Source organism: Symphalangus syndactylus, chromosome 16 (genome assembly GCF_028878055.3).
Source record: "Symphalangus syndactylus isolate Jambi chromosome 16, NHGRI_mSymSyn1-v2.1_pri, whole genome shotgun sequence".
In the NCBI taxonomy this organism is placed as follows: Eukaryota; Metazoa; Chordata; class Mammalia; order Primates; family Hylobatidae; genus Symphalangus; species Symphalangus syndactylus.
In genome coordinates this window covers 15,285,860-15,736,986 of record NC_072438.2, presented here as the reverse complement: position 1 = coordinate 15,736,986, position 451,127 = coordinate 15,285,860, and the positions used below count along the sequence as shown (strand labels likewise).

The window sequence follows — 451,127 nt, the reverse complement described above, 5'->3', positions numbered from 1 at the left end:
TGCGTTTTGCTGTCCACGACCCTCTGAGCAAGGTGCCTCACCTGGTGGAGCTCCCGAAGACAAGAGCTCCTGAAGACAGGCGCCCCCTCCTAGGATGCCAAAGGTCAGAGGCCGCAGTGGGAGAGGCCTGGCTGACAGCTTGTATTCCAGTGGGCTGGAGCCTCCAGAGCCCTCACCCCTGGGCTGCCCCTGCTCTTGGCTGGGCGGAACCCGATTTCCACCTGCACAGCCCTGATGAAGCCACGCAAAGGGAACCTGAGAAAGGCTCAGGTCCAGAATTGGATGGACACAACTGTGGAACTCAGCCCTCCTCCCCGGCTGGGGGCTCTGGGCGGGTCCCTGAGCCCCTTGGACCCTTGCTCCCCAGCCTACAAAATGAGGCAGGCATGCCTCTCTGAGGGTCTGGTGCGCTCTTGAGGTCCTGCAAAGGGCCCAGAGTGAAGTAATAGGATTTTTTGAGCCGAATTCTCAGTCTGTCACTCAGGCTGGAGCACAGTGGTGCAACTGTAGCTCACTGCAACCTCCACTTCCTAGGTTCAAGTGATTCTCCTGCCTCAGCCTCCTGAACAGCTAATTTTTTGTACTTTTAGTAGAGACAGGGCTTCACCATGTTGGCCAGGCTGGTCTCAAACTCCTGGCCTCAAGTGATCTGCCTGTCTCGACCTCCCAAAGTGCTGGGACTACAGGCATGAGTCACTGCACCTGGCCAGAAGTAACAGGATTTTAACGAGTGGAGACAGTGTGGGTGGGGCCATTATTCCACTTCCTGGAGAGGAAGAGAGATCCTGGCGATGTCTGCGATGTCTGTAGATCTCAGGTGCTCTGCAGGGCATGAGCGTATTTATGTACGTATTTATTTACTTGCTTATTTATTTATTCACCTATTTATTACTATGTACTTATTATTTACATATTTACTTTTGATTTGCTGACATATGTATTTACTTATTCATTTACTTATATATGTATTTATGCACTTCATTCCCTTTCTTATTTACTCTTTCACTTGTTGCCCGTCCATTCATGACATCTGAGTGTCTCTCTCCCAGTTGAGGTCAGGGCGTGTACCTCTCATGTTCCTTTCAGAACCAGCAGTAGAGGTTGGAGGTGGAGCTGGCAGGGCTGAAGACCTATGGGGAGGGGGGTCCTGGAGAAGGAGTTTGAGCCCCTCAGCATGGTGCTGATGCTGTCACACGTCAGCCTGCAAGCGATGGACACCGGGTAAGCCAGGCTGTGGAGGGCGCTCGCTGCCCCCTCCACTCTCCCTTTTCCCCTCTCCCCTGCCGCATGCTCCTCCTGGTCCTCACTAGGCCATACAGCCAAGGCCCTGGGAGACTCCTGTCTGTCCATTGACTTATTCGTGCAAGCTTGTCTCTTTTCTTCACTCAACAAACATTCCTGTGTGTCAGCACATCCCAGCTATGCTGGGTGCTGGAGGATGGGGAGATAGACAATGACTCCGATCATCCCTAACCCAGCCCCATGGGTGCCAGGGCCTGAGCTGGGCACTGGGTGGAGGAATGCAGAGATGAAGGAGCCCCTGGTAAGGAGCCTGTCAGGGGGCAGGGGCAGGGGGCTGGAGACTGCCTCCATGGACAAGGTGCCGTGGGCACTCAGGTGGGAGGCAATGAGTTATGTAGCAGGGTGGCTCAGCGAAGGGCCAGATAGAGGCCAGAGCCTTCCAGCAGGGCCCATGGGGACAGTTACAAACTCCTTCATCAAAGGGGACACCAACACGCAGGCAGGAAAACCTGTGCATGCAAAGGGAAGGAGATTGGAAACGCAGAGGGAGGGAGGGAGGAGAGCAGTAGATGATGCATCCTTGTGCAGGATCGGAGGATACACGCTTTTTTTTTGTTGGTTTGGTTTGGTTTGCTTTGCTTTGGTTTGCTTTGGTTTGCTTTGGTTTGGTTTTGACGCAGTCTCGCTCTGTCGCCCAGGCCGGAGTGCAGTGGCGTGGTCTCTGCTCACTGCAAGCTCTGCCTCCCAGGTTCACGCCATTCTCCTGCCTCAGCCTCCCGAGTAGCTGGGACTACAGGCACCTGCCACCAAGCCCAGCTAATTTTTTTTTTGTATTTTTAGTAGAGACGGGGTTTCACTGTGTTAGCCAGGATGGTCTCAATCTCCTGACCTCGTGATCTGCCTGCCTCAGCCTCCCAAAGTGCTGGGATTACAGGCGTGAGCCACCACGCCCAGCCAGATACACTCTTTTCTTTAAAGAAAAATTCATGAGTGCCATTTCATCCTAAAATATTCAGACACAATCCTTTGGACAGTCAGAAACTGCAGCCATTCCCCTTCCTCTCCCTGGAAATTTTCACTGTTAACATCTTCATGTGCATCTTTCCTTCCAGGCATTTTTCTATTTATGGATGAATGGGTTGATAGTTGAATATTTGAAAACTGGAACTTCTCAGGATGCCACCAGCAAACAGGCTTTGTCCTTGGAGCAGGGTCCCTGGGGGTCATGTGCTGAGCCAGGTTTCAACACCTTAGATGGTGGAGGGTCCAGGGGACATTTGCCAAACAGACCTGATGCGGCCTCACTAGTGCGTTTCTGAGCAGCCGTCAGCACCGTACAAACACTAGCAGAGAAGCTCGCCTGTCAGCAGTGTGATTGCTATTTCTTACCCATGGGAAGACGCTGTTCATATTGTCCTTAGTGCACTGTTCTGTGCCTGACTTAGCACTCCTTCCCATCTACACGTAGTCCCCTTTGTTGTCACCTGTATATGGTGTGATGCAGCCAACCCCAGCACCCTGTCCCCGTTGATGGACACTGCAGTGGGGACAGCCTAGGGTTACACCAGCACACTATGGTGCAGTGACTCCTAGGGTACACCATGGCTGGACACAGGCTGGAGCACTCCTGCTTTCAAACAGTGAAGCTCAGGCCCAGGCCCCTGGCATGAGAGGGGTGGGTGGGTCCTGCTGCTGCAGAAGCTTAGAGAGACCCTTTCCCTCCATGCCCCTCTCATTCCCCCGACTTTGAGTGCGAGCACTGGCCTTGGAGTGATTTCCAGGTGAAATTTTACACATACATCATGTAGGATTGGACAAAAGTGTTCAGGCTTGAGGGCTACTAAGGAAGTAGGAATAGGCAGCCTTGGGTCTTACTGGATGCAGGGAGCAGGTAGGAGGCACGCTCTTTAGTGTTAATAAACCCACCAGCCCCCATTCTTTCTTCCTTGACACTCAGATGCAATTCCTGCAGTCATGACATTGGCCACTTTGGGAAGCAGCTGCAGAGTGCCGTGGGCTGTTGGGCAGTGGTGGGGGCGCTGGCTAACGTCAGGTGCATTCACAGCGTACCCACAGGGAAGGTGTGATGGAAGGTGCTGGAGCTGGTACCTGGGCAGTGTGATGAGAAAGGAACCTGGCTTTTAGAAAGCAGAGCTACAAATGCGTCTAGCATCAAGTAATGTCCAGAAAGCAGTTTTGCCAGGTTCAGCTCCTTCCTGGCTCCAGCCACTCTCTCTATTTCCTGCAGTTCGTACTCCAGTCCACTCACTCAGTTCATTCCTTCCAGAAGACATCTTCTGAGCACCTACTGTATGCCAAGCCCTGGGCTTGTGCTGGAAGTCCAGAAATTAGAGATGTTTTATGACTTCACAGGGCTCTGAGTCTCAGAAGCATGGCACAGGAGTAGTGAATCAGGGGTACTGGTGTGGTCAAGGCATCGGGGTGACCTTGAGTCATGTACAGCAGGGGTACCGGGGGTGCCAAGGTGGGGAGCAGAGCTTCAGCCTTCAAGACCCAGTCCCAGGGCAGAGCAAGCATCCAAGTCCTTTCCCAGGCCCAGTAGGTCTCCAGGAGGGTTTAAGAAGAGAGTGAGTTAATTAAGATCAAGTGAGGTTGGTGCTCCCCCAGCTTTGTCCTGGCAGTAACTCTTCCTCTCCCTTCCCAACTCTGCAGCATAAGGCCATGTCCTGCCCCAGGACCAGCCTCCAGGACCCCTCCCAGGTGCTCAAGAGTGGCTTCCATGGCAGCAAAGGAAGGATGCAAAGTCCCAGGGCTTTGCAGATGGACAGTCAGACAGCTTCGCTGACCAAAGAGAAAATAAATTGTGAGTGTGTGTGTGCATGAGTGTGCGTGTGCGTGTGCATGCATGTGCATGTATGTGTGCATATGTGTGTGTGTGTGTGTGTGTGAGCAACTGGCTCAGTCTTTGTCTGTGTCTGGGGCTCAGCAGAGCATCTGCACTGTAAGTGTTCCTACTGTGGACTACATCCTGGGCAGCTTTGATTTGGGAAGATTTTGGTAACATGGCTCCATCTTTCCACACCTGACATCCCTTAGAGGGACATGTACACACCTACTCTGACCATGTGCACAGGTGCCAAGCAGCCATGGGGACCAGACCTCTTATGGTCTTGGCCTCTGGAGCCCTGATTTTGAGCCCATTGCTACCTCCTGTGGGCCATCATGGTGACTTGGGGCACAGTTGGTTTTCTCCATTGAGGAGACAACCAACAACATTAGGACAATAATCGCTACTTGTCAGCCTCAAATGGTGGGGTGAAGACGGAGTAAGGCAATCAACTTGTCCAAGTTTGGGTCCCCAAGAAACCAACCCTGAGATCAGCATTTGCCTGCAAGTGGGTAATTTGGGAGGTAATCCCAGGTAGGGGATGTTATAAATAAATTTTCATGGCATTCAGACATAAATTTAATTTTCTCAGCAAGGCAGTTTTACTTCTATAGAAGGGTGTGATTCGTGGCTGGAGCAATGGCGAAAGCACACCTGAACAAGGGAGGGGAAGGGGTTTTTATTCCTGACTCAAGTAGCCCCTACTGCTGTGTCATTCCCCTATTGGCTAGTGTTGGACTGCACAGTCTAAGCTAATTCCGATTGGTCATTTCAAAGAGAGCAGGGGTACGAGCTGGAGTGGTGGGGTGAGTAGTTTGGCAGGAAAGACAGTTACAGAACAGGTGACTCAGGATGACTCAGGTCAGAGCAGGTGACCAGGGGTAACCCAGCACAGAGCTGGTGATAGAGGCAAGGAGGGGGTTGTTTACTGAAACTAGGGGCAAGGAGACAAAAAAAAAAATGAGGAAGTTAAACTTTAAAATGAAGAACAAAGAACAAGGGAGCTGAACATACTGATACACTAGTTATTTGGATAGGATCTCAGAACTCATTGTACTTAACAATTTACAGGCTAAAACCTTTGAAGAGGAATTTATTATATGCTATAGGGAGTTAGGGAAGAGAAACTAGGAAGGGAAGACAGCTTTGTGAGTTAGGGGGTTATCCTAGCCACTGGAGCTGGGAAAGCCAGAAGCCAGCCCAGCGCGTGCATCTGAGAGTCAACACGTGATGGCGAGGAAGCCAGGGTGTTTGTGCAGCAGCTCCCTCCAGTCTGCAGGAGGACCGCTTCCAGGAGGACTTCCGGCCTGCTGCACCAGTGGCAACCTGCGTACAGAAGGCCAGAAGAGCCCCTGGGCAGGGAGTGCGGTGCTGCCCCCGGGAGCCTGTGCCCTGGGTGCTCGGGTGTGGGGGTCGCCAGCGCGCCTGGGAGCCGATTCAAGGGCGCGCAGCCCGCAGTGGGAGAGGGGGTTCCTGCGCAGCGCGGGAGGAGCTTCCAGGCCGGGAGCTGTCTGGGGCAGAGCCCTGGCCACGGTGGCCTCGCAGCACAAGGAAAGCACAAGGACTGCGCAGTCGGGAGGCGCTCGCTCTCCGTGCAGCCCCCTGGGTGCGCCGCCGCCCTGCCTCGCGACTCGGGCATCGCCCCTGCGCTCCAGGCAGGACTAGAGCTTCCAGAAAGTCCCAGGGCGCCCCTCGCGCATCCCAGGGGCCAGGCGGGCGCTGCAAAGCCTGCTGGGAGGTGTAGTTTTCGCTGAAGACGGGGCTGCCCAGAGCCAATTGGCTCCAGAGCAAGAAGCCGTCGTGGACGCGGCGTCTGCGGGAGGAAAGCAGCTTCTTCTGGCCTCGCGAAGGCCGCCTAGTCCAGGAGCCCCAGGGCCCTTCCCCCAGCCAGGTGGATGACAGTTCCCAGCGCCTCGAAGGCCTGCTCTGTGCCGCGCGCCCTGCACACACGATTGCATTTCCTGCGCGCAGCCCCCCGGCGGGGCAGGTCGAGCCGTTTACAGATGGAAGAGAGGAGCCCAACACCTCGTTGGAGGCGCCGTCAGCAAAGGCGCGGGCTTCTTTTCCATCCTGACTGTGTCTGTTCTCTGCTCGGACCGCGGGGCCTGCAGGACTGTTAGCCCCATTTGCAGGACGAACCGCACCCTTTTCTTTCCAGATCGGTCTCTCTCTCCGGTCAGTTACCACCTCCCCGCTACCGGCCCTGCCTTCCCACTTTACCCCTCCCCACGGTATCGGGCATTGTCCCTGCTTCCCCTCTGGGCTGGGAGCTCTTCCAGAGCCCGGCCCCTGGTGCCAGCTGGGCCAACTTTGATGAGTGATTAACACTCAGATTCTCCAAATTAGACTATGAATAGGATTGACAGATAAAGCAGATAAAAATACAGACACCACCAGCTAAATCTCAATTTCAGATAAACAACTCTCAGTGTAAGTCTTACAGTAGGTAGGTAGTCAGACAGGAGCAGGGCAGGAGAGCCTCCCCCGCCCCCCATGCAGCCAGGGCCAGGGAAAGGCGGTCTCCCAATCCGTAGAAACACCCGAAGCTGGTGATGAGCAGCTTTCCAAATAGATCGCAGGAGTTGGGTGAGTGGGCTCAAGCATGCACACTGAGGCAAAATGGCGGAGTTTAACTGGTCTGTAACCTACTAGGAAAACTCCACTGGTAAGGGAAGCACAGCTCAAGAGAGCATGCGTACAACTCTGGTAAACACACTGCAATGCAGCCCCTCCCAAGTACTGGCAGGCCACTGTGCATACAGACAGCCCACCCCAAGGAAGAATCAGGGGGAAGGGACATAACCCCGTAGAAGCATGCCAACATATAAAACCCAAGGTCAAAGGTGAAACCGCACAGTTGATCTCTCAAGTCACCCGCTTGGCCCTCTTCCAAGTGTACTTTACATCCTTTCCTTCCTGCTCTAAAACTTTTTAATAAACTGTCACGCTAGCTCTAAAACTTGCCTCGGTCTCAAACTCTGTCTTATGCCCCTAGGTTGAATTATTTCTTCTGAGGATGCAAAGAATTGAGGTTGCTGCAGACCCATATGGATTTGCCACTGCTAACGTAAGTATATCCCTTGCAATATTTGGGATATACTTATATAAAAGTTATCCGTTGTTTATGTGAAATTCTATTCTAACTGGATGTATTAGTCTGGGTTCTCTAGAGGGACAGAAGTAATAGGATAGATCTATATATAAGGAGAATCTATTAAGTATTAACTCACATGATCAGAAGGTCCCACAATAGGCCATCTGCAAGCTGAGGAGGAAGGAGAGAGCCAGTCTGAGTCCCAAAACTGAAGAACTTGGAGCCTGATGTTCGAGGGCAGGAAGCATCCAGCGTGGGAGAAAGATGTAGGCTTGGAGGCTAAGCCAGTCTCTCCTTTCACATGTTTCTGCCTGCTGTATCTTCTAGCTGGGCTGGCAGCTGATCATATGGTGCCCACCAGATTAAGGGTGGGTCTGCCTTTCCCAGTTCACTGACTCAAATGTTAATCTCCTTTGGCAACACCCCCACAGACACACCCAGGGTCAATACTTTGTATCCTTCAATCAAGTTGACAGTATTAACCATCACACTGGGCATCCTGTATTTTATCTGGCAACCCTAACACTGACTACGTAGCTCATTTAGTTCAGCCCCTTCCTGTCATCATAGGGAACACAGGTGCCCAGAGGGGGAAAGGGGTCCTCCCAGACACACAACAAATTGGTAGTAGCTATCCCCAGGCACCTGGAACTGAGATAGGGCTTTTCCACAAAATAACACTAAAGTGGCAGTTTCCAAGTGAGGAGGGAGCAGTGCCATGGTCCAGGAGGTGCAGTGTGTGTCTCGGGCAGCAAGTGGAAGGATTTACCTGCAGATGGTGGGCAGGGTTAATTCTGGCCTTGGTGCTACCTCCAGAAGCCTGCAGGACCTGAAGCCCACCCCTTCACCTTTTTTCCCCACTGCCACAAGCGAGTTAGAATAGCTGGGGGATCTAATACTCCCAGTCTCATGTCAGCAGACATGCCCAATCCCCACACTCAATCTTATTTCCACCTTAGCTCAGGTGGGGCACTGAGAAGGGCACTCCCTCTGTGAGCCTCAGGTTTCAGATGTATAAAATGGGATATCAATACCTGATGGGGTTACTGCAACGATGAAAGCAGATGCATTTTTTTAAAGTGCCCTGCTTGATGCTTGTATCCTGCAGGGGCTCTAGACCTAGTTATTCATGTTGTTATTGACAGTCACTCTCCCAGGATCAATTCTGGGAGATGCAGTGATAATAAAACCCAGATGGACTGCCTGGCATGTGCCACACCTGGGCTGACTGTCTCGTGTAATCCCTGTGGTTGAGCCTTATTGCTAAAGTGATTCCATTCACAGTGCACCTTGGGGTTCAGGTTGGGCCTTGGGTTTCATGTCTGGCCAGCAAGCAAGCCCCCCAGCTGAGGCGCCCACACATCTCCACCCAACGAGCCAGCACTTACAGGACCTAGGGTCACCATTCTGGGTCACTGGGGATGAAACAGCCAAACTTGGGCCTTCAGCATTGCGGGTGAGGCCAAGGAGCAGAGAGGAGTGACAGTCACAGACACTGGTGCACCCTCCTAGTGGGCTGGGTCGTCAATGCCAGCCTGGCATGTACCTGGAGCTTGGGTCCCAAGCCTCAGCAGGACATTCTTCTCTAGGCAAATTTAAAGTGCCCCAGGAAACCAAATCACTAGGGGTAACGGAGCACAAAACAGGACCATGCTGCCCTGGGACAAAGAGGAATGAGCCGGGTGGGGAGGCTTCCCTGGCAACAGAAGGAGAGATGACTGCACTCATTGGTGAGCCACAAGTGTGCCCCCTAGCAAGCAAAGCTGTGGCATCACAGTCTGAGTCACCCTGCTAGGACAGGAGGCATGGTAAGAAATGAATTTTACATATGACCGAGCACACAGATATAACTAAGACCAAGCCCTTGCCCAACAATATTTACTCCACTTCAGAGGTGCGCTCTGACCCTTTGTTTTCTTTTCTATTTCATATGTTTTAGCTACTGCGCACAGCCCATTGAATTGCTTTCAGGACTTCCTAATAAAGCATGGGATGCAGCTGTAAAATCTTAGACAATCCTCATCACACCCCTTTAAATTTGACGACCCACTTTTATGGCCAGACAAGTTGAAGTCACGGGCCTGAACTATTTCCTCTCTTCATGCTGGGAAGTGCCTAGACCACAGTGGGGGGCTGGCCAGCCCTTCCATCCCAAGAGCCAGCCCCTGTGGCTCCTGCGGCCCCTACATAAATATGGAACTCTCAGGCCAGGATGGGAACTGCCAGGGCTCAAGCAGTAAACTTTATAAGTTATTACAAAACAGAAGTGTACACAGGGACACTGTAGTAAAGCATATTGGGAATTACTGGAACTCTCCAACGAGTTTAGAATCTCTGGTTTCAAAAACTATTGCAACATTGTAAGAAGCAAATACCCAAAAGCTTAGAAATAGAAATTGAAGATAAAGATGGTCACATTTGACCAAAAGAACAATATTTTCCTACCAAGCTTTGATGATACAATTATTAATGAGGAAGATAATTTTAAAATTAAATTTCCCTTGTAATTCAAGATACAGTGATACAAGGCATAAACGGGCAATTACACTATAGTGCATTCAATCCTTAAAGCCACTGCTGGTTTTTTGTATAACCCCCACGGGTTACAGGAAGGTCAGCCGTGAAGCATTAAAATACCACTGTCTGTCTACATTTAAAATTAAATTCAGATTCACACAAAAATGATTTGTAGAAAGAGTTAAATATTTTTAGAAAAATTGTTCTGCAAGAATCATCAGCTCTAGATATACTAACATTTGTATTTCAAAATTATAAAAAATGTATCTCAAAGTTATTACAGCCTATAAGATACTCTTAATAGGTCCAATAAAAAATGCATCAGCAGAAAGGTCCTTCTTAAAGTGAAAAGTGTCTTAAAATGATTTGTGAGCTTGTATTTGCCAAGAGCAACTGATGTCACATTCAATTATATCGATTGAAAACAAAGTTGCTAAAAGTATAACCTTTGATGGCCTAATAAATGAATTTGCAGAAAAGTGAGCCAGGGAAAACTTCTAATCCAGTTATCACATTAATAAAGTATTATTTGTTTTATTGTATAAATAATCACACCCAAAATATTATTTTGACAAATTTGTAAGTTTATGTTGTTACTCATGCATCACTGTTATCCCTATTACATTGCATAAATAATAAATTTTTCAAGGGAAAAGCTTTGTATTTCACTCCTGTAACTGCACTTTCCTCCGGCTTTTTGAATAAGGGGCCTGAATTTTTATTTTGCACTGGGCCTTTCAAATTATGCAGCAAGGGATGACCCCGCAGGGGGAGAGGTCTGAGCTCTGAGTGGACTGTGCCATTCTGTCTGTGATAACTGCTAACACAGAATGTCTTCCGATATGTTACTGTGCATGTGGGGAGTATTGGCTTTGAATCAAAAGATCCTTGGTGAAAACCCCTGCCTCACCACTATGTGTCCTTGGGGAAGTCACCTCTGCACCTTTTCTTTGGCGTCAGGTAGTGAGATGGCACAGGGAAGCGCCTCCTGTGGGCACCTGCGTAGAGGGGAATGTAGGTGACTCTTAAGTGCTGAATCTCTTCCCTACACAAAAGTGTCCTCTAAGCACCAGCCGCATCGACATCACCTGGGAACTGGTTACAAATGCCGAATCTCGAGCTCGCCCCAGACCTATTGAGACATAATCAGCATTTTAATAATATTCCAAGATGATTTGTAGGCCTGGGAGTGTCTAAGAAGCGTGGCCCTAGACAAACGGCTTGGGGCAGTATTACCTGAGTACTTTGCCCTTTAAATTTAGTCCTAACTATTGCTATTCAAAGTATGACCACTAGAGGGCACAAGAGTCAAGTGATTAGTTGTTTGATTTGCCAACCAGGAGCTTGGAAAGAGAAAAATAAAATGTCACAAACAGGGCTGTGAGTTACCTGCAAGAGTCAAATCCTCCTCTACACCCCCGATCCCCACCCCAAAGACAAGAGCTTTCTGCTGACCTCCTGAAAAGCATGGGTCTTTTTTGGGAGGGCCAAGGTGAGGGTTGGGTTTTTTTGTTTGTTTGTTTGTTTGGGAGGTTTTGTTTTTGTTTTTTCGAGGCAGAGTCTCGCTCTGTCACCCAGGATGGGGTGCAGTGGCGTGATCATAGCTCACTGCAACCTCAACCTCCCGGGCTCAAGCAATCCTCCCCCTCAGCTTCCCAAGTAACTGAAACCACAGGTGTGCACCACAACGCCCAGCTAATTTTTTTATTTTTATTTTTGTAGAGACATGGTCGCACTATATTGCTCAGGCTGGTCTCGAACTCCTGAGCTCAAGCGATCCTCCCACATCAGCCTCCCAAAGTGCTTAGATAGCAGGTGCGAGCTTCCGTGTCCAGCCTCAAAGGCATGTTTAATCGGCAATGTGCATTGGCTATGGGCCTCCAGATCTGAGGTCGGAGGACTGATTTTCACAGCGGAGGCCCTACAGTTGAGCCAGCCTGCGGGGATGTGGGAACCCAGGACTGGGGGTCTGGGGGCTTGCATGGCGCTCACTGCCACCAGGTGACCTTGGGCAAATCACCTCTCTCATGGCCCGTGTGCCTCTATCCTTAAAGTGCAGGCAGTTGGCGCGTGAGATTCCCAGGGTCCCTCTCAGTTTTAAAGCCTAGGCTTGCATAGTATGGGTCTTTTCCTGTTGCAGCTTTCTGGTTTGTGCCCCAGAATTTGCCAGGGAAATAGAACCAAGCCCCAAGTTTATGTCTCCAGAGATAAGATGGCCTTCTCTTCCTGTCATTTAAGGCCCTGGGAGGCCCTAGAATTTGGAGTGTCTGGCAGGCCTGGACTGTTAAGGTGCCTAGCATCCCAGAGGCGATGGCACATTTGTCTGTGTCAAGGAGGCTCTGGGCATGGGTAGGGAGGTGTGAGGTAAGAGAGGGCAGACCTGAGGGCACAAATCCAGCCATTTCACAGATGGGAAAACCAAGGTTCAGAGGAGGACATGGCTGTAGCCCGGGTCCCTGTAGCCCAGAGTCAGTGGTGGAGCCAGGACTTGAACTCAAGTATTGGAGTGCAAAAGGCGGCAGCCCAAATGCTGACAGCGTACTTGTGAGGGCTCTGAGCCCTGGAGTCGAGTGGGTGCTTGTTGCCTGGGTCTCTGGGGGAGCTCGCACTCCCTGGCATTCTCATGGGCACCTCTTGCCCTGAGCAGAGCTCCAAGCCTTGGCCAGCAGAGCAGGACAGGCCTGCAGGGGCTGCCCACGGTCCTAGTGTTCTCGGGGTTTCTGCCAAGGTAACAAGAGCAGGGGGCTCCCTCCCCATGCTGGGTCCTATCCAGTCCTCTGCTTGGCTCCAGGGGCACTAACTGGGACCCTCGAGCCTGCTGGGCCACAGTGGTAGGCCATATCATCCCAGAGCATGGCTCTGACCAGGCCACTCCCCTGCTTAAAAGCCTCTAGGGGCCGGACACAGTGGCTCACTCCTATAATCCCAGCACTTTGGGAGGCCGAGGCATGCGGATCACAAGGTCAGGAGTTCGAGACCAGCCTGGCCAGTATGGTGAAACCCCATCTCTACTAAAAATACAAAAATTAGCCAGGCATGGTGGTGCCCACCTGTAATCCCAGCTACTCGGGAGGCAGGAGAATCACTTGAACCCAGGAAGCAGAGGCTGCAGTGAGCTGAGATCGCACCACTGCACTCCAGCCTGGGCAACAAGAGCAAGACTTCATCTTGGCGGGGAAAAAAGCCTTTAGGGGCTCCCTATTGCCTGGGTGATACAGCAGGTGACACCCACACTCCTCAGCCTGGTGTTCAATGCCTTTCGGCTTGGGACCCACCCTCCTTGGCCATGCACATCAAGCTGTCATGTCCAAGGGAATCTCTTGCTGGGCCCACCTAAGCCCAAGCCTGCCTGCCCACCTCCCTCTTTCCTTCTCTATTTATAGAGCCCCTGCCGGGTGCAACAGTGAGCAAACAGAGCCCTCCCTCTTTGGACTCACGTTCTAATGGGAGGCAGGCAAAGAAATCAATAGCTAAGCTTATGGCACCCAGCAGAGAGGAAGGAAGGGGGACGGGATGGGAGGGCTGCAGTGTCCCCTAGAGTGGCCAGGGAGGGTGTCTGAGAAGGTGGCACATGTGTTGGGATCATGAACTCTGGGCGTGGCTGTGCAGCATCCACGCAGAGGGAACAGCAAGTGTAAGGACCTGAGGGAACAGCAAGTGTAAGGACCTGAGGGAACAGCAAGTGTAAGGGCTCAGTATGTTCCAGGACCAGCAAGGCCAGCTTGGGGCCAGTGAGCAAAAAAAGGTGGAGGTGGGAGATGGGGCCCACGGGTGACACCGCCAGGCCATGCAGGGCCTTGGGGGCATTGGAAGGACTTTGGCTTTTACATTGAGAAGACAGAAGCTCCTGGAGGGCTTTGTCCAAGGACTGATGAGCCCAGACATCACCGGCTGCTCCGGTGAGCCTGGAGGGCAGACAAAGGAGGAAGTGGAGAGACCATGGGAGGTGACCCGTTTCCATAAACCTGAATCCCTGCAGATGCTGTTCCATCTACCTGAGCCCCTCCCTGCAAGCTGTGTTCGGAGGACACCTATATGTTCATGAAAGCTAAGCTCAAATGCCACGTGCCTGCTTCTTCCTGCACCCCAGGTAGAAATACCCTCATTTGCCTCTCAATTCCCACTTTCTTTGAGCACTGGTTTTGAAAGCACCTGCTTTGTAGACCCCTACAGAAATTCTCACTTGTGAGCGTCTCCTGCTCTGGTACCCGATGCTGAGCCCTTGCACGAGAGCAGGGGGCTGGGCTGGTTTTGCCACCATGGAGCGGTGCACCTGACCTTCTGCACAGGCCCCCAAGCCACCCAGCAGGGCCTCCTGGGCAGCCTCACCCAGACTAACGGAATCAAAATCTGTGTTGGGGGGTCGGGGGTTGAGCTTCTGCTTTTAAAGTTCTTCCAGGGGTTTGGGTTAATTTGTCTCCCTGGGGCTTTGTGTTAATTTGTCTCACTGGGAGTAGGGCCCAGGGAGATCGACCTAAATTCAAATCCTGCAGCAGCCATAGTAGCTGTAGGATGTGTTCACTTAATCTCCCTGAGCCTCAGTCCCTCTTCTATAGCCCCAGGTGCCCAGCAGGCCAATAGAGGCTGTGGCCGCCTCTCCCACCTCTTTGAATTGGGAAGAGAGACAGACGTGCACCATCCAGAGAGGACCATCAGGCTGAAGGAGGCACAGCTAGTGTCTAACGGGAGGGTAGATTCTAGGGAAGCAAAGATTTATGAGAGAAATCAGTGAGTGTGATCATGTGTCTCATACCACAGTGTGTGAGCCTGTGCAAACACCATGTCTGTCCTCTCTCAGGAGAACCCTCTCTTGGAGCTATGAAAATCCTTACCTTGCCTCATTCAGACTCTCAAAGTCTGAACTCTGTCACTTTAGAGCACAGGACTCAAACGCGACTATGCTCAGGAATCGGATGGGCGTTGGGTTAACATGCAGATTCCCATGGGCAGGTCCAGGGCAGGGCCCAAGATTGCATTTCTAGCTCATCCTTGGTGATGCTGGCACTACTGGTCCACAGATGGCACTTTGAGTAGCAAGATTGCAGCCCCTAAGCCCTACTGACGTAGAATCTGCAATGTAACACTATCTCCAAGAGAAGCGTTTGCACGCTAATGTTTGAGAATTACCAGTGCAGAGACTTGGAAGAATGCTTATTTTGGGGTTCAGCATGCCCTAGAGAGAGGCCAAGAATACGTTTGTCATTCTGATCTCCTTTCAATAACTGTGAGCACCTCTTGTTTTATTGTTAGACATCGAGTTATTCAGATAATTCCTAGTCGGCTCCACAAAAGCCCTATGTGAGTGTGTGCAATCATGTCTGGCCCCCAGTGGAGGAGTGACAGAGGGTGTGCGATGGCCCGGGAAAGGTGTGGGTTCTGCAGAGAGGGAAATTAACTTTGGTTAAGGCTGCTTACTGGGTGCCAGCTTTCGTGCAGATCACTGCGCCTGGATTAGTTACTGTGTGTACTCCTCATAGCAGCCTTTGGAGGCGGATATTACTACTGTGTTACAGATGGGGAAACCAAGGTTGGGAGGAGGAAAGGCACTTGCCCAAGGCAAGCTGGCTAGCAGAGGGTGAGACTGGGATTGAAGGCAGGCTTATCTGTGTGTTAGATGGGGCAAGGCTAGCTGCGGCAACAAATCAACCCCAGATTGCAGGAGCCTGGCAAACAGAAGTTCGTTTTTGTTCCATAACAATGCAAGCTGGTGCTCCTGGTTGGTGGGCCACCTTCCTCCACATGGTGACTCAGGGACCCAACCCGCATCCAGCCTGTGGCTTCACTCTCCCCAGGGCCTCAGAGAGCCCCCTCCTGGCTGGCAGTTGGAGGATGACTGTGTAGAGACGGTAGGGGCTTCTTTAAACCCATAGCGCAGAAGCAGGACTCATCATTTCCCAGGCTTCCCATTGGTGAGAAGAAGTCACATGGTCACACGCAGGGTGAGGGCACTGAGAGCTGTCACCCAGGCTGGAGTGCAGTGGTGCAATCACAATTTACTGTAGCCTTGAACTCCGGGGCTCCAGTGATCCTCCAGCCTCAGTCTCTAGAGTAGCTGGGGACTACAGGTGCGGGCCACCATGCTGGCTAATTAATTATTTATGTATTCATATTTTTTGTAAAGACGGTGATACGGTTAGGCTTTGTGTCCCCACCCAAATCTCATCTTGAACTGTAATCTCCATAATTGTCACATGTCAAGGGAGAGACCAGGGAGGTGACTGAATCATGGGGGCGGCTCCCCCCATGCTGTTCTCATCACGGTGAGTGAGTTCTTTGAGATCTGATGGTTCTATAAGGGGCTCTTCTCCCCTCGCTCGGCTCTTCTCTCTTCGCTCGGTGCTTCTCCTTCCTGCTGCCTTGTGAAGAAGGTGCCTTGCTTCCCCTTCACCTTGCACCGTAGGCCTCTCTGGCCATGCTGAACTGTGAGTCAATTAAACCTCTTCCCTTTATAAATTACCCAGCATTGGGCAATTCTTTATAGCAGTGCGAAAATGGACTAATACAGACGTGGTCTCATTGCGTTGCCCAGGCTAGTCTGGAACTCTTGGGCTCAAGCGATCCTCCCACCTTGGCTTCCCAAAGCACTGGGATTACAGGTGTGAGCCACCATACCTGGCTGGGGTTGTGATGTTGAAAAATCACACAGCCTTGGAGTGAGAAAGGCTCTGAGGTTCTGTTCATCCATCCGGCACCTGAAGCTGCTCTGCAAAGCTGGCAAGATGATCATCCAGCCCCTGCCAGACACCAGGCCACAGCAGGCCCAGTGACCTGGAGTCACCCTCTGGTAAGGCTGCTGCCCTGGGACCTGCGTTTCTGGTCTGCTGCTGACCTCCGCCCTCCAGGCTGACCTGAGGCTGACTGGGAAGCCCAGTGGTTCGAGAAACGAGGAAAGGTGGGAGTGTAGGCCCTCCCAGTCACCTCTCACCCTCCCCAGGTCACAGTGATTATCTGATTCATTCATTGATCAGTCAATAGATACCCTGGACTGGTTGCTAGGGACAGTGGGTGTACTGGTTGAATGGCCCCTAAATCTATGCCCACTTAGAACCTCAGAATATGACCTCATTTGGAAATAGGGTCTTGGAAGAGGTAAGCAAGGGAAGATGAGGTCATTATGTGACCAGTGGCAAATACTCTGACATTCCTAGTGGGTTGGGGAAGCCTTCTCCTGCCCTGCTTATGTCTGTCTCACCACCTGTAGCAGCTAGGAGGGGTCCTACTCTGAGGACTGGTGCCCTTTTAAGAAGAGGAGGCCGGGCACAGTAGCTCACGCCTATAATCCCAGCACTTTGAGAGGCCAAGGCAGGCTGAGGTCAGGAGTTCAAGACCAGCCTGGCCAACATGGCTAAAACCCATCTCTACTAAAAATACAAAAATTAGCCGGGCATGGTGGCAGATGCCTGTAATCCCAGCTACTCAGGAGGCTGAGGCAGGAGAATCACTTGAACCCAGGAGGCAGAGGCTGCAGTAAGCCAAGATTGTGGCACTGCACTCCAGCCCGGGAGACAGAGCAAGATTCTGTCTTAAAAAAAAAAAAAAAGAGGAAACTGGATACAGACACAGAGAAGCTAATGCCATGTGAACAGAGACAGGGAAGACTCTGTGGAACAATGGGGACGCGATGGGAGTGATACCGCCACAAAGACCACCAGCAACCAGCGAAGCCAGGAGAGAGGTAGGTAGCCAGGAAGGAGCCAACCCTGCCCACACCTGGGTTGCAGACTCCTGACCCTAGGACTGTTTGGGAGAATGCATTTCTGTTGGCTGAAGCCACTCATTGTGGCGCTTTGTTACGGCAGCCAGGGCACCACCAGCGAGGGGCAGAAACCAGCGGGTGAGCCATCTGCGGGCCAGGAACAGAGAAAGAGGAAGACGCAATTCACAGGCGAAGACACAAACAAAACACAAACAAGGGAGACCAAGAGAGCCTGCACTGAGCAGGGGTGGGAGGGTGCGGCGGAGGGCAGCAGGAGAGGACGCTGTGTGAGGGTGTGAGGAAGGAGGGATGAGAGTGGGCGCCTTCGTGAAGCAGGGACTCTGGGCAGAGAGAACAGCATGGACGAAGGCCCTGGGCTGGGAAAGAGCTTAGTGTGTTCAGGGGACAGGAAAGAGGCCGGTGTGGCTGAGTGGGTGGGAGGGGGCAGACAGGGGCCTGAGCTCAGCGGGGAGGGTCACTCTTGGAGGCTACAGGAAGGAGTGGGCATTTTCTTCTAAGTGCATCAGGAAGTCTTTGGAGGGTTTTAAGCAAGAGAGTGACATGATGGGATTGATGTCATTTGGACTGCTGTGTGGAGGATGTGAAAGCATTCATTCATTCATTCATCATTTCAACAAGTAATAATACAAACAACCTCAGGACCGTGACCAGGCCTGTGGATGAAAGAAATGGCAGAGATCACAGCCTTGGGGAGTCAGGGCTGTCGGAGAATTCCCTTCTAAGAAGACCTGGAGCAGGGGCCTGGAACAGCCATGGGAGGGCTAGGAAAGGGTGTTCCAGGGTGGGCAGCGAGCACAAAGGCCGGCTGGCAGCTCACACCCCTGCAAGCCCTCTCTCCTCCAGGCCGGAGGCGGTGCTTCCTACAATTACTTCTCACGACTTTCTCATTTTGTGAGAAATTCCTGATAATGATGCTCTCAGCTTTCTATCAAAGAGCTCAATCGTTCCTCAGGCGCTACAGATCTTAATCGTTATAGTCAAGAAGTTTTATAAGCACTTTTTAATTTTTTTATTTTTTGAGACAGAGTCTTGCTCTGTCGCCCAGTCTGGAGTGCAATAGTAAAAGCTCACTGCAATCTCCTCCTCCCAGGTTCAAGCAATTCTCATGCCTCAGCCCCTTGAGTAGCTGGGACTATAGGCGTGTGCCACTACGCCCAGCTGATTTTCATAATTTTAGTAGAGACGGGTTTCACCATGTTGGCCAGGCTGGTCTTGAACTCCTGACCCCAAGTGATTCTCCTGCCTCAGCCTCCCAAAGTGCTGGGACTACAGGTGCGCATCACCATGCCCGGCTAATTTTTGTATTTTTAGTAGAGATGGGGTTTCACCATGTTGGCCAGGCTGGTCTCGAACTCCTGACCTCAAGTGATCCACCCTCCTTGGCCTCCCAAAGTGCTGAGATTACAGGTGTGAGCCACCAAGCCTGGCCTTATATGCACTTTATAATTTGCAAAGCCCTTCTGCAATTCAGTTCAATAGCCCTTCCCTGGCCCAGAGGTGTGGGGAGAAGGCAGATGTGCACACAGATCTCATCTCACCTTCAGGAAAGTCTGACTCCATCTGGTCATACAAGATAACCGCTGTGCAAGTTCCAAAGCAAGGCCAACATAGAGACACATGCCCAGGTGCACTGATGTGAAATGTTCACCCGTCATTCAACTCCCAGAGGGACCTCAGAGGCAGCAGTCTAAAATGTGGCAGGTTGATAACGAGCTGGTGGTCAGGGTGTGTCTGTGGGCACAGAGCTCCCTGCCAGGAGGGAGAAGACAAGATTTGGTCCTTGGCTCTGTGGCCTTGAACAAGTGTCTTAACCTTTCTGAGCCTCAGCTGCAAAAGATCGATTCCATTTGATTCTCACAGGAGGCTCTGAGCTGTGAAGGGTGGGTCAGCCTGGGCCTGGCACGGTGGCTCACACTTGTAATCCCAGCACTTTGGGAGGCCGAGGCGGGCAGATCACCTGAGGTCAGGAGTTCGTGACCAGCCTGGCCAACATGGTGAAACTCCATCTCTACTAAAAATACAAAATTAGCTGATCGTGGTGGCCAGCGCCAGCTACTTGGGAGGCTGAGGCTTGAGATTGCTTGAACTCGGGAGGTGGAGGTTGCAGTGAGCCAAGATCGCGCCACTGCACTCCAGCCTGGGAGATAGAGCAAGACTCCGTCTCAAAAAAAAAAAAAAAACAGGCTGGACGCGGTGGCTCACACCTGTAATCCCAGCACTTTGGGAGGCTGAGGCGGGCGGATCACGAGGTCAGGAGATTGAGACCATCCTGGCTAACATGGTGAAACCCCTTCTCTACTGAAAATACAAAAAAAAAATTAGCCGGGCGTAGTGGCGAGTGCCTGTGGACCCAGCTCCTCGGGAGGCTGAGACAGGAGAATAGCGTGACCCTGGGAGGAGGAACTTGCAGTGAGCTGAGGTCGCGCCACTGCACTCCAGCCTGGGTGACTCCGTCTCAAAAAAAAAAAAAAAACATAGAGTGGGGTCAGGCTGGGCATGAATTCCGCCTCTATCAACTACCACCTGATCCCAGACAAGGCAGTATGGTTTCCTGAACCATAAAGTAGGGGGAGTGATGGAACCTACCTGATAGCTGTTCCTTCTTTAAGACTGAGCTCTGGTGTCACCCTTTCCCCAAGCCCCTCAAAGTCCATCTCCGGACCCCACCGTCCATGCTCCGCACTTGCCACCCTGAGCCTCATTCTGAAAATACCTGCATGTGCTGCCCTCAAAGCTCAGCATGTCTTGGGCCCCCAGTGTCTCTCCAGGGAGGGTCTCTGCACAGATGTCAGGCCAGACTGTCCCTCTTTGCTCAGGGACAAAGAAGATGAGCTCTCAAGGTGCCAGCCTGTGGTCCCTGCACTGGGGCAGGACAAAGGTAAGTAGAATCGAGAGTCACCACCAGGACTACATTATCCCCAGGAAAAACCTGAAACGAGTTCATGTAGCATTTTGGATCCCACCAGAACAGCAGCCCTAGAGAAAGTGCCAGGAGAATTCCTATACCCAAGTTTCTTCTCTTTCTCTTACCAGAAGCTCTTTGGCATTTCACAAAGCAAGTTGCAACCAGAGTCTGGCAGCTTCCATTGTATTGAACAATTAAGGAAAACAATGATCTGTGATCACGGCAAGCTTCTGGGTAATTTATATTTCTAAAGATTGTCAAAAACAATATCTCCTTTGCTAAAACTGTTCAAATTGCTCCCACAAACATCAAAAGTGCTCCCCACCCCGCCCCCCACTTTCTCTGCCCGTCTCTATGGCAACGTGGAGCTGTGCTATTCTGATCACTGCTACCAAGCCAAGCAGGTGTCCGGAAAGTTTTGGGGAGGATTTTGAGTTGGGTAATTTTTGGCTCTTCTTGACATTTCCTAAGTGCCGTGATGTCTAAAATTTTGTTCTATTGGTTCCTGCTAAAGTGAACAAGAAGTTCCCTCTCCCACCAGCTGTTTTTTTTTTTTTTTTTTTTTTGAGACGGAGTCTTGCTCTGTCACCAGGCTGGTGTGAATTGGTGCAATCTCAGCTCACTGCAACCTCCGCCTCCCGGGTTCAAATGATTCTCTTGCCTCAGCCTCCCGAGTAGCTGAGACTAAAGGCACACGCCACCATGTCCAGCTAATTTTTGTATTTTTAGTAGAGATGGGGTTTCACCATGTTGGCCAGGATGGTCTCGATCTCTTGACCTCGTGATCCGCCTGCCTCAGCCTCCCAAAGTGCTGGGATTACAGGCGTGAGCCACCGCACCCAGCCTAGCTCTGGGTTTTGAAACAATGACAGGAGGGACTCAGGGCTGAAAGAAGTGAGGGAGGAGGCCAGGGTGGTGGCTGTTGCCTGTAATCCCAGCAGTTTGGGAGGCTGAAGCAGGTGGATTGCTTGAGCCCAGGAGTTCAAGACCAGCCTGGGCAACATGTAAGACCTCATCTCTACAAAAAATACCCCCCCCCAAAAAAAGCTGGGAATGGTGGAGTGTGCCTGTAGTCCCAGCTACAGGGTTGCTGGGATGCTGAAGTAGGAGGATTGCTTGATCCCAGGAGGCTGAGGTTTTGGTGAACCGAGATCACGCCACTGCACTCCAGCCTGGGTGACAGAACAAGACTCTGTCTCAAAAAAAAAAAAAAAAAGAAAGAAAGAAAAAAGAAAAGAAAAGAAAAAGAAGTAAGGAGATGCTGAAAATGCCCCCCCACCCCAAACCACACCTCAGGGGTGTTTGTCTAAGAAAACATCTTTCGTGACCTGTGTGTTACCTTCTTTACAGGCACCTGAAATGCAGAAGGGAGCTTGCTGGGTTTCAGACATGGGTAAGTGTGGGGTGGCATTGCAGCAGGGATTGGAGGCCGTCAGACCAAAGAGGTGACCCAGAGTGGCCATGGGCACAGGACTCAATCTCTCAGAGCCTCTGGTTCCTGGTCTATAGCCTGGGGACGATCTCACCTCCCAGGTTGTCGTGTGGATTTAATGAGCCACCAGGTGTAATCAGTATTCAGGAAGGGGTGGTAATGGTCTCTGGTGTGGTTATGGAGGAAGCTGATGTCCACCAGCTCCACTTCCACACAGGTTAGCTCCCAGGTCTTCCCAATAACCCTTTGGGACAAAGGATTTACTGAGCTGATGCTCAGGGAGGTCCAATGAGTTGCTCCAGGTCTAATGACATTGCCTAAGCATGTCATAACCCCTCCCCATGCTCAGTTCCCTGATTTAAATCAGTGCCTCTTGGAAGCAATCACAGTGCCCTTCGGGAGGTGAGTAGATACATAAGTGGATACGTAAGCTGTGGTCCATCCAGACAATGGAATATTACTCACCAATAAAGAGAAATGAGTTATCAAGCCATGGAAAACCATGGAGGAAGCTGAGCTGCATATCACGGAGTGAAGGGAGTCAGGCTGAAAAGTCTACACACTGCACCATTCCAACTCTGTGACATTCCAGACAGGGCACAACCATGGAGATTGGGAAAAGATCCGTGGTTGCCAGGAGGCAGCAGGAGGGAGGGATGAATCAGTGGAGTGTAAAGAGCCTTAGGACAGTGACGCCAGTCTGTATGATGCGGCAGTGGTGGTCCACGTCTTTCTACATTTTTCCAAACCCACAGAATACACAATGCCCAGGGTGGCCCCCGATGTAAATGCTGCACTCTAGGAGATAGCAATGTGTGAGTGCATGTTATCCATTGGAACAGGTGTGGGGAGGCTTTGCATGGGGAGATGTGGGGTCTATGGGAACTGTCTGCACTTTCCACTCAGCTTTGCTGGGAACCCCAAACTGCTCTTAGAAATAAGGTCTATTAAAAAGGGATAGGGGGTGGCTGGGTGTGGGGGCTCACACCTGTACGCCCGGCACTTTGGGGGGCAGAGAGAGATGGGAGGATCACTTGAGCTCAGGAGTTCAAGACCAGCCTGGGCAACATGGCAAAACCCCTTCTCTACAGAAAATACAAAAAGTAACTAGATGTGGTGGTGTGTACCTGTAGTCCCAGCTACTTTGGAGGCTGAGGTAGAAGGATCACCTGAGCCTGGGAAGATCACACCACTACACTCCAAGGGAGTGAGACCCTATCTCAAAAAAACCTGGGGGGAGTAGGGGGCAGAATAAAGCCAGCACCTCCTCCAGGGAGCCTTCCCTGACCACCATCACCTGCTGCAATTTCTCCCCCTGCCAGGAATCTGCAGGCTGTCATCACTTCTCCTCTGTTTAGCCCCTCCCCAGAATAACAGTGGCTGGGGTTTCCAGCTTCTGGACCTAACAGGCCCCTCCAGAGCAGGTACGGGGCTATGTGCCTTAGACCCTTCCACCTCACACCAGGGCACCCAGCGAGACCTGTGAGGGAGTGGGTAGCAGGTGTTGAACGAATGCCCCGTCCTGCCAATGACCGACGTTTGTAAGAGAGACTCAGCATGAAATGACAGCTGCACGGGGTGGGCACATTGATGTGCTCAGCAAATGAGGCCCCTGCTGCTGCTGTGTCCTGTGTCCAGTCCTGGTGACACAGCCCTGGGACCTGAGACCTGTGCCCAGGCCCCATGCTGGCTGCTGTCACGGTCACTCCTCCCTGCATCCAGGGCAGGCTGGGCCCATTTCGAAGGGGAGGGCTGGGGGAGGTGGGGGATCTCAGCTGGCAGTGCTCAGTGACATAGGGGCATGACTGGGACACAGGCAGGCCTGGGAACAGCGACTCTCCCCACACAGGCATTTTCCTTCTTCTGCCTCAAAGTTGCTTTTGCATCCTGGCTTTTTTTTTTTTTTTTTTTAATTCCCCAAATGAAACTTCCCAATGCACTTGGTGACTCATCTGCGGGCTGTTAAGTGGCATTCGCTGTCTGCCTTCAGAGATGAGCACATCACGACTCAGACCCATGGGAGGGCTCAGAACTACCCGGTGACAATGCAGTACATGTGTGTGGCAGGTGGGCGTGTGCATGGGGGTGTGTGTGGAGGTGCTGGCAGGCGTGGGCCTCTGATGTGGCACCAGCCCTGGTGACACAGAGCCGTGTGACCAGCACCAAGCCCCCCATGACACCCCCACCAGCCACAACTCCAGCCACTTGGGCTGTGATTCCAAGGAGACTGTGGAGTGGGCAGGGAACTCAGGTTTATAAAGGGAACATTGGGAAGGAGGGAGGAGTGGTGGGCCCAGGGTGGGATATGAGCAGGGAAGTGGGGGAGGAGGAAGGAGGGGGGTGGGAGCCCAGAGGCTCTACGGCCCAGCAGCTGCAGGGTGTGTGATCTTGGGAAGCTTCCATACCCTGAGACCCTCGGACAGTGAGGGAGGCCGCCCTGTATGTCACATTGTGTTAGGAAGATCTGTCGGGGTGTAACAGCAAAGAGAGCTTCCTACCTTAGGCATGGTCAAGGCCTGGTGGGATGGCCTCAGGAAAGAGGCAGTGGATGGGGCACATGGCCTGAGTGAGCTCCAGACCTTGCTAAATTGGAAAGGCACCCATGCAGCTCCTCTGCTGCACCCCTCTCCAGGACTCCCCATAGAATGCAGACTTCTGGTCCAGCTGGCCTGGGCAGGACAAGCTCTCCAGGTGGCTCTATGTGCACAGCCTGAGCTAAGCACCTCCGGCTTGGAGCACGGCTTCTCTATCTTGCTTTATTTATTTATTTAGAAACAGGGTCTCACTATGTCATCCAGGGTGGTCTTGAACTCCCGGGCTCAAGCAATCCTCCGGCCCAAGCCTCCCCAGTAGCTGGAACTACAGGCATATGCCACCACTGGCTCCAACCTTAATGTGCATGCAAATCCCAAGGGCATCTTATTAAAATGCAAATTCTGACTGAGTAGGTCCATGGTTGGCGCGGGATTCTGCATTCGTAACAGGCGTCCAGGTGACTGAGGAATGCTGGATGCTCATGTTGCTGGTCTGGTGGACCCACCACACTATGAACCACCCTGCTTTATAGTCATGGGTCTCAAATGCTCCTATGTCTCACAAACCCCCCAGGAACCTGGTAAAATGCAGATTCCTGGGCCTGGCTCCCAGGGATGCCGACAAGGGTAGTCCTAGGGTTTCGCTGTGCTAGAAGTCCAATGTGTGGCCAATATGTCTCAACATGTTCTGTTCTTTCTTTTCTTATCTCTTTTACTTTTTCCCTTCCCTTCCCTTCCCTCCGCTCCCCTCCCCTCCCCTCCTCTCCCCCTCCCCTTCCCTTCCCTTCCTTTCTTTTCTTCTCAGACAGGGTCTCACTCTGATGCCCAGGCTGGAGTGCAGTGGTGCAATCTTGGCTCACTGCAGCCTCAAACTCCCCAGTTCAAGCAATCCTCCCATTTCAGCTTCCTGAGTAGCTGGGACTACAGGCACGTGCCACCATGTCTGACTGATTTTTAAATTTTTTTGTGGAAATGGGTTTTTGCCATGTTGCCTAGGCTGGTCTTGAACTTCTGGGCTCAAGCAATCCCCCTGGCTTGGCCTCCCGAAGTGCTGGGATGACAGGTGTGAGCCACCACGCCCAAGCAGCCCCACATGTTGGGTTTTTTTTTGTTTTGTTGTTTGTGTGTGATGGAGTTTCGCTCTTGTTGCCCAGGCTAGAGTGCAATGGTGTGATCTCGGCTCACCGCAACCTCAGCTTCCCGAGTAGCTGGGATTAGGGGCATGTGCCATCAAGCCCGGCTAATTTTGTATTTTTAGTAGAGACAGGGTTTCACCATGTTGGTCAGGCTGGTCTCGAACTCCCGACCTCAGGTGATCCATGCCCCCCCCCCCCACCCAGGCCTCCCAAAGTGCTGGGATCACAGGCGTTAGCCACCATGCCTGGCCCATGGTGTTCTTATCTCATTAACTCAGTGGGCTAAAAACTCATTGCCACACTCAGTAGCTTAAACCACAGAAATGGATTCTGCCACAGTTACGGAGGTCGGAAGTCTGAAATCAGTAACACTGGGCAAAAGGCAAGGAGAATCTGTTCCCCGCTCTTCCAGATTCTGGGGACTGCCTGCATTCCTTCACTTGTGGCCACATAATTCCTATCTTCAATGCCAGCATCTTGGAATCTGTCTCTGCTCTATGTCCACATCAACTTCTCTGTGTGTGGTCAGATCTCTGTCTGCCTCTCTCCTGCAAGGAGACAAGCCAGGCTAGTGGCCCCTTCTCAAAATCCTTATTTAATCACATCTGCAAAACCCTTTTCTAAATAAGATACCACTCACAGGCTCCAGGAAGTGATCTCTTTGGGGGCCTGGTACAGCAATAGCCTGTAAACCCCCAAACTCTGCTCTCTTTCAGATGGTAACTCACCAAGCCTCTGTCTTCATTTTCTTTGAATACTTGGCATGTAGCCCAATGCCTGGAACAGGTAGGATGTCACTAAATGTTTATATGTTTTAATTTTTACTTATTTTATTATTATTGTTATTATTTTTGAGATGGAGTCTCACTCTGTTGCCCAGGCGGGAGTGCAGTGACGTGATCTCGGCTCACTGCAACCTCCAGTTCCTGGGATCAAGCGATTCTCCTGCCTCAGCCTCCCATGTAGCTGGGATTACAGGCATGTGCCACGACACCTGGCTAATTTTTTTTTGTATTTTTAGTACAAATGGGGTTTCACCATGTTGGCCAAGCTGGTCTCGAACTGTTGACCTCAAGTGATCCACCCACCTCGGCCTCCCAAAGGGCTGGGATTACAGGCGTGAGCCACCACACCCGGCCAAAAGTCAGTAAATGTTTGTTGAGTAAATGGAGGTAGGTTTTAAATAGGTGCAGGGAAGGAAGTGGGGCAGGAACTTGAATGCAGAGTCTGAAAATCATGGGCAGACATCAAAGGACTGAATTGTGGGGGGCATATTTGGATGTCAGGTTAAAGAGTTTGGACACTGTCCTATGGGCAAGAAAGAGCTTATATGAATTCCTTGCATAGCTGACTCATCCATCCATCCACTCATTCATTCATTCATTCAATACTCAACAGCAACATGCAGAGCTCAGCTCTTGGGGAAATGAGGACAGGTGTCCTAGAAGAGATAGCATCGAACAGCTGGCTCTTTCTTCCACCAGAGGTGTGTTTTAATAAGTTCTAGTATTTCTAGCAGTTATTGCTTTAAGTGTGTGGCTACTAGATTTTCTGGCTCATTCAGATTCACGACAATGAAATCTTTGTGGATTGTGCCTGGCACCCTTACATAATACCACTCTGTTCCCGTGAATGCTTTCCACCATGTGTTCTTCCTTATCAGTAGTAATTTGCCATTTTTCAAATGTCTGCTGTGAGCTTCTACTTCTCAATATTTTTGGTGCGTTTTCTTGTAAATAGCGCTTAACTGGACTTTAGTTTTTGCCCCAATCTTACAGACTTTGGATGGGAAATTCAGCCCATTCATCTGTGTTACAAAGGCTGGTAGCCATGGCTTTATTTATTTTATCTCATCTTATGTTTACTGTTATTAAGCTTATTGTTCTTGCTATTATTTACTTTTCCCCCTTAATTTTGCTTCCTTACTCTCCCTCCACCCCTCCCCCAACTTCTACCTAGTAATTCAGGAGTTCTACTCTGCTTCTTTCCCGTGAGTTGCTACTTTCCAATTCCTGAGAGTCATCATTAAACCAATCTTTCCCTGCTAATGTATTAAAAGTAAATGGTAATGAAGCCCCCCTCCCCACCACCAATAAGGCTTTCCTTCCCCACCTGAGAGTCATAATTAAACCAATCTTTCCCTGCTAATGTATTAAAAGTAAATGGTAATGAAGCACCCCTCCCAACCACCAATAAGGCTTTCCTTCCCCACTCACCAAATCAGATCCTTTACTTCCTCCTTCTCCCCTCAACCAAATGTGATCTTAAAATATTCTGACTTCTCCGTGATAAGATTCTATTTTTTTTTTAGTTCCAGGCTAATACAACTTTCTCTTGCAGCATGTAGCTTATGTTCTAAGAATCCTTATGTGGCATTGCTAGTACCAAATCACAGGCACATGTGGCTTAGCCATACTGTATATTTTGCAAGGGTCATTGCTCAATACCACTTCCTGTTCTGAGCGTTTGCTCTGTCTTGAAATCTCTACTGTGATTGAACTGTCTCGGTGACGGGGGAACTCTGAATATCTTCCTCTGAAAGGGGACATGGCTGGGGTCCTTTCTCTGTCTTACCACGTTGGATATTTTCTCTCTTTTGTCCAGACAGATGAATCCTGTAGTAGCCTTGATCCTATCATCAGAGTCCCTGGACATTGCTCCAAAGTCCCCTAGGAACCACTTCGACTTTCCTCCCCTTAGATGTGACCTGTTCTTTCTGGAACTCTGCAAGACCGTCTCTTTATCCTTGGCATCTGCGATTCCCAGGGACACTTTCTCCTGGCACTTTCCTAACCTCTGTTTCTCCTCCAGCTCTTCCTGGAGTACCTGTCCTTTGCGCAATATACTTCCTGGAACTGTCTTTCCAGTCTCTGCTTTTTGTCCCGATGATTTTCGTGTGCTTTTCCTCTACATCATGCAGCATTTACTCCACATTATCTTCCAGTTTGCTCAGTTGTCCTCACCTCCACTCTTCTCTTTCTGAATTTGCCTGTTGCTTTTTCAGTCTTTTAGCTCCACGGAATATGTTCAGTGTTGCTGTGTTCTGATAGAGGCTCCTTAAGCCGTCTTGTAGATTTTTGTTGTACTTTCTCTCTTCCCTTAGACCTCCACAGGAGGAACTTTCCAATCTGTCCTCTTCTCTCTGCTTAATGAGCCCCTGCAAAGGGTTTGTGAAGTGCCTCAGCCTCTCTGTGATTGTGTGTTCACATTAATATTTACTATTTTCTTAAATGTGCATATATCTCAAAATGTGAACAGTGATCATCTTTGAGTGATTTTTTTTCTCCTTCCTACTTTTAGTAATTCTCCAAATTTCCTACAGTTAGTGTATGATAAGGTGGAAAGACATCTTCAAGACTTTGGGCAAATAACTATGTCTGGGCCTCAATTTTCACATGAATAAAAAATGGGCCCAATGCCACCTCCCTCCTTGGGTCACTAGGGGGGCCCTTGAAAGCTGTGAAAGCCCCTAAGCCAACCTGGACAGAGCAGGCGAGGCTGATGGCAGGTGTTCTTCCTTCCTCTGTGAGCCTCACAGAGTCACAGGTGAACATTGGGGATCGGGGGTGGGCAGTGGGGGCAGCTGGAGAATCAAGTGAGGTGACTGACTTGAACTACGCCGCTTTGACAAAAGTCCTCCGAAGTAGTGTGTTCAGAACTCATCTCCAAAGCCATCTGGAATATTTGCTCCCAACACGTTGGTAAGTATTATCTCTGACAGTCACTCCGAGCCGCAGTTTCTGCTGTGATAACTAGGACAGGTATCTCAGGTTGGCTGTGGGGATCAGAGACAGAGCAGGCAGGGTCTCACATTCCCGAGGGCCTCTCAAGGATAGACCCTCGCCCTCATCTCCAAACCACGCTTCCCAGACATGAACCAAACGAGAGTCTCCAAACTGCCTGAGCCTTGCTCACTCCCTGGGCTAACACACGCTTTAAAGGAATCCCACAGTCACCGTGTGAAAAGCTTGCTACACTGCATTTGATTCTGGGCACTGAAAGCAGTACTTGGCTGCAGACACTCGTTCCAAACAGGCCCCATTTTTCCATCTCTGCTGCTGTTATTAGGGGAGCCCTTAGACTCTCTTGCAGCGCTGGAATAGGCGCTCAAGACGTGTGTTAATATTGCAACAGCAAATATAATGAATCTGCAGTTGGGGCCGCTGAGGCCGGAGTGGTGGATGAAAGGTGGCCGGAGCCTTTTCACGGATCCAAACCACCTGTTACAGGAGAAGGCGAGCGGCCTCGCTAAGCAACTGGACGTTCTGCAGGCGGGGCGGGGCCGGGGCCCGAGTCCGCTCGGAAACTTTCGCTGTGGGCGAGCCGGAACCGCCCTCTGGCCCCTCGGGCCCAACCGCGCATGGGGAGTGCCGGCCCGCAGCTAGGCGAGGCGCACCATGATTGGCGGAGGTGTGGAGTGATTGGCGGTTGCTCCGGCCGCTCAGCAGGCCGAGCTGGCGCCGCATCCGGGGGTCCGCGTCTGGAGTGGAGGAAGGCTGAAGGCCCCGCCCCTGCCCCGCCCCCTCGTGCAGAAGGCCGCGCTAGCCGGCTCTTCAGCAGCCAGTGCAGGTTGCTACCCCGCGGCCGCAGATCTCCCGGTTGCGCCGCGTTCAGCTGCTCCCGAACAACTTTACTAACGGCCCAGAGGCCCCAGGGCGTCGCAGCACCGCGTGCGGCCCACTCACAGGCTGGTGAGTACTTCGGGGCTGGGGCAGTGGCGCGGTGGCTGTGGGCAGCGCGCAGGAGGCGGGCAAGAGCCCTGAGGCACTGTCCGCCTCGGGCCTCAGTTTCCCCTTCCGAGCTGATGGGTGGCAGGCCCCAAAGTCCCGGCAAGGTCCCCGAAGTTGGAGGGCCGGGGGTCCCGCCCGCTCTGCAACGCGCGAGGCGACCCCTGTCCCGGGCCCGAACGAGTCACCCGGGGGGCGCGCCCCGGTCCCCCGCGCGCTGTCGCCTGGAGCCCCGCCGCGGGCGGGACAGCAGGCCCGAGAGGCGGAGCGGCCGGCGGCCAGGCCCCCTCCCCTCGCCCCGCACCATCCCCCTCGAGTTGCCCCGTCATGCCCCTCCCCCGCGGTCCCAGGACCCACGGCCGCCCTCGGTGCCTGCCCGGCCGCTGGAACGCGCCTGGGCCCGCGGGAGGTGTTGTGGGGGGAAGGGGGGTTCAGTCCCCCAGGGGGACCCGGCCCGCCCGAGGGGCAGCTTAGGGGACACTCTGAATCCTCACAGCCCACTTAGGAGCGCCGTGGCAGTTCCTCTCCGTCTCCCGGCCTCACAGTAGAGAGTTGAGAGGTTTCAGTGGCAGCACCTGGACCCTGCCTCGTATGATGAACTCCACCCTCTGGATCATTAGCTTTTTGTTTGATCAACGAAAACTTTCTGGAGAATCCTGCCCAGCTGTTTTGGATGTGATGGCGCCTTGGCCTCTCACCCACTTAGTAGTTGATGTTATGAATTCCAAGGAAGTCGCATTTGTGCAATCCCCCCACCACCCAGATTTAACCCTCTCAGTAGCCTTAGGCGGAGAAGTTATAGTCCCCATTTGACACCCCAGGAAGCTGAGGCTCAGCAGGGTTTGGTGCCAGCCCAGGACCACGAAGCTGATCGGGGCAGAGCCTGTGTGAAGCCTCTGCCCCATGTCTCCAGAAGCAGCCCCGCCTCTCCTCACCTTGGACAATGACCCCTGGCATTTGGCCCAGGGCTTTGCAGTTTGTAAAGGGCTTTCTCTTCTGCCAGCATCCATCACTCAAAGAGCTGTGCCCTGGGTACCCCATGTGCTGGCTGCCTGTTCTCTGCAGCAGGGGAGGGAGCCCACGGGAAGCCCAGAGGCCACCTTTGCCACTGTCCCCACCTGTTTACTTTTGTCTCCAAGGGTCTGTTATTCCCATGGGGTCTCCATTGTATCCAACCAGGGATTTAGAGGGAGGCTCCTCCACATTTCCGCCTCTTTTCCCTGCCTGCTGGTTTGTCCTCCTCCCTTCGCAGACACAGGAAAAGTTGGCTGGGAGACGCCGTCTCACCTTCTTTCCCAGGATGGAAGAGCATGGAGGGCATCTCTGACTTAGGCCTCCCCTGCCCATCCTGGACCAGGGCTGGACAGGCTTCTGGGGCTGGTCACAGAGGGGACTCCAGCTCAGTCTCAACCCCCAGAGATGTCTGCACTGCCGGACAGACCCGAAACACCCATCCTTGACGGTGGCAATAAGAATTATAATAGGTCGGGAGCTTTATGTCTACACGGCTCCCCTCCCCTCCCACTTCCCTACCTCCGGAAGTGGTACCACTACAGCCAGCCAGTCCCAGCCACAAACCAGACCACCCCCTGTGCCCTTCATTCCTCACTCCCAGTTGGTTCTCTCCTGTCTCTCCTGGCTCCTGAGCCTCACTGGGATACCTGCCCTGGTTCAGGACCCTTTCCTCTCCCTGAACGGCCCCCAGGCTCCTCCCTGGTCCCGATCCGGGCCTGGCTGCACACAGCCCTGCTGTTCTTCAGCTGCCACTTCCCTCTGGGCTATCGGGTCAGGTCCGCCTCCTGAGCTGGCATTCCTTCGGGCCCTCAGGGACCCACCTCGCCTCGCTGCTCACTCAGCCTCTCCCTCCTGTGTCCTCTCCCCAGCAGTCACCTCCCAGCCACCTGTGTGTTCCTGGCCACAAGGCTGGCTCACTGTCCCTCTGCTGCCTCCTCTTCTGGGCACAACCCCTGCTGGAATGCCCAGCCACCTCCCACCTTGCCTGGCTCCTGCCTGCTTGTCCAGAGGCTCAGTCAAGGCCTCATGCAGGATTACTGGCCTGCCTCTTCCCACAGTGGAGTGAGGGCCCCCTTCTGTGCCATCTTTGTGGGTGTCTGTTTAGGTGTTACCCTTCCCATCTAGATGAAGCTGCTCCAACGCTGGCCCTGGACAAGACTTCTCTAGGGCAGGGGGCCCAGCACAGCGCTTGGCACAAGATGGACCTACCCTCAGTCCACACCTGCTGCCCATCCAGGCCAGGCCTGGAGCAGGTGCCAGGTGTGTGGTGGGGGCTTGGCCACTGTGGCTGTCATGACTGCTGCTTGGGGCAGTCCCAATTCAAATCCCTCTGTTCCTGTGAATGTACCACATTGGATAGAGCTGGAATGTTCCTTGGTTTGTCCCTTAATGCTCTGAGCAAAAATAGGTACCTGGGATCCATCAAGGGCTTTGTGCCCTTGCCTTGAGGAGCAGCCCTGTGCCAGGGGGCTGGGTCAGGCCAGGCCAGAGCAGACATCCCAGGGCCGGGACCTCCTGGGCCTGCTCCCTTAGGGCTTGCTCACAGATGGGTTTTAAAATAATATTTGCTTTAATTTCAAAAACATTACACATTCATTATAGAAAACTAGGGAAATATGTTTAAAAGAAGAATAAAATGAAACCGCGCCATAAGCTTTATCCCCAGAGACAGCAAGTATCTTTTTTAGGGGGCGTTTTCTTCCATTTTTTGGCAGATAAATTTTGTTTTCATCCTAAACAGACTCCGGCTAATATCTTCTGCTGCTTTAAATCCTGCCTTAACAGTGTCATGCCCACCTTTTCCTTGTCTCGAAACGTTCATGTACGAGGTCACGTTTACCAGCTGTACCGCGTTGCACCATATGGAGGGGTGTAGGCTTTATAGCCAGCCCCTTTCTGGACAGTGCTGAAAGTGCCATGGGACGGACATTGTGTGTGAGCCCCAAGGGCATCTCCAGTGACTCCCCTGGACTGGCATCCTGGAGGCAGAGGCACTGATCAGAGAGAGTGTGAACATCATCTCGGCTTCCTAAGGGGGCTGTTTCTGAGGCGCTGGCTTGGGAGGTGGGGTTGCCCCCACAGAGAGAACAGAATGGGGGTGGCCTGGGTGAGGGCCAGAGCCCTTAGGGCAGAAGGCCACATGTGGTCATTCTGCTGCGGGTCTGAGTGGATGCATGGTGCCTGCAGCCCTCTCCAGGTGGCGGCCTCTCAGCTGAACTCCCTGGTGCCGGTGTTTGTGTTTGGATGGGATAAAAATACGCCTCAGTGCTCATGGGGAAAGAATGCTAGCAACTTTGCTTTTGTGGATCTTATACAGTGACGGCTTCTAAGCCATTGCTCTGGTCACCAGTAGGGAGTTGGGGCTGAGTGCCCCACCGTGCAGGTAGGGATCTGAGGGTGCAGAGTGGATGCAGCTGAAGATGCCTGGATGCTGGGGTTTGGGGGAGGGACTTGCTAAGGTCCCACGGCATTATTGCCTGGATGGTGCTCCTGCCCTAGGCCAGACTGCCTCAGGCTTCTGCCCACGTGCATTAAGTGCTTAATGTATTCCTGGCAAGGCAGCAGGTCTTTGAGTGGATAAGCTGCAGCCCCTGCCCTCAGGGCTGACAGTGGCTGTCACACGCAGGAAGACTCAGAGAGGGAAGGACCAGACAGCAGGTCCTTCACCCGGAGATCTTTTCTGATCTTCATTGTTCCTGTGACCAACCGTGACCAGGAATTGTTGTGCTTGTTTTGAAATAACAAGCCCTTTGATCCAAACCAGACTTGGCCAACCCTCAGAGAACCTGAAAATTAATCCTCCTGTATTCATCCATTCTTACTAACCAGAGATTTTACTTTAAACAGTTTTTTTTTTTTTTTTAACTGCAGTGTGACATACATGGTACATAGGCCAGCTAGAATCTGTTTTCCTGAAATCCCTTTTATGAAGTGTTTTCCAACTGAACATGCCTTTGTTTAGCACCTGGGAGTAATGGCTTAGGGTTTTTCTTTTTTTTTTTTTTTTTTGAGACGGAGTATCGCTTTGTCACCCAGGCTGGAGTGCAGTGGCGCGATCTCAGCTCACTGCAAGCTCTGTCTCCCGGGTTCACACCGTTCTCTTGCCTCAGCCTCCCAAGTAGTTGGGACTACAGGTGCCCGCCACCACGCCTGGCTAATTTTTTGTATTTTTAATAGAGACAGGGTTTCACTGTGCTAGCCAGGATGGTCTTGATCTCCTGACCTCGTGATCCGCCCGCCTCGGCCTCCCAAAGTGCTGGGTTTACAGGCATGAGCCGCTGCGCCCGGCCGGCTTAGGGTTTTTTTAAATGCCCAATAGTTTGCTTTCTCTTCTGTCACATACGTAATCCCCATAGCACCCCTATGTGGGAGGTGCTATCCCCATTTTACATATGGGGAAACAGACACAGTGAGGTCATGTGGCCACTAGTAAGGGTAACTGAAACTGATGCCCCATGCCATGTTGCTTCCAGCTGTAACCTCTAGCAGAGGGAGGGCTCTGATGAAGAGGTGATCACCTGAGTGCTGTGTGTTTACCTGGGCAGGTGAGGAAGACAAGGACTCGGGACAGACATAGCTTGGAAGCTCCCACAAAGGAGGTATCGCTGGAGCTCTTGACTTGAAGGGTGCTTAGGGTCTAGGCTGGGGGAGGAGGGTAGGAAGGCATTCCGGGAAGAGGGCCCTGTGGAAACAGAAGTGTGGAGGTCAGCGTTTGTGTGCTGATGTTGAAGGGTAGCCAGTGTTTTGCAGTGAACGGGCCCTGGGAGAGAGGGTGCAGTGGCGGTCGGATTTCAAAGTCGTCTTTTTCAGAAATGAGCTTGCAGAAGCGTTAGAATTGGGCAGGTCTGGATTTGAATTTCAGGTCTGGTATCTGGAGCTGTTTGACCTTGAGCAGGTCCCTCCCCTCCCTGCACCTGCGTTCCTGTCTGTGAAGTGGGGTGAGGTTGAAGGATAAAACATTTCCCCATCTATAACTCTGGGATGACAACGGGATCTACCTTCCAGGTCCATGCGAGGAACTCACAACAATAGGACCTACCTTCCAGGGCCATACGAGAAACTCATGAGAAAAGACAAGTACCGAGAACAGAGCTGTTGGTCTTGATAGCAGAGATGCCCTGGCGTAGGTCACCCCTCAGTTAAGGTACCCTCTCTCTGTCTGAGAAAGTGACACCTGACTTGGGGGCAATGGGAACCATGGGAGAGAAGGTAGACATGGCCACATGTCATTTGAAGACCTGACTTTTTACCGTCTCAGGTGGTCCGGTGGCCTGCAGGACCATGGTTCTGTTTGCGATCCTGTGTGGGTTCTATGTGCAATCCTGTATTTCTCTGCCGCAGCTAAGGGGACACTTAGGTCTGCACGTGCAGTTAAATGGCTGCTTTTGTGGAAGGTGCCAGTTCCCGGGAGCTTGGAACTTGGAAACAGGATGGAGCAGGCTCCCAAGCTTGACCATGCATTCTTTGCACCTGGGGGATGTTTTAAACTAAGGGCTCAGTCCCTCTGAGGGAGGAACGTGTGGATTGAAATCTGCAGAGTTCTTGAGCAGCAGAGTTCTGAGCGGCACCGATCTGATCTTTAGGACCCATTTGCAGCTGGGAATGGAGCAGAAATTGTTGTGTATGGAGGCTGGGGCCACTCCTGACTCTTCCAGTCACAGCTGCCCCCAAAGGTGACCTCTGGGCACCTACTCGGATCCGGCCCCGTGCCAAGCGCTGGGTGTTCAGAGGCGGCCAGGGGACTCCCTCGTGCTGCCCATGCTGTCTGCTCTCACTGGTCCTCACAGTTGCCCCGTCCCCATTTTCAGATGAGGAGGCTGAGGTGCAGAGAGGGATGTGGGCTGCTCAGGACCACACAGTTGGTGGGCACAGAGCCAGGAGCACAGCGCCGCGGCAGCTTGGGGCTGGGAGCAAGACTCTCTGTTACCAGCCTCTCCCTGCTCTGTGCCTCAGAGGATGGCTGTGGACCCTGAGGTCCTTGGGATGGTCATTTGGGAATCTGAGGAAAAGTTTCCACAGCCTCACAGCAGCAGGTCCAAGGTTCAGCAGCGCCAGGGGTTTGCATCCCACCCCTAACACAGCTCATCCAGGGCCCATCCGGGTCTGGGGCTCAGGATCCTGCAGCGCTTTCAGCTCTGTGTCTGTGGCCGGTGGTTGTCCTTCATTACAGGGATGGTGGTGTTTTTCCATGTTGCTAAGCAGCATGTGAGGGCCTCTGTTGAATAAAATAAAGCCCTTGCTCCAGCGTGACATGGGTCACGGGATCTCTGCGCACTCTAGTCTCTTCTGATGCCCCCGCCGCACTGTTTGCCTTAGTTTGCTTTTTACTATGTGTGTTGATTTCTGGGGCATCATTCCTGTGACTTCGGTCCTGTGGCTTGGGCCTGGGGTAGGGGCTGTGGAGCGGCAGATCTGGGTATGAATCCCGGCTCCACCCATTTGGCTCCCCCTCTTCTCTCCCCTGCCCTCTTCCACCCTCCCCAGCTCCCTTCCCCTCTCATATTTACTTAACTTTACTCAGTACCAGCGTATTAGTTTTCTAGGGCTTCTGTAAGAAACTACTGGAAACTTGGTGGCTTAAAACAACAGAGGTTTGTTCTTTGATGGTTCTGGGGGCAGAAGTCTGAAGTCAAGGTTTGGGCAGGGTGGGTCCCTCCTGGAGGCTCTGAGGGAGGCTCAGTTCCTCGCCTCTGTCCAGCTTCTGGCAGTGGCCAGTGGTCCTCCTGCTCCTTGGCCGCTGTCACCCGTGTCCGCATTGGCTCTGTTACCCTCCTCTTCCTATAGGCCATTAGCTATTGGAGCCAGGGCTTCCCTACTCCAGGCTGATCTCATTTCAAGATCCTTAAATACATCTTCAAAGACCTGTTTTTCCAAATAAGGGCACATTCACAGACATTGGTGGGCACATGATGTGGGGCCCAATTCAGCCCCCTGCAGCCGGGCTTCACATGGGTGGGCTCTGGGTGTTGCTGCCATCATCCCCGTTTCTTGGATGAGGGAAGGCCAGGGTTGCGTGGCTCATGCCCAGTGAGGCAGGGACTCCAGGCCTCGGCGTGTGCAGGTCTGAGATGGTAAGTGCCGTGCCATCTGTAGAGTCACGTGGGTGAGTGTCCTCCCATGGTTTCCTCCCTGGAAGCGGGGCTGGCCCATGGGGACAGTGCTGAGTGTTAGCGAGATCCTGTATGGAGTGTCTGGCAGCTCCCACCTGCCTCCCTCTGCTTTTCTGTCTCCAGCAGACACTAAGTGCCAGAGCGGGCTCTGCCGTGCTGCGTGTGCCTGACCTTGACTTTTCTTCCAGGCAGGATGGACTCCAACACTGCTCCGCTGGGCCCCTCCTGCCCACAGCCCCCGCCAGCACCGCAGCCCCAGGCGCGTTCCCGACTCAATGCCACAGCCTCGTTGGAGCAGGAGAGGAGCGAAAGGCCCCGAGCACCCGGACCCCAGGCTGGCCCTGGCCCTGGTGTTAGAGACACAGCGGCCCCCGCTGAGCCCCAGGCCCAGCACACCAGGAGCCGGGAAAGAGCAGACGGCACCGGTAAGGGGGCAGGCTGGGAAGCCCAGGCGGGGCATGTTCAAGGATAGCTGGGTTGGAACGGGGTTCAGCCACCCCTGGAGGGTCCCCCCGCCAGGTCCTCTGCAGTTCAGCATTGTGCAGCTCCCATGCTGTGCACAGGCATCCATCCACTGGGGCTACCCACCTCCTCAGAGCCTTGCACCAGCCACCTGTGTGGCACCCACTCGAGGTGGTGCTGGTGCCCCCACTCCTCTGCAGTCCTTCTCTTCCCAGGGCCTCTGCAGCACTTCACAGCTTCCATTTGCAACAGCGTCCAAACGTGTGGAGTAAATTCACGGGCCTGCTGTAAACAACTAGGGTGGCAGGCCAGAGGTGACAGCCACACTCTCGGGAGTGAGGCCACGTGCGGGCGAAGCCCTTGGTGCTGAGTTTCTCCTCTCCCTGAGGGAGACTTGTGAGGGACGGGCGTCCTTCACCTCCATCCTGAGGCAGGATGCTGGGGCCCTGGGTGTTCACAGGCAGAGCTGACTGAGGCCCTTGGTCTTCACAGGCAGAGCTGACCGAGGCCCTGGGTGTTCACAGGCAGAGCTGACCGAGGCCCTGGGTGTTCACAGGCAGAGCTGACCGAGGCCCTTGGTGTTCAAAGGCCGAGCTGAGGCCCTTGGTGTTCACAGGCAGAGCTGATAGGCTTGTTGGTTCCCGGGTGGTGGTGTGAGGGTGGTGGATATGATCAGGGGAGTCCGGCCCCTGGGCACCTTCTCCAGCTGACTCAGGCCTCGGTCAGCCTTCACTTTCGCTAGAGAGGCCGCTGCCAGGGAGGCTCAGTCCCAGCTCATCACTGCCCCTCCTGCCCATGCAGAAGCCCCAGACCTATGGTGAGTGCCTGCTGTGTACACCAGCCTTGCCCATGTGCCAGGGCGGGACTCCTCATGGCAGTCCTGAGAGGGGAAACTGAGGCACTGAGTCTAGGTGACTTGCCCAAGAGACCCAGCGGGTGAGAGACGAAGTGCTCGAGTGGCCCAGGTTTCCTTCTTGTCCCAGTCACCTCACTGGCAGGGCCGTGGGGCCTCCCTGCTGTGGTCGCAGCGCGCTGAGGCTCCCATGTACCACTTATGCTGGGCGGGCCCTCGGAAACTCACCACAGCCCTGGGCCCTGTTTGTCTTTGCATCTCCTTAAAAGATCACTGTGCTCCTGTGCTTTGTTTTGGAGGCCTCTGGGCAGACGAGGGTCTGACCCCGGGATTTGGGCCCAGCCTCACGGCTTCAGGGGAACAAAGACCAGGGCTCGGAAGCTTGGTTTCAATCTGGGTAATGAGAACAGCCCGCAAAGGACAGAGTCCAAGACTGTGTGTTTCAGATAAGAAGAGTCAGGAAGCAGCTGTGGTTTGTTTGGCTTTGGTCTCCAATGTTGGGGTGGTGAAGAGCAAGCCCTGGGCGCCGCCTGACAGCCCAGCCCCCAACACTGGGCCTACAGCTGGGGGCAGTGGGCATCCCGTCTCCCAGTCACTGGTCACTGATGTGGCCACAGCAGGCCTGGCCTTGCATGCCCAATGGCCGCAGGGAGGGCAGGACCCAGGGTCCCTGCCAGTAGCAGCTGCTGCGAGAATCTGTTATTTAGCTCCCCCATCCTGCCAACATAGGTGGGTAAGCATCAATTAAAATACCAATAGGTAACAACAAGGGTAGCTATTTAACTGATACTTCCCCAAGCCACGTATCTTTTTAGGGCATTAGCCCACTTGCTTCTTTAACAGCCCTGGGAGGCAGGCTCTGCTGCTGCCCCGTTTTTCAGATGGGAAACCGAGGGATAGAGGGCTTAAGTAGATGACCCAGCGTCCCATGGTTGGTGAAGGGTGGAGGGGAGATTTGAACATACCTGGAGCCTGTGCTCACTATGGGCCTCAGGTCAGCTGTGCCCAGGGATCCCCATGTCCCAGACTCAGAGAAGTGCACAGAGCAGGTTGGCCTGTCCCTAGATCAATGCCTGGCCAGGTCCTGGTGACAGGAGTGAAGGCTGAGGCCTGCCCTCCAGGAGCCCTGAGCAATATGAGAGACAGGAGTGAACAAGGAACTATATTCTGGGGGCTCATGTAGCGTGGGGGACAACCCACATTGCAGTCCCCTAGGGGCCCCCCAGGAGAGCCTGGGCATTCTTCAGGGCATCAGGAGGACTGCCTGGAGGAGGCACCGTCAGAGCCCCCTCTGAGCTGCTGCTTGGCCTGTACACTTGGGAAACAGGAGAAGAGCAGCCTTGGGTCGCCCTTCTCTGGTTGCCTCCCTGAGGAACTGACCCCCTTTTCAGCCCTCCATTCAGCAAGGTTGGGGAGGGGCTGCTTCAGAAACTTCACTGGGTTGGAGCCCCACACTTCCTTCCCACCCTGGCTCTGGGGCCTTGGCAAGTCACCTGCCACCTGGGGAACCACTGCCGATGGGTCAGGGCTTGGAAACTCAGGGGCTCCTGGGCCCAGACAGGTAAAGAAAATAGTGACTCAGGCTAGAAAGGAGACCGCAGGGAGTTGTGAGGCTCTTGGGCGTCCCTGTGCCAGGGCGGGACTCCTCATAGCAGCCCTGAGAGGGGAAACTGTGTCCTGTGTGGAGTGTGGTTGCCCATGTGCTGAGAGGTGTTGTCTGTTGTGATTTTTGACAGCAGCCCAAGTGATGTGCCAGTGGGCCAGGGCCAGCACCTGCCTGTCCATGGCTGCCCCAGGGCTGATGGGCGGGGGCCGTTTCTTCACAGGTAGCTGTGGGGAGTCCTGTGATCACCTCAGTGTTGTCTTCAGCCCTGGGGGGATCTGTTGTTCTGCTCAACAAGAAAAGAAAGCTGAGCTCGTCACACCTGGTCCTAGGTGACCCAGCAGGCACAGAGAGGTAGAGTTGACGCCAAGCCCCACTCAGCCACCATGACACTGCTGTGCGAGTCCACGCCCTGGCAGAGAGCCTGTTCTGGGCCTGTTCTGTTTAGCCCTGGGGCTAAAGGGCGGGCTCAGATGCACAGAGGGACAGGCCTGGTGCAGGTGGGAGGAAGGAAAGCAGACCATTTCATCGTCTCAGCTTCAGGCTGGGTGTGCTGTGGCTATCATGTGCTTAGCCGGTGCTAAGTGTGTGCTAAGCATGTGGCTCTGGCAGGCACTGAGGCCTCCTGGGCACCAGCCGAGGCCCCACCCCTTCCCACTGTGCGGCCCTGAGCTCTCCTGCTGCCTCGGTCATTCCCGGGTCTACCGGTAGGACACGGCCCGGGGTTGGTGGAGGAGGAAGGAGGCGAGATTCGGGAGCTCTCCGAGTTGTACCCGCCACTCCATCTCTGAGCAGCAGCACTGTCATCTCTACAAGTCTCTACAGCAGTGCTGCCACCACCTCGACCAGGGGCTCACCCTACTGTGAGGTGGCCCAGCTCACTGTGAGACTCTGGGGCAGTGAATGCCCTTTCTGTTGACCCCAGTGGGCGGCCAGCCCACACGACTGCTGAATCTGCCAGGCCTCCCAGCCACTGGGGGTAGGGGGATTGCTTTGGCAGCCACAGGGACACAGATGCGGACAGGAGCAGGAGCCCTGGGGAGGAGGTGCACCCCACCAGGAAGCACCCACCAATGCTGACTGAGGCTGCACTGCCAGTCAGAGCCGCTGGGCGAGGGACAAAGAAGGGCCTTTGGGTGTGGGGAAAGCAGGCACCCCAGCTCCTACACTGAGGACACCCTGGGCAGAGAGCGAGCTCAGTGGGGGGCACCCAAGACCCATGAGGAATTGGCTGTGGTGTCAAGAGGTCAGCCAGGCCAAGCAGGACCCTGAGGGTCAGGGAAAGGAGAGGGCATTGTTGTGAGTGGGGCTCAGCTGTTAGATGGATTGTTTACATTAAAGGCCAGCCAGGAGGTGGAGCAGAGAGAGGAGTAGCCAGGCCACAAGAAGGCTGAGGAACAGTTAGACAGGGAGGGGAGAAAGCCAGGGTGGCCTCCAGGTTTCTGGCTGCGGCTGCCAGGTGGACGGTGGTGGCACAGCCTGAGGTAGGGTTCTGGGGGTGGTTCCCAGCGGGGTCCGAGCTTAGTCTTAGATAGAGGATACAAGGGGGTCCAGGAGGGGCTGGGGCTCTGATGCAGATGTGGGAGTGCACCCAGCCCCCGCTGCCCTGGGGACAGGCACAGCAGGAGGTGCTGCTCGGGGCACCCGCCGTTGATTATTTAGGAAGCAGCTGTCACGCCTGTTCTTTATCCTGACCTGGCCCATCTGATTGCTGTGCTCCTGCTGAGCCCCCCACAGCACACTGTGAGGACTGGCCACAGGATCTGGTGGGGCTCAGTCTTCTGGGAACTTGGCAGTGTGCCTGTCCTACTTGCACTCCAAGCCTCGGACGTCACCTCCAGGAAGCCTCCCACCGCGGGTGGTGTCTGCAGTCACCTACACAGCCCCAGCCCTCACGGGTGGACGTGCTCGTTCTCGCCTGGCCCAGGGCGGGCCGTGGAGAACTCAGGGGTCCTGACTCTCAGTTTGGTGCCCTCGGCTACGTAGGGCATGTTAGAAGGGTGCCCTCCCTGCCAGGGCCTCCAGGCCACTGTCTGCCCTGTTCCCGCCTCAGAGTTCAGCCAGCCATAGAAAGAGAGGGCTGAGGACCATTCAGCCTGTTCATTCACGAGAACCATTGTTAGTGTCACAGAGGCTGATGGGATGCCTGTGGTGCAGGGTGACCCCAGCTTCCCCATGTGGGGGATGCGCCGGTGGTGCAAGACCACCACCTTATGCCCTGTCTCTGGCACAGGGATGATGACAGCACGCAGCACATCCTCTTTTCTACCTTTCCCTTTGGCACAGCCCCCTGTGGGTGTCACGAGAGGCGCAGAGAGATCGTGGAGGTCAAGGGCTTGCCCAGGACCAGTGAGGGAGGGAGGGAGAGGGCAGCAGCACCCTTGGACATGGGAGGATTACATCGTATTTATTTACTACATGCCTAAGATGACACTCTTAAGAGTGTTTGACATACATCCAAAAATTTTTAAACACTATGGAAGCATGTCTGGATGCATCAGTAATGTGAAAGTGGAAGCCAGCTGCCCTGCTCCCAGCCCACTTTGGGAGAATTTTGTGCATGTTTGGAGCCAGCTGTTTGGGAAGGGAGGCCCCAGCCATTGCCCCTCGGGTGGGTTTGATGTTCTTTGTGTGGGAAGAAGCCTTCTCTCCATCCTTTTCCATTTCTGCAGAATATCTGCTCAGTCAGGGAGTTGAGCTTGGCAGTTCAGCTGCTCAGCCAGGCAGGTGCTGTGTCCTGGACTATGCTAGGATTTCGGGAGGAGAGAGGGCAGCTGCAGGCCCTGTTTGTAGTGGCTCCCTCCTGGGATCCCCGTTGTTCCTCCCCACATCTGCTCACTGTGTACTGTCCAGCGTCGTAGTGGAAGCTGGGGGCGAGACGGGTGAGACCCATGGACATAGATGGCATCCACGAAGGCTGGCGGAGCCTGTGATAGACGATGGACAATGTCCCAGGTTCCAGCAAGAAATGGCAGTGGGTATTTCTAGTTCTAGATCCCTGAGGAATCGCCACACTGACTTCCACAATGGTTGAACTAGTTTACAGTCCCACCAACAGTGTAAAAGTGTTCCTATTTCTCCACATCCTCTACAGCACCTGTTGTTTCCTGACTTTTTAATGATGGCCATTCTAACTGGTGTGAGATGGTATCTCACTGTGGTTTTGATTTGCATTTCTCTGATGGCCAGTGATGACGAGCATTTTTTCATGTGTTTTTTGGCTGCATAAATGTCTTTTGAGAAGTGTCTGTTCATGTCCTTTGCCCACTTTTTGATGGGGTTGTTTGTTTTTTTCTTGTAAATTTGTTTGAGTTCATTGTCGATTCTGGATATTAGGCCTTTGTCAGATGAGTAGGTTGCAAAAATTTTCTCCCATTCTGTAGGTTGCCTGTTCACTCTGATGGTAGTTTCTTTTGCTGTGCAGAAGCTCTTTAGTTTAATTAGATCCCATTTGTCAATTTTGGCTTTTGTTGCCATTGCTTTTGGTGTTTTAGACATGAAGTCCTTGCCCACGCCTATGTCCTGAATGGTATTGCCTAGGTTTTCTTGTAGGATTTAAATGGTTTTAGGTCTAACATTTAAGTCTTTAATCCATCTTGAATTAATTTTTGTATAAGGTGTAAGGAAGGGATCCAGTTTCAGCTTTCTACATATGGCTAGCCAGTTTTCCCAGCACCATTTATTAAATAGGGAATCCTTTCCCCATTGCTTGTTTTTGTCAGGTTTGCCAAAGATCAGATAGTTGTAGATATGCAGCATTATTTCTGAGGGCTCTGTTCTGTTCCATTGATCTATGTCTCTGTTGTGGTACCAGTACCATGCTGTTTTGGTTACTGTAGCCTTGTAGTATGGTTTGAAGTCAGGTAGCATGATGCCTCCAGCTTTGTTCTTTTGACTTAGGATTGACTTGGTGATGTGGGCTCTTTTTTGGTTCCATATGAACTTTAAAGTAGTTTTTTCCAATTCTGTGAAGAAAGTCATTGGTAGCTTGATGGGGATGGCATTGAATCTATAAATAACCTTGGGCAGTATGGCCATTTTCACGATACTGATTCTTCCAACCCATGAGCCATAAAAAAAATGATGAGTTCATGTCCTTTGTAGGGACATGGATGAAGCTGGAAACCATCATTCTCAGTAAAGTATCGCAAGGAAAAAAAACCAAACACCGCATGTTCTCACTCATAGGTGGGAATTGAACAATGAGAACTCATGGACACAAGAAGGGGAACATCACACTCCAGGGACTGTTGTGGGGTGGGGGGAGCAGGGAGGGACAGCATTAGGAGATATACCTAATGCTAAATGGCGAGTTAATGGGTGCAGCAAAACAACATGGCACATGGATACATATGTAACAAACCTGCACATTGTGCACATGTACCCTAAAACCTAAAGTATAATAATAAAAAAAAAAAAAAGAAAGAAATGGCAGTGGGTTGTGCTGGGAAGGGGCACATCCTGGAGGAGGCCCTAGGTAGTGCCTCAGAAAGTGAGGGTCATTGACTGATTCCGCGTGACATCCATGAATTTCTCAAATCTATAGGGCCCGTGCATGAAAAATAATTAAAAAGATGAAGGGTGTTCTCCGTGGACCCTCACAGAGGGAAGGAGACCTACCCATGGTATCCAGCTCTGATCACACTGCTATTTTGTGATTGATAGGCAGACTTTCAAAGAATGAGTTAGATTCAGGACCCTTTTAGTTGCAAGTGACAAAATCTCAATATAAATTGACACAAGCCAAAAAAGTAGAGGGGCAAGGGATTGATGAGTCCATAGATCTGGAGAGCCTAGAGTAGTTTGCTTCAGGCATGGCTGGATCCAGGGGCTCAGATGATGTCATCAGGAAGTACTCCCCTGCCCCCATTCCACTCTGCTTTCCTGTGCTGCCTGTCTCTCAGGGGCTCTGCCCACAGGGTGACCCTCCACAGTTCAAGCCGGCATCCACGTGCCAAGATCAGCAGAAGGTGAAAGCCCATTTCCCAGCAGTTCTAGCACAAACCCCGCTGGGCCGTGTCCATCCCTGAACCAGGTGCTGTAGTCAGGGAGATGACCTGGCAACTCTGATTGGCCAGCTGGGGGTGCAGGCCTTCTGTGCAGCACAGGGGAGGGGGCAGTGCCACCCAGACCGTGAGGACTGAGAGTTGGGGGGAGTTCCCCAAAAGGGGCATCAAGGTGCAGTCATCAGAAAAAGCAAGGAACAGAGGTGGAGCACACAAAAAACATGTGTGTTTGATGGTTCTTGGTGGTCCACACTGATGCAACCGGCTTCTGGGGGTGATCTTTCTGGCACTGAGCAGTGAGCATGCTGGGATTTGCCTTTGAGCCCATGAAGGCTCCTGCTTCATGGACTAAGCTAATTGTTCTGCAGGACAAGCCCACCACTGCCATATGGAAGCTGGAATAATGAAGAGGGTGTGTGTCCATCTCAAAGAGATTCTGGGCTGGGTGCAGTGGCTTGCACCTGTAATCCCAGCACTTTGGGAGGCTGAGGAAGGTGGATCACCTGAGGTCAGGGGTTCGAGACCAGCCTGGCCAACATGGTGAAACCCTGTCTCTACTAAAAATACAAAAAAACTTAGCCGGGCATGGTGGTGGCCGCCTGTATTCCCAGCTACCCAGGAGGCTGAGGCAGAAGAATCGCTTGAACCCGAGAGGCAGAGGTTGCGGTGAGCCGAGATTTTGTCATTGCATTCCAGCCTGGGTGATGAGAGCGAAACTGTGTCTCAAAAAAAATAATGAAAAAAGAAAGATTCTGTATATTGGGGAGATGCCTTGAAATGTCAGGCTATGAATAACTTCTGTGAAAAATTAATTATGGACTGGAAGAATCTTTTTAGACCACCATATAGACTTGGACCTTCCATGTTTTGATTTTTTTAAAAAAGGGAAGAATAATATGACTTGTGAACTTAGTCAAGTAAAGAGACTTGAATTCACTAGAGGTGCTGGCGTTGTGGTGGGAAGTACAGCAACAGCCCTGGGGTCTCCTGGGGAAGTGGGGAGGGAAGAGAAAGCCTCCTCTTGTGAACAGCAACTTTGGACCACTCACTGCAAAGCATCTCTTTTCATCATAAACCATCCTATCAGATTGATGTTAACGATCAGATTGAAGCTGCTTTGGAGCAGTGATGTGACCTGCAGCAGGTCACACAGCACCTTACTGTGGAGCGTGGATCCACACGTGCATCTGTGTCATTGTGATCGCTCGCGCTGCTCTGTGGGCCCACGGCCTTGGTGCCTGCAGGCTCTGTGTCTGCAGTTCCTCTAGGGATAGTGAGTCTGCTGCTGAGCCCGCAGCCAGAAAGCACGCTGGGGGGCTGGCAAGGCAACAGCAGCAAGGAGGGAGAACTGTCCTTGATGGGTTCAGGGAGCACTAAGGTGTGGGGGCTCTGGGGAGGGTGGGTGTCCAAAAGGGCTGCCCTGCGGGACCTGATGCCATCTCTGAGCAACGTCCTTGAAGACGCCAGCAAGGAAGCAGAGCCCGAAACTCTGTGTAAGAGTTTCGTCCAGGGAGAGTTACATCCGGGGAGAGTTACGTCCAGGGAGAGGGGCGTCCAGGGAGAGGGACATCCAGGGATGGGGGGATCCAGGGAGGGGGCATCCAGGGAGAGGGGCGCCCAGGGAGAGGAGCCTCTAGGGAGGGGTACATCCAGAGAGGTGGGCTTCCAGGGAGGATGGTGTTCAGGGAAAGCAGCATCGAGGGAGAGGGGTGTCCAGGGATGGGGGCGTCCAGGGAGGGGGGTATCCAGGGAGAGGGGCCTTTGTGTTGGTGAGTTGTCCATCCATAGGGCTGGAGTGCGTGTGCCTCACCACGAAAGCTTGTGAAGAATCCATCTAATTCTTCCCTTCTCCAAATGCATGCCTTACCCACACAGCCTCACCTGTGAGGGCCTCACCTGCTGCCTGCAACTTTGAGTTGTCCCAGCCTCCCTCTGCCCTCTCCAAACTGGGTGTGACCCCTTCTCTCTGCCTTTGCACCTGGCCACGTCCCATGCTGTCTCCCACTGGAGTCCTGTCTCCTATACACCTGGGTCATCTGAAGGCAGTGGCCAGGCAGCATTTGGTGCTGCAGAGCCGGTTCAGAGCCTGGCATGGGATGGTTCTGGAAAAGCCCTGGGTGAATTGGACCAGAAAGGCTGGTCCTCATTGTGGTGTTACTGGGAACCATGCAGCCCGTCCCATCGTCAGCCAGGCTTGGGTGAAATGGGCAAGACTGCATGATGCTTTTGTAAATTCAGATAATTTCTTAGGAAGTAAAATACAGCACGAAATATAGTTGATGTTTGGACCCTTGGTCTAATAATTCAACTGGAGAATCTGTGCTAGGAAAATAACTTCCTAAAAGAGAAGAAACAGTTCATGGCACCATTGTAGAAAATAAGAGGTTATTGGAAGCAACCTACAGACCTGATGGAGAGGAGAGGAGAGGCCCAGTCACCTGACTGTGTCTCCTTGATGGATCTAGGAGCCACCAAAATGGTGAGCTGACTGCAGCGCATCGTGGGAAACCAGAGAACAATCCCCTGCTGTGGACTGAAAGTTTGTGTGTCTCCCAGATTCTTGTGCTGAGATCCTCACCCCCAGTCCGATGGTATTAGGAGGTGGGGCCTTTGGAGGTGATGAATCATGAGCGATGGCTTCACGGTGGAATTAGCGCCCCTATAAAAGAAACCTCAGAGAGCTCCCTTGCCCCTTCCACCCTGCGAGGACGCAGCCAGAAGACCTGAACCAAAAAGCAGGCCCTCAGTAGACACGGAGTCTGCAATGCCATGATCTTGGACTTCCCGGTCTCCAGAATCAAAAGAAATACATTTCTGATGTTTGTAAGCCACCAGGTTGGTCCATGGTGTTAATATTTTTGTTATAACAGCTCGAACAGACTAAGGCATTCACTCTTAAGGAAAAGGTAATATCAAGATATATATACACTGATTATAATCTCCAAAATGTTTTTTGTTGGTACAATCATGGAAAACATGAACTTGATTTGTTGGGGTTCTGGGCTTTGGGTGCAGGTTCTTTGTATTATTTAGGTCATGAGCTGTCAAACTTGAGTCCTTGGATCTTTGTAGAGCCCCAGCTACAGCAGGCCTAAGCCAGGGGGCGTGATGGTGGGACTTGGCTCTGTGCTCCCCTCCTTCCCATGCCTCTCACCCTGAGAGCTTTGAATTGCTGTTGAATCACCCCACCCGCGTCGAGTTTGCTCATCTTGCTCTGGGGCTGCTTGTGATCGGAAGGCAAACGGTGGCTTTCTGGGCATCTTCCCTGTCTGTGTCTGTGTCTCTCTATACTCCTGGCCTGGATTTGAAAGTGACAAGCAGCAGCAGATCTGAAGACCCTCCTGCCTTGTCCCCTCCGTCCTTATGGCAAGCGACAAAGTCTGGCTTTGTGACGTGTGTGTTTGTTTGTTCTGTGTTAAAGGGCCTACAAAGGGAGACATGGAAATCCCCTTTGAAGAAGTCCTGGAGAGGGCCAAGGCCGGGGACCCCAAGGCACAGACTGAGGTGAGGACTGTGGTGCCGGCGGGGACTTCGGGACGCGGCCCCCAGCACAATGGGCCTGGCCACGAGCTCCACAGCCCACAGGGAAGTGTTGGTGCCTGAGATCGGGGTCAGGAGCCAGCATGGTGCACCCTATCCCACTTGAGCCCTGTGTTGGTAGGGTGCCCATGTTCACTGTGCCAGTTTTCCTCCTGGCACCCCTCTGGGGAGCAGCGGTCATCTCCCTTTTGTCCAGCTCACACCTCATCTTGGGCATCACCTCCTCCAGGATGACCTCCTGGCTTCCTGCAGCTGCCTGCTCGGTGCCACCCCTCAATATACACTGTGTATGCTGCACACTCTTGTCTCCCTGACTGGCCTTTCACCTGGCTGTTGGCTGTGTGCACGGGGCCCTCAGAACGGTGACCATTCACTCGGGCATCAGCCAAGGGCTGGGCTTTGTGCCTGTGCTGGGGACGTGATGTGGCCCTCTCTTCATGGGTGGCAGGTTAGTGGAAGAAGCAGACCCAAAAAACCCAAGTGGACAGACACAGAAATACAATGATTTTGAATTCTGGTGAGGGGAGAAGCCAGTAGAACGCTGAGACGGGAGGTGGCCAGGGGTCCTGTGTCCTCTGTGGAGGCAAGTGCTCACCACCTCACTCTGCCCCCTTGCACAGGGCTCCAGCAAGTGACCACAGTTATCCTGAGCAGTTTCCCGCCCCCTCTTCTCCCTAAAGAGGAGACAAGCTTCCACGCGAAACCATAAATTAAGAATTTCTGGCTGGGTGTGGTGGCTCACGCCTGTAATCCCAGCACTTTGGGAGGCCGAGGCAAGTGGATCACCTGAGGTCAGGAGTTCGTGACCAGCCTGGCCAACATGGTGAAACCATGTCTCTACTACAAATACAAAAATTAGCCAGACGTGGTGGTGCATGCCTGTAATCCCAGCTACTTGGGAGGCTGAGGCAGGAAAATCACTTGAACCCAGGAGGTGGAGGTTGCAGTGAGCCGAGATCACACCACCGCACTCTACCTGGGCGACAGAGCGAGACTCCATCTCAAAAAAAAAAAAAAAAAAAAATTTCTTTCCTGACCTCACAGCCATATTGTGCTTTAAAGTTCCTCCCACATCCTTTTGCCCAGGCATTTGGAGGCTGGGGGAGCATAGTGAGCCCTTTTATGGGCTCTCTGTGCCCTGGGCCTTTTTCCATCTGTAGAATGAGAAGACTGGACCATTTCAGCAGGGATTTTTTTTTTTTTGCAAAGGGCCAGATAGTGAATATTCTGGACTCCGCGTAATCTCTGCCGTGTTGCTCAGCTTTGCCGTGGAGCACATAAAAGCAGCATGGACAACATGTAAATGAATGATTATGGTTGTATTTCAATAAAACTTTATTTGCAAAAACAGGCAGTGGGCCAGTGCCAGCCCCTGGTTAGCTGGCCTCTCTCCAGCCCTGGCTTTCTGTGGTCCCCTGACTGTTTTGAGAGGTGTAAAGGACCCAGTCATGGTTCTGATTTCCATGCACTGATGGTGAGCCTTGGCAGGCGGGAGCAACTCAAGGAAGAGAACCTGTACCAGTCAGAGCCCATGACGTCCTCCCTGTGTGGATGGGGTGGCCACACCTTCCTCACCGTGTTTTGAGGAGGAGCGAGTGGCTGGAGGCTCAGTAGGGCCTAGCCTATCGGACATGCCTGGTGTGACCCCATTTCCGCCCCTTCCTTCCTGGCCTGGGTGACAAAGGGAAGTAGGTGAAAGGAGGTGGGCTGGCTGGGAGCGTGGGGTGGGAGAGAGTCTGAGAAGCTGGAGGCTGACTGGTGCCTGGCTTGCAGGTGGGGAAGCACTACCTGCAGTTGGCCGGCGACACGGATGAAGAACTCAACAGCTGCACCGCTGTGGACTGGCTGGTCCTCGCCGCAAAGCAGGGCCGTCGGGAGGCTGTGAAGCTGCTTCGCCGGTGCTTGGCGGACAGAAAAGGTGGGTCTGCATGAGGCTTAGAACAGCCTCTGGAGGGTCGAGCAGCTTGTAATGCTGCTTGCTAACTGAACAACTAAAATCTTACCAAACCTAATGGTGGTGATGCTGTTGGGAAATTTCAGTTTCTGTTTTGCTGGTGGCCTTGTCATTTTAGACACTGTTTCTGGACCTAACATGGGATATTTAACAGACCAAGCCATTTTCATTCTCTTTGGCTTGTGTTGGTGTCTCCAAGTGGTAACTATACATCCTGCTTTCCTGCTGGGTTCTGATCCAAACTGAGACATCGATCCTGGGTGCAGCTGCAAGGCAGCTTCCCTGAGGCAAAGCTGGAGACTGTGATGTGGCCTGCAGTCAGAGCAGACCATGCCCCTGAGCTGATGTCCATCCAGTCTGGGCGGACCAGCTGAGGGGCTGTGGGCCAGTGCAGACCTGGGCAGGTGTGCTCACTTTTGGAGGAGGCAGGCTGACCCTTCATAGACAATCTCTTTCAGAGAGGCAGGGGAGGAAGGGAATGCAGCTCAGGCCACGGGTGGTCAGTTAGGACGTTGTCCTGCGCAAGGGAAATGGCTGTCCCTGGTGCCCTGGGGCAGCGTGCTTCCCAAAGGTTCTACGCCTCAGGGAAAGATGAAAGTGGGTGTCACAAAGGTGTTTTTTCTAATGACACCTTTTTTTTCAGATTGTAAAAGTATTTTATGCTTATCATAGAAAACTTGGACTACGTAGAAAACAAAGATACAAATTACTCATAACCTTGAAGCTCAGAAGCAGCTCCCCATGTTTTGGTGGTTTTTGTTGTTGTTGTTGTTGTTTTTGAGATGGAGTCTCACTCTGTCCCCCAGGCTAGACTGCAGTGGTGCGATCTCAGCTCACTGTAACCTCCACCTCCCTGGTTCAAGCAATTCTCCTGCCTCAGCCGTTTGAGAACCTGAGATTACAGGCATGCATTACCACACCCAGCTAATTTTTGTATTTTTAGTAGAAACGGGGTTTTATCATGTTGGCCAGGCTGGTCACAAACTCCTGACCTCAGGTGATCCACCCGCCTTGGCCTCCCAAAGTGATGAGAGTACAGGCGTGAGCCACCGCGCCCTGCTTGTATCATAATACTTTAAAAGTTACATTTATTATACAGAGTCTTTCTTTGAAAATTAAACTGATGATTTTGAAAAAAACTAACAGTGGCATTGTTAGCCAGAATTTCTCACCAACTCAGCCTGCTGATTCCAGAGCAGGTGGAATGACCTGGAGGGGGCTCCGGCGGCCCACATGGCTCATTGTCGGGAGCCAGGGATAGCCCAGAGGCTGCTGGGGCAGAGCGTGCAAGGGAAGAGGCTGGTTGGCCCCCCGTGTTCCCCCAGCTGCACACACCTTCTGATGTGCAGTTGTGCTTTCTGATTTGAAAAGAAATACATGCTCACGTGGAAAATTTGGGAAATGTTCAAAAGGAGAAAAACATCCAGACCTCCATGCGAGTCCTCCTGCCCTCTGCTTGGTTGTGCCGGTGTCCCAGGACGTTGAGGGTAAAGGGAGGAAGGCAGCTGCTGACCAGTGGTAAAACCTGCTCTCCCTCTCCCCACTGTCCAAGCCTTCCTTAGAAAGGGCTGGGCCGTGTGTGAGACAGAAGAAAGCTCTGTGGACACAGGGGTGGCCCTGCCAGTGCACCCAGGCTGGTGACTGCAGTGAGTCCACCCTGGGTTCAAGACAGCTCTGCCTCTTTCTGACTGTGTGACCTTGGGTGAGCCAGAACACAGGCCTGTGCCTCGGTGTCTGCACCTCTGAGAGGGGGATAGCGGCACCGGCTGGGAGGGTGAAATGAGCAGGAGGAGGAACAGGAAGAGGCTGCCTTCTTCGCGCCAGCACGTAGGGGGCACTTGGGGGTGTCTGGTGTGAGACCAGCCTGGCCTCCCAGCTGGAGAGTGGGCATGGCAGGGGCATGGCACGATGTCCTCTTGGGTAAGGTGTCCATCCATCCTTCCCTGGTAACCAAGTCCTGACACCTTGTATGAGTCTCCCTCGAAAGCCTTCCAGGCAGAGTTGGCGGGGTCAGAGCAGCACTGAAAGCTCTAGGCATGGCACACAAGGCCTTGACCACATCCTGTCCCTCAGGCATCACGTCCGAGAACGAACAGGAGGTGAGGCAGCTCTCCTCTGAGACCGACCTGGAGAGGGCTGTGCGCAAGGCAGCCCTGGTCATGTACTGGAAGCTCAACCCCAAGAAGAAGAAGCAGGTGGCCGTGGCGGAGCTGCTGGAGAACGTCGGCCAGGTCAACGAGCACGGTGCGAGGATTCACCCTGGGCACCAGCCTTCCCACGGGCCAGGACCTTCCCATAGGGGCTGGGACCTTCCCTCAGGGGCTGGGTCTTCCCACAGGAGCCGGGACCTTCCCTGTGAGGACAGACGCCTTTCTTACAGGGACCAGAACCTTCCTGTAGAGACCGTGCCCTAGTGGCGAGGTGTGTGGGTGGCATTTTGACAGCATCTGCCCTGGCTCAAGTACTCATTCATTGAACAAGCCAGCGGGTATTCTGCCCAGTGCTCTGTGACCACATCTACCAATGGGACGGACTGTGCCCATCACCAAGTGGGAGCATGCTACAGGGCGCTGAGTCCACCCTAGCAGCTGGAGGTGCAGAGATGTGGTGGGCCCTGCACTGCCTGCCCTGGGGGCCCTGTGATCCCCAGAACGTAGGATGCCCCTGGAACTGGCGTGCCCTAGGAACAGTGTGCCAGTTTCTGATGGGCTGCAGGGCATGAGGGGATAGTCAACCTGTCTGTTAATCCACCCTGTACCCTGCAGATGGAGGGGTGCAGCCAGGCCCCGTGCCCAAGTCCTTGCAGAAGCAGAGGCGGATGCTGGAGCGCCTGGTCAGCAGTGAGTGTGAGTGCAGCCCCTGCCCCGTCTCACCCATGCCTCCCAGCCTGCACCTGCAGGGCGACCTCTCCTTCCTGTGCGACCCCATCCTGGCCCTGCCCCGTCTCACCCATGCCTCCCAGCCTGCACCTGCAGGGCGACCTCTCCTTCCTGTGCGACCCCATCCTGGCCCTGCCCCGTCTCACCCATGCCTCCCAGCCTGCACCTGCAGGGCGACCTCTCCTTCCTGTGCGACCCCATCCTGGCCCTGCTAGGATCTCAGTCTGTTTGGGGGTCAGTGTTCTGGACGCTGGGAGTGGACCCTGTGCACCTGGAGCACACGCACTGGAGGGAAGGCAGACACAGGACAGAAATCATGATGTGCCAGTCCCTCTTGGACAGGGAAATACTGGGGGTGGGGACTGGCGGGGGAGTCCTGAGTGGGGAAGGATGAGGAGGGCATTAGGGGAGGGGGGCTCCGGGCAGAGGGAACAGCATGAGCAAAGGCCCAGGAGACCCAGCAGGGTGTGGAAGGGGCTCTGCCCCAGCATAGGCCCATTGTAGATAGGCAGGGAATGGAGCGGGCAGAGCCTAGGCGGGGGGATAGAGTCTCTGGGGCACACTGAGCTGGGGGTGCCTCTGGCATGTTTGTGGTCAAAAAATGAGAAGAGACTTCACATCCTCCACGTGCAGCTGGCCAACCTCACTGTCTTCCATCCACGTGGGGTAGACTCTGCAGTCTGAGGCACTGGGAGCTCCTGTCCTGGAGAAGACAGACAGGCAGGGGGCTCGGGGGCTCAGTATCAATGGGGGGCTGGGCCAAGACCCAGGTCTGCCACAGACTCTTCTTGTGACATGGGCAGGTCTCATTTTTCTTTCTGGGTGTCAGTTTCCCCTTCTGAACAGCGAGATGATCAGACTAGGGGACTGAAGGACCTCGCCTGTCCTAGGAGCCTCTGTGGCATGTAGGGCAGAGTACGGGTGGGAGCACAGATCCCTCCTTCCCACTGGGCCCCTGAAGAAACCGTCCAGAGGGTGCGGTCAGAGCCCTTGCCTCTGCGTGGGCGGACATGGATGCTTGTGCTGCTGTTTTCCTGCTCCATTTGGGGGAGACAAACGCCTCACATGGAAATGGGAAGAAATCTGTGACTCTCGGAAGCCCGAGGACCAGAGAGGCTGTGACAGTGTCCTGCCACCGAGGTGGCATGGTGCCTGCTGTCCTGAAGTGAGGCGCCTCTGGGCAGGAGCAGCCCAGCCTGGGTCTCCATCCTGGGAGCACTGCAGGCAGAGTCTGGACCCCAACCTCACCTCCCAGTCCCACAGGGGTTTGTGATGAGCTGGGCACACCTGCTGCTAGACCCAGTCGCTGTTGCTGGGGGCGAGTTAGGAGTCAGTGCCACCAGCCTGTGGTCCCCTCCGCCAGGCCCTCAGGGACAGGGCCCCGGCACCCCCATTGTTTCCCCTCCATCAGAACGTTCCCATCAGGCATCATGTTTCTCTGCCTGCTTTTCCAACAGAACTTCCAGAAAGGGGTCTCTGTCGTCCCCTTCTCTCGTCCCCCCTCCTTTGCTCTCAGGCCTCTCCTACGTTATTCCACCAAAGCGGCTTGTCTAGGCCATCAGTGACCCCCTTGCTCGGTCACTTCTTGTCCTTGTCTGACTTGATCCGTCAGCAGCATGGGCAGAGATGACTGCTCTTCTCCTTAAGCCCTCTCCCCCACCAGGCCCGGAGCCCTTGCTGCCACACTGGCTGCTCTTTCTTGGGGTTCCTAGACTGATGTCCTGTCCTGCCCAAGGTGTTCGTCCCCATGAGGACAGGGGCCTGCCTTGTGGGGACCAGGGTCTTCCCGTAGGGACTGTGCCCTGGTAGGGAGATGTGTGGGTAGCGTTGGTGATCAATCTCGTGTGTCAGACGCTGTCCTCAACCTGCAAGCACCCTGCCCGCCCAGGCTGCATCCAGCCTGTGCTCCTTCCTCATCTCCTGTACCTGGCTGTCCTATGGTCAGCTCACAGCTCAGTCTACAGTGAGCTGCTGAGGCCTGTGCCACATGCCACCTGTGTGGGCCCCCCCAAGGCTGCCTCATCTCTCTTTGCTGCCACTACATCTGGGTGCTGCCCCGACTCCTCTCCTCTTGCACACACAGCTGATCCATTAGGAGGTCTGTCAGCGCCCACTATCACGGCTGCCATCTTGGATGCAGCCTGTCTCCTCCCTAGGGTTTCTGCAGCACCCTGGCTTGTCTCCCTCTGCCCTGCCCCAGCATGGGCATTTCTTTCCCATCCTTCCTATGGAGGCCCTCCTGGTCACCATCTCACCACGGCAGCTGGGGTCCTTCAGGGGCCTCATTCCCTCCTAGGGGATCTTGTTGGATAGAGGGGTCAGTGGGCATGTAGCAGGCTCTTGGTGGAAGATGCTGGATGGGGGGGTAAGTCAGCCCATGGCAGGACGCATGTTGAATGGATGGGTTAGCAGGCATGAAGTAGGCCCATGGCAGACACATGTTGGATGGAGGTATTAGCAGGCACATAGTAGGTGTGTGGCAGATCATGTTGGATGGAGCGGTTAGCAGGTGCACAGTAGGCCCTGGGTGGATCATGTTGAGTGGAGGGGTTGGGGGCGCACATCATGTTGGATGGAGCAGTTGGCAGGGTGCTGGTCTACGGGGCGGCTTGTTACCTGTGCTGTGAGAAGCCCCATGCTGGCTGGCGGAAGAGGAGGGTGTCAGCATGCACTGGAGATGCAGGTTGTAAGGCTTGGCAGGTGAGCTGGGTGAAAGGTGTGGGTGAGTGGCCCCAGGCATGAGGAGCTAGGCAGAGAGGGACACTTGGGGTGGGGGACAGCGCACCCAGGGGCTGGGGGCCAGGAGTGGAGGCTGGCACTCAGCAAACCTGCCCCCTCCTCCTCACCCAGCCTGGTCCTCAACCGTCAGGCCGCCCAGGGAAGGGTTTCCTCCACCTGAACCCACTCAGCTCCTTTCTTAGCTTGGCCCCACGCCACCGTCCTCAGCCCATTGCTCTGTGTGAGGGCGGCAGTGGGGCTCCAGTGTGGGGTGCCCATGCTGTTTTCTCTCATGCTTCAGCCAAGAACTACATCGCGCTGGATGACTTTGTGGAGATCACTAAGAAGTATGCCAAGGGCGTCATCCCCAGCAGCCTGTTCCTGCAGGACGACGAAGATGACGACGAGCTGGCAGGGAAGAGCCCTGAGGACCTGCCGCTGCGCCTGAAGGTGAGTGACCAAGACCCCGGCCAGGCCAGAGCCTGCCTCCCAGGGAGTCGCCCACCTTAGGCAGGGCACCTTCCAGGAAGCTGCAGGTGGGGAAGATTCTCGCCTAACACAAAGTGTCTCACAGCCACGCCGCTGGTATCTTGGGGCATCATCTATCCTCATAAGGATGTGCCCTCGGGAGAGAGCCCTTTTCTGCGCCGTCAGGCTCAGAAACCAGGGGCGGTGTTGGGCAGGAGTGCTGGGATGGCAAGCAAGGGGCCCTCGGGTCTTTCTGTGCAGAGTGTAGGGGGCAGTCGGGCGGGCTGGAGGCCGACTTCCATCTAGGCTTCATCACTTAGCAGATTTCTCCGTGTATGGTCCAGAGTGGAGGCCAGTGCCTTGAAGATGCCTTCCCCGAAAACAAAGTGCCTGTGTCCGTCGGGCCAGGGAGGACGTGCAGAGGCGCTACTGCCCCTGGATCTGCAAGGGCTCGGAGCGAGGCCAGTGTGGGAGTGTGGTGGGCGGCACTTGTGCAGGGTGCCATTGGGCACACCTGGAGGACATGAGCAGCTTGGGCGACAGGAGGAAAGCAGGGAATGGGAAGCCCAGCAGTGTGGCCCCTACTCCTGGCCTGACAGCTTGTTTTCTTGGCCATGTGGCCCTATGGCCTCTCAAGAGTTGCGCACGGTTCAGCTCGCATGGTTGAATTAGATGTGTGCCTGTCTCACTCTGCAGAGAACACCAGGATTTCCAGAAGCTTGGCCTCCTGACTCAGGATCCCCAAGCTGAGGCCAGCAGAAGGGGCCCCAGCAGATGATTGTCAGAGCCTGCGGGCAGTATCATGCAGACAGGTTCTGTCTTCTGAACTGACTGAGAACCTGGAGGAACTGCCATCAGTGTATTCAGATGGGCGCGTGAGTCAGGGCCAGGACCAGGAGATGGTTGGGCCACCAACTGTCAGGCAGGCAGTAGGCTGAAAGGTCACCGTCCTCGAGCCAGGGAGAGGGTCAGAGTAGGCCCGTCCTCCGGTGGGGGGAAGAGCAGGAACCCAGGTGCTGCAGGAGCAGCTTCAGCCCAAAGAGCAGCAGGCGCAGCAGCCCTGCTCCAGGGACTCGGAGCCAGACGGGTCTGAGTGTGAGCCCCCCGAGTGCCCAGAGCTGCGTGTCCTTTAGGGTGGCAGGTGGAAGGCTCTGCTCCTCTCACTTGGGACAGGCTATATGTCTAGGGTATGACACCGACTGGTCTGCAGAGGTTTTGAGACATGGGCCAGGATGGCCAAGAACTTGAACCAAGGGAGCACGTGGTTTTTACTGATGGTCTGCTCAGAGCTCGCCCTAGGCAAGCATATTCACAGATTGGGTGCCATCATCTCCTTAGTAACGGGAGATGAGGAAGCTGGGGTGCTGGCATGGTTTTGGCAGACACTCCTGAAATGAGAGTGAGGGTCACAGGTGAAAGGGTAACTTGGAGAAGACCCTTGGGCCAGGCGGCCATGGCCCAGTGTCCCAGTTTATGCCATCTGGTGTAAGTACTATTATAATAATGCCTCCTTGCGTATGCGTCCTGTTCGGAAAATTATGTCACCTAGTTATGGATGGTGAGTCCAGTGTTGTGTAGCATCTGAAAGCCCTATTTATGTTACTTAATGACAGGGTCTCGTTCTGTTGCCCAGGCTGGAGTGCAGTGGCACGGTCACAGCTCACTGCAGCCTCAACGTGTCAGACTCAAGTGATCTTCCCACCTCAGCCTCCCAAATAGCTGGACTATAGGCATGTGCCACCATACCCAGCTGATTTTTTGAAAACATTTTGTAGCGATGGAGGTCTCACTATTGTTATCTACACTGGTCTCAAACTCCTGCGTCAAGCGAGCCTCCCACTTTGGCCTCCCAAACTGCTGGGATTCAGGCGTGAGACACTGTATCCAGCCTGAAAGTCCTTTTTAGAAGGGAGAGATTTAAACTGTTCTGACAAGAAGTAAACAAGGCTCTGTTTCCCTTCAGTTTTTGATGCTGTCAGAGCACTTTGATTCCTTCGCAGTTTGTCTTCTTAGAAGTCTCTTGTGAGGGAAGTAATGAATCCTCACAATTATCTCCCAGGGCTGAGAGCTGTCCCAGCTTTTAGTAGCCTTTTGCAGAACAAGGAGAGGTCTTCAAAGTGAAAATGACAGATGCCTCTTTGTGAGCCAGCCTTACTCCCACAAAGAATGTTCCAGACTCCACACAGTTCTCTTCTGGAGCCTGGAGGTGCAAGCTGTCATCGTAGATAAAATCCTCTGAAAACAAAATAATATCTTAAAATCCTAACATTTTTAACGTTACATAATTGGAAGATCTGACACGGGAACATTTTTGCCCACAGGTTTGAGCAGAATCTCATCTTGGCTCCCTTCCCCAGCCTGCCTTCTTCACGGGTCCGCTCGGCCACCTGTGTGGTGACGCTGCTTCCTGGTTTCTCGTGGCAGCAGAAGGGCCGATCACCACAGGCCCAGACAGGGAGCTCTGCAGTGTTCTATTCATAGAGGCAGACTCCTCACTCATATTTTTTAAATTTCATTCTTTTTCCATCTCAGGAGTTGAATTCATTTGGACCTTCTCTGCAGAAAAGGAGACTGAACTTTTTAATCCCATGTCAGAGGAAGGTCTTGGGTGGACACTGCAGGGAGCAGAAATTGGGACTTTAAAAAGGGGATCGTTCCCTGGTCATTGAGTTCAGGTGGGGGACCAGCCCTTCCACACTGTCCGAGCAAAGGCTAGACGCCATCTGACATGTTCTAGAATCTTCCTTGTCTTTTAAAGGCCCTCTCAACCAGGTGGTTGTGTGTGGAATCCTCTAGGCAAAAGAATGTGCATGGCTTTAAGACGGGATTTCAGGTTAATTTTTACCAAGGCCACCCCCTCGCTACTGTGGCGGTCGTGCGTGAGACAGTGGTGGTAAGCAGTGGCGGGCCGGGCCACCTTTAGTTGTCCCGCTGTTAGCAAGGCCCCCACCCAGGGATTAACTGAGCAGCCTGCTGGCTGACGCACATGTTGACTCGTGTAGCTGTTGATTTTAGCCAGCTGGCCTGGCGTCATAGTACAGGGGCTCGCCCCAAACAAACCCTGGAGTAGGTTGGTTTTCATAAATGCCCTCTGGCAAGCATTGGAAATGCCCTCAAACCCTGTAGTGCCTGGTCTTCCCTGGCCATCTCCTGGCAGTGTGAGCGCCTCTCTGCTCGTGTAGAAGGTTGTTGACCCCAGAGAGAGCTGGGGGAGCTGTTAGCTGCTTTAATCATTTATTTGCTTGTTATAAAACAGATTAAGTGGACTGTCACAAATACATACGAAACAGCAGAGCTGTTCCCCCACACGTGTAGACGTGCATGCACGCACTCCTCAACACTTCGTTTCCTCCATGAGCCTGCCCCTCTCATCTGTGGAAGACTCTGTCTTCTGGTTGTTTCCAGGTGTTCTGGTCCTCCAGAGCTGACAGCCAAGGCTCTTGGCAGGTGAGGGCCACATTCTGGTGTTGTCACCTAGTTGCCATTCACCTGGGATCCCTCCTTGGCCTTCTGGTGGGCCGGGTGCAGAGAACCTGCCCCAGGGGATTTGTGGGGTCTGGTGCTGCCCTGAGGCCCTGAGCTGATGGGGTGCTCCAGCCTGGCTGTGTCATGTAGCCCCTCAGTGGGCTCTGGACACGCAGCCAGGCTTCCCTACCCCCATGTGGGGCCGCCCCCTAGGCGTCCACTTCCCGGTGTTGGTCCAGGCCCCTGGCACTTCTGAAGATGCACAGACCCTGCTTTGTATGCCACGCCATGCCGCGTGAGCACTGGCACCATGGCCACTTTCTCCCCCATCCCCGGCAGGCCCTCTGCCTGGCTGCCCTGTGTTCTGGCAGGGCTCAGGGCCTCTGAGTTCTGCACAGACCAGGCAGGCATGGGGGCCGGGCCTGGGTGGCAGTGCTGCGTCACCCCATCCTGAGGCTGCTCCCAGCGTGCCTCCCTCAGCCCTCTGCTCCTCTTGGCTGTGGTGAAGGCCAAGAGCTCTTTCTGACCTTAGCGCTGCATGTAGAGCAGGGGAGCAGGACCCACAGGTCGAGGGAAGGCAGCCTTTGGCCGTGACTGTGTGGGATTGTGTGCCTATTGTAAGCACTATGGGGGGCGGGGGTGCGCTGGTGTGTATGTGTAGGTGCACACGTGTAGGGTAGGTGTGCACATGTGTAGGGGTGGGTGTGCATGTGTGAGGGTGCACATGTGGGGGTGGGTGTGCACTGTAGGAGTGGGTGTGCCCTTGAGTGTGCACTGTGCAGGGGTGGGTGTGCATGTGTGAGGGTGCACATGTAGGACTGTGCATGAGTGTAGGGGTGAGTATGCATGTGTAGGGGTGGGTTGCATGTGTGAATGTGTAGGGGTGGGTTGTGTGTGTGAATGAGTGTGTGTGAATGCATGTGTGTAGGGGTGGGTTGTGTGTGTGTGAATATGTGTGTATAGGGGTGGGTTATTTGTGTGAATGTATGCATGTGTGTATAGGGGTGGGTTGTTTGTGTGAATGTATGCATGTGTGTAGGGGTGGGTTGTGTGAGTGTGCACGTGTGTGTAGGGGCAGAAGGTGGCCTGGAAGCTGCTTCTCAGGGTCTCCTGCCACAGGGAGGGCAGCTCACCCGGCCGCCCCGTGCAGCTGAATGGTGTCTTTGCTGGGAGAGGGGTGCTGGCCCCTCTGCCTGTGTCTGCACTGAACTCCTTTTCCCTAACGCTTGCTCTGCCGCCCCTCCCGGGCCTGCCTGCGGCTTCCCCTCCTACAGCCCAGCCTCATAAAAGTCGCCATTTCCCTTCATGGAGGCTCAGGGAGGTGACGTCCTTGCTGCAGGGCAGAGCTGGGTCACAAAACCAGTTCCCAGACAGGCACCTCAGAGCTCTGTCATCTCTTCATGTGGGTGACCCTGAGGGGAGGGAAGTGGGGAGCCCCGTGGGTCCCTCCAGGTGCTGGAGGTCTTGCAGGGAGAGAAGCACCCATGCATCTAGTCATGCTGGTAGAAGGGGGGGAGCCAGGCATGGGGCAGAGCGGGGGCTCCAGGCCCAGAAGAGGGAGGGGCTACAGGGACCGTGAGCGTGGGGAGGACCACTAGGATGGGGCTGGTGATGGGAAAACGCAGGGGTGCGTGTTCCTTTTGTCCAGAGGCAGGGTGGTCAGAGGGAGGCGTGAGATGGGAGCAGTGGGGGTCCTGTCCCAGCCTGGTTCCCATGTACCATCTTTCCCCCAGGTGGTCAAGTACCCCCTGCACGCCATCATGGAGATCAAGGAGTACCTGATTGACATGGCCTCCAGGGCGGGTATGCACTGGCTGTCCACCATCATCCCCACGCACCACATCAACGCCCTCATCTTCTTCTTCATCATCAGCAACCTCACCATCGACTTCTTCGCCTTCTTCATCCCGCTGGTCATCTTCTACCTGTCCTTCACCTCCATGGTGATCTGCACCCTCAAGGTGTTCCAGGACAGCAAGGCCTGGGAGAACTTCCGCACCCTCACTGACCTGCTGCTGCGCTTCGAGCCCAACCTGGATGTGGAGCAGGCCGAGGTCAACTTCGGCTGGAACCACCTGGAGCCCTATGCGCACTTCCTGCTCTCTGTCTTCTTTGTCATCTTTTCCTTCCCCATCGCCAGCAAGGACTGCATCCCCTGCTCGGAGCTGGCTGTCATCGCCGGCTTCTTTACTGTGACCAGCTACCTGAGCCTGAGCACCCACGCGGAGCCCTACACACGCAGGGCCCTGGCCACCGAGGTCACCGCCGGTCTGCTGTCGCTGCTGCCCTCCATGCCCCTGAATTGGCCCTACATGAAGGTCCTTGGCCAGACCTTCATCACCGTGCCTGTCGGCCACCTGGTCGTCCTCAACGTCAGCGTCCCCTGCCTGCTCTACGTCTACCTGCTCTACCTCTTCTTCCGCATGGCGCAGCTGAGGAATTTCAAGGGTACCTACTGCTACCTGGTGCCCTACCTGGTGTGCTTCATGTGGTGTGAGCTCGCGGTGGTCATCCTGCTGGAGTCCACAGGCCTGGGGCTGCTGCGCGCCTCCATCGGCTACTTCCTTTTCCTCTTTGCCCTCCCCATCCTGGTGGCCGGCCTGGCCCTGGTGGGCGTGCTGCAGTTCACCCGGTGGTTCGTGTCTCTGGAGCTCACCAAGATCGCAGTCACCGTGGCGGTCTGCAGTGTGCCCCTGCTGTTGCGCTGGTGGACCAAGGCCAGCTTCTCTGTGGTGGGGATGGTGAAGTCCCTGACGCGGAGCTCCATGGTCAAGCTCATCCTGGTGTGGCTCACGGCCATCGTGCTGTTCTGCTGGTTCTACGTGTACCGCTCAGAGGGCATGAAGGTCTACAACTCCACACTGACCTGGCAGCAGTATGGTGTGCTGTGCGGGCCACGCGCCTGGAAGGAGACCAACATGGCGCGCACCCAGATCCTCTGCAGCCACCTGGAGGGCCACAGGGTCACGTGGACCGGCCGCTTCAAGTACGTCCGCGTGACTGACATCGACAACAGCGCCGAGTCTGCCATCAACATGCTCCCGTTCTTCATCGGCGACTGGATGCGCTGCCTCTACGGCGAGGCCTACCCTGCCTGCAGCCCTGGCAACACCTCCACGGCCGAGGAGGAGCTCTGTCGCCTTAAGCTGCTGGCCAAGCACCCCTGCCATATCAAGAAGTTCGACCGCTACAAGTTTGAGATCACCGTGGGCATGCCGTTCAGCAGCGGCGCCGACGGCTCGCGTAGCCGCGAGGAGGATGACGTCACCAAGGACATCGTGCTGCGGGCCAGCAGCGAGTTCAAGAGCGTGCTGCTCAGCCTGCGCCAGGGCAGCGTCATCGAGTTCAGCACCATCCTGGAGGGCCGCCTGGGCAGCAAGTGGCCTGTCTTCGAGCTCAAGGCCATCAGCTGCCTCAACTGCATGGCCCAGCTCTCGCCCACCAGGCGGCACGTGAAGATCGAGCACGACTGGCGCAGCACCGTGCATGGCGCCGTGAAGTTCGCCTTCGACTTCTTCTTCTTCCCGTTCCTGTCGGCGGCCTGAGGAAGGGCCGCCACGAGGAGCTTCCAGTGCATGTTGCCGTGAGGCCCTTCCCCAGTGTGGCCCCAGCCCGACAGGCGTGCACCAGTGCCATGTGTGCCCACGTGTGCAGACCGTGGCTGCAGAGACCTTGTGTCCATGTGTAGACTGCGTGGACTCCGACAAAGGGGAGGCTGCTGTGTAGCTCTGTCCACCGTGAATGCCAAGTGTGTTGGGAATTGCATGTCATCTCCACCCCGAGCCTGACCTTTCCGAGTGATGTGGGTGTGCCAGGCTAGACTAGGAGGTTCCGGTGTCTCAAAAAGCACTTTACAGATGAGATTCCCTCTCCTCCCCCACCTTCAAGCACCCTGTTGCCTCTTACTTTCGTGTTGGATTTGTTGGTTGAAGAACCAGATAAGCATCTGTGTCAACTCCACAGTAGCAGTTCTTATTTCTTTGGTCACTGCTGAACCTTAGCAGCTCTTCCCCTTTCCTGGGGGATGTGCACGGCAGCTTGAGCCTGTCACATGGTCAAGGCCCGGCCCCATCAGAGGCTGGGGGAGGCGGTGCACTGGCAGTGTGTCACACTGAGCTCAGCACCACAGGCTGCCTCCTGACCCTCCTTGTCCAGCAGGTAGTGGGTGAATTTGTGGGAGTCTTGTCTGAACCCATCAGGACTTGGGAAACAGAGAACCCCGTGGGGGCGGCGGTGGGGAGGTACCTGCTAGTGCTCAGAAGAACCTGTGTTCAGTGCCATGGAGCAGAAAGCCAGGGTCCCGAGTGGCTGAAATAAAATCCTCTGGTGGAACCTGCAGTGCTTTCCTTCCTTTCTTTCCTGAAGTCTTTCTTGTATGTGTGTGAGCATCAGCAGAGCCTGCACTCCTGTTGAATGAAATGCAAGTGCAATTTGAGTTATAAAAGAGCAAGGTTGACATTTCACAGTTGACGGCTTCCTGCCAAAGCCAGACCCTGGCTTCACCTCCAGCTGGAGGGGCCCCTGGGGCATCTGCCGTAACTGTGGGGTGGCCTGGGCATGGGCTGCCTGTGCAGAGACACCTGTGCTGAAGGTGACCATGGAGTGTCAGCCCAGCCATCCTCACATCTTACTGAGCGGAAAGTGCACAGTCATAATTATCTTTGAATTCCAGTTACCCATGAAGTGGAGCCTACAGGTGATTGATGGCGTGGGGGCTGCTGCCCATGCGGGAGTGTGTTGTGAAACCACCTCCTGTGTTCCCTAACCTGCAGTGATGACCCCATGGGATTATAATCAGAACTTAGTCATTTGGGGGTACCCGAGCAGCTGCGGGCCCCTCAGCAAACCTCACCCCTCTTGGGCAGCCTGTGTCTGTCCCAGCCCCTTGAGTCTTTGCTGTCTTCCCTGAGGTTGAGGACATGGCCTGTACCTGCTCCTGTCCCCCGTAGGCTGGGCTGCTCTATGCTGGGCACCAGGCCTCACCTCTGCTGTGGGTGGGAAGCGTTGAGTGGTCACACGCTCTGGCTCGGTCACCTGGTGTTGCCGTGCAGGATGTGGCTGCTCCATTTTCCTCGGACGACACTGGGTGGTGGCAGCTACACCCCGACACTGTCCTCTCATCCTGGTTTGTCCTGCCTGGAGGGGCTGGGTGAAACCACACGAGAGGCTCAGGAGGTGTCATCACTCCGAGCCATGTGCTCGCCCCTGGGTTTCTTTCCCAGGCAGTGAGATGAGGTTGGAGTTCAGCCCCATTTCCTCTCCCCATCCAGTGGATTTGTGAGGCCATGGAAGGCCCTCGCCCTGTGACTCTGCCCCCAGGATCCCCACTGACTGTGCAGAGGAGGGAAGTCGCCTGATGCTTTCCGAGAGGACAAAGATGACAACACAGCATCTCCCTCACAACACCTGGATGAGGACGATGCTCCAACATCCCCCATCTACAGAAGACACCGAGGTTCAGAGTGGAGGCCATAGCACATTAGCACATGGCACAAAGCAGAGCAGGAGGGACGGAGCTCTGCCTGTCCCCTTCCCCTGGGCCACTATGCTGCCACTCAGCACCCACAACTAGTTTCTAACCAACCAGCAGAGGCGCGCAGCTTGGAGGAGAAGTGGTGCTGTCTTTTGGGCAGAGTCCAGAATAGGCATGGTCTCGGGTTCCACTCATTCTGCCACAAACCCCTGTGCCACCAGGCACCATTTAACACCTGTCCCCAGGCCTCAGTGTCCCGATCTGTAAAATGGAAAGTCTGGGCTAGGTTAGTGGTTTTCAAAACTTCTTAGCAACACCGTTTTTGTTTGTTTGAAATAGGGTCTCACTTTGTCACCCAGGCTGGAGTGTAGCGGTGCTATCTCGGCTCACTGCAGCCTCCACATTTGTTCTGGGTTTTACAGAGAGGCTCCCCAGGCCCCCGCAACCACCCCACCCAGGAAAGAACCTGCCGTCTGCAGGAACAGCCGTTATTTAACACCCGTCCCGGCCACCTGCTCTGGTCTGGACCATCACCCCATGGAGCTGTAGGACACCCAGGGAGGGACCGGGGGCAGGGTCTCACTTTGCTTCCACAAGGTAGTAGCATTTGAGAGAATGAGTCAGGAAAGACCCAATTGGGTGGTGCCATCTCAAGTGCCAGGAGAGGGTTTGGCACCAGTTTCCAAGCCCTCCGGAAGCCCGGCTCCCCAAGGGTGTTCTTTCAGGGGGCCTTCACTATCCATTCTTGGGTAGTGAAGCCATCAGAAAGACCTCTCTGCCTCCTTTGGACATGCTGTTAAAGACCAGTCGTTCACAGTTCAATTATTCAAATGCTCTTTTCCTTTTTTTTTTTTTTTTTTTTGATCCTACATCATGCAAGTGCACTCCCAAGTGAGGTGACAAAAACCCGCATTTCTGCAGACGCCCATGAAGCAGGACCTGTCTCTCTCGAGTCTGCCACCTGAGGATAGAATCCTGTAACCACCCCAGCTCCCGATCAGCAGGATGGGGTGTCAGGGCTACTAAACAGCCACATGGCCCAACACATCTCATCCGGCAGCTCGGTTTCCGGAAGGCACACTTTGACAGCCAGGACCCTATCCGATAAATAGTGCTTCCTCTTCATGACAAAGAAAATGAACACTCATTGACTCAAAACATTCAGCACCTGCTGTGTGCTTCACTCTTTCCTGGCACAGAGGATGCAGCAATGAACAGAGCCCCTGCCCCACTGGGAGGGGTGTTTGTGGGGAGATGGATCAGGCACCAGTCAGTGAATATAGCACTATGGCAGGTAGAGAAAAGTGCTAGTCATCTACTGTGAGCGCTGTGATGCTCTGCCCAGTTTCACCAACGTTAATGGAGCACCCACCATATGCTGGACACATACCATGCATTCTCTCATCCTGGCGGCTGTTGCAAAATAGACATGTCCATCGTGAAGACTGTGGGCGGTAGAATCGCAGCCCCCAAAGATATCCAGGTCCTAATCCCCAAATCCTGTTCGTGTGTCCCCTTGCATGGCAAGAGGGACACTGCAGATGGGATTCAGTTAAAGACCTTGCTACTGGGGAGATGATTCTGGACTTTCCTATCCAGAAGGGCCCAAAGTAATTTCAAGTGTCCTTGTAAGAGGGAGGCTGGAGGGTAAGGGTGAGAGATTGGAAGATGCCACCCTGCAGGCTTCAAGATGGGAGAAGGGGCCATGAACCAAGGAACATGGGCGTCTCTCACGCTGGAAAAGGTGAGGAGATGGTTCTTGCCTGCAGCCTCCAGAGAGACACAGCTGGAGTGACAGCGTCAGACTGGGCCACTGACAGGGCTCTAGCGTCCCAGATTCCCACGCCCCCACCCCTCTGCATGGCTCCTGAGCCCCTCTCTGAGATGTCTCCTGGAAAACCTTTGGGTTCCTGCTCCCTGCCTGTTATCCCTGAATGTTGCTGCCTGTTGCAGTTTGTCTGAGGCTCATGATGTCATCTGACTGTGTGGGCCCCACGCGTAATTCTAACAGCACCCAGGTAAAGATAAAGGTGCTTTGTTGTTTTTCTAAAAAGAACTTTGCTGTTGCTTGAGTCACTCATAACTTGATCAATCATTTGGAGCCCAAAAGCTTCCCAGTTGTTAGGAAACCACACCTTGGAGGCTGGCAAACCATTGTTAAAGTTGTTCCTAAAGTGTTGAACTTCTACAGTGACTTTGGAAAGTAGCCTGAGGAACAAAACAAAACAAAACAAAACAAAACAAACAAAACAGAAAAGACTCGGGTTCCCTTTTCTTTCCTTCCAGAAGTGATCAAATCAGTCAGCTAAACTCACTGTTTCTAGCTTTCCTCTAACTAGATGTGTTTTTTTCCTGCCGTTAGCCAGAAAGGCCCTTTTCTTCCTATTTTAGTTACAGAATAACCTGTCTCTTTAGGACAGTGGGGGTCCTGTGCTGAATCCCACCCCCAAAGATGGGAAGAACTCGGGTGCTGCGTTTTGGGAAGCCCCGGCTGAGACCAAGCGTATAACTGGGGCTGAGGGCCGAGCGCCTGGCCCAGCAAGCCAGGCAGTGAGGTGACCCGGTACCCCGCTCCCCATTTCTGCTGGAGCTGGAAGAGCCCCAAGGACACCAGCCCCATCAGAGGAGGGAGCTGGGCCCAGAGCTGGGTGGGGCAGCCGACTACTCCCTGCAGAACACCTACCGCCTGCCAGACACTGGTGGCTGCTTTGTGGACATGCTTTCAAAAACCTGGTGAGGGTGATGTTATTGTCCCCACTTTATCCACGGGGACCCGGGCACGGAGCAGGGCGGTAAGTCACCTTGGATGTCTGTGGCAGCCTCCAAGATGGTCCCAGTAGTCCCCGCCACCTTCCTGCTGCTCCTTTCATGTAGCAGGATGGGTCTGTGTGACCAGTAAATATGGCAGAAGTGACGAGATGTCACTTCTGAGGTTTGTTTACAAAAGGCTGTGGCTTTCAGTTCGGCTGCTCTCTCTCGGATCCGTCACTCTGGGTGGGGAAGCCCGCACCCTAGAGGACCCAGAGCCTCAAGCCAGCTGCCACACGGTGCACTTGGAAACAGGGATGGCTGCCACTGCCCACACTCCCCAGCAGAACCTCCTGGTGAATCCACTCCTGGGTTCCTGACCCCCACAAAGTATAAGATGATGAATGTGGCTTTAGGCTGTTAAATTCGGGATAACTGATACAGTCCCAACACTGGTAGGTGACGAGGCTGCGATGAAACCCAGGTATCCTATGGCTGCGTCTCCACCTGCATGAGCCATCCTGTACCTGGCAGGCCCCATCCTTAGCCTCTTTAAAAGTTCAGAAGCCTTGGAATGTTTTTGTGACGTCTCCTAGGCCGCTGGATTTGCCAGGAAAAGGGACGGACCCACACCTTTTCCTTGTTTGAATCCATCGTTATTTCTTCCAGGTGTTTCAATCCCTTCTGACTCGATTTGCTTTAATGAGGGTTGAGGCAAGTGCAATTTTCTGCCCACGGGGCTGCAACACTGTTCAAAGGCATCCTGCAGCTAAGTGGAAAAACCATGTGGCATTGTCGCATTTTCGGCTTGACCTGGCATGCACTCTCACCATCTGTCATGCCTCCTGCTTCTCCACCTAGGGGGCTGAGAAGTCTGGCTATCGAAACCTTGGTTCCTGCCGGCCATGGAACTTTGGAAGCTTTGTCAGATTCCTGAAGCCTCGTTTCCTCATGGGAACAGTGCAGGTGAAAGCACCTTCCTCTCAGAACCGGGGGGAAGATGAGAGGAAATTAAAAAGATGTATGGCCCTGCAGCAGGGCTGGCGCCCGCCATTGTGTCTGAAATTCGTGGGTTCTTGGTCTCCCTGACTTCAAGAATGAAGCCATGGACCCTTGCGGCAACTGTTACAGTTCTTAAAGGCAGCGTGTCTGGACTTTGTTCCTTCTGATGTTCGGATGTGTTCCGAGTTTTCTTCCTTCTGATGGGTTCCTCGTCTCGCTGGCTCAGGAGTGAAGCTGCAGACCTTCACGGCAAGCGTTACAGCTCATAAACGCAGCACACACCCAAAGACCGAGCAGCAGTGAGAGCTATCACAAAGAGCGAAAGAACTAACCCCCACAGCCTGGAAGAGAACCCCACCGTGTTACCACTTCCGGTGCCGGCAGCCTGCTTTTATTCTCATATCTGGCCCCACCCACATCTTGCTAATTGGTCCACTTTGCAGAGAGCTGATTGGTCTGTTTTACAGAGAGCTGATTGGTCCATTTTGACAGGGTGCTGATTGGTGTGTTTACAATCCCTGAGCTAGACACAAAAGTTCTCCAAGTCCCCACTGGATTAGCTAGACACAGAGCACTGATTGGTGCATTTACAAACCTTGAGCTAGACACAGGGTGCTGAGTGTTGATTGGTGCATTTACAAACCTTGAGCTAGACACGAGTGCTGATTGGTGTATTTACAGTCCCTTAGCTAGACATAAAGGTTCTCCAAATCCCCACTAAACTCAGGAGCCCAGCTGGCTTCACCTAGTGGATCCCACACCGAGGCAGCAGGTGGAGCTGCCCGCCGATCCGGCTCCGTGCGCCCGCACTCCTCAGCCCTTGGGCGGTCGATGGGATCCGGCGCCGCGGAGCAGGGGGCGGCGCTTGTCCGGGAGGCTCGGCCGCGCAGGAGCCTACGGCCGGGGTGGGGCTCGGGCATGGTGGGCCGCAGGTCCGGAGCCCTGCCCTGCAGGGAGGCAGCTAAGGCCCGGCGAGAATTCGAGCGCAGTGCCGGCGGGCCGGCCCTGCTGGGGGACCCGGAGCACCCTCCACAGCTGCTGGCCCGGGTGCTAAGCCCCTCACTGCCCGGGGCCGGCAGCGCTGGGCTGCTGCTCCGAGAGCGGGGCCCGCCGAGCCCCCGCCCACCCGGAACTCGCGCTGGCCCGCAAGCGCAGCGCGCAGCCCAGGTTCCCGCCCGCGCCTCTCCCTCCACACCTACCCCCAAGCTGAGGGAGCCGGCTCCGGCCTCGGCCAGCCCAGAGAGGGGGCTAACACGGTGCAGCGGCGGGCTGAAGGGTCCCTCAAGCGCGGCCAGAGGGGGCGCTGACGTTGAGGAGGCGCCGAGAGCGAGCAAGGGCTGCCAGTACGCTGTCACCTCTCACTATCACTGCCCTTGCTTGCTCTACGGCTGCTCAGAGCCAAGGTGCAAGTTTCTCCAGGTATTTCCAAACCAGGGAGGGCTTTGTGTTTAGTTTAAGTCAAGGAGGCTGTCCCCTTTTCGAGGCTGTTTGGATTTCTTTCAGCAAAAGTAGCAGAAGTTATTACGCAGGATCTTTTTGTAGCATATAAAGAATGAATCCCGATAGGTACTGTGATGGTTACTGTTAGGTGTCAACTGGATTGGAGTGAGAGATGCCTAGATAGCTAGTGAAACATTTTTTCTGGGTGTGTCTGTGGGGGTGTTGCCAGAGGAGACTGACATTTGAGTCAGTGGACTGGGAGAGGCAGACCCACCCTCCATGTGGGTGGGCACCATTCAATCCGCTGCCAGCGAGGCTCCAACTAAGCAGGCGGAAGAAGGTGGGAGAAGCTGGCTTGCTGAGTCTTCCACCTTCATCTTCCTCACATGCTGGATGCTTCCTTCCACTCCTCCTGCCCTTGGACATCAGACTCCAGGTTCTTCGGCCTTTGGACTCTGGGACTTACACCAGTGGTTTGCCGAAATCTGTGCTTTCAGCCGCAGATTGAAGGCTGCACTGTCGGCTTCCCTACTTTTGAGGCTTTTGGACTTGGGCTGAGCCACTACTGGCTTCCTTCTTCCCCAGCTTGCAGACAGCCTATCATGAAACTTTGCTTTGTGATCGTGTGAGTCAATTATCTCTGATAAACCCCCTTTCGTAGACACATAGATCTTATAGTTCTGTCCCTCCGGAGAACCCTAATATAGGTACCAATAGGAACCTTACAACTTTCCCTAGATTCTGCAGGCTGCGTGGAGTTCACCACCCTTTGCCTCGCGATATCAGTGGAGGAAGAACAGAGGCACTGGGGTCAAGACAGAATGGGGCCAGACCCCAGCTCCAGAACCTATGACCGCGTAGGTTTCAGAGACCCGTGTTCCAGCCTGGCCTCTGCCTTTACTGTGTGGCCCTGGGCAGGTTCCCTAACCTCTCTGAAACTCAAGGTCCTTACCTCTAGAACAGGAGCAGTAATAGGACCTGCCTCACGGGTTTATGTAGAATACAATAGAGTGCAAAGTGTGCGACACAAGGCCCAGCACGCAGTAGGTCTCAATCAGTGGTCACACTGGTCGCTGTCGTATAGGATGGGCCTTGGGCACACCTCCTAACTTTTCCAGCCTCAGTTGGCTCCTCTGTGAGATCAGCATTATAAAGATCTGCTTTTCAGGACGGCTATGATTTGTTGAGAAATAAAGTATCACACCATCATTTACACAATCATTCATTCATGGAGCCATTCATTCCTTCAATCATTCATGAATTTATGGATTTAGTCCATCATCCATTCATTCTCCAGTTCTCAAGGCTCCTGTGCTGGGCATGGCCAAGACACGCTCCCTTCCAGTGGGCAGCTAGGTAAGCAGGGGCCTGAGGAAGTGCAGGGACTGTCATCAGCAAACCCTGCTCCAGAATGGAGACAGAGCAGAGCATGTTCCACCCAGGAACCCCTTGGTTTGGAGGCATCTCCATCTCCTGCCAGCGCAGCTCAGCTTCTGCCGGTCCCTGAACCCTTCTCACACTCTCCACCCCACCCACCAGGGTGGGGTCATACAGCAGGGCTGTCAGAGGCGTGTGAACCAGAGCGACTCCATCTTGAACAGGAGCTGGGTAAAATGAGGCTGAAACCTACTGGGTTGCATTCCCAGATGGTTAAGGCATCTAAGTCACAGGATGAGATAGGAGGTTGGCACAAAATACAAGTCATACAGACCTTGCTGATAAAACAGTTTGCATTAAAGAAGCCAGCCAAAGTCCACCAAAACCAAGATGGCCGTGAGAGTGACCTCTGGTCGTCTTTGCTGCCACACTCCCGTCAGCGCCATGACAGTTTACAAATGCAGTGGCAATGTCAGGAAGTTACCCTATATGGTCTAGAAAGGGGAGGCATGAATAATCCACCCCTTGTTTAGCATATCATCAAGAGATAACCATAAAAATGGGCAACCAGCAGCCCTCAGGCTGCTCTGTCCATGGAGTAGCCATTCTTTTCTTCCTGTACTTTCCTAATAAACTTGCTTTCACTTTTCTTCATGGACTCCGCCCTGAATTCTTTCTTCCGCGAGATCCAAGAACCCTCTCTTGGGGTCTGGATCGGGACCCCTTTCCGGCAACATCTTCGCTTCCTGTCTCTTTAAATTAAATTAAATGCTCATGGTTTTTAAAGCCCCTATCCCTTTGCTCTCACCCCCAGTTGCCATGCCTCAGAGGAACGGCCTCCACCCCTTTTGGCTGTTTCTTCTGCTAATTACCTCCATGTTTTGGAATAACATGTTCATATGCTATTTCTGATTTTCCAGTTTGAGATAATATGTGTAGACACCATGAAAGAAAAATCATCTCTCATATGGCCCCTCTGGCCTCCTTCGACGAGACTTTAATGGACAAGCCACCTTCCCAGTATCACCATCTCACTGTGTCCTGTTAAATCAGTGTCCATCATTTCTATGCTGTGTGAATAGGATTCACAGCTGGGCCACGGAAGGCACTATGATTACATTTCTTTCTTTCTTTTCTTTTTCTTTTTTTTTTTTGAAGACCGAGTCTCACTCTGTCTCCCAGACTGGAGTGCAGTAGCATGATCTCGGCTCACTGCAACCTCCGCCTCCCGGGTTCAAGCGATTCTCATACCTCGGCCTTCCAAGTAGCTGGGATTACAGGCACATGCCACCACAGAGACAGGGTTTCATTGTGTTAGCCAGGCTGGTCACGAACTCCTGACCTCAGGTGATCCAGCCACCTTGGCCTCCCCAAGTGCTGGGATTACAGATGTGAGCCACCGCGGCCGGCTTATGATTACTTTTTGTTTATGCTGTGCCTAATAATTATCTAGTTTTTTGTTTGTCTAGTTTTTTTCCACATTGATCACTAATTCATTTGTGAAAAATAGAAAATTCTTCTCAATGTGTTAAAACTATCAGATAAGCTCTCAATTTCTGCTTCCCCAGGCCCGTAGGTTTATTGTTTGGAAATTTCCATCTTCTTGTGTCAATCTGGACTGTTCACTCTCTAGGCCCACCACCCAGCCGTCACCCTGGGGACTCCCTCACTGTCACCCGGGGGGTTCCCTTTGTGTCTCTCCTCCGTGGTATCCATTTCTGGGATCCCAGGCTAGGCTGCTATAACAAAGAGACCCTCCAGTACAGCAGTTTATGCAAAACAGAATTGTATTTCTCTCTCAGGTCACCATCTGAGTAGGTGGCCTAGGCTAGCGTGCTGGTTCCAGGCAGGTTTCTTCTCTCTTGTCACTCTCTCTCTCTTTTGACCCACATTTTCTATCTTGAGATCTAAACTAGTTGCTCCAGCTTCTGAAACCACCTTTGCAAAATTATAACTGAGGAAATTATGACAGTGAAAAAAATCAGACCTAACAGACTCCATCTTCCTTCTAACCTTTAAGCTGTCCCTGTTCATTCCTGGACATAGGCCAAACTAACTTTGGGAAGGAATTCAGTTCATGGTTTGACTGAAACAAAATTGATAACAGCCCTTTCCCAAAAAGACCCCCCTTCTTGCCTAGGGTCCAGTCTGCCTTTGCAGGACTAATTAGCTACAAGATTAGAATCACAGTTCAGAGGTCATGCAGCCTCTGGCTCCAAGAGTCTGAACCTCCCCAAATTGCTCCTGGGGATAACATCATTATTGTAAAACCTAAGATCAGTGCTTGAGATATTTTGCAGACCCTGCGCTGGATGGATTAGCCAACACCACCCAGACCAGTAATCTGGCTCAACCAGTTCTACCATTGCACCTAGGAAGAGAAGACGTTAAGAAAACCTCACTTCAACCCTCTATGATTCCATCTCCAACCTGACCAATCAGCACTCCCCACTTCCCAAGCCCCTACCCACCAAATTGTCTTTAAAAACTGTGATCCCGGCCGGGCGCGTTAGCTCACGCCTGTAATCCCAGCACTTTGGGAGGCCAAGATGAGCAGATCACTTGAGGTCAGGAGTTCGAGACCAGCCTGGCCAATGCGGTGAAACCCCGTCTCTACTAAAAATACAAAAATTAGCCAGTCATGGTTGTGGGTGCCTGTAATCCCAGCTACTCGGGAGGCTGAGGCAGGAGAATCGCCTGAACCTGGGAGGTAGAGGTTGCAGTGAGCCAAGATTATGCCACTGCACTCCAGCCTGGGTGACGGAGCGAGACTCTGTCTCCAAATTAATTAATTAATTATAATTAAAATTAACACTCTGATCCCCGAATGCCTGGGGAGACTGATTTGAGTAATAATAAAACTCCAGTCTCCCTCACAGCCGGCTCTGCCTAAATTACTTTCTCCATTGCAATTCTCCTGTCTTGATAAATCGGTTCTGTCCAGGCAGTGGGCAAGGTGAACCCACTGGGTGGTTACGCTTCCAGCACTGTGTCTACAGTCTGGCCAGCCTTTAGGATGGGAGGGCAGGTGAAAGACAGGCTTCTCCCCTCTTACAGCAGTGCCTGGAGCAGATCACTTCCGTGTCCTCGCTGTGGGCCCCACCTGGCTCTGAGGGATGATCCTGTGTCCAGATAACAACTCCAATGCGACCTACAAAGGGAAGGTCAGATGTCAGGGACAACCAGGAGTCCCTGCCTCATGTGTTTCCTTCTTTCCTGGTTTCGTGTTAGTGGCGCACACCCTCCAGCGACTTCCTGAGAAATTGCCTTTACGTGAATGGGAGCCAGTTTGAAAACTTCCCACCATAGGTCCATACCTTTGGGTCATCTCCCCTCACGGTGACCTGGGCTTGGTCCTGTGACTTGTTTTGGCCCATGGGACGACAGGAAATGTGACACAAGCAGAGACTTGAGAAGCGAGTGTGCCTTGGGGCTTATCTTACTGACCTTGGGGGCTTCAGTGTCAGAGACATTGACCAGAGTGACTCCATCTTGAATAGGGGCTGCGAAAATGAGGCTGAGACCCGCTGGGCTGCATTCCCAGGAGGTTAGGCATTCTTAGTCAACAGGAGATTTACAGATGGGGAACAAGTGAACGATGTTTACCGAACAGACCCCGGACTTAACAGACCCAGGAAATGTCCTGATGTCCTGATACCTTAAGAACAAAAGCATTCTTAGTTTAAAAATAAGTTTGGTGGCTGGGCACGGTGGCTCACACTTGTAATCCCAGCACTTTGGGAGGCTGAGGTGGGCAGATCACCTGAGGTCAGGGGTTCAAGACCAGCCTAGCCAACATGGTGAAATGCATCTCTATTAAAAATACAAAAAATTAGCAAGGTATGGTGGCTGGCACCTGTAATCCCAGCTACTTGGGAGGCTGAGGCAGGAGAAGTGCTTGAACCTGGGAGGCAGAGGTTGCAGTGAGTGGAGATCGCACCATTGCACTCCAGCACTCCAGCCTGGGTGACAGAGCAAGACTCCATCCAAAAAAAAAAAGAGTTTGCTTTAAAGATTCTTGCAGAAGACAGTAGTTGCACAAAGATGAACAATCCTTGGTCACCAGCCCTAGTAGCAGAGCACACCTCTCCCAGGATTTTGTGGCTTTGTTGTCTTATATATAAACAAGCACTGTACCTAAGGCACATGCGTTCCTCCTCTTGCTCTTGGGAACACCCTGCTCTGCCTGTGGGGTAGCAATCCCTTCTTGCCTTTACTCTCATAATAAACTTGCTTTCACTTTACTCTGTGGACTCATCCGGAATTCTTTCTTGTGTAAGAACCAAAAACCCTCTGTTGAGTCTGGATTGAGACCGCTTTCTGATAACAACTGGGGTGATCACAGGGCTGGCCTGGGAGAGCCCGCTGGGTGAGAGAGATGCCTGCTGATAAGCATCTGTGTTGCCCTGAGCCAATCAGCAAACCTGTGAGTGAGGCCGTTCTAAAACATTCATCCTCAGCTCTGCCTCCCAGCCCACAGGTGGAATTGTAAGAAATAGTCAATGTTTACTCTTTTTTTCTTTAAAGACACTAAATTCTGGGGTGTTTCATTACACACCAAAAGCTAATTGGTACAAAACCTTGCGTGGGTAAAAAGTCTTCGTTTCCCTCTCAGGTGTAATCAATAGTTTGAAGGGGCATAGCCAGCATTCGAGGTCCGAGAATTTCTTCTCAGAGTTTGAAAGCAGCGCTTCCTCCCCTTATTGCTGCTGGGAAGCCATGAAGACGTATTCTGATTCTCCTAAGCCATCGTTTACAGTGTTCTCAGTCTCCCTGAGTTCTGATCCTCAAAACGATGGCCCTGGAATTGGGTAGGCTTTCCACCATTGCGCCGGGCACTGTAGTTTCTTTCCATCTGCAAAGTTTGATTCTTCAGGTCAGAAAAATTTTGAATATTTTCTTTCCTCCATTTTCTTTGTTGAACTCCTATCTGTGTGCTGAGGCCTCTTTGAGGAGGTTAGCTTTGTTTATTTATTTATTTATTTTGAGATGGAGTCTCACTCTGTCACCCAGGCTGGAGTGCAGTGGCGCTATCTCGGCTCACTACAAGCTCCGCCTCCCGGGTTCACGCCATTCTCCTGCCTCAGCCTCCAGAGTAGCTGGGATTACAGGTGCGTGTCACCACACCCGGCTAATTTTTGTATTTTTAGTAGAGACAGGTTTCACCATGTTGGCCAGCTTGGTCTCAAACTCCTGACCTCGAGTGATCAGCCTGCCTTGGCCTCCCAAAGTGCTGGGATTAACAGGTGTGAGCCACCACGCCCAGCCAAGGTTATCTCTTTTTCTCACCTATTTTTTTTGGGATTCTCTTTTTTTTTTTTTTTGTTCTACTTCCTGAGAAATTTCCTCAACCGTATCTTCCAATCTTTGCAGAGATCTTTATTTTTGCAATCATGCTTCTAATTTCCATGGTTGTCTCCTTAGAGTCTTCACGTATTTCCTTGGCTATGTTCTCCATATTCTCTTATCTCTATGCAGATATCCATTATCAGAGTTTTGAAAACTGTATTCCACTTGGCACTGTAGCTGAAGGTTGCAGCTTCCTTTCCTTCCTCTTTGCTTGTTTGCTTGTTTTCGTCTTGGTCTTTTCCACAGCAGGGCTGTCCTTGAGTGTCTGGCATTCTGGGCTGTCTGCTTCTATCTCAGCAGCTGCCTGGAATCTCTGTGTGCCTGTGGCAGAGTGGGGATGCGTGTCAAACTGCCAGCTTCCCAGTTGGAGGCTTTGGTGGAGCAGTATCTTTTTTTTTTTTTCTTTTTTTGAGATGGAGTCTCACTGTCACCCAGGCTGGAGTGCAGTGGTGTAATCTTGGCTTACTGCAACCTCCACCTCCCATGTTCAAGCCATTCTCCTCCCTCTCAGCCTCCCGAGTAGCTGGGATTCTAGGTTCATGCCACCATGCCTGGATAATTTTTGTGTTTTTAGCAGGGACAGGGTTTTGCCGTGTTGGCCAGGCTGGTCTCAAACTCCTGACCACTGGTAATTCGCCTGCCTTGGTCTCCCAAAGTGCTGGGATTACAGGGGTAAGACACCGTGTCTGGCCAATGGAGCAGTATCTCAAGGGACCTCCAACTGTCCAAACCCAGGTGTTTTCTCTCCAGCTGGCCAGTTTCCCAGTGAGGGGGCCTTTAACCTTCCCCGGAGTGTGGGTGGGTTGGGTGTGACCCGTTCTCAGTTGGCTGCCTGCCGCCAGGTCTTCCTGGGATCCTGGTCCCAGCAGCCTCTGGCACAATCGCTGGGGAATGAACCTCCCACCTTCTGCAGGGGTGGGAGAGGGATGCTTGCTGAGGAAGACATTCAGAAAACCTCAATTTGCTCCCCACCCTCAGAGGTCCCTGGTGCCTCCAGGCCCAGAGCCTTTCTGGGGTTCTATGATGCAAACCAGTTGCCTTGTGGATGCCCCCACCGCAGGCTTGGGCTCTGCTCTCTGAGTCTCTAAGCCGTTTCCACTCCCCCACGTGCCTTCTTGCTTCCCATCTTCAAGGCCACGGTCCGGCTCCTATTCTCTTTGTTTCGATCCCTTCTTTGACTCTCAAGCCTGTGGGAGTGAGGGTGTTCGATCTGCAGTGTTGAGCAGGGTTCTCTGGGCTCCTGCAGGGGACCCAGGGTTGAGCCCACATTCACCTCGCTCAGTAAGTAGTCCCTAAGGACTGTGCAGGGCACCAGGGACACGGTAGTGAGTGAATGATGGTCTCTGGCTTCACATCCGTGTCCGTGCTCCGTGCCAGTGCCAGGGGGCCCGGGCTGTGAGGGAGAGGAGCGAGGGCTGTGGGGCCAGGAGGAATTGAGGCTCCCAGCTCAGGAGGCTTTTCAGGAGCAAAGGGCGCACAGTTGGTTTCAGGAGGGGAAAGGTGTGAGCAGCGGCTGGGAAAACACACACCAGAATGTCACCTTCCGAGACCTGAAGCCCCCCAGGTAGCCAGAAGGTCCAGGACACAGTTTAGTAATTAAGACCTTGGGGATCTGTGGACACGCTGCCTGGGGTCAGACCCTGGCCCCAACACTCACAGTTTGTGGCCATGAGGGAGTCACCCACCTCTTCATGCTTCAGTTTCCTTATTTATAAAATGCGTGGAAAAATCACAGAATCCTCTTGACCAGGTGGCTGTGTGGATGGATGAGCCTCCGTATAGAGCCTGGTGTGTCCCCTGTGAATACTAGGAATGACATGGGGGGCAGGTCAGGCAGGAGGGCAGGTCACCCAGGGTTGCCCCGCCAAGCCAAGCCCCGGACCTAGCCCAGTGGGTGTCGGGAAACTCAGGACCTGCAGGGCTGGGGAGAGATGAGCTCCGGAGATGTCCAAGGAGGAAGAGCATTGAGCATCATTTCTCCCAGCCCTCTCAAGGCCACCTCTGCCTGCCACAGCTCTGAGCACAGGGTCTGGTGTGGAGTGGAGGCCCATCCATGTGTGCAGACCCCACTGGAGCAGGCCAAGCCGCCTCTGGCCAGGGGCCAGCTCCCCACCACTCCACAGGTTCCAGCCCTCACACGCCTGGCCCTCTAGAAGCCCTGCTCACTACCTCTGCCACCATCTGGCTGCCCCTCTGTCCCCTGCAGCCCCATAAACCATCACCAGAAGCCCCCCAGGAAAGAGCCTTACCCTTGCCCTGCTCAAGAAAGGCAATGAGGTGCCACCAGGGCTACAGGCCCTGCTTTGCTGCTTCCCTGCGTGCTGTGGACCTCCCGAGGGCTCTTGCCTGTGAGCAGGGAAAATCCCTACCTAAAGGGGTGGCTTTGTCACCAGGACGAAGGTGCCCAGGGATATGGGGTCCCTGGCACTGCCATGACAAATGACTGCAAACTGAGAGGCTTAAAAGAGCATATTTATTCTCTTCCAGTCTGGAGGTCAGAGGTCTGACCCAGGCCTCACTGGGCTGAAACCAAGGTGTGGGCAGGGCTGGTTCCTTCCGGAGGGTCCCAGGAGGATCTGTTTCCTTGCCTTTTCCAGCTTCTAGAAGCTGCCTGTGTTCCTAGGCTGGTGGCCCCCTCCTCCATCTTCACATCCAGCACCGCTGGTCGAGTCTTCATGTCATGCCTTTCCGAGCCTTTTTCTGTTGCTACAGCTGTCTCCAATACAACCAGGAACGGTTCTACACTTTCACGGACTTGGGTGATTAGATAGGTCCTACGTGGATAATCCAGGCTAAACTCCATCTTCAGGTCCATGACCTTAATCACATCTGCAAGATCCCAGAGCTGGCAATCGGTCAATGTTGGCTGAAGTTGGGTTTGGGGAGGCTGAGGCTGCAGGATCCATCACCACCCGGGGCCTCCGCACATGCCTGCCACTTCCACCCCTGGTGTTTGAATCCTGACCCCTCCACTTATTAATTCTACTAACTTGGGTATCAGTTAAATTACCTCATCTCTCTAGGCCTCCTGTTCTCCATGTGTACAATGGGTATACCAATAGCAACCCCCATGCTCTGCAGAAAGGAAAGCGTGCAGCCTCAACGAGACATCCCTTCCCTGTAGGGGCCGGGTGACCTCCAGCACAGCAGGACTGCGGGGTTCAGTCGAGTCACCCCACAGTGCTAAGGAGGAGCGGCATGCGCTCCCTCTATGTACACACACGGTCAGAGAGGTTAGTGAGTGGCCAGTGACACACAGCCAGGAAGCGGCCACCTCCTCCCTGTCCTCTGTCCTGGAGCTGTGGAACTGAGCAGCAATGAAGCCCCTGCCAGCAGACCTGCAGAATAGCACCTGCCTTCCTCCTGCTGAACCTGAAGCCCAGAATTCCCTCTTGAAAGCCAGAGGCAGGGCCTGGCTCCAGGCAGAGTGCAGGGAAACCCAGGCATGCGTGGGGCACTTACCTACTTACCCTGTTTAGCTCAGCCTTTGTGGCAGGTGGGGCGGGGCCTCTCTGGCTTCCTGCAGAATCCAGGTACCCTGTGGTTTCTCTCCCCCCAGGCTTCCATTCTCTGGGACCCTCAGGCATGTCTGTGGGGGAGCACTGGATGAGGAGTTATATGCTACCTGTGTGATTGTGAGCTAATTCTTTAACCTCTTTGAATCAGTTTCCTCATCTGTATCATATTCTCATGGAGAGTGTGAGTGTGTGTGGAGATGATGATGGGCCATGCACACCTGCTGCAAGACAAAACAAGACAACTATCATTACGGAGTGTCATGTGCCAAGCACTGTGTTTTGCACTATCCAAGTTAATCTTGCCCTTCCTCTCCCACCACAAACCTACAAGATAGGCAGTCTTATTAGCTCCATTTCCTCAGTGATGAATTCAGAGCTAGGGAAAGTTAAGAGCTGCATTAGGAGCTAGAGGAAGCAAACCCTTGACGCGAATCCAGCTTCCCAGTGCAAAGCCCATGGGCATCCCCACCGACTGTATTGCCTCCTGATGGGCTCCACCTCCATGAGGTTGGACTCACTAAAAACAAACAGCATTCTGGGCCTCGTTTTTGATGTAACATTTGTTATTTTATTGGAAAAAGCTGGTATTAACATATTTATAGTTTTATTCAACAATTGGGTAATTTGTGAGACACCAAAGAAAAAAAGAATGCACCTATGAGTTACAGAGTCCAAACTGATGAGAGCTGACAACTTGACCACCATGTATCCCACACCACCACCCCCACCACCACCACCACCACCAAGAGCTTCGTCCTCAGAGAAGAGCTAAATTAAAAACAAAACCAAAGAAACTCCAACAACTTCACAATGACTATGTGAACGCCCGTACATTCGAGAATACCAGGAAATGTAAGCAGAGCCAGGATGCAAGTCTGTGACTATTACGCTGGTCCTTCCACCGTTTCTGGTTTTGTCCCTCCCCCCGACACCTTTCCTTAACACACATTTTATCTTCACAATTTGCTTTGGACATCATTATTTTCCAGGGATCCAGAGACACACTTTTCTTCAAAGAAGATCTGTTCCTTTCTTTTTTTCTCCTTTTTGGTTTGGTACCCAAAGTTTAAAACAGAAGTAAGGAACTAGGAACCGTATTAAGACCTCCTTTTGAAGAACATGTAAGATTCGTACTTTGAAGATGGTAAATGTTAGATCTACGTTGTGACAGTAACCTCTAGCTGCAAATACAAGTTTCTTCTCTTAACATTTGACTCACAAAGGGAGATGGATCGTAGCAAATATCCAAGTAATGGGTAAGGCCCTCAGAGCTGGGTTTTGGCTTTAACACGCTATCTATACAATTGACCACATTCTCGAACCTCTTTACAAGGGGGAAAAATGTAATCCAATCCTTTGATTGTTAAATTTAATTAGAATAGATATGTACATATAATACTGTCCAGGTCAACTGGATTTTATAGTGATATATAAACAAACATTCTTCATTCACGTTGATTAAAAAAAAATCAATGATCCATTTCCCTGTGTAAATGTTATATGGCCAGAAGTGAGTACACATGCACTTTGTGCTTTTACACACACAAAAGTATACTGTAATCCACTGAGAATAACCTCAGCTGCGTCTGTTTCCTGGGTTATATCTTGTAAAAAACAAAACAGAACCAAAAAAAAAAGGTTGGATTTGGCTGGGTCTCTGCTCCCCGCTTTCTGAATCAAAATGCCAAACTACGTGGTTCTGCCGCGAGTCCATGAGCAAAGATGACTCAGAGGGGTGGGCAGGTTTGGTATCACCAGAACAGGAGCATCTGCCATGGAAACACCACCGTCTCTGTGGCCCTCATTGTCAGAGGGGCAGAGTTCCCGAGGGACGTGTCCTCTGGGACTGTGTGGTCCTTAAAGTAAAGGTATCCTAAAATGGTCAGAACATGCAATTTCCTTTCAAAGGCAGTTCAGTGCATTGGCTCAAGGAGGGTGCAAGCCCAGGGTGAAGTGGAGCCCTGGGGAGGGCCACACTCCTGAAGCCACCAAGCAGAGCGAGGAGCTCCGGGGGGTCTTCTCCATCTTCCATACTGCATCTCAGTTCTCCCGACCCTTGTCATCTCCAAGTCTCCCATGGCCTACTTCACAAGACAAAGAGGCATTCCTTTCCAAACCTTCCATTCGAATGTCGCTTTAACACGAGCCACCCACGAGATGGACTGGAGAGAACCTTGTGCGAAGACCCGGATGGGTTCCTGACACCACTGCATGGCACCTGCCATGGGTGACCTGTGCATCTGCTCAGAGCCTCAGTTTCTTCTCGTGGACAGAGGGGATCCTAAGGGTTCCCGCTTATCCCCAGCATCCAGCCCAGAGCCTGGCACGCTTCAAGAAGTTGGTGTTTATGGAGGAAATGAATGAACACCCACCTCACAGTCAGGAGGAAGATTCCAAAAAATCGTGCATGGGAGTCAGTGTCCGCTCCGGGAAGGTGCCCAGTGAATGCTGAAGGGTGAGGCTGCAGGGAGGGCTGCAGGGGGTAAGTCAACTGCCTTTAGGGCTGAGCACCATGCCCGGCACACAGCAGAAGCTCAGCAAATGGCAGGTGAATCAGATGAAGACACAGGCACACAGAAGACAAACCCCACTCCATTCCTCTCGGGAAACTGCACCAGACCTGGGACCTGGGATGTTTCAAGACGTTCAGAAGACCTAGGAGAGGAGCTTGCATCTGCAAATTCTCAGCATGAATTCACCATCCAAAAAACAAAGGCGAGATCATCAGCTCTGAGACAGGGCGAATTGCCCCATTTATAACCAAAAGAACCCCTGGCCGGCTCGTTTGAGATTCATCATCTGTCGCTGGAACCCTGATCTGGGACCAGTGAGGCATGGGGGAGAAGCAGCTCCCATCAGCTCCGGCCCCCGCAACAGGACGCACTGGAGTGAAATATTAACCCGGACGCATAAAAAGTCCTATTGATGTGGTAAAGACCGCAGACCCAGACGGGAAGGGACGTGAATGAAAGAACCCTGAACTGTAAGACTCCACAGTCATGTCCATTTTATGATTTGTGGCGGTGAACGCTTCCTTTCCTTTTTATTTTTTTAAACAGACAATTACTGCCAAACACAATTCTGGCCCAGGGAAGCTGGGGCAGGGATGGGGGCCCAAGCTTCCTGTGTCCACACACTGCCACCTCTGCAGCTGTCCTCGTCAGTGCTGTGACTTTCTTCCCCTCCTTGCATTGCGGTCGTGAAGGTCATGTCGGGGATGACTTGCATGAGGCTGGGTGGCAGGGGCCGGGATCTGCACATACCTAGTGCATGTCAGAGTTTACCTTGTCCTGGAAGATGTACAGGTTGTTGGTGGCGGCGATGGCAATGATGTTCTCAGCCGGGTGCCAGGCCGTGTGCAGGATCTTCTTGGTGAAGTCCAAGCTGTCCACACTGATGTCATCACGCCGGCGCTTGCCCCCCACGCACACGCGCCGTGGCTTGAGCACAGCCCGGGGCTTGCTGCTTTCCCTCGAGGCCTCCAGGGTCACGTCCCGCTTGGTGTTCCGGTCGAACATGCGGAAGAAGTTGTTGTAGGCCCCGGTCATGATGACACTGGTGGGAGAAGGAGAGGCGTCAGGTGAGGAGAAACACAAGCCTCTTCTCAAGAAATAAGCCCAGGTGTGGGGGCTCATGCCTACAATCCCAGGACTTTCAGAGGCCCCGGTGGGAAGATCGCTTCAGCCTAGGAGTTCAAGACCAGCCTGGACAACACAGCGAGACTCCACCTCTACAAAAAAAAAAAATTAAAAATGACCGTAGTCCCAGCTATTTGGGAGGTTGAGGCAGGAGGATCACCTGAGCCTGGGGAGGTAGAGACTGCAGTGAGCTGTGATTTACCACTGCAGTCTAGCCTGGGTGACAGAGTCAAACTCTGTCTCAAAACAACAAATGAAAAAGAAAGCAATCCCACAGCCTACAGAGCCATCACTCCCTAGAAAGGGAACGCATAACTGCCTCTATTCCCCTGTCTCTTGGGGTCTCTTATACCCCCTCACATGTCAGCGGCCACCAACACGCAGACTTTGGGGCCAGGAGCTAAGATCCTTTTTATGCTCTGCCCCAATCATCATGAAAATACCCTCCTGGCCAGGCGTGGTGGCTCACACCTGTAATCCCAGCACTTTGGGAGGCCAAGGCAGGCAGATCACCTGAGGTCAGGAGTTTGAGACCAGCCTGGCCAACATGATGAAACCGTGTCTCTACTAAAAATACAAAAATTAGCCGGACATGGTGGTGGGCACCTGTAATCCCAGCTACTCAGGAGGCTGAGGCAGGAGAGTTGCTTGAATCCAGGAGGCGAGGTTGTAGTGAGCCAAGATCGCGCCACTGCACTCCAGCCTGGGCAATAAAAGCAAAACTCCGTCTCGAAAAAAAAAGAAAAGAAAATACCCTCCTGTAATTTCTGTTAGTCCAGGAGAGAAAGCTCTGGCCTTCCAAACGGACTGTGCGACCACAGCAGGAGGTAGACACGGAAGCATCTGGGACAGAAAACCACCAGGCCCTGCTTCCCTCCAGGGGCCCGCCTGTCCCGAGGAGTTGGGCGAATAAACAAACATGCATTGCCATGAGGGGCGGAGCGAGCAGTGCTGATGTGCAGGGGCTCACTGCCCTCACCGTCCTGCTAAAGAGAATTCCACACCATTTCTCTGCTCTCCCTGCTCCTAAGGAGAAGGGGTTCCTGCCGGTGGGAGGAAGGATAAGTTCATCCACATAGTAAGAGGCAGGAGAGAAAGCACAGCTCTGTGGGCCTGCGCCCAGAGGGAGGGTTTTGGGGTTTGGCCTCTGCAGGGCCCTGGAGCAGCTGTGGGGTGCAAGGTAACTGGGGAGGAAGAGGGTGTTCCGAAAAGCGACCATAAAGAAGTTGTTCTGCTGAAGGCTCTTCAGAGAAGAAATCCTGTTTCCTTTTGGAAGCTGAGCTGGGCTTCCTGAGGGTGACACTGCTCTGTGACAGAACCAGGCGGATCCCTGGGTCTCCAGGGCTTATGCACAGAGGACAAAAGCTCACACGTGAGCTCAGGCACTGTGGTCAGAAGGGTCCACCTGGGTCCGGATCCCAGCTCTGCCCTACCCTGACAAGCGCACTATCTTAATTTTCTATAAAAACTGGGGTCAGCAAGGGAACGCAGCCCCTGGTGAGTGTGAATCAGGGGACGTAGGCTGAACACCCCGCACTGTGCTGGGCTTGAGGCACTTTGCCTCTTGTTATTTACCAGGTACTCCTCGATCCTAATTGTCCATGTGACCAAAGCCGCACCCGCTTTATATGTGACTCAGAGCCTGGGACAAGGGGAGCGACATGCGAGGGGGGCCAGGTGCACCAGTCCCACAGAAGGGCCCTGCCCAGGCGCCACAGGCTGACTGGGGGAGGCCACACTCCCCGCGCCGACACAGTGCGGAGGCAGCCCCCTTTGTTCTTCAGGGAACAGTTCACAGAATGAACCTGGGTGATTTCACACAATGCTGGCTCTTCTGATCCATTTAGTGGAAGGAGAGCGACATAATTAAAGTCATTTGCAACCCACACAGTTCCTGATCCTCCCCCTGTTCGGGTGTGGAATTCAGCTGACACGTGCTCTGGGGGAGAGGGAGAGGCCCCTCTCATCCTACAGCACCAGGCCCCAGCACCATGAGAGTCATTCCTCACATTCATGCAGGTTTCTTAAATTCCAGAAGGTTCCCTTAACAGGGAAAAGGGCAGGTGAGCTGCTTCACCTCTCCTAGCCTCATCTGCATGTGGGACCACAATGCCGGCTGCTTTCAGCCCCAGTGCTCCGCTCCTCTTTCCTTTGGGGAAAGAAAGGCTCCTGCCCCTGCCACCCGCGGCGCCTGTAATCCCAGGTACTTGGGAGGCTGAGGCAGGAGAAGTGCTTGACTCCAGGAGGCAGAGGTTGCAGTGAGCTGAGATCGCGCCACTGCACTCCCTACCCTTTTAGCTGTCAATCACAGTGCTCTCCCTGCCCCCTGGCCTGGCCAACTGGGGCATGTGATATTCCTGTCCATGCTGATTGGTTCAAAAAGTGGGCAAGTGACCCACACAGAGCCAATCAGATCCTTCCATAAGAGTTTTACACAGTCCCTGGGAGGGGTTGGCTGGCTGAGGATAATGGAAAGGGGAATGATTTGGGGGTCATCTCAGAAGAGGGAGAGGAAGAGGCCAGTGTGTAAGAAGAAGCAGTGAGGTGCCGAGGTGGGGAAGCATGGAGAGAAGAAAACGGCCGGAAAGAAAAAAACAGCCCTAGGGATACAGCATGAGCCCCTGGGGGAGCCTTGCCCGGGACTTCTCAGAGCAAGTGTAGGTGTGTTTGACTCCTGCACCCGAGCACGCTCGGCTGGCACAAATCCCTCCCCCCAGGCAGGACAAATCAAGGAGAACTTCATGGAGGAGGGGGCGTTGAAGCCCGTTGTGGGAGGGTCTGAGGGACTCCTCCAGGTGGGTAACCAGGGGAAGGGCAGGCCTGCCAATAGGATAGTCCACGCAGGATCACTGCGGCACCCCTGCCCATACGAACTGGGATCTTGCTGAAGGCATCACACATGGTCTCATCCCCAAAGTGGCCACGAAAGCCACAGTTTCCTAGAACCACTTTCCAGCTGAGCTGACGTAGGGGCTTCCTCAAGCACACAGTGGAGAGGGGTAGAATGTGGGCCAGAAACTGAGAGAGTCCAGCAGGAGAGCTGCTGCCGCTCCACAGCGCGCTGCCCATCCGCGTTCTGCCGGTGCTAGGAAGCCCTACGGCAGGGGCCATCGGGCAGCCACTGTGCGTGCGGCAGCAGCGGCACTCTGTGGGCCGGGCCAACTGTCAGAGGGGGTCACCAGGAATACGAGGGCAGCAACGGGGAGCCCGTGAGGATTTGAGTCTGCTTTGGTCTGCAAGGATGTGGGAACCTGGGGAGAATCCTTGCTTGTCTCCTGAGCCTCTCAGCCCCTGGAAGGCAGGACCTAGGGTCTGTTTATCTCGGGACCCCTGACCATGGGGCATGTTGTTCTCAGAACAGTGCTCAAAGTGAAGTGGGAGGTGGCACATCTCTATGCCTTCTAGAAACATCCACAGCCACTGGACACACCTGAGGTCCCCAGTGAAGGGCTCAGAACAAGTTGAGTCATAGTAGCCCCCCAGGGCACCCCACCCATTGCGGGAGGCAAACAAGGACAGAGGTTCCAGCCGGGCAGAGCAGAGCCAGGTGTGGAGCGAGAGACAGTGAGGCGGGTGGGGGACCACTAGGACAGGGCATGGCTGGCGTGTAAAATGCACGCAGGAAGTGGCGGGTGGGAGGCAGGACAGGAGAGCCCAGGCCTGGACACCACTGTCAGCCTGGGGGAGCTTAGTGGCTTCTCCAGTCCTGGGAGCAGGCATCACCTGGCTGCGGGTGCCCCCTGGTGGCAGCTTGAAGGAAGGACGGGCAGTGGGTCGCAGCCAGCGGGGACCTACCCCGCAAAACGCACATAAAAGCTGAAATCAGCTTTTTACAGCTGCAGGTCCCTCTCGTCCGATTTGGATAGACCCTCTTGGGACCCACGGCACCAGGGAACCCCAAATGTGTCAGGGCCTGCAGCTCAGGAGCATGGGAGGAGCCCTGTCTGCTGGGGGTGTCTGGGATCTATCTGGGGGCAGGGCCTAGAGAGAAGGTCCTGTGTCCTGCTGACCCAGCTGTGCCAGCCCAGCCCCAGGCCAGGCCTCCATCCTGGTTTTCTAAGCATCCTTTAGTGGCCCCCCGTGATCACCATGCCGGCCCCTCGCCTGAGCTCAGGCTCTGCTCGGAGACCCCTGGGGGCTGGGGGAGCTCCAGGATGTTGGCAGCTCTCTCAGAAATCTCCTTCCCTGGACACAGTGGCTTGGCCCCCCACTTGGATCCAGCCCTGCTTCCAGGGGGCTCCCTCCTGGTCCTGTCCTTGCCATGTCCAGCCCTCCCCTTATCCCACACACCAACCCTGATGGTCCCAGCCCTGTGCCCAGAGCCACAGGGAGTCATAGCGCGGCAGCTCTCACATGACCACCATAGTGCCGGCCACCCTCAGAGGTCTGGGAGAGCCCAGACCTGTCATGTGACTGATGCCATCCACAGGGTGGACACCCCCCTACCAGTTGACACCTGAGTCAGGGCTGCTGGCTCTCACTCCACCCTCCTTGCCCACCACACTGGACAGGACTGTGGGGAGGAGGTGACAGTACATGGGCTCCTGACAGGTGGTATTCTGATCTAGCAGCCAATGTGGTCTTTATCTCCGCACTGTCTGTCACCTGGAGACCCACTTCTGGATCTGGGCAGCTGGACTAGGAGGCATCTTCTCCTTGAGGAAGCAGCTGTAGGAGACACTGAGAGGCCACCTCTCAGCTTCTGAGCTCGAAACGCACAGATAGAGAGTAGGCTTGTCCATTTCAGAATCTTACACCCGGCAGGACCCTAAGCACAAAGCTGATGTGATTTGGGAGGGCAGAAGAGGGATTTTCCCACCTCCAGAATGGAGGAATAATCCCAGAGAAGAGACACAGAGGTCAGGTGAGGGGCCCCTGCCACGGCCCCCTTGTCCATGCCTGTCCTGGGCTGAGCCCAGGCTAGGGAGACACAGGAACTCACTTCTGGCACTGGGGGGCCACTTTCCAGGCAGGTGGGGTTGAGAGACGGCTAGACCTGTGGATTGTGACAAGCCCTGGAGGGTGCAGGAGCTCCGAGGAGCCCCCGAGCTTCAGCGGACCTGAGTGGGGTGTCACCAGGAAGAGAGGGAGACAGCAGTGGTGATGGGAGGAGGGGTGAGTAGACCGATGGTCAAAGCCACAGGGGCGCAGGGCTGTCTCAGGGCATGCAGGTGTGGGTGGATGATGGTGACCAGGTGCTGGACTACAGCCCTCCCCCCCGACAAGCTGGGAGAGGGGAGCACATCACTGGGGACCCTGAATTAACGAAATATGTTCCCACTACTGCCCATAGGGCAGGCACCAACGTGGCTGTGAGGTTCAGTGACAGAAGATGAAGAAAGTTTCATGTCCCGCCCCTTGAATCTGAGCGCTGAGAGTTGGACCTGCTCTGGAGATCGTGGGCTTCACCCAGACACCTGGACCCATTGAGGCTGAGTAGCCCCATGCTGTGGGTCACCGGGATCCCAGCCCAGACCCCTGCAGGGGAGAAACCCTCCCTACGGTGAGGTGAGGTGCGGGCTGAGGTCAGGGCTTACCTGTCGCTCCCGTTCCAGGCACATTCAAACTTGTCGAAAATGCAGTCATTCTCATACAGGGAACAGAGCTTGCTCCGAAGGTAGTCGTGGACCTGGTGGGAGAAGGGATGAGAGGTGAGTGGACGGGGAGCCCTGACCGTCCTGGCCCCTCCACAAGAAGGGTTGCAAAGAGCAGCGAGGGTCTACATGACCTGACACAGCCCGACACAGCCCTGCTCATCTCATCGGGCGTCTGAATGCTCTGACACAGCCCGGCACAGCCCTGCTCATCTCATCGGGAGGCCCACGACTGGGCACATGGCTGACCTCCGAGCTGTGGCCCGAGACGGGAACAGCACCAGGGCACAGAGTCCACTGTGACAAACAGAACACCCACAGCACAGGGGCCAGGACTGCCTGGGGTCCAGATCCTAGGTCTGCCCTCCCAGGTGTGTGATCTTGGACAAGTGACTTCACCTCTCTGAGCCTCAGTTTCTTCAAACTTAAAGTGATGAGAGGGCGAACCTCACAGTGGTTCTGGGATTAAGTGCAGGGCAGGCCTTTTGAGGGTAATGATCACTGAGAACACAGGGTGGCGGCCATCAAGAAAGGGGAAGAGGGAACCCACACAGGTTTCTCATCCATCCACAGCACGAGGCACTGAAGCTCACAGGGTCACACAGCCTCTAAGAGGCTGACCAGGACCCTTCCCCAGGATTCCTGTACCCCACAGGGGAGATGGTGACACCTCATGACCCGCATCCACCTGACTGCAGCAGGTCCTACAAGCCCTATACCTGGAGGGCCTCATGAGTGCCAGCCCTCTGCTGGGGCTGGAGCTGCCAGGACAACAGGGCATAAGCTCTGCCCTCTGGGTGGGGAAGGGGAGGTAACTGGGTGCCATGGAGCCTGGTTTCAACTCCCAGGAGTTGAAATTAACAACTCCAGTGAACACAGAAAATGTGAGAAAATGTGAAGGGTGGTGTGAACGTCAATTTCGTGTGTCAGCTTGGTACCCAGATACTTGGTGTTTCTGTGAAGACATTTTGTAGGGGAGGTTAACATTTAAGCTGATATACTGAGTAAAGCAGGCTGCCCTCCGTCATGTGGGGGGCCTCGTCCAATCAGTCGAAGGCCCTGATAGAACAAAGACAGACCTCCCTGAGTACTGGGGGATTCTGCCAACAGATGCCTGTGGGCTCGCACAGTCACTCTCCCCTGGGTCACCAGCCTGCCGGCCTGCTCTGCAGATTTAGAACATGCCACGTAAGCTCATTCCTTCAAATCTCCCTCTCTTTCTCAGTCTCTATCCCCATCCTGTTGGTTCTGTTTCTCTGAGCCATCTGACTAATATGGTGGTAAGGGCTACACAGGAAAACAGAGTGGCACTAGGGGAAGCAGGATTGGGTGGAGGGGCCTGCTATTCACTGCAGACAGGATGGTTAGACCAGGCTAACTGACTCCCACCTGGGGCCCTGCTCATCCCTCTCCAGCCCCCGTGTCCTCCTGGTGACCCTTGCCTTCCCCTTGGGCCCCTGGGCTGCAGCCCCCCCATGCTGAGGGTCACTGTGTTCCTGTCTGTTTGGGACCCTTGAGGGTGAGGCCAAGGTTCTTCCTTATCTCTGGGCCCAGGGTCTAGCACTGTGCTGGGCACAGGGTACTGGCTCAGTATGTGTAACAACTAAAATCAAGGGGGATGAATGGCAGCAGGTTTTAGTGTTCATGTCCCACCCCCGGCTCTGCATTTTTGTGTGTCCTCCTTAGTCCCAGCAGCCTTGGTGATGCACGTGTCCAAATGCGCATGCTGATCTCTCTCCCGTGCACTAAGCATCTCCTGCCCTCTAGTGGCAGGGTGAGGAAGAGCTCTGGAGAAAGACTGAATAGTCAATCTAAGGTCCGCTGCTTGCTGGCTCTGTCACAGATTTGCCATTTAACTCCATTGCCTTCCAATAAAATGGGTTGGGGAGAATACCGGCCCCACCTCCCAGGACAGCTGGGAGGCTTAGATGAGGCAAAGTATACTACGGACTTACCTCAGCGTGGCTCATTCAACAACCGTCCCCAGCCCCTTCACCCTTGCCTTCTTCAATCACAGAGGCTGTTAAACTATTAATTTTCCCAGCCACTGTGGTGGCTGCCAGGGACCCATTCTAGACAATGAGGTGTAAGAAGTCTTCTGAGAAGCATTCTGGGGAAAATTTTACAATCACAGTGAAACACACCACAGACCCCGGGGTGAGATCTAGCGCATTTCCTATTTCCTTCCTGGAATGTAGGCAAAGTGCTCGGAGGTATGGCAGCCACTTTGCCACCATGAGGTACCACATGTGAGGGTGGAAAACCAACGCCCAAATGATGGCAGACTGGATCACAGAAGGAACCACTGTGGCGCTGCCGGAGTCATGGAGCCCCCCCATCTTCCTGGACTGCCCTCTCCAGACTCCCTGTGGTGGGAGAAAAACAGCCCCGATTTGTTAAGCTCTGCACACCAGCCAAACGCAGTCCTGCTACACACAATTTCTAGCACATCATAAGCCAAAAAATGTTGGTTGTTGTGCTGCTTTTATGTAGTTATTGCTATTATTTTAGCATCAATAGGTCAGCTGGGCCAGATGCCACGTGCCCAGCTTAGGGCCTCACGCTCCAGAACAGTCATTCCCCTCCTTCGTGGGGTCCTTCATGACAATTTCAGAAAGCTGTGTCCCCTTCCCCCTGAAAATGCCCATAGAACACATTCCACGTACTTTCAGGGGTTCATGGGCCTTCGTTGACCACAGGGATGGAGGTAAGTGACCGGACAACGGGCCGGATGGGGTTGGAAATGTTCATTTCCCGGAGCTGCCTCCAGAGGGAGCCAGAGAGTCGCTCCTGCAGGCTTGAGCCGGGCTTATCCTGTCCCTCTCCTAGTCTGGGGTCTCTGCCATTCCCACAGCGACAGAGGAGGGCTGAGTCCTGCCTGGGGTGTGCAGTGTGCGGAGGGGGCCTGATGGAGGAGCTGGGGCAGTCGCAAGAACTCAAGTAAACACATGTGGCTGACAAACGGGCGGTCCCCATAGCGGTCCTTGTGGGTGTGTGGCTTCCAGGAGCATGTGCTGTTCCTCTGGGGCCCAGGTCAGATCAGAGCAGCCCATCCTCTGAGCTCTGCACCTGTTCCCAGCGGGGCCTGTGCCGCCCGGCTTCCCTTTCCACCAAATAGGATGATGGCTCCTTGTCACCAGGCAGTAAGGGAGGTGACAGATGTCAAGCACGTGGCACCCCGTGTGTGAGGAATGACACGGTGAGGAACCAGCTGGGGTTTCTGGTGGGGTGTTTTCCCACCCATGTTTGCACGGCCAGATCTTACTCATCCTTCAAGGCCCAGCACAAATGCCACCTCCTCCAACAAGCCTCCCTGATCTCCCCACCTAACTGGAACCAGCTTTGAAGCCATCCCACATTTCTTTCAAGTCCACATTTTATTTTAACATCACATGAGTTTTGTTGTCTACCCCCTAACATATCTGAATGGATGATAATAGCAAGATAATAAATAATACTGTACAAGAAGGGCCTGGGCTTCACCTGTACTCTGGGCTTACAGGCCTGTGCTGAGGATCTGGAAAGGAAACAGGTGCTCAGTTCCCCTCTGCGTGCACTGCTTACGGATGCACCCTGGGAGGGCAACGCTTAACCCACTTTAATGGTACAGCTCCAATGCAGGCTCCCGGGAAGTGGGGAGGGAAGCTATCGTCTGCACGCTCCATTGGGGCCCAGCCTGATGTTCATCTCTGTTCCCACATCTCTCTCCTCCCTGGAATTGAGGCCCCTGGGCCCTGGACCGCAGGCCTTGTTCAGGGACATCCGAAGCTGCCTGTGAGGCAAGCCTGAGCGCTCCAGCCCTCTGCCAAGCTACATGTGGCGATGAGCTGCTGGATTTCCTCAGCCTCCATGTCTTCACCTACATATTGAGCATATGAAAGCCACGCCTGGCTAGGAAGGCCCCCTCCATGGGGATCTCAGCATAGGGAAAAAAGACCCAGGATTGGGGGTCTCCTGCTGTGGTGCCCACCTGGTAGGTCTCTATGGGTCTTGCCTCCATGTTCAGGTCCCAGACCTTGACTGTAAGGTAGTCCCGGGTGAGCATGTAGCGGCCACTGTGGCTGAACTTCACGTCGGACACGGAGGAGATGATTTCCGAGAAGAAGGAGCGGTTACTGGGGTCCTCAGGCTCTTCAAAGACTGTGGAGACAGAGAAGCAATGGCCGTCACTGGACTGCTCCTGCCCATGGGCTTGGCACGACAGATGACTCTGTTTTGCACCTGGGCCCACGCTCTGTTTATTCAGTCATTCATTCATTCCTCAAACCTAGAACTAAACACTTACCAGGGAACGAGCCTGGTAAGATTCTGTGCTGCGTAGAAATAGCCATTACTATCCCCATTCATAGCCAAGAAAACGGAGGAGCAGCTGGCTAAAACCCATGCCTGGGGAGTCAGTGCTGGAAGAAGATGGTAGAGTCGGGATTTGAAGCCAGAGCTATACTTGATGTGCTGCCCTCTACTGCCCCCTACTGGTGATGCTGAATGCCAGATTGCAAAGGTGTCCTGACATTCTTGAATGTGCTGGACGATGTCCTCCACCGGGCTGGGCACTGCTTGTGGTTCTGGCACTAACTGGCCCTGGGACCTTGGGCTGGTAGTTATCTCTGTTCATGGTGTCCTGGGCAGGCATGGCTGAGCCCTGCTCACAGGCAGGTTTTGTTTCGTTGCCATGGTGTTTGTAAGAAAATCAAATCTGACTGCCACAGAGGTGGTACAGTCTCCTATGTGCCACCCACTGACCATCTCCTTTTTTCTTGGAGCACCTGCTCTGCACAGGAAGTTGCTTATCTGGTCCCTAAAGGCAACAGTTTGCTGCCCACCCTGGACAATTATAGACTGGGACAGAGTGGGCAATGAGGACTCCCCAGACAGTGTCCCCTCCCCACTGCCCCCATAACTTGGCCTTCCTGAGCTGCAGAGGTTCCCAAAGTGGGACAAGGTCTCTAAGCTCGTTTCTGCTGGTATCTGTCTCACTGGTAGCAGTGACCCTGGGGCTGAAGTAGTGTGGGGACTAGGACCCCTGTTGAGCCAGGCACTAACTCCCTAGGACCTGGGCCACAGAGAGACCCAGGGAGCCATGGGAAGAGGATGGGGTGATGGGGTTGACAGCCATCCACCAGCCAATCTGGAAAGACCTAAACGTATGACAACCTGTCCAGCTGTCCCCATGGAAACCGGCTGAGTGGCAGCCTTGCCTGCTGGCCTGTTCTGGTCTCTACCCCTCAAACAGGGAAGCAGAGCTGATCACAGCGCCCTCAGACTCCTGAGAGGCCCCTCCCTGCTGGCCCTCTCAGCCACAAGGGCTCATGTCCTGCCTCCCAGGTCTGTCCCAGCCCCTTATCCCCTCATGGGAAATGGCAGCACCCCATTCTCCCTCTTGTCCAAGGTGGATGCTGTACCTGGCCACTGCCTCTCCAGAAATACAACTCCTGTCCAGCTCCCCTCTGCAGGGTCCACTGGATGCCCTGATGGACTCATTCATTCATTCATTCATTCATTTACTCACTCACTCAATCAACCAATGCAAACAGAACCTACTCTGTGCCAGGTCCTGGGATGATGCAGTGACCAGCATAAAGCCACCGTTCCCGTGCAGCCAACATTCTCCTTGCAGATACAGACAATAAAACTAAGTGGCGCCCTGCACTGCCAGGGAGCAGCAAGCGCTGGGGAGGAAGAGCCAGCGGGGAGACAGGCGCTGGGGGCTGGTAGTTTAGGTGGACAGGGCCTCCATGGGAGGTGCTGTTCGACCAAGGTCTGAGTGAAGCTGGGGAGAGATTGGTGGCGATGCCTGGAGAGGGGTGCGCTGGGCAGAAGGGACGCCACACGCAAAGGCCCTGAGGCAGGGAGACGCCAAGGGCCATGCAGGCAGAGAAAGGAGTGAGCAGGGGGAAGAGGGACGCAAGGGGCCACCCACACAGGATCTCACAGGCCACGGCGAGGGGTGAGGAAGTCACCATTAGGGAAATGGGTGCCACTGAGGGTTCAGAGACAGGGAGGACGAAGTCTGGGTTAAGGAGGTAGGGAGGGACAGGGAGGAGGCTAAAGTCCCCTCCCCATGGAGGAAGGAAGTTCTAGCACCCAGTGGGCCATGGCTGCAGAGCCAAGGTGTCACCACCCTGATCCCAGGCCACTGTGTGCAGGGAGGTGAGGGGAGGGGAGGGGAGGGGAGGGGAGGGGAGGGGAGGGGAGGGGGAGGGAGGCTGCTTACAGGGCAGGAAGAGGTTCCCACGTTTATGTTCATGCCTCTGGTATCCCCCCAAATCAGAGCAGGCAGGTGAGAGGAAGGTCCCCCCCACCTCTCTTGAGAGCAAGGCCTCCAAACACCTGTCTCTGAAGCAGACCCCTGAAGCTCAGGAGAGCTATATCTCCGTCCTTAGCCTCTCCACGGCCTCTGGTAAGCAGTGGCAGCCTTCAACCCCACACCTCTGCCCTCGAAGCCGCGGCACCACACTGGGTATCCTGAGGGCAGGTGGTCGCTCCTTCCAGTCCTGGCGTCAAGACCGGGAAGGCGGGAGGGAGCCTAGTTTATCCACTAATACGTGGTGCCATATTTTGGAATTAGAATGCTGTCGGGCTGGCAGGTGTTTAACAAAACTCAAAACTGACAGTAGGCGCCTCCCTTTCCAGGAGCCCAACCCACCCCTCCACATGCCCACGGTCCCCAGACCTGCCTCCTGAGCTCAATCTCCCTCTGTCATTCACAGGGATGCCCTTCTCAGTGGCCCAAGCTTTCCTCTTTCCGTAAGGGCACATTGAAGGGAGGACCAGAAAGAAAACCAGCACCATGGGAAGGAAGGGTGAGGCTGCTTGCAGAGGGAGCTGGGAGAGAACAGGCTGCCAGGGTCTGAATCCCTGAGCCCCTCGTGTGGCCCTGAATGCCTTCACCTCCCTGAGCCCTGGCCTTGCTCCTCCCTACAACAGGAGCCAAGGGCGCTTTTCAGGAATGGGTGGGAGGAGGGGGCTGAAGCCAGGTCTGGCACCACCCTGGGTACAGGCAGGGCCGCAGGCAGCAAAGATCCTGTATGGAGTAAGCCCACTGTGTGATGAGTGCTGCAGCCCTACCTACTTCCCTCCCTCCTTCCCTCTCTTCCTCCCTCCCTCCCTCCTTCCCTCCCTCCCTCCCTCCCTCCCTCCCTCCCTCTCGTCCTCCCTCCCTCCCTCTCTTCCTCCTTCCCTCCCTCCCTCCTTCCCTCCTTCCCTCCCTCCCTCCCTCTCTTCCTCCTTCCCTCCCTCCCTCCCTCCTGCTAGCCCTCCAACCCCTCCCTGCCTGCGGAGAAGGATGGGTGGGGTAGGGGTAGTAAAATCTCCCTGGGAGTCACCTTGAGCTTCTGAAACCTCTGAGTTCTAATTGGTCATCTCACATGATAATGTTTTGTGCCCCTATAATAATAATTAAATTGGCATCTTTGTTTCTGTAGATATATATATATATATATATTTGTAGTTTTTCTTTGTTAAGCCAAAGAAGGATCAACCACAGTTCCTTTTTCTCTCTGATGCCTACAGTAAAGAAAATCACTTTGAACGCTTGATTCCTTAAAGGGGTTATGTTGTGCTGCCTTTCAATTAGCATTGGGTAGAGACCTCATATTTGGGAGAAGCAGGGAGAGGGCTTGAGAGAAGAGGGACCCCTGGTGGCTAAATGGATGGAAACAAGGAACAGAATCTCAGCGGGACCTGGTGGTCCCCGGCACCTGCCCAGGTGAGTGGCGGGAACCCTGTCTGGCCTGAACTAGGCTTTCTGCCACTTAGAGGTGAGTCCAAAACTGAGCCAGGGCGGCCTCTCGCAGGCTGAATTCAGGAGTGGCCTTAGTACCCCCTCGCCTGCTCAGGGGTCTCTCAAACCAGACTCCCCCAAACCTCGAGGGCTGGTCTAGGTTCCCAGCATGACTTGCAGGTGGATGCAGCCAGAATCACAGGGTGCACCGGCGCTGGGTGTCACAGGGCAGAGCGAGTGACCAAGTCTCCTACCAGCCTCCAGGAGGAAAAACCACAAAGATCAAAGGCTGAGAGGACAATTGAATCGATAGGAGGAAACAGAAAGCCAAATGGCGCTGGCCCTTGTCGCCCCACTGCTGGCTGTACTCGGGCATTTCTGAGGGCTTTTAAGGACACAAGGAACAGAAATGCAAACGATAGATCGGAAGGGATATTAATAAGCCTGAAAAACCATTACTAAAAGTTCCTCTTTTTCTTTTTAGACATTTCTATGAAATTTTTGACACAATAGATTTTTTCCAAAAGATAGTGGAATCTACTATTCCATATCAATCCCTGCCCCCAAGTGCACACGCAAACACACACACACACACGCACACACACACGCACACACACCGCTGCACCTCCTTCGGAGCACTAACAAGAGATAAGGGGTCTCCCCTCTAATTGACTGAATCGCTAAGGACATTTCACAGTAATTATTCCTGCCATGGGTTTAAAAAAAATGTCTCAGAGCCCCCGTCACTTGTGATGGGCCCAGTCCCATCTCCACCCACTCCTCCATGCCCTAATTATTTAAAAGTTGGAGAGCTCTCAATCAGCTGAAATCTCCATCCTGTTTCTTTTTAATGATTTTGCGTAATTAGAGCTCTCATGGCTCCAGCCGGTCCCCTGACAACCACATCCCCCTCCTCCCTGGGTGTTGCATGGTGCTGTGGCCACAAAGAGCCCTCCCCACCCCCATCCCCAGCTCAGGCCAAGGTGGAGGGGAGCTGGGGAGCCCAACCAAGGTGTGGGGCGGCCCTGAAGGACCTGTGAATCAAAGGGAACGGGAGGTGAAGCCTGAGAGCGGGTGCCCGCCTTCCTTTCCAGCCTCACACACAACCGACGGCACCTCCTTCGCTTAAAGCCTTCCTTGGCTCCCCAGTGCCCACAGGATCAAGGTTTAGGCTCCTACCTGTAGCTGACCAGCTCCTTCTCAATGGGTCCCAACCAGCCTGCTGCTGCCGCCTCACACACGCGAGTCCGCCTCTGCCGCACACTCCAGCCCCCTTCCTGCTGGGCCCCTAGGGCACTGCATCCACTCAAGGCTCTGGGGGTGAGCATCTCCTCAATGTTGAGCCCTAGGCATCTCCCCCTGCCTCCCCTAGCCCCTGCCTCGCCATGTGCTGGGCAGACAGCAGAGTGGATCGTGCTCTGTGTGACCTCAGGCAAGCCCCTGGTCCTCTCTGAGCCCAGCTTCCCTCATCTGGAGAAGGAGCATGATGGGATTTTCAGAGGTCATGCCTGGAGGCGCTGGCCCAGTGTGGGGCTTGCAGTAGCTGCTTAATAAAACTAAGGAGGGATTCCTAGAGTTATTTTTCACATCATTTTCTCTCCGAGATCCCTTTCCCATTTTTAGCTGGTCTTTTTTACCAATTCCTATATATCCTCCAGAACCCCAGGCTCACACCCTGCTTTCTGTGCATATTGTTCAGATGCTCTCTAAAGAAATCCTGTGCTTACCCTCTGCTGCCCCTAAGCCGCTGGGTACCTTCTTCTGTGGCACTGGCAGGAGGGCAGGGTCCCCTCATGGGGCTGTGAGCTCCCTGGGGCCAGGGTTCCTGCCTTGGTCATTAGTTACTGATCATCTCGGCGCCCCTGCCTGGCAGGGACCCTGCCTCACGGCCCCGCCCTGCTCCCTGAGCAGAGAGAAGCTTGTGCTGCTGCCTGCCGTTTCTGCTCCAGCCCCTCACTGACATCTTTCTTCCCCAACCTGATACGGTTCCACTGCAGTTTCCAGGCCTGGCAGAGAAGCCTCAACCAGCCTGGGGGTGGCCCCTGTGTGCCCGTGGCACTTGTTCTGTGGCCCTCTTGGTGGCACCTGCTGTGCCCCACTCCCATCGTTGTCAGTGTGTGGACAACACTCCTCTGGGGCTGGGGTGGAGGCCGACTGGGTTCAGACGGTAGAAATGCATTGGCTTGAGCCATGCATTCAGGGACAAGTGCAGCTCAGTGAGGCCTCCAGAGAAACAGATGGGGGTGGGAGGGACCTGCAGGTGGGTGGGGGTGGGAAACAAGGGAGGAGGTGGCCTGGAGGGGAGAGGGGCCTATGGGGTCCTGGGCAGTGATCGCCCCGGGCTACCCTGGCCATGGCTCCCTCCTGTGATCTGATGGGATGCGAGGCCATCCATGAGGGTGGAGTGGCCTGAGCCACCTGGCGTCGCCTCAGGCTGCGCTCCGGGAGGAGCTTGGAGGGTCTGAGCAGCAGAAGAAGGACGATGGGGGTTACGGATCCCAGAGCACCCCTGGACACTGACTTGCTCCTGGGTTCCAGGTGATGCCACTGTTTGGCAGGGGCCTCCTGTGCGGCCTCCTTCCCTATCCCTGAGGCTGTACACAGTGGGGAGGGGGCAGGGAATTCCTACAAGGGCACAGGTGGGCACAATGAGTGCTCACTGATGAAGAGATGACAGTTGTCACTCCCTGCCCAGCACCACGTGATTGAGCTCCATCAAACAAAATAACTCAAGCCCAGCGGTGGCCCCCAGGCCCGGCACACCCTCCCCTCAACCCATCTTTGCACACAAGAGCCCGCCCCTCCACCTGTTCCAGCCACACATGTCCTGACATCAGCCAGGTTCCTCTCAGACACTACTGTGGGGTGGGGCACCCCCGCCCCCATTCCCAGGCTCTTTCTCATCCAGGGACACCTCTCCTGACCCCTGAGGAACAATGCATCAGAGGGCTCCTGACGCACTTCATGGAAACCTTCCCACTCCAATGCACCTACTTAGTTACCAGTCCACTTCCTGTGGTTCCTCCACACAGCTCCACACAGATGGGAGCCTGGTCTCTGCACAGAGCCTGAAGCCGTCCCGGACCCTCCCTCCCTCTCCATCCAATCCGGCAGCAAATCCAACAGGCTCCAACTGCCATGGGGGGCCCACCACCTTCCCCACCTGCACGGGCCACTCACTCTGCGCACCAGCGTCTCTCACCTGTGTGAGCACGCTAGCCCCCAGCCGGCCCCCACTTCTACCTCACCCCTCAGCTTATTCTCCCCTGGGCAGCCAGAGGGATCCTGTGAACACACGGCCAGGCTGGCCCACTCCCTGCTCAGATGGCTCTGTGGTTCCTGTCCCTTTCAGAGGAAACCCGAAGCTCTTGCCCTGGCCTGTGAGGCCTCCTCCAGCCACACACCTCTCTGACCTCACCTCCTCTCTGCAGCCTCCGTATCCAGCCACAGGGCCTTCACATGGGCTATCCCCACTGTTGGGGAGCTTTGCCCTGGTCCTGCACCCGGATAGCTGCAGGGTCTGGGCTGGGGCTGGTCTTTCTGCAGCAGATCCATTACTACACTGAGACCTGGGAGTTGAGCCCACACAGCCCTTTTAAATGAACCCACTCAGGTGGGGCGCGGTGGCTCATGCCTGTAATCCCAGCACTTTGGGAGGCCGAAGCAGACGGATCACCTGACATCAGGAGTTTGAGACAAGCCTGGCCAACACGGCAAAACCTTGTCTCTACTAAAAATACAAAAAGTCGGGCGTGGTGGCGGGCACCTGCAGTCCCATCTACTGAGGAGGCTGAGGCAGGAGAATTGCTTGAACCCAGGAGGCGGAGGTTGCCAAGATCACGCCAAGATCACGCCATTGCACTCCAGCCTGGGCAATAGGGTGAGACTCCGTTCCGTTTCAAAAAAACAAAAACAAAACCCTGCTCACCCACAATTCCTGTAAGAGTTTTAGTTCTCAAGGCTTCTGTGATGAGTAAGGGAGAAAGAGTGCAGGCTGAAGGCATGAGACTCTCTGAGGCTCTATCTTGGCTCTACTTAACTGTGTGACCTTGGGCAAATGTCTTAATCTCTCTGTGCTTCAATGTAGTAGACAACAATGACCCCTAAAGGCATCTATCTACATCCTCCACCCTAGAATCTGTGCACCTGTTACCTCACATGGCAAAAGGGGCTTTGCAGATGTCATTAAGTGAAGGACCTTGAGGTAGGGAGGTGACCCTGGATAATCTGGATGGGCCCAATGTCATCACAAGGGTCTGTATAGGAGGAAGAAGGAAGGTGAAAGATGGAAGAAAGAGATGGGATGATGGAGGCAGAGGTTGGAATGATGAGCTGAGGAGTGCACGCAGCCTCTAGAAGCCTCTAGTAGCTGGAAAAGATCAGAAAACAGCCCCACCCTGCAGCCTCCAGAGATAACACGGGCCAGCTGATGCCTGCATTTTAGCCCCTGAGTTCCAGAATGTACAACAGTCTTTTGTGTTGTTTCGAGCTACTAAGCGCGTGGCAATTGTTCTCGCAGCGATGAGAAGTAAGTATACAGTTGCCCCTTGACCCTCACACAACACAGGCTTGAACCTGCAGGTCCCCTGATGTGCGATTTTCCCAATAAATATACTGAAAACATTTTGGAGATTTGCCACAATTTGAAAAAACTCAGATGAACCCTGTAGCCTCGGATATATATATATATATATGTATATATATATATATATATATGTATATATATATATATGTATATATATATATATGTATATATATATATATGTATATATATATATGTATATATATACATATATATGTATATATATATATATATATACAAGCGCACACACACACACATACATATATACATATATATACATATATATGAAAAGAAAAAGGTACGTCACAAATGCATAAAATCCACGTAGACATCAGTCTCTTCAAATGTTCATCAGCTGTTGATGTTACCAGTAATGCTCCCCACCAACGGCCGGCTATTAGGAGTGAAGTTTTGGGGCAGTCAAAAGTTAAGCGTGTACTTTCAACTGCATTCAGGCACTGTCTGCACCCCAACCCCCACATCATTCCAGGGTCAAGTGTATTCAATTTCCTCATCTGTAGGATGAATAACACACCCATCATAGGTGCTGAGTATTTAATGAGATATAAATGGAAAACAGCATGTGTGTGCACTAAGTGTGCAAGGAATGAGCTGCGGTTATTATTTCACCCAACACCGGGCCAGGCACGTTGTTGGGGTCCTATGAAGGGTCTCGGCCGTCATCACCCCCGATTCTAAGAAATTCCAGTGTTCCGGGCACGGTCCTTTCTTTCCGTGGGCTCTGTGCTCTCATAAGCAGAAGTAACTGTCTATTTTGAGGACTCATGTACGGTTGTTTCCATGGTTACCCTGTCACCCTGCCAAGCAGACACAAGACGCAGATTTCCAGTGCCTTGGAGAAAGGTGGGAAGCTGCAGAGGGAACAGAGTGGCCTGTGTGCCCCCAGCTCTGCCCTGATGGAGGAGGGGTCCAGGGAAGTCACAGAGATTCTCGGACCCTCGGTCTCCTCATCTGTCCAATGGCAGAAATGCGCACTTTCCTGCATCCAGGACGATCTTCATTCGCGGTCTGATTCTGTTAGGAAAATGATGCTGTGAGCGCATCTCTGGGGTGTCACTATCAGCCGCTCCCTGAGTTTTGAGCAGTAATTGGATACATGGATGGAAGTGGGAGGTGAAGAACTAATCCTAATCCCCAAATCTCTTTTAAAAAATTAGCTCAAATAACAGCCATTTGTGTTCAGATTAAAAACAGCCGCCACCTGCTAATTGGAAATCGGCTGCGTGCTTGATTTCCCATGAGAGCCACAGAGCAAAACACAGCCTGGACAAGGCACGCAGAAGGACAGACACTTCAGCCACTTGCCCCGATGTGTGGCAAATTAAATGAGGAGAAATGGAAGCTGTAAAAGCATGCTAAAAACTGCTGCACAACCTTTTTGCTGGCATGAAAGAGAAAGTTTCTGTACAGGATATTGAGTTCGAGAATGAAAAATATTCTAGAAAATTTTTAAATAAAATTTGCATAAATCAATAATCAAAAAAGAAATTAAGCTGGTTGTTTAAAATTTTTCTTCTCTTGGCCGGCTATGGTGGCTCATGCCTATAATCCCAGCACTGGAGGCCAGGAGTTCGAGACCAGCCTGGCCGACATAGCAAAACCCTGTCTCTACTAAAAATACAAAAAAAAATTAGCCAGGCATGGTGGTACACACCTGCAATCCCAGCTACTCCAGAGGCTGAGGCGAGAGAATCCCTTGAACCCAGGAGGTGGAGGCTGCAGTGAGCCAAGACTGTGTCGGGGTGATGGAGCCAAATTCTATCTAAAAAAAAAAAGGAAAAAAAATTCTTCTCTCCCTCAAAAGGACACCAAATAGATTTGCACATAAGTTTTCCTAAGATTTCAAGGAGCAGATATATTACATCAACTGTTCCAGAAAAAGAAAGAAAAAGCTGCCCAGTTCATTTTAGGAGAGTTGAATAATCTTAAAATTGGGCAAAGAGAGTATAAGAAAAGAAAATTATAAACCAACTTCACCTATGACTGTGTGTGCAAGAAGCATACATAAAACCTTAGTAAATCACAGGCAGCCCCACCCTGTCTACAGACTTGAGATCACTGGTGGGGGCAGGAGCCCCCAGAGGTCAGCATGTTGCCAACCTCCCAGGTGAGTCACTGGGCACAGCCAACAGGCCCTTGGGGATTTGTCAGCAAGGACCTGGCCCCAAGGTCACCCAGGCACAATCAAAAGTCCTCAGTGGCCTGGAAGACACCATGTCCCTTTCTCTGCACCTCGGCCTGCCAGAGCCTTCCGGAACCTCAGTGCAATCCGGAGAGGAACGGAATCTGCCGAGGCCCTAAAGTTAACATTCACTGCAGCCCTGGGAGCTGGGGGTGAAGAATGAAATTGAATTGAGTCATCGAAAATAGTCATATTTCTCGCACTCTTGAGTTCATTGGCTGATTCACACGAGGCTCATACACCATCAGGCATATGAAATTACGTGGCTGCAATGGATGTGTCTGTGCTTGGACTCACGAAATGTGCAAGGTATATGTGACCGCTGCTTCTGCCCTGGGGAACCGGATAGCACAGACTTCGGGAGCCAAAGGGGGTCTGACTGCCCCCTCTAGCCCACTGAAAAATGTCACACAAACATTGAGGGGTGCACAAAACTGTCCTATGCCTGTCTCTGTTCTCTCTAAATTCCACCCTTCCTGCACACACGTGTTTTCTGATTCAAAGTTCAAATCCATCATTAAAGTAAAAATACACAGAAAAATAAAAGGAAAATATCCCATCCGTTTCTTATAGCTCACCACTCAGTGACAACTCAGTGTATTTCTTTCCAGAGTTTTCTCTGTTTCCATTTTTTTGGTGGTCATAGCCTTATTTTGTTATCCCCTAAATCTTTCAACATAATCATTTCCCTGTGGCATTAAATCTTCTAAAACAATAGCTGACATGACCGAACAATATTCTATTACGTGGATGTCATCATTGTCGACATCAATTTCTCGGCATTTTTAACTGCTTGCTTAAAATTTTCCTTCTCTCCCTCAAAAGGACGCCGAACAGATTTGCACACAAGTTTTCCTAATACTTCAAGGAGCAGATATATTACACCAACGGTTCCAGAAAAAGAAAGGAAAAGCTGCCTCACTCATTTTAGAAGAGTTGAATAATCTCAGCATTTAAGATTAGGATATTGAGGATGTGTCTGGATTTCCACCCCTATAAACAACAGGGTGCCATGAAGCCCCATCTTCCTTCCCACAAGGCTCACTCGGGGTCAGCAGCGGACCAGGAGCAGGAAGAATCCCCTCTCTTCCCCAATATTCTCCCATTCCATTCTGACCCAGAGCTGGCTGCACACAGGCACAGCTGGAGGCACATGCAGCCAGAGTCAATGGGCGGGAGGCATAGGCGGTGGGGGCAGTGTCCTGTAGTGGGCAGTGTCCTGTAGTAGGCAGTGGAACGGCCCCCAGCGACGGCTGCATCCTGATCCCTAGCACCTGTGACTATGCTATGCTACACGACAAAGTCAAAATAAGGCCAAAGATGGAATCAAGGCTGCAACTCAGCCATCCTTGAGATGAGGAGGCCATCCTGGATCACTGGGGGTGGTGGGGGCGAGGTGATCACAAGGGTATTTATACGCGAAAGACAGACAGGAGGGTCAGAGTCGTGAGAGAGGCTTGGCTGCTGTGGGCTTGGAGAATGGGGCAGGGGCCATGTGCCAGGGAACGCGGCGTCTCTAGAAGCCAGAAGAGGCAGAGAAACCTGTGACCCCAACAGCCTCCAGAAGGTACTAGCCCGCGGCACCTTCATTATGGCCAGTGAGCCGGCTGTGGGACTGCGGACTGAGACTATACATATGCCCTGTTTTAAGCCACCAAGTGTGTGGTCCTTTGTTGTGGCACACAGGACGCAGCCCCGGGCCCCCTGCACCCCGGGAATCTCAGCTGGTCTCTGGCCTCCCATCCGTCCACGGCCACTAACTCCACATTTATCTCCAGGTGGCATTGCTGCCTGGACATCTGGCTGCCTACTCGACCCCTTTCCTTGGAGCCCAATACAGGCCTCAGGCTCGTGGGTCTGAAACCTGCCTGCTGGTCCCTGGCACCCCCTCTTGTTCCAGACCATGGCCCCACCTTCACCCACAGCTCAAACCAAACCACAGTCACACCCCACAAGGCAAAGCTCGACCTCCAAGCAACAGCCAGAGGGGGCAGCTAGGTGAGCCCTGCCCCATCTCCCAACACCCCTCCTCACCGGGGTCACCATTCCTTCCTGCAGACCCTGCAGGAACCTCTGACGCCTGCTCCCCCGGGGACCCTCTGCGGCGTCTCCTCTTCCTCCTCAAGTCCCAATCTCGTGACAACCCACAGCTTCTCCTTCTCAGCTTACCCAGAACAAAACCCAGTCCCTCCCTTGACCTACAGGCAATGTCTGGAGTCACAGCCACTGCAGCACCCTCCTTCTAGAACATTCTTCCCCAGAGATCAGCACCGCCCACCCCCTCAGGGTGTCTGTTCCACTGTGGTCTCTTCAGGGAGGCCCTCCCTGACCCCCTCTGTCCCTGTACCTGACTTTGTGGGTGTTGGTGCCATTGCTCATCACGCCCTGACATGTATCAGGTGTATGTTCACTGTCTGTCTCCCCCGCAGACGCCAGCTCCCAAGGGTGGGCCTCTGCTGCACGCCCATGCCAGGAATAGGCGCCTACTGAATGCCTGGATGGCTGAGCGTGACACACGGAGCGTGGACAAACCCAGAGGAGATGAGGGGGTGGATGTGGGGGCCAGAACTTGGCCAAGGAAGGAGGCAGAAGCTGGAGGTTTTGGGGGGCCCTGAGCCTGAGTCCTGGGGCTGGTGTGCACCCTGTCTCTGACTGCCCAGCAAAACCAGACTCCCTAAGGGAACAGGGTGGCCCCGTCGCTCCCAACCAGCCCTCTGCCGCCGGCACCCAGGCTTCAGTCAGGCTTCTCCGGGGTTTATTCAACAAGTGTTTATTTCCAGACACTGTGGTAGGTGCTGGGGACAGACAGTGAGGGGAACCAGATAAGCAAAGCCCCTGCCCTCTGCCTGCGGGACAACCCCCTCCAGCCTGGCCCCTTGCTAGCCCTGCAGGGCTGTCTGGGAAGGAGGATGCCATGGCCTGATCCCTCGCCTTCAGGGGCCTCTGGGACGGCTGTGGCAGTGTGCAGCCCGTGGCCATAACCCAGTGCCAGGCAGCCCAGCCCTGCCACGATTGAATTTGGGTGACCTTGGGCCAATAACAGGAGCTTCTGTTTCTTCTTCTGAACAGCACCTCCTGGGGCTTGTATGAAGATTCGATGAGTTCACAGATAAAGCCCTTGGTGGGGGCTGGGCTCAGAGTTGAGTGTTCAGTGTGAGCTGTTATGCTGGGGGATGCTGTGTCACGAAATGTCCCCTGGAACTCGTTCAGCCCCAGACCTCCACGGATACCCCTGTGAGACCCCCACAGCAGGCCCTGTGGTGGGCTCTAGGATGAGGGGACGTGTTACAGACCCTGCTCCAAGGAGCCGGAGGAGACGGACAGCCCATAGCAAGTTCGCCGGGTGTGGCTAGTTCCAGACGAGAGGGAAGCTTTGGGGGCTACGGGGCCACAGAGGAGGATCCAGATCTAAAGTAGGGGTCCAGGAAGGCTTCCTACAGGAGGTGACATTTAAGTTTCGTGCCTCCTTACCTTCTGGATGCCCTGACCCTCGCCCTAGAGCCTTGAACCCTAAAAGCTGAGCTGTTCCTGGCTGTGCAGGGACTCTGGGGGGCAGCAGGTGGCAAGATCAGGCTCCCCCACCAGCCAGTGCTGAAGAAGCAATGGGCCCACCCACCTTGGCCAGTCCAGGACATGCTCATCCCACACCCACCACCCCTGCAGCAGCTGCACCAGGACAGGACATCCTCCCCGCCCGCCTGCCCGCTCCACAGCCCCCCACCCCCTGGCACGGGCACTTACGCTTGGAATGCTTGTCACACAGGGCAGCTGCCCGCATGTCGCAGAGCCGCAGGGAGCCCTTGCTGCTGCTGTAGACGAAGAGGTTGCAGTGGTGCGGATGGAACTCAGACGCTGTGATCACCTCCGTGAGGTCCTCCATGTTGGCCGGCTTGATGTCCACGATGTCTGGGGGCAGTGCGGTCAAGGAAGGGGCAGTGAAGGCACCTTCAGTGCTCCGCCTTTCCAGAGGTTTCTGACACCTCTCCCAGGCAAAGCCGTCCACCCTCACGTCTGAGCTGCCTCTCTGTTCCTGAGACCCTCAAAATGCATCCCAGCCGAGTGTCCCTCTGAGCTGCAGACCTGCATGGTGAACTGCCTGCCGGCCACCCCTTCTAGGTGCCTGTCCACTGTTCCCATGAAGCTGGACCCACCACTTCCCTCCTGACCTTCACCCCCCCCCACCTGCACCCCACCCTAGTGAGGGTGCATCAGTTCCAGCCACAGATAGCACTGACCTGTGGGGCCCCTCTCCTCTGCCCTCCTCCCCCTGTTGGTTGCCAAGCAGAAGAAAAAGAGCATTTATATTGTGCCTACTGCATGCTGGGCCGTGGATGCTATTGGTGAATGATTTCAAGTCTTCCCAGTCCCTTTTCAAATTGTGTCTGGAATTGAGTGTGTGGGCATCTGGGAGCTCCCCTTCCTGCCCCCAGCACCCACTCCCCTTCTTCTGTCTACAGCATGGAGATTCTTCTTTGGGCAAAGGATCTTCTGGGTTTCTGGGTCGGACCCACCTCGGCTCTGATCTGTGCCCTACAGCCCCCCAGGACTTGGAATACTGAAAAGGCTGGGATGCAGCTTGGTCACCCCTGCTGGGCTGGGTGGTGTAGAAAGAAGGAGCTTCTATCTGCTGCCAGGACAAGGAGAAACCCTGGAGCTTGAGGGTGGGGCAGACAGTGGAAAGAGTGCAGAGGAAGATCTGGTGATGCCATTGGAATCCTGGATCAAGCTGCACCTGAAGCCATTCCCCCCAGACTGCTAAATGTGGGAGTCAATACATGTCCATTTTTTGTTTAGAGTCAAGAACTTTGCTGCTTGCAAAGGCAGTATCCCTGACTGTTACACTGGAGCACAGAGAAGATGAGCAACTTGTGCGGGGTGGCCCAGGTGTGAGTCATAGGGCTGGATTCAGCCTCACAACCTCCCCAGCCCCAGCACCTGCTCTTTTCCTGTCCCTTCCCTGCTGCCCAGCAGCAGATCAGAATCTCTTGGAGCATGCAAGGACTGGCGCCCCCGAGCCTCTCTCCGGCTTTCCCGCTTCAGATCCCACCCGTCACCCTGACAGAAAGGCCTTCTCCCCTCTCACAGCAATGACCTCAGGCTCAGGTCTCCCTGGCCCTGCATGGGGCTTTGCACAGTCTGTTCCCTCTGACTCTTCAGGTGCATAGGAGCCCTGGAGTCGGAAGGTCTGGGGTTTGAATCCCAGCTCTGTCACCTCCTGGCTGTGTGACCCTGAGCGAGTTCCCAGCTATCCATGCCTCAGCTTCCTCATCTGTAAAATGAGTCAGCAGTATAACCTTATCACTTCACTGTGAAGATCATCAGAGGCAAAGCCCTTCACACACTGCCTGATGTGTTGCAGAGCGCATGCATGTCAGTTTCCATTATTATTATTTTCTATCTGGAAAATACTGACTGAAACTCTGAAATCCATCTGCCCTCCCTCTTCCTCCACCCAAGCTGCTGCCTCTCTCAATAAGAAAGCCGTATTTGTAATCCCAGCACTTTGGGAGGCCAAGGCAGGTAGATCACGAGGTCAGGAGATCGAGACCATCCTGGCCAACATAGTAAAACCCTGTCTCTACTAAAATACAAAAAAAAAATTAGTTGGAGACAAGCCTGACCAACACTGCAAAACCCCATCCCTACTAAAAAAAAATTAGTGGTGGCACACGCCTGTAGTCCCAGCTACTCGGGAAGCTGAGGCAGGGGAATCACTTGAACCTAGGAGGTGGAGGTTGCAGTGAGCTGAGATCGTGCCATTACATTCCAGCCTGGTGACAGGGCAAGACTCTGTCCAAAAAAAAAAAAAGCAAGCAGTATTTTCTGACCTCTCTAAACACGAGGGTTTATAAAATGCCAGGAAAAAAAATGGCTGATCTGTGCAGTCAGAAAGCACCTACGAGGGTCCCTGTGCTCGTGCTCAAATCTTGCTTCCCGGAAGCACATCATTAACCAGAAACTGAGAATCACATAAAAATAGAAAGACAGGGAAAAACGAGTTAAGTCATCACTACCTGGCTGGTTTCCCAGGAAACTACAGTTTTCCAGTATGAAAAGAAGCAGCAATTAAATAATGAAAAATGATACTGAAAGCCAAGCAAGAAAAGAGCCCTCCTCCTGCCATGCTGATTTCACCAGCGTCCACCTGGCAGCCCAGCCCTCCCGGGCCGAATGGCTCCCATGACTTTCCAGGACACGCTGCCCGCTCGGGGCGGCTCTCAGGTCCTTACTGAACTTCACTAAAGTGGGATCCAGAGAAAAGTGCAGCCATTGATGAAATGTCACGCACATTAGTGCGACAGCCCATGGATAATGTGCAGTAGAGAGGCAGGGCAGACAGGGGCTAAATTCTCTCTGCACACCCTGAGACACACAAAAGCCACAGGAGGCTTGGTGGCAACAGAAGTGCCCGGGAACATGGGTCCCGCATGAGTTCTGCTCGCGTCATCAGGACACTCATTCTTGCTGTATTTCCAGGAGTTATAACTCATGCGGCACAGTGGGTGCAGGAGGACTTGGTGGGATGAAGTCAAACGCTGACACCCAGGGGGTTCTCTGGACATTCCAGGTTATCTCCCAGGGGAGACCTCTCCCTCGGCCTTTCAGAACCCAGAGTGGCCAGCGGCTTATTGCTTCTGCCAATGAATAGACAAGTGAGGCATGTCACTTCCAGGCTGAAGTTTTGAGAGCCAGCACGTGGTCTGCTGTGACACTGTTCCCTCTGCTGTGAGATCGCACCGAAGCCAGCCTGTGACGGACACACTTGCAGCGAGAGTAGGCAGTGTGAAGTGGGTGTTTGAAGCCTCGGAGACCTTCAGGTTGTTTGCTACCACTGCAAAACCTGAGCCCCTGACAGGTTCAGTGTCCACCCAAATGCTCTTTCCTTTCCCACCTGGGGATGTTTCAGAACTTTTCAAAGTATGTAGGAGGCCAGGCACCATGGCTCACACCTGTAATCCCAGCACTTTGGGAGGCCGAGGCGAGCAGGTCACCTGAGCTCAGGAGTTCGAGACCAGCCTGACCAACATGCCAAAACCCCGTCTCTACTAAACATAAAAAAAAAAAAAAAAAATTAGCCAGGCGTGGTGGCGCATGCCTGAAATCCCAGCTACTTGGGAGGCTGAGGCAGGAGAATCTCTTGACCAGGGAGGCAGAGGTTGCAGCGAGCTGAGATCGTGCCACTGCACTCCAGACTGGGTGACAGAGCAAGACTCCATCTCAAAAATAAATAAATAAATTAATTAATTAATAAAAGTATGCAGGGCTCCATTACGTCTGTAGCCCTGTGGCAAACACACCCGAGCCACGGCAACCCAGGGCCGGCTGATGGGCACGGACACTCAATCGAGCACCCCATGTACAGGCTGGGAATACAAGAGTCCCCAAAGGCAAAGGGATCGAGGGCCTGGCTTTGGGGAGATAAAGTCCCCCAAACCTGGGTCCCACCAACAGCCCAGGACTATAGGGGCCATCACAGGGGAATCTCTCCTGCTCTTTCTCTCTGTCTTCGGATAGGGTGGGTGCTGTGAAACAACCACGTGAGACACAGAGGCCCTGCATCCACGTCACCCTGCAGAAGGAGCAAAATCACTGTCACGGCCAATGTGGCAGGTCCCCCACAACAGGGTCCCCACGGTAAGAGCTCCCTGAGGAGGCAAGCAGTCCCAAGCCTCTGAATTCCAGGGCCCAGAGCCATGCCCAGAACCTCTGGGCAGCACGGCACCCTTCAGGGTATGGACACTGGGCTGGGTCCATGCTCACCTGGTCCCTGGGACCGCCTCTCCGAGACCTTGGCTCAGGTGGCCATAGGACCTACCCGGGCCTGCAGCCCAGCCCTTTGCAAAAGGAATTAATTACCGAGTGGGGTGGTCCCTGTTGGTGCTCCCTCAATCCATCATAACACAGGGCCCTGAAGATGGACTCCTGACAAGGGAAGTAGCTGTGGGAGAAGCCTCCGGGGCACGAGAATTATGCCCAAACTCAGCTACCGCGAGCACACCTTTTTGCCCCACACCATGGTCCTCCGTGTGTCGACCTTGAAGCATTCGGCCCAGTGACCACACTTGGTGGCTTTAACTTTGGCAGGACCAGCATCAGGTCAGAAGCTGGGGGCCCCCGGCTGGGCATCTGGTCTTGGCTGTCACTGGGGGCCCCCGGCTGGGCATCTGGTCTTGGCTGTCACTGGGGCCCCGGCTGGGCGTCTGGTCTTGGCTGTCACTGGGGGCCCCCGGCTGGGCATCTGGTCTTGGCTGTCACTAGGGGCCCCGGCTGGGCGTCTGGTCTTGGCTGTCACTGGGGGCCCCCGGCTGGGCATCTGGTCTTGGCTGTCACTGGGGGCCCCCGGCTGGGCGTCTGGTCTTGGCTGTCACTGGGGGTCCCCGGCTGGGCGTCTGGTCTTGGCTGTCACTGGAGCATCATTTCCACGCTGCAAGCCTTGCTTCCCCATCTGCAAAATGAGGGCCTGGGCCCTTTCCTTTCCAGGACTAACCACAGGTGGCCCCACCCCAGGTCATGATAGCCGCCTAAATCCTACTTGAAAAACTGCTTCACAAGGTTCATTTCAGGACTGGCCTCCCTTGGGAACGAGCATAATTAGGATCATTTAAGAGTCCCCCTTCCCCTGGCAAAGCTGCTTGAATTATTCATCTTCTGTTTTCCCATCTAATTCCACTCCAACTGTCTGGTGGGATTTATTTCCCTTCCAATCACACTCTAACAGCTAAGAGTCATTTTCCCTGCAAGAAAAGTTGGTCAGACACAGGTAGGAATTCCAGAGAGAGGAGCAAGTTACGCAGAGAGGATGAAAAGGAGAGAAGGTAAAATCGCTCTTCAATCCCATACGCCTCAACTGAGCACACGCTATTTTTCTCCACTGCGGTGGGTTGAATAGTGGCCCCCACAAATACGTTAGCATAGTATATGTCCATGACATCCTAACCCCCAGAGACTGTGGAGTGTGATCTCATTTGGGAAAAGGGTCTTTGCAGATGTAGTTAAAGATCTTGAGATGAGATCACCCTGGATTACCCAGGGGGGCCCTAAATTCAATGACAAGTGGCCTTCTAAGAGACAGAAGAGGAGACACGAGAGGAGAAGGCCACATGGAGACGAAGGCAGAGATGGGAGCGACGGCTACAGGAACACCTAGAGCCCCGGAGCTGGAGGAGACGAGGAAGGCTCCTCCCCTACAGCCTTCAGAGAGAGCATAGCCCTGCCAACACTTGGACTGAGAACTTGTGGCCCCCAGGACGGTGAGAATATATCTGTTGTTTGAAGCCATGAAGTTTATGGCAGTTTGCTACAGCAGCCACAGGACACTAACCCACCCAAGGTGCCTCCTGGGAGTTGGGAAATAAGAGCAGACATAATGCCAGTGCTATGGGTACCTGCACAGCCCCTCAACACCGACAGCCCCCCAACACCGACAGCCACCCCACACTGACAGTCCCCCACACCGACAGTCCCCCCACACCGATGCCCCCCAATACTGACAGCCCCCCCACACCGACAGCCCCCCACACCGACAGCCCCCCACACCGACAGCCCCCCACACTGACGCGCCCCAATACCGACAGCCCCCCCACACCAACAGCCCCCCACACCGACAGCCCCCACACCGACAGCCCCCACACCGACAGTCCCCCACACCGACAGTCCCCAACACCGACAGCCCCCAACACCGACAGCCCCCACACCAACAGCCCCCCACACCGACAGCCCCCCACACCGACAGTCCCCCACACCGACAGCCCCCCACACCGACAGCCCCCCACACCGACAGCCCCCCACACCGACAGCCCCCCCACACTGACAGCCCCCCACACCGCTCCTTCTCTAGAACTCCCCATTTCCCCATTTCCCCAGCCCTGGGGCACCAAGCCAGGCATCAGGGGACTTCTTCCTCATTCTAAGCCCTTCCCTTGTCCAGCCGGCCTTCAGGTCCCAGGGCTTCTCCACCTGAACGCCTTCCGCTCTGCCCTTCAGCCCAGGCCATCAGCATCTCCGTCCCCATGGGGGTCCGTGCCCAAGCTCAGCTAGAGTGAACTTCCTCAAACAGCTGGGGGACTCCCCACCACCCTGCGTGGTGGCCTCTCCCACCCCACCAAGGAGGTGGGACTTGCCCAGCATGCTGCCCCTGCCTGCTCTTCCTCAGTCTCACCTTGGCCGCTTCTCCCTCCATACCCGCCAGCCATATCCAGCAGTTCGAAGTTGCCACAGCATTCTGAGTCTCTGCCTGAACACCAAGGAGAGGCCCTACCCCTCTGCTCATCCTCAGGACCACCGTGCTGTGTATGTGCCCATCGGTTCCGCCCTGCAGTTGGCTCCAGGGCCAGCTCCCCCTCCTGATTCACCTCTGTGCCCCCACACCCCTCACACACGACCTGCCCAGAGCTGGTGCCTGGGACCTGCTCGCTGCATGACTGATCTGTGGACAAATATTAGATGAGGAGACGACTCTGAACCTTTCCCTGGGAATAGCCCTTCCAATTTAGAAACTCTGTTCACAGTCATTTGCCCCCCACCCCCACCTCAACACACACTAACAGGGTGCAGAAGGCAGCTGGTGCTCCACTTCACTTTCTTTAGGTCCAGAGACGGGCTCAGAGGGTTCCACAGTCAGTGAGCAGCAGAGCTGATACCTGAGCCCGGGTGCATGATTGCAAATCCAGCTTGGGTTCCTCCACCCACAGCCCCCTACAGCCGGGCCCCATTGCCCCTTAGAAGAAGCTGCAGGTTGTGCGAACGGAGGAGGTGTCCAATCAACCCAGGGCGTGATGGGCACATTCCCACTGCAGGGCCCTCACAGTCACGCCCTTCAGATCTCTGCCTGAATGCTCCTTAACAAAGTAACCTTCTATAAATCTCTGCCCCTCAAAATAAACATTTATTTTACCTTGCTTAATTATAGATTTTCTGCTTTCTCTTTTTGCAAGCATTAATCACTGCTTATTACATTATTGGCCTGTTTGTTGCTGTCTGTCCCCAGTGAGGGCAGGGACCTGCCTGTCAGGATTGCTGCTGCTGCCTGGCACACAGTGGGTGCTTAGTAAGTAGCTGCTGACTGAATGAATGAATCAGCCCATTGTGGTCCCCTCTGATCAGGGCCCAGGGGGCAGGAGGTTGCAAACCATCTCAAAGGGAAGCAGCTGTTAAAGTAGAGATAAGAGGCATGGTCAAGAAGGCCAGGGTGTGAGGGGTTTTTCGGGAGTGGATCATCACTGACAAAGGCCATTCAAAGGGGCCGTCCCCCTGCAGTGTGTTGAAAGTATTGCTGCTGAGGTACAAATGCAAGAGCGCAGTGCTGGCCGGGCATGGTGGTTCACGCCTGTAATCCCAGCACTTTGGGAGGCCAAGGCAGGAGGATCACTTGAGGTCAGGAGTTTGAGACCAGCCTAGCCAACATGATGAAACCCTGTCTCTACTAAAAATACAAAAAAAATTAGCTGGGCATGGTGGTGGGCACCTGTAATCCCAGCTACTCAGGAGGCTGAGGCAGGAGAATCACTTGAACCTGGGAGGCGGAGGTTGCAGTGAGCTGAGATCGTGCCACTGTATTGCAGCCTGGGCGACACAGTGAGACTCTGTCTGAAAAAAAAAAAAAAAAAAAAAAGATTGCTGTGGTCTGGGAAGCAGGTCACACGTGCTGCGGGTCCAGTGAAGTCCATCAGGAAGAACTAGTTCCTACACCGCTTCCTCTGGTCTTCACTGCACCTGCTCCAAGGCCCATGGGTGAGATCTTTTTAGGTTGCAAATACTAGCTGACCTGCTTATGTCATTCACCTGACTGGGCAAAGTTGTTCTACTGTTTATATCCCCCAAACCCCAGCCAAGCACCTGGTACCTGCCGCAGCTAACACATGCGCGGGACTAGGTTCGCATCTGTGGCTCATCCAATCCCCTCTGCCTTCCGTGAGTGAGGTGTGCCCCTTCTACACTGGAAACAGAGGCTCGGTGAGGAGAAGCCAATTGCTCAGGGACAAGGAGAGAAGGGTCAGACCAGGCCTGGGACTCAGTTGGGCTCCAGAGTCTTCCATACGCCCTCTGTGGCTCCAGAGTGCGATCCCTGCCCCCTGACCATCTGGGGGTGGCTCCAGCTCTGCCACTTGCTAGCTATGTGTCTTTGGGCAAGTTTCTGAACCTCTCTGTGCCTCGGTTTCCCCAAATTCAGAAGGGAAATTGCACTCTGCAGCTCCCAGATGAGGATGGGGTAAGGTAGTCCCCGTGAAGTGCTGAGAACAGGACCAGGCTAGAGTGGGTGCTCTGTAGGTGAGCTGCTGACGTCTGCCAGATGACAGGCCTGTTCTGCCTGGCTGCCAGGGACCCCGGGTCCCAGCCTCAAATCCCCCTTTCATCTGCTGTGAAGCCTTGGGCCAGTCTCTCAGCCTCTCTGGACTCTGTGTCATCTGAGGCTCGGGGAGCAGGAGGAGAAAGTCACAGCTGCAGCCATAGGCATGAGACAGGGACAGCGAGGTGCTGGGCAATGAGGGGCTGTCAGGTCCCTGGAGGGGCCCGGGGACCTGGCAGTTGTCTGGCTTCAGCCCCCCATGTCTTGAAATGAACCCCCTTTTCCTTCCAGTGGCCGAGAGTAAACATTCACAGGTGTTGGCAAGTGTTTTCTGCAAAAAGCCAGACAATCAATATTTCAGGCCTAGCCAGACGTAGGATTTCTATCGAAACTGCAAGGACTCAACTCTGCTGTCGTAACAGAAAACCAGCCAGAGGTGCCAGCTAAACAAAGGATGGCTATGTGCGCAGAAAGCCCCATGCATGGTGGATTTGCCCTGCCGCCCGCAGCCCTAGGCCCAGAGGAGGCGATGCAGTCTTGCTTGGGTCACACAGCCTCCCTTCTTTACTGCACACAGCCCCACGTTCAATGTCAGATGGAGCAAGTGCAGCCCTGGAGGGACAGGTGGGCCTATCCTGGTCCCCCATCCACAGTACAAGGAGCTCCTCACCCTGGTGGGTTGGGGTAGGGGTGCTGGGTGCCCCCAGCTGTTCAGACCACCCCTGTGAGCTCAGAGCCTGCACCTGGGGGAGTCAGCAAAGTGGGGTTTCTTCCACCCAAGAGTGAAGTCTGCAGCCATCCCTGCCAAGGACACAGGAGGTGTGATCCACACAGGCCTCCCGTATAGTCCTTGGGTATGCAGAGGTTTTTATAGAAACTCCTTCATCTCCCCATCAAGCTACTAATGAATTTCTTCACAGAATTGGAAAAAACTACTTTAAAGTTCATATGGAACCAAAAAAGAGCCCGCATTCCCAAGACAATCCGAAGCAAAAGAACAAAGCTGGAGGCATCACGCTACCTGACTTCAAACTATACTACAAGGCTACAGTAACCAAAACAGCATGGTACTGGTACCAAAACAGAGATATAGACCAATGGAACAGAACAGAGGCCTCAGAAATAATACCACACATCTACAACCATCTGATCTTTGACAAACCTGACAAAAACAAGAAACGGGGAAAGGATTCCCTATTTAATAAATGGTGCTGGGAAAACCAGCTAGCCATATGTAGACAGCTGAAACTGGATCCCTTCCTTACACCTTAGACAAAAATTAATTCAAGATGGAGTAAAGACTTAAATGTTAGACCTAAAACCATAAAAACCCTAGAAGAAAATCTAGGCAATATCATTCAGGACATAGGCATGGGCAAGGATTTCATGACTAAAACACCAAAAGCAATGGCAACAAAAGCCAAAATAGACAAATGGGATCTAATTAAACTAAAGAGCTTCTACACAGCAAAAGAAACTGCCATCAGAGTGAACAGGCAACCTACAGAAAGGGAGAAAATTTTTGCAACCTACCCATCTGACAAAGGGCTAATATCCAGAATCTACAAAGAACTTAAACAAATTTACAAAAAAAAAAAAAAAATCAAACAACCCCATCAAAAAGTGGGCAAAGGATATGAAGAGATACTTTTCAAAAGAAGACATTTATGCAGCCAACAGACATATGAAAAAATGCTCATCATCACTGGTCATCAGAGAAATGCAAATCAAAACCACAATGAGATACCATCTCAAACCAGCTAGAATGGCAATCATTAAAAAGTCAGGAAACAACAGGTGCTGGAGAGGATGTGGAGAAATAGGAATGCTTTTACACTGTTGGTGGGAGTGTAAATTAGTTCAACCATTGTGGAAGACAGTGTGGCAATTCCTCAAGGATCTAGAACTAGAAATACCATTTGACCCAGCCATCCCATTACTGGGTATATACCCAAAGGATTATAAATCATGCTGCTATAGAGACACATGCACATATATGCTTATTGCAGCACTATTCACAATAGCAAAGACTTGGAACCAACCAAATGTCCATCAATGATAGACTGGATTAAGAAAATGTGGCACATATACACCATTGAATACTATGCAGCCATAAAAAAGGATGAATTCATGTCCTTTGTAGGAACATGCATGAAGCTGGAAACCATGATTCTGAGCAAACTATTGCAAGTACAGAAAATCAAACACCGCATGTTCTCACTCATAGGTGGGAACTGAGCAATGAGATCACTTGGACACAGGGCAGGGAACATCACACACCGGGACCCGTCATGGAGTGGGGGAGTGGGGGAGGGATAACATTAGGAGAAATACCTAATGTAAATGATGAGTTAATGGGTGCAGCACACCAACATGGCACATGTATACCTATGTAACAAACCTGCACATTGTGCACATGTACCCTAGAACTTAAAGTATAATAATTTAAAAAAAGCACTTGAAATGTAGCTAGTGCCAAGGTTGAAATGATAATATTTGGGGTATATTTAGTTAAATAAATGTTATTATTAAGATTTTTATCACAAAAATAATTTTATCATTAAAATTTATTTCACCTGTAAAAAAAAAAAAAGAAACTCCTTCATCTCCTGACACCAGAGGCATGGCCTGCTCTCCTGGAGCCCAGCCACGTGAGCTCAGCCACACCAGCCCCATGTCAGGCTAGAGGAGGTGGCTACACCTCCAGGAGCCATGGCAGCCAAGCTGCACCAGTCTGCCCCCCCGGTCATCCTCTCCTGTAAGGTGGGCACAGGAACCAAGGGCTGCTCGCTCCTCTACAGGGCAAATATCTGCTGACTGGAAATATAGCCAGGTACGTGAAATGAAGAAGCATCACTGGTTGGTTCTGGCAAGGAGCTCAAGTGAGAAGCAGGTATGCAAAGCACTCCACGAGTGCCAAAGCAGTGTGCAAACACTGGTTCACATTATGATGGGCCCCAGTGGAGATCCCACAACAAGCTAATCTAAAAACCACAGCAAGTAATTGAACTTTGAGACATGGTAATAACCCCAGAGAGCCGTGCCTAGCACAGGCCAGGCAAATAGTCCACCCCTGCAGGCAGGAACTGCCCATGTGCCAACCCCACCCAGGAGGAGAGGGAGGCCCAGAGTGGGCAGTGATTTGCCCAGGGCCACACGCAGAGCCCTGGCAGAGTAAAGACTGAAATCCTGACTCCCTAACTTCCAGTCAGCGTCCCTCCCACTGTTCTGGAGTAAACGCATTTCCAACCATCTGCAGCTTTCCCCGTGGGGTGGGCACCCCAAGGACCCTGATCCCAGGCTGGCTGGACTGGCTTGTGTCCTCAGCAAGGCGGATGCTGGGTGCAGAGCAGGGATCCATGAGAGAGAGGGCTGCAGCCTTGGGCTCCACCGATTTCACCGAGCACAGCGAGGCTCATCCAGATGTCTCAGCAGGAGCCTGCTCTCAGGATGGAGGAAGCTGTCGCCATGGCAACCAAGCAGCCGCCGGAATTAGGGATGGAGGCAGCCCTGCTAAGAGCCACAAAAGGCCTCCCGCATGAGCTCACCAGGGACGCCGGATGTGGAGGTGCCCTAGAAGGCCTCCCGCACATGGAGGTCGTCTTGAAAAACTGCTTTTTCAGCAAATCTTCTCCAAAAGATGACCTGACTACAAACATGAGCTGCAAGCACTCAGACCAAGGCATGTCAGACCCTACAGGAGGATTCCTGGCTGCCACAGCAAAATACCACAGACCGAGTGGCTTAAACAATATATGTTTCTCATAGCTACGGAGGCCTGAAGTCCAATAACATGGTGTCATCAGGGCTGGCTCCTTCTGAGGCCCGTCTCCTCAGCCTGAAGGTGACTGCCTTCTCCTGTGTCCTCACATTCTCATTCCTGCATCTTAACATCTCTCTGTGGGTTCTAATCACCTCTTCTTATAAGAACACCAGTCAGATTGGATTAGGGTCCACCCTGCCAGCCTTATTTTAACTTAATCACCCTTTAAAGCCCCATCTCCAAATACAGTGTCATTCTGAGGTTCTGGGAGTTAGGGTTTCAACATATGAATGGGGATGGGGGAGACACAATATAGCCTGTAACAGCCTCGTTCCCTTCTCTGCTCAGAACACCTTAATGATGATGCAATTCCTCTCAGGGAGCAGAACCCAGCTTGCTGGAACTATGGGAAAGGTGCTGTTCTATTTCACCTCTCACTGCACAAGCCACTGAGCCCTGCACGCTCTCTGTGTGGTGAGCCCATCTTCACAGCTTTGCCATGGCCCCGCTCAGGTGATTCATGAGTGCTTAGAAAGGAATCAACCAAGCTATGAAAAAGGAAGAAAGTCCTGACTTCTGAATCACAAAGCCCAGAGCTTGAAAGTCCAGCCCCACTGCTTAACATCTGTGTGACCTCTTGAAAACTCAGCCTTTCTGTGCTCTGCTTTTCTTATCTGTAGAATGTGTTGATAACTTCTGCTTTGCAGGGCTGTAATGAGGATTTCACCAGATGACACATGTCAAAAGACCCAGTACATGGCTACAGTTAAACTGAAGTTAGTTAAATTAGAATTCTCAATCAGAGTCTTTCTGTCCCTCTGGGAAAAAAGCATACAGCTAAGCAGGACGCAAAAGGTACAGTGCTTGGCACCCCCTGGGAGGACTAGGAGGGTCTGTGGTGAACAGCAAGCCTTGGTTTCCAAGAACTGAGAGGGGGAATCTAAGGTTGGACACAGCTGGGATGTGCACCCAGGCAGCTGTACCCCCACAGCACTGAGAAGGAGCAGACCAGACCCCGCCCTGACTGCTGGGGCTCCGGCCTGGCAGGGAAGCAGATTTAGCTCCACCATTGATCGATGGCCCAAGAGAGACACAGGTGCTCACGTCAGAGATTTGTAACGAGGCCCTGAGATGGTGTAGGGTTAGGGAAGGGCCCTCTGAAGCCCACGGTGAGTAGGAGTTATCCAGGCAGAGTCAGCTGGTTGGAAAGTGTTTGGTGTGTGTGAGTGTGTGGTGGAGGGGGTGAGGGGGTTGAAGAGGGGGAGTGCAAGGCTCAGAGGTGTGAGAGGCTGGGTGGCTGAGCATGAGGGAGGGAGGCACAGAGGGCGAGAGCCAGGCTGGAGAGGATGTGGCACCAGCAGAACTCAGAGGGAGCATAGGCTCTGTCCAAAAGGAGAGGAGTTCTAAGAGGGAGGGAGAGGCTCCAGGGTGATGGAGTGTGAGCTATGAGGGTGGAGGGGTCCTGACATAAGGCTGGGAGTGGCAGGACCCATCCTGAAGAGGGAAGCAGGCCAAGGGTCTGGGGCTCAGGCCTGGGGACAAGAGGATTTTAACAGGGAGCAAGTTCTAGAAATGCCAGGGAGGTCTGTCGAGAAGGGACAGGAGGCAAGCCACAGTCGCACACCTCTACCATGCCACCTGCAGGGCAAACGTGAGGATAGGGAAGGGACAGGAGGCAGGCCAGGGTCGCACACCTCTACCATGCCACCTGCAGGGCAAACGTGAGGATCGGGAAGGGACAGGAGGCAGGCCAGGGTCGCACACCTCTACCATGCCACCTGCAGGGCAAACATGAGGACTGCCATACAGCTACTGACAGCCATGCTCATCGCAAAACAACCTCCAATCTATCCTGCAATTGGGCCTGTCTTTCCACAGGGCCTAAAACAAGAATCAAGAAATATGGCTGTCTCAACAGAACTGGGCAGGCCATCAGAAGGACACTGGGCTCAGAGAGGCCTTGGGCAAGGGAGCCCACCTCTCAGTGCCCATCTCCACTTCTGCAGAGTTGGGACAGTGACAGCCCCCACCTGGCGAGTGGTCATGAGACTGAAATGCAACCAGTGGCATCTTGCATTTGTTCACCCCAGCACCAGGCAGGCTGCAACTGGGGTTGTTACCATCATGACTGAGAGGCAGTGTAGCATGACAGTTAAGTGCATGGTTCTGCATCCAGGCGGCTTAAGTCTGAATCCCAGCCCTGGCACCCCCTTTCCCCGCACCCCCTTTCCCCGTTTGACTTTGGGTAGATTACTGAAACTTATTGTGGCTTTGTTTCCTCATCTGTAAACGGGGGATATTAAGAATGCCTACCACATAGTGTTGTTGGGAGGATTCAACCAGTTAACATCGGCAGCATGCTCAGAACACCGTGTGACACAGCAAGTAGTGACAGTGGGGTGGGAGGTGGAGATGCTGACCTCGACCCAATGGCTCACAACAGGGTCAGCACCGTGGACAGCGCCACTGCACGCAGGAAGCCCTCAGTCATGGTGGAGGCTGACTGACCAACTGCCTGGCCTTGTGAAGGCCCCAGAGCAGTTGTGTGCTGGTAACTTGAACAATACCCTCTCTTCTGGGGAGGGGAGAGATTGATTTTGTAGTGTTTGTAGATATCTGTAGAAATACTACCACCATGGCCAAATTCAAGCTACCAAAGCAATGTCCGTGAACATGGATTTGGGAAGAGATATGCACACCTGACAGTTACAAGCCGTGTATGACCTTGTGTCATGCCAGCAGCAGGCAAGACACAAAGTCGCACATAGCCAGACGAAGGGAGACCTGGCAAGGACAACCCATCTGTCTCAATGAAAGCCAGCTTCAGGACTCCAGTCCAGCCAAGAGAAGGGGAAACTGGTGTCCAGGAAGGTGAAGCAACCTGCCAGGCGACCACGTGGCAGGCCCAGGAGAAAAGCCTCAGTGCCAATGTCTTTCCATCATGGACTTTCTAAGGAGGTTAGGGTCCTCCCCACCTTATCCCAACACTCATCTCACTTTATTGTGCTGGTTCCATTCTTTGAGCATCTACTCTGGATCAGGCATTATTCCAGGTAAATCAAACAAGGTGCCTGCTCTCATGAAGGTGCCAGTCCAGGAGAGAGAGGCGGGAAATGAACAGGGAACGAGGTAGGGGCCAAGCCTCAAGGAAAGGGGCTTGAGGGAGTCAGGGAGGGGAGGGACTAGTTCCGACAGACTGGTCAAGGAAGGCGTCTCTGAGAAGGTGTCCACTGAGTGGATGAGGGTGGAGAAACTTCACAGGCAGAGGGAACAGCCAGTGCAAAATGGCTCTGCTGCAGGAGATGGCTGGAAATGTGGTGAAGAGTGGGGGGCCGGGAAGGCTGAGCCCAGGGATCAAGGGGAGAGAGGAGGAAGTGGGCCAGGGAGGGGCCAGGGCCAGCTCCTGCAGGGCCTCGGAGGCCAGAGAAAGGGGCGGAGTTACTCCAAGTTGGGAGAAGTTGCTGAAGGGTTCTGAGCAGGGAGTGACATGATCTTGTCATTTTTTTTTTCTCATATTGTAGGAGAACAGACCGTAAGGAGACACCTGGGGAAACACAGCTAATGAAGCAATGATGCTGCAGCTTGGTGATTTGCCAGGCACTGCCCTAAAGGCTTCACAGATGTCATCATAGCACCCAGTCCTCAAGCAGCCATATGGTGTCAACAGGGGCTTCTCCTCACTTTACAGGTGAGGAGCTGAGGCACAGAGAGCCCAAGTGAGCTGACCGAGGCCGCAGAGTCCCTATGTCTTGGGGCCAAGGTCTGAGCCCTGGCAGTCTGGCTCCCAGACATAAGAAGGGAGGCCAGTCAGGTCACCATCATGATCAGGGTGAGACAGTGGCCTGGACACGTGCTGGGGGCAGAGAGGCAGGTGGGCTCTGGGTGCATTCGGACGATGGGATCATGGGACTCACTGAGGCTTGAGCATGGGCTCAAGGGGTCCAGACTCCTGTAAGGTGCCCAACAGCAGGTCATGGGCTGGTGAAGGTTGCGTGTCTACACCACATCAGGACCCATACTCATCGGCCATCCCACCTTTACAGCTCCTGGTACAGGAGACACACTCCCATGGGGTGGATGAGATAAAGGGGGTGCAGAAAGACTGAGTGACTGATGAGGGTCAGTAGCAGAGGCAGGGGTAGAGCCCGGGCTCAGGGTCCCTTGGCCCAGCACAGAGCCTGCATGCAGAGGGACCGTGTCTGCTCCCTCCTTTGTTCCCTGCACAGAGGACAAGCTGAGTCTTCAGGCAGGCATGGGCTGATGAAGGTTCTGAGCCTCCTGTGGTGAATCGCTGCACCCCCCTCCAGCCCACCTGGCCACGTGGACCTGCTCTGTAAATGGGAATTAGAAATTCTCCAGGCCGAGGCTTGGTGTGATGCCAGTTCCCACCATAAGAAATCACTAAGGGAGAGAAAAACCAATCGAACCATCTTTTAAATTCTCTGGGTGCTAAAAATAAAGCAGAGGTCCACCCGCTGAGACCTCCTGTGCAATTTGTTACCTTTAAGACACATCAGACTCAAGAAAAATCACCCAGTGCTGCGTTAACAGTCTCAAAATATTGGTATTAAAGGACGCAAGAGGTTGCTGAAATAGATGTTGAAACTGCACCATAGAAAACAGAGTTTTAACCATCAGAGATGCAGGGATTTTATGAGAATCAACCTTAAATATTTGAAGGGCTGTTGTTTAAGAGACAAAATAAACCATCCTCTTGCTGGGCTCCAAGTAGGCACCAGGCTCTTTATGTGAAAGATTTCTTTATTCCTTACAAATATCCTTATAAAAGGGAATTTTCCCATTTTACATTCAGGGCAGCTGATGGCCCAGAAGGCTGAGCAATGGGTCTGAGCCCAGGCCCGCCAGAGCCCAAAACCCGGCTCCTTCTCCTGCACTTTAGGGTCTGGGGTCTCTGATTCCCCAGGTGCCCAGATCAACAAGGAGGTGTCTGTATCCTAAGACCACATGGAAATGGTGAACTTCCAGCCCACTCCACCTACAACTGTTCACAAGTACCTCCTATTGCCAGGTCCTGTGTGGAGCAAGGGATGCAGAGAGGCCTCACCCTGGGTTCCTAATCTCAGGGCTTCCACCACAAAATGGAGGAGGCTGTCACAGTAACAAAAAACCCCATGTGACCGGGGGCAGCCAAGGAGCCGCAGGCTTAGAAGGGCTCTGACCAGCCTGTGGCAGGGACGGGTCAGAGGCTGTCCTGGGCAATGGGCTATGAGATGCTGCATGTGGGCAAACAGGAGTCAGCCAGGCCAAAGAGGCAGATGGCAGGGTCAGGAGAAGGGATGGCGGATGGCAGTGCTCCGTCTCACCCTGCCCCATGCCAGGGACCCAGCGGCTGAAGGAGTGAGCCAGTGTGACCTGAGAGGTGGGCAGGGGCTGGTCACCAAAGGCACAGGGCACTGTGGAGGGGCTCAGGCTTTCTCCAGAAGCCAGAGGGGAACCCTTGAGAGTTTTAAGGGAGGCTGACATGGTCAGACCAGAGGTTCTGATGAGCCAATTTCACAGCTGTGCAGAAGGCTCTGGGCAGGGCAGGGCGGGATTTGGGCAAGTGTCGGGGGAGAGTAGAGAGGGCTGGGCACCTCTTTCCATTCTGAGGGTGAGGGAGAGGGAGGAGGCTCGCAAGGCTCCTCTTGCGTGAGCCTTGGTGACTACACCGAGACAGGTCACAGAGCCTCAGTATCACCAGGCTCCCTCCCTCCATCTGAGAGCCAATGACGGCATTCCAGCAGAGATGTCCTCTGAGTCACCTTTCTCATTGTCCGATGGTCAAAGCAATGCAAGCAATGCCCTCTTTTTCTCCTTTACTAAAAAACGTTTTCCTTTCTCTTGATATGGTTACTAAAAGTCATTTTTGCTGAGACGGGAAGTGATTGGACTTAGGAGATGTGACGCGGTGGAAAACCTCCAGTGGGCACGGAGGACTGAACAGCGTCATCGGGCCAAGTGAGGACCCCGGAGAGCAAGGGTCAAAAGGACGCAAACCCCAAGTCCAGCCCACGACTTCCCCTGGCTCTGCGCGGACGCAGGCCTCCCGACCCTGGGTTTTTCTTGTCAGGACTAATCAGAACTGTCACCCTCTGACAGCCAGAATCCATCCCACTGAGACTTGCTCAGAAGGTATCTCAGACATTCAGAGCAATTCCCAGCTCCGCGCGGGGTCTCAGCTGCCTTTCTGGCCTCCTCCCATGTCAGAAATGAAACGCCTCCTCTCATTACTTGGCTGCTATCAGCCCCATCGTGGCACCTGCAGCCCACAGTCCTCACACCTTCCCTGCCAAGTGAGGCTTCTCTCTGTGGTGTGAGCCCTGGGTCTGTGTCTTGTCACTGCAGCAGCAGGCCATGGGGAGCGCCAGGTGCACTGAGGTTCCCCAATGAATAGATCCAATTGGGGAGGTTTCCATGGCCACCACGTGCCCCTGGAGACTCCACTCAACTCCTGCCAAATGCCTAAGTTGCCCTGTCAGGGCTGCCTCAAGCCCAGCTCAGAATCTTGTGCATGCCATAGACACACATTCCTTTATCGCTAAGGCCAGATGCTTATATTTCGATGAATTAATAATCATTTTCACAGAATGGGAAGTTACACAGAGATCTGACACAGAGTTACATGGCAGGGTGTGTGGCCAGGGACGTTCCCAGGATCCACAGGGGCCCCCGATCTGCTGACACTCCTCCCTTGTCACTGTCCCTCACCTGGCTCAGATTCTTTGGTCAATAATCATTATTTTCACCTCTTGCACACACCATCAGCTCCATGTCTACATCTTCAGTTGGCAAAAACCACACCCCTGGCTTACCCTCCACCAACCTGAGGCCTGCAGCCAGCAGCAGGCCTGGCTGGAGAGAAATGTACATGGCTGTGCTGGCTGGGCCACCGACTCCCTGTAGCACCCACGGACCACCTGCTCCAATGCCGGGTATTTTACCAATGGTTTATCATGTGTCCACTCCTGGAGGTAGAATCTTTATCTAGTTCCAGCATCACCCATGAGGGCTGGCACACTACGTGCTTAATAAATACCTGCAGGTAAATGGTGTGCTCTGCAACATGTGGACAGGGCACAATCTGTGTGTTCGGGACGGGGCAGGAGGCAAGGCTCATGGTAATGGCCAGGGAGGACTTTGCAGTCCTGGGATGAACCAACCCCCTTTTCTTATTCACAACCAACTTGTTTGGATGTCCTGTGGCCACCCTGATCCAAAAATACTTATGATACAACCCAAATCTATGACATCTCCATCCTTACAATCTCACTCCTCCACCGCCTCCCACCCATGGCCACGCTCTGGCCCTGCCTCTCACTCTCTCTCCTTGGGTCTCCTTGCTGGTTCCCAAGCCGCCAGCCTTGTCTGCTGGAATCCAATCCACCCACGACACACACCCACGACACACACACCTCCAAAGCTGGCTAGTGACACGCCCCTGTTTACCGTACATCAATAGCTTGATAGCTTCCCGTCCCCTGGAAGCAGGCAGGTGAGAAGTAGGCACAGCCTCCAGTAATGTAATATAGATGCAGACACCGAGACAGGATTCAACCCTTCTGATGAATGAGGGGGGATGTCTCTGTTTTGCACTCTCCCCCTTAACACTGAAGCACATGTTTACCTCCATCTTTTGAGAGAGAACCAGCTTCAGGGTCTAAGGGCAACCTGGAGAGAGGTTGCAGCAACCTGTTCAGTAGCCACTGGCCACATGTGGCTATTTCGTTTGAAGTATGATTAACCGGAACTAAATCAAATTAACGATGTCGCTCCTCAGTCACCAAGCCACGTTTTAGGCACTCAGCAGGCACGTGGGGCTGGTGGCTGCCACCCCGTGAGTGCAGACAGAGCAGTCTATTATCACAGAAAGTTCCAACAGACAGGGCTGAGGCTGGATCTTACTCCCACTGTTTTGTGTGCATAACCATTATGGTTGCGGCTACCTCCTGTTGATGGTATGTGATACTTTAACTTATGATGGTGAAATTCAATTCCCTTTCAAAAGAAAGTTACTTAGACAAAAATAAAGCAACTTGATTTAAAGAAAACAACTTTTTAAAATGGGAAAAGTAAACGGAAGCACATGTAGCATGTGGAGGCAGTCACGGCTGTGGGGGTTTTGTGAATGACTGGCGTTCGGGGCCCCCGCCCCAGGAGAAAGCCCCCTGCCTGCACCATCCACAGCGCCACAGCTCCGGCACCTTCCACCTCCTCATGTGTCCGCCTCCTCGAGCCCAGGGAGCTTCCTACCCAAATTCCTTCTCTGGCCTCCTTGGCGGCCCCCACAGCAGCTTGTCCAGACCCTGGGCTACAGCAAGGATGACTCCCTCACTTCCACTGCCATGGCGGGGCTGTGTCCCCCAACAGCCCCTGAGCCCTCCAGGGAAGGGTTGAGTTTCTCCCATTCGTCCCCATGTCCCCAGGGCTCAGTGTGGGCCTGGGAGTAGAAAGGCGTGGGGAATGAATGGTTGAATAAATGAAATGAAGCAGCATCCCTTCCATACTCCAGGGCTTTATGGTTCTTTATAAAGGGCTTCAGCATCCGTACACGGAATCCTCACAGCAGCCCAGACAGGAAAACCGAGCAGCAATTACCATCCCCACCCAAGTCCAGCAGGAAGGAAGCGGGGCCTCGAGAAGGGTGGCTGCCACTGTCCCAGGGCTGCAGGGGGCAGGCCGAGGCCCGGGCAAAAGCCCTGGACCAGGCATGGAGGCCTGAGCATGAGCCCTGGCTCTGCCCCTGCCAACTGGGGACTCTGGGCCAGTCCCTCATCTCCCCCAGCCTCCGTTTCCTCATCTGTGAAATGGGGTGATCATCAAATTACCACTGTCTCTGAGCACCAAGTGAGACAACGAACGGCAGGCTGATTTGTAAACTGCACGGTACCTTCCAGGCAGCTCAGTGAGCCCCACACCCTCCCCATTTGCAGACCTGGAGCTCCTGCTAGGAGACCACCCTTCCCCCACATCCAGGGGCTGGGGGCGGAGCTGACTCCCTCCAGCACCAGGGAGAGGTACAGGAGTCCAGCCTGGCCAATCACAGCAAGGCATTCACTCCCAGTTAGAGCCCATGGGGTACCATCTAGGGTCCTGGCGGGACAGTTCAGAGAGAACTGGTCTCGTTTCTCCTGGACTTTATTCTGGGAGGGTGGGGCCTGAACTAGTGGCACCTGAGATTGAAGCCACAGAAGAGAGCAGAAGCAATCAGCCCAGGGAGCCATCGCCCACACCGCTCCAGCCCCTGAAGCCACCAGGCCCGCAGCTCTCTTAAACAGTTATCCACATCAAACATGCTCGTGCAGCAGAGAGCCTAAGCAACTGCTGCTATGAGCACTGTGGACTGGTGGGGCCCGATGGCCTTTCAGCTTCAGTGGAGGGTCAGACAGATGTCCAGCCCAGCCCTGTATGTCCAGAGAAATCTGAGCTTCAAGCCTTCAAAGTGGCCTGGGTCCCAATCCTTCCTGGAACCTTCCTGGCCAGCCCAATCCAGCCTCCTAGCTCTGGGCACTCCATGCCTTTGGGACAGGAGAAGGGAGAGAGATGCTGATGCTTCCTGACACCCACCAAGTGCTGACTTAGGGTTGGGCACATCACACAGAGGGGCTCACTGATGGCACCCCACAGCTCTATGAGGAGGCATGATTGAAAAGACGGAGGCTCAGAGAGGGAGGTGAGTGTACTCACCCAGGGTCACAGAGCTTGAAGGTGGCAGTCAGACCCAAACAGACTTTCTGCCTCCGAAGCCCACACATGTGCCCTGCACCCTCTGGCTGGCTCAGGGGACATTCGACGCTTTGCTCTGTTCCCTTCCTGCTGTTTTCCAAGGGTCTCCCTGCCCAGGGGTCTCTGGCTGTGCCTGACTCTCAGCCCACAAAAGCCATTTGTTACTCTCTTTCACACTTCCAGGACTGCTCCCTGCCTCCTCTGCTCCCCACAGCTATCCCAGCTTCTACTGCTCCGAGGGACACAGCCCACTCCTGACCACTGCTGGGTGCCCAGGCTGCCTGGAGTCGGGAGGCCATCCAGTTGCATGGAGGCTCTCAGGAGGGTCTTCCCATCCCTTCCAAGACACACCTGGGTGGCATCCTCCACAAAGGGCAGTGTGGTATGGAGGTTAGAAGCGGGGAGTCTGGGGCCTGAAGGCCTGGGTTTCAGGCCCAGCTTTGACACTTGCTGGCTGTGAGCTTTGAGCAAGTTAACTTGAGTGCTCTGTGACTCAGTTTCTTCATCTGTAAAGGAGACATAATAGTACCTACCTCATAGGGTTGTTGTGAAGATGAAATGAGTTAAAATGAATGCTTGTTGATGTCAGTCACAGAGCCTGGCATACAGAGCCTCACTGTGTGTTATTATAATTATTATTATCATTGGTTGCATGCAGAATAGTGACATCACAGCAACCTGCCTGCCCACCCACCAGCCCCCTGGCAGGCCAAGCCTCGCCCTGACTGCAGGACGGTGCTCATGTCATCGCCAGCTCTCTCCCCAGCAGTCGGTGGGAATCGTCAATGCTGCTGCCCCTAGCTTGCCCTGACACAAGAGAACACTGAGCAGGGGGCCCTCAGGACCCCAGCCCAGCTGGGCTTCTGACACCCTGGTTGTTACCCGAAGCCCTGGTTGGGGCTCCAGTGCTGGTCCTCCTATGCTAACACAGCCTGCCTTGGGCCCCAGTGGGGAGGGCCCTGAGGGGCCTTCAGTGGACACTGAGCAAGGCCAGCAGTCCCTCGTCCAGAGCAGCTGAACCCTGAACTCTGTCTCCTTCCTGGCCCCTGGTGAGGCCCTAGGATGAGGGGCTCATGGCCATGCTGGAGGAGGTGATGGGTGCAATGCTCAGCAGCCGTGACTTTGAGGTTTTCAGAAACAGACATGACATATGATTCTGTATCTGGGCCTCACATGCACACTAGGAGCCAGAGGTGCCTCACTGAAGAAGTTAAACAATGCAGCCACCCCCAAACCAGCTGGCTGCCAATCAAACCAAACCCGCCGCCCACCGGAAGCTACTCTGCCCGTGGGAGGCACCGGCTGGGCCACGGTGAAGGATACTGAAGCTCCTGTCAGTGATGGCCAGGTGCCAGAGGTTGATGCGCAGGTCATCTGCCGACATGTAGGTCTCGCAGTCACTGTTGACGGAGATGGAGTTGATGTGGTAGGTGTGGCCATTGGCAAAGATCCTCCGAGGGCTCACCTCCACCATCAGATCCATGGGCTTCAGCACCGGCACCTGCAGAGGATGAGGAGGCAGGGAGGAGGTGAAGGCCAGGTGGTGGCATCAGGACATAGCATGCCGTGAGCATGTGATCCCAACCGGAGGCCGGAACACAGGGGTGGGCGTCCATTCTGATCCTCCATGGTCTGAAAGAGGCAGTGACAGATGGCAAATGCCCGCCGCCCACCAGCCCTGCAAGAGAGGCATGGATGCTTACCTGCTGTGGGTCTGTGAATAAGTGGCTGAACCCTCCTACACCCCAATTTCCTCAACTCTAAAATGAAATGAAAAGATACTGTGGCAGAGCCAGCCAATTGTCTGCCAAGCCTCCTCGCCTCCCTCCCGCAATGCAGTGCTGTCACTGGGAAACAGCTGTCTACTTGTGGACTACATTTCCCAGCAGCCTTTGTGCCCAGACATGGCCACATGACTAGTTCTGACCAATGGGATGTGAGCAAAGTGATACCTGGCCCTGATGCAGCTAAGCAGCGGGAGCACCTTCCCCACCTGGAAGGTGAGGACCCAAGCCTTAGGGACGGAGACTCATGGGATGGGGATGGAAGGATCCTGCAGGAGAGCTGTGTCCCAACCAGCACATCCACGCTGAACCTTCCCATAGTGAGAAATGCATTTCTGTGCTCGGCCCTGGACTGCTGGTGTTTTGTTACAGTGGTGGAGTTAGCCTGACTCATACAAACTTTCATCTCGGACGGCTGGTGTGAGGAGTCCTTGCCATGGCATCAGACATTGAGCTTTCACAGCCCTGAAGGTCCCTTGCACAGCCCTGACCAACCCTGAGGCTGTCATCTGGTCCCATCAGCTTTCCCAGTGGACTAGGGACCAGCTATGGGAGCGAGGCGTCACCTCTTGTTTATCTCTCTGTCTCTCTGGTGCTCAGTCCAAGGCCTAGCAGAGAGACTCTCCAGTGAATGAGTGAATGTGTGAGTGAATGAATGAATGGGCTGTGTCCCTGAGCTCTCAGGGAACAGCTGAGATGGGAGGTGACAGCCTCGGTGCTGCAGTCAGAGTGACAAGCACTGAGCTCCTTTGGAGCAGAGGCAGCTCTGCAGCCCGCATTAAATTTTCCCACACACCAGGGCACCCAGCGTGTGTGTGTGGGAGTGTACATGGCTGAGAGTGCATGTATGAGTGTGTGCATATGAGTGTGCATGTGAGTGTGCATGCATGACTGAGTATACGTGTATGTGCATGCATGAGTGTGTGTGTGTGTGCGTGCAGCACCAGTGTGAGTGACAGCCTGGCTCTGGGTGGTTCTTGCGTTGTTGCCTCTGTGACTTTGCTTCTAGGTTGTGTGCCTGGGAGTTGATGTTAGTGTGTCTGGACTCCTCCAAGGCGTCCTCCCTGCATGTATTCCTGTGTTGGATATTTTAGGTAAGCTGCTAACCTTCCCTTCCTTTGGGGTGCAGCCACTGCCCACCCTGGGGATCCCTGGACTCTCAGGAGAGAGAGGGAGTCCAACTGCTCTGGAGAAGGGCAGAGCATCACTGGCCCAGCAAAGTCTTGGCATCTCAGTCCGCCGCCCCCTTCCTTCTGGCATCATTGCTTTCTGTTTTCTCCAGGCAGCCTTGGGACCCAATTTGTCCAGTGCTCCAGCCATTGGCTGCCATCCACCAAACCAGAGCTCAAAGCCAGTTTTTTTAGTAAAGAGAAGAAGAGAGAAAGGAAACCTTCCCTGAAGGCTTGGGGGTTTCATGAGTAAAACATGCTGCCTCCGCAGAAGCCACAGTCTAGTCAAGGTGAGGGGCAAGGAAGACACAAACACTAAGGACAGACAGTGTCGGATCCAAAAGGCAAGAGGGGACACAGGAAAGATCACAATTTTCATCTGGCCTGTGCAGAAAGGCTTTACAGAGGTGAAGGCCAGTAGGGTTTTATGGGATGGATGGGAGTTCACCAAATTGATAAAGTAGAGAAAGGCCTCCTGGGGTGCCCACGGCCTCTCTGTGTTCCTCTGTCACTGCACTGACCGCCAGCGTGAAGGTCATTCCATATCTGTTTCCTTGGGGGCTGGGGACACTTTGGGGACAGGTACTGAGTTGAACCTTGCTCACCTCTAGGGCCCCAAGGGCTAGCCCAGGGCCTAGCGTGGAGCAGCTCCTCAGTAAACAGCTGACTCCAGTGTGAACTGCGCAGGGTGGGTAGAACGCTGTGCAGGGTTAGCAAGGCGTGGGTGAAATCGGAAGCAAACAAGGTGAGAGGCAGGATGAGGACAGACCAGGGCACCCACGTTCTCAGTGACAGTTAAGTGTGTTGGGATGTGTGTGACTTACAAAGAAAAACCTCCAATGCTGGGAGGGACATAAAGAGGAATTTTATGAAGGCCACTGGCTCTGCATCAAACACCAGGGTGATCAAGATGTGATCACTGTATCCTTCCCTCTAGATGAAACCCTCATAAACTTTCTTGGGACTGGGGGTGGGGCAGGGGGCACCAGCACCCTCATTACTCAACATCGAAGCTAATCGGCTGCCCACTTCCTCAGAATTTATTTGTGCAATTTGCCAGTCATTTAGGCCAACGTATTTAAACATTTATTTCTTCTTCTCAGGAAGAGCAATGACTACCGCTTTATATTTATGGCAGCTCACTGGATGCTGGGCACGTGTGTGTCTGTTTCAGGGTATGTCTGTTTCAGGCCATGTCTGTTTCAGGCCTTTGTAGATGCTGAAGGCCTCACATGGTCCAGGCTTCCTTCTGCCCTCAGTAAAGGACTCAGGAGCCACAAAGCTCTGCTGACCCATTCTCTTTCTGCCTCTGCCTACTCACTCAGCTGAGCAGTTTTAGGTGAGTTGCTGTCTCTCTCTGGGCCTCAGTTTCCCCCTTCTTATAACAAGGGATTATCTGCCTTGCTCTCCACCCTCAGCTATAGGCGAAAAGCACTTTATAGCCATACACCACCCCTGCATACTCACAAGACGCCTAGAAGAAACGTGGTCATCTCTATGCTGCTGGTGAGGAAACTGAGGCAAGGAGCAGGGAGACGCCTGTGGCCACCCAGCAGCCAGCAGCCCAACCAGGGTCTGCACCTGACTCTGGCTCAAATCTCAAAGGCTTTTCCAGCCCTAAAATCTTCAGGTGTAATAAAGAGGCGTGTGCCTACTTCCCCCTCACCAGAGCTCACCTGCAGTGACGTCACCGTGGACAGGTCCTTAAGTTTCCCCTCTTCATCCTTCAGGTTGTATCCTTCGGGCCTTTTATCTCGTTCGGTAATCTTCCATAATTTGATAGTTTTATCTTTAAAAACAGAAGAAAATAAAGTGAGTCACATAATTAACCAGCCGGATGGAACAGAAGATCCACTTTAGAAGGTGAGATCATGAGGCACCTCCTGGGGAAAGAGGGGGTTCTGCCAACAGACGGCTTCGGACCAGAACTGCACCTCTGTCTCGAGGCCTTCAGCCTTCGGCCTCCCTGCAGATTTCGGACCGGCCAGCCTCCGCAGTCACACGAGCCACTTCCTTAAAATAAATCCCCCTTTCTCTTTCTCACTCTCATACCCTACTGATTCTTTTTCTCTGGAGAACCCTGACTACTACAGGAGTCAAAACAAACAGCACCATGTTGATGAGAAGGAACTGGGAAGAGAACTGGTGTCAGTGGAGCATTTGAAAGGTACCCGAGGCCCTGCCATTAGGAAAGAGTGAAGCCAGGATTCAAAACCAGGGTGGGAAGCTTTGAGGGGAGCGGAGTGTAGGGAGTGCTGAAAGATGACCTTTTCTCCAGAGAGGCAGGAAGAAAGTGACGTGTCTTTTTTTTTTTTTTTCTTTTGAGACAGGGTCTCACTCACATTACCCAGGCTGGAGTGCAGTGGCACCATCTCAGCTCGCCACAGCCTTGACTTTACTGGTCTCAGATGATCCTTCAATCTCAGCCTCCTGAGTGGCTGGGACTACAGGCGCTCACCACCACACCTGGCTAATATTTTATTTTTTTTGTAGAGATAGAGTCTCACCACATTGCCCAGGCTGGTCTCAAACTCCTTGGCTCAAGTAATCCATCCATCTCGGCCTCCCAAAGTGCTGAGATTACAGGCATGAGCCACCGCACGTGGCTGACACGTCCTTCTTAAATATTTTTAAAAGGAGCAGGTGCATGGGGCTTAGCACTCACCCGAGGCTCCTGTCCCCCAGGGCCTGCCTTTCGGGAGGACCTCTCATGCCCTGCTGGCTCAGGTGATAGATTTGCTGGGCAGGGCCCCTTAGGGGACACAGACCCTGCCTTTGAGGTGCCTGGTGGGAGAACACCATTAGAACAGCAGGTGCCCAGAGAGGGGGTGAACCGGAGTTAAGAAGAGCCGAGGTGTCACAGGAGGGATGCCTGGCTCAGTGGAGAGGTCAGAAAAGGCTGGAACCCAGCAAGGCTTACGGGATGAGGAGGGAGTTGGCCAGGTAAGGGCAAGGATGGCCTTCAGGCACAGGTGGGCTGGCAGGAACTGAGCCTAGCCACGTTCAGGAAAGCCTTGGAGGCCCGGCTGAGGAGCATGGACGTCCTCGGGGAAGGCGTGGGGACAGCGCCTCGTAGCCTGGCTGGTGCTCGTGCAGCAGTTACTGTTCTCAGGGGGTTGAGTGGGCACCATTTCACGGACCCCAGAAGGGAGCTGTGTCCACCCTGCTGGGGCTCAGGAAAGCAAGGCCACTGCCCAAGGGAGGCAGGGCAGGGACAGAATCCAGGTGTGTCCTGGCTGGGCGCAGTGGCTCATGCCTATAATCCCAGCACTTTGGGAGGCTGAGGCAGGCGGATCAGCTGAGGTCAGGAGTTCGAGATCCACGTGGCCAACATGTAGTGAAACCCCGTCTCTATAAAAAAATACAAAAATTAGCTGGGCATGGTGGCGGACGCCTATAATTCCAGCTACTCGGGAGGCTGAAGCAGAAGAATTGCTGGAACCCGGGAGGTGGAGGTTGCCGTGAGCAGAGATCGCACCACTCTACCCCACCCTGGGTGACAGAACAAGACTCTTGTCTCTCAAAAAAAGAAAAAAAAGAAAAAAAAGAATCCAGGTGAGTCCTACCTGACCCCAGGCTGCCTGGGTCAGCAGGGGGCCCAGGTGAAGGAGGATGGGCAGGGGGCGTGAGCGGGGGACCCAGGCCCATGGTGAGCCAAGCAGGACAGCCCCAGCCACTCCCTCAGAGTGGAGCCTGGGAAGCAGGCATCAGGCCGAGAGCCTCCGGTGCCCGAGGGGCACATGCCCCTCCCTGAGGCAGGAGGATGAAGAGGCTGGCCAGGGTCCTAAACCAAGGCTCCTCCCACTGCCCCACAGGGCCGCGGTGACAGCCCCAGTCTGGGATTCTGGATTCGGTGTGCGGAGGAGGGGTTCATTTTGTGTCAAGTGTCCTCTGTGTCTGCAACCTGCATCCTTGTCCATCACACTCCCTCACCCCAAAGCAAAGGCTTACAAAGATGGCTCGGAGGGCTCTATTCACAGCAGGGGGCAGCCCTGTGTCCAGCCACGGGGAGCGTCCGAGGGGGTCTGGCATAGTCACTCATGGGATTTACACGCACTCAAAAAGGATATTATTTTCTAGGCGTTCTGAAGACATAGAAAAATGCTCACAATATAAGTGAAACACAAACCAGCACTTGGTAGAAACATCTACGGCCCATGCCCACGCAAGCGAGGCCGGGCGGCGCCTCACCGTTGGTGGACAGGAGCGAGTGGGCGGCGTTCTGCTGTGGGAGCCACTTGATCTTGTTGATCTTCTCCTCTATCTCCAGGCTCTTGAGATAGTCAAACTCCGGCTCGTGGCTCTGGAAAGTGCTGTAGACGTCGTACTCGCCCTGGCTGTGGGGCGCATTTTTACTCTGCAGGGAAACCCGGAGAAGGGACCTGAGCACCGTGACCTGCAGGGCGATGGCTCGGACCTCCGGGGACCCAGCAGGGCCGGCCATGGGACCAGGTGCCGAGCCGTGCCAGGGATCCAATTCGAGGGTCAAATGAAACTCTCTACAGTTTAACCGGCCCATGACTTGCAGTGTGCCAGGGACAAGCCCCGCTCCTGTGCGGTCCCATGAAACATGCACACCCGAGCCAGCTAACTTGCTAATGCGAATGTTCCCCAGCACCTGCTACATGCTGGACACCCCCCTAAGTCCTCCCCCCACCATCGCATTCTACCCTCCAGGCCTCCTCTGCTTGAGCACCACAACTCTCCCCATTTCACAGACCAGCAAACAGAGACTCAGAGGGAACGTGACTTCCCAGAGCCGTGAGGTCACTCTCCAGCCAGCACCCCTCTGCTGAGGCCTGCCTGACGCCAAGGCTGAGGCTCTGGCCACCCTGGTGTCTTGGGCCCTGACCTGCTCCTGGATTCCACGTGTCCAACTCAGGCCTGACTTGAGGAATAAATGAATTTGGGAGCAGACTTTAACATTGGGACAGAATGTCTGGCAAAGTCAGACCTGGGTTAGAATCTGTCCCTGGCTTTCCTCAGCAGGGCTCGGCCTGGTTTAGGCAGCAGAGCTCCTTCTAGTAAAGACCCCTTCACCGTGGAGCTCCCAAAATAGTCAGGTGGTGAGTCCACTGTGTGCGCCAGGGACCACGTTCGCAGGAGAGAGTTCAGGTTCATACGACAACACGAAACCCCAACCAGGGACAAATGGAGACATTCAGCCCAGAACAATTTCATGATTTCCTGGTGATTTTTTTAAGTATCCATTTTTGTATTTCTATCCCTGTCTTGCTTTTGAAAAGCTTCAAAGTTCTCCAATATTTTTGCCTCTAATTCACTTCACTTCCCATGAGCACTCACTATGACAAAGGTCAGTGGGACCAGAAGGAAGAAAACACTAAAGGAGAAAAATTCAAAATGAAGAAAATTGCATCAACCAATCTAATCTCTTTCTGCAGCTTGGCAAAAAGAAGGCTGAGCTTAGCAGTTCCTGGTGGGACATCTGGTGCATCTGGTGAAGCCCACAGGTGCTGGCCGAGTGCTGTGTTTGAGGAACTGATCTGCAGCTAGGATGTGCCCCTTGTAAACTATTTTAACCCTCTGCACTCTGGGCTCCTCATCTGTAAAATGAGGGGAGTAGCCGCACTGCACTACACCCATAGGGTCACCGTGAGGAGGGTTATGTGAGCCATCAAGATGAAGTCACACTCAAGGAGCCTCAGCTCGTGGGCCATGCTCAGGAGTGAATGGGGGGAAAGATGATTCCACAGGTCCTCTTTTCGCCCCGGGTTCCTCCCCTCCCTCCTACCTCCCCTTCTCCACCTTTTCTTCTCCTCCTCCCCTCCCCTCCCCTGCCTCTCCTGCTCCATCCCCTCCTCCCTCCTCCTTGGTTTCCTGGATGTCTTCTGCATCTAATTCCAGGCACAGTCCATATTTGCTGGGGGAGACGCCCCTCTCTGAGGCCGGGTGGTGTGTGACGTTGCTGGCCACTGTCCTGGCGTCGGGCAGCCGGGCTTCCATCCCTGGTCTGCTGTTCACTAGCTGGGTGGCTTCTCTGAGTTTCCGCATCTGTCACAGGGGTGTGGATCTGACCCTCGGAGGTGAGCAGTGCAGAGTAAACGAGAAGCAACTCCAGAATACTTAGCAAGTGTTCTCAGTAAATGGGCTTTTGTCCCGAAGCTCTTTCAGTGTTCCAGAAACGTGGTCCTGGGCAGGTTGCCCAGGCCACTGCTGTCTTACCCAGAGTTCTGCCGGACAACAAGCCCCCGGGGGTGGGGGTGAGGACAGGGGTGAGGACAAGGGCCCAGGCCCGAGCAAAAACCACCTAGCTCAGCCTGAGGGCTGTGACAGCTGGGCAAGTGTGGAGTCCTCCCGCTCCCCAGTCTGGCCAGGACAATGCAGGTCACCCAGGCAGAGGAAGGTTTCACTGAAGGCACAAGCTGGGGCAGCAGCTACCTGTGCCATGTCCTGACCATTCATCCAGGGTCTAGGACAGAGCGTGGGATGCAGGGAGCTCTCCACAAACATCGGCTGAGGGCAGGGGGCTCAGAACCTGGCTTTGCCAGCCCACCCGGTGCACTCCCCCCGCCACCGCCCGCCACTCCCACCTCGGCATTCCAGAGCATCCCATTCCCACCCCTGGAATCCATGCCCCTGGGAGATGCGATCCAGGCAGGATGCCCCACACCTCCTGTCAGTTAAAAGCCCTCTTGTGGGTTGGAGTATAGTCCCCTACCACCTCTCACCACATCACCTCTTATCCCCCTTATCCTTACCCCCTCCCACCATGCCCGCCTCCCACCTGACTCTGCTCCCCACCCCTCCCAACTCCCACCAGACCCAGGGCTTCGCACCTCTGGTTCCCGCTGGAAGATGACGACCCGGCCGCCCTTGTCACCTGTGGCCAGCAGCTCTCCCGTGTGGTTGAACTCAACGGTAGAGATGATGTCAGCTGGGAGGGGAACAGCAAGACGGGAAGGGGTAGCTGTCAGAACCCGCCTCTCCCGGGCGCTCAACAGTGCCACAGCAATGGCAAGCTCCCCGCTCCCAGAGGCCCCACAGCCCTGGGCAGGAGGCAGCAGGGAGCCTGAGGGGTCAGGAGCATCGGCGAGGGGCCACTAACCTGTCCGCTCCTGCCCTCCTCTTCCCTCTGCACTGGCTGCAGGACAGAGATCTGGGGACTTGGCACAGGCCTGGGGCGACAGTGGCTGGCAGACATTATAGTAACTGGACACTCTATGGGACTCACGGTGGTATCTGAAGCCACCTGGATGTGGCCTCGTCCTCCTGTCTTGAATCTCCCACCCCAACCCCTGCCACCCAAGCCCCCATGCTCCAGCAACCTGGGTCAACCTTGGTCATTCCCAATATCTCCATAGATCAGCAAGGCAACCCTCTGCTAGGGGCCCACTCAGGGCTTCCCACACAGTAGGATAGAGGTGAATTACCCCCTCTCCTTCAGACTCCTGCTCTGTGGCCCCACCTCCAGGCAGGCCTCTGGGATTGCTCTCTAATCTCTGCTCACAGAAGCGGAGCTCAGCCCTGCCTGCCCTGACCCTCCCTGCACTTCATCCCAACCATGTTTCTTCAGGTCGCTCAGGAACCTTTCCTTATGGAGTCACCCCCATACCTGGAGTCTTCAATGCCCAGGGCTGGCCTTCCTGGATGGGCAAGTATTTGGAGAAAAAAGGCACCCCATCTCCAAGCCCCACTTTTTGCACGTGGGAACTAGGGGAATACCCCTTCCGTCACCAACATTCTCAAGCTCTATGAGTCACAGAGATGAGTGGCCTGCACATTCTGGGTGGCCAGCCCTGGGAGTGAGGAGAGCAGGGGAGGATGGGGCCCTGGCCTGGAAGAGGAACCCCGCTGGAGGACGGCTCACCAGCCTGAAGCCTGAGGCCTTCTCCACCAACAAGTTTTACTGCAGCCCCAAAGTGATTATTACTTTTAATTTGAAGTCATTCTTAATATTTGAAAAGTAGAAGATTTCCTATAAAAATCCACATTTCCAGTATGTCTTGGAAGATGGAAAGTTCTAGAATACCATCCCCATAGGCCCAAGCAGCAACAGCTAGTAGGAGCCCGGGATGGCTCGCTGCTATGAATGGGATGTCTGTCGTTCTTTGCTCTCTTGGCCTGGATTCTGTAGGCTCCAAAATCTCTGATACCACCTTTAGCAAAATGGATCTACTTTCAAACAAGCCACAGATCTGACCATTGCTCCCTGTAGCCACAGAAAGGACGCTCCGTGGGGTTCCCTGTCCCAGCCTCTGTTCTCCCTCTGGCAGCCAACGTGATGGCCGAACTCCTGAGCCAGTGCATCCCTGTATCCCTCTATTCAAAACCCTCATTGGTCGCCATAACTGAATTCCGATTCCTCCTCAACCTCATCCTCTGCAGCTTCCCCAGTCTCAGGTGATGACAGCTCTATCGTTCACTTGCTCAGGCCCAAGCCTTGGAGTTGCTCGTTCTCTCTCTCTCTCTCTCTCTCTCACACACACACACACACACACACACCCCACATCCCATCCTGCCCGCTCAGCCTTCACAGCGTATCGGGATGCCAGCCGCTCTCCCACCTCTCACTGGATGACTGCCACAGCTCTTTCTCCTTGGCCTGGCTATGACGTAGCCTCAACAGACTGGCAGGAGAGAGACTGGTAACACCCAGGACTGATCCTGGCACTCCCCTGCTCAAAACCCTCCAGCAGCTCCCATTGTATACTCAGAGAAAAGCACAGAGTGTTCTAAAAGCAGCCCCCACCCCTCTCAGCCCAGGTGGGCGGCATCCGGAGCCAAACCTTCACCCCTCCCACCGTGGGCCAGGTAACCTATTCTCTGCCCGCCACCTTGATTCTGGGCTTGTCCCTGTGTTTTGCTTTGGCCTGCAGAATGGCAATTCGACAAGCCGCAAGCAGAGATGCAAAGGAGCTTATCTACTGGGGGTTGCCATCCGTGCCTCTGGCGGTGCCAGGAGCAGGACCTGCGCAGGCTGGCCCACTGGTCCCTGAGGGGGAGGAGGAAGAGTGGGTGCAGCATAACTCCCCTACCCCCGGCCAAGCCCAGCCTCCAGCAGGGCCCCGCTGGCCCACAGAGCAGGGCAAGCCCAGCCAAGCCCAGACCACAGAATCGCAGAGGCAAGATGATGAAAACGTTTACTGTTCTATGCACGGGGTCTTGTGTTTTTAACTCAGCAAAAGGTACCTCCTCCCCTTCCCCAGCCTCATCTACTGCTTTCCACCTGCTTATTCCCCTCCAAATGCCAGGCTCTTTGCCCTTTCCCAAAAGTCCTGGCCACCTTCTGTCCCAAGACCTGCTCTCTCGGCCTGCAGTGGTTTTCCCGTGGGCACCAGTACAGCTCCTTCCTATTCTTCCAATTCCGCCCGACTGCTGCCTTCCCTGTGAGCACAGCTTGGACTACCTTGCTGAAATTGCTGTCTGCACCCCAGCGCCCTCATCCAGGACACCCTGATCATCCCTGCCCCAACCTAATCTGATGTTTTTCTTTCTGTAAAGGCTTTTATCATCTGTTGGCTGTCTTCCTGGCCAGAACGTAAACTCCACGAGGGCAGGAGTCTCAGGCTTAATTCATGGCTTCAAATGGTGCCTGTACGCAGCAGCCACGCCAGAGATATCTATCCAAGAAATGCCTTTTCTTTTTCCAGTCCGGGCCTTTTAGGACAGCTCCTGGCCTGCACTGGCCTTCTGAGCCATAAGTCAATGCCAGCTTTGAGGCAATAGAAAAGAGTAAGAGAGGGTGGTTAGAAGTGGGATGACAGGCTGGACGTATCCATCCATCCATCAAGACAGATGCACATGTCATTAAACTTAAAAAGACAAGACAAGAAAAGCAGCTCTGTGGGAACACAGAGACGCCCACCGGGCATGGAGTCAGAACAGGGTCAGGTCCCAGCTGTACTGACATTGTCCCTCTGTGGGGCAGCCTGCCCTGGCCCAGGGACGCCCAGATACGTCTGGGCGGAAGCCAGAACCACATAGCCCAGCTGTGCTAGGGCCCCTGACGGGGCGCTGGTTCTTGCTATTTCATATTAAAACCCCCTGAGGGTGAAGGAACGGGATATAAAATTGGGTATAAAATGCTTGTAATGATCTACATCAGTGATCATAGCCATGTGAAATAAGCAAAGAAACTGGGCAGTGGGGAAAAAAGCTGGAAGAGAATTCTCCAAAATGTGAACAGAGGTAGCTGGAACAAAATAATATTTCTCCTCTTTCAACTTGTCCATATTTTCTAGATTTTCTATAATGAAGTTACATCATTTTTTCATAGCTGTATTGAGGTACAATCAATGTATAAAACACTGCACATACTGAATGTATATAATTTGATGAGGGTGGGCATACACATAGTGTATATTATTTTTATGATGAGAACATAACAATGCTATTAAATTAAAATGCCAATATAACTATTGCTATCCCAAGCAGATACAGTCCACAAATGCTGGGTGGTTACCAGGCAACACACACTGATGTCTGTGGGCAATTTACAGTTTATATGTCATTTTCATATCTGCTACCTCCTTTAACCTCACGCCAGCCCCTGCGGGAGACACTACTGTGATTTCCATTTGGCAGCAGAGGAGATGGAGGCTCCCTCCACGAGAGACGACGCCATGAGCTCTTTGCAGACAGAAGTGCTGGTTGGAGTCTTGGCTCCAGTGCCTCAGCTGTGTGGTCTTGGGTAAGCCACACAACTTCTCTGAGCCTTGGTTTCATTATCTGTGGTGTGCTTATGGTGGAGCCTTCCCAGGATTAGAGGTTCAAGTGAGACAAGGAGGTGAGAGGGAGGAAGAGAAGAAGAGGACTCCAGGAATAATGAATCACCAAAATGTACTGGACGGAAACTAAAGCTCCCGGTCACCTGTGCTCCTGGCTGCCACAGAATTAACAGCCACAAGCTCCGCAATGTGGCGATGGATCTGGGGGCCCAACCTCACTGTGGATGGTCCCGCCTACCAGTCCCGCCAGTCGCTCCCTGCAAACATCTACAGAACCAGCACCAGACCTCAGATCCCCTCTTGCCCGAGCACTGCTTCCTCTGGCCAATGAAGGAGCTAGTGGATGTTTAACGTCTACTCATTTTTATAGGTAAATGTCTTCAGGATTTGCCTTAGGAACAGTTGCCTCTCTTGAATGCCAGAAATTCTCATCAGTAAGGCCATAAAATTGGTTGTTTTGGCAGCCACCTCTGTGAAGAAAGTCCATCTTCTCATCTCGGATTATCTGACATTTCCGGCTCCAATACCACCTCCTCCAGGAAGCCTTCCTGGATAGTCCCCTTTCCCGCCTCCCCCAGTTAAGTGGTCTCTCCTACAACTGCAGTCTTTTATTTTATTTATTTATTTTTTTGAGACAGAGTCTCACTTTGTCACCCAGGCTGGAGTGCAGTGGCGCAATCTTGGCCCACTACAACCTGTAGCTCCTAGGTTCAAGTGATTCTTGTGCCTCAGCCTCCCAAGTAGTTGGGATTACAGGCACTTGCCACCACACCTGGCTAATTTTTGTATTTTTAGTAGAGATGGGGTTTCACCATATTGGTCAGGCTGGTAAACTCCCGACCTCAAGTGATCTGTCCACCTCAACCTCCCGAAGTGCTGGGATTACAGGTGGGAGCCATCGTGCCTGGCCTACAACTGCAGTCTTAAGGCCACTGTGTGCCCTTCACAGGGTACTGACACTTCCTGCATGGTGCTGTCTGTGTCCACGTTGTCTCTAGCCTCGACCAGAGGAAACAGCGCTACACCGTGGTTGACCACATTAACTCACATTTCTTAAGTGCTTACTGTCCGCCAGGCCCTGCTCTAAATGCTTCTGGTAATAGCCTAGTAGCTCCTAGTGCGGCAACTCTCTCACAAATAACTATAACTATAAACCCTTGACAAAACAACAACAAAATGACACTCCGAAGGCATCGGAGGGCGAGGCCGCAGCGGACGCTGCAGGTGGTCAGTAATTGGGAGGAACAGCCGGCGTTGGCTTTCCTGGTCTCATGGCTTTCAGCCTGAGGACAAGTCCCAGCTGCCAGAACTCAGACGGAAAGCCAGAGTCTCACTGGCTTGATAGAGCAGCAAACGGAGTCTGAGATACTCGCAGCAGCTGGAAAAGTGCGGGAGTAAATCCTGGAATGAAGAGAGTCACCAAGACGGATCCCCAAAGGGGGCAAATAAACTCTGCCCACGTCTTGGGCTGATCCCAAATCACACACACACAGGACAGACTTCCAGCAGCTGCAGCCCAGCCAGGGCTAAAAGAAGTGAACAGAGGCTCCTGCCACTGCCCACCACTCATGACTGCAGACGGTTTACAGTTGCTTTCAGCCAAGTTAACTGCTTGCAAATACAAAGCAAAACAAAAATGCTCTTTGGGGAGAAGTAACAAAAATCTAGAGTCGCTCTTATGCTATCATTCACAACACCTAGGATATCACCCAAAATTATATGAAGATATACAAAGAAATAGGAAAAACAGCCATACTTAATATAAAAGATAGTCAGTGGAAACTCACCTGAAATGTGCTGGCCACTGCAATTAGCAAATAACAGAAATTTTTAAAGTCGCTATGATAACTGTGTTAAAAGACGTAAAGAAAATTGGCTCATACTTAATGAAAAGAAAATAAATCTCAGCAGAGAAATATAAACAATTTAAAAAAGAACTAAATGAAAATTCTATAACTTAAAAATACCATGTCTGAGACAGAAAAAATCACAGCTTAACAGAAATTGCTTAATAGAAAGTCTGAGAAAATAGAAGAGTTAGTGAACTTGAAGACGATTTCAATAGAAATTACCCAATCTGTAGAGAGAAAAAAAAATTTTAAAAAGAAAAAAGATCCTCAAAGACCTGTTGCATAATATCAAAAGGTTCAACACACGTGATTGGAGTTGTAGAGGGAGGGGAGAGAGAAGATCCACTAAAAAGAACACATAAAGAAATAATGACCGAAAAATTCCTCAATTTGGTAAAGACATCAATTTACAAATTTAAGAAGCTTAGTTAACTCTAAGCAGGATAAATACAAGGAAAATTACACCCAGGTACGTCCTGGTCAAACTGCAAACTACTGGAAACTGAAATAATGAGAAAATGTTAAAGCAGCTAGAATAAAAACAACATACTACATTCAGAGACACCAGGACTCAGAGACTGCTGACTTGTCAGCAGAAATAATGGCACACAGAAGACTCTTTCAATGTGCCGTAAGAAAATTTTAAAACTTAGAAACCCAGAATTCTGAATTCAGTCGAAATATTCATCAAGAATGAAGGGCAGGCCAGGCACAGTGGCTCACACCTGTAATCCCAGCACTTTCGGAGTCTGAGCCGGGCAGATCACCTGAGGCCAGGAGTTCGAGACCAGCCTAGCCAACATGATGAAACCCTGTCTCTGCTAAAAATACAAAAAAGTTAGCCAGGCATGGTGGTGGGCGCCTGTAATCCCAGCTACCTGGGAGGCTGAGGCAGGAGAATTGCTTAAACCTGAGAGGTGGCGGAGTTGCAATGAGCCAAGATTGCACCATTGCACTCCAGCCTGGGCGACAACAGTGAAACTCCATCTTAAAAAAAAAAAAAAAAGAATGAAGGGCAAAATAAAGCTGAAGCTTTCCCAAGGACCAGCACTTTCATCTCAGAACAATCCCATCGACCAATTATCATTCTCTACTTACAGACAAGGAAACTTGGTCAAACTTTCCCAAAGTCCCCTAAGTGGCAGGGCCTTTGCCATGTGCTCTTTTTGGCTCTCCCTGTCCCCACACTGCAGGGCCTGGAGCTGCCACTGGTTGCAGCCTCGAGCTCAGGGCCCCAGATAAGCCACTGGGTGCAGTGTTCCAAGTCACTCTGTGTGGTGACGAGAAGCCCATGCTGTCCTTCCCCCCTTGAGGTGCCTCCTCCCTTCCTGGGCAGCTCTAGGGCAACCCCCAAATGGAGAGGCACACAGGGGCCACCAGACAAGGAGGCCTCAGCCAGCCCCGTGGTGCTGGGCACAGCACAGGCCTACCAATGGGTGCCCAGAGAGGTGAGAGGTGGTATCCCTAGTGACCCGCCCAGTAACAGGTCCCTGCACGCCACAGCCAGAGATGGGCAAAGATGGTATTGTGGGTTGAACTGTGTCCCGCAAAAAGATGTTAAAATCCTAACCCCGGTACCTATGAATGTGAACTTATTTGGAAATAGAGTCTTTGCAGATGATCAAGTTAAGGTGCGGTCATACTGGATTATGGTGGGCCCTAGATCTAAGGATTGGTATCCTGATAAGAAGGCCATGTGAAGACACAGCACACACAGATACAGGGAGGAGGCCATGGGAAGACAGAGGCAAAGGCTGAAGGGACGCATCAAGAATGAAGGGCAGGTCAGGCACGGTGGCTCACACCTGTAATCCCAGCACTTTGGGAGGCCAAGCAGGGCCTCCCAATGCCTGGAAATGCCCAGAAATGCCAAGGATTGCCGGCCACCACTAGAAGCCGGTGGGAAGGCCTGGAACAGAGTCTTCCCTGGAGCCGTCACAGGGAGCCCAGCCCTGCCAGCATTGTGATTGCAGACTTCTGGCCTCCAGAACCATGAGAGAACAAATTTCGGTTGTTTTAAGCCACGCGGTTTGTAGCACTTTGTCACAGCTTCCCTAGGAAACTGACACAGAGCTGAAACGAGTGTGTGCAGGCTCCAGCCCCCGAGAACTGGGCTACCCCCAAGCTGGTGGCACTTGCTGGCTTTCTTCTCCACGTGCCAGCTGGGGGAGACTTCACCCTTGGATCTTACAGATGCCCCCTGCAGCTTTCATCAAGGCCATGGTAATCCAGTCCCAGCCCCAATACTTACCAGCTGTGTGCTCTCACCCAAATCTCTCGCCCTCTCTGAGCCCTGACTGCCTCATGGATACAATGGGAATTGTCATCCCTGCCTGGCCATGGTTCTCCTAGGGTAAATGTGAAATTCAAACGATTCTGTGGACTGGGACGTTCCCTGGAAACTCTGGCCGAGGCCTGCAGACAGGAGATGAAGATGCTCGTCAGGGACTTCCTCCCCTGCACGTCGGGGGACTTGCTCCCCTCGTCCATCACCATAAGTGCTGCTGACACCATTAATGATCCATCAGGGCTCAGGGCAGAGAGGGGGCCTTAGGCAAGCCCAGCTTGAGCCTTCTGATGAGGTTGTTGCATTTAATTAGCATTGTCAGAGGTATCAGGGCTGCTAAGGATGGAGGTGGGCGAGGAAGGAGGGGTCCGCCTGCTGCTGAAGGGAAATGTCAGGGAGACGAAGGGGCTCCTACAGCCATCAGCGCCTGGCATGGGCTTGGCGAGCGAATTTACCCAGCAGCAGGCTGACACTGGGATAAGGAGATGGGGAGCCCCCTCCTCACAGAGTCCAGGTTCAGCGGGGTGGCGTGGCACCTGTGGTTATAACAGTACACCTTCTGGGCACTTCCTGGGAGCCAGGCCCTAGCTTTAGTACTTTACACCTATTACTGAATCTTTTTAACAACTCCAAGAAGTTGTTGTGTGCTGTTGTCATCCCCATTGTACAGATGAAGAAACTGAGGTACAGAGAAGACAACTTGCCAACAGCTGCCCAGCTAGTCAGGGCAGGGGAAAGACTGGATTCCAGCAGGCTGCCTCCTGAGTCCTTGAACTTGCCCCCCAGGCCTGGTTCTCCTCTCACCGTTTATGGGGTCAGAGATGGGGGGCTGAGGAGTTAGTGAAGGAGGAAGCAGGTGCTGTGCAGAGGCCCCACCCACCTCTGTGAAAGAGACCCTCAAAAGGCCCACAATGATTCCTGCAGGTGGGAGACCCTAGCCTGAGACTCACAGCAAAAGGGTCTGGAGTTTGGGGTCTGATTCTGCCAGGGATGCAGCTTTTACCTCCACGTACTTCCAGGGGACAGGGGAGAGCTGGCTTAGGACCACCTTAGGTCTTGAGTGCTGGCTGCCCAGAGGGGCGTGGAGAACACAGCAGAGGGAGGCTGGGGGTGCACACACTGTGCCTGGGGGATTGAGCAAAGCCACAGGACGCTACTGGCCACAGGACATACAGCGGGGGCTCCCTAGGTAAGGACTCTGCAGGAGACGGCTCTACAGGAAACTTCCAGACTGCCCTGTGAAGGACTCCTGACAGCTGTGAGCAGCTGTAATCACCTGCCAAGCGCACCCAGAGTGGGCACAGCCACCGGCAGGTAGAAGGCGGCCCATCCCCAGGCTCCCTTCCCAGCCAACAAGACCTGCCTGAAAGGGGCTGCAGCCAGGCCCCTTCCCCATGTCGCCCTCCAGCAGGGAGCATGCCGGGCAGCGGGTGCATGGGAGGGGAAGCGCCAAGTCTGGGCAGAGTCAGACTGTTGCCGGGACTGGACATCACTACTGAGTGAGTGATGGAAGGCCGCTGGGCTCTCCAAGGGGGATCAGAAAGACAAGGACCTCATTCTGGGCCAGGGAATGGAATATTCCTGATGGGATTTTATGAGAGGGGCCTGAGAGCCGCAGGGCCACCGAGGTCACAGACCTGGCCTGCTCACCAGCCCTCTGCACTCATCTCCTCCTGGCTCATCATGGGTCCAGGTACCGCCTGGCAGTGATGATCACCTTATTACTGAATTCCACTCTCACTGAAGGACCCCCACATTTCATCACCACCCTGCCTTCCAGCGGGCCTGGTGAGAGGTTTCCTCCTGCAGCCTGAACTTGGTGGAGATGGGGCAGCTCCCAGGCCTGTGGTCAGAGGTTGGGTGGGGAGAGTGGGGACAGTGTGGCCAGGGCAGATGGGCCCTGAGTTGTGCTTTGGTCACTTGGCTGGAGGAAAATGTGAAGGGGCTGGTGGGAGTATTTTTGGGGGGTGTCGGGGAGTGTCTGTGTGGGGTGGGTGCCAGCTGCCACCTGCCCACCCACATAACCTGGACACCCAGGACCCCAGGATCTGCCCGTCAGGGCTCTGCCGCCCTGGCCTCCGGCAGGAGCCTGGGTCCCACCCCCACACACACCTTGGAAACAGTCCCTGTTCCACCTCATTGTGGCTGTGACCCTGGGCAAGCCACCTCCCCTCCCTGGGCCTCCCCCTCCTCCCTGTTGTGTAGAGGACACAAGCAGATGAGGGAGGAGGCTGGGACGAGCCCGATAGCAGGCGCTGTGCAGGGAACTCGCCCTTATTGCCACACTGAATCCTCTGCACACCCGCTGGGCCTCGCCAGGCAAGACCTGGACTTAATATCCCCTCCCCTGAGCTTGGTTTGTAAAAAGAAGAGCACACCGTAACAGCAGAGCCGGCGGATCACGAGTTACATAAACATTTAAACTGGGCACAGTATTGATTTGTCTTAAAGGCCATGGAAAAAGGATTCCATGATCCCGGCCTCCACCCCAAGAGCGCCAGGTGAAACGCGATGCTGAAACCTCCGAGCGTGGTCCCAAGACCTGCCTGTGACCGGTGGTCAGCCTGCCAGAGCCGAGGACACCAGGAACATGTGGCCGACACGGTGACCCTTGGGGGAGGGGCAGCAGGGGAAGCCCTGGGTGGGGCTGGAGGCCTGGAGCTGCCATGGCTATGCCCTTCGCATGCAGTGGTCCCCTGGAAGTGCCACTGTGTGGAAAGGGGGAAAGACCTGTGTTTGAATCCCACCCTCACCAGCTGTGTGACCTTGGGCAAAGCCCTTCACATCTCTGAGTCGATCTGTCCTTCTGTGAGACAGATACGGGAACACACACCCTCCGAGGGGTCGGGTTTACTGGCGCATCACCTAGCTTGTGACCGACATGCAGGAAATACACTTAGTCATTCAATTATTCATTCAAAAGAATATTAATGAATGGCGAGTTCTTGTTTAACAGGCACAGAGTCTCTGTCTGGGATGATGAGAAAGTCCCAGAAATGGATGGTGGTGACAGGTGCACAGCAATGTGAATATACTTAATGACACTGAATTGTACATTTAAAAATGGTTCAGATGGTAAATTCTATGTCACGTATATTCTACCACAATAGAAAATTTAATTAAAAAGCATTAACTGAGCACCTACGGTCTCCTCAGCACTGTTGCATACACTGGAAATTCAGCAGTGCACACTCCCCAGAGAATGCCCACACTCTAACGGGAGAGACAGCCAATAAGCAAATTTTCATGTCAAGAAATAGCTCTTGGAGGGAGATATAAGGGCTAGGATGAAAACTATAGTATGGTAAATGGGATGGGAGGGGTGGGAGGGGCTGTTTTAGCTGGGGAGGCCAGAGAAGACTTCCTGTAGGAGATGCATTTGAGCAGAGACCTGAAGGATATGACAGACGGAGGCTCACAGATATCAGGTGACCAACACGAGCAAAGGCCCTGAGGTAGGGTGAGTTTGATCTGTTGCAGGCCAGCAAGGAGGCCAGTGTGCATGTGAGAGGGATGGGGCAGGACATGAGCTTAGAGAGGTGGACCGGGTCAGGGCCCTGCACCCAGCAGGCCAGGAGAGGCCTGGGGATTTTATTCTGTGTGAGCTGAGAAGCCACGGTCTGACTTAGGTTCAACAACCACCCCATCCTTCTGTCTTTCTAGCATGGACGAGCTCTTTCAGGGGTGGGCGTAGACCCTTCTGTGCCCAGCCCACGCCTCACACATGGGTGACTCTCGAGCTTGTTAAGTAAGTGCCAGAGGGAGCAGACCCTCGCTAGGCAGGCAGGGGGTGACAGGAACCTCTCCTTCATCCCACCCATCATCTGCCTTACATGGCTTCTCTCTCGGGACCTCGCTCCAGGTCTGTGAGGAAAGGCGTTGCATCACGATGATTTCATCGTTTCTATTTTAGCATTTCTAAAGTTGAGATACAATATACATAACATGAAATTCACCACTTTTAAGTGTACACTTGATTGGATTTTAACAGATTCACAGAGTTCTAGAACCATTACCACAGTCTAATGCCAGAACATTCCCACCACCCCAAAAAGAAACTCAGAACATTCCCACCACCCCCAAAAAGAAACTCAGAACATTCCCACCACCCCGAAAAGAAACCCCACATCCGTCGTCAGCCATTCCCTATCCCCTCGTCTCCCCAGCACCCGGAAATCACTGATCTACTTCCTGTCTCTATGGATTTTGCCTACTCTGAATATTTTGCATAAATAGAATCATACAGCACGTGGCCTTTGGGGTCTACCTGGCTTCTTTCTCTTTGCAGAATGTTTTCAAGGTTCATCCACGTTGTGACACAGATCAGTAAATCATTCCTTTTCCAGGCTGAAATAATAATTCCATTTTAATCACAATGGCTTTTATGACTGGTCCCTTTCTCTTCCAGCAGAAACTCAGTCCGCAGAAGAGAGCGAGAAGGGAGTCATAAGCCTACGAATGCCCCCATGTCCCCAGCCTCCAACCTGTGTCTGCACCCAGCTCTGCTACTGCAGGAGCCAGAGCTGGCGTGGAATGCCACTGCCCCTCCCATGGGCAGTGCACAAGGGACAGGGATCGGGGAGGCCAGGGCCTGTGGCTGCCAGTTTCTCCCTGGCCAGGCCAGGCGGGGCCCGCCCGATGGAGTGTCTGCCAGCCTGGCTGGCACAGAGGCAGATGGGCTTGGGGGTGGGTGGACGGGGTAGCTGTGGATTTGTCTGTGGTCAGCAGGATCCGGTCAAGCTGCTGGATTTGACTCTAGCCAGGCTGGACTGTGCTTGGAGCCGGGATGACACCCACCCTGGCTTCAGCACAACCGACCCTCCATCAGACCCCCGTGGACCTTCAAAGGCGACCAGGCAGCCTGAAGCCAGCAGCTGGCCTTGGGACAGGGTCAAGGTGAGGGAGACCGAGAGAAGATCACGTGCTCCCTGCCTTCCTTCCTGCAACACAGGCTCCGGAAAGCCCCACCCCCAGTCACCTGGGCTTCTCTCCTAAAGATGACGATTCCCAAGGCTCTGCCCATACAGACAGGACCAGAACTGCTGGGGCCTAGAATCTGCATTCTGACAGGTTCTCCTGTGGTGTGCCAAGGTTTGAGAACCACTGATAAAGGGGATACTGGTAAAGCACCTCAGTGGGGCTGCCTGATTCTCAGCCAGTTACAAACAGTCTCTGAGCCTCAGTTTCCTAATCTCTAAAATGGGTTTCATATTCAGGGTTGATGGTGAAGATTCAACGAGGCAACAAAGACAGAAGTGTCTGGCACCAAGAAACTGCTAGAAATTGTTGCTATAATTATTGCTACTATGTACCCAAAGTAAATCACAGAGCTATGTGGACATTGAAGGAAAGAATAATCAATGACAGAGAGAGGGAAAGGGTTTGAGATGTGGTGAATTGCTGCTGGGGACCTGGTTCGACGGTCTCCTGTCCTGCTTATGGGAGTCAGAGAGTCATTTCACCTCTGAGTCTCAGTTTTCCCATTTGCAAAATGGCAATAAGAGCCACCCCTGCCGCAGGGCTCTGCAAACTGTGATGTGCTGTTCCCATCCCAGGATGAGGAGCATGGAGGCCTGACACTGACACTTGAGTCTGAGCCGGGCCAGATGGTCTGGGCTGGCTGCTGTGCTCCCAGCACCTGGGGTCCCACAGGCCCTATCCTCTCTGCTGGGGCTACAGCCAGCTTTTTAGACCCCAGCCGGCAGGCGGGCGATGGGGGCCAAAGTGGACTGGTGACAAGAACACTTCTCAGGTCCCATCACATCAGCGTGTCCATCAGCCCCCTTCCCAGGCCTATCTGCTCCAGGGCAGGGGTCAGGCTCTAAGCTGCTTTGTCTCTGGCCATAATTCCCTGAGCTGGGTGCTGGGGTCACAGTTGGCAGAGCCAGCAGCCCCCCTCCACCCGCCTCCCTGCCTCCGCCCTGGCCTGGCCATGGTTACCTCTCACCCGCGAGCCTGCAGCTGCCTCCTCTCTGGGTTTCCTGTCTTTCTTGACCCCATCCACCCAGCAGCCAGAAGGACTTTTCTAAAATGAAAACCTCATCCAATGGCCCTCCCTAAAACCTTCCATAGCTCCCAACTGCCCTTTGAATAAAGGCTCCATCTGCCTGGCTCACCCTCTCGCTCCCCACTCCTAACACTGCCCCTTCCCTGTGGCCAGCCTGGACATTGTTCATTTCCCCAAAGAAGGCCATTTATTTATCTGACAAGTATTAACTGAGGACCTACTAAGTGCCAGAGCTTATGCCAGGCAACGGGAATTCAGAAATGGACGCCATGGGCATGTCCAGGCCCTCCCAGACTGCTCTGACCCATGGGGGTTGGGTATGCAGCAAGGACCACCCGGTGTCCAGGGTAAGGCTGGTTTCCACCTCCTTTTCCTCCCTCCTTGTGGAGAGGCTCCGTGTCTCAGTCTGTGGAGGACAGTCTGCTAGAGGGTGACAGTCCACCCCTGTGAAGGTGTAGGGTAGGGTGTGGGCAGAGGCGGGACCCCCCACAGCAGGGGCTGATCAGCAGGTCCAGCCTCTGTCGTTGTGAGAGCTGCTGTGGTGTAATAAGGGCGCAGACCCGCCAGTTGTACAGAGTGGTCAGCTTTGGCTGTGCACTGGCCCCGTGACTGCTGGCAGCTCAGCCTCCAGAGCCTCGCTTTCCTCCCCTGTGAAATGGGCAGGCCCTCCTGATTGAGCTGCGGCTGATCTCCAGAGGACCCTCTTTACTGGCAAGGAGCATCCTGGTAGCCCCCTGGCTGCAGGGCTTGCTCCCTGGCTTGTGTGAGTATCAGCCTCCCCCAGGCCCCCTCTCCACAGGGCACTAAGGCTTATGGACCCCCTGCAGGCACAGATGTTCTGCTTGAGCCACCAGGCAGCAAACAAGAAAGTGAAGGAAGTGGCTTTGGAGATGTTCCTGTCCTGGTTACACGCCGGCCACCCCAGTGGGACCTGGGTCACCAGGGAACTCATACAGGAGCATCACACACAGTGTGCGTGAACCCTTGCGGCAGCCCTGGCAGATGCGTGGCATGCTGCCAACTTCCAAATGGGGAAACCACAGCTCCCGAGGGTTGAACTTGTACTCCACCCAGGAGCAGGCTGCTTCACTGTGCCTGGTGGACTCCAGGGCCTGTGCTCTTGATGCCATGAAGCGCAGATCAGGCCAGCCCCTGGTCCCTCCACTGTGGGACAGCCATGCACCTGAGCCATGAGAGTGATGGAGCTGCAGTCAGGCCATGCCTGGTACCTCGTGGCCTGTACCCCTAAGCACACCACACCCCTCCCAGTGCACCCATTATAAAGATGAGCAAACAGAGGCACATTCAGCAGGGCTGATGGAGATAGGCAGGTCTGGAGCCCTCCCTACCCCGGCTGCTGCCCATGGGCTATCGGGCTCCTTTCCTCCAGTTTTTCCTGGAGACACCAACTCCCAGCCCGGGCACATTGTCCAGCTGCTGCCATGAGGAGGACAATGGCAATGGCCAGGGTGGTGGGCACCCCTCACACCTGCGTGTCACACTCAAACTGTTCACAAGCATTTCACATCCGTGATCTCACTTAAGGGTGATGATGCCTTAAGGGGTGGGCATTACTCTCCCCCCTTACAGATAAGGAACCTGAGGCCCCAGGAGGCAGAGCCAGGGGTTTGCCCGTGCAGTTAACAATCAGGTCTTCGGGTTCGGGCTGGGAGGGGGTAGAGAGAAGGCCCGGACTTGTGGCATTTGCTGCGTCCGTGGTATGAATATTCAAGCCACGGCTGATTTCCGTGCTACCCACAGTTTAACAACTGGCTCAAAAAATTCCTAAAAATGTAACTATTGACTCCCGCGCACTGATGTGAGCCAGCTCTGGCTCACTCTGGGCCAAGTGAGTCATCTAAGTGCACACTGGCAGGAATCCTTCGATCCCAGTGTTCAACCTCAGAGCTTGGACTCCTCACACAGCCACACGAGCGCCCCTGTAAGGGCAGCATGGCCCTTTCAAAGCCCATGTCCCAGTCGGCAGGACCCTCATCCTGCACAAAGCCCCTACCCACGCCATCCCGCACAGCAGAGACCAGGACAGAGAGCTGGCTCCAATGACAACCAGGCCCCCAGGCACTCCTGCTGCTCCTCACCACGAACCAAAAATCACCCCAAGCCAGTGGGAGGCCTCAGCCTCGGGACCCGGCTTGATAAACAGAATATTGTTGCCTGGGAAGAAACATCCAGAGGGATGCTCCCTGCACTGTGGGGGTCTCCCAGCCAAGGTGCAGGGTGAGGGAACAGAGGCGGCCCTGGGGGTCCCTCACTGACCTCTTTGGGACAGGATAAACAGAAGTTGGACAAGAGGCCTCATGCAAGAGCTCCTCCCCTCCAGTCTGCCCCTCTGGGAGGGACATCTGGTCCCACAGCTTCAGAGGATCCCACCTGCCCAGCCTGCTCTGTGCCAGCCTGGGGAGGAAACAGCAGGCCCTGGTCCTCCTCCGCCTCCTTTGCTCCCCCATCCCCTCATAGAAGCGTAAGAAGTCTCCGTCTTATCAGCAGGTGTAGGCCAGTCTGGAGGTGAGGCTGGGCCCTACGCCCGGTGGTGCATTTGCAGTCCAGGACAGCCACAGCCTTCTGTGGCCACACCGCCAGCTCAGGCCACAGGGTCCTGCCTCTGCTTCCTCACCAGCACGGCAGCTCCCAACTGAGATCCTGGGCTGGTAGGGACCTGAGCCATTCCGCCAACATTCACCAATGTCCACTCTGTACCAGGTCCACAGTGGGGAGCCGTGGAGGTCAGTGTCCAGTTTCTGACTTCGTGGTGTCAACGGCTCAGAGGGAGACAGACAAGGAAACCGACACACTCATTTCAGCCTCACAGGTTCTTGGCTAGGGGTGTGTACCAGGAATGGTTGGAACCCACAGAGAGGGCAATGCAGCTGCCAGACCTACCGGGGCAAGGCTCGCTTCCTCCTCAGTTACCTGGGAAAGTTACTCATCCTCTCCGAACCTCAGTTTCCTTACCCATAAAATGGGCTTAATATTCACACCTGCCTCAGAGGGTCCTAAGGATTAAATAAGCGAAAATGTATTCCTGTTAGAACAAGACCTAGAATAGTCAAAATGACTTTGCAATAAATAAATAAATAAAGGAACACAGTTGGAGGATTTACCCCAGCTGATATAAAGATATAGTGATACAGACGGTGTGGTCCTGGTAATAGGACAGACATGTGGATCAATATAACCAAACAGAGAATCCAGAACTAGACCCGCAAGTCTGTGGTGAACTTAGATTGTCATCAAAGGCACTCAGGCAATTCCATGAGGAAAGCACAGTCTTTCCAATAAATGACTGGGGGCAAAATGAATATCAACTCTTACACCATCTGACAAACTGACATTGAAATGCATCATCTACCTAAACATAAAAGCTAAAACTATGAGCCTTCTAGGAGACATTATAGAAGAAACTCCTTGCAACTTCGATTTCTCAAGACACAAAAAGCATGAAAAACAACAAAAAATTGACAAACTGAACTTTATCAAAGCTTAAACCTTTGCTATGTGAAATAAACTGTTATGAAAAGAAAATGGCAAGGCATGGAATGAGAGAAAATATTTGTAGTACATGTATCTAGTAAACCTTTTGTAGCCCAGATGTATAAAGACTTCTTACAGCTCAATAATATAAACACAAGCAACCTGATTTAAAATAGCCAAAAGATTTGGGGAGACACTTCCCAAACCAAAACACAAGAATGGTGAGGAAGCACACGGCAAGGTGCTCAACATCATCAGTCACCACAAGATGCAAATGCAAATAACAATGAGATACCAGTGTATACCCATCAGAGTGGCGAACATTAAAAAGACTAATAATATCGAATTGGTGAAGAGGTGGAGCAAACAGCCCTTCACACACTGCTGGAGGAATGAACAACTGGGCAGTTTCTTAAAGAGTGAAAATAAGCACGTGTCTACCATGAGAACCAACCATCCTTGTAACCAGAAGTCATGAAAGCTCACAAACTCACAAAGGCGCATACGTACATGTTCATAGCAGCTTTCTGCACAGTAGTTCAGAAATGGAAAAAAAACTCAAATATCCATCAGCAGGGGAAGGAATAAATAAATCGTGGCATATCCATAGAACGGAATTCTCCTCAAAGAAAAAGGAACAAACCATTGACACACACAGCAACCAGGGAGAAGCTCAAAATATCCACACTGAGTGAAAGAAGCCAGACCAAAAAATGCATGCATCTATGACTCTATTCATACGACATTCTGGAAAGTGAAGACTATCCTACAGTGACTAACGGCAAATCACTGGCTACCCAGGGTGCAGGGCAGAGACAGGAATGGACCACACAGAGAACAGCAAACGTTTTGCGGGTGAAGGCCATGCTCCAAATCTTAATTATGGGGGTGATTTCACAAACATATACATAGCTTGCCAATTCTAAGAATATGGAAGTCTACACTTTAACTGGATTGCATTTATTGTACTTAGTAAAGCTTTGAAAAGTCTTCATTTGCAGTAAAAGGGAAAGAAAGAAAAGAGGGGAGAAGAAGTGCCAGTAGCCACCTGCTGTCATCTGAAACTTCCAGCAAGCTGCTAATTTAATCCCCTAAACGTAATCGAGTCGACCACCCAAGCAATCGCATTAAAGGAAACAGTCATTTGGTGCATTTTTCATCAACTAGGATCATTGATCAATCCACAAGTTCATCCATCCAGATTTGTCCAAGGTGGTCTGATCGACCCTAGCCTTGGCACGAGAAATGAGACATGCCAGGCACAGGGTAGAATTCATTAATTGCATGCTGAATAAATTAATAATCACCTCACTCTCTCAGGTGCACACAGCTTCCAGGGGCCAGCAGGAAGCCGTAGCCAGCGTGGGCAGCCTGAGCTGACCCTGGGAGAGGCCCAAGGCTGCCCACCTCCATGGAAGAAGCCTTTTATAGGACATTCTCAGATGCTGAGAAAGGTAGAGTGAGGACCGTTTAGATGTGGCAATAGGGGTTCACGTGAGCTAATGGGTAATTCAGCAGCCTGAAAATCAGTGGGCAGCTGACAGAGAGTCAAGTGCAGAACGTCCAGTCCAGCTGGACAAGAGAAGTCTGTGGCTGATTGAAACCACTGGGGACAGTTGAGCCAAAGATGGGGGTCTTTGATGGGAGCCTGAAGTCAAGCCAGCCACGGCTGTTTCCTGCTCTGTCTCCATGTTGGGTTCAGTTAGGGCTTTAATGATCCTGGGTCAATGCATGTGAATGCACTGAAGTCTCTTGGGGTTGAAATGTTTTCTCTTTTGTCTTCATCTTGAGTTTTGCCCATCACCTAAATCAGCAGTTCTAAGACTGTGGTCTAAGTACCTCCAGGGGACCCCAAGACTCTTTCAGGGGATCGTGGGGTTCTCCCTTTTCCAACTACATATCTGTTTGAGGACAGATGTTCAACAATACTTCAACCAAACAATGTATCACAACAGACTGAATGCGGGAGCTGATGTGAGAATCCAGCCATCATCTATTAAGCTAGAGATTAAAGAGATTGACACACACGCCACTCTTCTCACTTTTTAAAAGAAAATATAGTTATTTTCCAAAAAAAATATTATTTACGTTAACATGTAATGGGTTTACTCTTTTTATTTTTCAATGAATTCATATAAATCTTTTTAACTGTCTGAGTTTTAATTTCAAAGTTGGCAAATATTGAAGGATATAGCCCACATACATAACACCTCTTTGGGATCCACAATAATTTTTAAGAGTGTAAAAAAGGGTCCTAAGACCAAAAAGTTTGGCAACCATTGCCCTAAAAGTACGTTGGGTGATTTGGGCATTTGATCTACTAAGGCATCTATTGATCTAAGCAACTAAGGTATTTATTGACCTAAGTAACTAAGGCATCTATTGATGTAAGCAACATTCCTTAGTGTTTGGAGCTCCTGGCCCATCCAATCCTCTCCCATGTTCTAAGGCTTATGCCATTCATCACAAGATGCCTAGAGCTCAAAGGAGAAGTTAAGGTTGGCCAATGGGACCCCTGAATGCAAACATCTCAGAAATGAACTGAAGCCATTGCTAGCTGGCTGGCTGGCTCCTCAAACCTCCCTGTAATGCTTCGCTTCTGCTCATGCAGTCAAGGGGATGCAGAAGGGAAACTGAGCTGGGAGTTGAGGAACATTTCAAGGGGTAGAAGGGTCTCCACTCATATAGACAGTGTGTCCAAAGTAGAGACGTGTCCCACACACATGTTGGTCAAGTGGCACATGGCAGGATATGGAAACTGACATTTAACCTAAGGCCAAATAAAATATTTATGAGGACATTATAGAAAGAACTTCTGGACTATAAAATATGAACATGAAAACAAGTCTCAAATTGTATTCAATGTTTTAATCATCAATCTTCTTGGAAATGTTAGTACTCCCATTATTCAGCTTGCCTGCCCCGCTAAGAAAAACCGACCCAGGTGAAGACTTTCCCCTCCATCTCCTGGATGTGGTTAATGGTAAGGAAGCAGTTTCACCAAAGCAACCCACAAATAGAAGCTCTGGCCAATGCCTAATGAAGCTGTTTCCGAGTATTGTCAGGAGCCATCTTTGGACTGCCTCCTTCACTTCCACATTTGTTTTCAATATTACTGTACATGCTTGCACAGTAAGTTGTTATGCACATGGGCTACAATGGCAACATCCGAGATTCTAGAGTCACTCATCCCAGAGAGTTTCCAGATGAACAAGATGCAGCTATTCAGCCTTCCAGAGACCAAGGGCAAGGGCAAGACCAAGGCCTGAAAGAGCAGCTGGGGGCCAAACACAGCACCACGACCTGACCTCTGGAGCATCCCGGTCTGAGATAGCCCTTTGAGCTCCACCCTCTTCTGTGTGATCTCATGAGCCTGAGAGCCCTCTGTCATCGTAATTTTATCCAAGTGTCTCCAGGGACCACACCAATGAGTGGTGGCCACAGCTCAGCTCAGGAGCACCCTGACGATGAACTCACAGAGGAAAGTCACAAGTGACACTGGAGAACAGTGCTGTTTATCTTCCTGCTGCTCAAAGGGCAGAACCTGGCGGCGGTGGGGGGGGCGGTATCTGCCATGGAAGCTACCTGCTGATGCCAGACACTGTACTGGATGCCTTCATACTTCACACAACAGAGTGGAGTCAATGGCACTGATATCAGAGCCGAGAATCCAGGCGCAAATCCTGGCTCTGTCACTCACGCACTGTGTGACTTTGGGCCAGTTGCTCAACCTCTCTGTGCTTTGGCATCCTCATCTGCGCATTGAGGTTAACGATGTGGCATGGATCAACTACCTTCTGGGGCTGCAGTGAGGATAAGAGGAATACTGTTTGGGACGAGCACGCGCTGTTGCTGTTCATCTCCTCGAATCCACCTGGACGACTGTGATCTTCACGTTACAGGCAGGAAAGCCAAGTTTCGAAGGCACAGGTGCCCTGCCCAGGGTCACGGAGCAGGTAAGTGGTACCCACAGGTACACAGGTAGGCTGTGCACCCACACCCATCTGACTTCCAGCCCTCGGCACTTTCCACTTTGCCTGCGGCTCTTCATACAAGCAGCCCCATTTCCCCAAATTGAACAGCAGCTTTGCTAGGCTGAAGGGAGAGTATAATGAGCTGGCAAGGGTGTGCTTGGCCCTGCCATTTCCCGCTTACGTCTCCTCAGTGTTCTCACCTGCAAAATGGGCATGGTGCTACCTGCCCACCCTCCCTCTTTTCTCTCTTCTCCTTTTTCCTTCTCCTTCCTTCTTTCCTTCTTGCCTTCCTTCCTTCCTCCCACCCTCACACCCTCCATTTCCGCAGACATGTCCTATGAGACTGCGCTAGGCCAGGAGTAGGTGGGACATGGAGCGGCTTCTGCCCCCTAGGGGCTCCCAGTCTCATGGGGCAGTCATGGATGTAAACAAGCACCACATGGCATGGCCAGAGCTGCGATGGAGGGAGACATGGGGATTCTGAGGGCCCAGCCTGGGTATCAGGGATGACTTCCTGGAGGAGGAGGCACTGCATAACCTGAAGGGTCAGAAACAGCAGAGACACTGCTAGTGGGAGGCATTCAGGTGAGAGGGGCATGCACCCAGCTGGAGCACCTGTCCCGTGGAGAGTGGTGGCAGAGAGGAGGGAGGCAGGACCTCAGCAGCAGACAGAGGCCTCAATTGCCCACCCTCTGCAGAGCCATGAAGACCTGCCAAGAAAGACCGACGCAGCAGAGGGAGTGCTAGGCTCTGCACGTCTCTTGTCTCACTCACACCTTCAAGGACCAGCTAGTAAGACCAGGCGGCAGGAGGGCCATAATTTCCACTGAGGCCAGAAGGGGCCACTTTGGGCTAATTAGAACCACTGAGCAGTCTGAGGACTTCAATTATGCACACGGCAGGACAGTGGGTGCCTCCCCACATGGGTGGGAGATTACTGCCGCTGGCCGGGCTGTCGCTCTCATGCAAAATATTAAGAAAAGGCAGGGCCCACAGCAATTCTCATCTGGCTGAAATGGGAGGATTGATCACCTCAGAGGTCGGAGCCTCAGAGACAGAAATGCTGGGAGCAGAGCGGAGCCCCTTAGGAACTGGTTTGGCAACAAGAATTACTCCCTGGCCTCTTCCTCCTCACTTACTGACCCCTAGGTGTTTTTATTTGATTAGAAAAAAAGAAAAAGAAACCGAAATCGCATTTCAATCCCAGCTCTGTTTACAGCGGGGTGAGGCTGTGCGCCAGGGGCTGCAGGAGGTCCCCACCCCCACGGAGGCCTCCCAAAGCCTTCCCTGGCCTCCCCAGGGAGCACGCTGGCTGAGGCTGTCTTTAAAGTGCTTGGAACCTTTCCACTGACATGAGTATTTAGTTGTGGAGGATTAAAAATACAACCTGGGAGGACGAGGCAGGGGGATCATTTGAGATCAGGAGTTCAAGACCAGCCTGGCCAACATGGTGAAACCCCGCCTCTACTAAAAATACAAAAGTTAGCTGGGTGTGGTGGTGGGTGCCTGTAATCCCAGGTACGCAGGAGGCTGAGGCAGGAGAATCGCTTGAACCCGGGAGGCGGAGGTTGCAGTGAGCAGAGATTGTGCCACTGCACTCCAGCCTAGGTGACAGAGTGAAACTCCGCCTCAAGAAAAAAAAAAAAAAAGTACAACAAACTCCCTCCTGCCTGACAGGGATACACTGTGCCATTTCACCCATCACTGTCATGGGAAAAAAGAGCACTGGAATGGGAGTCAGGGGATTGCCCTCTCTCTCCAACCTGCCACCACCTAGCTGTGTGACCTTGTCTGTGACCTGACCTGCCTGTGGTGTCCCTGACTGTACCTATCTCATGCTGAGGTGCTCAGCATTTGTTCCCACCAGGAGAGTTGGTGTCCCAGGAAGGGGACTCCTGGGGACTGCCTACCTTAACCATGAGGCTGCAGTGCTGGGCACTGCAACAGGCTTCTGGGGAGCTCTTTGGGACAGGAAAGGTCCTTAGAGGTAACCCCCTCCCATACACAAGTTCCCCAAAGCCCAGCTGAAGATGCCTTGATGTCCCTGAAGTGCAAGGTCCTTGTGCACAGCAAGGGGCAGGCACACAGAGATGCCCTGTTGAACTTGTTCTTCCATGGCCAAGAAGGCAGCTACTTGCAGATACTCCTACCCTATCTCGCCAGAGGCACAGAAACCCTTGGGGAGGGGCGCCAGCTGCTCCTGACCTCGCTTGTATGCACAGCACTTTGCAGATATAAAGTGTGTTCACTTCCTACACAACATCAGTTGTGAAGCACCCAGGTAGCACGCTTGTCACTCTAAAGGTTTGGAGGGACGGCCTTAAGTTGCCTACTGAGAAAGCAATCACCCGAGGGGCCTGTAGGAAATTATAGGCCCTGGAAATTCTGAGTCGCAGAGGGACCCTGGCGTGGGGCCCAGGAATCTGTATTTAACAGACTCCAAGAGGGGTTCTAAGGAGGCAGGTGCCCATGAGGAAGCAGGGGTCTGCACCAAGCACAAAGCCAGGGAGGCATGGAAAAGCGAGGTGGATTCAGGGTGCCCGCAAATGGCAGTGGAGATTCTGAGACACAACGGGCAGAGCAGGCGAGGGGGCTCCATGCGTGCTAAGAGGCAGGCAAGGGAGGGCCAACTGCGGTCAGGTCTGCCGGGCCCCGTGCCCTTCCACTGTGCCATCTTGAGCAAGGCACTGCACCTCTGCCTACCTCAACTGCCTCATCAGCAAAATAAGAACCATGGATGTGACCTCCTTCCTAGAGTTACTGGGCAAATTAAATGAGTGAATAGATATAAGATGCTCAGAAGTGTGTTGGGCACAAAATAAGTGGGACATGAGACTGAGGGCTGCTATTACCGCCCTGTGGCCGGCAGTGTGCAGGAGTTTATATCCATCATCCCCTTTAATTCTCACAGCCCCCCGGAAGGTAGCTGCTATTATATTAGTCTCCCTGTTTTACAGATGAGGAAGCCAAGCAAGCGGGTTCCCCAGGTTGCAGAACTCCTGCATGGCAGAGCTGGCTCAGGGCGGCTCCACGGCCACTCTGCTCTTCCCACAGCAGCCTGGCTGCTCCCACCTCTGCCTGTTGAGAACAGGAAGCTCAGTGCCCTAAACTGGCTCTCAGCAGGCATTCAACTGTGGCTTGATAAACAAATAACTGGATAATAAGTGCTGAACAAATGAATGGGGGGAAGAAAGGATGAACAGACCACAGGGAGGATAAAACCCTCTCTTCCAGCTCAAAGGCAGAAGAGGATTCCCAATTTAATTATGAGGAAGGGACCCCAAGGGCAACCCCGTGCAGAGCAGTCACACAGCACTTTCATTACTCTTTATGGCTTCCTGGGCCCATTAGCAAATCCCCCAGGTTCCTGGGGAGTGATTAGATGGAGGGAGGGGCTGGGCCTGCTCCCGGGCCACAGGGGAGGGTCAGGGTCTGGGAAGCAGCCCCTCTTGAATCCAGATGCTGACATGACAACATCACGAAAACCTCATTTGCAAACCCAAATTAGTGCCATCTTGATGATCATATAAAAGAAGGATGGGCCTATAAAGCCAGCCATGGACAAGCGTGGCCGTGGCTTCGCAGAGGGGCAGGGGGAGTCCAGAAAGAAAGCTTTTGTCATCAAAACCCATTTTGGTGACTTATGGATTTGGCATTTGGCTCGATTCTTTGTTTTGTCTCCTGGCAGCAGGGGTGTCTCTTTTTCCCTTCACTTACCTATTATCAGTCTCATTAATAACAGAAGTATAGGATAGGGACATAAATATATACCAATGAGAATTACAATTACCACAATTAAACTGAGCATTTATTAAGTGCTTGTGCTGAGCCTCACCCTATTCGGAGCACGTTACAAGAACTAACGTATTTATTTTTGAACAACTTGAGACATCTTTGCCTTTCTGCTGTCTTTGGGTTTGCCTTCCTGAATGTGTCTGATGTGCTTCTTCTTCAAATTGACTCCCATCCAGTCTTGGCCAAAGGGATCTAAACCCCAGCCAGTGTAGACCAGCACCTTCCATGGGGAAGGTGGTCTTTCATAACCCACTATCATTGTATGCATTTCAAAGCTTAGAAAAATAAAGTGCTGATTTGTCTTCTTTGCTGCTTCTTCCTGTCAAAACACTGACACCTCACTGCAATGGGTTGAATGGTGCCCCACAAAAGATATGTACACACTCTTGGCCGGGTGCAGGGCTCACGCCTGTAATCCCAGCACTTTGGGAGGCCAACGCGGGTAGATCGCTTGAGCCCAGGAGTTCGAGACCAGCCTGGGCAACATTTTATGTAACATCTGTTGGATGAAAACCCTGTCTCTACTAAAGAAAAAGACAAAAAAAAATTAGCTGGGTATGGTGGCATGTGCCTGTAATCTCAGCTACTCGGGAGGCTGAGGCAGGAGAATCCATCGAACCTGGGAGGCGGAGGCTGCAGTGAGCCGAGATCGGGCCACTGCACTCCAGTCAGGGCGACAGGGCAAGACTCTGTCTCAAAAATAAATAAATAAATACAATTTTAAAATAAAATAAAATAAAAAAACAAAAGATATGTCCACACTCTAATCCCTGGAACTTGCGAATGTGACCTTATTTGGAAAAAGGGTCTTTGAAGATGTAATTAAGGATTCTGAGATAAGAAGATCATTCTGAATTATCTGAGTAAGGCCTAAATGCAGTGACAAGTGGCTTTATAAGAGACACACAGAGGAGAAGACACAGGGGAAAGAGGAGGAGGTCATGTATAAACCGAAGCAGAACTTAAGAGTAATGTGGCCATAAAGCCAAGAGATGCTGGCAGCCTCTAGAGAAGGAAGGATCCACCCCTACAGGCTACAGAGGGAACGTAGGCCTGTGGACACCATGATTTTGGACTTCTGGATGTAGAACAGGAAGAGTGTAAATTTCTGCTGTTTAAACAACCAAACGTGTGATAATATGTTATGGCAGCCACTATAAGAAACAAGCTCCTTAATCAGAGATGAATGTTGATGGTGTGCTATGTGGCCTTAAAAGTGTGAGGCGAGTGGGGGAAGTCAACAATGACCCAGCAGAAACAGGACACAACAAGTCAGGATGAATGGACTAATCCTCCAAAACTCCAGCAGATTTGATGAGCATTTATTGCTAGAAACCCAACTGTTTTTTTTGTTTGTTTGTTTTTCAGATGAAGTCTCACTCTGCTGCCCAGGCTGGAGTGCGGTGGCACTACCTCAGCTCACTACAGCCTCGCCTGCCGGGTTCAAGTGATTCTCCTGCCTCAGCCTCCCAAGTAGCTGGGACAACAGGCACCCGCCACCACACCCGGCTATTTTTTTTTTTTTTTTTTTGTATTTTTAGTAGAGATGGGGTTTCACCATGTTGGTCAGGCTGGTCTCAAACTCCTGACCTCAAGTGATCCACCTGCCTCGGCCTCCCAAACTGCTGGGATTACAGGTGTGAGCCACTGAGCCCGGCCAAGAAACCCAACATTTAGAAGTCAAATACCCTTAGACAAATGGACTGGGAAGTTCTTAAACTATTCAAAAGTGGGGAAAATGGATTTAAAACTACACACTTCCCCAGGGATACAAAGTAAAGCCATCATTTAGTGCTGCGCCATCCAATACAGGAACCACCAGCCATGGGTGGCTAATGAGCCCTTGAAATGTGACTAGTCTGAGCTGGGATGTATGGTAAGTATAAAATACACACCGAATTTTAAAGATTTAATATGAAAAACAGAATGTAAAATGTCTCAATTACTTTAGACTGATTACAGTTTATACTATTTTGGATATACAAATTATTACAATTAATTTCACCTGTTTCTTTTTAGGTGCATAATGTGGCTATCAGAAGTTTTAAAATTACACATATAGCTTCCGTTACATTTCTATCACTCAGCACTAACTTAGAGGATGCTGGAAATTATTGGGAATTTAAAAATTAAGTTATATGTGCTCTTGGGTTGGTGAACAAGAAATTAAAGTGCCAACAAAATGGCAGAAGACACCTAGCCCCCAAAAGGATGCAAAAACGCCCACCAGGGGCCAAATGTTAGATGAGCTGATACTAACAGTAGAACTGGTTTCTTCTCCTCCCCTTCCCTGGCGCCTAACTCCCCCCAGTACAGGTTCTTCACTGCATGATCACACACCCCCATGCTGCCCTCTACTGATTGGATCAAGAGGTAGTCACACTCTCCTAGAGGCAGCCAATCACCAGGCCTCCCAGAGAACTGAGCCAATCATCTTTCTCTCCCAGGATGGGTGGGAACCTGGGCCATCGTGAGCAGTAAGGATTCAATGGCGAGGTAGGATGGTGTAAACTGAGGCCACCCCGGAGCACAGATAATCCAGAGCAGGCAAGTGGTTTCAGACCTCAGCTGCAGGGCAATTACAGCGCGCTTGATTAGTATTTGGATTCCTTGGCCCTGGCTGCCTGCAAGCCTGGGCGGGGCCTGGGAATCTGAATTTTAAACAAGTCCCTGAGCACTTGGGCCACAGGTGATCTGCGGGGCACCCTGAGAAACTCCAAGGGCGGAGGATGCAGAGGCAGTGGGTAGAGAGAATGGAGCCTGGGGAGTGGACGGGGGGCTGGAGCTGGTCAGGGGTGTCACTGTCTCAGAGGGCCTCTCAAGGATCCTGTGGCTTTTTTTTTTTTTTTTTTTAGGATTACAGATATTCACATTTTATTTTAAATAAAATACTTGTTGATATTTTAAACATTAAAAGATGCCAAGTGTTGCATTTTATTCACCACCCTGGACAATTAAAACTGTGGAGACGTAGTCAAACAGCTAGAGTGAAAGCACATATAAAAGGACCATACTGGAAATAAAATTTTAAAAATCCAGGAGAAAATAGCAGTGTGTGTTCCCGGTGGCACCCAGCATTGTGCAGCACCCATTGGGTCCATTTTATTACACAAAATACAGAGAACAGGAACTATACAACCAAATAATCGCTATATTGCAGGAAAGTAATTAAGGCATCATTTTATAACGAACTTTTATTTTAAAAATAAATATATCTTATGCTTAAAAATATACCATACAGCAAAGGAGAAAGACAAGAATGAAACCATGTCACCTTGGCCTAGGACCTGCGAGAGTGCAGCTGACACCCAGGCCAGAGAGAAAACAAGGCCCATCCAGGATGGTGTCAGTGAGCTTCCTGGAAGACGGGCCAGTGGTGCCAGGCACCAGGCCCACCAGCACGGAGCGGAGGCACAGAGAACCCCATGCCCCAAATAACAGCTCAGCCCACCTTCTGGGGCTGCCCTGAGATGTGCCCAGAGCAGGCAGCCCATGAGGAAGAGGACTGGAGGAGGCAGGCACTGGGGACAGGCCTCATTGCAGGAGAGTAAAGTGCCATAGTCACTGGCCAGAGAGTAGCAAGAGGGAGGCACAGGAGCACCAGAGCCGAGACTCCCTGTGACCACAGACCAGAGGCTGCCACCCCCCATATCCCAGCCCTGGAGACACTGAGGTTGGTCGGGGTTCAGGACTCACCCCAAGTCATGGGTGGAGCTGGGGATAGAGCCAAGAGGAGAACTCAGGTTTCTGGCCCCAGGGATCATGCTCCGCTCCCCAAACATGCGGTGCCCTTTTATCCTCCAAGCCTTTGCCCAGACTTTCCCCTCTGCCTGGAACACCCTTCCTATCTTTTTATCTAACATCTGGTGGATGAAAGTTCCATTTTCACCTCCAACTGAGGCCTTCCCTGCCTTCTGCTCTCAGGAAGTAGAGTTTAAAGCGAGGAGCCAGTCTGGTGTCACCATCTGCATGACATGTGTCCCTCAGAGGACTTTACTTAAGCAGAGGGGGCTCCAGCTCCACACCACTGGGCAAGCTGGCTCGGGGCAGACACCCCTGCTCAGAAGCAGGCTCCCACACCTCAGGCCCACTCTCTTTAGAACCCAAAGGTGTGAGCCCTCCCGGCGGCCTCAGCGAGCTGATGAAGGTGAGTGTGAGCTGTGATTACACCAGGCTCGAGTCTGCTGGGGTACTGGGAGCAGGCTGGGCGCACTTGTTCACACAGAGCCTAATGAAGCGTCCCGTGTTCTACAAATCTCAGCGTGTGATTTAATTAGCCCTCTGTTCCGGGTATGCCCTCGTCACCATCACAGACAAAGGGGACTCTCGACCCCTGACTGGGGGTGGTGGCCATGAGTGAGTAACTGGGGCATGCACTAGAAGCAGCTCCAGGAGTGGCAGAGCAGAGACCCCATGCACCCACCAGCTAGTGAGGTCTGGGATTTCAGTTCGGATTTAGGTGGAAGGTAAAATATCAAAAAGATGGGGATGGGCAGAGAGGCACGCCAGGTGGTAGGTACTGTGTGGGGAAAGGTGCAGCAGAAATGTGTCTGGTGTGCCACGCTGGCTGGTCTGCAGGTGTGTGAGGGGGTGTGGTTGGACGTGAAGGAACTGTGTACACCTGCCTAATATCACAGGGGAGACATGGAGAAGCCCATCCCTGCCACTTACCACCCCAGCGAGCCTGGCCAGGTCACCCTTTCTCAGAAACGTGTGCAGCGCCAAAGTCCTTCACGAACACTGATCTCACTAGATCCTCACAACAGCCCTATGGAGTAGGGACTACTATTCCCCCCGTTTTATTTATTTATTTATTTATTTATTTACTTTTGAGACAGAGTCTCACCCTGTCACCCAGGATGGAGTGCGGTGGTGCAGTCTCCACTCACTGCAGCCTCAACCTTCCCAGGTTCAAGCAACCCTCCCACCTCAGCGCCCCCCCAAGTAGCTGGGACTACGGTGCATGCCGCCATGCCTGGCTAATTTTTGTATTTTTTGTAGAGACAGAGTTTTGCCATGTTGCCCAGGCTGGTCTTGAACTCCTGAGCTCAAGTGATCTACCCGCTTCGGCCTCCAAAAGTGCTTGGATTACAGGTGTGAGCCACCAGTACCTGGCCCCTAATCCCATTTTAATGATGAATAAATGGAGGGCCAGAGAGGGTAAGTAACGTGCCCACAGTCACACAGCCAGGAAGTGGTGGGGCCAGGACTCCAGCCCCTGCCATCCTCCTCCTCACCACTGCACCTTTCAGCCCCGCTAAGAGGACCCTGCTGCCAGCCTCACAGGGCTGGAGTGAATACTGGAGCTGATGGCATGGCGCTCCCAGCCCAGGCTGGCATGCAGCAGGAGCAGCAGGAAGGAGGTGCCTCCTCCCATCATTCCTCCCTAGGAAGCCCCTGCTCCGTGCTAATTCCATTTCTCCCTAAACTGCCCATACTCTTGTTGGTGCCTCTTAAGTTCTCTAATTGGTGTCTGTACTCCACCCTGACTTTTCTTTTTCCTTTTCTTTTCTTTTTTTTTTTTTTTTTTTGTTTGAGACAGAGTCTTGCTCTATAGCCCAGGCTGGAGTACAGGGGCACGATCTCAGCTCACTGCAAGCTCCGCCTCCTGGGTTCACGCCATTCTCCCGCCTCCCGAGTAGCTGGGACTACAGGTGCCCGCCACCACGCTTGGCTAATTTTTTGTATTTTTAGTAGAGACGGGGTTTCACCATGTTAGCCAGGGTGGTCTCGATCTCCTGACCTCGTGATCCGCCCACCTTGGCCTCCCAAAGTGCTGGGATTACAGGCGTGAGCCACCACGCCCGGCCTCCACTCTGACTTTTCTAACAGCCCACTATCCCAGTGGCCCTGCCATGTTCCTTGGTTACTTAACATCCCTGGTGCATCATCTGGGAAATGGCAGTAATTAACGATTAAATGAGTTAATAGTTGGAAAGTGCTTAGAACTGTGATTGCAGCAGACTGTGTCCCACCTGATCATGAGCCCCTCAGAGCTAGTTCCATGATATCCAGCTCTGACTGCAACAGGCCCTGGCCCCAAAAGGATGGATCACACAGGAGCCTGGCAAATCCTCACTGAATGGTCAGCTAGTTTAAAAGACACTTTGGATCAAAAGTCAGTTTTGATGGCATCATAATAGTTTAAAAAGACATTATCTTAATGACTTCAGAAGGTGATGACTATTTGCCAGTCAAAACAAGGGAAGAGGAAGCTGAAGGGATGGAACAGAGTATTGACTTCTAAACGTTCAGGGGCTGTGCAAGAGACTGTAACTGTTCACCTTACTGATCCCTCAAAGTAGCCCCAGGGGAGGAGCCCCTGCCCTCATTTCACCAGTGAGAAAAATGAAACCCTGGAAGGGAAAGCTGCCTGCCTAATATCACAGGGGCTCACCTCTCTATTTCTATCTCCCCGACACACAGCAGGCACGTAGATGCCACCTGTGTGCTTGAATAAAAAATGAAGGAGTGCCCAAGTCACCTAGCTCCTGAAGGGCACAGTTAGGGTTTGAACCCCGATCTCAGTGCTGGAAAAGGCTCCCAACCTAGTGCCTGTGTGCTGTGGATGTTACAATGTATCTTCTCTTATGAATCCGGCAGCACCCTCATTCGCAGCCCTGCGGGGAGAAGGGTGATTGAGGACAGTCACAGATGGAATGGCTGTGTCCCCTCAAATTCATATGTTGAAACCCTAACCCCAAGATAATGGTGTTAGCAGGTGGGGCCTTTGGGAGGTGATGAGGTCATGAGGGTGGAGCCCCCATGAATGGGATTAGTGCCCTTAGAAGAAGGGCCTACGAGAGCTCCCTTGCCCTTTCCCCCATATGAGGACACAGCAGGAAGTTGCCACCTGTGAACCAGGAAGAGGGCCTTCAACAGACACCAAAACTGCTGGCACCTTCATCTTGGACTTCTCAGCTCTAGAACTGTGAGAAATAAGTTTCTGTTGTTTATGAACTACCAGTGTATGGGATTTTTGTTATGGCAGCACCAACAGACTAAGACTCTAACAGTATCATAAAACTTACACCGTACCATGAAACTTACACAGTCGTTTTCTTACAGATTGCCTGCTATTTCCCCCCAGAATAAACAGAGTGAACAAGTACAGTCATGAAATCACACACTCTTACACTCACATTCACACACACGCCAGTGTGCTTAGACATACATGTGCACACACAGTTGTACATACACACTAACACACAGTCATGTACTCGAAACACATTGTCATGTACTTACACACATGCATGGACACTTACCTGCACATATATTCACATGATGCACACTGACACACTCTCACACTCATGCATGTGTGCACACACAGCCCATAAGCAGAGGCTGAACTGCCAGTTCCTTCAGCTACTCAGGGTCAAAGCTACTCGGGGTCAGAGCCTCCAGAGGTGAGAGCTTGCCCAGTTTCATCACTTATGGAGCACACTTCGTGAGCCCAACACAACCCATCTCAGCCGATAATTAAATCTGCCGGGCAGAGGCTGGTGGGTGTGCATCCCACAGGCTGGGGATGTTTGTCCTGGTGCAGTCATCAGAGCAAGACCTGACCCTGCCAGGAGAGAACACCCTGCCACCTCTCAGCCTGCACCACGGCACGCACTTGTTCCATTCATGATGAAGGGAAAGCCCACATATCCACTGAGGGCCAAGGATGACCCCTATTTTCATTCTTGGACACCCCAACAATCCTGGTGGTGGCAGCTGGGGTCACTGAGACTCTGAGAAGTGGAGACTGGCCAGAGGCCACAGCTAGCAGGGGACTATGCCGGGACTCCCACTCAGGGCTGGCCAGCTCCAGGACGGGGGCCCTCCCAACTCTCATGATCCCCCACAGCCCCTGCTCACCCAGGTCTCTCCGTCCCATCAGCATCTTCGTTATACTCAATCAACATGAGGCTGCTCCCTGGTGGCTCTGCAGTTGGCTACTGCCATGTTGCCAGTCAATGGCCAAAACCAGATCTATGTGGCCCAAATCTAGAGAATTATGCATGGGACAGTAATATAAGTTTTGCCTGTGTATGTGTGTCTGTATCTGTATCTGTGCAAGTGTGTGTGTGTGGGTGGGCGGGGGGGGGACAGAACAGGTAAATAAACATTGAAAGAAACAAAATATGGCCTAGTATGCCTTTTTCCTCCTCCTGGCTGGAGCTACAACTGGCGTGAGCTGGTAAGTTCATCAGAGACCAGACAGGCAGTGGATTTATTCGGCAGCACCCTGCATTACTTCCTACATGTACGAAAAGAACCAGTTCCGCTGACCTGAGCTAGGCTCACAAACTCTCTGATCATGTGCACGGTAGGCATTCTGTGGAAACTAACGAAAGAGCTTTCCCATTTGCAGGCGGCTCCAGGATTCATTGCTGGGGCGAGGGAAGTCACGCAGAAAGCAGGAGGCTGGCGGGAGGAGCATCAGGCAAGCAGCAGTCTCTTTTAGCCTCAAGGATGGCTACAGGCACCAACATCAACTGGTCACTCAGGACAGCACTTTACAGTTGACACAGACGGCCAGTATCTGGATCTCATTTCACCATGTCAAAGAGCCCTACGAGATGGGCAGGGGGGTTCCTCCTAGTATATGGATGGGGAAACTGAGGCTCAGAGAAGCAAGCGGGAAGGGAGGGGAACTCTTGTTGGGTTCCTAATGTATCCACAAGGCCCTGGGCTGGATGGAGGGAGGAACAGGGGGTGGGAGAGCCCAATGGGAATCACTACGCCATCACTCCTTCCTGGCTGTGCAACCTGGGGCCAATTGCCTAACCCCTCTGAGCTTCAGGGGCCTCATCTGAAAGCCCAGATGAAAAGCCTTCCGTCCCCAGCCGCCTGTGGATGCTCACCACATGTGCTTAGTTTTCCTGAACAGCCTGCTCCCCTTTCTCTGTGAACTCAGGGTCACCCTCCCAGTGACCATAGGAACCCAGGGTCCACAGAAGAGCATCTCGTTCACACGACAGGAAGGGATGGTGTCAGGAATAGGTGCGGATGTCTGGGGACACAGGGCCATGGAATGCCAGGACAGTGGACAAAAGGCCCCGTCCTCCCACAGAGCTGCTGCCTCACAGTGCATGCACCTCGTCCACACGCTGGAGGACCTGCCAGGGCCTTCTTTCTTGGAGGTGAATATCAGGGGGCTTTCAAAGGGATCAAACTGGCCAGTGCCAGCATGTCCACTGTTACAGCCGGCCTGGGGGCTCAGAGCCCCTCTGAAACTACCAATGGAACATCCCAAGGTCAGACCGCAGGCCGTTTCAATCCATTTGCATTTGGCAGACATTCAGCCTCTTATTTCAAAGGCAAATTTATGCTTGCTTCACTGTTTCTGCTTTTTTAAAGCAAAGAAAAAAAAGCTTTCCCAGCCTGGGGTTCAAGCATGTCTGGGTCACAGTGACAGTGACATTTTGAAAACCACCTCTAGGTGCCTCCAGTCAGGGCAAGCAGGCTTTCTCAGAACCCACGCTGATCCAGGCCGAGGGGAACCTCAGCTGCGAGGCGGGCGCGGTCACTCAGCGGACGGCCCTCACCCACAGCTCATTCCAGATACCGGAGCAGCCACCAGGAAAGGCTTGGCCAAGTCACCGTGCCTCAATTGACAGCATTCCAGCAGATTTCTGACATTCAACCCTGAATCCTGCAGAAGCGGGCAGCAGTGAGGGACTTTGAAGAGCTGTGGTCACCCAGGAGGGGAACTGAAGGTCATCCAGTCCAACCCTCTCTGGTGTCTGAATCCTTCTACAACAGACCTCCAAGTAGTCCTCCAGCCAAGACTCACAAACCTCCTACGATGGGGAGCTCACTACCACATTACACAGCTATTAAGATAGCTCTGATGGTAAAAGCATTCTTCTTCTAAACCTTCCTCCTAGGAGTTTCTCTCAACTGATCCAACTCTGCCAGCTGGGCCCAAAGAGAGCACCCCAACTCCTTTATCCACAAGATCAGTGACCAGCACCCCAGTACCAATTTTTTATCCCAAGTTCCTAGCAGTCCCTGCTGTCACCCTGGGTCTTTCTATTTGGATTTCTTAAGAGCAATTTAAACACAACATGTCTAAGATGAAGCCTGCCTTTTTCCAAAAGCAACCTACTCCTCTACCACCTCTGCCCACCAGCCTAACCAGAAAGCTGGAGTCAGCTCAGTGCTCCTCCCTCCCTCACCTTCCGTAACAAGGATATGACAATCGGCTACCCATGTGCCCAGCCCTGGGGTGGCTTCCTTAGGTGCACACAACCACCCCCACGACGTGCGGTTTTCCCCATTTTACAACAGAGAAAACTGAGGTTCAGAAAGGTCACATAAAATCACACTGCCACCAAGAGTAGGAGCCAGGATTCGAACCTAGGTCTGACTCAAAGCCTCCTTCCACCATCCCATGAACATGCTCAGAGGCAGTCCATCAGCACAACCTGTGGATGTCCCTCCCAGCTCCTCCTGATCCTCACCTGTGCCCCAGCTCAGCACTTGCCACCAGGGTCTCCAGCACTGCCTACTCCATCCCTCCCGTGGGAGCTTTCCCAACAGAAAGCAGCCGTGGCCCCCCGGGGTGCAGCAGAATCCTTGGCTGCACCCAGCAGCCTGCAGGCTCCTCTTGGCCCTGCTCCCGTCCCCGATCCTCTGCTGCAGCCACCCCGATGCGCTGGCCAGGCATGAGCTGCCAACACACCCTCCAGCCCAGGACCACAGAAGCCAAGCAGCAGCACTGGGCTCTGAGTCCAGATCCTTCCACTTCAGGAACCCTGCAGGAGGGCTGGGACCATCTGGCAGGGCTGGAGGGGGAGGGAGACGCTTCTTCCAAGCCTGCTGGGCCCCCTGTGCTTGCCCCAGGGGAAGGCTCCTGGCCTCTCTCCCCGCCCCGGGGCGGGGAGACTGACTGACTCTGGAGCATTGGGGAGGGAGATGGGAAAGAGTCCAGCCCCGCCTCTTCCCTCTTCCTGGGGGAGAACAGCCAGGGGCCGCTGTACTCTGCTCCACTCCCCCCTGCTCCCTCCACGCCTGCCTGCTGGGGTCCAGCACTGGGGAAGCCCACCGGGCCCCTGAACCTAAGCCAGGTCCTGCAGCACCGGCAGCAGGGCGGTGGCAGTGAGGTTCCATGTCTCTGTTTGCTGCCCCTTTTGGCTTATGCTCCATGGGTCCAGCCCCTGGGCAGGGAGGGGGATGCCATTTACCAGACCCCCTTGCAGACTCCATGAGGGGGAGGGAGTACGAGAAAAGGGAAGGGTCCAGGTGGTAATGCTGCTTCTGAGAAAATAAGTGTAGCCCTCACCAGGCTCCGTCCATGGGATTTTCACAGGGACCCACCTCGGTGTTACATGAATTAAGGACGTGACCATCACCCCTGTTCCACTGTCTGCTGACCCAGGCCTTGGGCCTTGGGAATCTTCCAATGAGAAGAATCACCTTTTCTGGAATTCCTGCCTCCCTCTCTGTGACCTCAGTTTGCCCCCACTGGGTGGCACCCAGCCCCTGCCCTCCACACTGAGAAGAAGCCTCGGGCTCCCAGGATCCCAAAGACAACACCACGGGGCATGTTTCCAGGCCCAGTCTGCCTGGCACACCCATGCCAGGACCTTCTGGGTGTTGCCCAGGCTTCTGGATAAACATGTTCTCCCGCTGAGGCTTTCAGGGGCGCCCGGGGACCCCAGTCCATGGCCACAGCCTTGCAGCAGTGAGTCAGAGGTGCCTCCAGTGAGCGCAGGCAGACTTTCTCAGAACCCGCCAGGCAAAGGGGAACCTCGGCTGCGTGGGGGGCGTGGTCACTCAGAGGACAGCCCTCATCCACAGCTCATTCCAGACACCCAGAGCAGCCATCAGGAAAGGCTCAGCGAAGTCACTGAGCCTCAAACGGCAGCATCCCAGCAGATTTCTGTCATTTGACCCAATGATTTGAGATGACAGAGACTCCCCTTAGCTCTGGCAGATGTGGCCTGACCCTCCGCCGCTGGGACAATGCCTCCAGCAGGCAGGGGCTCTGGAAGGGAAGGACGGGGTGGGGAGAACCAGGTTGGGGTCCTCATTCTGCCCCTCGCCTTGCCTTACCGCCTTGGGAAGTCACTTGCTTCTTTGGGCATCTGCTTCCTCATCTGTAAAACGGGGTGATCATAGCAACCTACGGACGGTGCTGGGACAGGAAGGATGTGGGCGAGTGGACATGAACTGCTCTGGACAGAGAGTCATCTTGACAAAAACGTGGGGCTCAACCATTCAGAGCCACCTACCCACAGGGCTGTTGCCCAGGTGCTCCTGGGCGCCCAGCTGCTCATGCTCTGGTCACCCCATCCTCAGGACGGCCCTGACAGGCAGGACTTGCTATGCCCTCCTGGAGAGGAAACTAAAGCCCAGCAAGGTTAAGACACTCATCAAGGGCCACACAGCTACTGCCACGCAGCAAAGCCAGAATTCAAGTCCGGGTCTAGCTCCAACTCCACACTCCTGTCACCAGCTCACGTGCTTAAAAATCATTCTCTAAACTCCTGCATCTCCTGGGCGAACCTCGGCCCCAGCATTCTGGCTGCGCTAGGGTAGGGTGGGGTCAAATTGCCCCTAGGCCTGGGCACCCTCAACACCCCCCACGTAGGCTGAGCTGCTCTTCCCGAGCCATCAGTCCCTGTGCTGGGTTCACCTCGCTTCAGAGATGACTCAGCCAGAGTCCTGCGCTCCCAAAAGGACAATGGCATGTCATGGAAGTCACTGCTAGGATGGAGGGAAGCATAGAGGACTTGGGTCTCAGAGGAAGACCTGCCCCTGCCTGCTGGGTGGTCAGAGAGGCTTCCAGAAACATTCCTCATTCTTCAAGCAAATCTCCCCAGAGCTCAGCCTGCCCTGTACAAAGTGCCGTATCTGGTTCTAGGGAGTAAAGTGTGAAGCAGACAGTAGGCCTGGGCACAGAGACAGGAGGCAGGCACCAGCCCAGTGCTTCCCCTGGGTCCTCACTCAGGGAAACCATCAATATTCCCGTTGACAGGGGAGGAAACCGTGCCCACACAGCTTCGCATGCAGTGAGGGCTCCCTTAGGGCAAAATCAATGACATCCAGCCCAAGAGCTAAGAATGTTTTCTGCATTTCCAAAGGGTTGTGAAACAAACAAATGACAACAAAACAAACAAAGAAAAATGTGCAACAGATCCCCCAGCACTTTGGGAGGCTGAGGCAGGTGGATCACCTGAGGTAGGGAGTTCGAGACCAGCCTGGCCAACATGGTGAAACCCCATCTCTACTAAAAACACACACACAAAATTAGCCAAGCGTGGTGGCATGTGCCTGTAATCCCAGCTACTCGGGAGGCTAAGGCAGGAGAATCGCTTGAACCCAGGAGGTGGTGGTTGCAGTGAGCTGAGATGGTGCCACTGCACTCCTAGGTGACAGAGTGAGACTCTGTCTAAAAAAGAAAGAAAGAAAAGAAGAGAAGAGAAAAGAAAAGAAAAAAAAGAAAAGAAAAATATGCAACAGAGATTTACACAGCCTGCAAAATCTAAAATATCTACTAATCTACTATCAGGCCCTTCACAGAAAATTGAACTTGCTCTGAGCCCACACCTCATTTTGCAAAAGAGAAGTATCGGGGACTCCTCTTCTGGTATGTTAGGGCCTGAGATGTGTCTGTGTATCAGTGTCCTGTGGCTGCTGTAACACATTACTACACACAGACAGCTATTCTCTCCTAGTTCTGGAGGCCAGGAGTGTGACATCACAGCATGGGCAGGCCTGGCTCCCTCTAGAAGCTCTGAGGGAGGAGCCACTCCCTGACTCCCTCCTGGCTTCTGGTGTGTAGATAAATCACCCCAATCTCTGCCTCTGTCATCACATGGCCTTCCTCTCCCTGTGTCTCTGTGTGTCCTCTCCTTAGAAGGACACCAGTCATTGGACTTGAGGCCCACTCCAATCCAATATGACCTCATCTTAACTGGTGACATACACAAGAACCCTATTTCCAAATAAGGGCACATTCTGAGGTTCCGAGTGGACATTATTCTTGAGAGAAGGACACATTTAAACCCACGACAGTCTGCAATCCCCAATTTTTCTGTATCCTCTGGAGAACTATATTCTCAGAGGTACAGACACTTCTGCGTGTGTGTGCATATGTGTATGTCTCTCTCACACACACACTCACACACATACAACTACTCCACATGACAGGTGAGCAAGACTTCCCAAGGACAGGCTGTGCAACAACAGGAGGCTGGCACACAGCCATGACAAATGACTTGTTTCTTGCCCAGTCCCACTGCCAATGTCTCCTTCCATCAGAATGTGCCACCAGTGATAAAGGTGAGAATAAGATCATTCACCGTACATGAATCAAAAGCATCCCCCAACCTGTCCTGTTCTATCAACAGCAGGCAGCCAGGATCTCACAAGTCCAGGGACTTGGGGCTGCATGTGCGGCCTCTCGCCCCAGGGACAGATGTACTTTTTCTGCAAAGTGTCTGCCACACCCCTGCCTTGGGAGTCCAGAGCCAGCTCCCCCAGCCACGGCCCTGCCTTGGGAGCCCAGAGGCACCCCTTCACCCTTTCTCTGTGCTCACCTCTGACTCCCACCTGCTTAGGTCTGGAAACGGAACCACTGTTGGTTAAGCTCTATCTGTGGGACACCAGCTGTCATCCAGGAAACGATGGGTTTGGCTCTCCAACTAACTTAACAACCACTCACAGAGCAAAAATGGAAAAGCTGATGCCCAATAAGAGGACTGGTTAAACATGAGACAATGGAGCCATAGAGTTGGAAACCAGACCTCGACAACGATGGCACAGATAAGTATTTGACATGGAATGATGGCTGGGACATGCCAGGGCCCAGGTCTGTGCTGGCACACATAGGTACTCAATACTTGTTGGATGTTACTGATGGGATGTGGTAGATGATGTCCCATCATCTGCTTACCAAGCCTCCTCCTGCGCCACCCACCAGGCAGGACTCACAAAGGCAGTGGCCAAGAGCGTGGGTTCTCCTCAATGTGCCTGAGGAGGGCTTCGTGGAGGAAGAGGTGCTTTGTGTGCACCCTCCTTCTTATTTGGGGTGTCCCATCACTAGGTGTGCTCCACAGAAGTGGAGGGGCCACACCTTTCTCTCTGTTCCCCCCAAAACACATGCAGGTATGAGACCTAGGCTCAGCCCATCACACACCACTTCCTGGTTAGCACATGACCAGTGGGGGCCAATCAGATGTTCCCACCTGGACCCAGGAGCCAATGCCACAAAGGGGTCACGGCTGTGAACTCAATCATGGTCGCACTGGCCGGGCCCTGAAGGCTGCGGGGCAGGGCGGGTCGGGATGTCAGCAGCTGGCCTGGCCTGCCAAAGACAAGCCTGTGCTTCCTACTTCTGGGATTCCCAGGCTGCCATTTTAAAAAGCTGGTTTTTCCACTCCTGCTGAATCTGCAAGCCCCAGATGGAGTGAGGGTTTGTCCTCATGTTTGCAATTCAGAGCACCCCAAGCACCTAAGTGTTTGATAAGTGTTTGTGGATTACCTGGAAGTGCAGCTCTAGATACTGAGTGTCATCCGCTTTGCACCAGGCGCTCTGCTTGCAGCCAAAATGACGGCCGTGAAAACAAAGCCCACAGACCTGGCTGGAATGCTCACGGGCAGATGGACCACAAGACAATAAACGAGGGAGCTGACTCCAGACGCGAGGGTGCTGAGAATGACGAGGAGAGGGCGCGTGGCATAGGACTGCCGAGGGGGAACTACCTGCACTGGCACTCAGAGGCCAGCCTCTCTGGGGGGCTGACACCTTCTGAGATTTGAACAGAAGAAGTCACAATTCCTGCCCACCCACTTCACAGATACTCTGTTGGTAACAGAATGAAACAGGATGTAAAAAGGGCTTTGTGAACAGGCCAGGTCTGCATACCTTCAATAATAGGGTTGTCATCTTACTCTACCTCCCGATAACCAAATGCTTTGCATGTGCTGAGCAGAATGTAAGTGAAGTCAACTTGGGAAAAAAATCCCATAATGTTTCAAGAAGAGCTACTCCCTGTTGCAAAAACCGAATCATGCCCCTGAGATGCTGCAGCCGGATGGCACATTGGTGCAATTTTTTTTTTTTTTTAAACTAGAGTCTTGAGTAGTCAAACCTTTGTTTCTTACAAATACTCAACCAGTCTTCAGAGGCTCACACCAAAAGGGGGAATTGAGACCCAAGACTTGGGAGGTTGATGAGGCTCCATAAAATATTGACTTTCTAACCAGCCAATAGCAGGGCACTGAAATGCAGACAAGTGCCTCTGGGCTTGGCCGCCACTTGCGTGAGACCAAGGCAGACGGCGTGGCCTGCACCATCTCTGGAGGAACACTAGTGGACCAGGGTTCAACTATCAGTGCCAACGCCCGCCAGCAAGCCCTGTGACCCCGGCAAATGAGTTCACCTCTCTGAGCCTCAGCATCCTCATTTTTTTATATGGGGGAAATACTTTGCTGCTAGAGAGAGCTTGAAGAATTAAATTTGATAACTGTATTCATTTCTAGGGCCACCATAACAAAGTGCCCCAGACTGTGCCACTTAAACAAAAGAAATCTATTTCCTCACAGTTCTGGAGCTGGAAGTCCAAGATCAAGGTGTCAGCAGGTTGGTTTCTTCTGAGGCCTCTCCCCAGGATTGCAGATGGCTCTCTTCTCCCTGTGTCTTCACATAGTTGTCCTTCTGTGTGTGTCTCTGTCCTAATCTCCTCTTCTTATAAGGACACAGTCATATTGGATCAGGGCCCACCTTAATGACCCAATTTAACCTTAGCTACCTCTGTGAAAACCCTGTCTCAAAATACAGTCACATTCTGAGGTGCTGGGGGTTAGGACTTCAACATGTGAGTGTTGGAGGGGACATAATTCAGCCCGTAACAGTAACACAGTAGGACCTCAGTATATGTCATGCTTACTTGACTAGAGTTTTTAAGTAACAACAACTAGCCTTGACAGAGCACCTGCTAAGTGCCAGCAGCATGCCATATACTCTACATGCACTGCCCCTAATCCAGGGCACATCCCAGTGAGAAGGGGTTGTCATCACATCCCAGGGCCACAGCACTCATATCTGTCAGGCTGGCTCCCGGATGGCTGTGCCCTACCTGGAAGGGGCTGCAATACACTCATCCAGGCACTGTTTCATTCCTTCAACTAATATTCATGCAGACCCACTGTGTGTCAGGCCCTGTGCTACCCACTGGAGATATTTGGGGGGTTTTCTTGTTTTAGTTTTTTGTTTGTTTGTTTCAAGACAGTCACTCTGTCACCCAGGCTGGAGTGCAGTGGCGCAATCTCGGCTCACTGCAACCTCTGCCTCCTGGGTTCAAGCAATTCTTCTGCCTCAGCCTCCCAAGTAGCTGGGACTACAGGTGCACACCACCATGCCCAGCTAATTTGTGTGTTTTTAGTAGAGACGAGGTTTCACCACATTGGCCAGGCTGGTCTCGAACCCCTGACCTCAAGTGATCCACCCACCTCAGCCTCCCAAAGTGCTGGGATTATAGGCATGAGCCACCACACCCAGCCCCCACTAGGGATATTCTGGAAAGCAAGAAACACACATGCACCCTGCCCTTAAAGATCTTACATACCAGTGGGGAAGCAAAGCCCAAACAGGTGAACAGACCCAAAAAATAAGCATTAACTGTAATACAGTATTTTGGAGGAAATGAGCAAAGGGTTGAAACAGAGAAAATGGGGGAATCTTTTTTTGATAAGGTGAGGAGGACCTCAGGGTGAGGAGGAGTCAGTGGGAGGGAGCTGGAGGGTAGGAACCAGCTTGGTGTGTTTGAAGAACTGAAAGTTCAGGGAGGTAGTGGTATGAGCAGAGGCCAGAAAGGCAGGTCGGGCCAGACCATGTAGTAGGGCCATGGAAAGGAGTGCCCTTGTGTGTTTTAAGTTAGAATCAAATGTTTTGAGAGTGTGTTAGGGTTAGGGTTAGGGTTAGGGTTAGGGTTAGGGTTAGGGTTTCCCTCCTGCACAGACTGATTTCGTCCATTCACTGCCCACCTGGCTGTCGTGGGGCCAAGGCACCTCCTCCTGCCCATGCATTCTGCCAGGGTTCCTGGCTGGAGGAAGGGCCACAGCAGAAGCTGCTGAGGATGAGGCTTAAGGCCGGGAGGCTCTTCCTCACAGGGAAAGCCTGATTAGGAGGAAGGGGCTGCCCAGGGAAGGGGAACCTCAGCCCCGGGAGCTCCAGCTCTGGAGAGGAAGTCACTGCAGCAGGTCGCCAGGCTCCTAAGCTATCTAGAGCCATGTCCTTTCAGGGCCACTGTCCCATCATCACCCTCATCAACAGATGAAATGGAGACCTCACTGTGGAGCCCTGGAAAACCACCTGCCATCCTACGTGAGCTGATGGTTCCTCCAGATGAAAACAGAGTGGTCTTTATATCTTATAGGTGGTGCTAAGTCAGCAGATATGACCTGGGGCCCCTCTGCAGAGAGAGCACCCTTTGTGGTCCTCCATTCAAGCCACCAGACACTGCTGACCCATGTCGGGACACTGAGGGGTGACCATAGCATGACTGACCTGAGCCTTCCCTAAAGGGATTGCAGAGCTGGGGAGACCTGTGGATACACAGGGAAGCCGGAGAGCCAGACCTCGCCAGGCAGGTGTCGATGACATTGACACAGGAGACCAGCAAATGCCTCCTCCAGAGAGGGCTCTGGTGTGGCTGCTGAACAGCTGCTGGGGTTTGACAAAGTGAGGGGAAGGGCATTGAGGCAGAGAGGCCGTGTGTGCAAGGGTTCAGGGATGGGACAGTGTGGGAGATGCAGGGGTGGGGGCAGATCACCCTTCCCAGATCCCTCAGCCCCCGTGAGACCTGGGACACGTCACCTCACGCTCACAGTCTATTTATTGGAGGTGAGAGTGAGCTCCAGGTCCATCAGTACCGGGCCAGGGTAGGGGCGGGATGAGCCTGTTCCCGGGTACAGACCTGCTTCCCTCACGGCTCTGATCCCCCATCTAAACCAAGGAGCAGGTGGGCTACCTGGCATTGCTATGGCACCTGCAAGGCAGCGGCTAACAGCCTTCCTTCCCAGCAGGCTCCGCCCTGGGACCAACTCAGTCCCTCTGCCCAGCCTTGGGGTGTCAGGAAGAGGCTAGTTGGATGAGACAGCAGCCACAGCCTGTCGCCGTCCTCGTCCATACTCATCACCCTAGCCAGCTGGGCAGTGAGAGGGAGGCGGTTGGAGACGGCCTTGCAGTCCAGCTCCCTTCTACGATCAGCTGCTGAAAATCCCAGTGGTGGGGATTCTTCCATTGCTGCCTGTGTTTGTTCCACAAGCACTTCCTGCAGCCTACTATGTGATGGCTCCAGGGTAGGACTAGGGATGGAGAGAAACTTGCCCTCCTGTGTTCCTGGCTTCAGGAAGAACAGACTGACCAGGAGAGACAGAGCCCCAGACTGGGTGCAGCCACTCCGTCGGTGCAGGGAAATGTATAATCACTGGAGATATTTACACCTGCATGGCAATTGTGGTCCTTGTATTTCAGACACAAGCATCACCTCCTGGAGCTACAATATGCCCACCTTATTCCGCACCCCCTGCAGTGTTCAGAAACACAGTCAGTGTCAGGATCAGGGGGCGGCAGAGTAAACTTGGGTGGAGCAGAGCTGGGACTGCAGCCTGGGAAATGCAGGCGGGACGAGGCCCTGAGAAACCAAGTTCAGCTGCCTCCGTCCACTTCAGACACCAGCCCTGAGCCACAGGGGCAGGTGGGGCTCTGCACACCCAACAGCTTGGGCCAGGCCAAACACTGGCTCAAGCAAGTCTTGCTCCCCAAGTTTTGCACACAGAGCTCAAAGAGGCAGCTGTCCCACTGGGGAGTCCTTGAGCACCTAGAATAGTATCTGGCACACAGTAGGTACTCTATGTTTGCTGGATGAATAAAAGAACTGAGCTGGAGAATGAAGGACAGTTTAATGTTCAGCATCTCAATGCTCAAACGAGGACGTGGGAAATCCTGGCAGGACAGTGCCTTCCAACTAACTCAACAACCGCCTCCTTGGTCCTGCCATTTGCAACCAGGCCAGAGGCTCCCACGTGGGGGCCCTTCCCAGGAGGCCACTGCTACTAAAATCCTACTCTCAGCTCCCATTTCACACCCTTGGCTCCAGCAAGGCCAAAGGATGGGCAAGCCCCTCACTGGGCCTCTGGGCTTCACATAGGCTGGACCTGCCAGGAATGAGCCCTACCCCGTCTTCCTGGCCAAGCCTTCTTCTTGCTCTCCTCAGTGGCTCCTTCCCCTGTGAGCCCTTTCCAGACACCTCATTTTTGGCCATGCTTGCCCCTAGGCCAGGACTCATCAGTATGCTCGGTGATGGATCTGTTTACACATCTAACAGACGTGGAGCCCCTGGAGGGAGGGAGAGGCCTTGGCTTTAGGAAGCTTTTAGCAGCCAGTGACTGAACCCACAGTCTGAGAGGCTGAAACCAGAGTGGCGTTCTCTAACACACATGAGGTCTAGAGGTGGATGGCTGTGGGTATCAGGTCTGCACAGCTGCCGGGCACAGGCAGGACTCTGGGAAAGAGGTTCCCCCTCCTGGATCACTTACCATCTCAGCTTATTCCCTATCAGCCCAAGGAGGTGGGCACTGTTATCCCTGTTTTGCCAGTGAGGGAACGAGCTAGAGAGCAGAACAGCTGGGGTGCCAGGATTTGAAAGAACAAGCTGTGCCCACACCTATGCCTCTGAGGAGGGCCACTCAGCACTGTAGGAGCACCTCCAGGAGCCACATGTCACGATCCATACCTTCCTCTTTATGCATATTCTCCAAGTTCATCCTATTGCTTTGCACAAAGTTTTAAGATCAAGACTGTTTGGTGGGTATCCAAAAAGAAGGCCGGAAAGGTTTCAGGAGAGGAGGGTCTCATGCCCTCCATTTGCCTCCAGGTTCCCATCAACATGGCTGTGTTTGGATCCTCTAACCCCAGCCTGGATGGACAGTGGTTAGAGCAACTCTGCAAGACCTGCTCACCGCAAGAAGCCAGGGCAGGGCAAGCCTTAAGTTTCCAAGGTCCAGCCGAGTCGATGGAAGCTGATTTCCGGTGACCGTGTCCTGGTCCACCAGCCTTTAGGCCTGGATATAGCACAGTCTGGGAGCTCAGGTGGTTCTTTTTAGAGGGGCAGGAGACAGGGAAGAAACCAATTGCACAGAGTCACCTGTGACTTTACCATCAGGGGCCAGGGCCTCCTCCATTTTTCTGGTTCGGAAATCACATCATATCAGGGCAGCAGAAGTTTCACGGGCCTGGAGGGTTGACTTGTTTGGGGCAAACTCAAGAGGGCCTGATGAATAAGCCAGACATCACTGACACTGCAAATGCCAACAGTGACATTGGGATACCACCCACCAGGGGCTTCACCCCTTGCTGAGTGTCTCAGTCTCCAAAAACAGCCATGCAAACTGGGCAGTATTTGGCTGCATTTGACAAAGACAGAAACAGAACCCTGAGAGGAAAAGGCAAGCAGCTTGAAGTCACAACCAGGAAGTGGCAGAGTGGGTTTTGAACCCAGGTCTGCCTGACTCCTCGTCCTGCACAGTCTTTCACTATAGGTGAAAACTTGTGCCACAAACTTTCCTCTATACCAAGGGTCAGCAAATTCTTTCTGCAAAGGGCCAGATAGCCAATATTTTAGGCTTCGTGAGACATATGTCCTTTTTGGCAACTCTGCAACTCTGCCATTATAGTACAAAGGCATCCACAGACAATGTGTAGATACATGGGCATGACTGTGTTCCAATCAAACCTTATTTACAAAGACAGGCAGTGGGCCAAGTTTTGCCCGTGGGCTGTAGCTACCACCCCCTTCGGTATACCATGTGACAGAGAAGCAGCAGCCTTAATTCTGACTGTGACGCTGCCATTTCTAACTTCAACACCACACATTTGATTTCATTTTGATTTCATAGGCTTATTTTTCACATTTCCTTAAAAAGTAAATGTACGGTTCTAATCAGATAATCAATAATCAATTAACAGTGACTTTCAGGCCCTCATACCTGGTAGGAAGACAGTAACGAAGACCAAAACCTTCATTCACTTGTGTTTTTTAAGACTTTGAAAAAATAAAAACCATTAAAGAAATCAAAAAATTGTAAGGAAACCCAAAACAGGTAGCCAGGTATCCCAACGAATGTCAACAGTATGGGTTGAGGATGACCTCAGAGAGGCGGTGGTGACAAATAGCACAAGACCCCTTCAGTCTCGCCTGCTGCTAGGTTAAGCAGCATCTACCGCACTGCTCCCTAGCACTTCCTGTTGTCTGTAATAAGAAAGCTCCAACAGGGATGAAAAGCCAAATTTATGACCAGTCTCACAGTGTTTCACCAGCTCCTTGAAGCTTTATTGTATGCTAACAGTCATCAATTCTTGGTCCAAAGGAGTTTGCTGGCAGGGGAGAAACAAATGCCCATCACAGCCAAAAAGAAAGGGTGTGAGAATGCAGGCCAGCCCCCGAGAAGGCAGATGTGGAATGGGGGCCAGTTGGATGCCCACAGCATCCAACAGGGTCTGGGAAGGAGGCCTATTGGAAGATGACCTGCTTCTACGAACCCAAGGCCCAGAGAAGTCACACACCTTGCCCAACATCACACAGTGCATCAGCAGAGGTCTGACTCCCAACTGAATGCTCCAGCTTTACAATCTTAGGACACCACCTGAAACCTCACTAGTCCCCACTTCATATGTGGGCCACGATCAAGGTCTTGAATTCCCATTTAAGAAGTGGGCACATGAATCCATTTCCTCTTCCATGAGAATCAGCCCCATTTTCCCCAGCACCAAGATCACCGAAAGCAGCCAGGACTATGTCCCTGATGGGTTGGTGCTCACATCTGCACCTGCACCATCCTGCCCGACCCCCACGAAACCCTAGGTATGAGCATCATGATTTTCCAGGAGGAAGCTGAGGCCCAGAGAGGCAAAGCAAGTTGCCTGAAGCCACACAGCCTGCACCAGACATCCAGCTCCAGAGTCCATGTCTTCTCTGATCCACCTGACTGCCTGGATCAGCGAGAAGCCAAAGGGGACCAAGAGGTCCAGGAGGAGAGAAATGACTTCCCTATGTGACTCCCCCACTCCAGAGTGCTGGGGAGAAGTGGTTTACAGAGTCTCCGTGAAGAAAGCCTCAGACCCTCAGAGGAGAGTGCACACCTCCTTGGTGCATGAGGGGGAACATGTTGAAATGTTCATTTAGCAGAATCAGGCCAACTTTGTAATCCTATCCACTCCTCCTTTCAACAGCTTTGCAGATCCGGCCAGGCACGGTGGCTCACACCTGTAATCCTAGCACCTTGGGAAGCCAAGGCAGGTGGATCACCTGAGGTCGGGAGTTCCAGACCCACCTGGCCAACATGGTGAAACACTGCCTCTACTAAAAACACAAAACTTAGCCAGGTGTGGTGGTAGGCACCTGTAATCCCAGCTACTTGTGAGGCTGAGGCAGGAGAATCACTTGAACCCAGGAGGCGGAGGTTGCAGTGAGCCAAGATCGCATCACTGCACTCCAGCCTGGGCGACAGAGCAAGACTCTGTCTCAAAAAAAGAAAAAAAAAAAAACTTTGCAGATCCCTGATCCTGTTTGTTGGAAGATGTTTATCAGTGGCTTCCATAGCCCTGGGACACTGCCATCTGCCCCTTCCGGAAGCCCACTTTTGGGGTTGGGATTACTGGGGAGATTCTGGGTGACAGAGATGGTTCTGCCTGCAAGCCCAAGGATCAGTATAACTGAGCAAGGGGAGGAGCTGCCTGAGGAGGGGAAGGTGTGAAAGCCACCAGGGTGTGCAGGTGGGTGTTTCCCTGCACCTGGAGGGAGAGAGGTTCTGGAAGGCAGCCCCTGCCAACTTCCGTGATGTAAATACCCCTGCCCTGGCCAATTTCAAACTACCAACAAGATGTCTGCTGGCTCTCCAAACTGAAAATCAAGCAATCAACCTCAAAAGCTAGTATGAGGGGCTCCAGAACACCATGGAGGGGCCCTGCTCCCAGGACAAAATCAGGGGCAGGCCCCAGCTTTCCAGGACCCTCCTTGGAGAAAGCTGCTCAGGCTGAGACTACGGTCCCCAGAACTCTGGAGAGCCCAGAGTCCAGACCGGCAGTCACCCTGGTTACTTTGTGACCCATCCCCAGCCACGTCTGTGTCCCCAAGGGGCTGAGTCCAAAGCTGTGGAGGGGACATGGTTTCGGTCCAGAGCCCTCCTTCCCTGGCTCCTCTGTGCTTGAGCCCCTCCTACTTGTACCTGGAACTCCCCTGGGTATACTTCCTTGATAAACCACTTATACTCTAGTCCACAGCTCGGGGCCTGCCTCTGGGGAGCCTGGACAAGAGACCCTGGACCTCTAAGACCCCACCCCTGCCTCTGATACCCTTCCCAGTGGTGTGGCCTCAGTGGGTGGAGGATGGGCCGTGGACTTAGTCATTTGGGGCTGCTCCCACAGAATACTACAGACTCGGGGGGCTTATAACAACAGCCATTTACATCTCACAGTTCTAGAGGCTGGGAAGTCCAAGATCGAGGTGTGGAAGCTTCAGTGTCTGGGGAGGACCTCTTCATAGTTCGTAGATGGCCATCTTCTCACTGTGCAGTCCCTTTATAAAGCCACTAATCCCATATATGAGGGCTCCACCTTCATGACCTGACCACCTCCCAAAGGCCCCACCTCCTAACACATCACCTTAAGGCTTAATTTCAATATACGAATTTGGGAGAACCCAGACCTTCAGACGACAGCAGTAGACTTTGATGACCACCTCTCTGGATACTCAGTCCCTCCGCCATCCCCACAGCTACGGTCTTTGCCCAGTAAATGGCTTCTGCTTCCTACCTGTCCCCACCCTACCTTGCCTCTCCTGAGCCATGTTCACCTGCTGCCCAAGTGACCTTTCTGAGAAACAAGTCAGAGGAGGCCACAGCTCTGCCTTCCAGGGCTCACAGTGGACTGAAGGCCCCTCGACTAATTCAGCAGACATCTCTGAGCCCCAGGGATGAAACAAGCGTTGTGCCCCACATCCTCAGTAGGTGTCCAAGGACTGTCAGGACCCAGCGCCTGCTGCCTCGTTTCCCCCTCTCCCCTCTACTCCAGCACCTTCAACAACCTGGAATTCCCTGAACGCACACCAGCTCCACTGTCATCACCCAAATCCCAGAGGCTGGGCCCAGTATTTCAGGACAGAGGATGATTTGGGCTGTACAGTAATACAGTGCACAGGTCACCTAGGACATCTGTCACCCCCAAAGGCTTCTGGGACAACACGCATATGCATTTCTATTTCTGTACATAACATATGAATCTTCACACTACAGGGATAGATAAGGGCTATAAATGGTTTCACATCAATTTAGATTGGGTTTCACTGCCAAATAAGTTAGGAAAAAATCTTTAGGCTTTCAGAGCCTCTTGGATTTTACAATACAGTTGACCCTCAAACAACACGAGCTGAGCTGTGAGGGTTACTTATACACGATTTTCTTTTGCCTCTGCCGCCCCTGAGACAGCAAGACCAACCCCTCCTCTTCCTCCTCCTCAGCCTACTCAACATGAAGACAACGAGGATAAAGATTATAGTGATCCCCTTCCACTTAATGAACAGAAAATATATTTCCTCTTCCTTATGATTTTCTTAATGATGTTTTCTTTCCTCTAGCTTACTTTATTAGAATACAGTATATAATACATATAGAAAATGTGTGTTTATCAACTGTTCATGTTTTTGGAAGTCCAGTCAAGAGGAGGCTATTAGTTAAGTTTTTGGGGAGTCAAAAGTTATATGTGGGTTTTTGACTGTGCGGGGGTTGGCTCCCCCAACCCCGTGTTGTTCGAGGGTTCGCTCTGTTGCTGAATGGCTCTCTGTGCATAGCTGAAGGCTTCCCTGCTATTTACCTAGAAGGGGAACAGAGGGACTGCAGGCCTTGGACATATCTGGATATTGGCAAATGACTTTGCAAATGGTTTGCTCTCATATCCATTTCCAGTGGTGGCGTGAGTTTCCATTTCTCCAGCCCCACCCTACACTTGGTATTGTGAGACGTCAAGAGTTTTGCAGATCTAAGGAGCGCCGTCTGAAATGGTGCCGCCAAGTTTTCCCATCATTCTGTAAGACCCAGCAGCATCACTTCCCCTGGGCAGCTTCCCTGAAGCCCCAGGCTAAGGCCCCCTCCATGTGCCCTTTACTGCCTGGCTGTGGCTGTTCTGTGGCCAAGTCATCCTCCCCCATTGGGCCAAGAAGCATACGGGTTCCAAATCCAGACCCTGGGTTCAACTATACATGCAGTCATTATAATAGCTAATTTGACTGTATTTATTTTGTGCCAGGTTCTGTCCTCATTCTTTCCCTTGAATTGACTCAGTTCATCCCCAACAACTTATGAAATAGGCACCATTGTTACATACATCTGACACCTATGAGACCCACAGAGGTGAAGTAACTTGTCCAAGGTCACACAGCGAGTAGGCAGCCCAGTCAGGGTTTGAACTCAAACAGCTGACTCTAGAGCTTATGGTCATAACCTAAGCTGTGCAGCCTTTGGTTAAGAAATGCAAAGGGCACAAAAAAGCTAACAGTGAAAGTAAGTCTCCCTTAGGCCCTTCTCCCACTCACTCAGCTCTCCTGTCTAGTGGCAACCACTATGAGCAGTTTCAGGTGCATCATCCTACCAGAAGGAGTCTATGCGCAAGCAATCATAAGATACCATGTTTTAATCATAAAGGATGTCATGGATCATCCACTATTTTGCACCTTGCTCATTTCACCTAAAGAATCTTAGACATCATTCTACATCAGTGCACTCTGAGCTGTCACATTCTTTTCATTGCTATCCACTATCACACTCTAGAATAATTTATGTAAACAGTCCCCTGTGATGGCCATTACAGATATTTCCATTCTTTCCCATTACCAACAATGCTATGACAAATGGGGACAAATGTCATTTCTCACCTGTGTATTTCTTTTTTCTTTTCTTTTTTTTTTTTTTTTTTGGGGACAGAGTCTCACACTGTCACCCAGGCTGGAGTGTGCAGTGGCGTGATCTCGGCTCACTGCAACTTCCACCTCCTGGGTTCAAGCAATTCTCGTGCCTCAGCCTCCCAAGTAGCTAAAATTACAGGCATGCACCACCATGCCTGGCTAATTTTTGTAGTTTTAGTAGAGATGGGGTTTCGTGATGTTGGCCAGTCTGGTCTCAAACTCCTCACCTCAAGTGATCTGCCAATCTTGGCCTCCCAAAGTGCTGGGATTACAGGCATGAGCCACCGCACCTGGCCCCTTACTTGTGTATTTCCATCAGACAAGGATTAGAAGTGAAATCCATAGCCAAGTTTCTGAGAGTTCTTGTTTCCCTTATATCTACACCATCACGGTAATATCAGCTATTTTAATCCTTGCCTATATGATAGATAAAAAAACAGTATCTTAACTTGGAGTTTTCTTATTATGAGTGAGGTTGAGTTTTTATGTGTTTAAAAGATATTTCTATTTCCTTTTATGTAAACCATCTCCTCAGCACATCCTTTATCCATTCTTCTATTGAATTTTGGGGGGGGTTCTTGATTTATAAGGAAATTAGTCTTTCTCTGTTATATGTCTTTCTGTTGACCTCACCATATCAATATTTTCTCAGCCACTCACTGTATTTCCTTTCAGTCCATAAATTCAAATCTCATTTTTAGAAAGTTCTGGAATTGTGCCTTAAAATTTTTTTATTTAATTATTTTCATTCTCATCTCCAGGGACACCAATTATGTGTATGTTGGATCCCCTTATCTGTCCTCTGTATCATGCTCTTTCTAATATTTTTCTCTCTCTCTTTACATTAATTTATCTTGCTTTTCCCAATCCCATCTTCCATATCTCTTACTGTGTTTTCTGTGTTCCCTGTCATGATCATTCCATTGCATACTTCACTTTTCAGATGGGTTTATTTGTTAATCTATCTACTTCGTGGAACTCATCATATCAGGTTTCACTCTCTTCTGTCATGTTACCACCTCTCCTGAGTTCTTGTAGCTCAACTTTATACTCTTGTTTAGAGGTGTGATTGCTCAATTATTTTTTTCCTTAGTCCAAGACATTATGTACAGTTGACATTTTCATCTGATTTATGGCAAATGTTTTCTTGCGCATATTTTTCATCTGTTACTTTCTTCATTTTTGGAGGATCTTGAGATAGAGCTTGCACTGGTCTTTACTAATTATTACTCATCTCTGAATGTGATGAGTTCTTCCTGAACCATCTATTTATACAAGATTCGTGCACAAGAGTGTCCAAAAGAGTAATCTCGTTCTTAGAAAACAGGCTTGTGAGTGAGAGTCAGTTCTTTTGGCATTTACTTCTTTCTTGTTAAAGATCAGATGCCACAGGCTGGCACATAACACAGCCCCTTTTCTCCACTTTGCCTCTCTAGTAGACTGCTTTTTGAAAATATAGCTTGTCCATGTGAGACCTTATTCACCCCAGACTTCCCTGATTTTACTTTGTGCAAAACTAGATCTGGGAAGGCTCCCACACCAGTTGTTATGGTCTGAATGTGTGTCCCCCCAAAATTCATATATAGAAATCTTAGCTCCCAATGTGATAGTCTTAGGAAGTAAAGTCTTTCAGAACTGATTAGGTCTTAGAGGGTGGAGCACTCATGAATGGGATTCGTACCCTTATAAAAGAGATCTCAGAGAGCTCCCTAGCCCCTTCTGCCATGCAAGCACACAGCAAGAAGGCACCATCTATGAGCAAGAAAACAGGTCCTCAGCAGACACCAAATCTGTTACACCTGGATATCAGACTTCCCAACCTCCAGAACTGTGAGAGATAAAAGTATGCTGCTTACAAGCCACCCAATCTATGGTATTCTGCTATAGCAGCATGAACAGACTAAGACACCAGCCAATGCACTTGTTCTTATTGCTCCATGAGAGGAACTATAGGTCTTGCCATCTGAGCCCACCACAGAAGGTGTAGAAAATTCTGCTTTGTTTGCTCTGTCTGAGCTATATAGCCATGGGCATTTTATTTCCCTTTGGAGACATCCTGCACCCATTTTTGACCTTTACTGCACTTCCCCACATACGAGGTTCCAGATGCTATGGTTTCATCAAAGATGGCATTTGCATTTCCATTTGTTCCATTTGTTGCTCCAGGATCATTTCCAAAAGGAGAAAAGAGAAACACTCTCTGCTGTTACTAGAGTTCCCTGGGCCAGGCTTCAAACCCTGGTCATTCGGCTCCAAATTCAGAATGTTTCCTGCTGCTCCATTTGAGTCATTGACATGAACCAAGGGTCAGCAACCTTTCTCCATAAAGGTCCAGAGAATAAGTACAGGGCTACACTGTCTCTGTCACAACTACTCAATCCTGCTGTTGTAGTGTGAAAGTAGCCACAGGCAATACCTAAACAAATAGGTGTGACTGCATCTTCATTTAAACTTTATTCACAAAAACAGGAGGTGGGTCTGATTAGCGTGTGGGCCATAGTTTACCAACCCTTATATAGACTATAAAGCTGAGGTCCAAATGCCCAAGTTATCTTTGGCTAACTTGGTTCACAGATGGGCTTTGACCCAAATGATGTTTACACATTGCCGAGTGAACATTTCAATATTAAAAGATTCAACATGTAGACCTGAATTTCTGATTTCTCTCCAGAAATTGTAAGAGCGGTCCAATGCAGAATCCCACAAGGCTATGCTTGCCAGCACGCCACAGTCCCCACCACTCCTTGATGCATGGATGGACTGTTACTTTGCCACTCTCAGCGTCACAGTGCACTGTGTCTTGCCTATACATTTTGTACTTTGCTCACATTGATATGACCTTCCTGGTTTCTTTAGCCATCCAAGTTTTAAAAACCACCAAAGCAAAGGACAAGCATCTTGCTCCACTTCTTCAACAAAGCTTGGTAAAGGGCTAGGCTGAACACAGTTGTCAAGAAATACAACTGTAATTGCTCAGAAGTAAACTGCATCTCTGGCCTCAGACATCCCTTCATCAACACAGGATCTGAGACAGAAGGCCTGGCAAGTCCTTTTGTAGTTGTCGAATGTCACCTAATCCAGGACTCTGTCACTTCTAAATCCTCTAGGCCCTGCTTCAAAACTGAGCTCAATCTAGGTAGAGTCATGCCTCTTACTGTTTTCTACATTGACTAGAATGTACTTTTAAAGACTCACGAATATGCTCAAGGACTCAGTGCACAGGAAAGGTACAGTGGCCAACAGTATGCAGTTATTGTCTCTTCACTGCCTATAGAAATGACAGGTGTCATTCAAATTGTGGAAGGAAATATTTGTCCCCACAATGACAACACTGTCTCCACTGTGTGTTCTTTTAGACCTAATCTCATTCAATCCTCAACACCCCTGTGTAGATGCACGGCCTCTGTTTTTATATGCATCAGCTGCTGTCTCATCATAATAGAACTACAGGCCTTAGAAGGGAGGGGATAGAAATATATTAGCTTGTTTTTATTCCTTCAGTCTTCTGGATCAATCCCAAACCCGTGGGGCTGCTGGCTTACTTTCAGTTTTACCAGGTTTTCTGGAAGGCAAAGAAGAGTGGTTTCATGGGTCTTCGCCAGAGTTCTCATAAAACCTTCTCCTTCATGTCCTTTTTCATATCAGGCAACTGGAATGATAGTCCTGAGTCACAGCCCTATTACAGCAGTATCTGCCCTGCATTTAACAACCCCACTCACCATCGTACAGTCACTAACCATTGCTTTTGCAAAGTAGGTCGTACACGATTTGTACATAGGGGAATGATGTCATGTAATGTAAGTTAGGTTGGTTCACACACAGCCTTTCTCAGTGTGTTAATGTTTTGTGCCAGCCAGAGGAAGCAATTGAATGCAAAATACACTAATGGCTGAATATCAAGCCTCAAAGGAATGTGGCCCAAGAGAACAGACTCATTCCCTGCGCTCCTACCTCTTAGCTCAGTTTGGAAGGGTTTGGTGGGCGGGTCTCCCTCTGTACCTAGGCCATGTCTCCAGCCATAATTCAGCTCCCTTCCTTTCAGCCCCTTCCATTAAATGACCTTCACTTTTTCCTTCAAGATAAGATTGTATAATGGTTGGAATGTTTCTTTATCAGGAATTAATATGTTTTTCTTTCATTGTGCCAGATTTTTCTAAAAGTTAATATTTTTATGGGTGTCTGGTGACACCTTGCATAGATTTCCAGTCATCTGTCCCAACCCCATTCCGTCCATCAGCTCTGATGTCATTTGTTTGGGATTTTGCAGAATGAGAAGTTTCTCAGGATGTCTCTATTTCATTAGAGCAGAAACACCTGCGCTTGTCTTTGGTTACTTCTATTTTGGGCCTGATTTGCTGGTTTTCCATTTATGTTAGATGGCCAACATTACAGAAACCTATTAGGTGAATAATACATGAGTGGCATCCAGGTGGTCACTGACACAGTGCGGGCACACAGCAGGAGACAGAGCATGATCAGATTGACCCAAGGACCTCAGCACACACACGGCAGCTTCCATTTGGACAAAGGATCCTTTCTTATTGAATCTCTGAACAGTGCTAGAGATGTGGAAGAAACCCAGTAAGTGTTACCTGATACTATTATTACCACACCTATTCCTAGAAGAGGCAAGAATGAAATATATAGGATGCTTCCCCTCTAGAAACAGGTAGAAGAGATACACAGCAATGCTCGCAAGCAATTGCAAAAGCAGTTCAAATATATTTGCTCTCCATTAACACTGCACATGCAATGGTTTGCCAGTATCAGCAGAAATGACTAATTACTCTAGTCTGAAGCCCAAAAAGATAAAGAATTAGATTTATTATAAATGCACGGCTGCACACTCTTGTAGAAATGACTCCTGCAGTTTGTGACGTGCACTGATTTATGACACTACGTTCATACGGGGATGCTTTTCCAGTTTCTAATGCTCTAAATGAGACACGGATTAAAAGGAAAATTAGAAATCTAACTTTAGCGTGATTCAGAATAGCTCATTTCCATCCCAGAAGAGGCAGAGATGAAAAGGCTCTTTCCTCTCATTTTCTTCTAAATTAGGGAGACGTGATCTGGGCTGATGGATGGCTCTGGTCACTACCACTCACAGCCAGGCCCTAGGAACAGCCCCTCCCGCTTCGTCTCCTAGAAAGTCTGCTCTTCTCCTCTGCTCTTCTGCCTCCAGTCCACCCCCATCTCATCCACTCTCCCCACTAAGAACAGAGAGATCTTCCCAAACTAAAGATCTAACCACATCACACTCAGACATACATACTTCTCTGCTGAATGGCTGTATTTTCAGCATCAAGTCCAAGTGCCTGGACATGACACTCTCGGGAGTCCTTACCAAGGACAGAAGTCCACACTTCTGACCCGAACTCAACCAGCTGGAGCTTAGCCCACCCCATGCTATTTGCTGCCTCCTGCAACACCGTTCCTTTTCAGGACCTTTAGGTGCCAACCCTCCACTCCACCTGCCCTACATCTTCACTTCACTGCATAGAAAACTCTTGCTAAGCTCTGAAAACCAACTCAAGGAACAGCTCCCCAGGGGAGCTTCCCTGACACCTCCACCGTTCCCCATCCCTCCATCACTACATACAGGTCTCACAGCCTGGGTGGCCCATCTTTTCCCAGAATTTGTCAAAATGACATTATGGTTGTCTTTCTGTCTACCTCTATCTCCCTTCACATGGGTATGACCATAGGGACCAAGCCATCTCTAGATCCCCAAGGCCTGGCATGGAGTCAACAATCAACTGAGATATATACATGTTGGATGGGTGGGCAGATGAATAGATGAGTACGTGTTGCGTGAATTCATTTTCTATTTAAGTTATCAGAAAAGAGTTCTAACCTTTAGAGTTTTATATCTGAATGATCAGTTATCTGTCTCAGCAAGCTCAGGTCAGACTCCCAATCCCATGAGCAGGAAAACCAGAAACAGGGAAACTCAGAGTCCCTTGGGGCCAACAATTCACAGGGCAGTTGTGGGGGGCTCTTAGCAACCCCTAAGGGAGGCCCAAGCTCCCTCGGCACCATGGCACTGACCAGAGGCTTTCAGCAGTGGGGACACAGATAGATATAATGTGCTGGCTCTGTAAACCCCAGCAGGCTGGTCTCTGGGCCCAGCCAATCCCAAGATAATGAACCCCGGCAGCCTTGACGCTGTCTGTGGTGCTTACTTCTGGCCCCCGGTTTGCTGTGGCCTCAGCACCTCCCTCCCTGACTGGCACGTCTCAGAGCCTCCTGGCATAGCTGATGGACGCTGCCTGAGTCTGTATCTCACCATGTTTCTCCTAGTGCCCCAACACCTTTGCTGCTCTCTGCTAGGCTGGGTTCTCCAGAAGCAGATCCTGAGGCCAAGATTTTTCTGGAAGTGATTAGGAAGTGTTGCTGGGAAAGCCAGGAGGGGTATAGGGAAGTGGGGCCAGGACATGACAGAGGCCAAGTGGGGTGTGATAACAGGAAAAATCTCAAAGAGGGCGCCTTGAGCTCAGTCCCATGGGAGCTCTGGGGACAGTGTAGGTGTCATCTCGAAGTGTTCTGATCAGGAGGGTGGGAGCTGGGGTATTTATACCACTGCACCTGTCAGTGGCTGGGTGAGGGCTGACCCTGGCAGAGAACATGAGTTTCCAGTAACCTCCAGCTCTCCAGGTGCACAGGAAAAGGGGGTTCCAGCAGCCTGAGGGAAGCCACCAACAGGGAACCCCATTGCAGGCTCTAGAAAAAAGCACCTCGGGGCCCTCATGCATGAAAACACTAAAGGGACCAGGGAATCTCAACATTGCTTCAGCCCCTCCCTCCAAACTCCTCCCTTCAAGCCCCTCCACACCGACACCACAGTGACCCTTCTAAACCCAACTCTGGTCTCTCACTCCATGGCTTAAAGCCCTTCCTGGCCCCTCCAGCTGCAGGGGAGGAGCCAGGCTCCTCAGCCCGCCCCATGAGCCCCATGGGGCCTCCATGACCTGCAGCCTCCCCGGTTCCCAGCCTGCAAGTCACAGTGTTGCCCTCCTGAACTGCCTCCAGTCCCCACACATGAGCATTCTCTCTCCACCTCGCCTCTGTCCAGGCTGTGACCTCTTCCTGGACAGCCCTTCCCTGGCGGCTGGTTCCAGCATCACCTTCTGCTCTGAACGGGTCACCTGCAGGACACAGCCAGGGCTCTACCCTCACCCATGCCCAGATCCCAGGCCTCTGCTCCCCTCATGACTGCCTGAGTGAGGGGAAAAGGGGCCTTAAAGGTGAACTTGATAAGGAATAGAGAGGTGGTGCTGTAGAAAGGAGGGGGTGGGGCCCAGCCACATGCATGCAACACGATGGCCCCACTCTTCACCGTGGGTCTCTGGGCGAGCACTGACCCTTGAGTCTCAGTCCTTCATCTGCATTACTGGATATGGCCCCCCAGCACTGTGGTCAAGATTAAATGCCTGGGGCATGGCGGCTGTTCACCACTGGCCATTCCCTTCCTTCTCTGCTCTACTCCTGCAGCACATCCCACTGCTTAGTGGAAGGCTCCTGACTACCTGGGTCAAGCCTAGGACACAGCCCCGTCACAGCCAAACGGTGCCCGTGGGTGGGGGAAGGCAGCCAGCAGAGAGGACCGTCTCACTCTGGAATCCACCCTGCTCTTTGATCTGGAAACGGCCAGTGCCTTGGGTGGACCCAGGATGAGGACTCTCTGGCCTGATCTATGGGAAGGCCACCAGACTGTGTCTAATGTGCTGTCTCGGCACACATGCCAGGTTTCCAGTGGCTGGCCTGCAGCTCCCCAGTATCTGCGCCCCCAGCAGCAGGCCTGTTCTCCCCTCCCAACCGTGGGCTGATTCTGCCCAGAGAGGGGCGTCAGCTCTGCCCGCTGTCAGCAGGAGGTGGGTGAGTGGGCAGAGGCCTGGGCTCAGGAACAACGTACTTGGGCCCAATGGAACCCACACAGAGAAGGGAAAACTACCCTTGGCCACCTGCTTCCATCCGTGGGGCCACCAAGCCGTGACAGATCATTCAGTCCAGTTTAGTTTGGTGGTCTCAGGCCCCACTGCCTACCACATATAGCGTGGCCCCAAGGGCTGGGGGAGGGGACAAGGTGACACCAGTGATGATTATGGGAATAATCACAGGCACCAAGAGGAACTGAGCACTCCCTGCGTACCAGGCACTCACTCCATGTTTTATACGAATTAACTCACTTAAGTTCCAACACCCCTAGCGTGTGGGGTACAGTTTCACTCTCCCCATTTCATAGATGAAGGAACTGAGGCATGGAGAGGTTACACAACTCACCAGGCCACACAGCTAGCAAGGTGAGGAGTGGGGCTTTGAAGGCAGGAATTCTGACTCCAGAGTCCATGCTCATACCACAGCCCCAGCACCGAGCAGCTAGTGGCTGCACAGCAGTGGGACACTCTGCGTGATGAGTTCTGGGTCCCACAAGTCGCCCGAGGGAGGCACCCATTCCCCCCATCACAGCTAAGGAGACCGAAGCTTGGAGATCTTGCGTGACTTTCCCAGCCTAAATGACTACTTCACAGCCTCCCTGCTCGGTGACCACTGCCCACCTCCCATTTCCATGTGCTGTGGGAAGCCCTGTTTTCCACCCCAGGAACCCGGGAGAACCAAGCTCTACAGTGGCCTCAGTTTTTTTAAACCTCTGGGAGCGATGAGGCCCCTTCCCTCTCTCTCCTCGGCACCACTCTTGTTAGGATCCCCTCCAGCCTTCCTGGCAGGTGCCTGGCCACCGCCTGGCAGTACTAATTCCACACATGCTCTGGCCCCATCAACCTTAATAGGATTAGTGTCATCTCTGAAAACTGAATTTGGCTTCTTCATCTTCCACCAATTTCATTAGAAAGGTTTTATAGGCAAAGCACACTTTAGGATACACACAGGGTGCGCTCCAGAGGCAGGGTGCTGCAGGATGCCATACAGACACTGGGTAAAGCCCCAAGGCCGCAGAGGGACCTGGGTGTCCTCAGGCACTGGGCAGAGAAGCCAGACCACCCTGGCGTGAGTCACCCCCTTCCGTGGTACTTCTCAGAAGTCACTCTGCCGCAACACTCAGCTGGAACCTCAGCAGCCTAAGGCAAAGAACACTAGCCTGGGACTCAGGAAGCCCTGGGGTTCAAACCCCACCTCTGCCACTTCCTGGCTGGGTGACTGTCACCAGTGACTCAGTCACTCTGAGCCTCGTGTTCCTGGTCCGTATAAACATGATGGCGATGCCCAGCTTGTAGGGCTGTGCTGAGGCTCTGAAAGATGCTGGGTGCTCAGCAAATGTATTCCCTCCCCACCCCCCCCCCCCCAGGAGTCCTTGCAGACCATCTGGTCCAAGGGCTGCAAACAGATGGCTCCCGGGTGCATCTTTTCTGGCTGTCTCAGCCCACACAGCCTCTCAGGTGCAGCGACGAGGCAAGTGCTAGGCGGCTCCAACACAGCAGCAGCCCAGCAGCCCAGTCCTGGCCCATATGTAGCCTCCTGCAGCCCCCTGACTGCGAGAGAGCTTGGAAACCCAACCAGGTCCAAACAACCCTGGCCCGTGAGTAGCCTCCTGCAGCCCTCTGCCTGTGACAGAGTTTGGGAACCCAACCAGGTCCAAATGCCTGATTAGGAGAGAGTGGACAGGTTAGAAACACTATGGCCCACCCAGGACCACAGAATCGACAAGGATTGATGGGACAGACACCCACCATGTGCCTAACATGGCTACAGGCAGTGGCCCTGAGAATGGAAATCAGATGGATAAATAGAACAAGGGTTCTTTGACACCATTACAGGAGGTCTGCTCCCACGGAGATCAGGGAGGGCTGGGCCAGACGGGTAGGCCTGGTGGAGACAGGGATGGAGGGCCAGGCACCATGACCACTGTTTTCATAACCATTTTCTTATTCAGTCTTCCTGACAACCCCAAAGCCTAGTCGTTACTTGTCCCATTTAACAGATAAGAAGACTGAGGCCCCAGATCCCCTGGATATTAAGGGGTGAATGAGGACTACTGGAAATTCCAAATACACTCTGCCACTCTCAGGGGTCCTCGCACAGCCCAGGTGTAAATCTCCCTGAGGTTTCTCAAAATGAGAAACTTGTAGAGCTTGGTTCTCCCGGGTTCCTGGGGTGGAAAACAAGGCTTCCCACAGCACATGGAAATGGGAGGTGGGCAGTGGTCACCGAGCAGGGAGGCTGTGAAGTAGTCATTTAGGCTGGGAAAGTCACGCAAGATCTCCAAGCTTTGGTCTCCTTATTTCCTATTTTTCCCTACCCCACCACTTCAAAGACAGTGACTCTGCACTTTAGCAGGTCCTAAGCAGGGGCCCAGTTTCTTAATTTCTTTTAAGCCAATGAAGCTGCACATGGAGAGAGAATCATGAGACAAAAAGGCAAAGCGTCTCCATGCTTCCAAGCGATGCCTGGCCAGGCAGATGGCTCTACTCTCAGCAGTTTTCACTTTGACACAGTGTAACAATCTGGATAGATGAGAGACATGTCCATTGGACACACAAGCAGGTGGCAGGGATCATTTCCATGTGTTCACCTTCACATCCATGGCCCAGTGCATCCAAAAACCTCTCCAGGCTGGGCACAGTGGCTCACGCCTATAATCCCAGCACTTTGAGAGGCCAAGGCAGGTGGATCCCTTCAGCCTAGGGGTTCCAGATCAGTCTGGGCAACATGGTGAGACCCCATCTCTACAAAAAAAATACAAAAATTAGCCGGGTATGTTGGTGCATGCCTGTAGTCCCAGCTACTAGGGAGGCTGAGGCAGGAGGACTGCTTGAGCCTGGGAGGCAGAGGTTACAGTGAGCTGAGATCACACCACTGCACTCCAGCCTAGGTGACAGAGTGAGACCCTGTCTCAAAAAAAGCAAAATAAAAACAAAAAAAACTCTCTCCCAAACTTTTTCAAGGTCATTCCTGGCAATCTCTGCAACAGCTGAGAATATTCTAGACGCTTATGTTCACTATCTAGCTAAGACATGACCTGCCAGAATCATTTACACACACATGTATAAGCAACCATGCATTTAATTAATCCAACTGGAACCAATTTAAGAGAATTTAGCCAAGTTTGCAAAAGGATAAGATGTCAAATGGATTTCAGGCTGTTTACCTGTTAATGAAATATTCAAAAAGCAAGTGACAATGACTGCTGTCATCTCACGCAAAGGCACAGCCTCATAGACAGACAGATGAGATTGCAAAGTTGAAGATGTTTCTTTTCATGAAAAGGGAGTTTCAGCCAGGTGCGGTGACCCACGCCCGTAATCCCAGCACTCTGGGAGGCCCCAGCAGGGGCATCACTTGAGTCTAGGAGTTTGAGGCTGCAGTGAGCTATGATGGCACCACGGCACTCTAGTCTGGGTGACAAGGAGAGACCCTGTCTCTAAATAAATAAATAAATGGAGTTTCAAATGTATAGCTTCACTAATGCAAGTGACGCAAGAGGTACTTTCTAAGCACGGAGGCCTGGCTCTAAATGTCTCACACCAACATGATGTTCTAAGGGAGGGCCGGGGTCCTCAGCCCTCTGCCAACGGCGTCGCAGAACCTAACGCAGGAGGACTTCTGTCTCACATGGCCACACGGCCTGGAGACAAACCCAAGGCTTCCCAGCTTAGGTGACTGCCCGGCACACCCTCCAAGGACCCTGAAAGCCACGGCTTCCTGGTGCTCACGGGTGTGGGCTGTGATTCACATCCTGGCGAGTGACTCCAGTCACTTTACCTAATCCCTCTGTGCCTCAATTTCCTCATCTGTGAAAAAGCCAGTAACAGCGGCACTTATCCTTAGGGTCACGTTGGACATTAAAGTGCTCAGAACAGCACTTGATCTACAAGAACCGCCTCGAACCGCGTTCTGAGACTCCAGAACTCGGAGCTGCCCCTGCAGCGTGGTCAAACCACCCCCCACTTTTCAAAAGGGCTGAGCTTCCCTCCCCCACACCGACACGCCCACGGACACCAAGCACAATTTGACTCGGGAGAGCATTGGACGTTTTCCAATCCCAGCTTCCCACCCACATCGAGGCTCATTTTTCCTCCTGTGTGTTTTAACCCCACCTGCACTGCCAGGAGGGGCAGCCAGGCCACGGGGGGAACGGACGGATCCCTGCAAAAGGTCATGTTGCCTCCCTGAGCCTCAGTTTCCTCATCTGTACAATGGAGCTGAATATCACTCTCCTCAAGGTGGCATAAAAATCAGGCAAGATTTCACACGGGAAAGCCCAGGACACGCTGAAAAGCACTGGGCCCAGGCAGAGCTTGTAGGAACTGATGAATGTTGTCATCCCGGGGCACGTCTGCAGGCCTCCAATTCCCTGCCTCCAAGAACATGTCCATCAGCCATCGGCTGACTGGAATACTGGTGCACCTGCTCAGACTCCCTGCCGACTCCCTGCCAACAGCCGACGGCCCACTGTCTCCCTGCTTGATGGAATCCTCACCAAGCAGGCATGGCAGGCACTGCTGTTCCCATTAAGTAGATGAGAAAATGGAGGCTCAGAAAGGATACAGCAGCTCACAGCAGAATTCTTTTATTAAGCAAAGTGTCTGCTTGTAAAAAAAAAAAAAAAAAAAAAAAACCGTGCTGGATGGAGGAGTAAGGGATAAATGTGAGCACTGCAACAGAGGCAAAGGGGTGCTGGGCTGATTCAGGCCATGGTGCGGGGCAAGGTCTTGGCAGAGGAACAGCGGCTCAAAGCACAGAGGTCCTGCCAGGAGGTCCTGCCAGGAAGCTGTGGCTGGCGGCAGCCCAAGACAAAGACCTGCTAGAGAAAAGAGACCATGGGAAGGACCAGGCCTGGGGGGTCCCTGGGGAGCTGGCCTGGCTCTCACTCACACCAAGGAGCCCTGGGGTCTTGAGCTGGGTAGAGAGGGTGGGAGCATGAAAGGGGAGCCAGCCCCTCTCGGGTCGGTGCCTCCCACTCTGAGGAGGCCTGCGGTGCAGAGAAGTTCCCTCGTACCCTTCCGTGGGGACACGCTGCCACCTCAGCCAACTCCCATTATACAAGTGCTGGGAGGAACCTCCCACTCTCCGTTTCCATGGGAATCCCCTTGAAATAACCCCATCACGGGCTGTTGTTCTTCCCTGCGGAGGAAGAGCTCCGGATAAATGCGAGGGAGGAAGGCAGGGGCTCACTGACACCCAGGATGTTGTGGAAATTTGGATATTTCAAGGGCCCAGTGCCCGGTCTCCTAGCTCCCCACCCCGACCCCACTCACACACCAGCAGAGATGGCGACCCGACCTTTATCCTTCTCCTTCCCCCTGCTTTAGGGGGGTTGCAAGAGACCATTTCCTTGGCAATTTAATGAAAAGGAGGAAACTGGCAATCACATCTGTAACAACATCCATCCGTCTTCCTTTGAGAAAGAGGCTCCAAGCTTTGCAGGGACACAGCCTGGGGTCAAATCCAGGGTCTACCTCGTAGGAACAGCGTGACCTGGACAAGCCTCTGAACTTCTCGGAGTCTCCATTTTCTCCTGTGCCTCAGCTATGGCTGGAATAACAGCAGCGCAAGCACATCCCTGCGGGAACCACAACCCACCGAGGTCGCCAGCTCCTTTCCCACAGCGAGAATCGTATGCATTTGCCTAATCACCCTACATGTGATAGGAAGTTTCTGGGATTCACTCAGTTATTCCTGATGGAAATATTCTCTGGGCCCTTTTTCAGGAAGCACAGGAGGAGCGCACACCCCCATGGGAGCCGCACTAGGACCGGGGGATGCACAGCTGACAAATGAGGAAACCCTGCACAGAGGAGCTTCCAGAGACCACCTGGGGCTGAGAAGAAGAAAGATCAACACGGCAGTCCATTTATTGGGTGCGTTCTCTGTGCCAGACTCCGTCAAAGCCCTTCGCATCATTTCCTCAGGTGGCTCTCACCAGCGTTGCAGGATTTAAGAACTGTTTCATCCCTGCTTTACTGATGGGTACACTGGGCACAGGCTGGGCACAGTGGCTCACACCTGTAATCCCAGCACTTTGAGAGGCCAAGGCAGGTGGATCCCTTGGAGGTCACACAGAGAGGGGTAGTGGAGCGGGATCCAGGCCCAGGTCTCCTGACACTTGTCCTCAGCCCACTTAATAAGCTGCTCTGGGACCTTCCTGCCCCCACCAGGGCCGGCCCCACCCCCAGAGAGTTCCAAGCGGCTCCCAGGCTCCCTCGAGGTCAGCCCATCAAAACCACTACAGTGCATCACTGGTCGAGGGGTGAGGAGGCCACCGCCATCCGGATCGCCCTTCTCTCCCTCCATCTCAGGCCGTTTCCTCTCTCCCACTGCTGCCACACCCTGGAGTCCCCAGGGCCAGGCCCCACCCTCCTAACCCTCCTGACTACCCAGGGAGGTAGGGCCGCAGAAGCCCAGGGACACTCCCTGGGCCAAGGACTAGAATTGTCACCCCCAAGCCCCTCTCACCTGTGCCTGGCTGTCCTCCTCTCCCTAAAGAGCAAAGGAACCACAAGCCAATGGCCACCACCCCAAGGGGACGTACTGCAATGAGCCACCTGCACAAAGGCTCACGGAGGTCCTGCTGAACTCCGGGCGGGGGCTGACCCCAGCAGGTGGGGGCAGTGCCCCTGCTGATGTGGCCTTAGTTCTCAACCAGCCAACCTCCGTGCCCCAGAGCAGTTGTTTCTTTGGGACCCAGGCCAGGTTCAGGCAAGCCTTGTGTGATGCTCAGCTCAGTGACGGCACAGCTGGCAGGCATAGAGGAGGCCTCCAGAACCTGTCAGAAGGAAGGGCTGAAAACATATAGCTCCGTGCAGGCACCACACACCCAACCACACTAATTCCACGTAGAAGGTCCCACCCTCTGACTCTCCAAGGCCCACTCGTGGGATTTACCCTCAGATACACTGGCACAGCCATGAATTCACAGCACCATGCAAAACGGGAAAAAAACAAAACTAGACACAACCTGATGTCTATCAACAGGCAACTGGATGAATCAACCGCGTTCTGTCCCAACAAGATGAGACCCCTGCAGCAGCTGCAGAGAACAGGCGCGTCTCTAAGTGCCCATTCAGAAAGAACTGCACTTTCACAGTGCACCTCTGCATGCTCTCAATCTTGTTTACCCTATGAATACATGACTTTAATTTTTAATAATAAAATGAGTTTATTTCCACTAAATATGTGCTGGGGAGGAGTGAAAACACAGAGCTGTGCTCACGTGAGACGTGTGGACTCCCCGCCGCCGCCCGGCTCCTGTGGGGAAGGACTCCTGCGTCCTGTCGGCCATCCTCACCCCCACATCCTCACGTGGTTGCACAAAGCAGGCACGAGAAAGCAATATATTCAGCAGGAAAACAAATCTCTAGGTCCCCGCGCACCAGGTCCCCCAGGCAGCCCACGGGCCCCTGCTTGCCACCCTGGTCCCTGTCCCAAGAGTTCTGGAAAATGGGTTCCCTCCCGTACAAGGGCCTGCTCTGAACGGCCAGAATCTTCTCTTCTCCTTTCACCCAAAGCCAAACGCTGCCAGGGTGTGATTTCCAGAGAAACAGCCAGTCCTGGACAGAGGCACACGGCTCCCAGAGGAGGCTTCAAAACGCCTCGCCAGAGAGGACTGAAAACAGCCCCACCCTAATCTGCTGGCAGAGGCTTCGGCGCCACCTCCTCTCCAGGCTTCCCCGGGAGCTGCCGAGCCCCATTTTTTCTAGGATTCCCTCCTAATTCTCTTTCATCGAGTTGCCTGTCCTAGATAGCTTTGCGGGTTGGAGTTCCAGCCGCAAAATTAGCTCTGGGAGACACTGGGTATGGTAGAAATAGCATTGGCTTTGGAGTCAGACAAGGCTGGGGCCGAATCGCAATTCCAGCATCCCTGCTGGCTGTGCAGCCCTCGGCAAGAAGCCTGGCCTCTCTAGGCTTCAATTCTCTCATCTATGGGGTGGAGTGGGGGGTTCAGCACCAACTGCAGGTGGTGGTCGAGATAAAGGCTGGGGTGCTCTGGCTGGTATCTGGCATCTCCTCCAGGCTGACAAATACAAGTACTGCCTTCCCCTCGCTGGTCCTCAGTGCCTCCACTTTAACCAGAACACGGGGTCTCTCACTTTATTGAGCAAATGGTTACCCAGTTCTTCATCTGGGTCACAGAAAAATCAAGCAACAGTTCAGCCTCACTCTCAAGTTCACCAAGCACTGGAAGGAAAAGGAAGATGAGCCACATGGTGGGTCAGCTCGGGGGATTCCAGCCCCGACCATCAAGGCATCCAAGTGAATAACGAAGGAAGGTGATAGGGGAGGGGCCTAAGGAACACCAGGAGAGACCCCAGACACAGCACCCAGGCAGCTGCCTGGAGCCCCAGAAGTGCACGGAGGTCAGTGCAGGCCTCAGCGAGGGATAGATTTGGTGTCTGCAGGCCTAGGTTAAAATCCCGGCCTACCCATTCCTGAGAGGCGAAACCCCCACTTCAGTTTCCTTCTCTGCCAATTGGAGATAGCAACTCCATACCTGGGTAGGGGGTGGGGTCTGGAGACAAGTGGAGGCAGCTCTGCCTGGCCCTGCCACCTGCCACATTGCATAGCTCCTTGCTCACGTGGGAACCCGCAGTGCCCCTCCCACACCTCCATCGGCAGACACTTCAACCCCACAGTCTGGAATGACTCAGGGACTCTCCCATTCTCTCCTGTATCCCTGGCAGCACTCAGTGCCTAAGCATCGCTGGCTCTAATGAACGTGTGCTGAATAAATTCACTTCTTCCAGGAAGCCCTCCTGGACCTGCCACCACCCAAGCTGGTCAGGCGATGCTCTGGGCAGCTTAGCCTATTGTCTCTTCCACCCGACATGGTACCATCACTGACCACATGTCCATCTCATCTGCTCTGGGGGCTCCTCAGGACGCAGACCTTGTTAGTCGTACCCACAGCCACATCCCCCACTCCCAGCAAAGTGTCTGACACAGTGTGGGCTGGATCCGCTGTGGACTGTCCAGATGAGCCACTGTGCCGACCCTGCCAACACTCCAGCCCCTGCCCTCCTGTAGCCCAGGCTTCCCGGCACGGCCCACAGCTTGCACCACTCTCTGGCTCTTTCCTAAACATCCCATGAGCCCCAACAAAATCCACTTTCTTACTGTGACAAATTCCATCGAAAACATATTACAACTCAGTGTGCTTTCCCTTCTGTTTCTTGCATGAGGTGGGGCGGGGGCAGGGAGGGTGAGGGCAGCCAGCACGGGGTGGGGCCTGCTTTGCCAGCTTCTCTCGGGGAGGGGGCCTGGGTTATAAATCCATCCAGCCTGTTTTATGGAGAAGGTGCTGCATGCTGATAGGTTTTTATAGCTGCCTATTTACAAAGACAAAGCATCACGAATGCTCAGCCACCCCAGGTTTGTGTGGAGGTTTGGGGATGGCCAGGGAGACAGGACAAAGGAAACTCTTCCCATCTCCTTCCACCCTCCTCCTCCCGGCCTCAGTGCTCTGAGGGACCTGGTCAGGTTGTCCGGGGCCCAATAAATGACACCCCTGTTCCTGTCTAAGTTTGAAACCCCCAAGGGAGAGAAAAGAGTTGGATCGGCACAGCCAGGCTGATGGAGGGCTCCATGGAACCCTCACCCCCAAGAACGGCCTGGCTATAGAACAAAGTGTGAACAGTGACACCACCCCGGAGCCAGGGACGCCCTCACCTGCTCCACCTGGCACAGGCAGTGTGGACCCAGCTACAGGCCTGACCCATTATGCTTCCAACTTCTCCCAAACCCACAAATCACAGCACCCCTCCTCTGCCCCAGAGTGGCCTGTGTAAGTGTGCAGAGGTTGGGGAGGACAGGCTGGGAGTGGGGTCCCAGCCCCAAGAGCCTGGACAGGAAGCGGGAAGGGCCAGCTGCCTTCTGCTTGTCAAATGTTGCTGCCAAATGGATGCTGCCACCTCCTGCTGGCCTGGGGGCCATCTGTCCCTTCAGGGTGACACCACAGGTCCCCATCAGCTCTAGATCCTGTGAACACCGGCAGTGGAGTCTAACCCTCAGGGCACAGCTGGATTCTCCTCACTTCCCAGCTCCTGGGGCCCAACCCAGTCCACCCTCGTCCCCTCTCTCCACTCTTGGCTCACTGTCGTAGGTCTTCGTGGGATCCCGTCTGGGGCCTGGGCCATCACACCTGTGTGCTGCTTCCCTCAGCAGTCGCCCTTTCTTCCAGAGAAGACACTGGCATTTGCGGCCCCAAGATAGAGTCCTCATTTCACAGAAGAGGAAACTGAGGCCCAGAGGGCTGTGCGCCCTGCACCACCTTAGAAGGACACAGCAGCCCTAACCCCTAGGCTTTCAGCCGCTGCCCCAAATTATCACATGCCCTCCCACTGTCCCCATGTGGCCATGCCTATGTAGCCAGAGAAGCATCCCAGTTTGGGGTTTTCATGAGGGGGTCACCTGCCGAGCTGGTGCTATCCACAGGCTTATGTGGGGCTCACAGGGTAAGGCCAGGGGACTCCCAGCCTACCCTGAGTGCTCCCAAGCCTGGAAGCAAAGTAGCCGACTGAGTTCTTGGCCCAAAGGCCACAGGGATGCTGGGGACCACCTCTGTCCCACAGAGAATCTCGGCTCCGTGATCAGCAGGCTTGCCTACTGCCTACTGTCTAGAAGGGCTGCCGCCATGCCTGGCTCCAGCTCCCCATGGCCACACTGCAGGCAGCCCGTGGTTGAGTAAAGGGTGAGGCTGATCAGGGTAGAGCAAAACATCTTTCCCTGAGATGCTGGGAGCCAGGATGGATGCGTGTGGCTCCCTCTGCCCGCAGTCCCACTGCTCATCATAAAGATGAGCAGGTGCGGGGCCGTTCCTGAGCATCAGACATACCTAACGCCTCATCTCCATCCACCCTTGAAGGGACCCCCAAGAAGATATTCTTGTCTCTGGCTTAGAGCTAGAGATACGGAGTTGAGGGAGGGCCCACCGCAGGTCACATACACCAGCAGTGACACAGGATGGTTGGCCCCAGGGTGGCCAGAGTCCCTCTCCACCCTGAAGATGTAAAGGCAGCAGGGACAGTATGGGAGATGGATCCGCAAAGAGGAAGGAGCAGTGTCAGGAGTCGCAGGAAGTATCCGTGGCATCCCCCAGCCCCAGCCACCCCAGCTCTGCCTCCTCAGCTTGGGGAGACCTCCAGCAGCTCTATCCCGTGGGCAAAGGCTGGAAACTGCCCACCCCACCCCACCACAGGGGCAGACACATGGCGAGCTCTCATTGAATGGGAGGGCGGCTTCCTACACATCCACCATATTCACTGAGAATGGTCCCCACCCCCCCAGTGCGGGCACGTGGTATGCACCGGATCTGGGCCCAGACCACCGGGGCTGTAATGGTTTCTCATAAAACTGCTTCTGCAAGGCTGAACAAACATGATGGGGAGGTCGGTGTGTCCTTCTTGGAGTCAAGCCACGCTGAATTAGCCAAGCAGAAAACTCAGCCCAGCTCACCTGTTTCCGCTCTGCAGTCCTCCCTACCGCAGTGACCCTGGCAAGAAGGCAAGCGCAGCCCCACCGAGGGCCACGTTGGCTGATGTGGGCACCTGCAAGCCTCCTGTGGAGGGGGACGGCCAGAGGGGCGGTGGCACGCTGCATCCCGACCCGGCCCTGTTTGTAAGAATAATTTCCACCCGGTGCATACCCAAGGCCACTGGTCTGCCTCACATCTAATCTACCCCTAAAGAAAGCTTTCACTCACCTCCTTTCCTGTGTGTTTAAATGAGCAAAAGTATGGGATGCTTTTGCTATTTTTGAACAGGGAAATGGCACGGAGTGACCCGTGCTTCCTGTGACTATTCAGGGGGACAAGAGGGTGTTGCTCAGGAGTGGGGCAGTGACTCCAAGGTCAGACAGAGCCCAGTGGGGGTCTTGGCTCTGCCCAGGGCGTCTGTGGCACACCGTGTTTCCCAGGGAGGGCCAGAGCACTGTCTCCTATCCCATCTGCTTTTCTATCATGTAACCTGGCCCTTCCCACATGCAAAGGTTGAGTCCAGCTGCCCTTCAACCTGGGCCGGCCTGTGACTTGCTTGAACTAAATGAAGGTGACACAATTGACACTGAGATGTCCAAGGGGTCAGGAAGGGCCAAGCAGCTTCCACCTAGTTATCTGGGGACACTTGATTCGGGAAAGCCAGCTGCCATCGAAGGAGTCCAACTGCCCTGAGACTGCATGCTGGAGAGGGGAGCCCCACCTTCCAGCTCTCTCCACCCCTCAGGAAATGTGTGAGTGAGACCATCTCAGTCCCTCCACATCAGTCCACCCACCAGCTTGGAAGACTCATGGGTGGCCATTTAGAGCAGAAGGTTTGCCAAGCCAAGCTCTGCCCAAACTCCTGACTCACAGAATCCAGGAGAAAGAATAAAATGGTTGTCATCACATTACTGAGCTCCAGAGTCATTTGTTAGATAGTAATGGTACGTGTGGCACTCACTGTGTGGCCTTTGCCCTGGGACTCAACCTATCTGAGGCTCGGTGTCCTGATGTGCAAATGCGACGTCATTCTCACCACCTCCTAGAGTGGACACAAAGCCCTAAGGTGATGGAGCAGTCAAGAAATGGTAGCTTCCCTCCTCATCACCATCATCGCTATTATTTTGCCATGAAGACAAAATAGTTACGCCTGTGAAGATAGGTGGTGCACCACACGGCTCCTCCCTGGCACAGCCCAAGCCCCATCTCCTGTCAGACACGTATCAAGAGATAATGAACACAGCACAAGTCACCTAGTGCTGGAGCTGAAATCAATCCTTTGTTGTAAGCAAGAGACATAGAGACTGATGGGCTTGCTGTAACCTACAGATGACTCCGGAGCTGCGTTGCATTCATGGACTTACTCTTGTAAAAATCACCCAAACAAAAATGTTTCGGCCAATTTGATTTTTAGCCTACTAGACAACATTATATTCAAATCTTTATGCAAGCCCTTAAAAACACCTGGAGGCTTACATCAAGAAATTGCATTCCTACCTGGACAGACACAAGAATAATCTGGAATACAGGACAATGGGCATTCATAAGAATGTTCATCCCATAAAGTTGGGGCAGTCATCATTCAGCAGTGGGAGAAGCTCTCTCCGTCCTCCACCTGCCGCCATCTGCACCCACAGCCTTCTAGCCACACTCCTGTGGTCTTGCATTGACCAAACACCATGCAAAGAGACCCAGCCTTCCTCCAGCACACTGGGCAGCTCCCAGCCTACCTGGAAACCCTCTCCAACCCACAACGGTCACCTCTACTTCCCTTCCACTGCCCACCCTGGGCAACTTACTGGGGGCTTTCTCACCTCTGCTGGAAGTGCTCACACCCCCTCTGAGCCCCCCACTCTCCTTTCCAAACTCCCAGAGACTTTTGATGACTCTCAGTTCCCTCTCCCTCCCCTGGCAGGACAGATCACCACCACACCTGCCAGGATCTGCAAGACTGTAAGTGAATGCTCCACCAACCCTGAACACACCATGCCGTGCTGTGCCCATAATGTCCCTCCTGCCACGAACGCCGCCCTCTCCCCTTGCTGCCTACTGCTGTGGACCACCAACCGCTGCTGCCCACAGCCCTGCATCTCTGACCACCTGCTCCCAGGCTGCAACCGGGCCTGCTGCATCCCTGCCTCTCACACCGGATCACAGCCATCTGTTATGTCTCCCTGGTTCCAGAAATCCTGGGGAGGGGGAGCTGCACCCTATTCCTTCCTCCTGAATCCCCCTACTCCACCCACACACCTGTTATAGATGATCGACACTAATCGGATCAATGAATCCATAAATAGTTATTGAATGAATAATACCTACATCGTGAAATATTATGCAGCCAATAAAAATTGTTAACTCAGAGTGTAGGATAATATGGGAAAATGTTGACAGTGCATTTAATATTTTAAAAGACACAAAATATTTTTATAGTACAATCTGCAGGGGGTAGTTAGAAGGAAATGCAACAAAATGTGAGCAGTGTTTCTGGAGTTGTGAAGTGAAGGATGTTATTTTCCCCCCCTTTATTCTACTGTCTACACGTTCAAACGTTTCTGTAATGAGATAAAATCGAGAAATAAAATTAAGATCTTCTCAAAAAGAGCACCTTAACATACACACAACTTAGCTCGCAGAGTCTGACGATATGGGACACATTATCATGATGGATTATATTTTCACAGCTTCAATAAAGAGCCTTACCTCTCCTTGGGGCTATAAAATATTCAGGGCTGTTTTTATCACCTTTCACATTGAAAGTCGGTGTAGGAACCACATCATTCAGCCCCTGGCTCCTTCGGCCAGTTCATTCCATGATGGATTGCTCCCGAAGCAGACAGGCCGGCTGGAGGGCTGCACGCTGAACACAGTGGAGGGGGAGCTCTGGGTGCCCCTCACGGTGAACCACGGGCTGCCTTCCCACTTCCACAGTGAGGAATTCCCATGATTTAATATTCTTGAGCTGCTGCCTTTAATAAGGAGGATATTGAATGCAATCCCCCAGCCAGGGTTTGAAACATCACTGTGGCCTGGCCACGTGGAGGAGCCACGCGGTGACCACTCTGACCGCTTGGAATGAGCGCAGGCAGTCCTTGCTGTACAGGTGGTGTGGATCCATAAAAATGAGCATGAGCCAGGTGCGGTGGCTTGCGCCTATATTCCCAGCACTTTGGGAGGCTAAGGCGGGCAGATCACCTGAGGTCAGGAGTTCAAGATCAGCTTGGCCAACATGGTGGAACTCCGTCTCTACTAAAAATACAAAAATTAGCCAGATGTGGTGGCAGGCACCTGTAATCCCAGCTACTCAGGAGGCTGAGGCAGGAGAATTGCTTGAACCCAGGAGGCAGAAGTTGCAGTGAGCTGAGATGATGCCACTGCACTCCCACCTGGGTGACAGAGCGAGACTCCATCTCAAAAAAAGAAATAATAATAAAGAGCATGAAAGCTGAAACCATTTAAAGCCATCCTAATAATCAATGAAGAAATTACAATTGTTCTGTGGCCTTTAAAATTTTTTGTCAAGACATTAAAAAGTCTTTCATGGACAGTTACAAATGCATAGGGAATTTTTTTTTTCTTTTTGAGACAGGGTCTCGCTCTGTCACCCAGGCTGGAGTACAGTGGTGCAATCATAGCTCACTGCAGCCTCAACCTCCTGGGCTCAAGTGATCCTCCAGCCTCAGCCTCCCGAGTAGCTGGGACTACAGGTACATGCCATCATCCTTGGCTAATTTTTTGTATTTTTTGAAGAGACAGGGTCTCACTATATTGCCCAGGCTGGCCTCAAACTCCTGGGCTCAAGCGATCCTCCCACCTCAGCCTCCAAAGTGCTTGGTTTACAGGTGTACGCCGAAGTGCCCAAACGGGAAAGTTTTTTTAAAATAGTACAACTAGTATTTATTTAGTACACCGTAATTTAAAGCATTAGAAATATTGAGATGTCAAGTGCTTTATTTCTTTGTAAAAGACATATGGAGAGAGTTTGCACAGTACAATACCAAAAAAAGCACCCTTTCTATGCTTTGCAGAATTATCTTTCTCCAGATCAGCTTCCAGGATTTTCTCCTTTGTGCTTTCAACACTGTGAAATATCTTCAAGAGTTCCTTTAACATTTTTCCCAGCCTCACTTCCTCTGGGACATCTCCATGCTTTGGGGCACAACTCCTTTCCTGGTTTACATCAATGTGTTCACCTTCACTCAGCTCCTCTGGCTGCATATAAGAGCTTCTTGAAGGGTAGCTTCAGCTTCCCAAGATCATGGATTTCTTCTATGACTCCATTTACCTCCAATTCAAATTTCACTTCCAGCATTAACATTTTTCACGTCTTTGCTGAGCATCATCTTTGTTGGCCAATTCCTTCTTTCAGTGATCTGTTTGTGTAAAATGTCATGCAGGCTCATCACTGGGAGTGGCTTAGTCTGTTCAGGCTGCTATAACAAAATATCATAAGCCGGGTGGCTTATAAACAACAAGCATCTATTTCTCACAATTCTGGAGGCTGGAAGTCCAAGATAAGGCATGGCAGATTTGGTGTCGGCTGAGGTCCAACTTCCTGACTCACAAACAGTATCTTCTCGCTGCATCCCCACATGACAGAAGGGCAAGGGAGTTCTCTAAGGTCTTTTACAAGGGCACTAATCCCATCCATGAGGGCTCCACCCTCACAACCTCATCACTCCCAAAGTCCCCACCTTTTAAATACCCTCACACTGGGGGTCTAGATTTCAACCTGTGAATTTGGAGGGGGTACTTAAACATTCAGATCATAGCAGGAAGGCAAGGAGGCGCACAACTACGTGCTTTGCTGTCTGTGCATGAACTAACAGGTGTGTACAAACAATCAGCAATGGCCTTTGGAAGATAGCAGGTGCTGAGCTTGGTGCAGGGTGCAGCAGAAGCAGGCATGATCCAGCAGGCATGGCGTCTACTGACACATTGTGGGATGGGACCCTGGGCTACATTGCAGAAAGGCCTAGGTTCCAGTCCTGTCTCATGATCTGAGCTGGGTCACCTCTCATTGCTGGGGCTGGTTTCCCATGTCTGTCAGTTATAAGCAACAGAAATTGACCCAGGCTAACACAAGCAAAGAAGGAAGTTACTGGAAGGCTCTGAAGGATCCACAGAATCACGGAGAGAACAGAACATCTAGACAAGTAGCCTGCGAAGGAGGAGGACCAGGAATTCAATGTCAGGAATCCATGACTCTTCCAGTTACCCATTGCTGTGTAACAAAGCACTTCAAAACTTAATGGCTTCAAGCAGAAACCATTTATTTGGTTCATGAATCTGCAGTTTGGGTAGGTCTTGGTGGGAATGCCTCATCTCTGTTCCATATGGATGGCTTGCCTGAGGGCTGGAGGCTCTACCTGTAAGACGGCTCACTCACCTGCTGGCAAGGTGGTGCTGGATATTAGGCAGGCAGCTCAACCAGGACCTTGGTTCCTCTCTGCATGTGCCTCTCCACAAACTGCTTGGGCTTCCTCACAATATGATGGCTGGCTCCAAGGCAGAAGTACATGACCTATTTTTTACTTAGCCTGCAAAGCTACACAGTGTCACCTCCTCCATATCGTTGGTTCTTCTCATGATTGTGGAATAGGACATCCCTGCTCAGCAGGACAAGAGTCATGACATCTAACCATATAAAATCAATGCTACCAGAAACAACAAACCAAGGGTGAGTATTTGCAACAGAGATGACAATTATAGTAGAGAAACAGGCAAAGAATCTGCACAAAAAAACTTACAACTGAGTATTTGTCATGGTCAATAAATATAATAAGGGAAGCTCAATCTCACTAAAAAACGCTTTAAAAGAACACAGCCTATAATGCCAGCTTCTTGGGAGGCTGAGAGACAAGAATTGCTTGAGCCTGGGAGGCAGAGGTTGCAGTGAGCCAAGATCACGACACTGCACTCCAGCCTGGGCAACAGAGCAAGACTCTGTCTCAAAAAAAAAAAAACCCCCCCGCAATTTTTACCATAATATTGGCAAATATTAAATATGTTGGATCTAGTCACCACTAGCAATGCTCTGGGGAAAGGGAGCTGTTAGCACCAAGTTTGGTCATCAGGAAAAGTTGACATTAGATGATGATACTTCAGAAAGACCAAACTCTCAGAAGCAGCCATTCCACACCCTAGGGAAATAACCAAATATGCATGCAAAAAGGTACAAAGATGCCCTCACCACACTGCTCGTGATCCTAACCAACCATAACTTCTGATACCCACCAGCATGGAACTCATTAAAATACATAGAAGAAGCATGTGACTGATATTACCAATGATGATGGGTGCTTCGGGCTGAAATGTGCCCCCTCCCCAAGATTCCTTTGTTGAAGTCCTAACCCCCAGAACCTCAAAATGTGACTGTATTTGACAAAAAGGACCTTTAACAAGGTGACGAAGGTAAAATGCAGTCATGTGGATGAGCCCTAACTCGATATGCCTGGTGTCACTCTAAGGGCGCAGACGCACACAGGAAAGACCATGTGAAGACATAGTAGGGAGATGTTCATCTATAAGCCAAGGAGAGGCGCCTCAGAAGGAATCAACCCTGCCAACACCTTGATCTTGGACTCCCAAGCTGTAGCACTGTGAGGCGGTAAGTCTCTGTTGTTTCAACCGCCCGGTCTGTGGCACTTTGTTACAGAAGGCCCAGCAAGCTAAGAAAATGGGCTGTGTGTTTTCTAAGCTAGAAAGCTCCCATATCATTAAGGGAAAATTTTAAAGATTACAAAATAGGATACGCACACAGTAGATGCTCAAAAACCATTTTTCAGTGAATAAAAAAATGTAGGCATATATATATACCTAGATAGTGTGTACACACATATGCAAAAACACACACACCAAAATATTTTCAGTGGTAGGATTTTCTTTTCCTCCTTTTCTCTTTCTAAATTTTCTGAACTTTTTGCTATGACTACATATGTTTTTTGTAGTAAGACAGCCAATAGAAATCAAAATACTTTCAAACAAAGGGAAATGCCCCATCTCCATCTGGTTCCACAATGTCAATAGGATACAATCCAAACTCCTTATCTCAGCAATTGAAGCCTTTCACAAACAGTCCTGCCTCCCACTTCCCATCCCGCTTCAGCTCCTCTCTCCACCCCATCCCACACACATCCTCTAAATCTCAGTGGCCCACAGACCCGTCTCTACACAGGATGCCCTCTCCCGAGACACCAGCCTTTACCCCTGCTGCATCCGAAGCCCGGAATCCCTCTCCTACCTGATCCACCTGGGCACCACCTATTTGGCTTTGCAGACTCAGCTCAGACGTCACCTCTCCCAGGAAGGCGTCCCTGACCTCCTAGCCACCGCATGACTCTGGACTCTGCATCTCACAGCACCATGCACGTGTGGACGCTGAAGCAGGGAGAGGGGAGGGTCAGGGGTTGAGTGAGGGTGCCTCCAGCGCAGGATTCTTAGTAGGGTTTTTTGGACTGAGAATGTAAAGGTTTGTTTTGTGGGGTCATGTGGCAAGGATGGCAAGTCATCCACCAAGATGCAGGTTCTTCCCACTACAGATTAGCCACGGGGCTGCCCAGCCAGGGACTACATTTCCTAGCACCCCTTGCGTAAGGTGGGGCCATGTGACTAGCTCTGGCCAATGGAATGTGAGGGAAGTCACAAGTGCCATGTCTGGGCCAAAGTGTTTAAGGAGGGAGTGCACCTTCCCCACACCCTCTTCCCCGGAGAATGGAGAGGACGTGGGAGCTGACAGATGAGAAGGGCCTGGGTCCCCTCATCACTCTGTGGAAGAGACTTCTGGCCAACTGGGATCATCCACAATGAACTGTTACAAAGGGATAAACTTCTATGGCATCAAGTCCCTGGAATGTGGGGGTTTCTTTGTAACTGGTATTAATCAGAGAAACAAACTGTCTTCAGCATCCAGACTTCCCAAGAGAACATCCCTCTTCCCTCAGAAAGTGCTGGTCCTGCTGTATGCAGTGACCAGCTGAGGGGTGTCTCCCCTACAGAAAGTGAGCACCGTGTGGGCAGGCGGTGGCTGCCCCAGTTCCTGCCACATCCACATCATCGGGGTAAGACAGGGACTCGCAGGCACCAGGCCCACGGAGCACATGGCATGCACCATCTCATTCAACACCCACCACATCCCAGAGAGGATGGTGCAGCCACGCTCACCCCCAGCTCAGATGTGGCCACCCAGGCACGGCCTGGCTGGGCAACTTGCCCAAGATCATTCAGCTGGGGAGTGGTGAGGGCACCGCTCTGTGGAGAGGGGTCCTGGAGGAGAGAGGGGCAGCCCCAAGGCCGATGCCCAGGTCCCAGCAACCACCTCTCAGCCTTCCAGACCCGCGAGGCAAGTGGAATCCAGGCACAAATTAGGGACAGTGGGAGTGACACGGTAATCTCTCAAATAATAATGAAGGCAGATTATCTGAGGTCAGGAGTTCAAGACCAGCCTAACCAACATGGTGAAACCCCGTCTCTACTAAAAATACAAAAATTAGCCGGGTGTGGTGGTGGGCACCTGTATGTAGTCCCAGCTGCTCAGGATGCTGAGGCAGGAGAATCGCTTGAACCCGGGAGGCGGAGGTTGCAGTGAGCCAAGATCACGCCATTGCACTCCAGCCTGGGCAACAGAGTGAAACTCCGTCTTAAAAAAAATGAAATAAAATAACATAATAACGAATGTCTTCAACAAGTTGGTGGCCTGAAAAGGGGATGGAGGCCGAGTCTAGGTCAGAAAAGACAAGAGACAGAACAGCCAAACACAGGTGCAGGACTTTGGATCCTGGGCCAAATCACCCAACCATAAGAGACATTTCTGAGACAACTGGGGACGTTCATAAAATGGACCAGAATTTAGGTAGCAAGAATCAGGATGTGTTTTGTGAGGTGGGATAACAGCACTGGGCTATAAGAAATGCCCTCGACACTCAGAGATGCCTGCAGATGGAACGGGGAAATGACAGGAGTCTTGGATTTGCCTAAAAATTCTTCAGCCAAAAGCAGAGGAGAGTAAATGAAGGGAGTACAGCAAGATCTTGATAGATTGGAAGCAGTTCAATAGACTATTTTCTCACAAATGCAAAGAAGTTTCTCCTCTTGTAACAGTTGGCCAGCAGTCCCTTCCACAGAGGGATGAGGGGCTCCAGGGAGCGGCATCTCTCCCTTCTCTGGGAAAGAGAGAGTGGGGAAGGTGCACTCCCTTCTTAAACACTTTGGCCCAGAAGTGGCACAAATTTGAAAGTTTGCATCAGAACTTTTTTGAAATTGTAAAAAAAACATTCAGAAGCTAATCATGAAAGAGCTCCCTTTTATTGAGATTCACCTACAGAGCGTGCACTATGTCATTCAATTCTGCCTGAAAGCCTCGCTGGTTGGGAGTTCTCTCTCTCTCTGCTTCATAGATGGGGAAATTGCCCAGGGGATGAAGAAGCTGCCAAGGGCACAGCAGCTGTGCCAGACCCAGAGCACAGGCCTGGGAGCCCAAGCCCAGGTCCAGCCTCCAGCAGCAACAGTCCTGGTCCTGGGGAGGGGTGGGGGTGGGGCTGCAGGAGGCCAGGCCGGCCTGGAGGAGGCCCTCGGCCTGCAGTTGGAGATCCCATCCCTGCTTGGGGCAGCCCACACCCCAGCTGGGAACCTCTGAGCAGCCTTTGTTCTGCCTCAATGGGACATTCAGCCCTGGGTTCTGGAGGACAATGGCCCCCACTGTGCAAGGAGGGCAGTGCCCGTCCTGGGCAGCACAGGGGCCCCCAGGTGTGTCCTGCTCCCGGGCCGGCGGGCAACTAACTAACTGCCTCCTGGTCTCAAGCAGAGGAGCCAGACACTGTCAGGGGACAAGTGTCATGCCACTTTGCACACACCGTTCCTCCTGTCCAGAATGCGCTAGAATGCCATGTCCCAGCATATCATCACCCCCCAACCTGGAAATGCCACCTGCCCTTCAGTCCCTGGACCACATGTCCACCTGTGGCCTCTGCCACTGCCATCCACCTGTGCTGTGAAGAGGGTCTCTCCTCCTGCTGACCCCTCTCAATTGCCTTTCATCGCAACATAGATAGCAAGAGCACCACGCCAGGTAGTCTAGTTCAAATCCCAAAACCTCCTAAGTGTGGTGCATAATCAGAACTGAACAGGCCACCTATCCCTGCCCTGTGGGTCCCAGCCAATTAATGTAGCAGTCAGGAGTGTGGGTTTGGCAGGCTGCATTCAAAACCCAGCTCTGTCCCTTACAAACCATGTGACATTGAGCAAGCACCTCAGCCTCAGTTTTCTCCTCTGTAAAATGGGGAAATAATATACACAACATCAGGTTTGGGGCATCTCCAATGAGATGCACGCAGCCTCATGTCTGGCATATAGTATTATAGTACGTAGCCAATAAATGGTGAATCATAATAATGGCTATTGTGTTTGTTTTGTAATTATTTCATCCTAAAGTCCACGTGGATCATTCTGCCCAAGGGCTTAATGGTGAGATGTCTGTCTTTGCAAGGCCCTGTGTAACTAACAGGACTCCCCAGGGTGCTGAGGGATGTGCAGACTCCTCCAGCAGCTTCTCTCCTGAGAAGCAGCTAGGTCCCTCAGTGGCACCCAAGACACTGGGAGAGGAGAGTCCACATTTCAAGGCAGACACAGCCTTGCTCTTCAACTTTGTATGTCTCGAATCTAATGTCACCCTGGCACATAACGGGGATCAGCCAACACCCGCTGAACAAAAGGAAAAAATGTTCAACCTCATTGGTATGCAGACGCGAATTACAACCAATATTTTTCATCTTTGATATTTGCAAAGGTCAAACAAATTAGACTACCTAATGTTGATCAGCATGTGGTAAAAGAGAGAAACTTTCTGGAGAATAATCTGCCAATGTGTGTCAACAACATTAAAAATGCTCGTGATCTTTATATGAAATAGCACGTTTGGAATTCCTTCTGAAGAGCATCATTCCAAGGTTAAGGGGGAAGAATGGGAGTAGTGGGTCTTCACACACACAAATGGTGTTCATTCCTGCAGTGTTAGTTATGACAATAAGAAAGGGAGGGAGTGGTGGGGGGAGAGAGAGAGAGAGAAAGAGAGAAGGAAGGAAGGAAGGGAGGGAGGGAGGGAAGGGAGGGAACTAAATATCCAGCCATAAGGAAATGATTAATTGAACTACTGAATGATGACGCATTTATCACAGGAGTAGTATGCAGCCAATAAAATGATGGTTGTCAATACGTGTACTGTGTGACCTGGGGGCGGGGCCGAGGTAACCAGTCACCCTCTTCCTTGCTGGGACTTGGGATTACACAGAAAAGATTGGCCACAAGACAGGAATAAAAAAATCTGCTTTAGTAATGGTAAACCTGTAGGAAAAAAAAGAGCTATGGACCCCTACTCCACCTCCCCACCCCTTGGTCCTGTGGGGGGAGGTAGGTCTAACGTCTAGCTTGTAAAATAAGAGAACTGTTGGCCTCTCTCCTGTAGAGCAACCTGGAAGTCAGAGGCCCATGGAGCCAATGGGTGAGAGAGGAGCACGGACCTTTAATATTGTAACCCCTCCCCATAGGGAAGAGCTGCCCAATGGATGGCAGGCTCTCACCAGTTTCACCAATCACGAAAGCCAAGGAGGTAGAAGGAGGGGCCAAGGAGTTCACCCTACCCAGAGTTCCAGCAAAGCAGGGCCAACCCTATAATTCGTGGGGCACAGGGAAAAATGAAAATGCAGAGCCCCTTGTTCAAAAAGCAAAGGAAAAGCATCATTAAAGGTACTAAGATACAAAGCCTTTTCATGTCTTCCATATTTTGTCATGGTGTTATTTGCTATTTAATGTCAATTGAAATTGAAAAAAAAAAGCTTAAACTCTTAGCATGCATTTTATCACTCACCATTCTAGTGTGTACCTCCAATTTTAAATGCAAACATAAGAGCATGTAACTGGAATGTAGACTCACCAAAATGCACAAGTTATATTTCGCATATGGATTTTGTTCTTACCAGAGCAAACTAACTTAAGTGTTCCTATTTCATTTCTGGATATGTGTACATTCTTCCAACACCCTCTACCCTTGGTTCAATAATAAACAAGGAAGGACTAGGAGGAAAAGGAACTGTGGGTGCCCTCTTTTTCCCTTCCCTTCTGTGTCATCATTTTCAGTGTCAGCGGAAACACCATAGGGTTCCTGTGTCATTCATGTTTCTTAGAAGTCACGCATTAGAACATCAGTGCCTCGCAGCATCAGTTGAAAGCGTGGCCCCTGCCTGTTAAATTACAGACACATTGAGAAGGTGCATGAGCCGTCCACTGTACATGGGGCTCAGACGCTCGAGTGAACACAGGGTAGCTTGCCGTGGGAGCCACTGTGCATACCCACAGACTCACCTGCTGCACATACCCCTCTGCTCATTCCCAGGCTCCCCCGTCCCATCAGACTTCACTTACAAAACACAGGATTCAAAGTGAAATTCTTAAAAATTTCAAGATAGTAACAGCAGAGCATGAACCCAAGCACAGGTCCTTCTCTGTGTGGGGTCCTAGAGGACCACACGGGTTGCACATCCATGAAGCCAGCCCTGGAGCAAAGCCCTGGAAAATTCTTATAATCTCATGCGAAACTAGAAAAGTAGCCTTCAGCCGGGCGCGGTGGCTCAAGCCTGTAATCCTAGCACTTTGGGAGGCCGAGGTGGGTGGATCACGAGGTCAGGAGTTCGAGACCATCCTGGCCAACATAGTGAAACCCTGTCTCTACTACAAATACACAAAAAAAAATTAGCTGGGCGTGGTGGCGGGCGCCTGTAGTCCCAGCTACTCGGGAGGCTGAGGCAGGAGAATGGCGTGAACCCGGGAGGCGGAGCTTGCAGTGAGCCGAGATGGTGCCACTGCACTCCAGCCTGGGGGACAGAGCCAGACTCTGACTCAAAAAAAAAACTCAAAAAAAAAAAAGAAAAGTAGCCTTCAAAATTGTTGATACAGATTACGGTTTTCATTGAAAACAGACACGGGTATTAAAAAAAGACTGGAAGGAAATACCTCAGTTGCTGAGAGTATGTCCCTCTGCTTGGTGGACTCGCAGGAGTTCACTGTCCCTCTGTTACTCCCCACCATGCTCTCCATGGAGCCTAGCGCTTCATACAGCGGCTCTTCCAGTCTCAAGGCCTAAATACTTCTTACCAAACATCCCTTAGCTCGGCAAGCTTTAAGGATAAACACTAAAAACTGTAGCAAATGACAACAGTCAGGAGATGGAGTGGAAAAATTTTATTAGAATTTGATTTTCATCTTCCAGAAAGAAAATGAGAAAAACCCTGCTCTGTGACTGTGCCAAGCTTTAAGTTCGGGCTGATTAAAAAGAAACGAGCACATTGCTTACAGCAGGGGCGTGGGAGCTGGCCTACACTACAGTTTGGGGAAATTGACAGCAGTCACCTTTTACACGTGTAGAACTTCAGAGTCCACATGCCCTTGGCTCCTTACAGCCTCATGACAACCCAGGGCACTAGGCGCTGCAGGGAAACTGAGGCTCAGAAAGTGATGTGATTTGATGGAGGGCACCCCAGCACTGAAATGGAGCCCACACCCGCTGTGAAGCCCAAGGGAAGCTTATGTAAGTGGCATTTCCAAATGGAAGCGAAAGGAACACAGAATCTGAATAGTCCACATCTTGATTTTCAAAAGTCAAAGGCTGACTCTCCCTAATCTCCCTCTGTGCCACCACTAATGTCCCCCCTCTTAGCCTCAGTTTCCGCATAGGTTGGGGTGGAAGTTAGGCTAGCCAGTCTGATGACAGTTCTAAGGGCTAGTCTAACTCTGGCCCCTAAAGAATAGACATCATCACTTACCAATGATATTTATTAAGAATAAACTGAGGCTCAGAGAGACCGTGTGACCTGCCCAATATTACAGACCCAGGGTCAGACCCCAACAGGAACCCAGATCTCCCAACACCACATCTTAGGCTCTCTTATCTGGCCAAAAATACCTCCTCAATAGGACTGAGGAGGGAAAACCAAAAACTGACAACCTTGACTTGAGTGAAATGAAAGAGGGTTCTCAAAACAGAAAGCAAACAAAAATCCCTCTGGGTTTTATGTATCTCGAGTCTTAGCTGTGGGTTACCGATCAGCCTCCTGGTTTTCTTGATAAGCAGTCAGGGCTGTATGATCGGGGTGCCATTGGCTGCAAGTAACAGAGACTTGAAAGTGCACGATGAAAAGGAAAAGTACCATCTCACGTAACCGGAAGTTCAGAGGCGGGCTTGACATCAGGCCTCAGTGTCCTGGATCTCACTCACTCTCTGCCCTGCCATCAACAGTGTTGGCCTAAGACTTGCTCCCCTCATGGTGTCAGATGGCTGCCAGCCACCACAGGGTTTCCCTGTTCCCATCACAAGAGAGGGACCAACTTACCTGCGGTTCTCCCTACTTTCCACTCAACCTCCAGAACTGACTCCCACATCCATTCTGGAACCAGTCACTGCAAGGGGAATGAGATCATCCTTGCACTGATCAGATCCAGCTACGGTCTGAGATCTCTTACTAGGAACCGTATGTGTTATCCTTGGGAGAAGAGAGACAAACTGTTGTGGAGATCAGCTGCAATGTCCACCATAAGGGTGCAGATTTCACTGAATGCTGAGTCTCCCACAAGCAGCACCGCCTCTTCAGTGTGGTTTCTTTGGGCAGAAAGTAGATGGTATCCAGGGCACAACCAGTTCAAAACCTGCAGACAATTCCATGCAGGAAAACCTGCCTGTCTGCTGCGTTCAGACAGCCTCAGGACCCCATGCTGACCTTAGCAATTCCCAAGCACCCTTCACTTCCTCAACTATAAAATCAGGACAACTCTGTGGGAATAAACAGACTACTCTGAAATCACGCAGGACATCCAGGGATGGGAGTTAGGAAAACATGGGTATATCCTTTATGCAGATGCAAAAAGCACGAGTGTCCAACAGTGTGTGATGGCTGAGATGCTCAAATGAGGGGAAGCTGTGCCTCTGGCCTCAGCTGAAAAGTGTGCTCTGGAAGTGCCTTACTTGTCAGGCACATGAGAGTGACTGTTGCTCCCCAGAAAAACCCAGTCACTGCCAGGATCTACCTGGTCAGCCTCAGCCACCTCCCCTTGGCTAGCTCCTGTGTCTTGGTCATCACTGCCTGCCCAGGGCAGGATGTGCTTGGCAAATGGTGCTAAGCAAAGGAAGGATGGATGGGTTTTGTAAGTTCAGTCTAGTCTGGAAATGCTTATTCAACTCACTCTAAAGCTAAGTACTGGGGCCTGCCACAAAAAGAGAAAGAACAGAGCCAAGAAGAGTCCTTCCTGGAACCGTATCCAGCTCTTGAGAAATGTCTAACTACACGGAGACTTCCTAGCACCCTCCAGGGTCCAGGGCCCTATCAGCTGCACTGCTCTCCCTACACCCTGACCCCATTCATGCAAAGTTCTCTGTGCCCCCGGGTGGCCTGCGTGTACACCTAATCATCACCGTAACCCTCAATGCAGTTGGGCCCAGCCGAAAGTAAGCCCCCAACCCTGCCACCAAAAAAAAAAAAAAATCCAACCTGCTCTGATGAATTCACACCAAGATATGAATGACTAACAAAACCTAAATTCTTCCCAAGATGTTTGAGATTTTACAAGAGACTCAGGAACTCAAGCAGGGATTCCACGGGCAAAGATGACATTGGACATGGGGCCCAAAGGATGAGAAAGAGTCAGTGGTGAGAAAGGCAGAAGGTGGGTATTCCAGGGAACAGCCAGTGCAAATGCCCTGAAGCAAGAAAGAAAATGGCCTGCTCAAGGAACAGGAGGTAGATCAGAGTAGTTGGGGTGTGGTGGGGGAGTGTAGACTCAACTACAGGTAGAACAGGAGTTTGTGCACCTGGTTCTTTCGCAAACTGAATTTTCGCATCCACTATTTGCCCACAGGCTCTTCCAGTTACAAGGCATATAAATAATAACAATGCCACGTGTTCAACATCTCCAACAAGCCAAGCACTGTGCTGGGCACTTCTGATATTAGCAAAATCACTGATCATCCCAGCAACCCTGTATGAAAGGTCGTTATTATTTCTCCCTTTACAAAGGGAAAGTGAAGCTCAGGAAGGTGTAGTAACTTGTCCAAGGCTGCACAGCAGTCAGGAGTCGGAGGCAGGATTTTAACATGATTCAAATCTGACATTCTAACATTCAAATCTGTGACCTTCCCTGTGCTCTGAGCATGAAATATAGTCAGGATGCAACAGTGTGAAAGTGCGTTTTTCATTAGGGAGGCCAGAATTCTACCTATTATAATGACTATTATTGTTTCTTGTTCCGATCCTGCTCTCTGCATCCACAGCACCTGAGTCCTATGCCCTGCACACACCGGCACTCGGTCTGGACCAGGGACAAGGCCAGGCCTTGGTTTGTTCATCTAAAGGTGGGGATAAGGCGTAGGTGAGCCTTCGTATGAGGTCCCAGCACACAGCAGGTGCTCAGTATCCTGTGGCTGCACCTTAGCAATGCCCAGCTCTGAACAGCTCCTTCATCACCATTGCACCTGCTCCTCACAGAAACCCCCAGACCCTGTAGGCAGGATTCATTCCCATTTTACAGATGGGGAGACTGAGCCCTGGTGAGAAGACAGACCTCAAGGTCACATAGCTCCCTGATAGAATACAGGCCGCACAAGGGCAGGGAGTCTTTGTCCAGTCCCCAGGGATAAAACAGTGCCTGGCATGTAGCACGTGCTTGGTAAATATCTCGTGTCTGGATGAGGGATTGGATAGCACAGCTCTGACCTCCGGAACTGTGCCGTCCCCGTTGCTGTCCCCGTTGCTGTTCCCTGCTGAGGGCTGGTGAATTTATGAAAGAAAAGGGGACGGGCAGGGTGCAGAGGGAATTAACGTTTGAAAATGTCCACCACCGCGCTTTTTACGCCTAGTCCCACAACAAGCCCTGCGCCCCATCCCATCATCATCCCCAACGTAGAGATGAGCAAACAGAGGCTTCCTCTAGGAAGCCAGACTACAGCGAGCCTGGGAGCAGCGGGGCAACCTGCCAAGATCCGCTCTCGGCCCAAGCCAGGCCACCGAGGCACGGGCCAGCAACCCGGCGGCTTCCTCCAACCCTCTGTCGCTGCAGGCTGCGAGCAGAAAGCACATCCCGGACCCACGCTGATTCCGACTCAGCCTCGCCGAGGCAGGCGACAAAGGGCCGCTCTCAGCTCCCCGGGCCTCCCAAAGCCGCGGCCGGGTCAGAGCCTCACCGGCCCGGAGGCCCGGGCAGCCCTGTCCCTCTCTCGCACACACCCGGCGGCGAAGCGTGACTCAGCGATTCTCCCGCCTGGAGCGGGCGCGGCCCCCGCAGCCTCCCTCCGCCCAGGTCCCACGCCCAGCCTCTGCCTCCCGGGCCTGGGCGCCCCGAGCCCGCCCGCGCCGCGCTCCGCGGGGCTCTGGCTCCGCTCGGCCTCATTTCCGGCAGAGCCAGGCTTCGAGGAGGCGGACCCAGCCGCAGGAGCCCGGTATCCGCCGCCTGGCCCACTCGGTCTCCCTGACACAGGCACCCACGCGCACCTGCCCCGCGGGACCCGTGCCCAGGGCCCCTCCCACTGGGGCACACACCCGGGGAACCCGCGCACCCTTCTGCGGCCGGGCGGGCAGCCCGTAGGTTAGCGGCTGACAGTCCCCGCACTTGGGCAGGGCTCCAGCACAGGCGGCCCCGAGCCCAGACCTCCCGGTCCCCATCCTCCATCGGGGTCACTCCGCGGGCCCTGCCTGCGCACGGAAGCTGTCCCCACTGTTCCCCTAGCAAGGCAGAGCAGGGGGCCCCGGAAGTTCCAGGCCTGTAAGAGAGGGGCGCTGACCCACCAGCCTCGGGGTGGGGTGGGGGTGGGGGTGGGGGTTGGGCTTGTAGGGCCAACTTAGGGGATTTTAAACAGGGCCTGTTTGGGATGGCATGTCCCACTTTTTTGGAAAATCCCGACAGTTAGCCCAGCTGCTCCTGTCTCAATATAACTCACCAGGAATAAAAAGGCCAGCCCCAAACCAGCCGCCTTCTCCCTCCCACTCAGGGACCCTGCCTCTGGAGGACAGGGAGGGGCCCGGGCAGGCGGGCCTCCCAGGAGGATCTGGCAATGGATTATGGTTTTTCCCCCCTGGGTCCCTCTTCTTCTCCAGGGAGAGGGCAGCCTAGAAAATTCTGCGGGCTTTGGGCAGGACTGAAATGGCAAATCCAGGATTTTAAACCATTAAATTTCCCCGAGATTTCTTCACCAGATTAGCCACAGCCGTAGCCTTTTAAAAAATTATGGTCAGGGCCGAATCAGGATGCCACCTGGCTGGGAGAGGAACGCTGCCTCCCGGAGGGCGGCGCGGAGGAGGGCGCTGCCCTGTCCCGGTGCTGGGCAGCGGAGGCCCGTACCCTCGGGCTCCCTCCCTCCTGGGCCCCGGGCAGGGTGGGATGGGGTGGGGTGGGGTGGGGGGACACGACACACATCGCGCGGTCCAAACCTTCGGAGGGCATTCGGTGCGACGGCATCCCCACGCCGCGGCCGGCCGGAGGGGTCTCAGACAACACGTACGTTACCTTCAGTCACATAGCTGTGGTCCCGCAGGAAGCTGTGGTTAATTTTCCGCGTGTCCGTGTCCTCGCCCATTGAAGGCCGTGCCCGGTGCTCTGGGCATGCCCCGCCGCCACACACCGATGCAATCCGCAGAGGTCGCGCCGGGCGCGCGGGCCATGCCGCCGCAGCCTAGCAGGGGCGCGGGCCGCCGGGGCCCCGAAGGGAGGGCATCGCGGCAGGGGGACGGGCGGGGGCGGCCGGGGGCTGGCGCCGCGGTCAAGCGAGCGCGCGGCGGGCGGGCGGCGGCCGCGGGTTCGGGCGGGCCGGGGCCCAGGCGCGCATCCCGGCCGGCCCGTGCGCGCTGCGTCCGTGCGCCCGGCGGCGGGGCCTGGTGCCGGTGCGCCTGGCTGCGGCGACGGCGGCGAGGGGACGCGCGCGGCGCTGCGCTGCGCCGACCAAGCCGGGGCCGAGCCGGGCTGCGCGGGCTTGGGCCGCCGCCGCCGCCGCCGCTGCCGCAGGCCCCTCCCTCGCGCCGCCCGCTCTCCGCCCCCGCGGCCCTGCAGGTGGAGCCGGCGCCCAAGCCGAGGCTGAACCGCCGTGCTCGGGCCCTCGCGGTGGGCACCTTGGTGCTGGGTGCGCCACGGGGGAGGGAGGAAGGGGACGGCCGGCTTGCGGGGAGAGGGTGATCAGCTGAGCTTGGGGGGAGGGTACCTTGGGTGCCCAGGTGCTCCAGTTATGGGAGAGAAGGCCAAGAGCGGGGGTGCTGGGAAGGGGGCAGGAGGAGGGCAGCCTCGCAGGCAGAAGGCAGAAAGGACTAGGAAGGAAGGAGTGGGGTCGCAGTTGAAGAGGGCGCACCTGGAGAACGGGGACTCGGGGAGGGGAAGGACACTGGCCCCCTTCATTAGTAGAAGAGGGTGGGTCGCGCAAGTTCTGGGGCCCGTTTGGAGCATTAAGTACATGTGAAGAAGCTGGTGGAGGGGGTCCAGCACCCGACAAGGCAAAACTGGATGAAATGGCTGGAGGGGTGATTGGGCCTCCCCCAGGCAGGGCTCTGAGATCTCTCCTCATGCCCACCTCTCCTGACCAGTGAGAAAGTTAAAGAAACACAGAGCTAGGTACCTCCAAAACCAGGCTGGAAAATGCGTCCCCCTCCTCCCTTCCCTCCCTCCCCTCCAAACCCAGGACTCTGCCAAACAGGAACCTCCCTCTGGTCATCAGCCTAGCACATAGTGGGCCCTCAAAAAATATTTGCCTCCTGTTTTGCCAAGCTGCCATCTCCTCCACCGTGACCCACCGCCTAATGAATCGCAGTCCCCTGCACGGGGCACAAGCCCCAGTGGGGATTCAGAGGTGTGGGTGAGGAACCATCAGGCCTCCCTAGGAGCTCAACAGAGCCTTCTAGGAAAGGGAGGGACTCTGTGGCTTGCCTGGGAGGGGTAAGTGCAGTGGGGTAACCAAGGCTGCAGGGGCTCTTGGGTCTAAGGCATTGGTGGAACCATGCTCCAGGTAGGGGCTGGTCTGTAATGGCCTCCACTTGTTTCAAATGGTTTTGGGGGAACTCCAGACAGCTCCCCAAACTGCAGTGGAGGTAGGAGAGTGCAAAGGTGTTGGGGCAGGGAGACTGGGGCTGTGGGAAAGACGAGGGAAGGTGATACCATCTCAGGTTTCTTGGAGATTGAGAGGAAGTTTTTGAAGCTACAGCTTTCGTGCCTTTGAAATCCCCAGAATGGACCTATGAGGAGATGAAAGCCCCCCGGCAGCCCCACCAGTACTCTGCAGGGTGTCATGCAAGGGCTGGCCTGGGGAGAGGCCCTGGGGCCCTGCCAGCACCTGCTTTGGCAAGTGCCCTGCCCTGTCCCAGCCTCCACCTTTTCACTGTGGAACAAGCCAAAATCTCCCAGCTGTGCAGACTCCATTCAAGGACCAGGTAAATGCAAGGGCCAGAAGGATGTGCTTGTTCTATGTCACTTTCTACCCCATAGGAAAGTGACTGACACCCACATTGGCCCCCACCCACCTGGCATGTTCTCCTCTCTCTCTCACACCTGTCTGCTCACATGCCCCCCGCCTCACATCCTAAGCCCAGCCCCCTACTCTCTGTCCACACCCCCTCACCTCTCTAGCTGGGGCCAGCAAAATGGCTATGCTGGGAGAAAGACAGGCTGGGTTCAAGTCCTGAGCACAAGGGGGCCCAGGCACAACCTCATCTGCAAAGTGGCTGTGATGGCAGGGGTGGCCCCACTGGGTTAGGGTGGCCAGTCCTGCTCAGCAGGGGTCAGGCCTCCTGGGAGCTCTCTTGTTATCACGCTGAGGCCCACCCTCCCACATGTTCCTCAGCCTCTCTCTCTGATCATGGAAAGGTCCCCTCTCCCCATCTGTCAATCCTGCCAAAACACCCACCCTATGCTGGCATCAGCCTCATCTCCCGGGATGCCCTGGACTGCAATGAAAACAGCCCCACTCTGGCCCGACACAGTACATCATCCCTTTCATCAGCTTCTGAGCCATGCTAGGGACCCTGCAGTGGGTGGTCTTTCCAACCTGACTGGGCCCCAAGGCTTGCATCCATCGCCTCCTCACCCCTCACCACCCCATCCTGCCCCACCCCCACCACAAGCAGTATCTGGGCTCCTCCACACTGTCTCCTCCATTTTCTGGAAGCCCTCCCCCTCCAGCACAACCAAGGACTCTCCCTCAGCCCCCTGCCCACCCCCCACCCCCACTCAATCACACAATCTGCTGCTTCCTCATCGGTGTCTGCACACAGCCCTGCCCCCGCTGACAGAGCCTGAGCTCCAGATCCTGCCACCCCCAGCCTCTCCGTACAGACTCCTCTCTGTCCTTTCATTCATTCATGAGGAATGTTTATTGAGCATCTACTATGTGCAGGCATGTTCCCAGCACTAGGGTAGTGTGGAAGACAGAATAGAGAAATGCTCTGCTCCCATGGAGTTGGCCTCCCAGTGGGGTGAGATCTGTGTGGGCCATGACTGGTGCAGAGGAGAAGGCGGGGTGCAGGGATGGAGAGGAACGGGGAGGAGGAGGTGCCATTTTATAAAGATGAGTGTAGAGGACAGCTCAATAAGGTGAAATTTGTCAGCATCTCTCCAGATGCTTCTCACAGCGTAAGCCTGCTTGGGTCTCTTCCACATTCAAAAGCTGTCCTCACTCCATGTCCCTTCAGCCACCAGCACATTGCATTTCTGCCATTCACAACCACAGTGCCAAAAGGGCACATCTACACTCACCATCTCCTCACTCACTGCCGTGCCCTCCAACCTGGCTTCTTGCCATCCATCCCACCCCAGAAAAGAAACTTGTGTCAGAGGGCGTGAGAATGACTTTCCTGTTCCTGGAACCAGTGGACGCATGCTGGCCTCTCTCTATGCTGAGCTCTCGTGAGTCTCACCCTGTGGACCACGCGCTTCCCTTTACTTCAGTGGCACCACCTTCTGCTGCCCCTTCTCAGCAGGTTTACATGCTCCACTCCTTCTGACGGCCCCACCAGGCTGTGTCTCCCTGTGCTTCTGTGCCCCCAACTTGCTGTAATTGACAGAGAGAACATGCATGGAAAGTGTGCCGTGCACCGCACCATGTCCCCTCAAGTGCACAGGCTGAAGCCCTAACCCCCAATGTGATGATGTTTGCAGGTGGGGCCTTTGGGAGATTTGGGTTAGACAAGGCCGTGAGGGTTGGGTCTTCATGGAGAGATTAGTGCCCTTATAGGAAGAGACCACAGAGCTTGCCCACTCTCTCCCCAGGTGCTCACAGGAGCACACGGCGAGACAGTGGCTGCCTGCAAACCAGGAAGGGGCCTCACCAGGAACCAGATTGGCCAGAACCTTGATGTTGGACTTTCCAGCCTCCAGAACTGGGAGGAAGTGCATTTCTGTCGTTTACGCCACCTGTCCTATCTTGTTTATTATGGCAGCCCAAGCCGACTGCACAAAAGTTAACTGTTCAGCTTGAAGAACGACCACAAAGTAAACACTCATCTAGCCACCAAGTCAGGAAAGGGCGCTAGCCACCTCTCGAGGCCTCCCTCACTCCCCTGTCTCTCCACTTCCATGGACTGAATAGCTGTTGACTCCAAAAATTCATATACTGAAATCCTGTCCCCTAATATGATGGTTTTAGGAGGTGAGGTCTTCGAGAGGTGATTAGGTCCCAAGGGTGGGGCCCTCATCATGGGATTAGCACCCTTATAAGAAGAGACGTGAGAGAGTTTGCTTCCCCTCTCTGTCCCTCTCCCTCTCTCTCTGTCATATGAGGACACAACAAGAAGTTGGCTATCCACAAATCAGGAAGCCCTCATCAGACACAGGATCTGCCGGCACTTTGACCTTGGACTTCCAAGCCTCCATTACTGTGAGAAATAGATTGTGGTTTATGCCATCTAGGCTACAGTATTTTTGTTCTAGCAGTCCAAACTGACTAAGACACCACCCCAAAGATAACCCCCATCTTGACTTTTAACACTGTAGTTTTACTAGTTTACTAGTAGAATTGTAAGGTAGGAATGTTTTTGTAACTGCTTTCATTTGCACAATTTTTTTTTCTGAGAGGCACTCGTTATTTATATAGATGTAGCTGCAATTTATTCATTTTTCATTGTCATATAATATTCTATGGTAGAAATACACTGCAGCTGACCCCACTGTTATTGGGCACGTAGGTTGTTTGTTCAGTGTGGAGGCTAATTATGAACAACACTTCTGTGGCTCAGCATTCGTGTGTACACAATTCTGGGAACTGGCTGGGTGCAGTGGCTCATATCACCAGCACTTTGGGAGGCTGAGACAGGCAGATTGCTTGAGCCCAGGAGTTCAAGACCAGACTGGGCAACATGGGAGACCCTGTCTCTACAAAAAAAAAATACAAAAGTTAGCCAGGCGTGGTGGTGCACATTTGTAGTCCCCACTACTCGGGATGCTGAGGATCACTTGAGCCTGGGAGACAGAGGTTGCAGTGAGCCAGGATGATGCCACACTGCACTCCAGCCTGGGCCACACAGCAAGATTCTCTTAAAAAAAAAACTTCTAGGAATTGCTGAGTGAGAGGGTCTGTTTGTTTAGCTTTAGTCATGGATGTCAACCAGTTTACCAAAGAGGTAACAGAAGGTTGTCCCTGTTGATCCACAACCTCCTTAAATGAGGTATTGTCATTTTGATTCTAGCCATTCATCACCTCTAACGCCAAACCCAGCATCCTCTCTTAAAACTGGAACTCGTCCTCCTCTTCGTCTGCACTTAGGATGCACTGGAGTCATCCCGACTCCGCCTTCACCCCCCACAGCCTGTCCTCTTTCCAGCCCTGTTGATGTGCACTCACACAGAGCTCTTCAGCCCTTCCCCTCCTCGAGCCAGCCTCCTCACTCCGCCAGAATTCAGAGCCTCACCCCTCCCTCATGTGGCCCGTGTTCCCCTTCCTGGTTCAGATGTTTCCAGGCTCCCAGCTCCATATGACAACATCTCAGCTCAAAGTTCTTCACAGTCTGGCCCTAAATGCGTCTCCAGCCAACTCCCTGTGTGCCCCCTTGCTTCTTCCCCGGACAGCTGCCCCTCCTAGACTCTACATCTGCACACACTCATGCTCCCGCCGACAATGCCATCCTTACGTCTCACCTTTTCTCCATTTGGAATTAGCCTAAATGCCATGATTAATGGTGACTCTAGCAGTGGCTAGCATTTATTGAATGGCCACAGGGGAGGTCATTAGTGCGGACCACACACATCCTGCCTCTCGCCTCCTTCTGTGCCTGGGGTAGATTTGCACTTTCCCATCCCTTTTAATATTAGGTGTAGTCGTGAGACTTGCTTTGCAGAATACAAGGCGAGGTGAGTGACTAGCGTCTCTTCTGAGTGCAGCTTCAGTGGCCTCTGTGGGGTTTGCCAAATTCTTTTTTTCCCTGACTCAGCATCTTGGAAAAGCACTCATCAAGATAGATTGTCCATCAGCCCAAGTTCTTAATTGAGTACTAATAACAGGGTCCCTGTTCGATGTGCCGAGTGAGAAACACCCATGTGATGTGTTTTGTCACTGAGAGTTGTGGGTTGTTGGTGACAGCAGCACATCCTCACCTACCTGCCTGCTACCTCCCCATTTGCCAGCTGGTGGCTGAGCACTTCACATAGGTGACTTCATTCTGTCCTCAACACGTGACAGCCCTTCCTCAGCCGGAATGAACTAGAAGACCACAGCCATGAATGACCCTCCAAAATGCAGCGGCTTCAAGGCTATTTCTCACTCATGCTGCATGTCCATCTCGAGTGGGCTACAGCTCTGACCCCTGTTATCTTCTTCCCAGGACCCCGGCTGCTGGAGCTGCACATGGCTGGGTTTGTGCAGAGGTAATAGAGAGAGACAGGGGTGGTGAGCTCACTCTACAGCGTCACTGGCCCAAACAAGTCACAAAACCACCACATGCAAGTTCAGTAAGGGCAGGGAGGGCACTGCGGGTCACATGGCCACGTGACCTCAGCGGAGCATACAAGTACAGTCTCCCTCCAGGATGGGGCTGCTAACATGTTGCACAATAATACAGCCAACCACAGGACCCACTTTACAAATGAACAAACAGCACCTTTCTCCCAAGTTACTCAGCTCCTAAGTGGCAATCCAGAGATGTACCCAGGTCTGTGATTCCAGGGCTGGTATAGTCAGCCCATATACCAGCTGGTATAATACAGCAGCTAGCTGTACTAACCTAGCTGCTTCTCTGCTAGCATTCCCCTCCATGACCACCCAGGTCCAAGGACCAAGCTTCCAGGTGGCTTTCTTGGCTTGTTCCACCACTTTGAACCTCATAGAGGCTGGGCAAAACAGTGCCGCAATGGATCTTTCCTCCAGTGAAATGATAAGACAAAGGCCCGCCCACCCCACCCACAGCCCAGGTCACCATGCCTCTGGATGGAGAGAGAATGTCTTGGAATTCTGAGATAATGCCAAGACCCAGCAAATGAAGATGAAGTCTGTGTGGAAGGGCACAGAGCCATAATCCAGCCCAACACCCTCAAGGTTAGTGAATTTCTGCCCCTGCACAAGTAACACTTGCTTGTGACAGAAAATTTGGAAATAAAGGAAAATATAAAAGTTATGGTCCTGAGTCCAAATGTAATTGCCAGAAACCTTTTAGAGTGTGTTATCCCAGGACCTTTTCAAGGTAGAATTTTGTTTTTACATAATCGTGATCAGACCTTATTTTTTTGTATTTTATTTGTTTAGTGACATATTTTAAATAGACTAAAATGTATTATTACAATCCCCTACCTTTTGAATATTGATTCCCGCTATCCAGGAAAAAAAAAAAGCCTTAATTTGTAGAATTTGCCAATTTCTGGGATGTAAATACTCTGCCATGGCTGATTTTTGAATATTGATTCAAAAGAAATCAATATTAGCATTGACATATTTGCTTCAGCTTTCTTTTTTACTTTTCTTTTATTGTAGAGACAGAGTCTCACTATGTTGCCCAGGCTGGTCTCTAATTCCTGGACTCAAGCAGTCCTCTCACCTCAGCCACTGAAGGAGCTGGGACTACACATACAAGCCAAAGCACCCAGCTTCGCTTCAGTTCTTTATATTCGAGAAATGAGACCACAGAGATACAGCTGAAGTTCCTTTACATCCCGTCCTACTCCTCATATTTCCTTTCTCTTTCCAGAGGCAAACACTATCCCCAAAGTAGTGCTTTCTTCCCATTTATGTTCTATTCCTTAACATACACACATGCATTGTATCATTTTATGTAATTTAGAAATTTATAGAAACAGGATCATATTGATCACACTATACTACAAACTGCTTTTTTTTCCCTAAGCATTATGTTTTCAGCGCTACCCTAGTTTCTTCATTGATCTTGCATGCTGGCAGAAAACAATCAATGGCGCGCCGGAGCTTGCTCCGAGAACCTTCTCACAAAAGCCGATCATGCATATCTTTTCCCAACTCTGTGTTTGATGATGTCACAATGGTAGCTAGAAATCAGCTATGGCAGAGTATTTACATCCCAGAAATTGGCAAATTCTACAAATTAAGGCTTTTTTTCCTGGATAGCAGGTTGTTAAATATTTGCCAGCATACAATTAATGTATTATTTCTTCTACCTGCTCTCCACCCACCCACGTAATATTTAGGTTGTTTCTAACCTTTTTGGATTTCAGACAACACTGCAGGTACATCCTTTGACTTAATTCCTTATAGCCTGCAGTGTAAAGGTTTCCTAGGATGGACAGGTAGAGGGGGAGACTACTGAGTCATGCTGGTGACATTCCTTCTAGGTCATGCATACTGGAATATATACATATTTAACTTCCTACTCGTTGCCAAATAGAGAAGCAATTTACACTCCTACAGCAGTGTATCACATTCTCAAGTGACACTTGGAATAGACTTAAATTCATGTGAAGTTGATGGGTGAACGGGTATGTGATGATTGCTTACTTTGCACTTCCTGATTCCTAGTGTTTGGGAATCTTTCCACTTGGCCATTTTAATTTCCTCTTCGATGAATCGCCTGTCTTTTCCCATTGTCCATGTCTCCATTGGATTGTGTGACTTTCTCCTTACTGGCTTCCCAGAGCCTTTGATATAATTGTATCCTCTGCTGTTTATATGTGTTGCAAACCTATTATCTTCTGTTTCTGTGTTGCAAACATTCTCTTGTAATTTGCTGTTTTTGTCTTAACTTTGTTTATGGTACTCTTGTCCTACAGAAGTCATTCATTTTGATGTAGGAAATGTATCAATATTTATCTTTTAAGCATTTTGCCTTTTGTGTTCTGTTTTACCAATACTTGTCTACCCGCTGAGTTACAAAGGTAGCAAACAGAATGTCCTTCCTTTATGTTTTAGGATGTATATTTACCTCATTTACAGTATGCTTTTCTGTTTGGGGTGAGGCAGTGATCAAATTACATACTTTTTCCATATGAAGAAAATAATATCCAAATCATTCATTGAATAGTCCATCCTTTTCCCACTGATTTAAAATGCCACTTCTTTTCTACATCAAGTTCCCATATACATGTGCCTCTATTTCTGGACTCTCTATTCTGTTCCATTGGTCTTTCTGTCTGGCCCATGTGGCAGTACTACCCTGCCGTAGAGAGACAGCTTTATAACAAGTCAATATCAAGTAGGTCAAATGGCACAGTCTTTGCCTTTCATCAAAATTGTCTTGGTTATTCTCGGACTTTTGTTTTTCCTATGCAAATTTTCAGTTTTTCAGATCCCATTGAAAATCCTGTTGGGGCCCAGCATGGTGGCTCACGCCTGTAATCCCAACACTTTGGGAGGCTGAGGCAAGTGGATACCTGAGGTCAGGAGTTCGAGACCAGCCTGGTCAACACAATGAGACCCCGTCTCTACTAAAAATACAAAAATCAGCCAGGCATGGTGGCATGTGCCTGTACTCCCAGCTACTCGGGAGGCTGAGGCAGAAGAATAGCTTGAAGCCGGGAGGCGGAGGCTGCAGTGAGCCGAGATCGCACCACTGCACTCCAGCCTGGGTGACAGAGCGAGACTCCATCTCAAAAAAAAAAAAAAAAAAAAAAAGAAAAAAGTAAGATGGAAATCCTGTTGGGATTTTCACTGAAACTTCAATTAGCTTATAATTAACCAGGAAAAAATAGATATCTTTCTGATATTGAATCATCCCATCAACGGATATGGTCTATCTCTGTATTTATTCAGATCTTCTTTCATGTCCTTCAATTAAATTTTATAATTTTCTTCATAACAATAACAACCATTTATATAGAAGTTAATATGTGCCAGCTACTGTTCTAAACACTTCATATTTATAAACTCAATCTTCCCAGCTTCCCTGTAAGGTGAATATTATTATTATCTCCCTTGTACAAATGAGGAAACTGATGCACCAAGTGATCAAGTAATTTTCCCAAGCCAGGAAGCAGTAGGGCCATGACCTGAAGCCAGACAATCTGGATTGGGATACTCTGCTGTGAACCATTGAACCACTCTCCTATACTACCTCCAAAAGGGCCGGTACATCTTTTATTATATTTTCTCTTAAGTGTCTTATAGATTTTACTGCTACTGTAAATAGGATTTGCCCCTTCTCATGTGTTCTAATTGGTACTGTTGTTCAGTAGGAAGGTTATTGATTTCACTATGTTGTCTCATGTCCAGCAATTTTGTTGAACTGTCACATGCTTCTAATAGTTTGAGAGCAGATTCTCTTGGATTTTCTATGTAGACGATTATGTCATCTGCAATTAAACACAATTTTGGCTTTTCCTTGCTGTTCTTAATCCACTTGCTGTCTAGTCTAGTTGGTTCCAATGCAAGGCAGTATCAAAGAGCAGTGGTGGTAGAAGGTTTCTTTGTCTTAGTTCTAGCAATGCTTTCAAAGTCTCATCATGAAAAATGATGTTTGCTATCAGGTTTTGATAGATGCCCTTTCTCAGGTTGAGTAAATTCCTTTCCTAGTTTTCTGAGAGCGTTTCCTTAGAATAAGTATTAAAATTTGTCTAATGTGGATGCTTTTTGTTTGGCTGCTTGCTTTGTTTTGTGGTATCTATTAATAAGATAATATGACTTTTGCCTTTAATCTATTAAAGAAGTGAAGTAAGTTAACATTTTTTGTCTTTAACTATCCTGACATTCCTAGAGTGAACCTCACATGGTAATTAGATGACTGATAGATAAATGGATAGATAGATAGATAGACAGATAGATTGATAGATAGACGATAGATAGAGCCATATTTGTTTTGCTAATATTTTTAATTTGAGTTTTGCACCTATGTTTAGAAGTCATATTGATTAATAATTTTCTTTTCTTGCAATTTTCTAGCAAGTTTGTACTAACATCATAAAATAAGTTGAAGAACTTTCACTTTTTATGTTTTTATAGAATAGTTTGTATTATTATAGAGATCATATTCCAGTTTCCAAAGTGGTTATATCATTTTACGTTCCCATCAGCAGTATATGAAAGTTCCAGTTTCTCCATATCCTCACCAAAATTTGGTATAGTCAGCCTTTTTAATGATAGCCATTCTAACAGTTATGTAATAGTATCTCATTGTAGTTTCAATTTGCATTACCCCCGTGACTAATGATGTTGCTTAGCTTTTTGTGTGCTTATTTGCCATCTGTATATCATTTTTGGTGAAATGTCTGTTCAGACATTTTGTTCACTTATTCATTGGGTTGTTTGTCTTGTTACTATTGAGTTTTGAGAATCCTTTATATATTCTAGATACAAGCCATTTATGAGACACATGCTTTGCAGAGAATTTCTGTCAGTCTAGGGCTTGTCTTTTCATTCTCTTAAGTGTCTTTCAAAAAGGAGATGTTTTTAATTTTGATGAGGCCCAATTTATTAATTTTTAATTTTATGCAACCTGCTTTCAGTGTCATATCTAAGATATTTTGACTAACTGAAGGTCACAAAGGTTTTTACTCTGTTTTCTTTAACAACAGGGACTGGTAAACTACAGCTTGCAGACCAGCTGCCTATTTTTATATATAAAGTTTTACTAAAATACAGTCATATCTATTCATATATTTTCTATGGCTTCTTTCATACTACAATAGCAGAGTTCTATCATTACAACAGAGTCCATATGGCCCACAAGCCTAAAATACTTACTATCTGGTCCTTTAAGAAAAAATTCTTTACCTCCTCTTCTAAAAGTTTTACAAGTTTAGGGTTTATATTGAGATCTATGATCCATTTTGAATTAATATTTGTATATGGTACAAAATATGGATTGACGTTCATTTTCTACACATATACAATTGTTTTAGCACCCATTATCTAAATATCCTCCACTAAAGTGCATTTGAGTCTCTATTCAAAATCAGCTATGTCAGCTGCCACATAGGCATGCATCTATTTCTGGACTCTGTATTGCATTCCCTCGATCTGTTAGTCTATCTTGACACCAGTATCACTTGTACCCACTACTGAAGCTTTATAATAAATCTTGAAATCAGATTGTGTTAGTCCTCCAACTTTGTTCTTTTATTTCGAAGTTGTTTTGGCTATCCTAGGTCCTTTGTATTTCTATATGAATTTTAGAATGGGTTTTTCAGTTTCTAAAAAAAAAAAAAACTGTTCAGATATTGTTTACACCATGTTGAATTTCAGATCAATTTGGGGAGAACTGCCATCTTAACAATCCACTAACATAGCATAACTCTCCACTCATTTAGGTCTTCTTTAATTTCTATCATCAATGTTTTATAATTTTCAGTGCATTAGTCTTTCATGTCTTTTGTCAGATGTATTCCTCCCTACCTCATATTATAACTGGTAGTTTTTAAGTTTCTATTCTGATTGATCTTGTGCCTTGCAAATTTGTTAAACTCATTTATTAACTCTGGTAGCTTTTTTGTAGATACCTTTGGATTTTCTATATAGATAATCATGTCATCTGTGAATAAAGACAGTTTTACTTCTTCCTTTCTAATCCGAACATCTTTTTTCCTCTTTCTTGCTTTATTGCACTAACTATAACTTCCAGAAGAATGTATGCTGACAGTAGACATTTTTGCCTTCTCCTGATCTTAGGGAGAAAGCATTCAATCTTTCATTTAGCCTGTAGGTTTTTCTCATAAATGCTCTTTATCAAGTAGAGGAACTTCACTTCTATTCTTAGTTTTTTTAGAGGTTTTATCAGTTTTATCAAGAATAAAGGTTGGTTTTCTGAAATCCTTTTTGTGTTTATTGAGATGATAGCATAGGTTTTTATAGATTGTTAATATGGGAAATTACATTGATAATTTTTGAAAGTTAAACCTACCATGCATTCCTGGGATAAACCCACTTGGCTGTGATGTATTATCCTTTGTGTATTGTTAGATAGAATTTGCTAATAATTTTTTAATTCATGTACATGAGGACTATTGATATTGGTCTGTAGTTTTCTTTTTTCATAATGTCTGTCTGGTTTTGAGATCAAGGTAACTCTGCCCCACAAAATGATTTGGAAAGTGTTCTCTTCTCAAATTTTTGGAAGAGTTTATGTAGAATTAGTATTATTTCCTCCTTAAATGTTTACTGAAAGTCATCAGTCAAGTCATCTGGGCCTGGAGCTTTCTTTGTGGAAAGGTTTTAAATTGTAAATTCAATTTACTCAATAGTTATAGGACTACTCAGGATATCTATTTCTTCTTCAGTAAGCTTTGGTAGTTTGTGTCTTTCCAGGAATTTACCCATTCCTTCTAAGTTGTTGAATTTATTAGCAAAAAGTTGTTCATTATCTTCCCTTATTATTACTTTAATGACTGCTGAATATATACTGATGTCACCTTCTCATTCTTGATACTGGCAATTTTGTCTTCTCTCTTATTGTCCTGGTCAGTCTGACAAGAGGTTTATCAATTTCATTAATAAAAATCTTAGATAATTTTTTAATCAATAAATAACCAACTTTGGGATTAATTTATTTTCTCCATTGTTTTTATTTTATATTTAGCCAATTTCTCTTCTGGTCCTTACTATTTCCTCTCTTCTGCTTACTTTGGGTTTAATTTATTCTTCTTTTTCTAGTTTCTTAAGGTGGAACTCAAGGCCATTGATTAGGAACTTTCTTCTATTCCAATATACATGTTTAGTGCTGTACATTTCCCTCTAAGTATTGTTTTAGCGACATCTCATAGATTTTGATACATTGTGTTTTCATCTTCTTTCACGTAAAAATACTTTCCAATTTCCCTTTTGATTTCTCCTTGGACACATGGGTTATATAAAAGTGTGTTTCATTGTTTCCAAATATTTTCCAGAGCTCTTTCTGTTATTGATTTCTAATTTAATTCTATTATGACAGAACATACTTTTTGTGACTTAAGTCCCTTTACATTTATTGAGACTTGTTTCATGGCCAGAATATGGCCTATTTTGATGAATGTTCTGTGGTGTGTACTTGAACGTCTATTCTGCTGTTTTTGGGTAGCATTTTCTACAAATATAAGCCAGGTCCAGTTGGTTGATAGTGTTGTTCATATCTTCTATTTTCTTACACATTTTTTGTTTACATGTTTCATCAGTTAGTAAAAGAAGGTTTTTGAAATCTCCAACTATAATTGTAGATTCATCTATTGCTTCTTGCAGTTCTATCATTTTTGCTTCATGTCTCTGATTAGGTGCATAAACATTAAGATTGTCATACCCTTTTAATTAACTGTTCCCTTTATCATTATGAAATTACTTTATTTAACCTGGTAATATTCTTTACTGTGAGATCTACTTTGAGATTAATATAGGCACTGCAGCTTTCCTTTGATTAGTGTTAGTTAACACAGTATATCTTTTTCATTGTTTTACTTTTAACTCTTGTCTTTATATTTAAAGTGGGTTGCATGTAGGCAGCATATATTTGGGTCTTGCCTTTTCATCCAATCTGATGTCTTTTTATTGGGATATTTAGACCATGGCTGCTCAATATGATTATTGGTATGATTAGGTTTATATCTCTCATCTTGATACTCATTTTCCATTTATTCCATTTTCCTTTATTCCCTTCTTTCTCCTTTTCTGTCTTCTTTGGGATTAATTAAGCATTGTTCAATGATTCCATTCTATCTACTTTCTGGCTTCTTAGCTATAACTCTTATTGTTTTAGTAGTTATTTTAAGGTTTACAGTACACATCTTTAACTTATCACAGTCTACCTTCAAGTGATATTATAGCATGTCAAATATGTTTAGGATACTTATACTTACTTATAATAGTATACTTCTATTCTCCTCTCTCAGCCTTTTTGCTATTATACAGTTTACTTTTACATATGTTATAAACCTCACGGTACATGGTTATTATTTTGTGTCAAGAGCCAATTATACTTTAAAGGGATTAAAATAATAAGAGAAAATATCATATCCGACCTATGTAGTTACTATTATGCTCTTTGATCCTTTGCATAGATCCATACTTCCATCTAGTATCACCTTCATTCTGTTTGAAGCACATCCTTTAACATTTCTTGTACTACAGGCCTGCTAGTGATGAATTCTTTAAGCTGTTATGTCTGAGAAGTCTATTTTGCTTTTATTCTTGAAAGATTATTTTCTGGGTATGAACTCTAGGCTGACTACTTTTTTTAATTTCATGCTTTGAGGATATTGTTCCACTGCCTTCTCACTTGCATTATTTTCTAGAGAAATCTGCTGTAATCTATATCTTTGCTGCTCTGCATATAACAGCTTTTCCCCACCCCACGCCTTTCTCTGGCGACTTTTAAGATTTTCTCTTTATTATTTTGGGCAATTTAATTATAATGTGCCTTAGTGTGGGTTTTTTCCCATTTTTATTGTGCTTGCGGGGCAATGAAATTCTTGTGTCTGTGGGTGTACCATGTTCATCGAATTTGGAAATTTGCCAGCCATTATTTCTTCAGATATTTTTCTGTCCCTTCCTCTCCTCTCTTTCAGAAACCCCAGTTATACATATATGAGGCCTCTTAAAGTTGTCTCACAACTCAATGAGAAAGTCTCTGTTTCTTTTTAAAATTTTTGCTCTTTTTTTATCTTTTTACTCTCTATATTTCTTTTTGGATAGTTTCTATTGCTGTCTTCAAGTTAGCTAATCTTTTGTTCTGCAATGTCCTCTCTGCTGTTAATCCTATCCAGTGTGTTTTTCATATTATACATTGTAATTTTCATCTGTAGTAGTTTGATTTATGTCTTTTCTATATCCTTCATGTTGATGGTATGTCCAATCTTTCCTCTAGCTTTTAGAACATACAGAACATGATTATAATAAGTGTTTTGATGACCTTGTCAGCTAATTTTAACATCTGTGTCAATTCTGGATCAGTCTTAACTGACTGACTTTTCCTTCATTATGATTTGCATTTTCCTGCTTCACTGCGTGGCTAGTAATTTTTTACTGGATGCCAGACTTTGTGATTTTTGCCATTTGGGGTGCTGGATTTGTTTGTATTCCTATAAATATTCCTGAGCCTTGTTCTGAGATGTAGTCAACACATTTATAAACAGTTTGATCCTGGCCAGGCATGGCGACTCATGCCTCTAATTCTACCACTTTGGGAAGCTAAGGTGGGAGGATCACTTGAGCCCAGGAGTTCAAGACCAACCTAGGCACCATAGTGAGAACCTGTCTACAAAAAATGGAAAAATTAGCCAGGCCTGGTGGCATGTGCATGTAGTCCCAGCTACTCAGGAGGCTGAAGCAGGAAGATGGCTTGAACTTGGGAGATCAAGGCTGTCGTGAGCCATGATTACACCACTGCACTCCAGCCTGAGTGACAGAGCAAAACCCTGTCTAAAAAAACAAAAATGAAACAGTTTCACCCTTTCAAAAGTCTTGCTTTGATGATTTGCTAAGCATGCTTGCAGAAATTATCAGTCTAGGACTAATAATTTCCTCCTACTGAGGCAAGACTTTCCTGAGTTGTCTACCCAATTTCCTGTGAATTACAAGATTTTCCAGTCTGGCTGGTAAGAGCAGGCACTACTCCTGGCTGTGTGCGTGCTCTAAGTACTGGTATCACAGGTCCTTTTGGGGGTTCTTTCCCTGACTGTGTAATTTCCTTGCATGCATGTGCTGATCATTACTCAACTGAGCACTCAAGTTGGACTTCTGCATGACTCCAGAGCTCTCTTTCTTTGCAGCTCTCTCCACTCCATTAGTCTGCCCTGTGAAATCCAGCCACTTTGATCTCCCCAGACTCAGCTCATTCTTTCAACTCGGGGGTTCCAGCAGACTCTGGTGGGCAACCTGTCCCTGCAACGTGGCCAGGAATCTCTCAAGGCAGTAAGCTGGAGCAGTCCTTGGCCTCACCTTGTTTATTTCCCATCATTCAATAATCACTTTCATGTCTGATGTCCAATTGCTTGGAAATCACTGTTTCATTTGTTTTGTGCCATTTTCTTACTTGTTTAAGGTGGGAAGCTAAGTCTGGTCCCTGTTATTCCATCTTGGCCAGAAGCCTAGCAGCTCCATTTCAAGCCCTGAACCCTCCCTCCACATCGGGCTTCAGGTAAGTGGCAGGTACCTCCTATTCCTCCTCATGCAGAGATGGGATTCCCAGCATAGCCCTCTCCAAAGCAGTATGCTCCACAAAACTTTTATTATGCACCCCTCAACCCTTTCATAGCCTGCCTATCAGTAAAGAGTGGGGGCATCCTTGCAACAAACTTTTGACAATTTTCTTCGAAAATATTTCTTCAGCTAGTTCCTCACTTTAATGTGTCATATTTATTTTATTTGGTTTTCTCAGTGAGAATTGAAGGCACTGATATACCTAGTGGCTGGCACATCATGGGTGCTCAGGGAGTCTCTATTGCCCCTAACTTTTTCAGATTCTGCCAGTCCACTACTCAAACAAATGAGCCGAGTCTTGTGGGGATGGGGATTCACAGAGAAGCACCTCTTTGCCATGCCAGGTAGGACACGAAACCACTCGTTAGCACCTGACTTAATTGCATCCACTATTTTCGTACTTAATGCCAAAGAGAAATGGATGGTATAACTTTTTACCTCATACACTGGATTCAAGCAAAATAAATGGGCATAAAGCTAATCCCTCCCCTAGGCCAGCCCTGGGGAAATTTGGAAAACAGGCAATTAAGCATGATCGAGCAGTTTGGCCCAGGAGGAAAATGACCTCTGCCTGCACATTGCTCTCTAGTGATCAATAATTCACAGCACTTGCCAGCCACATGTGCAGCCCCCAGGCATCCATCCCTCCCACCAGCTGGTTCAGCCCTTTCAAGAGGTGCCCAAAGGCCTGATGCTCATCCCCACCTCCCACCTGGGCCTGGCCATGTCAGGAAAACACGACTCCAAGCCTTTTGTAGGCAGGCTCCTGGGAATGCTCAACTGGGACTTATGTCCTCCATCTATAAAGGGACTGCAGGGAATGGACTCTACCCAGCCTTCAGCAGGGAGATGGCATTCTTCTTTCCCACTGGCATTTCCAAGCCATCCTCTCATGACACTTCCTTCATGGAGCCTTCCTTGATTACCTCTGTGCTTAGAGTCATCACTAAGTCCATACCACGGTTATGAACTATTCATTAATTTTAAAAATGATTGCTCACCAATTAAATATCAGGACTACAGGACATACTGGAGCAGAAACCAATGAACAGCACCCAGTCCTGCCTTGAGGGCTCGAGGAAGCCACAGTCCTGAGAAACAGATGGACAGGGGAACCAGATGGGACAGGTGGGACAGAGGAATGGGGAAACATGATTGCCAACCATACCAGCCACATCCCCTAGAGTGAGGTGGGGAGGAAGACCCACCCTGTCTCACCACTCCAGGGAGAGAGGACGTGTCAGGGCACAGTGTTAGGGCAGCTCCGCATCTCTCAATATATTCTGAAAAGGAACATCAGCCATGGCGAGAAGCCGAGGTTGCAGCCCCGCTCCCACGCCACATCCTGGGCAAACGCTCCTCATGCATGATTTCACTTCCACATGCCCTGTGGGTAGGGACTCTTAGTGTCTCCCTTTCACAGATGGGAAAACTGAGGCTTAAAAAGGTTACACAACCTCAGCCAAGTCGCACATGAGCGGTGGATAAGACCTGACCCCAGGAGGCCTGGCTGCAGAGCTGGGCCCCAGACCTCTCCTGAACGCGGGGCACCACCTCACGTAAACTCTCTGCCACAGCCCCAATGCTCCAGGGCCCTGCTCCGTGTCACTCACAGATCTGTTGTACCCCATTTCCCCCACTGTAATGTCATCTCTGTGGGCAGGGATTTTTGCCTGTTTTGCTCACTGTGTTGTGTACCCTAGTGCCTGGTGTGTGGCAGGAATTTGTATTTGTTGGATGAATTTGTGGATGAATAGATGATCAAGGAGGCCAGTAAGTGGCTCAGGTAGCCAGCCCCTCATCCTGCCCCCTCCCCAATATCTCTGTGCCTCCTGCATGATGGTGGCACAGGCTGGCCAACGAGCTTCTGCATGGAAGATGGGGCAGGCTACTGGGGTGTGTCATGGTGGGCCAAGCCAGGGGGCCATGTAGGGTGGTGGAACCAGTCCAGGTATTCCCTTGGGGAACCAGAGGGTTGAGTCCAATGGGGCTATCAGAACCCATAAGGCCTTGAGAGCCAAGGAAGTGATGATTGGTTCAAACAGGAGGGTGGCAAGGCCAGGCCGTCATGGGGCAGGTCTCTGGAGGGGGCCAGGCTGGAACTGGGCCAGTGATATAATTTGGCTCTATGTCCCCACCCAAGTCTCATGTCAAATTGCAATCCTCAATGTTGGAGGAGGGGTCTGGTGGGAGGTGATTGGATCATGCAGGCAGACTTCTCTCTTGCTGTTCTGGTGACGGTGAGTGAGTTCTCATGAGATCTGGTTGTTTAGAGGCATGTGGCACTTCTCCCTTCTCTCTCTCTCTCTCGCTGGCCACAGGAAGATGTGCCTGCTTCCCCTTCACCTGCTGCCATGATTATAAGCTTCCTGAGGAAAGCTTACTAGCCATATTTCCTGTACAGCCTGCAGAATTGTGAGTCAATTAAACCTATTTTCTTAATAAATTACCCAGTCTCAGGTAGTTCCTTATAGCAATGTGAGAACAGACTAATATAGCCGGGCTCCACCCACTGGCTCTGCTGCAGGGCCTGAGTAAACTACTGTCCTCCAGGGACTGGTAACACCAGGGACAATAAGGAGGCTTAATCAGGATCTTCTGACTGCAAGTGACAAAAAGCCAGCCTAAACTAGCTTAGCAAAAAAGGGGACACAATTCCAGGCCCTGACAGTGGGCCCTGGGGCTTAAACTCCATGGGACCCTCTTTGCCTCTCCTCTCTGTTTCTCTCATGGGGTGGACACAGCCAGTAGCAGCTCTGAGGACACATCCCACAGTGCCTTGGCCAGAGTGAGAGAAGGTATCACCACCCACTGCCATCCAAAAACCCAAGATGGACTCCAACAGGGTCAGCCAGGGCCCCTGCCTACCCCTGGCCAACCCCACAGACAGGGAGGTCTGGTCTTTGGCCTGTCCAGGGTCGTAGTGCTGAAGACTTGATGGGGTAGGGGGATGCCACGAGAGCCTCCCCTCGAGTGCTCTGGCATCTTTCTGCATTCCACTCCAAGGCCTCTGCCCACACCACTGGGCCTGGAGCGCATGCTCAAGTGTGAGTGAAAGTCAGTGCCCCCACGCCAACCCTCCACCAATCTGAACTGATAATCCCTGGAGAACTACTGCTGTTTTTCAGAGATCAGTTCTGGAGCCCTCTGTATAATTCTCAGTAGACTGGAGCCCCCATCCCTACAGCAGGGACTCGAATGATGTGCCCTAGGATCTCATCCCAAATAAACTGCCTACACCCACATGCCAGGCTCAGGCACTACTTTCATGGAATGCAAGCTAAGAGACACCACAGAGAGGGGACCTGGGGTTTGGAGAACACGCAGCAATGACACAGGTGCATACCACTCCAAAAGGAGCAAGCCAGCCTTTGGCAGGAGGGAGGCCTGTCAAAGGCATGGGCCCCAGGTGTGGGACTGAACTTCAGGGTTAGGATTCTGACCTGCCAAGACAATGATGCCCTCCCAGTGGCCTGGGGACCCTGTAGAATCTGCTTCCCCTCCCCAGTCTCCCTCCTCACTCCATTCCAACACACCAGCCTCCCAGCTGTTCCTCCAGTTCAACATGCATAACCCTGCCTCGGGGACTTTGCATCTGCTGTTTCCTCCCCTGGGCCATTCCTCCCTCAGATACCTGCAAGCCTCGGCTCCTCACCTTGTACAAGACTTGACTCAAATGTCACCTTCCTAATGAGGCCAACCAGGTTCCCCCTACCTACAATTGCAACCAGTACGCCCACCATCCACCCACCCACACACAAACGCACACACATACACACACACACACACACACCCCTCCTGGTCCCTCTTTCTGGGCTTTGCTTTAAAATTTTTTCTTGTTTATCAGGACTATTGTCTGTCTCCCTCAATCAGAATGTCAGCTTCAGGGAGCCGCGGTGGGGGGCATGTGGACACGGAGGAGAGTCTGGGGGCTTCTGTCTTTTTCACTGTCCTATCCCAAGCAGGCCACACAGCTTAGCAAAGCTAAGCTTAGCAAAGCCATGGTGCTGGGGAGAGGTGGGAGTTGTGTGCAACATGAAAACGGCACAATGTATCCTGCCCATCAAGATGACACACTCCGTACATCTGGTACACTAACAGTGCTGTGTTAGAAATCTGACACATACTAGATCGATTTAGTGCAAAATGAAAGATAAATTTATGCCGGTGCCTTCCTGAAGGAGAAGCCCGTGTCTGTAGCCACCTCTCCACACTCACAGCAAGAACACACCCTTGAAGGACAGCAGACACGGAGGGGTGGACCTGGCTTCGCTCTTATTGCTCCCAACAGTTCCCTGTCTTCTGGGTTGCATTTAAATCCACCCCCAGCCCCCACCCCAATTAATGGTTTTCTCTTTCTGTCGACTCTTTAGTCGGGAGCCGTAGCTTTAAAATCATGCAGGCTTAGTGTACTCTGTTACCTAGCAACAGCCATAAATCAACAGAACATGCTGGAATGTTAAAGCAAACCTTCCTGGCTGTTAGATGCGTTGGCCTTTTTTAATCCAAACATGCTCATTTGCCACCACGCCTCGGCTACACCCAGCTTCCAGCCTGCAGCATACCTGGGTTTGCACATTTTTTAAACCACCTTAGGGTCTGTCTGATTTTTCCGCCTGAGTCTTTTGTGCCTTCTTAGCACTCTGGCCAGCACCCAGCGACAGGATCAGGCAGGCTCTGCTGACGTGGCCGGGGCAGGACCCGTTGGTCTAGCCTGAATACCTCCGTCTCAGCCCTACAGCCAGGGGTCCAGACCAGCCCTGAAGTATCTAGAAACACAGGGGACGCCAGAGACCCTGGTTCCTTACCGTAGGTTTCCAAATCGCCTGTCAACCTGGTCCGCTCGGTGGGTTAATATGGGTGTGAAGGCCCTCCCCGGGGTGTCCAAGGGAATCCCTCACTCCCCCCACTAACACATTCAATCATTCATTCATTCACTTATTCAACAGACAGGAACACAGCACCTCCCGCACGCCAGGCCTTGCCCTCAAGAGCTTGCATCCTACTGGGGCAAGGAGCTGAATGTAACACCGAAGCACTGGTCTCCAAGACGGAGGGCCACCTGGACCACATGGGTGCCAGATGCCCAGAATACAAGAGGGAATGACAGAAACCCAGCCCCTAACTCAGACACTCACAGCCCAGGTGGAGGCCAGCAAGCACCCAGGGCGCCAAGCACACGCGGCACGTAGTCCAGGTGGGAGCCCAGGGCACAGAGAGGCATCAGCTGAGAGCAGGGCAGACGGGCACTGCAGGACACAGGTCAGGGCTGCACAGGAAGGGAGGAGGCCATACTTGGCCCTTCCTGGAGCGTGGCTGGAGACCCTGGGACCAACTCTCATGCAACTGCGCCCAGCTGCTGCTGCCAGGGTCGAAGCAAGGGGAAACCTGAGTAAAAGGGTTTTATTCCGAGAACTCTCCTGGCTGCCCTGTCCAGAGGCTGCCCTGAGACCAGGCTGGGGGCAGGAGACTGCAGCCAGGATGGTGGTGGCCTGGCCCAGGAACATGCTGTTGGGAGGATTCTGCTGTCCCTGTGACAGGAGAAGCTGTCCACGCAGAGACGTTGCTGGAGGAAGAGCAACTTGGGGAGGCCCACAAGCTGGTGGGCACAGCCTGCCAACACCCCATCCCACAGCTGAGGGCCCTGCCTCTCCTGCCCATCCAGCCTGCCCTGCCAAGGGGCTACGCGGCCTCCACAGCCAGCATGAAGTCCTCAGGCTGAGAGCCACAGTGTGGGATGAGTATCGGGGCCACACAGCCTGGTCCACTCTGCCACTCGCATGTCTGCCACACCTGGGTCCACCCAAGTGACAGCAAGCCAGTGTCGGCACAGGGAATGCCATATGGCTATCGAGGAGGCTGGAAGGACAGTTGGCCCCAGAACACAGCAGCTGGGGCAGGCCTGGGGCCCCTGCAGACCAGCACCTGGGAAAACAGTGTCCCAGGCACTCCCAGATCACCGGTGCCTGGCACAGTACCTGGCATGCAGAGGGGTTCACGACCTGGGGATGAGTGTGACAGCTGCCAGATCCCACCTGGGATGAGCCACATCCCTGCCTGTCCCCATACCCTATGGCCTCCTGGTGAGGGAGCAGGCACGGGGTTGGGTCTAGGTTTATCCCACGCTCTGGCTGTGATTCCAAGAGAAAGCAATACTGCATGAGGGTGAGAGTGAGGTGAGGATACTTTCTCTACCTGGAAATGGAGATAGTAGGTCACTGAGCTTTCCTCCAGGGGATGTGGTGAAAACCAGCTCAAAGATGCCAAGGTGCTTTGAAACAGAACTGCTGCCAGGAGGAAGAGGAGGCTCTTGGGCTGGACCTTCCGAGTTTCTCCTGCTGGATAACCTTTGCATGGTATATGAGTTCCCAGGCTGCCATTATAAATTACCACACAGTCTGTGGCTTAAAACAACAGAAACATGTCCTCTCACAGTTCTGGATGCGTCTTACAGGGCTAAAATCAAAGTGTTGGCAGGGCCGGTGCCTTCCAGAAGCTTCAGGGAGACTCTGTCCCAGGGCCCCCTCCCAGCTCCCCATGGCTGCACTCCTTGGTGCCCCTTGGCTTGTGGACACATCACCCCAGTCTCTGCCTCCTCCTCTGCATCTCCCTAACCCCCCTCTCTATTCTCTTATGAGAACACCAGTCATGGGATTTAGGACCAGTTACCAGAGAGCAAAACCAGGACAATCTTGTCTTGAGATCTTATTTAATTACTTCTGCAAAGACTCTTATTTCCAAATGTGTCACATTCACAGTTACTGCAAATTAGATCTTGGACATATTTTGTGGGGGGACAAAGTTCAGCCCTCTATTTATGGAAAGAAAATCCTAACTTTGAAAGAAACACATTCATAGTGTGAAAATAATCAGACCAAAGAATCATCCCATCTGGACCCCACCAGCCCTGGCCTCTGAGGATGGGATTTACTGAGAGCTGATCTGTGAAATGGACACAACAAAGGCTTTGCTTGGACACCCATCCTTGCATTTCCAGTGAACGCCCACCTACAATCAATATGTGATGAAGGGAGGAGGGAAGGGCCATGTTAGGGGAAGAAGAGCCAAGTCTAGGTGTAAGTTCATTTGGAATCATGGATATTCCCTAGGCACCCTCTGTGCATTAAAGTCTGTGATAGGCTGGGCACAGTGGCTCATGCCTGTAATCCCAACATTTTGGGAGGCTGAGGCGAGTGGATCACCTGAAGTCAGGAGTTCGAGACCACCCTGACCAACATGGTGAAACCTTGTCTCTACTAAATACAAAAAATTAGCTGGGTGTGGTGGTGCATGCCTGTAATCCCAGCTACTTGGGAGGCTGAGGCAAGAGAATCACTTGAGCCCGGGAGGTGGAGGTTGCAGTGAGCCAAGGTCGTGCCACTGCACTCCAGCCTGGGCGACAAGAGCAAAACTCCGTCTCAAAATAAATAAATAAATAAATAAAGTCTGTGATGACACAGGGAGTGTGATGATGCCATACGTATGGACGGGGGTGGGAGGGCCATAGTAAATAGCAGGGCAGGTATAAGAGCGTGATCCATAGACTGTGCAAAACAACAACTGCCCTCTCTTCCTGAGGGATGGAGAATTTCCAGAGGCCTTTAAGGGGACAATGCTTGATCTGAGTCCACACCTGAGCAGGGGTCATTCGGGGAAAAGAGGGAGGAGGCACCCCAACCGAGGAAACAGCACCATGAGCACCGGCAGGACACCCAGCAGCAGGGTGTGATCATGGGTGCAGGAGGAAGAGTGGCCAACTACTTATTTTCAGAAGAGAAATAGATGGAGGTGGCAGGGAAGTGGGGAAAACGTGCCCTACCAGACAGCAAGGTTGTCACAATCCTTAAGGCCGTGTGATATTGGTGCAAGGATAGATAAACAGGTCCACAGAACAAAATGGAATCCACGCTGTGCATATCAGGAAATGGCAGAGTACAGAGAGGATGTTCCAGACCAGTGGGAACAGGTAAACCATTCAGTCGGTGGTGCTGGGAGATTGTTTTCCTTTTGGAAAAAAAAAAAAATTAAAATCCCTACCTCAAACCCTAGACAAAAATAAATACTAAGTAAACTAAAGATTTAACTATGAAAAGCAAAACTGAAAAACTTGTGCAAGACATTATAGAAAACTTGTTATTATAACCCTGGGCTAGGATAAGACTTCTTCAGCAAGCCCAAAGTACAAACCATCAACAGAGCAATGCCTTCTGCTACATCAAAATCATCATAAACAAAGCAAAAAGACAAGCTACATGCAGGGAGAATGCATTTGCCACAGCTAAAATGAACAATGATTAACAGAGAAAGTACACAAGGCCCTTCAAGATGGCAACAAGAAGTCAAAGGACCCAAAAAGAGGGTTTGCACAAATCAGGGAACAGTGTTTTCTAGAAAAGGTCATGAGAAGTGCCTCAAAACATATGAAAAGCTCTGCAGGGAAATGGAAATTAAAATCACATGACAGACCATTAGCAGTCACCAGATTGGCAAAATCCAAAAGCCTGCGAATGTGGAGAGCTGGCGAGGACTTAACAGCATCCATACGCTGTTGGCTTTGGTGCCAGTACATACAGTAAAGCTGACGTGCACACCCAAACCCCAGCAATTTCTCTCCAGTAAACACCCTAGCGAAACTCTTAGAGTCCAAATCTGGGGAGACACGATCGTGCAAATAAGGGAACAGGGCACAGCCGTAGAAATTAGCACATCACCCTATACACATCGACACAGAACGCGAAATGAAGGAAGCCAGGTTCCTGAAGAACACACACAGCATGTTCCATTATATAAAATCCAAAAGCCTTGCGCAGCTCAACACTAGATGGTTTAAGGCTACATCTTTGTGATGCAACTTAAAACCAGGCAATGGTGGAATTAATATTAGGACAGTGGTTACTTTTGTGGGCAGGGAGAAACTCAGAGAATAATAGGCTCAATGCTAAGCACGGATCCACAGATGCTGCAATTTATTACCATGCTCCATAACCTACACAAATGATGATACAGTCTGTTGTATGTATCAAATATTTCATAATTTTAAATGCATAAAAATAGAAATTTAAAGTATCAAGGATTAAAAAAATAGCAATGGGGTGGAGATAATTCATTGGGTGTGCCGTGAATACTAATGAGGGTCAGCAGTTTGGAAAGGGGACCATGGGAGGTGACACCCTGCAGTGCGAGCTCCAAGGTGGAGGAGCTGGGGTCTATGCACGGTGACGTTGGGGAGCGACAGTTCACTCACCCAGACGGCAAACACACCCACTGAGCCCAGTGAGCTCCTGGGCTGTGCTAGGGCCTGCACTGGGACATGAGCGACTCAAACAGTCATCAATAGGGAAAAGGACTCTTCTCAAGCCTCGAACATCGCCATGTTTCTTGATGGGGCTGGTATTGAAATGGGGGTCCCTGAATCTACACCTCTGATCGTTTTGGTGACAGAAAAGGCAGCTAGACAGTATCATATTCTTCTCCCTCTCCCCTCTCTCTCCTCTCTCCCCATCCCTCTCCCTCTGGAACATCATCTAACTTGGCAGACATACCCAAGTTAGACAGCTCAGGGCAAAGCGGACCACACAGTCAGTGTGGCTGGCAAAAGTGGCCGGGACGTGGTGCCCAAGGCAGATTGGGAGGGGAAAAGCAAACCAGGCGGCTACTCCTGCTTTCAGGTGCCCCCACTAGACTGGGGACCTCAGGAGCGGGGACTCCTTCATCCGTTCAGTGCTTGGGTGTGTTGAGTGACTAAACAAAAACCCAACTATGAGCAGCCCAGGGGAAGGACTGACTCACCCATCTCCAGTCCTCCCAGGTGTCTGGCTCAGGAAATATTGAGGGAATCAGATAGGCATGAAGTATACCTGCAGCACTCTGGAGCGTGACCCTGCCCCCTGCAGCCTCACCCCACCCCATCATTCTCTCCCTTCGGCTGCGTGAGTCCTCTCACAGTGCCTCCGACACGCCACACACAGTCCTACCTCTGGGCCTTCACACCTGCCCAGGCAGGGTACTTCCTTCAAGACCAGATGCTTGGCACCCTCATTGGAAAGGGATTTTCAACGTAATGTTTTCCTCCCACATCCTTGTCCTTCCCTCCAATGTTGGCCAAAGTGTGCTTGAGGACAATGCATCAAGGGCTCAGCTCTGCCTAATGGGTCATCTAGGGTTTTATAAAGCAGGAGGAGATGATTTTGTCTTTTCAAACTTGCTGGGGAGTGGGTCATTTCTGTATATAAAAATTTGTAATATTTAAAGTATATTTATCTTACTGTTCTGAATACACAGAATGGACGATTGAACCACACACACACACACACACAAAAACAACTCCTACCCCAGACACCTGCTGGGCTCCCTCCTTACTTCATTCAGCTGCCTGCGCCTAAGGTCCCTTTCTCCACTGACCACCCAATGCAAGGGTATGCCCCTCCCCACCAAGCCACTCTCCTTCCTCCTTCCAGGCTTCCCTCCCCTTGCTTATTCCAAGTTCTTACAGCACCAGTGATTAGACACAGGAATTATTTGTTGATCCATGTATTTCTGCCTGCTCCCACTAGATGTGAGCTTCAGGAGGAGGAAACTTCTGGTTTTTTTCACCACTGTGTCCCCAGGCTAGAACTGTTTGTTCCTAACCACACCAGGTCCTTAATCAACATGAAATGAATTAAGATTGCAGTGGCAGAAGGTATTTTATTTATTGATTGATTTTTGAGACAGAGTCTCACTCTTGTTGCCCAGGCTGGAGTGCAATGGCGTGATCTCGGCTCACTGCAACCTCCACCTCCCGAGTTCAAGCGATTCTCCTGTCTCAGCCTTCCGAGTAGCTGGGATTACAGGTGCACACCACCATACCCAGCTGATCTTTGTATTTTTAGTAGAGATGGGGTTTCATCACATTGGCCAGGCTGGTCTCGAACTCCTGAACTCAGATGATTTGCCTGCCTTGGCCTCCCAAAGTGCTGGGATTACAGGCGTGAGCCATCACACCCAGCCAGCAGAAGGTATTCTAGAAGGGTGAAGATGAGAAGACAGGAGTCACCCTAACCCTATTTGATCTCATCCACTCCAAGCTGTCAGCCTTGGACCTACCATCATTTGGAAGGGGCCCATGTCACAGGGGACCCCCACCTTGGCCACAGTTATCCCAGGAGGGACCCAGGACATTGCCAAAGAACCTGCTTTCATGGTTGTGTGTGACCAGGAAGGAAAGACGGGGGTTCATTTGAGCTGAGTCTTGGGGTGCATCCAGGGCCCTGGACCCCAAATGACAAATAGCCCAAGGGCCTTGCATGGTACATACCCTGTAGGTGCCCCAGGATTAATGGTTCAAACACCCTGAAGCTGGGGACAAATTGCTCTAATCTGAGGAATTATCTAAAACCCTGCAGGGCCCTGAGGGAGCTGGGTGTTCATGGTAATAAAAGCTGACACGGGAAGAGTGGCCACATTAACCACAGGGCTGCGAAGCCGTCACACGGCACACATCCACACGGGAGAGGCAGGCAGCGGGAAGCCTCTCTGGGCAAGACGGCAGAATGTCTGCCTGCTGCCACACAGCCAGGCAAGCTGCCCAAACAGGGCCTGCAACTCTGGGGGGAGAGAGAATCATTGTGATCCAAGGCTTTTTTAAGTTGGAATAATTAACTATAAATTATTCAGTGATCTGGGATGCTGTTTTGTGACAAATGTAAGCCCAAACTCTGCATTTGCTCCGTGCCTAGGACGCTGTTTTCCGATTGCTGCACATCTAACCCAGCTGCTGCCATAAAATGTAATTGGCAGACACTGGAAACAGATGAGGCAATCACCCATCAGGCCTGGGAGCCACTCTGATAGTGGGACCTGATGGGTTGGCACAGGGTGCACCCTGCGAACAGACAAGCCTCATCTGCATCAGGGATGGGGCAGATACCAAGAATATAGGAATGGGGGCTGAAATCACACCCCCTCTCAATCCAGAAAATGCTGACGGAGACCCTCCGAGTTTCCCAGCCCAGTTCTCAAGATTGACTGGGATGGGTCAGCTGGGGGACCATGCCCCTCCTGAAATCCCCCAGGAAGGAGAATCTCATGGGCATTTAGAGGTTTATGCACGTTAGCACCATTAATCCTTGTAACACTTTCATTCATTCATTCATTCATTCATTCATTCAGTGGGTTGGCACTGGGCTAGCCTCTAGAGAAGGAAGCAATGGGGGAAAGGAGGTCCTTGTCCCATGAGGAAGACATGCATGTTGGCCCATTTTACAGATGAAGAAGCCATGGCTTAGAGTAGCCTGGCCTTCCAGATACTCACTCTCTGCCTGGCTCTGCTGGCCCTCAGTCTGCTCTCTCAACCACGAGGACCTCAGTCTCCAGAGGACAGATGGAGCACCTCGTCCAAACAATGGCCTATGGCAGGTCCCATGAGGAGGGAGACCCAGTATCTTTGTCTTTTTGGTCCCAGAGCTCAGCAGAAAGCCCAGCACATAGCAGGTGCTTAGAAAACTTTTGCTGAACGAATAAATGAGGGATTGGACATGGAAGAGGATTTGGTCTGGAAAAGAGATGACCAGGGACATGTCTCTGTCCTCAGGTGTCTAAAGGGGCACCAAACGGCACTAGGAACCATGCTGTTCCACGCGACCTGGAACAGGGTGGGGGGCGGGTTTCTAGGGGATGAGGACGAATGGATGCAACGTGTTCCTTTTCCATGTAAGAATAAGCATTTCTGTGATCAGAGCCCCTCAGGGTGGGGTAAATGAGTCCCACTTTCGAGAGCTGTGCTTCTTGTTCACTGGGGACTGTCAAGCCAAGCCACACCTGAGCCTAACTTGAAGTCCACAGGGCCTTTCCATATGCCCAGGAAATCCTCTGGGACTTCATCTTAAAAGAAAAAAGCAAACCTCCCCTCTGGTCTGTGATGTATGGGGCAGCTGTGTGGACTGAACAAGCAAACACAGGCGGGGTGTCTGAAGGATGGTGACTGTGGTGTGGCCTCAGGCTCAGGTGAGTCCCTCCCCTGCCCTCCTTCCCTTCTTCCTGCCCTCCCTCTGTCCCTCCCTTTTTCCCTCTCTCCCTCTCTCCCTCCCTCCTTCCCTGCTTCCTTCTTTCTTTCCTTCCTTCCTTCCTTCCTTCCTTCCTTCCTTCCTTCCTCCCTTCCTTCCTTCCTTCCTTCCTCCTTCCTTTTATTCCATAACATTTATTGAGTTCCCACACATGCCACACCCAACCTGTGCTAGGTCTTGGCATTTTTTCTAGGAGGCTAGAAAGACAATTAGTCAATCAATCAATCAGTTCCAGATAACCTGGAAAAGACCAGGCAGGGTAATAGGATAGAGGGACTTTGCACACTTCCTGACCCCCTCCTTCCAGTGAGGGTCTCTTTTCATTTTATCCGAGCAATACCCAACACTTGCACTATTCTAATATTCAGGCCTCCAGTCACTGGGGCTGAAAAACCTTGGAGATGTCCTGGATGCCTCTTTCTCTCACACCCCCATCTAATGCCCTGGCTCTGCCTTCAAGCAGTATCCCAGACCCGGCCGCTATTGCCACCTGCACCCCTCCCCTCTGCTATACTGCTGTCACCCTCGGCTGCACAATCCAGAAGTGTCTTCACTGGCTCCCACTTCTCAGCCCTTCCTCACTGCTGTCTGTTCTCAACACCTGTCAGAGCAACTCTCCTTAATGTCCAGATCTTCCAACCCACGCCACTGCTGCAAACCTTAACAGCTTCCTGTCCACTGCAGCAAACCCAGGTTCCACACAGTGGTCCAGGAACCCCAGGTCATCCACCCATGGCCTGCCCCAGCATTCCTCGGACCTCATGACCTCCTCCCTTCCTCAGCCCACCCCACTCCAGCCACACCTCAGGGCCTTTGCAGCCACTGTTCCTTCTGCCTAAAATGTTGTTCCTCAGATATGCACACATTCACTCAGCCACCACCCTGGAGTCCCTTGACAGTCCTTCTTAGCAAAGCCTCCCCTGCCCAGCCAGTTTTCAGTAGAAGCCCACTGCCCAACTGCCTCCTCTCCCATCACTTTTCTTGGCCTTCTTTTTCTCCTTGGCACTCAGCATCTGCTAGCATAGTATAGTTGACATCAATGGGACCTGTTTCTATTTACTGCATGTGTTTTGTTCATGACTGTGTCCCTTGTGAACGGTAGCCCTTGTATCCCCTATTTACAGGCTCATGGGAGACCCTATAAATAACCAATTTGACAGTTTTGTGTGAAGTCCTAGACATTGACCCAAGAGAAAAAAAACTTATGTCCATACAGACTTATGCATAATGTTTACAGCAACTTCATTCCTAACAGACAAAAACCTGTAAGCAAACCTAAACATCCATCAGCAAAAGAATGGACAAGTACACTGCATAGACATAACAGTGGAATACTACTTGGCAATTTAAAAAAAAAAAAACCAAAAACTGAGAATTCTGCTTCTAGCAATGCTAAGAAATGCAAAGTAGGTCCTATCAGACCAACCCTCCCACAAATAAGAACCATGAACTCTGGACAAAATATAAAAAGTAACCACCTAAGGCACCTAAGGGCAATCAAAAGCAGATCGGTACTGGAGGGGCCAACTCATGTAAGAAGGGAAAAACACCAAATATTTCATGCTTTGTGGCAGTTGGCCTGAGAGCAATCTTCCTCCTGCACCATTCAGAGAGCTACAACTGTGATAGAAATCTCCCATCTTAGCGGCCTTAAGAAGTAGCTGACAGCATGTGGGGCAATGTTGGCTGCTGGAATCTGGCAGGGAATGAGGAGGAAGAAAGATGAGGAGCACCAATTCCCATGTATGAAGTCAACCCAGACCTCTGTCTTCTCAGGACAGATGTCAGTCCACCAAAGACTAAAAGAATTAAATGGAGGATTTAGCTGCTACCCTCTGCAAGGGGGATGTTTTACAGTCTGAGTACAGGCAACTTAACTGCCTATAACAAAAAAACAATACTCTTAGGAGTAACATAATAGAACCCAGAGTGTCTACAACATACCACTCAAAAATTCAGGATACAAATCAAAATTACTTGATGTAAGAATAAATACAACCCAAAAGAAAAAAAAATCAACTGAGATGGACCCCAAATGCTGGAATTGGCAGACAATCATTTTAAAGCAGCTATCTGTACTATGCTCAAGAATGTAAAGGAAAATATAATCATAATGAATTTAAAAATAAGTAATCTCAGCAAAGAAATAGAAACTACTAAATAATAAATTAAATGGAAAATCTAGAACTGAAAAATACACTCCCTGAAATTTTAAAAATTCACTGGATATACTAAAAAGCAGATAACAAATTCCAGAAGAGTCAGTGAAAGTGAAGGGAGATAGACAGAATTTTTACTCTATCTGAAAAACAGAGGAGGGAAGTTAAAATAATAACCCAGCCTCAGGAACCTGTGGGCCAAACACCAAAGAGTCTCCCATGAGTGTGACTGTTGTCAAAGAAGGTGACAAAAGAATGAGGCACAAAAGTATAACAATGGCTGAAAATGACCCCAATTTTTGTGAAATGCATACATTTCCAGATCCAAGAATTTCAGTGAATCTCAAGCAGGGAAAAAAACACAAAGAAAACCACATAAAGGCACGTCATAGTTAAACTACTAAAAACCAAGTATAAAGTAAAACTCTGGAAAGAAGCTGGAGAAAAATGACATATTACAAACAAAAGAACAATGATTTGAATCACTACTGACTTCTCATCAGAAACTATGGAGGCCAGAAGGCGGTGGGATGACATCTTTAAAGTGCTTGAAAAAAAAAAGCCTGTCAATCCAGAATATTATATTCAGTGAAAATATCCTTCAATTATGAAGATGAAGTAAAGACATTTTCAGATTTAAAAAAACTAAAGGGATTCATTGCCAGCACACCTGCACTGCAAAGAATGCCAAAGGAAGTTCTTCAGAATGGAAATACAGATTTTCAGGAAGCAATGAAGAACACTGGAAATGGTAAACATGTGGGTAAACATAAAAGGCCATTCAATACATATAATTATTTAAAGCAAAAATCATTACATTGTATTGTGAAGTTTATAGTATATATCAATATAATCCATTTGATAGCAGGAAGTACAGGTATGTATTGTTATGCTTTATGTAAAGTGGTGGAAAATTAATAAACTTTTCATAGTAATGAAAAGTTAAGGATGTATAGTATAATCCCAGAGCAACCATTAAAAACATAATGCAGAGATAGAGATTTAAAAGCTCATAGATAAATTAAAATGCAATTTTTATAAATCCAAGAATGAGGCTAGGTGCGGTGGCTTACACCTGTAATCCCACCACTTTGGGAGGCCAAGGTGGGTGGATCACTTGAGGTCAGGAGTTCGAGACCAGCCTGGCCAACATGGTGAAACCTCGTCTCTACTAAAAATACAAAAATTAGCTGGGCGTAGTGGTACATGCTTGTAATCCCAGCTACTCAGGAGGCTGAGGCACGAGAATCACTTGAACCCAGGAGGTGGAGGTTTTAGTGAGCTGAGATCATGCTACTGCACTCCAGCCTGGATGACAGAGTGAGACTCCCTCTCAAAAACATTTTTTTAATTAAAAAAAAAAATAAAAATCCGAGAATGAAATACTGCTTCCTGCAACAATGTGGATGAATTTCATAGGCATGCTGGGCAAAAGAAGCCAAACACAAGAGTACACACCACATGATCCTACTCACATGACATTCTAAAACAGGCAAACTAATGTGTTGGCTCTTCAGCAAGCAGGATAATTGGCTCTTCAGGTGTGGTGCTGGGGAGATAATGGACAACTGATTGAAAGGGGAGCAAGGGATTTTTTTCTGAGGTGATAAAAGCTTCCAATATGTATTTTGTGTAATGGTTACATGTTTGTCAAAACTCATCAAATTGAACATGTAAGATCTGTACACTTTACGGAACATAGCTACCTCAATTAAAAATTATTAAATCACGTAAGTTTATGTGGGTCTCTGTATTATGATTTTGGCATGTAGACAGAAAAACATCACATGGAACACTGCTATGCCAACATTCCACAACAGGTCTTATTCACATGGAAACAGGACACAGCCACAAAAATAAACCAACTCTGAGGTCACAAGAGGCCTCTCCGAGAAGTGACTTTCAAAGAGCAATCAATGAGAAGGGCTCAGTCATGAAAATATCTAGGGAAAGAACTTTCAGGACACAGGAGATAGGAAAACAAAGATTCTGAGAGGTGTTCCAGTTACCTACTGTTGTGTAACAAACAGCCCCTTAAAACAATTCATTACCATCTGCTATAAGGGTTGTGCAGACTGACTGGGCTTAGCTGAGCTGTTCCCTCTTGGTGTTCCTTATGAAGTTGCAGACAGCAGTGGGGGCTGCACTCATCTGAAGGCCGAACTGGGCTGGTTGTCCAAGATGGCTCTTTCACATGTCTGGTGGTCGATGCTGGCCATCAGCTGGGAGTTCACTTGGGGCTGTTAACACATGGCCTCTCATGTGGGTTGCCATTCTCACACCATGACTGCTGGTTGCCCCATGATGAGCATCTCAAGAGCACACTCAAAAGACCCAGATCACCAGATCACTGGATGGAAGCTCCATGGCTTCTTATGATGCAGCCTCAGACATCCTAGGAGGAGGATTAAGGATGAGTCCTTGGTGTCGGGCCTGCAGAACTAAGATAGGAAAGACCAGCCAGGACAGTGGGAATGCCAGTGACGAAGAGGGCTGGAGAGAAAATTCCAAAGTTCCATCTCAGTCATGTTAAGTTTGCAATGCCTGGTGTAGACATCTAACAGAATATCAAGCTGCAGCTGGGAACAAAAGCACAGGTGCTCAAGGATGAGGCCTGAGCCTCAGTTTCCCTAGCTATAAACTAAAGGGTTTGGCCTGGGTGATCTTGGAAGACCTTCCTGCCTCTGACCACATGCAACATTGGGAACATCAAGGCCTTGGGCAAATGTACTGACACTGCAGCGACGTCGCAGGAAAGCCTTGAGCAATAGAAAGAGATGGAAGTTACTGTGTGACTTAAGAGTCCATGCAGTTTCCACTTTTGCCCTCTGGCAGCCCTGGGCTACCCTGTAAAGAAGGTGGGCTACCCTACTAGACTGTCTATGCGTGGAGAGAGAGGCCGAGCCAGCCTCCGGCTATTCTAACCAGCCCAGCTGAGGCACCTTGGATCACCCAGGTCCAGGTGAGCTTCCAGATGACTGCTTAAAGTCACTAACTAGCCTCAGGTGAGACCAGCAGAAGAACCACCAGCTGAGCCTGGCCCAGATCACAAACCCTTGAGCAAATAAATGGTTGTTTTAAGCCACTGAATTTTGGGGTGGTTTGTTATACAGGAATAGCTAACTAATACACTACATAAGATTCAATTGCCCACTCCTCATGTCTTCACTAAACCGGTCTCCTTCAAGATCAGCTCTGACCCTCTGGATAAATCAGTTTTCTTCCTTAGAATTTAATTTCCTCATCTACGAAATGGGAGGGTTGAACATGATTGCTGAAATACCTTTCAGCTCTGAAAATTCGGTAACCTTAGAAGACAAATCCAATTTAGGATAAGCTGTAGAGCAAAAAACAATGATGTAGCATTTGATGCTGGGCACAGTGACACATGCCCGTAGTCTCAGGTACTCAGGAGGATCGCTGGAGCCCAGGAGTTTGAGGCCAGCCTAGGCTACATAGTGAGACCCCAGTCTCTAAAAATAAAAATAAACGACTACATAGTATTGTTAGGGTAGGTAGTTAGGCAGACCTGAGCAGGGCAGGAGAGCCTGCCCTAAACGAGGAATGTCAGGTGACCATCAGGTGATGGTCAGGCGGTTATTAAACCGTCTCTCTAAAATAATAATTGGTCACAGCTGGCATCAGGGAAAGGCAGTCTCCCAATAGAAACACCTGAAGCTGGGGGCTGGGCATGGTGGCTCATGCCTGTAATCCCAGCACTTTGGGAGGCCGAGGTGGGCGAATCACGAGGTCAGGAGTTTGAGACCAGCCTGGCCAACATGGTGAAACCCTGTCTCTACTAAAAATACAAAAAAAAATATTAGCTGGGCATAGTGGCGGGTGCCTGTAATCCCAGCTACTCGGGAGGCTGAGGCAAGAGAATTGCTTGAGCCCAGGAGGCAGAGCTTGCAGTGAGCCGAGATCGCGCCACTGCACTCCAGCCCTGGTGACAGAGTGAGACTCCATCTCAAAAAAAAAAAAAAAAAAAAGAAAAGAAAAAGAAAAAAGAAACACCTGAAGCTGGTGACCAGCAGCTTCCTGACAGGATCTAACAGTTGGGTGAGTGGGTTCAAACATGCACACTAAGAGGCAAAATGACAGAGTTTAACCAGAGTATGACCTTCTAGGAACACTCCACCGGTAAGGGAAAAACGACTCAAATGAGCACACACACAACTTCAGTAAACACATTAAGACGCAGCCCCTCCCAAGTGCTGGCAGGCCACTGTGCATATGGACAGCCCACCCCAAAAAACAAATCAAGGGAAGAGAGGCACAAAATCCCAGAAGCAATCCAACATATAAAACCCCAAGTCATAGGTCAAACAGCACACTTGGCCCTCTTCCTGCTCTAAAACTTTTTAATAAACTTTCACTCCTGCTCCAAAACTTGCCTCAGTTTCCCACTCTGCCTTTTGCCCCTCAGATGAATCCTTTCCTCTTAGGACGTGAGCACTGAGTTGCTGCAGACCCATGCGGATTTGCCACTGCTAACAGTATTTGATTCTTAAGGATAATCAGATCATTGTTTGAACTGCAGTGTAAAACAGCTTGAACTTCTCAGACAGCAAACCGTACATGAAGCTGGATTTTCCCATGGTTAGGAAAGAACAATAGCAAAGCTGAAACACTCTAGCTTGAAAACAAAGGAGGAAATCTGAAAGCCTTGCCTGGCAGCCCTTCTTGAGAAGTGGTGTCTTCATCTCAGTCTGTATCTCAGCACTTCCCATAACCCTCCACCCACAGAGCCAGTGCAACATGTCAAAGATTTATTAGCTAAAACACAAGAGATATTCAGGGGGAAAAAAAAGTTAAAATGTCATTCAGAAATCAATAACTGCAATGAAAAAAATCAATTGCACCTCTGGCAAAATAAATAAATAAATAAATAAGTGAGGAGGTAAGCCTTTACACCAGGGGAAATGGTGTGTTTAATAAATCTGCCCAGAAATCCAACCAAACTAATCTACCCTCACCACAATCATATTCAAGTGGCTGTGTCTGCCTCTGGTCCAGTGAAGCCACCCTTTCAGAGAGCTCAACCCTGCCCTTGTGCCCATTTGCAAAGCTGTGAGCTATGCCACCCTGAACTCACTTATCCGTTCAACAAACACTCATGGAATGCCTGTGAGTCATGCTCCCTACCTGCTAGCTGGGTGACTTTCACTCTCCCTGCCTTAGTTCCCTCCTTGGGTTTCCATGGTGATCACAACGGCACCCACCTTCCTGGGCTGTCACAAGGCCGACTCCACGCAATGCACATGAGCAGTAAGTGCACTTGGTGGGGGCTGTCACCAGGGTCCTGGGCCCTCCCTTTCCTGCACCCTCCACGTGTAACTGATCTGTTATTCTTGTCCATGTCATTTCCACAAGTGTCCCAGGTGCTTCTAACTTCCTCTAATTCCACAGCCACCACCCCAATCAGGCCAGCCACGTCTCTCACCTGCAACTTCAGGCTGGTCTCCCCATCTCCATTCCTGCCCCCCTCAATCCATTCTCCACTCAGCAGAACAAATGGCCTCACAAAATCTACACAGGATCACGCCACCCACCTGCTTCAAACCCCTCCCATCTTACGTGGAGTAAGCCTGAACTCCAACCCGCATTGCCTGGCCCCCTCTCACCACCTCCCACCACCCCCACCCCTGCTCAGGACCCTGAAGATTCAACAGCCTCTGTCTGTCCCTGGAGCAAGGGTGACCAGCTGGGCACTTACCATCCCTTTCCCTGAAACTCCATCCCCAGATCTCCCCCTTGTTCTCTGGCCTGGGTTCAAATGACACCTACTTTGATCCCTGGACATCCAGCCTCAAATGGCCTTTCTCCATCATCACCTTCTATCCATCAGCCTGTTTTAACTTCTTCGTGGTGCTTATATGTACCTGAAATTGTTTCTGTTCATTTATTCTTCACAATCTGTGTTCTTGCCCCACCCTACATGCATGTGCACACACACACACACAGGCACACACATGCACAGACACACGCACGCACACACGCACACCAGAATGTAGACTCCTGACTCTATCTTCTTAGCCCAACAACCCCCAACCCCTGGAATGGTGCCTGATATGGAGGAGACCCTCTTAGAAAATGTTTGTTAAGGCCAGGCACGGTGGCTCACGCCTGTAATCCCAGCACTTTGGGAGGCCGAAGTGGGCGGATCCCGAGGTCAGGAGATCGAGACCATCCTGGCTAACACAGTGGAACAATGTCTCTACTAAAAATCCAAAAAGTTAGCCAGGCGTGGTGGCAGGCGCCTGTATTCCCAGCTACTTGGGAGGCTGAGGCAGGAGAATTGCTGGAACCTGGGAGGCGAAGGTTGCAGTGAGCTGAGATCAAGCCACTGCACTCCAGCCTCGGCAACAGAGTGAGACTCCGTCTCAAAAAAACAAAACAAAACAAAAAACAGAAAATGTTTGTTGAATGAATGAATAAGAGGAACCTTATTTGATTTCTGCCTCTGACACTCACTAGCTGTCTGTCCCTGAATTTGTCCTTCTCTTAATTTCCTCATCTGTAAAATGGAGATAATAATCACCCATTGCATGGGGTCTAGTGGGCGTTACATGAGAAAAACATGGAAAATGCTTAGAATGGTGCCTGGCATGGAGTGAGTGCTCAATACCTGTTAGTTGTTCTGCTGGTGATGGTCATGCTGATGGTGATGGTGTTGGTGATGGTATTGATGGTGGTGATGACAGAGTATTGATAACTACAGTGATGATAATGGTGGTGGTGGTATTGATGGTAACAGTGGTGGTGGTGGTGATGGTGGTGGTGGTGATGGTGGTGGTGGTGATGGTGATGGCGATGTGATGGTGGTGATGGTGATGATGGTGATGGTGGTGATGGTGGTGGTGATGGTGATGATGGTGATGGTGGTGGTGGTGATGGTGGTGGTGATGGCAGTGTTGATGGTGATGGTGGTGGTGGTGGTGGTGATGGTGGTGCTGGTGGTGGTGATGGTGGTGGTGAAGGTGATGGTGGTGGTGGTGGTGGTAATAGTGGTGGTGATGGTGGTGCTGGTGGTGGTGATGGTGGTGGTGGTGGTGGTGATGGTGGTGGTGGTGGTAATAGTGGTGGTGATGGTGGTGCTGGTGGTGGTGGTGATGGTGGTAGTGGTGGTGATGGTGATGGTGGTGGTGGTGATGGTGGTGGTGGTGATGATGGTAGTGGTGATGGTAATGGTGGTGGTGGTGGTGATGGTGGTGGTGGTGGTGATGGTGGTGGTGGTGATGGTGATGGTGGTGGTGGTAATGGTGACAGTGGTGGTGTTGATGGTGATGGTAGTGGTGGTGGTGGTGATGGTGATGGTGGTAGTGATGATGGTGATGGTAGTGATGGTGATGGCAGTGATGGTGATGGTGGTGGTGGTGATGGTGATGGTCGTGACAGTGATGGTGGTGGTGGTGATAGTGATTGTCGTGACAGTGATGGTGGTGATGGTGATGGCAGTGATGGTGGTGATGGTGATGATGGTGATGGTGGTGGTGGTGATGGTGGTGGCAATGGCAGTGTTGTTGTTCTTGGTGGTGGTGGTGGTGGCGGCAATGGCAGTGTTGATGGTGATGGTGGTGATGGTGGTGGTGGTGATGGTGGTGATGGTGGTAATAGTGGTGATGGTGGTGCTGGTGGTGCTGGTGGTGGTAATGGTGGTGATGGTGGTGGTGGTGGTGATGGTGGTGATGGTAGTGGTGATGGTGATGGTGATGGTGATGGTGGTGGTGGTGGTGATGGTGGTGGTGGTGATGGTGATGGTGGTGGTGGTGATGGTGGTGGTGGTGATGGTGATGGTGATGGTGATGGTGGTGATGGTGATGGTGATGGTAGTGATGGTGGTGACGGCAGTGATGGTGATGGTGGTGATGGTGCTGGTGATGGTAGTGGTGGTGGTGATGATGGTCGTGACAGTGATGGTGATGGTGATGGTAGTGGTGGTGGTGATGGCAGTGATGGTGGTGGTGATGATGGTGATGGTGGTGATGGTGGTGATGGTGGTGGTGGTGATGGTGGTGGTGGTGGTGGTGATGGTGGTGGTGGTGGTGATGATGGTGATGGTGGTGATGGTGATGGTGGCAGTGGTGGTGGTGATGGTGATGATGGTGACGGTGGTGATGGTGATGGTGGTGGTGGTGATGGTGGTGGTGGTGATGGTGATGGTGGTGATGGTGGTGATGGTGGTCATGGTGATGGTGGTGGTGATGATGGTGATGGTGGTGGTAGTGATGGTGGTGATGGTGGTGGTGGTCGTGGTGATGGTGGTGGTGGTGGTGATGGCAATGGTAATGGTGGTGGTGATACTGGTGGTCGTGATGATGGTGAGACTGCTGATAATTACAATGATGCCAATGGTGGCAGTGAGGATAAGACCTCACCTGGGTCAGGGTCGGCACAATGATATAATGTACATAACAGTGTCCAGGGTGGCACTTGACACTTTTATGATAAGGGCCCAATAGCTGTAGGTTTCAGTTCAATTCAGTTCAAAAGCAAATGGTTCATCTTATGATAAAACCCAGTGAAATCAGACCCAATAAAACCACACATTTAAAATGCTGATTTAACAGCATTAGCTGGTCCACATATCAGGATAAAAAAAATACTTCATTGCACTTTGTTGCATCTTGGGGAATTTTATTTAACAATATAATTAATTTTGCTCTAAGTATATGGGCTTTTTAAAGACTTGATGCAGCCAGTATAATTTGATTATATTGTAAAGCTGGAAAATTTACCAAAGGACAACACCTAATTCATACATTCACTCACTCACTCACTCATCCATTCATTCACAAGCATTTAATAAGCATCTACCCAGGAAATACGTTCAATCTTGAGAAGTTAAGATATTAATGAATAAATTACAGCCCTGCAGGCTTTGATTTTCAATCCAGTTTAACAAATAGGCCCTGGGATACGATGGAGTCAGTCCAAAGAGTGGGCACGGAGATGCTGTTTTCCTTTCAAGGAGCAGTGGTGCTGGTGCGTGGAGAGGAAGCCATGGTCTCTGGGCAGAGGCAGAGAGACAGTGTGTGTCTGGGGAGGCCCAGAGGAGGGTCCTCCCAGGGGTGGAACAGGTGGTGAAGAGTGAGCCAAAGAAAGGCTTCCCAGGACACAAGAGGCTTGCCAGTTACTGCGAGGGAGAGGCCATGCCAACCAGCCTGAGAAGCCAGCAATTGCCAAGCACACACCCTATTTGTGCAACTCCCTGATGAGCTGGAGGAGTCTCAAGTAGGTAGGGTGAGTATGAAAGGGACAGGTCAGGTATGAGGGTGAACAAGCCTGGACCAGCTCGCTAAGGGCATCTGTGCCCAACCAGGGAGCTTCAGCTGAGCTCCCCCATCGGCAGTGCAGACCCATGAAAAGGGCGTGCACTGGGCCACACCCCAGAAGGGGTGGTGGGCAGGCCAGGGAGGGGCCCCCAGAGGCCCCCATCTCCTCCCCACTTGGCTCAGTTTTCTCCATTGGGGAGCACCCACTCTGAAGACACCACCCACTCTCTCCTTGAATGAATCACCTCCGGTTCAGAATAACTTAAGGAAATATTTTGCAAATCTCTGGTGGAAATAAATTAAATCAACACTAATTCTGAGGCATGCTAAAAATGTTCAAATACAGATGGGGTGTATAACTGGGCCTCTTATATTTAGGAAGCTGAAGAATACAAAAGCAGAACCATGTTCATGTGCACCGAATTCATTTTATGTAAGGAAAAAATAATTTACCTTCCTTTGACTTTTTTTTCAGAAGGCACAAAACCTGGTATAATTTAGTTATTCTTTTCCTATGTATCTAAATAGCAGGTGACAATGTTGTGCAACTAATCTTTTCAATTTTGTGAACCTATGAGATTAACAGAAATTTAATTTCATTTACTAAATGAACCAAGTGGAGGAGTTGATATTCTCTTTGGTTCAATTCAAGTAGCATTTATTGAAGACCAAGTAAGACCAGGTATGCCCAGGTATTTGTACATCTGTTCCCCTTTAACCCTCACAGGTCTCAAGGCAATTTTGTTATGGCCACTTTTATGGAAGAGGTGATTGGTGATCAAAGATGTGACCTGGCTGGCTCAAGGTCTCAGCATTGATAAGGAGTGAAGCTGAGTATTTGTCCCCCAGTGGCTGGCCCCAGGGCCCTTGGTTTTTGTAGGACTCACCTCCCACAGGCTCTGAACTCAAAAAGAGATTGTTGCAATGGTCTGAACTATTCTGCTGGGGAAGTTTAGACACCGGGTTCTGGAATATGCCCAAAGAATGCGGGATAGAAATTAGTACAGGACAAGCACAGGTCAGCTCTGCAATGCCTGGGGTGGATATTCATTTCCTAGAGCTGCCATGAAAACATCACAACCTGGGTGGCCCCAAACAACAGAATCATATTCTCTCCCAGTTCTGGAGTCTAGAAATCTGAAATCATAGTGTCAGCAGGGCCATGCCTTCTCTGAAGGCTCCAGAAGAGGGTCTGCTCCATACCTAGCTCAGCTTCAGGTGTTGCCTGCAAGCCTGGGCACTCCTCGGCTTGTAGCTGCATCACTACAATCTCTGTCTCTATCACCATGTGGCCTTCTCCCGGTATGACTGTGTCTCTTATAAGGATGCCAGTCACTGGATCAGGGTCCACCCTAATCTAGTAGGCCCTGCTTCATCTTCACCTGATTACATCTGCAAAGACCCAACTTCCATATGAGGTCACATTCACAGGCATCAGGGGTGAGGACCCCAACATATCTTCTGAGGGGACACAATTCCACCCACAACAGGATGCTAAATACAGGTGGGGGCTGGCCATTTTAAAGGTAGACTCAAATCAGCTCTTATTTGTTAAATCTTAACCAGTCAACCGGAGGCTCTGGCAAACTGCGGAAGGAGAGCAAAATATTTCTCTTGTTTGACAACCGAACACTCTCACAGAACCAGAACCTTCTTGGCACAGCTGGGAAGAGCATTCAACAAGTACTGGATGGTGAGAATTTCCCGAGCACCTACTCTGTGCCAGGCCAAAGGCTGGGAGGCAGCATTGCAGGGCTGACCAGCAAGAGCCTGGAAGTTAACACTGATGGGGTTTGGATCTCAACTCAGCTGCTTATGTGACCCTGGGCAAGAGACTCATCTCTTTGTGTCCTGGCTTTCTCATGCACAAAAAGAGAACCACAGGAGTACTCACCTCAAAGAGCTGTCGGGCAGACTAAATGAGTGAGTACTTCTAACGTGCTTACAAGAATGCCTTGCATAAACACACAAGAAATTTTAACTGTCATCTAATCCTTTTGCCTATTGCTTGGCATGTAGTAAGCACTCAATAAATATCATTCATTCAGCAAGCATTTATCAAGCTCCAACTGCATGCCAGCACTAAGTTAGGTGCTTGTATTTGTTTGCTAGCACTGCCATAATACAGTACTGTAGTGCTGTCCTGGAAACTGGAAGTCTGAGATCGAGGTGTCCGGCAGAGCCACCAGGATCCAGGGGAGGATTCTTTCTCGCCTCTCCCAGCTTCTGGCATTGCCAGCAATGGTTGGTGCTCCTTGGCCTGTAGCTGCAGCATCCAATCTCTGCCTCTGTCCTCACAAGGAGTTCTCCTGTGTGTCTCTGTGTCTCGTCTCCTCTTCTTATAAGGACATCAGTCATGTTGGGTTAAGGACCCACTGTGCTCCAGTATGACTTCATCTCAACTAACTACATCTGCAAATACTTTATTTCCAAATATGGTCGCATTCTGAGAAACTGGATTAGGACTTCAACATGTATTTGGTGGTGGGTGGGGGGGAGTGATGCAGTTCAACTCCTATCCACATGCGTGATGTTTTTCTGGCAGGCGTCCTTAGGACCCACCACAGCGTGCTCCCGGCTGCCCATCGTCCTCCACACATCCCCAGAACCCTGCCCTGGGGGCTCCAGGACCATCCTGGGAGAGTTTCTTGGCACTGCAGCCTGCAAAGAGGATGATGACAAGGACTCCTTGTGTGCACAGCAAATTCCTGCCCGTTGCCTCGTCTTACCCGCAGTGCTGCTTTGCAAGGTGAGGGTCACCACTCCTCTGTGTAGCTGAGCAAGCCGCACCTCAGAGAGGGGCTGGCTAGCCTTTCACTCACCATCCGCAGGGCCTGATAGGATGCCCAGCTCCTGGGCCAGGCCGTCCGTCCATCTGTCCACCCTGCCCCAGGTGTGGGCAGCACTGCCGGGCCCATGACTCCTCCTCCCAGGCCCTGTGAGCGTGTGCTGCCCGTCGTGGCTTCTATAAAATTCTGGAGGAACTAGAACAGCATGGACCCTGCAGCGAGTTTTTCATTTAAAAGGAGATATTCCATTCGCTAGCCTGCACGTTACTTTTCTACATGCTTCGGTGTTAACACATTTCATATCTGACAAGACGGTGATCATAAGGGATCCTGTTTTTAGTCCTCACCTGGCAATATAAACAGTTGTCGCAATGCAGTCCCCTTGAGTGTCTGCGGGAGATGTCACTGGTTCATGAAACCCTGCCCTGGCTGACCCCAAGCTCCCTCCCGCTGCGAAATCACTCAGCAGTCTTGGCGAGTGGCACATAGGCAGGGCGCTGCCTCACTGTCCCAGAAGCTCAGGAACTGGGGACACGTCAGGAGGATATTTATAGACAAGGCAGAGTTTTCTTTAAAAAGCCCTGCTGCAGTGGGTTCCTCCCACACCCACACTCCCAGGAATAACTGTGAGTGGCTTTCCCCTTCACCAGCCCCAGGCAGGAGGGAGACCCTGATGCCAATTTGTGGCCTCCTCCCCAGCAAGCCCACCAGGTTGCTCGCCTGGCAGAAGGTAGACAGGGGTCTGTGAGTGAGGGACAGGACCGATCTTCCCCTATGATGCTGACTCCCCAGAACCACACCTTGCCCGGCACCTGCCCTACGTAAAAGGCACCATGCTGGGCACACAACTAAATCTCAACCCAGCAGCTCACCCTGGAGGCCAAAACCTGGCTGGACAACTCAGTAGCTGCGAGAGCCCAGGCATGTTACCTAGCCTCTCTGAGCCTCACTCTCTTCTCCATGAAGTAGCAATGATAAGAGGGACTACTTCCCAGAAGCCGCATGAAGATCCCAGTGACAGCGGAAATTGGCATGTGCAAAGTACTCCCTACAAGTCAGGTACTGCTATTATTATCCATCTCTAATACATATTTTCCCCATTTTGCAAATGAAGAAACTGAGGTTCTAAGAGGTGAGAGGGCCTGGCCTGTACATCTAGGAAAAAAAAGACGGAAGAAATTACCCTGCAGCTCTTTGGGATGTCTTCCTATAGAAATGCATCCCCTCCCCTGATGCACCTCTTACTTTCGTTTATCATTTCAACAGTCCATCATGCTGAGCCTGGAGGCCCACCTTGGAGCCCAGTGTGGAAAGACGGGGAAATACTGGGGTCTGGAAGCCAGGTAGACAGGGGTTCCAATACCAGCTCCCCTACCTACAAACTCTCCAGGTCCATATTACCTGGGAAGTTGGTACTTTGCCCCCAGCTCTACAGATGAGAAAACTGAGGCTCAGCTAACGACTTGTGCACAGTCCCAGGTGAGGCCAGCAAATCTGTCTCCAGGCAGAAGGGAGTCTGTTGTGCAAAATGGAAAAAGAAGCAAAAACCCCACCTGACAGTATCAGAATGGAGAGGATTGAAAGAACACACTTCTATATAACCCGTGACTCAAAGAAGTCTCAAGAGAAATTCAAAAGTATTTTGAACTAATTAAACATGAAAACACAACTTATCAAAATTTATGAGAGGCAGCAAAAGCTGTGCTTAGACGGAAATTTATAACATTGAATTTACATATTAGAAAAGAAGAAAGATCTAAAATCAAGCATCTAAGCTTCCACTTCAGGAAACTAGGAAAAGAAGAGCAAATTAAATCCAAAGTAAACAGAAGAAAGTAATAAAAATTAGAGCAGAAATCAATAAAATTGGGCCAGGCGCGGTGGCTCACGCCTGTAATCCCAGCACTTTGGGAGGCTGAGGCGGGCAGATCATGAGGTCAGGAGATCAGGAACATCCTGGCTAACACGGTGAAACCCCGTCTCTACTAAAAATACAAAAAATTAGCCGGGCGTAGTGGCGGGTGCCTGTAGTCCCAGCTACTTGGGAGGCTGAGGCAGGAGAATGGCGTGAACCTGGGAGGTGGAGCTTGCAGTGAGCTGAGATGGCGCCACTGCACTCCAGCCTGGGCGACAGAGCGAGACTCCGTCTCAAGAAAAAAAGAAATCAATAAAATTGAAAACAAGAAATCAACAGAGAAAATTAATGAAATCAAAAACTGGTTCTTTGAAAAGATCAATAAAATTAATAAGCCTCTAGCCAGGCTAACAAGGAAAAAGGAGATGGACACAACTGTTAATACTAGAAATGAAAGAGGATACATCACTACAGATCCCATGGACATTCAAAGGATAATCTAGTAACACTGTGAACAACTCTATGCCCACAAATTTAATAACCTAGATGAAATGCCAATTCCTTAAATGATACAATCTGCCAAAACTCACACAATAAGAAATAGACTATCTAAATAGGCCTATATCTATTAAAGAAATGGGCCAGGTGCAGTGGTTTAGTCCTGTAATCCCAGCACTTTGGGAGGCCAAGGCAAGTGGCTCACCTGAGGTCAGAAGTTTGAGACCAGCCTGGCCAATGTGGTGAAATCCCATCTCTACTAAAAATACAAAAATTACCCAGGTGTAGTGGCACATGCCTGTAGTCCCAACTACCCAAGAGGTTGAGGCAGGAGAATTGTTTGAACCCGAGAGGTGGAGGTTGCAGTGAGACAAGATCATACCATTGCCCTCCAGCCTGGGCAACAGAGCAAGACTCTGTCTTAAAAAAAAAAATAGAAAAGAAAAGAAAGGAAAAGAGAAAAAGAAACGGAACCAACAATTTAATAACCTTCCCAAACAGAAAGCACCAGGCTCAGATGGGTTCACTGGTGAATTCTAACAAATATTTAACGAAGAAATTACAGCAATTCTCCACCATCTCTTTCAGAAGACAGAATGGAGAGGATAGTGAACAGACTCCTGAGAGGGGAGCATTTTGCCACCATCCACCCTTCTGACTCCCCTAGAATACCAGCTGTGTTGGGCCCCCAGCTATGTTGTGAGACCAAGTTTCCAGGGGCCGTAGGTTACTGGGCATGCCTGGTGCTGGAGTCATATGAGAGCCCCCACAGCACCTAGGAAAGAAGGGAACTGTGGCAGGAAGAGATAAATCACAGTGCAAGCCAAAATAGTCCCTGTGGTGTGAGGAGGGAGAACAGAGTCAGGCCCCATGATTTTGAGAGCCACAGAGAAACCTAAAACCCTAAAAGTCCACCCAGGTCCCACGGGACAGGCCCATGCCTAGCTCCCCAGCTCCAGCTCACATCATGCAGCCTCCCTCTCCTCTGCAGTCACACAGGCCTCTGGGCCATGCTGCCTCCTGCCACAGGGCCTTTGCATCTGCTGTTCCCTTGCCCATTTGATAATTCTGTGCCTCCACTACTCGGCGGTGAGGCATGTACATTCAGCCCCATTCTGTCTGCACTTATTCACAAACAGGCATTTAATGATATTCATTAAATGAATGAATAAATAAGCAAGTTGGGTAACAGAGGAGCTAACGGAGAGGGTGGGAGATCCTGCCCTCTTCCAGGCAATACTGATATGCATGCTGTGTGCCAGCAACCAAGCCCCTCAAACACCAGTGTGGGAGAGCAAGAAGGACCTGAAAGTGATCCACAGAGACACACAAAACTGCAGAAAAGGAAGGAGGAGACAGGCCTGTGATGAGGGTGCGGGCTTGCAGTCAGGTAACCAGGAAGTCCTGGCTTGCTCATATATACCTCACCACCTGGGATGAGCTGCTTTGCTCCTGCAATTCTGCCTGGTTGTTTGAAATGAGGGCATGATACCCTCAGAGGGGACAGAAGAGTGAAAAGATGGGCTGGGTGTTATTCCTCAGGGAGCCCCCAAGGCACTTTAACAGCCAGAGAGGGACAGGATCAGATTCATAGGTTAGACCAATGGCTCTGGCTACAGAGGGTGAGTGGATGAAGGGGTACGCTGGGGAGTTGAGAGGGGTCCTAAGAACCTCAAGAATGACAATGATGCCTGCCCCAGGGTGGGAGATGTGCAGAGGAGGAGGGAGGCATGGAGTGGACACTCAGCAAGTGGGGCTCCGGCCCGGGCTGGGCTCACAGCAGTCCTCTGTCAACAGTCAACATTACCGCAGAGGGTAGCATGGTCTATACCCAAAAAAAGGGCAAGTCTGTCCCCGAGCAGCTCACTGTCCACGCATCCTTCTGGACAAGATCTCTCAGGCACTGCCCTGAGTGGAGTGGATTCCATCCCAGGCCAGCAGCAGCCCTGTCAATACTGTCAGGGTGACAAATGACCCACGTCACACACAGCCGAGGGGCTGCCTGAAACAGCATGACAGGGCCATCCCCAGGGCACAGAGCACAGCCCGAAACCAATAAAAACTGGCAGCCCTGTGTGATTCAAGTCCAAGGGGTGTATGACATGAGCTTCGCAGCTCCTCACTCCCCAACAGCAGCCTTCCTCACCTCCACTTTGGGGACAGGATGCCACGCTGAGAGGGACAGGAGAGCACTGAGCTTGGAGCCTGGGAGCTGTGGTGTGGCTGTCATTTATGCAAGGCCCACCATGTGCCCAGGTGTGCTTGCAGTCTTCCCTGCATTGGGTCACAGATTCTTCCCAGCAACTCTCAAGGCTGGAGTTATCAGCCATGTTTCACACAGAGAAACTGAAGTGCAGGAGGCAAAGTGCCCAGGGCTGGGAAGTGGCCGAATGGAGACTGATTTCTGTATTCTTTGTCCATTGTTCTTATTATCACCATGACCTCTGGGGCTTACATACCTCTTTATCCTGATAGGACAGAATGCAGATGAGGAGCAAATTCAATTCCCTCAATTAGCAGAGTCTAAAATGCACAAGGCTTGGAAAGTAAGGTTCAAAAAGGCTAAGTAACCAGCCTAAGGCCACACAGCATCAGTGGCCACAGCGTGTGTTTGACTCCAAGCCGGGTGCCCACCACTGCACGTTGTCTGAAGGAAGAGGATGCCTCCAATGTGCAAATGCAGCACCCAGTCCCAGCCCTGTGCCCTAGGCGAACCTGCTGGTGAGGGCTTTTTGGGGGTTATCCTGCCACTTGTATGTTGTGTTCAGCTGGTCGTAAACCACTGCTCACATGAGCTACCATCAATTAGACGCCTACTTTCTACCAACCCCCTCCAGGATCTTCTCATTCACCAGGGCTCCCCTCTCCCATGATCTAGCCAGAAAGCGGGGGCTTCAACGTAGGGTGATCATTCAGGTGGGTTAGAAGCTTCTGCCATTCATTGAGCCCCCTCAAGGCCCTAACAAGGGACACGCCACACAGTGGCTTCCTCCCAGAGCTCCAGAGAGGAGCCCACCCATTCGGGGTGGGGCTTCATCTCCCTGCATATGCGCTTCTTAGGGGTCGTCTCAGGAGCCCTAACCCACGTCCCACCCCTCCAGGGCCCTCCTCTCCTCCCTCAAGGTGATGTGAGTTCATACATAGGAGGCTCTTACACAGGTGCTGGTGCCGCTTCCCCTGGACTGGCCACCGGTCTCCTTTCCAGGGGGCCACTCTCCCTTGCCACACCCTGCATCTGCAGAACAGCCCATTTGTGAGCATCTACTACCGTCCAAGAGCTAGCTATGAGGGAGGAATTATTGCTACCCTCGCATTACAAATGAGGAAACTGAGGCCCAGCTCACGGAAGAGCCAGGAGGCACACCAGGCCATCTGCCTCCAGAGCCACCCGCTAAACCTGCCTCCAGCGGTGACTGCTTTGCTCTTATTGGGTTCTGTTCTCCCCAAGAGGCAAGGGGGCCCCTAAGCCAATGGCTTTGGGGGCCATGACAAGTGGGGGCCACTGAGCTCTGGGAACAGAGATGTGTTGTTTCCAAACCTCACCCGATCGATGGGCCTGTCTCTGTGAAATGCACCGCCCCTATCTGCACTCTCCCGGCCACTCTCCTGCCTTCTCCCTGCCTTTCCTGGTCCCTTGGCCTGGAGGTTGCCATACCCCGGGAAGACGGTATCTGGGACTCCAAAAGAGGCAGAAAGTTGCTGCCTTTAACCCTTTTCTGAGACCTCAAAATGTCAAGTACTCAGGTAGGCTGATGTCATTCAGTAGTTGTTCAAATGAACATAACCCCAGCCGTGCTGGGAGCACTCCCAGGCATTGCCAATCCTCACTGTAGAGGTGGGAAATTGAGGCTGGGGAGGTCCACAATGTGCCCCCCCAGACCCCACAGCTGGGGACACAAATGAATCAAGACCTGAGATTACAAGACCCTCACGCTTCCCAAGCACCTGCTTCCAGAGCTCCAAGAATTCCCACCCTGTGTTCCCTCCAGCCCCATGTTCCCCACACGGGAATGGCAGGGCTGGGGCCCCTGGAGTCACCGGGCATGGGTGGACTCCCCCACAGGAACTACATTGAGGACTGAGTTCTGCTCAAATGCGGGCCCAGGGGCCGGCTGCGTGAGCACCCAGAAGTGGCCACAGGGCATAGAGGGACCAGCTGCACCAGTTTCTGATACCACAGGATGGTGAGGTCTCAGCAAGGGGCTGCCCTGGGGCTCTCCTCCTTGGCCCCTGGTTCTTGGCTAATATCTGCTGAGCCAGACACAGCTCCCACTTTGGAGGCACAACGCCCAGGAGGGAGACAGACAAACAGACAGACACACCAATAGGGACCATCCCCTGACACTCCTAATGGCTTTCTAAGCACTGTGGGATCCCATTCCTCTCTCACCATTACACAGATGAGGAAGCTGAGGCAGGGAGAGGGGCAGGCCACAGACGCACAGCAGCCTGGCAGTGGTAGACCCGGGAGGCTCCGAACTCAAGCCTTGGGTCAAGAAGTCATACGTCCTATGGCAAACCCTAAGCCAGTGTTTCTCCAAGTGCGGTCCCAGGGCCTCCTGCTCACGTTCCCCAGGAGCGTCCTGTTGAGTGCCATGTCCAAGGACTCTGCCCTCAGAGGGGCGAGTGCTGTGGAGGGGCAAGAAATTCAGGATGCATCATCCCAAGCAGCTGCTCCAGAGTAAAGAAAGGCCTTCCCTAGTCCCAACCGCCAGCTCCCTTGTGTTTGAAAGAAAGAACATAAGACTTCAGAGTCAGGCCCACTGGGTTTCTGAGGCTGTCTTCCCTCCTTCTTGCTGTGTGGCCTGGGGCAAGTTACTCACCCTCTCTGATCCTTGTTTTCCTCATGGATGATAACAACAAAAAGACAAACAACCCAATTTCAAAATGGGCAGTGGCCTTGGATACAGACATTTCTCTGAATGGTCGGCACGCACAGGAAAGGTTGCTCAACGTGATGAGTCATTAGGGAAACCCAAATCAAAGTCACAATGAGACAACGCACACCCACGAGGATGTCTGGAATCCAAATGCAAAGCGAGTGTTGGGTGTTGGGAGAGACACGGGACCTGCACACACTGCTGGGGGCAGGTGAAGCGGCAGGGCCACCACAAAAAAGCTTGGTACTGCCTCAACAAATTAAACCTGGAATTATCCTACGACCTAGCAATACCACTCCTGCGTGTCTATCAGGGAGCACCGAAAACACACAGCCACATGAACACTGGAACACGAATGTTCCAGCAGCCTTATTCATAAAGGCCAAACAATGGAAACACCCGAAGTATCCATCCACAGACGAATGGGTAAGCAAAATGTGGTCCATTCATACAGTGGAACATATTCAGCCCAGAGAAGGAATGAAGTTTTTTCTTTTTTTCTTTTTTTTTGAAGAGTTTCGCTCTTGTTGCCCAGGCTGGAGTGCAATGGCGCGATCTCGGCTCACTGCAACCTCCGCCTCCCAGGTTCAAGCGATTCTCCTGCCTCAGCCTCCCTAGTAGCTGGGATTACAGGTGCCTGCCACCAGGCCTGGCTAATTTTGTATTTTTTTTTTTTTTTTTAGTAGAGATGGTTTCGCCATGTTAGGCTGGTCTTGAACTCCTGACCTCAAGTGATCAGCCTGCCTCAGCCTCCCAAAGTGCCGGAATTACAGGCGTGAGCCACTGTGCCCGGTCAGAAGGAATGAAGTTCTAACGCGAGCTACAGCCTGGATGAGCCTTGAAAACACTCAGCCAGATGAAAGAAGCTGAATATAAGTGTACTGCATGATTCCATTTCTATGCACTGTCCAGAACAGGCAGATCCACCGCAACAGAAGGTGGACTACTGGTTGCTAGGGACTAGAACGAGGAGGAATGGAGTGACTGCTCACTGAGTATGACAAGTTAAAATTAAGAGTTTAATTGAGCAAAAAACGATTCACGAATCAGCTGCTCTCAGAACCAGAACAGGGTCTAGGAATCCATGTCTGTACCGTGATCAGGCAGGATTTATGGACACAAAACAGAAGAGAGGGTCAAGGCAGCTTGACTGGTTACAGCTCAGCCTTTGCCTTATTTGAACGGTTGGCCGCCTGGGACTGGATTGACAGACGCTCAGCTGCTGCGGTTGGGCTGAGCTTCACCTGTTTGTTACAAGAGCCCCTCCTACGTCAGGCTTCCGTTAGTCACAAACTAAGTTAGGTTGCAGTTCATTAAGAAAGGATTCATGTACAGACGCATCTTCAGGCTAAATTTCATTTAGTTTGAAATATAAAAATAGGCCAGGCACAGTGACTCTCACCTGCAATCCCAGCATTTTGGGAGGCTGAGGTGGGAGGATCCCTTGAGCCCAGGAGTTTGAGAGCGGCCTGGGCAACATAGCAAGACCCCATGTCTACAAAAACATTTTAAAATTAGCCACGCATGGTGGCACACATCTGTGGTCCTAGCTACTTAGAGAGGCTGAGGCAGGAGGATCACTTGAGCCCAGGAAGTTGAGGCTGCAGTGAGCTATGATGGTGCCACTGCACTCCAACCTGGGTGACAGGGCGAGACACTATCTCCAAATAAATAAATAATAAAATAAACAATAAAAATAAAGGCCGGGCGTGGTGGCACACACCTGTAATCCCAGCACTTCAGGAGGCCGAGATGGTTGGATTATCTGAGGTCAGGAGTTCGAGGCCAGCCTGGCCAACATGATGAAACCCCATCTCTACTAAAAATAGAAAAATTAGCCAGACATGGTGGCGCGTGCCTGTAATCCCAGCTACTTGGGAGGCTGAGGCAGGAGAATCTCTCGAACCCAGGAGGTGCAGGTTGCAGTGAGGCAAGATTGTGCCGCTGCACTCCAGCCTGGGCAACAGAGTGAGGCCCCATCTCAAAATAAATAAATAATTAATAAAATCCTAACCACCCCCAGATGACTAAATGGACCCCCTTCTTGGCCAAAGGGACCCCAGAGAAACCTTAAAAAAAAAACCTGAGTTCCAGGCCACAATGGGACTGGAGGTCAGACACATTGCATTATACCCGCTCCTTCACTAAATGCCATTACGCTTTCCCTCTTAAACGTTAAGCAGAAACCAGCCCTATCGAAAGCCTTGCCCTACTGCTGATTCCAACCAACCACTCAGTGCTGCTCCTTTCTTTTTCAGTTTCAACACAGACTGTCCTTTTTTGGGGGGGTAGGGAGGGGGTTTTGCTCTGTCTCCCAGACTGGAGTACAGTGGCACGATCTCCACTCACTGCAACCTCCCCCTCCCGGGTTCAAGTGATTCTCCTGCCTCAGCCTCCCGAGTAGCTGGGACTACAGGCGCTCGTCACTACACCCAGCTAATTTTTAGTAGAGACAGGGTTTCACCATGTTGGCCAGGCTGGTCTCGAACTCCTGACCTCACGATCTGCCCGCCTCAGCCTCCCGAAGTGCTGGGATTACAGGCATGAGCCATGTTGCCCAACCCAGCATTCCTTCTTGAGAGTCCTGATCTTGAAGTGGTTCTGGCTCATCTATAGAGGCTGCACAGAGGCTCTTCCTGTCCTCTGCTTCACCTTCTGACGTGTAGGGCCCTGACTGTAATACTTAAAAATTAAGTCTCTGCCCCAAAGTCAACATAGGATGCATGTAACATACATGTTAGCTTATGACGAATGCACACATGTCTCCGTGAATATTCATAGCTCTTCCTATAGCCTGTTGAATATGTATACTTAGCTAACCCGTTCATCATAAATTCCCTTCCTGGAAATGCCTGCTTCTGGCTCCTGCCAGAGGCTATGCTTCCCAGCCTGCGGTTGGCCAGCCTACAGGCTGCAGCCCTTCATGAGCAAGAAAGCTCTCAGCGCTCAGTGTGTGGTCCTGGCAATTCTTCAGCTGACAAGTTTAACAGTTTCTTTTTGGGGTGATGAAAATGTTCTGGGCCTAGATAGTGGTGATGGTTGTATAACGTGAATATACTAAATGCTACTGAACTGTGCACTCTAAAATGGTTAAACTGGTGAAAAGAAAAGAAGAGGCGGTGGTAGTGAATGCTCCGTGTTGAGGGCATCCTGAACTCAGTGCCTGCCTGGCCCTGGAGAGCGAGAATGTCCATCCACCTCCCTGGCCTGTTATTTGGGGCTGAAAGCTGGCAAAGGAGGGAGGGAATCCGGGAGCTGGTCTTTGGGCTCCAGAGACCCGACTGGAGGAAGGAAGAGGTAGAGGGGTGAGAGGGTGCAGAGAACCAACCCTGGTTTTGCATAAATTAATATGCATCATGGCCACCTCCCGCTGAGCAGAAAATGCAAACTCAACACCTCCCCACCAGCCTCATTAAGTGCAATCAGGCCTGATTCCCTGAGGAGGGGGATGGCCATCACGGTAGGCTTTGTTACAGCCCTGCCACCCACCCATCCACCCTCGCACTCCAACCCTGAGTTCCCCAGCTGCTCACTAGCCTACTCCAGGATCCCAAAGAGTGGGAGACGCCAGCCACGGCTTCAATACGGAGGAGAAGGAGCCCAGGCTGGTGTCGGGAGCTGCAGGTTTGAATCTCAGCTCCGTTATAAATCGCTTGATCCCAGGCAGCCTCAGCCACCCTGAGCCTCAGTTTTTTTTTTTATCTGTGCCATTGAAATATTTCCATTTCTGCCTAGAATTCCAAATGAACTGGCTTAATATTAGTTATTTGCTACCAACTCACTGAGAGACCTTGGCCAAGGAGCAGGGATCTGTCCCCTCTCAGGGCCTCGGTTTACCCCACTAGAAGGAATGCACCGGACAAGCTGCCTCCAGTCCTTGCCCATTTCTGGCTCTAAGAAAAGTCTGGTGTGAGATAAACCCACAGAGCTGCTGTGCACCCCTGAGCAATGCCAGGCAGAACAGAACACCCCTCTCTCTCTTTCTCCTGGTGCCCCAGACGGTGACAGTCACCTCCCTGCCATGCAGCCTCTGTGGCCAAGGTGCATGGACCTGCCAAATGCCCCAACCAACATGTGCCATGAGAACACAGCCCCACTCCTCAACAGCTTGCCAGGGACTTGCCGAGGAATGGGTAACCCCGCCCGACCCCACCCCACCTCCAGGCACTACTCCAGCTTCCTTATGCCCTGGCCACATGGGACTCCGGCCGTTTCCAGAATGCACCTCTCTTCAGGCAAGGCTGGCTCCAGAATTTTCCAGGCCCAGTGCAAAACCAAAATATGGGGCCCCAGCCGGGAAGAGAGATGTTGGCCCCCTTCCCACAGGCCCCACCACCTCAGCCCATGGAGGACAGGCCGCCCCAAGCAATGGCCACCCGAGAAGTGATCTGGCTGCCACCCTGGACAGAAGGCAGGGCCTGGGGCCCCAGCGGGAGGAGAGCCAGCAGCTGAGAACCTCTCCCAGGAGCTGGGGAAGGGACAAAGGACGCATAGCCCATGAGCCCAGACTCCAAGCCCCAGGACATGATCCGTGGTCCCAGCAACTTCACTTACAGAACACCAAGCCCAGGACAAGATGATGAAGAATCTCAAGACGGTGAGCACAGAGCATCCACCCCAGTGAGCCCTTCTGAGCACGGGGCCCTGTGTGACCACCTGGTTGCAGGCTGTGAAACTGGCTGGTGTTTTCAGGCTGCTGCCTGCCCTGTACCCTCGGCCTGGGAAGCCCTCGGCCCCTGCGCGGGCAAACATCTCTTCCTCTTCCCGGCCTGCACCGCCCACCCTGGCTCTCTGGAAGGCCAGCTTGTGCAGGGAGCTGGGGTGGAGGGTGTCGGCTCGGGCTGGGAGGGCACCTCCTGCCTGCCTGTGAACACATCCTTAACAGGGGCTTCCAGGGCCTGTACTCAGGCCCAGGCAAGGTGGGACAGCTGAAGGGTGGCTGCCTGAGCTGGTGAGCGCCCTGCTTCAGAATCTTCAGGATCCTGCAGACCTAGGCACGGTCTCATGAATCATCAGAGAGCGTTCTTCCACTCGACGCAAACTGCCTGGAGCCCCAGTCACTGGATCTGACCCTGGCGTCTGACAGCCACTGTGTTCTGACAGCCAGGGAGACTCAGAAACAGATTTGGCCACCAAAGCCCAACCTATCACCCATCCTTACTTTGTTTCCTGCCATCATCAGGTGCAGAGCAGCCCAGAGCTGGCCTGTTCATGTCTCCATAGGCAGATGGCTTGGCTGGGACCTCACAGGGACAGGGAAGGGGGCAGCTGGAGGATGAGGGGCTGCTGGGCCGTAGTCCTGAACTCCTGGCAGCCTCATCGGCAGCCGAAGCAGAGGCCTGGTCAGCCAGCAAAGGTTCACGGTCAAGGAAGCGACGCAGGAGCTGCCACTTCAGGCTCTGGGCAGGGCCAGGGATTAACCCAGGGATTTCACACACGACAAAGAGCCTCAGACCGGCCTCTCCCCTGCAGCCCTGGCCTCTCCTCTAGGCGCCACCTGAGCTGCCCACCTAAGCGGCCAGGCTGGGAGCCGGGAGGGGGCTCATAATCAATGAGTGCACACCATGAGCCAAGCTGCACGGGCCCCGTGGACCGTATCAGCCATTAGCCTCCAGACAACCCTGTGAGGTGGGTGCCAACACCTCCAGTTTGCAGATGAGAAAACTGAGGATTCTTGAAGCTCAGCCCTGCACCCCAGGGAAAGTGCTGGAAAACCACTGGTTTGGAGTTCACATGCAGCTCCACTGACTCCAAAGCCCCTACCCCATCCCCCATCCCTCTTCCCTGGCACAGTCCTCCCACAGGGAAAGTAGGCGAGGCTGAGAGGGCCCACATCTCTCTGCCCACTAGACCGTGAGCCCTAGGTCTGCTTTGCCCCCTGCTGTGGCCCCAGCCACTGACCCAGGGCCGGGCACACAGCAGGTGCTCAATAAATGTATGTGAAATGAAGAACGGTGGGTGAGGACCACTCACTTCTCTGCTTGGGAAGGCCCCCCATGACAAGGATTCCCCCAGGATGGCAATGGCCAGGAGACTGGGAGGGGACAGCAGCGAATGGGAGGAGAAGCTAGAGGGCACGAGGGACGCAGCCCACTATTCCCGCTGTGAGGCCACACTCAGTGCTGGGGGAAGCAGCTGGATGAGTCCCAGAGAATCGTTCACCACAGCGTGTGTCTTGGGGACACAGATTCACAAACCACAAGGCACCACGCCTGCTTTACAGGAACCCCAGGAAAGCAACAAGTGTAACGTTTCTCGAGGGTTTACTCTGGGCCAGGTTCTGCCCTTAGCACCCCCCATGGAATATGACGTCATAAGCCGGGGTCCCGGGTTTGGGGCTTTGAGGTACACACTGTGAACAAGCACCCACTTGCAACTGCATCTTGAGTTCTCCTTGTTTCAGAAAAGTTCCAAGCCCATCCTAAACGCCCCCCCGAGGGAGGAGCTTATCCGCCATTTTCCATGCGCGTGATGTATCTAGAAGCGTGATCCACCTGCACTGACCTTAACCCCCCATGAGATGGTTCAGCCCAGCGGCCCCGTGAAACCCTGGGATCCCCTCTGCCCGGGAGGCGCTGCTTTGGGGACCATGCCTGGTGTCCTCCTTACTTGCTGCAAGTCCTACAATCCCCTTCTTTTTTTTTTTTTTTTTTTTTTTTTTTTTTTGGAGACGGAGTCTCGCTCTGTCACCCAGGCTGGAGTGCAGTGGCGCAGTCTCGGCTCACTGCAAGCTCCGCCTCCCGGGTTCACGCCATTCTCCTGCCTCAGCCTCTCCGAGTAGCTGGGACTACAGGCGCCCGCCACCACGCCCGGCTAATTTTTTTGTATTTTTAGTAGAGACGGGGTTTCACCGTGGTCTCGATCTCCTGACCTTGTGATCCGCCCGCCTCGGCCTCCCAAAGTGCTGGGATTACAAGCGTGAGCCACCGCGCCCGGCCTACAATCCCCTTCTTAAGCCCTCCGTGGCTGTGGTCACTGGACTGTCACCCACCACGCAACTGAACCTGCCAACTGTGCGGGTAACAACATGACAGCAGGGTGTGACTCTGAGCCAGACTGCTGGGCTGGTGGGGCTCTGGCCCCCCATAACAGGCTGTGTTTTTGGGAAACAACTTCTCTCAGCCTCAGGTTCCTCTTCTGCCAAATGGGCACTGCCCCATCCCCTACCTCCTAGGCAACCATGAGATTTGTACCCACTGAACATGCAAAGCTCTCAGAACAGTGGCTGCAACCACTGCAAATGGCCATCCCAACTAAACCTCAAGGCAAAACGCAAGGTGGCTCCTGCCATCTGGCCCTTTCTGCAGGTGCATAGGGTGGTTCTCAACCAGGCTGCTGTGCACCTGTCACAGTGATGCCCCAAATGTTGACCAACAGGAGGGACGCATTCCTGCTTCTTAAGTGCAGCTGCGGCGTCACTGTGCTCTGGGGTGTCAAAATGGGTGTGGGGGGGAGGAGCCTGCTCTGAGTGACAGGGACCACAGAGCCAGCTTGGCACCCACAAGAAAGATCACCCCTCCTGGGGCTGGGAGCTGTGCCTAGTGGCACCAAAGGCAGCAAGGATGGGTGGGGTTCCACTCACACGGGGTCACCAGGGCGGCTTCCCACCCTGAGACAGCCGGCACCGCTCTCCAGGGCAGTGTCCTTTGAGGCCTCTCAGTCCCTCGAGGAAGCACCCACCAACTCTCATGTTCTGAGGGTGCAGATGGCAGTGAGGAGGGGCCGAGGCAGGCTGCAGGGGCCCAGGGGTGCTGTGCAGCCTCACAGAGGAGAGGACATCAGAGCCAACGTGGGACAGCAAAGGCCATCTGTCCAGAGCAAAAGGCCGAGGTGCAGGAAGACCACCAAGTGTGCCCAAACCAAAAGGAAGTGCGTCCGGGAGAGGGCGGCTGATGCACATCTACAACCGCCAGGAAACAAGCAGTCCCTGGGAACCCAGATAACGCCCCTCCAAGGGACTTGAAGGAGCAAAGCAGGAATGAGCAGAAGCATGTCTGGGTTTCTTTCCCTTTTTCCTTTTTTTTTTGGCTAACATTTATAGAGCACCTAAATGTCCATGTTTCAAAACTTTCACTGAAAGATCCTGCAGGCTGTTTGCAGAGCAGGTGCTCTGTGAACCCCAGCTCCTCCTCAGTTGCTGTTATTATTATCATTATTAGGGGGTGAAGTTACGGTTCCAACATACGTCCACTTAAGGTAAAGCCTAGAGTCTCCCCACCTTGCCACTCGGTCCCCAGCGTTCTCCAAAGAAGGCTGATGAGTGAGCTGTGGTTAAAATGGAGCAAGTGAAGAGGTTTAGGCAGCAGAGCCGGTGGCCCAGGTCCGGAGCAGGTGGCAGCTGGCAGACACCAGATGCCCCGTCCTGCATGTATTCACATGGGTCTTCTCAGCTCTCATCCCCCGAGGCTGCACGTGATAGAACCCACCCAGCATGGGTTCCATTTTCTGGAGTGTAAATTACTCTTTGAGGATCCAGTGCTTTGCAAAGGGCAGGAGGCTGGCCCTGTGACATTGTCAGGAAGGTTTAGCCATCAAGGGCTGTGTCACCAGGTCACCCTCTCCCCCATCACCACAGGTTCCCTCCAATGACACCAACTTGTCCTCTCTAACCTGAACACAGCACTTTACAGATGGCCCAGCCATGGCAAGTGCCATCTACGGTCCTCACGACTACCTTGGTTATGATCATCACCCCCAGTCCATAGAAGAGACTGTGAAGGCTCAGAGAGGGTGAGAGCTTTGTCCAGGGCTGCCCAGCAAAGTCAGAGCTAGAGAGGAAGCCATGTTTCCTGATGCCCAGGCCAGGGTTCTCACAGCGTTGAGCAGCCTTGACCTTGCTGGGAAATAATTCCTGCCCATTCCAGACCAGACCGGGGCACCCCCAACCCCCATTTTGGGCCAGGCCTTCCAAACGCAGAAACAAAGGGGCAGAACTCATGGGCGGCAGCAGCTCCAGAATCCAGCTGTCTGGGGAGACGCAGGCTCATTTCCACTAGAAAAGGGGGATTTACCTTCCCTTAAATGCACATTCCACTGTGTGTTTTTAAAAGGCAAAATAAAGACACTTTCCAGAAGCATTAAAAACAAGGAACAGAAATGTCCAAGGATCACAGTGTCCAGCCCCTGGCTTAGAAGATGAAGCAGTGTCTGAAGGCGCCTGTTCTTCCCAAATTAACCCAGCAGCCGCCATCTGGATCACTGCGGCTGCCTCCTCCGCTGCCACCACCATCACACATACGGCCCCCGGTCCCTGTTCCTCACGTTGCCAGCCAACATTCTGAGTCAAGTCCCAAGGCAGCAGCACCGGGGGACCAGGTGTCTGTGCCCTAGCTGCAAGGGAGGCTGGGAGACACGTCCCCAGCATTGTCTGCTCTATTCACAGAGTGGGAGGCGAGCTCAACACAGGGGGTACTGCACTTCACAGTTTACACAGCACGGTGAAACCCACGCTCTGCCCTCAGCATGGTGCATGGAGGCAGGGGTAAGCAGGAGGATGAGAGACGGCTCTGGTCTTGAGTTAATGACACAGAATTCGGAAAGGCTGGGCTTGCAAACGTGACTTTAGAAAGCTTCCTATTTCTAAACGGTGGATGCTATTGAAGAATTCACAATCGTCCCAGGCTGTAAATGAAAGTAATCATAAGAACACATGCCCGAGACCCAGAAGAGAACATGGAAGGAGTAAAAACAAACAGCCCATGTCATACAAGTTGGTCACAGCCAAATCCTCTTAGGCCCATGAGCATAAGCTTTGAACAGGATTCTAAACTGCAGAGCCTCCCAGCCTCCCTCAAACAAGGCCGTAAAATGAAACAGCATAGGTCTTTCTCCAGCAGAGAAGAGAGTCCCTTCTGTAATTCCTCACAAAGACCTGTCCTCCTGCCCCAAACAAAAGGTGCCCCGGCACAGGCAGAACAACGGTGGGGTGCCAGGGCCTGGTACCCATGGCTCTGGTACCAGCCGTCCAGGGCCCAGCACCCCATGGCCAGCACTGAGCCTAAAGAAACATACTGTTTTATGTTGTTAATGCCTAAGAGGCACAGCTGCTTAAGGCTGCCTGGGGACTGTAAGTCTGCAGTTGACATTGCCACCAAATGCAGGATTGCAGACTTTAAGATTCTCTGAAGATGTTGTTTGTGCCTCAAGTAAGGGTAGAAACTCAAGATGGCAGCACGTTATTTATAACTGAGCACACCAGGAAACACTCTAATGTCCAACACAGGAAATTGGTTCAATAAATGAGGATCTACCTACAGGCCCGTCGACCTTGGTGGCCATTACAAAGCAGGCTGCTCGGTGAAAAGGTATGTGTGAACACGCCCCCAATACACACACACATCAACATCCAGCAAAACATATACATATCCCAACACACACACACACACATCAATAAGCACACCACACAGCAACACACACACACCCCAACACACATACCCCAAATGCATACACACCCCAATACACACACATCCCAACATGCACACATCAACAGGCACACACCAACACACACACACACCAACATACACATCAACACACATCAACACATACACTAACACACACACACCAACACACACACACCAACACACACACCAACACATACACATATCAACAAACACACACCAACACACATACACACACAATAAGCACACCACACAGCAACACACACACATACCCCAACACACATACCCCAAACACATACACATACCCCAAACACATACACACCCCAACACATACACACATCAGTAAACACACATCAACACACACACACATCAACACACACATCACACATCAACACATACACCAACACACACCAACATACACACCAACACACACACAACACATACAACACACACACCAACACATACACATATCAACAAACACACACCAACACACACACCCTAACACACATACTCCAACACTCATACACATACAGCACACATACATCAACAAACACATCAATACACACACCCCAACATACACACCCCACTGTGCAAACACATCAACACATATGACACGCACGTACTAAACACACACACACATCAACACATACATTAACACACACATATCAACACACACACCCCCAAACAGATACACACCAACACACACTCCCCAACACACACAGCCCGCACACTCCCTCGGGCGCCTTCCTGCACCCTGTGACAACCCTGTCTCCCCATGGCTGCCCTGGTGGATTTCTCGCGGCACTCACACCCAGTCAGGATCCGGTTAACAGACTGACTCTGTCTGTCTGGGTCTGCCGCTCAGTGTGGGCCTCGAGAATCATTATCTGCATGCCCACTGCTGCAACCCCAGGGGCAGGCCCAGTGCTGGCCACGGCGGGCACTCAACACTGTTGGCCCAGTGAGTAAACAGCGCTCCTGGCTCCTGCCCCAGCTGCCTGACAAAGTGACCCTGCCACAGTCCACAAGGAGGTGGCGCATGAGGGGGGCCTCACCCATTGGCCCAGAGACAGGGGCGGCGATGGGGGCTGGCAGGGTGGGGCCAGGGCCCAGGCGGCAGGAGCCAGGGTTGGGGGGCCCAGGGGCCAACGCAGGGGAGGGACCGGATCCCAGCACCGTGGGGTCCGCTTCCCGCTGTCAGGCTGGCGCTGTGTCGGGCGCCTGTGACCCACAGCCCACGTCCCCAAGCTCACCGGCGCTGCTGCCCGGCTATGAGAACGGGCTTCTTACCGGAAACTTCCATCAGCTGAGGTGGCCTCAACGTGTCCGCCTCACGCATCCTGAGAGAGGTGACTAACACAGGTCATTTCAAAAAAGGTCTTCTTTCTATTTTACTTCTATAATCAGAAAAAAAAACTAAAGTTGAGCAATCAAAGAGCCTTGGTGCATGCACGCCGCCACACATCACATGCAACTCGAGCACCGCCACCCACGGCAACCCTGGCCGCCGCCCGGCAAAGCTCCAGCCAGCCCTGTGCCGGGGTTGGAAACGCCTCCCTCCTCCCGGCTGCAGGAGCCACCTGAGCCTCAGCTTCCAAATCTGTGAAATGGGGACAACACACCACCTTCCCCTCGGGCTATTTTGGCCCCAAATGGGGTTACTCCTCCCCATCTCCCATCTGTCATTTGTCTTCAAACTTCACCCCGCAGCAGCTGTTTCCCCACAGCCTACGAAATCCCTCACTAGGGACTCCAGGTCACTCCTGCTTAAAAACATGGAACTGGAAGCCCCACCCCACCCCATACAGGCCCACAGCCCACTCAGGCATAGGGACGGCTTTTCCTGGCCAACTTCTGAGCCTGTGGATGAGAGCACATGGCCACTGAGGTCCCACTGCAGCTCAGCTGAACTGTCGCCACCTCCAGGAAGCCTTCCCTGATGCCCTGTGGCAGGGACAGCATCCCACGCTGCAGTCCACTGAACTAATACTTACCTTGAGGTTGCTTGGCTGCCTTTATCACAGGGTTAGTCCCGCACCACCCCCACCCCTGACAGCTTCTTTCCAGCTCCTTCCATAGCATCTGACCATCATCTTTTCCCCACCTCACTCTGTGTAGCTTGAGGAAGAGATGAGGGTTTGGTAAATTATCAACAGACACTGAAGGAGAGCCTCTCAGCCTCAAGGTGAAAGATAGGAACTATAAGCCCGGGATTATGAAAGGAAACATCGCTCTTTCAGGGGCACACATAGTTTTATGGGTAACTTCAAAGAAGGTAAGACGTTTAGAGATGACCCTGAGTTGAACAGATTTCAACAACTAGTATGCACAGTGCACTTTCCTTACTATGTAAAGAACTCTTACAAATCAACAAGAAGACAGAGATGAAAACTCAGTAGAAAAGTGAGAAAAGGAGACTCACCAGTCATTCACATAAAAAGAAACACACACGAAGAAAGAAAAAGAAATAATTCTTTAATCCACATAAGAAGAAAGGCAAGTGAAAAAAGATGTGTCCATTTTCATCATTTTAAAAGAATGTGAATTAAACCACAAATGTAGCACTTTTCAAATATGGCAGTGACCAAAAGAGGCCCCGTGGCCCATACCCCGCAGGAGTGTTATCAGTGGGGAAAGCCCCTCCTGTGCAGGGTGGGTGCGGTGGAGAAGGCGGCACCTCCACAGGGGGCAATTTGACAACCTGAGGCTTCTCAATGCACAGGCCCCTTGTCTGCTAGGGATTCAGGTGTAAATCTCACTCTTGTATCAAGAACAATCATTTCCAGTGTTGTTTGTAATGGCAAGTATTGGTAAACGACATACATGGACATCAGCATGGACCTGGGGAAATAAGACACGGCCATCTATCAGTGGATGCTAAGCAACTGTTGAACAGGATGAGGCATTTCTATGTGTGTGTGCCAATATGGAAAGATATCAGGTCAGGTGAGGTGGCTCACACCTGTAATCCCAGCACTTTAGGAGGCCAAGGTGGGCAGATCACCTGAGGTCAGGAGTTCGAGACCAGCATGGCCAACATGGTGAAACCCTGTCTCTACTGAAAATACAAAAATTAGCCAGGCGTGGTGGTGGGCACCTGTAATCCCAGCTACTCGGGAGGCTGAGGCAAGAGAATCACTTGAACCCAGGAGGCGGAGGTCGCAGTGAGCCGAGATCGCTCCACTGCACTTCAGTCTGGGCAACAGAGCGAGACTCCATCTCAAAAAAAAAAAAAAGGAAGAATGACATCAAACGGAAAAAAAATCAACGTGCATGGCATGGAGGTCTAAAAACAAAGGACACACATATAAATGCTCACCAGTGCAGAGAAATGTCTGGAGGATGCACAGGCGATTACATGGGGAATGGCTCTGGGGTTGAAGGGAGAGTGAGCCTTTCAGTTCACCTCTTCTGTTTGGTTCAACCATTAATTTTTACACACCTTCTAAAACTTTGTTTTTAGTGGCATGGCAACTTACAGATTAACCCTTTCCATAAATATTATTCAGCCTGAAGAAAAGAATAAAATTCTGACACATGCTACAATGTAGACGAACCTTGAAGTTTTTTTGTTTTTTTGTTTTTTTTTTTTTTTGAGACGGAGTCTCTCTCTGTCTCCCAGGCTGGAGTGCAGTGGCGCCATCTCGGCTCACTGCAAGCTCCACCTCCCAGGTTCACACCATTCTCCTGCCTCAGTCTCCCAAGTAGCTGGGACTACAGGCGCCCGCCACCACGCCCGGCTAGTTTTTTGTATTTTTAGAAGAGACGGGGTTTCACCAAGTTAGCCCAGATTGGTCTCAATCTCCTGACCTCGTGATCCACCCACCTCAGCCTCCCAAAGTGCTGGGAATACATACATGAGCCACCACGCCCGGCTGAAGATATTATGCTAAATAAAATAAACCAGTCACAAAAGGACAAATACTGTGTGATTCCACTTATATGAAGTCCTGGAGGAGTCAAATTCATAGAGACAGGAAGTGGAATAGGGGTTACCAGGGCTGGGTTTATGGAGAGTTGGTGTTAATGGGCACAAAGTAAAAGCTCTGGCAGTGGGTCGTGGAGATGGTTGCACGACAATGGGAATGTACCGGATGCCACTGAATTAGACACTGAAAATGCTTAAAATGATTAGTTTTATGTTATGTATATTTTGCCACATTAAAAACAATCCAAAAAAAAAGTTCTGCATTCATCATTCCATTTAATCTTCCCGACGGCCCACTGAGGTGGGCACCCCTACAAGTTGAATGACTTGTCTCAGGTCCCACAGCTGGGGCATCAGATTTGGGAATCAAACCCAGATTCCCCTCTTCCTGGCTCTTTACCTGCCCCATGGCTGCTTCCTCGGGGTAGAGATATCGGCATGGAGAGGTGCCCGCCGCGCATCTGCCAAGTTCCACCGACACACAGGTGCATTGAGCCAAGTTCATCGCCCCCAGCGACGCAAGCGTTTCAGAGCAAAACGGAAACATACGAGGATGATTTAACAATCTGTGTTATGATGGCGCTAAACACACCCAATGGTGGGAAGGGAACAAAATCCCCTGCTATTTTCACTAGGCAAAGAAAAATGAAATGAGGTCATGTCATCTTCCAAACGCCAGTAACGCGGCAAATGAAATTGTAAAATAAAACCTCAAGTCATCCACCACGGCAGCAGATGCTCCCTTGGCCGAAGAAGCTCGGGGTTCAGCCTTGGAGCTGTGGCACCACCCACACCACGTGCTACATTCATGAAAGAGCCGGCCGCCAATGCGCTCTGTCCTTCTAACTTGTTCTCGTTACAAAGGGCAGACGCGTGGAGCTGGCTGCTCTCCCGCGCCGTCATGAAATGTCCTCCCGGCCCTGCTGCTTTAGCTACTCATGGGCGGGGACCTTGTCGGTGTATCACTGCTGTTTCCTGGTACCTGTTCAGAGCAGGTGCTCCACAAATACTGAGCCCGTTATACAGCGAGTGATTTATTATACAGCTCAAACCTGCTTCTGACTTTCCACCAGAAAGGGCTAGATTGCTTCCCCCTAAAATCTCCATGCTGCTGTCTTCACCCCTAGAACTCAGGATGTGACCTTATTTGGAAATAGGGTAGTTGCAGATGAAATGCATTGAGATGGCGTCATTAAGCTGAGTCCCTAATCCAATATGCCCGATGTCCTTCCAAAAAAACAAAGAGAGAGGGCGGAAATTTGGACACACAGACACACACGCACAGGGAGAGTGCCGTGTGAGGATGGAGGTGGAGGTTGAGATGAGGCTTCCACAAGCCAGGGAGTGGCACAGGTTGTGGGCAAAACACCAGAAGCCAGGAGAAGAGGCTGGGACAGATTCCCCCCATAACCCTCAGAGGGCACCAACCCTGCCCACACTATGACCTTGGACTTCTAGCCTCCAGAACTGGGGACAATATATTTCTGTTGTCTTAAACCAGCCGGTCTGTGGACTTTGCTCTGGCGGCCACAGGGGACTCACACATGTACTATGTTGCGCTTCACTAGTCTCTCTCCCAAGTCTAGTGAACTTCCAGACTATTTCAATGACTGAGCTTTATAATATGTTGTAACATCACGGAGGACAATTCCTGCCACTGCTTTCCTTCTCTCCTTTAAAAAAAAAAATTAAAAATCTACCATTCTGAAAGTTCTTCTCAAGCCCGGACTACAGAAGCGCCTGCCGACCAAGCAGTGGTCAAGGGTGGCAAGTGCGTGGGGAAATGGAAGAATCAGATCTGGGGTTTGCTGAGTGTCCCTGCAGGTGGAAGCTGCACTAGGCATTCCTGATACTCTCCCTTAGCCTCACCACAACCTTGCGGGCGATACAGGAGTCTCCCCATTTGACAAGTGAGGCCACTGAGGCACAGAAACTAGATCTCCCCAAGGACGTGCAGCTGTGTGGGTAGAGGGGTCTGGGTCCTAGCCACCGTGCCTCCCTATTCCACTAGAGAAGGCAGAAAGCGGCCACGTGGCCACCTGCCCCAGGCCCGTGGGGACCCTGCAGATAGTCCCATCCTGCTCTGTCGCCTGGCTCCAATGACACCAAGCTTCTCACTTTAAAGCATATGCAGTCTTTAATCACAGCTTTATTGAGGCATAAGCCATATACCATGCACTTTACCTTTATAAAGTGTACATTCAGTAGTTTTAGTATATTCACAGAGCTGTGCAGCCCTCACCATGATTTACTTTTAAAACATTTCATCACCCCAAAAAGAAACCACATGTTCATTAATGGTCATTCCTCAAGCCCCTAGCCCCTAGTAACCACTAATTTGCTTTGTGTCTCTATGAATTTTCTGATTATGAACACTTCCTATAAATGGAATCATACACTGTGTGGTCTTTTGTGTCTGGCTTCTTTCACTTAACATGATCTTAGCATGACGTGTTCAAGGTTCATTGATGTTGTAGCATGTGGCAGGCCTTCCTTCCTTTTTAGGGCTGTATAATACTCCACTGTATGGATAGACCATATTTTGTTTACCCATTCATCAGTTGATGGACATTTGAGTTGTTTTCATTTTTGGCTGCTATGAATAGTGCCACTATGAACATTCATGTGCACCTTATTGTATGGATGGATGTCTTCAATTCTCTTGGGTAGATGCCTAGAAGTAGAATTGCTGGGTCATGAGATAAATCTATGTTTAACCTTTTGAGGAACTGCCAAACTACTTTCCAAAGTGGCTACACCATTTCACGTTCCCACTACAGTGCATAAGGGCTCCGCACACGTGGTTTCTGCATGAAGATGGGTGTGCTCAGATTGGTCTCTCCTTGTGCATCAGGGAGAGACTGATGGGGATACATGCGAAGGAAGCAAAAATCTCCATTTGGGCTTCCCGGCCTGTATCAGTTAGGAGCTGTGTTAGAAAGCTAGGAAGAAATGTAGGGTTTTTCTCTTTTATAAAATAAAGCCAGAGGCCGGCAATCCAGCACTGGAGCAGAACTCTGTGTTGTGGATAAGGCTCCAGGTCCCTTCTGTCTATCTGCTTCTCCATCCTTAGCATATGGTGTCCTCAAGTCACTTCATGATTACAAAATGGCTGCCATTGCTCCAGCCATCACATTCCAGACAAGAAGAAAACAAGGGAAAGGGCAGGTGCCAGCTAAGTCATTCTTTGTGGAGGATCTTTCCCAAAAGCCCCACCCAGTGATCTCAGCTTATGTCCCATTGGTTAGAACAGGGTCCCATGACCACCTCTGCTGAATTACAGACCTGGGAATATGAATTTCAGCTGGGCACACAGCCCCCTGATTTAAGTCAGGGCTGTTAGCCAGAAATCCAGGAAAAATGGATATTGGGAAGACAACCAGCATTGTCCTATGTTCCATTCTCCAAAAAATAGCTGCCACCTGAGGGTTGCAGCATTTCGGAGTTACTAGAATACAGGTCAAGATTAATTAATTAATATCTGTTTCTCTCTGCCTGCTGTCCATCACGTAGGTTCCCTGTCACACAGGAGCGCTGGAGCAGAGGTGGACAGAGTGGTCAGATCATCAAAAGCCCTGCCCTGACCAGACCAGACCCTCGCAGGGAACCATGAGTTGCTTTGTTTGTGTGTTTGTTTGGCGAGACAGAGTCTCACTCTGTCACACAGGCTGGAGTGCAGTGGCGCGATCTCAGCTCACTGCAACCTCTGCCTCCTAGGTCAAGCAATTCTCGTGCCTCAGCCTCCAGAGTAGCTGGGACTACAGACACCTGCCATCACGCCCAGCTAATTTTTGTATTTTTAGTAGAGTTGGCCACGCTGGTCTCAAACTCCTAGCCTCAAGTGATCCACCCACCTCGGCCTTCCAAAGGGCTGGGATCACAGGCGTGAGCCACTGTGCCCAGCCATGTGAGTCATTTTCTAACTTTAAAAAAAGGGAGGAGGGGAACCAAGTGGAATCCCTGAGAAGGCAGTAAATTGCTGACTGAGCTATTGATTCCCTCGCTGCATAGGTTCCGTCATCTAACAAATATTTCTCGAAGACCTAGTGTGGACTAAGCTGCCAAGTGCTTTAAGGGATTCGTGACAAATTCCTGCCCTTTATCCAGGAGCTAAGTCAAATGCACTCGTGATCACAATAAAAGACCACAGTACCCTCCAAAAGGGACACTGACATTCTACAGAGCTTAGGGAGCAGTGTGCTCACTTCCAGCCACCACGTGAACAAACAAGCCCAGAGAGGTGCTGTGACTGTCCCTGGTCGCCCAACAATAACCCCTGGAGATCTGCACTAAACAAGGCACACCACAGACGGAGGCCACACTGGAGGCAGAAGCCAGTCCTATGCCTAGTGGATGCTCCCCCAAACCTCATGATAATCTTCAAAAAGATTAGTAAAGTAAACAAACCTCCAACAACATTAACTAAGGAAGAATGAATTTGACGGGACAGAACACATTACAGAGATTTAAAAGATAATGCGAGAATGGCTGGGCGCAGTGGCTCACGCCTGTATCCCAGCACTTTGGGAGGCCAAAGTGGGCGAATCACCTGAAGTCAGGAGTTCGAGACCAGCCTGGCCAACATGGCGAAACCCTGCCTCTACTAAAAATACAAAAAATTAGCCAGGCATGGTAGCATGGTGGCAGGCACCTGTAATCCCAGCTACTAGGGAGGCTGAGGCAGGAAGAATTGCTTGAACCTGGGAGGCAAAGGTTGCAGTGAGCCAAGATCGCACCACTGAACTCCCCCTGGGTGACAGAGCAAGACTGTCTCAAAAAAAAAAAAAAGAAAGAAAGAAAAAGAAAAAAAGATAATGCTAGATTATTGTGAAAACTTAGAAGAAACAGATACATTTCTAGAAAAATACAGCTCACCAACACTGACACGAGAAGAAATAGAAAACGAGACTTTGTGCTTCCACTGTAAAGTTTAAGTGAAAAAGCCACAACCTTAGATATTTGCAACCCATTTGAACTCAGGATTCATGTGCAGAATATATTAGAAGGAAAAAAATATTGTAATCAATTTTTGGAAGACAACCCAACAGGAAAAAAAGCAGGGAGGCCTGCATTTCAAAGAACAGAAACATGTTTGACCAACAGAGTGGACTCAGAGAGGGGCCACCCAGACGCCCGGCAAGGAGGGATCTTTGCTGCAGCAGGCAGGGTGCTGTCAGGAGACACCTGCAGGGTGGATCGCCTCCTGTGACTGGGCAAGCGTGAAGAAGCAGCCATCTGGGCCCAAGGCAGGACGCGTGGATGCACCACCGCAGCCCCTGAGCTCCTCACAGTCAGCCACAGCTGTCACTGGACTACAACTTGGCTCAGCTCTCCCTCTGCCCAATCCTGCTGCCTTCCCTCATCAATCAGGTGTGGACCCCAGGAGCACCTCCTAATCAACACCCCACACACAGAATTCCAGCTCAGCCTCTGCCTCCTATGGGCCAACCAAGGCAGCCAATGAACATGGTCACCAAAAAAAAGGCAATGGTTAAAAAAAAAACAAGTACCAGGCCAGGCGCGGTGGTTCACGCCTGTAATCCCAGCACTTTGGGAGGCCGAGGTGGGCGGATCATGAGGTCAGGAGTTCGAGACCAACCTGACCAACCTGGCCAAACCCCATCGCTACTAAAAGTACAAAAATTAACTGGGCATGATGGCACGTGCCTGTAATCCCAGCTACTCAGGAGGCTGAGGCAGGAGAATCGCTTGAACCCAGGAGGCAGAGGTTGCAGTGAGCTGAGATCTCACCACTGCACTCCAGCCTGGGTGACAGAGAGAAACACTGTCTCAAAAAAAAAGAAAGAAGAAAAGAAAGAAAGAAAAAGAAAGAAAGAAAGAAAGAAAGAGAGAGAGAGAGAGAGGGAGGGAGGGAGGGAGGGAGGAAGAAAGGAATCTTCAAACACAGTGTTAGATGGCCAAAAGCAAGGCCTGCTCTGTGATTTTATTTAAATTGCAAATGCAGGCAACACTAACCAATACATTGTGTAGCAACACCAAAACTAAGGTAAAGCCAGAGAATCGCTGTTACAGTTCCCTTAGAACAGAGGTGTCCAATCTTTCAGCTTCTGTAAACCACACATAAAATACACTAACACTAACGATAATTGTCTTGGGCCACACATAAAATAGACTAACACTAACGATGGCTGATGAGCAAAAAAAAAAAAACTCATGTTTGAAGAAAGTTTACAAATTTGTGTTGAGCTGCATTCAAAGCCATCCTGGGTCACATGCGGCTCTCGGACCCCAGGTTGGACCAGCTTGCCTTAGATGGTGGAGTGGATGAACGCCCAGTGGAGGGCCACTGGGGGCTTCTAACATCCTAAAATGTTCTACTCTCTCTCTTAGCGTGGATGGTGGGTGCACAGATATTCATTTCGCGATTTTGCTTAGGCTAGACATACGGATTACATACATTATGAATAACACAGCAGGTCTAACAGACCCCAGAGAGTTGACCAAAGCAGGAAGTTGTCTTTGTGTGGAGGAAACAGAAAAGGATCATTCCGTACACTTTATTTTAGCCCTGGCTGGCGAAAACCAGGGTCAGATATGAGAGAAAAATGAGACCACAGAGCTGCCCTGAGAGACCAAGTCAGGGCTAGCCAGGATTTTCTGCCAAACTATTACAGAGAAGGCGAGGGAATATTTACACATCCTGGACCCTGTGGTGGACATGAAAGCTCTACTGTATTCTGTATCTTGTCCTAAAGATAAGTTTCCCTCTAGAATTGTTTGCTGAGAAGGCATCAAGCTTTCCTTAAGATGGAGAAGTTTATCCACAATAATCCCAATGACTGGTGAACTTGAGGCCACACTATGCTGTTAAAGGATGCTACGGTTATTAAAACACTTGTTTCAGAAAAATGTTTGTAGATTTGAACTCTGGAGTTTTGTCTAGTGAGGGTGGTTTGCCCACCACCCTGCCAGGCGCTTAACTCTCTGAAGCATTGCTGATGACTCTCTACTTAACCTACAAAAGAACCACAAAGACTTCTTACCCCAGCCAAAGGCAGGTTTCTTTCTTAGAAAGCATCCCCTAAAAAATGAAAGCACACAGTGGATGCTCAGTGGGTGTGGGCGGAGCTGATGCAGTTCTTACACCTGTCCTGGGAAGGTGGAGAGCAGAGGCTCACGCCCTCTCATGGTTCCCGAGGGCCTCGCATCTGGGCCTGGCGTGGCCCCCACACTGAGCTGTAGCTCTGGCCCCCACGTCCCAGGAGTGGGGTGAGGCTCAGGAGATAACACCAGTGAACCAGCTTTGAAACTGCAGAGGGCAATTCAGACGGGGAGGCCTCTGCTCTTCCTCTTTTCAACCAACCAGGAAGGCTCCACCTCCTTCCAATCTTCTCCCCAACCTGGGCAGCAGATGAGTCTGTCTTTTCCCAAAGACCAAATTCCTCCTCTGGGGACACAGCTATTTTTTCCTACTGAGGAGATGCCACGGAGCTGGCCACAAGGCTCAGAGGCCCTCCCAAACAGAAGCCCAGACGCTACTTTGTGGGAGCAGCATCCAGCACCGCTGCCCTGATGCACACTGGCTGCCAGAATAGGCATCACAGGCCTCTCCCCTGATGTCAGCTGCCAGCAGGAGAGCTGGCCAAGGGACCCCTGAGAACCATGCTTAACCAAGCCGCTGACATGGAGACAGGGAAGCAGCTAGGGGCCACCCAGCTTGTCACATAAAGCATGAGTGCAGAGTGCCAGGAAACAGGCTCCCTTCCCCTGCCCGTCCTGCTACCTATGACCTCACATCCCGGGCCTGGACATCCAGTTGCCACCTCGTGACCATGAGCAAGAAGCCCACACCTAAGATACTGCCCCAAGCAGTATTGGGGGTGGTAAAGCCAAGCATGTTTCTTTTATGTGGGTCTGCTCTCCGTAACACCCACGAGGAATCTCATCTCTGACTTTGGGCCCCCGAGCTGAGCTGTCAACACAGCAGCCTTCACTCATCCAGGGATCTGCCTTCCATGGAAGACCCTCGAGTCCCCAGAGTGGACTGCCCACAAGGAGGGGAAAAAGAAGCCCAGTGTCCCCCGACCCAACCGTCCTCACCCTGGCCCCATTCGTTTACTGAAGGACAAGAATCAGACTCAAAGAAAGAGGATCTGGTCCAGAGCTGAGCTTGGCAGAGCAGGAAGACAGTGGAGCCTGGTTCCTGTTGGCCTCACCCAGCCAAGCCATGAGCTCTGGACGGCAGGCCCCTTGCCTTTTATGGTGAAAATGTTTTTACAACCCTATCTCTCTCGGTTCCAGCTACCGGAAGTCCATCTAGTGAATGTTCCTCCTACTTGTAGCTGAATGCTTTCCTAGTTTATTATCATTATTATTTTCATTTTTAGAGATGAGGTCTTGCTCTGTTGCCCAGGTTGGAGTGCAGTGGCATGATCACGGTTCACTGTAGCCCCAAACTCCTGGGCTCAAGCGATCCTCCCAACTCAGCCTCCCGAGTAGCTGGGATTAGAGGTGTGGGCCACGATGCCCAGCTAATTTTTTTTTAAGAGATGGGATCTCACTATATTGCCCAGGCTGGTCTCTAACTCCTGGCCTCAAGTGATCCTCCTGCCTCAGCCTCCCAACGTGCTGGGATTACAAGAATGAGCCAGCACACCTGGCTTCAAAAGCATTCCTAAATGGTATGTGATTATTTGCACAAAGTGTCCCCCTGTGTTTGGGCAGAAAAGGAGGAAGTGTAAGCAAGAGTCTTCCTCTTGAAATAAAAACCACCGGCCAGCTAACACCCTTCTCCCTGTGCTCTGCAATTGTGGATGCCCCAAACAAGCAAATTAACACAAACTCCCAGAAGCAAACCAATGCTACAATTGGAAAACAATGTCCCTGTCACTGCACATTGAGGTTGATTCCAGGTTTGTTTTGTGTTGTTCCTACTGTCAAATAATTCTGCAGTGAATTTAGGCAGAAGGAGATTTCTTAAATTTTTTTTGATAATTTCCTCAGGATAAATCCCCAAGAGTGTAAATGCAGTGTCAGGAAGGATGATGACTTTTTCCAGTGCCTGCTGCCTAATGCCAGGCTCGTTCTCAAAGGGGGCCCCACAGTCTGGGGCTCTCCCGGGCTCACCCTCACCATACCAGCACCAGGAGATACGTTATTAATCAAAATAGATAGATCTGAAAAAGTCAGGCCTATTGCCTCCTCCAGACATTTAGGAAAAGCTCACATAGTTTTTAGGGATTTGCTAAAAATTCATTTCAGAAGCTCTACCAATGCACCAGTATGTCAACATCTGCCTAAGTAACAACAAAATGACTGAAATCGTGTTATAATTTATCGTAGTAGCCGTGGAGCTCAAAATCAATAAGTTAATTTACCTCCACTAACAAGGTGCTTTAGAGGCACAAGTGAGTACAAAATCAAATGCCTAAAAGGTGCAGGCCATGAGGGACCAGGCATGCCAGAAGCAGAAGACTAATCACCAAAAATTACTGTCTTAAGTCTCAGGTGTAATAAAGCCAGGCATGTTTCTTTTACATACGTCTCTTTTCCATGACACCCGTGAGGCTCAAGGCAGAGAATTAGATACTAAGGAAAAGGCTCTGGGCCAAGGTCAGGGGGCCTAGTTCCCATCCCAGCTCAGACATGAATGCACTCAGCAATTCTGAGCCAGTGGCAGCAACCTCTCTGACCTCAGTTTCTCCTATAGAATCTCTGAGCAACCCTCTTCTTCTAAGAATCCCCAATTCCCTGCCTGACTCTTGTCCAGCTGGGGCACCTCGGGTGGGCAGTTTCATTCTTCAGGGCCTCAGTTTCTTCAGCTGTAAGGTAAACACAGTAAGGCAACGTTTGCTTCCCTCTTAGGGCCGTCATATGGAGTCAAACAAGATATTGTAGCAAAATCAGTATTTCGCTGACCAACACCTACTGTTGATTTAGCTACAAACGGTTGTGGGAATAGAGGTAGAAAGCTATGGAAGGCAATGCTCCAGCACCACAGTTCCCTGGAGGTGGGGTGGGGCGGGGGGCAGTTTCCAGAGAAGCATGAAGAGATGGAGTTATTGGGACCCACAAAGCACAGAATCAACACGTGGCTAAACGAGAAGGGCCCTGAGAATGATAATAGCAGCTGTTGCTGACTTAGCATCAGTGGTGCACTGGCCACTGTATTCAGAGCTTTGGGGACATATCCATGGGAACCCTGCAAGGTCAGGTTTATGGTCAGCATCTTCCATAAGAGGAAGACATAAGGTTCCAAGGGTGGCTGTGGTACAGCCAGAGTCAAACCGGTGATCACAGGCAAGGCAGGGTTGAGCTGGACATCACATCTCCTGACCTCACACCTGGGAGGAGGTGCACTGGAGGGGCCCTTGACACACAGCAGGTGCTTTAAAAAAAGTATTAGTAGTGGTCATAGCAATAGGAATAATAGTATCTTGAGATTACTAAAATCTTCAGCATCTCATTAATCCTCACAATAACTTCTTAAAGGAGCTGTGGTTATCATTCCCATTTAACAGATGAGAAAAATCAAGGCTCAGGGATGTGCAGTGACTAGCCCAGGGCCACACAGCTGGTGAGTGGTAGATTCTGACAAAGCCTCCCCAGGCCTGCACCCTTCACTAAGCATCTCAGCCATCCCTTCTCTTTCCAACCTCAGGGATGCAAAGGTTGGGGACCACATCTTGGGAATATAAAACAGTATATTTCTTAGACCCAAAGGTGTGTTTGTTTTCAAAGGAACAGAAAACAGGGCTGAAGCCCTCAGGAGCTCCCGGGCCCATCATGTGCTCCACCCGCTTTCAGAATTTCAGCACCAAGAACAGCGACAGACTTAAATCATGGCGCCCTCTGGTGGTCTTTATGAGAAAGGGCAGGCCGTGAAGCGGGGGCTCTGCCGAGGGTCAGCCCGGAATTTTTGGAAAACGGTGGGGACAAAAGATGGAAGAGGGGAGAAAAGGAAAGAGGGGAGGAAAGAGAGATGGGAAGAAGAGCAACAGCTAATGGCCCCCAAGCACAGGTAGCAGACAGCCTCTAAATGCTCCCAGCGGCTCACATCCACCTGATAACCTGGGGTTGGGGGAGCATTTGGGGGAAACTTGTGCAATCCAGACCTCGGCCTATAAAAACATTTACTCATCTTCAAAACATGCAGTCACTCAGATTCGACGATTATCAAGATTTTGCCACACTTGCTTCATCTCTCCCTTTTTTTCTCTTGCCTATTTTTTCTCCACTGGAGATTTTAAAGTAAAATCACGCCCTTACACTTCAGCATGCATCTCTAAAAATATGGGCACATCCTTACATAACCAAAATGCCATTATCACACCTAACAAAGCAACAATAGCTTCTTGGACTCATCTAGTAGAGTCCCTGATCTAACCTTCCTGAGTGTCTCGGTGAAACCATAAGAAGGGATGATAAGGAAGCTAACCAAGGAAATAGCAGATTCTCGCCCCTGACCCCACTGGTCACCCTGTGCTCCAGTACCCCTGGCAACACTGAACACTGGGTGCCTTCTGGCAGGATGCACTGGAAAGCCCACCTCACCAATAACCAAGCATTCCTGCCAAGAAAAACAGGCCTGAGGCTCAATCTAATAAAAGCTCTGCGGATTTCTGATTATGAAAATAGAGGGGCGGGAGGGAAGTGCCAAAGGACACCGCAGGGAAGCCATAGATATACCCAGAAGACAGGACCTCCTACAGGATAAAGGACCCAGTGTCTGCAATGGGCCTGGGCCATGTGCAAAGGGTGATCTTTCAACTAGTGGTGCTGAAACGACTGGACATCCATATGCAAAAACGCAACGGGACATAGGCCTCTCACCTCAGAGAAAAATTGGTTCAAAACAGATCACACACCTACATGTAACCTAAAACCATGAGACTTTTAAAAGTCTCAAATAAGCACATAAGAATATGCTCAACATTTTTAACCATGGGGGAATTACAAATTAAAATCATAATGCGGCCAGGCACGGCAGCTCACACCTGTCATCCCAGCACTTTGGGAGGCCAAGGCAGGCGGATCACTTGAGGTCAGGAGTTCGAGACCAGCCTGGCCAACATGGTGAAACCCCATCTCTATTAAAAGTACAAAAATTAACCAGGCGTGGTGGTGGGCACCTGTAATCCCAGCTACTCCGGAGGCTAAGGCAGGAGAACTGCTTGAACCCGGGAGGCAGAGGTTACAGTGAGCCAAGATCATGCTACTGCACTCCAGCCTGGGCAACAGAGTGAGACTCTGTCTTAAAAAAAGAAGAAGAAGAAGGAGAAGGAGAAGGAGAAGGAGAAGCAGAAGGAGAAGGAGGAGAAGGAGAAGAAGAAGAAGACATAATGGGGCACAACCATACCTGTTAGCATGGCTAACACTCAGCCTCTCTGAGCCTCCCCGTCCCCCACTGGTGGAATGAGATGGATGACAACCCACCTTCTCCACCTCCAAGCTTCCTGCTCCCGTCCTCACAGCCACCAGCCAGCACTTCCTAAAGCACAGACACAAGGGCTGATGAGGGTGCAGAGTGCCTGGAACCCTCATGCATGACATCTGTGGATGCAAAGACAGCGCAGCGACTCCTGAAAACAGCCCTGTATTTGGATGCTGAGTCTGTCAGGAGTGAAGAGGTTTATTGGGAGGTCGCACTTGTTAAAGGTAAAAGGTAGAAGAGCCAGTGTGGGCAGGTAGAGCTTCCCGACAGCCATGCAAGTGTCACTGACCCTCTCAGCCAACCAACAGCAAGCTCCAGGGCAAAGGCTGCCTGCCGCAAGAGTCCTGGGATGTGTAGAAATGGGCAGGTCCTAGAAACCCCTCCAGGGGACAGTCGTTGGCTGAGGGCTGCCAGAAAGAATGGCCTTGTTCAGTGGCAGAGGCAGATCCTGAAGATGCCAAAATCCAGAGACAGTCAAGCAACTGCCTGCCCTGAGGCTGGACAGCAAAGTCTTTCTTGAAGGGGGATCTGAGCCTCGCATCTCCTTCTGCCCGCCTCCCTAAATGAACAGTGCCTGGCCCTTGGCAGCCCTCTCCCCGCCTTCCCTCTTAGCAGTACTGTCACCCCAACATGCTCTTGTATGTTTATGGGTTTGTCCCTTCACTGACAGATCCCCCATTGGCTCAGTTCCTGCCATGTGCAAGGTGTCTGGGAAATATCTGTTGAATAAATTGGTTAATCCTGTCCAGACCTCTGGAGCTAAGCCACTGGTCTAAGCCACCATCATCGCTCACTCCCACACTGCAGCGGCCTCCAAAGTCATCCCCTGGTTCTCACTTTGCCCCCTACAAAGTCCATGCCCCACACAGCAGGCAGACTGACGCTGTAAAAATGGAAATTGGACCACGTCGTTTTTCCACCCCCACCTCCACCCTTCCCACTCTCTGCTCTGGCCACACCAGCCTCCTTGCTGCCACAGAACACGCCAGGCTCATTTCATTCCGGGGCTTTGCACCTGAATCCAGTGACAGACAACTCCAGATGGAGGGTGGTCAGGGAAGGCCTCCCAGAGGAGGTGACTTTTCAGCTGCGACCTGAATAATGAGAAAGATACAGGGAAGGGAGTCCCAGGCAGAGTCACAGAAGGTGAAGCTCTCAGGAGTGAAATGCCCCTCACCTGTGGCTTCCTGGGCAAGACCCTCCACTTCTCCACCTGCAGAGCCAGACTGATAACACTGGCTCCTTCCTGCTCCTGTAGAGTGGCCACAGGTTTGCAGCCCTGAGAGCAGTGGGCTCCGATGACACCTGCTGGCTGTGTGACCTCACGTAACCCCTCCTCATCCCTAGGGAGGATAACGGGAGGCGCCTGCAGCACGAGCAGTAGCTGGAGCCCACGGATGAGCTTTAAGGTATGAGCTACTTTCCCATGTAGGGCCCGGCACATAGTAGGCGCTTACTCAGTGGTGGCCACTATTGAGCCTGCCCCGACAGTCCTTTTGGGACAGCAGCTGTAACAAGCGTTATTTCTCGAGACTAGCTCCCAGGTGAAGGTCTGGGGAGAAACATGCTCAACTGACGCTTGCAGAGAAGTATTTCTTTAAAGTGACATAACCAGCCCTCACCCTGTGCCAGTAAAGGTCTGGCAGCACCACAGTGCTTTATTTTTAACCTGTCACCTTGTCACCGCAGCACGAGGTGCAGCTGAGGTCACAGCAGGGTGGGGGGACAGCCAATGGCTCATCCCACGGGCCTGGGCCCCAGTCTCACCTCCACGCTCACTGCCTGCGTGACCTTGGGTGAGTCACTCAGCCTCTCTGAGCCTCCCCGTCCCCCACTGGTGGAATGAAATGGATGACAACCCACCTTCTCCACCTCCAAGCTTCCTGCTCCCCTCCTCACAGCCACCAGCCGGCACATCCCAAAGCAGACACAATCAGCCCCCAGCCCAGTTACCAAGTCCGCCCCCTCCCCACAGTGCCCTCAGGCCAGCACATGAGACCCTTGCCAAGACACCCCCACTACCCTCTGCAGCCTCAGCTCCCACTGCTTCCTCATGGGAAGGCTACGCCCAGCTGCACAGAACTTCACCCTTCACTAACAAGCCATGCGCTCCTACAACGCCAACCTGAAGCACGTGCTGTTTCCTCTGCCGGGAATGCTGTTCCCCTCATCCTTCTAGCTTAATGTCTTCTACCCTGGGAGCAGAGACAGACCTGGCCCCTCCTCCCTCCCTGCATGAGGCTCCAGGGCAACCAGTCTACAGTATTTCGCAGAGCATCTTAGGGGGACACTCTTTTTTTATTTAGAGATGGAGTCTTGCTTGTTTGTTCCCTAGGCTGGAGTACAGCTCCACATCTGGCACGATCACAGCTCACTGCAGCCTCAAATTCCCGAGCTCAATGGATCCTTCTGCCTTAGCCTCCTAAGTAGCTGGGACTACAGGTGCATGCCACCATGCCCAGCTAATTTTCTTTAATATTTTGTAGAGACAAGGGTTCACTGTTGCCCAGGCTGGTCTTGAATTACTCACCTCAAGTGATCCTCCCACCTCAGCATCCCAAAGTGCTGGGATTACAGGCATGAGCCTCAGTGTCCAGCCAGAGCAACACTTTTGTCTTGGTCTCTCTCTAGCAAGAGAGTCCCCCGAAGGTCAATTGCCATACCTTCCTCGCCTCCGGGTCCATGGAGCCTGGTGGTTATGCAGAAGCCTCTCCAGTTAGATTGCCCAAGCTCAAAGCCCACTCTCCCACAGGTTAGCTCAGCAGCCACAGGTGAGCCTCTTCCCCTTTCGTGCTGCAGTATCCACATGTGTAAGCTGGAGATAAGAAATGTACCTGCCTTCCAGGGGGATTGGAGGCTACTTGGCCTCAGAAGGCACTTAGAAAGCCCCTGGCATGTCACGAGTATTCATGTATGTCACATGCTCCTAATGTGCTCTCTAGGTTCCCAGCACAGACCATGGCCCACAGTGAGTGCTCAGGTGATGTTTGTAGAATGAATGAACAAACACATGGCATGGAGAACAAAGCCAATAGGAGTCCAGTGGGAGAAAAGTAACTGAAACTCCCAGCTGGAAAAGTAGAAAATAAAACTAGAGGTAAAGTGTTGTGTTTTGGCCACAAGTCCCCCCATCAAGAGATGAGGTCTATGCCTCCTCCTCTTGAGTCTTGTGGGCCTGTGACCTACTCAACCAAGAGCCTAGCAGAAGTGAAGCTCTGGGACATCAAAAGCTGGGCATCAAAGGCCACATAACTGCCGTCTTGTTCACTGGACATTGCACCAGGAGCCTTGAGCACCATGGAAGGAGTCCCACCACCCTGGGCTGCCATGCTGGACAGGCCACATGTCAGGGCTCAGGTGACAATCCCAGCTGAGCTCAGCCCCTGCTGTCCCCACCAAGGCATCATAAATGACAGGGAAGCCACTGTGGGCCACCCAGCCCAGTCCATCCTCCAGCTGAACACCAACAAACAACCTCGGTGTAGGCAACATGCAGCAGAAGAATCACCCAGCTGAGCCCTTCCTCAGCTCCTGGCTCTCAAAACCATGAAACACAATGAAATGGCCGTTCTCAGCTGGCACATCATGGGATCATTTGTTAAGCAGCCACAGATGACTGGAGAGAAAGTGGAGAGACTTTGGAAGTGGAAGGAAAAGATGTGAGTGAAGATGAGATAAGTGGTAGCAAAGGACTAGCAAAGACAGCATGGGCTGTCTGTGCTACATATCTGAGCCTACAGATCCACTTTTCCCACATGGGGAGACCTAAGCCCACTGTTCCCAAATGCAGTGATCATTACCATGGCAACTGCTCTGAAATGCAGGCAGTCTTCCTGCAATTTTTTCATTTGTTCTCATTGTGTAAGTTTCCTATGGCTGCTGTAACACATTTCCACAACCATAGTGACTTAGAAAAACAGAAGGTTATTCTCTGACTGTTCTGGAGGTCAGAAGTCTGAAATCAGCCTCACTGGGCTAAAGTCAAGGTGTGGGAATGGCTGGTTCCTGCTGGAGGCTCCAGGGGAGGATCTGTTTCCTTGACCTTCCAGCTTCTGGAGGTGCCCACATTCCTTGGCTTGCAGCTCCTCCCTCCATCTTCAAAACCATCAGTGCAGCATCTTCAAATCTCTCTCTCTTTCTTCCTGTTTCTCTCCTCTTTATTCCTCCCTCTCTTCTCTTCTCCTTCTCTTCCTCTTTCTCTCCTCTGCTTGCGTCATCCCATCTCCTTCTCTGATTCTGACCCTCTTACCTCCCTCTTATAAGGACCCCTGTGATGACATTAGGCCGACCCAGATAATCCAGGTCAACCTCCCCAACTCAAGAGCCTTAACTTAATCTCATCTGCAAACTCCCTTTTGCCAGGTAAGGTAACACATTCACAGGTCTGGGGATTAGGACGTGGAAATCTTTGGGGGGCATTATTCTTTCCATTACACTCACAAACATCCTGCAAAAGTGAACTTTATTGTCCTAATTTGACAATAAGGCTCAGGAAGGTGGGGCCATTGCCTGATGTCATGTGAGTAGCAGAGGCAAGAGCCAGTTTCAGGATGAACGTCCACACACATGCCCCAGTTCCACTGGCCTCCATAGATGTTGGGGTCTCACCGGAGGCAAAATTCACCCCAGATAGTTCAACAGAAGAGAAGTAAACAAAGGTGACCTACAGGAAGTGACCAAGGAAGCATTTGGGGCACCCAGGGACTAGGGGCAAGGACAGGAGGCTGTTACCCCCGGGCTGAAAGGTGGAGGGGAAGAGAACTGGGACCATGAGACAGGAGCCACTGGCACAAGCTATGACCATGGAGAGCACAGCCGACCCTGGGATTGCAGCGCCACAGCAGGGAGAAGAATGGGGAGTGTTTCTCCCTCTCCCTCCTGCCCTGCAAGCTCCGACTGGTGCCTCCCACTGGCCAAACTCCACGGAAGCCTTAGGGCAGGGACCACAGGTGATGCAGCCTCCAGGGCACCACACTGGACAGAGAAAGGTGAAAAATAGATCTACGGGTCAAGTGGAGAAATCCAGCGCAGTCCACTGTGGCAGGAAACATCCTCATCCCCCTATCTGGGAAGAAACTCTCAGCCCAACACAGTAAGGCACGGGGTCCCACCAACAACGGTATCATTGAGGGAGACACCACTTCAGATGCCTGCCTGGAGCCTACAGCATCACGCTGTCCACCACAGGTAGCCTTCATTCAAGGTGGCCAGGAGAGATGAGGGCAGGGGAAAAAGGGCCAATCAGCAGCGAGTCCTTCTTCCTCCACCCACTGATAGGCACCTTGCCTGTGCCAGAACACCTGGTTCTTCACCTATGGGAACGACCCAAGCTTCCACCCATGATCTGGGTCTGTCATGCTCCTATCTCTATGTTCAGGGCTGCCATGCTCAGCAGACCTTTTTTATCAGATGTCAGTGCTAAGAAGCATCCCCGTGGATCCTCTGGGCCCCAGATACCACCAAGAAGTGACCTCATTTATCCTTGGTAACTAGGAGCAGCCACCCCTCATCCCAGTGCCCCCTTCTCTGCCAGGCCACCCAGCAGCAGCAGGAGGCCCAAATGGCCTCGGTCCCAGTGTCCACTTTCACGGACTGTGGCCCTGCTCCCTGATGGAAGCCTTCCTTCTTGGGGCACCAGGACCCCCAAACACACCACGCCTAACGAACTAGAAGTAAAATTAGTTCAAGGGGTTATCGGGGGTGACTGCTATGGGTTGAATTGTGTGCCCTCCCCCCAAAAAATTCATATTGAAGTCCAAACCCCCAGTACCTCAGCATGTGACCTTATTTGGAAATAGGGTCACTGCAGATATCATTAGTTAAAATGAGGCCATGCTGGAGTAGATTTGACCCCTAATCCAAAATGACGCGTGCCCTCATCAAAGGGGAAATTTGGACACAGAGACAGACAGGCACAGGGAGAAAGGCAGACACTATGGTGACACCATCTACAAGCCAAAGAATGCCAAAGATGGACAGCAAATCACAAGAAGCTGGGAGAGGGGTACAGGACAGATTCCCCCTCTAATTCCTCCATAGAAACCGACCCAGCTGTCATCTTGATCCCAGACTTCTGGCTGCCAGAACCATGAGACAATCAATTTCCCTTCTTCAAGCCACTCTGTGTGTAGTGCTTTGTTAAGGCAGCCTTAGTCTGTAGACGGCTATAACAAGATACCTTAGACTAAGTAGTTTATGAATAACAGGAATTGATTGCTCATTGGCCAGGTGTAGCGGCTCACACCTGCAATCCCAGCACTTTGGGAGGCCAAGGCAGGCAGAGTACTTGAGGTCAGGAGTTCAAGACCAGCCTGGCCAGCATGGTGAAACCCTGTCTTTACTAAAAGTACAAAAATCAGCCAGGCCTGGTGGTGCACACCTGTAATCCCAGCTACTGAGGAAGCTGAGGCACGAGAATCGCTTGAACCCAGGAAGCAGAGATTGCAGTCAGCCAAGATCATGCCACTGCACTCCAGCCTGGGTGACAGAGTGAGACTCCATCTCAAAAAAAAAAAAAAAGAAAGAGAAAGAAAAAGAAGAAAGAAAGAAGAAAGAAAGAAAGAAAGAAAGAAAGAAAGAAAGAAAGAAAGAAAGAAAGAAAGAAAGAAAGAGAAAGAAAGAAAGGAAGAAAGGAAGGAAGGAAGGAAGGAAGGAAGGAAGGAAGGAAGGAAGGAAGGAAGGAAGGAAGGAAAAGAAAAGAAAAAGAAAAGAAAGAAAGAAAAGAGAGAAGGAAATTGATTGCTCACAATTCTGGAGGGGAGGCTGAGAAGTCCAGATCAAGGTGCCAGCAGATTCGATTCGGTGTCTGACAAGGGCTCTGTGCTTCAAGGACGGCGCCTTCTCACTGCGTCCTCACATGGTAGAAGTCTGCCTCAGGCCTCTTTTATAAGGGCTCCACCCTCTTGACCTCTTGACCTAATCACCTCCCACAGCCCCACCCTCAATACTCTGTTGGTGGTTAGATTTTAGCACAGGAATACTGGAGAGATGGGAACATTCAGACCACGGGACCGCCCCAATACACTCACACAGTGGCCATGTCTGGGGCTGCCCTGTGCAGTCATTCGTAACACACCCTTTCATTCTCTAAGGTACCCCAGTTTGGATGAGAAATTATTTGACACCCTAGTGATTATAAGCCAGTGAAGGGCTCCTCCTAACTCCATCCACTGGTCCTCAAACCTGTGCATGTGGCTGTGCAGGTGACAGTCACAAAACAGCCGCTGATCTAAGGCATACAGGACGAGGCCCCACCTGCTGCGTGCTGTCTGGAGGCTGGTGTGGTAGCCAGGCCTGCAGCTGCAGGCCCTTCTCCCTGCTTCTGGGTGATGAGAGTGAACCCCACGGGTGAGGGCCCTTTGCCGCAGCTCTGCACCACCGCAGGAATCCTTTGAATGATGTGATGCTTGTGGGCGACGGTGACTGTGAATCAGGAATTCCACAATGACACTGCTGACAGAAGCGGGTGGGAAGGCGATTCTGTATCTGGCTTATGCATCCGCCCCCCCGAGAACAAGGGAACCAACCTGCCCCCGGGTGCTTGCTGGTCTCCTCGGGTAATGCTGCCACACCCAAAGTCACTGCTGTCCCCTGATGTTGGAGACTGGGACCTCAGCTGTGGCAGTGGCCAGCTCAGCCCTGGAGAGTTGAAGGCCATATTTTCTGCCTGTGTGTTTCCCCGTCTCTGCCATATTTTTTGTGTGTGCCCAAGAGCGAGCCCTGGGGTGGCTGGAAAGAGTCTGACTGGCACCCACAGGCAGGCTAGCGTGTCTATCCTGTGACCGAGAGCCTCATGCATGAAGGATGCCTCTGGGGAGCATCTGCATGGGGCACGTGGGGATTTGTTTCATGTGTCAACTTGACGGGGCCACGGGATGCCCAGATATCATGCTAAACATCATTTCCAGGTGTGTCTATGAGGGTGTTTCCAGTAGAGATGAGCATTTGAATCAGTAGACTAAGTAATCCCCAGTGTGGATGGGCCTCCCCCAGTTTGTTCAGGGCCTGAATGGAACAAAAAGGCAGGAGAAGGGAGAATTCACTCTCTCTGCCTGACTGCTGGAGCTGGGACATCAGTCTTCTCCTGCCCTGGGATTGGCACTCACACCATCGCAACATCAGCCTTCCTGGTTCTCAAACTTTCAGACTAGAACAACTAGTTATCCAGCTTCCAGATGGAGCTTAGGGGACTTCTCAGCTCCATAACTGTGTGAGCCAATTCCGTGTGTGTGTGCACACACGTGCAGTGATTCTATTGGCCCCTGTTTCTCTGAAGAACTCTGACTACTACAGGGCACAAATACCTCATGCTCTGCAGTCATTTGAGAGGCCCGTCCACACACCTCTTCCCCAGGCCTTGTCATCATCCTCCAACCTTGTTCTTTCCCAAGCCCTGCCCAGCTTGCCAGCCCATGCACTAGTGTAGATCCCTACTCCAGGCTGTGGTTCCTCCCCAGCAGCATGAGCAACCAGATTCTCCCCCTGAAGTTTTGCCTCCTGGGAGAATCTGCAAGCATCTTTCGGGGTGCCCCTGAGTTGGTTATTATTACAGAAGGATGCAGCCACTGCACCTTCCTCCAAAGGAGGGAGAGGGGAAGGAGGCGGCACCCCTACCTCTCTCTCCACCTGCCCTCCCAGCTCCTGGCAATGCCTCCTGTGGGCAAAACCCACCCAAAGACTCCTCAGCAGAGATCCAGGTGGTAAATTTGACAGGATCAGGTTCTAGGCACAGATCAGGGCAGAAAGAAGCTGGGGCTGGAAAGGAACAAGGGGTACAAGCCTCCTTAGAAGATACCGAGGAGGATTCAAGGTACCAGCCTTCAAGGAGGTCATTGTTAACTACACTGTACTTGCTAATAGGTTCCTTTCCTGAGAAAGAGTAGAAATAGTCACTTTAAATTCACTTTATTGCGGTCCTGCAGCACTGACATTAGAATCTGGGAAGAATATTTGAACCACTCATTGGTGTTATCCAAACATACCTGATGCATTATACAACATCTACAACAACAGGAACTATAAGCCAGGCTCTGAGAACACAGATGAGTTCTTACAGATCTTACAGTCAGGAGATGCTGGGTGCAAGGTCAGCAAAAAAAAAAGAAGAAGAAGAAAAAAGAAAAGAAAAAGAAAGATTATTACATTGGACCCGGAGTACTGTGATGGAGACTCCCTGGGTGAGATGTATTTAGTTGGAAGGCAAGGAAGGTCTCTGGAGAGAGGACATGGAAGCTGCGACCTGAAGGATGAGTTAGAGTGAGTGCTGGGTTAGCACCAGGAGAGGGGGGAATAGCAGGGGCAAAGGGCCCTGGACAGGAGAGAGCCCAGGATGTACCAAGGTCAGGAAAAAGGCTGCTGTGTAGTGAGCACTGTGGAGATGGGCACAGCAGAGGTCAGCATGGTTATTTTAGGGAGTTGACAGGGGAGTCTGGATTAGGAGGCTCTCAAGGAGTCCAGAAGAGGAGACAATGGCTTGACCTGGGGTAGTAGAGATGAAGAAGGAGAGGAGACAGATCTGAGGGTGGGCTACTGCAGAATATTCCCCACCTGGGCACTGGAGACCCAGACGACACGGACGGGCACAATGGATGCTGGCCTGGAGTGACGTGCATCCCACAGGCCCTGGTTCTGCTCTCACCTGCTGTGTGACTCCAGGCAAACCCTCCCCAGCCCCACCCCTGACCTCTCCTCCTCCCCTGTGGACAGGAAGGCAGGAGGACGGAGGTGGCCAGGTGCCTCTGAGCAGCCTCAGCACCCATCCTCTTAAAGGTGCCCAAGCCCAGCAGGACAGCCCCAGGTGGTGAGAATTGGGGCAGTGACTTCTCCCAACCTCACCACATGTCACAGCATCACCTGCAAAGTGGCTGTGATGATCGCATCCCATCACCGAGTGAGCACCTGATACACCTAACAGGCCCTGCCTGTGCCAAGCATGCAGCAAGTTCTCCATAAATGCCAGCTAAGAGGATTAACACTACTCTCAGCTACCATCTGTGACCTGGGGTGCTGGTGGGGCTGTCACTTAAGGGGCCCCATCCCCTTGCTTGGGAGAGCCCATCCATGGGGACAGGGAAATTATGCCTGCAGTGGGAAGGCCACCCATGCAAGGTCAAGGAGAAGCCTTTCTCAGGGCTTACAAAGAGCCCTCTTCTCTACTCCTGGGACCTGCAGGTTTGTGAGCCTTTACCTGCCACCTTTGCCTGCCTCCTAGCAAGGAGAAGGCCACCTGTGCTCAGCCTCCTAAAATATCAGGGCATCCCCTGAGCTTCCCAACACTCAGCCTGATCAACTCTGTGCTCGGGTCAAACTAGGTTGGATTTCAGATTATTGCCGCAGAAAGCTTCTTTGGCAGACAGGAACCACACAATGGAAGAGGCTCTGGTGGACACCATCCTCTCACCAGGAGTGCCAGCAAAGAGTGCAACAGTGTCCCCACCATGAAGCCACACCGCATTCAACATGGAGCCCTGCACCAGGCCAAGCCTGGAATGAAGACCTGGGCAACCGGTCCACTCTAGATCAGGAAAGAAGGATTTCCACAGTGTCTCCCTGCCTGGCCTCCCATCTAAAGATGCCCCACCCAGTGAGTCTCCATCGCATCCCAAAAAGCCCAGCGTCATCCTTTTTTCTGACCTTGCACGCTCACAGGTGCCCATCCTGGGAATTCACCACCCAGCCCTGCGGCTCTGATGGGACGCCAGCCTCCAGTCAGGAGTGCACAGGAAAGAGAGCAACAGTGGCTCCCAGCTCTGTGGCTCTGCAATGCCAGGGGAACACTGCGCTGAGACGGGGGCTCTGATGAGCAGGCAGCCCTGACAATAGCAGTTTCCTGAGAAGGAATCACAGAACAGAACCTAAATTTAGACACTGGGAGAGCAGCTCGCGGTCCAGCCAAGGCAGGAAAAACTAGGTTCAGATCCACCACTCACTGCTAAGCAGCCTGGAGCACATGACTTGCACCTCAGTGTGCCCCTCTGTAAAATGGGGGCAGTGGGCGCGTCCACACCCTCACAGGTTGACGTGAGGATAAGTGAGATAGAGGGTACAGTGCATAGTGCTAGTGCAGTGCCAGGCTCACAGAAGTGCCCAATAAATGGCAGTTCTGAAAAAATACACAGCACACACACACACACACACACACACACACAGACATACACACACAGAACAGAGGCAAAGAGATTAAACTTCACCCAGGGCTGCAAATTTGCAACATGCAGCGTCTGTGACTACTGTGCCAACTACACTCCCAACACCTTAGCCCCATTCTTGCCCCATGCATAACTTCCTTGGAAATCCCCCCCTGCTGTGGACTGGATGCCTGTGTCTCCTATGTTGAAATCCTAACCCCCAATGTGAGATATGAGGAGCTGGGCACTGGGGAAACAAATAGGAGAAAATTAGTGCCCTTTTAAAATAGACTCAAGGGAGCTCATTTGCCCCTTCCACCCTGTGAGGCTACTGCGAGAAGGCACCATCCATGAACCAGAACGCAGGCTCTCACCAGACACTGAATCGCCATGCCTTGATCTTGGACTTCCAGCCTCCAGAACGGTGAGAAATAAACCTGCGTTGTTCATAAACTGCCCAGGCTATATGGTGTTTTGTTATGGCAGCCCCAACGGACTAAGACAGCTCCCCTTCCCGAACTGTGTTCCATGTGCTAATCAGATTTCAGGCCATTTCATCCATTCAGTCCTCAAACATGTGGTGTGTGACCCCAAGGGGCAAGTCAAACCCTGGGGATTCCACGTTGAAATTGACATGTCCCTTAAGGTGTTGGGGGAACCACAGGGGAAGCCCACCAAGGAAGAGGCATCCTGGGGCCCTTGAAGGCTGAGGCGTTAGCCAGGCAAGGCAGGGGCAAGGGTGCCCCAGGGCAGGGGCAGGGGCAGGGGTGCCCCAGGGCAGAGAGCAGCCCCGTGCAAGACCCAGAGCCTCATGGGAACACTCCTGGAGGAGGGCAAGCAGGGGACAGTGCACAGCCCCCCAGGCCCAGCCCACCCAGGCTCTTGGCTACCAGACTATGGGCTGGAACTTCTATGTTTTTCTGGAAGCAACTCCAAGCCAGGGGCATTTCCATACCGGCAAATGAAAAAAATAAGATTTGCTTTTTTTTCTGACAGCAGCAGTGAGCTCCAGGCCCTTGTTGAGAGGTGGTGGGGTAGAGTGACAAGGACAAGCCTTGGGGCAGGACTGAAAGGTTCTTCGCCACTAATAGCTGTGGGACCTCAGGCAAATCGCTTAATCTCTCTGTGCCTCAGTAAAACGGAGCCAACAAGAGCGCCTATTTCAGCGGGTTGTGGTCAGAAGGAAAGCAGCTCATACCTAGGACGCACTGGAAGCATCCCTGGATCCTACAAAGCACCTCTCAGTGTAGGCTGCCGTTACTGGAGCTCTGTGCCTATCCACAGCCATGGGGTTGGAACTGGACCCACTTCACAAGTGTGTGACCCATGCAGCCACAGAGGCCTCATGCTTGGAAGGGGCTCATGCTTGGGGTTTAAGGCTCTGCAGAGTCATAAAATTCCTGATAGCTGTATGTTTGAATGTGTGTTTCCTAAGCGATGTCTGATGGAACAGCAGAGCCTGTGCTGTGGGCATGGAGCGTGTGCTCCTGCCTCCTGCCGCCTCCCCAACCCGGGTTCTCAGCTGCCTGCTCCCCTGGCCTCTGGCACCCTGGAGCCCACCCTTCCTCCTCTTTGTGCCTGGTCTCAGTGTCACTGCTGCCCTTCTCCCCTGGCAAGGGCCTGGGTCTAGGAGTGTATGCACCCCAGTGCATCCTGGGGTGGATCATGGCGGTGACCGCCCTTCCCTGGGCTGGCAGTGCCGTTGTGTGTTCGGTGGGCAGTTCAGCGGGAACATCATGTACCAATTGTGTCTCAACCCCGAGGCTGCAATGCCCTGTGGGCTACCTGTCTGCCATGGGTTGGGGCATCGGCCTGTGGACCTGTGGGAAGGGGAGATGCCTGACTCAACACTCAACTTCCCTGTCCCTGGCCAGAAGACAGGTGTCTTGCAAGAGTCTGCACTCACCCTGCAAGCATCCCCATGCCCAAAGGAACACGATGTTACACAGGAAATAAAACCACCATGACAGGTGGAGAGAGAGTGCAGAAGAAAGTGAATACTTTTAACCACACTTTCCCCTACTTTTTGAACACAGGGCCCTGCATTTTCATTTGCACTGAGCCCCACAAATTATGTAGCTGGTCCTGGGTGGGAAGGAGGCAGGGGGAGGGGGAGGGGAGGACTTGCATCTTTTACTCCAACTATTTCCATATTGTTTCATGTTTTTCCAAGATGCATGTGATCATGCATTCATTTTGCAATTTTTTTATTCCAAAAAGAGTTTAATGGCTACACACGCAGAGAGAGACACAAACACACACACACACACACCTATATAGACATGGAGATACACAGACATACACAGACACACTTGGATACACACACACAGATATACACATAGATACACAAAAACACCCACAGATACATACATGGACACATACACACACTGGCGTTTAGCACCCAGGGACTGCCTCCCAGCCCAAAGATCTTCCGTGACCCATTGCCAGCCACAAGCAGGCTCTAGGGAGTCCTACGAGAGCTGGAGAAGGTTCCACATCGAGCCTGCCTACCCCTTTTCTCAAAAGCAGAGAAAGGCATGTGGCATTCACTCACTCATGCACTCACTAATCGACAGTCAACAATTCCATACTGAGAAGCTGCGATTTGCTGAGCACAGTCAGTGTCCTGCAGACATGACCGGATGTAGTCCCTGCCCTCAAGGGGTGAGGGTATTCCCCGGGGTGAGGACACCTGGGACAGAGAAGGCATCCCAGGTGGGCGGAAACCCGCTCCACAGCAGGGAGGTGGGAAACAGACACATTCAGGGGCCTGGAGGGAGCTGAGCATAAGCAGGCGGCCAGGGCGTGGTCAGAGCCTGGGGGACAATGAGACTGAGGAGGCAGCTGCAGCAGATTGTGGGGCACTGAGAGCTGACAGAGGAGCTCACCTGTGGGCAGCGGGCCCCACTCCCTGCCACAGCCCGTCCCCTCCATTTTGCTGACAGTGTCCCTGTGATGTCTTCCCATGACAGTGTGAGCAGAGGCCAAGGAGGGCTCGCCCTGGAGAAGCACAGCCTCGGGAGCTCTGCCACTGGCAGCTGTGTGGCCTCGGGCAAGTTACTTAACTTCTCTGCACCTCAGTTTCCTTATCCTATAATGGGGATAATGTGGCGAGGATTCAACGGAGTCGGCGGGGGGTGGGGGGTGGATATTTGAAAGCTCTTGGAACAGTGTGTTTGTTATATAAAGTGACAGAGGCCAGCACCCTGCCCGGGTCCACCAGCCCTCTTTACCTTCCATCACCCACCTCACTGGGCCCCTGAAGGGGGGGAGGGAAGAAAGCAAAAACAGATTCCTGGGCCCTCACCAGTACCCCCCATAGGCCTCTTCTTTTATCTCTGCCACAACCTTGCCCGCTGAGCAACGTCATCCCCATTTCACAGAAGAGAAACTGAGGCCCTGAGAGAATAAGCCACTTGCTGAAGGCCACCCGGCCGGTCAGGGTGAAGCTAGGATTCAATCCAGGCGGGGCAGCGTCTGGGGCCACAGAGTGTGTGGTCCCTGTCCCTGGGACCCTCCGCATAAAAGCCAACCCGGGTCACTTCCCAGGGTGCGAGAGCAGCTGTCCATCCCACCAACGCTTTTCGGGCTCTGGGCGCGCCACTGTCATGGACTGTCCCTGCCAGCAAAAAAAAAAAAAAAAAAAAAAAAAAAAAAAGCTTCTCCAAACCAGAGCAGCAGCCGGGCCTGACTCAGCACCCACCGGCGCGGGCAGCGGGAGGAGCGCGTAGACGCTGCTGGATGGTACCCGCGGCTGGGACTGAACTCCGCCGCATTGGGTCTTACCCCGGACTCAGAGCCGGACCCCGCGCCCGCACCTTCAGCCGGGCAGCGAGCGAGGGGCTCCAGCGCGCGGGTTCTCGGCCGAGACGCTGTGGCTGACACCGGTGGAGCGATCTGCCCGGGCTCGCGCGGCGAGCAAGTGCTGGAGGTTCCAAGCCGGTTCTGTCGGGAGCACGGGCTGCGGAGGGCCCCGGCACTTCGGACCCTAGCAGAGCCAGCCCTGCCCCAGGACTGCCCCGGGGTCGGTGCCCGGGCTCTCTGAGTCCCGCTTCTGGCCCGCGAAGACGCGCCCTCTCCTCCAGTCGCGGGAGTCCAGCACCCGAGGGCCGCGTCCCCGGGCAGGGTCAGGTCCTGCGGGGCTGGGGGTGAGGCGGGGTGGGCGCGGGGCGGCTCCGGAGCGGCGGGGCCGGGCGCCCTGCAGCCCGCGCTTACCTTCGGAAACTTCGAGGTCGGCGGCCCCATTGAGCTGGCACAGGCACCAGGAGCCCTGGTCCGCGGCGGGCGCGGCGGGGGCGCGGTCAGCTGGCAAAACAGCAAGGGCGCGTGAGCGCGGGCCCGGGGCGGGGAGCGGGGGGCGGGGGCGCGCGGCGAGGCTAACCCGGCTGCTGGGCCATGGGCGGCTCCGCAGGCTGCGACCGCGACGGGCGTCCTCCGGGCGGCTGCCGGGGGCCGGGCGTGGCGGCCGCTCCTCCTCCGCCTCCTCCGGGCTCGGCTCCCTGCGCGGGCTGGCGGGCGGGGAGGCGCGCCCAGAAGGCTCCGCCCGGAGCGCGGGTGCGGGGCGCGGGGTGCGGCTGCGGGCGCCGAGGGTGGGCGCGGGGCGAGGATCGCGAGGCGCGGATCGCAGGGCGCGGATCCCGGGGCGCGGGGCCGGGCACCGGGTAAGAGGCGCGGGGTGCGGGCGCAGGGCGGGGTGTGGGTGCGGGCGCAGGGCGGGGTGTGGGTGCGGGCGCTGGGGCTGTAGCCACGGACTGAAGCGTCCCTTTCTGCCCCACCCACCGGTCCCGCGGCAGCCGCCTCTGCCAGCCGTCACCACGCGAGGGCCGCCTGCCTGACGGCGATGCCCATTTTACTGAGGAGAAACTGAGGCACGGAGAGGGAAAGGGACTCAGGCGGAGTAAGCGGCCAAGGCGGGGCTTCAGCTCCAGATTGCGATTCTGGTTTGAGCCCCTTTGCGTCCTGCCTTTCCCCAGACCCGCCCTGCTGGGAGCCGGGGTCGCTGCCCACCCCCGCCCCCCCACCGGGTGCGAAGGGGACAGCAATCAATGCCATGAGGAGGAACGGGAGCTTCACAGCCGCGCCCTCCGACCTTCCACGTGCAACAGACGAAGGAGGAAGAGCAATCTGCCACGCCGAGAGGAGGCGGCTGGACGTCCCGCGGGAAGGGCCAGGGCTAGAGAAGCCCATCCAAGGAGGGAGGAGAGAGTGTGCTCCCAGGGTGATCCTAAGGCATGAGGGGCCGCTGGCCCTCTTGGGGTCCCAGCTGCCTCTCACCCTAAGTGCGCACAGAACCCCATGATGCCAGTGTGCACAAAGTGGAAGCAGACAGCCACAGGGACACACGTTAATCCTCCCACTCCCCCCTCTCCTCCCCTCCCCTCCCAGGAAGGGAGAGAAGCGGGGATGGCTAAGGAGAGGCTCTCCAGGGAGCAGAAGAAGGAGAGCAGAGGGAAGCAAAGAGTGCTGCAGGCCCCAGGCCAAAGGTCAGGCCACCCCACCCCACCTTAGCCCAGTTCTAGGCCCGTGAGCTGCACCCCAGTCCATCTACACCTCACCTAGCAGGAGGGATCTGCCTTCTAAGCCTCTGACCCCCTCCCTCTTCCTTCTTGGCCTTGAAAATCCAACTTCTTCACCTCCTCCTCCAGGAAGGCCTCCAGGGCCCTCCCAGGAGCCCCAAAAGCCCCAGAGCAGCCTCTCCCCTGGGCAGTGCCTGTCTTCCAACACGAGGTCATCCTGCAGCAGCATCAGCCCCTATTCTCTCAGTTCCCAGCCCTCCACCTGGCACAGCGTCAGGGCATGGTGGGGTTTCCTGATAAATACAGGTCCCATGGGCAGCCTTGCAGCCTGAGGTGGGGTGGACCTGAGTCAGGTCCCAGGCAGTCACTTGGCATGGCCTAGTTCCTTATTTACAACAACCCTATGAATAGGCATAAATATCCCCATGTTAAAGGTTAGAACCTGGAGGCTCTGGGTCAGGCTGCCAGGAGCCACAGGATGCATCGTCCCTGCCCCAGGGTTAAGTGACTTGCTCACATGCGGGTGAGCTGTGGAGGTGGGATGAGCCCCTCAGCTGGGCTTTCTGCACACACCAGGGCATAGCCCATTTCCTTGAGTGTGCAAGGGAGACAGGCACGCAGGTAATAATACATTCATTTGTTCTTTTGACAAAAGGTAGACAGCCCCTCCTTTCTCCCAGGTGCCAAATCTGGTAGTGAACAAAACAAAGTCTCATGGAGCATATGGTGTAGTAGCGGATGAGGAAGATGTTAACCAAATGCACACATTACTATTGAATTCTGTACAGCCATCAATGCTATGGAGAGGGGAGGTTCATGGACGCTCTTTGGCTTTCTTTTTTTTTTTTTTTTTTTTTGAGACGGAGTCTTGCTCTGTCGCCCAGGCTGGAGTGCAGTGGCGCAATCTCGGCTCACTGCAAGCTCCGCCTCCCGGGTTCACGCCATTCTCCTGCCTCAGCCTCTCCGAGTAGCTGAGACTACAGGCGCCTGCCACCACGCCTGGCTCATTTTTTGTATTTTTAGTAGAGACAGGGTTTCACCGTGGTCTCGATCTGCTGGCCTCGTGATCCGCCGGCCTCGGCCTCCCAAAGTGCTGGGATTGGAAGCGTGAGCCACCGCGCCCGGCCTCTTTGGCTTTCTATGTGCAAGACACAAAGGAGGAATAGCAGTCCACTGCGCGGAGTGGAGGAAGCGCTTCCAGGGAGGAGGGTGAGCATGTGCAAAGGGCTTGCGGTAGGAAGGGACTTGAAGGATCCAGCCATGCAAGGGTGGTGGCCAAAGGAAGCAAGCTCATTCTAGGCAGAAGAGACACACAGAGGAGGAAAGGGGGGTGAGGATGGGGAGCCATGGGGCCTGGTTGCAGTTGCTGGAAGGAATGTAGTACAAGCATGTGGGAGGTACGGCCAAAAAAGCAAGTCGGGGCTAAACCCTGAATTGTCTGCAATGCAGGCTGAGGATGAGGCTTCCTGAGAGTGACACTGGGTAGCCCTAGAAGGTTTGGGGGTAGGAGTATGCCAGGGTCCATGCTGCTGATCGGGAAGATCATTTGGCACTGGACGTAGTCCCAAGCGGTTTGACCATTAAAGCAAGAGGAAGTCCCCCAGAACTGTCCCACTTGCTCAGGGGGATGAAGAGTGCTGATGTCACAGGGTCCAGACTGAACGGGAGACGGCACTGGTGGGCCCCTATCGCAAACTCTCACACCTGCAGAGGTCAGGCTGTGGCTCCTTGTGAGTCACCTGGGACAAGTCTGGTGAAGAAGGGCGAGGGCACACGCTACACTTTGCAGTGGCAGCGATGGCTGCTTCGAGGAGCATCAATGCCAGAGAACACTGGCATGATCTGAAAGAGTCCATGTTGCTGTATAGGCCCCTCTGGACCCTGCGTTTTTCATGACAGAGCTTTGATTCAGATGAGAAGCATTTTGCAGAACATCTCATCAGAGTGGGGGCTGGGGGGGGGATACACATTTGGCATCAGCTTTTTTCTGACAACAATTTGCTACTAGTAACCAAAGTAACAGAACCCAAAACCTAAAATAGCCTCTTCGGGCTGGGCACGCCAGAGCCTGTTCTTAGAAAGAAATGTTTCTAGGCTGTAGTCTGTCCCTGCAGTGAAATGCCACCCCCCATGAAGTGAAGCTGAACTTTCATCTGAGATTGTCACAGAAGCTGCCCAGACACTTCCCCCAACCCAGGAGACCCTCTCCACTTCACTGCAGTGAGGAATCCCCTCCCCCAACCCCAGCCACAGAAGGGTGTGTCCCCAAGGCCAGGATGGACACTCTCTCAGTGCTGGTACAGCTCAGAAAACAGTTGAGGAGGAAAAAGAAACCAACTCAGACCAGCCGTTAGAAGAGACCAAGGGGAAATGAAATAAACGCTTTGTATCAACATGGGCCTGTGCACATTGTACCTAGACCACACCATCATCCCTGATTCCCCACGGCTCAAACAGCACATCAAATTCATCAGCAGGTTCGGTCAGCTCTTCCTGCAAAACACAGTCAAGCCCAACCATGTGTCACCAACCCCCACTGCTATTCCCAGGTCCCAGCCACCGTCATGTCTCACCTGGACTATTGCACACACCTCCTACTTGGTCTCCCCACTTCTGCCCCGGCCGGGGCTGGTGTGTTCTCCACCCAGCAACACAGCAGTCAGAGGGATCCTCTTACAACATAAGTCAGATCACCTCACTCTTTGCTCAAAATCCTGCAATGGCTCCCATCTCCTTCGGAGTAAATGCCAAAGTCCCACAAAGCCCCATATCTGCCCACGGCCCCCCACTCTAGAACCTTCCCTCCTGTTGTTCTTCCCTGGTTCCCTCCATTCCAGCTACAGGGACCTCCTTGCTGGCTCCTGAGCTTACCAGGCATGGTGCTGCCTCAGGGCCTTTGCACTTGCAGTGACTGCTGCCCAGTAAGTTTGGTAAACTTGGTCCCCAGACATCCACACCGCCCTCTTCCACACCTCCTGCTCAGATGTCACTTTCTCAATGCGGCTTTTGCTATTTAAAACTGCACCCCTTTAAATTGTACCCAATTTAAAACTGTACCCCCTACCCTACCCTCCTGATGGAGTTTGGATATTTGCCCCCGCCAAATCTCATGTTGAAATGTGATCCCCGTTGGGTGTCATGGCTCACGCCTGTAATTCCAGCATTTTGGGAGACCGAGGCAGGTAGATCACCTGAGGTTAGGAGTTCAAGACCAGCCTGGCCAACAGGGTGAAACTCCATCTCTTCTAAAAATACAAAAATTAGCTGGGCGTGGTGGCAGGTGTCTGTGATCCCAGCTACTCAGGAGGCTGAGGCAGGAGGATTGCTTGAACTCGGGAGGTGGAGGTTGCAGTGAGCCGAGATCGTGCCACTGCACTCCAGGCTGGGAGACAAGAGCAAAAACTCTGTCTCAAAAAAAAAAAAAAAAAAAGCAAGAACCAGCCCAGGGCTTAGTTATGAAGAGGGGTGCTGCAGACTAGGCCAGGTCCCCAACCTTGTCAGGTCTGCAATGCCAAGCTTCCAGACCTGATCACAAGGGAGTTGGACTCCAAGAAGAGCGCGATGGGATGTCTGGGTGAATGCACAGTCTCCAATTGTGGTTCCCCAGATTTACCTGGACCCCCTGGGCCTGCAGAAGTGCCCAAGTCCTCCCTCAGAGGATAACAGGCTCTCCTTGCCTCAAGATGACACCGCAGCCTTCAAAGTGGAAGACCAAACATCCTGCCCTCAGAATCCACCTACAACCTGTGCCGGCCACCAGATTCATCACTGGGGTTAAGTCACAACCACACCCACCTACAACCTGTGCCGGCCACCAGATTCATCACTGGGGTTAAGTCACAACCACGCCCACCTACAACCTGTGCCGGCCACCAGATTCATCACTGGGGTTAAGTCACAACCACACCCACCTGGGGACATGCTGGGCCAGCCAGGGAGGACAAGACTACACCCCAAAGGAGCTATGGACCCAGCCAGCATGGAGCAGTGGGGGTGGGACAGTGCTCTTGGGACCGGATCAAGTGCAGGAAGAGCTCGTGAAATGGGGGACTTCTCCCGTTGTTTTGGACTCAATTGTATCCCCCAAAAAATTCATAGGTGGAAGCTCTAACCTCCAATATGACTGTGTTTGGAGATAGGGCCTATAAGGAGGTGATTAAGGTGAAATGAGGCCATCAGGGTGAGACCCTAACCTAATAAGGCTGGTATCCTTAGAAAAGGAGGAAAAGGCACCAGATCTCATTCTCTCTCTCTCTTTCTCTCTCTCTCTCTCTTCCCCCTCCCTCTTCCTCCCCTCCCCTCTCCTCCTGCCTTACATGCACAGAGGAAAGGCTATGTGAGGACACAGAGAGAAGACAGCCATCTACAAGCCAAGGAGCGAGCTCTCTCCAGAAACCAATCCTGCTTGTACCTTGATCTTGGACTTCCAGCCTCCAGAACCAGGAGAAAATAAATGTCTGCTGTTTGAGCCGCTCAGTCTGTGGCTTCTTCTTATGGCAGCCCGAGATGACTAAGACACCAGTCATGCCGGATTTAACAGCAGGAGACAGCGCTAATGCACTGCTGAAGTGGCTCTTGAAACTTGGAGAAAGATGGCAGATGACAGAAGAAGGGATCAAAAGACAGGGAAGTGGGCATGGCCCGGAGCAGGCAGAAAACCCACCAGGTGACAGCGTTCCACAAGACACCACCGAGGACGTCCCACTGACCCAGCACCAGCTTCACCAGGTAGCTCAGGGGTGGGGCTGTCCACCATAGGCCAGGGTGGGTGGTGGGAGGTGCCGTTACAGAACCAGGCTTGCTGAGAGTGCTGGGAATAAGAGGATCCAGAAATAAGGGGCTGGGAGCCTGCACCAAACCACCGGAAGCAAGGTCAGTGCAATCACCTTAACAAGCATCAAGGCGGGAACGCAGTGAGGTCCACGGCAAGCCATGGAGATGCTTGATAGAAAACGGCACCTGGCTGGGTGTGGTGACTCATGCCTATAATTCCAGCACTTTGAAAGGCTGAGGCAGGTGGATCACCTGAGGTCAGGAGTTCAAGACCAACCTGGCCGACATGGTGAAACCCGTCTCTACTTAAAAAAAAAAAAAAAAAAATTAGCCGGGCCATGGTGGCTGGCACCTGTAATCCCAGCTACTCAGGAGGCTGAGGCAGGAAAGTTGCTTGAACACAGGAGGTGGAGGTTGCAGTGAGCCATGATCATGCCATTGCGCTCCAGCCTTGACAACAAGAGTAAAACTCTGAAAAAAAAGAAAGAAGAAAGACAGAAAGAAAGGAAGGAAGGAAGGAAGGAAGGAAGGGAGATGGAAGGAGGGAAGGAGAAGGAAGGAAGGAAGGAGAGAGAGAGAGGAAGGAAGGAAGGAGAAAGAAGAAAGAAAGAAAGAAAGAAAGAAAGAAAGAAAGAAAGAAAGAAAGAAAGAGAAAGGAAGAAAAAGAAAGAAAGAAAGAAAGAAAGAAAGAAAGAGAAAGAAAGAAAGGAGATGGAAGGAAGGAAGGAAGGAAAGAGAGGAAGGACTGAAGGAGAAAGAGAAAGAAAGAAAGAAAGAAAGAAAGAAAGAAAGAAAGAAAGAAAGGAAGGAAGGAAGGAAGGAGATGGAAGGAAGGAAGGTAGGAAAGAGAGGAAGGAAGGAAGGTAGGAAAGAGGAAGGAAGGAAGGAGAAAGAGAAAGAAAGAGAGAGAGAGAGAGAGAAAGAAAGGAAGGAAGGAAGGAAGGAAGGAAGGAAGAAAGAAAGAAAGAAAGAAAGAAAGAAAGAAAGAAAGAAAGAAAGAAAGAAAGAAAGAAAGAAAAGAAAGAAAGAAAGAAAAGAAGGAAGAAAGAAAGCGGCACCCTAGGGGCAAAATAGATGGATGACTGACACAGGTGAGACTTGGCCCATCCTCTCTGGACAAATCAAGGCAGACGGGGTTAGGAGATTGAGGGTAGCCACCCAAAGAGAAATTCTGATCCCTTCCCCAGTGTCCAGACCTGAGCCAGTTTTCAAGTCCAAATCCCATCTACTGAAGGGAAAAGCGTGTTCCCAGGAAGAAAGACTCTGCAACATCGTGTCAAAGGCCTATGGGAATCCCCTACTCCTTCCCCAACAGGACTGATGCTCATTGACTCAGGTAACCAGACACTAGGGAAAAATACCCCAATATTTCAAGAAATGTGGCTGAAAGCAGCAATAGACGTTTATGATCATCCTGGTGTCTGCAGGTGAAGAATCCAGGGTGGCTTCGCTGTGTGTTGCGCCTCGTGGGCCTCCCTGAGGTTGCAGTCAGGATGTCCTCTGGAATGGCTGGGCCTGGGCTGGAGGGCCTGCTTCCAAGGCACTCACGCCCGGGCTGGCAAGACAGTGCCGGCTGTTGGTGGGAGGCCTCCGTTCCTCCCTAGGTGGGCCTCTCCACAGATGGCTCGAGAGTCCTCATGACATGGTGGCCGGCTTGCTCCAGTATTAGGGCCCCACACGAGGGTGTAACATCGCATCAGGCCAAGGGCTCCACTTCACAGCAAAAGAGGTGCAACCGCAGGCACACTCATGGTGTCTAGTGGTCCTATTACGTGCTGTACCACCCAGAGGCTGCTGGCTGATGGGGGAATGGAGTGGCCAGTTGAAGGCTTAGCCACAGAACCAGCTTGGAGGTGCCACCTGTGAAGCAAGGGCACCATCCTCCAGGGTGTATGTACACCCCAAGTCAATGACCAGTACACAGTGTCCCCAGTGGGTAAAATACCTGGGCCTAAGAACCAAAGAATGGAAGCAGGAATCGCCTAATTTAGCATCACTCTCAGTGACCTACTTGGAGAATTTGTGCTTCCTGTCCACACAACTGCGGAGTCTGCAGGTTCAGAGGTTCTGGTTTCCAAAGGGGAATGCTTCCACCAAGCAACACCAGTCATGCCAGGCTACTCATGTCAAGACACCAGTAGGCAGGGGAAGAGTCACCCATCGAGCAGGGGCAGTTGACCTGAACCGTCAGAGGAGGTAGGGTTGCTGTCACGCAATGGAAGCAGAGAAGACTGTGTGCCACCCACATGGGTGTCCCTCAGGACTCTTTCACCTGATGTAGTCAGCAAATAGGCAAGTAAGCAGCTATGGCTCAAGAAGGGAATGGTCACCAGGGGCTCAGCCTCGTTGGTGAGGATCTGGGGCAACCCACCAGGTAAGCTATCTAGTCCAGCATGGGTCTAGTTGAGGGTGAAAAGGATCTGAATGAATAATCCAGGAGGGGGTTGTGAGTATCAGCTTCAAGCCTGAGACTAGCTGCAGCAAGAGCTCATGCAAGAGCCTTGAGGAAAGTACAAATGAAACCCTACACAGCTGTGATACAGTGGGCGGGAGAGAAAATGACATGAGGTCTCACATGTGGATGTAGTCAGATGGGGGGCTGCACCTGAAACAGCATGGTGATCTTGAGCTGCTCCGTGTGGTCTGCCCCATGTGGGCTGGTTGGGCTTCCTCACAGCATGGTGGCCTCAGGGTAGTTGGACTGCTGACAGGGCAACTCAGGCCTCCATGCATGAGTGCTCCAGTGAACATGGATGTCATGGAAGTCACACAGTACCACTTTCATTACATTCTGTTTGTAACAAGTGTGTCACAAGCCCACCCATGGGCCAGGCACAGTGGCTCATGCATGTAATCCCAACACTTTGGGAGGATCCCTTGAGGCTAGGAGTTTGAGACCAGCCTGGGCAACATAGAGAGATCTTGTCCACAAAAAAGAAAAGAAAAGTTAGTTGGGCATGGTGGCATGCACCTATAATTTCAGCACTTTGCGAGGTGGTGGTGGGAGGATGCCTTGAGCCCAGGAGTTCAAGATCAGCCTGGGCAACATAACGAGATATTATATCTTAAAAAAAAAAAAAAAGTTTTCATTAGCCAGGCATGATGGCACATACCTGTGGTCTCAGCTACTCAGGAAGCTGAAACACGGGGATCACCTGAGCCTAGGAGTTTGAGGCTGAAGTAAGTTAGGAGTCCACCACTGCACTCTGGCCTGGGCAACAGAGCAAGACTCTATCTCTAAAAAAAACAAAAATTAATAAAATAAAAAACAATAAATAAACAAGATTCAATGGAAGGAGATATAGACCCTATCTCCCAATGGGAAGAATGTCAAGATCATATTGTAAACCAAAAATAAAATTATAAGCCCCAGCTGACAGAATGGACCCCCTTTTGGCCAAGGGGACCCCAAAGAAATCCAAAAAATTAGTTCAGGCCATGATGGGAAGTGGGAGGTCACACATGCTTCATTATAGCCTGCTCCCTTTAAGTTTCGGCACAGCTGACCAGCATTAACATTAACATAGAGATCCTCCTAAGACTGACAGAACACTCTTCGTAGCAATCAGATACCCGACTCTAACGTGACTCCGGTATAGCAACACACGACACAGAGCAGGCCCTAAAGGAAACTAAAGTATTTTACCCCAAAATAAATTTTCTTTGACATATTTTGAAATGGCCTTGCAAAGTCATCTCTTGTGGGGGAAACTTGCATTCTCTAGAGAATCTCCTTCCTTACTAGCTCTTTTCCAGAGAGTCTGATCCCTTTTAAGGTCCCCAGAGACATGCACATCTATTCTTTCTAAAGCCTGCTAACTGGAGGCTTCATCTAGGTAACAAGAACCTTAGCTTCCACATCCCCATTGTCTTAACTCAAGCATTTCTTTCTGCGGACTCTGACTCTTCAGGTAAAGCTTAACTCTTTTAACCGATTGCCAATCAGGAAATCTTTGAATCCTCCTCTGACCTGGAAGCACCAACCACCCACTTCAAGGTGTCCCACCTTTCTGGGCCAAACCAATGTATACTTTACATATACTGATTCATGTATTTGCCTGTAACTTCTGTCCCCATAAAATGTATAAAGCTATGGCCCAACCACCTTGGGCACCTGTTCTCAGGACCTCCTGAGGCTGTGTCACAGGCCATGGCCACTCATATTTGGCTTAGAATAAACCTTTTGAGATATTTTACAAGTGTGGTTTTTCTCATCAACCAAATCCTACAAAGAGCTTGGGGGGTGGGTACTGTTGTGGAGCCCATCTTTGGCAGATACAGTCTGCCAAAGATTGTGACACTGCCTTATCGATAAACTCAGTGGCTTAACACAATTGAAGCTTATTTCTCCCTCTTGTCACAGCTTTTTGGGTTCCTCATGGTTCCGTGTGGTTCTTCAGAGCCTCCATTGGTGGCTCTGTCCTCCCTGAGTTCCTCAGAGTGCCCTCCGCTGGGGCAGTGGGTGAGGAAGAGAGCAGGTCTCACCTACAGGAGGTTGTTAGGGGCCGGCCAGCCTGGAAAAGGAGCACAGTGCCCGCCCCCACCCATCCCATTGGCTAGCACTTAGCGACGTGGCCTCACCCGGATGCAGAGGCTGGAGAGTGGAGTCCAGCTGTGAGCCTGGCCGGCCATGGGGACATGTGTTAGTGAGTACTGTCCACCTCAGACTCAGAGCATCTGACCTGAGGCTGTGGGGATGCAGGGGTCCCCAGGGGGTGGGCAGGACAGAAGGAGGAGGCAGACCTGCTTGGAGAACTTGTTCTCAGTTTCCGTTTGTTACATAATGGGCAAGAGGACCAGCACTTTTGCTCAGAGCTGCAGCTCTGGCTCCGCTAGGAAATGCCAGGCAGGGGCACAGCCATGTGATTCTCAGACAGTAAACCCCAAGCCACAGACCTTTGCTTTCTGGGGCAGGGAGTAGTGGACAGGGCTGACTCCAGGCAACAGTCCCCAATAGGCTGCACCAATGCGACCGCACCTCCCCTGAGTGCAGGCAAGGGGTGCTGTGCTCATGCTCTCAGCCTGGGTGCATCCTCACTTTGTTCACAGCTCCTCTATCGGACCCATTTCACTGAGGCTCAGCGAGGTTACCTATGTCGCCCCAGGTCACCATCCAGTAACCCAGAAAGCTTCTCTTGGCTCCTCCACTAACTGCGTGATCTCGGACAAGTCAGTTACTATCTCTGAAAGCCAGTTCTCCTCCTTAAAATGGAGACAGTTGAGCCAGGCATGGTGGTTTATGCCTGTAATCCCAGCACTTTGAGAGGCGGAGGCAGGAGGATCGCTTGAGCTCAGGAGTTTGGGATCAGCCTGGGCAACATAGTGAGGCCCTCATCTCTACAAATTTTTTTTAATTAGCTGGGCGTGGCAGTGTACCCCTATGGTCCCAGCTACTCAGGAGGCTTAGATGGGAGGATCACTTGGGCCCAGGAGGTCAAGGCTGCAGTGAGCCCTGATCGCACCACTGCACTCGGGCCTGGGAGACAGAGTGAGATCCTGTCCAAAAAAAAAGGAGACAGTCCCATAACAAGCCCCCATGGCGCCGCCCAGATGGTGTTTCCACGCGAGGGAGAGGCGGGAAAGGGTTGTCAGGGAAGGTTCCTGGTGGCAGAGCTCACAGGGTCCGTGCTGAGCTGAATTTTGCACAGCAGCCTCAGAGTCCCGGAGCGGAGTCCAAAGGGTGGGATGCAGGTATTGCGAAGAAGCACACGCTCCGAGAGGCACCACCAGAGCGTGGGCTTTGGGCGAGGAGGGGTCTCCTCTGGTTAGGGGAGATCTGACAGGCTTGGGGGAGATGGAGCTGAAAGGATGGACAGGGAGGGAAGGCCAGAAAGCTGGAGACGGGGATGGAGAGCTAAACCGCAAAGAGCAGGCGCCCTGCCCCGCCGCGGGCCCCGCGCCTCCAGCTCCCCCTTCCCGAGCTTCTGGAGGTGGGCGTCCAGCCAGCAACCAATGGGCCCCGCCCCCGCCCTTAGCCAATGGGCCGCGTCCCCGCCCGCGCGGCCGCCCCGCCCCTCGCGGACGCGGAAGTGGGCCTGGCACCTTCCCGGCCCGCCGCAGGGATGGGGCAGCTGTGCTGGCTGCCGCTGCTGGCACCGCTGCTGTTGCTGCGACCGCCGGGGGTCCAGTCCGCCGGCCCCATCCGGGCCTTCGTGGTGCCCCACAGCCACATGGACGTGGGCTGGGTCTACACTGTGCAGGTAGGTGCTGACGACGCCCCGCGCGTCCCTGAGGCTGCAGCTTCCCTCTCCCCGCGGGATCCGAGTGTGGGTTTGCGTCCCGGGGCCCGATGCCGGCGCAGAAGGAGGCTCAGTGGGTTCAGGACCCCACGCTGCTATTGACTGGTTGCGTCGCTAACTTCGGGCCAGTCACTTCCTGCCTCTGAACCCCCATTTCCCCTTCTGGAGGGTGGTGCAAATTGGAGGGGCCCCTGCATTCCCGGCTGCGGAGGGGCTTGGGGGTTGACGGCGGTAACCCATTTTCCAGGGAAGCCTGGAGCAGGAGAGGGTGGGGCTGCCTTCAGAGCAGGTGGATGTCAGGTGCCCGCTGGGAAGGGGCTGGGCTGGTCCCCTGCGGGGCTGAATATTGGAGGCCAGCTCTGCGTCCTCCACCCCCCAGGACAGGAGTGAAGGTGGACCTGTGGTCACCTCCTGGTTCTGCTCAAGACCTTGGGCGAGGGGCTTTGGTCCCTGAGCCTCAGTTTCCCCATCTGTAAAGGGTAGGGGAAGCATGCCCACTACAGCCAGTTTCCAGAGGAGAAAACCAAGGCCCAGAGAGGGTTGCTGCCTTGCCCAAGGTCGCTTGGGAGTAACCCCCATGCCTCCTGACTCCCTGCTCGGTGCTCCTTCCATTCATTTAAGCACTCTGTGGGCACCCTGTGTGCAGGCCCTGGGGACTTGGATGGGAACACACTACAGCTGTGGTCCTTGAAGCTCCTAGCCTTGGGGAGGCAGATGCCTAGATGCCAGGGACAGCCTGGGGAGCTCCTCCTCTCAGCACCAGCTTTCATCATTTCAGCCCCAGCAGGCCCCTTTGGGGTCACTGGACCACACCCCCACTGGGGCCTAAGACTTTCCTGTGCTGCCCCTCAATGGCACACTCAGGGCCCAGCCCCCACAATTGCACGCTCAAGGCCCAGCTTGCTCACCCCTCTGGGAAGCTGTCCCTGACCCCTGGGCTGGGAGGGCACGTGTCTCTGCCCATGCAGGGTGTCTGTTTCCCAGTCCCTCTCCCCAAGGAGAGCACGATCCCATCCAGTGGAGAGAGCCTGGTATGGAGCCGGTGCCTAATAGCTGTGTGGGGGGTGAGCAGCAGGGAAGGAAGGGCAGAGCCCCCAACCCCATGCAGACGCACCCGGCGAATGGCAGGGGCCCCAGGGTCACTTGGTCTTGTTGGACCAGGGCTGGCATGATGCTGTCCCCTCCCCAGGAAAGTATGCGGGCGTACGCCGCCAATGTCTACACCTCAGTGGTGGAAGAGCTGGCCCGCGGCCAGCAGCGCCGGTTCATCGCTGTGGAGCAGGAGTTTTTCCGGCTGTGGTGGGATGGCGTCGCCTCAGACCAGCAGAAACACCAGGTAACAAGGTCACCAGGTGACACAGCTGGCCCAGTGTCCTGGCAAAGACCCAGGTGGAAAACTCAATGGGGCAGTTCTAGCCAGGGCCAGGGCCAGGCTGGCATAAACCACAGGGCCAAAACCCCACCAGGCTATTCACAGGCCTTGTTTAGATCAAGGTTTATGGTCAGTTCCATGCCTGGGAGAGATTGCTTTCAATTTAATCCTGAATTTCTGTCTATTCTTGAAAAAACTGCCAGCTCTGGCAACCCAGCTGGCACGGAAGTGCACTAAGTCAGTGGTGCCTCCTGACACCAGGCATCCCAGGTGTCCCTGAGCCCTCACCCTCTTCTCTCATTTGTGTTATCTGCCTGGCCCCTGGGCCCAGGGTCTGATGACCCTTGATGAGGGTGCGATAGTCCCTGTGGTTCGAGGTAGGCAGCAGGTTGCTTCATACAGCATGGAGAGTCAGAGTCCCCACTGCACAGTAACGCAGCCTGGGTCCCATCCTGTCCCCGCACCGGGGGACACAACTAGCCCCTGCGACCCGCAGATTCCACTTCTATTAAGCGGGGGTGACTGCCTCATTGCAGAAGGGTCATGCCAAGAATGAAGCCCTGGCGTGAGCACGCAGGATGATACTCGGGGGTTCTTAGTTTCCTCCCCCGTATCCACCCGCTTTCAGAACAGTTGCTGAACAAAAGGTTCAGAGATGCCAAGTGACTTGCTCAAGGGAGTAAAGTGGAGAAGGGAGAGCAGGGTGTCCACCAGGTCCTGCCAGAGTCACAGGAAGGAGCCGGACATCCAATGGCCACTTGATGCTGCCAGATAGTGGGGTTGTTACCTCAAGTTAAAGAGACGTTCCAGGTTCAGAGAGGGCAGGCCACTGGCCTGCAGTCACACAGCTTGTAAGCGGCAGGTGGGATTCTGAGCCAGGCATGCCTGACTCGAGGCAGGCCTTTCCAAGGTATCCTGTGGGCGTCCCATGCTTCTTCAGGTGGACCCCACCAAACCCAGTGGTCTGTCTCCTAGCCCTCAAAGAGAAGCATGGCCTGCATGGCCCAGTGAAGACCTGGGCAGGAAACTTGTGGCAGGGTTCCCTGAAAGCGGGAATTTTTGCCTACTTCATTCACTGCTGAACCCCCAGTGCCTGAACAGTGCTGGTTGTGTAGTAAGTGCCCACTTAACATTTGTTGAGTGAATGATCTACAAATAGTGCACCTTAAGAAACAAACCAAAGGCACAGCCTATAAACAGCTGTGTGTACACATACTGAGGTGTGTGGCGTCAAGGGCATGCTGTTGCTGACTTGATTAGCAACAAAGGTGGAACAAAGATGTTATGTGTGTAGAGACGGGGATGTTAAGCAAATAGGTTAAAAATGATAGTGATGAGTGAACCTTGGGAAAGGATATGGGAGCTCTTTGTTCTATTCCTGAAACTTTTCTAAAGTTTAGAATTATTTAGTAAAATAAGATTTAAGAAAATCTGATATATACAAATATATATCTCAAATGCCACCTGAGGGCTGCATGATTTCTAGGTGGTGGGGACACAGTGTGGGCCAGGACAGACAGTGCCCTGCTTTTGCAGAGTAAGCAAGGATGGGGAGTTTTATACAGGGCGTGTGGCGCTGTAGGCGTGTCCCCCACAGACCCAGCCATGCTCAGGAGCTGTAACTGGCTTTTTTCTCTCTGCCTGCCCATGTCAAGGTCCGCCAGCTCCTGGAGGAAGGACGCCTGGAATTTGTCATCGGAGGCCAGGTCATGCATGACGAGGCCGTGACGCACCTTGATGACCAGATCCTGCAGCTCACAGGTTTGACCACCCTACCCTGCACCCAGGGTCCCTCAGGACCTCCAGTGGGGCTGGGACGTGGTATCAGAGCCCCCAGGTTCTGAGCTCTGTCTGCCCCTCTTAGTGGGCTGGGGGGACCTTAACCAGTGAAAACAGTGATTTGCTAGTGCCATATTCATGCCTCACCGAGGAAGTTGAACATAGGGGTGAAGAGCATGGATTCTGGAGTCAGACGGTCTCAGTATATCCTGTCTCTGCCAATTCCTTCCTCTGTGACCCTGGAAAGGAATGTAACTTCAGTTTCCTCATAGATAAAATGAGTTTGATGGTAATACCTACCTCAAAGGGTTGTTGTGAGTATTAAATGGGATAATTCAAATAAAGCACTTTAGTAGGATGTGGGTTCCCTAGTAAATGCTCAATAAATGTTTGCTGCCTTCCATCACAATCACCACCTTCATCATGACTACCACTACCACCTTCAGCACCACAATGAGCATGACTACCACCACCACCACCACGATGACCATCACTACCACTACCATCACCACCGCCACCACCACCACCCTTCACCACCATGATGACCATCACTACCACTACCATCACCACCACCACCACCACCACCACCACCACCACCACCATGATGACCATCACTACCACTACCATCACCACCACCACCACCACCATCACCACCACCACCACCACCACCACCATGATGACCATCACTACCACTACCACCACCACCACCATCACCACCACCACCACCACCACCACCACCATCACCACCACCACCACCACCACCACCATGATGACCACCACCACCACCACCATCACCACCACCACCACCACCACCACCACCACCATGATGACCACCACCACCACCACCATCACCCTACACCACCACGATGACCATCACGACCACTACCATCACCACCACCACCACCATCACCACCACCACCACGATGACCATCACTACCACTACCATCACCACCACCACCACCATGATGACCATCACTACCACTACCACCACCACCACCACCACCACCACCACCATCACCACCACCACCACCACCACCACAATAACCATCACTACCACTACCATCACCACCACCACCACCATCACCACCACCACCACCACCACCACCACCATGATGACCATCACTACCACCACCATCACCACCACCACCACCACCACCATGATGACCACCACCACCACCACCATCACCCTTCACCACCACGATGACCATCACTACCACTACCATCACCACCACCACCACCACCCTTCACCCCCATGATGACCATCACTACCACTATCATCACCACCACCACCACTGCTACCACCACCACCATCACTACCACCACCCTTCACCACCACAATGACCATTACTACTACTATCACAACCACCACCATCACCACCACCACCACCACCATCACCACCACCCTTCACCACCACAATAACCATCACTACCACTACCATCACCACCACCACCACCACTGCTACCACCACCACCATCACTACCACTACCACCACCACTATCACCACCATCACTATCACCACCACCACCACCATCACTATCACCACCCTTCACCACCACAATGACCATTACTACTACTATCACAACCACCACCATCACCATCACCACCACCACCCTTCACCACCACAATAACCATCACTACCACTACCATCACCACCACCACCACCACCGCCATCACTATCACCACCCTTCGCCACCACAATGACCGTTACTACTACTATCACAACCACCACCATCACCATCTCCCACCACCACCACCACCTCCACTACCACCACCACCATCACTATCACCACCCTTCACCACCACAATGACCATTACTACTATCACAACCACCACCACCACCATCACCATCACCACCCTTCACCACCACTATGACCACCACTACCACTACTGTTACTACCACTACCATCACCACCATCACCACTACCACCATCATCTTCACCACTACAGTGACAATTACTACCACTACCATCACCACCACCACCACCACCATGATGACCATCACTACCACTACCATCACCACCACCACCACCACCACCACCATCATGACCATTACTACCACTACCATCACCACCACCACCCCCTAAACACTATCGCCATGATCACCACCCATCACTGTCACCACCACCATCACCACATCCATTACTACCATCACCTCCACAATCACCACCACCACCACCACCACGACCATCTCCCTCACCATCGTGTCCACCGTCCTCAGCACCAGCACCCACGGTGCTGTGGGGCACTCTACTCACCATTTACCAAATGTCTTTCACAGTGACACCCCAGCCAATCCTAATGGCAGGCTGATGGTGAGGCATGGTGATGCCCAGTTTCATTTTGTGGATGTAGAAACTGAGATCCAAAGAAATGCAGTGACTCTCTCCAGAGTAGATGGCCAGGACTTAAGTCCAGGCCTAGGGACTGAAGCTCCAAGTCCGCAGTCACTCCACTACAGCATGGGCCCTGATTTCCCCATTTGTAAAACATCCAGGTGGAGTGCAATGTTGTCAAAGGATGTTTTTGGCACTCTCCCTTTTCTCGTCTGTAATCTGGAGTGTTCCCCTGTCTCAGTTTCTTACTGCCTTACGTCTGGACTTTGCTCAAGTCCTAGACTTGCCCTTCCACGAGAAGGAGGCGTGGTGGACACAGCCCTACAGACAGAATTCCTCCTGTGGCCAGTAGCCCAGCCACTGCTTGTCCCCCTGCATCCTCACAGGCCCAGAGGTAACAGGGCAGGAGAGCGAGGCTCAGAGTGAGCACCTTGCCCTCAGCCGCCTGCTGTGGCTCCCTGACTCCAGAGCCCCTGCTCTTTCACTCCCCCATGTGAAGTGTGGGCAAGGGATCTATCCCAACAGATTTCCCCCACACCCCCTCACAAGCCCACTGCCAGGGCACTTGTGACGCTGTAGGCGTGTCCCCCACCTGCCTCCTGCCCCGCACCAGCGACGAGGCTCTGGGGCTGTTTCTCACCTGTGCCATTTCACACAGTGCTCCCCCTCATTCTCCACCTTCCTCCTCAAGATGCAGCTGAGAAGCCCCTCCCGCAGGAAATCTCTGAGTCTTTGCAGTTCTGTGTCACCTCCCCCCTTAACTGCTGAACCTCAAGATGCCCCTGGCAGGTACCCCCATCTGACTCATCTCAGCACCCAGCATAGGGTCTGGCCCAGACCACTGCTCACTGGGCAAGGCTGGGCAAGGGGTGGGTGCTGAACTGCCCTGCTGTGTCGCTCTGGGGAAGGAAGAGCCTCCAGAGACACAAGAGAGAGCGGGCGTTGTGAGGCTCCATTTCCAAACCTGCCCAAGCTCATGGGGCCCTCAGGGGACAGACACTTGGGTTTCTTTCATGATAACCACCTTGTTCTAGGTACAAGATGTACACGTATTTTTTTTCAGTCCTCAGGGCAATCTGGTAGATGGGTAATCTTACAAATGCTTATTTGTAGAGAAGTTTGAGGCTCAAATGCTATCAAAATGTGCCCACCACCAGCTAAGTGATGGGACCCAGATCCAACTCTAGCCCGGCCGAGTCAGGAAGGTTACTTGTGGCTGAGCCCCTCTCCCTGGTGGCTGAGCCAAGCCCTTTCCCATCTGCTACCTTAGTTGCCTCAGAACAGCCTGGTAGCAAGTGGTACTGTTCACAGCCCCATTTGACAGATGAGGAAACTGAGGTACTGAGAGATGCGGGATTTGTATATATGCAGTAGGTAGCAGAACTGGTGCTCAAGCCCACGTGTGCTGGGCCCGGGCTTTTTCCTTAACTTGTAGTCCCTAGGGTGGGGGAAGAGCATGTGTATCGGACTCCCTGGGTGGTCTTTTCAGACCGCCCAGCTCAGATGTCCCAGGCATTCTGGCTGTGAATTATGTCCACACTGGGCTGGTTTTCTCAGATATGTTGGGGTAAGAGGGGCTGGATCACCCCTCACTGCTTCCGGGCCCTTTGTCCTCCATCTCACCTTGGTGGAGCCCCTGCCTCGAGGCAGGCCCTGGACAGCAAAGGAAGACAGGAGCAGGCTGGTGCAGGCTCTAGACCTCTGACCTTCTTCTTTGGGTATCTGGGGTGCCAAAGCATCTCCTCAACCAAGACCCACTCCTGGCTGCCCGCCGGGGCCTGGGGCACTGGGCCTGCCCGTGAGCTCACCTTTCCAGCCTTTACCTCCCCAACTCCTGCTCCCGGCAGGCACGCCAACACCACCTTAATTTTAGATGTGACATTTCTAGTGAGGGGAAAAGCATTTGTTCCCAGCACTGTAGTGACAGGGAAAAGCTGGGTGTGGGCAGCGGCCCCCGGGGCTAAGAGCTTTCATGCCCCTCCCTGAGGGGACACCTTCCCAGCTGGGATGTTTAGCGGAGGCCCGGCAGAGTGGTAGGTGCCAGAGGGAAAGAACCCCTCACCCCTATCCTGAGGGGAGAGAGCCCAGCTCCCGCCTCAGAGGTGCTGAGAGGCAAAGGGTCCAGGTGAGAGTCAAGGAGACACCTTGGGCCATCCCGGATGACCACTGCTGTCCTGGCCATTCAAACCCAAGCTCTCAGCCCTGTCCCCAAACCCACTCCCCTCCCACTCAATCCACGATCCCTCTCCTGGGTCACGGACTCTCTTCTACCTTCTCTTGTCTCTCTGACTCCTTCCAGCAGTATTTAGTTGTTGCTGTTGTTGTTGTTGTTAGACAGAGTCTCACTGTCACTCAGGCTGGAGTGCAGTGGCGCAATCTCGGCTCACTGCAATCTCTGCCACGTGGGTTCAAGCAATTCTTATGCCTCAGTCTCCTGGGTAACTGGGAGTACGGGCGTGCACCACCATGCCCAGCCAATTTTCATATTTTTAGTAAAGACAGGGATTTCAACATGTTGGCCAGGCTGGTCTTGAACTCCTGACCTCAAGTGATCCACCCACCTTGGCCTCCCAAAATGCTAGGATTACAGACGTGAGCCACCAAGCCCAGCCCCCAGCAGTATTAAAAACACACTTAAATTGTCTCTCTTCAAATTTTTTTTTTAAGATGGGGTCCACTATGTTGCCCAGGCTGGTCTTGAACTCCTGACCTCAACATGATCGTAAAGCAAGCCCCTCCAGCTCAGGCTGTAGTGACATTTATTCCCACCACTCCTTCACCCTCCACCACCTCCCACTACTTCACCCTCAGCCCCTGCAGCCTGGCCTCTGCCCTCCACATGCTAGTGAACTTGCTTGTGGCTTGGTCATTATACTGATGAGGATACTGGTTCAGCAGCTTGAACAGAGACCAAGTGACTCCAACAAGAAGGAAGGTGTGTTTCTCTCCTGTGGAAGTCTGCAGTGCAGGCCACTCTGGTGATTGGGTGGCTCTGCTCCATGGAGTGACCCAGGGATCCAGGTTGCTTCCATCTTGATGCTCAGCCATCCCCCACAGTGTTGCCTGCCTGAGTTGCAGTCTAGGCTGGCTCACCCCACTAAGTTGTCCTTCCAGCAGCTAGGGAATAGGGAATGGTGGAGCCAGGGCAGGCAGCTTCCTTGTAAAAGGCGACCTAGAACCTGCCCACATCACTCCTCACATTTCCATTGGCCAGAACTTAGTCACATGGCCTCCCTCAACCGCAGGGACTGCTGGGGAATAGAGTCTATTTTGCTCCCAATCCATTGGCCAAAGTGGCATCATGTGACCTCTACCAGTTGCAAAGGAGGCTAGGGAATGTAGTCTCTGGCTGGGAGTCCATTTGCCCTACTAAAACCAAGAAGAAGTGTGTGGTTCTGTTACTAAAAGGAAGAAGGACAGAATGTATATCGGAGGCCAATTAACAGTTTTGGTCATGAATCACCCTGAAGTCTCAGGAATGCTTTCTGCTGGACGGCCGGAAAACCTGAGTAAAGCTGTTACTGGTGGAAGGTATCCAAGTTACCAGCAGTTAATCCGTACAGGTGTGCAGCAACCTCAGTTCTTGCCTCCTCGAAAGAAAGAATTCGACTGAGGGGCATAAGGCAGAAAAAGAGACTGAGGCATGTTTCAGAGCAGAAGTGGAAGTTTATTTAAAAAGGCTTTAAAACGAGAAAGAAAGGAAAGTATGCTTGGAAGAGTCCCAAGTGGGCTCGTGAAGGTCAAGTGCTGTGTTGATCCTCGATCCTAGGACTTTATAGGCTGGTCCCCTTTCCCATGATTCTTCCCTTAGGCTGGGCTACCTGCACGCACAGTGCCCTCCTTACCCTTGGGAGGTGAGCACACGCAGTGTGTTTAGGAAGTTGCACGCATGCCCATCCGACGCTTTCTTCCCTTTTCCTGTGGAGTACCCCTGGAAGGTCAAACTCTGCCATTTTGTCTCTTAATGCAACTGCTTGAGAAGTTGCATCTCCCTGGCACCTGCATTCAATTAACATGTTAGTGCAACAGGTGTGGACCATCAGGAAATGCCCTCTCCCTAGTGCCGGCTGCCAATTTCTCACTTTTAGAGAGGCAATGTGATAATTGCCAAACCATCACCCAACATTCCTAGTGAGTGGGAGAAGAGCTCTCCCCTGCCCCACTCATGCTTGTCTAACTACCTGCAACAAAGTGACTTTACTTAACAAGATTTACTGTTTACTTAACAACAAGATGGGGATAGTTTGGGACTGGTTCTGCAGTACCTTGATATCTGTGATTCTCATGTCCTTACCCTTGTGGTCACAATGTGGCTGCCATAGCTCCAGGCATCATGTTACCAGACACCACATTCAAGGCAGTAAAAGGAAGAGAGGGGGCTTTCTATACCCATAGTCTATTCTGTTGGATAAACTTAGACACGCTAAAATGTTAGCATTTATTTGAACAAACAGTGATTCCTGAATCAGGAAGTACTAGACTGTGAGCAGTTCATGGCTCCACTAAGAGAATATGAGGGGGAAACTTCTATAAGGTGCTCCTGAAAGCAAGACAAAGAAAAGATTTGCCTACATTGAAAAGTCCCTAGTTAGAGGTTGGCTGGCAGTTTCCAATGGGTCAAGCTTAAGTTGTCTTTTCCTGTTTACACTGAGTTGGATTTGGGTTTGCTGACAGAGGAACTAGAGGCCTGGAGCTGGCTCAGCCTGACGGCCTCCCAGTTCATTACTTAACAATGCCCCTCCAGCTGCCAGAAGACAGAACCAATATCTGACAGGAGGGAGTGAGCGTGCCACATTTGGCTTAGATCATCTGTGATTCATCCCTTGAGGCTGGGCATGGTGCCCCCTGAACAGAGGGAAGGTTCTGCGAGTGAAAAAGGGGTGCTGACTTGGCAGCCTTCAGCCTGCCCCCACCAGCTGCCCTGTCTGGTGCGAGGCCATACCCTCCAGAGCTCCTGGCTCCTCTCAGTGCGGTGCTATTGCCCGCTCCTTCCTTCATCCTGCAGCTGGCACTCCCCCTGTGCTCCCCCCACCCTCTGGCTGCTCCTTCTCCATCCTCTCTGCTTACACATGCACAGCCTCTACCCACACTCCTAGCCCACGCTCCCCCCAATCCCCTCTCACCTCCGCTGTGCACCTGACGCCAGCCCCACTCCTCACCTCCCACAGTCGTCCCCTGCCCTGTCTTGGCCTTGCTCATAGGTCTGACCACTGCTCAGTCCCAGCATCCCAGGCCTCATCTGAGGCTCAGCGAGGGTCCCCAGGACTGCGAGTTCACCAGTGAAAGGCAGTTTGACTCTAGATCAGTTATGAGAGTTCTCTGAGGCACTGTTCACCAATCTTAAAGTGCAGATTATAACACCCATCTCTCGAGGTGTTAGAAAGATTATATTTGGGGGAAGGACTTGGAGAATGTTAATCAATGCCTTATACAAGTCTGGGGTTTTCTTTTTCCCTGCAGCACTGAACCCAATATCTGGTTCACCATGGTGACTCTTGAGTAATAAATGAATAAATGAATGGTTGGGTGATTCTGGCATGGAGTCCTTTGTATTCATGATCTATTTCCATGTAGCAAATTGCCCCCAAACTTCTGAAAACAAACATTTTATATCTACAGCTCCTGTGGGTGAAGAGCTCAGGAGTGGCTTAGCCAGGGAGTTCTGGCTCAGGACCTCTTGAGAAGTTGCCATCTGGGAGTCAGGTGGGGCGGTGTCATCTGAAGGCTGGACTGGGGCTGGAGGGTCTACTCCAGGCTGGCTCCCGCGGCTGTGAGAGGAGGCCTCAGTTCCTCACCATGTGACTGCTCATGGCACAGCAGCTGGCCCCTGAGAGCAGTGACCCAGGAGAGCAGGCGAGAGCAGCCACAGTAGAAGCTGTGTGCCCTTCACCTTCTCTCCTCAGGGGTACACAGGCACTTCTGCCTCACTGTGTTTGTTAGAAGTGAGTCACTGAGTCTGGCCACCCTCTAGGCCCTAAGCCTCACCTCTTGAAGCAGCAGCAATAATTTATGGACATCTTTGCTTGTGGGATTTTTTTGTTTTGTTTTTTTTTTGAGACAGAGTCTCACTTTGTTGCCCAGACTGAAGTGCAATGACAGGATCATGGCTCACTGCAGCCTCAACCTCCTGAGGTCAAGTGATCCTCCCGCCTCCACCTCCCAAGTACCTGGGACTACAGGCATGTGCCACCACCATGCCTGGCTAATTATTTTTGATTTTGTGTGCATGTGTAGAGATGGGGTCTCACTATATTGCCCAGGCTGGTCTCAAACTCCTGGGCTCAAGCGATCCTCCCACCTCAGCCTCCCAAAGTGCTAGGATTACAGGCGTGAGCCACATTGCTGGCCTTGGACGTCTTTTGAACCACCACACACTTAGGTTTGAAGTTCACCTTTAACCCTTTATTGTTGGTGATGTCCAAGACCTCTATAGCATCATCAAAATCAGTGCTCTATCCAAGTTCACACAAAAATCCTCAACCCTGCACGTGCTATAACATGCAGGAACCTTAAGGACATTATGCAGAGTGAAATACGCCAGTCACAGAAGGACGGATGCTATGTGATTCCACTGATATCTAGAGTCATCAAATTCATGGAGTCAGGGAGTAGAATGTAGGTGCTAGGGGCTGGGGGAGGGGCATGGGGAGTTAGTATTTAATGAGGACAAGAGCTTCAATTTGGGAAGAGGAGAACATTCTGGAAAGGGATGGTGGGGGTGGCTGTATAACAGTGTGAATGTACTAACACTACTCAACTATACACTTAGAAATTATTAAGGTGGTAAATTATATGTTACATGTACTTCACCACGATTAAAAGTTAATAATTAACACCCTCACCTCTGCAGTTCTGCATGACCCTGCCTGGCCCAGTAGCTGGCACCGCAACCCACTGGATGGTCAGGGTCCCCTGGATTGAGGACGGGGCCGGGAGGCACAGGCCCACCCTCCAGGCACCAGCAGGGTGTTTCTGTCTTTGCAGAAGGACACGGGTTTCTCTATGAAACATTTGGGATCCGGCCACAGTTCTCCTGGCACGTTGACCCGTTTGGCGCCTCTGCCACGACCCCCACCCTGTTTGCGCTGGCGGGCTTCAATGCCCACCTCGGCTCCCGGATCGACTACGACCTGAAGGCAGCCATGCAGGAGGCCCGGGTGAGTGGTGTGCCGCGTCTGCTGCCGCCCAGCGACCGCTCCTCCCTTCCTTCCTTGGATCAGAGCGTGGTAGAAAGCTGCTGCTCTATGCCGGGGTGTTCGGAAATTCTTGGCAGCTGCATAGACCATGGGACTGTCCCCTAACCTTTGCTCTTGTTGCCTCCTCCACCAGGAGGGCCTCCCTCCCTGTACGCCCAGCTTCTTACAGAGCTGCAGGCACAGCTTGGCTGCCTCCCGCTTCCAGACCCGTATCCCCAATCAGCTGGGTCTGAGGCAGGGCTGATCCCTTCTGTGGGCCCCCCACAGGGACTAGAGCAGAATGGCACTCAGTAAGCAGGGCTGACCACTAGAGGAATGGCAGGGCGTGTGCAGCTGGGAGAACAGTTAGCAGAGACGCTGTGATTCTTCAGGTGTGTGGGCAACTATTACAAGACTTAAGTAGCAACAACAACCATGGTAGACGCTGCCTTCGATTGTGCCCTTGGGAGTGCCAGGCCTGGTACCAGGCCCTACTCATCCTTCATTTCTTTTTCTTTCCTTTTGTTTTTTGTTATGGTTTTTTGGGTTTTTTTGTGTTTTTTTTTGTTTTTTTGAGAACAGAGTCATGCTCTGTCACCCAGGCTGGAATGCAGCGGCACAATCTCGGCTCACTGTAAACTCTGCCTCCTGGGTTCAAGCGATTCTTGTGCCTCAGCCTCTCAAGTAGCTGGGATTACAGGTGAGCGCCACCATGCCCAGCTAAATTTTGTGTGTTTTTTGTAGAGACGGGATTTCACCATGTCGGCCAGGCTGGTCTCGAACTCCTGTCCTCAAGTGATCCGCCCACCCCTAGCCTCCCAAAGTGCTGGTATTACAGGCGGGAGCCACTGGTGCCCAGCTTCATCCTGCATTTATTTTAACCCTCACAGCAACCTTATGGGATGGTGTCATCATTTGCTGGGGCTGCCATAACAAAGGACCACAGACTGGTGACTTAAGCAATAGAAACATACTGTCCCATGGTTCTGGAGGCTGGAAGTCCAGGGTCAAGGTGTCGGCAGGGCCACGCTCCCTCTGAAGGTGCGAGGGAAGGGGCTGCTCCAGGCCTCTCTCCTTGGCTTGTGGATGTCCCGCTTCTCTCAGTGCCCCCGTATCATCTTCCCTAGGTGCATGTCTGTGTCTCAATTTTCCCTTTTTCTTTTCTTTTTTTTTTTTTTTTTTGAGACGGAGTCTCGCTCTGTCACCCAGGCTGGAGTGCAGTAGCGCAATCTCGGCTCACTGCAATCTCCGCCTCCCGGGTTCACGCCATTCTCCTGCCTCAGCCTCTCCGAGTAGCTGGGACTACAGGCGCCCGCCACCACGCCCGGCTAATTTTTTGTATTTTTAGTAGAGACGGGGTTTCACCATGGTCTTGATCTCCTGACCTCCTGATCCGCCCGCCTCGGCCTCCCAAAGTGCTGGGATTACAAGCGTGAGCCACCGCGCCCGGCCGATTTTCCCTTTTTCTAAGGACACCCATCCTATTGTATTAGGGCCCACCCTAATGACCTCATTTTAACTTGATTACTTCTGTAAAGACCCCATTTCCAGTGGGCAGAGTGGCTCACGCCTGTAATCCCAGCCCTTTGGGAGGCTGAGGTGGGCAGATCACATGAGATCAAGAGTTTGAAATCAGCCTGGCCAACATGGCGAAACCCCGTCTCTACGAAAAATACAAAAATTAGCCGGGCGTGGTAGCAGGTGCCTGAAATCCCAGCTACTCGGGAGGCTGAGGCAGGACAATCGCTTGAACCCAGGAGGTGAAGGTTTCAGTGAGCCGAGATTGCACCACTGCACTCCAGCCTGGGCGACAGAAAAAATAAAAAATAAACTGCACACTTGGTGAGAAGTAATGAGCTTCCTGTACCTGGGGGTATTCAAGCAGAGGTAGGAGGTGCTAATTCTACAGGCTTTGGCAGAGAAAAGCCTGCATTGAGGAGTGGGTGGGGTGAACAAGCATGCCTTCTGGAGGGCAAATCCCACAACCAGTCTTAGACAGGAAACGGCAGGGGAGATCTCATCCTTGAACCACTGAGGGAGGGCCGAGGTGAGGGTAGGTGGGAGACACCCACCTAGATGGGGCTGAGGGAAGTGGAGCTGGGGCAGCCACGTGGCCCCTCCAGCCTCACTCTTCTCCTCGGTTTGCAGGGGCTGCAGTTCGTGTGGCGAGGGTCCCCATCCCTCTCAGAGCAGCAGGAAATCTTCACGCACATCATGGACCAATACAGCTACTGCACCCCATCCCACATCCCTTTCTCCAACAGGTACATGCCCTTCCACGATGCTTTTGGGATCTCAGACAGCAGGGTCTGCCCAGCCCCTGCAGCTGTTCTGCAATTTTGTTTTTGTTTCTTTGTTTAAGACAAGAGTTTCTGCTCTGTCTCCCAGGCTGGAGTGCAGTGGCACGATCTTGGCTCACTGCAAACTCCGCCTCCTGGGTTCAAGCAATTCCTCCGCCTCAGCCTCCTGAGTAGCTAGGATTACAGGCGCCCACCACCACGCCCAGCTAATTTTTGTCTTTTTAGTAGAGATGGAGTTTCACCATGTTATCTAGGCTGGTCTCAAACTCCTGACCTGAGATGATCCACCCGCCTCGGCCTCACAAAGTGCTGGGATTACAGGCATGAGCCGCCGCGCCCAGCCCAATTCTGCAGTTTTTGACAAGAGCTCCTTAAGCATTTCCACACATGGTGTCCCATTCTTCAGCCTCCCCAGCAGAGTGGGTGGGGTTATCAACCCCATTTTACAGATGTGGAAACTGAGGTTCAGAGAGGGTAAGTGACCAGATCAGGGTCACCCAGCTGGTAAGTAGGGGAGGCAGGATTTGACTCCAGTTCTGTGTGACTCTGAATTACTTCTTGTTATGAGTCCCTGTCCCAACAGAGGATTGTTTAAAGGATGAGGTCTTGGCTGGGTGCGGTGCCTCATGCCTGTAATCCCAGCACTTTGGGAGGCTGAGGCAGGACAATCACTTGAGTCCAGGAGTTCAAAACCAGCCTGGGCTTCAGCGTGAGACCCTATCTCTACAAAAACTTAAAAATTAGCTGGGTGCATGCAATCCTAGATACTTAGGAGGCTGAGGTAGAAGGGTCGCCTGAACCCCGGGAGTTGGAGGTTATAGTGAGCTATGATGGTGCCACTGCACTCCAGCCTGGGCAACAGAGTGAGACCCTGTCTCTATTTAAAATAAAAAAAATAGGCCAGGCACAGTAGCTCATGCCTGTAATCCCAGCACTTTGGGAAGCCAAGGCAGGTGGATCACTTCAGGTCAGGAATTTGAGACCAGCCTGGCCAACATGGCAAAACCCCGTCTCTACTGAAAATACAACCACCACAAAAAATCAGCTGGGTGTGGTGGCACATCCCTGTAATCCCAACTACTTGGGAGACTGAGGCAGGAGAATCACTTGAACCTGGGAGGCAGAGGTTGCAGTAAGCCGATATTGCACCACTGCACTCCAGCCTGGGCCACAGAGGAAGACTCTGTCTCAATCCATCCATCAATCAATCAATCAGTCAATGATGAGGTCTTTACATCAGTGTTCCCAAGAACCTCCTTCCTGGCCATGACAGGTCCCCTTCTGCTCTGGCCTCATAAATCCTTATCTGCCAGGTGAGGAAGTTGAATGTGCTGACTTCCAGGAGCCATCCATCGGCACCCCATCCCATCCACAGTCCTCCAGGGCACTGTCCAGTGTCTCTCTAACACCCTCCAAGCTCACCTGCCCTCAATCCCAGTGACCTCCCTGCCTCTATCCCACCTGGGCCTGGACAGCGAGCTGGGTTCCAGGCTGCAGGTGCAGGGATGGGGTGCTGTGGATGTAGGGGGAAGGCCCCCGGACATGGATGTTTCCCCACCCGTTCCTGACGTGGCCTGGCTTTGTTGTCAGGACTTTGGCACAAGGGTTCGTCCCCACCCACCCTTTCCCCTCCACATCCTTGTCCCTATCAGGGATCACAATGAAGAAGGTCGGAGGAGGCCAGGCGCGGTGGCTCACACCTGTCATCCCAGCACTTTGGGAGGCCGAGGCAGTTGGATCACTTGAGGTTAGGAGTTTGAGACCAGTCTGGCCAACCTGGTAAAACTCTGTCTCTACTCAAAAAACAAAAATTAGCCAGGCATGGCAGCGTTGCCTGTAATCTCAGCTACCTGGGAGGCTGAGGCAGGAGAGTCACTTGGACCCGCAAGATGGAGGTTGCAGCAAGCCAAGATCATGACTGCACTCCAGCCTGGGTGACAGAATGAGACTCTATCTCAAAAAAAAAGAAGGCTGGAGGAGTGGGAGAGGGAAGGGGCCTGGAGAGCCTCAGGAATAAATTGCTCCTCATCCTTGTCTTGTGGAGCTGCCTCTTGTCCAATCACCTGTTCATCCCGTGGTGAGGGAGGGGTCCTCACCCTAAATGGTAGATGGTTGAATACACACCACCCTACCCAGCACAGGTGACATCCACAGCAGTTTCTGTTTATCACATACAATCACAGCTCACACCGCACTCGCCAAGGCCCCATGGGGGTGCACTGTGGAGCAGACTGAACACGCAGGGGCAGCTGTGTAGCCGCAAGGGGGTGGGTGCCCTCCGACTCCTGCAGAGGACGTGAGTGGCTCATTTGAATAATTTCACCAGCTGGCAGGGAGGTGGAAACTGTTGGGTGGAGGACCAGGTGGGGTGCAGCTGGTCCGACTGATAGTGGAAGAGCTAGATAAGGGGACTTTTCTGCTGGTGGGGGCTATCAGGTGACAGCAGGGGACTCCTAGACCCCTGGGGGCCTTCAAGTCTCAGATGTCAAGAAGCACATGGGATTTTAGCCTCGCTGTACACCTTCTTCCCCAGAAGGCTTTGGGTGAAGACTCAGTGGGGACTAGGAGTGTGCAGCCATGGACCAGGACCCCCGGGGGCAGAGAGGGTAGGCAGTGAACCCACATTCACGTTCCTGGCTGGCTGTTCCGAGCACTCACCGTGAGCCAGGCCCTGTTCCGAGCATTCTCACTGTGATACCTCACAGACCCTCGCAGCGGCCCCCTGACGGAGATGCTGTGAGTGCCCCATCTTACAGAAGGAGAAACTGAGGCACAGCAGCCCACCCCAGGTCCCACAGCTGGCAGAAGTGGAGCCAGCGTTGGATTCAGGCCACCAGCTCCACAGCTTCCACATGGTGGCAGCAGCCAGCCTTGGTCTCTGTGCAGTCAGACGGCCCTGGGTTCAAATCTGCACTCTGCCCTGGCCAGGTGCTTAGCCTCTCTTGGAAGAGGAAAGACAACAGGCAAGGCAGAGGGGGTGAAGAACGCTGGTTGGGATTCGCTGGCGGTCACTGCCATTTGTCAGCCCTCCTCTGTGCCCAGCCCTTTTTCTAGCTCCTTTCCATAAATGACTTTCATTTAATCCTCACAACTCGCTCCGCATTCTACCAGGGAGACTAAAGCTTGGTGAGGCTAGAGGTGGCAGGGCTGGTGGCTGATGACTGTGATCCCAATGCTTTTGGAGGCTGAGGTGGGAGGACTGCTTGAGCCCAGGAATTTGAGACCAGCCTGGGCCACAGAGCAAGACCTCATCTCTACACAAATTTCAAAAATAAGTCGAGCATGGTGGTAATCCCAGCTCCTGGGAAGGCTGAGGCGATGGCTTGAGCCCAGGAGTTTGAGGCTGCAGTGAGCCGTGATCATATCACTGCACTCCAGCCTGGGCAACAGAGCGAGACCCTATCTGTAAAAGAAACAGAGGTGGGAATGCTGGAAGGGGCTGCCCAGGTTGGAGAGCTCCAGACAAGGGTTCCATGGCTGCCTTCCGAGGCTGCACAGTGTGAGCAAGGAAGGCACTTAACTGGGGGTTCTCCACACCCCCAGCCTAAGGCAAATGGAGAAAGATGTTAAATACTGAGCCTGTCTTTATTTAAAACTCTGACATTTTGTTCCTCATGGGTTTTTGCATTAATTTTCATTTTTTAAAGTACTGCATTAAAATATCATTTATCTCGACTACTAAGATTTGAGGCACCCCCATAATTTTGTGCCCTAGGCCAGGGCCTCACTTGCCTCACCAGGGCCCCGGTCTCTTTGGGGTCCTGAGACCCAAGGTCTGATGGGCGAGAAGTTGGCCTGCGTGAATGAGCAAACAAATCTGTGACCCACCGTCGGTCATGGAGTGGGAGAATTCAGGCTCAGGGTGAAATGATGTGCCAGGTTCCCAAGGCTGGGAGAATGTGGGACTTGTGTGTGAGCCCTGGCTGTCCACAGAGCTCATGTCTTCTCCTCTAACCTTCTGCCCTCGCACAGGTCAGGATTTTACTGGAATGGCATGGCCGTCTTCCCCAAGCCTCCCCCAGATGGGGTGTACCCCAACATGAGTGAGCCCGTCACCCCAGCCAACATCAACCTCTATGCTGAGGCCCTAGTGGCCAACGTGAAGCAGAGGGCCGCTTGGTTCCGGACACCCCATGTCCTCTGGCCCTGGGTAAGGCGGAGTCCCAGGCCCTGTGCCCTCAACACAGCCCAAGGAGCACTGTGCAAGCCCTGGCCCCTGCACCCAGGGCCACCCCATCCAGACCCGGCTAGGCAGCCATTCTCAGCCCAGTGGCTCCATCCTCCTTCTCTGCAGACCCCTGGGCCTCTCCCACTCTACCAACCCCTCCCCCACCTGGAAAAGCACCCTCACCCATGCTGGCCTCTCCAGCTCCCACTCAGCTCTCTTCCCCGCCTGGGCCGGGCTGGCTCCCAGCTCGGGCACTGCGTGCCTTAGAGTCCGCTGAGCTTCAGTTGCCTCCACTGTGAAATGGGGATGGTGGCAGCAGGCTTCATAGGCTTAGTGAGAGGTGAAGCATTCCCAGGAAGCCAGTGCCCGGCACGTCGCGGCCATCATCACAGCTAACCTTTAGTGAGCACCTGCTGTGTGCTGGGCACTGCCCCGTGGGATATATTTGTCTCAGCCATCTAATTTGCACCACTGGGCCTAGGAGCAGGCTGGTATCCATTTCACAGTTGAGGAAACCAACCGAGGCCACAGAGTTCCTTAGGGTGGCTAGGAAGGGGTGGACTTTGTGTTCAGACCCAGTCCGGCGGGCCCCAGAGCCTGCCTTCTTCATCCATGACTGCCCTGTTGAAGGCAAGCTTAAGGTCAGTAACTGAGTCATGGTTATTGTTATTAATCATTGTATTAATTATAATAATTAACAATCATTAATTATAATGATTTGGATAAGTAGTAACACTGATGGGCCTTAAGAGATGCCCAGGGCCGGGCGCCGTGGCTCACACCTATAATCCCAGCACTTTGGGAGGCCAAGACAGGCAGCTCACCTGAGGTCAGGAGTTCGGGACCAGCCTGGCCAACATGGCAAAACCCTGTCTCTACTAAAAATATAAAAATTAGCCAGGTGTGGTGGCGCATGCAGCCTCAGGGAGGCTGAGGCAGGAGAATCGCTTGAACCCGGGAGGCGGAGGTTGCATGACCCAAGATCAAGCCACTGCTATGGGAGCCGGTTTGGGGCCCCTGTTGGCCGCCTTGGAGACTGGGAGGGCAGCTGGTGGAGGGCAGTGATCAGACCACCCTTACTGGGCGAGCGCCCTGCTCCCACGGCACAGCTAACCTTTAGTGTCCCATGTCCCTGCAGGGATGTGACAAGCAGTTCTTCAATGCCTCGGTGCAGTTTGCCAACATGGACCCGCTGTTGGACCACATCAACAGCCATGCTGCCGAGCTCGGTGTCTCGGTGCAGTATGCCACGCTGGGCGACTACTTCCGTGCCCTGCATGCTCTCAATGTCACCTGGCGTGTCCGCGACCACCACGACTTCCTGCCCTATTCCACAGGTACAGGCTTCCAGGGGCTGGGGTGGTAGTTTGGTGGCAGGGAGGGTATAGTCCATGTACCCTCTGCCCACTTCAGGGTCTGCTTGGCACTGCTCTCCAAGCCCTGGAGGGGTGCCAGGCAAGTTCTGTGTGGGGCGCAGGGGCAGAGACTGGCCCCCTCTGCTCACTCCACCTGGACGTCCTGGCCGCCACATACACCACCTGATTCCCACAGGGCTCAGCCTCTCACCGTTGCCCACACATGCAGTTTCCTGCCTCTGGCCTTTGCACAGGCGGTGCCTCCTGCTGGGAGCAGCCTCCGCCACCTTCTCTTCCTGCATGAGTTCTACATAAACCTCTTCTACGAGCCCTTTCCTGATGCTGAGGCTGACTCAGGCTTCCTTTCACTGCATAGTCATTACTGGGCACCTCCTGTGCATCATGCCTGTGTCCTCAGGCCAGAACTGGGCTGGCTACCAGCAGCACAGCCTGAGAGCTAAGAGGGCTGGCTGTGAGTAAGCCTCTACTCCCTGGCCGTGTACAAGTCATGAAACCGTCCTGCCTCCAAAGGGTGACATTTGTGGTGCCTTGTCCATAGATAGGGTTGGTATGAAAATTCAATGAGAGGAAGTGCTCTCAGCCTCCTGCCCAGCACAGAGGCAGGGCTCAGCAGATGTCCTAGCCCTCTGGGTGCTGCTGTAACAGAATACCACAGAATGGGTCATTGATAAGGAAACGAAGTTTCTTTGGCTCACAGGTGTGGAGGCTGGGACGTCCAAGGTGGGAGGGCTGGTGTCTAGAGAGGGCCTTCTTGCTGCATCACCCATGGCTGAAGGCTGAGTGCAAAAGAACAGCCGGACAAGAGGGTCGAACTTGCTTTTCTAACAATCCCAGTCCCATGACAATGACATTAATCTGTTTGTGAGGGCAGAGCCTTCATGGCCTAATCTCCTCTTAAGCATCCCACCTCTTAATACAGTCACAATGGCAATTAAATTTTAACAATGGGTTTTGGAGGGTTATTCAAACCATAACATTTCCTTTCCAAAGAGATGCCACAGATGGACTCCAGCTGCAGGGCTCATTCTGGCCTGGGCACTGCCTTGACTCACCCATGACCTGGGTTAGTCCTGCCTCTCTGGGCCCCAGCCTCTGGGTCTGCATGGTGACCAGTGGGGCTGCATAGTCCCCGGCTCCTGCTGTTGACACCACGTTGGAGGCAGGTGGTGCTACACACACGGGTTGGGGGATGTCCATGGATGTGGGTGTGGTTGTAGGCAAGGCAGGAGGAGATATGTTAATGTGGGCATGGCTAATGGTGAGGTGGGTGGGGTAGTGACTGTGGGTGTGGCTACATCTAGTGGGTAGGGATACACCCGAGTCAAGTTGGGTGTGGCTCTGTCCAGGTGGGCGTGGTGTCCAGGCGGACATGGTATTGTGATGACCGCTGAGGCTGTGGAGCCTCTGCCAGACTGAATGGAATCGGGCCTCACCACCCACTCTCAACATGGCTGCAAAGCTGTGGAGGACCCCATCTGACCCACAGACTGTGGCCTGTCCCTTGGGCCATGTGACCACCCCTCCCAGTCTGATTCAGGACCAGTGGGGGAAGAACAGGGAATCAAGGCAAATCTGGGCACATCCCAGACGCCGAGGACCAGGAAAGCAGAAGCAACAGGAAGCTCCCTTCTGAGACAGACAGCCACTCCCTGGGAGGGTTCAGCCCTCCTGCCTCCTGCATGGGCCCTGGGCATCCTCATCCTCTCAGTCTTGCATCAGGACAGTGGCTCCCTGGGGTCTCTGAGCCCTTGCTGCCTCCTACCGTCCATCCTCCCTGGACGCCCAGAGAATCCCTGCTGAAACGCCTGCCTGGCCTGGCCTGGCCTCCCCATGCCCACGTCACACATGAAGGCCTCTGTGCAGTCTAGGCCCTTCTCGGTGAGGTCCTGCCCACCTGGCTCCTCCTCTTCCCCCTCTGGGTCTCCCAGGCCCTTTGCTCACACATCTGTTCTGTGTTTCCTTCAGCACCCCACCCCACCTGCCCCAGTGCAGCCTGCCTCTCCCGCCCTGCCCAGGGCCCGTCCAGGGCTTTCTGGGCAGTTCCTAGTCTGGCTATGGGAGGAGGCCTGAATTGGGAGCCGCAAGCCCTGGGCTCACTGCCTGCCCGGCCTGCCTCCTTGGGTGACCCTGGCAGAGGCTGCCTCTGCAGCCCCAACTTCTCAGCTCTTCCAGGGCTAGAGCTTAGCGGACTTCTGGGTCAAGCTCACCGTCTTCCCTTGTCTCCCAGATCCATTTCAGGCCTGGACGGGCTTCTACACATCCCGCAGCACACTGAAGGGGCTGGCCCGGCGAGCCAGCGCCTTGTTGTATGCCGGGGAGTCCATGTTCACACGCTACATGTGGCCAGCACCCCGTGGGCATCTGGACCCCACCTGGGCCCTGCAGCAGCTCCAGCAACTTCGCTGGGCCGTCTCCGAGGTAACACCACTTTTAGCCACAGTGGCAGGATTGGAACCTCCCATGCAATCCACCTCCCCTCCCTTATCCTAGCCAATCCTCCCAGCCCTGGGGCACTTTACAGAGGGGAAACTGAGGTTCCCTTTGGTTACAAGGCCGGTGCATGGTGAACGCGGGCCAAGGCTGAGACCACAGCCTGATCCATCCAGCTGGTGGCCTCATTAAGCTTTGTAGCAGTTTAGCAAGAGGGATAAAGGACAAGGTGGAGTGGCATTTGTGTCCGACAGCCCTGCCTGCATCCAAATCTCGGCTCAGCTGTGTGACGTCAGGCACATGATTCCCATGCCCAACCGAGACCTAATTCCCTCCTGTACAATGAGAACAACAAGCTTGCCCAGGAGGACGGTGGGGCAATTGGATGTGCTGGTGTGCACAGCCTGCTTGGTGCAGTGGCTGCTGAATAGCCAGTTTATGAGTTTCCGTCTCCACCCATCCCCTACTGTACTGATGGGAAGACAGACCCAAGACAGCCTGTAACTTGTCCTCAGTCACCTATCTAAAAAAGGGTCACACCAGCCATGACACTGTAACAGTTCCCCAAAAGGAACTGCTGGCAGAACATGTCATTGTGTTGTGAGAGAAATGAGGTGACTTTAGGGTCCATCAGAGCAGGGGGTCCAGAGATGGGGGACAATGAGTTCCCACAAGGGCAGGAAAAGTTGGGCAAGCTCCTCAGCTTCTCTTGGCCTCAGTTCCCCCTTCTGTAAAATGCCGGGGACTGCCCCCTTCTCCACGGGCACCTGGCAAGCCAGAATGAGAGCCAGCGCCTAGTACGTGCCTTGTAGGTGCCTCGCAGAGTCAGGTCCTGATCCTGTTCTTCCTCCCCTCTGGGGGTTGCTGCAGGTCCAGCACCATGATGCCATCACTGGGACTGAGTCCCCCAAGGTGAGAGACATGTACGCGACGCACCTGGCCTCGGGGATGCTGGGTGTGCGCAAGCTGATGGCCTCCATCGTCCTAGACAAGCTCCAGCCCCAGGCACCCATGGCGGCCAGCTCCGGTGAGCCGGGCCCTGCAGGGAGGCTGTGGCCCCTTTATGAAGGGAGAGCCTGAGGGGGTCAGGGGAGGGGCTCAATGACCCCAGCTTCAGACTCTTGAGTCCACATCACCCATGTTGCCCTTCCCCACGGTGAGAGCTCGGACAGGTGGCTTCAATCCTCCCAGCCTCTGTTTGCTCATCCGTGCAATGAGGAAGGGTTGGTGATGTTACAACAAGAGCCAGAAATAGCAGCTAACATGTTTTGAGCATTTACTAAGCTCAAAATACCCTTCATGCAGTATTGAATTTAATGCCTCACAAAATCTGTACAAAATAGGAATGGTTACTGTCCTCATTTTACAGCCGAGGAAACAGACTCAAGTTATATGCTAGCCCAGGGCCACTCGGGTAGGAAGGAGCAGAGCAGGGATTGAACCTGAACCCCGTGCTGCCCAGCCTTGCAGAGAGTACGCCGGTGTCCTCAGGGGCCCGGTCCCTTCCTGGCTCCCGGCACTCCCTCCCGAACTCCACTTGGCTGAGATCACAGCAGGGCAGCCATGGGACCAGCCTCTTTGACTGTGAGTTTTCCCATGTGTAGAGTGACCGATCACATGCCAGTGTGCCTGGGACTGAGGGGTTTCCAAACTGGGAAGATCCTGGACAAATGAAGACAGGTTGGCGGCCCTCTGCCCACATGAGACTCTTCTGTGCATAGGCCCCCAGGTCCCACCCACAGCCTGCACTTGGTCATCTTGCACTTCCTTCTTGTTTTTTGTTTTTTGAGACAGGGTCTCACTCTGTCACCTAGGCTGGAGTGCAGTGGTGCCAATCATGGGTCACTGCTGCCTTAGACTCCTGGGCCTGAGCGATTCTCCTGCCTCAGCCTCCCAAGTAGCTGGGACTCCAGGCATGCACCACCACACCTGGCTCATTGTTTTATTTTTATGTTTTCTGGAGAGACAGGATCTCGCCGTGTTGCCAGGATGGTCTCTAACTCCTGGACTCAAGTGGTCCTCCCACCTTGGTCTGTCAAAATGCTGGGATCACAGGCAAGAGCCACTGCACCTGGCTGCCTTGTACTTCTTCGTGTCCCAGCTCTGGCCTGCCCACTGCCCTAGCATCTAACATGCCCTTCCCCTCCCATCTCTGTCTGTGTGTAATCCCATCCAACCTGCAGGCTCTGGAAGGCCCCCTGGCCTCAGGAACACCAGCCAGGTGGAAGAGACAGTGGCAGATGTGGAGCTCTCAGCTGGGGTATGGCTTCACTGCCAGGTGGGGCCTTTTGAAGAGCTGTCATTCCAATGAACACACAGGAGAGGCTTCCCCAAGCTGTGAATAGGTAGAGAAGACCAGGAAAGGTGTCCCCGGCAGAGGGAACAGCCCAGGCAGAGGCAGGGAGGCTGGAAGTATGTGCTGGGTTCAGGGATCCAGGAGTTCTCAGGTGTGGCCAGAGCTCGCACACATGGGCTGGTAGGATGCAACAGAAAAAGAGGCCAGGTCCTCATCACAGGGGCCTAAAATGCCAGGCTAGGCAATGGACTTGACCCTCTAGGCTCCAGAGAATTCTCTGGTGGCTCACAGTGCCCAGCACTCAAAGCTTTGGAGCCAGGCCTTAGAAGCTGGGTCACCTTGGGCAGGTGGCTGTACTTCTCTGGACCTGTTTCCTCATCAGTAAAATGGGCCGATAGAGATGTGTGAGGAGCAAACAGAACCTCAGTTCTCCAGGGCGACACGGACACCTTATGTTCCGAGCCCCTCCGCCTGCCCTGCCCTGGAAGCCAGACTGCAGAACGTAGCCCACGCTGTGTCTGTGGGAAACACCTGTTGGCCTGCCTGCTTCCCGGCTCCCCTGGGAGTTCTGGAGGGCTGCGTCTCACCTGCCTCAGTGTCCCTCGTACTGAGGGGCACCCAGTGAGCACCCCATTCCAGAAGGTGAGTCACATGGCACAAGCAAAGCCTCCTCTCTGTGCAGGTGCAGGGCCTGCAGGACATTTTGCCTCGGTCTACAACCCGCTGGCCTGGACGGTCACCACCATCGTCACCCTGACTGTTGGTTTCCCTGGAGTCCGCGTGACAGATGAGGCGGGCCACCCAGTGCCCTCGCAGGTAGGGACACGATATCCTGCTGGAGGGGCCTTGGCTGCTTGCTGAGCCTGCTCTGGGCTGGGCACATTGTCTCTTCCGACCTTGTAAGGGAGGCCTTCTCGCCTTTGTTTTACAGAAGAGGAAACTGAGGCTCAGAGAAGCAAAGGGGTTTTTTTTCCCAACACCACCCAATTCTCCACTTTTCTGACACCAACTGAGTGTCCTAAAATCAATTCATTCCGGAACTAAGTACCTGGAGTGAGCACAGACCCCCCAGATTAGGGGCCCAATCTCACAAGACCCCTAATTTCAGACACCAGCCACAAATGGGGTTCCCAGGCTACCACACTTGTGTCCTCCTGACTGAATTCTGGGGTTCCCATGATACACACATACACAAGTTTGATAATTCATTAGAACAACTCACAGAACTCAGACAGGTGCCATACTTACCATGACATTTTTGTTAGAAAGGGTACAACTGGCTGGGTGCGGTAGCTCACGCCTATAATCCCAACACTTTGGGAGGCTGAAGCGGGTGGATCACCCGAGGTCAGGAGTTCGAGACCAGCCTAGCCAACATGGTGAAACCCCGTCTCTAACTAAAAGTACAAAAATTAGCCAGGCATAGTGGCACGCACTGGTATAAAAATTGGGAGGCTGAGGCGGGAGAATCGCTTTAACCTGGAAGGCAGAGGTTGCAGTGAGCTGAGACCGCACCACTGCACTCCAGCCTGGGCAACAAGAGTGAGACTCCATCTCAAAATAAAAAGAAAGAAAGGGTACAACTCAGGGACAGCTGCAGGGAGCAGAGCACTGGCGAGGTGGAAGCAGGGAGGGCCTAGCATCCCAGCCCTGTAACCCGGGCTCGCTTCCTTGGGAGCAGCCCCCTCCTGAAGCCACCTATGGGCCTTGCCAGAAGGCACCTCAACAGCAAAAGCTCAGATAAGGTTGGAAGGGGCTTGTTATGAACTTTAGAAGACACTCCTATCACTCAGGAAGTCCCAATGGTTTTAGGAGCTCTGTGGCAAGAGCTGCAGACAAAGACCAAATCTATCTATGTTTACTGTACCACACAGAGTCCCTGAGGTCACACAGCTGGGAGATGACAAACTCCCAACTTCCAAACCTTTCTTGGTCAATCAAAGCCGTGGTTCGAGTGAAAGTGTGACAGCCTGCCCTTGTAGGAAGACATCACCCAGGGACACATAGCCGTTGAGGGCAATTGGATCTACCCAGCGGACTGATACTGGGCTTGGGGCATCCAATGTCGCCAGAAGCCAGGGGCCATCTGTGTCATCATCCCTGTCATCCCCTCGTGTACTCGGAGGCCTGCTGAGACTAAGGGACTGGTCAAAGTCCCCCAGCGAGGGAGAGGTGGAGCAGGCTCCACATTCAAGCCCCACCAGCTGTGAACTGAGCCTTCCCCTGTGCCCAGGCCTGGCACTGTGCCCAGCACTAATGGGGTCACGCTATGGGAGACAAGGGCCTCATCTGTCTCAGCCTGCTTGGGCTGCTATGACAAAGAATCAAAGTATCTTAGACTATATGGCTTAAATGACAGACATTTATTTCTCACAGTTCTGGAGGCAGGAAGATCAAGGTGCCAGCATGGCCAGGTTCTGGTGAGGGCCTCTTCCTGGTTGCCATCTTCCTGTGTGTCCTCACATGGCACAAGAGGCCGAGGGAGCTCTCTGAGGTCTTTTTTACAAGGGCACTAATCCCATTCTTGAGGGCTGCACCCTCCTGACCTAATCACCTCCCCAAGGCCCCACCTCCAAGTAATGACTTGGAATCCGGACATCAGCCATTTGAGGGGACACAGACATTCAGTCCGTGGCATCGCTCATGCCACGTGGGAGTTAGGAGGTGGCACAACTGTTGTGCCCTGCTTACACTTTTTAAGACCATTTTTAGTGTCAATTTTCCTTTTTTTTTTTTTTTTTTGAGACAAAGTCTCACTCTGTCATGCAGGCTGGAGTGCAGTGGTGCAATCACAGCTCACTGCAGCCTCGACCTCCCAGGCTCAAGCGATTCTCCCACCTCAGCCTCCTGATAGCTGGGACCACAGGTGCACACCACCACACATGGCTAATTTTTTTGTTTGTTTTTTGGTAGAGGCAGGGTCTCACTATGTTGCCCAGGCTGGTCTCAAACTCCTGGCCTCAAGCAATCCTCCCACCTTGGCCTCCCAAAGAGCTGGAATTACAGGTGTGAGCCACCACACCAGGCCTGTTCACACTCCTGTTCGCTGGGCCCCCTTGTATAGGCTGATCCCTAGAAGGGCCTCACGTGTGGGAAGCTTTCCCTCACTCCCCTGCCTTTGGGAATATTTGTGATCTAATATGAATTTCCACCCTGGCATGTGGGCAAGCCTTCAGGAATCTTAAAGGGGTGCTTTAATGGAGGTGCCGATATTAGGGATGGGGCCAGACTGCCTCTCTCCACACCACCTAGACACCTTACGTGGGTCAGGCCAACTCCAGTTCCAAAGGGCGCCAGACACACCACCCAGCTGACCCTTCTTGGGAAGGTGGAGGAGGGGGTGGCATCACTCATTCACTCAGCGAAGCTCCCGAATGCCCATCCTGGGCCCAGCCCTGGGCTGGGTGCTGGGCCCCTGGACCTGAGTGAGGCCAAGCCCCATCCCAGGACACAGACGTGGATGGTGACAGTGTGGAGTGGTGGCTCAGGAGCCAAGGGAGGGGCCTCGGCTGGAACTGAGACCTGGGAGGAGTTTGTCCAGCACAGGGAGAGGCGAGGGGAGGGGATGGGTCTGAGCAGAACCCCACACCCCCCTTCCCCACTCAGAGGCAACATCCGTTAAGAGTAGATTCCTTCAACATACATTTCTGGAGCTCCTACTGTCTGTCAGCCCCTGTTCTAGGCACTGGGGATGGTGTACTAACCAAACAGACACAAATCCCACTGCCTGGGGTGGGGGGCGGGGCATCTATTCCAGTAGGGGAGACAGGTGATAAGTAAAATAAGAAAAATATGGAATATGATAGGCGATGACCACCATGAGGGGGACAGTCACTAGGGCAAGTTGCAGGGGCTGGGGACACATTTTAAATAGGTGGGCCAGGCCGCATCAATGCGGGATCAGGCAGACAGGGAACAGGTGTCTGCTGTATTTGGGATAAAGGCTGGGTTGGGGGGCATGTACACCATTATTGGGCTTGCTAATAGGGCCCCCCAAAAGGCCTCCCCACTGGGGCACAGGAACTGAGGGGGCGCAGTGCCCTCCTCCAGCCTGCCTCCCCAAATCAGACACCTCGGAGGTGAGCAGAGGCCAGGAGGGTTAACCTGGAAAAGTCCCTCCACATGGGGATGAGAAGATTGGGGGATGGCCCCTCCCAGGAGAAGGTAGTCCAGGTGGAGGGCACAGCGTGGCACAGGCTCAGAGGCAGGAAAGGGCAGGAGTGTCAGGAAGGAAGGGTTGGTGATGCAGGAGCCCCAAGGGCCAGAGGACAGAGCAAGGTCACTGCAGGGAGGAGGCTGGGTCCCAGAGGAGGCTTCCTTCCCCGATTGCAGCAGACAAGAGTCTCGAAAAGCTCGCTTTGATTGCTGCAGTGGATGGGTTGGTAGTCACAGGAGTGGATGTGGGGACAGCAGTGCAGATGCTGGGCAGTTACCTAGGGAGGGGCCACAGCAGCTGTGACCAGGCAGAGGCCACAGGGAAGGGAGATGAGAGGCCTCAAGAAGGCGGTGGGGGGCCTTGGTGGTGGGTGGGAGTGGCCGGAGGGTGGGGGATGGGGGTGCCTGGGGGATGGGGAAGGGGAGTGACTGAGGGATGGGATGACTAGGGGGTCGGGGTGGAGAGAGCTGGACAGCAGGGAGCAGAAGGTGCAGGGTAGGTGCCGGAAGGGCCATCGTTGGATGGGGATGCTGGGGGGAGCAGGTGTGGGTGGGATGGGGTAGCTGGTGAGGTCAGCTGTGGACATCCAGGTGGAGGCGTCAAGCAAGAAGCTATATTCGTGGATCTCAGGTTCCAGAAGAGGTCAGTGGATTTGGGTTTGCTTTTGGGAGTCATCACTTTTGTTGATGAAGGGTGATTAAAGGAGCCGGGGGTGTTCAGGAGCTCCCAGTTCAGGAGCTGGGAGTAAGAGAAGCTTTGGGGACCCCAAGAACCAGCTATCTTCAGGTCGCTGAAGGGTTCTCCCAGGACTGATGTGGTTTGTGGGGGTCCAAGGGGAGAAAGCCAGACTGGGGGCAGGGAGGAGAACTCAGCAGGATCCAAGAGATGGAAAGACACTGCTGCCTCAGCAGGTAGTGAGCATCCCATTCCAGAAAGTGTGTGAGCTGACAGTTAACAAGTCTCATCCTGCTGGCCTTGCAGATCCAAAACTCAACAGAGACCCCATCTGCGTATGACCTGCTTATTCTGACCACAATCCCAGGCCTCAGTTACCGACACTACAGCATCAGACCCACTGCAGGGGCCCAAGAGAGCACCCAGGAGCCGGCTGCCACTGTGGCCAGCACCCTTCAATTTGGCCGCAGGCGGAGGAGACGCACCAGACATGCAGGCAGGTACTTGGTGCCTGTGGCAAACGACTGCTACATTGTGCTGCTCGACCAGGATACCAACCTGATGCACAGCATCTGGGAGAGGTAAGGTGCAGCCATTGCTGTCTCTGAGGCACAGGCATGCCTGGAGCTTGGGCATGTCAGGCCTCTACCTGGATTCTCCATTTGCTCACTTGCCTGGGGGAAGGACTAGATGGTGGTGAAACCCCTTCCTGCTATTGTGATCTTTAATTTTAGAAGTGTGAGCCTGGGCCAGTGCAGGAAAGGCTTGCTTATACTTTTTCATTCCAGGGCTGTTGATCCATAGAAAAAAATGAGCATTGAGGGACTCACTCTGGGAAAAAAAATTATTGTTATCCACTTTTTTTTTTTAATTTAGAGAAACAAAATCTCTGTTCAGTAAATAGTGGTACTGTCTTTAAAGCAGGATGGGACTTTCAAAATCATCTAATCCCACCCACCCACCTGTCTACTTACCCATCTATTCACCCACCCACTTATCTACCCACCCAGTTATCCATCCATCCGTCCATCCATCCACCCAATTATCCACCCACTCATCCATCCACCCACCCACTTACCCATCTATCCATCCATCTACCTACCCACCCATTCATCATCCATCCATCTACCCACTCACCTATGTACCTACCCATTCATCCATCAATCCACTCACCCAACCACCCATTCATTCATTCATTCATTCACGTATTCATTCAGCAGCTATTTGTGGACATCAGAGTGGGCAGCTGACCTCCCAAGAAAGACCTCGTGGCTGGTTTATCCTTCCTAGGCCACGTCCGGTGCAGTCTTCATCAGGCCCAGCTGCCTCTGCCAGAATACTCACCTTGTCTCCTGATGTGACCTCCTAACCGAGAGGAGTACATGGCAGAAAGTGAGGGGACAGGAAAGGGGAGAGGGGAGACAGAAGAAGAGGAGGGAGAGAAGAAGGGAGAGGGGCATTTGTACTGAGGTGGGTATCAGGGGAGCTCAGCTCAAGGTCACTGTCAGCAGCTCCCTGCCCACAGAGCTCCAGGACTTCTCTGGGAATGGGCCCCCAGTCAGGTCTATCCTCATCTTCCCCCAGTGGCTCCTGAGGGAAAGCGGGGCAGGTGCAGGGGTGACAGCAGCCAGCATGGGTGGCTGGCAAGGGGGGAGTTGGGCAGAGGAACTGCAGAAATGGGAGAAACCCCAGCATGGTCCAAGCCTGCCAGGTTAGGCCAGGAGAGGCAGAATGTGCCCTGCCCCTTCCTCACTCAGGCCCCATGCCCCCTCTGTACATGCCCCTTAGGGCAGGCCACGGACCCCACATGCCTAAGCCAGGGTCCCACCCGGCATTTCCAGCACTGGAGTTCAGGCTGTCCTGTCCCGTTCGTGGCCCTGTCTGTCTCTCTTGCTTTTGAACTCCAGTGAGGACAAAGCAGTTCTTATTAGGCTCCCAAAACCCCACCAGGGGTAAGCCTTGCAAAACCAGTGACGTCACCTGAGCAGAAAGGAGGAGCTGTTGGTATTCAGAGTAGGGGCCGTCTGGAGACAACACCTGGGGCCAGGCCTCAGGCCTCGAAGGGCATAGGGGAGGTTGTTCCGTAGGAAGGAGACTGCCTGTGCAGAGGCCCGGGGTGGGAAGCCAAGGGTGCGGACACCAACCCCAGGGCAGTGTGGGTTGAAGGGAGCACTTTTGTTCCTTATATAATAGCTTGACTGAGATGCACTTCACAGACCACACAATTCACCCATTTAAAGTGGGCAATTCAGTGGTTTTTGGTGCATTCACAGAGTTGTGCAGCCATCACCACAATCAATTTTAGAACGTTTTCATTACTCCAGAAAGCAAGCTCAGGCTGTTGAGCGGTCACTCCCCATCTTCCCCTCCCCAACGGGCCCTGGCAGTCCTAGTCTATTTCTGTCTATATGGATTTACCTGTTTGTACAATATGTGGTCCTTTTGCAACTCACTTCTTTCACTTTGCATATTTTCTTTTTTCCCCCTTTTTTATTGATTGATTGATTGAGAGAGTCTCACTCTGTAATCTAGGCTGGAGTGCAGTGGCACAATCATGGCTCACTGCAGCCTCAACCTCCTCTGGGGCTCAAGTGATTCTCCCACCTCATCCTCCTGAGTAGCTGGGATTACATGTGCATACCACCACACCCAGCTAATTTTTGTGTTTTTTGTAGAGATGGTGTTTCACCATGTTGCCCAGGCTGGTCTCAAACTCCTGAGCTCAAGTGATACACCTGCCTCAGCTTCCCAAAGTGCTGGGATTACAGGCGTGAGCCACCATGCCCAACCCACTTAGCACGTTTTCAAGGTTCATCAGTATCGTAGCACATATCAGTACTTCGTTCCTTTTCATGGCTGAATGCTATTCCATCGCATGTATGTACCACATTTTGTTTATCCATTCTTTAGTTGATGGACGTTTGGGTTGTTTCCACGTTTTAGCTACTATCAATAATGCTGCTCTGAACATTCACGTACAAGTTTTTGTGTGGACATACATTTTCGTTTCTCCTGGGTACATAGCTAGGAGTAGAATTACTCAGTCATAAGCTAACTCTATGTTTAACTCTTTGAGGAACTGCCAGACCGTTTTCCAAAGCGGCTGCACCATTTTCTGTTCCTCCCAGCAGCGGATGAGGGTTCCGATTTCTTCACATCCTCGCCCACACTTGTTATTTTCTGTCTTTTCAATTATAGCCATTCTCGTGGGCGAGAAGTGGCATCTCATGATGGTTTTGATTTGCATTTCCCTGCTAACTAATGGTGTTCAGCATCTCTTCATGTACTTACTGGTCACTAGCATATCTTCTGTGGTGAGATGTGTCTTTAGATCCTTTACCTATTTTTAAATTGGCTTGTCTTTTATTATTGAGTTGTAAGAGTTCTTTATATATTCTAGCTACAAGTCCCTTGTCAGATTTATGATTTGCAAATCCCTCCTCCCATTCCGTGGCTTGTCTTTTTACTCTTTTGATGGCCCCTGGGGGAGCTTTTTAAAAGGATGGTGCGGGGAAGGGGTCCAGGGCCAGAGGCCTCAATTCTTTTCTTTCTCCTTCTCCACCAGCACTCAGTAGAACCCTCCACAGCCTGCCTCCCTTTCCTTCCCCATCCTCACCACGATCCCACAGAGAAGTGAGTGCAGAGGCCATCCACCTCACTGTCCGCCCACAGCCAGGCCAGACTCAGATACAAATACATCACTTGTGCACTTGGTTAAGACAAAGATTGCATTTTACAGTTAAAATACTTGAACCCCTCCTGCTCTTCTCCCATCCTCTGTCCTAACACAAACATCCTAATAGAAGGGAGGGAGCACAGAATTTAAAGTTGGGGCTGAATTTGAGTTCTGGCTTGCACACTTCCTAGATGTGCGATCTTGGGTGCATGATGTCACAACTTCCAGCTTCGGATGCCTCGGGAGTGGGATGGGTTAATAGTCCCTGCCCTTGGGGGTTGGGAGAATTTAACCAGGTGAAGTCAGTGAAGGCTCTGGCCCATGACATGGGGTCTGTACACATGGGTGTACTGCTGGGCAGCTCAGAGTCAGCATGACAAAAGCCCGTTCCTGCACTGGTTTCACTTGCAGACCACCGCCTGGGTGAGCCAGTTCCACCTCTTGGGGGTGCCCTCTGCTGACGGCTCACGGTTCCTGTCTGCAGGCTCTGTCCCTCTTCTCCTTTGTGACCCGTTCTGGGAAAGGATGGAGTCTAAAGCCACACTGGCTGTGGGTGGGGTCACAGGGCTTCTAGATGAGCTGAGTCATATGGCCTCGTGAGCGCTACGCAGGCCACTCAGATGGCGTCTGGAGAGAGAAGCTTGCCAGCCGGTGTCTGTGAGACCTTGTGCAGGATGAGAATGACATCTTCTCTCTCCTGCCTCTGCAGACAGAGCAAACGAATGGTGCACGTGACCCAGGAGTTCCTGGAGTACCACGTCAACGGGGATGTGAAACAGGGCCCCATTTCCGATAACTACCTGTTCACACCGGGCAAGGCCGCGGTGCCTGCGTGGGAAGCTGTGGGAATGGAGATCGTGGCGGGACAGCTTGTGACTGAGATCCGGCAGTACTTCTACAGGTGCTTCCCCCTGGGGTGACCCCCACAGCCCGGCACACTTGACACGTGGTTTGATGAAGAAATGAATTGCTCTGGTGTCTGCATGCTGGCTGCGTTTGCATGTGGTGTCACGTTGGTTGGGAGCTAAGTTCAGCACTGGGAGAGAGACCCACAGACCCTGGGGCCCACAGAGCACCTGTTCTTCCATGATCAGAGCAGACATAAGGCAGGCCCAGCATGGCAGCCCTGCGGTGTCGGGGAACCAGGCTGCTCCCAGCCGCTCGGGGTCCTGGGTGGTGCTATTGTCCACATGGCCCAAGAAGGCTCCCTGCCTTTCGGCCCTACCCTGCCCTGCCCACATGAAGGAAGGGAAACAAAAAGGAAGCATCTAGCAGGTTCCTGGAGCTTTACTTACTGATGCTCCCTTCTCCTCCAGGAACATGACAGCACAGAATTACACGTATGCAATCCACTCCCGGCTCACCCATGTGCCACAGGGCCATGACGGGGAGCTGCTCTGCCACCGGATAGAGCAGGAGTACCAAGCCGGCCCCCTGGAGCTGAACCGCGAGGCTGTCCTGAGGACCAGCACTAACCTAAACAGCCAGCAGGTCATCTACTCAGACAACAATGGCTACCAGATGCAGCGGAGGCCCTACGTTTCCTATGTGAACAACAGCATCGCTCGGGTATGCCCTGCGATGCCCACAAGGCACACTCCCAGTGGCGCCTTTCCTGGACCCATTAAGCATCAACTTGTAGCAGTAGAAGCCTCCAGTGAGAATATTTTTTTCCTTTTTTTTAAGATGGAGTCTCACTCTGTCACCCAGGCTGGGGTGCAATGGAGTGATCTCGGCTCACTGCAACCTCTGCCTCCCAGGTTCAAGCCATTCTCCTGCCTCAGCCTCCCGAGTAGCTGAGATTACAGCCGCCTGCCACCATGCCCAGCTAATTTTTATATTTTTAGTAGAGATGTGGTTTCACCATGTTGGCCACGCTGGTCTCGAACTCCTGACCTCAGATGATCCGCCCGCTTCGGCCTCCCAAAGTGCTGGGATTACAGGAGTGAGCCACCACACCCGGCCTCCAGAGAGAATTCTTTTAAAGCCTGTGTGTCTGCCCATTCAGGGCTTGAGCGTGCAGGCTGTGAGTCAGACTGGTATCAGACTGGTGTCTGAATTCTGGTGCTACCACAGACAAGAATGGTATGCGCCTTGGCTTGTGCCTCAGTTTCCTCTCCTGTAAAATGGCTGCTTCATCAAAGGGTCATTCTGAGGACCCATGAGATGATGCATGGCCAGGGCTTGGCCAGGGCCTGCACCCACGTCAGCTGGGCCGTATGTTAGGAAGCCACAGAGCTGGTGTCTGAACCCCAGTCTGTTGGTCTCCAAAGTCAGGGTCCCAGCCCCATGCTGCTGCTGTGTCTATGGGGAGCACTAGCTGGGGTGGCCAGAGGTTGATGCCTGACCTACCTTGCCCTTCGCCCCAATCGCCCCCCTGGGGATGTTTCTGTCTGCAGAATTACTACCCCATGGTTCAGTCGGCCTTCATGGAGGATGGCAAAAGCAGGCTTGTGTTGCTGTCGGAGCGGGCACATGGCATCTCCAGCCAAGGGAACGGGCAGGTGGAGGTAGGAGCCACAGTCTGTCCCGCAGGAGGCACGGTCTGTCTCGCAGCCCCCCACAGGCATGCCCAGGTGCAAGCTGGGCCTCTCGGACAATGCCTTCCCGCAGGTCATGCTCCACCGGCGGCTGTGGAACAACTTCGACTGGGACCTGGGCTACAACCTCACGCTGAACGACACCTCAGTCGTCCACCCAGTGCTCTGGCTTCTGCTGGGATCCTGGTCCCTCACCACTGCTCTACACCAGAGGAGCGCAGTGGCGCTGCAGCACAGGCCCGTGGTGCTGTTCGGAGACCTGGCCGGTAAAGGGGCCCCCTTTCAGAGTAACATCATCACTGCCCCAGCACCAGCCAGGCCAGGGCGGGCCTTGGGAGGGGCCTGTGCCCTCATGAATCTGGGCAGCTTTTGAGCAGGAAGCGACCTCAGGGACCTCTAGCCCAAGCCCCTCATTTAACAGATGGGCAAACTGAGGGCAAACAGCGGCTTACTTAAGATCATACCACTAGTAGGTACAGAGCTGGGACTCACCCATTTCACCATATGCCTCTTCCCTGTGTCTTCTCCATTTTCTTCTCTGATGTATCTTTTCCTTTCTTAATATGACATTATGTCACCATGTCACTTTAGGTCTGGAGGCTTAGCATTTGAAAGACTGGTTTGTTAGCTGGGCATGGTGGCACATGCCTGTAATCCCAGCTACTCGGGAGACTGAGGCAGGAGAATCGCTTGAACCCGGGAGGCAGAGGTTGCAGGGAGATGAGATTGCACCGTTGCACCCCAGCCTGGGTGGCAGAGTGAGACTCTGTCTCAAAAGTAAAAATAAAAGACAAGTTTGGTCTGAATCTAGGTGTGCCGTCACCAGGTGGGGGTATTTCTAATCTATAGTCTAACCTGAAGGACTTATTCTGTACCTCCACTGACGTTTCTGTAGATCAGATCAACAACCATGTAGTTCTGTGTCTCTATAAAGTAGCAGAACATGAGAAACATTAAACAATGATTACATTTAAAGATGGTCTTCTGGAGCTGTAAGACCTAGATACAATTTGCTGCCATTCTCACTAATCCTTAAACTCTTTTCTTTTTCTACTAACCTATGGAGGTTTTGATTAGCGTGTGCTTTTAAGGTTCTCCCGGCTTTGGTTTTAGAGCCAGAACCTTCCCAGGGCAGTAGCAAGCAGATAGGCTGTCCCTCACCCATGCAACAAGCATATACCGAGCACTTGCAATGTGTCTGTGCCATGCACTGGAGACGCAGAAGAGCAGCCCCTGACCCAAGAGAGTGTTCCTGGGCTGCTGGACAGGCGAGGCGTGCTCGTATACAGCCAGGATTCAGGGTGGAGAAGGAGCCATGCCATAGAGGGTCTGGTGTTTCTTGGGTGTGGAGGAGTGTGAGACCACAGCTGGGAGGTCCAGGGGGTGTCAATTAAGGTTCTTTGGAAGTAACGGAGCCTGAAGGGGCAGCTGTTTGGGCAAAGCCCGGAGAAGCTCGTGGAATCTAAGGAGGAACTGGACACAAAGTCCAGAGAGGTATGGGGCAGGGCAGCTCTGGGCCTCTCAGGAGCAGAGGCTCACAGCCATGTCTCCCAGGACTGCCATTGAGCCACCTCTGGTTCCCATACTTCAGATTCCCAGAAGAGGAAATCTGATTGGCTTAGCAGGGTCAGGTTCTGCTCCCAGACCAGTCAGTGGTTCCTTCTGGGTAGCTGGGGCTTTTCCTGCAAAGGGAGATGAGGCCGTGTCTGAGAAAGCCCCATGGCTGTTGTCAGCTCCATCCCCCCTGGCCTCGCTCTGGTCTCTGTTGGCTGCAAGTAAGGGAAACCCAACTTGAACTAGCTGAGCCCCCAAGGAGAGTGTATGGTGAGGCCCACATAACCAAGGGAAGGGCAGGGTGTAATTGGGCCTCAGGGCCTGGAGCCCTCGTGAGGCTGTCCCTGTTCATCTCTCACCTGCACTTCTGTCTGCAGACGCTCCTTCACCTCCCACCTGGATGTGAATCTGAACAGCTCTGGGGCTGCTCTCAAAGAACAGCTCTGTCCGCCCCACTCAAAAGGACCTAAGACCTGGACTTTACAGTTCCGAGTGCAAAAGTAGGGAAAGATTCTGATTGGTCCTACTGGGGTCAGGTGACCCATGCCTGGACCAATCAGCATGGCCTGGGGTATTGAAAGAAGATGGTAGCTCCAGCTGAACATCTATACTTGGAAGGAGTAGGGGCCGAGGTGCCTTCTGAGCAGAGAGACCAGTAGATGACAAAACAGGGGTGGAACTGGCATCCCAGATCTTGAGTAGAAAACAGGGTTCTGGCTGGACACAGTGGCTCACACTTGTAATCCTAGCACTTTGGGAGGCCAAGGCGGGAGGATCACTTAAGCCCAGGAGTTTAAGACTAGCCTGTGAGACCCTGTCTCTACAAAAAAAATTTTAAAAATTGGCCAGGGTGGTGGCCCATAGTCCCAGCTACTTGGGAGGCTGAGGTGGGAGGATAGTTTGAGCTCAGGAGTTTGAGACTGCAGTGAGCTGTGATTGCACCACTACACTCTGGCCTGGGTGACAGAGCAAGTCCCAGGAAGGAAGGAAGGGAGGGAGGGAGGAAGGAAGGGAGGGAGGGAGAGAGGGAGGGAGGGAACGGAAGGGGAAGGGAACGGAAGGGAGGGGAGGGGAGGGAAAAGAAAAGAGGGAGGGACAGAAGGAAAGAAGGAGGGAAGGAAGAAAGGAAAAGGAAGGGAGAGAGAAAAGAGGGCTGTGCATGAACTTGCCTTGTTATCTTGAATAAGCTTTGTGCCCTCTGGGCTTTCTTTCCTCGTCTCTAGTTTGAGATGGCTAGGCTGAGGAGAGTCAGGGTCCTCCCAGCTCTTAAGCTCTATGGTCTGAGCAAAGGCAGAGAAGTGGAAGCCTGGGGAGTTGGGAGCACAGACACTTCGGGCTGGTGCGGGATAAGCTACCCACAAGGATGCATGGGAGGTGGCTGGCAGGGGCAGGAGCATATAATGTGCAGAGCTCTGAGTGCCAGGAAGAGGAGTTGAGCCCCAAACCCTCTCCTGACTCTGTCCATCTGCCTTGCAGGGACTGCGCTGAAGCTCCCAGGACCCCAGCAGCAAGAGGCCGTGACGCTGCCCCCAAATCTTCACCTGCAGATCCTGAGCATCCCTGGCTGGCGCTACAGCTCTAACCACACGGAGCACACTCAGAATCTCCGGAAAGGTGAGGCAGGTGCCCTGGGGTCTCAGACCCACTCCCTCCCTGAGTCAAACAGGCCGCTGGGCCCACCACCAGACAGGGGCTCACCTTGGAGCTATCATGGCTCTGCAAGGTCACCTGGTCCCTAATCTGGCACATGGGGAGAGTGAGGCCCAGGGAGAGTCAGTGATCAGTCACTTGGCAAGCTGGAGGTGAGGCGGGCCTGGCCCCCAGCCCTGTGACCCCAGCCCATTCTGAATGGATCCGTCTCAGCCCGCCCCCACCCAACTGAGACTAAGGAACTAGTTAAAGTCCCCCTGACCCTCAGGGGTACCTGCCAGTCCTGTTTCTTCCAGGGAGACCTCCTGGAGCCCCCAAACACCCAAATTCCCACCCATCCTCCGAGCTCAGGCAGCCTAACTCTTGGGAGCTTCCACTCACTCATTCAACAGCATGTCTCATGCCAGGCTCCAGGGAATGAGCAGTGACCAAGGTGGGCAAGGTCCTGGCTCTCTGAGCACTTGGTCTAGAGCGGAAGCAGTTAAGTCACCAGGCAGTAATGACAAGGACAAGAGGAATCCCCCTGCACAGCATGATGGGGAGAGCTCCCCGAGGAGGCGACACCTGCTGGGAACCGACTTGTCCTGTGGCCAGAGCCCCAGCTGCACCTTCTCTGCCCCCTCTACACCATGAGCAGCAGAAAGGCAGGGTGGGACTGTGCCTCGGCCATCCTCAGGTCCCCAAGGCCTGGCACACCTGCAGAATTAAGAATAGGAGGAAAAGGGTGGGGCGCAGTGGCTCACACCTGGAATCCCAGCACTTAGGGAATCCGAGGCAAGCGGATTGCTTGAGCCCAGGAGTTTAAGACCAGCCTAGGCAGCATAGGAAGACCCTGTCCCTATAAAAATAAAAATAGAAAAGTTCTCTGGTCATGGGGGCATGTGCCTGAGCCTGCTTTCCCAGGCACCTGCAGCCCCCTTGTGAAATGGGATCCCTCACCATTCCTGCTGTGCGGGACACAGGAGGCCTTCCCTGACTTTGGAGCTGGAAGCCCTCACCACCACACCAGGAGATGTGGAAGCACTTTCACAAACCTCTTGGCTTTTGTGATCTTGGGCAGCCATTCCCCTCTGCCATTCTGAAAACCAGCTAACCCATACCCCCATGATAGCTTCTTAAAAATGGGCCAGGCGTGGTGGCTCACATCTGTAATGCCAGCACTTTGGGAGGCCGAGGTAGCAGGATGACTTCAGGCCAGGAGTTCGAGACCAGCCTGGGCAACATAGCTAGACTCTGTCTCTACAAAAAATTAAAAAAATAGCCAGGTGTGGTGATGCTTGCCTGTGGGCCCAGCTACTCAGGAGGCTGAGGTGAGAGGATCACTTGAGGCCAGGAGTTCAAGGCTGCAGTGAGCTGTGATCATGCTACAGCACTCCAGCCTGGGCAACAGAGCAATACCCTGTCTCTAAAAAAATTTCTTTTATTTGAGACAGAGTCTCACTCTGTTGCCCACACTGGAGTGCAATGGTGCGACCTTGGCTCACTGCAAACTCCACCACCCAGGTTCAAGCAGTTCTCCTACCTCAGCCTCCTAAGTAGCTGGGATTACAGGCACCCACCACCATGCCCAGCTAATTTTTGTATTTTTAATAGAGACAGGGTTTCACTGTGTTGGCCAGGCTGGTCTCGAACTCCTGACAGCAAGCAATCCGCCCTCCTTGGCCTCCCAAAGTGCTGGGATTACAGGTGTGAGCCACCACACACTGCCAAATTTTTATTTTTAATACTGATGCCTCAGTTCTAATCCCAGACAGATTGACTCAGTCAGTTTTGAGGCATAGCTGCAGAGCTGAGGTTCTACCAGCCAGAGTTTAGGAAGCACCTGTGTTAACCATGTCCTCTTTCCAGGACCTTGAACTCAGTGCTTTTCCTCTGAGCCTCGGTCTTCCCATCTGTAAAACGGGAGCAATGGCAGTGAGCCTTTCTGAGTGGGAAGGTCAGGGATGGGACAGGAGATCACACACATCACATGGCAAATGACAGCATTATATCAGTCAGGGCGGCTGGTGTATGCTGCAGTAACAAAGAGCCCCGAACGCCCACGGTCTTAACAGTATATATTCATTTCTCCCCCATGCTGTGCATCCAGTGGGGTTAGCAGGAAGGTTTTTCTTGCTGTGGCCACCACGCCCCCAACTGACGGAGTTTGTATTGCAGCACGTGCTTCCTCACTCACCAAGGCAGGAAAAAGCTTCTGCCAGGAAGTACTGCGTCACTTCAGCTCACTTTGCGTTGGCCACAGAGGCCATGCAGCCTCCCCTGACTTCAAAGGGGGCAGGGTAGGAGAGACTGGAGTATTTGAGGACATGCCCCCGTATGCCCACAGCAGTGGACGAGGATGGAAACATTGCAGCTGGTGTCATGGTGGGCAGCCTTACAGACGGCTAGACCTGGGTGGGAATCCTCCCTCTGCCGCGCACTAGCTGTATGCCTTGGGCACATGACTGCCCCTCTCTGAGCCTTGGTTTCCTTGTCGAGTGGGGGCCATGTCAGCTGTCTCACAGGGAGTGTATTAGTCTGTTCTCATGCTGCTCATAAAGATATACCCAAGACTGGGTAGTTTGTGAAGAAAAAAGGTTTAATGGACTCACAGTTCCACGTGGCTGGGGAGGCCTCACAATCATGGCAGAAGGCAAATGAGGAGCAAAGGCATGTCTTACATGGCAGCAGGCAAGAAAGCGTGTGCAGGGGAACTGCCCTTTACAAAATCATCAGATCTCATGAGACTTATCACTGTCACAAGAACAGCACAGGAAAGACTCATCCCCATGATTCAATTACCTCCCATCAGGTCCCTCCCACAACATATGGACGTTATGGGACCTACAATTCAAGATGAGATTTGGGTGGGGACGCAGCCAAACCATATTGAGGAGGTTAAGAATAGGAAATGGAGCTGAGTGTGTAAAGCAGCAGTTATAGACTGGGGGCATTGGGGTTGGTTGATGAGGGTCTTCACTGCCACCTTCCTTCTGTCCCCAAAGGCCATCGAGGGGAAACCCAGGCTGACCTCCGCCGTGTCCTCCTGCGGCTCCACCACCTGTATGAAGTGGGCGAGGACCCAGTCCTGTCTCAGCCAGTGACAGTGAATCTGGAGGTGAACTTCCCCACCCCCATCCAGACCATAAGCCAGGGAAGCAGACCTTAGGTGAAGCCCCAAGAAAGTGCCTTGGCAAAGAGATCCATGACAATGTCCTCCCAAATGGACGCTGGTATGGGCCCCGCTCCGCCCTTCTTTGTGGTCTTCTGGGTTTGTCAGGTATTACAACTGGCCTGTTTTTTAGAGTTTTTTGTGTGTGCGTGAGACAGGATCTCACTGTTGCCCAGTCTGGAGTGCAGTGGTACAATCTCAGCTCACTGCAACCTCCACCTCCCTGGCTCAGGTGATCCTCCTACCTCAACCTCCCAAGTAGCCGGGACCACAGGGGCACGCCACCACTCTGGCTAATTTTGTTTTTTTTTTTGAGATAGAGTTTCGCTCTTGTCCCCCAGGCTGGAGTGCAATGGGGCGCTCTCGGCTTACCACAACCTCCATCTCCCAGGTTCAAGTGATTCTCCTGCCTCAGCCTCCTGAGTAGCTGGGATTACAGGCATGAGCCACCATGCCTGGCTAATTTTTTTGTACTTTTAGTAGAGACAAGGTTTCTCCATGTTGGTCAGGCTGATCACAAACTCCTGACCTCAGGTGATCCACCCGCCTCAGCCTCGCAAAGTGCTGGGATTACAGGCATGAGCCACCACGCCTGGCCTAATTTTTCTATTTTAGTAGAGACAGGGTCTTGCTGTGTTGCCCAGGCTGGTCTCGAACTCCTGGCCTCAAGCAATCTGCCTGTCTCAGCCTCCTGAAGTGCTGGGATTACAGGCATGAGTGGCCTGTGTTTTATTTATTTCTTATTTATTCTGTAGTAAAACTTAAAACATGTACATCATCTGTGTAATCCAAAAACAAAACAGATTCCCCATAGAGTTGCTTTGAAAGGTGACTTAGAGTCAGACAATCCAGGGTCCACACCCAGGCCCCTCTACGGGGGCATCTCAGGCACCCCATGCCTCTGGGCCTCAGTTTCCCCCCCATGTAAAATGGGGCGAGGTGAGAGTTCTTTGCCCAGAAGGTTGTTGAGAGACTCTGACACTAAGGGGCCTCGTGCAGTGTCAGGGCCCCCAGGCCTCGTCCCCTTCCAGGCTCCCGTCTTGGCTGATGTTACCCTCTGAGCTCCACTATCAGGCGAGGTTTCTACCACCTGGCCTGCCCACGTCCCCTCCCCAGAAGGTGCGACCTGAGCCGCCTCATTTCTTCCCCAGTTTGCATTCTTTCTGTTTCATTTCCTGCTCATTGAGAATTTCTGTGAATCTCTGTGTTTCTGCCTTGGGTCTCCTTCGACATCTGAGTCTTCAGGGGAATCCAGAGAAGCCCCAGTACCTTTTCGCCATGATGTATTCCTGGGCCCCCCACCTCCTCCTTCATGATCCTCACCACGGAGGATCCTTTCCTCACAGTCCCTGGCCTGCCTGAGAGCAGGTCCAGGCCATGGGGGGTATCAGCATCCAGCACGGGGCCAGCCTGCCCTGGGGAGCAAGGAGGCCGGCATGGGTCCTGGAAGTTGGCCATCTTATGCTCCCCCGTTTCACAGATGGAAGCACCAAGGCCCTGAGAGGAGGAGACGGTTGGGATGGACACCATGACTCCCTGCCCGATGTGGACGGTGGTGGGGTGGAAAGACCATTGAGTTAGGAACGCAGTTAGTTTGGCTGAAAGTCACAAAACACCTAACAGATGTGCTTGGAACAGAGGACAGAGTGTTTTCTCACCGAATGAGCATGTCCAGATGGACCCCTAGCACTGTCACTGTGGGCCCGGTCACTGTCGTCTTCCCGCCATCGCCAGCACACTGGCTCTTGTTTTTGCCGTCTGCTTGTTTGCAGTAACAAGATGGCACAGGCCTCCCTCATGAGCAAATTTCAAGGCAGGGTGGGGCTGGGCGGTAGTGGCCAGAAAGGTCTTGCCCTAGAGTGGCTCTCTCTCCCTCCGTCAGCGCACGGAAGCTTCTCCAAGAACCACCCCCACCCCTCCTGCTCCACAGACTTTTCCAGACCCCTAAGGTCCTCCTGCCTCCCCTAGTTGTAAGGGAGGCTGGGACAAGGCCTATTGGGAAAGGGGGACAGGGTAACTCTGGCTGGCTTCCTCCCTGGACCAGGCATGGGGCCACCTGAGCAACGTGGGGAGAGGAGGACTCCACGTGGGGCGGGCAGCTCAAAATGCCACACCTCCCAGGCTGCTCCTGTAGCTCAGCCACCTGGTGAAGCATGCACTTCCCGCTTCAGTGTCCTCATCTGTAAAGTACACGGCCAGCCCTGTCCTCGCAGATTTGCTGTGAGAAGCAGATGAAGGAGCTGTGTCAGGCACCAGGGCAGGACCTGGGCTCCTGAGGACACCGAGTTCGTGGTGTCTCCGCCCTGCTGCTGTCTTGGTTCTCTGCTCAGATCTGGAACTTGGTGCAGCTCACCCTCCCTCTGCTCCTCTCCCTGCAGGCTGTGCTGCAGGCGCTGGGGTCCGTGGTGGCAGTGGAGGAGCGCTCGCTCACAGGGACCTGGGATGTGAGCATGCTGCAGCGCTGGAGCTGGAGGCCGGGGCCTGGCCGCCGCAGAGGTTTGGGGACCCCCGCTTCAGCTCCCTACCCAGGACTCCCAGCCAGGCTCAGGAGCTGGTCAGACCGGGTGCACATCCAACCATCTGCCTGTCCCGGCCTATGCGACCTTGCGAGGCTGCTTTCCTGCTCTGAACCCGCAGCCCTCCCAAATCTACCACAGTCGGTTAAGAAAGGCTTTGGGTTAGTCTCTGCCTGCCAGGGCTCCACACAGGCGTGTGTGTGCACTTGTACGTGTGCACATGCAGACCACACGCCCTGCCTGTGCCCTGGGTGAGAGCTAGGGGCCCAGGGGCTTCTGCCCACCTTGGCCCTGCTGACCTCAGCCCATCAGCCAGTCCGTGCCTCATACAGCATGTGCCACTGTGAGCTCCTGCACTCCAGGCAGCTTCCAGCCTCCAGTCCCTGTCCGCACCATGCCCTCTGCCTGGGACACACAGGTCCCATTCATTCTGGCCAGCACCTGCTCAAGCTCCCCAGAGTCGCCAACCAGGCCAAGTGCCTCCTCCACTCTCCTGGCCCCGGGGGTTTCTTCTGTCCTGTGCAGCTCCTGTTGTCCACTATACACAGCATGGTGGCGGGTGCATGGTGCATGCTCAGTTGGTGGCGGGAGGAAGGAAGGGAGGGACAGAGGGAGGGAGGGAGGGAAGATGATGGTTGGAAAGAAGGAAGGAAGATGGATGAGTGATAGATAAGTGAACGGCTCCCTCCCAAGATCGAAGCCCAACCCCAGGGCATGTCTTCAGGGGAGTGTGGTGAGGCAAGGGCAGACTCACCAGATGGTCTCAGAAAGCTCTTGGGCTTTGAGGGCAACACCCATGAGGAAGTGAGGTCACTAGGGCCAGGACCAACTTATGAATTGCCCTCGAGGTGGGCAGAAATGCAAGAGACCCACAGGAGTCCTGGCAGAAGGGGGTGCCACAGGCCATTGCCACAGTGGGAGCCATAGCAGACTGTAGCCAGGTGCAGCGTGGTGAGAGGGAGGCTGGGAGCCACAGCAGACTGTAGACAGGTGCAGGGGGGTGAGAGGGAGGCTGGGAGCCACAGCAGACGGTAGACAGGTACAGCAGGGTAAGAGGGAGACTGGGAGCCGCAGCAGACGGTAGACAGGTGCAGGGGGGTGAGAGGGAGACTGGAAGCCACGGCAGACTGTAGACAGGTGCAGGGGGTGAGAGGGAGGCTGGGAGGAGGCATCCCGGGCCACACTGGACAGATCACCTGTGTTCCCCTAGGTGACAGCACCTCTCCCTCGAGGCCACCAGGCGGCCCCATCATCACCATCCACCCAAAGGAAATCCGGACGTTCTTCATTCACTTTCAACAGCAGTGAGCCCTGGGCAGATGCCCCGGCCCCAGGACTTCCCCCAGGAACTCCATGTAACAGAACTGACCCAGGACAGGGAAAAGCAGCGTGGAGGGACGGAACTAGGGAGTCAGCTGCTCATCTGCAGGCTAATGGCAGGAAATGGTCATATTTGGGGTTTTGTCCCTAATTTTTTTTAAATAAAAATTACATTACAAGATCCAGGTTCTTCCCCTCCCACACTCAATCAAGCCAGCCCTCTCCTCTGCTGTCACATAAAGGATATTTGGCACGCTCACGCGTCATTCATTCACAAAAGACAAACCTAGGATGTTCTGCCTGAGGCAGAGCACAAGACCCACAGCAGCACCGAAGCGCATCTACTGTCCGGGCCCTGCCAGGCTTGCCCAGGCTGCCGGTGGTAACTGTGGACCTACTGCATGCCGCGTGTTTTCAAGACTCATCCCATGCTGGCAACAGCCTTGCAAGGGGCTTGGCTCTGCCACAGGGCAAGAGAGGAAGTTGTAGCGCTGAGCTGGAGTTCCAGCCCCAGATGTCCACCTGTGCCTCGGCACCGCCTGTCGAGCAGAGAAGGCACAACAGCCGTCAGAGTCCAGGAAGAGATGAAACCACACAGCAGGGATGTCCAATATCAGAACTATTAATATCAATAAAAGTGTAACCTTCCAAGGTCTATGCCCAAGAGAATTGAAAACATCCATCCACACAACACCTGTGCTCCCGCGTTCATAGCAGCATTACTCAAAAGTCAAACGGTAGCAACAACCCAAATGTCCATCCACAGATGAATTAAGACATGAAATGTGTTCTGTCCATACAATGGAATATTATTTGGCCATAAAAAGGAAGGAAATTCTGACACATGCCACAGCCTGGGTGAATCCTACAAACATTATGCTAAGTGAAAGAAGCCAGACACAAAAGGCCACATATTGTGTGATTCTGTTTACGTGAAATGTCCAGAATAGGCAAATCTGTGTATAAGAGACAAAGCACATTGGTGGTTGCCAGGGACTGGAGGAAGAGAGAAGAGGCATGACAGCTAACAGGGACAGGGTTTCTTTGGAAGATGATGAAATTGTGGAATTAGCGATGATGGTTGCACAACTTTGTGAATATACTAGAAACCAATGAATTATTAACTTTGGAAGATGAATGTTATGGTCTGTGAATTATATCTCAATTTTAAAACTTTTTTTTTTCCCGAGACAGAGTCTCACTCTGTCGCCCGGGCTGGAGTGCGGTGTCACAATCTCAGCTCACTGCAACCTGCACCTCCCGGGTTCAAGCAATTCTCCAGCCTCTGCCTCCCGAGTAGCTGGTACTACAGATGCACCATTGCGTCAGCTAATTTTTGTATTTTTAGTAGAGACGGGGTTTCACCATGTTGGCCAGGCTGATCTCGAACTCCTGACCTCAGGTGATCTGCCTGCCTCGGCCTCCCAAAGTGCCAGGATTACAGGCGTGAGCCACTGTGCCCAGCCTAAACCGTTTTAAAGAGTAAACTGTGAGATGTAGGAAATTATATGGTCCTCTAGGGCTGAAGGAAAGTACCCAGAAAGGACCAGCTTGGAAGGAGTCACACCTCTTTGGACAACGTGCAGTTTAGCCACATTCTCTGGTTTGGCCAGGCAGGAGCTGGGCTGGAGTTGCTGACCAAGCAATAGGCCACCCCTGTGAGGTGGGGTCAGGTGAGCAGCCACCAGTGGCATGGATGTGCAGTGGGAGGTTGAGGCACAAGGAGTAAGGCAGGAGCCCTTTAGAGCATGTGGGCTGCATGGGGCTTGGTTTCTGTGTTAAGAAGACTATGGAGGCTGGGCACAGTCGTTCATGCCTTAATCCCAGCACTTTGGGAGGCCAAAGCAGCCGGATCATTGGAGGTCAGTGGTTCAAGACCAGGCTGGCCAACATGGTGAAACCCCATCTCTACTAAAAATACAGTTAGCCGGGCATGGTGGCGTGCACCTGTAGTCCCAGCTACTCAGGAGGCTGAGGCAGGAGAATCAATCACTTGAACCTGGGGAGGTGGAGGAGACCTCCACCTCTGCACTCCAGCCTGGGTGACAAGAGCGAGACTCCGTCTCGAAAAAAAAAAAAGGAAGACTATGGAGGCCAGGCGTGGTGGTTCATGCCTGAAATCCCAACACGCTGGGAGCCCTAGGCGGAAGGATCGCTTGAGCCCAGGTGCTCCAGACTGGCCTGGGCAGTATAGTGAGACCCCATCTCTACAAAAACTATTTTTTAGACGAGCATGGTGGTGTGCACCTGTGGTCCCAGCTACTCTAGGGGCTGAGGTGGGAGGATCACTTGAGCCCGGGAGGTCGAGGCTTCAGTGAGCCATGATCATGCCACTAACTCCAACCAGGGTAACAGAGCAAGACCCTGTCTCAGAAAAAATAAAGAAGACTATGGAAATGTTATCCCCAGCGCTGCCAGGCTGTAGAAAACTCATGTGCACCGCAAGTACCATCACCCATGCTGACCATCCCCGTCCAGAACAGAAACAGCAGGAGGGCCACTTCCTCCTGCGGTCCCTCCAGCACCCAGCACCCTCAACTGGGAGGAGCGAGAATATAGATGACAGGGGAAAACCCACCCACAATAGACAGAATATTGGCTAAAATCTAACATCCTTTTGTTGTTTTGTTGTTATTTTATTTTTTTAGACACAGGGTCTTGCTCTGTCACCCAGGTGGGAGTGCAGTGGCACTATCATAGCTCACTGGAACCTCTTAACTCCTGGGCTCAAGCAGTCCTCCCATCCCACCCTCCCAAGCAGCTGGGACTACAAGCGTGAGTCACTACACCCAACTAATTTTTAAAATGTTTGTGGAGACGCGGTCTCACTATGTTGCCCAAGCTGGTCTTGAACTCCTCAAGTGCTCCTCCCACCTCGGCCTCCCAAAGTGCTGGGATTATAGGCTCCAGCCACCGTGAACGGCCTGTTGTTTTTTTTTTTTTTTTTTTACAAACAACCACCACCAAACTCCCAATTAACTATGTTGCTCACCGATAATCCCAATAAAAACCCCAAGAGGTTTATTGTGGAACTTGACAGGATGATTCTGGGGCTAGGTACAGTGGTTCGTGCCTGTAATCCCAGCACTTTGGGAGGCCGAGGTGGGTGGATCACTAGAGGCCAGGAGTTCAAGACCAGGCTGGCCAACATAGTGAAACCCCCTCTCTAAAAAAATACAAAAATTAGCCAGGCTTGGTGGCAGACGACTGTAATGCCAGCACTTTGGGAGGCTGAGGCGGGCTGATCACCTATGGTTAGGAGTTCGAGACCAGCCTGACCAATATGGAGAAACCCCGTCTCTACTAAACATACAAAATTAGCCGGGCATGGTGGTGGGCACCTGTAATCCCAGCTACCCAGAAGGCTGAGGCAGGAGAATCTCTTGAACCCAGAAGGCAGAGATTGCAGTGAGTTGAGATCATGCCACTGCACTCCAGCCTGGGCAATGAGCGAAACTCTGTCTCAAAAAAAAAAACCACACATACACACACAAAAGTGCACATCTTCGTCGTTTGGGCTGCTGTCATAGAATACCGTACACTGAGTGGCTTATCAACAACAGGAATTTATTTCTCCCAATTCTGGATGCTGGGAGTCCAAGGTGCCAGCAGATTCGGTGTCTGGGGAGGGCCTGTTTCCTGGTTTATAGATGGTGCCGTCTTGCTCCATCCTCACATGGCAGAAGGGGCAAGGCAGCTCTCTGGGCTCCGTTTCTAGGAGGGTGCTAATACAACAGTACTGAGTCTACCTTAAAGAAAAATTTTGTTTGCTTGAGTATAATTACAGCTTTGCTTAAGCTTACAGACTATTCATTAAAAACAGCCTCAGGGAAAGAGGACCTTCAGCAGAGATAAGAAAGAAGTGCACTGACCAGCAATCCTGGAAGCAGCTAGCCACAGGTTTCCACCCACCAGATGAGAATAGTTGGGCCGAGGTCGAGGCAGGAAGATCACATTAAGTCCAAAAGTTTGAGACCAGCCTGGGCAAAATAGGGAGACCCGTCTCTACAAATAGTAACAAAATTTAACTGGGTGTGGCACACGTCTGTAGTCCCAGCTACTTAGGAGGCTGAGGTGGAAGGATCCCCTGAGCCCGGGAAGTCAAGGCTGCAATGAGCCATGCCTGGGCAACAGAGCGAGACTGTCCAAAAAAAAAAACAAAAGTAAGACTAGTCTGGCTGGTCTGGTGCAGCCAGCACTTTGGGAGGCTGAAGGGGACAGATCACTTGAGCCCAGGAGTTGGAGGCCAGCCTGGGCAACTTGGTAAAACCCAATCTCTAAAAAAAAATTAAAAATTAGCCAGGCTTGATGGTGCATGCCTTTAGTCCCAGCTACTGTTGAGGGTGAGGTGGGAGGATCACCTGAACCTGGGGAGGTCAAGGCTGCAATAAGCGGTGATCATGCTACTGCACTCCAGCCTGGGCAACACAATGAGACTCTGTCTCAAAAAAAAAAAAAAAAAAAAAAAATAGCTGTACCTGCAAAAGGTCACAAGACGTCCCCCCAAGACAGCAATCATAACTGCCTGCCTGAGACTGCACACATAGCTGCCATTCCACAAGAATGCTTTGATCATCATTTGCACTTCCCCAGATTTCCCTTAAAAACATCCATCTGGAGACACAACTTGGAGAGGTGATCATTGAACACAAGAGTTCACTGTCCCCGCCCCCACCTCCGGAGTTGCTGGCTTCTCAAATAAAGCTACCTTTCCTTTTACCAAAACTTGTCTCTCGCATGTCAGCGAGTGAGTGGCCTGAACCCGAGTTCAGTTACACTAATCCCCACGATCTAATCACCTCCCAACATCCCCACCTCCTAATACCATCACCTGGGGGATTAGAGTTCAGCATATGAATTTAGGAGGACAAAAACATTCAGAACAAACAAAGAGCTCAGAAGCTGGACCCTGCACATGGAACCTGATAGAAGAGAGATGGGGCCGGGCGCGGTGGCTCACGCCTGTAATCCCAGCATTTTGGGAGGTCGAGGCAGGCGAATCATCTGAGGTTGGGAGTTCGGGACTAGCCTGACCAACATGGAGAAACCCTGTCTCTACTAAAAATACAAAATTAGCCAGGTGTGGTGGTGCATGCCTGTAATCCCAGCTACTCAGGAAGGCTGAGGCAGGAGAATTGCTTGAACCCGGGAGGCGGAGGTTGCAATGAGACAAGATCATACCATTGCACTCTAGCCTGGGCAACAAGAGCGAAACTCGGTCTCAAAAAAAAAAAAAAGAGGCCGGGCGTGGTGGCTCACGCCTGTAATGCCAGCACTTTGGGAGGCCGAGGCGGGCGGATCACGAGGTCGGGAGATCGAGACCATCCTGACTAACATGGTGAAACCCCGTCTCTACTAAAAATACAAAAAATTAGCCAGGTGTGGTGGCAGGCGCCTGTAGTCCCAGCTACTCAGGAGGCTGAGGCAGGAGAATGGTGTGAACCCAGGAAGCGGAGGTTGCAGTGAGCCGAGATCACGCCACTGCACTCCAGCCTGGGCAAAAGAGCAAGACTCCATCTCAAAAAAAAAAATTGGCCCAGTGTAATGGTGCACGCCTGTAGCCCCAGCTACTCGGGAGGCTGAGGCAAGAGAACTGCTTGAACCCGGGAGGCAGAGGTTGCAGTGAGCCGAGAGAGAACGCACCACGGCACTCCAGCTTGGGTGAGAGAGTGAGACTGTCTCAAAAAAAAAAAAGAAAAGAATCATGTTCATGTGCACAAGAACATGTAAGACTGTTCAGTGGCATTGTTCATGATAGCTGTAAATTAAAACCATTCATAGGCCCCTTACCAGTGCTTGGATAAATAGAGGCTGGTTTATTTGTACAAGAGAATACTACAGAGCAGCAGGTCTCAAAGTGCGGCCCCCACACCAGTAGTGCCAGCATCACTTGGGGAGTTGTTAGAAACACAAAGTCTCAGGTCTTATCCCAGATCAAATAAATCAGAAACTCTAGGGGTGGGCCCTGGAACATGTGTTTTAACAAGTTTCCTGGGTTTTTCTGATGCACACTCAATTTTAACACTCACTGCCATAGAGCAATCAAAATGAGTGAACTATCCTTACCTGCATCAACACAGGTGAATCTCAGATAGAGAGACAGAGGTGATAGATAGATGATAGATAGATAGTTAGATGATAGATAGATGTTAGATACATAGATGATAGATAGGTGATAGATTATATTGAGCAAAAGCAGCAATATACAAATGAATATAATTCTATATAAAGTTCAAAAGTGGGAAAGACTATACCATATTCTTTATGATTGCATTCCTAGTGGATAAAACAACAAAGAAAGCGAAGAAATGACTAGCCAAGGCTGGGTACAGTGACTCTGTCCTGTAATTTTAGCACTTTGGGAGGCTAAGGTGGCAGATCACTTGAGCCCAGGAGTTCAAGACCAGCCTAAGCAACATGGCAAAACCCCATTGCTACAAAAAAAAATAAACAACAGGTTGTGGTGGCACATGCCTGTAGTCCCAGCTACTCAGGAAGTTCAGGCAGGAGGATTGCTTGAACCTGGGAGATTGAGGCTGCAGTGAGCTGAGATCATGCCACTGCACTCCAGCCTGGGTGACAGAGAAAGATCCTGTTTCCAAAAAAAAGAAAGAAAGAAAGAAGAGAAGCGAAGGGAGGGGAGGAGCAGGGAGGGGCGGAGAAGGGAGGGAAGGGGAGGGGCAGGAGGGGCGGGGAAGGGAGGGGAGGAGAGAGAATGGCAGGACAGGGCAGGGCAGGGCAGGGCAACTAGAAGTCACAAGAGGGGTTACCTCCGGTGGGGCGAGGGAGATCTGGGTTAAGAAGGAACACACCTGGATTTCTAGGTGTGGCATGGTCTTATTTCCAGACTTAGTTGATTGTTAACATGTGAGTTTCTTTAAAATTATTCATAGGTGAAATTATATTGTATACACATATATATATAATGTTTCTACTCATATTCTCTCATATATATGTGATATACGTGGTAAATGCACATGTATATATGAGAATATAATGTTATATATATGTTATTTTCACCAAAAATATTTAAAATATTTAAAAGAAAAATGCAAAAATGTGAAATATATAAATGGAAAAAGATAAAACAAGTCCAAATTCACATCTTATATCTAACAGCTCTTTTTATATAATCCAGACTGTACTTAGCTCAAACTGGCTTAAACAATATAAGGATGTTTTTGGTTGTGGCAGGGCTAGTTAGCTTTCTGCTGGCATCCATTCTTCCCCTCCATGATATAAATGATAGTTTTAGCTGAGAAGTGGCTTCCCAGACAGGGTCCACATTCCCCAGCTTTCCTGACATCCAAAGGGAGCATATGAATCCTTCTCACTAAGGTAATGAAAGAGAATGCCTCTGACCATTCCAACACCCCAGCTAAGACCCCAGACATGTGAGTGAGACCTTTTTGGGTTTTTCAACCATTCCAGGTAGCAGCTCAACCCAGCAGAGTGAGTGACTCTAGGTGATAAACTATACATGAAGCAGAAGAACCAACCAGCTGAGCCCTGCCCAAACTCCTAACCCACAGAATTGTGACAAATAATTGTTATGGTGCTAAGTAAGTACCATAAGATTTGGGCTAGGTGTGGTGGCTCACACCTGTAATCCCAACACTTTGGGAGGCTAATGTGGGAGGATCACTTGAGCCCAGGAGTTCAAGACTAGCCTGGGCAACATGGTGGGACCTTGTCTCTTAAAAAAAAAAAAAAAATTAGGCAGACATGGTGGTGCACACCTGCAGTCTCAGATGCTCAGGATGCTGAAGTGGGAGGATCACTTGAGCCTGGGAGGTCAAGGCTGCAGTGAGCCATGATCATGCCATTCCACTCCAGCCTGGGCAACAGACTGAGACCTGTCTCAATAAAAAAAAAGATTTGGGGTGTCATGAACACAGCACTAGATAACTGATATATATAACTTCTTTGTAAGTCGTATTTATCATTACACAATGCTCGTTTCATATTTTAACCTTAAATTCTGCTTTATTCCTTACTTTTTATACATTCCTTGTCACTTCATTACAGTTGTGTTTCTTATATATCACACATACCTTGATTTTAGGTTCCTTTTGCTTTTTTTGTTCTTTTTTGTTTGTTTTTTGTTTTTTGTGTTTTTTTTGAGACAGAGTCTCGCTCTGCTGTCCAGGCTGGAGTGCAGTGGTGCCATCTTGGCTCACTGCAAGCTCTGCCTCCTGGGTTCATGCCATTCTCCTGCCTCAGTCTCCTAAGTAGCTAGGACTAGAGGCACCTGCCACCACATCCGGCTAATTTTTGGTATTTTTAGTAGAGATGGGGTTTCACCATGTTAGCCAGAATGGTCTCGATCTCCTGACCTTGTGATCCGCCTGCCTCGGCCTCCCAAAGTGCTGGGATTACAGGCATGAACCGCTGTGCCCAGCCATGATTGCATTTTATTAAATATTTGTTCTCTTTTCTATTTATAGTGCATTTTACTTCATTGTTTTCTCTCCTCATTTTCCCTTTTCTTTTCAATTTTCCAGAGTCCTATTTTATTCTCTTTTTTCTCATTACTTTGAAAGTTCTACTAGTCTTTTCAATTTTTCTAGTAGTTTTGTTCTGGATTGTTTTTGGCATAATAATTATAAATAAGCCTCTATTTCCTTTCTGGAATAACAAAATAAAATAATCGTTATCCTTCACCACCACAAAGATGGCTTTGTTGCCCGCTCTCCTTCCTCTTTCTCCCATAGCAAGATAAAATCTTTGGACCGTGTGTATATTCCCACTCTTCCCATCCATTTATAACTTCAGGCTTTGGTTTTGTCAAGCTGTTCAAGTCTCTGAAGAAGCAGCAAAACAGAAAGTGGAGGAAGCATGGCAGTTTACGCACCTCGGGCCCACAGCAAGCAAAGGGCAAAGAAGAGGAAGCCGGTCTGCTTATGACTTCTCTAGGGATGGACATTAGCTATTAGGCTCTTCAGGCTGATATAACAAATTACCCCAGACTGGATGGCTTAGACAACAAACATTTATTTCTCATAGTTCCTGAGCCCAGAAAGTCCAAGGGCAAGGTGCCAGCAGATCTGGAGGCTGGTGAGGACTGTCTTCCTGGTTTGCAAATGGCCATCTTTAAACTGAGTGGTTAATTTGATGAGATCTGCTTACCCTGCTTGCTTTAGGTCACTTGCTTTTTGTTATTTTTTCCTCCCTTCTTCCATGAAGCTGAAGGCCACAGTAGCTGAAGTATGCATCACTGAATGCTAAAACTTACTGACTACTTTATTTTTTAGTTCACTTTTTAAGAAACAGGATCTCACTCTGTTGCCTAGGCTGGAGTGCAGTGGTATGATCACAGCTCACTGAAACCTCAAACTCCTGAGCTCAAGCAAACCTCCCACCCTGGTCCCACAAAGTGCTGAGGTTACAGGCATGAGCCACTGCACCTGACCTTCACTGGCTACTTTATAGATAACATTTGTAGGTCACCATAGTAATGGTTGCTTCAGTTATTTTTCAGGAACTTGGGCCAGCTCCTGTCCAGTTCAAACCAGCTGAGACCACCAACTCTTCAACTGGGCCTGCGCAAGTGCCTGAGAGGTGGCCTTTGGACATCAGAGAGCCAAATACTCCACCCTCAAATCATGCTAACACCACCATTTTCTGTACATATGTCCTATGAAATGTCATGAACCCTGACTACACTTGTGCAAAATGAATCTGTTACTTCATTTTTCCCCACTGCCAATCATCTTTCCCCAAGCCTTAAACCACCCCACTTCTCTAACCCATAAATATCCCTAAGCCTTATTTTCAGAGAAGTGGATTTGAGAACTGTTTTCCCACATCTTCACCTGGTGCCCTTGAGAATAAGCCTCTTTTCTTTTGCAGAACCCATGTCACAGTGATTGATTTACTGCACATGGGCAGAACAGACCTGGACCTGGCCAGTAACAGTCTTCTTGTTGTAGCCTCACATGGCAGAAAGTAGAGAGTAAGACCTCTTGCATCTTTTCTTACAAGGCACTAATCCTGTGATAGGTACCCCACCCTCATGACCAAATCTAACCCTGATCACCACCCAAAGGCCTCATCTCCAAATACCATCTCATTAGTGGTTAGGATTTCAACATAAGAACTTGCAGGGGACACAAACATTCAGTCCATAGCACCAGGCTTCTCCCCATCTCAGGCGGTGGCACAGCTCAGCCTCTGCATCTGCTCCCAGGACCAGCGATGTTGAACAGGTGCCCCTAGTAGGCAAGACAGATGAGTCCCAAAATTGGGGCTGAGCCCAGGAGGGTTCTTGACTTTACCCAGAAAAGAATTTCAGGGCAAGCCGGTGGTGTTAGCAACTTTTATTGAAGTGGCAGAGTACAACAGCAGCAGAGGTATCACTCTTTGGCAGAGCAGGGTTGCCCATAGCCAATGTGCCCAGAGTGGCAACTCAGAGGCAGTTCCACAGTCATATTTATACCCACTTTTTTTTTTTCGGGCAGATTTTCATTCTGTCACCCAGGCTGGAATGCAGTGGCAAAATCTCAGCTCAGTGCAACCTCCACCTCCTGGGTTCAAGCGATTCTCCTGCCTCAGCCTCCCCAGTAGCTGGAATTACAGGCTCGTGCTACCACACCCAGTTAATTTTTATATTTTTGGTAGAGATGTGTTTTCGCCATGCTGGCTAGGCTGGTCTCAAAACTCCTGACCTCAGGTGATCCGCTCGCCTCGGCCTCCCAAAGTGCTGGAATTACAAGTAGGAGCCACCGTGCCCGGCCTATACCCACTTTTAATTATGTGCAAATTAAGGGGGGAGATTATGCAGAAATTTCTAGAAATAGAGTGGCAACTTCTGGGTCATAAGGCTGTTGTCATGGAAAGTGGCAGTAATGTCCAGGTGTTGTCAGTGGGCATGTATTCTGTAGAGGTGCTTTTACCTCTTCCCCTGTTTAGCTAGTCCTCAGACTGGTCTGATGTCTGAGCCCTGTCTTCAGAGTCCTGCCTCCTGCCGCCTCACTAGGACTACAGGTGTGCAGGCAGCTCTAATCCTTCCCCAGAGGCCGCCCAGGTGTCCAGGGGCTGTGCTGTCTCTGGGAATCTCTAAAGGCCACTCTGTGCCCCAAGCCTCTCACACTGGGCCCTCAGCATCATGTCCCCTCCCAAGAGGGAACAAAACAATCCCTTCTCTGCTCTACTCTGCAGAATTTACAGCTGAGCCATAGGACTGGGAGTTCCAATTCTTCCCCCATGTCGCCCTGCCTTTCATCACTTGGTCCAGGACAAACTGTTCTCCAATTTCCAGCCTGGGGAAAAGCAAGTTCTGCCTCATGGCAGCATTTACCAGCTGAAACGCCCTGGTTTTGTTTGCACCTGTGTTTGTTCTCAGGCTACAGCTAATGATGCCCTGGGGCTGCCCACAGTCAAACTGGTTTGCAAAATTGCATCTTTGACTTCAACAATTTCTAAAGAATCTCTAAATTTATAAATAATTTACTCAAGAGAAAGAAAAATGAATCCAGACAAACTCTGCAATGCACCAAAGAAATGGAATCTACGTAGAGATTGCACTATAGATGAATGAGGCAAAAACAGGAAACCATTGCAATATTGGAGGCGGGAGTTGGTGGATGTGCATAAAGTCCTGGTCCCAGCCTTACAGAATGCTCACTCTTCTCAAGCACACACACACAGTGTGCTGCAATTGCCCAGGCCGAAATTTTTACAAATTTCAGAGAATCACTATCAAACCGAACTCCATCTCCAAGAAGAATACAATTAAGTTAGAGATCAGTAATAGAAGAGCATAAACAGCTCTAATGTGGTTGAAATTTTTAAAACATAGTTTTGGGGGTTTTTTTGGTTTTTTGCTTTTTTGAGACAGAGTTTCACTCTTGTTGCCCAGGCTGGAGCGCAGTGGCACGATCTCGGCTCACTGCAACCTCCACCTCCTGGGTTCAAGCGATTCTCCTGCCTCAGCCTCCTGAGTAGCTGGGATTACAGGTGCCCATCACCACGCCTGGCTAATTTTTGTATTTTTAGTAGAGACGGAGTTTTGCCATGTTGGCCAAGCTGGCCTCAAACTCCTGTGATCTGCCTGCCTCGGCCTCCCAAAGTGCTGAGATTACGGGCGTGAGTGACTCACACTGTGCCTGGCCAAAACACAGTTCTAATAATTTATGGATCAAAAAATCATAATTGGAATAAAAGTACACTTAGAACTAAATAATGAAAATACCAATATCAAAAGTTGTGTGATGCAGCTAAGTCATGCTTGATGGGAATTTAAGATCTTAAATGCTACGTTAGAAAAAAAGAAACCATTAATGAGTTGAGTTTCACCTAAGAAAATTTTTAAAAAGCACAGAATAAATCAAAGAAAGTAGAAAGGAGATAATAAAGATAAGAACAGAAATTAATAAAAGAGACTGGGCGTGGTGGCTCACTCCTGTAATCCCAACACTTTGGGAGGCCGAGGCAGGTGGATTGCTTGAGGTCAGGAGTTCAGGACCAGCCAGGCCAACATGGCAAAACCCCATCTCTACTAAAAATACAAAAATTAGTTGGGTGTGGTGGTGGGCGCCTGTAATCCCAGCTACAGGAGGCTGAAGCAGAAGAACTGCTTGAACCCGGAAGGCAGAGGTTGCAGTGAGCCGAGATTGCACCACTGCACTCCAGCCTGGGCAACACAGTGAAACTCCGTTTCAAAAAAAAAAAGAAAAAAGAAAAAGAAATTCAAAAGAAATAAATAAAAGAGAAAACAAAGAAACGCTAGCTCATCAATCCCCAGATGCATGTTGTACACCTGGCATTTCTGCCCTGCACAAGAACACCTGGAGGAGTGGGGCCCAATCTTACCTCATCCCAGGGAAGAGGTGCTGTTTTTGAACTCATCCACCATTTGGGAGCCATTTGGTTTTTTGGTGGGTTTATTTCCTCTCATTTAAATAGCAGTTTAAAGCAGTTTTGGGTTCACAGCAGAAAGTATAGAGAGCTCCCATACAACTTCTTTCCCCCCACCTGCATACCCTCCCCTTCCCACCAACATCTCCCACACAGTGGTAAGTTTGTTGCAACTGATGCACCCACATTAATGCATCATAATCACCTGAAGTCCTTAGTTTACATAAGTGCTCACTCTTGGTGCTGTACATTCTATGGGTTTGGATGAATGTATGATGACATGTGTCTATCATTACGGTATCACACAGAGTAGTTTCACCACTGCTCTAAAAATCCTGTGGCCCCCCGCCATTCATCCCTCCCAATCCACTCAGATCTTTTTACCATCTCCAAAGTTTTACCTTTCCTATAGAATGTCATACAGTTGGAATTATACAATATGGAGTCTTTTCAGATTGACATCACTTAAATAATATGCATTTTAGTTTCCTCCATGTCTTTTCATGGCTTGATGACACATTTCTTTTTAATGCTGATTAATATTCCACTGTCTGGATGTACCACAGTTTTTGTATCCATTCACCTATGGAAGGACATCTAGATTGCTTCCAACTTTTGCTAACTACATTTAAAGCTGGTAGACACGTCCACCTGCAGATTTCTTTGTGAGCTTAAGTTTCCAGCTCATTTGGATAAATACCAAGGAATGTGATTGCTGGATCCTATCGTAAGAATATGGTTTAGTTTTGTAAGAAACTAACAAACTGTCTTCCAAAATGGCAGTATAATTTTGCATTCCCACGAGCAAGGAATAAAAGTTCCTGTTGATCCAAGTCCTCAACAGCACTTGGTGTCGTAGGTGTTCTGGATTTTGACTATTCTAATAGGTGCTTAGTAGTATCTCATTTTTGTTTGAGTCACTTATTTTTATTCATATAAAAAATGTATGAGCTAGCTGTCTCTGATATGTCAAGTGTGAACCCCAAATATCTAAGACATGCATCAGTCAATTAAGAAAGTTTATTTTGCCAAGGTTAAGGACACACACCCATGACATGGCCTCAGGAGGTCCTGATGACATGTGCCCAAGGTGGCTGGGGTACAGCTTGGTTTTATATATTTTAGGGAGACACGGGATATCAATCAATATATGTAAGATGTACATTGGTTTGGTCTAGACAGGCCAGACAACTTGAAGCAGGGCAGGGGCTTCCAGTTAATAGGTAGATAAGAGACAAACAGTTGCATTCTTTTGAGTTTCTGATTGGCCTTTCCAAAGGAGGCAGTCAGAGATGCATCTATCTCAGTGAGCAGACGGGTGGCTCTGAGTTCTGTCATTTGTCCACAAGGAATTTCCTTGTGAGGGAGGTATGTAGCATTTTAATCTTAGTAGCTATCTTTTTTAGGAATAGAATGTGAGGCAGGTTTGCCTGACGTAGTTCCCAGCTTGACTTTCCCCTTTGGTTTACTGATTTTCGGGTCCCAAGATTTATTTTCCTTTCACACAAGTAAGCCCAAAAGTTGGGTTTTTACAAGAGCAACCAAAATATTAAGAACCTGAGAAAAGTCAAAACAAAACATATACTTTCGTTTCTCTGAATCCTTAATTCTGCTATAGTCAAAACTGTGATGTGTCCCTTTAACTGGAAAATGGAAGCCAAATCCATGGGATTTATGCAAGCTGGATTTCTGAAAAGTTTATTGATGTTTGGGAATGGGACAACAAGCTAGGAAATTAACGTATCTCTCCTCATTCTGTGTTGAGCGGATGTTAAGGCAAATTTACCAATATGAGCCAAGCTCTGGCCAGGGTGTTAGGGCATTAGGGCCACAAAGCTAAGACCCCAAAGAACCCAGGATCCAGTGGAAGGGCCCAGAGGCTGTGGACAGCACCTTGCACCACACACTGAACATGGGTCTGCTGGGGCCTCAGGACGGAGCAGCCAGGCTCCACCTTGGGGTGTGGGGAGGCCAGTTTGGTGAAAAGACACCCAGACCCTTCTGACTGTTATCCAACGAAGAAGGAAAACTACTTTTTAAAAAGGCAGAAAGGGCCAGGAGCTCGGCTCATGCCTGTAATCTCTGCACTTTGGGAGGCCCGAAGTGGAAGGATCACTTGAGGCCAGAAGTTCAAGGCTGCAGTGAGCCATGATCCCACCACTGGACTCCAGCCTGGGTGACAGAGCAAGACCCTGCCTCAAAAAAAAAAAAAAAACTTTTTAAATAATAGTAAGTAAATAAGGCCCGGTGCAGTGGCTCACGCCTGTAATCCCAGCACTTTGGGAGGCCGAGGTGGGTGGATCACGAAGTCAGGAGATCGAGACCATCCTGGCTAACATGGTGAAACCCCGTCTCTACTAAAAATACAAAAAATTAGCCGGGTGCGGTGGCGGGCGCCTGTAGTCCCAGCTACTTGGGAGGCTGAGGCAGGAGAATGGCGTGAACCCGGGAGGCGGAGTTTGCAGTGAGCCGAGATCGCGCCACTGCACTCCAGCCTGGGCGATAGAGCGAGACTGTCTCAAAAAAAAAAAAAAAAAAAAAAAAAAGTAAATAAAACAGCCGAGGGGACTCAGGTCTCCTTGCGTGAAAGGAAGGGGCATAAGCGTCCACCTGGGGTCGCTGCATTATCACGTAGGATCCTCCTCTTCTAGTGTGGAAGGCCCTTTTTAATTTTCATTTATATTTTATTTATTTATTTTGCGACAGAGTCTCACTCTGATGCACAGGCTGGAGAGCAGTGGCGAGATATGGGCTCACTGCAACCTCCGCCTCCCGTTTTCAAACGATTGTCTCAGCCGCCAAGCAGCTGGGATTACACGCGTGCAACACGACGCCCGGCTAATTTTTGTATTTTTGGTAGAGACGAGGTCTCGCCATGTTGGCTAGGCTGGTCTCGAACTCCTTACCTCAAGCCATCCACCCACCTCGCCTCCCAACGTGCTGAGATTACAGGCGTGAGCCAACGCGCCTGGGAAGTGTGGGAGGCCATTTTTAAAAATGTAAACTCGCGTGCTCAAGAAGCCCACTAGGAGGGAAACACCCAGAAGAGGCCACCCTCCAAACACAGGGTAAAACAGGGGTGACGCACAGAGGTAACGGGAAAGCAAGAACGAGCGAGAGCGTACGGTCTCGTACCTGCGCGTGCCTGCGTGCGCGTCCGTGCAGCCGCGACGGCGCCGCCGGCGTCTCTCTTTCTAGACGTGCGCGCGCCCGCAGCTCGCCCCCTGACCGTAAAGAGGCCGGGCTGTGTCGTGAAAGGGGCCGCAACGCTCAGAGCGCTGGTTGACGGCCGGGACTCCATTTTGTTCGCCGTTACTCTGTGCGTAAGTCGCTTCTCCGTGGCTTCTCTGAGAAGAAAAGTTGGAAAAGGGTAAAAGTTTTCAGGAATATTCGGGCTCTCTGTTGCTAAGCATAGCGAGTGTCGGTTTTCTCTCTCCAACAGACATCGCTACTGCGGTTCCGAGGCAGTGGGAAGAGATGCGGCCCCTGGACATCGTCGAGCTGGCGGAACCGGAGGAAGTGGAGGTGCTGGAGCCCGAGGAGGATTTCGAGCAGTTTCTGCTCCCGGTCATCAACGAGATGCGCGAGGACATCGCGTCGCTGACGCGCGAGCACGGGCGGGCGTACCTGCGGAACCGGAGCAAGCTGTGGGAGATGGACAATATGCTCATCCAGATCAAAACGCAGGTGGAGGCCTCGGAGGAGAGCGCCCTCAACCACCTCCAGAACCCGGGCGACGCGGCCGAGGGCCGGGCGGCCAAGAGGTGCGAGAAGGCCGAGGAGAAGGCCAAGGAGATCGCGAAGATGGCAGAGATGCTGGTGGAGCTGGTCCGGCGGATAGAGAAGAGCGAGTCGTCGTGAGCACGGTCGGAGGTAAGTCGGGCACCCGCGCCAGGCCGAGGAGCGGCCCCAGCTTGGCCGCTGTTCGAGAGCGATGATTTCGTCAAGATGCACCGGGATCGGGGGTGGGGCGGGAGAATAAAGGCGTGCTCGGGTCAGGGCGGATCTGGGCCCCGTCTTCGTGTTTTGTTTTTTGACGGTGGCGGCGTGGGATAATCAGAGTGGCCGGGTTTGGGCGTGATGCGTGTTCAGTGGAAGGATCATAAATCTCAGAGTCGCCAAGGAAACAGAAACGGACGAGGTCCCGGGCCATCCAGCAAGCGGGGGTGGAAATAGAGGATTTTCGGGGAAGACGTTGGACAAGTCAACGTTGCTAGAGACTGGAGTGAGTCAGGTGGTGGCCAGAAGAGGCGGCGTCCTGCACGGTGGCGTTCGTGAGGGTTTGGGGGTCGTTGTGCCCGGGATTAACCTCTCAGTGATGAATTTCTTCCCATTGTGCTTTAGGTTTACAGCCAATGGATTCTGGTCAACTGGTGGAGATTGGCTGACACCCTGGAGAAGCCGAAACCAGAGAGCCTTTTGTTTTCTCTTTTTTCCTCTGTCTGTGCTCTGTCTCACTTAACACTACGTTTTCTGCTATGGTCTGTGGTTGATGACCTCAATATGAGTTTCGATTGTTAACATGTTTTTGTTTGGGAAGTAATTTTGTTTGAAAATGCTCTCACATACAGGAATTAGGGCCTAGATTGTAAGCTCTTGCAGCAGTCACATTTGTTCCCGGGCTTTGGTTGTTACTTCTAAATTTTTGAGGTGCTTTGCTCTTTCTTGTGTGACCTGATAGCTCCCTGGAACTTTGGGTCTGTGTGTGACACATGAGACTCACAGTTGGAGTTCTCCAGCTCTGGAGGTGCTGAAGGAGCTGCATTAATTCTAGAAGACGACTCCATGCAGCAACTACTGAAGAAAGGACCAGACTTCAATGGGGAGTGTGGATGGGCCGACCTGGCTGGGACTCGTGAATCTGGAGAAGAGCTGGAGAATGGATAGTATTGTCTGTATTTGGAGACTTTAATTTCTGTGTGAGACCAAAGGAGGAGAGATGTATTTTGTTCAAAATTTAAATTTTTTGTGGTACACTATCTTATGTAACCTGTCTGGTGAGTTTGTATGGACAACCTAACTCAGCTTTATTTGACACGGAACCTAAAATAGAAGATAAGATCTTGATATTCTGTACAAGTTGATGTAATACCCTGATGCGTTTTAGAGGACTTGGCATAAAATGAAAGATTTGCAAAGGCCCTTGAGGGGCTCGGGGATGAGAGTATGGAACTGTCTGCATTGGACCCTAAATTGGACTGGAAGAGGCATCTTCAAGGTTCATACGTTGTCCAGCTATAAGTTCATTTGAGTAGCAGACCTAACAAATATTTGAGGTCAAAACCCTACCATGTTAAAACAAAAAAAAACTTACCACGTTAATAAAAGTATTCATTTGCTTGAAAAGACGAAAGACCTAAAAGATTATTGAGAAATGTTACTCCTTTAAGAATGAAATCTGCTGTCTCGCAGATTGTTCTCACTGTCAAATGGAGGGCGAACATCTTAACGGTTTCTGAGGCTCTTGGCCTCTAATCAAAGGGAAGCTTTATCTCTGTCTGCTGTTGGGAACCGGGTGAGGAAAAATCACACTTGGTTCTTAGTGTGGGAAGAAACCACATGTAATCCTGTGGTCCAGGCCAAAGCACCTTCAGTCTTTCCAATTGGAACATTGTTTTCTAGGCCTTGCACTGGGAATATAGCGATTACAGTTGCAGAGTGAGGGATGACATAGAGGAGATGTGATACCCCACCCTCCTTCCAGATTGAAGCCTTTCTCCCCCAGCTGCTAGAAGTGTTGCTGACAAACACCCCTCAGCTGGTTAGCCGTCTGGGAAGTGCCTTTTTAGAGGAGAGCTGCTTTAGCCAAAGTCATGCCCTTTTTCCTGGGTAGCCTACATCTAGTGACTAATGGGCTGGAAATCTCAGGTCGCTATTTCTCTTACCCCAGTTTGGGACAACTTTGAGGGACATGGTGGCTTCTGAGCTTGTGGGGTCTGCTGAGGCTTTTGTTAGGATTGCATCACACAGCCCACCTCCTCCCCCGTCCAGCCTTGCATTCCTTCTCTTCCACAAGTGTTAATCCCTAAAAAACGTGCATCTAGTTTTCATCTTGGAGTCCACTTTCTGGACAACCTAGTTGGTAGAAATCAAACAAAGCCATGTGTCCCAAGCGCTAATAAAGATGGCGTGTCCCAGGAGAACACTGAGGGGGAGGTCTAGGAAAGCTTTCCAGAGCAAGTAACTCGGAGCTTGGCCTTGAAAGAGGAGCACAGCTTCCAAGGTCAGGAAGAGTGGGAGAGGCATGCTAGGCACAGGAAACAGAAAATGGAAGACGTTCAAGGTTTTCTGTGTGAGTTCCACACAGGAGGGAGAAATGTGTAGGATGGAATTAGGAACTGGGAAACAACCACCAAAACTACATTTCGTAGATTTGCCAAAAGAAGAAATGTAACATTGGTACAACACTACCAACTAGACTTTACTCTGCTTTCACCAGTTTCCCACTAAGGCCCTTTTTCTGTTCTGGGATACCATGTTGCATTGGGGAGTCGATTTTTTTCAATGAGTAATATTTATAGATGACATGAAAGTGATCCTTCAACTCTCCCCAGCTTCCCAGTTCCCCTCCCAGGAAACTACAAGTTTCTTATATATCCTTACAAATACTAATGTATTTGAACGGCTTCCACTTTTTTTTTTTTTTTTTTTTTTGGTGAGACAGGGTCTCTCTGTGTCTCACAGGCTGGAATGCAGTGTTGTGACCACTCACTGCAGCCTTGACTTCCTGGTGTCAGGTGATCCTCCCACCTCAGCCTCCCGGGTAGCTGGGACCAGGCGTATACCACCTCATCTGGCTAATTTTTTTTTTTTTTTTTTTTTTTTTTTTTTTTGTGGAGGTGGGGTTTTGCTATTTGTCCAGGCTGGTCTTGAACTCCTGGGCTCAAGTGATCACCTTAGCCTCCTGCGTAATTGGAACACTACCACGATTAATTTTTGTATTTTTTGTAGAGACAGGTTTTTGCCATCTTGGCCATTTTGGTCTCAAATTCCTGAGCTCAAGCCATCCACCCGCCTTGGCCTCCCAAAGTGCTGGCATTACCGACATGAGCCACCATGCCCAGTCCACCTGTTTTGTTTTGTTTTTTTTACATTAATGGTAGCACACTGTATAATCTGTTCTTGTTCTTCATTTGTCTGTTTACTTGGAAGTCTTCCTATCTAACATCTAAATCTGCATTCTTTTTTTTTAAGGCTGCTCAGTGTTCATTCTTATGCCAGAGTTTGAAAACTATTGTCCTAAAATCCTTCCAGTAACTCCTTAGTTCCTCTTTTTTATGATTCTGGTCACAATTGCAATGCAGCCACTAATTCCCAATTGCCCCAGATCCTGAATTTCATACTCCTGGCTTGCTAGCAATTGGAGGAGCAATCCAATCTTGCGTTTTCTAAGCAAAGAATGTGATAAGAAGCATTCTGAGAGACAGTCTTACGTGGTTGTACAGTCATTAAATTTTCTGGCTGGAGTTGTCATATTTATTTATTTATTTATTTTTTGAGACAGGGTCTAACTCTGTTGCCCAGGCTGGAGTGTAGTGGCATGATCTCGGCTCACTGCAACTTCCGCCTCCCAGGGCTCAAGCAATTCTTCTGCCTCAGCCTCCCGAGTAGCTGGGGTTACATGTGCGTGCCACCATGCCCTGCTAATTTTTGGCATTTTTAGTAGAGACAGGGTTTCACTATGTTGGCCAGGCTGGTCTTGAATTCCTGGCCTCAAGTGATCCACCTGCCTTGACCTCCCAAAGTCCTGGTATTACAGGATGGCAGAGCTGGAAAGAACCTCAGAGAGCACTGAAGCTTTTCTAAGTTAAAATATAGAAGTCATTAGTGCTGTTCACCAAATAAATTCCAATTCTCTGCCTTCTAGGCACAGAGTAGGATGGCACTTTCTGGCCCCCTTGGGGTTGGGTGGGGCCATGTGATTAATTCTGGCCAATGAGTTACAAAGGAATGTTGTATCTGTTGCATCCAACCCAGAACCTCCAAAGCGACACCCTGCAGAGCTGTCTCTTCCCTCTGGCACAAGAACCAGCAACATTCCAGATGGTGGCTGAACTTAATGACCATAGTTCCCTACCAATCTATGATGAGTATGTACCACAAACAAGGAAAAACCTTAGTTGTTTTAAGCCACTGAGATTTGGGGATTGTTTGTTACAATAACAACTTAGACTGAGATGACTGATACAGATACTCATTATTTCTTCCATTCCTTGTGTTTTGATGAAAGAGTTGTTCTCCCTTCTACCTGAGGCCCGTTGATCACATCCCTCCCACTAGCCCAGGCATTGTCCAACAGGTTATCTCCCGTCTCTGGCTTTCACGTGTAGCTCTTGACTTAATGACTTCAAGGTGAAAGAAAGCACACATTCAAACTCCTACTCCTGGCCATTCTCCCCCTTCCAGGCAGCAGGTAAACAGCAGGTAAACATCAAGAGATGTTTCTACCATCTTTCAGAGGTAAATGGGGATTTGTTACCCTGGTTAACACTGTGGCCAGGTAAATCTACAAAATCCATCCAGGGCCTGCTTCAGTCACTGCCTGATATGGTTTGGCTGTGTCCCCACCCAAATCTCATCTTATCCTGGGAGTGACCCGGTGGGAGGTCACTGAATCATGGGGTGGTTACCCCCATACTGTTTTTGTGATAGTGAGTTTCCACGAGATCTGATGGTTTTACAAGGGGCTTTTCCCCTTTTACTCGGCACTTCTCCTTCCTGCCGCCATATGAAGGAGGACACGTTTGTTTCCCCTTCTGCCATGATTGTAAGTTTCCTGAGGCCTCCCCAGCCACGTGGAACTGGGAGTCAATTAAACCTCTTTCCTTTATAAATTATCAGGCTCAGGTATTTCTTCATAGCAGCATGAGAACGGACTAATACACAGCCCAGCATATGTTAGACCCTCCCTGAGTCAATTCTCTTTTCCCCTTCTCTGATTTCCATAATGCTCTGTGGTACCTATTTACTGGTTTATATCCCCATTGCTTCCTCCTTCAAACTCTATTCCATGGTTCACAAAATCCTGCATTCCATTATTCCCAAATTAATCCATATTATTCTTTGCCTCTTCAAAGAACATTTCTTTACCAACTCTTAACAGCCGAAACTAGATTTTCCCCAAGCCCTGGACTTTCCTGTAGACTTGTTGGTGATGGTTCCTTACAGCACTCACCCACTGCCTGGGCAGATACTGGGTTCATCAGGACTGCATTTTTGCCAGAGAAGAGTGAAGAAAGAAAAAAAGAGCTTAGGGTTTTGACAAGGACATCATTGCAACAATACATGATATACTCTGTGTGGGGAAGTATGGAGGTGAAGAGCAGGAGAGCAATAGGCCAAAGTAGCTGGTAAAGTGAATGAAGGTCCCAGCATGTTAGTGACTACAGTTGAAGTGTCACCTGGAGGATGGGATGTGGCCAGAAAATAGGAGGGCTGATACTGGAAAGCAATTTATCATATTAAAAACTACTATGATTGTCAAATAAAATGTATCTGTGCATGACATCCTGTGAGCTACGTGCTTCTGGGGCCTCAGATCACTTCTTGTTTTAACACCTGTGAAGCATTTACTATGTGCCAGTTATCTACAATTCCTCAAAAGCCCTTCATGACCCCTCAGTGGGGCAGATGCCATTATTAAAATTAGTCTTGTCTTATCAATGAGGCACAGAGATATTAAGTAGGCCAGGTTTGAGACAATAACAAGCCCCAAGTCACTCTTGGGAGTGAATGGCCAAGCAGGATGGAGGAGCTCCTTGGATATGAGGGCCCAGGTATGGGGCTGATGGCTGTGTGAGCATGGAATCCACTCAGGACAATGGCAGGGCTTGGGGTGGAAGGGAAGGCCAGGAGCCAGGTGCCCAAGTTTGCAGTTTTCGAATGATGGGACTCCAATGGGATGGAAAGAGATTGGTGGATGACAGAGGTGAGAAGAGGGAGAGGGCAGTCAGATGACCAGGGAGTGCTCCCAAGGAGCACCATTTTGGACAAGAGGGAGGGGAAGTAGAGTGTGGACGTGGCCTGGGAGAACACTGCACTTGAACTCTTGACCTTGTGATTGGCCCACCTCGGCCTCCAAAAGTGCTGGGATTACAGGTGTGAGCCACCACACCTAGCCTTGAGTACTGGGTATTTTTATACAACAATGAGAAAGTTTTGAAACTAGAGAGAGCTAGTGGTTACACAACACTGTGAATACACTAAATACCACTTAATTGTACACTTTAAAGTGGGTAATTACATGTTACATTAATTTCACCTCAATTTTTAAAGAAGCCAGAACAGTCCAATTCATTGGACAGAAAGTAGAATGGTGGATGCCAGGGGCTGGGGGAGGGAGGATTGGGGAATTAATGTTTAACGGGGACAAAGTTTTAGTTTGGGATGATGAAAAAGTTCTTGAGGCAGATGGTGGTGATGGTTGCACAATTTGAATGGACTTACTGCCACTGAACTGTATCCTTAAATGGTTAAATGGTAAATCTACTATGCATATTTTACTACAATAAATTTATTTTACTTTTTTGCAGTCAATTTTTAAGCTAAAATATGGTGCTAGTCAAAGGAACCATCATCAAAGTGAAAAGTTGAGCTGCATTCTGTGCTATCTTCTTGATTTTTCTATAAACCTAAAACTGTTCTAAAAAATAAAGTCCATTTAAAAGAAAATAGTCAAGCTTCATTTGGGAGAAGATATTTGCAACACACACTCTGGAGGAAATATTAAGGAGAATCCAAAATGTATAAAAAGATAGGGTCAGAAAAAAGAGCCCACATTGCCAAGTCAATCCTAAGCCAAAAGAACAAAGCTGGAGGCATTGTGCTACCTGACTTCAAACTATACTACAAAGCTACAGTAACCAAAACAGCATGGTACTGGTACCAAAACAGAGATACAGACCAATGGAACAGAACAGAGGCCTCAGAAATAACACCACACATCTACAACCATCTGATCTTTGACAAACCTGACAAAAACAAGAAATGGGGAAAGGATTCCCTATTTAATAAATGGTGCTGGGAAAATTGGCTAGCCATGTGTAGAAAGCTGAAACTGGTTCCCTCCCTTACATCTTACACAAAAATTAATTCAAGATGGATTAAAGACTTAAATGTTAGACCTAAAACCATAAAAACCCTAGAAGAAAACCTAGGCAATATCATTCAGGACATAGGCATGGGCAAGGACTTCATGTCCAAAACACTAAAAGCAATGGAAACAAAAGCCAAAATTGACAAATGGGATCTAATTAAACTAAAGAGCTTCTGCACAGCAAAAGAAACTACCATCAGAGTGAACAGGCAACCTACAGAATGGGAAACAATTTTTGCAATCTACTCATCTGACAAAGAGCTAATATCCGGAATCTACAAAGAACTCAAACAAATTTACAAGAAAAAAACAACCCCATCAAAAAGTGGGAAAAGGATATGAACAGACACTTCTCAAAAGAAGACATTTGTGCAGCCAACAGACACATGAAAAAATGCTCATCATCACTGGCCATCAGATAAATGCAAATCAAAATGACAATGAGATACCATCTCACACCAGTTAGAATGGCGATCATTAAAAAGTCAGGAAACAGCAGGTGCTGGAGAGGATGTGGAGAAATAGGAACATTTTTACACTGTTGGTGGGACTGTAAACTAGTTCAACCATTGTGGAAGACAGTGTGGCGATTCCTCAAGGATCTAGAACTAGAAATACCATTTGACCCAGCCATCCCATTACTGGGTATATACCCAAAGGATTATAAATCATGCTGCTATAAAGACACATGCACATGTATGTTTATTGCAGCACTATTCACAATAGCAAAGACTTGGAACCAACCCAAATGTCCATCAATGATAGACTGGATTAAGAAAATGTGGCACATATACACCATGGGATACTATGCAGCCATAAAAAAGGATGAGTTCATGTCCTTTGTAGAGACACGGATGAAACTGGAAACCATCATTCTCAACAAACTCTCACAAGGACAAAAAACCAAACACCGCATGTTCTCACTGATAGGTGGGAATTGAACAATGAGAACACTTGGACACAGGAAGGGGAACATCACACACCGGGGCCTGTTGTGGGGTTGGCGGGGATAGGGGAGGGATAGCATTAGGAGATATACCTAATGTAAATGACGAGTTAATGGATGCAGCACACCAACATCGCACACGTATACATATGTAACCAACCTGCAAGTTGTGAACACGTACCCTAAAACTTAAAGTATAAAAAAAAAAAAGAAAAAAAAAGATAGGGTTAGAATTAGGGTTAGGAGAACCCAGACGAGAATAATAAGGTGGGGCCAGGCTTTGAGGGTCTTCATTTATTTTTACCCATCCTTAGACTTTCTGCAGACTAAGCTTCAAGTTTTCAACTGCTGCTACAACAAATCATAACAAATTAACAGCTCAAAATAACACATATTTATCATCATAGTCCTGAAGGTCAGAAGTCACGAATGGCTTAGAAGGTTTCTCTGCTCTAGGTCTCACAGGGCCAAAATCAAGGTGTTGGCTGGCTGGGCGCCTATCAGGAGGCTCCAGGGAGAAACCGCTTCTAAGTGCATTCAGGTTGCTGGCAGAATCCAGTTCCTTGTGGTTGCAGGCTGGGCTTCAGCTGGGGGCCACCTTTAGCTCCTAGAGGCCTCTCTCCTGTCCTTTCATGTGGCCACCTGTGTCTCAAAACCAGCAGTGGTTTGTCAAATCCTCCTCATTGTCCAACCCCCCTGCCCCGCCCCAGCCACAAAGCTGTGAAGCTAGGGTCCAAACCCCCTACATCTCAGAGTCAGCACAGGCAGAACCAGCCATCTCCTGCTTGGAAGAGCACGGATTTCTTCTGTCAAATCTCTCTTCTGCCTTCGTTTTCTATCTCTGACTCCAGCCCAGGAGTGTTTTTCACTTTAAGGACTCAGGGTTAGGCTGGGCCTACCTGGATAATCCAGGCTATTCATTCTTCTTAAGACTCTTAACTTTAATTACATGAGCAAAATCCATTTTGACGTGTAATATGATATATTCATAATTACAAAATGTCATATAATTTATAACACAATCACAGGTTTCAGGGATTAGGATGTGGACTTCTATGGGGACCACTCTGCATACCACACCTCCCTAAAGGTGATGGTACCCAACTCCACTAAGTTCAGTTGGTGGCACAGGCTAAGAGAGCTACCCTCAGGCTGATTGGCCCTCAGTCCCCCAGCCAGGGTCCAAATATTGGATTTAGTTCCCATACTACTCTCAATGCGCTGTGTAGTCTAATGACTGTCATAGTAGCGATGCCACCTGCCTCTCTGCCTGGTGCTTTGGCAACTGTATAATGCACTGTCATGCCTTTTTTCTCACTTCTCTAACAATCACAGGGGCCTGCCAGCTTCATTTCACCCCTAAAGAACTGAGTTTCCAATCTGGGGCACTTGTGCAAGCGGGTTCTCCCCAATCTTTACCATTAGCTCATTTGCGGGCCACAGACCAGGAACATGAACTATATATGTATATATATATATATATATATTTTTTTTTTTAGACAAAGTCTCAGTCTAGTCACCCAGGCTGGAGTGCAGTGGCTCGATCTCGGCTCACTGCAACCTCCGCCTCCCGGGTACAAGCGATTCTCCTGCCTCAGCCTCCCAAGTAGCTGGGACTACAGACATGCGCCACCACCCCCAGCTAATTTTTGTATGTTTAGTAGAGACTGGGGTTTCACCATGCTGGCCAGGCTAGTCTCTAACTCCTGATTTCAGGTGATCCGCCCACCTCGGCGTCCCAAAGTGCTGGGATTACAGGCCTGAACCACCGTGCCCGGCCTTAACATACATTTTAACCCCCTCCAGACAGCATTCGTTAGGGTATGTACCGAGCCCCTGCTGGGCAGCCAACCCTGGCGGAAACGTGCGGACAGATCCTACCCTCAAAGAGCTATCCTGGGAAATGCCACTGTTTGGTAACAATTTTGTTTCCAAAAACCTCGCCTCGCCTGCTTCGGGCCGGCGGAGACAACCCGGCGGTTCCCTGGCGAGGCGGGGACGGTTTGAGGTGCAGTCGTGGGTTTCGTGGCCCTGGGTCACGGTATTCGGTGCAACCTTCCGTTTCTGGTGCAAAAATCACTCGCAACTGAATGTTAAAACCCCAGCCCTGGAATCCCTCTCAGACTCCACCCCAGAGCCCGGGCAGGCGAGGGCGCATGGGGGAAGGGGGACGAGAGCGCGCCATGGCGCCTGCAAGATACGGGACCCTGCCCGAGACCCCTGTGGGCGCGTGGCAACCTGGGGCTGCCGTGAAAGGAGCTTCGAGGAGGCCCCGCAGCGGCTGGCAGCGGGAAGGCCATTTGGGTGTGGCCATTGCTGTTTTAGGGCTGAAAGTTTTAGAGTAAAATTTTATTAAAACTAAAAAGGAGCTTCAAGAACTTGTCGCAGGTGACAGCGAGGCGTCGGCGCACGGCTGGTGGGTGCCCGGCTGGCCCGGGGCGGGAAGGGGCGGCGGCGCTGCGGCCCTGTGTTACCGGGAGGAGGGCCTTGAGTGGGTTGTCCTGGTCCTTGGCCTTTTGAACAAAGCATTGAACAAAACGCACAAACAAAGTAACAAAGGAATGAAACGCAAGAACAGAAGCAGGGAAAGCAGCAATTTCTTAAAGCGAGAAAGCACCCACAGGGTGGGCGCGGGCCCTAGCAAACAGCTCAAGGGCCAGTTAGAAAGTTTTCTGGGCTTTAAGTACTTCATTTGAGGTTCTTATCAGCTACCTCTGATCTGGATGAAGGTTTTGGTTTGTGGCTAAAGGCTGGGGTGAACTGGCGCCCTATGCAAATGAAGGGACGTTCCTTGCATGGCTCTTGGTCACTCCAAGGCACTCTCCCTTTCCATCTGGGAGGAGGCTTGTAGGGAGAGTAGCTTTTGATGCTTTACTACTCGCAGTGGGGAGATGGTGCTTTTCCTTTTGGTTTGGGAAGTTTGCGTTAATCGGCCTCAGATTCTCTGCCCCAGACCTTGGTGTTTTCCCTTGATTCAGCTTTAGGAAGTCAGCAGGAATCGGCCTTAAGTTCCCTGCCTCCAGACCCTATTCTCCTGCCTCACGTGGACGCGGACCAGGCAGGAGCCCCGCAAAGACCCAGGTGGCCCCGCGCCCCGCGTGAGAGGCGAGGACCTGGCCTCCCTGGAATGCGAGCGCGCCCGGGTGCACTGGCGGGCCCGCAGGGAGCTGCTGGAGATCCAGAGCCTGCTCGACGCCATCAAGAACGAGATGGAGGCGGAGGAGTGGGGCGCCCGGGCCCCAGCACCCAGCCCGCGCGCGGAGGCGGAGGATCTGGTGGCCAGGCTGTGCGCCGAAGCGGAGAGGAAGGCCGCGGAGGCGGCGCGATGGGAAGGCGGATCGCCGAGCTGCACCAGCGGATCGCCGGCTGCAAGTGCTGCTGAGCCGGCGGGGCAGCGCGGGGTGGAGCCGAGACCGGGGTGGGGAGTGTCCCGCGTGGAAGGCGCTGGGCAGGCAGGGAGAGGAGCGTAGAGCCGTGCCACGCTCTCCGCCGAGATTTACTCTTTTTACATAGGTAAAAGAAAATAATTTCATTTCTTAAAAAGAAAAAAAAAGGAGAAACAGAAACCTAAAGACCTTTAGTAGTAGAACAATAAAGGACATAGAGCTGCCATGTCGCTAGGGGGTTAAACCATTTCTTCTATGCCGTAAATATCAGGCGGAGAACAAAATTTAAAAGTGTGTGAGTCGAGCGCTGTGTCTCATGCCTGTAATCCCAGCACTTTGGGAGGCTGAGGCAGGAGGATCACTTGAGCTCAGGAGTTCGACATCAGCCTTGACAACATAGTGAGACTTCTCTCTATAAAAAATAAAAAAAACAATTAGCCAGATGTGGTGGCATACACCTGTGGTCCCAGCTCCTTGGGAGGCTGAGACAGGAGAATTGCTTGAACCCGGGAAGTCAAGGCTTCAGTGAGCTGTGTTCAGGTCACTGCACTCCAGCCTGGGCAGATTGAGTCACCGTCTGTAATTTAAAAAAAAAAAAAAAAAATACAGGCCGGGCGGGGTGGCTCATGCCTGTAATCCCAACACTTTGGAAGGCTGAGGCTGGTGGATCATCTGAGGCGAGGAGTTTGAGACCAGCTTGGCTAACATGGCGAAACCCCACCTCTACTAAAATAAAAATTAGCTGGGTGCAGTGGTGGGCGCCTGTAATCCCAACTACTTAGGAGGCTGAGGCAAGAGAATCGCTTGAACCCGGGAGATGGAGGTTGTAGTGAGCTGAGATCGTACCTGTGTACTCCGGCCTGGGTGACAGAGTGAGACTCTATCTCAAAAAAAAAAAAAAAAAAGATGTGTGAAATGTAAGGCCATTATTGAACATTTCTAAATTTTGCTAGGAATTTGGAGTGTTTTGCTTGCCCTTTTCTGCCAGAGGTGGCATTCTGCTGGCAGAATTGCAGTTTTCACCCCAGGACAGTGAATTCTGACTCAGTGTCAAAGATAAGGAAGGCCAGGAGACTAGTCAAAATGGTAAGGACGGATTTTATTCAGTAAGGACTTGCAACAGGGAAGAGAGTCCAGCGTGAACTAAACTGAGCTTTGCCAAAGCAAAAGGCAGGAGACTTTTTCAAGGTTGGAGTGTGCTAGGGGAAAAGCACTGAACGGTGAAAAAATAGGGTTGATCCACCTGTCTAGGCCATCTGGGTTTGCTAGTTAGTGCTTATCCAGAGGAGAAACAACGTTCTCCTTTCTTTACGATAGGAGAAGTGGTGAGTTGGAGCAAAGCTTCCACTGAAGCTAGGTCCTCATCCTCCCCTGGGATGGGGAGAAAGAAGGAGGTGATCTCCTTACATGTTTGACTTTCAAGGAGCCAAGGGAGAAAAGAAGGAGGAGGAGGAGGAGGAAGAGGAGGAGGAGAAGGAGGAGGAGAAAACAAGAAGGATGAGGAGGAAGAGAAGGAGGAGGAGGAAGAGGAGGAGGAGGAAGAGGAGGAGGAGAAAGAACAAGAAGGAGGAGGAGAAGGAGGAGGAGAAGGAGGAGGAGAAGGAGGAGGAGGAGGAGGAGGAAGAGGAGGAAGAGGAGGAGGAGGAGAAGGAGGAGGCGGAGGAGGAGGAGAAAGAACAAGAAGGAGGAGGAGGAGAAGGAGGAGGAAGAGGAGAAGGAAGAGGAAGAGGAGGAGGAAGAGGAGGAGGAAGAGGAGGAGGAAGAGGAGGAGGAGGAAGAGGAAGAGGAGGAAGCGGAGGAGGAAGAGGAGGAGGAGGAAGGGGAGGAGGAGGAGGAAGAGGAGGAGGAGGAAGAGGAGGAGGAGGAAGAGGAGGAGGAGGAGGAAGAGGAGGAGGAGGAAGGGGAGGAGGAGGAGGAAGAGGAGGAGGAGGAGGAGGAAGAGGAGGAGGAGGAGGAGGAAGAGGAGGAGGAGGAGGAGGAGAAGGAGGAGGAGGAGGAGGAGGAGGAGGAGGAGAAGGAGGAGGAGGAGGAGGAGGAGGAGGAGGAGGAGGAGAAGGAGGAGGAGGAAGAGGAGGAGGAGGAGGAGGAGAAAGAACAAGAAGGAGGAGGAGGAGAAGGAGGAGGAAGAGGAGAAGGAAGAGGAAGAGGAGGAGGAAGAGGAGGAGGAAGAGGAGGAGGAAGAGGAGGAGGAAGAGGAAGAGGAGGAAGCGGAGGAGGAGGAAGAGGAGGAGGAGGAAGAGGAGGAGGAGGAGGAGGAGAAGGAGGAGGAGGAGGAGAAGGAGGAGGAGGAGGAGAAGGAGGAGGAGGAGGAGAAGGAGGAGGAGGAGGAGGAGGAGATAGAAGAAGAAGGAGGAGGAGGAAGAGAAAGAATTTTTTTTTTTTTTTGAGACGGACTCTCGCTCTGTCGCTAGGCTGGAGTGCAGTGGCGCAATCTCTGCTCATTGAAACCTCCTCCTCCCGGGTTCAAGCGATTCTCCTGCCTCGGTCTCCCGAGTAGCTGGGACCACAGGTGTGCACCATGACGCCCAGCTAATTTTTGCCTTTTTAGTAGAGACGGGTTTTCACCATGTTAGCCAGCATAGTCTTGATCTCTTGACCTCATGATCCACCCACCTCGGCCTCCCAAAGTGCTGAGACTACAGGTGTGAGCCACCGCGCCCAGCCAAAGAAGAAGAAATTTTCATCACGATTGTCTATTGATGAGATGGTTGGTCATATTTTTTGTTTTTGGAATTTCTCAATAGTTTTAACTTTTCCTGCTTCTGTGCATTTTGCTATGTCACATGGGACCTAATCACTGCTGGACACTTTGGGACAAGCAGCAAACTTGTGTCAGTCCTCAAACCACAGAGCTGTTGAAGGAGCTCCACCTGTTCCATTGGAAGATGCCCCTGGGAAATGAGGTGGAAGACAGTTTTGTATGCAGTTTAGAACTTTCTCTGTGAGAACAGATGAGATTTTTCCTCTTAAGTTAAATCATGTCATGTGGTGCACATTGTGTGACTTCGCAGGTCAGTTTGGGCAACTAGCTATGTCTAATTTGACTTGAAACCTACACATGATGGAGTGCTTTCTTGTGTTTTGTTTGTGGCTTGATTTAGGGGTCAACTTCATTGACAGATCTCCCTAGTGCATTTCAGGCCCCGTGGGGCATAGAAGAAGAGAAGTCTGAAAAGGGCCTTGAAGATCTCTGGGAAGGAATCATGGTGCTGGCACTTTGGCCTTCCTTCACGGGGTCATAACCTACCTGGTTAGGCCCATTTCAATAGACCCCATGGGGATTTGAGGTTAAAATACCATATGTGGCTGGGTGTGGTGGCTCATGCCTGTAATCCCAGCACTTTGGGAGACCAAGGTGGGAGGATTCCTTGAGTCCAGGAGTTTGAGACCAGCTGGGGAAACATGGTGAGATCCCCCTCTCTACAAAAACAAAAACAAAAACAAAAAATTAGCCAGGCATGGTGGCACTCACCTGTATCCCAGCTACTCAGGAGGCTGAGGCAGGAGGATCACTTCAGCCTGGGAGGTTGAGGCTGCAATAAGCTGAGATCATGTCACTGCACTCCAGCCTGTGGGTGACAGAGCAAGACCTTGTCTCAGAAAACAAAACAAGAAAACAAAAACACCACACCCACATGTAATAATGGTTGTTGCTTGTAAAAATGTAAAACCTAAAAACTTATTTATTATATATATTTATCCAAATGAACCAAAGCCCTTAAACTTCACCAGGGAAAAGAAAATAAAACATGTTTCTGAAGATCACAGTCTGCCTCATTGTCCTCAAATGCAGTAAACTGCGGGTTATAACGCATTCAGTGAAGCTGCAGTTGGAAGGACAGGTAATCCCCAGGCATGGAAATGCGGTTGGAGTAAGAGAGAAACAGGCACACTTCAGGCCCTAGGTACCTGTGTTCAAAAGACCTGGCTACACGATGCGCCCCAGACCCTGGAGGAGGAATACAGACATGAGACCTGGTGGTAAAGACAACAAAATAATTCAAAGACAGTGTGCCAGGTGTCACACATGTAGGCAGTAACTCTATTGAGGGGCATCTTACATGCCAGCTACTGTTCTGAAGTAGAACAGTGTTACCGCCCTGATGAAGCTTACATTTTAGAGCAGGGAACCTTCAGAAAACATATAAATATGTCCTGTGGTGACGTGTTTGGTGGGTCACAAAAGGCACTGTGCTGCTGGTAGACATGTAAGATGTAGGATGAGGGCGGAGTAAGGATGAGGTGGCCCAGACTGCAGCTGAATCTCCGGTCCACTGCCGACTGACTCACTTTGTAGTGTTTCGCAAGTCTCTTCACCTCACTTTACCCCATCTATAAAATGGGTATACTCAAGAGTAGCTACCTCATAGGGATATCATGAAAATTAAATGAGTTGATATTATGTCAGTGGGCCACAGTTGGCTGATCCCTGGGTAGATTTCTGTTGCAGCAAAGCATTCTCTGAAATGTTATTTAGTTAGGAAGGTTATTAGTGAGTGCTCTTGGGATCCACCCCTGTGGGAGGGAAGGAAAAGAACCAGGATGGGGTGAAGGAGAAGTCGAGCTGTAGTGAAGGCTCAGCAGATGCCTCAGCCAACTTTCTAGGGAGTTCTGAAGATAGTGTGACAGGCAGCCTCTAAGATGGGCCTCAGCAATCCCTGCCACCTGGCATTCAGGCCTTTGTAGAATCTCTGTTTTGAGCCTGGGCCAGAGTTATTGACTTCCTTCTAGTGGACAGAATTCTGCAGAAGTGGTGGGGTGTCGTGGCTTCCACCGTGTACGCCCTCTCTCCCTCTCAGCATTGCTCAGGCCGGGGTTAGCGGACACTGTGCTGTGAAGCAACCCAGCGTAAAGGCTGTGCAGTTTGGGACCGAGCACTGACAACAATCACAAGCTTGACTTTGGAAGAGATCGCCCCTCACCATCCCAGTTGAGCTTGCAAACTACAGTAGCTCAGCCAACATCTTGATTGCAACCTCGAGAGACCTTGACCCAGAAGCACCCAGCTAAGCCCCGTGCAGCTCCCTGACCCATGGAAACTGTAAGGTAATAAATGTTTTTTGTTTTAAGCTTTTAAGTTTTGCAAAAATTTGTTATGCAGCAATGGGTAACTAGGACGGTTTGATGGCTCTTCAGAGCCCTCGCCACGTTGGGGTGAGAGGACTGGGCTTTCTATCTCTGCAGGGATCAATCATTAAATGCAGCTGCCCCAGGAAGGACGCGGTGACAATCTCTGAAGATGGCTGCTGGCCTGGGGCTGTCTCAGCAGCTGGAATAAGACCTTCATTCCTAAAGGGCAATCTGAGCCATGTGTCCTCCACAGCTGCCAACGTTCTGAGGCTCTAGACTGTCCCCTGCCCAAGTTCACCAAGGTTTGTAGACGCCGTTAGAGCCAAGGCTGGCTTGAACGCTCCTATGCTTGGATTACCTGCTTATTCTTTTTCATGTTTGGCCTCTAAGGAGTCCATATTTTTTTCTTCCAGCTCAAGTCCCGGAAAGCAGCAGCGTGTGGGACAGTCGCCCTGGCCGTTGGCCACTGGGCCCCACGGCGCCGTCCGTCCCCGGCCCCGCGCCTCTCTGAGCCTGCGGCCCAGGTTCCCTCCTGGCGGACCCTGGGCCTGGAGCTAGGGGGCGCGGACTTGTAGGAGCGGAGGCGGGTGCGCCCGGGACCCTGGGTTCCGGGCCCTGCGTGCCGTGCTCGCCCAGAGCCAGGAATGCTGGCCTCTGGGTGGGGCCCTGAAGCCATAGAGGAGGTCGCCCCCTGTCACCTCCTGAGGGCGCGCGCCTCGTGAAAGGGGCCCTGACCTGGTAAAGCCAGAGCTCAGGGAGCTCCGCCGTCTCCTGGCACCCAGGTCTCCTCGCCAAGCCTCCGCGGGCCTCCTCCCTGCCCTTCTCCCGGGCCGATCCTACTTTCTTTAAAATGCTTGCCGGGCGCGTTGGCTCATGCCTGTAATCCCAGCACTTTGGGAGGCCGAGGCGGGCGGATCACGACGTTAGGAGATCGAGATCATCCTGGCTAACACGGTGAAACCCCGTCTCCACTAAAAATACAAAAAATTAGCCGGGCGTGGCGGCGTGCGCCTGTAGTCCCAGCTACTGGGGAGGCTGAGGCAGGAGAATGGCATGAACCGGGGAGGCGGAGCTTGCAGTGAGCCAGGATCGCGCCACTGCAGTCCAGCCTGGGCGACAGAGCGAGACTCCGTCTAAAAAATATATATATATATATATATTTGTGGGTGATGCAGGTTCAGGAACCGCTGCGCACCGAGCGCTTCCCGCGCCGCCTAGAGGTGATGGGAACAGCTCCTGAGGAAGGTGTCTCCGCCTTGGCCTGTAGCGCCTCCCAGGCCTCCCGCTCCCTGCCCACAGCGGCTCTGGCCCCGCCGCGCACGCTCACACGAGCATTCACACGCACACTCATCATGCCCACTCACACACACTCATGCTCACACTCATGCTCGCACGCACACATTCACACACTCATGCTCACACACATACACACGTTCACACATGCTCACATACATTCGCTCACATTCATGCTCACATGTACATTCATACACGCTCACACACGCTCACACATACACATTCATGCTCTCATACACATACACACACCCGCTCACTCATGCTCACACATGCACTCTCACATGTGCGCTCACACGTTCACACTCATGCTCACACAATTATCACACACGTACACACATATTCACACTCCTCACACTCATGCTCACGCATCTATGCACTCATGCACGCTCACATGCTCACACTCGTCCACGCCCACACATACATGCTCACACCCGTTCTTACTCATGTTCACACACACACCCACTTACATTTATGCCCACACCCATACACACATATGCACTCATGCTGTCATGCTCACTCCCACACATACATATGCTCACACTCACATGCTCACACACGTGCTCACATGTGCATTCACATTCATGCTCAGACAGCTGCTCACACCACTCACATGTTCACACTGACACATGTACTCATGCTCACTCACACACATACATGCATACGCATACACACACTCGCTCACACACCACTCATGCTCACACACACGCACACTCACACTCACTGGCTGACAGCGCAGTCTCCTCCCAGGCCTCCTTCCCGCTCTCCGCGGTGCTCTTATCACAGTTCAGAAGTCTCAGCCGCTTGACTGCAGCTCAACCCCACAAACCCAGGCTGTTCCCCCCGCCGGGAGCCGCTGCTGGCGCCTCTGAGGGTTCAGCATCGGTAGGTAGGTGCATCCCACCCCCAGGGTATGCCCCGAGGGTTCACCGTGGGTGGGTAGGAGCAGCCCATTCCCAGAGTGCAGCCTCACTCTGTGCGACCTTCACAGGCCAGGGATGCTGCAATTTGGTCTTCTAAGTCCACCCCAGAGGGCATTCTGAGTCTCCCTCTCCGTTGCCCACCCCGGTTTGTCGCCATGTTGGCTCCTTGCCTCTTCTGCACCTCGGCTCTTCCTTTAGGTCCCGGCCCCTCTCGTCACCTCAGGCCCGAAACCTTTGGAAACCTTAGTTCCCCCACAACGTCTTAACAAACTCACCCTCCTCCCCCAAAGGGGAAAACGGGATGGATGAGGGGACAAGAAAACCCTGTCTCATAGCAAGAACTTTTAAATATACTGAATGTGAAGCGGAAACAGCTAGCCTGGGTGAAGACAGGGATTTGTGGTCATACCTTTGGTCTCATTTTTTTTTTTTTTTTTTTTTTTTGAGACGGAGTCTCGCTCTTTCGCCCAGGCCAGAGTACAGTGGCGGGATCTCGGCTCACTGCAAGCTCTGCCTCCCGGGTTCACGCCATTCTCCTGCCTCAGCCTCCTGAGTAGCTGGGACTACAAGCACCCACCACCATGCCCGGCTAATTTTTTGTATTTTTAGTAGAGACGGGGTTTCACCGTGTTAGCCAGGATGGTCTTGATCTCCTGACCTCATGATCCGCCCGCCTCGGCCTCCCAAAGTGCTGGGATTACAGGCGTGAGCCACGTTTTCCTGATAGCACCACCCTAGGCTTATCTCTATGGAGAAACCATTTCTTAACGTTAGCATTCCTTGCCATCCTGAGAGGCTGGGTGGGAGAAACAATGGTGATTACAAACCCACAAGCCCCAGATCCTTCAGAATTAAGAGTTCCGCTTGCATTTTACTCTAAGCAACCAGAGGTCAGGCAACTCTTCAGCAGTGCCTGGAATCCGGTTCATAGGTACATGCTGTCTCTTCCACGTTTCTGCAGAGTTTAGGTATTGCTAAACTCTGCTTCTGTGTAACAGGGACCCCTTTCCTCCTGTTACTGACTGTGTCCCCTCAAAATCCATGTTGAAATCCTACCCGCAAAGTGATGGGGTTAGGAGGAAGCTTTTGGAGGTGGTAAGGTCATGAGGGTGGAGCCCTGCACGGGATTAGTACCCTCATCAAAGGGACCCCAGAGAGCTCCCTCGCCCCTCCTGCCATGTGAAAACACAGCAAAAGGGCTCTCCCTCCCCAAACACTGAATCTGCCAGCACCTTCATCTTGGACTTTCAGCCTCCAGCCCTGTGAGGAACCTTTGTTTCTAAGCCCCCCAGGCTATGACATTCTGTTACAGCAGCCTGGTGGGCTGCAGCACCTCCAGATGCCTCGCTCTTCTTTAGGTTTCCACTGAGAGCCTTCTCAAGGCCAACAGGCTTCCTTTGTCTCTTCAGCATCCTTTGGCAGCACTCCATTTCCAGATACGGATCTCTTTCAGTTATCTTTTTTTTTTTTTTTTTGAGACGGAGTTTGGCTCTTGTTACCCAGGCTGGAGTGCAACGGCACGATCTCAGCTCACTGCAACCTCTGCCTCCCAGGTTCAAGTGATTCTTCTGCCTCAGCCTCCCGAGTAGCTGGGATTACAGGCACCCCACACCACACCCGGCTAATTTTTGTATTTTTAGTAGAGACGGGGTTTCTCCACGTTGGCCATGCTGGTCTTGAACTCCTGACCTCAAGTGATCCACCTGCCTTAGCCCCCAAAGTGCTGGGGCGCCCGACCAGGGATCTTTTTACATAGTCTCCGCAGCATGGCAATTTCAGGGGAGCCAGACTTCGTATATGGTGGCTTTGGCGTCCAAATGTACAAAACCCAGGAGAGTAAGCATCAGAAGTCCCATAGCATCTCTTTGCCATATCACCTTCACAAAGTCCCGCCAGGCTCAAAGGGAGGAGACACAGACTCCACCTCTTGATGGGGATGGCAAGGTTCTGGAAGAGTAGGTGCAACTGTTAGTAATTGCATTGTGGCCGTTTCTTGAAAATACAACATGCAAGACGCCACATTTTACTGCCCCACCCGGCTAGCAGTGGACATGGAGACAGCTTTGTTGTCATGGCTGTGATGTGTCCCCACACTCCAGTGGCTCGCTTTTCCTGTACCAGACACTCCATTATGGCTGCTGCCTTTGGTGGAAGAATTTAGCATGGCTCAGAATTCTGTTGAGCCCAGAATCTTACCAAACCCAGAATCAACATTTTTTTCAGATAAATAGTAAATTATTTTATTATTCCTAGACTATTCACGTAATGTGGGTTAATACACAATGTGGTCTGACCAGTTATTATGTGTAATGAGTGTTAAATGGAGTGTGGAACTTACCCAGATTTTCTGAATTAGCTCTGATAGCTAGAAATAAATTCCGCTTTCTATGTCTTTGCACAGTCATTTGTGTAAAAGAGACCATCCTGTGCCATAATTAAGCACTTCAGGGAAGACTTCTCCCAAATGAGCTGAAAGTTCACAGATGTGAATTACAGATGATTGGCATGAACTAAATGGCATCGGAAAAGGTGAAATTACGGACTTTTTTTTCCTTTTGTCCTGGTTACCTCTGTCCACATCCCCTCTTCTCAGAGCCTGATGTGGCCTGCAGCTGGCAATAGCCTTGTAATCTTGATTGTAAAATGTACAAGCTGGCCAGGCGCAGTGGCTCACACCTATAATCCCAGCATTTTGGGAGGCAGAGGCAGGCAGATTGCTTGAGCTCAGTTCAAGACCAGCCTGGGCAACATGGTGAAACCACACCTCTACAAAAAATACAAAAAAATTAGCCAGGTATGGTGGTATGTGCCTGTAGTCCCAGCTACTCGGGAGGCTGAGCTGCAAGGATCACCTGAGCCAGGGAGGTCGAGGCTGCAGTGAGCCATGATCACACCATTGCATTCCAGCCTGGGCAGCACAGCAAGACTCTGTCTCAAAAGAAGAAGAATAGGACACAGAAGAAACTTGGGTTTGGGTTGCAAAAGGGGTGAGAAGAGGTTTTGGAGATACAAAAGGAGTAAATATTGTTTCCTGAAGAGGATTCTTCCAGCCAGTTTCTGAAGAGAAAATCCGAACATCTGGGCCTCTGAGCAAGATCCCTTGACCTGAGACTGAGCAAATGAAGACATGGGGAAAGAAGAGACTGGCATTTTAATGTATCTGGGTTTATAATCCCACCTACGGGCATCAACTGGCGTTTGCTGCATGAGCCACCCTAAATCTCAGTGACAACAATCAACATTCCTCATGGTCTGCAGTTGGGCTGGGAGTTGGATGATCCAGGCTGGGCTCAGTAATGGTCTGCGGGCCACCTGGTCTAGCCTAGGCCTGTCCAGAGCAGCTTGGTTCTGTGTTTCTCTCACCATTTTCCCACGACCAGTGAGGTGACCCAGCCCATTCTTCTCATAGCGAGGGCAGAGACACAGAGGAAAGCGAGTCCAACTGCGAAAGCCTGTTTCAAACCTGGGCTTGTGTCCTCTCTGTGAACCTCTCATTGGCCAAAGCAAGACATGAGGCAAAGAACATGGATGCAGGAAGGGGTGGGGAATTGGGGTCATTTATACTACCTACCACGATCTGTGCCCACTGCCCCCATTATTCATGTAAAATTTGCTCACCCCCATCTAAGGACCCCCTTCCTGATGGCCTCAAGCAAGAAGTCTAGCATCTTGTGAGCCACATCAGGTCCTAATATGGCTTTTACTGGTATAGAAGCTTATGAACTTTTTGAAAAGACAAGTTATTATCTACTTAGACCCAACATACAGTGACGAGACAGGCACAGGATAAGGCCCATTGGTAAGGGAACAATGAAGGGGTGACATAGCAGTCACATAGCCATTTTGAAACTCGGTGGAGTAAACATTGCCAGGTCCTCTACTTTAAAGCTAGAGAATGCAAGGCTTTGGTTCTGCAACCTAGAAATGGCTCAGCAGCACAGGAGTTGGCAAACATTTTCTGTAAAGATCTAAACAGTAAATATTTTAGGCTTTGTGGGCCACATACAGTCCCTATCACATATTCCTATTTCTGTATTCTTTTTTAAAGATATCAAAGTCTTTCTTAGTTCAGGAGCTGCAGTTTGCCATTGGTCCCCACACACTAGCCTGCACTGACACATCCTTCTTTCTCCGTCACACTTCTGAAAAGGGCATTTTAAAATGCGCCACTTTGGGCTACTGAGGCTGCTTTCTGCCGGTGGAAAGATTGGGAGTCTAGAAGTCCTTTGACACTTTGAACAGTCTCTTGGATAAGCTAGAGCATTTTTGCTAATGTGTTCACCTCGAAACTTTTGTGGGTTTCCATGTATTTTATTCCATTCCACTCATACCAAGAGACAATTCTTTTTGAGGTGTGTTTAGCTCTCTAGACTTAATTACTGCTGTGTTTGTCACATTGGCTGCAGTGAGATCGTGACATTAGGATTCCTGGGAGCCTGCGCTGGGCGGAATTTAAGTTGGCTCCTCCATGATCTTCATTCTCTGGGTGAAAACCGTCGGTCAGCCCACGCCCAGGATTGTTGGTCAGTGCTGAAGGTCCTGAGGCTGTTTTTAGCATAGTCTAAAACTTAAGCAAAGCAGTAATTATAATTGAGCAAGCAAAATTGTTCTTTAACATGGAATCAATGCTGTTACACAACCACATGAGCACTATTTTAGTCCGTTCAGGCTGCTCTAACAAAATACCAGAAACTGGGTGTCTTCTAAACAACAGAAATGTATTTTCTGAGTTCTGAAGGCTGAGCAGTACAAGATTACGGTGCCAGCAGGTTTAGTGCCTGGTGAGGCCCCACTTCCGGTTCATAGAAGTCCATCTTTTTGCTGTAACCTCCCATGGCAGAAGGGGTAAGGCGGCCCTGTGGAGTTGTTTTATGAGGGTGCTAATCCCATTCATGAAAGCTAAGCCTTCATGACCACATCACCTCCCAAAGACCCCACCTCCTAATATCATTACACTGGGGATTGCTTTGCAACATATGAATTTTGGGGGGACTCACATATTTTGACCATGGCAAGCCCCTTAAAAGCAGAGTTTTCTCCAGCTGGGAGCAGAAGGGGATGACAGAGAGGCTGGAAGGATAAGAAGGATCTGACATGCTCTTACTGGCTTTGAAGATGGAGAGGGCCACATTTAAGGACCACAGAGTGACCTGTAGGAGCTGAGAGTGACCCCTGGCCATCAAGCGTGGAGGGTCCCCTTAACTTTCTGCTAGAGGTACACAGTGAATAAGCCTAGACACAATGACATGCAGTGGGTGCTTAATAAAGATCTCTTGGGAAATGAGCATTAAAGCAACATTTATTGGGCTCCTGCTGTATGCCAAGCCCATTTCGAGCTGTGAGGAAACAGATGACTAAACTAAGTACCTGCCCCTAGGGCCTGTTTTCTCGCAGAGGCTTTTATATAGTCCAGTGAAGAAAGAAATCTTCCAGAATGATTCCTAACAGCATATTCAGAGCCTGGCAGGGCTGAGGAAACAGTGGTGAATCAGACCCATCTTGGCCTTGGGTGCCCACAGTGGGTAAAGCCAGACTCCGACTTACAGCCAAAGCCCCAGGCAGAGTGAAGCTTTTACCCTTAGGAAAAAAGTAGGGGGAGGCTGGGTCACAGCAGTCAGCATCAGCACCGAAGCCGCAGCTCTGTGTTCCAGGAGCATCTGCCCGAGGCAAGAGGGAGCGGAGGCCCTGGCTGGGGGCAAATCCCGACACTGTGAGCACCTGGCTTCTCGGAGCCTGGAATATTCTAACGGGACCACTGAATTCCGTTATTATTTCTATTTATTTAGAGACAGGGTCTCGCTCTGTCACTGGGCTGGGGTGCAGTGGCGCAATCAGACGTTCAGAGCTCACCACAGTCTCGACCTACTGGGCTCAAGCAATCTTCCCGGCTCAACCTCTCAAGTAGCTGGGACTACGGGCGCGCGCCACCATGCCCAGCTAATTTCTTGTGTTTTCTTATAGGGTTTTTTCCCTTATTGCCCAGGCTGGTGTGGAACTCCTGAGCTCAAGCGATCCTCTCACCTCAGCCTCCCAAAGTGCTGGGATTATAGGCGTGAGCCACGCGCCCGGCCTGGGTGTTTATGATTTAGAATGTTGGTGAGAGGTGACAGCGTGCTGGCAGTCCTCACAGCCCTCGCTGGCTCTCGGTGTCTCCTCTGCCTGGGCTCCCACTTTGGCAGCACTTGAGGAGCCCTTCAGCCCACCGCTGCACTGTGGGAGCCCCTTTCTGGGCTGGCCAAGGCCAGAGCCGGCTCTCAGCTTTCAGGGAGGTGTGGAGGGAGAGGCGCGAGTGGGCACGGGGGTTGCACACGGCGCTTGCGGGCCAGCTGGAGTTCAGGGTGGGCGTGGGCTTGGCGGGCCCCGCACTCGGAGCAGCCGGCCAGCCCTGCCAGCCCTGGGCAATGAGGGGCTTAGCACACAGGCCAGCGGCTGCGGAGGGTGTACTGGGTCCCCCACCAGTGCCAGCCCACCAGCGCTGTGCTCCATTTCTCACCGGGCCTTAGCTGCCTTCCCCCCGGGCAGGGCTTGGGACCTGCAGCTCGCCATGCCTGAGCCTCCCACCCCCTCCATGGGCTCCTGTGTGGCCCGAGCCCCCCCGATGAGCGCCGCCCCCTGCTCCATGGTGCCCAGTCCCATCGACCACCCAAGGGCTGAGGAGTGCGGGCACACGGCACCGGACTGGCAGGCAGCTCCACCTGCAGCCCCAGTGCGGGATCCACTGGGTGAAGCCAGCTGGGCTCCTGAGTCTGGTGGGGACGTGGAGAACCTTTATGTCTAGCTCAGGGATTGTAAATACACCAATCGGCACTCTGTCTCCAGCTCAAGGTTTGTAAACACACCAATCAGCACCCTGTGTCTAGCTCAGGGTTTGTGAATGCACCAATCGACACTCTGTATCTACCTACTCTGGTGGGGCCTTGGAGAACCTTTGTGTCCACACTCTGTATCTAGCTAATCTAGTGGGGACGTGAAGAACCTTTGTGTCTAACTCAGGGATTGTAAATGCACCAATGAGCGCCCTGTCAAAACAGACCACTCTGCTCTACCAATCAGCAGGATGTGGGCGGGGCCAGATAAGAGAATAAAAGCAGGCTGCCCAAACCAGTGGTGGCAACCCACTGTGGTCCCCTTCCACACTGTGAAAGCTTTGTTCTTTTGCTCTTTGCAATAAACCCTGCTGCTGCTCCCTCTGGGTCCACACTGCCTTTATGAGCCGTAAAAGGTCTGCAGTTTCACTCCTGAGCCAGGGAGACCATGAACCCACCAGAAGGAAGAAACTCCGAACACATCCGAACATCAGAAGGAACGAACTCCAGACGCGCCACCTTAAGAGCTGTAACACTCACCGCGAGGGTCCGTGGCTTCATTCTTGAAGTCAGTGAGACCAAGAACCCACTAATTCTGGACACATTGGGAACTTAGAGCAGCGCTTGAGACATGGTTATCAGCGTCAGATATTTCCTTAAACTAGCGTGAAGTCGACTTTAACCTTCCAGCAGCGTGAGGGCCCTGGCCCTAGAATCAACGCCCAGGGAGCTGCGGGGCTAGAGCGGGCGGGGACGTGGGGTGCGCATGCCTGCGGGCGGTACGCGTGCGTGCGAGTGCGCGTGCGCGCGCAGGGCCGCTGAGGCGGGATCCCCGAATGCGGTTCTCGCTCGCTGCGTGGCGGTAAAGGACCGCGGGTGTCGTAAAAGGGCCGCAGTGGCAGCGCCCTGGCCGACGGCTGGTAGCCCATCTTGGACGCCGTCCTCGCTGCCAAAAGTTGGGGCAACCTGTTGCTAGTCCGGTCGTTGGTGACAGCGAGGCTTCCGCGCTCGCTGCTAGTGGGCAGCCCAGGCCTGCCCCGCGGGCTGGAAGAGGCGGCGGCGTCATGCGGCCCGTGGACGCGGACGAGGCGCGGGAGCCCCGCGAGGACCCGGGCAGCCCGCTAAGCCCCGCGCCCCGCGCCGGCCGCGAGAACCTGGCCTCCCTGGAGCGCGAGCGCGCCCGGGCGCACTGGCGGGCCCGCAGGAAGCTGCTAGAGATCCAGAGCCTGCTCGACGCCATTAAGAGCGAGGTGGAGGCGGAGGAGCGGGGCGCCCGGGCCCCAGCACCCAGCCCGCGCGCGGAGGCGGAGGAGCGGGTGGCTCGGCTGTGCGCAGAGGCCGAGAGAAAGGCCGCAGAGGCGGCGCGGATGGGCAGGCGGATCGTGGAGCTGCACCAGCGGATCGCCGGCTGCGAGTGCTGCTGAGCCGGCGGGGCCGCGCGGGTCTGGAGCGGAGCGCGGCAAGGAGTGTCCTGCGTGGAAGGAGCTGGGTAGGCAGGGAGGGGAGCGCAGAGCCGTGCCACTCTCTCCGCCGTGTTGGTTTCATTCTTTTTTCATAGGTAACTAGAGAAAATAATTTTATATGTTGTTGTAAAGAGTCATGACCACTTAAAGTATTTGCAGGACGTAGACCTGCTCGGTCAGTAGATGGGGGGAGAGAGGTGTGAAGCGCAGGTACATGCTGGAAACGTGTGAATGTTGTTACAAGATTGGAGCGTTTGCGATGACCTTCCTGCAGGTGGAAGCATTGTGCACAGGTGGTTGGGTTTGTTTGACTCCTGGATATGAGAATATCAAGCTCAAAATTTATGTTGTGATGATGAATTTCTCCCACTTGTACTTTAGGTGGCCAACTGACGAACTGTGTTCACCTGATATGGAGTCCTGGCTGCTTGGACAGGCTCAAACCAAGAGAGCCTTTCGTTTTGTCTCCCCTGTTTTTCTGCCTGCGTTTTCTCCACGTTAGCCACTCAATTTCCAGTACCATCCTGGCGGATGACTTCAGCATTAGATGGTCAGGTGTATTTCTTTATTAATAGGCGCATTCACTTTGGAAAAGACAGCTTTTCATTAATGTCCCACGTAAAGGAATATGGCCTATACAGTATGTATGCTGCTGCGTGGTCATATTTGTTCCTGTGATCTTATTGTATTTTCAAAGTTTGGAAGTATACCCGTGTGCTTTGCTATTTTTTTATGCTTCCTGGAATTTGGGGACTCATGAGAGACTTGAGGTTAGAGTTCTGCAAGTGAGAAGACCCTACATGGTTGCAGCTGCCACATCAAGAACCCAAGCCCCTGTCAAAGTTGTGAATGCGACTTTGGATGAGATTGAGAAGGCCCAGTGGACAGTTGGTCTCGAAGAGTGGCAGTGTGTGGATTTGAGGACCTCTGCAGACCATCAGATCAAAGGAGGGAGAGCTGTTTTGGGTGTTTTGCTTTTTTTGTTTTTATAGCATTTTGCTTTTTCCTGGAATGTAATTTTCCTATGGCATGTTAACTGGTGCACTTCGTGTAACCTGTCTGGTGAGCAACCTACAACTGGGATGAGTTCTAGGTACATGTGTTTGCTGACTTTGGGGTAAACAACTTTGTTATAATACAGTCTCTGCCACAGATGCATGTTACCATGCCAGTGGATGGAAATGGGGTGGGGGGAATGGGGGATCCTTTGGAAGACCTGTCTTTGAGTCTTGTGTCTCGGGTAAGGCAAGCACGCTTACAGTTAAATACATTTCCTTCTTTAAAAAAATTTTCCCTGGGATTGTTAAATTTGCTTTAGCAAACTCATAAAGAGGAACATCATTCTATAGGATGTCAGTGGGATGGCAGGAGTAGGTAGAAGTCTAAAACCACACAAAGGAGCCAAAAGGGAAACATTTTGCACTGGCCTGTCTTCTCTGTTACCTCCCAGCCCAATTCCCTAAGCTCCCGCCAGTGTCAGGACACTGAGGATGTGCAAATGAGAAAACAAAAGCCTGTATTGCAAGAATCCACTTGGGATTAGGCACTTAACATACCTTATCTAATTTTCACAACTATCAGAGGTCATTTTATTACCCCCATTGTTCAGGTGAGGAAACTTCAGCCAAAAACAAAACAGAAAACAACCCTAGAACCTTGCCGGGAAGAATTCAACTGATGCCAAAGCTCTTTCACAACATCAGTAGCTCCTGGTGTGCCATCTGCTTCCTCTAACTGTCGTGATGGTTTCTGAAACAATGGTTCAGAATGCTGACCGCTCTGGAGAGGGCTGCAGCAGCAAGCCTGGGACTGAGTTTCTGGCCTCATAGAATGTTCCATGACAGACCCTCTCTGACTGATGAGAGGTGTGAGTTGTCGCTCAGGCTAAGTGAGATTTGGAGGCCTAAATGCAGACATCCCCCCTCTGCTCATGTCCCATGTTCCAGATGTCTTCTGGACATCAGCCAGTGGATGTCATAGGATGGATTCACTTCTTTGTCGATGTATTCATCCAGTGTGTTTTGCTGGCAATGTACTAGGTCCTTGGGACACTAAGGAGCAGTTGGCTCCTTGGCGACGGAGTCATTGATTCATTTGTTCAAGTATTCTTTGAATAGATACCAAAGACTTAACACGTGCCAGGCCCAGAGTAGACATGACAGCCGTCCTCTTGCACAGCTGCTGCCTTCAGAGGGTTTGCACCCTAGTGAGTGAGATGGCCACTAAGCAGCCCCTGCCTGTGGGTGAGAAGTGCTGAGTGTGAGCAGAGCCCAGGGTGGGTGGTATCTGCCCAGCCAGGGAATAGGCAAGGCTCCTTCCCCGAGGGGTCACAGATGTGTTACATGATTGAAGCCATGTGGGGATGTGGGCAGGGGAAAGGAGGGTGTGTAGAAGGTTCCAATCTGGCTGGGTGTGGTGGCTCACACCTGTAATCCCAGCACTTTGGGAGGCCGAGGCAGGCAGATCACGAGGTCAGGTTATCGAGACCATCCTGGCTAACACGGTGAAACCCCGTCTCTACTACAAATACAAAAAATTAGCCGGGTGTGGTGGCGGGCGCCTGTAGTCCCAGCTACTCAGGAGGCTGAGGCAGGAGAATGGCGTGAACCCGGGAGGTGGAGCTTGCAGTGAGCTGAGATTGTGCCACTGCACTCCAGCCTGGGCGATAGAACGAGACTCCGTCTCAAAAAAAAAAAATAAAAAAAAGAAGGTTCCAATCTGACTGACCCCATCCTGTCAGCAGAGAACAGCTGAGGCCCAACCCTCTACATCTGCATGTTTCCTCATCCTGCCTGATTCCTTTGATGAAGGCAGTTTGGATCTTGGGTGGCATGATGGTAAAAGCTAAGTTTGTGAACTTTGCATCTTGGGAGCCAAGGGCAATATCCTGTGTATGAGCCTAGAGGAAGAGAACGCACTTGGGGAGGAAGAGCCCTGACCCCACTGTATACCAGACAGCGGGCAGCACACAAGGCGTGGGCCAGGGTCAGGAGGGAAGTTCCATTCCTGGCTGTGCTGATTACTCACCCTGTGGCCATCTCTTTGGGGGCCACCATAAAATGATAGATTTGCACTGTGTTGTCTCTGAGGTTCCTTGGAACCTTGACATTTCATTTGACTCAGATTCATATAAAGTAACCAGCCACCTCGTGGACAATTTTAGCCTTGCTCCTTGAGGTAGCACCTTGAAGACGGGTGTCTGAGGGCCTCTCAGAGACTTTTGGAATTTCATTGTATGGTCTAGCCACACTAGCATTTCCAAGTAGGTCCTATATTGGGACTAAGAGTCTCATTAGCAGAAGATTCCTGGGTTCCGGAGATGCCCTGAGACTTCTCTCCAACTGGAAAAAGGTTGCTGAACAAATGAAATTGATCTTTGATCTTTCTCCCCTTGATTATGTCATATTACAACATAATTCTTGGGTATTCAAAGGCATCCTGAACTTGGGTCAGGGTGTACCCATCAGTCTTATTATTTGTTCAGTGTCCTATAAGTCAGACACATTTTTCTGTGTTTCTTCATTCCCACAGTCCTGGTCGCACATATACTCTGAGATGCAGAAGAATGAAGAGTTCCCTAATGTGGTCCCTTGAGTCATTGCTCTCTGACAAACCAGCCCTATTATCTTCCTCAGTTTTGTTTCCTCTCTTTCTTGAAAGATAATTTTGCTGGGTATATAATTTTAGGTTGGCGAGTATTTTCTCTTGGTGTCATTAACATGTTATTTCACTAACTTTGGCTTCTATGGTTGAGAATTCAGCTGTCACTCCAGTGTTTGGCCCTTAGAATGGGATTGAAGTCTGGGCCACAGACCACAAAGTGCAAAGTGGTCAGGCTTCTGTGGTCCCCCAGTCCAGTTTCCCGGTGCTCCTTCACTCCTGGCCACACTGGCTGCTTTGCTGTTTCCTGGCCATGGCAAGCATGTGGTGTGGTCCCAGGGCCTTTGCCCATGTTGAATCCCCTGACTGGGACACTACTGCAGCTGAACCATGGTAAAAGTGGACAGAGAAAACATGCAACATTCTTTGGAGAAGTTCTGCTGTAACGTGGCAGAGAAATAAGGTGACTGCAGAGGTAGCTGAAGGGAGGGTGTCTTTCTCTGTGTGAGCATGTGTGATGTGGACAGCTGTACCGACTGACGGGACTGACCTGGTGCAGCAGGACAGACTGGATGCAGGTGGCGCAGCAGCAGGCAGCTGGTGGGGTGGCCCCTGCAGCTCCCCCTGCAGGTCCCTGCCTCCCTCTGCATCTTGCAGAGTCCCTCCTCTGGCGGTCAGCCAGTTCGCATAACCCCATCCCCAACCTAATTCGATGAAGCCAGCAGCCAGAAGTGCACCCTCACTGACACTTCATTTCTAGAACATTTCCTTTGGGAACATTCCAACCATGACCCAAATGCCACCCCCCAAGACCCCAGCCCTCTCCCTGCTTTCCCCCAGAGGTCCTGAACTTCAAGTTCTAGGGCACCCCAGCCAGCTTAGGCTCCCCTCACACAGCTTGTCCCACACTTCAGCCCACCAAGCCTTCTGTGGCCTCTCGGGGCCCTCTCCCTCCTGGAGCAGTCCAATTTGTTCTAAAGTTATATGTTGGATGATTATGGTTTATGAGCCCTGACCCATAAGCCCTTTCCCCCAGGGTCTCTGGGGGAGGTGGCCTGAAAAGCTTCCACAAAAAAGCAGGAGGCCAAGTTCTGTCCTCCCTGAGTGGCGTCAGTGCCCTGGGCACAAGGGCTCCTCCTGCCAGCTGCCCCCGGCTCCTGGGCAGCCTTCTGCTGACAGTGGAGAGGCCTCGCCACCATTCAGCAGGCTGTCCCCAGTGCATTCAGCAGGTGCGCCTGCAGCGTGGAGGTGTGCAGGCAGGTGCAGTTCACGACCAAAGGACGGTCTTGCTGCTTCTTAGTCAAGCTCACAGAAGCCCAGGCTCACTGTGGATCCATTCTCGCCCCACTCGGATCGCAGGCAGCAGTCCTCTCAAGGCTCTGCCTGAGCACAGATGACAGGGACTTCAGAACCCTTATCCGTGTGCAGTCTGGGGGACACCTGGTGGACAGCCTTTTGGAAGGATGTTCAATGTGCTACTTAGGCTCCACAAAGGTCCCTTTGGAGGACTCATCCTGCAGGTCCACTTTACTGGAGAAGACACCAGTCTCATCAATGGCCAATCCACGGAGCATCATTTCCCAGCTTTTTCATTATTCTCAGGATGCTACCAGCGCAGCCCTCCTGAGAGGTCCAACAACTGTGGCTGGAAGAGGGGAGCCCTCGTTAAAAGAAGACATTCCCAGCTGCCATCCAGAGCTCATCACACCAAGTCTTTGGGTGCTGTGGGGTAGCTGGGCAGCGTTCTTTGCATTTCTTTGCTCTGGCCCTGGTGCAGGTGGAGGGAGGTGAGCAGAAGATACGTTGCCATTGTGTCTTCTGCATCTGTGAGCTGTAAGGCCCTGGGGAAAGCACCAGGCCTTTCTGAATATCTCTCCTCACCCATAAGATGGGCATGATACTCCCTGCCTGTATCCTTGCCAGAACTGCTGGGAGGACTGATTGGAGAAAACTTTGCCCTAGATTAGGGATTAAATTTTTCGCTAAGGAGCCAGATAGTAAATGCCATAAGAAGGCCAGGTGCAGTGGCTCATGCCTGTAATCCCAACAATTTGGGAGGCCAGGGCGGGTGGATCACCTGAGGCCAGGAGTTCAAGGCCAGCCTGGCCAACATGGTGAAACCCCGTCTCTACTAAAAAATACAAAAATTAGTTGAGCATGGTGGCATGCACCTGTAACCACAGCTACTCGGGAGGCTGAGGCAGGAGAATCGCTTGAACCTGGGAGGCAGAGGTTGCAGTGAGCCAAGATGGCGCCACTGCACTCCAGCCTGGGCAACAGAGTGAAACTCTGTCAAAAAAAAAAGAAAAGAAAAAAGAAAAAAAAGGAAATGCCATAAGATCTTTGTCAAGGCTGCTGAGCCTGAATAAGTACAGTAAGGTAATGCACCCTGGTGGCAGATAGTGGAGAAAGAAAAACACATGAAGTTCTCTTTAGACACAGAAAAGGAATTTCACGCAATCCAGTACGTGAACATTCATTTCAAAACTCCTCACACACTAGTACTAGGTGGATAAAGTTGTCCACTTACAACCTGCAGGAAATATTCTTAGGCCAGGGGACAATGGAGTCATACCGTCTAACACGATGGCAACAGGGTGCTTGCAGCTGGAGCAGGAGGGCTGGGGCAGGGAGCAGTGGGGCAGAGATTTGGTTGGTTTTAAATAAACCTTTACCACCCATGCACCTGGGAAACACTTAATCGTGGCTCATACCAGCCAGCTCTCCTCACCTAGTTGCAGAGAGCACCCCAGGTCTGTTGTGGGCAGCAGAGTTTGGCAGGATGCTGACCATCACCTTGACCCTGACCCCTCCAGTCCTCTACCCTGTCTCTCCTCTCCCAGCCCTGCCCCCATACCACCCACAGCTCCAGGAAAGGGGCCCCTGTTCTGGGCTGGGCTCCAGGCATTCGGAGGTGGGTTGGACCCACCCTTGGCCTTTGCAGAGCTCCCAGGCCACTGGCAGGGCCAGTGCTGGTAGAGAGGGAGGCCCTAACCAAAGGGACCAGAACAAGAAGGACGAGACCGCCTTGCTGGACTGAAGTGGAAAGTGTGCCGGGAGGGCTTGGGTGGAAAGGCAAGCTGTGCCAGAGCAGGAGAGTGGCCATGGTGCCCGTGAGCCTGGGAAGGAAGATGCGCGCCTTCTCACTGCTGCACACACCAGCACTGACTCCTACAGGCTGGGGTGTGTGGCAACGTTCTTCTGGAAGAAACCACAGCAACTGTTAGTAGTTGCCCCAGACCGAGGGCTGGGGCTGGGTCGAGTGAGGGTTTTCCATTTCATCAGGTGCCCTTCTAATCTCGCTTAAATTTTCTAAACCTGCTTGAGAGCCTCTTTATTTAGTTGCTAATATCAACAAAATGTATCTGAGTAGCAAGATTAAGCTCCGTTTTTTTGTTTGGTTATTTATACTTCATAGTGTTTAAAAAACTAATAAAAGTAATATTAAGCCAGGTGTGGTGGTTCATGCCTGTAATCGCAGTGATTTGGGAGGCTTGCTTGAGCCCAAGAGTTCAAGACCAGCCTGGGTAACATAGCAAGGCCCTATCTCTACAAAAAGAATTTTTAAAAAAATTAGTCCCCACTATTCAGGAGGCTGAAGCAGGAGGATGGCTTGAGCCTAGGAATTCGAGGCTGCAGCGAGCTATCATGCCACTGCACTCCAGCCTGGGCAGCAGAGTGAGACTCTGTCTCTAAAAAATTTTAAAAGTAATATTATACAATTTTTTTTTTTTGAGACAGAGTCTCGCTCTGTCACCTAGGCTGGAGTGCAGTGGCTCAGTCTGTGCTCACTGCAACCTTCAACTCCTGGGCTCAAGCGATTCTCCTGCCTCAGCCTCCCGAGTAGCTGGGATTACAGGCGCCCGCCACCACGCCTGGCTAATTTTTGTATTTTTAGTAGAGATGGGTTTTCACCATGTTCGAGGAGGTCACCTCGAACTCCTGACCTCAGGTGATCCGCCCACCTAGACCTCCCAAAATGTTAGGATTACAGGCGTAAGCCACTGTGCCTGGCCACAAATTTTTTAAAATAAAGGTTAAAGGTAAAACATGTAAGCATTCAGTTGCTTCAACTTGAGTCTCATTTCCAGGAGTCCATCTAAAGAAAGGGGCTGGGCCGGGGTGCTCAGCAGCAGTCCCCATCCTCCCACCTCCAGGACAAGTGCCACAGTGTCGCGATCACAGTCGCTGGCTGAGAGAAAATGTCTCGTGCACTTTATTCACGGTCTTCACAGCTCCCCATGAGGCAGATGCCAGCGTCACTCTGTGCGGGCTCCCCTTCAGGCCCCCGGTTCCAGAACAAACCGCTGCTCTCCTCATAAGGACGAGAGACTCCCCTGCTCTCCCGCCACTTCAGGAGACAGTGGGCACCTGAGGGGGCTGAGATTTGGGGAAACAGCCCCCCTTTCCCGAGCTGGCAGGGCTGGGAGTGGCTGCACCTCATAGACCAATTCCAGGGAGTAGGACCCTTGAGCCCCCTTCTGGTCCCAGACCCAAGCTAGCTTCTCCAGCCCAGCTTTCCTGTGAACAGGATGGCCAGGCTGTGGCTCTGCTGTCTTCCCAAGGGAAGGAGGAGGCAGGGGGCTTGCACACCCCCAGGCTGCGCCCTACTCCTCCCCGCCTGACCTCTCTTGCCTGCACCATGGGCTAGCGGGTTGGTCCCCACCAGGATGCCACAGCACCTCCTCCACGGCAGGGACCACACTCTCCCCGGTATCCCCAGCACCTAGCAAGAGTGTTTCCAACCAAGTGTTTGCTAAACTGAACCCAGAGCCAGAAGGGAGCTTGGAAAAACTCACATGCCTAGGGCAGCCCAACCTCAGGTGAGGGGAGCAGGGGGCTTGGCTGTCCCGCTCTGGCAGGAACGGATGCCCAGTGTGGTCACATCATCTGATTTCCATGTTAGGAATCCTCTTGTGTGCGTGTGTGTGTGTGTGTGTAACCTTATTTTTGAACATTGGTAACCATTTTAACACTATGATTGATTGATTTTTAAGCGACTGACTCATGTGATTGTGGGGACTGATAAGTCCAAACTCTTAGGGCAGGCTGGCAGGCCTGAGACTCAGGTAATAGCTGATATCTCAGGCTTCAGTCCACACGGTGCAGGCTGGAAACTGAGTCAGGCTTTCTGTATTGTGGTCTGGAGGCAGAATTCCTTCTGGAAACCTCAGTTTCAACAGATGGGATGAGGCCTACCCACACAATGGAGGTTCATCTGTTTTATTCCAAGTCCACTAATTAAATACTAATGACACCCAAAAATATCCTCACAGCAGCATCTAGATGAGAGTTTGAACAAACAACAGGGCCAATAGCCTAGCCAAGTGGACAGATAATAACATTCACCATCACAGCTGCCAATGGGCAACCACCGGATGGGCACTGCCCAGCCTCACAACAATCCTTGGGGTAGGAGCATGTGCACCCCATCCATTTCACAGATGAGAAAACGGCTCAGAGAGGTCCCCAGCCAGCACATGGCGGGGCCAGACTCGAACCCTATCCTCTGCTCCAGGCCTCAGCCTGCACCCCCACCCCAGGGTGTTGGCCTTGGCAGCACCGGGAGACTCACTGCGAGGGCAGAAGCAGTGAATGTGGGGCGTGCCGACTGCAGATTTCACAAGACTTCTACAGGCCGCAGGGCCCAGCATCTCTCCCTCCTCCTCTCAACTCCTCCACCTCCAGGTTCTCCAACAGGCCTTCCCTTTGTGGGCACCCAAGACCCAGCCAGGGGAGCTGACTATGGAGACTGCCTCGCCTGGGTCAGGACCCCCAGTGGGCATGGCCACTCAGGGGTGGGAAGAACTGTCTCTCCAGGAACCGGCTGGATGGGTCTGGAGATGGAGACCCCGTGTGTTCACAGGGCTCCTGTTTTCTCCCATGTGACTTTCTTAGTCTAAATAGATATGTTTTAAAACCCCTGGTGTTCTAATGTACCCAGCATGCACTGTGCACGCCTAGGAATCTGGGCACCTTGGCGTGAGAATGAGGGCTCTGTGGGTTCAGAGTCCTGGAGGTGATCTCATCTGAATCCCTCGTTTTACAGATGAAGAAAGTGGCCCTAGAGGAAGGAACGGGCCCCAGAGTCACTCAGCAAGTCAGTGACCCAGGGGCTGGGCAGGCTGCTCACCTGAGGCCAGTACCCTACACCAGCCAGCCCTGTGCTCACAGGCAGGGGGCCCCGTTCCTGCCACCACCAGGACACTTGAGATGTCCCTGTGCTTCTACTTAAAATGAAGGTCACAGGGAGGAATTCATGTCCATGCCAGAGGGATCTGATGAGGAAAGACATTTGAAGCATTTTTGTTTTTAATTTTTTTGTAGAGATGGGGTCTTGCTATGTTGCCCAGGCTGGTCTTGATCTCCCAGGCTCAAGCCATCCTCTCGCCTCAGCCTCCCAGAGTGTTGGGATTACAGGCACGAGCCACTGCATTGGCCTGAAGGACATTAGCATGTTAGATGGGCGTCTGCCAGGCCTGGGTCAGCACATGCGGGAAGGTGCTCTGAGTCCCCTATGCTTCAAAGCAGAGTGTGCTCCACCACGGGCAGTCCTGGACTTGGACCCAGTCTCCCCAGATTGTCATGGCTTTTCTGGTACTCTGTCACCTGGAAGTCTTGACTCACAGAAGAAATCAACTCAACAGAGATGATGCTGTGGCCTTGAGGAAGGCCTTGGGTGAGGAGAAGGCAGGAATAGTGGGGACCCCCAGATCTGGGGGTCTGTGGAACATGGAACCCTGGCCCAAAAAAGGTGGTTGGAAGACACTCTGCAACCTGCTGCATCTCCTTTGAGAAGGTGGGCTTTTTCTTTCTGTTGAGGCACTTTGCCAGTGTTTAATATTTCATGTCCATCACCAAAGCCACTCTACAGCAGCTCACAGGGGTGCAGAATCACAGCCTTCCAGCTTTAGGAAATATCTAAATTCCTCATCCAGCTCTCTGTCCCCCACCAGCCACATCCCCCTGACTCCGCCACAGGGAGCTGCTTCCCTATCCCACAGCTTCTGCCCCTGCTGCAGTCTCTCCAGATGTGCCACACTCTGTCCCACCTCCAGTCCCTGTCGCCCCTGTGAGAATGTCCTGACACGAGTGCACATCAGAATCCCCTTGACAGGTTTCTCTGGCCCCTCTCGCACCCTTCCCTGCAGTGGATGCCCTGCCTCAGGGTTGTTCTAGCTCAGGGGATGCCAGCCCTGCTGTTCTGATGTAGCAGGACGAGCCGCAGACAAAATTCCTCAGACACTGGATTAAAGAAGGAAGAGGTTTATTCGGCCAGGAGCATCAGCAGACTTGCATCTTAAGAGCCGAGCTCCCTGAAAAAGAAATTCTTGGCCCTTTTAAGGGCTTACACCTCTAAGGGGTCCACATGAAAGGGTCATGATAAATCGAGCAAGCATGGGGAACGTGACTCGGGGCTACATGCATCAGCTAACAGAATAGAAAGTTTTGCAATGCTTTTTCCTACAATGTCTGGAATTTACAGATAACACAAGTAGTTTAAGTCAGGGGTTGATATTATTATTATTACTTTTTTTAACTACCAGGGCTGGGTGGTGGCACCAAGGTCTTCTGGCTATTTATCTTACTTCTGTTTTTTTTTTTTTTTTTCTAACTTTTTGCTTTCTCTCTTTCCTCCTGTCTTGTAAACTAGGCAAGGTCGGGGGAAGAGGGCAGCAGGAGTAGTAGTGGTCTCCTTCCTTACTGGGACCATGCTCTGAAGACCATTTGTCCAAGCAAGCCCCTTTATCTAGCAAACACCTTCTGCTCCTTCAAGTCTCATCTGAAGCACCGCCTCCTCCAGGAAGCCTCCCTGACCTTCCTGCCTGGGTAGCCGCTCCATGGGGCTCCCACAGCACACCACTGTCACACTGCACTGTCACCATCTGCTGCTTCTCAATGTCCTTGACTGAACTGTTAGCTCCTCGAGGGACAGGATGAACCAGCTCCTCTCCAAAGAGCGCCCGGTAGAGAAGGCAGCTGGGAGCGAGGAAGGAGGGAGCAGCAGGTGCTTCGAGCGCCACTGGGTGGCCGGCACCTGCCAGGCACCTCACATGCTCTGCTGCAGTTCATCCTGCACTTTACTTACACTTGAGTCCCCCTATCTCTGATCATTGTCACTAGTTCCTAGGAAACTGACACTTGGGTCACAAAACTTGTCCAAGGTGTCACAGAACAAATAAAGGACAAACCCAAGGACCAAACTAAAGTCAACCTCTGCCTTTCTATAATGCCAGGCTGCTCACCGTCAAGCAACTCGGCGGTGTCACCGAACTCTGCACTGGTGTACTGAGGTGAACAGCATCCCCCAAAATTCATGTCCTTCCCAGGACCTCAGAATCCAGCCTTCTTTGCAAATCAGATCATTGTGAATGTTCTAAGTTAAAATGGGGTCATGCTGGGGTAGGGAGGGTCCTTAATTCAATATGACTTGTGTCCTTCTGAGACAGAGACACATGGGGGGCCAAGTGACAACAGAGGCAGAGATTGGAGTGCAGGGCCACAGGCCGAGGAACGCTGCCAGCCACCAGAGCTGGGGACGGGCAGGGAACAGAGTCCTGCTCTGAGGCCCCAGAAGGAACCCACCCTGACGATGCCTTGATTTCTGTCTTCTCGGCTCCAGAACCGAGAGGGAGCCCGTTGCTGGTGTTTTCGGCCCCCCAGTCTGTGGTGAGTTGTTCCACAGCCCCTAAAAAACAAATACAACCAGTTGGGAATACTCAGTCACGAGCAACAAGAATCCCCACAGCGTCTCCACAGGGCTGCACATAGCCGAGGGAGATCATGCCCAGGATTGGTGCAGGAAGAAAGCAGAGGGCTGAGGGCCTCCTCTTTGTATTCGGCAAAGCCAGGCTCCGTAGCCCTCAGGGAAACATCTGACCAGAGCTGTGGTGTGTGGGCCCCACTGTTTGCTAGAGAGCCTGAGAGATGAGTCATTGGTTTCTAGCCTGGAGAAAGACGCCTGCGAGACGAGACTGTCGGGGTCTCTGCCGCCCTCCCCAGGAGCTGTGTCCCCCGGGTGAGATGCCGCCCCTGCCCTCACAGCTACCCGGTGCGTGACCCCTGCATCCAGCCTGTCCCTGAGAAACTGATTTCCTCACCTCTCTCAGCCTCCTCCCTCATCAAATATTTGTCGGAGGCGTTATTAAGGATCAAACCGGTTTGATCCACTGCAGTGCAGGAACCCGGGCAGGGTGGAGGGGCCTGGGCTTGCTGACCAAGTTCCTCGCTCTTAGCCTCGGTTTCCCCTTCTGCAAAGTGTGGAGATCGCATCAGGTGATGAGTGAGGCCCCTCCTCCTCCTTCAGTTTCCTGCTCCTGCCCAGGCCTCCACCAGCTCCCAGTGTCCTCGGGCGGGTGCTGCAGGGACCCTGAACTGCACATGGCTTGGGCTCCTCACCCTGCAGCCCCTCACTGCCTCACCGTGCACGTCCGCCTCTCACACCAGCGGCCATGTGGGCCTCAAAAGGGTAAACCTGACGGTGCCTCTTGCGGCTGAAAACCCTCCAGACCATTGACCTGGCACAACAGGATCACCTGGGAGGCGGTGGGCCAGCCTGGCCACTGAAAAGGCAGCTCTGCCTGGGTGTGGCCCAGCAAGAGCTAGTTCTTAAAATCACCTAGGAGCTCGGATGTGTGGCTGGCGCTGCGAGGCCCAGAACTACAGGACCAACCCCCTGGGGGGGCCTTCCCTGGTTGGTGCCCTCTCCCCCTCCAGCCCATCTCCACCCTGGACTCCCGCTGCCCATCCCAACTTCTTGATTCCCCAGAGCACTGGTTCTTTGTGCCTTATTCCTCACTGTCCCACATCCCAAGGCACTGACTCCTCCAAGCCCGCCTCCCACTCCACTCCCACTTCACTCTCCCCGTGCTCTTCCCAGGCATGGGTTCCTCCACCCCTCAGCACAGGCCCCACCCTCCTCCTGGCCTCTCTGCTTCTCCCCTCCCCAGTCTCCTCTCCCTCGCCACCTCCTCCATACACATGGCGCCCTCTGTGGCTGGTGACTCCCTGACACCAGGATCCCAGCCTCACTCATCTTGCATCCCCCAGCCTAGCGCAGGGACTGGAGAGCTCGGATCAACTTACGGCCCCCACCTGCTTGGGCCAGTGCTGGATCTGGGGCTACACCCTAGGGGCCTTTTGTCGCATCTGCTGAGCACAGATGTCTGGAGAAGGCCCCATCTGGTCCAGATTCCAGAGGACAGAGGAGTCACTTCAAGAGCTGTTCCCATGACACTTAGGACAGGCTGGGCAGGCTGAGCCTCACTGCCCCACTGCATAACTTGTGTCTTCCTGAAACCTCCTGACCCTGGGCCTGACTGACTGGGGATGTCTCCTGCCTGCCCATCTCCGTGGCGATAGGGCGGCCTTGCCAAAACAAGGCCACATCCTGGCCTTCCCAGGGGTTGACTGCTGGGCCCCTTCCCGTCAGCGGTTGCTCTTTACCCTGGTTAACGTGTAGAAGCTTGTGGTTCGAGCTCTTCATCTGGCTTTTTTTTTTTTTTTTTTTTTTTTTCTGAGACAGAGTCTCGCTGTCGCCCAGGATGGAGTGCAGTGGTGTGATCTCAGCTCACTGCAACCTCCACCTCCCAGGCTCAAACAATTCTCCTGCCTCAGCCTCCTGAGTAGCTGGGATTACAGGCGCCTGCCTCCATGCCCAGCTAATAAATAAAAATAAATAAATACATAAAAATTTTAAAACAAAGTGATGACCAGGCTGGCCAACATGGTGAAACCCCGTCTCTACTAAAAGTACAAAAAAATTAGCCTGGTGCAGTGGTACATGCCTGTAGTCCCAGCTACTCGGGAGGCTGAGGCTGGAGAATCGCTTGAACCCGGGAAGTGGAAGTTGCAGTGAGCCGAGATCACACCACTGCACTCCAGCCTGGGCAACAGAGTGAGACTCAGTCTAAAAAATATATATATATATATATATAAAATATATATTTATAATACATTTTATATATATATATTTATAATGCATTTTATATATATATATATATATATATATATATATATATATATAATGCTGTGAATGCCCTTCCTGAGGAGCACTGCCTCTGGGGTAGGGAGCCTCCTTCTCTCTCCCACTCCTCTGGCTGAGGTGGTAGGATGGTGGCCTGTGCTGTGCAACCTTATCCCAAGAGGGAACTGCCCAGCTCCGGAGTGAGCAGAATGGACCTGTCCCTGCTCCCCAAGGGGTCACCAGTGGGGCCACTCTGAGCCTCCACTGCAGGACACCTGGGCAGAGGCAGTGTGTTCTGAGAAAGCCGGCTCTCGTGAGACCTGCTGCTCCCATCACACACCAAAGTTTTTCTGTGTTGAGCCACAGCCCCGTAGGGAGAGTCTCGGCCCATGTGCTGGTGGAGGCTGTGTTGGGAGAGGTTAGGGAACTTGCTGGAGGCTGACACTCTGGAAGATCTCCACGGAGAGAGAGGCCTTTGAGTGTGGGCCTACTTTGACTGGGGCAGGATGTGAACACAGGCCCTACCTCCATGCTCCTTACCTCTGTGCCCTCCAGGACTCGCTCAGCCTCCCATGCACAGACCCTCTGAGTACAGTACCTCCGCTATAGAGACAGGGAGAGGTGCGACCATGCTTGAGGCCAGAGTCCCCGACTCTGCCCAGAGTCCCAGGAGCCTTCGTGCTGCCTAAGCCCTGTGGGTGCTCTGGGTTTGGTAAGTGCCAGGGCTCAAAAATCAACACCCCAACGTGGAAGCCTCAGAAGCAAAAGTTTCTGTGTCCTGCTCCCACCCTCCTGTCTCCAGCCCCTCCTTCTCCTCTGAGAGGCTTCCCCAAACCCTGCCACAAAACCCAGAAATATGACTCCAGTTCTCCACTCCCTCCCCTTTCCGTGTAGAAACCAGCCTAAAGAAACCCTCTGGCCTGCTTTATTTGACTGTAGGTCATAAGAGCTCCATTCCAGAGAGGGTCCTGCCCCACACCTAGAAGGAGGGAGAGCTGCTCAGAGAAGCCCCCGGGAATCTGACCCGACAGGCCCTGCCAGGTTCTCCTCTCGGTCTAAGAGCGTCCGGCCTTACTTCTGTGTCCAATCATAGTTCCATACGTTGCTGAACTGTCTTTATGTTTATAAACATGGACAGTTTCCCCCCAGATCTTTGGGTCTTCATCGTGAAGGCTGCCATGCCACATAAGCTACGATCAAATACATCTGTTATGCTCTTCTCCTGTTCATCTGCCTTTTGCCTGTTGATTTTCAGTGAACTCCCAGAGGATGAAAAGGAGTTTTCCGTTTGGCCCCACAGGGGAGGAGCGAGCGAGATTGAGGTGGAAGCTGGGCCTCTGAAGGACACAGGGTGTTCTAAGAAAGGGGCAACAGGGCAGATCTGTGTTCACACACACGCCCGTGTGAATTCACTCTCAGACGTCTCCTTGTGTCAGCACGCTGGGTGCCAGCACGCTCTGATATTGACACAAAGGGCCATGGAGTCAGCACTCACTCCACACACACCCCGTGCCCACTTACCCAGGGAGGGCCAGGAATGAGGACACCACTGTGGCTCAGTGATGGCACCGAGACACAGGTGAACACTGTAAAATGTGGATGCCTGGAGGCAGCCCACACCCTGGGCCTTGGCTGGGAGAAAGCTTCCAGAAAGGTTATCACAGCGATGCATTTCATCAGAACTGAGCACATGAATGGGGAGGGGCAGGACTTCCTGAATGTCCCAACTCCACTGTCCCACCCTCTGTGTCAATATGAGGCTGCCTTATAAAGCACCAAGAGGCTGCCAGTGGGACATTTTCTCGGCCCTGCCAGCCCCCAGGAGGAAGGTGGGTCTGAATCCAGCACCATGACGGAACTGGAGACAGCCATGGGCATGATCATAGACGTCTTTTCCCGGTATTCGGGCAGCGAGGGCAGCACACAGACCCTGACCAAGGGGGAGCTCAAGGTGCTGATGGAGAAGGAGCTACCGGGCTTCCTGCAGGTGAGCCAGGCCGGCAGTGCTGGCCTCAGCGGGGGCTGGGGAAGAGGGGGAAGGCGTGGCAGGCAGAGGGCAGAGAGCTTCGGTGGGGTCAGCGGTCAAGGGGCTCAGAGGCAAGAGGGACAGATCCTGAAATGCCCTAGAAGCCCAGCCAAGGAATGGACCCACCTTGGCATCAAGGCAGGGGACGCCGGAGCATCTGAGCAGGGAGAGGGTGTGGTCAGCTTGATCTTTGAAACGTGGAGTTGACCCCAGTGTATTTGACAGGCCTGGTGGGAGAGTGGGACTCAAACCTGTGCAGTGGGGGCAGGGGCGGAATGCAATCCAGGGCCGCCGTTTGCAAGTTTGCCAAGCCCTCCAGCCCTCAGGGCTGTCCTCCAAGGCCGCTGGTCATAAAGGCCCCAGCTCCACCTCCCACTTGCCCGCCTTCCCCGCTCCCATTCCCAGGCCCCTTGTTGCCTGGTATTAGTGGGACCGGCAGGAAGGACAGGAGGAGGCTCCATCCTGGCACCTGTCTGTGCAGAGCTGCGGACCTCCCTTGGGCTCCCCGCCAGGGCGGAGTCACTGGCCTGAGCCTCACAGAAGGCCCCTCGGGGTGGCCAGGACCAGGTTCCTTCTGCCCAGGGCAGCCTCTGGCTGGGCTGAACCGAAGCCGTCCCCTCTCCGTTTCCCCTTCTCTTTGACCCCTGTCCTCTTCTGCTTTCTCACTCCTCCACTTCCTTCCTTCCCCTCCCCTTAGGGCCCCACCAGACTCTGCCTACCTGCTGTCTAAGGGGCTAACCCACATGGATGCTGATAATCAAAAATGAAAGCCTGACATTTTCAGCCCTAGAATCACTTCAAAGACATGAAACACTTCAGAATATTGCTTCTATTTTCTTTTCTTTCTTTCTTTCTTTTTTTTTTTTTGAGACAAGATGTCACTCTGTCGCCCAGGCGGGAGTGCAGTGGCAGGATCACGGCTCACTGCAGCCTGGACCTCCCTGGGCTCAGGTGATCCTCCCACCTCAGCCTCCCAAGTAGCTGGGACTACAGGTGCATGTCACCACACCTGGTTAATTTTTGTATTTTTTTTAGAGACAAGGTCTCACCATGTTGCCCAGGCTGGTCTCAAACTCCTGTGCTCAGGCAATGCGTCAGCCTCGACATCTCAAAGTGCTGTGATTACAGGCGTGAGCCCCGACACCTGGCCTAGTTCTGTTTTCTAAATGTGAATTTTGTAAAGATATCTTTTAAAAATAAAGTTCTGTTTTTGGTAGAAAATGTAAAAATAGATAAATATGGAGGGAAGAAATCCCCCCTGGAATACAGATGCTTCCCCTCCCTTCCAGCCTTTTCCCCATATGAACATTGCTGTGAGTGAGATTTATATGCAATGTAATTTCTTTTTGAGCTTAACATTACAGCATAAATTCTCAAACTCTGATGTTCATTAAACACCCCAGCCCCATCCTGGGAACTTGGGCTTGGGGCTCGAGGTGTTCTGATAATGATCAAAGTATGAGAATCGAACCCATGAGGACTTTGATCCAAGACACTGGGATGTGGGGAGGGGCAGGTGCAGGTGTCCTGGGAACACACTTTGAGAACCAATGGCTAAGCTGGGGGTCCTTAAACCTGTGTTACATTAGAATCACCTCAGGGAGGCCCCGGGTGCCCTTCTCAGCCCTCCCTCTGCATGCTGCTGAAGCCCAGCAAAGCCGGAGTCAGAGAACAATGTCCGCCTGAGGGCAGGGCTGGGCTGGCCTTGTGGCCCTATCTGCTCCATGCCCAGCCCAGCGCCCCGCACAGTCGGAGCTTTGTAAATACGAGGCGACTGTCTGGCTACAAACTTTGTAAACATCACTTGAAATGGCCGCAGGGTATTGTGACGTGGCCATACCACTATTTGTTTGCTATTGAATTTGTACTTCTCTGCCTTACTTTTGCTATTGCAAACCATGCTGTCACTAAGGTCTTCATGCACACAGTTGTGTCTTGGTCAGACGATCTGTTTCTACCAATTTTAATTGTGTTTTTTTCCACCTGGACACACGGCTCTCTGGCCCAGGGCTGGGTCCTCAGCACCCCCTGCTGCTGCTGTTCAAATCTGCATCCTGGTCCTGCTTGATCCCATAGTGAGAACGCTTTGTCATCACATAGGCAGGCTCTGAGAGCCCTGCTGGCCTGGCCTTCTCAAAGAAGACCTGAGAGCTTGGGACCCCAAGCCAGGGTACCCAAGCAGAGAGGAAGAACAGGGCTCAGGGTGCGCCGTGCTCGCTCCACACCTGGGGCTCAACCCTGGCTTTCCCCGGCTCCCTGTGTGACCTCGGGGCAGGTCCCTTGAGCTCTCTGGGCCTTATCATCTTCATCTGTAACAGGGCGATGCCTCTGCCGTGTCTGGTGGTGTTGAGGAGTTCCTGTTTGTGTAAGCAGCTAGTTCAGTCCCAGCACAAGATGGGATGCCCATGAAGTTAGCAGTGCACAAAAAATAGAGCAAAGACTGGACGCATTTCCTGAGAGCAACCATCACTGTAAAGCACATTACAAATCCAAAGACAACCCCCTGCAAAAACTCAAAATGAAACTCGCTCTCGCAGAGCACAATTCCAATTCGCTCTAAAAACATTACAAGTTAGTTCGTGTCATGCCAGATAGCTGAAGGCAGCTCACAAGTTCTGAAGGCCAGGAATGCCATGTGTGCTATGCACAGCTGGCCCTGGCCCTGAGCCTGAATGACAGCAAAGGTGACACAGATGTGGGTGCCCTGCTCCTGCCCAGCAGTGGTGCTTGGTGGAGGCTGAAGCCCTGCACAGGCACTCTCACTGCTGACCTTGGGCCTCTCTCTCCTCTAGAGTGGAAAGGACAAGGATGCCGTGGATAAATTGCTCAAGGACCTGGACGCCAATGGAGATGCCCAGGTGGACTTCAGCGAGTTCATCGTGTTCGTGGCTGCAATCACGTCTGCCTGTCACAAGTACTTTGAGAAGGCAGGACTCAAGTGATGCCCTGGAGATGTAGATTCCTGGCAGAGCCATGGTCCCAGGCTTCCCAAAAGCATTTGTTGGCAATTATTCCCCTAGGCTGAGCCTGCTCATGTACCTCTGATTAATAAATGCTCATGAAATGATCCTGGTCTCAGAGAAACTGGTTATTTCCTTAAAACCTCAGTGTCCTCTCCCCACAAAACAGAATTCACGAATTAAATTTGTCATTTCATTACTCACTGCCTGCCTACAGTGGTGAGACAGATGAAGAAGACAGGGCAGTTGATAAAAATCCATTTGTTGGCCATCTTCTGAGTGCCCACTGAGACACAGTCCCACCTTTGGCCGTGTGAATGCCACCATGTCCTGGACCTAAGGGAGGCTCGGGTACACACATCCATGTATTCATCTACTTCGTAATTCATTTAGTCGGTCATGTAGCCACTCATTGAACCTGGGCCCTTCCATCTCTCCAAACAGCATGTTTTTTTCAAGTAACATACTTTTATTATTTATTTAGTTATTTATTTTTGAGACAGTCTCGCTCTTGTCACCCAGGCTGGAATGCAAAGGCGCCATCTCAGCCCACTGCAACCTCTGCCTCTTGGGTTCAAGCGATTCTCCTGCCTCAGCCTCCCAAGTGCCTGGAATTGCAGGCGCCCACAAAACCACACCTGGCTACTTTTTGTATTTTTAGTAGACATGAGGTTTCACCATGTTGGCCAGGCTGGTCTCGAACTCCTGATTTCAGGTGATCTGCCCACTTCAACCTCCCAAAGTGCTGGGATTACAGGTGTGAGCCACTGCGCCTGGCAAAGTAACATACTTTTTTTTTTTTTTTTTTGAGACGGAATCTTGCTGTGTTGCCCAGGCTGGAGTGCAGTGGTGCGATCTCGGCTCACTGCAAGCTCCACCTCCTGGGTTCACGCCATTCTCCTGCCTCAGCCTCCCAAGTAGCTGGGACTACAGGCGCCCGCCACCAAGCCTGGCTAATTTTTTATATATTTCAGTAGAGATGGGGTTTCACCGTGTTAGCCACGATGGTCTCGAGGCTCACTGCAATCTTAAACTCCTGGGCTGAAGCAATCTTCCTGCCTCAGCCTCCCAAGTAGCTGGGACCACCAGTACACACCACTGCAGCTGGCTAACTTTTTGCAGAGATGGGGTTTTGCTATATTGCCCAGGTTGGTCTCGAACTCCTGGGCTCAAATGATCCTCCCACCTCAGCCTCCCAAAGTGTAGATGTTACAGGCGTGAGCCACACGCTCAGCCTATTTTTCTTTTTTCTTGCTGTTTAACAAATTAGTTACGGTCCTGTAAATAACAAACCACCCAGCTTATCAGTTTGGGGGGGAGGCAGAGCCCTCACTCCCCAGCCTCTGTCGTAGCTGGGATGCAGGCACCTGACCTGGGCTCTCCCAGACTCTATTCTCACCCCAGATTTCGAATCGGACAATTGACACAAACAGGCAGAGACCTGAAAAACCTCTTATGGGTTTTGCAGCAGCGCCATATGAGAGGTTTCTGGCTACGTAGCTATGAATCTCGTCCTCCAGGACTCTTAAAGGAGACAAGTATTTTGTAAATCAATCACCTAGGCTGGATTTCTGTGCTTTGTGACTAAGAACCCAGGCTACTGGAGCAGGAAAACAACAGCGTGCCACTTCCTCCGGCTGCTGGGTTATGTCTGACGGGTCTTGGTAATTCCTGACCTCTCCTTATGGAGACAACAGGGCCCATCAGTCCTCAATCTTTCTTTCATCTCTCCTCAATCTTTCTTTCATTTCATCCTAGCTTCTTGCCCTGCACCAAATGGGAGATTATGTCTGGTTTGGAATTCAGTTCCCTGCCCCAGGAGACCAGCCTCCCATGGTGCTCCATCATTGATTTCTGTTCAGGGTTTTCTGAGCAGGCTACAGATGCCTCGTTCCTGGAGGTAAAGTCCACAGTCACTTCTCTGGAGCTTATATCAATTCAGCATGAAGCAAAAGCCAGGTCCAAACAGTAGGGGTTTTTTGTTGTTGTTGTTTTGCTTTGTTTTTTTTTTTTTTTGAGACAGGGTCTCACTCTGTTGCCCAGGCTCAAGTGCAGTGGCGCGATCACAGCTCACTACAGTCTTGATCTCCTGGGCTCCAGTGATCTTCCCACCTTAGCCTCCTGAGTAGCTAGGACTACAGGCATGTGCCACCACACCTGGCTAATTGTTTTTTATTTTTTTGTGGAGACAGGGATCTCACTATGTTGCCCAGGCTGATCTGGTACTCCCGAGCTCAAGCGATCTTCTCACCTCAGCTTCCCCAAATGCTGGGATTACAGGTGTGAATCAATGCACCCAGCCCCTAAACAGTACTTTTTAACGGCTGCAAGGAATTTATTGGAATGAGGGTACCATCGTTTGCTCATTGTTAAAGATACTGTTCTTCATATTTTTGTAGAATGTATGTTCCTGTTTTTGTTTTTAGAAAGTATGCTACAATTAACATTTTCATGTATGAAGCTTTGTCTTTTGGGGGTTTTTTTTGTAAGATGGGGTCTTACTACGTTGCCTAGGCTGGTCTCAAACTCCTGGCCTCAAGTAACACACTTGCCTTAGCCTCGAAAGTGTTGGGATCACAGGCGTGAGCCACCGTGCCTGGCCAAAGCTTTGTCTTATTGTCAGATAATTTCTCAAAATCAAATTCCATTTTTTATCTAGGATTACTGGATCAAAGGATAATTTTTTATTGTGGCATCAACATAAAATGTACCATCCTAACCATTTCCGAGTGTACAGTTCAGCAGTGTTAGGTATACTCACATTGTGGTGCAGTCAGTCTCCAGAACTCTTTCCATCTTGTAAAACCACAACTCTATCCCCACTAAACCCTCACTCTCCATCTCCTCCTCTGGCCGCTGGCCCTGACGATTTCACTTTCTGTTTCTATGAATTTGACTCTAGGAACGTCATATGACTGCAATCACACAGGACTTGTCCCTTTGGGACAGGCTTATTTCACTCAGCATCATGTCCTCAACGTTCATCCGTGTTGTAACATGTGTCAAAATTTCTTCCTTTATAAGGCTGAATAGTCCACTCTGTGTATACACCAAACTTGCTAATTGCTAATTCATCTTGCTAATTCATCTGCTGATGGACAGTTGGGTTGCTGCCAGAATTTTTATTATTATTATTATTATTATTATTATTATTATTGTTTAGAGACGGAGTCTCGCTCCGTCGCCCAGGCTGCAGTGCAATGGCGCGATCTCGGCTCACTGCAACCTCTCCCTCCCGGGTTCAAGTGATTCTCCTGCCTCAGCCTCCCGAGTAGCTGGGATTACAGGCTCCCGCCACCACACCCAGCTAATTTTAGCGTTTTTAGTAGAGACGGGGTTTCACCATATTGGCCAGGCTTGTCTCTAACTCCTGACCTCAGCTGATCCGCCCGCCTCGGCCTCCCAAAGTGCTGGGATTACCGGCGTGAGCCACCGCGCCTGGCCTATAATTCTTTTTTAAACAAAATATTTAACCAAGTGTTTCTCCACTGCCCCGCTTGGAAACCCATGGGCAGCCAGTCTCCTTCGTGAAGCTTGCCTGTAGGAGCGGCAGCCACCTGAGGCTCTTCTGGCTCTTGGGCTCTCGCCAGCGCCCCCTGCGGCTGCTTGCAGAATTGCTCCTCAGGCTAAGCTCCCTAGGTAACCTAGCCAGCGCAATTCCACCCCTCCAGAATGTCAGATGTTTGGGTGCTGGGATTGCCATGGCCTACCTAACTGCTCAACAAGCACGATTCTTTTTTTTTTTTTTTTTTTTTTTTGAGACCGAATCTCACTTTGTAGCCCAAGCTGGTGTGCAGTGACGCAATCTCGGCTCACTGCAACCTTCACCTCCATGTTCAAACGATTCTCCTGCCTCAGCCTCCAGAGTAGCTGGGACTACAGATGCGTGCCACCACACCCCGCTAATTTTTTGTATTTTAGTAGAGACGGGTTTCACCATGTTGCCCAGGGTGGTCTCGAACTCAACTCCTGAGCTCAGGCTATCCGCCCGCCTCAGCCTCCCAAACCGCTGGGATTACAGGTGTGGGCCACCGCACCTGGCCAACAATTCTGAATTAAAATTTGAAATGTACAGAAATAACAAACTTATGGAAAAGTTAGAAGTACAGTACAAATAACTATTTTTCTGAATGATTTAAGAATAAGCTGATGCACCACCCCTCAATGCTACATGTACATCCTACACAGAAGATTCTCCTAATAACCACATGCCACCATCAAAGTGAGAAAATTAACACTGATACATCACTACCATTGAATCTTAAGCCCTCATTCAAGTTTGCCAATTGTTCTAATAATGTCTTTTTTTTTTTTTTTGAGACGGAGTCTCACTCTGTTGCCAAACTGGAGTGCATTGGCGTGATCTCAGCTCACTGTAACCTCCACCTCCCAGGTTCAAGCGATTCTCCTGCCTCAGCCTCCTGAGTAGCTGGGACTACAGGCACACGTCGCCATGCCCAGGTAATTTTTTTGTATTTTTAGTAGAGATGGGGTTTCACCATGTTGGCCAGAATGGTCTCGATCTCTTGACCTCGTGATCCAACCACCTCAGCCTCCCAAAGTGCTGGGATTACAGGCGTGAGCCACCACGCCTGGCCATAATGTCTTTTATAAAACAAAAAGGTCACTTTTATAGGAAAAAAGCATCATTTCTGCATTTAGTTGACAAATCTCCTTGGTCTTCTTTAATCAGGTACAGTTTCTCAGTTTTTCCCAGACTTTCATGACCTTGACACTTTTGAAGATCACAGCCTTCCCCCATAAGTAGAATTTCCTTC

General features: G+C 51.9%; 6 protein-coding genes, 6 long non-coding RNA genes and 1 pseudogene across 24 annotated transcripts; 9 read left to right on the top strand and 4 right to left on the bottom strand.

The window, feature by feature from the left end:
* The first annotated feature begins 21,698 nt into the window (after nt 1-21,698).
* On the top strand, nt 21,699-64,562 carry WFS1 (wolframin ER transmembrane glycoprotein). Of its 3 annotated transcripts, none has more exons than XM_063619729.1 (8): nt 21,699-21,716; nt 37,465-37,701; nt 48,622-48,704; nt 50,514-50,658; nt 52,768-52,938; nt 53,460-53,540; nt 56,593-56,741; nt 61,958-64,562. In XM_063619729.1, the coding sequence occupies exons 1-8, from the start codon at nt 21,713-21,715 to the stop codon at nt 63,767-63,769; spliced, it is 2,682 nt and encodes an 893-aa protein (XP_063475799.1). In that variant the 5' UTR covers nt 21,699-21,712; the 3' UTR covers nt 63,770-64,562. The 3 variants fall into 3 exon arrangements, with proteins under 3 accessions (XP_063475799.1, XP_055101976.1, XP_055101977.1); XM_055246001.2 differs by lacking the exon at nt 21,699-21,716 and adding an exon at nt 29,933-30,116; XM_055246002.2 differs by lacking the exon at nt 21,699-21,716 and adding an exon at nt 29,939-30,116 and having other exon boundaries at nt 37,469-37,701.
* A 2-nt stretch (nt 64,563-64,564) lies between these two features.
* On the bottom strand, nt 64,565-69,801 carry LOC134732792 (uncharacterized). Its single transcript, XR_010116324.1, has 3 exons — nt 68,499-69,801; nt 65,208-65,369; nt 64,565-64,630 (listed from the first exon to the last, which is right to left on the bottom strand). It is a non-coding gene; the product is annotated as an uncharacterized lncRNA (long non-coding RNA).
* Nucleotides 69,802-81,676: 11,875 nt separating this feature from the next.
* PPP2R2C (protein phosphatase 2 regulatory subunit Bgamma) lies at nt 81,677-324,376 on the bottom strand. 4 transcript variants are annotated; one of them, XM_055245412.1, is made up of 10 exons: nt 324,346-324,376; nt 324,180-324,269; nt 140,394-140,491; nt 137,788-137,953; nt 135,273-135,385; nt 131,967-132,144; nt 108,613-108,777; nt 94,334-94,503; nt 90,307-90,398; nt 81,677-84,686 (listed from the first exon to the last, which is right to left on the bottom strand). In XM_055245412.1, the coding sequence occupies exons 1-10, from the start codon at nt 324,359-324,361 to the stop codon at nt 84,395-84,397; spliced, it is 1,380 nt and encodes a 459-aa protein (XP_055101387.1). In that variant the 5' UTR covers nt 324,362-324,376; the 3' UTR covers nt 81,677-84,394. The 4 variants fall into 4 exon arrangements, with proteins under 4 accessions (XP_055101387.1, XP_055101389.1, XP_055101390.1 ...); XM_055245414.2 differs by lacking the exon at nt 324,346-324,376 and adding an exon at nt 293,807-293,913 and having other exon boundaries at nt 324,180-324,262; XM_055245415.1 differs by lacking the exons at nt 324,180-324,269; nt 324,346-324,376 and adding an exon at nt 230,531-231,062.
* Nucleotides 242,739-251,151, top strand: LOC129464327 (uncharacterized). The gene is made up of 3 exons (XR_008651546.2): nt 242,739-247,558; nt 247,881-247,964; nt 249,044-251,151. It is a non-coding gene; the product is annotated as an uncharacterized lncRNA (long non-coding RNA).
* Nucleotides 251,994-254,770, top strand: LOC134732821 (uncharacterized). Its single transcript, XR_010116385.1, has 3 exons — nt 251,994-252,466; nt 252,570-252,817; nt 253,874-254,770. It is a non-coding gene; the product is annotated as an uncharacterized lncRNA (long non-coding RNA).
* Nucleotides 324,377-324,565: 189 nt separating the features above from the next.
* On the top strand, nt 324,566-334,452 carry LOC134732791 (uncharacterized). 3 transcript variants are annotated; one of them, XR_010116322.1, is made up of 2 exons: nt 324,566-324,625; nt 329,805-334,452. It is a non-coding gene; the product is annotated as an uncharacterized lncRNA (long non-coding RNA). The 3 variants fall into 3 exon arrangements; XR_010116321.1 differs by lacking the exon at nt 324,566-324,625 and adding an exon at nt 326,374-326,689; XR_010116320.1 differs by lacking the exon at nt 324,566-324,625 and adding an exon at nt 326,374-326,689 and having other exon boundaries at nt 329,088-334,452.
* Nucleotides 334,453-334,836: 384 nt separating this feature from the next.
* Nucleotides 334,837-383,615, top strand: MAN2B2 (mannosidase alpha class 2B member 2). 3 transcript variants are annotated; one of them, XM_055245706.2, is made up of 19 exons: nt 334,837-336,453; nt 337,682-337,828; nt 339,520-339,625; nt 348,962-349,134; nt 351,301-351,416; nt 355,425-355,602; nt 356,759-356,957; nt 359,224-359,414; nt 360,297-360,453; nt 362,405-362,538; nt 366,860-367,134; nt 370,939-371,130; nt 371,546-371,798; nt 372,629-372,739; nt 372,843-373,035; nt 375,800-375,937; nt 378,958-379,070; nt 381,503-381,620; nt 382,851-383,615. In XM_055245706.2, the coding sequence occupies exons 1-19, from the start codon at nt 336,232-336,234 to the stop codon at nt 382,946-382,948; spliced, it is 3,114 nt and encodes a 1,037-aa protein (XP_055101681.2). In that variant the 5' UTR covers nt 334,837-336,231; the 3' UTR covers nt 382,949-383,615. The 3 variants fall into 3 exon arrangements, with proteins under 3 accessions (XP_055101681.2, XP_063475794.1, XP_055101683.2); XM_055245708.2 differs by having other exon boundaries at nt 336,052-336,453; nt 355,425-355,536; nt 356,846-356,957; XM_063619724.1 differs by lacking the exon at nt 378,958-379,070 and having other exon boundaries at nt 334,850-336,453.
* Nucleotides 383,616-399,012: 15,397 nt separating this feature from the next.
* MRFAP1 (Morf4 family associated protein 1) lies at nt 399,013-401,171 on the top strand. 2 transcript variants are annotated; one of them, XM_063619745.1, is made up of 3 exons: nt 399,013-399,141; nt 399,261-399,691; nt 400,163-401,171. In XM_063619745.1, exon 2 carries the CDS (start codon nt 399,296-399,298, stop codon nt 399,677-399,679), a length of 384 nt encoding a protein of 127 aa, XP_063475815.1. In that variant the 5' UTR covers nt 399,013-399,141; nt 399,261-399,295; the 3' UTR covers nt 399,680-399,691; nt 400,163-401,171. The 2 variants fall into 2 exon arrangements, with proteins under 2 accessions (XP_063475815.1, XP_055102003.1); XM_055246028.2 differs by having other exon boundaries at nt 399,081-399,691.
* Nucleotides 401,172-410,042: 8,871 nt separating this feature from the next.
* Nucleotides 410,043-411,545, top strand: LOC129464601 (MORF4 family associated protein 1 like 2-like; annotated as a pseudogene).
* An 11,278-nt stretch (nt 411,546-422,823) lies between these two features.
* On the bottom strand, nt 422,824-426,081 carry LOC129464801 (uncharacterized). Its single transcript, XR_008651753.2, has 2 exons — nt 425,875-426,081; nt 422,824-423,095 (listed from the first exon to the last, which is right to left on the bottom strand). It is a non-coding gene; the product is annotated as an uncharacterized lncRNA (long non-coding RNA).
* Nucleotides 426,082-426,211: 130 nt separating this feature from the next.
* On the top strand, nt 426,212-434,023 carry LOC129464746 (MORF4 family associated protein 1 like 2). Of its 2 annotated transcripts, none has more exons than XM_055246128.2 (2): nt 426,212-426,892; nt 427,179-434,023. In XM_055246128.2, exon 1 carries the CDS (start codon nt 426,399-426,401, stop codon nt 426,756-426,758), a length of 360 nt encoding a protein of 119 aa, XP_055102103.1. In that variant the 5' UTR covers nt 426,212-426,398; the 3' UTR covers nt 426,759-426,892; nt 427,179-434,023. The 2 variants fall into 2 exon arrangements, with proteins under 2 accessions (XP_055102103.1, XP_055102104.1); XM_055246129.2 differs by having other exon boundaries at nt 426,227-426,823.
* A 3,624-nt stretch (nt 434,024-437,647) lies between these two features.
* On the bottom strand, nt 437,648-440,052 carry LOC134732712 (uncharacterized). Its single transcript, XR_010116139.1, has 2 exons — nt 439,499-440,052; nt 437,648-439,086 (listed from the first exon to the last, which is right to left on the bottom strand). It is a non-coding gene; the product is annotated as an uncharacterized lncRNA (long non-coding RNA).
* A 1,820-nt stretch (nt 440,053-441,872) lies between these two features.
* S100P (S100 calcium binding protein P) lies at nt 441,873-446,456 on the top strand. Of its 2 annotated transcripts, none has more exons than XM_055246039.2 (2): nt 441,873-443,350; nt 446,182-446,456. In XM_055246039.2, the coding sequence occupies exons 1-2, from the start codon at nt 443,213-443,215 to the stop codon at nt 446,329-446,331; spliced, it is 288 nt and encodes a 95-aa protein (XP_055102014.1). In that variant the 5' UTR covers nt 441,873-443,212; the 3' UTR covers nt 446,332-446,456. The 2 variants fall into 2 exon arrangements, 1 of the variants encoding a protein (XP_055102014.1); XR_010116138.1 differs by lacking the exon at nt 441,873-443,350 and adding an exon at nt 445,824-446,073 and having other exon boundaries at nt 446,182-446,226.
* The last annotated feature ends 4,671 nt before the right edge of the window (nt 446,457-451,127 follow it).

What these genes read in the sequence shown, in the direction of transcription:
- MRFAP1 (XM_063619745.1), top strand. Translation starts at nt 399,296, where the DNA reads ATGCGGCCCCTGGACATCGTCGAGCTGGCGGAACCGGAGGAAGTGGAG.
- S100P (XM_055246039.2), top strand. Translation starts at nt 443,213, where the DNA reads ATGACGGAACTGGAGACAGCCATGGGCATGATCATAGACGTCTTTTCC. An exon ending in AGCTACCGGGCTTCCTGCAG is followed by an intron (nt 443,351 to 446,181) that starts GTGAGCCAGGCC and finishes TCTCTCCTCTAG; the next exon opens with AGTGGAAAGGACAAGGATGC.
- PPP2R2C (XM_055245412.1), bottom strand. An exon ending in CGACCTCGAAGTTTCCGAAG is followed by an intron (nt 140,492 to 324,179) that starts GTAAGCGCGGGC and finishes TTCCCCTCCCAG; the next exon opens with CTGACATCATCTCTACCGTT. An exon ending in GTGTGACAAGCATTCCAAGC is followed by an intron (nt 94,504 to 108,612) that starts GTAAGTGCCCGT and finishes CTGTCTCCACAG; the next exon opens with TCTTTGAAGAGCCTGAGGAC.
- LOC129464746 (XM_055246128.2), top strand. Translation starts at nt 426,399, where the DNA reads ATGCGGCCCGTGGACGCGGACGAGGCGCGGGAGCCCCGCGAGGACCCG.
- MAN2B2 (XM_055245706.2), top strand. Translation starts at nt 336,232, where the DNA reads ATGGGCCGCGTCCCCGCCCGCGCGGCCGCCCCGCCCCTCGCGGACGCG. An exon ending in ATCCGGCAGTACTTCTACAG is followed by an intron (nt 371,131 to 371,545) that starts GTGCTTCCCCCT and finishes CTTCTCCTCCAG; the next exon opens with GAACATGACAGCACAGAATT. An exon ending in TGAACAACAGCATCGCTCGG is followed by an intron (nt 371,799 to 372,628) that starts GTATGCCCTGCG and finishes TTCTGTCTGCAG; the next exon opens with AATTACTACCCCATGGTTCA.
- WFS1 (XM_063619729.1), top strand. An exon ending in GGAAAGAGCAGACGGCACCG is followed by an intron (nt 37,702 to 48,621) that starts GTAAGGGGGCAG and finishes TCTGTGTTAAAG; the next exon opens with GGCCTACAAAGGGAGACATG. An exon ending in GCGCCTGGTCAGCAGTGAGT is followed by an intron (nt 53,541 to 56,592) that starts GTGAGTGCAGCC and finishes CTCATGCTTCAG; the next exon opens with CCAAGAACTACATCGCGCTG.